Here is a 576,716-nt window from a genome sequence, read left to right on the forward strand (position 1 = left end):
GTGTTGATCCAAAGTTGGGATTGAGTCTGTTGTTCTTTTGGTGAGTCCAATAAATTGTTTTCGGACTTGTGTTTTTCGCATTTCTTTTCTGCTAGCACAGATATTTCAGTGGCGACGAGTTGGTTTAAGAGTTTCCCATGTTTACTCGGTTGTTGTCTGCTATGGCAGATAGAGAACCTCATGCTCTCTCTTACAAGGCATTGACTTCTAATCTACTGGATTATTTTGACTCTCAGGTCCACATGGCAGTGGCACGTCACGAGTTCTCCTGTTGCTGCAACGTCTGTCTCACAACTGTCTTTTCTGCGGCAACCCACATTACAAGAAGTATTATGGTTCAGAACTCATTTGTGATATGATTCTTGTCCATGCCCCAGACAATACCTTACGGACTGATCATCTGAAGTTGTAAGATGCCCTCTTTAGCCATCTGTTTATCCATTATACATGCTCACAAGCAGTCCTTTCACTCTGCTTCCATGCTGCAGTCCCCAGTGCGGGTCTTCACCACCTGCCCCCCGCAACAGTGGTTCACATCACTGCAGCCTGCCGGTTTCCACCTGCGCCAATGGCAGCCGCAGCAGCAGCAGCAGCAGCAGCAGCAACAGCAGCAACAGCAGCAGTGACAACGGTTGCCCTCCTGTAGTCAATGCATTGTCACACATCAGAGGCAAGATAGCTGCTTCCAGAGGGTGACCTGTTTGGCCTGCAGAAAGCAGGGTCACAAAGCTGAGTTCTGTCGGTTGTCATCATTGATGGTCATGGACCACACTGCTTTGGACACCTCTGACTCTGTGGTGGATGAGATTGACCCACTGCCACCAATTTCCTTCATGTAGTCGGTTTTTCCACACATGTCGGCAGTGATCACTCTGACTGTGTGGTTGAACGGCACTCCTCTCCCTTTTCAAGTGGATACGGGGTCCTTTGCCACCACCATCAATGGGGAATCCCGCAATCCATACTTCCCTGTAGAGCTGCAGCAACGAACTCATCCGACTATAGGGGTAGTTCTAGGCTCGGGTCCAGTACCTCACTAATGATGTCACAGCCCGGGTTTTAATTCTCGCCACCCCCAAGGTCACCAACTTATTGGGAATGGATCTTTTTCTGTTACTGGGCTTCAAGATACATGACTCAGGCCCAGCTGTCCAGTCATTGTCAGCAGACAGTCACTTGCAGCAGCTTCTGGATGACTTCCCATACATGTTCATCACATCTCCAGGTGTCTCCAAGTTCGAGGCCCATATTGAGCTCCTCCCCTTGGCGGCCCCAAAGTTCCACAAGGCTTGCTTGGTACCGTTTGCCGTCCATGACAAACTGCAGCAGCAGCTTTGTCACCTAGAGGCTGATGGCATCCTGAGCCCAGTCCACCAGTCGTTGGGCTACACCCATCATAGTCCTTGAGAAGCTCAATAGTTCTCTTCCCATTTGTGGGGATTTTAAGACCACTGTCCATACTCAGTCTGTTACTGACTCCTATCCCATACCCAAGGTTGGCAACATCCTATCCAAGTTGGCTGGCAGCAAGGTGTTTGCTGAAACAGACCTCCAGTTGCCTTTGGACAACTCATAAAAAATAATTTCAGTAATCAATACCCCTTTTGGGCTCTTCCATTAAAACCCCCTCCTGTTCAAGGTCACCAGTGCTCCGGCCATCTTCTAGTGCTCTTTGGAAACACTGACAAGAGACATTCCAGGCATGGCTAACTACCTTGATGACACCTCAGTTGTTGGTATCTCCACCCCGGACTTGGCCCAGAACCTCCAGCATCTCTTCCGTGTTCTTCAGGGTGCTGGCTTACGTTCCATCAAGGAGAAATGTCTTTTTTCTGTTCCTCAGGTGACCTACCTCGGCCATGTTTTGAGTGCTAATGGCATTTGACTGACATCCCAGTATGCCAAGGCTATTCAGCAGCTGCACCCCCAAAGGACATCTCCCAGCTCAAGTCAGTCCTGGGTCAACTCATCTTATCCCACATGCTGTGGTCCTGGCGGAACCCCTTGACCACCTTCTCCTTAAGAATGTTACCTGGGACTGGTCACCGGCTTGTGATAGGGCATTCCACTGTCTGAAGTCTTCTCTCCTGACGCCGGCTTGCCTTGTCCCTTACGACCCCACCAAGCCTCTCACCTTGGCTGCCGATGCGTCAGACTACGGTGTGGGAGCTGTCTTGTCTCACATCTTCAACGGAGTCGAGTGCCCAGTGGCACTTGCCTCCAAAATGCTATCCCCAGCAGCCCAGCTTAACTAGAGCCAAATTGAGATGGAGGCCTTGGTCGTCATCCTTGGGTTTAAGAAATTTCACAATTTCATCTACAGCTGTCGCTTCACCTTATACACTGATCACAAGCCTCTCATCTTGTTGTTCAGTGCTATGTCTGCCATTCCCACCAGGACTGCTCGCTGCCTCCAGCACTAGGCATTGTTTCTCATGGAATATTCCTACGACATCCGTTTTCGAGCCACAGCTCTCAATGCCGACATGGATCCTCTCTCTAGTCTTCTGGTGGGTGCCAACCCTTAGTTCCTTGCTGACCCAGTTGCCTGTTTCCACCTGGATGACACCTTGGCCGCAGTAGTAGCCGATTTGCTGCTGGATGCCAAGCTAGTCACACATCGCACAGCAGATGACCTGACCCTCCAGGTACTGATGCACCACATTCAGCATGGGTGCCCATCAGACTGTCATCAGCTGCCACATCTGGAGGTCTGAGCCTACTGGCACTGCTGCCGGGATTCGTCTGTCAGAGATGGGGTCCTCTCACCTTGGGTGATAATGATCATTGGTGGGTTGTGCTGCCACATTCCCTCCACCAGCAGGCCTTGGAGCTCCTGCACGTTGGTCATTAGGGGATTGTCTGATGAAACGGCTTGCCCGCCAGCATGTCTACTGGAGGGGGATGGACGCCGCCATCACCCAGATGGTGGATCATGTCCCTCTTGTCAATGGCACCAGTTGGTGGGCCCTCACCAACTGTTCCCTCACCGCTTGTTACTGTGGCATCCTACTCCTTCTCCTTGGTCCTGTTTGCACTTGGATTTCATGGGCCTGCTCCTCATCTACTCCTGGCTTATCCTTGTGGACACAGGCAGTGGGTTTCCTTATGTCTCCTGCATATCCTCCACAACATCCGACCAAACCATCTGAGCTCTTTCCCGCATATTTGCCATTGAGGACCTTCCACACACGCTGGTGACCGACAACAGCCCTCAATTTACATCTGCTTAATTTACCTCTTTCTGCATCTCTCAAGGCATCCAGCTGATTCATATCGCTCTCTTTCATCCTGCATCTAACAGAATAGCCGAACAGTTTGACCGTACATTCAAAGTGCAGATGTTGAAATTGCATCCCCAACACTCCCTGGACAAAGACCTTACCATCTTTCTTACCTCCTACCTGTCCACTTTTCAGGATGGGCCATCCCCAGCAGAAAAACTTCACAGCCGCCCTCATTGGTCCCCCTTGTTGTTTGTCTTCTCCCCACCCAGCTCCTCCGCATTCGGCATGGACCTGTTTTTCTCTGCAGGATCCAGTCTGGGCGATGTGTTCACCCGGAATTGTTCCGGTGCATCCCTGCCAGGGTCTCGTTGCTACCCTATGGCGGCAGTCACCCTCGACAACGGCATGGTATGCCGGAAGCACATCCACCAGCTTCGCCTCTGGCATGGTCCACAGCTGTCTCCTCTGTCATCTACATGGCTGTCAGCCCTTGGGGCTAACGGTGCTCCTTTCCCCACCCGACCACCGCCACCTTCGCCATTGCCACTGGTCACACCCCAGGCATACCCTCCAGCAGCGGTCCCTACACCCATGGAGGTGGATCCTGCACCTGCGACCACCACCGGTCTCCTGTCACCGACGGCCCGGGGCCCATATCGAGATGAGCCTTCCAGTCACCCCTAGGGGGGAGGGGGGGGGAGTTTTCTGTGGCCACCCACTTCATACATCATAGCGCCTATTGCATCGGCATCCCACTTCACATCCGACACGGGATGCATGCATCACAGGGCATATATTCACCAGGAAAACCTATGTTGTCTGTGTTATCAACACATATATTTACGGGTGGCAACAACACAACACAACACAACACATCTCCACCAGTGACTGCTAGGGGCCGCTAACCGTTCGCAGAGCCTGCAGAACAGCTTCACCACAGGTCGCAGCTAGCCCAGAAACTGCTTTGATACGCCAGGCACGTGGTCATAAATAGTTTTCCGGAAGATAAATCTGCCAAACGGGCTTTGTAGGGCAGCACACTGCTGGCAAAAGGCAGTCCAACACACTGTTTGGAAGTATATAGAGCTGCCATCCCAGCAGACACGGCCAGATGCCTCTTCTAGCTGGGCGATCTCTTGCAGATGGACTTGTTATAGTCAACATATATCTTGACATTGTAGACTTGTTTATTGTGGTCGCTCCCCATCTTTTCTATTATTATTTGTTATTTTATATTTGTGTCAATCCACAGTTGGGATTGAGTTTGTTGTTCTTTTGAAGATTGTATTATTGTTTGATTTTGATGAGTCCAATAAATTGTTTTTGAATTTGTGTTTTCCAGATTTCTATTCTGCTAGCGCTAATACTTCAGATTGTGAATTGAGTTGTACCATATATGCCATCTCAGGTAGATCGTCAATGAATAGAGCATGTCAAGCTAACATAAATAGATGTGCTAATGTGCATTTTAATGTTTATTGTCATTTTTAAGGCCTAATAATCATCTGTGCACGGTGCTCAAGCTGCTTCTCGATTGTAAATGTTTTATTTTTGTCTAACCCTTGATAGTGTGCTACATTTTATTCACTAATATGACAACTTGGCATGAGCTGTTCAAACTCTCAATGAACACATTCTGTAACAAAAATTTTTGAAGACCAGAAGATGATAGCAAAGGCAGTCGAAACCAGTTGTTGAAAATAAAGAAGTATTTATCCGATCTTGGCTATAGTAAGTTTTAAAAAAAGAGATTTTAGCACCTAGAGATGATAAAAATACATGTATTAGGGCCAAGGTTCAGAGAATTCATGTCCTGTATGAACTACATGGAGAGCTGCCTGCACGGCATTCAATGGTTCATTATACTTCTCCCTATTTAGATTTCCCTATAATGCTATACCACTACCTTCAAATTTCTGTTTTTCTTTTGTGGTCCTATCCATAAAAGCTCAATAGCAAAATAGTAGCTATCATTTCATTAACAGCAAAGTGCTTACAGAGTTTCTGCCTACAGAAGTAGAAGAACACGACAGAAATAACAGCATGGCCAAATTCATCATGAGTTTCCTTACACAGGAAACTTCCTCTGAATTCCCATACTCAACTGAGATGACCCCCAAGACCCATAATTTTTGGTAGAGGGCACAACCTCCCCTTAAAATAATATAACAAACATAATCCCCACACTATGATAGGGAACTCTACGGTCCTATCCTCTTAGAGAGCTTGTGTATATATTACAGTATATACAAATCTCCTGGAAATACACACACAAATATGATGTTAACACAAATATATGAGGGTATTGACAAATTTGAATCAACAAAGCTACTTGTGTTTAACTTGCAGCAACTATGTAAAAATGCGCAAACCACACACAATGAAAGAGATTTACGCGTAAATAAATTATGAATAATCCGCCTCGATTGCGAAAATTCCCGGTGTTTACCCAGGTTTCGACGTGGATAACCATGCCTTCTTCAGAACAAAATAAAAAAACAGCTTGCCTAAATGGGCATAGTCAATTTTTAAAATGAACACCCACAACGGCAGGTCCCCATAAAATTTAATAACCTTACACAGTACATCCGTACCAAGTCAATAACACTACTTAACTGTGTGTGCTGCCTCGCCCCAGCCAACGTGCGATGGGTCGCAGGCTCTCCGCAACTGTTTTTTATTTTGTTCTGAAGAAGGCGTGGTTATCCACGTCGAAACCTGGGTAAACACCGGGAATTTTCGCAATCGAGGCGGATTATTCATAATTTATTTAGATAATTACGATTGCTGACGCGCTGCAATGCTGAAAGTTCTTAGATTTACGCGTATTTGACAGTGGGACTAACTTGTTACTATGCTTAAGAGGATGTTTGTATTTCAAATATTAAATGGTTAACCTAGTCCTTGTTTTAGAACAGCATGGGGTTGCATTCTCCCCCCCCCCCCTTTTGGCTAAATAAATAATTTGTTTGAACTAAATAGATTAATCCTGGCTGTAAGAGATATAATGTTGACTGGGGGGGGGGGGGGGGGGGAGATGAGCCAAAGTACCTTTACATGTGAATTAACTTACGTGCTAAAATCCAGGTAAGATACAGCTGGGATCCAGACGAGAGCCACATCAGCAAAATACATTTGTAATAAATGAAAATTTTGATTTTTGCCCACAATGCCTAGTCCACATGCACAAAGAATTAGGGAGCTAGTAAAATTAATTTATGATTACAACAGTTTATCATGGTTATGAAACCTTGATTAAAATAATTCTAGTTCGGACACATGACAATGATTAGTGTTTACTGGTTCTTTGTGATTTAGTCCACAGGTACTGTTAAAGTAATGGCATGACGATGTCATGATTACAGATGTTAAAATGGAATTATATGAAATCATACTTATTACCAAATGTCATATGGTATGTCAATAATTTTTAGTTTACAAGCTGTTGCTATTTCCCTTTGTGAATACCAAAAATTGTTCCTACAATATTATGAAAAGGATAGCTGCTACTCACCATATAGTGAGATCCTGAGTCGCAAATAGGCACAACAAAAAGACCGTCAGAAAGTGAGTTTCTGGCCAACTGGGTCGTCGTTGGAAATGCGCGCGCGCGCGCGCGCGCGCGCGCGCGCGCGCGCGCACACACACACACACACACACACACACACGATGAGTGTATGAAAATAAAATATTTGGGCCTTTAATTCATGAAGAAATTGTGGATAACAGAGAAAAAAGGACTCCTACTACTTTTTAAATGCATTGGTTGGATTTTCTACAATGAGAGGGAGACATGCTGCACAATAACTTAATTTTGGTGTGGGCAGCTGGAGGCTAGGCCCACTGTTTTTCCGTGTCTCTTGTTAAATTAAATCAAATCCACCTCCATGCAAACTGGACAGCTGGTACGCCCAAACAAGTAGCCCATAATAAAGTGGGGCAAAATCATCCTGAAATTTGACTACATCTTGGCTGCAGGCAGCAGCATGGCAGCCTATTTGCATCTGATAACTACATATAACAGTCTGCTGTTAGTGTACCCTAAATGAAGAACAACCCAAAAATGTGAGTTCCCATACTCCAGACCAAACCATAACCGTCAGTGTGCCAACTACATATGGTGGATCAATCCAGTGAGGATTCTGATATGATCACTATTTTTTATTTTTTTTTTATTTGCCCCTCCGTTCACATAAAACTTGGCTTCACCCATATGTCATAATGGAAATGAATGGTTTCCACCCAGCTTCTATATCACCTACTATGAAAATTGAACGCAAAGATCAGGATCGTTCTCAGTGAGTTGACACAACATTCGTATTTTTTTATGTTCGTCATACAACATGTGGCTAAAATTCTCATTATGGAGGTATGTCTGACACAGATGTGGAAGTACTGCACTCTGGACTCTTCCTGAATGATTTCAGAAAAGTGCTTAATGTTTTCTTATCCTTAGTCATTTTACACTGTGCAGTTTTCAGTCTGTCAGCAACAAAGATGGTTTCAAGGAATTTCCCACATTTCACCACTGTAGTTTGTGTAATGGGTGGTCTGTTTTGTGTGACATTGGTTGAAATCCCCTGCAGTAACACTGGTGCTTCTCTCTCAATGTCAAGACAATCTCTACATTTTTATCCTGAATTAACATCAGCTTTTATGTCACATGTAATGAAGAAAACCTCTAGTAATTAGAGGATAAATACAGCTGTTTTGACTCTTTGAATTTGAAAATTAGGAGTTGCCTCCCAAAATGCAACTTCTTTCAAATGCCTGTCATGTTGGTAACATAGTCTTACTGTTTGTAATGGCATCATTATTTGCTTTAATCACCCTCCAGGATTTTAACCAACAATTGTAGCTCATATTACTTGACATTCAGTTTCCGTTTAGCCACCCATTTTTGCTTCAGACATGTGGTTCCACACTTATGGACCATAGAAATATATCAATATAACAGTGGGCAAAATCAAACAATGGAAAATCTGAGATGGGTGTGTGGAAGGGACTTCTTCATGTGGAATGGATAGCAGCTGTTGAAGTGGAGATGTTGCTGGTGGAAGGTAAGTCTGACATATACAGAGGTAATGATGTAGCTATTCTCTCGACGCAAAAGAAGTTGCTTGTTAGAACAAGGAGGATCAGACGAATTGAATGTGGGAGAATGTGTTGCAGTCCTGCAGAAATGTGGATAGGTTGTCGTCAAGCTTAGTGCAGATCATAAAGGGATCGTCAATGAATCTGAAGCATGTGAAGGGTTTGGGATTCTTGTCGGTTAGAAATAACTCCTCTAGGTGGGTTTTGAATAAGTTAGCACAAGATGAAGCCTTGCGGGTGCCCATTGCTGTATCACAGATTTTTTTGAGGTGATGACTTCAAAAAAGATGTAATTGTGGGTGAGAGTATGACTAGTTGTTATAATCAGGACAGACATTGTAAGTTTGGAGTCGGTCAGATGTTGGGAAGGATAGTGTTCAACGGCAGCAAGGCCATAAGCATTGGGGATGCCAGTGTAGAGGGAGGCGACATTGAGATTGACAAGCAGGCAGCTGGGTGGTAAAAAAAACAGCGACTGATGAGAGTTGAGCTGCCAGCCACTAACAAAACCTCCACTTTGATTGCTGCTATCCATTCCATGCCAAAAAGTCCCTTCCATACACACCAAGCACCCACAGTCATTGCATCTATCATAACAAACAGTCCCCCACCAAATATGACAAGTGTCACACTCAGGCCTTCACAGACTATTACCACCCTCCTCACCTTGACCAGAAACAGATCTTCCATGTCTTGTATTTTCAGCCACCTACCAGCCCTCCTAAATCCTCTGTCTGGTCAGAAAGCAGCACCCCTTATGCGACTCAGTACCACCCAAAACTTGAATAACTAATTTGCATACTCTGCCACAGTTTCAGCTACCTCTTGTACTCTAACACAACAAATATAGTCACTAGCCGTCCTGCACTGTATTCCAATACTCACATGCCCTACACAGTATCCTTGTCCATCCTACTTCATACCTGCCCCCAACCCCATGCCCCATACATCCTCCCAGTAGCACCTACTCCAGTCCTGTCATAGGCATCTCCTACCTCTACCCAGGACCAACTGTGACAACACACACACACACACACACACACACACACACACACACACACACACACACACACCATGTTGCAGCTAGCAGACCACTACCCGGACCCACACAACTTGCACACTCCCACAAGCAGCACCAGAATCTTCTCCCATCCCTAACGTGCTATCCCTAACACACACTCTTCTGTACCCCCACTATCCACCAGAACAAAGGTCACTGCATAAAACTCAGACTGTCACAGTCGGGCCTTAGTACCCAGAGATGATAGTGGTCGGGTGTCTGCAGATTGTGCTTATGTGAATGTATGCGGGTTTTTTCTCTCTATGTGCTGTGTGTGACGGATTCAGTCCAGTAGCTAAATAATATCTAACAGTCTCTCTCATTGTGCCTGTCTGCTGCTCAATGCTGCTATACGGTAAGCAGCAATCTTTCCTTTACATATTATTGTTAATTGTGATCAAAATATTATGCAGCTAGGACACTACAGCACAGGTGGGCAACTGGCACCCACAGCCAGCATCTTATGCGCGACTGGCTTCAGTCCAGCCCTCAGATGAGACTGGCAAAGTTATTCTTAATTGTTTGTCAACAGGGATTGCCCGTTTCAATGCTGTATTTTGTTTTTCGATTCTTTCTTATATTAGCATTAGTAAATAGTAGTTGTCCATTGTGGATAAATTAGAACACTGCGACTGTTTAAACTGAAGGCAATTTATAATGAATTAGCTGCAAACAGTTGGCCTCATAGGTGTTTTCTCTCATAATTCATTTTCAGTTATTTTACATAAAATGTGTGTGTCATGAACATTATTTCTTTACCAACAGTGCTGCACAATTTTGCAGTGGAAGTTTTTCGGGCAGTTATTGTAAAACGTAAGTAAAGATAAAATCTTCACAGCACATAAATAAATGTAATCATCAGAAGATAGGGTGAACATAAAATAAATGTACTCTCAAAAACTCATGTTTCGAGGCATAATTTGTTGCAGTGGCACACTGGGGTAAGGGTACCATTCATTCCTATTGCACACTGTTCCATAAACATTACCTCACAGATGCTATAGCTTTTATTTTACGCACTAGGTAGAAGTGGTGCCGTCATGTCACATGACCACAAGCTTAAGGGGACTGGTCTGTGAATATCAGAGGAACCTTGAAAAAATTGTCAGTTTTATAAACAATGTAACTCAAAGAATAATATTTGCAAACCCATATAACACTTACCAACTTTTTTTGGGAACATTTTTATGCATGAACCACAGCTTCAGCTCACTTTTTTTAATTGTATTTTTTTGGTTGCAAGTGAAATAAACCATGCCAATTATTTATAATCATCATAGGTACACATTACTCAAAATACAAAGGAGGTGGTTTATTTTTTTCATAAATTCTAAAGCTGGCTATTGAAAAGATGGCACCGTCATACATGGTGGTAGAAAATTTTAAGTACGATCATCAACAATTCTGGAAATTAATTCAGGGTTTTTATTAAAAAAAAGCATTTTATTTTCAAAGTTAAATCGCATGAGTAGTCTACTTTTTAGTTAAACATATTTTAAGACGGTATACAAAATTTCAGCTCTCTATCTTTAATAGTTTTTAAAGAAAGTGTACCAGAACATGAAATATTTTAATTTTTGGGAAATTAAAGGTCTCTATTCATCTAGTTTCGTTTATTGTTCTTCTTCCTTTCTCTTTTTCACACTTATTCTAATTCCTGTGTCTCTGGTGGCTTCCAACACAGACTTTTCTGCTTCGAAGAGTCTCCTTCGGTCGACGGCCACTATAGCTCTATGCATATTTAGTCCACCAGTTACTACCATCAGTTCCATAACATTAAGCCTTGGCACTGCACTATCATCGAAACACAGAACAGCATCTAGCATACTTATTTTCAAAGTATTTAGTCCTATGAAAACAGTTTTTGATATCCATTCCCATATACAACAATTGAAACTCTCATTTGGATTTTGAGTCCTACCATGTAAACATTTCTATAATAATCTTGTGTCACTAATATCCCTATATATAGGTCTTGTAACTTCCATTATAGCAAATGGCAAAGAATGCTTACGGTTGTGGGTCTCACCCTGAGTAACAGCCCTCTGGTAGCCACACCATGAATCACTGCCAGGTGGGCAGAGTGCATGGCATGGGTTGTCATCTGTGGAGGATTTATGAAAGAAGATAGCTCATACTGCCTTTTTTCCACTCCTCAGGGTAATTTTTATTTTCTTATGCTTGTCCATAATTATAATTCAACCGGTCAACTACATCATCTGTAAGCCGACCATGTCCACTAATGCACTTACCATCAGCTAATTTCTTTCTCTTCAAGTTCTTCAATCTTGTAGCTAACATTTTCTGGACATGTTCAACACATTCCATTTTTTCACTTTTTGTGTCAAATCAAGATTTGGATTCACAAACTTTTCGGTACCCTTTGAGTCTCCATATCCAACACAAGATGTATACATCACGCCATAATTTTTTCACTGACCTGTGAAATAATTCTTGACACCTTCAGATTCCCTCCCTCTACTATAACAACTAAAATTAATCAAACATTTATGATTTTCAGTCACAATAACAGCCATGACAGTACTTGATTATACATTCCACATCAATGACTTTGTCCAAGGAGCTAGCCATCACTACACCATTTACGGATGTATGGCCTCTTTGTTGCCAGGATGCATCCAGGAGTCAGACATAAATGTCTTACTATCATTCACATACACACTTTTCTAAACAGCATTTTCCATACTATCATTTGTTACTTTTTCTAAAGTCTGTAGAATAATTTTGTTGTACCTGTCAAATCTTGCAGGGGGAGGTAATTCCATAAGAGTGCAGAAAATTTCTGCACTTCTGTGCCCTTTGGCTATGAACATCACAGCATAAACAAGTTAAATATTTGTGTTACACACACTGTTTCATTACACCAGAAGTGCAACCACATTCGCTTAAATCACAAAAATTACAAACAATTCTTTATTATGATGCACATTGTCTTCTGGCACGTATCTCCTCAATTTACCTTCACACCACTATTGCCACAGTCCTTACACTGAAAAGCTTTATTTGTTATTCAGATAGAGCGGAGTGTTCAACAATAACACAACCTGAATCAATAGTTGTCTCTATATTATCATTATTAATATTATTAAGCCCATTGTCCAAATATTTCTGTTTTAGTTTTGAAGCACTTAGAGCAGTTGAAGCTGATTTAACTGTTGTATCACGTTGTATTTCAGTAGTAGCAGAGTTAATCCCTTTGGGTGAACCGATTTACATAAAAATTTACTTTGTTTAGCATCAAACTTCTTAATTCTTCTCGTTGCTTTCAAGTGGAATAAGAAACTCGTGCACACAATAACTTCACTGTAAACAAAATATTCACGGCAAAACAAAGAACAATGCCTACACTCTGTATAAATTAAAGATAAGCAACAGTAAAGCTTTCACAGGATAGCCAACTTCTTTTACTCATTCAGGAAACCAGAGATTATTTTAATACAAAAATTAAAAAATGGATTTTTTGACAGTTATTCACGTACAAGTTCCATTGAGTAAGTGTGTGGAGCAGGCCCTGGTTCACCACAGGCTGTTCATGCCTCGCCTACACATTAATAGCAAACGAATTAATAAATACACAGCCAAGTTCACCGAACTGTTGCACACCCCAAGTGTGTAATACGTGCGTCATCTATGAAGTCATGTGCACAAATAATACTTCTTTTATCAGTTGACACCACACACAGTAGCTCTTATGTTATTGATGATTCCCCTTACATGCCTAATTGTACAACAATGTACAGTGCACCTTTAGCTGTGCTGAAAGCCAGTTAACACTAAGACTCACATGCTTCACATTACTGAGAATGGAAATTTCTACACCTATATCTATACTTGGCAAACCACTGTGAGGTGCATGACAGAGGGTACGTCCCAACGTACCAGTTATTTGGGTTTATTCCTGTTCCATCCACGTATGGAGTGCAGAAGTGAGAAGACTTTGAGGATGATTGGTATTCAGGGACTTTCACTAAACTTTTTACAAAGCTGACAGTCAAGGACCCACCCACAACTACATGAGCAATAAAGTCGTATCTAATATCTTGGATTGTAAGAAATAACAAGGCTTCAGACTGAAGAACGATACAGCCCAACTATCTTACTGACTAGAGCACGAGCTCTGGTAAGCACAGGCACACACAAGCAGAGCATCTCTCAATACCTAACTTTTTTCCCCATCTGCTCCGCTACTTCGTAAACTTCCTTCTTGTCACCATTCACATCTTCCAACTTCTGGTATTGTGTCTGTTCAATGAATGCTGTGATGCCAGAGCCCATTCTGCTTGCATCACACAAGTATGTGGCAGCAAATAAAGCTCATTCGAACCCTTAAACTAATTCTTGCACAAGACACATGGCATGCTGAAATAATCCAACAATGCCACACCATTCTACCAACCTGTTCACTCCCTTCCTGTTGTGCACTCACACCAAGTACCCAGATTACAAATTTCTTTTGATTGGGAATACATTAAACATACAAGGGAGGACAACAGGTGGATCTTTCTAATTCAAAGGTATGAGTGACCAGCCCTTCCTTTTTAACTATGCTCAAGGAAGGAACTATTAGTTCCGAAAGCTATGAAGGTGTGTGTACCTCCTTAAGGTAAGAATTAGCTAGCAATACTGCCTCAATTTTGTTTATTTACACTAATAGATATTAGAATGTCTCATGTGACACACTACCATTCATTGGGAAGAAAACTACAGCCAGTGGGTGACGTGTACTGCATTATGAGTTACTCTGAATTGAAACTCATGAGTAACTTTCCCACTATTCCTTCTTTCACAACTGGATGGTGATACTGAATGAACTAATGACAGGTGCAAAGTCAGCTGAAAATTCAAAGCTGATACCTTGAACTCGAAGTGGGCGCTACACTGCTTTCCTTTAATGTCCTCCTCCAGAGCTATGACGGTGCTTGATACTGATCTATCATTTATCAGATACACCAAACCACACGATAATCCATTTCAGTTCAGTAGTATCAGTAAGGAGCTGTGTTTCACACAACTATGGATCAGTGCAATAAAGCATTGTCTAATCAGTATATAATAATATGTTTCATGGCTCACACAGCTGCACTATTGTTATCCCATTTTAATCACCAGAATTCAAAATGCAACTCTTTACCAAGGGTTGGTGTAAGTACTTAAACTACAAATAGATTTATATATTGGAAACTCATAACAGCTCTTGAGCTTCTCTGTTTCTGTGCACCACATATGAGTTGCATGTAAGTGGTTACCTTTCCTAATTCTTCTCTATATCTACTGTAAACAGCTCAATTCCATAATGGAATAAATATTTTCTTGAGTCTTCCACTTGTTTAGCTCATTCTATGTTCAGCATCTAAAGGCTCCCTTTCCCTCTATTTTTTCTTTTCAGGTGACACTTAACATTTTTTAGCATAAAGACTTGTAATTGCTTTTAAATTTGTCTCCTTCAATTTGTAGTTTTATTTTTATATAGATTGGTATGATAAAACAATGCAAAATACAAAAAATTATCATAATATTGGTTGAACATTAAAACAACACAAGAAAAGCAATTATAAGCTGTTTCCTTGTTTACTCCATTCCACAGGCTCTCCACTGTAGTGGACATGTTGCTATTCAGGATAGCAACATATTCCACTTTTTACAATGCCAATGAAAGATTGTCGTTCAATTTATGGTGGTAGTGGTAGAGCAAAAACAGTACACAACCATAAGGTGCGATGGAAGGTGATTGTTGTACTGGCAGCAAGGAGCCATTTACTCTTTTATGTCGCAAGTTGGGGGTGCCTGCCACAGATGCCATAAGACGACGACAACGACTGTTCCAAAAGAAAAAACACAAAAGAAGATTGCACAGACATATTGGTTAGGTGATTTCATACTTTCCTGGAGATGGTGAAGACGTTCTATATAGATGCAAGTGGCACTGCATAGCAGGGCCAAAGCTTTAAGCAGTGACACTAGCACAGAAAGTGAAGATTTAAAGGTAATTACTAACTGATGACGGACAGTTCACATTCACAGAACTGGTACCCTGGTTAAGCACCCTGCAGCAGCAAATACGAGTCCTAACATTACATCACCTTCCTCTTCTTCTTCTTCCTCCTCCTCCTCTTCCTCCTCAAATCCTTCATTTGTGATCATCTCTTGACTACAGAGTGAAAATGGAACACACACTTTGACCCCTTTATAACAAAACTTCGAGAATGTTGTTTAAATGCACATAGACCCTGAACATGTTTCTAGATGTGTGTTTATGTCACCTGCATATGCAAAAATTCTGAATGTAACAGCGGAAAAAAAGAAGAAAGAAACATTGAAGACAAAAGCATGAGTGGAGGTCTTTAAGAATTATAATGGGTGAATGACTGCACAATTCAAGTAATCCGAGAAGCAAATACAAATGTTATGATCATTTGCTGTAATGTTGCCTTGCACTGCAATATCTATGCAGCCTGCAAAGTGAAACATCCTTTACTACATGTGTGTGGCACTTCACGTCCTCAACCACTTGTTAATTGTGCTCTGTTCCAGTTCAAGGTTGTATTTTCTGCAGTCTTGTAATGAAGTTGACAAACACACGCACGCCCACACGCACGCACGAAGGATCAAGTGATTAGGGAAACATTTTAAACCAGGCAAGTGTAAGTCCTGCTCATACTCTGAGTGTACCATACCAATTGTTTTGTTACCAAAAGTTTTCACTTATGGTTACTTTTCAACATAATCGCCGAAAGGATTGAGACATTTATCATACCTGTGAACTAGCTTTGCAACACCCTCTTCAAAAAATGGTACCGCCAATGACTGCAAATGAGCACTGACGTTGTTTTCACATCTTCAGTTCAGAGAAAAGGTGAAAGTTGCCGAGTGTCAGGTCAGGACTGTGTGGCGAATGATCAAAAATGGCACACCGAAATTGTTCAAGGAGCCATTCAGTTATGCCAGCAGTGTGTGGACGAGCCTTTTATTTATAGCCTGTCAGAGGTTGAAAAAATAAAACGGCCCTCGTACATGGTTCATATGAAGGGCTTATTTAAATAGTGAACAAGTCCACTTTTCAAAAAATGGAGTTATCCTCCCATACGTAGTCATACAAGTCGTTTTTAATTTATTTGCATAGTGGGACAGCTCCAGCTTCGTCCTGCTACCAACAGTGTGCACCTCGATGGTGACGCATTAGAGAAAGCAAGCAGGAATTTATTTTAGTAGTGGTACCAGTCCATGTGCTTATGTGCATTGCAGCGTGTATTTCTTGTAAAGATGATGAATTCAGGAGCATTATCAAGTGACTGTAATACAATTGATGATTTAGGTTTCCAAATGATTGCAGGTAAAAAGAATTTACTTACTTTTCTCTCAGCGTGATAGACATTTTGTTCCAAAAAAGGAACATGTGAGAATGAAGGTTATTTTTACAACAACAGTGGAAAATGAGGGTGTCCATCTTAATGTATTTCACATATACATATTTTTCAATTGTCTGGTGCTGTATAAATCATAACTCGTGTTACTTTCTATCTAGATACCAGTACCGCTGACAATGAAACTTCCAACGAAAGTGCAAAAAATGACAAAACAGGAGACACTGTTACTGATGCCTGTGTGAACGGTGCAGCTGCAAATATGCAGACAAAAAGGACGCATACTCCAAGCAAGAAAGGTGCAAAGAAAACTGACACACATGAAAAGCATATTCAAAAGGGAAAAAAAGGAACACAGGGGAGTTATACGTCACAGAAACTAGTAAAATAATATCTCCAAAAACATTTTGCATTGTGGACTGCAAGTGTGCATGCAAATGTTTCAATCAAATTTCAAGATGAAGACATTGACAAGTTCTGGGCTATGGACAATATTAATCGCCAAAATAGTTATCTGAACTGTTTATGCGTGTATCATTCAGTTAACTGTCGACAAACAAGAGATGGCTCTGGTTCTCAGAAAAGCTGTATTTTTGAATATCGATTACTTGTGAACGGAAACTGTGCAATAGTATACAAGTAGTATTTCTTGAATACTTTTGACATTTCTAATGGACAACTCTCTAGGATTTTAAAAAACTGCAAGGAAGAAGGTACACCTCACCTTCATGGAAGGGGCAAACATCAGAAATTCTCTGTACTGGAAAGTCTGATCAATGACGTAAAGGAACACATCAAAAGCTTTCCAGTTTCTGAGAGCCATTATGCAAGTAAGGATGATCTCCACAAAAGGTTTTAAATCCTGAACTGTGTGTGGCCAAAATGTACGATTTGTACAAAAATAAATGCATATCTCTAACAAAGAAATTGTGGGGGAGCACATCTATCAAAAAATCTTTAACAAAGACATCAAGCTGTCATTTCCACCACCATGTAAAGAGAACAAACATCGCCTTAACACTAATGAAAGTGACACCATCTCCTCAATTTCATGTCAACATTATTCATTTAAAGTTCCTGCTCCCAGGTCACTCATACCTGCCAAATGACAGGGATTTTGCTCATATAGAAAAACAAATAAAGAGTTTCTGTTTTCCCCAGACGATATTTTTGAAACAATTAGGAAAACTGGCAGAAAAAGAATTTGTATGCACAGAAATGGAAGCATTCTGACTTTTTGTCACTGAAACAATTACAAAATGCAGTGGTAAGAAGGAAGCAAAATGAGGAGTATGTTCAATGTAATTGGCTGGAAATAAAATTGATGCATTTTGAGAGGCAGAAGCCACACAAAATGCTCTACAAGGAAAAACTGAATGATGACTGACTTCCACCTGAGAGGGAGACCACACGCATACGGTACTATTGTGGTTTCACAACTTTGCCCACACAGGAGAAAAGCGCTGAAAAAGTAAAAGCACGATATGCTCGATTTGCTCATTTATATCCCAGCTATAAAACATAAGTTATTTCCTTGCTTTACAAACAGAAGACGGAAGTCTGGAAGAAGAAGAAGAAGAAGAAGAAGAAGAAGAAGAAGAAGGTAATCCTTAGTTTTACAGAATCTAATTTACCTGAAGCATATCTGACTGTGTATTTCAATTACACATGTGAATTTAGTAAGGTGTATATTAAAACTGTAATAAAAATTATTTGCAATAAAAGAATTAACAGAGTTATGTACAATGTTCAATTTATTTCATTTCAACGTGTTACAGCTCATTACCTCCACTTTTCTGCCTATAATGCTGCTGGAATTAATGATCCAAACAAATAGAAAGAAAGGTTCATCTCTAGCAACAAGCCATATACTGAATATTTCTGGTATTTCAACTGCAGATTTTTCAGCACTCATTTAACTTTAGGACTCTTACTACTATTTAAATAAGCCCTTCATATATAGCAATGGTCATCAATCTTTTTTGTTCAAGAGCCAATGCTGACATCAAGGGGCAGCACCCTAGGCTGCATATGCACTGATTTATATTACTAATTCATAACATATATAAATTGGTAAGTTACAAGACCGACACCCCCCCCCCCCCCCCCCCCAATCCCCATGGACAAGCTGTTGTAAGGGCTGTTTTCTGTTTCCTTTTGGTGCCATCCTCAGTAACCCTAACATTGTGATTGCCTGAAGAAGTAATGGTGTTTTTTTTCTGTTTGAGTTGATGATTAACTGAATAATAATTATATTTAATTTAAATGCATTGAGCAGCACAAGATATGATCACAAAAGTTAATAAATTGCATTGCAACAATTTAATGTTCCTTGCTACAAATAAATACCACATCTGAAAATAAATTCACGAATCAATGTTACTTGTGCGTCAAAATTTACACAACAGCAGACGATTGGTAAGAACTGCTACACTCATGAGTTGTCAGCACTGGAAAACAAACAATGAAATATCCCCCTCTCGCATCCTACAACCCTGCAGTGACTGCGCTACTTACCCCTCAATACCTGAGGTAAGCAGCCAACTTTCCTTAGCTCTTGGCCAAATTCGCTAATGTCAATTAAAATTAAGCACATTTAGAAGTATTACCATCTCTGGAAGTATTTTTCTTTGTTAGCAGGAAAATACACTCTCAAAGCGCTCTTCACAATAGCAGACATTTTTTGATGCAGATGTTGGTTGCTAGATGCATAATATTATAAAGTACACCTGAGACCTACAGAAATACTTGATTTGGACTGCAGTTTGACAACACTGATCTATAGATTTTGATGAACGAGTTTGCGAGTATCAAAATACATGACAAATGACTATATACTGCACGGACTTAGCTTGTTAACAACATACGGAAGTTTGGGCCCAGCCTTGAGTCGTGCTGGGATAGCCAAATGGTAAGGCGACCACCCACAATATGCGGGAAATCCAGGTTTGAGATCCAGCCTGGCACAAATTTTCATTTCGTCATTCCATTATAGAAAATAACACAGGCACTGCAGAATCTTAATATTTTATACTGCCATGGATAGGGTTACCATATTTTGAAATACAAAAATCAATTATTCAAAATCACAATCACAGTATTTAGTTTGCTGCCAACCAGTTTCAACTCGCAATGGGGTCGTCTACAGGGTAATTTACACCATTTGGTAGTTATCAACCATACGCAGTCAGGGTGATGACTCCAGCGATCGACCAAATGGTGTAAATTGCCCTGAAGATGACCCCATCGCGGGATGAAACCGGTTGGCGGCAAAATAAATAATGCGATTGTGACTCATTTTGAAATTTGAATAATGATAAGTAAACCAATTGCTGTTATATCCACGCAACTATGTTGTCTATTAAAAATAATAATAATAATAATAATAATAATATAAAAAGAAACAGGACACTGTATCTTCGGGGGAAAAAAAAAAAAAAGAGGACATGTCCCATATTTTAAATTACATAAGAAACAAAATATAAAAATGGTATGTATGCCATACATACCAAGATACTTTAGAGCCCATTTTGAGATATAAATATATTTTTTTATAGGACTGTATAGTTTTAAAAGTTCAGTTTTCTTCACAAATATTTTTTTTATTTGTAATTAAAATGTCGAAAAGTAAATTTCAACACAGCAATCTGTTTTACAGATTCTCTCTATACACTGCACCCACATAAAGGAAAACCTCTCTATGCACACATTATGATCTGCTTCTGCAAAGAACTGCACAATTTTAATTAATTCATTGAACTGTTCTCCACTGCTACATGATTCAAAATGCTGCACCACTACTTCTGGCTTGGTTCAGTGGTTACATATTATTTTGAATCTGAAAACTGCTCAAAACACTTTTCATCGTCACAGACAAGGAACGTTAACCTCACAGCTACCTCTGATTTATAACGTTCAAATCATAGAATCTAAGTCAAATAATTCAATATTTTCACTTTTATTAACACAACAGATCAATTGTAAGCAAATAACAAATGATTTAATTCAATAACCGAACCAAAAAAATATATAAATTGTTGACGAGACAAAAACAAAACTCAACAAAAGATTTTAATTTCTGAAATCAAAAAATACAAACATTGTCAGAAATTGTAATGATGTATGTGGTGCTACATTAAACATCAAAAATACGGACATATGGTAACCCCCATCAAGTGACAGTAGACCTCAACATTGGACGTATGTTACAACTTGATACCTCCTCCAGATCCTGAGGAAATATGGTCTTTCCATTTTACTCACTGATGTATGGAGCCCTAAAACACCATTGAAAGTATGCTGTAGATCCTGTGTTTTTGAAGTTTGCAAAATGAATAAAATACAAAGTGTCAAAGTACTTTCTACATTAAAGTTGATCTGCAAAGAACACTGCTGAAAAACTGGTTTTCCTAAGCTGTTTACTGTATGGCAGAGAAAAGCTGCTCACAACATTACATAAATAGAACACTGCACATAACCTTTCTACATTTTTATACTGCTTGTTAATGTTTCTTACTGTGATGATTAACATGGCAAATTTAGTGTTGAACATATATCAGCAAGGTTGAATTCTGCAACTCTTCTGATGAAGGCATTTCAATAAAAATATTGAAAACAGCTAATTTCACAGCAACCCACTGAATTACCTTCATAATACAGGAATACAAGCTGTGGGGGGGAATGGGAGGAAGAGCACCCGGTTAGCAGAGCACCTTGCCACCATTCCCACCCCATGTAATTTTGAGTACATTTTTTACTCATTACAAAATGGATATAGAGTATCAAGCATTTATCATTGTTCATAATGTCTCAGCTGTGATTGATCTTCCGTGAAAGTTGTTTGCATTTTTTCCATTCCTCTAATCCAGAGCCAGTAGTTAATATGCACCAACAGTCACTGGCAGTTTTAACACTAACTGACTATTTTGAAAACTGTGATAAAATTTATACAGCTTTCGTGTCACAATCATAAATGGCTTTTCTGATGACGATGGACAAATGCTGACAGTTATTACGCACAGTGGACCTCGCAGCACACTGGAATATTGCTGCAGAACAAGCAGATTCGTAAGTTTCAACATTTTCGTCAGGAGGCTGGCTGAGAGCCTATTTATGGAAAAGCTAACGGCAGTACTAAATTTAATGTGTTTTTTTTTTTTTTGAAAATGTATTCCAAAAACAAAATATACAGTGCACTCAAAAAATTAATTAGGAAGCCATGGACTACTTTAGGAATCAGAATATGCTGCAAGAGGAAATCAGCTATATATTGTGAGCATATCTTCAAATAATCCTGATGAACATCCAAAACAAAGTTATTGGAAAAGCAAATAATATGTACTTCTTAGACAAAATCAGCAAAGCAGGCAATGAAAAGTACGTGGAACACCATAAAAAGTAGACACTTGTTGCTTCCAATATTATCCTAATCTCAACGACAATTAACCTAGTGATACACTGCAAGTGATTGCTAAGCTCTTCAATAAACACTATGAAAGAGTCACTGAGCAGGTGCACTGTACAATGAGAGGCAAAACAATTCCCCAACCTAAGTATTTTAGCGTTCAAGATTAGAGCACTGCGCCAGTGTTCAGAACTCTAATTTAAGTACACAGAAACGCTTGAAATGCAGAGCTCGACATCGGTAGAATTACACGAGCAATTCACACATAAGCTTATGTTTTATGTGTTCGAATCAAACTTGAGTCAATTACAAGAGTAAGTCAATTATTATCCACAAAGTAGACATAAAATTTTATTGTAATCAAACAAACTTCCTTATGCCCTCATTAAAGAAAGTTCCCGGTTGTGCTGCGAGCCAGAAATGCACCGTTCTTTCACTTTGTCCGAGGCAAATTGACAGTCCCTTAATGCTTATTTGAGTGGACCAAACAAGTGCTAGTTCCAAGGGGGGGGGGGGGGGGGGGGGGCAAAATCGGGACTATATGGAGTATGAACCAGTACTTGGAATTTGAGTATCTGGAGCATTTCAGCGGTGTGGTCAGCAGTATGCGGATGGGCATTGGCGTGCAACAACAACAACAACAACAACAACAACAACAACAACAACAACACACCACGTTTGCTTCGAATTACAGGGTTTAGCCTGGCGGTAAGCATCTCACTGTAATGTACACTGTTTATTGTTATGCCCCTTTCCCCATAATTTTCCAGTACTGCATCCCAAAAAACCATAAGCATCAGTTTTCCTGCGGTCGAGTCTTTAACTACTTCCTGCACACTGAATTTGGATGTTTCCATACTCTGCTATTTACTCTCCGGCTTGTAATGATCGATCCATATTTTGTCACCAGTAATGATCCTGTCTAAGAAGTTGTCCCCTTCGTTACCATAACGATCCAAATGTTTTTTGCAGATGTCCAAGCATGTTTGTTTATGCAAATGTACGAGTTGTTTTGGGGCCCATCTTGCACCAACTTGATGAAACCCAAGTCTGTTGTGGATGATTTCGTAGTTGGAACCGTGACTAATTTACAGACGATGTACCATTTCGTCAATAGTTAATCGTCTAAGGGATCACTGACTGTTGCTCTTCTTTGGCGCAAATAAGACAGCGGAGCAGCCACGATTAACAACATGGCCATGGTAACGAAACTAACCTAGCAGCTTGAAAATTGCACAGATATAAAAACAAATAAAGCGTGTGTTATCAATGTAAAATGACAGTAATACCAAAATAAACAAAAATATAACTAAATTGTGGATAATAGCAGACTTACCCTCGTATCATATTTATTGGTGAGGTAGCGGCACACCCAACACCTCACATACCACGAGTCCTTACACAGAGGCAAGATGGAAGAATTGGTCAGGGCACCAAAGAATTCTCTTTTGTCAATCATTCAAGGACTAAGGAGAGCTTCCCATTTCCTGGGCTCGTCGAGAACTGCTCTCAGAAGATAGGACGACCATAGGATCAGCTCCTGTCGTGCTCTTACCAAATAACTGTTGAACAAGCCACAGATAGGTTAGCAATTTTTGAGTTCCTGGGAACTGTCAATTGCAGTGAAAACACTTTCTCCAACAAGTGCATAACTGAGTCCACATGAAGAGGTCCTGCTCTTGTTTACCACACAGACGGGTAACGATATGATGCATGCTTTGTGGCCACACACACTAGAGGTGGACACACGAGTGTGAAATGTTGGGGATGGACGTCTTACATGGGTGCAGGAACTGTAGAACATATCCAAGATAAATTCACTTCAGCATGCTATGAACATTTCCTTGAATATGTGAATCATTCCTGGAGCTCAACTTCAGTACCCCGAGGGACGTCTCTCTTATCAATTTGATAATCACCCACCACACACTAACATTAAGATTTGTAGCTGGTTTCAAAGGAGGGAGATTATTATTCAGTGTCTTCCACAGTCTTCAAAGTCACCTAATCTCAATCCAATTGTGCACTTATGGACTCTAGAAGACTCTGCGTAACAATTAGACAGATCCTCCTATAGGAGCTGTGAATGCCGTACGGGATTTGGGTTATCATTCACGAGAGAGAATTCCCAAGGATGAGGACTTTTTCCACAGACTTGTAAATTCTATGCCTCAAAGGATCCAATCCTTACTTGATCCCAATAGCATGTTGACAAAATACTGAAGCTATACGTAACCCAGTAATCACTTTATTTTATTTTTCTGTTAAAGACCTACATAGTTATTAAGCCAATAATATTAATTTCAAAACACAGATCTACTTGCTGCTATATCAGTTGTATCTTAATAGATCAGATGAATGTAATCCTCCAAGGAAAATTACTAGTATTTTTTATGGGATGTCAGATGAGGATACCCTCCAAGGATGATTATTTTTATTGTTATGGGAGGTCAGATGAATATTATCTTCCAAGGAAGATTATTTTTAGAGATCAAATTCACAAACCATAACTAGTTACTTACTGAACAGAATACTGAAAAAGTAAAAAAAGTAAACATATCAAAAGGTAAATGAAGCATAAAATGTCTGCCAAGATTTTTTATTTCAAGGGGAGGGGACTTTGGTGAGATTTGAGCCGATACATACTACAGCTACTGGTACAGTAAGCTACCAAGGAGCTACTGATCTCTTCTTTGTAACATAATGGTTGAATAGACCTACCGTAGTTGAGGAATGCATATTGAACTGGAAACGACAGGTACTGGAAGGCACACCCACTCACTAATGTATATCGCACCTAAGGTCTTAGAAAAATATGTAAATTCTCTTAGCTGAAAGCTGTAGAAGCATCAGGATGCACTCGCTGTAATTCCGAATAATTACATCCATTTTCAATACCTATACTATGGCCATTTGTTTGTTTGTTTAAAGCAATCTTTAAAAAGACTGTGGAACCTTGGAAAGACTAAAACTGCACAATTTGTAGCCAATTATGGCTTAAAATATTATCTGTACTGGCCTTTTTATAGAGAGATAGATAGAGAGAGAGAGAGAGAGAGAGAGAGAGAGAGAGAGAGAGAGAGAGAGAGAGAGAGAGAGAGAGAGAGAGAGATAGAGAGAGAGAGAGAGAGAGAGATAGAGAGAGAGGGAGAGAGAGAGAGAGAGAGAGAGAGAGAGAGAGAGAGAGAGAGAGAATTACTCCAGTTCAATTTGAATGCTTGTCCTTTGCGTTCGTAAATCATTAGCCTCTTCACTCAGCTACTGAAACAGATCCAAACACACGTCGTCATAGTAATTCTAGCACAAAGTGGAGTTTTTATAATTCAATTATTTCTACATGCTCAATGATTTTTCAAAAGAAATGATACGAGTTAAAACACAATGAATGCTGACATATGCTATATCATAACTATTATATTTCTTCTATCTGCCGACGTAAACACCGGGCTGGAGCACCACAGCCCACTAGAGTTGCGAACACTGGCATTTCAGAATTTGTGCGTGAGCGATGCTCTGTTCTTGGATTCTAAATTATTTGCACACAATCTTTTTAGCTTTCATTGTACATAACATGTATGCGAGGATACCGATATTTGTAAGTGGCAAGCTTAAAACATTTTGATGAAATAATGTCGTCATATACAACCACCAATAAACTCAACAGTCACTGCCTTATTAAAAAATAAAAATTCACTTGACTGACAGTATCTTAGGTTGCTAATCACTGAGCAAGTTCTTTGAAGAAATTTTAAAAAGCCAACCAATAAAGAAATGTCAAGAGCTGTTGCCAGTATCTTGTCATGCACATTAGCTGCCTTCTGCCAAGTCTGTAACACCTCATTTACAGCAGTGACAACCTTGGCAAGTAATATTGGTGTCCATTGCATAATTTACGTGCAGCACACTTTGCACTGTGCTCTATATTGTTAGGCACTCTTTTTCCAGCTGCTGCCAACGCAATATACGAGGGGGGACCCAAAAGTAACCGGAATCTTAATGATGCACATCATGTACTTGTAGTAGCAGGTTGTGGAGCCAGAGGGTTGCAGTAGGAGCTCTGCTGAGTCATTCTGCCACGTGGCTTCACCTAACAGTGAGAAGTGTGGTTTCTTTGGCAGTTCTCCGAATGTGCGTACAGTGAAGACGTGACACGAGGAAATGGCTAGTTCTTACGAACTATGTGCGGCAGTGAAGTTTTGTTTCTTGCTCGGCAATCATGCAGCAGAAACTGTTGTGATGATTGAGACAGCCATGCTCTTAGTAAAACGCAAGTGTACGAATGGTTTTCTTGGTTTAAAAAGGGAGAAATGAAGGTAGAAGGTCATCACCGTTCTGGTCGACCTTCAACTGCTCGAAGCGAAGACAACATTGACAAAATTCGTGATCCCATCAGTGAATATCGACGCAGGACAATCGACCAACTCGAGAACTTGTCTGAGTTGTCCTGGAGCTCAATTCAGCACATCTTGACCATCGATTTGGAGATGCGAAGAGTGGTAGCAAAATTTGTGCCGAAGCTTCTTACTGGAGATCAAAGGAATTGTCGCGTTCAAGCCTGTCTCAAAATGAAGGACGCAGTTTTTCAGCAAAATCATTACAGGTGATGAGTCATGGTGCTATGGGTACCACCCAGAAAGTAAACTACAGTCATCACAATTGAAGTTACCTGGCTCACCTCGACCAAAAAAAAAAAAGCTCGACAAGTGAAATCGAACGTGAAAACGATGTTGACCTGTTTTTGTTTTTTTTTCCCCCTTCTTGACATCAAAGGGATTGTACACACTGAATTTGTCCCTGAAAACCAGACAGTAAACCAACAATTCTATTTGGAGCTTACAAAATGGCTTCGCAGAAGTTTGTCGTGAAAACGTCCGGCTTTGCGGGCTTTAGCATGTGGTTCCTGTATCACGACTACGCTCCCGCGCACACGGCTCTCAGCGTTTGCCAGTTTTTGGCCTCAAAAAAGACTACCACCTTGACCCACGCACCCTGTTTGCCAGATTTAGCACCCTCGAACTTCTTCCTATTCCCGAGAATGAAAAAGAGACTTGAGAGGGAAGCTTTTTGCGCATGTGTAAGACGTAAAATGCAATGTCATGAAGGTGCTAGCAGGTATCAAATAGGATGAATTTAAAAGGCTTCAAACACTGGAATGAACGTTTGGACAAGCGTATTAATGTTAATTGAGAGTACTTCGAAGGAGATTAAGGTTGTATTTGAAAACAATAGAGTATATGCTTTCTAGAAAGAAATTCCGGTTATTTTTGGGTTCCCCTCGTATAGCTCGAGCCAAAATAGCAATGCAAGCATGTGATGCATTCACAATAGCTACCCACAACTATACTACAATTTCTGCAGATATACTACAAGCCATTTGCTTCCCTGATGATTTCAATTTGTGGTCATGGTCGAAGACAAGTTTCTCTTGGAAGCATTTCATCTCCTAATGCTGAAGACATCCTCAAAGGCTGAAAAGGTTTTTTTTTTAGTTTATTTCTGAACTCAGCACACACTAGCCCACAGCCTGATGCCCATAGGACTAATCTGGTCAAGGATGTAAACCATCAGCTGTGAAAGCCTGTATCGTATGACGCCAGTAGTGCTGCTGCCATATGAAGCTTTCAGCCACGCACCAGTATCCTGACTCCACCTGTCCAGGGACTTCTCTTGCCAAGGCTCTCTGATGTGTGTTTACAGATCTCTACTATTTTTGCTACTCAAATGGTTTTCACTTCAGAGCAAAGTCCACCTCATAATGGAGTTTTATGTCAAAATTCCATTGCATGCAAACCAAGCACTGTGTACCACTGCAGTTGGGCTGCATCAGCCATTGTTAATTTCACTTTAGCAGTCTCAGGGCAAAATAGCAAAGCTTTATTATTTTGACATGAGAAGTCCCACCACAGGGTTCAAGTAACACTGCAAAAAATGATCGGCAACAGCTATCACCATGTGTCAGATCATCATTCACTGGAGCACAATTCACTGCTGTGGGCTGCTTGCCATTAAGTGAGGTAGGAGTGGTCCTTTCCCCTCGCACTGTTCCTTGGTGTGATCTAGACCTTCCTTTGTTATACTCTCAGCTTGTGCCACATCAAAGTGTCTATTAAAAACAAAGATTCCAAGACTTACCAAGTGGGAAAGCGCCGGCAGACAGGCACATGAACAAAACACACAAACACACACACAGAATTACGAGCTTTCGCAACTGGCAGTTGCTTCGTCAGTAAAGAGGGAAGGAGAGGGAAAAATGAAAGGATGTGGGTTTTAAGGGAGAGGGTAAGGAGTCATTCCAATCCCGGGAGCGGAAAGACTTCCCTTAGGGGAAAAAAAGGACAGGTGTACACTCGCACACACACACACACACATATCCATCCGCACATACCAACTGCGGATGAATGTGTGTGTGTGTGTGTGTGTGTGTGTGTACACCTGTCCTTTTTTTCCCCTAAGGGAAGTCTTTCCGCTCCCGGGATTGGAATGACTCCTTACCCTCTCCCTTAAAACCCACATCCTTTCATTTTTCCCTCTCCTTCCCTCTTTCCTGACGAAGCAACTGCCAGTTGCGAAAGCTCGTAATTCTGTGTGTGTGTTTGTGTGTTTTGTTCATGTGCCTGTCTGCCGGCGCTTTCCCGCTTGGTAAGTCTTGGAATCTTTGTTTTTAATATATTTTTCCCATGTGGAAGTTTCTTTCACACACACACACACACACACACACACACACACACACACACACACACACACTACTGCACGACTTCACTTTCTAATCAGATTTCCTCAGAAATTTCAAATGAAGAAATGGAAGGCCTTCTCTCAACTAAACTATCAAACTTCACTTATCTGTTTTATTCTCCTACTTCTCTTCTAAATATTGTATCCATTATTTCAATATTTACATTTATGTTGTTCTAAAATAATGATCGTTCTAAAAAGGTTAATATGGATTTTAATCTCCTACCGATGTGGAAACACAGTTGCATCATGTTCAGATTTTATTTTTCATTATTTCTACAAAAACATCAAACTCAAATGTAACAACTACACACTTATAACTAATAATATGGAGGGGAAAATGTCTACTTTGGACAGTGCATACTGATCAGTCTGATGAACAAGGTATTCTTTGGGTACATCATTTTTAACAAAATAAACTGCCTTACAAATAATGGATGTTTAGAAAAAAGAAATTTTTAATACAGACAACATATATAACATATCATATTGTTCTTCATGACACAATCCAACTACTACGGCGAATTGTGTGCAATCCAATACTGCAATATTTATTTCGGGTTCCTACATCCTAGTTTTGAAAGTGGGGGAGGGGGGGGGGGGGGTGAGAAAAACATACCTCCAGATTGCTACAATGTAGTGGATGACGAGTTACAGGAAAGAAAATTAACCAGCACATCCAAGTAATAAGCTGCTTTATCTGTACAGGAAGATCAAAATCACTTCTTTCCCATTTTTATGTAACATTCTGCCCAAAATTTCAAGAATAGGAACATTCAAATGAATATTACAAATTTACATCCTTACAGGTAACCAGTTGTAGCATAGAATTCTACACAGCATGAAACACACATTCATTGAGCACCAAACTTCATTTAAATAATGATGTTTGATGCAAGGCACCACAAAATATGGCTACACCATACTGCCATCGTCTGACAACACTTTTTAAACAATCAAGGCAAGTGATTCAACATATTTGAAGACATTTAGGCTCACTAGAAGAGTGTTCTGTTAACAACATTTCACGAGACTTTGCTAATGAATGTATTGCCACTGTGTGCCTAAACCACTGGTGTCATCACTTTTGGGCAAGGACAGAATGAAATATTGCTAGAAGCAAACCATAAAACATTTTGCATCCAATGTATCTAACCTTGTGCAAAATATAAAAACATCAATTATAGCTAACCTGCCGATACAAAAAATAATCTTTCTTAATAGCTCTTTAGTTCACAGTTACTATAAACCAGAATACATCAGCATTACTTTCAGTTTTCAAGGTGTTAATGTGACTAATTATGAACATCAGATCTTGAACATCAGATTTTAATTTGTGTAATTTACCAATACGTCACAATGAGAACACAAGTTCTGAATGAATGAAATATGTAACCAACATGTATCACGTAATGAGACTGAGTCTTAAATGAATGAAATATGTACTGTTTCTGTATAGTCACGGACTATCATATCAATCCAGTATATGGTTTAAATAAATATAATTAGAAGTATAAAATGCTACCTCATTTCACATAGTTCAGAGACCAGATTATTTTTATGGATGGCCCCAGAACGTCTGCACTATACCCTTCTCTGTGCGTACTTTCTTACACATCAATTATTAAAAAATGTACCTGTCAAAACTATGTTTTCCACCTTCACAGTCTTTCTGAGTTAAAGGGAAAAAACCCAAGTCACATAACAATATCACGATTCAGTGGAGCATTAGGAACTGTCAGGACGACGCAGCAGGCCTAATCTTCACCCGGTGCATCACGAGAATTGACATCATCTCCTCCTGGACTACTGCCAAATGGAGAATCACTTGTGACTTCTGCAATGTTCTCAGATTTAGCTCCACAGCTGTTGCTCCCCGGCTCGAAAGGATAGTCTTGCATTTCTTGCACATTCGATAGTTCAGTTGCACTAAAATTTTCCGTCTCAATATCTGAAAAAAGGAAGAACAAATTGTGTTTGTTTCATGCGGTACCGAAGAGTTGAGAGGAGATAAAACCTTAGTGAAGAGAAGATAAACCATGGATATAAGAGTGTCACTGACAGTAATTAAAGACACACTCCACTTCATCTTACCAGGTTTCTGCTCAGTCACAGGTTCAGTCACTGTCTCTGCTCCACCACCATCATCTTTGGCTTCAGTAGGTAGTGTAAATTTCTAGAAAAGAAAAATTGTTTATCTATGTAGCTATTCACAGTAAGTAATACTAACTATTTAACAGTATTATTTGACTGATTTGGAAAAACCAATCCTGCGTAATTCTACAGTCTTGCCAGTGCATACATAAAGTGCAATATTTGCAAGTCTTAGACTAGAATCAACATTTCTGTTCAAACAAGATAGGTTAAAGGGAAGGGAGAGACGGAAGGGGAGACGTACGGCATAGTAAAGCTCACGCAAAAATGAAGTAGATGGGTAGAAAAAAATGGAAAACACTGTCTGCACACAGCATCCCCTTATTTCAGTTATCTCCCTTTTCCTTTCAGACTAATTTTAAGTTTTGTTACCATAAAGAAACCACAATTATGCCAAAATTAGAGCAATTTGTCTTCCCCACACTCACCTCCCAATCATTATCTACTCCTTCCTGGATTCATCTTTTCTTTATTGTTCTTACACTTACACTTCCCTCTAGGATCACAATCTTCCCATCCCCTTTCTTCCTGCCTGTCTAGTGAAGCATGCATACTTTACTACATATGTATTGAGTAAGTATTTCCATTTTGGAATTTCAGTTACTTATACATGCCACTTTTAAAGTATAAAAAATATGCTAACAATCTATCCCAGGTAACAGCTTACTACAACTGTGGTTACTTTTTATTATCAAGCAACAGTTTAGGGCTACATGTGTGTGACAAATTACATTGCAAACAGCTGTTACTTACTTTTTCAACAAATTCTTCATCCATCGAATCATTACTCAAGTCAATATCAATTGGCTCAATTTTCACTTCCTAAACAAGAGACATAGTAACAATCAGTTGAAGATACAGAATTGAACACACTAGTTTCAGCATTAGACATAAATAACAAGTAGAATTTAATATTTCCTCAAAAGCAACAAACTCACTGGTAGTGGTTCAGATCTCCGTTGCTTTCGTGGAGGGGCAGCTTCAGACATTGGCTGTTCGTGCCGGTAACCTGAGGTGGATGGTATAGAGTTAGGAGGGTTGCGAGCTGGGAGCTGCTGAGGCTGCTGCTGTCTTGGAACTCTTCCCATGGGTGGTTGTCCTACAGATGAGGTGGAGGATTGGAGAGAGACATGTCGTTGGGGTTGGGGTTGTGGATGTGGCTGAGAATGGCTCTGTAGCTGCTGATGGCGTGGCTGATGTTGATGCTGCTGTTGATGCTGCTGCTGCTGCTGCTGTAACTGCTGGTGCTGTTGCTGTTGCTGGTGGTGGTGCTGCTGCTGCTGAATGTGCTGTGGCTGCAACATAGGAGAGTAAACTTAATATAATCTTGGTTCCAGCCCCAATCTATCCGGAATAATATGTTTTCTTTACAAATGTTATCAATTGCATTAAACCTTGCAATAATGTATTTTCAATAATGTATACTACGGGGGGAGGGAGTGGGTGTACTTTGTGCCTACAACAAAAAATTTAAAAATACAAATTTCTTTAATTGTTTTGACTTTCATAAACACATTCTTTACAGAGTCACTGCCTTGAACACACATTTGGTATTTTTCATTTATTTAATCATTTAACTTTCTTTAGTCTTATTATCTTGAGCAATATCACCGCTAAATTGGTAGTGAAAGTCATTATAGAAGTACTGAAGAACAGTTTACTATGATTCAAAAGTATTACAAATATTTTAGGTAATATAGAAATAGTTCACGAACAGTTTCTGAGAGAAATTATCAACCTTTTTTCCAGAATATACTTCACACCTGGAAAATGCTGTCTAACAGTTTTCTTGCTGTGTTTACAACTGTTACAGATAGCTGCTTTATCACTTTGTAGTAGTTTTTTTCTTTTTGACTTGCTTTCACTTATACACAAATGACCAGCTTTAACTCGATGAGCTTCCTTTGTGCCAAAGTTACACTTTATTTTCCATCTGAGAACACCATCCACAGCTGACATCACAAACTTTTGCAGTCCTACAGCACTGTTGCCTTTTCTTCAAAGTGTGGTTTTATTAGTTGTTGTCTTAGTTCTTGAAGGAAAAACCATTGTCCATTAGGTTTTTCCTTTTTTCGTTACTCCAATCCAGGAAGTTGAGTAGAAGTAATTTATAACAATATGCCACTGCTGTGTTCACAAGGGTAAAGAAAATAATGCAGTGGCCACCTTCTTGTAGCCCTCTTATATAATACTGCCTTTTGACTGGCTGTGTCAATGCAGTCTTTGGTCTCATAATATAAATTCATGACTGCCTTCTTCTTCTTGTCGATTGGTATCTTCACAGGGAATATAAGAAACAACTGTTATTGGAAATGCCCCTCACTAGAATCATTGAATGCAAATTTACTAGAATATAGTTCTATTCTTGAGATAGGCTTCAGTGCTTGGTACATATGTTTTGTATCGGCTTGTAATGTTCCAAAGAGAGTTAGCTTCTGATTTCTTGATAGATCTTTGGCCAAATCAACTGAAGTGTAATATCTGTCTGTGGTGACATTGCTCCCTGAAGTATGTGGAGAAACAACCAGGCATTTCACCACAGCTGCATCTGAATTGTTCCGTCCCATCATTTTTCTTCCCTGCATATGACCCATGTTGATAGCATACCTGGTGAGCATATATCTAAATATTCCATACCTCCCAGATTTTTCCTTCATGAATATGTATTAATGCTTTACTGCTGTGGATGTGTATACACATCCTGCTCTGCCTTTCCACAGATGCTATGGACATGTGTCTACACATGCCACTTTTTTTTCTTCCTATAGAGCTATTGACATATGTATGCTTTCAGAACCACCAACCTCTCACTACTGCAGACAAGGAAGTTCCAGAACTCTGAGACTAAAAACATTTTGAGTGCTTATCATATAACATATGTGCTTTGTGTGCTATCATTTGCAAAAAAAACTCATTTCAGTATCTTGAACTGTTTACTGGTATGACCACACAATTCTCAATTCACAGGGACAGAAATGGGCACGTCATGCAAAACCGCCTGTCAGATATAAAAATCAGTAACTCGAGAACAAAATGAGATATCATTGTGAGCACAATTTTAAATAAAATTTCGTGACCTTATTTACATTTCATATATTGCGAAGTGCGAGATAAAATCAACCATGTACGAAGTTTGTGCAACGCGATTTTACTCCTGCAAATTCTTTAAATAGAGTGCAATGTTTTACTTTACTTGATGCAGCACAGTAACTATGACAAACTGCGAAAAGAACCCAGTCCTTGATCAAGCAGACACATCAAGACAGCTGAAAAATTTGATTTTTGCAAATCTTACTAATAGGTTTATTCAAATCAGTAGTAAACATTTCCCAGCATTCAGACCATCATTTATCAGCACAAGCATTAGCATTTGGCAAGCAGTACAGCAATAAAGAAGCCCCACTCAGCATGAAATTTAAATAGCTCGTGTGTAGCAGCTGAAGGGTTAAGGGGGCACCTACCATGGAACAATGACACTTCATCAGTATCAGAGTGCATCCCAACAAAATATCTTGGCAGTAATTCATTCATCTCATCAAATACTTCTAATATTGCAGCAAACTTGCCATATTACCTGACCTTATTTCCCACTGTTTCACCACTTTTGAGCTACCCACAGTATAATACGAAATGGTTTCGATGTATGAACTTTTCCAGTGATTGTAATGGATTTTTCACTAACCTCAACATCGGGGTCATGATCAGTTCCACCTTGTATCTTAACACTGGACAAAATTCCACTGAATAAGAAAGAACAAACAAACAACCAGAAACTGAAGAGAAAGGGACTGAGACCAACATTGCCATCTGAATAGAGAAATTTGATGTCCAGGTGTTCTATATTTCTGCAGTGCTATTAGTTACGGAATAAGACATTTGTTGTCCAAAATCTTCAGATTATCTTTGAGTGGAGAAACATAAAATAACTGTAGAATCTGGTAGAAGAATTCATTAAAAACAATAAATATTTTTCTCAGAATTTTAAATTGTGGGAAGAGACCAAACTGCGAGGTCATCGGTCTCGTCGGATCAGGGAAGGACGGAGAAGTTAAGTCGGTCGTGCCCTTTCAGAGGAACCATCCTGGCATTTGCATGAAGCGATTTAGGGAAATCACGGAAAACCTAAATCAGGATGGCCGGTCGCGGGATTGAACCGTCGTCCTCCCAAATGCAAGTCCAGTGTACAATGTTTATGAAAGGTGGATACAAAACAATGTACCCCTCCTTGGTACTGCAAGGGTTAAAAGGGAAATTCACTCAAGAAAACTGTAATATCATGAAAGAGAATTGCTAACCACTGCTTACTTTCACTAAGGGAGATGTCAGTACTGCCGACAGTCACCTATAAATGTACTTACACTATCCTTATTTTCAAACCTAATAGTTCTTTCCATGGGAAGAAGAAAGGGATATCTTACAGAAGGTTGGAAATAACAGATAGGTAACTCAAAAGTCCCCAGGATGGCAGGCAACCTCCTGTTGTGTCCTTTTTAACTTTTCCATAACGCCTCTCTCCTCCATGATGAAGGAATAATTTGGCTCCTGAAGGCAAATGTATAACCACACATTGGAATATAACTAATGAAGCTAGTGTGTCACAGGAACAATAAAACAGTAGAAAAAAGATGCAGATAAGTAGTTTATAGAATGACGACATCAAAAGTATGCAGAACTGCCAGAAATGTCCCCATAGAAAGAAAGTAAACTGTCAGGGAATAATTATTTACCCCACCTATTTCCCTTAGCTGTGGGGCGAACAACACTACATACAATAACTTCTTACAAATATGATTGGTTGCTGCATAATCCATTACCTTTGTAATATCGTTCAATGGTGCAACTCATTAAGTAGACTTAATTACTACTAGGGTACTGCAGCATTCGTATTTTGCAATAAATGCGAGTTTTGTCACAAAATGAAAATGCAAAATTACCTAATAATTGCCATTTCATAATGAATACTACCCAGATTAAGCTTTATTTTCTACACAAATATTTAAAATTTGACCAACTTTTATTTACTGGTATTGCACATCATCCAACGAAGCCAAATTTGGAAAGATAAGTCGTAAGCAGCATAAGAATGTGTTCGCAAAATAAGAAGCGAGCTCACACAACGTATGAGTGCATTGATGCTATTGCCAACGGTGGGTGGCTGAAGGGTCAGGTCTGTGTAAAACACATGCTGCGTAATGCCAAGTACTTAGTCATGGGACCTAGCAAAAAAAAAAAAAAACACCTGCTGGGTTTTGAAAGTTGGTAAATGCGGACACTTTAATGTGATGCATTTTTAGAGCTGTAACTGCATCGAATACCAATAGAGATCAGGTCGTTAAACTATCTTGTTTATGACACTGCCCACCTCAGTAATTGTGCCGTAGCCACTATCAAATGCTTCGTGTTGTGCACTCCAATGTTTTCCTCTTCATTTTCAAGTAAGGAGATTTACCATAGTGCATCAGAGAGTTGGATTACAAACTTCACAACACCAGAAGGAATTGGGTATCCCATAACCATGTGACAGTTCTGCATTTGCAGAAACAAGAAACCTGGATGCACGTTTGGTATCCAATCAGCAACAAAATCTGTGTTGGCAAAATCATTGAGACTAGCTTATCAAATCTGTCATCATATCTTTATAACCAAAATACATAAAAGAAAACAGGATGTTAATGAGTAAGCTAAAGTGTTAGGAATAATCCAGAAATACAGTGAAACCCCACTTTCACAGTTTTCAAGGGATTTTAAAAAAATAGTGTAAAATGTCAATTCTGGGAAATAACATTTTAAGCTGTACAGGATACTCCCTAGAATTTTCGCACTTTATGTAAGATATATGTACACAACAAGCATCAAAAGACTTGTCAAGGACTTGTTAGATAATAACGCTCTTCCTTCTTTCACCTTCCCACAACCTCATGATGCTACACCTGTTGGCACGCTAGGCCCTACGCACTCTGCCAGATAATGTTCCTCTCTGACAGCCCTCCCCCCACTCTTACACTACTATCCGTTCCCCTTACCACCTCCAGATTGTTGCTTCCATCCATGTGATAGCCGCAGTCTGGCCCAAGCTGCCGGAGTTGATGGTCATGTGCGAGTAAAGTGTGCTTGCTTGTGTGTATGAATGGTGTGTTTCCTCTTGGCTGATGAAGACTGAGGCCAAAAGCTTTTTTCAGTGTCTTAATTGTGCCCGTCTGTGATTTAATGTGTCTCCTTTATGGTAAGGAGAATCTATGTTTTCCTACGCTGTTGATATTCCCACCTGGAGTTTCCATTTTTTGATACATGCAGGATATAAGATATGTGAAAGACAAATGTGCAAGTAATATTTTAATAAGGGCACCAATGGATGGTCTTCTGGATCCAAAAATTTTCTAAGTGACTGGAGGAAAATGTTGAGTTTTGAATGACAACCAAATACTCCGTTATTTAATAAATTCATGGCACATGCACTTTTTAACTGAAGTCATACTGCATGATAGGAAATTTAGTTTGAAAGTAATGCTTCTCAACCCCCCATTCGCAATATTTTCCTGTCATCTCTTATAAAAGTAAACAGTTGTGATGCCACACTCACCAAAAGCAGTTTTTGTTACTAAGTGTTTTTGAAGCCGTTGGCACATTTTGTTATCAGCAGACACTTGTTGGCACACAGTCTTGTTGCTGTAAACGCTACATTTTCTTTGCAGCTAAAACTGTGTTTTGGTTTTATTCTCTCGTTTATCGCTGCAGTATTATCCTACAGTAGCAGGCTTAAGTGAAATTTTATCTAAGATAAGTCAAACTTAGCTCAAAACCAAAACAATAAAAAATTCCTGGAATTCTAAAAAAATTCTGGGTTCTTTCCAGATTATCCAGTTCTGTTGGGGCATATATACCCCGTTTATCTCCGGAAGTAATTATTGGATAATCCTAAAACTTTGCACTAGTAACTTACCAATACAAGGTCTTATAAAATTACATTTTCCTATTACTTTCTAATGGATATTATGGGCAAAGGTGGTGATTTTCATTATTTAAAAAAAAACACCAAAAATGGCTGTTTTTGTCCCAAATTTACAAAAAAAGTGTTGTCCATAAATTCTTTTACAGTGTTTTCATTACAAAGACTATGCTCTAGACCACCTAAAAACCATTTGCTTTTGCAAAGCGAGCATACAAGGCTCTAAAAAAATGACAAGGTGGAGGTGCATTGCAGATGCAGCCATATTCCACTAGTACTTAAATATAACATCTATTATGTTCTACAATTGCTTAGTACTACCTGGGGAAGGCCCCATCTGAAGTCTTGATGACAAGGAAGTGAGATATTGTACAAATAAATTGATAAACTTCAAAATGGGTAAATAATGAGAAAATGTTTACTGAGCACAATGATTTTTTAAAAAATAATAATATAGTATATACGTATGTTTCATGAAATTGTATGTGCACACATTTTTAAGTTGCAAAAAGACAAGTTACACTTTAAAGACGTTGTTTATAGCCATTTTAAAATAGAACCTCAGTTTTTTTTATTTTTTTATTTTAAGCAGCAATGACACGCCATCTTCCAGAAAGCATGGTGTCAGTTGGAGTAGCTTCTGCTTGCTGCTTGAAATAAAGCAATGCCACATCTAGTGCTGCCAAAAATTCGGTGTGAGTGGTCAATGGTAGTTTCTTCAGGTAATTCCACATTGTCACTGTCTTCAGTGGGTTCACTAACCATTTTAACAACTGCAAGTATTGGCCACTTCTAACAGTTAATCACTGTTCATCCATTCTGAACCACCACTCGCATTCATTTTTTCACATCAAATAAGCTTTTTCATCAGTCCTGCCAACAATAGGTCATCTACTTCTGTGCTGAAGGTATCCATTTCATTCTGTAAAATCTGGTTCCAAGACTTTTTTAGTGTGTCCGCCTTTATTTCAGACCATGCATCAGCTATCCAACGAACTACATCTTTTATCCTAATTTTTTTCTCCTCCCAGGTATTTGTTGATGGTCCCTTCAACTTTTGTTTGCAGAAGCATCCGACCCAAATTACAACAATGCAGTTTTTTCAAGCTCTGCAAATCGACAGACTATTACTCTTCACGTTCAGAGATAAAAATTGGCAAATACTGTCCCATTATCATTCTTCCTCATGACATTGTGAACCAACATTGTCAAGTGTTAAGGTTGCTTTGCAACATTGTCAAGTGTTAAGGTTGCTTTGGAAGGCGAGAACTTTCTTTAGGTATCTTTGGGTCTGTTTAACAGAATCTTCAAAAACCACTTCTTAAAAATTATGTGTGTGTATCCAAGTAGATTCTTGGTGTACATATGTAACAGGCAGTGACGAAGCAGCGGTATTTCTTGTAGCTCTAGACTCAGCAGACTCCCATATTACCACAGCTTCAGTTTATGGTCTCCACTTGCATTCAATGTAGCAAGAACTATTGATCTCTCTTTACATGTTTTTGTAGCCCAGATCATTTTATAATTTAGACTGGTTTCATCACATTTATACAGTTTATCAGGAGGCAGATTTTTACCTTGTATAATTTTTCCTAATTTCTCTCAAAATTGTGTAATAGTCAGAAAATCCATTGAAAAGTTTCACCACGAATTTCAAGCCGCTTTATGCCATATCAGCCAATCCAATCATCCTGAATTGCAGTAAAATTATCCTCACCTTCCTTTAACTCATTTCTAAAAATACAGCTTTTTCTTGTAGAATAGGTACTGAAGTTGGATCTCTTTGTGGTCTTTCTTGTTGCCCTCAACAGTGAGTGTTCATAGAAGACAGGAGTGCCACAGGGAAGTGTGATAGGGCCATCGCTAATTTTCTATATACTTAAATAATTTGGCAGACAGGGTGGGCAGCAATCCGTGGCTGTTCGCTGATGCTGCTGTGGTGTACAGAAAGGTATCGAAGATAAGCAACTGTAGGTTGACACAAAATGACCTAGACAAAATTTTTAGTTGGTGTGATCAAAGGCAGAAAAATGCAACTGAATGTGGATGACTAGGAAAAACGAACACACAATGTTTGCATACAGCATTAGTAGTGTTCTGCTTGACGCAATCACGTCATTTAAATATCTGGGCATAATGTTGCAAAGCGATATGAAATGGAATGAGCATGTGAGGACTGTGGTCGGGAAGGCTGACTTTGGTTTACTGAGAGAATTTTAGGAAAGTGTGATTCATATGTAAAGGATAATACACATAGGACGGTAGTGCGACCTATTCTGGAATATTGCTGAGTTGTTGGGATCCACACCAGGTTGGATTGAAAGAAGACACTGAAGCAATTCAGAGGCAAGCTGCTAGATTTGTTATCAATAGGTATGTGTTAACGGACATGCTTTGGGAGCAGAAGTGGGAATACCTGAAGGGGAAAAAAAAATGGTTCCAATGGCTCTGAGCACTTTGGGACTTAACATCTGAGGTCATCAGTCCCCTAGACTCAGAACTACTTAACCCTAACTAACCTAAGGACATCACACACATCCATGCCCGAGGCAGGATTCGAATAGCGACCGTAGCAGTCGTGCGGTTCTGGACTGAAGCGCCCAGAACCGCTTGGCCACTGCGGCCAGCCCCTGGAGGAAAGAAGAAATTCATTTCAAGTACACTACTGATAAAAGTTTAGGGAACTGACATTTAAAGCTTAAAGCTGACTGTAGGATGAACCTACTGCCACCAACATACATTCCACGTAGGGACCATGAAGATAAAATACAAGAAATTAGGGCTCATACAGAGGCAAATACACAGCAGTTTTTCCCTTGCTCTAAATGCAAGTGACAGAAAAGGGAATGACTAGTTGTACAAGGTACCCTCCGTCATGCAGTGGCAGACCCTTCCCAAGCATAGTGCTCCAGATGAGCAAGACTGTGAGCAATTCGACATGCTTCCTGGTGTGGTTGAAGACTGTGGGGCATCCATTGGGCACACACTTCATGCATGTGCAGTCGTTCATTCATGATGGTGTGAACACTTCCAACCCTCAATACAATCATGGTGTTCATGGCCGACCCTCAATACAACCATGGTGTTTATGGCTTTCACTGTCACTTGGCAGTCCTGGATAATAAGTGCATACACCAGTCATTGGTGATCAGTGTGGTGCTCTAGACCGTGCGTCATCAGCTAACAACCATTCTTCCCTGAAGTGCTTGTGCTACACCTTGACCCTTAAAAGGGGCATGCAGTGCTTGCAGTACACTTGTAACATTCGTCTATGAATGTCCGATCCCCCTACTCATTCAGATGTCAAAAAATGAACACCACCTGTTTGCTCTTCTTTTGATGTCTATGTGTCACTGTTTGCAATGCAACTGGCAGCCTTGGACCATTGATGCATGCTGCAACTAGCTCTGTATAATCATGTGACATGCACCTGTGCCCTCGAGCAACAGGCTGTGAACTTCCAAGCTCTGGTTGGAACCACACCTCATCACACACACCAGGATATTTTCTCCTGTAACCGGTTTGCACATTCCAGACTCTGCTCCTTTCTTTTTTCATGCCCCTTATACAACAATGGTAATCCAATGTTGTTAAATGTGTACTGTATTTTAATGACCACTGCTGCAGAGTAAGGCACAACATTAGGGGTAACAGTAAGCACAGTATGCTCTATACCAAAGGAAGTGTGTGTGTGTGTGTGTGTGTGTGTGTGTGTGTGTGTGTGTGTGTGTGTGTGTGTGTGTGTGTGTACGCACGTGAGAGAGAGAGAGAGAGAGAGAGAGAGAGAGAGAGCAAAGAAGCAAAATTGAGTTTAATGTCTCACCGTCATTGAAGTGATTAGAGACATAGCATAAACTCTTAATTGTGTCAAGAATGGGGAAGGAAATTGCCCGTGTCCTTTCAAAGGAATTGTCCAAGCACTCGCCTGGAGCGATTTGGGGAAATCACGAAAAACTTAAATCTGGACGGCCGGGCTTGGGTTTGAAGCATTGGTGTCCTGAATGTGAGTCCAATGTGCTAACCACTGCACAACTTCACTCAGTACAGCAATGGAATCACAGTATAAATACTAATGATTAGGTGCATAACATGCATTGTAAATTACCCTTATAGGCTGCTGCTGTGGAGAACCCATCATTCTTCGCTTCCGCATGCGCCTCTCAGTTATGGGAGACGGCACTTGCTCATCCAGAAAATCCTCAATAGTTGCGGGCATTGAATCTTCATCTTGTGAGGATGGAGTGGAAGCAGGTCCTGCTAATCCTGTGCAACATATCACATACGATATATCTTAACAGTCAAACTATGACACACATTATTTTTACTTCCCCCAAATATAATGGATTCACACTTGCTTGGATATGCTTGAATCACAGGGAAACTTAAAATTATTTTTTGGACACACCAATTACTGTCAATAGGTTCTGTCAGGAACTAGATATAATGAATCATTCATTACATTTACTTGCACTAAAAGCATATGCTTCTACCATTACATTTCCTTTTTCCAGATAGGCATTTGGAAACTGGACAGCTAAAAACAGTTTTGCATCACCCATATGTATTCTTTTGACTATGGGAAACCACTTTGTATAGTCACTTAGTACAAGCAGCAATAGAAGTAAACCTGCATTTTCAGTACAGCTCAGTAGAAGGCACTGTATCACCAATTACAAATTAAACAATATGGCTTGCGATTGTTATTCTGCCTGTCAACAAGCTTGACAGGTCATTTGCTAAACAGGTGACATGTGCCTTGTCACTTTACGGCGAGAAGGGTTGTCACCATGTGAAGTTGGCTGCTCAGTTGATGTAACTTCACTATCATGAAACACACAGCACTGAACTGCCTCATATTGTTCGCTTACAGTCAACACAATCATGTGATGACCTACCTACAAATTACCCAAGTCGAATGAAACAGAAATATAACCTGAATTTTTGGAGACAGGTGGGCAGGCTGTGACAATCCATACAGAACAAAATGGTTTCCACTAAATCAACTTTGCCTCAATGCATCAGTTATACCACCACAAACTTGTCCTGGGACTTAAGTTTCTTTTTGTTCTCTTTCATAGACTGAGGGGGCAGGGCCCAGAGGGAGATCTGGTTTCTGCAATATAAGAACAAACAGAGCAGGTGACCTTGGGGTGCACAGAATGTGTATCGTGGCCAAATTGTTTTATCAGGCCTTCCGCCTGAGAGGTGTAGGGGGAAGAATGTTTGTTTGGTTTGTTTTGTGGCACAAAAGCAACTAGGATCATACACACCCATGTCAGAACCATAGAACAGGAAGACAGAAAAGGAGTTAAAAGCAACTACAACATTAGGCCCAATCGACGGAACAGGGACTTTGAAAAAGGTCCATAAAGAGAGAAACAGTGATCCAGAACTAAAAATTAAATTGCCTTTGTCGTACAGCCTCATTTCCTATCAGACCTACGTGACCAGAAATCCACATAAATGTCACAGTGGCTCCATAAAGAGTGAGAAAGTGACAGCTTTCCTGGACCCGTTGCACTAAGGGATGGACAGTGTGCAGCACACACAGGCTCTGAAGGGCACACAGTGTCGGAGCAGATGATGTAATGAAAAGCCTGTGTATTCAGATGCACTGCATGGGCTGATACAGGACGAAGAGCTCCGCAGTAAATACTCCGGAAACCAATACCAGAAAAATACGGCAGTATGACAAGTATTCGATGGGCAGCTCCTGCAGACAGTCTCTCAACCAGGTTGGTGTAAAAGATGCCTGTGTCCAAACGGATGCCACGATGGTGGATGCTACTAAGGCTGTGTAATAGGGACAGATGTGCAGATGCATAAACAAAACACCCATAGTCTAGTTTCAAACGGACATGGGGCCTGTACAAATGGAGGAGGGTGGTCCGATCTGCTCCTCATGAACTGTGAGGACACGTAGAACATCGAGGAAGCCAGCGGCCAGTTAAGACATGTGGGGAGTACCAGAAAGTTTTCTATTGAGCATACGCACCAGAAAGTTTTTAGTTTAAACTAACGTAAGAGCAACAGACCCAAGATGTAAAGATGGTGGGAAGAACTAATTGTGCTGCCAGAAATTCGGTTTTGTCAGTAGAAAAGCAAAAGCCATTGTCAATGCTCCATGAGTAAACAGGATGGAGACAATGCTTGAGACCCTGCTCAAGGAGACAAGTCAGTGGCAAACCTCAATACAGGGCAAAATCATCAACGAAAAGGGAGCCGGAGATGCTCGGCTGGAGACAGGCCGTAACAGGGATAATAGCAAAGAGGACGACGACAGTAAGGATGGAAGCTTCAGGCACGCCATTTTCCTGGATAAAGGTGCCCAACACGGCAGAACCCACACGTACCTTGGAAAATCTTGTCTTTTAGAAATTCCTGAAGGAAACCGGGCATGTGGTCACATAACCCCCGCATCTACAGAGAAAAAGAGGATATCAATGATGCAGCAGGAGTCTTAGCCTTTTTCCAAATTGAAAAACACAGCCGTAGCCTAGTATTTCTGAAGAAAACCATTGATAACACGGGTTGACAAAGTGACAAGATGGCCAACTGCAGAATGGCACACCCGAAATACACAGTGTGTAGTTAGTAAATTACGAGACTTGAGCCACCATACCAGACGGGCATGAATCATACGTTCCATCACCTTGCAAACACAGCTGGTGAGAGAAATGGGGTCGTAACTAGAAGGAAAGTGTTCTTTCTTAACGGGCTTAGGTACAGGTATGACAGTGCCTTCACGCCAGCATCTGGAAAACGTACCCTCTGCTCAGATGCAATTGTATGTATGAAGAAGCAAGTGTTTGCCTGCAAGAGAAAGGTTCTGCAACATCTGAATGCGATCATCATTGGGCACTGGGGTGGCGCATTGAGATAGCAAAGACAGCATTTAGCACTTATGATTCTGAGAAGAGATGGGCATTGCCTGAGCCCTCTCCACTCCTTTCCAATGGAGGAAGGCAGGGTGATACAGAGCAGAGCTCGAAATCTATGCAAAATAGTGTTGGAGATAGCAATAGGGTCCTATAAGAAATTATCTGCAACGGTCAAGGCCAGAAACTGGGGTATATACCTTGGTCCCAGAAAGCTGTAGGAGATGGCTCACACAAAGTGGGAATGGAACTGTTACATAGTTAAGGAAATCCAGATAGCTTTACTGCTATCCCGAATAACGCGATGACACTGTGCACGCATTTATTCATAAAGAACGCAGTTTGCCATTGTACAATAACTGTTGAAAAATTCGTAGTGTCTCTACATGCAAATTGCATGGCTGCACGCCACTGTCTATCAAGGGAACTGGACACAGCGCGGTAAAGAGGAAGTGGGAGTAATGGAACTTTCTGCGGTGGTAAGGATAACGTTTGTACCCCACATGTCGTCATAATGAGGGACATGGGGTTTGTTGAAGGCTGCCAAGGAGGAGTAAGGCCTCCAGCCAGCCTTGGAAAGCAGCCATTTGCGTGCACATAGGTAGGGTAGTGTAGGAGTCGGCAAACAAATAGCACATGGGAAATGGTCAGCATCAGACCACTCAAGATGATGGACAAGCTGGACAGTGTAGAAGGAGAGGTCCAAGTGGGAATAAGTGAGCGAGGAGTGTGAAAGGAACTTGGGTGCTCCTGTGTTAAGGCAGACAAGATTAAGTTGAATGGCGTCGGCCAGATTCTGGGAGAGCCTTATGGAGGATGGTGCACACTTAAAGTCACCAAGCAGCAAAAAGGGGTTAGGGAGTTGCCCAATAAGCTGAAGGAAGTCTGCCTTGGTGACACCAAATGATTGAGGGATGTAAACAGTACAAACTGAAAAGGTGAAATGAGGAAGGAAAATGCAGGAGTCGGCAAACAAATAGCACATGGGAAATGGTCAGCATCAGACCACTCAAGACGATGGACAAGCTGGACAGTGTAGAAGGAGAGGTCCAAGTGGGAATAAGTGAGCGAGGAGTGTGAAAGGAACTTGGGTGCTCCTGTGTTAAGGCAGACAAGATTAAGTTGAATGGCGTCGGCCAGATTCTGGGAGAGCCTTATGGAGGATGGTGCACACTTAAAGTCACCAAGCAGCAAAAAGGGGTTAGGGAGTTGCCCAATAAGCTGAAGGAAGTCTGCCTTGGTGACACCAAATGACTGAGGGATGTAAACAGTACAAACTGAAAAGGTGAAATGAGGAAGGAAAATGCAGACTGACTGCAAGAGCTTGGAGAGGGATAGTCAAGATTGTTTGACTATGAACATCATCCCAGATGAGCAGCATGACTCCCCCACAAGATAGAATGCTGTCCTTCGGGGGTGGGGGTGGAGCTGGGGGAGGTCAAAGTGAACTGTAAAGAAATGTAAGAAATCAAAGCAGTCGTGAGGATGCAAGTTTGTTTTGTGGAGGCAGAGAACAAATGAATGCTGCTATTTCAAAAGCAGCTGTAAGTCCTCACTCTTGGATCTATGGTCGTGAATTTTCCATTGGAGGAGAATGATTATGGGCATAAGGAAGGACTGAAAAACGAATGGGTGTTACCTCGCATATGCCGAGTGTGGTGGTGCACACCAGCAACACAGAGGTCAGTCAGATGAGGATATCATGCAGTGACACCATTGAAGCAGATCTCCGAGCCGGCAAAGAAGACGACCATTTACATTTGTTTGATATTTTTGAGCCTTTCTGGTTGGCGGACGACAACTCAGATGTTTGTTGGCGGGAGGTGGGGAGATTGTCAGAAGTCCTTGCGAGAGCATTCCTTCTGTCCTTTCTGGCTTGCCAGTTGTGTAGCAGGTGACTTCACCCTGTGAGGTGAAGGTTTGGTGGCTTGTTGCAGAGCTGGAGGATGAGACAGGGATGCTACTGTGACAATGGGCAATTTTACAACCACGGTACAAAATTTGAGGTAGCATGCCTGTAGGGCCATGTCCTTCATGAAGATGAGTTCTGTATGTGGCAGATCATTGAACACAAGATTTCTGACTAGCCAACGATTTGCGAGCAACCGGCTAAGGCAATTTTTCTTTCATTCGTATCTCCTGGATAGCCCGCTCATCGAGATACACGGGACAATCTCAGGAGGAGGTTGCATGGTCACCGCTGCAATTTGTACAGTAGGGAAGGGGAGGGGGAGGAGGAACACAATCGCCCTTACGAGAACATCTACCACAGGTTACACATTTGGCCAAGTGTTGACAACATTGGTGTGTGATAATTTCATAGCCTGTTTTGATCTTTGGTGGAAGCACCACTCTATCAAAAGTAAGATATAGAGTGCGTGTGGGCACTAAGGATGCATTTACCTTTTTCATCACCCAACGGACTGCAATGACACGATCAGAGAGGTACGCCCGCACTTCTGCCTCAGTCAGACCACTGAGCAGGCCACTGTAAGTAACACCAAAGGAAGAATGCAGCATTCAATGCGCCCTGACATGAACAGGATAGCCATGGAGGAGTGAAGCTGCAAGCAGTTGTTGTGCTTGAGAATCACAAGCCGTGTGCAAAAGCAAAGTATCACTTCGTGAGTGAGAGCACGATTTGATGGGTCAATTGCATCAACACCTATCTGAACACTAATGGGATTTACTGCAGCATACTCGTTGAGCCAGGGCTGGGAATTTTATGTTACCCAGTCACCCGTCACACATCAGACATGTGGGCCGGCCTCTGATAGGAAGAAGATCAAGAGGAACTTCAAACACCATAGTGGAGGAAGGTTAGTAGAAAGGGAACATGGAAAGAGCAAAATGAATGAATATCAGTGTTGGGATTGTCCTCATGTCAGCTACCAAAAATGTGGAACACATTCCCAAAAACATCCCAGACATGTTCCCCAAGGGAGGGGAAAAAGAGTAACATGAGGGCAGACACGGTGTAGCAGAGGAAAGATGCTGCAAAGGTTCGGGCCCCATTGTAACTGAGCAGGAACCTGCCAAAGAGTGAAGGGTGCTCTTGGCCAACACCAAAGAAGGGGGGACACTTCTTTGGCCTGTGAAAGAGAGCAGTAACCACTGGGGAGAGCATGGGAACCACAAGGGAGGGAGGGAGGAGAGGAGAGCGGGATGAGACCGATTTGAGGAAAAGGGGGAAAGCACATAACAGAGGCAAATGGAGAAGTCATCCACACAGGGTGGAGTCGGTCAAATTTTTGACAAGCCTCAGTGTAACTGACATGATCCAGCGACATATACTCTTAGGTATCTTCTCTTCTTTTTTTTTTGTAAGCTGGGCAATTTGGTGAGTGTGGAGAGTGACAGTCGTGACAATTTACAAGAACACGTGGAGGAACATACGGGCTCCCTCATGGAGAGGGTGTCCAGTCAGCAGCCAGTCTGCCATACATCAGGAAGATGTGCCTGAAATGCAAGCACTGAAAGCACTTCATGGGTGGCGGGACATATGGCTTCACGTCAGTCTGTTAACACACAATCTTAATCTTCTCTGGTAGGATTATTTCTCTCTAAATACAGAATAAAGGTGCCAATATCAGTACAACTGTCCTTCAAAAATGCCCCATCATTTCAGATATTTTCAGAGCCTGGTGAGGTGTAATAGATACTAGGACATTGCAAAGACAATCAAAAACAAGAAGAGCAGCGGACTTGGCAGCAGAAGCAGCTTTGATCAACAGGGAACCTAACCACATCTTACTAAGACACTCCACCAAACTTGTCTTCAATATTTTGCACAAAAAGTAGCGGCTTTGTTGCGGTGAATGTTTCGCCATGTGTTCTACTACAGACCAATTTGTGAGGAAAGTTTCACTCCAAGCCAGTGACGCTAGGGAGGCAGTTATTCCCCAAATGGCTTGCACTACAGAAAAAAAATTTGGAAGTGGAGGTCAAACCCCAAAGTGGAACCAAGAATGCAAAAAAAAGATGAAAGAGAAAAAGCAATGGAAACAAAACTGCACAGAATACATGCTACAAGGTGGATAGCCAAGTTGACATAGGAGGGGGAGGGGGAGGAGGAGGAGCATGGGGGGAGGGGGAGGAGGGGGAGGAGGAGGAGCATGGGGGGAGGGGGAGGAGGAGGAGCATGGGGGGAGGAGGATGAGCATGGGGGGGGGGGAGGAGGAGGAGCATGGGGGGAGGAGCAGGAGGATGAGCATGGGGGGAGGAGGAGCAGGAGGATGAGCATGGGGGGGAGGAGGAGCAGGAGGAGGAGCATGGGGGGGAGGAGGAGCAGGAGGAGGAGCATGGGGGGGAGGAGGAGCAGGAGGAGGAGCATGGGGGGAGGAGGAGCAGGAGGAGGAGCATGGGGGGAGGAGGAGCAGGAGGAGGAGCATGGGGGGAGGGGGAGCAGGAGGAGGAGCATGGGGGGAGGGGGAGCAGGAGGAGGAGCATGGGGGCAGGAGGAGGAGCATGGGGGGAGGGGGAGGAGCATGGGGGGAGGGGGAGGAGCATGGGGGGAGGGGGAGGAGCATGGGGGGAGGGGGAGGAGCATGGGGGGAGGGGGAGGAGCATGGGGGGAGGGGGAGGAGCATGGGGGGAGGGGGAGGAGCATGGGGGGAGGGGGAGGAGCATGGGGGGAGGGGGAGGAGCATGGGGGAGGGGGAGGAGCATGGGGGGAGGGGGAGGAGCATGGGGGGAGGGGGAGGAGCATGGGGGGAGGGGGAGGAGCATGGGGGGAGGGGGAGGAGCATGGGGGGAGGGGGAGGAGCATGGGGGGAGGGGGAGGAGCATGGGGGGAGGGGGAGGAGCATGGGGGGAGGGGGAGGAGCATGGGGGGAGGAGGAGGAGGACGAGCATGTGGGGGAGGAGGAGGAGCAGAATTGGGGAGGGAGGAGCAGAATTGGGGAGGGAGGAGCAGAATTGGGGAGGGAGGAGCAGAATTGGGGGGGAGGAGCATGGGGGGGAGGAGCATGGGGGGGAGGAGCATGGGGGGGAGGAGCATGGGGGGGAGGAGCATGGGGGGGAGGAGCATGGGGGGGAGGAGCATGGGGGGGAGGAGCATGGGGGGGAGGAGCATGGGGGGAGGAGCATGGGGGGGAGGAGCATGGGGGGGAGGAGCATGGGGGGGAGGAGCATGGGGGGGAGGAGCATGGGGGGGAGGAGCATGGGGGGGAGGAGCATGGGGGGGAGGAGCATGGGGGGGAGGAGCATGGGGGGGAGGAGCATGGGGGGGGAGGAGCATGGGGGGAGGAGCATGGGCGGGAGGAGCATGGGCGGGAGGAGCATGGGCGGGAGGAGCATGGGCGGGAGGAGCATGGGCGGGAGGAGCATGGGCGGAGGAGCATGGGCGGAGGAGCATGGGGGGAGGAGCATGGGGGGGAGGAGCATGGGGGGGAGGAGCATGGGGGGGAGGAGCATGGGGGGGAGGAGCATGGGGGGGAGGAGCATGGGGGGGAGGAGCATGGGGGGGAGGAGCATGGGGGGGAGGAGCATGGGGGGGAGGAGCATGGGGGGGAGGAGCATGGGGGGGAGGAGCATGGGGGGGAGGAGCATGGGGGGAGGAGCATGGGGGGAGGAGCATGGGGGGGAGGAGCATGGGGGGGAGGAGCATGGGGGGGAGGAGCATGGGGGGGAGGAGCATGGGGGGGAGGAGCATGGGGGGGAGGAGCATGGGGGGGAGGAGCATGGGGGGAGGAGCATGGGGGGGAGGAGCATGGGGGGGAGGAGCATGGGGGAGCATGTGGGAGGAGGAGCATGGGGGAGCATGTGGGAGGAGCAGCATGGGGGAGCATGTGGGAGGAGGAGCATGGGGGAGCATGTGGGAGGAGGAGCATGGGGGAGCATGTGGGAGGAGGAGCATGGGGGAGCATGTGGGAGGAGGAGCAGCATGGGGGAGGAGGAGCATGGGGGAGGAAACACAGCCCAGGAAGGAAGAATCATCTGAAATAGCTTGGGCCTCATGGGCACTAAACATGAACACTCGAAACAACTGTCAGACCCTTAGTTGTTTAATTAACTGTTTCTTACACAGCAAGAAAAGTTAAAACAATATTACTAAAATGAATCATCATGACAGTAAATAGTTGCAGAAGCAAAATGGATAAATGCTTTATGGCCATTTTTACTGTACTAAAAAATATTACTGTCGACCACCGTCTTCTGCTTCTCAGTCTTACATCATTCTCAATGGCTCTACAAGAGAAATACATGAAGGGTATCAGTGAAATATCACTGGTACAATTAAATAAAATATACGTCCTACAAACTGAAGAACCCATTACATCACTCAGTTTATTATGTACCAAATATTCATGTGGTGCAAGAAGACTGCCAAAATTATCACTACAAGGTGGCGTCAATGTATAAAAATATTACTAAAATGAGTAAGATGTAGCTCTTCAATAAAATAATTGATTACAACATAAATGTAATTTAGTAACCGGTAACGCACATTTACAAATGTTAAAATCAGTATAAAGTGCAACCTCGCATAGCAAGCATAATTCGTTCCAGAATCTTACTATTTGTGCAACACACTCATTACCCGAAACCATTTAACACATATAAATTAATGTAAAATACAATAATGCGTTCCATGCAGTAAAAGTACTGAAGTTCCATCTTATTCACGCCATTTATTCAAAGAAAATTATGTACTTTATTATTCACGATATGTAAATAATTCTTTTTTACTAGGAAGCTACCTGCAGTCTTTTGTCCCTGCCAATGCTTGAACAGATGGCGAAAATGCAACACAGCATTATTGTCAAATTTGTAGCACGCATAACCACTGCTTTATTGAGGTGATGATTTTCAATGTACGGTGCAACCAATTTCCTTGCTTTTATTGCAGCGCAAGATTGCTGCTTTGCTCTTACCACCTTCACCTCAACTTCTTGCTGTTAAACACAATAACTTCATAAGCTCTTCAGTGGCAATTTCTTGGCAGTGATCTTCCACAAGCTTATTGCTATCATTATTGTCCACTTCTAGTCCTATACTCTTGGCGAAAGACACAATCTTATTGACTTCAGGCTCCCACAGGAACTGACTCACATGCCTAAAAGTCAAAATTGACAACACTCTCTAGCGAAAGCTTGGTCCAAGTAAAAGTGAGAGTTCCCTAGGTAACCCATTCCTGTGCCTTTTCAATCATCTTAACGCAGGCAACGATGTTGACGTGATATTTGCAAAATTCTCAGAGAGAGAGAGAGAGAGAGAGAGAGAGAGAGAGAGAGAGAGAGAGAGAGAGAGAGAGGGAGAGATTGGTAGCTTCAGTCAACCCAAAGCAAAACTCAGAGTGCTTCAGTGTAGAACTACTTTTAGGTAGAAACAACCTGCAGGCCCATAGGTTGGAGTAACAGAGTTGTGCTGGGAGGCAGAAATTGGGTCTTGATGAATTGAAATTCTTCAAGGAGGTGGTCTTGTAGCCTAGAGAATGGACAGGAGTATTGTCCAAAACAAGTGAGGCATGGAGGGGCAGATTCATCTCAAGCAAATAGTTTTTCACTGAATGACCAAACACTTCATTGAACCAATCACAAAAAACATCATGTGTCACCCACGACTTCTTGTTAAACCTCCACATCACATTTAACCTGCTCTTCTGGACTTAACACTTCTTGAAGGTTCAGCGAGTTTCTCAGTCATAAACTAGCAGCAGTTTAATTTTCAAATCACTGCTGCATTGGCACATAATAGCAGCACGAGACAGTTTTCCATTGGCTTGTGACTGGGAAATGCATTCTCCTCCGCTGTTATAAAGGTAAGCTTCGGCGTTTTTCCAAAACAGACCTGTCTCCTCACAATTAAAAATCTCCCTCGGAATCTATGAGCATCTGAAGTTGCTGATGAAGCTCACTGCTGCCTGTGTGTCAGAACTGGCTGCTTCCTCGTGCCTTACAATTCTGTGGTATGCCGGTTCTTCTCTTAAACTTCCTGAACCACTCACGGCTTCAACCACTGATGATCCTGGCATCGTCTTAATGAGAACGATGAAAATCATTCTCATCTTCTCACAAACGACAGTCTCCTTGCAATTTCTTTTCATTTATCCATATAAGAAGCAATCTTTCATCATCATCCTGAATATGAAACTGTTGTTTAGATACTTTTGTCACTCCGTTTGAAACATGTCTCTCCATCTTGGCCTTGAGGATAGTTTAAATAGTTTATGTAGACCAATTGTATGTGCTTGATGCATCAGCAATGCTCACACCATGTTCAAGTTTTTCAATGATTTTGTGTTTAATTTCCAAGGTAATTTTCTTTCTCTTATGGTCGTCGTCTTGTGACTGTCTTTGGAGACATTTCTATGAAGGTAATTAAAATTTGCACGCACAAAAAACACTGTATGAACCCCAGTTTAGAAAAACGTGTCATCACAAGCTGCACTAAGATGATACCAGAGAGAGCACTAAACCCAGATTGCAGTTCTGAAGACATTGTTCATATGCCATTGCCAACAATGAAAGGTGTTCGTTCTGCTGAACATTTTCCCAGCCATACACAAACAGTTGGTAATATCACACTAAACTGTGAAATCACTGTCACTCATTACTCAAAGCATCGTTCATCATGTGAGGCGTTTTTTCTCTCTTTTCTTCTTTTTTTTATAATTTGTTTTGGTCATTATGCGAATTGTGATTTTGAGAGATGCTCATTAAGTGAGGTTCCATTGTATTGGTAGCATATATGTATATTATATTTTTTAATTTACACAGTTATGCTTCTCTCTGCAAAACTGTTACATGCAAAATACATTTCCTGTCGTTTTGCATAAATAAATTTCCTGTCGTTTTGCATAAATAAATTTCCTGTCGTTTTGCATAAATAAATTTCCTGTCGTTTTGCATACAACTTCATACACTTTGTTTTATCTTATGGCTGGAATACCAATATACTGATTTTAACATTTATATATGCATTTCCGAATACTGACACATCCACTGTAATTCATTATTTTACTGACAAGCTAGATGTTCACTTACTTTCATTACATTTTCATGTACTGATGCCACCTTGTGGTGATAAATTTTAGCCTGTCTCCTTGCACCAGTTGGATATTTGGTAGATGATTAACTGAGTGATGTATCAGATATAATACAATATTATTTGTCATTTAAAACAAGACTTTCAATAACTTTATCAGTACTTATGTATTTCAAAACAAACAATTTTCATAAATTCCTACAGTACAGTCATCTGCCGTCTTGTCCACTTCATACTTTCATGTGTACAGCAAGTCAGTTTGCACTCAAATATCAAAGTAATATGGACTAGATATTCTGCAGCCACATTTGGCAGATTCAGTTTCGTTTTACAGAAAAATGTTATAGATTTCGACGCGTTAACCTCTCCATTTTTTTCGACGTGCATTTAATGTATTTTATCAATATTTTATCACTGAATGCTTTCTTCTTCCACCTTTACAAGTACATTTTATATAACTGCACCAATTATAGTGCTGAGCTGCATCAGGATAGCATCTTTCAAAATACTATCATACTTCTCATTCAACGTTTCAGCTAAAGGTTCGTCTTACACAAGATAATGCACGAATACGACATGCACTTTTGTGAAAATCTTCAAGTAACTATAAATTGATTGCTTGCAGTATATGCAGAGACAAATCCAACTGAACATGTTTGGGACCAACTGACTAGCAATTCATTGCCACATGAATACACACATACTGAGTGATTTCTAATGAGTCACTGTCAATGACCAAAGCACACTCGAGCAGCAGCATCTCGACAAAAATGTGGGCAGCATGCCAAAAAGGATCCATGTGTTACAATGAATGGGGCAATGTTAACCAGCAGCAAATTTTGTTTTCTAAGATGATTACTTTAAAAAAATTGCATTTATTTTGGTATTTATTTCACAGTAAAATTAGTTTTCTGTTTCATAAAGTTAATTGCTTTATTGCCAACACAATCCTTTGCAATAACCAGTTAACAGAGGCAAGAAAATACCTTTGATTTGGAGAGCCTCTGCAGCAGCAAGCAATGAGGGTAACTTGTCTTGACCAACATTGACTTCTCCCCTATACATGAAGTCAACAAGTGCCTGCACTTCCCAATAACGCAGATCCTTCATCAGAACAATTGGGTGCTGGCATGGGTTTTCACTTAACAATCCTTCAAAGTACGAACTGCAAGCTGACAAGATGACCTGTAGAGGAAAAAAGCTTATCAATTTGTTGAACCCAAAATATTTTGATTTAGTGGGAGTAGCTTCTGAACTATCATTCCACATTCTAATCAGAGATGCTTTAAAATGTATTTAAATTATTAAATCGTTCCCATTACAAGTATAAGGTACAATCAAAAAGCATCTGTCTGAAGGTCATATAGTCCACAAGGAGAATGCTGACCAGGAAAAATCCCTGTAAGCAGTGAGGTAATCATTCTACCAACACATCAGGTTTAAGATATCCGTTTGATAAAACGGCAGCATCCTGCTGTGTAAAGAATTCCATAACTGCCTGCTACACATCTCTGTCCACAAAAAATTGTTGACCCTTCAAAGCCTTATTTAAAGGACCGAAGGCATCATAATCTCATGGGGAGAGATCAGAACTATACGGCAGGTGCTTGGATGTCTCCCACTTGAGATGGAGTACCTTTAAAGTTACATTTGCGATACAGAGGCTTGCATTATCATATAGCGGCAGCAACCCTCATGTGCGCACCATCTGACAATGGCAGTTTTAGACATACATGCTGCCCCAGACAGGTTCTACATTCTTTAATGGATGTCTACTGATATTCATCCTTCGGTAGCCAAGTAAAGAATAATAGCACACTGGTCCTGTTTGGACACATTTAGTAATACCGTCGCCGTAGTTCACATTTCCCTACTTACACACACACACACACACACACACACACACACACACACACACACACACACACACACAGTGGTAAAACATGAGGGCTACACTAATTCATTGCCTAATGGTAGTACTTCCATACCCACATCCGAGACATGCTACACTGCATAATGCTGCAGTAATTCCCTCAGACAGAAACTTTTTGAACCCCCCCTTATAGCTTTAACTTCTCAACTGTTTCACTGGGTTCAGAGAAATGTGAGTTACTGAAATTTTTAAACAAACTGTTGGTGCTGTTGCACAATTTCCCCCTAAACCTCCTACAATAATGTGAGGAATGTAAGAAAATACCTTGTGACATTTTATGCTGCGCCCTTCACACGCCAGCGTCACATCAACAAACTGCTCATTGGTCAGCAAGCTGGGGAAAGTGGCTTGCATGTTTGAGTGATAGCTGTTCCAACGCAGGCAAACCTCCGGAGGGGCCACTTGTGGCGACTGCGGTGGGGATGGGCTCACTGCACGCCGAGGTGGGCCTGTAGCCTTGTTGGCACCGTGCTGCTGCATTGTGCCTGGCTGCCCAACTTGCTTCTTAAGCATTGCCATCTGTTGCCCAACCGACTGCTTCGCAGACTGCTGACCACCTCCACCTCCACCAGCACCACCTCCCCCTCCTCCTGGTCCTCCACTCGTCCCTGGCATCTGCTGCGGAACTGTAAATATTGGAAACAAAACATTCTTGTGGCTTTGTGTATGTAAGGTTCATTTCGATAAATAGAAGTCATTCTCAAGTTATCAGATTACAGCAACAAAAAATAACCATTAGTGAGAAAAGAAAAAATTTCCAGTTAAGATTCATTAGTAAGAGCTATGTACAATAAATTATGTAAGAAACAGCTTCAAAATGCATGTACAAGAACAGAGTCAACTGTCGGTTGCTAAATTAAGCAGACGATTAAAGCATTAAAATTGTGGAGGGGTGGGGGGGGTGGGGGGGCAAAGTACTTTCTTAGGGTTTAAAAAGTGTGATGTGTGGTTTATTTGTATCTTATCAAATGCTTCACACTGCACAAACAAATGTGTAGACTCTGGCATGGTTATCTGAGTAGAAAGTACAGATTTTGGTCTGTTTACCCCAACAGCAACAGTTCACCATTCTAATCAGTAATTTCTAGCGGTCTATTCAAATATCCTGCTTCGCAAGTAACCATTTTGCATGGATGACAATAATAATGCTGAATTTAGCTATCTGATTGGTCTAAAACAGAGAACATTATCACATCAGGCTGCAGACAGAGACTAACAGTGTGTACAGATCGTTTTATGCCTGTGCACATGCTTACGTAATGCCTGTACTAAACTTACTCACAAATAACTCTGTGCATGTTATATTCTATTATGAAATAACATCATTAATAACCTTAGACAACAAAGAGTGGTCTCATGACCAGTCAAATTTTCATGGGCACCATCACATAAGCAATATGGAATTAACCGATTTGTTGCCAAGAAGTGTACTGTACCCTGTACAGTACAGATTACATCCTAAAAAGCTCAATCTCAAAAACTTCAAATACTGGAGGTGTTTGCTGGTAATAGGTTATAATTTTGACATACTGTTCTGACGATTAAATTAAGGGCCAATGCCTTGGATTAAGTCTCAGGAGTTTTCTGTAACTGTTTTGTAAGAAGTTCATATATTACTTATTTCCAAGGCTTATTTTCTTCTCACTTGAGGACACACTGAATTTCTATCCTCATTTGGAATTCCTGGCAGGTAACCCTCTGTAAAACAATACTTCGTTTTTTTTTCTTTTCTCCCCAGCCACAATGAATCAATATAAAGTGATTTCTGTAATGAAAATTGAAGAAATTGTAAATGATCACAATTTCATGGCTGCTTCTGATGGTCAGGATGGAGATGAAACAAATGAGACCACTGACATCATCAATCTACCTCCAGACCACGTAGATGAGATGTCTGTCTGTGATAAAACATTTGAAGATAATCTTCCAGCTGATGTGCCAGGTACCTTGGAAGTTCACACTTATGAAGAAACGCAGGATGAGGAAAATGCACACCACCCCAATAAGAAAATCACTTCTAATGAGACAACAGAATATGCAGCCTACAACAAAACCTACCTTGATATGGCAGAAAGTGAACACCACAAATGCAATTTGGGGGCAATGTCTGTAGGTGAGTGCTTTGAAATTATTTTTTATGAACAAGTACTGAACTTTATTACCAGTCAAAGCATCCAATATGCTACATAGAACAATAATCATAGCTTTGAGTTATTCGGTATGGAGCAACATGCCTAAAAATCCTTTATATATTCATAGGATACCATGCTTTCCTACAGGATCAGCAGTATTGGAATGACGGCCAGGACTTTGGTATACGAAGCATACAACAGTGTATGAGCCAAAACAGATAACAGTTAAGTGAAGGCAGCATTTCATTTCCAGATAACGCATTTGAACAGAATCACAGCTGATGAATGGAAAGCTTGAAATTTGTCCCTTGATGGCCTTGGTGAATGAGAATTTAATGAAATTTAAAGTTCGTTCTTATAGCGGGAGCAATAACGAGCAAATTGTTTGATATTCCTGACACCATTATCTGAAAGAATTTATTTCCACAAAACCAGGTAAGATTTGGATTCAAACAGTGGGTTGTTCCAAATTAGTTGATGTTATTTTATGAAGTTCTATGAAGAAAAAATGAAAGGATTCAGGTGGTGTTTAAGTCTTGAGACTTTGAACATTTGTACTCAATGCTCTAAGACTTCTTTTTCCTGCAACTTCCTGAACTCCACAAAATCTTGTCAAGAATGACAACAGACAATTTAAAGAGTTTCATGTAAAAATGAATCTTTTGTGTGCTCATGTATTGCAAAAACAAACAACTCCACCTCCCTGCCTAAACAATATTTTTGTCCACCCAAATCACACTACAATTCGTATTTCAGTAACAGAAATAATGACAGATGCTTGAAAATTATATGCTAATGTTCAATGTGCATTCCAAAAAGTGCACGACAAGCAATTTTGCCATACGTGGTTTATATGCTCTTATTACTTAGCATCTAGGCCCTACCTGTCATTGTGTATGTACACTGTATTGGTGCTTACAAGTCTTGTAACAGGGTTGATTAAGACCTATCATTCAGAAGGACGTAAGCAAACCAACTAAAATGCTCCATAAATGACTGAATTATGGAAAACTGCCACAGGAGTTTATCACAATGAGAAACTGATTGAAGGAATTTTGCATTATAGCAATTTTATGATATAATGTGTACTGTAAAATAAAGAGAAGCTATCAATTTAGGAAATCACAGTTTAGGAAATCACGTTTAAACAGTGTTTAAACATTACCTGCGAAGTCTTGGGGAACTATCATGAGATGAGACGACACTCTCTCAAGATATAACTTGTCTTGCAACATTGTTCTGAAGACTATAGTGCAACTGCAAGTGTTATTATTAAGTAATAATCCTTTTACCACTAGCAATGCGTTAGGTTGTAGATACTGCTAGTTATTACACACAAGGATGGTAATACATTCCAACTTCCTGTAACTGTGTATTCATTGTAAGCAATTATTAAAGTTTAAATCAAGGATTAAATACTTTACACTTTGCTTTCTAGCCCTGATATGATTAGCTGTCTCCCATTCACACTTATTCAGAGCATCAACTCAAGAGTGCACTGTTTATGACAACATACTACTAACAGCACAGCTGGGACCAATCTGCTGAGCTGCGTAGGTCATGCTTCATCGCGGAGAGCTGCTCATGTTCGTGAATGTGCCTGCGCCAAACGTGTCTTTCCAGGTTGGCGGCGTGGTTTCCCTAAGTACAAACAAGTTGTTTAATAAGGAAAGATCTCATGCAGCACGAGTATTACTTCAGTTCAGGGTGAAAATAAGAAACAAGTTTTCAAATGATTATGTTGGAATATTTGTTCTAAGGGGTAGGCACAGTAGGAATTAAGGAAAGGTGAAATTTAGATACTTGTATGTATGACAACTCAGTTCTGTGGAACTAGGAGAAAATTATAAAGGGTATGAAAGGTAAGCCTGAGTCTAAATGCAATGGAACAAACATGGGTGGTAAAGATGGAAAATTAGTGCTCTATGTCCTATTAAGAATGATATCAGCAGTGACAAGAAACAAGTGCGACTTCAACATTGCAGTTTGTTTCTTGTATGTTTCTTCGACAATAATTTCAAATTTTGCTCTGGCTGTACTTCAGTAAGCAGAGAGTACATTGGAAAAAAGTGTGGAAATTTTCCAGTCTTAAGACTTACTGCAAATATATGCATCTCTCAATATTATTATTATTATTATTATTATTGTCAAACAGTGCAGCTTCCAGTTACCATCACTTCTTGGTATCCTTACAAAAATAATGAAAATATTATTTTAGGAGTGCTATTAAAATTCAAGACACCACAAAAAGTAGATTACATAGTGCATTCGGAAATTCCTGTTACAAGGGGAGTGAATATATAATATTTTGAATAAGAATCCATGCCCAGAAACAAAGTTTCCATCCTATGACTCTTTCAGCTCAGATGTTTAAGTCATCCACTTCTCCTTTATGAATTGTATTAGGCATGACAATATGATCAATAGGTAACAATCTGAAAGGACGTAACAAAACATCTATTTATCACTTAAGCACATTGGCTTGTATTAACACTTAAAATATTATGTGTGTATATTATTCCAAAACAAAGTGAACCTTACATATTGCACACGCAGAACAATACTGATGCATTACAATAGTGGCTCGATGTGGCGACCACTGACATTGTACATAGAAAGCAGATTATCGTAGACACACACTATTCCACAAGGTCTCTCTTCAATCTCTAGTGGAGTGGCCAGAACTCTTGTCAGCAGGCATCATCATGCTGAAACCAAATTTCCTTATGTACATTCAGTGCACAGCTTCCAAGAACTGGTCCACCATGTTTTGTAGGAAGATCAAGTGCAAGGTGGTTTGGCCTAATCACATGACCATCCAGAATACCTGCCCACAAACTGATAGCAAACCAGTGATGAAATCCCTGAACGCGTGTGGCATGAGGGTTTCATTTGCCCAGAAAGTGCTGTTTCCCAAATTCAGAACACAGGTCTCGCAGCAAGGCAGACATTAACAGACATAGGTGACCGTCTTGACATAGCAATTTTAATCCTGGCTACGCTACTGCATATCACGACAAGCAACTCTTGACCCTTTACTCTTTCCCTCGGCAGACATTGACACGTTACACATCTGAAATGAAACCGTCACAGGATGGTAATGGCACATTTCCAGATAAGAGTTCCTATTCAAAACATTATCTACTCACTCTTTCTACAGGTCCTTAAAGTTTGTAACAGGCAATTACAAATAGCCTGCATGTAGCATAATTGGTTTAAATATCGTGCTCTTATTCCTTGCAACCACTGAAACGTTAATAGCTTAAAATATTCAGTTCAATCACACATCTCCCTACACTTCGACCTCTTAAAACCCACTCAAAAATGCAAGCACACTTAGCCTTGAACCAGTAAGAACTGAGCTGAAAACAAAAGTGAGTGGTACGTATTAACTACAAGAATAATAACAGGATACTCTTATGTAACTTATAAACACATAGAAAATTTAACCAAAGTCATATTCGTTTCATAAATAAAAGCATCCTTTGGCAAGTGTTAACTTGTTCCCAGTGGTTTCTAGGGATGCTGTTACACTGAAATGTATTAGGTAATACTAACACAATTTCCAATACTTTTCACTACGATCTCAAAGTGTCAAATCATGCTTTAGCAGTTCAGCTACTTAAGACAGACTCTTTTACCATGATACAGTTCAGAAACATTTTTCAAGTCTGTTAAAGTATGAACACTGCAATATGGGAGATGTTCACAAAATAGAATTAAACAGGCAAAAGGGAAGAACTGTAACAGTTCTCCGAACTGCAATAGTATCAGTGTGTGTCTGCTTATCGTATACATGCTAATGTTCTTGCAAAATAATTGTGTTGTGTGACTAATAATGACCACACTGAAGGAAAAATGCTTCAACAAACTGAATAATGTAACTGTGTGTGTCAAACAGTGTGACTGACACACACACACACACACACACACACACACACACACACACACACACACACACAGAGACACACACACACACACAGAGACAGAGAGCGCAATTAAAATTGCAATGATAGCACAGGTAATAAGTGGCTACCAGTAGCATTAGCACAAGCTAAAGCAGTAATGTGACACTTGCTTATTTAAGGAGCAAATGCACGACATGTAGCACAAGTTTTTCTGGGCAAGTCTTTCCAGTTGAGCCCAGTTTACTCAGCTTTGTAATTGTTTTCAAGAATCAGCATTGTAATCTTGAAAGAATCAGCAGACGATTTCTCTCCTTGTATTTGAAACTCATGAAAGCCGTGTCTTGACTGGACAGTGCTTGCTTTAAAATTTGACAGCTGTCAAGATCATTATTAAACTGAATTGGCTTTTCACACTGAATGGGACCAGGGATATGTTCTCCTTGTGACATTTCCCTGTAAACAACTTGTCAACATAATCATCTTGATCAGTATTTATGGAGAGATTCTTTGTTTTACAACTTGTCACTCCATACTTGGTTGCAGATTCACCATCTTCTAACCTTTTATATTTATCTCTCATAGAGTGGACAAAACATTTATGTCCAGGCATTTTAATCATACTTTACATGGCTAAGCTGACTCAAGTTATCATAACAGAGTGCAAATTTCTATTGTCAGTACCAGTGTAACTAGTGGATGGGGTTGGTGGCTAGTGGGTGTCAGACAATAACAGGCGCAGGACGGCACTGCAAGAAAGAAATGGTTTGGTTAGACAGTCGTGCAGTTAACCAACATTTGGATAACACTCTACAGTAGTTGCTGTTGAGTATATTCCTCTGCTCAGCTTGCTAGTAATGCTTGTACTATCTGCAAGAATGGATGATTCCCTGCCCCCTAATTCAAATAAGGCAGTAAATAATTAACACAGAGTAAGAACAGCAATGGGCAGCGATGGACCCACTGCAATTTGCCCCATGGAGATGATGTAGCATCCCTACTTGTGTTACTAGAACATACCGGCCAAACCTTTTGGATAACGGTCCTTAAACAATAACTAAACCAATCTTATGCTACATTATTTCTCACATCAAAATGTAATATGTGGAAAAATTAAGAATGACAAGAATCACATGCCTTCTGTAAGTTGCAGAACGTCATTAGTGATATTTTAACAATACTACTGCCCCAGTAGACCAGTCTCTTACTCCATTACTAGAAACATGTATGACAGCTACTAATGACTAAATTTTGGACTATATGTATTAGCAATACTGAACACACATACCCTTTATGTAAATTATTTGTTACTTTCCTTACTCAACAGTATCTCTAAAAACACTTCCCCTACCACAGATCAATAAGTACACTAGAGTTTGTTGACAAATGAATGCCACAGCAGGTAGGAAGGGAACTGTTCTATAGTGTGACATGTGCAATAGGACTGAACTCGTGGATGCTGAAAACTTTAAGTAACACCTTAAATCATCCTTTCAATGTAAGTAATTCCTGGTACCTTGCCACATTCGGAGCATCTCATGGTGAGCCACTATGACTTGTCTCGTTGTAATAAGAATTGAACAGTCACAAAAGATGACTGGTTGAAGTCATTTCTGAAAACATTTATTTCTCATAGCTGCATTGTGCCACTACAGCCATAATGGACAAAAGTTTTATTTCACCATCTAGCCAGATAACAGGAACAAAGACACATACACAGAAAATTTAATCCAGTGGGGTAGTTCAGAGTCAATCAATTTTGAATATTACCTACCCAGGGACACTTTGTTGAATCACCATAAATACTTGGATGGAGAAGCCAAAGTGTATAAGTCGTTCACTACAGTTTTTGTACCTCCCATACAAAAATCCATACAGATCAATAATTACCCCGTCGAAGTGCCAATTTGATATTTGACAATGATGTCAGCCATGTCAGTCTATGATTAGTGGAAATCTATACTACACAAGTGGAAAACTATACTACACAAAGATAAGTCAGCATTTATCATTGTTGCCAAAAATATTGATGATTACTTAACCAAGTTACTTCAAAAATTTTTACACAATACTCAGTTAAAGTTTAGAGAGGGGGAAGAGGTGATGCACAGACAGTGGAAGAGGGGGGGGGGGGGATGAGCGAAGTATTGTCAAGTTCGCTACTAGCTGTACTAAATAAAATTCATTTGGTGGGTTTGTCGAGGCATTTACTGACTGACTACTACCTACTGACAGATTTGTCTGACTGTGTCAACATAAAATGAGGAAAAAAGCTCAGCTGTGTGTGTGTGTGTGTGTGTGTGTGTGTGTGTGTGTGTGTGTGTGTGTGTGTGTGTGTGTGTGTGTGTGTGTACTGACATGAAGTGTGTTACCCACCATTGCAGTTTTAATTTACTTGATAAGTTCCTTTCAAAAACAGCTCATTTCATTTCAAAGTTTTTATAATCTGTTGTTTAGGTTACCGTAAAACACTGTTATAATTATTCAGGTGAATGTTCATAAATGATAGAGCAGTGTTTGTTTACAGTTATCTCTACTGGAAAATCCATTCCTAGTTCATAATGTAATTAGTTTCCATTTACTCCTGACGTAATACAGTAAATATAGGCTAAAAACAGTGCATGAATCTTTCACAAAAAATGAAAACATTTTACTTTTCTACCAATCAATGAAATTTAGATCGGTGCATATATTACTATCAACAATGCAGCTCTTTCAAAACTATGTGCTGGCCAAAGAAAAATCCCTGCTTCAATGCAAAATCTTTTATGAACACATTCAGTCACACTATTATTATTATTATTATTATTACCGCCACTGAGTAATTGTTCACTTGTTACACTTCTAGGAGCAACTGACAAATGCTAGTGAGCTAGTAGCAACAGATGGTGGTTGCTGTATCCACTTTATTTCCACCACATTAATGGATTATCTATTAGAGGAAGTCTTTTTCCTTCTTGTGCTCCAGTAGGTTTGGGTGTAGCATCAAAAGCAGATTGTCTTTTCTGTTAGTTGTTGCATTTCATTCATATTTAACATTAATTCTAACATTTGTAACAATGTTCCTAATTGTGATTCTGTGATTAAGCCACAACTTATTGAAGGCTAATTTTCAATTTTAAATTGGCACCTTTTATTTCTAGTAGGTTTGCAATCATCTTGATGGGGGGTTACCTTCAGAGTCTCTGATTTTATTGGATTTAGCACGTTAAAATTCAGGAGCAAGTGAGAAACACATATTTTTTTGTTTTCTTCGAAAAAAAATTCCTACCCTGAGATACAGGCCTCCAAAATTGGCACTGCGAATACCATATTAAAAACGCAAATTTCAGAAATATTTTTAAAATGCTGTATATCTGTAACGATTCTAGATATTTTGCTAAGAGTTTTTTTATTTGAAAGATAATTGCTTTATGATTACAATGGTGTCCTGTGTTTGGACATATCTGTCAAAGTTCTTTAACTGTCAACTTTTGAATTTTTTAAATAATTTACAGACTTTTTTTTAAATGCCAATGCAGAAAGTTACTATTTTTTCTGTTGATTAGTACCATGTAGATAGCTAGTACTACATTCTCTGTAATAGAGAGCTTCCACTTTAATTGCTTACTCAAGAGGCTTCTAAGAAATCTGAGACCATACAGAGAGTTCTGTGCTTCCATGAGGAATTTGCCAGTGTGTTTCATGAAAGGACTGTTCGAAATGTCTTCTGACTGGGACAACAGGAGAGTGAAGTGTGCTGACTATTTGCATATCCATAAATGAGCGATATATAAGACAAACAGACTTTGTTCAGGTTCTCATTTGACGAATGCCAGGAATTTTTCACAAATATCAATTCAGCTGCTGAATTTGTGCATCCTACAGTGAAAAGGTCCAAGTTTTAACTATTATTTCAGAGACATTTTCAAAGAAAACAATTTTGAACCACATTCCAGCAGTATCAAAGTACATGGAAGACGAATAAAGAAATTTGAGGTCTGTAAAAGGAGTCTTTGGAAGAGCAGATCCCCATTATGGTCATCCTGTAGAAACAGATCAAGTTCAAATAGTGCAGTCATTTTATTTGGGAGATATATGGGACTGTTCTCACCACAGTGCCAACAAAAGAGGCAATATAACTGTAACAGTTGAAGATCAAAAAGTTGTGAAAGTGAAGAGGTACATGACTCACAGCATTAAAGAAACTTTTGGAATTTATTAGAGCAACTATACAACTTCACATATTGGAAGACCAAAATTGTATGCACTACAACGTAAGTGGGTAGTTCCATACCTACCTAGAGATGTCTGTTTATTTGAAGAACTTAATGGAGCATGTTACATGACACCTTGGTTGGGCATGTGAAGTCATTAGTAGTCTTCGACATAAAGCAAGCGACTTGTTTGTTGCAAGAATGTGGTGACTGCGTTGGAAAGGAAGGACTGTCTTTACAGACACTTGGCCTGGAAGACGTAGCAGATAACTCTGCAGGAATTACATATGTGACATGGGGGGAAAATAAACTAATGAAGAAAACTATCTTTAGTGCCTCACTGTGATTTTGCTGAGAAATGGCCTGTAATTCTCCCACAAGAAGTCATTGGAGTAATGACCAAGTTTCAGTTTTCACAGGAATGACATATTTTGAAAACAAGACCACAAGTATTGCAGCCATAAATGATGACGCAGGACATTACTCTGAACATGCTTTGCTATCAATGCACAAAATTCTTCAACTGCAAACAGGGCAGAGAGGATCATCATCATTTCTGATGGTGCTCCTAGTCATTTTAAAAATCGTTACCAGCTGTTTGAGTTGGAAAGTCGCCTGTGCCAACTGACTGGGTATACAGTGCTACAGGTCATGGGAAGGGACATTATGATGGTGTAGGAGGCCTGCTGAAGCACCATGCTAAAAACATAAATCTTTCCAGACCAGATACAGTTGCGATTCAGAATGCTGAGGATTTTACAAGTTGTGAAATCTCACACATCCATAGCCCTCATTTTTTGTCCAAAGAGGAAATCAAAAAAATCCAAGAGCAGAAGAAACAAGAATGGTCCAAACAAATTACTCGTGTAATTCAGAAGACACATTTTTGGACTCTGTGTGATGGGCATGCACTTTAAAGAGCAAGAAAGAAGAAAATTTCGTTCGTTCAGCCAACATTTCAGAAACAACAGGATAATATTCAGGTTCACTACTTGAAAAGGGGCATATTTGTGGCATGTGTGTGTGACTGGTGTATTGCAGAGTTTATAGACACTAGTTATGAGTCAAACAAACTGGTAGTGAACTTTATGCTACACATAGACCAGCTGCTGGATATAGATTTCCAGCTGAAGGATAGCAACAACGCCATCAGTTCACAATGTTTTGAAGTTTGTAAGTGCTCCAGTTCCTATTGGTTCAACAGGAAGGCATCACTCTGAATCAAAGGAAAATTCTGAAGCAGTGGAACACTGCTGGCTGGCTAATTTCAGTAGAAAACAGTGCACACAGAAGTTGTATAACTTGAAACATTTTAAGTCTTTGGACCTTTCACATATATTTTGGAACCATTTATAATGCTTGAAGAGTGAGTCTTACTCATCTTTCAAAACTAAAATTAAGTTAAAGAGAGCCACGTTTTGATTTTTATGTGCTTTTTATGTGACAATGTGGTAAAAAAAACAGGTTTTATGTATGGCAAAAATTTCAATTGTTTATAGAACCAGTTCAGTGGAAAACCTCCTTTTCAAGGAATGTAGAACTGTATGGTACTAATCAACAGAAAAAAATCATTATTTTATGGGGTAGCATTTTGAAAAAAAAAAAAAATACATAAATTATAAAAAGTTCACAATGCTATAGTAAAAGAACTTTGACAGATAAGTCCAAATGGAGGATGTCTTTGTAATCATAATAGAATTATCTTTCAAATAAAAGAAACTCTAACAAAACATTTAGAACTGTTACAGAGATACAGCATTCAAATTTTTCCCAAAATTCTCATCTTCAGAATGGTATGCCCCATGTCATCTTTGGAGTGCTGTATCTCTTGAGCATTATATATATAAAGTTGAGGTGACTTACCAAACAAAAGCACTGGCAGGTCGATAGATACACAAACGAACAAATACACACACAAAATTCAAGCTTTCGCAACCAACGATTGCTTCTTCAGGAAGGAGAGGGAAAGACGAAAGGATGTGGGTTTTAAGGGAGAGGGTAAGGAGTCATTCCAATCCCGGGAGCAGAAAGACTTACCTTAAGGGGAAAAAAGGACAGTTATACACACACACACACACACACACACACACACATCCATCAGCACATGAAGAAGCAACCGTTGGTTGCGAAAGCTTGAATTTTGTGTGTGTTTGTGTATATATCGATCTGCCAGTGCTTTTGTTTGGCAAGTCACATCAACTTTGCTTTTAGACATATTTTTCTCACATGGAATGTTTCCCTCTATTTTATATATATATATATATATATATATATATATATATATATATATATAAAACAAAAAAATGTGTGTTCCTTACTTAGACCTTCATTTTAACATACGCTAAATTCAGTAACATCCGAAACTATGAAATAAAGATTTTTCCTTGCCTGCCTGAATTAATATGGACTATGCCAGACACTAACACTCGCTATTTACTACATCTACACGCCATCTTGGTAACTTTGCAATATGATATCTGATGGTACTGCACAATTCACATTGTAAAAGGCAAACAACTGCAATGCCTTACCCTGTTAGATCTGCTATCACAAACAATACAGTGGACTGTTTGGTGATATATGCCCTATCTTTAAGTATCGTTTCAAATTTTGTTGACAATATCTTGAAATACCATGAGAAGTGAAAAGCCATGAAGTACCCGAATGTGGATCACACCATAAGTCAGCTGTGAATTTTTTTTCCACATTCAAATAAATTCGATTTTTCTTGCCACCTTATTGTACAAGTTATCAAACAAATCTTGTCCCAAGGCTTTGCAGGGTCGGCATTGTTGGGAACGGATTGCCAAAGTTAATTTTAAGGGGTGGCCAGATGCCCTTCCTGCAGCCACCCTGTACCCCCCCCCCCCCCTTCCCCCAGGTCCGAATCAGTGTAATCCATGGGATAGTTCCGAGGTATTCATATGTCTGCGAGTCGTGTAACTGAGGCGCAACGTTGGTACCATCCCGGTATTCACCTAGTGGGACGTGGAAAACAGCCTAAAAGCCACATCCAAGCTGGCCGGCACACCGGGCGGATTCGATCCGTGGGCGGCGCGCCTACCCGAGTCAAAGAAGCGGCGCATTAGCGCTCTCGGCTAACCTGGCGGTACAAGTCATAATAATAAAAAATCACCTTCCAACTTATACTCTGGAACAGCAGCATTCATTACTCTGCGAAACCAAGTACCCTCGACAAAATTACACGATCAGGTCTGGTGGGTAATCACACAATCCATTTGTCGAGACTTTAGGTCTGAGGAATCCTAATAACCATTTACTTGGTACAATGATAAAATAGCTTTGCACCCGCGGCGGTCAGAGCTCACTATCATATAATAATCGAACTATATTTTAGTACCTGCTACAATGTTATATCAACATTGACAAAACTTTGTTTTTTTCGCCCCCACTGGAAGCTTGGTATTTTCATCTAAGTTCTCGAACTCTGCAAATTTTTTGGCATGTAATGATTTAAGATAACTCTTCAATGCAGTGGTCGTGCGCCCTTTTCGCAGATATACTGTCACAGATTTTGCATTTGGCACTCAAATAAATAATCTCAACGAAATACTTCCAAATAAGACTTGTTATTTGGTTTCATTATTGCAGTCTTACGTTGCACCACAAAACTTGTCTAAAAAAACACTGTACAGTACAGTATTATACAGCAACACAAAGTACACTGGCCGGCGAGAGGACAAACTTTCGCGGCGATTGACAAAGATCACTGCGTAATAATCCAATCGCTACGAGCACTTGTCGGCTTGCTACACACCCCACCAGCACACTTCCATCTGCGCAGCAACCCCGCGCTTCGACATGTTGAAAGTTCCAATAAACTTCAGATATAAAAATGCGGAAGTGCATAAGAAAAAATGTGCGGAAATAGCTGTCTCATCACTATGACGATGCGTTAAGAGGGTGGTGGAACGGCAGCGGTTGTACGTTTACTAACTGCGTGATGCTTCGTTTTCAAATGGCTTTTCAGAGTTGAAGTACCTGATAGGTAATATTTATATTCGGTTTAAGGTAGGTTAGATATTATCTAAAGTTTTTTGTAACTATGTTTCAGAAAAACATCCGCTCATACCACACGACTGTAATTCGATGAATTAGTACAAACTTTATGATAACCGTAAAAGAATCAAAAAGAAGCCTAAGGCGTACCTGATTTTTCCTTCTCCGCCACTAGATACACATGACGAACTTACTGTTGTCACCGTTTATAATAAAATACTCCCAAACAGATCTTTTCTGTAGCGACAACAATTTTCATAAATTATCTAGCAATTACCAGATACTTTTCATTAGAAACATACAACAACTCGTATTAAATCAAGAAGACTTCTATTCGTCCACTAAGCCACATGAAATTATACACTCTCTCGCGCGCGCTTCGGGTGCACAGTTTTTATCTTAAAGGAATGAAACAGTCTGTTGCAGGCGTGAAAATTACACCGTAAAGAAGCGTCAGAGAAGCCTTGGCATCCTGCATCCTAGTGCAATAGTAAATATAGAAATAAAACAACCTGAATCTTCCGCAAAGGCTACGTATAACAATCAGTTGTTGCACGTCGTTACCTCACACCACATTCAATGCAATATAACCAAGTCTAGGAGTTCTATCCGCCTGAATTTTTGACTGAAAAAACTTTCAGGCTGCATAGCAGACGTACTGGGATCACTTTCCTGAGAATTTTCACACCGCTGACCCGAAGAAGAGATAAGTGTTACTGTAAAAACCTATATTGTGTGTTGCAGCTCTCCTGGAAAGTAACTATCGTCGGTAGATCATTGTTTCGCAAGCAATTTTTTTTGTCTAGTTTATTGTAGAATCTTCTCTGAAGAAAACCCAGTCTGCTGCTTTTCCTTTCCATAGTAGCACTACACAATGATCAATTTATGTCACCCCCAAATCAAATTTAACTGAACTGCATACTGTAAAACACATAGGTAGGTCAAACAGAGAGAGAGAGAGAGAGAGAGAGAGAGAGAGAGAGAGAGAGAGTGTTCCCGCAGCAGCTGGTAACGCCATGACGCACGAAAGGTATCAGCTAATAATAAGGAAGTAGAGTATGACAAACTGCACGCGGAAAAGAGTATATGGCGACTCAACATATTTGGTTTTCTGAACAAAGAATAGGAAACTGGAGGAATATAAAAACAAACGACTAGATGCCGACTGAGCACTTCTGGTGAGAAAGGAGGGGGAGGGGGGCAGAATGGTATTAAGGAGTGAGACTGGCCGATACTAGTCACAATCGAAAAGTCTAACAATGTCAAATTTTGATTATCATATACTGTAAATATCGTTTGAATAGCCATACATAACCGTGAAAGTATATGCTTAATTTCAGTTCTTGTTATAAAACTCACTGACGATGCATCAACAGTAAACATATTCCGAACCATGGCAGGTGACAGCTTCAAAGCACAAACTTCCACTAAAAACGAGTTTCCGTCGCCTTAATTCAGTAGCTATATGCTCTACTCACAAGAACCTAATCAGTTTTCACGGCAAACCGTACCATACAAGTTCACAGCAGAGCTGCTGCCATCTTCGTGCATACAATTCCGGCGCGTCAAACATGATGTGGCCTTACCTTAAGGATCTTGTTACAGCCACCGATCTGGCAGGCTGACCTATTCGTTCTACCGTCATAGGCGAAGAACTGCCGTACAGGGTTCCTCCTAAGACGGCCCATTGCACTTTCACACAGTCCCGGATACAATGGCTACCGGAAGAAAACGCAGTGCGTTGACGAATCGTTGCGCAGATGCCTCGTGTCATACCACGCGCACAGTAGCGACTGCGCATGCGCGAGGTCTGCGCCGCACCGAAACAAAAATGAAACCGGTATCCGGCAGCGAGTGGTGGTGGGGACCGTAGGGTACTCCCGTGCGGTATTGAGCCACGGGAGGCGACAGAGGGATGGGAAAGCGAGAGTGAGGAGCGCATACGGTACAGAAAGTGAACGCTGCTACTGGTCCTGCGGAGAGCACAGCCGTCGCAAATTATCCTGCGCTGCTTTTCACGTCTGCGTGTTTCGCGTCCTTCATCCTAGGCTGTTTAGGGAGACTTTTCTGATCACACCACCTGCCGACGTTTCGGCTAAGAGAAGCTGACAGGGCGTGGCATACCAAGGTAATCGCGGCAACAGCGCAGCGGAAGCGGCGGCGGCGGCGGCGGGGCATGGCGCGACGCGACGCGCGTGCGGTCGATACCGGTAGCGCCTGCTACTGCCGCCGCCGGCGACGCTACTCACGTTTGATGCTCGCCTTGTCGATGCGTCCGTACTCGTCGCGTTGCGGCTTGAAGCCGAAGTGGCGGCCGATGTGCACACGAAGGTTGGTGGTGCCGTGGTAGACCATGACGCGGCCGCAGTGGTCGCAGCGCACGTGCGTATCCGACAGGCGCGTGCAGAAATTCCAAACGTCCGACACCATGGTACTCTACGAGCCCGTCCTTTCGCGTGGCGTGCCCAACCTCGACTCTGTCCGGCGGGTGGGTACCGCGGCAGCCGCCTCGGGCGGTTGTGGACGCGCGGAGGGGAGGGGGAAACGCCCGCCGGGGCAAATGGGGGAACAAGTCGAGCGCCGCAAGGGGGCGACTCCACCAGCTACGGGGAGGCCTCGCCACAGGCATGCTCAACACTGCCTCCTGCCAGGAACTGTATACAATTTAATACCACGAGCACACAGTTTTGTCGCAGTCTACAATTCACAATACGATTCTGGCTGACACCGCCGACGATGCCACTACACAATTCACACACAACGGTATGTGTTCACATTGGACGCGCAACTATATTCTTAAATCATTACTAAAGGTGTAAATGAGGTAACGGGGTACCTTGACATGTCAGAATATAATATCTGTATTACGGAACTAACACTGACAGCATAGCAGCTCTCACACACTCCACAGCATGACCAAAACCTCTCACCACCCGCATCCGAACTCCGCAACCAACAGCAGATCTTTAATTTTCTCTTGACACTCCAAACAACACACCAGTAAGCCTTAGTGTATTACACTATCATATTGCTTTGACAAAGCTGTTTGACGTGGCGCTAAAAAGGAGTATTACCTGTCTTCAAATTTTTCATCAAATTTCAAGATGGTGGACAACAACTTGTTATGCGCTGCAGTTCCTAGTACCACAATTCGCCCATTTAGGGTAAAACAAACGTAACTAAGTTTTTGCCACTCTTGAGTTGTTAGTACCATAATGTACACGCAATCAAGACCTACGTTACGATTAAACAAGTCTTAGGTGGTTTCCGCTGTAGTTGTAAACGTATCTACATTTTACGAAAAACGGTATCAGACGGACGGAAGAACTGATCAGTTTTCGTACCACAGCACGCAGGGTCAATTTGTGAAACGGAACAGCTCTTACGTTTCTCTGATCCTAGAACTGCTGCTTTTCCACTACTTCTCTTTAGACGGATTGTCGCCGTCGCTTTGACAGTAAGGAAATGCAACTTTCTGGCATGAAAGATAAAGACTTTTTTCAGTTGTGATTGGGTTTACAAGCAAGTACGAGCGCTATGGGGTCCAGAGGATGGAGGGTTGTGAAAATGTGAGAGTTTGGTTGCCATTTATAGCTGGGACCACGTTGGGATACTCAGAGATGGAGATGTAGAAATGAAGTAAAAAGTTTATGTAATTTAATTTTTTAGAACAATTTAATGGGACTTGTAGCGCCGGGTGTAGTTGGTACACCATATTTTTTAGAAGATTTCATATCTTCCAGAATTTTTTTCCCTTTTTTACATACTTATAAAACTCGATGCAAGTCATCTTGTAGCTAAACTGGCACCAAGTCTGATTCCACAGTCCTTGGCAGCAGCCTTTTTCTTTCATCGACCCAATGGGCTGACATCGGCGGAAATACTCTTTCCACAGTGGCGATGTGTGCAGAAATAGATAACAAATATTCGATTTAAGTAGTTTGTATTTGCGTTCAGGATTTTTGGTATCATAAATAACGTAAATTCACCTTCTTCCGCGAAGTGCTGAGACTACCATTCCTCCGAGTCACTCAGTTTCTAGGAAGCTCTTCATATGTTAAACAGTGATAAAAGTGTCGTCAATCACCACCCAATATGGGGCTTCAGGTAGCGTCATTCAATCAAATATTAGGCATTTATTAAAAGAAAATAGCCCATTTCTCTAACTAATCAAATGCTATAGTATAGGAAGCCCCTCTCTCTTTCTCAGATTTCAAAATCAGATTAATTATATCTTGGTTAGGATTCTTATTCATTGATTTGTTCAAATTCATCTTGGTTTGCTTGCCAATAAAACTGGCAGCCTTCCTTACATCCAGATATCTTTGGGTGTCGATTGCTGTAGTTCGTATTTCAACTGGCTTTATTCTTCTCCACGCTTTTTGCATTTTTTTAACAAAGCGAACTCTGACTGCACAAGCATGAAGTATATTTCACTTACCGGAATAATGAAAAAATCTGAAATTATTTTAGGTGGTCTGATGGAGTCAAAAAACTGTTTTAATGGAATCCAGCGCTTCCTAGGAATTCTCTCAACTGCAAATTAACGACAGCCAACTTGTTTTTGAGTGTGAGAGAAGAGAGTGATGATCGAAAACATATAAGCAGAACTCTCTCAACTTCTCTGCCCCTATCGTGTATATTGAAAAGTTATTAGATATTTTCATGACGATTATTTCTACATTGACAGTTACGACTCCAGCAGTGATGGATATAGAATTGTGGAGAATACGGGGAGGGAATTTGGTGAAACACATTCCGCTGGCCGCGTCGCTGAAGCCCTCCGTAGTTAGTACTGATATTGTCTGCACAAAAAGCGATTAATTTACGTCATGGAATGTGCAGTTTGTTGTGAAGTATCTACACAAATCTTTGCAATTGTCTCGATGTTTCGTTATTCAGCGAATCGAACTTCAATAACTTCTGCTGGATTCCGTCAGTTTCTCGTAAAATACTGAACAACTAAAGGAAGCATCTTTTCTGCCTTGTGGACCGATGCCTCAGTGCTTAGCAGTACAATGAAACTTTTTGCAAGTGTTTTATGCATTCTGACACGGAGTATGGTGCGGGAATGTTCTTTACGATCGGTGTAGCTCTGTTCCTGGCTGTAGGCTACCTGAGGCGAATTGGCCGTCAGGATACATTGAGGCATACAGTTTTACGGTACAGTCTTCGAAAAGCACACGACACTACACATTTCACGCCCTATACAGAATCGTCTTCTCATATTGCTATTCAAGTGAGAACTGCCCGATTCTTCTGCGTGGCGCTGATACGAGTAGTTATACACCCGTACTACTGGAGGAGTCTGGAATTTTCGGGAATGATTGCTCTTGATCTGGAAGATGCTTACATCGTCGATACAGGATACGCAACATGCAACGCCATCTGTGAGGCGACCTTGTCAAAATGGTTCAAATGGCTCGAAGCGCTATGGGACTTAACTTCTGAGGTCATCATTCCCCTAGACTTAGAACTACAACTAACCTACGGACATCACACATAGCCATGCCAGAGGCAGGATTCGAATCTGCGACCGTAGCAGCAGCGCGGTTCCGGGCTAAAGAGAATAGACCCACTCTGACACAGCGGCCGGCAACCTTGTCAACGTGAACTTGTTGACATAAATCATACTAAATGATGCTGCCTATGCTTTACTTTGCGTTACTTCAGTACTTGGGTCAAGCTCGTATCAGTATTTTGCAAAATCGGAATTAAATTGGGTCTTGGCGGGATGTCGGGACAAGAAGGTCCTATAACCGTGACGGTCGCGATATACCCGGACGTATGGCAACCCAACATGGGAATATCAGTTCGTGCCCAGCAGCTTATAACCAGACTGCTCATGGGAGGCCTGACAATGAAATAAAAATAGGCATAGGCACATTACGAGAAGAATTATTCGCTAGAAAAGACGTTAATGCTGTGGAAGATCGATGGCATAATGTGAAGAGGGCGTCGAAAACAGGGTGTTACAAAAAGGTACGGCCAAACTTTCAAGAAACATTCCTCACACACAAATAAGGAAAATATGTTATGTGGACATGTATCCGGAAACACTTATTCTCCATGTTAGAGCTCATTTTATTACTTCTGTTCAAATCACATTAATCATGGAATGGAAACACACAGCAAAAGAACGTACCAGCGTGACTTCAAACACTTTGCTACAGGAAATGTTCAAAATGTCCTCCGTTAGCGGGGATACATGCATCCACCCTGCGTCGCATGGAATCCCTGATGCGTCGATGCAGCCCTGGAGAATGGCGTATTGTATCACAGCCGTCCACAATACGAGCACGAAGAGTCTCTACATTTGGTACCGGGGTTGCGTAGACAAGAGCTTTCAAATGCCCCCATAAATGAAAGTCAAGAGGGTTGAGGTCAGGAGAGCGTAGAGGCCATGGAACTGGTTTGCCTCTACCAATCCATCGGTCACCGAATCTGTTGTGACTCCAGAACAATTCACGGATAACCTTAACAGAGTTCAAAATCCGGTAATTCCTTAAGATACTAAATGCGAGAATGATTATCGTCGGAACTGGAACGAGATCACTGAGTTTTTTTGGCAAGTCGTGTTTTTCATTCGTCCCTACAGCATCTACGTCGCTTTCCTAACACCCCCCCCCCCCCCACTCGCCCAAAGGTATTTGTAATACCAACCGTTTAAAATTTCTCAGACATCGAAGCTTTTCGCCATTGACTCCACACTGTATTCTTTAAGTAACTTCCGTACTTGCGCAGCTGTCCTGGCTACAACGTCTGTATCTTCCGGGTGGCTTCACACTGGCCTCAGAGCATATAAAACATTTTCTGACTGCAGATAGGGTTCTTTATTAACCTTGCTTTCCTTATGGAATTATTTTGCTCAGTGGGGCCGACATCGTTAGGTCTTTCACTGTTATAGCACGAAGGATTGTCTCGTCTGCCCTATTGCCCTGTAAAGATTATAAAACGATACGTAATTCTTGTTCATTTTAATTCCGTTTATGTTTACTAGTATTGTTTTTGGTTCTGTCGTATATCTATAAAAAATAATGGCCTTGCCAGTCAATCCAGCACTCCAAAATTAGGAAAATCCACTCGTTACAAACGGGATACAGAAAAAAATGTTTAACGTCTCGCGCAATCATTATCTATGCACGGCGTAACTTGCCATAAGCTACCAATTTTCTAAGTTTCCCCACTTTCATGTTGTGTTTACTGAAATGAGCCACCTAACCTAAGATCACACGCCAGTGAAAATTTCGTATCGTAAAACTTCCAGGCAATAAATGATCTGGCCAATGACTTTCGCCCCTGGTCGCTGCGCATGCGCTCTCCTGGAAGCACGTTTCGCAACGTAGTGTATCTCAGCGTGTAGTATGTGGCTGCTCGAATCGCGCAGCTGTTGTTGTAGTCTCACAATGCAAAGATTTCGGTAGCGTCGCATACACAAGGTATAAAAGGGCAATGCATTTGCGCAGCTGCAGGGGTGCCGCAAGGTTCCATTATGGGTCTCACCTTATGCTCAGTGTAAACAAGTGACATGCCCAGCAGATGGGGAGCCATCTTGCCTTCTTTGCCGATGGCACGGACATATATAAAAGTAGTAGCCGCGTTCCAAACATAGCTATGAAGCTCCCGCAACACCTAGACGATGTTCATCACTAGGCTCGGCATGGAAAATAACAATAACCGTCGGGAAAACGCAGGTCATCATTTTCACCTACAAAAGCATACCACAGAATGTCATCTATCACTTGATAAAAACAACGTACCTATCAAATATCTCGAAATCTGACTACATACTAACCTTTCAAGAACATGCAGGGCATATCTGTAATATGGGCCAAGGGCTTATTTGTTATCTGTATTCACTAACCAAAGGAAACGGATTATCATTTAAGACGAAATTCATGATGCTCAAAACATTGATACTTCCAGTAATAACTTACGGCTTCGAAATCTGGTTGATGACCACTGACACGCATACGATGAAAGACAAAACACCCCAAAAAATGTTACTAATAGTAGCTGTGGATGGCTCCCAATTCTTTCTGAACACTCTGATACACAATGTTCGTAACATTCCTAAAATCTCACAAATTCTTCAAGAAAAGGCCAGCACTTGTATCAACGTTCCCAAACCTCCCCATATGACCTCATCCAATTCCTAGGAACAATCCCTCCTGACCCCTGATCCGAATTCCAGCGTATGCTCGATGCTCCTAAACCGCACCTTCACGATTTAACTCGCAAATAACATTTCACCGTCTCCCAACGAGCTGGTCCCCTCAAGCAAAATCCCATCAATGCGATATAAGGAACAAGACTATAGTCCTGGGCCTCGAGAAGACAGGGGCTCTGAGACCATCTTACTATGCAACGGCAATGGAGCTGTCAGTAGTACTCAGGCGATTCATGTGGAAAGGTTTCCGATGTTATTGTGGCCGCACGACGAGAATCAGCAGACTTTCAACGCGGAATGGTAGTTCGAGCCAGACCCATGGGACTTTTCGTTTCGGATATCATTAGATAATTCAATATTCCGTGAACCACAGTGTCAAGAGAGTGACGAGAATAATTTTCACCACGTACGATGCAGTGGCCGACGGCCTTCACTTAACGACCGAGAGCAGCCGTGGATTAGGTGGTGGTGGTGGTGGTGGTGGTGGTGGTGGTGGTGGTGGTGGTGGTGAACGTGGAGGAAAATCAAATATTTAAAACAGTTAGGAGGAAAAAAAAAAAAGGATTTCCTACGACAACTGAACCTCAACGACCGCATTATGTGGAAGGATGCTCAAGAAAGGACCGTGACTAGGAATGGGACAAGAAAAAGTAAACAGTTGACTGATGATACCCAGATAAACGCATAATAAGCAGCTGCGAAAAGAACGGCGGAGAGCTCGCACAACGAGAATATTGAACTAACTGAGTGCACCTGTAATTTAAATGTGCACGTGCGGCAGCGTAATGGCACACAATTTAATTGTAGCACGCTATGGTGAGGGAATTACATTAGGGAATGAGAAACAAAAAGGAGTAGATCAGTTCTGCTGTTTGGGGAGCAAAATAACTTATGTCTGAAGTAATAGGGATATAAAATGTGGACTGGTTTAAGTGCGAAAAGTATTTCCGAAAAAGAGGAATTTGTTAGCATCTAATACAAAATTTCTGATAGGAGGAGAAGAGAGGGGTTTGAAATATGATTATAAGAAGAATGTTGCAGATTAGACGCGTAATTCGCATAACTACTGAACAGAACTGGGGTAAAAAGTTTTTTAAACACGTCGACTAAAAAGAACGGATCGATTGAATGGGCAATCGTCGGTTTTTTTGGGGAGAGAGAGAGAGAGAGAGAGAGAGAGAGAGAGAGAGAGAGAGACGGGGGGGAAGAGGTAGCCGGGAGGGGGGAGAGAGATGGGGGGCTCAGGCTTGATTGCAGTAGGCAAGTTCCAATGATGAAGGATGAGGGTGTACAGCTGCTTCAAACCAATTTCAGGACTGAAGAAGAGACTGATAAAGCTATGTGAGTGCTGCTAGGGTTGTTTTGTTTTGGGGGAAAATATCAGACTACGAGGTCATCTGCGTCATCGGATTAGGGAAGGAGGTCGGCAGTGCCCTTTCAAAGGAACCATCCCGGCATTTGCCTGGAGCGATTTAGGGACATAACGGAAAACCTATCTCAGGATGACCGTACGCGGGATTGAACCCGTCAGCCTCCCGAACGCGAGTCCAGTGAGCTAACCACTGCGCCGCCTCGCTCGGTAGTGCTGCAGCACAAACGTACTGTAACAATCGTACGCGACTGTACCCGATAGAGCGTTATTTGCTTCCCGCCGGTGTATTGAAACATGGAATACGGTCCAACTCGGAAGCTGGTAGAGAGGGGGCGGCCTGGCGGGCGGCTCACCGCGCTGCCGACGCACCGGTGTCGCCGGCTAGGGCCGCGCCCGCCCCGTCCTCGGCCTCTGCCTCCGGCCGCTTGCGCCGGCGCTTGGGCTGCCGCCTCCTGCGCGGACCGCCCCCCTCGCCGTCCGCCCCCGCCGGCGCCGGCGGCTGCTCGGGCTCGGGCTCCTGCTGCTGGGAGCAGGTGTGCGGCGAGACGCGGACGACGGCGGAGCCGCAGGTGGTCATGCGGCCGCGGCAGCGGTCGCAGTAGTCGCGCACGCAGCGCCAGCCCACGACGGTGCCGCCGCGGCCCACGCGGTCGACGCGGTAGCGGTAGCCGTTGTGCACGGCGCACGGCCGGTTGCGCCGCGTCAGCACCAGCTGCACCGTCTCCATGTCGCACCCGCACGCTACTGCCTCGGCCGGTCGATGGCGGCTCGGCCGCCACCCCCGTTCTCCCTCCGGCGCCGCGCCGCCTTCCTCCTCCGCCTTCCTCCACCGCGCAGTCTCACACCGCCCGTCTCTTTCCCTTTTATCGAGCTCTTTTAAAACTCGCCTTCTCGGCAGCTGCACATCGTCGTCGGAGATACGTTACCGCGTAACTGACTGTCGAGTTCCCGCATCAATTCTAAAGAGCTCGCAGCCACAGTACACTGTGTTGCTCTATATACATTGCACACATCCGTGGCCGTTGTCATTCAGAGTTCTCAGACCGTGTCATATTCCTCTTCTGCTGGTATCTTCATGACAATTCCGGTGTCCCACGATTGCTGAATATTGTCGAAAAGTGTACGTGCCCGCGTCCACTTATAAAATGGCTGTTTCTCCGCACTTTCTCCAAGTAGTGCAGTTACTGGGTAATCTTCAGCCTGCTACTGGTGGGTTGTCGTCATCGGATCATTGCTAATGGCAGATGCTCCGTGAAATGGGAAATGTTATCGGAAATGTTATCAGAATACCATTTTGTGCAGGTGCTACGAGAGAGCTGTTTCATCGTCAGTAATATTCAATTTCAAGTAGATATTTCCACGTAGTCTTAGAACACCCGACATTCCTTTTCCTTTGAAGTGTACATTTCTACATATTTTAGACATTTGTTCTTCTGGAATCCTTTGAATGTGTTCATGCCATTTCTTTCTTTACTACTCTATTTTCCGAAGAGTGATCTTCAGACAAATTTCATTCCTTATTTCACTACTTTTCATCTGCACTGTGAGTTTGTAACCAGTTGGAGGTATTAGTAGTCATGACTTCTGGCTCAATCCTCCTCCTCCTCTGATTGGTGTTACGAATCCAAGACTGACCCATTGCAAAATTTTAGTACTCTCTCTCTTTACAAACTTCTTTGGGGAGAATGTAGTATCTACCACCTGTTAGAATTTTTGCACTTTTGCATTCTAGATCATTGTGTGAGATACATTGCAGCTTTGCCTACTGGCGCGATCCGTTTCTGCCTAGTCGCCGGGTGACGCTTCGGTCGCCTGTTAGTTGAATCTTTGGTTGTAGTTTCTTGGAACATGTTGTTGACCACATTGGTAGGCAGTAAGCTGTGTGTGTGTGTGTGTGTGTGTGTGTGTGTATGGGGGGGGGGGGGGGAGTGAGAGTGAGTGAGAGAGAGAGAGAGAGAGAGAGAGAGAGAGAGAGATGAAAAGTAACGCAGTACCGGCTAGATATTCAGATGCTAGTAAACTTCACAATTTTCTAAACATTTACCCAGTGTATTTTGAGAAATGAAGAAGAAACAATATTTCTGGTGCCAACATTATTTCACTTTGAGTGTTTCTTTTAATAAAGAAAACCAATATTGCATTGTCTTTTAGTACACTTGCACTTCTTCCTTACAACAGGTATTGGGGGCACAAGAGTGAAAATATTAGATAAATTAGTATTTAGAGTACTGTAAATAACATCTTTCCAGAACGTTGTATAGGTGTAATCATGAGAAACAGTTACTTTGCTCCCTAAACAGCTAAACTCATCTACTACTTTAAAGTGTCTCATTTCCTCGTCTAATTCCCTCAGCCTAACCTGATTTAATTTGACTACAGTTCATTCGCCTCGTATTGCTTTCGTTGATGTTCATCTTATATCCTCCTTTAGAGACACTCTCCATTCCAACCTTTTTATTTCCTACTCCACATTTTTCTTTTATTTCCTATACTGCTTGCTCAATATACAGACTAAATAACATCGGGGAGAGACTACAACCCTGTCTCACGCTCTTCCCAACCACTGCTTCCGTTTCATGTCCCTCGACTCTTATAACTGCCACCTGATTTCTGTAGAAATTGTAAATAGCCTTTCGCTCCCTGTATTTGACCCCCGCCACCTCCAGAATTTGAAAGAGACTATTCCAGTCAACATTGTCAAAAGCTTTCGCTAAGTCTACAAATGCTAGAAACGTAAGTTTCCTGTCCTTAATATATCTTTTAAAGTAAGTCGTAGTGTCAGTATTGCCTCACGAGTTCCAAAATTTCTACGGAATCAAAACTGATCCTCTCAGAGGTCTGCTTCTACCAGTCTTTCCATTCATCTGTAAAGAATTCGTGACAGTATTTTGCAGCCGTTACGTATTAAACTGATATTTCGGTAATTTTCCCACCTCTCGACACCTGCTTTCTTTGGGATTGGAATTATTATGTAAATGCTTGAAGTCTGAGGATATTTCACATCTCTCAGACATCTTGCTCACCAGATGGTAGAGTTTTGTCAGGCCTGGCCCTACCAAAGTTATCAGTAGTTCTAATGGAATGTTCTCTTAGTCCCGAGGCCTTGTTTCGCATCAAATTCAATATCTCTTCTGTTAACGAAGGGTGTCCACTAGCCCTCGTCTTTTTACCTACTTCATCCTCTGCTCCCTTCAGTAATTCATCTCTCGAAGCTACCCATTCTTCTTCTACTGTATTTCTTTCCCCTGTTCTTGTCAATCTTTCCCTAATGCTCTTTCTGAAACACTCTACAACCTCTGGTTCTTTCAGTTCATCCAGGTCCCATCTCGAATTCCAACCTTTCAGCAGTTGCTTCAATTTTAATCTACAGTTCATAACCAATAGTTTGTGGCCGTAGTCAGTATCTGCCCCTGGAAATCTCTCACAATTTAAAACCTGGTCCGTAAATCTGTCTTACCACTATATAATGTGTCTTAAACCTTCCCCTTCCACACACACAACCTTCTTTCATGATTCTTAAACGAAGTGTTGGATATGATTAAAGTTATCCTCTGTGCAAAATTCTAACTCTTTCATTACTTACTCCCATTCCATATTCACCTACTACTTTTGCCTCTCTTCCTTTCGCTACTATCGAATTCCAGTCACCCATGACTATAAAATTTTAGTCTCCCTTCACTATCTGAATAATTTCTTTTGTCTCACTATACATTTCTTCAATATCTTCGTCATCTGCGGAGCTAGATGGCAAATAAACTTCTACTAGTGTGATAGACCTGGGCTTCGTGTATCTTGGCCACAATAATGCGTCCACTACGCTGTTTCGCAGTAAGTTACCAGCGCTACTATTATTTTGTATTCATTATTAAACCTACTCCTGCATTACACTTATTTGATTTTGTATTTGTAACGCTGTATTGAATTACCCAGAAGTCCTGTGCCTCCTGCCACCGAACTTCACTAATTCCCACTACAACTTTAACCTACCCATTTCTCTTTTTAAATTTGCTAACGTAACTACCCGATTAAGGGATCTGACATTCCACTCTCCGAGCCCTAGAACGCCTGTTTTGGTTCTCCTGACAAGGAGACCTGAATAGTGTCCCGTCCCCCCCCCCCCCCCCCCCCCCCCGAGATCCGAATGGGGGACTATTTTACCTCCGGAATATTTTACCCAAGAGGAAGTCGTCGTCGTCATCATCATCATCATCATCATCATCATCATCATCATCTAACCACACAGTAAAGCTACATGTGCTCGGGAAAAATTACGGCAGTAACAGGAGAGCAAGGCCGTTTCGGTTAGTGTTACAAGGCCAGATCAGTCAATCATCCAGACTGTTGCCAGTGCAACTGCTGAAAAGGCTGATGACTCTTCAGGAACCACACGTTTGTCTGGCCCCTCAACAGATACCCCTCCGTTGTGGTTGCACCTGCGGTACGGCTATCTGTATCGTTGGGGCAGGCACGCAAGCCTCCCCGCCAACTGCAAGGTCCATGGGTGGCGATGGGGGAGGGGGGGGGGGGGAATTTCTTAGTTACTGCATTAATTTGTTGTCATGTTTTATTGCAAGATTAACCGGTTAAGCGTCTTAGTAATTCTTACTGTAGTATTCTTGCCGTAATCCGTAAGGTTCGGTTGGGGCTAGGTATTACGTTTACACTGAGTTTCTTGTGTTGGTCTCAGCATTTTCGTTTGTCCAATGATTATTATAAGTGTGAATTCGAAAGGACCAAACTGCTGAGGTCCATCGGTCCCTTGTCTTACACATTACTATAACTTATACTAAGAACACGCGCACACACACACACACACACACACACACACACGCACACGCACACGCACGCCCGAGGGAGGACTGGAACCTCCGGCGGGAAGGGCCGCATAATCAGTGACATGGCGCCTCAAACCGAACGGCGTGATTATTATGCATGAATTATATGTTAGATTGTTTGCTCTCGACTTTCTGAACTCTTCGTAGCATTTGCAGGTGCTGTCCCGGGGTGTTACCTGTTATACACAGTTCGATCGGTCTTAGCCTGTCCGCGTCGGCTTTGTATGAGCGCGCGGGCGGCGCCTCGCTTCCCGCCGCCGTAGCCTCAGACGTTGCGGCCTTCTGGCTTGTTAGGGCATCCCTCAGAAGTTGAATTTATCTCTTAGTAATCGGGCGTTATTTAAACCAGAAGCACCCATGATTCTAAACCATCTTACACCGGGCCGGCAGTACCTGCCCCTTCCATGTTCTTCCTGTTTGAAGTTTGCTTTAAAGGTAATAGTTTTAATATTGGTGTAATGCTCGATTTGTTAAATGGTATTGTTTGTTTTCCACGTCAGGAACTTAATTATGCCCAAGAGGCTTCTCTGATTGAACACATATTGGATATGTGTGTTCAGAATTGTTCCTATGCTAGTTGCATAAAATACTGGCACTTAATGGGCCTCGTGCGTGTGTGTGTGTGTGTGTGTGTGTGTGTGTGTGTGTGTGTTTTAAGCGTGAGTTAAAGTTAGTTTCAGTAGTTTGTAAGTCTAGGGACAGATGACCTCACCAGTTTGGTCCCTTAGGATTTCACACACATTTGAATACTTTGTGCCTACAACGAAAATTTTTGTCTGTCATAATCACACTCACTTTAAGAAGTCACTTCATGAATTAAGTGAGTGTCCCCTCAAGATGTGACATACAAGTAAGATTTTGCACTCTTCTCTTTGGCACTGAACGTAATCCAACACTGTCTGAGCATAAATAGTGCCATTAATGAACATCTGTTCTGTCGAATATGGGCCCAACGTCTTTCATCTCTTTAAAATAATGAAAACTTTTTTCGAAACTAGAGGGCATGAAAATAGGCCGACAACAAAATATTACGCTGATTATTCCCGTAATATGCGAAAGACGGAACTATGTTGCCATTTGCTGCGGTAAACAAAAACGATCGATTTTTCTAATTTTTTGCGTCTGTCCAGTAGAAAGTACCGTCTATGAACATTCTAGAAGGTACTCTTTCGTCGTCATAGCACTGTGACTGAGGGGGCACTGTGTTAAAGAGCTCTACAAGCACTGTGGAAATCCGAAGGTTCGCTGCACCATGACAGTCGGCGGCTCTGCCCATTGTACCATGTGTAACCTATGGTGGTTGCGTAAAAGACAAGGTGGCAGGGTCGCGAATCTGACCGGAAGGAGAAAATACAGAAGGCATTGGACGCAGTGTTGCTCCCTTACGCGTTATAAATAAAAAAACGTTTGAACTCTTGCCCACTGCTAAAAGTACACCTGAGACAGTATGGGACGCATAAATGCATCAAAGAGTTTAACAATACCGAGCGAGGTGCCGCAGTGGTTAGCACACTGGACTCGCATTCGGGAGGACGACGGTTCAATCCCGTCTCCGGCCATCGTGATTTAGGTTTTCCGTGATTTCCCTAAATCGATTCAGGCAAATGCCAGGATGGTTCCTTTGAAAGGGCATGGCCGATGTCCTTCCCAATCCTTCCTTAACCCGAGCTTGCGCTCCGTCTCTAATGACCTCGTTGTCGACGGGACGTTAAACACTAACCACCACCACCAGTTCAACAATAAAATGTCACTTTGGTGTTGGATATTTGCGTCATTTGCGCAGAACGCTTCGGAAAAAACAGCAAGACTGACGCGCTATCATTACCAAACAGGGTTTACCAACGTCGATAACAACTACGTTCTTATAAGTAAACGTCAATTTCATGGCAAATGTGATGTGTAAAAATCTCATTAATTATAAATGTAATTTGTGAAAACGATAGCGACAGATTTTTATCTGAAAACGTCATGAGAAGTGCAAGTTGTTTCTCATTCTTTTCTTAGCAGTTTGGTGTGACAGTGTTTCCCTGTAGTTTGGCACTTTCGACGCATGACGATGATCCACACTGCACGTCAACAGAACGGATGAGAATGTTCGTCAACTGGTGGTATGTTCACACCAAAGAAAAAGAAATAGCGTCTCGCCGACCAGCTAAGTTATGAATGGTAAATATGGTGTTATGAGGGATCGTCCTTTACGGAAAGTATGGTCATAGTGCCAGCAGAGAAATTGTAGTGATCTGTCCAGAGAGTGGTTTCTGAGACAATATTTAGCAGGCCAGTGATACCGAATCTAGTGATATGAGTTTTGCCTTCCATCTCGAAGCGAGACGACACGTTTTCATCTGTGTGTGTGAGTGCGGGGGCGGGGGGTAGCAGAAAGAGTTTGATGTCCTTAGATGCAGACGACCATGAAAGACATGGCAACTTCATCGTCAGGAGATGGATGGAGAATACATACGCGTTCCGGTGAGTCCGCGCCGACTCCCATGAAATTGATAGGAAACCTGGGAAGATTCTATTGGCACGTAGTACAGTTTAACAAGGTAAGGCATGACTCATAATGGACATTCCTCACAAAGGTCGTATAATTTATTCCGCGCATTACTGAAAACAAACTAAAGGGGAGATACCGTTGAAAACTTTTCTATCTTTTAAAACCTTCCAAAACATCGACACGATTAGAGAGAATATTATTAATACGTGATGCGACCTCCGCATTTCAAAAACACAAAGGAAGCAATGAGATCTTTATTACTTATCGGCTGAAACTGTTACCCGGTTCTAGTAGCAGATAGTGTAAATTGAGCATGACAGCACTTTCCAACTGCCAACAAAGTTAACAAAAAATTTCAAACATGTTTTGTTTCTAAAATACTAGAGCAGGAACCTCTCAGTTTGGATCAAAACAAGAATAAAATATCTAATAAACGAACGATCTAAAATGCATACCTTAACATCTATAAGCATTTTTCAACTTCGCTACTGTGAAGCTTCTCTTCCACTGAAGAAGTGCCAACAGCTCTTGGGATAGACACTTTAATGTCGTTATTTACGACTTTCTTGTTTTGGTCCATACTGCCACCTCTGAAAGTTGCCTACCCTCCAATCTTACAGGCAACAGTACCGGGGCTTTAATTCCACTGTCAAGTGATATCAGAACCATTATTTCCTATAACTTTCGACTCTTGTTATTTCCGGACAAGAATCCCTCTCCTCAAGTTAATACTTCGTCCATCATCTCTGAAAATCTCAATCATCACGGAATCACAATGTACATCATAATGACTCCTATCCAATGACTTGGCCTGTACCTAGTAACAATACAATATCATTACATCAACAGTAATGATACAGTATCATTACGAACAGTCGTTAAAAAAAATCTTGGATGAATAGCTAATTATTTTCGCTCTCAATCATGCGAATAGACAATGAACGACTGAGGCTCTGCATTATCGTTTCGATGGGTTGTGTAACGCTACTATTATTGTTCAGGGGAGATACGGAAATAACTGAAGATACGGTGTTCAAAAGGCAGTAGTTCCTGGCCAAGACACTTAAGTTCACCCGCGTTGCTGTTCCCTTCGCTTCCCTGAACAGGATGCTAACAAAAGCAACCGCAGTACCTCACATGAACCGCGCAGCAGGTGACTCACTCACAACTATACAGCGTAGGGGTGAGCAAGAAGTCGCGTATTTGTTATAAATCACAGTGATTGGGAAGTCACCGATATCACAATAACTTTATAGAATCTGGTTACGATTTCAATCACAACTAGGAGACTCAAGCAGTCTTTAACCTTCAACGCCGTGTGCCATCTGTTGGTCGAATTTCTTTCTTCTTCCTGTGACCCTCTTCTCTACTCTGTGTTCATAATAAGAATAAAACTTGATGTAAACATTACGCCATGTATTTTTCGCGTTAGCTTGCATCTCATTGGATTTTGTTCCATGTGGAGCGGAAGACAAGTTGTGACCAGTACAGTAAAGCACTCTCACATAGGACACATTTTATGCACATGGACTGAGCGATAATGGAGGACAACAGCTTTACCGGCGCATTAAACTTGGATAGCACTGGTCCAATGATGTGAGCAGTTGCAGTTCAGACGTAAAGAGAAACGGGCAAAGAAACAATATAGCTTCGAATGTCATTTAATTTTTAAAGAGAATGAAATAATATTCGGCAAATCTCCAGCTCTACTGCGCGCTTCTTATGTGACCAGACGGAAAGCACAAAATGCTCTAGTTCTCACTTGATGGTGTTATAATCACAAACAAGAGTGATGAAAGTTCCTAACAGAGCGTAATTTTTCTGAGCGAACCATGTGTGATGCAAAAGTATACTGCAGGGGTTCAATTCGCCGTATTGTTGAATACTGAAGCCAATTAAGGTACTAATTACAGTCAGTCGTCCGGTACTCTCTTAGCTCCTTCCTTATCCGAATCCGAGAAATACATTACAGTGCTGGAACTGTCATCTGCTACGTTGATAACGAGTCAATCAACAACAGAATCCACGAAGCCACTCAGGCACCACATTTTCTCCTTTCATATTGGGCCACCGTTCGGCAGCGATATGAAAAAGCTGCGTGCGTTAGACCCAGTACATCTGGCAGCTTAACAGTCCTGTTACCTCTCGGGCCAAATCCTTAACTTGGCTCCAGATCAGTTCAGTTGGTTTCTTATTGTAATGGTGCAGCGGAAAATGTAAAAAAGCATTTGTATGAAGTGCTCGATTATGTGAAAATGATTGTTTTTCATGTTTCTACGACTCATCTTTAGTTTTTCACTTTTGCCTTACAAAATTAAAAACAAGAAGACTTACATTATTCATAAGAAATGATGATGAATTTTACAATTATGAGATGTAGGTAATTCAAACTGAACGAGGAAAAAACTGATTGAGGCGAGACTTAACCAGCCTACCAGTGCAGCAATGAGTCAGCAAGCTGTCACTACCGATTCCGCTGTCTACCCACTAGCGCTTTCGTTGCATCTGTATCTAATACAGTTCCTCGGTTAAGTTCAAACCCGATTATCTATGTAAATTTATGACAAACATTAAGAACCTACTTCTCGGTACTTTTTAACCGTTTTTTACAGCGACACTCATAGCACAACAGTTGAAATAAAAACGACATAACCAAAGCATAATTAAGATAAACGTCGATGACTTAATACATTTGAATATGTTACAATTTTCATTTAACCTAACTCAGCAATAATATGTCTAATGCATATGCAGGACCTACTTTCAAGAGCCTAACTACACCAGTGTAAATGTGCTGCGGCTTCTGACCAATCATCGCGTTTGTATTTGTTTTCATCAGGTTTATTCTTATGATGAACGGAGTATAGCTGCGATTTCCGTGGAAGTCTCAAGTAACACATAAAAAGCGCAGACAACATTCAACGCCGTGTGCCATCTGACGGCGTAAGTTCGTACTACTGTTTATCTTTGTGAAACGCTATTGATTTTAACTGCGATTTCTGTGACAAGTCTCAATTAGAAGTCGCAAGCAGCAAACAAAATGCGGAGTAAACATTAGATACCATATGCCATGTGTTATCCTACGTCTTTACTTCGTTCTAAGATCCTTGTATCTCACGATGTGGATGTATTACATGCTTATGGTTGAAGAAATGCTCTGAGAAAATTATATGCTCGACTGAGAAATAGTGCAGCCGAGGAATGTGAAGGCCGAATAAAGGTTGTGCTAATAGACAGACCTTTCGCGGAGACTGGAATTTCCGTGGCTTATCTTAAACACACCGATTATCATAAAAGATAAACCTGCATGGTAATTTCAAAAACAGGTAAGGCTCCGATGGGTATTTTTATGCGTATTACACGCATATATCGTACTATACTACTAAAAATGCAATTTGGTGTCTACTATGTATCTTTTACCCAATGCTGGACAACTGTGTTCACAAGGCGGATATTTTTTCGTATAGTACAATACGCAGTTACACTTTTGTCTGTATTTTCAAGTATTGCATTAGTAAAATTCCCAATGTCAACTTGTAACTGTAAGCCCAGTGCTTTCCACTGTTTTCTCTTCTACATCATGAACCTTAAAACGCTCAATCTTCCAACGTAACCTAGACCTTGGGCTACGCTACAGGTCAGGATCATCACAACCAACAATTGAGAGAAGGGTGGACGGATCAGTATCACACTCTAGCAAGTCTGTCACTAAATACACGGCAGAAAATTTTGGGTTATGGGATGAAAGGTCAGAACGAAATTTTCATAATTCACTCACTATGCAGTTCAGGTTAATTTATCATCCCCTTCATATCACGTAATGACTTCAATGACACACTGTACCAATACTCATTTTGCACACTTATGATATCAATTATCGTTTTGAATTTTCACGATTATCTGTTCTAGATGTGGATGGGTGCATAGAGCAATCAGTAATCGAAGTGGGAATTGCCTCTGGAGAGTCACGAGGATTATTATACTTTTATTGTGCTACTAATTATTAGCAATATAGTTAACATTATAAAACTGTTAATACTTCTGGTAATGAAAGCAGTTTAGTGGGGGGACGGGTGGGAGATTTCCCACTTTGCATACGCGATGCCCCCAACGTTCATTCACAAACTGGGAAACTAACCTTACTTCTTGACAAAGACAGTGTAAAGACGCTGTGCGAACTTTTCCATATCTGCTATCACTGATATTTTGAATTACTGCTGTATTGAATGACAATATGGTTCAGATACTTGCGAACGTAACAACGTGGTTAGAATCCGTATTCTAAACACGAATTCATATGCTACTATGTGGTAATTTGTGTTATGACTCAACATCATACTATCAATATTTTCTGACTTGTTCCATTAATATAAAACTGAAGCCAAAGGAAGAACGTACGTAATATACTCTATATTGACTTTTTCTGAGATTGTTCATGATATACGAAAGGTGCGCTGACCCACGGACAAACTGAGGAAGAATTGTTGGAAATATTAATACCATTTCAGGTACCGCTTTTTTTTCAGTTGGGTTACTGAAACGTTACATTAGGCACTCACAAATACAAGCGTTAACATATTTCTCGGTTGCATCGATACAGATCATTTATTTCTTACGACTGATGACAGTGTAACATCTACGGTGATAAATTGCAGATATCGCGCGAAGCACAGAAGCTACAGAAATTGCGTTAGTCGCAAAAATAAAGTAAATCACCGGAGTAGCAAAAATCGCAGAAATAGCACAGGGGCACAAGTTGTAAATTGTTGAACTGCGATTCTTAAATGTGAAAAATAGCAGTTCAGAATCAATGTTACCGGATAGTAGCATTCATATAAATTACTGATAACGGAAAATCGCAGTTTAGCCTAACCCTAATATAGCGCCATTCGACAACCGGGTCGCCGCTGCTTTCCCAGCAGATTGCGGCCGGGTCGGCAACAGCGCGTTGAGTCCACGCAGTCCCAAGAGCATCTAGCTTCAGCACATCGCCGTTCCACCTGCATTTTATGGCTACCTATCTCCAATACGGAACTTGCTGCCCGAGAATCGTTGACAGTGACTCGTTGCGTTGCGATCCATTACGCTGACGGCTAGTGTGAATGGCAACATTCGAAATCCACTGTGGGATGTTCTGATGCCCAGTGTGGACCGACCTCAACGAATGGTGAGGATTTCCGACGGCTCCCTCCCGGGCTGCCCCGCGTGGCAACGCCGCCCGGTGGGAAGGAGGCTCGGCTTACCCAGGCAGAGGCGCGCCTTGGACTCGGCGCCGTGCGTGTGCGTGCCGGAGGCCTTGACGACGGTGCCGAGCCCCGGGTCGGTGCGCACGGTGCAGTGGCAGGCCTTGTTGGTGCAGCGCCACACCATGTCCCCGCCGGGCGCGTCGCGCACGTGCCTGTACTTGTAGCCGCCCAGCACCAGGCACGGCAGGCCGCGCTTCGTCGCCGCCAGCTGCAGCCTCACGTCCGTCCTCTCCGCCGTCTCCATGGCGACTGCCCTCACCCGGCAGCGCGCCCGGCTTTTGACTAATTGCGCAAGCGCGCACACTTGTCTGCACGTACCTTACGTCGCGCTACCCGGGACGAGGTTTGTGCACGACGGCCGGTACTGCCTGCGCAATTTCGAGACAGTTTTGCTAAGGACGGAAGCTGGGCGGCGCGCGCCTGCGAGTCGATCGATAAGAGCCGGTGTGGTGCACTGGGCGCCGAGTGGGCGTCCAGCTGACCTGTAGCGGCAGACCGTGGCGCACCGCCCTGTATTTGCAGGCGAGCGATACCGCGAGCATGTGCTGAGCGATACCGCTCCTCCACCAGAACAATAACCTAACCACAGAAACAGATTAAATAGGAATATGTGCTTAAATTGAATCTGACTGGCCTTTGAGAACACCAACGAATATCGACAGAACCGGAACTTAAGTTATCCTCATTGCCGCCAGAGGGTAGCCGTGCCCATCTAACACACTGCATGAGAACAACGCCACATGCGTTAGCCGTATAAGAGGGATGTTTCCGGTTCAACAGTAACTTTCCGACGGTCGCGGCGACTTGCCCAAATAATCGAATTTAACCCCAGCAATACCAGTATTTTCAATAACGTGTATTACCATTTGCTTTACGCTCATCATACTAAAAAAACCTTCGTTAATTACTGTAGGATTATTAACATACTTTTTGAAGTGGTACCGATGTGTATAGTCCTGAAGATATTCAATATGTCATTCATTGTGGACAGTCACAACTACAGCGGCGGAATTATTTATTGCGTCACCTTCTTTCGCGGGTGTTTCCTTCAGGTTATACCAACCCACTGTTGTTAAGCCGTCGATTACACATTCTTGCATATATAGTTTCACTCCGTACCATCTTTTACACCAACATCCAACTGTTTGTTTCCATAGTTATTTACAATGAGGCAGTGTCCATACAGTTATTAGAACAAGCAAGCTGCTATACCTGCTCATGCAACAGTTGATCTGCGAGCGCGGGGGGGGGGGGGGGGGAGAGAGAGAGAGAGAGAGAGAGAGAGAGAGAGAGAGAGAGAGAGAGAGAGAGAGAGAGAGAGGGGGGGGGGGGGGAGAGAGGGGGAGGGGAGAGAGAGAGAGAGAGAGAGAGAGAGAGAGAGAGAGAGAGAGAGAGAGTTAGTTTTGGTCACCCTACAATTTCGAGGTTACTGAAAATATTCAAAAATGCAAGGAGGAAAGTTAAGTTGATCGTGAGAAACGAAGAGGTGGAAAAAAAGACGTCTACCGTCAAACAAGATAGGACACTGAAAAAACTTTCTCACATGGATCGTCCCCCGTCATCATAAAGCTGTTAGAAACAGACTGCTAGAATCTGCATTCGCTGCCCGTTGACCTAGAAAGAAGACTGATGACAAAAACAATGCGGCAAAAGCTGCTAAAATGAGCAACAGCACATGCGACACTGGAGATGTGGAATTGAGTAATCTTTCCAGAGGGGTCTAAATTTAATCTGTATGGGTCCAATGGCAAAGTGTTCGTGCATCGCAGAGTAAGTGATGAATTTTTGCCTTACTGTATAACACACACAGTCAAACATTAAGTACGGCAGACGGCTTGGAGATGTATTTCTACCCATGGAGTAGGTCGTCTGGTCTTCATCAATGGCACAGTAAAAGGTTTACATCAACATCCTTGAAAAGAAGCTTATGGTTACAATAAGAGACCAACTAGAAATGTTTTCCATTTTTCCAGTTAGCCTGCGACTTCCTGAACTTGTGCCATAGCGTTGAAAGCTGTAGGATCCCTCCAAATGCGTCAGATGTGCACTACACGTCAGGTAAGTGTGTGTGTGTGTGTGTGTGTGTGTGTGTGTGTCGCACAGAGGGTTTTTAAGGTCAGGCGACACTCCAACCCAGATAACGATTGCTGTAGGAAGCCAGGAAGTATCGGTGTACGATCAAAAGAAATTATTTTTTGTTTGTGAGGAGCTCAACGGCGTGGTTATCAGCGCCCGTACAAATTCCTAATCTTTTCACTGTCCAGTCCCCCCTTTTCCTGAATGATGATGGAATGACGAGGACAACACAAACAGCCAATTCCCAGGCTCAGAAAATCCCCGACCCGGCCGGCAATCGAACTCCGGACCCCCAATCCAGAGGCAGCAACGTTACGCACTAGACAAGTTCCGGAGGAGAGTATTAAAATGCTAATAGTCAACTGCCAAATCGTTGCTATAAAGTGCCAGAGGTTGAAGCGCTCATGAAAAGAAGTGAAGATCACATGAAACCTGGTTGAAACCTGAAACTGATGGTAGAGAGATTTTTGGGAAAATCTCTCTATCCAAAGGATAGGCAAATGGGAAATATTTTTTAATGGAATCCAAAGTTAATTAAGAATTCTCTCAACTGCGGGCATTAACGACAGTGAATCTAGTTATTGTCAACGTACAAGCAGAATTCTTTCAACTTCTCTGTCCTTACCGTGTATACTGAAAAAATATTAGATATTTTCATGATGATTATTTCAACTTCGATAGTTAAAATATGGAGAATACGGGAAGGACATCGCGTTCCGTATTTTTTCCTTGTTCTTTCATTTGGTGAAACATTCCGTTGATCGCGTCGATGAAGCTCCCCAATTTTATATTGATACTGTATACACAAAAGGCGATTAATTTATGTCATGGAATTTGCAGTTGTGAAGTATCTAGACAAATCTTTGCAATCCGATGTTTCGTTACTCAGCGAATCGAAATTCAACACCTTCTGCTGGATTCCATCACTGTCAGTAAAGTACTGAACAATTAAAGGAATCATCTTTTCTGCCTTGTGGTCCGATGCATCGGTGTTATGCCGTAAAATGAAACTTCTTGCAACGGTTTTATGCATTCGGATACGGAGTTCCAGGCTGTTGGCTACTTTGTGGCGACTTGGCAGTCAGGATGCATTGCGGCATTCAGTTTTACAGTACAGTTATCGAAGTACACGACACTATACACTTCACACCCCATATATCCGCACTGAACACTTCGAACATTACCAACTTTTCGTTATGGAAGAATCGTTTTATCAGATCACTATTCAAATGGGAACTGTCCGATTCTTCCGCGTGGCGCTGTTTAAATACGAGTAATATACCTGTACTACTGAGAAAGGTTGGCTGGTTGATTTAAAGGCAGGATCACACAAAGAGGTCATTGGTCCCTTGTTCCTAATAAACCAATGCCGAAAGTGTGACAATAAAGCTGCTGTAGAGGCATTGTTGCCCAACACCGAAGGCAGGGTGCTGGGAAAGTAAAGTGTCTGCCGCAGAACGGTTAAAAGTGGGGGCAGTCCAGCAAGGGGTGGACGACTGTCATTTGGGAGCCACAGCGACACTGAGGTGGGTCCTCGCGACGGAGTAGGTAACTCCGTTAGCCACGTATGGCCAATGCGGAGCCGGCGAAGGACAACTCATTCCCTGCGAGACGCCTGGATGGTAGACTTTCACACATTCATAATTTGTTGTGCGTGCTGTTAAGCCATTCCGTCTCCCAAAGCCGGAAAATTCTGTGGTGTAAGTCAGAACACAGGTCAGCTTCGGAGATGCCTATCTCCAGAAGCGGTTTCCGCGTCGCCTGTTTGGCCAGCCTGTCGACAAGTTCGTTGCCGGGGATTCCGTCGTGTCCTGAGGTCCACACAAACACCACTGAATAACGGGACCATTCCAGAGTATAGATGGACTCCTGAATAGACGCTACCAGAGGGTAGCACTGGTCGATAGATTGTAGGCTGCTCACTGAGGCAGTGTACAGGAGAAATGACTCGCCAGGACATGGGCGGATGTACTCAAGAGCACGAGGTATAGCCGCCAGCTCTGCAGTGGAAACACTGCGGCCAACTGGCAAGGAGTGCTGCTCAATATGTCCTCCACGAACATATGCGAAGCCTAGATGACCATCAGCCATTGAGCCGTCGGTGTAAACTTCTTCAGAGCCCCGGATGACGCCAAGAATCGAGAGGAAGTGACAGCGGAGAGCGGCGGGGTTAACGGAATCCTTAGGGCCATGCAAAAGTTCCAGACGAAGCTGCGGCCGAGGCGTATGCCATGGAGGCGTACGTGAACGGACCGCAAGTAGAAGTGGTAAAGGGAAGGACTCCAGTTCGGAGAGAAGGGACCGAACGCGAACCGCAACCGTTAGCCCCGGTCTGGGCCGCCGATGCGGGAGATGGACTCTACTGGAAAAGCCTGAGGATTTTCTCATATGATGGCGCTAGATCTAGAAGGTGCTTCCATTGTCCATACAGGATACGCGACATGTAACACCATCTGCGATACTACCTTGTCAACATGAACTTATTGACATAAAACTGAGGGCGCATTTACATGTTGCTCTAATAGATGGAGTTAATTTCGTACTTGAGTCAAGCGCGTAACAGTATTTTGCATAATGAGCCAAAATTGGGTCTTGGCGGGGCGCCGGGACAAGATGGTCCACAACGGTGGCCTGATATATTCGACGATGTCCTTTGGCTACACTGACTAAAGGATTCTTCTAAGAAATACCAAATTAAGGTAACCTGAAGATGCCTAAATAAGGCGAAACGCGTGATTGACAATAAAAAAATAAAACTGCAACCACGACTGTTTTTAACCAATACTCTTACACAATTGTATGGTAACCGATGTTCTAGCTTGTGGTGCGAGCTATCCTACGGCAGATAACGTCACCACCACCCCGTCGGCTAATGTTCGTACAGTTCAACAAAGAAAGTGAAAGCATTCGGGAAATTCGAGCTTTTTGTACAGAACTTGACAAGAAATTGTATTGTTAGATTTCACATTTTGTCTAGATGTCGAATGAAATGTCGCAGAGAAGCTAGACGAATTACGACCACCAGGCAGCTGTGAAGATGAAACAAAATTTAACCTCTTGTCTCATCTAACCAGTATTTTTATCCCTAACGTGTACAATAGGGCTGGGCTAACGATACTCGCGTTCTAAGAGGTTCGAGATTTCCCTATACACCGTAGCGTTCCAATACAGTATCAAGCCTTTTCGAATGATCACGTAACATTTGAACTGCTCTGCAGAAGTCAAAGCGATATTTGGAGTGCAAGCCATGCTGTCTGGAGTACAGTCAAGTACACGTTTTATGCTGTGCGTTACACGCTCATCGACTCAGTGAGAATATGAACAGCAGCTTTACTGCGGCATTTAGGAGGTCCCGGAAAGCCCTATCTTTCCAATGTTAAAATCTGTGCAGGTCATTTATTGCAGTATTGGCTACAAATTACCACAGTGATTTTTAAAAATCTGAATTCAGATTTTAGATTTTTTCTATTGTAATTTTGTTTATAAATTCAACAATATACAGGGTTTTTTTTAAGTCTGTAGTAAGTTACGCAGAAGGGGCTGTGTAACATTTCCTGAAAATTTGAAACAAACTGGTTTGATAGATACCGAGAAAACATGTCATTTGTAGGAAAAAATAAAACTTTTGAGACTAACGACAAGGTTAGATTACCTTTTTAGTGCATTCCAGATCCATAGGATTGAATGTCTTCATCTTCCGCAACTAATACTACAGTTTCCTCTTTGTCCTCCTGTTTGCTTAGGCTTCTATTTCAAGGCTATTTACAGACCTGTCAGCAGTTCAAAGACGTTCCTTGTCGAAAGCAAGCATCGTTCATACCATGCCGAAACCTACCTTCATTCCAATATTCCGAAGTACTTTGCACCTTACAACGTTGCCGTCATTGAAAGTAACAACAGCATCATATGCACCAAAATGAAGTGTTTCTATACACTAACGAACTCTTGGGGATTCTTGACCGTATAACACTATTTACACTTTCATTTGTGTTTTTAATTTTTATATGAACGCACTTTTTCAACAGTTCAGATGCTGCTATGTCTCTGAAAATATGTTTCAATTAACGCATAAGGCAGACTTTATGAGTACACTTCATCAGCTAGCAACCCCTTATTGTACTTACACGAACTCTCTTCTCATCTGGGACACAAGTAATGATGGGGAACTTTCAGCTGTTGAGAGAGAGAGAGAGAGAGAGAGAGAGAGAGAGAGCGAGAGCGAGAGAAAGAGAGTGAGTGTGTTTTTGCCTAATAGCCATTTCATAATAGTTCCGTCTTTCGTCAATTACCCTGTCAGTTAGCCCTGCCTTCCAATCCAACCCTTTAAAATCATTGAGTTATTGTTTTTTGTACGAAGCTTTCGATCGCCTAAGTCTTGATCCCATTCGTTTCTCTTCGTGTCCAGCACACATTTCTGCACTACATTACCACCATAGGGCTTCAGTTCTTGAATACGTTTGAAACTATTAGAATTATCATCATCGCCAGGTAATTCAGATATAGCACTTTTCCAAATGCAACAGAACGTTGAAATATACTAGGAACACCAGCCACTTCCATTCCTCCACTACTGCCACTATCGTTACCTGTGCAATTAATTTCTTGTGTACATTTTTCGTGGACACCTACAGTATTGAGATATTACTGCTACATCAAACTTTCCCTGTACACATACTGCTGGAAGATACACAATGAAAAGGTCTCTATTATCACTGGTTTTTAGTACTGCCTCTTCCACAGCGTTCTTCATAGATGTATACAGAAAACTACTTTAGACCTATAAATCTACTGTATAAGGGGCGCTCAAAAAGATACGAACCGGAGGCATAATTACAGAAACCAGTTCCTGTATGTTAGAAATATTGACCCTGGCTGTTGAGACACTTGTCCCACTGTGACACAAGGCGGTGAATGGCTGTCTCAAACGTCTCCGCACGTACAGCTGGACGACGTCGTCCCAGGTGAATCGTTTGCCCCTCAGAGCCTTTTAAAGGGAACCAAAAATGGCTGATCACAGGGGCATCATCAGTGAATGCCCACCGTTGCTCGCAAACTTTGACCAACCTTCGCCAAGCGATCAAATCAAAACGACCAGGCAATCTCACCCGTGGGGTCATTCTGCTCCTAGACAATACAAAGTCTCATATGGCCAGCACAGTCGCGACACTCCTGCAGAAATTGGAATGGGAGGTTCTCGGCCATCCTCCGTACAGCCCGGACCTCTCTCCCTGTGAAGGGTAAACGATTAACCTCGGACGTCGACGAAGTACGTGCGGAACTGGTTAACATCGCAGACCCGGGAATTGTATGAGAGAGTCATTCACCGCCTTGTGTCACGGTGGGACAAGTGTCTCAACAGCCAGGGTCAATACTTCTAAAATACAGGAACTAGTTTCTGCCCGGTTCGATTCTTTTTGAGCCCTTATAGTTCGTAAACTTTGTGATGGGGTTTGGAAGATTCATCATGCCACTGAAACTGCACCCTCGCCAATTTTATGCAATCTGATGTACATGGATTTTGCTACCATTTTCTTCATTTGGAGTTACTGCAACAGTATTCCAAAAGGTGGTCATGTATGAAAACTTACCACACTTCAGTTCTATTTCGCTGACAAGTCCTAAGTGATTTATTATAGTGTGTTCCAGATAGACTTCAGTACACTGAATATCTTTCACAGTTTGCAAAAATTCCGTTGAGAGCTGTCATACCAAATTCATTCACACGCGATTTGCCCATAAAACAGTCATACTTTTCACTAACTGAACAAAATTTTACTCCGCAAAGTATTTTCTTTCTCTCTTTCACTGTAATGCTATGTTGTAGCACCATGGATACCGTTCACTGTTATCGTCTTCATTTTTTTACGGTAATAACGCCTACCTTTATCTCTCCAACGTTTGTTCTCTCCAATGATTTCAGAGAATTTCTAGTCACTTTACGTTTACCCAATATTATCCTTCAATAAAACTGACTTCGATGAACAGAATTCACTACGAATATTTTAGGGATAACGAAAGAGTAAACAAACATGAAACACGCGACAATCGAACGAGCGATATACATCGAACTATCGCAGATTAGCCAAAATACTTATTTTGTAACACGTATTTTCTCTCCCATCATTATTAATGCACATGATGAGCATGTAGATTACAACATTAGACAGCAATTTAACAACGCCACAGGGGGTTACGCCCATGCGAACATATTTCAAAAATATTTAAAAAATAGTTTTCTTCTGAACTGAATAAATTACACGTCAATTGAAAGGAGGGAAACAGTAGATTTTTAAAATGCAAAGAAGTAAAAATTGACCATTTTATGATTTTGAACCTTTCTGAAGTCTCGTAACTTGGACAGCAACTAACCTGCAATTATGTGAACAATTTTAGCAGAGAGAGAGAGAGAGAGAGAGAGAGAGAGAGAGAGAGAGAGAGAGAGAGAGAGAGATAGAGAGAGAGAGAAGGGAACAATATAGCCTTGAATGTCATTTAATGTTTGAACAGGAAGAAATAATGGTAAAAGGCGGGCGACACGCTTCTTGGGTGGTCTGATGGACAATGTAACAAGCTCCAATCTTAGCTAACATACTAGTGTAATTAAAAACAACAGTGATGAAAATTCGTGACGAAAAGAGTAACTTCTCTGAGCTATGAGCGGCGCAAAAAGCGCACTGCTGGGATTTCACCATGCAGTTAAATAAATATTGAAGCCACTGAAGGTCTCTGAATCTCTGTACGTCTTCCATATATGACACCGAGGAATACGGCACATTTCAGTACTGTTACGTTCATAACGAGGCGATCAGCCACCAAAAAGTTCACATTTCGTCCTCGTCACAAAGCTTCGCGCATTAGTTCCAGTACGTTTGGCAGCTGAAGTGTGTTATTTCTCGCGACATCTCTTAACTTGGCTCCAGAGATTACAGTATTAAGATGACAACTGTGACAATGACTCATGTACAGTCACCGCGAAAATTTTTTGCCATGTGTCAAATACGCTTATCACTCTGGCTAGTGAGAGACCACATCTGCCCAACAAAACAAATGGGCATATTCCAAGGAGTATCTTATTTTCTATTTTTCTCCAAAAAAATTAACCTTAACTTCGAAATCTTGAACAGTCTTAAAAAATATTCGTAATTAAGAACGTGTATTTGCAACGAAGACCAGAATTTCGCGTGTGATACGTAATTACAAACTACGAGAGTGCATATTTCATTACCTACTGCTGCGAGGAAAACATCAATGCTGATTTTTCTCTGTAATCTTGTGAAAAACAACACGCTTCTAGACATTAATGGGGTTCCGCGCACTTGTTTAACTATGAAGCAGAAAGCAGAGTTAAACAATTTCGCGGTACATAAGGACAGCGAGACACTCAGAGCTCAAATAGCGCTTACAGAGACAGTAACTGACACGATACTTCAAATAAAAACCACATAACTACAGCATGATTAAGAAAAACGTTGAAGGCTGTTAATACAGCCAAATGTCTTAAGTTTCATTTACAGCGAGATAGTAACAAGATATCTAATACATAAGTTGGACCTACTTCCACGAGCGGAACACCGGTGTACCGGAGCCACTACTGCTGACAAATCGCGTTTGTGTCGGTATACATCAGGTATATTCTTATGATGAACGGAGTATAGCCGCAACAACCTAAGGCTCTGCTTAAAATTCAATGATTTCGTCAAACTCGGTAGAAAATAATTGTAAATTTTATCACTGCACATACTCCTGTTATATTTGAACAAATCTGCAGTAGTAGTTCTCGTATAATAGGCTACTGGACTGTATGCATTACAGACATGTTGCCTTAAGGAAAGGTAACAAAGGCGAAAAATGTAGTTCCGGAATAACAACATGACTGAACCAAGTACAATATTTCATTCATTTACGAGAAGCTAATGATCCACAAAGTAGGGTGCAAAACAGAATTTCATTTAATACCATTACAAAAGCACATAAAACGTCACAAATCAGTTTGAAAACATGGTGGCAATATTCAGTTGAAACAAGGAGGAAAATTAATAAGGAATTAAACGCCTAACAAGCAATATATCGGTAAACTGCGTGTAATTGCTACCGCGAGAACAAATTATATGGAGACGAGTATGAGATTGTACAGTCAGGCGTCACCAGATCTCGGAAAGAGCAAAAGCTTCAGAATTGGACACAATCATTATATTTATCTCCTATTTGTTGCCGCTGTTAGAAGTAATCTGCATCCCAGAAGCTATCTGAGTTTGTATTCCACAGTTTTTACCATAAAAACCAATAGGAACCCGAGATTTCCCGAACTGTGACAAACTGTTCAACAGTTCCAGCCAGTCGTGTTAAAGACAAAGGCCTAACAGTATACTTACTGACTTAGAATGTAAGGAAGTTAAAATGTTTGAGACTTATTTATTATTGTTTGTACGAAAGTGTTTGGAATGGCTGCAATACGGCCGCAGACACAATAAGCCGACCAGTGCCAGTCACAGCCATGGAGGTAAGGGAAAGACCTACGCTGTATGTTGTTTTGCAGTCAGAGTAGGCGAGGCCTGCCGCCATTTTAAGAGGCCCAAAACATTAAGTTTGCTGTTTACTATTTCTTCTTGCTCTTTATTTGTCGTATGCATGTGACAACTGTTTTAATTACTAAGAACGACAGTGCTTGCATTTGTAAGTGCTAGGGAGGCAATTTGAAAGATTTTCCGTTCTTGAAATCTTATTTCCTCTAGTAATATGACAGATTTAGTCTCGTTAATGTAACTTGTATTTACAGATGCATTTCTAACAACAAAGAATGGAACGCCATGACGTTAAAAGGACGATTTCGTAATTTTATTCCAGTTTTACTATATTTGAATCGATGGCAAATGAAGCAGGAACTCCGAAACTAATGCTTGTTTGCTTACTGGTCTGCTTCTTGTTAGTCACATTGCCAGTTTTCAACGCCGTATGCACATCATTTTCAATGTTCACATTTGTAATAAAACTTACGTGTTCTTTGCTAGCCAATAAACGTGTGCAATGTGAAAAGAAGCAAGGCATGCTGTCGTATATTGTGCAAGTCGACGAACATTGAAACGTTAAAAGAATTGCGTAGATGTCTACTTCCACGTAGAATAGAGTTCTTGTTTTATTAAATTGTCAGTGTATCGGTTTCACTGTAGTTTACATATCTTTTCACTTTGAAATTTTACCTATGATGCATCATTCACAGTGTAGCCAGTAATAGCAATTTACAGGGCAAAAAAGGTAACTTTTTAAACATCTTCCAACATTGTGGAATTCTACAAGTGTGATTAATGGAAAGACCCTGCAAAATAGGTATTTTGCTAACACGTATGTAAGTAATTTTTTTTAGTATTGTGTAAGAGCTAGACCTACCTTTCCAACAGTAGCCTATTTCCTTCTTTTTCAGGAATATTTCTCGCCAGCAGCTGTCGGTTTTTCAAGAAAAACAAAAAATAGCACAATTGGAATTTACGTTTACTTTGATGAATTTCATACTGAAGTTTTCAAAAACGCGCGCGCTCGCACAAGCCCATTGTCTCTAGCTGTTCTAGCCAGAATCTTGTTTATAGTTGGGCAGGAAATGTGAACAACGAATAATTATCGGCGGGAGGAATTGGGGCATCAGATGCTGCCCCAACAATCTGCGCAGTTACGTAGCCGTGTGTTGTGCGGGGATGAGACCATTGACAGTGTGGTACGGATATCTGAGCGTTTGCTATTTACAAGGCAATGAAAACACACAAGATAGAAAAGAACGGATACTGCGTAAAGTAAGGCAAATCTAAAGTTAAATGAAAGAGAGAAAACCATTACAATAAACGTTAACAGTGCAGCCATGATTCACGTACACGAAAGAAAATAAAAATATTGTTTGAACGGCCCCACTTTACGAATAAAATGTGATTCCATTGAACTTCAGACTACGATCGGATTGATTAGTGCACCCGTAAACAACGTATAAGCTGGCATTTTTTATGAAACTACCACCTCTCCACACAATGTAAAAACTCGACACGGTCGATACAGGGCACAATCAAGTTATACTGACATCACGGAGTCGCATCACTGCGGTGAAACATGGAGGTATCAATGCGGTGAACCTAATGTTTTGGGCGGCTACTTAAAATAACTTTTTTACCTCCATGGTCATAACGGAGGACAGCAATGTGACGAAGATTTTTGGCGCTTAGTGTTGATCATCTCTCGTCCTCCTTACGCATTACTTGTTAATGTAATTAACTGGAAAGTTGAAAATCGAAAATGTTATCAATGTGTACTTCACGTATAATGGATCTGTGTGTAGTATGACGTCAAACTGTTAACGTCTGTCCTTACGCATCAAGGCAAGAGCAGTGGCAACTCAAAATATGCAATATTTAAGAAAACTATTTAAAAGAATTAATTCTATAACACTTATAACCAATTAGTTTAAGCTTCAATTAAATTTCAAATCAGTATTGTTGGCAGTAAATTGCATTCGTGATATTTTTTGTGCTCGTTGGGAAACTTCACTCGTAATTTCGGTGACAAACTAAAATTGTAGTTTTACTAATTGGGGCAACTTTTCTTGCCGGGGTGCGGTACGTCAACTGTATTAAGTTACGAGTGTTCTAAAACGCGAGAACGCGAAAAATTTCTCTGCCTACTAAATCCTGAAGTATTAACGGATTTATGAATTTGTGGATCAACAAAGGGTCAATTTTACTGTATGTTTAATTTACCCCGCTCAACAGCAGTTTGAATTTTACGAAAGCGTAATCATTAGACCTGATGATAAAACTTGTAGCAAAAATCCACCGAGATACACCTAATCTTTGGTTTATCAGCAACATCAGTTTTCTCCATGTAAGCCTCGTGACTGAATTCAAAGTCCGTTTAATGGAACGTAATTAAAATTCTACCTCCGTTTTACTCCTTGGTCACAAGATTTCCTAATACTTTCAGGCATACTGGGAGGAAGTTGTCAATACCTAAGCTTGTTACCTGATCCAGGGGACTGTAGCAGCGCACATCCCTGTTACGACTCGCCAGAAACAGTAACGTGTACATTCTATGGGATTCGCGTAATTTTTCAATCATATTTGCAACATGCTGTGAATTTGATTAATACTACGTTTCACGATGCACTGTAAAAACTAAACTAACCACCACCAGCTTTCTAAGTCACTGCTGTAGCTTTAACAACCATGAAGTACTTCATACTGTTTTGTATTACAAGAACATAGGTGTAAAGTTACCGAAGTAATGATGTTCTTATGCTACAGAACACAAAGATCGAACCAGATTTTTGGCATTCACATCAACAAATTATTCAACTTCATAAGCTACTTTCAAAGTGTCTTCTACGTGATACTACGAGTTAGGGTTAATCCCTGCTGCAATATTTTGGAACCATTTGCTCACATATATGCTCAGATCTGGACAATCTCCACGTGCCAGCCTGACTGCTGTTGACAGTCGTGGGAAATATTCTTGGAACTGCTCCAGGCCTCAATCGCGGTCGTTGCAAAGCAAGTGAATGCGTAGTTCCCGACTCTGTACGAAAATAGCCTGTCTCTCGGCGTATGTCGCCCTCTTCGAAGTGTAGCTGACACACCTAGAGCAAAAATTTAACACGTCATTTTGCTAACATTGTGTTCCGATGCACTTACGTTTTGATAGAATGTAATTACGTCAATAGCACACGGTCCTAAACGAAGTCAAGAAGTGGTTACAGTCCACGTAGAGTACGTGCCTTCGTGTGTATACTGGGTTCGAAATTATCTCGAGGGATTGCGGCAATCCATTGCTGACGAAGTGCTACATCCTTGGGAAAGGAGAATAGGTTCACGTTGTAACCTCTTCTATAATTCGCCCTGCAATTGGGCACGCAACATTGCATCACCATTTCTTAACCTTACGCTGCTACGGCCGTAACTGGTCGGCGTCCGCGGCTGCAACGCGGGCTTCTCGCGTGACGTCACAACCAGCTTCCCAGGCGGTGTTGCCGCGACTGCCGCCCGTGCGGCCCTACAGCTCCACACCACGCGAGTGGAAGTTTGGCGTCCGTGCAGCTGCGCCTGCGTCCTTGTGGCTGTGGAGGACCCCAGCGGCCGGCACGCGCGTCATCTCTGGTCGATACCTACGTGGGGCCGCAATCACCTGATGGATACCTGACAAATATTCCCACTTCAAATAGTGTATGTGTAGCCATTTAATACTTCCCTCCATTGCGGACAGTCTTTTATGAACTGGCAAAGAGCATGCTAGTTGTATGAAAGTACAATTCCGTGCCAGTCACTGATTCATCCACCACACGTTTCTACGAAACTATCACGACTTGAAAAGCATGTTACGTAACTGCTTCTAGGGACAAGCATTGTCGATTTCTTGCAAACGCATCTTGTTCTGGTGATATTAAGTTGAATTAGCCGCAGTAGCTATAGACCCAACATACCACAGACGTTGTCTGTAAATTACGATTGTCGGCGAGTAATTACCCATTGTTGCGCGGGGCTGAATAAGTAGTATTCTAACACGGGAAACGTATGAAGAATAGCGTTGGGCTGCACTATGACGCGGAAAATCACATATACTTATCACTCTACCTCAAACGACATTAAGAAGTTGTGCGGCAAAGAAATCAATTTCTTCCCATAAGGCCTGTTGCGGATGATCCGTGCTCCGCGTGCGGTTGGCGGGAGGGGTCGATGGCTTACACAGACGGGCGGATGCACGCGGTTCTGCACAGTCGACCGTACACGGACTTCCATGCACTAGGACATCGTTCTGTTTGATCACATGTATAAGGGTGACCTCGCTGCAATTAAGCCTGTCTGATGTACAAAACGAGAAATTCCACACGCGAGAGAAGGTGGTACGGAGATGTACGAAAGGAGCGTTCGTCACACTGTATTCCGATTTGCGCTCCGACGAAGACAAATTTGATAAATATTTTCGTATGTTTTGCCGTCTCTTTGACGAGCTTGTCGGCAGAGCTCTCAAAAGGATAGTTACTAATACGTCAGAACAGGTAGCAGCAACATTAAAGTAAGAATATGAATTAAGAGTAGGGATTACGACTAAATGTATTTAATGATTCAAAACTTTACTACAATTATGTATTACATTTGGTAATACAGAATCTTATATTTTTATTACAACTGATGTCGACGTTGATTGGGCTTGATGGGGAGTAGCAACTTGCGTGTTCGGTCGGACCCTCGTGATACGGCGTAGATTGATTTTGATGCTGTTGGTACATGTGGAGCACATGTGAAGGAGATCAGTGGGCAGTGGGAAGACCTGAATGCTGCTGTGGAAGGAGGGGGGTTTACGTTTTAAGCTTGTCTGATTAGTTTGTTTAGTTGCAGTTGAAGTACTTGACTAAAGAAGGCAACAACGACGCATAGAATCCTCGGTAGTCTTCGTCCTTTTCCTTTCTTTTAATAACGCGAGCAAATTATCTTCAAATGTAGTGTTCTTGATAGAATTGTCTCTCTTGAAGGCCTGTTTTTCAGTGTTTATATTCGATCGGACATCATGGACTTGTTCTTCATAGGTTTCGTCTCTACTTTTTTCCGCGAGTACATCGTTGTTAGTTATCATTATCTTTCACAGCCAATTGTAAGTCAAAGTTACTCTGTTTGTGCTTCAGAGAGACGGTCAAGAAAGTGTAGTTGATCATGGTAGACGTATTTTGGTCTCAGTTGCTACTGACCTGGACTGTTTGATTTATTTTACTACGGATTTTAAAATAGGCATCCATGCAGTTTTTCCACCTCGTCTGGAGCTTATAACAAGTACAAAGGTCATAAATCTTTTATTAACTGAGGACACATCCATCTGTTATTTAAAGGAGTATTACATCCAAGATTTGAGATAGGATTACATCTAAAATTAACTCTACATTGCTCTGTAATCGTGAGTATGTATCAAATATATGCTTTATACTTCACATGTATAATGGATGCGGATACATTTACGGATTTTCATTACTCTTATTAAATGGATGCATCAACAACTGGACAGATTACGAGACAAGTACGTGCCACTTATTTGGACTAGAAGAAGGCATGTCAAAGCCCCCAAAGGACAAATAAGACGAAATTAGAAACGATTTTCTAAGTTTCGCCGTTTTTCTCATTGTATCGGAAAACATAATTCTAGTATAACCTCGCCATTGTTCTCACGGCCATCTGTGACTACTGCTTCATGTTAATTGATGCCTCGCAGTATGTTGCATTTTGCGTGATTTTGTTCGAGCAAGGGCCAGATCCAACTGAGACACCCGGTACCTTACGCGATTTCGAAGATGTGGCAGAAACTACTACTGTCAGTAGATCGAGTAATACTGTGCGCAATAATTTTGTGGAGTATTTTGTTGGTACAGGAGCTGTTCCTTGACAGGAATAAAAAATTCACTGAATACAAGCCACCTGTCTCAAAAGACAAATATTTGCTGTTGTGTACAATTTTTCTACATAATTATCCATTGTGCTGCGCAGAAAACGAACTTGTGAATTTAATTCTTTAACTATAATGCTTTGCATTTCGTACAGAAAAACAAAAATACAAGGCTACTATACGTCTACTTACCACGTTTCTTCTAATCTGCCTCGTTCAAACCTTCAAAGCCGATTATTATATTTCCACTGGCTTCTTGCCACGCCTTCAAAGAAATTTCACAGACATTGCAGTCCCCGTGCGACGGGTTTCATTTGTAAGGTGGTCTTTCAACTTCACCAATTAACATGTCGGTATAGATGTCACTAGGCATTGTGGAAAATTCTGAAATTGTACTCGTATTGCCACGCCAGTGGCATGCTTCTGCAGGTAACGGTATCCGCATGACTGTGCACGCGCCAACTTGTTCCTACGTATTTGACTGACGCGGAAGGGCTGCCCGTGGGAACCATCCGCACACACTATCAACCGCGTGCGGAACGCGGGCCATCCGCAAATTGCGCAGGGCTCAAAAAATGTACGTCGACGAATTTACATCAAAGATTTAAACCAGTTTAAAACAAAGCATGGGCGAAGGCATGTTACGTACATTTTCCGTGTTTATGGTACTTTTGATGGGTAAGCGATTAGTACTTTTATTAGGTACTTGGCAATAGTACGAATACAACAAAATACTTGTGTGTTGTACAATTTACTCTATTGTATTCTACTACGTAACAATCAAATGAACGGCATACACAAGTAGTTAATTCAGTTCCTACTTTTGTTAAAAATGCAATTAAAATGATGATTGAGTTCCCTTGCGGTAAAAGTCTACTGTGAAACAACCACATAGAACTGAGCTTACATGTTCTCAAGCTGTAAATGTTTTGTACATTATTTACATATAATTTTTCTCCACCCAACCACAACACTGAGTCACGTGTGTCACTGGTCGCACAGCGATAAGCATGTCTGATTTTCCACGTCAAAATGTGTCAGCCACACTGCACCTTTTATCCCAATTTATTTTATCTCTAAATTATCTGTATGTCATATCTGTAGCTACCATTGTTATTGGCATAACCTTATGAGGTTATGTTAACGATCTCACAGGCGTTTACGCCGGCCGATGTGGCCGAGCGGTTCTAGGCGCTAGTCTGGAACCGCGCGACTGCTACGGTCGCAGGTTCGAATCCTGCCTAGGGCATGGATGTGTGATGTCCTTAGGTTAGTTAGGTTTAAGTAGTTCTAAGTTCTAGGGGAATGATGACCTCAGCAGTGAAGTCCCACAGTATTCAGAGCCATTTCAATAATTTGACCAGGCGTTTGCAAAAAATCGCCAGCACGTAACACAAACAGTTATTTAAGGCATTTTCATTAAGAGACATTCTACAACTGTGCTGAAATTTAAATTTATGTTCTACTTTACTGGTTCGGTTTGGAAAAAAAAGAAAAAAAAGGGTCCATGTCATGGACTGAACTAAAAGATTAAAATTATTATACAAGATGACGTCATTATCCACTAATTGCAGCGTAGGTTTTTATTCTGCCATTGTGATTTCGGCGATACGCCGGCCTCCGGCAAAAATAGTCGATGCCATGTACCACGGCACATATTTTATACCTAACACGTAGCAGTACTCTTGTAGGGCTGTCTCCTAATCCATAGCAATGGAAGCAACACCTGTGATCAGTCAAGTGATATAATATCTCAACTACTTTGATGCAGATTTAAATAAATCTGACGATACATCAACATACAATGGAGTTAATTTTTCTACTCTCATGAAATTATTTGTATGTTACATACGACTGGCGAGAAGCAGCAACTCTGTCGCAATTCTTTTAGGCAGGATCTTTTACGAAAAGTTCTCTCAAATGAAATGCCAACAGTTTATTATACTACCTAGTAAAATGAAATGGATGGCTTTTGCTGTTCCCGCAAATGGTTCTTGCTTACCCTATCAAAAGCCTATATATCTCGTGAAACTGTAATTGCGGACATGCAAAAAGTTTGTCTCCCAGCAAACTGCTATGTATTGTCGTTTGACGGCACCACAATCTGCCTGATAACCAAAAATATACCTCTTTCTCATTCGATTAGTCAATGAAGGTTTTTCTCTATTTAATATTACCTATATTTTGTTCTCTTTTTCAACCTGCGTCATGTATAAATGGTTTGTTCGTGTCTACGAGGTCTGAGCCTAGAGGAAATTAAATTACTTGGATGTTCGTTCCCTCAAGTCTTTTCGTCCGAGAATTACCTTTATTCAGACCAGTTTCCGTAGCTAGCAAACTCTAATAACTTCAAAAAACATCATGTGATAGTATGGCAGCCATTACGTTAATAAAGACGAGACAATTCTTAAGTAATCATCGTACGACGAAATTATTAAAAGACAAACTCCACCTTAATGGGTAGATTAAATACTGTCGCGCCCTTTCAGAGGTGATATATACTTGTCATCCTTAAATATGAAACCCAGGTCACAAGGTACGACATCGTTAACGTGTTCGATCACAGTGCAGAAGGGCCAAATAAGCACATGTTTTATGTAGCACACACATATGGGGGCCGGTTGAGGCCCAAACGACACAAGAAGCTGCTTGGTGCGTCAAGCTCAGAGGGGCGACGTGGTGCTCCTAGTGCAAAATTTGTTTCGGGTGTATCACAATCAGAAGAGAAAGCTACCCAATTCCTCACCCACTAGCTTTAAATAAAATTTTAACGACCTTACCAATATCAAGCCAAATCTATGAGAGGAAGACGTGGGGTTTGTAGCGCAACAATGCTGTGCTCAAAAGATCGGAGCATGAAAAAAATTATTCATTTCTATGACTGGCAAAATCGATTAACATGGCGTGATGTTACTACTTCTACCTGACACTTCATCAAGCAAATAATAAGCAACATGATGCTCATCACTGAGTTAACATATCAAGTAATCATCTTTATTCACTTCATATGATAGTTTTTAAGCTAAGAATAATCTTCTACAAGTAGTTTTTATACAGAGTAGATATTCATTTACCTGAAGTTGGTAACTGTTACTGTAAGAAATGTCCAGAACATAAACACACTATACATTTAAAGGAGATAGTTCCGCAAATACGTGAATCTTTTCGGACAATGTGCTCGTAAATTCGTCATTAGTTAAGCAATGCTCTCTACATCTACAGTTACACTCCACAAACCAATCCAGAGTGTTTGACATTCATTAGCTGCTTTTAAAGCACCTCATGATTCACGAAACCCCTTGTCGCATCTCTAAAGGCACATACACACTAGGCCAACGAATGACTGACAGGATTCCGCCGCTCTGATAACATGCCGACGTTTCTCCCAGTTTGTAACAAAGCAGAGGACTTGGCAGTAGTTGCATTTGCAGCATTTATTTTAATGCAAGAAGCTGATCATGAGAAAAAGAAGGAACGACGATGGTGGACGCCCTCTTTTAGAATGTGGGCTAGTTCATAATTTTTTCCCTAATGAAAGCTACTGATTTCGAATGGTTATTGAACGTGTAGCCCCTAAAAATTCTCAAGTTAACATCTCTTTTAGGAGAGCTATACCTCCAGCAGAAAGTTGATAGTCAGTGCTAGTTTCTTTTGGTTGTTCACAGCGGAAAGACGTCACCAAAGGCACCATTTTCTTTTTCATTCCGTGCATATCTCTTAAGTACCTTGGTTATTTCCCGCAAGCGCATAGCCCTTTAGTTTGTTTTTAAAATTGCAGTTCGTAGATGCCTATTGAAATTCCATTTCACGATAAAATTATCAGCTTCAGTTCACGTTCCGTATTCCACTCTATACGGTGGTATTTTTAAACACAATAGATAAACACCCTTAGCGAGAGCAAGCACTGCCTGCAGGAAACAGACTGTTTACAGTTTTTTTCCGGACAGCCACATGTCGCACTCGATACGTTTTATTGACTGGTATCGCCATGTAACAGCCAACTACTGCACTTTATACCGTAAGTTACAGAAACCTTATGAAGCAAGTGTGACGTACGGCTGTCCTGAAAAAACACACATCCGTTCTAGAGACAACAAATTGATACTGAATCATCGAACATTTGACCGGCGCCCACACAGACGCGTCCCTAAAACAACAAACCGTCAACGTTTTGGCGCTACCGCCAGCAGGCCGAACCGCAATCCCGACCGACCGCTTCGTTGGCTCGGATTTGCCGCCCTTACACACTAAGCAAATCTCTGGCAACATATATTGGGTGTCCTTCGTTGGTCTCGTGCGTTATCGCTGAAGTCTATACCATCGAGTCTTGTATCAGACTTGTCCGCTCCTCTTGCATCTAGCGACTCCGGGCTCCACTGGGTTTTAAACTCTGACTCAACACAGCCCTCTTCGTGACGTAGCAGTCGCTCTAGTTTCTCCAGTGGGCCAGTCGGCAAGTGCATTTCCTGTGGCAGTATCTCCGCACTCCATTCCTCGGCGAACTACAAAATTCAGCAAGAGTTTAAATATTGCTACTAACTGGATGCAACTTTTAATTTTGGTATGCGGCAGTTTACAATAGCATTTATGTTAATAACCGCTTTTTAGGTCGAGTAAATGTGATACGCATAAGAGTACAGAAAGTCCAGCCATCTGCTGTTACGCGCGAAAACTATTCCTATGGGACACCAAAGTAGACCAATACTCAACTTATGTCGCAATGGAATTGTGTAATTGGCGAACTTAATATTTCAATAAAACCTTGAATCTTCTATAGCACAAAAATGCTACGTAACTTTTACAATTAGTTTTAGTATTACTAAACCCTTATTTTTTTCCAGCATGGCTTTCAGATTGCAGAAACACACGTACAGGTATCAGTTTCCAGATAACTTTCACACTGTTGACTCGAAGACGATGGAAGTGCAGAAACCTTTCTTAGATGCACTGATGAAAATGAGGTATCATAGGTAGATCGATGTTTCGTAATCAAATGTCTTTTCAAATTTGTTGTGGACCCTCCAGTGTACGAATATGACTGTTGACATAAATTACACCTTGCTTTACATCCTGGCTCCTCTTTGTAAAAAGCCCATAGCCTGCTTCTTTTCCGTTCCATGGTGATTGCACTACACAATAACAAAATTTACTAAATTAACGTTAATGTTAAGTAAAACAGTAGAACGAGTCATTATAAAACAGAACTAATCTTTCCACTCACCTCAGATAACAATATAATACTATAATCAAAATTAACACTTCGTTAAAAAAAGTCGCGAAGTCAAACTATGTGATTGAGAATAAGTTCCCGCACTACATCGCTCGCGTCGCCTACTGCAAGCACGAACGGTATCGAGGAGTAAGGAACTCGAGGATTCCGAATACTGCCGACTCTAGCCGAGACCGACACGAACAGCAGGCGGCAAAGGAACATGGCGACTGACCCGTATGACTAGCCCCGCTGAGACTAAGAAACTGGAGAAACGCGAGAAGTGCCGATTCGGAATGAAACATGTGGGGAAGAAGACGGGAGAGTAACGAAACGTTACAATTGCTCAGAGTGACGAGGATAATGCATCGAGGAATATGGAAAGTACCGACTTGTTCCGAACTGCGTACGCGGAAGAAAACATGCGAGCAGCGAAACGGTAAGAGACTGATGGCATATTCGTTAGTAACGAATGCACACGATATGTAACAGCCATGGTGCAAAGCAAATAAAGAATACAATATTAACAGCACAAATACCTAGCCCTCTCCTTACATAAATATCCTGTCGAGTTGCTAGCGATAGTTTTCACACTGCCACGACAACACTAGCACCTCCTTCCGGTACTATACCTCTAAAAACAGCTGTTATTATTAATCTATGAAAAACGTCCACGTGAAGTCGTCGCAGTCCTACCTTAGCCACACAAAAATCGATTCCCCGGTTGCTGCCCTACTCTTTCCTTTCTTCCAATCTCTCGTGCAGTTTGTTCGCATAAAACGGCTACTGCCAATTACTACTATCCTCATCCTTCACTTCAATCACTAAATGCCTCTAAGTGTTGCGGAACTTGAATAAATAGTGTCATTTAATGCGTAAATCAAAGGCACAGTCCCTTCCTGAAAGAAGATTTTTGTTCGGGTTAGGGTGTCCGATTGTAGTACCAGGCTCGCTCTCCCTCTCAGACCGTTTTAGTGGGGATATAGCTTCAAGATTTCTAGTTCGGTTATTGTGAAGCAAAGCTTCGGAATCATCTGTAGCATACCGAAAACGGAAGTTTGAGTATGACACAGTGGCGATGAAACATTTGTGATGGCTTGCACTGGCAGTGTCCGTGTTCAAAATTTGAACTGGGAGGCACTAACAAAGTGTGACAGCTAGCGAGAACACTGAAATCTGTTTCGCTCAACGGAATCAAAGAAATCTTGATAATTTATAAAGTGCTTCTGGCGGAAGTCTGCTGTTGCAAGTTCCGGCGGGAAAAAACGACTAGCGCACCTGTCGAATAAGAATAGATAAAAAAATGCGCGCGCAGAGCTCCTTCCCGTGCTCGACACGCGAGTGGACCCTGTTTCGACTCACCGTCGGCGTCGGCGCCGGTGACGATGTGCAGCACGGCCCTGGAGACGGGGGTCGCGGTCGGGCTTGCTGGTGTTGCGCGCCTCCCACTTGAGGTAGGTCCATTTCTTGCGCACGTCGGTCTCGGAGCGCGGCAGCCCGTCTGCTGCGGAGACGGCGGCAGCCACGTGGCGCCAGCCCTCGGCCCACTCGCGGCCGCCCGCCACCCCCTGCAGCAGCGCCGCGCGCTGCTCGCGCACCGCCGCCAGCAGCGCGCTCACCTCGCGCGCCGTGAAGTTGCTCTTGCGCGGCCGCGGCCTGTACGCATGCGCCACCGCCTCGAGCGCCTCGGCCGACTGCGGCCCGGCCTCCACATTCCACGCCTGCCGGCCCAGCACATCGGCCGCGTACGGTCCCGCGTCGGCCATGAGCGGAGCAGACGGTCACGACGCGCGGTCTCCGTGGCTCACGCTCGGCGACTGCCGCCCGCCCGGCCTCCGGCGGCCGCCGCTTTCCCGCCGCCCTGCCCCCTCCCCGCGCTTTCTCCGGAACAATGTCGGCAGCTCGCCGCATTCTAGAACACTCTTGCCGTGCACCGACAACGAGTCCTGCTCTACGTACCATCTCCTCCCACGCCAGACGAGACATTCTACCACAGACGCTCATTGATCTATCTGTCTGTCTGTCTACGTTGACCAACGGTTATTCGACTCGACCTTGCGGACATTTGTCTGACTATGGCTAACAAAGACGTAAGAAAACTTTTTGAGGTCCAAGCCGTGACGTGCAACGTCTACCGACCTCCATATTATTCGTTCTTAGTTCGGCGATTTTTGAAGAAATAGAAGAGGCCTGACGAAGAAATATTTTCATTCAGAATAAACTAATGTACGTGTGATCTTCGTTGAACAGTCAGAAAATGATGGCTAATTCCATTGTCGGGCGAACACTTTTTCGTTGTTTCCCATCTAATCTGAAAGTGAACGCGGTGGCTGCCGTTGTACATCTGTTAAGTCCTTTTTACACGAGCGACTTTCTGGTTAAAGTCGACTACTCAGGATGAGTGCAAATCAGCACCCAACCACGAAGTGTGTGTGTGTGTGTCTTTGACGTCAATGATCTGTCAATGACCGCCGGCTGTGGCGGTCTAAATTTCCTAGTATGCTGCATACTGCGCATGCGCAAAAACGAGGGAATTTGGCGGCGTATGCCAACATCCGAAGTTAACCTTTTCTTTGCCGCGCGGGATTAGCCGAGCGGTCTACGGCGCTGCAGTCATGAACTGTGCAGCTGGTCCCGGCGGAGGTTCGAGTCCTCCCTCTGGCGCGCGCGCGTGTGTGTGTGTGTGTGTGTGTGTGTGTGTGTGTGTGTGTGTGTGTGTGTGTGTGTGTGTGTGTGTGTGTGTCCTTAGGATAATTTACGTTAAGTAGTGTAAGCTTAGGGACTGATGACCTTAGCTGTTAAGTCCCTTAAGATTTCACACACATTTCAACATTTTTAACCTATTCTGCTCATTCTCATTTCTATAACAGAAATTAATTGTGTGTATTCGTGTCTCAATCTTTGTTGTGTTTGAAACGCCCTGCTAAAATCGCAGGACAGGACAGGTAGTTGGAATTGTGGAAAGGGGCCAAAATGAGCGGCTGCCAGTTACACTCGAACACACAACTTTATTTATTGATCAAACATTACAGTACAAATTCTTGAACTTAGTCTGGCGTATCCAGCCGATAACTATCTTGTGCCTTAAGGCCACAACCGCTTCATTTTTTTTAAAAACAGCTAAAAGCCATTAACTCAAAATTCAGAAGCCAAAAGGAATATTTAGAAGGCAGTTAAATAAATTCTATAATTTGGCTGAAGGCCCAGAAATCTAACACTTGAAAAGCAACAACCTTACTTTAAAGACGTCTGAAGGCCGATGACTTAAGACACAACGTAAAATTAAATAAATAAATAAACAAAAACCGCAAGGCAGAAGGCCTTCAATTAGGCTGAAGGCCCCAAACAGTCTGATGCTCTAAAGACAAAGATCCTCAATTTAAAACAGCTGAAGGCCCCATGACTCTAAACTCAAGGTAAAATAAATTTGAACAACAGAGCCTCATCTTAAATTAGGCTGAAGGCCTAAACAATCCAACACTTGAAAAGCAACTAACTTTAATTTTAAAGCGGCTGAAGGCCCATGACTTAATACACCACTAAAATAATCCAATTTTAATTCACGACCATCGGCTACGTGTCATACAAATTCACACAACAGAAAATAAGAAAAAGCAGTGCAGCTAACGCCGCCAGAAGTTTCGAGGGTCGGCCAGCACTTGAAATACTAACGTCCACTTAGGTGAGACAGGCAGTAGGCCCAACCATTCTCGATCTGGCGACAACCCAACCAACAGAGTCAACGGACCCACCGGCAAGGTGGCTTGGGCTCCACAACCGGAAGTTCAATGCAAACGTAAAAAGGCATGGACGCCCGCAACTAAGCATACATTAAGCTGTGTAACTAACACACCGTGCTGGACAGCGACGACACGGTGAGGAAAGGACACACTAAATTTACGTCAATGGCCAGGACAGGTAACCGGAATGTTAATAACGGCCACAAGGCAGAAAATTCTGCTGGTGCACTTCAATTGCAAATAACCAAATACAGTTAGACTCCACGGGACGGTGGCTAAACCATTCCCTACTCTTAACACACACGTTGTTGCTCGCGGGAATGTCCCAGCAGCCAACAACGAGAACCGTACAGCACAATGTCAACAGTCTTGACTTTCTGGTAAATTAAATCAAGACTCAACTTTCGTGTCCAGGGTCGGTGAGCCACGGACCTCGTAGCAAAGGGAACAGCCCCACACACTTGCTGTGTTTTCGTGACACACTCAAAAGTTAACCAAGGTTCTCATATTCCTTCCTACTAGTGTTCTCTTAAAAGACAGACGAAATATATGAAAGCATAAATGCATTTACGTATTACAGAGAAAAAAGCCTACATTGTGCATAAACAGGAAAACGTGTTTTAATGTAAATTATTTCAAACAATCTTTGTCGAGAATAGTGATTTTCGTTATTTTTGGCTCTTAGCAAGAAAAGATACGAAGGATATAGAAAAAAGGTTCTATTTACTGCGTTCTGGGTACTGTTTAATGTGACACACTAAATATAGTCTCCAACAATATGTGTATATGTTTTCAAATGTTTGGATGAAACGTTTTTTACTCTTTCGGTTCTTACGAGTGTAAGGAATTTACCATGCGATCCTTGACAAGAATGGCCACCACGAATTCTCCTTTGGTCATTAATACACTATTATACTTGCTTGTTCCTACAATATGTACTATATTTTTTCGTGAAAAGTACGTATAGTCCCTCATACCCTCACTTTCACATTTCAAACGTGTAACTGCACAGCACACAGCTCTCACATTACACGCAGACGTGTATACGATAACGACCACTCCGAACAGCCGAGTCTCAGTAGTACAGGAATAAAACGCCAATCTATCCTTCCCGGCGAGTAACGCGTTAAATAATGCTGTGGGCTTTCGAGTGTGATACGTAGTATGTTCACTAAATAAAGTAAATAGTTTTTTTTTTTTTTTTCAAAAGAATGTGTAGTTTGATTTATCCGTTGGCCGCATTAAACCAGATAATGGAGGAGCCTGTCGCATATTATTCGCTGACACCGACTAACCACGTTTAAACGTTGCAGCATTCGGCACGAAACTTTCGTTTTTCTAAACCAAAAATTCCTCCATTTTTTTGTTCTCTTCTGTCCTAGTGGAAGGAGGGGGGGGGGGGGGGGGTGAGAGGCCCACCATGACTTTTTTCCATGTCACTCATCTCGATTTATCCTATCACTAATCTTTTGCTGATGATTTCCGTCGGACCCATCTTAGTGTTTGATTTCTATTGTGTGGAGATCGTCTGTGGTATTTGTACAGCATGAAACTGCGATTTTTCTCTTTGTGTAGTAAGCTTTTTTTTTGCTTTTAGTCATTTCCATCCATCTTAAGCTACAGTACAAATGGTTTCGCGGTTGTTTCTGCGAATTTTCTTACTCTACTGACGAAGTTACTTGTTATGTTTGTTTTATAATGTAGTTCTTGTAACTGGATTCTTCCATCCCTCGTAACTGCTTTGCACTTCCTTCTCCACCTCTCCGAGGCTGGGAAAGTGCGTTTTGGCAGCGTACTAAACTATTAGTTTTAGAAACTGCTGTGAGATCGTAGGCGACAAGGGAGGGATTGGGATGGGTTCAAAAAGCAGCGATTATCTTCGATCGTATTAATTTCCCCTTTTCCTAATTATTTTTGTTGCAATTTTCTAACTCCTTTTGTTTTTTATCTCAGATTTTTTAACCAACAAGGCTTGAAATATTGATTAATGAAGAAATATATTTCGTGTGAATAACTCATTTAATTCTCTGGATTTAATCATAACATGGATGTAATTTCAGATCGCTGGATCAACGTAACGACATTCCTACTGATATCAGATACAGATGTTCAGCATATACATCCTTTCGATTTCGGTATCAATCTATCCATGAAGCCTTGAAGACTGACCATTAATCGTTTAAAATACTTTGACCAATTTAGTCTTCTGGGCTCTTATGTTCACGTCCCCACGACAATTATATAAAGTATAGCAAATTATACTCTTAGTCTTGGATAAATTTCTGTGGATGCCCAAGTGAATGATGATATTATGCGAAAGGCTTTATTGCAGATTTTCAGAATTACTATTGTTTTAGCTAGTAATACACCTCGCATCATTAAAAAAATTATGCTTTTGTCGCTCAGTCATACACTCTTCATAAATTGTGTGTGTGTGTGTGTGTGTGTGTGTGTGTGTGTGTGTGTGTGTGTGTGTGTGTGTGTGTGTATGTGTGTGTGTAACAGTGTTCATCCAACTACTAGGTATCAATTTTTGTCAAGTCACAAATTTGTCTATGGCTGTTCTGAAGGTATTTCTAACGTTTTCTGGTAGTATAACACTATCGTATAGGGATACCAAGAGATGAATACACTAAACAGATTCAGAAGGATGTAGGATGCAATAGGTACTGGGAGATGAAGCTTGCGAAAGATAGAGTAGCATGGAGAGCAACATCAAAGCAGTCTGGACTGAAAACAACAACAACACTATTTTTACCCCTCTTAATACTCTTGTACTTGGGTATTCTTGGGGTTGGTTACTGTCCGTATCTTGCATTCAATTCGGTGGTTCATTTTTCGTATGCAACCATAAAACAATACTTTGTGCACTGGGTATAAGAGTACATTTCTTGTAACTATTTATTTATGTAGAAACCGATTTTATAATATAGGTCAATTATATTACATAATATTTTTGTTTTTTATCTATCGTTACTATTAAAAATTATTATTGACGGATTTCAGAAGCAAGGAGAATGTCTATCGAACTGAATACACCGCTAAGGATACTATTTTTCACACAAACTCCTTGCTTCCACAATACTTAAAAAACAGCAACAATATCATTAACAAGAAATTTTTCTGATTATACAGGGTGAGGCATAAAGCACGGACGTTTAAAAAAAACGCTATCGTTATCTTTGCTTCATAACTTTTTATTTACAGAATAATATTCCAACGTTTTACAAAATTAATGCTTGAAAACATCTTCCAATTGACGGCCGTTTTCAGCGATGCACTTCTCAAGCCGCTTTAGGAAGTTGTCTTCCACAATCTCTAGCACTGCTCTATTTCAAGCACTTCCACACGAATTGGTTCCATCAGTTCTTCAAGTGTACTTGGTTTATGCTCGTATTCATGTGACTTGGGGTAACACCACAAAAAGTAATCGCACATGGACAGGCCTGGGAAACTGATGTCACCAAACCAGGAAATGGCGCGTTCGCGAAAAATAGTCCGAATAGATTCCACTGACAATGTAATGTCATTTTGATCAAGTATGGCGCTTTAACCTTTTTTTGCAGTGCTTGCTGAGTGAGGAGCCACTGGCGGATTTCCATTCATCACTGTACCTCGCAAACAAAATGATTCACCCTAACGTAAAACGGTATTACGAGTGGAAACACTATCATGTCCCGCAAGGCAGAAACGGCGAAACTCACGCTGAACTGCAACGACCGACTCATTATTAGGAACAAAGCTACCTTAAGAAAACAATGTTACACAGTCCACAGCTTCATGACCTCTACAAAACGTGACCACGAGTTCCCCCACTCCTACTACCTGTTATAAAAACGTCTGGCGTTCCAGCTTCAGCCCGTATATAAATGTAACTTGGACAGCAATCAGTGCGTGGTTCACAAAATAGCATTTTTAATTCCACAAGCTGATTCAAGAATGCTGTGTTACGTCTGCTATATTATGGAAAAATAAACACTCATTAGAAGAGGCAAAGCTGTTGCTATCTCTACTCTAATTGCCGCCTATTTACATAACAGTGGTATCCAACGATGTACAAAAAGTAAAGTATCACAATCTTCGCGAAACTCGTTAGGGGCGCGACGGCGATGATCAGCGAGCACTATTTAGATAGAGAACACAGCACAGCCACGGTCTATAGATGAATAAGTGCGTAACAATAGTGGCTGGAAAATAATTTAAAAAATCTTGTCACAGACATAAATTTTCAAATTTGGAAACAGGAAAAAGTCATGTGACTATCTGAAGAAACCACCTCTATAAACACAGAATTACTATAAAGTATGTTGGAGGATCACATTAGCGTCTTTAGACTCCATAGTTCATATTCTTTGCTGCTTTTGTGATCCACACCTGCCACATGAAATTTAAACTGAAGTGTTTATGTCATTATTTCACTATCTTTCTAATGCGTATGGAACAGCAGATACATTCACAACACGACATGCAACTACTCTTACAACACAGCATGTCACAGCTTTATATTACTGAATGAATTCAAACATCCCATGTAACAGCTTTGAAATTTTAATCTTCAATGGTTGTCACTTTCATAATCACGTGTGTTAAATTTGAAGACTGATTTCAGAATCCTTGAAAATGACCACGTGTCCAAATTCCAATCATAATACATGTTATTTTAACATCCTAATGCGGAATGATTTCACTTGAAAGAATACTTTTCGATGTACAGATGGAGCGTGGGAGGAGTGACTGCAAACACGATTTTCCATAACTAATCACGGTAATATCACTTTTTTAAAGACATGGGTTTGTGTCCGGTTGTGAGCTCCCTCAACCATCTTGAGATAAGTCACAGAGTTCAATAAAATCACACACGGATAACTTGAATGAGAAAGAATGTGACAATCGTGTGGCAGCAGTGCTTTTCAACGGCCCAGTCGAAAATCTTTAATCCGGAAACAAACCGTGTTCAGTGCAGGTGCCCATCCCCATTGACTTCATTCAACCCAGTATCTCCAATAGACCAACATCTCAAGTAAAAGGTGTTTATTAACAGCACGACATTTTGTTTTGCTGCAGCTGCTGGAATAGTGACTTACCAGTTACTGCCTGACTAATCATATTATTTACCTTCTGTTGCAACTGTCACGTTTCTCGATGGTGATGCCGTCCGAGCAAGATCCCAATCACTTCATTGAAATTACCGGACTCACCGAATGAACCTTGAACACGATGGAAGATAAAACGCGAAACAAAAATTTCGACGCAGAACAAACTATGACGCGACTTGGGTGTATCACGACCAGAATTACTAGACTTATTACTTAAAAAGTCGTTGGTTTCCTTGTAAAATTAACAGTGGTAGCGCAAGTAGTTCAGTGAAAGTAAGCGAACTAACTAGTGTGGGCAATAGATACAGCGAAGAAAGAAGCCAATCGTAAAAATGGACCACTACTGCACAATTAACAACAAATTACTTAGTAACAGTGAACATTGTATGTCGAGTGAAAAGAAGACAGCAGTTGTGATAACACAATAGTTTGCATAGTCATTGGAGTTTGCAATGAATTGAAGGACACAAGGATTACAAGTTTCGGAACAGCGTTTCAATAATTATCTTTGAAATCAGCTTGGTGGTTTCGGGCAACTTCTGGCAGACCAAGAAGTGTTCAGCATCTTTAAGTTCTCCACATTCGCTGGTTTCATCTCCAGTAATAAAGACCCACTGCTTCACGTTGTGTGTGCACCGTGCCATTCCAGTAACGGGCTCCATCTTTAGGTTTTGGCTTGTTTCGCCAGTTCTATTCGGCGAGCGGAAGGTGATGACTTAATTGCTTTTAGTTGTTCGAAGAAAGCTCTTCCTCGATTTCGGCCTAAGACACGATGCTTCGCTTTCAAACATAGGATGCTTGGAAAATTTGTCCCGTTTTTTCCTTCTCAAAATCAAGCTGGGACTCTCGGATCGACGAATACCAGAATAGTTTCATAACATGAACAATCTTGTTATTTATAATAAAACTAATTCCAAACTCACTGCACTTAAAAAAGAAAAAAAAAGTTCAAATATGTGTGTAATCTTATGGGACTTAACTGCTACGGTTATCAGTCCATAAGCTTACACACTACTAAACCTAAATTATCCTACGGACAACCACAAACACACACAAACACACACACACACACACACACACACACACACACACACACCCTTGCCCAAGGGAGGACTCGAACCTCCGCCGGTACCAGCCACTGCACTTCAATAAATATTTCCTGTCCCTATCGCTTGGAAGACTTGATGAGAAACATATCTCGGCAGATCAGTTTCCATTACTAACAGCACAGAATATAGATTAAAAGATATGATCAAGGTAACTGGCATACAGATGGTAAAGCGACGAAGGCTTTACATATGTAAGCAACTTTAAACAGAACTTGTAAAGTACGTTCTATGTTCTATTAGTGTTTTAAGTTTATGAGCCGAAACATAATTAATAAAGGAAGGCAGTTCTCGAGACACACAAGAAGCATTCACTGATTTGTGCGTAGCACGAGTTTGGTTATTTGGGCAAGTTTTTTTTTTTTTTTTTTTATCTCGGCAGCAAAATAACTGATGACGGTCGACATTGAGAGGATGTAAAATGCAGACTGGCAATAGCAAGAAAAACATTTCTGGAAATGGGAGCTGAATTTACATCGAGTTACGAAACCTATTCTAAGGGTATTTGTTTGGACTGTAGCCTTATGTGGGGAAGTAAACGGTTATAAAAAGAAAATAGAAGCTTTTGAAAAGTGGTGCTGCAGAAGAATGTTGAGGTTTGATTGTATATCTAATGAAGAGTTACTGAATCAAACTGTGATCAACTAAATCTGCGGTAGAACTTGAATAAAAGATGAAATAGGTTGATAGGGTGCATCCTGGACCGTCTAGGAATAGTCAATTTGGTTAATGGAGGCAAGTGAGGAGAAGAAAAATTTTAGAACGAAAGTGATGAATACAGTAACAAGGACAAAATGGATGTAGGTTGCAGTACTAACGCAGATATGAAAGGGGCTTGCATGGGGCAGACTAGCGCGGAGAGCTGCATCAAATCAGTCTTCGCAATAGAAAAAAAATACGCAGTAACGCTATGAGGAACAATGTTAATCCCAAGAGTATTAGTTATGTTAGCGTTTAGCTACCGGTAGTCAGCGGTCGAACAAGGTACAGCAGGTAGTTGGTTGGTTGGTTCTAAAGGTGTACTGTCTGAAAGTACGGTTGTTGTAGCAAGGTTACGTGTGTACGCAGTTATGGTGAAAGTGTGTGTGTGTGTGTGTGTGTGTGTGTGTGTGTGAGAGAGAGAGAGAGAGAGAGAGAGAGAGAGAGAGAGAGAGAGAGAGAGAGGTGTTCCGACAACCTGCAGATGCAAGCGGTGGATCAATACTGGCCGCGGGCTGGCCTTGAGTAAGGGATCCGCCACCACTAACACCGCAGGCGACACTGTCTACGTGCGACCCGACCCCTCTGACGTCCGATCCTGCACTCTTGAAGAAGAGGGTCGAAGAGCTTACAAACCGCCGGCCACATTTTCCAAGATTCTCTGGTCCCCTTTAGCATCTGTCACTAGTCACTTCTCACATGGTTGCTTCAAAAATGAGTATACGAGCAAGAGAACACCGTAACATACACTTTTGTAGCAGGAGCGATGTAGATGTACAGCTCGCACTAGGCGGCCGCTGAATTGCTGTGTCAGACGGCTCGGCAGTACGGCACCAGCTCAGTGAGATGGGTCGACGATGGAGACGTAACAGAATGGCACAAAAGAGGTATCATGTCCAAGACCACACCGTTATGATGTTGCCCCACTTTCTGGTGTATCAGTCAAATGAAAACGAGGCAAACAGTAAAAATTACAAACTGCTCATTATTTCAAAAGTAATCGCCTAACTGTTTACACATTTGTCGCACTGTGAGACGGTAGCAACGTCACTGAGCCGAGTAACGACATTAATTACATCCGCTCTCACTTATTACAACTATTGAACAACGATTAAAATTCAATCATTATGTAGTGAATGAGAAAGTCCATATTACCAGAAAAGTAACAGACCCCAGCACTGTAGCGAAATCACTATCTCGAGATCGTAGTGCGAAGTAGTCCCCTTGATCAGGTGGACTGATGCATGCGCTAGATACATGTAAAAGACATGCTCTGATTACTACAGGCAAAACTCGATGTAACGGCACCCAACTCAGTTCACATGATGATGTAATCATGCGCGCTGGCAAAATACTTCGCAAGTGCACTGCAGTGCCGCAACGCGGTTCGAATTTCACGTTACCTTGTTCCCTCAATAACTTGCCTAGGCGAGTTGGTTTTCAAGTCGGACGAAGTCACAGGCTTACCTTGCCACTTCCAGTAGGACCCAGTTGAGCTTTTCAGCTGTTTATAACACGCCAAAACATTCACTGTGTGTGTGTGTGTGTGTGTGTGTGTGTGTGTGAGAGAGAGAGAGAGAGAGAGAGAGAGAGAGAGAGAGAGACAGACAGCTGGTTCGCTCATGTCTAGCAAGGGTCCAGTCCTTGCCCGGCACCGTTTTAATGACACGAGTGTTCATTACAACACACACACACACACACACACACACACACACACACACACACACACCACCGCCAACTGAGGGTGTCATTCTAAGAAATACTATTAACAACAAGCGCCAATCTTATTCATTATACCTGCAATGTGGATTGTAAGGGTCTTTCAGCGCAGAGGCCTAGCTGTTGATCTTCCATCTCTTATTCCCCATAGCTCCAGTTACGCAATGCGGCTTTATTGTTTACACATGAGCAGCAAAGTAAGAATAGAATAAAGACTACTTTATGATCACGACCCGGTTTAAACGCCAGGTGCACAGTTCACGACATCCAATTCGTGATGGCTTCACTTGCTCGTTCGTCGCACTAGACGTCATGATAGATGTGAACATCAAGCTCACTGGTGTTCTCGCATTTTTTCTGGACAGACCCATTTATAAACGAGGAATTCCGTAACAACAAACAATATGGAGTGAAAAAGACGCAAAAGAAGTAGAACAATATTAATAGTAGTAGTAGGGAGAGTTAACTGTACGGAAAATTGTGAAATGCAGAGCATATTTTAATGTTCTTAGATGCTGCAGTAATTTAGACGGATCCAATGTGAATCGTAAAATACTCTCCCCTCTATCGAGGTAAGAGTTCATGTCAACTGGACCTTGAGATTACATGACAACGTTTACGGGGATTGTTCTATCCACCATTCTAACAGAATCGAAGAGGTAAAAGCAAAAGTGCACTGAAATGCTGCTACAGGCCCACGTAATGTGTGTGCTGCAGTGGACACACAAGCGGATAAATACGACTGGACAGGCTCTTGTACAAAGTATTTTGCAATGCGACGCAATTGTAAGTCGCAGGAGGCTGATTGTTGCTGTGTTCTGAGTAGAATTGGGCAAAGTCGTTCATCCTTGGGAACTAGTTCACTGATGATAGCTCTTTTTTGGGAACTGTTCATTTTTACTCGTTCACTGTGCTTGGTATGTGGTTATTAAAAATTGACAATTAGTAGCATAGGTGACTGAAGATGGAAGGCGCCAAGAGGGGGCATTTGCCTCCTCCCTGGAGTACACAGATTTTATTCATAACAGAATTCTCACACACTTTTAATTTGCGTGATTCTGCAAAATACTCTTAACCAACTGCAGCGTTATGTGGCTGATCGCAGTGAAATAATATAAAGTGGCACACGAAAAGCGGCCCCGAGTGTTGACCGCTACGAGCAGAATAGATAAACATGTAATAATTAGGCAGTGAAGAAATAAGAAATAAACTAATGCAACAAGTTTGAAACAACGGATGACGATTGCTAAGCGACAACGAGCAGTCTAGTACACGTGCGCCACCCTATACCACTAAAATAATATTGTAAAAGTTATCATATTTTCTTTACAGAATGTGACATCATACACTCGATTACGGAGCGCGAGCTTCATGCAGTTGTAAGTCGGCCTGTCTTCCATAACAATGAACATGCTCTTTTACCTTGGATTAAAAGAGACAGATAGAAAATGGCCACTCGTGTATGTCGAGCCAACGTCCTTTGCATGTGTAAAAACAAAAAATCTTGCATTTCTCCTGTTCCCTACACAAACTTGGGAAAACTGGCTTAAGTATTGGTTTCAGAGGATAGAGAGGTGTACCCAATGTGGCGGAAATAACTTCGAAAAAAATTAAGTAAATAAAGCTCTATTGCAAAACTTCCGGAATAGCCTTTGTATCCATCACAGGCAGGACGAATACGTTCCACTGCCGTAGTCACCCGCATGTTTCTTTAGGTACTTGCACCCTGGCAACGACGTGTATTAATGAAAGTCGAACCCCAGTGTGTCAAACGGCAATACCTTGTGTCTCACTGCATGGACGGCTAGTCCTTGGTAGGAATGGACGATGTACAAGATCGATGTATTAAAAAAGTACTATCTATAGCATCAATCATCTATTTCGTTTTTTACTCGCCGATTCGTTGCATTGACTGTCGAACCCACTTTACTTCTCTTTTTAACTATTTTCGTCACAACAGAGGCACCGGCACGCAGACATTCGTTTGCTTCTTGATTCGCAACGTAACGGTCACCCAATGGAAAAAAAAACTACTGGCCAAATCACCATACATGTAGCTGGGGGAAGAAAGTATGACAGACTTGGAAGGATACGTTCCTGCTGAACGTTCTTACTACTTTATTCGCACTACAACTGGACAAACTCTACAGAAGCTTCCACTATTGATACAAAATTACTACAAAATGTACCAACTTGCTGAAACAGTATTAACTATATGATGCAAAGATTTTTGTAACACACCAAGAGTTGAAAAAGATGTTCTCTTCTGTCACAAATTGAGACCTCCAAAGACGGCTTCGGAAGATAATTGTTAACACACACTACACAAGTAGCAAAATTACTCTCTATTTGCTGCATGCCTTCTAAACTTACTGCAACTGTCGTTGAACAACCCATGGCAAAAGATGTGCAAAAACTTGCTCCAATTAAAATAAACTCAAGAATGGGCCTCATAGAAGATGTAATACAAACGACTTGCAGTACCACTTCAAATGGACGAACTTTTAAGCACAATGCCCTGTGTGAATATTGTAGAAAAAAATTGACGACTTCATGAAAACTGATTACTGTCAAAATAAAGGCACTGAATCAGACTAAGAAATAAGATAAAAAAAAGAACAGTGCTTTTCATAAGGAGTGAGCATCATAAATTAGTAAATCAGAAATGTAAGAGTTAATAAATCTGAAGAAAGTTCTTTGAGGACTTTACTTTTCAATGTACCTTGAGGACTTCTATAGAAAGACTTAAAATGAAAATCACTGGAAATTTAAAATTATTATAAAACACAACTTGCACAATTCTATAGAACCACAACTGAATATTTGACAATGGTTTGGCATATCTGTTCAAGCTGAGACACTATTTCACAGAGGGTGAAAATTCTGAACCAACAAAACCTACTGAAGGAAAAAAAGTTGCGTAAAACTGGGTTTGCAAAGCATAAAAAATTAATTTTAGGTCTTTGTTTCAGGTATTATGAAATTGTTTCCTTTTGGAATCAGCCATATCTCAACTACACTTTTATTCAGTTGTAAAAACAGTATAATGCAAACAGTGATATATCTCTCTCTGTAACTAGCTCAAGGACTGTGATCAGAGCAGAAAATAACAGAGAGAGAGAGAGAGAGAGAGAGAGAGAGAGAGAGAGAGAGAGAGAGAGAGAGAGAGAAGGGAAGAGGTGCTGTTAAAACAGCAGAGACGTTTTGTATTTTGAGTCAGTTTAAAAGACCACTTCTAGTTTACTTTGAAGGCATATTCTCTATACCACTATTACGTAAATAATAGTTGCATAGGTTGATGTCTGGTGAGAACATTAGGATTTGGCGTCAATTTAAGCAGCAGGAAGAATACGGCACAGCAGCACCTATACAGGAAGTAAATCACTTTCTTGTAGGCCTAAATGATATTTAGGAGGCATATTTTTTGTAATCTGAATGCACAGTAAGATATTAGGACCTGTAAATCATAACAAATGTTGTACCACACTTGGCACAAATTTACACTGAATATGAACTGTGAAAATGGTATGGTGTCAATCAATAATGGCAATAAAATTTAACTCTGAAGCAGCCACATGTTCTCTAAGACAAATATTGGAATCACTGTACATGCAGTTTGTGAATGTTCTAATCATTGCTTGGAAGCGTGATCTGAAGAATCTCTCCTGGGTGAACACACATATAAAATATGCTGAAACCTTTCATAATCAGGATGGCTGCATAAAGTTAGGAAAAAATCCCTGGGAATTCCAGCCATGAAGAGGAGGAGGTAAACGTGTCAGGAAGCTCCTGATACATTAATGGTGTGTGTGTGTGTGTGTGTGTGTGTGTGTGTGTGTGTGTGTGTGTAGGAGGGGGGGGGGGGGGTGTAGGCACGGCATATAACAATAACGACCTTCCTTTCCTTGCAGCTGAGCAATATACCAGTCATAGAAAGTAGCTTAGCCACAGGTTTTAAACACTGATTCTTTATATGAAATGTTATTCATATAATTAACACATTTAGAAATATGACTCATGTATTTTAAAAATTTGATTTGCAAAAATAAATAAAATCAAATTTGAATACTAGGTTAAAAATGCAGATTTTCTGAGATTTTAGAATTTCCCTTAATCCCTGATTCTTTGAAGTAAAATGTGATTCCCCGAGAATTCCAGGTTTTCCGAAAGAACTGCTACCCCAATAATACATACTCTCTCTTCATAGATCAGATATGGTTAGTGAACTTTTCAAGAGACAAGATTTGCACTTCATTACAAAAGACACGTATCTGAGTCAACAAGACATAAAACTTTATAGGAGTTCTTGTTCTCAAACTACAGATCTTAGTCCTCCATTACATGCTAACCAAGTGCACCACTGAGCAGAACACATTACTGCTAAAATAACAAGGTAGCAGATAACAACAACAACAGAACCACAGAATGAGTATTGTAACTTCAGAATGAGCTGCAAGCTAAAGATCAAGAATTGCCAACATACAAAATTCAACAGCCAAAGAGCTCTTCCACTGCACAAATGAATGCAACAGAATCATCAGTACTAACTAGCCCACAGGGAATGTACCAGACCCCGAGAAGATTCAGAATACTGAAAGATTGTTTACGATTTTGTTGAGAAAGGATAATATATTTCTACCAATGTGTAACATGATCCAATCCAATATAATTATCATAACAGCAGCTCTCCCTTCCTACAAACTGCCACCCTGTTGTATGTAGAAGGAAACAAATCTGTCACGACAGCAGCACCAGCAGATCAAACGATGTCACTGCCAGTAAACTCTGCATATTTCATAAAATTATAATAGAACTAAATAACAAACTTCACCGATTGTCAGCATGTGACTTACACTGTACATGGTGTACAGATCTTACATTTTATTGAATATCATTTGTTAGAAAGAACAGTGCTGATGTAACTGCATACTACACAATAAACAATGGGGAATTGAGAGGTGGTTATTTAAATGGAAGATAATGTAGTTCTAACTGAGAATATTTGATTTATGGGCTTAAGGCTACAGCCTAATGTGTAATTCTATGCCTAACATTTCGTCTTTCACCACTGGAAACTTCATGAGAGGTTCTAAAAAAAGCTGTTACAGACTCTAAACAAGCTGATTATATCGGTTTGTGATGTCATCTGACAGCTGCCTAAGATTGTGGAGTCCCACTAACAAATGCTATGGAGTCGGTGGTGTTCATTTTATTTAGCTCTATGCTCACTACTTGTCTAATTTAACTCCTCCTCCTCTTCCACTGCCCCTCCATTGAGATAGTTTCTGTGCTTATCAATTTCTGTAGCCACTCTATAAATACTAGTATAGTAATTATTATATCTTAATAAAACCACAGTGTCAGAGAATCTAATATTGTGTATTTCTGGTCCTAGTGTGTGATTGGCTATTGCTGATTTATCGTGTGGGCAAGACAGATAAATTAGTAGTAGCATATCATGCACTAGGACCAAGAAAACCACCAAATTCATTTCTCTGACACTGTGGCTTTAGGAATATCTAATAATTACTATTCTAGGAAGAACAGAGGGGCCATAAAAATTCAAAACCACAAAACCAATTTCAACAGAAAATGAGAAGCACTAAAATTACACAAGTTGTGGGTCCTAGCGCTAAATAAAACGAACAGTGCTAACTCTTACCCTCCAGAAGCTCCACAGCATATTCTATGCAACTTCACAATCTTAGGCAGCAGTCTAACGATATCACGAACCAACTGTTGTGTGGAGACAAAACAAACAATTTGGATTATTTAACTTCTTCCTAGTCTGTAAGATCTTTCCAGTTCCCTGAAGCCTCTGACGAAGTCTCCAGTAGTGGGAGACAATGTGTCACAGAGAATTATGGCATGGAGCACAAACTTATGCTCATAAATCAAATATCAGCAATTTCAAAAATATTGACCATAAAAGACTACACCGAACGTAGTACTTATTCTTATTCATATAAATATTTATTGTGTCGCCCAAAATTTTGAAGGTCATGGCATTTAATTAACTGACAGCACGCATTCATTATTTATACAAGAAAAATTGAGGGCCAGAAAGCAGATCGAGTTAACGTGCCTGTTTACAAAAACAAAGAAAATATCATGATTGGTGGTAATCTCTAATTCCTTACATACAATAAACACAGAACAGATATTGAACATGCTGAGTTCATACAGTCTGATAATCGTGGTTGGTTTCCCCCAAGAGCAAAAGCTGTGAGGGTCTAATAGGTAACGTTTTTATACATAACAGCTGTTATAAAAATAGAAGTCAAATAAATTCCTAATGGTATGCCAGGTCACAATTGTCAGCTGTTTACAATTTGCACTACTACTCCCACCACTAGGAACTTCTGATATGTCCGTAAAAGGATCAGATTAATAAATTAACCAGAACTACACATTTTTAACAACTCCGAGCACCATAAAGACTAGGAGACGATGCCCAAAAAAAATTTTTTTTGAGTATTCATATCGGAAGTTCTTCCACAAGAACACTAAAAATAACCCTCAGAAAAATACTAGTTGCAGGTGACTCACAAAAGGAATAAAAAATACTGTTACTGAGGATGTTGTATGCCCACCAGAAAATCAAATGATTTCCAGAAAATGCTTATCCATAAATTTATTGCAATGTTTTAAGATGCAAGTTAAAGCCTTTTCTTAAAATCTGGAATCGAGAATCAGATCAACACAGACACACACAAAGAGAGAAACAAGTAGAATTAATTGCCATACAATGGATGATGCGGGGTAAATCATAACAGGAGTAGGTAGTTGAGTGGAAGGAATATATAATAATCATTTTTAACAACAACTTAACACATTAGTTGAAACGATCTGTAGAGTAAGGTACAAAATGTGTGCAACCTTGTACTAACAAAACTTGACCACACATGTATACTTCCTGTCTAAGAACAATGAGGTAATGAGGACAACGAAAAAATAAAACTTCACTGATGTGGGCAATACACAAGAGTGCTGAAACACTATTACAAATCTAAAAGTAATGTTATCTCACACGTATTCAATGGTCTTTAAACAAGAAATTGTTGTCAATAGACTCAAGCAAGCAATAAAGATGATAAAACAGAGGTTCCTAATAACTATCTTAGTTTCCTCTGATTAAGTCTATAAAAAATTCTGGAAAATCTATGTTCAGCCACACTAACTACAGTACCTCAATAATACAATCCGCTCAACATAAAATAGTTTGACTTCTAATGTCATTTTCTCATTCGCTAATGAATCTCTAGAATCCTTGAACAATAATAAAATGGCTCTAGTACCGAGCTCGCTTTCAAAGGCCTTCGACTGTGTGACAAATCAGGTTTTGCTTAAGCAGGAATAGGAGAAGCAATCATGCCTGAATTATCCCAACAAGGAATAGAAAATAGTGGTTCTACACTATGCTGAAAGCACATCTGCTGTATCTGACTGGGGTACCATCCACTTTGGTATCCCATATTGTTTTGCACTGGATTCTCTGCTTTAAGCTTAAATCTTTAGAAGTCCTTTCTTTGTGTGACTGCGACTCTACACCACCTCTACATGGTGAGTAGCAATTTATCCATGTACATGGTGAGTAGAAATCTATCCTTTTCCAGATCACGAATTAAAAGCATCTCCACCCCTCCCCCTTTCTCAACAACTGCATTGCTACTTGGAATTCTTGTGATAATGATTCAACAGGTGGATTACACAGCAGTCCTCATTGCTGAACTTGTGATTTAAAAAAAGGTACATGAAATTCTGTAGCAGAAAGCCTCACAAAACAATTTGAAATAATTTGTGGATAAAATGAACAAAATTTGTTAAATTATTGAGTGTGTATATATATTGCAGCTCAGCTTACATTCAAACATTACGAAAATCTTAAAACACCTCATCTCTGCAACTTTTGCCATACAAATAGAAGATTGTGGGGATAAAAATGCCAATGAGTTGGATTTTCATCAAAGTTTATGGCAACATATTTTGGGGTATATCATCATTAAAGCAACAAGTGTTTGTCACACAAAAATGGATAATATGTGGTGCCCATTATACAACCTCTTTTAGACAGTTCTAAACCACAGAGCATACTGCTATCAGCATCTACATACTTTCCCCCTTATTAAGTTTTTTCAATTAATGCTCAATCCCAATCCGTTGACAACAGTAACGTTCATAAATATAATGATAGGGGGAGGTCTATCCCACACTATCTTTCACCCAGCCTTCGTATATCGCAGAAATCAACGAAGTATTAGCCATAAAAAAATCTTTGACCACCTACAAAGTGATTTAACGATAAGTGTGTACTACAACTGTAAAACGGACTCGTTCCATATCATAGCGAGTGGTCGCAATTAAGACCGGTAACTAAATTGACCGGCTGTTTCCGCATTCGCGCCAATTCTACCGGAGTCTCCCAGCTGCTCCGGCTGAAAAGGGAGCAAGGGTATTTCAAAATTGATGGCCTCCGTGGTCTGAGCTCGCTCCTCCAATCCCAAGCGTAGGGCGGAAGGCGTGTATTTACCTGCAGATACTTTTTGATACGCTTTATGACATTGACAATCCATCTTCACTCTGACGCAAATTCAACATGGGTTCATGAAAAGTGAATTCCGGTTGGTGCGTATTCTACCTAACAACATAAGGAAACGCTAATTTTAAATACTTTTTAGTACGTAATTTCTTCACAGACAACTCCCCTCCCCCAGCTAGCTAGCTAGTAGTTCTCTCTAAACAAACAAACAGACACACAAACACATTTTTCATGTACATACTTTCCTGTTCGTTAGATATTTCGTCAGTTTGTGGCCCTCCATCACTATAATAATCCTTGAAGCAGCGTTTTAAATGATTGTGCAGGTTAGACGTTCCTCCACCTGTGGCATAGGACCGCCCACACAAGTGACAAATAGCATACTTTTGGTTCATCGATCTTTGAAAAAACTGCCACACATCTGATCTCCGTTTTGACATATCTAAAAAACATTTTTCGGTTACAACGTTAGTATTATTGTCAGATGAAGCACTCTTCCAACAAAAATTCACGAATCTATATAGACCTTAACGTACCTGCTTCTTTGAGTGCAAAGTGAAATGTATTAGAACAGATAGCGTCAACTTCGGTTCGAACACTGTAGATAACCTGAGGGAGAGCCGCACAAGTCGGAAGCTCCGATTTACTCACCAGTTAACCGAGTGCACTAACTAGCTATACTTCAATAAAACGGCTGCCTGTCCGTTTACGGTGACCAGGCTCCTGTTGCTGGTCGCCTTCTTCGGTAGTACCGGAGCTAACCGGTAGGAGCGCACAACTCAGAGTTACTCGCCGGTTAACCGAATCCTACGACGCTATTGGCCAGTGTGTCACGTGGTACACCGCGTCTTGCTACTGCGCATCGCCCCACCACCCGTATGGTCAGCTGCACGTCACTCCAGTGTCTACTACTTGTTAATAATCCTAATCCAATAGCATGAGGTGTCAAATTTTGCAATACCGGTAACTTCTGGGAAGCAGTAATTATTTTCCGAAAAAATGGAAGACTGCGACACTTGCAGCCCATCATATCTGACGGCACGTGAGACCCTTTCCCTCGTACTCAACTGTCAGCGGCAGCTCTCGCGGTAATGATTCGACAGTTACACAGTGTGTCATACACGACGCCGACGCACTTACGTCATGCGTTTAGCGTGCGGTGTACCTGCAGAGAAGCGCTTGCGGCAGAAATAGTAGGCGTGACGGTAGAGCGAGGAAGTGCCGGTACGATGGCTGTTGTGGCGCAAGACTGTGCCGCAGGCGATGCAGGTCACGTAGCCGACGGGCCGGCGCGAGCGTTTGGTGACTAGCAGCTTGAAGTGCCGCCACACGCTCGATGTGCCCGCCTGCCGCACCCTCATCAGCTTGCCCGCCGACAGCATTTCTGCCGCCTCCATTTTGCTACCCGGCAACATGGCGCCGCACTGCACAGCACTGCCCAGGCCGTGCGCGATATTACCCAACCCGACGGCGTACCCGCGCGGGCCCGCACGCTATGTATCCTTCCGCACCACGCAGCGGTGCCCGCACGCCGATCCACTTGCGCCCAGGCCGTGCGTGCACTCGGGATACAGTTTGTCAGCAAACTAAAAAGCATGCAGCATAGTCATCACTACTACAAAAGAAACAAGGAGTAACTCCACCACATCGCCAAGAGCATGGCTACCCGCGCGTCTTCTGTTTGCCCACCCCTGCCCGCGGGCGGGTATTGGAGCTGGAACAGCTGCGGTCACTGTGTGACGCCGACTTCGGTGGATTCCGGTAAGGACCGACATTGGCCGAAGACAGCCTAGCGTTTCGTATGCCATCATGTGCCCGATCGTAATGCAGCCGATCTCACCTTCCAAACTCCGAACGGACCGACAATCGGTGATACACTATTGTTTTCTACGGTGGGATCGGTCGACGTTCGCACAGAGGAAACACTGTAAGAAACTAGTAGTTTATTTCAAGAAGGATGTTTGTGGCAAATATCTTAAAAGGGATATAGCTCGGAATCTATGGGCTGAAATAGCAGCTTTATTGGAAACCAAATTTTAAACGGAAATTTTAGTCTTAAATTGTAACCTCAAAAAATAATTTGCTGATGTGAGAAAGATGGCCTATCTTATGTTTAAGGTTACAGTAGTGGATCTTTGTTTGGTTTTAAATACCGTCTTCGAATACTGTCTACGGGCGGTTTATGCCAGTAGGGCGGTGATTCTGTTATACGAAGTGGTTTGCAAATAGCTGTTTTTCCGGTTTTCAATGCTTTATGTTTGTCTTTGTAACATACGCTGAATGAAAGTCATTAAATGTTATTGACTTATGCTGTTTTGTTAAATTTATCTGAAATTGTGCAGCGTGCTTGTATTCTAGCTTTTCAATGTCATCACGAATCATGTCGCGTATGTATGTAAGAAAGATTCTTTCTTCATCTCATATGTTCATTGAACATCTCAGGTTATTCCTGTAACTGAAGTACCAAATCTTTCAGAGACAAATGTAGCTCATTCACGTGCATTCTGTGTCTTTTTTAAGGAAAAATCCGCAATGCGACAATCCTCCACGCAGAGGCCTCGTGGTATCCATCCCGGCCTGAGAAGTTGAAAATATTCTAACTTAACCTACAAGACCCCGCCAAAAACAGAGAAGTCACCCGCACTGTGACCAAGCTGTCAGCCGAGGTTATCGGACGTCGTCTGACGAAGTGTGACGCAGCGTGTTGTTTCCCAATGTTGTACCAGACCTCTCGCTGTACGCCTTTCAAACCTGCGGCGTGCAGGGGACAGAACACCCGGCAGAAGTTTATTTTCATTAGACGCATTTAATATTATACGGAATACATAAATCACTGCACACTGCCCCTACCCTGTTGTACGGGAAACACACTCCTTTGTACTGTACCATGTGGCAGCTATAGCGTTGTTCTTGATAAGGTCGCTTCTCCCAATACGATCGCTGCTCGCTTTCCCTTTTACAGAGCGTCGCAGGTCTTTCTTGAACCCAATTACAAGGGAGACTCGGTTACTTGTGGCAAGTTATCGGCTCCCTGCGCCTAAACTGGGGTTGTGACAGCTGTCTATAGTGCAGTTCGGAACTCTAACGATGAAAGTGAGGTTATAGAGGCCAGTCCTTATAAAGAATCGAAATATATGGAAATAATATTTTTTTTTTAATCTCTGCCCGAACAGGCCGCTAAGGCCCAACTGCACCGACCGGCCGCCGTGTCATCCTCAGACCACAGGCGTCACTGGGTGCGGATACAGGCAGGCACGAGTCAGCACACCGCTCTCCTGGCCGTGTGTGTGTGTGTGTGTGTGTGTGTGTGTGTGTGTGTGTGTTTACAAAACCGGAGCCGCTACTTCTTAGTAGATAGCGCTTCAATTTGCCTCAAGTGCTATGTGCACCCCACTTGCCAACAGCTCTCACAGGCAGGATGGTCACCCATCCATGTGCTAGCCCAGTCTGACAGCGCATACGTTCGATGATCTGAGAAGAACCGGTGTTACCAATGGGGCAAAGTCGTTGGCATTGAAATAGCAATGACAAGGTTTACTAAGCAATGACAGAGTTTACTAAAAGAAAAACAAAAAAAAGTATTTTCTTAACAAATCGTATTATAGAGTCAACAGGTAGTAAATAGTTTTTTTTGCTGTATCCTCTGTATTTTGTTTTATTTTATGTACCTAATAACATCGAAAATTATTTCCTTTGTTCAACAGATCTTCACTATCGAGATAATTTTAGTTAAAAACGTTTGTGTATTTACGAGTTTATGCCAAGTGCAGGCTTTTTCTCTGCCCAATTATTACTTAACGTTTACTTCACAGACTTTTACCTCTTAAGGTGTCATTGCAAAGCCCTCATTCAGCTTTAGCAATGTGCAATGACAGAAAAAATGAATAATAACAAAGATCAATAAGACAAAAACCCATTTCCAAGCACTGAATGAGAGCAGGCGAGAACAGATTAACTTCCGACGTTACGAGAGTACATCAGAGTCCCCTGTTTCTGTGCAAACGTCAGAATACTCGGTATTTTATAACTATATTCTACATAATCCACACAACTGACGTCACTGTCTCGCTTGCGACGGTTGGCGGCTGGTGAACGCACAGGTAGCGTTGCCAGATCTAACAATAGAAAAGCCGGACTGTGCGTTATCTTTAGCCGGACATGCTGCACTGAAAGCCGGACTACCTATTTTAAATAGAAACAGTGTCGGTTACTTTCAATCGTGTCCTAATGATCAATTACAGTCAAGCTTTTTTTTTCTTTCTTCAGAATAAGGTTTCAGCAATATCGCTGGGTATGGCTTGTAGAGCAAGTAAGAGAACTTGAATTCCCGTCTCGGGGTTAAAATATTAACTGAGCCAAAAAGCTTAGTAGCACCATAGCTACTGCTACCAACTGTGGCGACGCTTATTAATCAAATTTTCAAAACATATAATGTTTGTTCTAGCGCAAATGAGGCTAAACGTTATTCCAGTATAATTTCTGCTTTAGTTGTGAAACATGTTACTTTTTAGCGATTTTTGCATCGGGATGGATACACATACCAACTGGAGCACTTCAGTCTAGTGGCTTATAATATTCGTGATATCATCATAAACTAAAGTAACTTCTGTAGTGCGAACGCTTCGTTTTAAACTCTAGGCCACGTTTGACAACATAATAGTACCTATTTTGGAAGTAGATGATATACTACGGATCTTCATTTGGTGTTTCTCGGTTTTTAAATGCTTTTCTAAGTCAGCTTTGCCTTTATGAGCAATAGAAATTGTTTGGTCACAAATATCACATTTTGCTTCCCACGGTTCCTTCCCACATATAAACATCTTGTACTGACTTTGTAATCTGTCAGAAAATCGGCATTTTCTCTTCGACATAGTTAAATCTGAAAGAAAATGGTATTACAAATCAGTATAAAGTGTTTTAAAAAAGTAAACGAATTTTAACAATGTACTTTGGCATTACTTTTGTATTTCGGGAATATCACATAACAATAGCACATTAATACCAAAACAGGGAAAATACGTATCTTACCAGGATTACGGTCTGCTACTCACGGATAAAACGAACGCTGTCGCGTGAAAAGCAAGCATGTACAACGCGCTTTCCTAGCGAATGCGCCGCGCAGACTAATTCACGTTCGGACGCTGTGTGTTTCAAAACTCGTAGGAGCGACGAGCGCGAGTGGTGGGGGTGGGGGTGGGGGTGGGGGTGGGGGTGGGGGCGGGGTAGGGCGGGCAGGCACGGGCTCCGCTGTTCACTTCATTGCCTCGCTCGAGCTGCGCGTAGCGTCGTTTTGACAATATATAAGGCTTAGATATAAGATTTGGTTGGTACACCTACAGAACCTGTTAGTATACCTGGCGCTTCAGTCATTAGCTCGAAATCGGCCTCATTGCATTCTATTTCATAGGTAAATAGCCTATCAATCGTCGGACATACGGAACTTGTCACATGTTTGGCCGGGTCCGGGTTAGGCCAGACTTGTCAGACTAAAGCTGGTTACTTGAAGACTCTGCACGCAGGCGCGTAACATTACCCACAAGCAGTCGATTCTGACAAGAAAGTCACTTTTGTACAGTAGGCTTCACTTATGGGATGGCAGACCTATGTAGATCATACTTGACACACATGCATGATCGAGCACTTTGGACATGCATGCCTGATGATTTCGGCGAATTCTGCGCACTCATTACGGCTTCTCACGCTGATTGTGAGATGAAATGAAATGACATGTCTCGTGGCCAGGGCCTTGATCGATTTCCAACTGTGCGCGCTTGAACTCGCATGTACTGGCAAATTGCAGCTATTACAGAGAAAACTTTGTCATAAAGGCAAGTCGTAGGTATTCGTTAATATGGCGTAAAATGGGATGAGAAATTACGTAGCTCAAGACGTTCACATAACAGGTGTGTGCAAATACGAATTTGTGGTCTTCTTAACATTTTCAACTTACGAAAAACAATATTGTCGTCAGTCTTTCTCATGGTATTATAGCTTCTATCATTATTGTATCTTGCTTTCTAATCCATGTGGATGTGAGTGATCAGTAATGGCATACATCATTAATTCATCCAATCTAACGGTGAATGAGCTCTGTGGCTATGGATTGAACAGCTTGACGAAACACAGTATCAGTCACTTTTTGTAGTAATTTATTTTATACCGATACCAATTTTCAGCTTCCAACCACTTCAATTGGAGTAATATATTAATATCTTCAACAGTATAAAGAGTTTTTATTTATTATTATTGTACTAGCTGAAAATGGATGAAAGCCCAAAATAGATCTTGGTATCATGTGGATATATTTGCAACTTTGAGTAACTTAAATTTTTCATTATACTAACTTCTTACACCGCATCTCGCATGTCCCCTCATATTGTTTTTCTGCCGCGTCATAACGGAAAAGCAGGCCAAAACATATACATCGTCGTCATTGTCTTAGTCCAAACTCTGCATATTCGAAGCACATGATGCTAGCACAGAAATGCTTGGGCAGTGTGCGACAAGGAGAATTTGTGTATGTCTGTACAAAATGATTAATTACACAGTATTTCTCAAGCTTACAGTTACACGCATGGCCACCTGTAAGGCATGTCATTCTGGACCTCTGGAAATAATAGAACTTCAAAATTTTCCACAAAGGATTACCTACTTATTTTTGATCCAGTTGATCAGAAGGAATATTTCCTAGTCAACTGTAATTGATTAGAGGATTACCTGTATACAAAAGGGAAAAAATGGTGATCTTAATAATTACAGAGTAGTAACTTTTGTATCACACTTCTCAGTATTATCAGAAGTGCTCATATTCACAGACTAAATGCTTTCTCGGAAGAGCTTAACTACAGCACAGTATAGATATCAGAAACAGAAATAATTGGAAACAGGAATTGAATTTTTAACCGAATTCACTGTACAGTATGTGGATTCTTCCTTGACTTCTCCAAGGTGTTTGGACAAAATCATACACTCCTGGTAAAGAAACTATAGAGTACCAGTACCCATGATCATGCAGCAGACAGGTATCACCATCTCAGTAACAAAATACAATATTAACCATTGAAATCTTATACAAATCCAAGTGAGAACTATTAAGTATGGTGTACCTCAAGGATCTGTAATGGGGTCTATCCTGTTAATTTACCAGTAAATAATGTACAATGAAATTATGATGATGCACACAGATATCATGACTGCAAAATGTTGTGAACAATTTTGAGGTACTTGCTTCATGATACTGCACAATGCTTCGTGGGAAATTAGCTATTTTCAATCTAAAATAACTATGTACACAGTTTTCAACAACAAACAAACAGTGGAAAACACATCACACTTTTTTTTAATATGAAGGGATTGAAAGAACTAGTTTCAGTTAATTTTTCAAATATAACAACATACAGAGACCTAAAGTGCAGACAAATACTATTTTCAGCAAGACAGGGTCAATGGTATCCGAGTGAAACAGCTGGCTTAGTATGCCTATCAAGACCTCGTGTGCATTGTCTGTCATGAAATATGACGCCACAATATGGGAGCTGAAAGAGCCTGATATTCGGACTTTCTCACCTGTGTATATATTAAAGATCACTGTGACTGCATTATAAGACCCAACAAAACTGGAAATAAATGATATTGAGTCATCCACAAAAGACAAAGAACAGAAATTAATTGCTGTGTCTTTCACACATAGATTAGAGGTATCTGGGAGAACAGGAGGGGGGGGGAGAGAGGGAGGGAGAGAGAGAGAGAGAGAGAGAGAGAGAGAGAGAGAGAGAGAGAGAGAGAGAGAGAGAGAGAGAGAGAGAGGGGGGGGGGGGGGAGAGGGAGGGAGGGAGAGAGAGAGAGAGGGGGGGGAGAGGGAGGGAGAGAGAGAGAGAGGGGGGGGAGAGGGAGAGAGAGAGAGAGAGAGGGGGGGGGGGGGGGGAACAAGAAAGGGGGAAGTGGATACAATAATCTGGTAATTCCAAGAGAATTACCACACCTGGAAACTGAGAAGACTTTCCCTGAAAACCTAAAAAATATTACAATAGAAGAAGAATTTTTAATGTGGCGGTGTATATGAGTAAACACAGTGAGCAAAAGGTCATCCTGGATCGAATAAATTGCAGTGTACCATTTTAAGAGAAGGTAGCATTAGAAATTAAATGATTTTATGTCACAAAATTGTATTTTTTAACTTCTGGTGCTGCAAATCATTGAGTAATATTACATGTTGTCTAAGATTATGAATTTTATGTCACTGTGTTTTAGGTATAATCATGTATAGACTGTACAAGATGATATATGTATCTATTGTGTAAGCTGTTATATATTTCTACTGTCTAGACTGTACGCTTGATGATGTGACCAATGTTACAAGTACATAACTGCACAAAAAGTAATTTATGAGACGCATAAAAATCACAATCACAAAACATGCTAGCATTCACAATTACCGTTGATGAACTGGAATGGCATGAAATGCCTGTATCATTGCTGCACATAGGTTGCCTGTATCATTGCTGCACATAGGTAACTGTTGTTTCATGATCAATGTCAATGTGCTTCTGTGAAGATTGAGTTAGCAATGAGTAATGAATGGCATCTGCTTAATATAACCGAGGAAGCAGTTGCCTTTTTCCAAGTACAGCAATGTCTTTCTGTTAGTTTTGTAATATTTAACATAGTTGAAGTAAATGCAAATAGTTGGTACCTGTCCAATAATAGCAATATTACTGATGTGTTTTCTTACAGCTGGTTCACTTTAATAATGGTATACCATAACTCAATCCATATTCCTGACTTTTCTTCTACTGAACTATGTTGATGAATTAAGTCACATATTCTGCAAGTGTATTTAGTCACCTGTAAGTTGGTAATTTTATTAACATAGCTACAACAATACCAACATGCAAGCAATAATTACACATACATCAGAATCCTCTACCTGCCAACAATGAAGTACTCACAGAGTATGTTTCAATGCAAAAATTTTATGACCAGCAATAATGTTATTATAAACAAACTTCAAGCTCCAATGGATATGGAAATGGAAGAAAATAAGTGATGTGTACGCTATAATAATCTTTATAATAGAGGGAAACATTCCACGTGGGAAAAAATATATCTAAAAACAAAGGTGATGCGACTTACCAAACAAAAGCGCTGGCAGGTCGATAGATACACAAACACGCGCACAAAATTAAAGCTTTCGCAACCAACGGTTGCTTCTTCAGGAAAGAGGGAAGGAGAGGGAAAGACGAAAGGATGTGGGTTTTAAGGGAGAGGGTAAGGAGTCATTCCAATCCCGGGAGTGAAAAGACCTACCTTAAGGGGGAAAAAGGACAGGCACAACATACCCATCCGCACATACACCGACACAAGCAGACATTTCGCTGTGTGTGTGTGTGTGTGTGTGTGTGTGTGTGTGTGTGTGTGTGTACCTGTCCTTTCCCCCCCCCCCCCCCCTTAAAGTAGGTTTTACCGCTCCCGGGATTGGAATGACTCCTTACCCTCTCCCTTAAAACCCACATCCTTTCGTCTATCCCTCTCCTTCCCTCTTTCCTGAAGAAGCAACCGTTGGTTGCGAAAGCTTGAATTTTGTGTGCATGTTTGTGTTTGGTTGTGTATCTATCGACCTGCCAGCGCTTTTGTTTGGTAAGTCGCATCAACTTTGTTTTTAGCTATAATAATCTTTCCAACATAGGCACAAACTGATTTATGGAAACACTGAAAAACTAATTCGCAGTGATTAAATGGGAATTTGCCCAACACTGTACCCAATCCTAGTCCAGCGGCCTAACCACTAAGTGTGTTCTAATTTTATGGACCCACAGAGGAATATTTCAATACATTTTACATTCTTGAACTATTCAAACATTAAGCACAATACAACAGCTTCTTTGGATTTCTCAACAGCAGGCATAAGTATGGCAGTAAGAAAAATTCGTCACTTTATAATTTCTATGTATGTCTCTGTGTATACATAGTATTCTAGTACTTTTGGACAAGATTTACAACAGTCCCCTTGTTCCCTTCATCTCTGCTTACAAAGCAAATTCCAACTCTCACGTGGTTCATATGGCTCTTACACTATAGCTCAGCACTTTCATACAACATTTCTGATCTCTAAAATATAGTTTTCTTCCTTCAGAAGTACAAAACTATCAAACACCTTCGTTGTTCCTCCACTCACATCACTATTTTCATTCTCCCCTGTCCAACGCCATGAATCAACTAAAGTTCTGGATGCCGAGCAATAAATGTCACTATAGATATCATTCTGCTCTCCTAGCCTGTTCCGTGTGAGAGTATTAGGCTGGTGCATATATTCGTAGCGTTTTGTTTTGCATGTTGGTATCTGGTTGCTATTTGCAATTGCATATTGTCATTTTTTCATCTGGAGATAGGGAGCGGAGCTGTGGACCAAATGGAGAATTCAAAAGACAGGTAACAGCAAAGGAGGCAACCACACATTTGCATCATGTATGGGGATAATGCCACCAGACAGGGCAGAGCAAGAAAATTATTTTCTCGTTTTAAGGATGATTGTTTTGATATTTGTGACTTTCTACATTCAGGGTTTGATGAAGATTGTGTAAACACATTAATCCACAATAACCAATGTCATTGTACTCAAGAACTAACAAATGTGGTCCACTGTGATCATTCCATCACCACCTGACATTTGCAAGCAATAGGGAAGGTTAAGAAATTGGGTGTATTGGTACCACATGCTCTAAGCCAAAATCACAAAAATCAGCAGGTGGCCATACATGCATCTCTGCTTGCTTGTCATCAATTGGGTTATGAACAAAACCGACCAGTCCTCTCATTTATCATTACTGGTGACAAGAAATGGTGTCTCTCTGCTAACGTAACGAAAAGAAAGGAACGGCTGAGCCAAAACAAAGCACTAACTCCCCATACAAAGCCTGCAGAAATCTGAGAAAAATAGGGTTAAGACATAGGGAAAGATGGGTAATATACTATATTTACAAGAACAAAAAGGTGATGATAATGCTGGAAGACCAAGAAAGAAGTGCTCAGATTAAAAAGGGCGTAAGGCAGGGGTGTTGTCTTTTGCCCCAACTGTTCAATCTAAATATATCAAACAAACATTGATGGAAATGAAAGAAAGGTTCAGGAGTAAGATTAAAATTCAAGGTGAAGGGATATCAATGATAAGATCCAGTGAAAGTGAAGAATAATTACAGGCTGTGCTGAATGAAACGAATAGTCCAATGAATACAGATTAAGAACGAAGAGTAAATTGAAGAAAGGTGAAAATAATTAGAAGCAGCAAAAAAATGAGAACAGTGAGAAATTTAGTATCAGAATTGGGGATCACAAAGTAAGAAAGTAAATTCTGCTACCTAGGCAACAAATTAATCTGTGACAGATGGTACAAGGAAGACATAAAAAGCAGAATAGCACTGGCTAAAAGGGCATTCCTGGTCAAGAGAAGTTTGCTAGTATCAAACATAGTTCTTAATTTGAGAAAGAAATTTCTGAAAATGTACGTTTGGAGCACAGCACTGTAATTGGCGGAGTGGCATGGATTGAGGGGAAAACAGGAACCAAAAAGACTCGAAGCCTTTGAGATGTGGTGCTACAAAATATTGTTGAAAACTACATGCACTGATAAGGTAAGGAATGAGGTAGTTCTCTGCGGGATCGGTGAGGGAAAGAACATGGAAAACACTGACAAGAAGAAGGGGCAGGGTGACAGGACATCTGCTAAGACATCAAGGATTAACTTCATGGTACTCCAGGGAGCTGTAGAGGGTAAAAACAGTAGAGGAAGACAGAGCCTGGAATACTTCCAACAACTAATTGAGAACATAGGTTGCAATTGCTACTCTGAGATGAAAAGTTTCACACAGGAGAGGAATTCAAAGTGGGCTGCATCAAACCAGTCAGAAAACTTATGACCAAAAAACCTAGCAAAACATCACACTCCCAATGTGTCCCATCCACCGTGTGTTCTCCAGACCTAGCCCAAGCAGACTTTTCCTTGTTCTGCAAACTTAAAACAATGTTGAAAGGTCATCGTTTCCAAACCACAGAAGAGATTCATGACAATGCAACATGAGATCTGTGTGCATCCCAAAAAATGTGTTTCAGGTGGATTTTGAAGTGTGGAAGAAACAATGAGAACAATGTATTGAAAGCAAAGTGGTCTATTTTGAGGGGATTGTGCTTGAAAAAGTTGTACAATAAGCAATAAAGGCATTACAGCAACAGTAGGTTGCTTTTTTTTTGTACACATCTCATGCTGTGCAGTCAATTCTGTTTGTTTCTAAGATGCTGGCTATGTAACTAGTAGCATTAACACCTGTTTGCTGCAATTACATAATTTTAATCACTGGGAAATTCCTTCTGTGTTCTGATACAGTGTAGCAAAAACTGGTTTACATTCTTCATGAACGTCTTTAAGGTAAATTAACACAACAATTCACCCCAAGGAACTCAATTCAGCAAAGTCACCTAACTTCCTTCAAATTGCAATACAATGCTATTTACTATGTGGAGAGATTACAATGGTACTTGGTTTATTGATAAATAACAAAGAAACCTTGCATTGCCCAAGTATTTACTCATAGATGTGCATGAATGTCAATATGACACAACTTGTGCTTAATTTTTATGTCAGATCTCCTGAACTGTGTGTCATACAATGACATAATTTTGCATTTACATTCTGTGGTATATGTGCATGCTGTCTGTAAACTGTGTCACAAATACAGTTAGTAGTAAAGAAGTAATAAATCTTAACATCATGCCTCATAAGGTACTTTTACTACATGACCAGTGAAAAAGTAGTAAGCAATAAACTTTTTCCTTTCATCGTTTTGCAGGGGTTGTCAGGAAGAAAAAAAATTGTAAAAGATTGAAATTGTGTGCAAAGTTTGTTGAAAGTTGCTAAGTGGACTCATTCTCAAATACTGGATGTATAAAGTATGTAAATTCACCCATCAGAGGCTATGTGATACACAGGTGGTTCTCACCCCCAAAGCAATTATTGCCCAACAGTAAGGTGTATGTGTGTAACAAGTTTGGTTGGAATCAGTTTAGTGGTTTAGGAGGAAACATGGAAAACGCCCCCCCCCCCCCCCCCCCCCCCCCACACACACACACACATACACAAAATCCATTTATACATCAATTTTTAATATATATGTGGATATTATTACCATAAGAGCACAGAAAACTTTTGATTAGAAACTATGCTATTGTCTAAAATGCTTTTTTTTAACAGTTGCATTAATTTTTTCTTTGGCTCAACTTCAAATCCATACCAGAAATCAAAACACCAATCTCACAGTGTCTTCCGAGCTTAAATGGTGCCACAACACGATCAACTTAAGACCAGTCACTAAGCCTTTGCGAAGTATAATTTATGCTTGTGTTGTTAAAAGAAATAAAAATTTTAAAAAAAGGAAGGAGGAAGGAAGGAAAGTGGTATCTTATCACCTGGAGAATGACAAGATCATTACAGACTTAAACATAAGATGGGATTGGGTGAAAGATGTTTAAGAAGATTGGTCATTCCCTTTTCAAATCAACTATCATGGCATTCGCCTTGTAACGGTATGTCTCAAGGAATGAAACCACACCACACCATGTATAGGATAACAACAACATTTCATGCTCCGCTCTAGACAACACCATGCATTTTTTGTTACCAGTGGTGTCTACTGCATCTTTATGTACTATTTCTTCTTTGTCCCTTTTATTTGAACAATAAAATTCCTCTGCAATAGATTTCAGACATTTTGATCACATGGTAGGTTTCTGAGATCATCAGTCCCTTTCACTTATGTTCTCTCAGATTAATACCCTCCCAGTAAAATTGCCCTGACGGAATGCCCAGACCATTTCTCTTACAATCACATCTTGTTTAAATTCCCTGGATTCTGTTTGTTGGCTTATTTAATGTCTATTAAAATGATGTATTTGCTTGAATTTCTATAGCCCTAATGCCTCCATTATTCAATGGGATCTACTGGAGAGTTTTGATCACAGTGGTAAGTACATAGTAACAAGTTTCTGTCAGCACATATCAATGGAGATTTTGTACAGGCTTCAGTTTTTCAAAGTATTCTTTAAACTAGTTTAAGGAGTGATGTAGTTTACATTTTAGTTTTTTGTCCGACTTCTGTGAAATAGTTGACAAATTATTTTCTTTCATTTTCAGACAACGTGCTTAAACTTAAGTTTAGTTAACACAGACACAGATGGCAATATAAATGACAAACGCTATCTCCATATCAACACAAATATTACTGCAGCAACCCACATCTTACAAGGCATCTATAACTGAGTCAAAATTTCCACTTCAATGAAAGAGTATCATAGGCCAAAATAATAAGAAACTTCTGAGGCATCTCTGACAATGTGTCTGCTTAGTGATTAGTAAACCATTCAAATTATGTGGTATAATTAATTAAATTATTTGAGCTTACTCAACACTTGGAAAGCATTACATGTCGTATAAAGTTGCCAGACAGGTGTAGATTAACCCACATAACCCTCACGTCCTTCTAGAAGGACGGCGTCACTCACTGTTGAAATTATTTATTTTTGCCAATAACGCATTGTTCAAGACTGTGACGCATTGTTATATGAAGTAGGCCGAGTCAGTTGCGCGCTGCGACAGTCAGTTTGACACTGTCGTTCATAGTGAGTGAGAAACTGGGTCTTAAAAATAGGGCCTATTTTACCATGGACGAACTGACCAACCTTGTCATCGATGTGTATGTATATTTTCTTTCATATTGCATCAATTATTCTGAAACTTCTCATATAATATCTTCAAGAATTAACCTATATTATTTAATGGTTCATATTAAGATTGAAAGTTTTCGTTAGTTGTAATTCTATAATGTTTTCAACCGCCCTTCCAGAAGGACGTCAGGGAAATATGTTGTCATTTTGTATTCACAGAAAATGATGTACACTGGAACTTTTGGACATGTTAGAATCAAACGATGAGGAAATACCTAACGCTGGCACGTGTAGTAAGGATTATGAAACAAAAGGCATGGGGTACGGTGTGGTATGTTGACCAGTTACTTCCACATGAATATACTTTGATAACCTCTTTACCAGCGTTGAACTACTACATGACCTAAAAGAGAGGGGTGTGGAAGCAACAGGAACAATAAGAGGAAACAGCTAAGAATTGTACTATATTATCTGTAGATAAAAGGATAAAAGAGATAGAGAATCATATGAAGTTTGTTTTGACTCAGCAGCCAGGATTTCCATTGTACGTTGGAATGACAACAATGTTGTTACTGTAACCACCAACTTTCACAGAGTGCAACAATTACGCTCTGTAACAAGATTTTCCAGGGAGCAAAAGAAAAGGATTAGTGTGCCTCCACCTAACTTATACCACTTTTTCCCTCTTACAGAGCATGTATTGTAGGAGTGTAATTTCTCGATCATTACACATTTTATAGTCATTGAAGAGCAAAATGCCTGGGATCTTTACACACACAACGAAGAACCCATAGATCATCTGACATTTCGTCGTCGAATTGTCACTGTAATTCTTGAAAGTAACAGAAGAGTCACTACCAGCAGAGGACGTCCTAGTAAGAGGGCAAAACTAGATACTAGATTCTAGATTTGATGGAAGAGAATATTAGGTTGCTGAATTAGGAACTGACGAGATAACAAAAAAGAAGAAGCAGCTGAAATGTCGAAGTTGCCACAAAAAACTGGTACTATGTGTGTAAAATGTGATGAACCACTTCATGTTTGTTGCTTTTTGTCTTATTATACTATTGCGTGAAATGTGTATAGGTTATTTTCTTTTGTTTTTGTAGTTTTATCTGTTTAAGCCCATAATTCAAATTTATTTATGTTTATTTGAAAGTATAAAAACCAAAACAAGTTAATTGTGCAATGTCATATACTTTAAAAACATGTTCCCTTATTGTCCTGACGTCCTTCTGGAAGGACACCCATTTTTGGAAATACTAAATAAATATAAATACTCAAAATTGTTTTTTACTTTCTTCCTTACAACCTTGTGAATCACTGTAGATAAGATATAAATCAATTTTGCAAAACAAATAATTCAGGACTATCTGGGTTAATATGCAAAGGAATGTTTAGATTCTCTCTCTTTGATAAGACAAGTCACACACACTTATTTCATTAACTTTTCACACCCAGTATATTCAGACTGGGACTAAAGTTTTCCTTTTAATTTTGTTTCACAATATCAGGCGCAACACCACTACAAATTGTTTCACAGTATTCCTTGATGACCACGTGATTTACTAAAGGAGGAAGAAATATTGGGGCGAAGGTGTCTCACCACTATAGTGAACGTTATACTTGGCATAAAGCGAACAATAGAAGCATTACATTATGAAGCAACAACATGAATTGCCCAGTATATCAGTTTTTCTAAGGAGAGGCGAAAGCAGGGACAAAATGTGGTACTTACGCTTATCACTGCCAAATTATTCTAGGGTACACAAAGATTGGAGTGTTTTGAGTAAGCTAGAGATAGATAAAAAACTGCAGTACTGCCATGTATTCTCTATCCTCTCTGTGTGAAAAGCAGAAAGCACACCACTATAATAGGGCACTGTGAAAGCCAAGATTCAAGTCACAACACAACATATTATTTTAAGTTAACAATAAGCTTGACTACGGCATACTCCTAGCTGTAGTGCCAAATGAAAATAACTATTTGAAAAAGTATAAAGACTTCTGTTGATAGAAAAAAAGTCCTCACTGATTTTGTGAAGATATTTGAACACTAAGCTGACTAATTATTCTTGAATGGGCATTTGTCAATCATAGGAAACTTTAGTAACTGTAATCCCAATTGCAGGAAGATCAAGTATTAATAGCACACACTTTCAGAATTATGTTATCATTTTTGTTAATAAGTAAAACTTGATTAAAGCAGAATGTAGATAACTTTTAAGTTGGACAAACTGTACAGGTATTTCAGTGCATATGCATTCAAAACACTTACTTGCTAATTTTTTGTATAAAATGAAACATGTCTAACTTGGAAACAGAATGTAAATTTTACGACTTAACTGATAATTTATTGTATAATGCACAAAAACGTACAGTACTACTGTATTACCGTGGACCTCACATTATTCATTTCTATACAAGGATGCTATTTTTAACACAAAAAATATACAATCTTGTCTGTCATCTTATGTCAAAGAAGTGACTGTTGCTCCATTAAACAATGGTTTCACCCAACGAGGTCAAGAATTCCAAAGAAATGCACTACTTGCATTACTTTCTACCAGTTTCAGCTGACATGTAGCAGTTTAAATGACAACTATGATGTCGAACAAAAAGTACACACTACTAACACTTAACGAAAAGATTAAGGTAATCGAGGTGAGTTAGAAAGAGAAACTACCTGTGTGCAAAATAATGTTGCATTCCAAATATGGCAGAGCACACATTTATGAAAATTTAAGAAACAAGGATAAGATATGACATGAATGGATGACGGGGAATAGGCAACTAGATAGGGAGGCACAGAAAATGGGAAATTAGGAAATTAATGAGATGGTGTGGGAATGGTTCGTAAGTGTGGGGGGAAATGCACCTTTGTATGGACCCACTCTGCAGAGTGAGGCTCTGAAAGACACTAACGAGCTTGAGAAGAGAGAGCTGGTCATCCACAGGATGGCTGGACAGTTTCAAAGCTAAACATATCTTGTGGTACAAAGTGTGTGGGGGGAGTTAACAATGCACAGGAAAGCATAGCAACATTATGCGACCAATACTACACAAATTAATTGGGAACTATGACCCAAGAAATGTGTTCAGTGCTGATGAATTTGAAGTTACCGCCGACAGTTGAAGAGGTCATAATGTGTAATAAGCAGACGTCTATCCAGACTATCACACAGGAATTCCAAACTGCATCAGGATCCGCTGGAAGTACTATGACAGTTAGGCGGGAGGTGAGAAAACTTGGATTTCATGATCAAAGCAGCTGCTCATAAGCCATACATCAGTCCGGTAAATGCCAAACGACACCTCGCTTGTTGTATGTAGCATAAACATTGGATGATTGAACAGTGGAAGAACGTTGGGTGGAGTGACGTATCACAGTACACAAAGTGGCTATCCGATAACAGGATGTGAGTATGGCAGACGGTTGCTTCTTCAGGAAAGAGGGGAGGAGAGGGAAAGACGAAATGTCTGCTTGTGTGTGTGTGTGTGTGTGTGTGTGTGTGTGTGTGTGTGTGTGTGTGTGTGTGTGTGCGCGCGTGCGAGAGAGTGTACACCTGTCGTTTTTTCCCCATAAGGTAAGTCTTTCCACTCCCGGGATTGGAATGACTCCTTACCTTCTCCCTTAAAACCCACATCCTTTCATCTTTCCCTCTCCTTCCCTCTTTCCTGAATAAGCAACCGTCGGTTGCGAAAGCTAGAAATTCTGTGTGTGTGTGTGTGTGTGTGTGTGTGTGTGTTTTTATTGTGCCTGTCTACTGGCACTTTCCCGCTTGGTAAAGTCTTGGAATCTTTGTTTTTCCACATGGGAAAAATATATTAAAAACAAAGATTCCAAGACTTACCAAGCGGGAAAGAGCCGGTAGACAGGCACAGTAAAATAACACACAAACACACACACACAAAATTTCTAGCTTTCGCAACCAACGGTTGCTTCTTCAGTACTGTGTGTACTTTTGGAAGCAAGGTGTTACTGTACTGGTGACATACCTATCCGTACTGAACAGAAAGATAGTTCAAGGTTTAAAATTTTTACTGTATAACAGTCTGACATCAAGATAAAACATTTTCATTTTCGACAAATTACTCTCTATGTTACTTACAAAACATGTAAATGTCATTACCATTTTAAACAAGTGGGTAAAAATTGTTTCATACCTAGCACATAACCACATGTGAAGTTCACTGATAGTATTGTTCAGTGTGATAGCCTCTCATATGTTGTCCTATAGTTTGCAAATGCTTTAGTTTCCCATATCTTTCAAATTCTGTCTATTATGGGTTAAAAATGCAGATTATTATTCTCCTTGTAGAACACACACTGAACAAAAAATATCTAATTATGTAATACAAATATAACAAGTTTGGATGACAAACTGCAAATGTCTCAATATAAAACTTCAAATGTTTTTACAAAAATTGCAGAAAGTTATGACAAATATGGAAGCAATGCAAGAACACCGACAAAAGTACACAATAAAATCCACTTAAAGAGTGAAACAATTACGCAGATTCATGAAGCTAATATGAAAATATGCAATTCCCATGAACAGAGCGTTTAAACTTGATCAATGACACTGTTAATGTTATCCAGTTTAATCAGGAAGCTAAAACGATTTCTAAATATGCGTCACAATCTCAAGTGAACTTTAAATTCTATAGTTAACTAAATGTTGCATCAAAAATTTACATTTCAGAATGAAGAGATAGAAAATATATTTTAAGTTCAAATTAAACTACTATCCTGCATATAACTGCAAGAATGGCAGCACAGCAGTCTCCTTTAACTTTTGCATCTACATCTACGTGATTACTCTGCTATTCACAATAAAGTGCCTGGCAAAGAGTTCAATCAACCACCTGCATGCTGTCTCTCTACCATTCCACTCTCTAATGGCACATGGGAAAAACAAGCACTTAAATTTTTCTGTGCGAGTCCTGATCTCTCTTATTTTATTGGGATGGTCATTTCTCCCTATGTAGGTGGGTCCCAACAGAATGTTTTCACAATCGGAGGAGAAAACTGGTGATTGAAATTTCATGAGAAGATCCTGTAGCAACGAAAAACGCCTTTGTTTTAATGATTGTTGCTCCAATTCACATATCGTGTCTGTCACACTATCTCCCCTATTTCGCGATAATACAAAACAAGCTGCCCTTTTTTGTAAATTTTCGATGTCATCCGTCAGTTCCACCTGATGCAGATCCCACACCGCAAAGCAATACTTGAGAATAGGGCAGACAAGTGTAACGTAAGCAATCTCTTTGGCAAACCTGTTGCACCTTTAAAGTGTTCTGGCAATAAATCACAGTCTTTCGTTTGCTCTACCCACAATATCATCTATGTGGTCGTTCCAATTTAGGTTATTTGTAATTGTAATCCCTAAGTATTTAGTTGAATTTACAGCCCTCACATTTGTGTGACTTATCACATAATCGAAATTTAGATGATTTCTTTTAGTACACATATGAATAACTTCACATTTTTCTTTATTGAGGGTCAATTGCCACTTTTTGCACCATACAGATATATTAGCTAAATCACTTTGCAAGTCATTTTGATCATCTGATGACTTTACAAGACGGTAAATGACAGCACCATCTGCAAACAATCTAAGACGGCTACTCAGATTGTCTCCTATGTCGTTAATATAGATCGGGAACAATAGACAACCTATAACACTTCCATGGGGAATGCTGGATATTACTTCTGTTTCAGTTGATGACTTTCCATCTATTACTACGAACTGTGAGCTAACAGGAAATCACAAATCGAGTCGCACAACTGAGGCGATACTCCGTAGGCACGCACTTTCGTTAGAAGACGCTTGTGAGGAACAGTGTCAAAAGCCTTCTGTAAATCTAAAAATATGGAATAAATTTGAAATCCGCTGTCGATAACACTTATTACTTTACAAGTATAAAGAGGTAGTTGTGTTTCACAAGAACGATATTTTCTGAAACCATGCCGACTGTGTGGCAATAAATTGTTTTCTTCAAGGTATTTCATAATGTTCGAATACAGTATATGTTCTAAAACCCTACTGCAAATCGATGTTAGTGACATAGGCCTGTAATTCAGCCGATTACTCCTACTTCCCTTTTTGGGTATTGGTGAGATTTGAGCAATTTTCCAGTCTTTAGGTACGGTTCTTTCTGTGAGCAAATGGTTGTATACAATTGCTAAATATGGAGCTATTTTATCAGCATACTCCGAGAGGAACCTGACTGGTATATAATCTGGACCGGAGCCCTTGCCTTTTATTAAGTGATTCAGGCTGCTTCATTACACCGAGGATATCTACATTTATGTTTCTCATCTTTGAAGTTGTTCTTGATTGGAATTCAGGAATATTTACTTCCTCGTCTTTGGTGAAGGAGTTTCCGAAAACCGTGTTTAATAACTCTGCTTTAGTGGCACTGTTATCAGTGACTTCACCATTGTTATCGCGCAGTGAAGGTATTGATTGCGTCTTGCCACTGGTGTGCTTTATGTAAGACCAGAATCTCTTTGGTTTTCTGCCAGATTTAGAGACAATTTCGTTGTGGAAATTGTTAAAAGCATCTCACATTGAAGTATGCGCTATACTTTGAACTTCTGTAAAAGTTTGCCAATCTTGGGGATTTTGTATTCTTTTAAATTTGGCATGCTTTTTTTCATTGCTTCTGCAACAACGATCTGACCAATTTTATGTACCATGGGGGATCAGTACCATCACTTATTAATTTATGTGATATATATCTCTCAATTGCTGTTGAAACTATCTCTTTGGAAACATTCCACAACTTTTCTACACTTACATGATCAGATCGGAAGGAGTGAAGACTTGTGTCTTAAAAAGGCGTTAAGAGCTGTTTTATCAGCTTTTTTTAAATAGATATACTTTTATTTTTGATGGTTGTAGGTGTTACATTATTCAGCCTAGCAGCAACTGCCTTGTGGTTGCTAATCCCTGTATTCGTCACAACACTCACTATTTGTCCCGGATTATTTGTTGGTAATAGGCCAAGTATGCTTTCGCAACCATTTTGCTTCGAGTGGGCTCATGAACTAATTGTTCTGAGAAACTAGAAGTCTAAGAAGCTGACATTGCCTACGGTATTGGATGGGTCACAGGTGGCAGATAGCTACATTCCACCAGATACAGTGGACAGCAATACAGAATAAGCTGTCCCGGACCAAGGCAATGCGAAACCAAATCCACTTTGCATCTGTGTTGTAGCAAGTGGCAAAGTGGTCAGTGTGTGTTCGCCAGTGGTACAGCTGAAATTTATATTCTGGAACTAACACTTCCAGTCTGAGTTCACTCAATGGGTCTCTACCCAACCCCACCTGATTCCATATACAATCACCATGGAGCATTCTGATAAACACATTATTACCCAAGGTGGTCAATCCACTGCCAGTATTACTGGCGCAACTGGTCTTTCGGATTCTGGGGTGGCCAGGTGATAATGCAGTGTGATTCTACAGCTGACCGATTTAAAACCAAAACAAATACATTTTCTGTAACACATAGCATAAAAATACTTTTGCAACCAGGTAAACTTCATAAAATGGGAGACACTTAAAAAGAACAGAAAATTCAAATTTTGGTGCTTCAAGAAACATGAATGATAGACAATAACACCATGGATTTTGGGAATTACCATCTTTTTACAAGCAAAACTGAAAAAAGAATACTCAATAATACATCCCATCTCGGAGTTGCTTTTGCAGTCTACAAAAATATTTTTAAGTCAATAACGGAGGTAAAATCCATTACAAATAGACTAATGACAATTTCTCTTAAATGTGCAAATAGGGCACACACTTTAATTAATGCCCATGTGCCAGTCAATGAGGATAATAAGAAATTAATGAAGCTTGGGAAACATTAGAAATCATCTTGAAAATTCCCTCAAACTATGTTAAAATTTTAATAGGTGATTTTAATGCTCAATTTGGTAAAGAGGAAAAAACAAGAAAACGGTAGTGGATTTCCTGACCATAAATAGACAAACCAAGATGGCCAAAGACTTCTTGTAACAATTTCACACCCTAACTACAAAGAAATTTTAAATGTCCAAGTTGGCAAAGAGGCTAATATAGATTCTGCTCATTATTTAATATGAATAAAAGTAAAAACATCAACCTCAAGAACTCTTCAAAACAAAAAATGTTATCCCAAAATTTGACACTACCAAAATAATCCAATTCTAAGAACCGAACTTGACAAAAAACAATCCACAATTTGCAAAGTGTAATAGAAAAGTTTATCACGACGCACAACTCAATTCCAATTCGAAAGAAATAAAAACACCTTTAGAGGGAAGTGTTTTGTGAAACAGTGGTTAAGTCTAGGCCTGAGACTTTCAAAAACTGGAATAATAACAAAACTGAAAATATTTACAACACTTTTCAAACCGTAAGAAAAGGAACATCTAAATTCATCCGACAGACTGAAGGAAACTACGAAAATGCCCAACTTGTGGAAATCAAAAAAGGCTTCCAAAAGAACAATGCAATAAACTTTTATAAAACATCCAAAACCAAACTAACTGGTTACAAACCTTAAAGTGTTTGCTCCAAAAATGAAAATGGCTATTTGGCTCTTAACATCCAGGAAAACTGGAAGGTACTTGCTAATTACTTTGAAAAACTATTGAACTGTCAGAACCAGTGAATAAATTCCAACCACAGCAAACTCTTAACAAAATAAAGCATCTCGAGACAAGCGTGTAATTGCAGGATTACTAAAATCAGCTGGCCCTAACACTATAAGAGAAATCACTCAACTAACACGGCATGTCTGGCAAAGAGAGAAAATACCCGAGGACTGCAAAACTGCCCTAATTCATCCATTACATAAAAAATGGGATACGACTGATAATAATAATTACGGAGAAATCTCTCTTCTCCCAGTCACATACTAAATTCTGTTGCATTGTTTACTTTATCAAGGCTAAGAACAGTTAGAATCTAAAATTGACGAATACCTAGCAGGCTTTAGACCAAACAGACCTGTCCAGAATAAATTCTTAATTTAAAACTAATCCTTAGATACAAAGGATTTCTGGTAACAATATTGTATGTACATTTGAGCATATTAAAAAGACCTACAACTCAGTTGATCGTGAATCTCCTTTCCAAATTTTAAAGGAACAAGGGCTAGATAATAAAACTCTAACACTGATTAAGGAATCGTTAACTGTCACTAGCTCTGAAGTTTAATTCATGGGAGAAATTTGTGAACCGTTTGATAAAGACTGGTGTTAGGTAGGGAGATGGACTTATCTCATTACTGTTTAACTATGTTTTGGAAAAGGCGATTACAGAATGGCGAAAGCAAAAGTAGAGCCAAAATATTGATGAATCAATCAAGTTGAGCAGAAGTACTATTAGAGTAGATTGCCTCTCCTTTGCAGATGATCTGGCAATTTTAACTATGGATAGCTCAAACACAAACCGAAATTCTTATAGAAACTGATGAAAAAATACAACTACAAATATCACTAGAAAAAAAGGAATACATGACAAGCACTGAAGTTTTTAACACAAAATATGGGAAAATAAAAAGTAAGTCTCAGTTTACATTCTTGGGGGGAAATCATACAAAAAACAAGTGTCTGTAAAAGCTGCAAACAAACATCACTGTCACAAAATGATAACTGCATTCAGATTAACACAAAATATTTATAATAAAAAATTACTTTCTAAATTCAGTTCATTTGTGTGTTACAGCACTGTAATCAAACCTGAAGGTATTTATGGAGTAGGAACTTTTATTTTAAATAAAAAGAGGAATAGAGCAGAAATTCGAAAGGAAGAATACTAGAAAAATATTAGGCCCTAAAATTATTGATGGAGAATCTTATATGCTGAGAAGTAATAAGGAAATAGAAGAATACACAGACGTACATGGTGACATGAGAAAACAAAGACTTAAATTTTATGGGCACTTAAAAGAACAGCACCCATTAGGTTGACAAAACAAACAGCAGTATTTTATGAAAACAGAAGTAAGGCCGAAACTAAGCCAATTACATGGATCACTGCAATTGCGAGGTATCTTAAAGTAACTGGCATAACTCGGACAGATGTTACAGACAGAAAAACATTCGGGCAAAATATATTTCCTTGGAAAGTTGATTTAGTGGGAAATTAGAGAACTGACTGGTACACTGTGGTCTGATGAAAGAAAGGGATTTCATTCTGAAAGAATGAAGCAAATTTGGACACAAAGGAAGGTCAACCATCAAAAGTGACATTGATGTATTATACCTTATGTGGTCCTATTGGGGCCCAAGCATGACTAAAATAATTATTGCTTGCTACAAAACATGTGTTTTGAATGAATGAATTTGATCTATCCTTACATGAAATAACTAAATAGAAGTGCTGTTCAGAAATATATGGGGACTTAAAAATTAATTCCTCGGCAAAAGGTAGAATTGAAGAGACCATTTTAAATCTCGTGACAATTTACACAACAAAGTAAATATCCTATTAGAATAATACAGAATTCAAGGACAAATTGCCTAAATTATGATCAACAAACAACATCATAGCTGTATAGGCCTAATACACAATGCATCACTAAACCACGTCAAAACCCATTCGCATATTTTCTGCAGTGGAGAGAACATTTTCTTGTTAATGGCTTAATGAAGCAGCTTAGCAAGAAATGCAGGAATAGATGAAGCACCATTGAAACAAAATGTTTCCTTAGAAGAGAGGACAAAGAAAGGATGAAGAAAGGCAAACAATTTCGAAACATTTGTAGATGTAGAGAAAAGCTCTAGGCAATGTTTGATGAAATACTTTCTGGAGTTCTGAGGTAATCAGTGATAAAAAATACCAGAAAGGAGCTATTAAAATGTACTTTTACATAGAAATAAACAGTAACTAAGGCGTAAATAGACATATTAGTAATCTATTCCCCATATTACCCAGTTTTGCTTAGAGTAACCAGAAAAGCAAACCACAGAGAAATTTGGAGAAGCATAAATTACATTAAAATTAATTTGAATAATAATAACCTTCCTTACATGACATCTATTCAAGATGTACTATGTGAAAACCTTCACAGCATTTGACATATCACAATTACATCATGTGTTTCTCTCAAATAATATTACGAAAAAAGACTGCAAAGAACCTGCAATCTTCACAGACATTAAACACATTACCTTCTTGCAACCTACAGTAAAAAATTCAGCTGATCCAAAAGTGAACATTTCACGTGGATTTTAAAGTCTTTGAAAAATTCCCTGAGAGAATAAAAGCAATTGACCATACACTGTTACTGCTTTTGCACAGGCAGTGAAAATATGGTTCTGTTAAGTACCGTGTGTGATAAAATTTCTATTCATTCTCGCCGAGCATTTTATGTGGAATTAAAACAATATTACATGTATGTGTCTTTGGGCTTCATGTATAGCTGACAGTAACACTATCGAAGATTAAGCATTTTAATTGGTCACAGACAGAAAAATAAGTTATCTGTGGTATCTTTAACTACGTAATATGCAAGAGCAAGTAGTAAACATAAATGGAAATTTTATTTTAATATCTACCAATCAACTAGTATAAAATTTGTTAACAAAATTATGTAACTATGTCAGAAATAACAAACCGGGATAACTTTTGGAAGTCTTGTTCCCTCCAATATTTACTTCGTTTTTATTGCAGGGGTATTTGTCGCTCGGTGTGCCTTAAATAATTGCCAATCGTTAGTATATAAAAAATTAAGCAAAAAACGGAGTGATATTAAATTCAAATATTAAATACGCTATATGTGGTTAAATTCCTGTTACAGGTGAACGTAAAGTAAGTTAGGTAACGAATTTAGTATAACAGGTTGTCAATTTAATGTCATACGACATAATGTAAGTTGCTGTTTTTTGTTGTTCGGTTGTTCAAAGCCATAAAACAGATGGTCACGTCAAGATCATCGCATTAACGAATTGTTCAAAATAATTTTCTGAGAAACTAGAAGTCTAAGAAGCCAACATTGCCTAGGGTATCACTGAATAATACAAACACCACAATTATATAAAACACACCCCCTCATTCGTGACTGCGTAACCAATGCTTCGATGCGGTAAATTAAATGAATAATATGATAGTTCTGCAAAGGATATTACAATATTGCGATGAAGTAAAAGGGGAGCAAGTCTTCTGACTTACACAAACCTATTGAACCAACCACTAGCAAATTCTAAACAGAAATAACAAACACGGCATAAAAATTAACATTCATTCAAGGAACAACACACAACACATTTTCTAAACGATTTGCCACTACAAAAAAGGCACTGAATGAAGTGGCATGACTGCTGGTATGCTCACCATTAAAGTTGTGTAAAGATCCAATCGCTCTGAGAAACAGAGGCGATGCAGGTTGATTATCATATGCCTGTTTGGATGTGACTGCTTTTTTCCCGCTGCTACAGCGGTCTTCTAATGACTGCGAACTGTCAGTGTCAGCTGAGCTCACATCCGTCGCATTGTAACTGTTTTTTGAACATCGTCTCAACTGCCAATTATCAAGAATATCACATTCTCTAGATTTAATACGGGAGACTGAGGATTGTGAAATACCATACTGCAGTGCTACCTGCATCTGACTTTTTGTTTCTAAAGCTTTAATGACTTCAACCTTTTGGTCCAACGACAGGACAGTTTTCGACCTTGTCATGCTCCATCGAGCGAAATCTAGAGATGTCATCGGTCAGAGTTACCTAATACCGATTACCTCACCAAAATAGACTACTTTGCATTTAGCGCACACTTCGGAAGCGTTACACAGCTATACTATACACACACACGCACAAATATTACGCTGTTTCCCGATGAGCCTGGCCATACACAACTTCACATAAAAATGAATAAAAACACTTCCTTTTTGCGCTACTTGTGTTTGTGGTCTTAGTCGAGGCTACAAACAAAACAGATTTTCCACATTAATTCCCGCCTTCGGCTATTGCGTTGAAACACGCAGCACTGACAACATGGCGGCAATCGATGCGCACTCTGACGGACGGAAAATGTACTGACACACAATTTATCTCGATGTTAGGACAAGCGTAATCTGTTACCTACCTCCGACAAAATTCCTTATCTGATGACCATAGCGTTCGCTGAAATTAGGCTCAGGTAGCTGCACACAAGGCACTGCATTTCCTCTCAATTTCGTTCTTATACGACGCTGTAACTGATTACATTCATCGATAACTTCGCAACTTTTTCCAACAACATCGCAAGTTTTAAAATGATTTAAACAAACAGCAGAACTGTACGAAGGCGTCCAGTTTGTTTTACCTATCGCGTCAAGCCACATCTGCCTAAGTCTGTAATTTCTTGGAAATCTAAATACTGGAACATACCCTAAATTTCTGTAATTTGTCAAGTAGTTGCTTTTGCAACCAGGGACGCAGCATTTCTGCGGCATATCTATTTTACAGCACTCAATTTTAGTTTACTTTCGGTCAATTGCAAACGCGTAATGTATCACAGTTAATGCTTTGCAGTACACTGCATTCTCACGCATTTCTACTGCCGATACAGCAGCGCCTCCTGCGGTCAGAATTTTCACTACTCAGCAGTGTAGCCGCCTGACAGATCGTCAATGCAACGCTCGGTTATATGAAACTGTAACTCCATGCGCAGACTGTACCAATGTTTGTCAATGATCAGCTGGCTGCTTAGAAATTTAGGGTTCTCTATGCGGAAACGGCTACGGGGAAGATGTATAATGTGCGAGGGCTATCTTTCCGAAAGTCGACAGCTGTGCAGCTAACGAAGCTGCGAAAATATTTTACGCGCTATCAAAGATAACGTACCTGATAAATGTTCAGTGTCTGGCACTATCATTGCACCATGATAACTCTTCATGTGTCTCCATAAGGAGGTTGTTCCCAGCCTACGACTGTTCAGGCCTCTTGAGACAGACATGAAGCACAACTGGCAAATTGCCTTGGTATCCTGGCAGTTATCGACCTCAAAATACCGCCACACGTTACTGGAGGACATGTTTATCTCTTAATCTGAAGGAATCCAGTAAACATTGAAAGAAAGCAGACAACTGTCAGCGGTAGCAGATTAAACGTCCATTAACCTCTCAATCGGCGATGATTATCTTCTGCACATACATCAATCAAAGCTCAAAACGCGCATTTTAGAGAACAAAGGTTATAAATATCTCAAAACATAGTTTTTATGGGAACTGCGCCCTGAAATTGCAAAATACGGCGAAAGCAGTAAGTTTCAACATGGCGACTGTTTTGGCTTCTAGTCGCCAGCCAATCCGAAACCACGTCAGTGGTACGACCAATCCCGGCAAGGAGTCGTCCTCTGTAGGTGACAAGAAACTATCGGGTTCCGTGAGGTCGCGGAGTAGCATGTGACGTCCCGGAAACCCGTGAACAACTAGTATCGGTTTCCTTTACCCAGCATTTTTTAAGGCAATAGCATAAGCCTTGCAGATAACCAACTGATCATTTATTTCTGTCAGTCTATCACAGTTCCTGTTCAAAAACATGGTTCTTTGTGTACGTCAAATCTTCCGTGCATATTTTCTGCGATCGAATTGGTAAGTAAGCGAAACTTTCTCGTGAATATTTCTGCAACACTGTTCTTATCTACAAGAATAAAAGAATTTATAAATGAATGATAACGCATACAATGGGAAGAGGAAGTATTGTTCCACATGTAACGCAAAGAATTTAGCATCTTAATAGATCCTCCAAATAATTGGAGTTTTGTGTAATTTAAAAAGTTACTCTTGATTTCAATCCAAACTGACATATCAAAGTCTTTCTGTACACTGACAAACGCAATCTGATCGAAGTTAGCCAGGAAAGGATACCAGCCGCAAACTGCGTCTCAATTTTACTGCGTTGTCAGATTGTTGGAAAAAGTTGTCGCGTGAAATGCGTATTTTTGCTTTACCTGTTTCTGCGCTTTGGAAGCTCTCCGGTAAGACCTCTTGATGGAAAGACACTATGTGCTTGGCCATGCCGGATGTGCTGGAGCAAAAAACGAGCCTCTTCCCACATAACAAACAAACCACGTTCTCACGGCCAAGAGCTTGAAAGTGCTCCCACACCCACGATCGCTTTCTGTAGGCCGAGGACATGGCTGCGGTCCGGTACCGACACGAATATCGACACCGGGAGCCGGCGCCGAGCCGAGGCTAGCCGAGCAGGCCGTGACGTCACGCCTTCCGGCTGCTGATTAGGCGACGCACATGGCAGTGGGTAGGGATGAGGCTAGGAGGGGGCGGCCCGCTACGGAGGAGGCGGGGCAGTCGCGCGTGACGCAATTCACACGCTGCGCCATGTGACTGTCGGTTACGTCAACAAGTGCAATGATACAGCAGAGCGGCGGAAAGTGTAAACAGCACTGTCACCAACATTATTTATTTTGCAGCATAGCTCTGAGCAGCGATACGTGCCTCGATTGCCCCTGCTTGTATTTTCTTTGATAGTGTACTGAGTATGGATGTCAAAGTCTCATAAGTGAAATACTTACGAGGTCCGCGAGGTTTATAGTCACAGTAATAATTGTTTTTGTAGGGAAAGATACACAAGGTGAACACGTTCGTTCTGCCAGATTTGCGGAGACGACGGATAAATACGTGAAGTGTTTGTCTGTACTCAACAGGATAGGAAAACATAGCACACTGCTAATGCATCCATGGCAGCTGTGAGGAAACGTTCCCGTGGTCTCCAAATTTCTCATTTCGATGACATGTCGTTGCCAGCAACATTTTAGCCCCTCTGTCCGCGATTATTTGAGTGCGGATTGTGCCGTCAATATGGTGTCGCTCAGGGCGGCAGATCATGACGGTTTTCCTCTTCTTTTCTCGAGTAAAATCATCAATAGAGTGCAAGTGAGAAACTAAGCGCCTGCGTCAAAACCCAGAATTAATTCATAGAACTGCCACACGTGACGGCAACATGGGCCCCAACCCGACTGTGCATCGACGCGAACTGGGATTCGATTGCACCATTCCATGCTGTTTCAGCTCTAGAGCAGAGTCCAAAAGTCGTCGTAGCTGGCCTGTGGTGACGTGTCCGCCTCTCGGCAACCCGCAATAAAATGTTTTCAATAAATGAGAAATTTGGATAATGTGTTTGGCAGAATGAAAACTGGAACATCCCCAATATTGAGGACATGAGGACACCAGGGGTAAACGCAGTCTTGCATTAAACGTCAGAGTCACGTAGAGAAGACAGAGCACAGCCGTTGGCCTTAACATGTCATGTCATATACGAGAGGCGTTCAATAAATAATTCACCCCATTTTTTCTCGGCCGATTACAGTTGAAATGCGGGGGAATTTGCCGCGCAGCTTCTGGAATATTCCCGCTTCATCTCTTACAGTTTCATGGAAGTTCCGATAGATGGCGGCGCTATACGTAGTCTCCAAAATGGCGGTCGTAACGGAGGTGCGTTCCAGGCAGAGGGCTCCCACTGCTTCGTTTGGCGGAAAACCAGAATATAGCAGGTATTCATAGATGCTTGCAGAATGTCTACGCAAGCCTGTGAACAAACACACTGCGAGTCGTTGGGCTAAGCTTCCGTCATCATCGCAACTAAGTCGTGCAATTCTGCCCGATCTACCGCGTATCGGGGGGAGGGGGTGCCCCAACTCTCACTCCTGCAGTGTTGGAATGTGCGGACACATTCATTCGAGGTGATCGACAAATGCCTCAGCTGTTGGTAGTGCTGACACACACTTTCACATGGTTCCTCGTCGCCTATTAACAGAAGACCATGAAGAGCAACTGATGACCATCTGAGCGTAATTGTTTGCGGGTTACGAGGTTGATCGTGACAAGTTTTTGTCGAACATCGTCACAGGCGATGAAACATGTGTTCATCACGTCGACCCGGAAAAAAAAGGATAATCCATGGAGTGGCGCCACACCACTTCTCGTCCGAAGAGAAAGTTAAAGGCCGCACACCGCTCTTCTGGGTCTCTGAAGGGGTTATTCCCTTTTGGTGTCCTCCCTCAAAGTGCAACGATAAACTTTGAAGTGTATTGACCTACCTTCTGGAAACTCAAGAAACAACTTCAGCGTGTTTGTCGCCACAGCACTGCGAACAAACTTCTCATTCTCCACGACAATGCGAGGTCTCACACGTTTGCGTACTCTAGAGGAATTCGCAAAACTTTACTGAACTATACTTCCTCATTCACTCTACAACTCTAATCTCGCACCTTCCGACTTCCATCTGTATAACCTAACGAAGGATGTACTCCACGGAAAGTAGTATGTGAATCATGGAGAGATACTTTTGCAACAAGACGTTGGCCCTGACGACGTTCGTTACAGGGGTGCCAAGCGGCCATAGAGGCTCTCCCGGTGAGGTTGTGTACCGCCATCGCACTGGACTTACTGACAAAAAGAGTTTTGTAGCGAAAAGAGTGGGAATAATATGTGTATTTGAATCCAGAATGAAATAAACCTGCTTTCAGAAAAAATGTGTTACTTCACTTATTGAACGCTCCCTGTAAGACCCGCTGTCCCAATTACGCGAATTATGGATGATCGTGTTGTGCATCCGATGGCATCCCATATAAATGCGCTGGTGCTCGGTTCGTATGACGACGACGACGGCGGCTGCAAGGTGACCAGATTCGTTCTCCTCTGAGTATTTACAAGCGGGGACGTGCATCGTGGTGCACGCAGAAGCGGAACTCGTCTGGAAAGACTACTGGTAACTCTTCTGTCTCCAGTATTGTCGGTGGAAGCACAAGTGTCTACGTCGTTGTCTCTGCTGACGCATCGAGCGATAATGAATGATGTTTGGCTTGAAGGGCGCGCCAATGTGCAGTTATCAGCACCCGAACAAATTCCTAATGTTTACACCGTCCAACCTCGCCACTTTCACGAATGATAAGGACAACACAAACACCCAGTCCCCGAGAAGAGAAAATTCCAAATCCGGTCGGGAATAGAACCTGGGGCCTCGTGATTCATAGCCACTAGACCACGAGCTGCGAATTGGGGCCGTTGAAATCCTAGACGGCTTTGATTCCTAAACTCCTGAACCCAACGATTACAGATTCGCATCGCGGTTTTCGGATTCCGACCAACGCTAGCAACAAACTGGCGGGGAAACGAACTGCAATCTCCATGCGCCAGAATCCTAACAGAATTTCGATTCACGCCACGAGAAGCCTCTCGTTCTTACATGAGGCATAAAATTATATTATCACAAACGATATTCAAATGCGACTCCTGAATGAGAAACCCGATACGCACTTATGTAGTCTTCAGGCCTGAGACTGGTTTGATGCATCTCCCCATACTACTCCATCCTGTGCAAGCTGCTTCATCTCCCAGTACCTACTGCAACCTACATCTTTCTGAATCTGTTTAATGCATTCATGTCTTGGTCTCCCTCTATGATTTTTACCCTCCACGCTGCCCTCCAATGCTAAATTTGTGATCCCTTGATGCCTCAAAACATGTCCTACCAACTGATCCCTTCTTCTAGTCAAGTTGTGCCACAAACTTTTCTTCTCCCCAATCCTATTCAATACTTCCAAATTAGTTATGTGATCTACCCATCTAATCTTCAGCATTCTTCTGTAGCACCACATTTCGAAAGCTTCTATTCTCTTCTTGTCCAAACTATTTATCGTCCATGTTTCACTTCCATACATGACCGAGCGAGGTGGCGCAGTGGTTAGCACACTGGACTCGCATTCGGGAGGACGACGGTTCAATCCCGTCTCCGGCCATCCTGATTTAGGTTTTCCGTGATTTCCCTAAATCGTTTCAGGCAAATGCCGGGATGGTTCCTTTGAAAGGGCACGGCCGATTTCCTTCCCAATCCTTCCCTAACCCGAGCTCGCGCTCCGTCTCTAATGACCTCGTTGTCGACGGGACGTTAAACACTAACCACCACCACCACCACCACTTCCATACATGGCTACACTCCATTCAAATACTTTCAGAAACGGCTTCCTGACACTTAAATCTATACTCGATGTTAACAAATTTCTCTTCTTCAGGAACGCTTTCCTTGCCATTGCCAGTCTACATTTTATATCCTCTCTACTTCGACCATCATTAGTTATTTTGCTCCCCAAATAGCAAAACTCCTTTACTACTTTAAGTGTGTCATTTCCTAATCTAATTCCCTCATCACCCCCTGATTTAATTCGACTACATTCGATTACCCTCGTTTTACTTTTGTTGATGTTCATCTTACAGCCTCCTTTCAAGACAATGTCCATTCCATTCAACTGCTCTTCCGAGTCCTTTGCTGTCTCTGACAGAATTACAATGTCATCGGCGAACCTCAAAGTTTTTATTTCTTCTCCATGGACTTTAATACCTACTCAGAGTTTTTCTTTTGTTTCCTTTATTGCTTGCTCAATATACAGATTGAATAACATCGGGGAGAGGCTACAACCCTGTCTCACTCCCTAACGACTGCTTCCCTTTCCTGCCCCTCGACTCGTGTAAATGCCATCTGGTTTCTGTAAAAATTGTAGATAGACTTTCGCTCCGTGTATTTTACCCCTGCCACCTTCCGAATTTGAAAGAGAGTATTCCAGTCAACATTGTCAAAAGCTTTCTCTAAGTTTACAAATGCTAGAAACGTAGGTTTGCCTGCCCTTAATCTTTCTTCTAAGATAAGTCGTAAGGTTAGTATTGCCTCACGTGTTCCAGTATTTCTACAGAATCCGAAGTGATGTTCCCAGAGGTCGGCTTCTACCAGTTTTCCCATTCGTCTGGAAAGAATTCGCATTAGTATGTTGCAGCTGTGACTTATTAAACTGATAGTTCGGTAATTTTCTCATCTGTTAACACCTGCTTTCTTTGGGATTGGAATTATTATAATACAAAAATAGATTATACAGATGCCGATAGTATCGCGTACACAAGGTATAAACGGCAGTACATTGGCGGAGCTGTTATTTCGACTCAGGTTGATTCATGTGAGAACGTTTCCGTCGTGGTTATGGCTGCACGGCGAAATTTAACATGCTTTCAACGCGGAATGACAGTCCATTTCAAAAATCGTCGTCGAATTCAGTACTCCGAGATCCACACTGTCAAAGTGTAACGCTAATACTCTGTTTCCGGCTTTGCCTCTCACCAAGAATAACGGAACGGCCGACAGCGTTCACTTAACAATCGTGAACACGAAATTTGTGTGGGTTGCCAGTGCTATCAGACAAGTTGCACTGCGTAAAATAACCGCAGAAATCAATGTGGGACGTATGACGAACTTATCCATTGGATCAATGTGGCGTTGATGAGCTATGGCAGCAGACGACCGGCGCGGGTGCCTTTACTAACAGCACGACACGGCCTGCAGCTCCTCGCCTAGGCTCGTGACGATATAGGCTGGACCCTAAAAGACTGGTCTGATGAGTCCCGATTTCAGTTGATCAGTGCTGATGTACGGTCCGAGCGTTGTGTAGATCCCAAGAAGCCATGAACACAACTTGTCAACAAGCCACTGTGGCACTATAATGCTGTGAGCTGTGTTTGCATGGAATGGACCGATCATTGACTGAAAGAGGTTATGTTCGGCTACCTGCAGATATTTGGTTCTGGGCAATTAGGGCGAATGATTTAATCACCCGAATCGCCCGACATGTATCCCATCGAACATTTACGGGACGTGATTGAGATGTTAGTTCGTGCACAAAATCCTGCACCAGAAAGTGGATTCTGGACCGCTACACAGGAAGCTTGGCTCGATATTTCTGCTACGGCCGGCCGGTGTGGCCGAGCGGTTCTAAGCGCTTCAGTTTCGAGCCGCGTGACCGCTACGGTCGCCGGTTCGAATCCTGCCTCGGGCATGGATGTGTGTGATGTCCTTAGGTTAGTTAGGTTTAAGTAGTTCTAAGTTCTACGGGACTGATGACCTCAGGAGTTAAGTCCCATAGTGCTCAGAGCCATTTCTGCTAGGGATTTCCAATGACTTGTTGAGTCCATGCCACGTCATGTTGCTGCAGTACGCTGAGCAAAAGGACGTCTAACACGATATTAGCAGATATCCCACGACTATTGTCACCCAGGGTAAGATGAGCATTAACTATACCAAAAGAAAGGTAACAAATTACAGTCCAACTAAGTCAGGCTAGGCTGAGAAAATTAGATTAGCTAAGTAACTGATGATGGTTGAAGTACAGAGGATACATAATGCAGGCTAGCTATAGCATGAAAGCATTTCCGCAAGTATGAAATCGTAGAGGGAGACCGAGAGATGAGTACACTAAGCAGATTCAGAAGGATGTAGGTTGCAGTAGGTACTGGGAGATGAAGAAGCTTGCACAGGATAGAGTAGCATGGAGAGCTGCATCAAACCAGTCTCAGGACTGAAGACCACAACAACAACAACATGAATTTGTTGACACTGAACATAAATTTAAGCGTTAGGAAGTCTTTCCCAAAAGCTTTGTCTGGAGGTAGCCTTGTACTAAAGTGAAACGTGGATGATAAGCAATTCAGACAAGTAGGGAACAGGAGCTTTTAAAATGTGGTGTCACAGAATTACGCTGAAGATTAGATGGGTAAGTAAAAAACAAAGTTCAAATGGCTGTGAGCACGATGGAACTTAACTTCTGAGGCCATCAGTCCCCTAGAACTTAGAACTACTTCAACCTGTCTAACCTAGGGACATCACACACAACCATGACCGATACATGATTCGAACCTGTGACCGGTGCGGTCGCGCGGTTTCAGACTGAAGCGCCTAGAACCGCTCAGCCACACCGGCCGGCGACCGGTAAGTCGCACAGCTAATGAAGAGGATTAAATCAAACTGGGGAGAAAATTTTATGGCACCACTTGACTAAAAGAAGGGCTTGGTTGATACTGAGGAGTCACTGAATTGTCAATCTGTAGAGGGAGACCAAGAGGTGAACACAGTAAGGAAGTTGTACTGAATGTTGGTGGCAGTAGTTATTTGCAGATGAAGAGGCTTACACAGGACAGACTATCCTGGAGAGTTGCATCAAACCATTATCTTTAAGCATACAATACGTTCCACGCCTAACCCTATTAATTTTTAATACAGTAGGATTTACCAATAGAAAATCGATTTTTCACAATTCATCTCTGCATAGGATATTATGAGAATTATGAGAAAAAAAAGTCTCTCTTATGATAGTCTCATATCGCACCTCGATAATGGCTATATTTCCAGTGCTCTTCAAAATTATAATACTCCGAAATCAAGTAACACACTGCACGCAAATCAACAATTTGGTACTAGTTTACTTGTGGTGAAAATTAGTGAGAGATCATTTTGTTGCAAAGGAGACTTAAAAACTTCTGAGACCTGAGGTCTAGCATTAAACTGAAAATTAGAAAATTTCAATAATTTCATCACAGCTTATTTTCACAATATTTCGTCCTCTCCTGTTTCCATTATCATTTATGAATATTAATGGTATTATGTTTGAGAAAATGTAAGCATGCATGATCGAATATGGTTATTTAAATGTACTTATCCACGCTGCAAAAAGAACTCCATGTCAAAGGCAACTAGACACAAACGAATGCACATCCGAGAACCTTTACGAGGAAAACCAACAACTGACACCTCGCATTTTCTCGGTGCTCTTTATTTATAGTGTGCTTCCGACTGTTCTGCCGAGCTGCTGTTTTCATTTCGTGCTCAACATTAAGATGGCCGACCCAGTCGCGTTCTTTAGGTACTGCGAGTTTTGCTCTGCGTGTACTCGCTGCCTTGACTCATAACACACTGAGTCCTGGTAGCGAGTACACAACAGCAAAACTCGCAACACCTAAAGAACGCGCCTGGGCCGATAACCGGAATATTGTGCATAAAATGCAAACAAGAACTCTGCAACCACACTATTATAAACAAATTTTTTCGTTCTGGCTTCAAGCGATGCAGACACGAGTCGTACTCGACATGTTACACGGCCGAGGGAGGAGGGGGGGGGGGGGGGGAGAGGAGGAGGAGGAACCAGGGAGGCATGTTCTCGGATGTGGGCTGAAGAGGTGGTGGTATTTCTCGAGAGCATCTTGGAATCTAAATCGAATTATCGGTTCTAGGACTGCTCAGCGCCAGATAAAGCACTCACCTTGGCGGCGAGGCCATGGTTGCTGCTGATGCTCCCTGAGAGTAGGGCGGATGAAGCGAGATGGTGGCGGCGGCGATGCAGACGTCGACGGCACGTCGGGCGGCTCCTCTTTGATATGCCCCAGCAGCAGCGGCTCCTGCGGCCCCAGGAAGCTGTCCTCGACTGCGCCCACAAGACGTAACAGTATGAATGAACTGTCTGCAGTTAGTACATACAAACGAATGGTTAACAGAAGCTACAGAACTAACAGCGACGAGAACACGACAAAATACACAGAAACAGACAGTAACTTATGCCCGTACGGCAGTTTGTACTTAAGAAGAGATGGGTTTCGATTTTGGATCTAGAAGGTCTCTAAGAAACCATTTGGCAGCTGATGGGGGGGAACTCTCGAACGACACGCAAGCAGCCTTAGTGGCACCAAATCGAAAGCTTTACTTCCAAACATGGATATACAAATGTATGCATAAAACACTGTACGATGACGGAAAAAAATCCGACATCAAGAAATAATTAATGTAGAGTAATGAAATTTCTGGAATACAATTGTCTAGGTAACATACTAAAGTGACTAACGTTGCAAGATCACAGGTTAATGCATGCATGAGAAAAGCCATTACAGAAGTGAAATGTTGGTACATCAGTAACAGGTGAAACCGCCAGGATATTGAATGCAAACATGCATGCATTGTGTCGAACATATGTCAGTTTGTCGGATGGAGTTCCATGACCGTTGCACGTGGTCGGTCATTACGGGGACGGTTAATACTGGTTGCAGATGAGGCTGGAATCTCAGTCCGATACGATACGGGTGACCAAGCAGGCCAAGGCAATGTGCCGACGCTCTGTAGAGCACGTTAGGTTGCAACACCAGTATGTGGGCCAGCGTAACCTTGTTAGTTTATTGGATTCTTCTACACGCACGCACAAGTTGGACAAGTCGCAAAAGTGTTGTCACGAGACATGTTTAGAAAAATCTTCGTTTAAATTTTTGACTCTGGTAAAAAAAGCAGACTGGTATTTTTGCTAACATCTAGATTGACATTTTTGGTCTTTAATCCGTAGCCTTGGATTTTGAGTATATTTCCACCCTTGCACACATGCCGCAATAAGTGCTTTAATCGCTACCTAACAGAGCACCGCCTCTCACAACCAGCGACTCTAGATTTTTTTCTCAATTTTGAGGATTTGTTTTTTTTTTTGGGGGGGGGGGGGGAGACTCTCAGAGGAAAGGAAACCTTGGGGAAATGTTTGGGGAAGAAATTTTCGGTATCGGGGCAATTGGGGAAGTAATTTACAAGGGTTGGAACTTGAACAGTGGCAACAATTTACTCACAACCGATAAAAAAACAGTTGCATGTTTGCACCTGTTACTGTCCTTCAAAGTAGTCACCAACGTTGTGTAGAACCCGTTCCCAGCGTTGCGGAAGGCGTAGTATACCGCTAGCAGAGCCTGTTCTGTTGATGGTGCGAATGGATCGGTCTAATGTTATGGTGATTCTCGTGTACGACTGTGATGGCGTTATCCGAACGCATTACGTTACTCCACAACAGACCGTCAATGTACAGTGTTACTGTTCCTTTTTGGAGCATCACCTGCGACCAGCTTTGCGAAAGAAGCGGCGACACTTTCTGAGCAACTCGCCCATCATTTTACACGACAGTGCGCGGTCGCATACAGCGAAAGCTGTGGCTGCTCTATTCAGTCGATGGGACTGGGAAGTACTGTACCATCCGCCATACTCCCCGGACTTAGGTTCTTGTGACTTTGATTTGATTCCGAAGATGAAGGAACTACTTCGTGGCATTCGCTCCAGTACTGTTCCAAAGATCCCACAGGCAGTAGACCGCTCCATTCGCACCATCAATAGAACAGGCTCTGCTAACGGTATACTACGCCTTCCACATCGCTGGCACCGGGTTCTACACAACGCTGGTGACTACTTTGGAAGGACAGTAACAGGTGCAAACATGTAACTCTTTTGTATCGCTGGTGAATAAATAGTTGTAACTATTTAAGTTCCAATCCACACTTGAGCGGAGATCTCTCTCGCCGATATAGAGAGAGTGGTCGGATGTAGCACACACTACTTCTATCGCGCGCGCCAGCGGTAAGTCTAGAATGAACTATCAGTAACATTCCTCATATTTCATTAACGGTTTCAGATATCTAAATGAGATTTTTCAAATAATAGCAACAAAGAGGTGAGTATTCCATCATGTGGTTATTATAGAAAACTTCGTTATCTACCGTGTTATTCCATTAACTACAGACTTTTCGATGAAGGAATGTATTTTTAAGAGCCGTCAATAGCTGGTGAAATGAGAAATGCTGCGGATTTTGGAAGAGCATGCGGGAAAACATTATACGTTTCTTCTTATGCAGTGGACGTGCTTCTTCATGAGATACTTCTCATGCCGTGGAATTGTTTCTTCATGAGATACTGACCTTACTTGTCCTCAGGTCCTCCCTTAATGAACTTAATAAACTGCTGCTTCAAAATTCTCTCGCAACCGCGTCTGCACAACATGTTATTGAGGTGACATTGTGTAAACTCCGCTGTGTTTTGGCAATACAAGCAAATTTTAACAAGGCAACAAAATAAATGTATCTTTTACTCACAATTCTTGACTCATGGCGCTTCTCTAAAAGTTGCAAATTCTTAACACGCCGGGCGAAAATAAAATCACTGTTTTTCTTGCCTTTTCAGCCGAATTATTTTCAGATACTAAACAAAGTAGACGTGACAGTAGATCTTTTTAAATGGTCATCATGCAAGTGTGGGCGTGGACGGATTCCACTTTTAATATTTGAGAAACAAGCACTAGGCACTGTTGACAAGAACAGCGGAAAGGAATACAGTATAAGACGAAAGGGAGGTTTAAGAAATGAAGTAGTGAAGGCAGTAAAGGAGCAAATAGGTAAAAGGCAAGGCCTAGTGGAAGTCCTTGGATAGCACAGCAGTTACTAAATTTAAAAAAGAAGAAAATACAAAAAACGCAGCAAACGAAGCTGGCGAAAGGGAATAAAATCGTCTACAAAACGCGACTGACAGGAAAAGCAAAATGGCTAAACAGAACGGCTAGAGGATAAATGTAAGGATTTAGAAGCATATTTCACTAGAAAAAAGCAAGATACAAGGAAAATTAAAGACACTTTTGGAGAAAAGAGAAGCAACCGTATGAATACTAAGAGTTCAGAGAGAAAACCAGTACTAAGCAAAGAGGGGAAAGCTGAACGGTGGAAGGAGCATATAGAGGGTCTATAAAAGGAGATCAACTTGGAAGACAATGTTACAGCAATGGAAGAGGATGAAGATGTTTATCTTAGAACACAGGTTACATTTGCGAGTATAGACGAAAATTTGATGTAATGCACTATAACTTGAGAAATAACGTTAGTTTATAGACTGGTTACATAGGGTAATGATTAACGTACTGACTTCACATACAAAGCGATGTGGGCTTCAATGTTACCAAGTGCTTAAAATTTTTTTATTATTTTCAAATCTTTATCGACATTATTTGAATTGACATTTTTATTCAATTAACTGGTTTCAATGTAATTTTTTCTATTCCTATTCTATTGTCTTATCATATTAGTCATCATATGAAATACATCATTTGCTCACATTTCTTTTCCTATCACTCTTTTTTCATCTGGAATCATTGTTCATAAGATTTTGATTGCTGTTCTGAATTAACTTCCTTTTCATCATCTGAGATTTTTTTCTAGAATTTCGTTTTACTTATAATCGCTGATTTCGTTTAGACCATCATCCACGTTATTTTGTCCCTAGTGCAATAAGAATTAACGTTTTAAATGTCTGTATGACGATTGCCGTCCAAAAAGATGTACATTTTGTAATGACAAATACATTCTTAACACCACTGAACAGTGAATATATTATTCCGTCTTTTGTTTTTTAACCGACACATAGGCATTTTTCAAATGTTTAAACATTATTAAAATCACATGCATCAAGATTCCAAGTGGAGAAACAGTAACAGGAAGAAAACGTAATAGAAACTGAAGAACTTAATACACTGATTACAATGACGTGACAATGGAACACAAAAAATTGCATGTAAACCAATTAATTGAATAAAAATAGTAATCAAAGTCATTTTGACACAGAATTTAAAATGAAAAAATATTGAGGAACTGACAATATTCGAACACACATGCTTCACTTCAGTACCTCAACCATGACGCTATGCAACCGTTCTGTAAATTAACAATATTTTTTGAGCTGTTGGGCACCGAGCGAAATTCCAAAACTTTTTCCGTCGAATACTCGCAAATACGGGCTCACCGAGTGAATGGTTACAGAGTGCAATTCCTTGGACCTTAAACTACGACACCGTGTAGACTGCTCCAAAGTATCAATCCCACCACTGGAGAACTCCTCTTGTCATAGAGGACTTTTGACCATGTCGACTGGATCACTCTCTTCGACATTCTGAAAGTAGCAGGGGTAAAATACAGGGAGCGAACGGTTATTCACAACTTGCAGAGAAACCAGACAGCAGTTATAAGTGTCGAGGGGCATGAAAAGTAAGCAGTGATTAAGAAGCGAGTGACACATGGTTGCAGCGTGTCTTTATGATATTCAATCTGTACACTGAGCAACCAGTAAAAGGAAGCAAAGAAAAATTTTTGAAGTTCGAATTAAAGTTCTCGGGGAATAAATAAAACCTTTGAGGTTTACCGATGATACTCAAAAGGAGGCTGTAAGACGAACATCAACAAAAGCACAACTAGGATAATGGAATTAACTGAGGTGATGACGAGGGTTTTAGATTAGGAATTAGTAGTAGTAGTAGTAGTAGTAGTAGTAATATGGTATACTGCCTTACGGAAGATCTTGCCATGGTTTAAGCCCCTTCCACTTTTGTCTGCCCATAGCCAGTCTTTTCATTTCTCAATATGTCTCCTTTTATAGTGTCCAGTATTTGATATCTTCTTTTTCCTCTTCCCCTTTTTCCCTCCACTATTCCTTCTATTCCTTCCTTCAATAAACAGCCCCTCCTCAAACAATGTCCAATCCAGTTTCGTTTTCTCTTTCTGATAATTGTCAGCATGTTTGTTTCTTCTCCAACTCATCTTAATACTACTTCAATTCCTCACTCGGTCTTCACATTTCACTTTTTCCATTCTTCTCCATAGTGCCTCCAATCTTCTTTCATCTTCCTTCCTCAATGTCCAGGACTGCGCACCATGCACCATATAGTGAAACGCTCCAGATGTAACATTTGGCAAGTCTTTCCCTCAGATCTTTGTTTAGTGGCCCACAAAGTAATTTCTGTTTCCTCTTGAATCCTTCTTTTGCCACTGCAATTCTTTTCCTAATATCTGTTGAGCAATACGTATCATCCATTATTACACTTCCCAAGTAATCGAAGTCATTCACTTGCTCTATTCCTTCTCCCTCAATTTTCATACGGCATTTTCTCCCCTTTCCTCCAATTACCATGCTTTTCGTTTATTCTTGCTAATCTTCATTCCATATTCTTCTAATTTTGTGTTTAGATCATCTAACATTTGTTCCATCTCTCTTGCACTCTCTGCCATCACAACCATGTCGTCTGGAAATCTTACACACCCCACTCTCCGACTCCCTATACAAACTCCTCTCCTTCCATCAAAACTTTCACTAATAATTTCCTCACATATATATTTAACAGTGTTCGTGATACACAACAATCTTGTCTTACACCTCTGTCCAATTCTATTTCTTCGTTCATCTCACGTCCTTTTCTTTCTTTAGCTCTCAGGTTCAAATACAAATTTCTAATTAACCATCTATCCCTCCAGTCACTCCATGTTTCCTTAGAATTTCCATCAGCGTCCCATCTGACAGTCAAAAGCCTTCTCAAGATCAATGAACATAACATACACCTTCCTCTTCTTCTCCACGTACGTCTCCTTTATCAGTCTCAGTCACCCGATGGCATCTGTAGTTCCCACTCCTCGCCTGAAACCAAATTGTTCATCTCCTATTACGCAATTCAACTCTTGTTGAGCGTCCTCAGCAAGACTTTGGTTGCACGCAGTATCAGCCTCACTGTTCCATGTTCCTCACACTTTTTGCTGTTCTTTTTCTTTTCTAGAAGTATTAAGATACTTTCTATAAAGTCGTTTGGTCATTTTTTTGGTCTTGTAGATTTGATCACACAATTCAATCGACTCCCTTTTGCCTTCTTTCTCCAATGACTAACATTTCCGCAGGAATCTCATCAATTCCCAACGCCTTTCCATTTTTCTTCTCCTCCATAGATCCTTCAATCTCACTAGTTAGTACTGCATTTCCTTAATCATCATCTGCAACTATCTTCTTCTTCTATCCCAAGGTTTTCTTCACTTGGTGTGTGTGTGTGTGTTTTGTGTGTGTGTGTGTGTGTGTGTGTGTGTGTGTGTGTGTGTGTGTGTGTTCCTGTTCCTAGCATAAATTAGTTTAAGTAGTGCGTAAGTCTAGGGGCCGGTTACCTTAGCAGTTTTATTCCTTAAGAACTAACGCACATTTGAGTCACACATTTGTTTTCTGAAAGGATTTGTTTGGATGTGAAACATGGCCGATAAACCGTTTATACAAGAGGAGAACGGCAGCTTTAGAAATGTGACGCTGCAGAAGAATACTGAGGATGAGATAGGAAGGTCACGTAACTAGTGATGAGGCACTGTATGGGTTTGGGGTGACACGAAATTTGTGGCACAATTTGACTAAAAGGAGGGTATGCTGACAGGACACATTCTGAGACATCAAGGGATCACTAACCTAGTACTGTATGGGGTGCAGGAATTAAAAGTGTTCCGGTGTAAAAGTCAAGCGCAGGCAGAGGGTGAGGAGCGGTAGAGCAGAGGGGGCTGTGGAGATGTCAGCCAACGGTACGCTGACCGACCCCTCTCTAGGGGGACACCGAGACAGCAGCAGCCCATATAGGGGGGCGAAGAGAGCGCTGTCTGTCGTCCATTGTTTGCAACAATGCACTGAAAATTCTCAAAGTATTGTCATTTATCTTACTGTAACAAAAATTCATTAATACGATTTGTTTGAACTGTCGTCTAGCGGTCCGAGAAAGCAGGTTTCCTAGGCACCCTATATTCGACGAGTACCCAGGAGACAACAAAAATCGTAGAGAAAGACCAAGGGACGAATACAGTCTCACGATTTATTTATTAAGGTGACCGGTTTCGACCACTGCTGTGGTCATCTTGAGACCTACAAGTAGAATACAAAGCTTTAATTAGAGGGTTACATACATTAAAGAAAATACATAAAGTTATAAAGCTATAAAACAATGAATTACCATTGAGTAGGAACCTCTTTCAGCTGGAGAATCACTACTGGAGAAACCAGTTCACGTTTTACTATGTATAATGGAGGCTCCGCCCACTTTTGACGGTATTATGTCATTACTAACCAATGAGTTATAAGTCGAATAGCAATATAAAATTTCTTAGTTAAAAGAAAATTGTTAAGAAATAAAAATAAACACACACTAAACTTAGCTTATTAAACAGCTATTGTCAATTAAGCAGCGTTAAAAATATTTAAATATGTAGGATAATTGAACTGGGGTTTGGCAGTACATGGGTTGCCCTCTCAAGGCCTGTTAGTGAACCATTTGGAGCCACTGGTGGCCATGGTGAAGTTGGGCGCCGTTCCAAAGATGAGGCAGCAGGTTTCTTTCCACAGAAGTTGTTGTAAAGTCGATGGGCGAACTAGTGGTTGCCATGGTGAGGACAAACGCCAGTGCAAAGATGTGGCAGCAGGCTTCTTTCTAACGAAGTTGTTGAAAAAGTGGAATGGCGAAAACTGTCACGTCAGACGAGACGATGTATTATTGAGCAGCAACATGTCTTTATTGAAACGATTTTCAATGAATAGGCCGCAATAATCTTTAGCCGATATGTATACTACATGCTGCACAAATACGATACGAAGTAGTTGTCCATATTTATGAAATATTATCTATGAAGATCGTATGTAGATTGCATTTTTTAATTACATGTGACAATTTTTAAAAGACATTGGTATTCCTTAGGTTGTATGCCAGTCTTTTTTACTATTATTTTTATTTGTTTGTAAGGCTGCCATACATCCTACATATTTAAATATTTTTAACGCTTCTTAATTGACAATAGCTGTTTAATAAGCTAAGTTTAGTGTGTGTTTATTTCTATTTCTTGACAATGTTCTTTTAACTAACAAGGGAACCTCCCCATCGCACGGCCTCAGATTTAGTTATAAGTTGGCACAGTGGATAGGCCTTGAAAAACTGACCACTGATCAGTCGAGAAAACAGGAAGAAGTTGTGTGGAACTATGAAAAAAATAAGCAAAATATACAAACTGAGTAGTCTCTGCGCAATATAGGCAATATCAAGGATAATCTGATCTCAGCGCCGTGGTCCCGTGGTTAGCGTGAGCAGCTGCGGAAATAGAGGTCCTTGATTCAAGTCTTCCCTCGAGTGAAAGGTTTGCTTACTTTATTTTCGCAAAGCTATGATCTGTCCGTTCGTTCATTGACATCTCTATTCACGGAAAAATTTGAAAACGTTAAAAACATATGTTTTGACAGAGCACAGGGAAAACTGTGCGACTGTGAAACTGTTGCATTCATATGTTGCACTTTATGTGACAAACTCTCATGTTTTCATCACTTTTTTAGGGAGTGATCATCACATCCACAAGAAAACCTTTACCCATTCCCCAAGTGTCCAAGTCAGGTGGGTCGACAACATATTCCTGTCATGTGACGCACATGCCGTCACCAGTGTCGTATAGAATATATCAGACATGTTTTCCTGTAGAGGAATCGGTTGATCTATGACCGCAAGATCAAATGTTTCCGGTTCCCATTGGAGAGGCGCGTCCTTTGGTCTACTAATCGCACGGTTTTGCGGTGCGGTCGAAAAACACAGACACTAAACTTATTACACTGAACAGAGACTGGCCGTGCGGTTCTAAGCGCTACAGACTGGAACCGCGAGACCGCTGCGGTCGCAGGTTCGAATCCTGCTTCGGGCATGGATGTGTGTGATGTCCTTAGGTTAGTTCTAAGTTTTAGGGGACTGATGACCTCAGAAGTTAAGTCCCATAGTACTCAGAGTCATTTGAACCATTTTGAACAGAGACGTCAATGAACGACCGGACAGATCATAACTTTGCGAAAAAAAACTTTTCACTCGAGGGAAGACTTTAACCAAGGACCTCTAGTTCCGCAGCTGCTCATGCTAACCACGGGACCACAACGCCCCTGAGCTCACACTATCCTTGATGTTGCATATCTTGTGCATGGACTACATAGTTTGTATATTTTGCTTATTTTTTCATAGTTCCATACAACTTCTTCCTGTTTTTCTCGATTGATCTGTGTTCAGTTTTTCAAAGCCTATCCACTGTGCCAACTTGTAACTAAATTTGAGGGGGGTGCGATGGGGAGGTTCCCTTGTAAGAAATTTTACATTGTTATTCGACTTATAACCCATTGGATTGCAATGACATCATGCCGTCAGACGTGGGCGGAGCGTCCATTATATACAGGGTGTTTCAAAAAGGTACGGCCAAACTTTCAGGAAACATTCCTCACACACAAAGAAACAAAATATGTTATGTGGACATGTGTCCGGAAACGCTTACTTTCCATGTTAGAGCTCATTTTATTACTTCTCTTCAAATCACATTAAACATGCAATGGAAACCCACAGCAACAGAACGTACCAGCGTGACTTCAAACAATTTGTTACAGGAAATGTTCAAAATGTCCTCCGTTAGCGAGGATACATGCATCCACCCTCCGTCGCATGGAATCTCTGATGCGCTGATGCAGCCCTGGAGAATGGCGTATTGTATCACAGCCGTCCACAATACGAGCACGAAGAGTCTCTACATTTGGTACCAGGGTTGCGTAGACAAGGGCTTTCAAATGCCCCCATAAATGAAAGTCCAGAGAGTTGAGGTCAGGAGAGCGTGGAGGCCATGGAATTGGTCCGCCTCCACCAACCCATCGGTCACCGAATCTGTTGTTGAGAAGCGTACGAGCACTTCGACTGAAATGTGCAGGAGCTCCATCGTGCATTAACCACGTGTTGTGTCGTACTTTTAAAGGCACATGTTCTAGCAGCACAGGTAGAGTATCCCGTATGAAATCATGATAACGTGCTCCACTGAGTGTAGGTGGAAGAACATGGGGCCCAATCAAGACATCACCAACAATGTCTGCCCAAACGTTCACCGAAAATCTGTGTTGATGACGTCATTGCACAATTGCGTGCGGATTCTCGTCAGCCCACACATGTTGATTGTGAAAATTTACAATTTGATCACGTTGGAATGAAGCCTCATCCGTAAAGAGAACATTTGCACTGAAATGAGGATTGACACATTGTTGGATGAACCATTCACAGAAGTGTACCCGTGGAGGCCAATCAGCTGCTGATAGTGCCTGCACATGGTGTACGTGACACGGAAACAACTGGTTCTCACGTAGCACTCTCCATACAGTGACGTGGTCAACGCTACCTTGTACAGCAGCAACTTCTGACGCTGACCTTACGGTTATCGTTAACTGCACGAAGAATTGCCTCGTCCATTGCAGGTGTCTTCGTCGTTGTACGTATTCCCAGTCGCTAGTCATAGGCTGGAATGTTCCGTGCTCCCTAAGACTCCGATCAATTGCTTCGAACGTCTTCCTGTCGGGACACCTTCGTTCTGGAAATCTGTCTCGACACAAACGTACCGCGCCACGGCTATTGCCCCGTGCTAATCCATACATCAAATTGGCATCTGCCAACTTCGCATTTGTAAACACTGACTGCAAAACTGCGTTCGTGATGAACACTACCCTGTTGATGCTACGTACTGATGTGCTTGATGCTGGTACTGTAGAGCAATGAGTCGCATGTCAACACAAGCACCGAAGTCAACATTACCTTCCTTCAATTGGGCCAACTGGCGGTGAATCGAGGAGATACAGTACATACCGACGAAAATAAAATGAGCTCTAACATGGAAATTAAGCGTTTCCAGACACATGTCCACATAACATCTTTTCTTTATTTGTGAGTGAGGAATGTTTCCTGAAAGTTTGGGCGTACCTTTTTGTAACACCCTGTATATAGTAAGACATGCACTGGTTTCTACAGTAGTGATTCTCCAGCTCAAAGAGGTTCGTACTCAATGGTAATTCATCGTTTTGTAGCTTTATAACTTTTATGTATTTTCTTTAACGTATGTAGCCCTCTACTTAAAACTTTGATACTACTTGTAGGTCTGAAGAGGACCACAGCAGTGGTGGAAACCGGCCACCTTAGTAAATAAATCGTGATAAAGACTGTTTTTTTGTAACACAGTGATCACTGCCACTCCCACAATGTATTGAAAAGTAAGAACACCAGAGGTCGGCATTTCCCGTAGAGCGGCTGCTCGCAACAGCCGCCACCGCCGCCGTCCCCTACTGGCCTCGCCGTTGTGGGCAGTCGCAGGTAAGGCGTGACTCGCGTGAGGACGCGGCAGTACCGTAGTGGACGAGGTGCGGCAGGGCGAGGCGGCGCGCGCGGCCGTGCAGCGCGCTGGCGGCGGCGTCGGCGTCGGGCGGGTGGTTGTGCTCGACGGTGGGCCGCGGGTCCAGCAGCTGCTCCGTCGTGAAGATGGAGCCGCGGCACTGCGCCGCGCGCCGCACGCAGCGCCAGCGCACGCGCCCGCCGCACGCCTTGTGCAGCGTGTACACGTAGCCGCCGTGGATCACCTTGCGCCCGCCCTTGTTCGACGGCACCACCTGCAGCTGCGACACTGCCGTCCCCGGCCCTCACCCACAGCTCCCCCCACACCCGCGCTCGCCGCAGTCGCTTGGGAAGGTGCGTGCTGCGTCGCCAAACGATTAGTCTCATTTTAGTTTACAGGCACATGCAGGCAGCAGGCACAACGCGACGACAGGAAACCCGTTTCAAGTCTCAGTCCCCACAATAATCGTATAAATATTTGACATTCTCGTATCATATACGTCGCTCTAGTGTCTCTAACTCTTACAACAAAAAGTAAGTCATAGTTTCTACATCTACGTGATTACTCTGCTATTCACAATAAAGTGCCTGCCAGAGGGTTCAATGAACCACCTTCAAGCTGTCTCTCTACCGTTCCACTCTAGAACGGCGCGCGGGAAAAACGAGCATTTAATTTTTTGTGTGCGAGCCCTGATTTAGTTTATCGTGATGATCATTTCTCCCTATGTAGGTCGGTGCCAACACAATGTTTTCGCACTCTGAGGAGAAAACTGTTGATTGAAATTTCATGAGAAGATCAAGATTTTAAACATGGCTGAAACAGCAACTGTTGAAATTCTTCACGGTAAATGATGACTGCCAAAACAGTTGCAGGATAAAGATTTATTAAAATTCTGGACCAAGGTTTCGGTATATATACCTTCATCAGAAGTAAAAATTCTGAAATTACATCCTGCAATGGAGATTAATAAAACAATTGCGCCAAAGACATTGTCAATAATTAAGATATCATCTCCATTTGTACAATGCAACTGACTGTGCCCATAATCATGTTGTACAAATGGAGATGTCTTAATTATTGACGACGCCTTTGGCACAATTATTTTATTAATCTCCATTGCAGGATGTAATTTTTACTTCTGATGAAGATATATTTATATATACCGAAACCTTGGTGAAGAATTTTAATAAATCTTTATCCTGCAACTGTTTCGGCTGTCATCATTTGCCGTGAATTGTGACAAGATCCCATCGCAACGGAAAACGCCTTTGTTTTAAAGATTGCCACTTCAAGCCACCTATTATATCTGTGGCACTACCTCCCCTATTTCGCGATAGCACAAAACGAGCCGCCCTTCTTTGAACGTTTTCGATGTCATCCATCAGTCGCACCTTATGCGGATTCCACACAGCACAGCAATACTCCAGAGCGGACAAGCGCGGTGTAAGCAGTGTCTTTAGTAGACCTGTTGCACCGTAAAGTGTTCTGCCAATAAATCGCAGTCTGGTTTGCTCTACCCACTACATTATACATGTTATCGTTCCAATTTGCGTTGTTATTTTTCTTAATTGACGACATTTTCACGCCGGGAAATGGCTTCAATCCTACGACGCCGTAACTCGACAACTACAGAACTCATTGAAATGCATTTTACATAGACGGAAACAATCGCAACACCAAGAAGAAGTTGTGTGACAAACGAAATTTGGTAGGCGTGTTCCTACATTTGAAACAACAAATCTATTACCATTTCGAGCCAGTCGCATAACATTAGCGCCAGTAGCGCCACTACGAGGGCGCAAATCAGGTTTGTTTTTTAAACATACGCAGGAACGGTGGTGGGCTTTATTCGCCTTTGAGACTGGACACGTTGAGTCCGTGAAGAACGCCTTTAAGGGACGAAGACGCTGGATGTTCATTCCGCGATATTCCAGAAAGGCTTGGCAGCAATATGGCCACTGTACACGGCTGCTGGCAGCTGCGGTCACGGCAATGCACGGTGGCATTACCGAGTAAAACTGAAGTGATATCAGGTGTTCCCCAGGGAAGCGTCCTGGGACCTCTACTGTTCCTGATCTATATAAATGACCTGGTGACAATCTGAGCAGTTCTCTTAGACTGTTCGCAGATGATGCTGTAATTTACCGTCTAGTAAGGTCATCCGAAGACCAGTATCAGCTGCAAAGCGATTTAGAAAAGATTGCTGTATGGTGTGTCAGGTGGCAGTTGACGCTAAATAACGAAAAGTGTGAGATGATCCACATGAGTTCCAAAAGAAATCCGTTGGATTTCGATTACTCGATAAATAGTACAATTCTCAAGGCCTTCAATTCAACTAAGTACCTGGGTGTTAAAATTACGAACAACTTCAGTTGGAAGGACCACATAGATAATATTGTCGGGAAGGCGAGCCAAAGGTTGCGTTTCATTGGCAGGACACTTAGAAGATGCAACAAGTCCACTAAAGAGACAGCTTACACTACACTCGTTCGTCCTCTGTTAGAATATTGCTGCGCGGTGTGGGATCCTTACCAGGTGGGATTGACGGAGGACATCGAAAGGGTGCAAAAAAGGGCTGCTCGTTTTGTATTATCACGTTATAGGGGAGAGAGTGTGGCAGATATGATACACGAGTTGGGATGGAAGTCATTACAGCACAGACGTTTTTCGTCGCGGCGAGACCTTTTTACGAAATTTCAGTCACCAACTTTCTCTTCCGAATGCGAAAATATTTTGTTGAGCCCAACCTACATAGGTAGGAATGATCATCAAAATAGAATAAGAGAAATCAGAGCTCGAACAGAAAGGTTTAGGTGTTCGTTTTTCCCGCTCGCTGTTCGGGAGTGGAATAGTAGAGAGATAGTATGATTGTGGTTCGATGAACCCTCTGCCAAGCACTTAAATGTGAATTGCAGAGTAGTCATGTAGATGTAGATGTAGGAAACCATCTTCGGTGTACGCCCTGTAGCATGCATTCCACTGAACGAAATCGCAGTCATTTCAGATTCAGTGATGGCATGCGAGAGCTCAGAGGTTTGCTGGTGGAGGTCTGCCTCAGTGGTAGTGATTACCATGTGTTGGTTATAAGGGCGCCATTCGAGGCACCGCAACCGCCCAGTCTGCGTGGTACACACACTGGAGTTATGGACTGGGGTGCGACTTCGTATGACAGCAGGAGCACTTTCATGGTTATACCACACACTTTGTACATCAAACTAGTGATTCGGGACCTGCTGTGCTGACATTCATGGACAACATTCTAGGGCGCGTTCTCCACCAGGATAACACATGCGCGCATACTGCCGTAACCCAGCATTCTCTACAGGGTGCCGACATGTTGCCTAGCCTGCTCGATCACTAGATCTGTGTCCAGTGGTGCACGCATGGGACATCATCGGACGATATCTCCAGCGTCATCCACAACCAGCATAACCGTTGCTCTATTGACCGCCCATCTGCAACAGTCTTGGAACTTCATCCCACAAACTGACAACCAGCACCTGCACAACACAATGCATGCACGTTTACATGGTAGCATTCACCATTCTGGCGGAAAACCCCAAGTTCTACACGGGCGCGGAAAATCATTAAGAGCTCCGAGAAATATATTCTGATCAATGTTTTCACCAAGTTTTTTAAGAACAACTCCTTCCTTTACGATACGAGCGGTTATTGATGTACCAGCATTTTACATTTGCAATGGTTCATCTGTCGCTTAAATTAACTGTCATCTTGCAATGTTAATCATTTACATATGTTACGTAGATATATTTATTTCCTGAATTTTGTTACTGTATATTATTTTTCTGGTGTTGCGGTTTTTTTCCGTCAGTATGTATTATAATGGATTACCAAAATACCTCACTCGGCAAAGGATATGTCGTAAGTTGCGTATCACATTCTGTTTGACGCGCTATCTGATCGGAAGTATCAGGACACGCATTAGAGGACATTAAAATGGCGTGTGTCCACCCTTTGCCTTTACGACGGCTTCAGCTCTGCTGGGGACACTTCTAATGGGGTGTCTGATTGTCTTGTGGTGGGATGGCAGCCCATTCTTCTCGTAGCTCTCATATCAGAGCAGGTAGTGATAGAGGACCTTGCGGTTTGGAGTACAGTCATCGTTTCCGAACTGTTCCTTCCACTGCACAATGCTGCAGGACATTCTTATCCTCCTTCACATTGCGTTTTCTTAAGTGAAATAACGGGACCACACATTAACTACGACAATCAACACTATACCGTAACACTACCTCCTCCGTACTTCCATGTTGGCACTAAGCATGAAAGCAGCTAATTTTCTCCACGCCTTCTCCAAAACCAAACTCATCCGTCGGATTGCCACAGGATATATCCTAATTCATTACTCCACACCAATCGTTTCCAGTCATCCAATGTCCAGTGCCTTTTAAAACTGACTAGAGAAATGTGTGGTTTATGAGAAGCTGCTCCACCACTGCACCCCATTCTTTTCCAGTCACTGCACACAGTCGTTATGCTAGCCCGACTGCTGGTACCACTTTCGAACTCGCAATTGATTCATTCCCCCTTTTTTTGTTTTTGTTTTTACAACCCCCCTCCGCTATGTTCGACAGTGCCTAACCGCAAGTACAGGCTGATTATAATTAAAATTTCAAACCGCTGAGGAAATAATACAACAGGACAGAATGACGTCAAACTGCAACGGAACATTATCGGAGAAGGGGAAAATGTATGGCAGAAGAAAAATAAAGTTACAAAATGTAACAATAAATGACGCTGTAAGCATTATAATTTAATAGTGGTCAACTACAAATGACAAATGAATCATAACAATGCCTAAGGTGTACGTTTGATTTAAACAAACTGTACTAAGCAGTGTGCAAAGTGTACACGTCTGATACTGTTAATTACGTACGCCTACCCACCACGGCAAGGTCATATTACAATACATGGGATGAGAAAAATCGATTTTTAATTGTCCTCTGGCCAAAAAGCGCATAAAAATCATCAATCACATCGGTTTTTAATTGTCCTGACTGCAAAAACCGCATATAAACATCAATCAAAATCAATCGGATTATTAATTTCCGTGTGACGGCGCAAAACATGTTCCAACATGCTGTCCACCGTTTTTTGCGACAAGTTGAAATCGAGAAACAACATGTTCCACAACTGATCCAATGAAATTATAATGAAATCCAGGCGTTGATAAATATCAACGGGGACAGACGAAAAATGTGTGCCCTGAAAGGTCGCCAATGGTATCTGTACGGATACCAGCTTCATACAACTGATCGAAGTGTTTCCGGGGTCACGTTCAGAATGTGTTCCGCAATGCGTGCCCTCAATGGAGCCAAGTTTACAATCAGAACTCTGAACACAATCTTTCAGATAGCTCCACAGCCAGGAGTCACAGGGATTAAGATCAGGTGATCGGGATGGCCAGGCTGTAGGGAAATGGCGGCTGGTAATTCTAGCATTTCCGAAATGGCGCTTCAGCAGCTGCTTAACTGGATTTGCAATGTGCGGAGGTGCGCCATATTACATAAAAATGATCCCATCCACACAGTCACGCTGTTGGAGAGCTGGAATGATGTGGTTGCGCAAATCACACTCATAGCGCTTTTACCAGTGACGGTACAGGTAACAGGACCGGAAGCATCCGTCTCTTCGAAAAAATATGGCCCTATGATAAATGATGTCATAAAACCGCATCACACAGTGGCCTTTTCAGGTTGAAGTGGTATTGGTTGACTTGCGTGTGGATTTTCCGTTGCCCATATTCGACAATTCTGTGTAATGACGTATCCTGTCAGATGGAAGTGCGCTTTGTCTGTCCACAAAATCTTCCACGACCAATCATTATCCACTTCCACACGAGCAAGGAATTCTAAAGCAAAGGTCTCTCTTGTTGGCAGGTCAACAAGAAGCAACTCGTGCACATGGGTAATTTTGAATAGATACAAAGAAGGATGTTTCGTAGGATTTCACCCACCGTGCTCACGGTTATGTCCAATGTTCGGGCAATTCTCCCTGCTCTACACGTTTGCACATCACCACTCGGCTCCTCCTGGATTGTTGTGGCCACTGCTTCCATTGACGTCGAATCAATTCGTTGCCTCCCTATACCAGGATGCACACCGAAAGAACCAGTCTTTTCGAATTTCCAAACCCGTCAGTGTCCGGAACTTCTGCAGAGCAACGTGTGCACAGTCATCATTCTTGTAATACAGCTTTACAAGCAGAGCGCGATCCTGCATTGAGACAGACATGGCGAACGTCGCAGACGCGGCGTGTTTATACTAACTTCAATGGGTCCTGCGCGTGACAGGTGTTTTCAGTTACATCTTCTGACACATACAGCGCCATCTACTGATCAATTTTCACACTTTTTTTCTTCTGCCATAAGTTACCCCCTTCTCCAATAATATTCCTTTGCAATTTGACATTCTGACCAGTGGTGTTATTTCTACTACGTTTTGGAAGTTTAATTATAATCACCCTGTATATGTCTTCGTAGTATTGGTTTTGCTGTGGTTGTTCCTTCGTGTTCCACTTCACAATGACATCAACAGCCGACTCGGACAGCTTTAAGAGGATTGAAACGTCAGCGATAGTTACTCAGGTGATGGTCAAAGACTAGTATAAACACTGAGCCCACCTGATCGACCTACTCTGCTGACCCTGCTTCTCTATTGACAACGCGATACTCCCTGCCTACTCTTATACTGGCAGTCCGCCCCTCGTGGCATCAAGTGCTTAACTCCGGATTATACAGGGGTGACCGGTACTTTTGATCAGATAATTTATGTAGCTACAACCTTCGAACAACAGCCTGTTTTTCATCAATACTTAATTCGTAACGAACAAAATGTAAAACCTCCCTTATTCTCCTGTTTTGTCAACTTTCATCGCACATCGCAGGGCACGTGAAACGGAACGTCACACGAATGGCCGCTCAAAGTTTTGCGCAGAGCAAATGGTTCAAATGGCTCTGAGCACTATGGGACTAAACATCTGAGGTCATCAGTCCCCTGGAACATAGAACTACTTAAACCTAAGGACATCACACCCATCCATGCCCGAGGCAGGATTCGAACCTGCGACCGTAGCGGTCGCGCGGTTCCAAACTGTAGCGCCTAGAACCGCTCGCGCAGAGTTAAGTGAAAACATTGTGGGGCAGTCAATGCCACGCCCCATGTACTGACGGAGTCAGGAGTGGAGTCCGGTAGCTGTCAAATGCGAACTACAGTACTTTAAATCAGACTGTAACTACAAATGCGCGTTAATGATAAAAGGTCGCAGTCACGACGAGTTTCAAATCGACGTCACCGCAAACCACTTGGACCTCCTACTGTAACTGTCGCTCAAGTTCAACCTTAGTGTAAGGAAAAGTGCCTGTCTATCGCCTCAGTGTGCATTCACTTCGTACTGTGGGTCGATTTTTTATGTTTCTCAACTGAGACTGGTTTTTATTTAAACAATTGACATACAGAACGTATTTAACTATTATCCAACATTTACCTGTCCTTCAGAGCCTGACTCTTTTCCTACTTTTATTAGTCATTAGTCGAGGGAACTTTTAGCACGTCTTTCAGTTAATTCTCGTTTTATTTAGTTCTATTACGTTATGCCCATACTATAGTTTCAATTAATCGCAAGGAAAAACACGAACATGCGTGTGCGTATATGCGTTATCAACCACTGGAATCTATTTATAAGCAACCACTGCCAGAACTGTCATTGCCAGAACTGTCATTGCCAGAACTGTCATTGCCAGAACTGTCATTGCCAGAACTGTCATTGCCAGAACTGTCATTGCCAGAACTGTCATTGCCAGAACTGTCATTGCCAGAACTGTCATTGCCAGAACTGTCATTGCCAGAACTGTCATTGCCAGAACTGTCATTGCCAGAACTGTCATTGCCAGAACTGTCATTGCCAGAACTGTCATTGCCAGAACTGTCATTGCCAGAACTGTCATTGCCAGAACTGTCATTGCCAGAACTGTCATTGCCAGAACTGTCATTGCCAGAACTGTCATTGCCAGAACTGTCATTGCCAGAACTGTCATTGCCAGAACTGTCATTGCCAGAACTGTCATTGCCAGAACTGTCATTGCCAGAACTGTCATTGCCAGAACTGTCATTGCCAGACCGCCCAATTCTGTGTGTCCAAGGTCGAGAAGATTGTTTACAAGGAACAATTTTATCGTCACTCAGCATTTACTACATGTTCTGCAAGGGCGCTGCCTTGAAGCGCCCTGAAACTAATGTAATTATCATAATTATCATCAATCGGATATTTTGTTGTTACTCTAGCTCCAATGCTACATTGAGGCGCGCTGAAGCACAAACTCTTAAGCTAATAACAGTGATAAGTCAAGCCGACATTGGCAGATAACCTTCAATTCAACTGCTTTCTCTGTACGTGCTATCTGTCTTGCCCCACTTTGTTCGTATATGTTGCGCGAAAGAGAGAATCCCATAATCTGCACAGACGTGGAAAATCATTAAGAGCTCCGAAAATATATTGTGATCAATGTTTTCACGAAGTTTTTAAGAACAGCTCCTTCCCTTACGATACCACAGATAGCCTAGTGGAAATAACATCTGAGTTTACGAGACTGCGTGTAGACTGTACTGGGTACGCAGAAAGGAAAACAGAACACAGGCCAATTGTATCTCCTGACTGTGGCTTTTGGTTAGTATGAAGTCTAAAAATGGTTCAAATGGCTCTGGGCACTATGGGACTTAACATCTGAGGTCATCAGTCCCCTAGAACATAGAACTACTTAAACCTAACGTAAGGACATCACACACATCCATGCCCGAGGCAGGATTCGAACCTGCGACCGTAGCAGTCGCGCGGTTCCGCACTATAGCGCCTAGAACCACTCGGTCACTGAGGCCGGCACTATGAAGTCTGTACAATACATTCTTATATCATACATTTCTCCGATAGTAAACTATCCCAAACTTGAGAGATGTTTCCTTTCTCGCCAAACATATGATTTTCGCCTGGACCCATATGTACAATATTACTGGAGTTTGTTCGAAATATGATTCTTTTACAAATTGCACTAAACATCATTTGAGTTTTTACTGTGTACCTGCAGTTCACTGATTTGATGAATCACAGCCGGCCGCGGTGACCGAGCGGTTCTACGCGCTTCAGTCCGGAACCGGGCGACTGCTACGGTCGCAAGTTCGACTCCTGGCTCGGGCATGGATGTGTGTGATGTCCTTAGGTTAGTTAGTAGATTTAAGTAGTTTTAAGTTCTAGGGGACTAATGACCTCAGATGTTACGTCCCACAGTGCTAAGAGTTATTTGAACCATATGAATCACATATACAAAGAATTTGACTTTCTATCGCTCGTCTGTTGGGGTACTGTACGTGGCAGGTTTATCCTCATTCTCGCCTGGTGCAGGCGCCAGCGACGAGCAGGGTACACAGCACAACTGCAGCTTTGATGCGCCAGGAAGAAGGTAACATACAAACCGCGATGCTGCAGCTTGAATGTGTGCTTACAACCTTACGCGACGGAGGCTGCAACGACACAGTCCCAATCGCGGAATGTTGGACTGCAATGTGTTACTGAACACGAACATCCATCGCGATGACATCTTATTTAAAACACGTACAACGCCAACTGTTGCTTCGCACGTATTGTGTCTAACACAGAAAAGGCACCGTATTTCTCTCTTCCTCGGTGACACAGTAACAGTATCCCTATCACTCGATCCGATTCTCCTGTGCTGGCTGGGATAATTGTTCCCGCTTTAATTATGGGTATAGCCGGTCTTCCGGAATGAATCTGCGCTCTGCAGCGGAGAGTGTGCGCCAATATGAATCTTCCTACTGCGAAAGTTATATAGGCCGCGAACGGCAATCGTCCCGGGCTCGAGTTGCGAAGCAACACGCAGTTTTAATCTGCCGGGAAGTTTCATACTTGGTTACCGGGTCGGAGATTGATTTCTTGCGTCTATAGGCTGTAGAAACAGGGCCAGGGCGTTTGCTTGATGTCCCAAGAAAGTTCTATCCTTCAACGGACGAGCTTGCAGCTTGTGTCAGATTGAAGTCTTATCTCTGAACAGTTAAGATTTCGGTATGAATTACTGACTACCCCCTCCGGTATCTGCACTTTCTCCAAGTACAGCAGTAACTATCCCTACGATCGTAATGCTTTACTCCTTATGACACACTGTCCTTCGGTCTGTCTGCAATGAACATTTCCTCCACCCGGTCGTAAACGAAGCGTTACTCAAAGGACCACGCTCCTTTGCTTAAGATTTTCTCTTGTTTTTCTACTTGAGAGTCGCCAGTTTCAACGTGACTCGACACAAGGCTAAATATTACGAATACTCTAGTAAATCACCCTGCAGCACTCTGATTCTCCGAAAACGCCACAAGTACCACCATTGAACGGGAAGCCGAAAAGTCTCTCAGCCGCCTCTGGTGTTCCACAAAACCATAAACTCTGGGGTGGCAAGTCTCTTGATAATAGTTACAAGGTATGGGACTTAGCCATTTGAAATTAGTTTGATACTGCCTCTCCCCCTTCCCGGGCGAACTGAACTAAAAGTTTTCGAGCTTCCAGCCAGGTAAGTTCTTCAAAATGTTCAACTCCATTGAGCACCACAAATTCCTTTTCACTTTCGGCGATTACTGCTATACTGTCAGCGAACCATATCATGCTGATTGGATGTTAAAAATCGTGGCCGTGCGGTTCTAGGCGCTTCAGTCTGGAACCGCGTGGCCGCTACGGTCGCAGGTTCGAATCCTGCCTCGGGCATGGATGTGTGTGCTGTCCTTAGGTTAGTTAGGTTTAAGTAGTTCTAAGTTCTAGGGGACTGATGAGCACAGATGTTAAGTCCCATAGTGCTCAGGGCCATTTTTTGTTGTTGTTATGGATCATTCCTACACCGGGTCTACAATCTTCGAAACCCATAGAACTGCCGCGCGGGGTAGCCGTGCTGTCTCGGGCGCGTTGCCACGGTTCGCGCGGCTCCCCCGGCGGACGTTCGAGTCCTCCCACGGGTGTGTGTGTGTGTGTGTGTGTGTGTGTGTGTGTGTGTGTGTGTGTGTTTGTTTTGTCCTTAGCGTAAGTTAGATTAAGTAATTGTGTGTGTGTGTGTGTGTGTGTGTGTGTGTGTGTGTGTGTGTGTTTTGTCCTTAGCGTAAGTTAGATTAAGTAATGTGTAAGCCTAGGGACCGATGACCTCAGCAGTTTGGTCCCATAGGAACTTACCACAAATTTCCAATTTTTTCGAAAGAACTAGCGGAAATTCTTATCGCTCGTCTGTGCACTGCGAATACCCAACGAATCAATACAAACAAATCCTCTCAAAGTCACGACACACGAGACTCCCGATAACTGAATAATTTCGGTCTTCCTGCCAGTCATCATCAGAGTGGTCAGCGCGGCGGAATGCCACGCCAAGGGGCCCGGGTTCGATTCCCGGTTGGGGCAGGAGATTTTCTCCGCTCAGAAGCTGGGTGTTGTGTTATCATTTCATCCCCATCTCCGACGCGCAAGTCGCCCATTGTGGCGTCGAATGCAACAAGTACTTGCCCTCGGCTGCCGAACTTCCCCAATGGGGGACTCTCGGCCCACAATGCCGTACGCTCATTTCCATCAGTCAGACTGGATTCTGATTCACTCACAGCTGCTCACAAAGGTTCTGCTGCCATGTTCACCAATTTTAGCGCTCTATAGTGCATTGCCTCTTTGGCAGGACCTCTCTTACTATTATTAATCATCCAATGTATAGAAAACGTCTGCTGCTGTGTTAAAAACCATTAAATGCTGCATGAGCAGTACCTGGAAAGTAACTGAAGCCAAAGATGATAAAATTGGGAAAAAACGAGGTCATCGTAACGGTGTTGCCATTAGAGGAGACTACAGTTGACCCCAACTCTTAGGAAGTCCAGCTGACGCCTTCATTCGTCGCAGTGAGACAAAATTTTTCCCCACACTGTGGCAGTCTTTTGTGTCGCTCTTAATCTACACTTGCTCTCACACGGTTAGTAATTCATGTTACAAATGTTAGTGAGACCACAATAAAACGAAGGAGTCAATCAAAACGAATTACATGAAAGTATAATAACAACCGACTAATCAAACCATGTGAGTACCGCTGACTGGTGTCCTATGTTAAACTTGGTCAGTTTATACGTAGTTCGTCAGTTGTGATTCGGGAGCCACGGTTAGATGGATGTCCCCCTGTAATTGGCTGGGTCAGTCAGTTGCAGATCGGAGGAAGGCAACGGCGTGTCACTTCTAATAGGAGCGTGTCTTGTAATGCAATGTGGCGTTCACGTCCTTCAGGTAGATTCCAGCTTTGCCTTTAAACTGAGGAGCGAACTTTGCTCGTGCTGGAGGAAGTAGTCTTTACCGGAACACGATGACAATGATGAGTTTCCCAACTAGAAGTGCAGTGCAGCGTTCGCTGGTTACGTAGATGTTTTTTTTCATGTGTCTGTCTTGTACATTAGTCAATAACTCCTGTATTCCGTCTAGTTTCGTCCTAACAGCGTGAAAGGATAATGTGCTTTTAAGAGCAAATAATAACGCTCTATATTCTAGTTTCAAAATAATAAACATAGGTTATAACAAACATATTCTGGTCTACTTCGTATTAAAACGTCAACAACGCTTCTGTAATTGAGGAATTAATAAGCACTCTATATCTCCACCATTGCTGTACCCTACCACCACATTTTGCGTTTTAGCTTCATACCAATTTTATATTCTTTGCGAACAAACAGCATTTGGTTTCTGAATATAACTAAGAGGCACACGTGACACGTCCCGTTTGTAACCCTCAGGGAGAAAATGGTCTGAACATATCACTGCGCTGTAACACTGTTACTACCTACTTTGCACTGAGATACTCATTCACGTTGGAGGCTACTGCTTTTCGGAAAACAATGATGACCGAAGTCTTAGGATGTGTTGGTAGTGTATATGCAATAAGCATCAGCAGAATAGTGTACTATATTTCCCAGTACCGAGGCAACTGCGCAAGGGACCGCAGCACATGAAAATGATATCGTTTTGGGGACATGGGGGCAAGATTATGCATTACGCTCTGCTTCCCGATAAAGGCTTGAAGAAGAGGCTGGATTTACCACCGAAGGGCCATGCCATGTGGGCATGCCGACCGCAGTTTTTCCGATCCTTTTCTATCTGCCGCATGCAGCGTGGGACCCCCGCCCAACTAAGGTTTTCCGAAGTGACGTCCCCACAGCTAATTAACAGTCATTCACCAGCGGCGGATGTGTTGTCACCGTCAATGAGGCAAGGCTCTCGCCGACAGTCTTCGTTTCGTAAGCCTAAGCTATTCGAGTTCAATACATTGCTAGTAATGGAAAAAATTACAGAAACAAAAGGGAACCTATTGACTTGTGAAGGAAGGTCATTGCTACCGTGTGCACAGAAATAGTGATGGGCATGCGAACTAGTTATGCGTTGATTCCGAATGGAGTAAATGCCGAGCCCGTTTAAAAATTGCAAGTGGTAGAATCATAGCTCAACAGCAAAACTCTGACCTGGCAAAGCAAATGTGCAGATTACGAAACGAATGCGTAACGCCTTAAAAATGAGTACAGGAACGAAAGAAATACGTGTTTTCCAACTTTTTAAAGAGGAATTCCCAGATCTGAATGGTAAGGGTTTAGATTTCGTCGCAACTATGCCAAATTATGGTTACTCCGAGGCCACATTGCATAAAGCAAGAAGGAAAGCTACTGGGACGACCCAGAAACCTGGCACTACTTTGGAAATTCATCTGGGTAACGGCATTTTGAGATTAATTAAACGTATTTTTTAACTGACGATGGATACAGTCCTGACAAAAGAATGATTGGGTTCTGTGCCGAAGAAGCGCAGAAAATCCTATGTTAAAATGGAATTGCTCTTATGGATCGGTCATCTGACTGTTGTTCAAAACAATCCAAACAACTGTACACCACATACGGTGACATCGAAAGCGCAGTGGAAGAGACGCTGTTTTTTGAAGAATTTTTTTTGTAGCGAAGCTCCCATTCGAAACGATTTTCTACTGACTGGTTTCGACAAGTAAGACTGTATCTTCAGATATTTAAAAGCTTTTTAGGCTGTACGTCATGTTCCACCGTGCATTCATTACTCGTGCCATGTTAATGTTTTATTAGAAACTACACTGCAAATTCTACACAGGTTTGTCAAAAATGTGGAATGTGTTAATACTCGCCACTAAAATGTTAACATGGCAGAAGTAATGAACTCACAATAGGGAATTATTTACAACCACAAAATTTTTTAATGATCTGAAAATGTCAGTCTAAGATGTCAAAGCCAGCATGTGTGGCCGAGCGGTTCTAGGCGCTTCAGTCTGGAACCGGGCGACTGCTACGGTCACAGGTTCGAATCCTGTCTCGGGCATGGATATGTGTGATGTCCTTAGGTTAGTTAGGCTTAAGCAGTTCTAAGTTCTAGGGGACTGATGACCTCAGATGTTAAGTCAGCCATTTGAACCATAATATATCAAAAACAGTTTTGAACGCGAGCTTGGCTATGAGAAATTTCCTTAAAGTACATATAGATTTCTCATTTTCTGCTTGACCTGCTTTGCTCTCAAACGTCAAAATACATATGAAAGATTTTCTTTCTGAATTGGAAAATAAGCTGCTTGGAAGTTCACCGAATACTACAGTGTTAAATTTTGAACGGCAACAACTAAAGCTACGAAAACAGTGATCCCGAAACATATCTTTTCGGTTGCAATGTTCACTTCAACCAATGCCTGCAGAAGAAAATACAAGAATTGTGACTGACGGAGGAATGCAGGAATAGAGAAGAAGTCCTATTGTTTTGCCGTACGTGCACTGCTGTGGCACATCTTCCACCCGACGGTGTTAATGAAGCATGGTTGGTGATAATGTAACTGAGTATTCCTTCCCGACACCACATTACTCACGCTACTATGATACAATCAACTACACTACTGGCCATTAAAATTGCTACACCACGAAGATGACGTGCTACAGACGCGAAATTTAACAGATAGGAAGAAGATGCTGTGATATGCAAATGATTAACTTTTACAGAGCATTCACACAAGGTTGGCGCCGGTGGCAACACCTACAACGTGCTGACATGAGAAACGTTTCCAATCGATTTCTCATTCACCAACAGCAGTTGACCGGCGTTGCCTGGTGAAACGTTGTTGTGATGCCTCGTGTAAGGAGGAGAAATGCGTACCATCGCGTTTCCGACTTGGATTTTGGCCTATCGCGATTGCGGTTTATCGTATCGCGACATTGCTGCTCGCGTTGGTCAAGATCCAATGACTGTTAGCAGAATATGGAATCTGTGGGTTCAGGAGGGTAATACGGAACGACGTGCAGGATCCCAGCGGCCTCTTATCACTAGCAGCCGAGATGACAGGCATCTTATCCGCATGGCTGTAACGGATCGTGCAGCCACGTCTCGATCCCTGAATCAACAGATGAGGACGTTCGCAAGACAACAACCATCTGTACGAACAGCTCGACGACGTTTGCAGCAGCATGGAATATCAGCTTAAAGACCATGGCTGCGGTTACCCTAGACGCTCCAACAGAGACAGGAGCGTTTGCGATGGTGTACTGAACGACGAACCTGTGTACACGAATGGCAAAACGTCATTTTTTCGGGTGAATCGAGGTTCTGTTTACAGCATCATGTTGGTCGCATCCACTTTTCGCGTCATTGCGGTGAACCCACATTGGAAGCCTGTATTCGTCATCGACATACTGGCGTATCACCCGGCGTGATGGTATAGGGTGCCATTGGTTACACCTCGGTCACCCCTTGTTCGCATTGACGGCACTTTGAACAGTGGACGTTACATTTAAGATGTGTTACGACCCGTGGCTCTACCCCTCATTCGATCCCTGCGAAACCCTACATTTCAGCAGGATAATGCACGACCGCATGTTGCAGGTCCTGTAGGGCCTTTCTGGATACAGAAAATGTTCGACTGCTGCCCTCGCCAGCACATTCTCCAGATCTATCACCAGTTGAAAACGTCTGGTCAGTGGTGGCCGAGCAATTGGCTTGTCACAATACACCAGTCACTACTCTTGATGAACTGTGGTATCGTGTTGAAGCTGCATGGACAGCTGTACATGTACACGCCATCCATGCTCTGTTTGACTCAATGCCCAGGCGTATCAAGGCCGTTATTACGGACAGAGGTGGTTGTTCTGGGTACTGATTTCTCAGGGCCTATGCACCCAAATTGCGTGAAAATGTAATCACATGTCAGTTCTAGTATAATATATTTGTCCAATGATTACCCGTTTATCATCTGCATTTCTTCTTGGAGCAGCAATTTTAATGGCCAGTAGTGTATATCGCGAGTCACCGTGGCATATCCTAGTGTTAATAACGTGTCGATGGAAGGTATTCGCTACCTCAGTCAACACATGGTCTACTTTACTTTTTATTCTTATTCTTCACTTCACGGAATAATAATACACAGCCTGTTCTGTCCTACATGTATTTCCTATTGGTTTATATCTGATTTATTGTTTAACTAATCTTTTCCTATTCTATTGATGTTTCCATTTTATGAATCCTCACTCTTTTTTATTTACATAGCATCTGTTCTCTCGCAATAGCGATCTCTGAGGATACGTAACTCACAATTTCCTTAAACACTGCATTTCTGCCGACTATATTATTTTTTGTCTACTATTCTTTATTAGTATAAATTTGTTCTATACTTGCCAGTTCTCACGAAGATTGAGGTATAGTAGCAGTTTCACAACAAGATATTATTCTGATTTTACGTATATTTAATAGGCAGAAAGTTGCGCAACTGCGTGCACAGCTTCGCGTTGATACTACTTCGATAGCACAAGCTGCTTGGGAAAGAAAAGAAGGCAGGCAGACTCCGCGCAATGAAGTGATCGAGAGTTGTGACTCAAGTACAGAAGCTTAAAAAAAATTTAAAAAATCTATCTCTAACCTGGGATATGTTACCTGAGAGAGAGAGAGAGAAGGGCGTAATTAGATTTTTCGCCGTATAACCAAATACTGAAGCGCGCGAGGGCAATATTTACCGTCGAGAGTGACCAGTTTACCGTATTCTGTTTTTCCCCTCTTTATTTTTTCCATATTTTCCGCGTACCTTATACACTCTATACAAACTCGGACAGACTCTGATGCTATTTCTGATATATGTCGTGGCGGTTGTGACGGATTCTCCCCCCCCCCCCCCCCCCCCCCCTCCTAAAAACCTAAAACCTATTACACACATTAAGGATAATTTGACAGAAATCGGAACAGCCACTTTTTTTTAAATTTGTATTTTCTTTTATCCATAATGAATATGAGGTCGTTGCTGTAACTATCAATGACAACATGTCAGCTGAACGACCTATTTACAGTGTAAAATCAGTGGAATTTACGCGTCTCGAAGCACAAGCCTACCATCAGAGTAGTTGTACAAGAACACCTAAAAGCAACCAATACCAAACATAAAAATTATGTGGTTACTTCCTTTCAAGCCGTGTCTTTGTAACATCCACCTCCTTGTCAACTGATGAAGTAGGCTGAAATAGAACCGTGTATATTATCCTGTGTATTTGCAGCCTCACAATAACCACAATACGCGTTCATGGCTCATATAGTAGTTTATAATGGTTGATCACATCTGACTGCTGTGTTAGAGTTGCTGGTTTGCGTACAGTTTACATTCGAACAAAATATTACTGATATCCCCTATTGTTATTCTATCATTCACAACAAGGATTATCTCAAATGTATATTCGGTGCAGATGGCTAGGGAATGACCTATAATTAAATATCATGCAATTTACGGAATTTTCAAATTTTTTATTTGCCTTAAGCGTGTGGAAGAAGGCTTCGAGGGAATGTTAGGCTGCATTAGATCGTATTACTTTCCCTTAAGGGCGTATCATCTTCCCACTGGCGCCTTATTCTTATGTACGTCGGTAAGACGACGTTTTTGATCAGCCGTTTTGAATGGCAGTTTTCGCTAAGCAATACACTATTTCAATACATTTAACGCTATCGTGTCATTTGATCCACATAAATATCCCTTCTTCCTGCGATATTCGTTTTCCTTGGTTGGTTTCATGGCGTTGGGTTAGGTTTCTTGAGAATGGCAAATGTCTGCATATCTAGGAATAAGATTCTACAATCAGTTAAAATCGAAATGTAGCTTTCTGTGAGGTTCTGTAAGTAATTCAACTTCATAGATGGAGGGGGAAAAAGAAGTTACAGAAATTGTAATTGAATTTAATGGCTTATATCACAAAACTGAATGTGCTGAAGAACATGAGAACAAAAGACTTTCTCTTTTCGCAGTCTTAACATATGGAGGAATTAAAGGCCCGATAAATAAGTCCGCTAGAATGATTGTGGTAAACATGTTAAAAGAGCTGGGCAGAGCTAAAGGTTATCACGAAAACACGGAATAAATAAATACGCAAGAAGCAGAGCATAAATGTAAAGCAAAATGTCGCGCGGAATACTAAGAGTTACAATTCTGCACTTCCGCAATATTTCTCAGAAAATGGCTATTTTCGATTTTTTTTTTATGTCGATGCCGCCAGTGAATCCAACATTACGCTGCGATTTAATGTAACAGTCGACTACAGTCGACTGATACGAGACGGTAGATATCTAAAACATTGAATGTTACACCTGCAATGCGAACTACATCGGCAAAACTGGTACGTTCTTTAAATTAAGATACAAAGAACACAAGGTGCTTTTCAGCTTGAGTTTCCGGTCGTCGACGTAGCTGTATGTAGTCCTAAAACTGGTCACTCGATGTTGGGAAATAATGATCTCGCAGTTTTTCACATACCAGATAAAGGCAAGAAACTGATCTAAAACAATTGGAGATTACTAAACATAACATGGGAAATCATTAAAACAACTTCTTTTACAAACTTTGCAGATCTTTCTTAGCAGCTAATTATTTAGCGACTTTTATTACAGTATACCATTAGCTTTCTGTTCGTGGTGGGATATAATTTTCCGGGATAACCAGCATCATCACTGTTTCTTCTGTATGTCTTATTTCATATTTAAATTTTCGAAGTGCTCAATAGCGTTACTTCTTGCTTCATGTACGGAATGTGGATTTCAGAAAGACGCACAGCCATTCCATTTTAGTATATTTTATCAGTAGTCGGTGGTATGCACGTACATGTTTAAATCGCGACATAATCATTCACTATAATGGAATCACCTTCATCGTTATTGTCGGAATCATTTGAACACACTGTCACCTTACGCTTCTTCGCAGGTGTTAATGATGTGAGAGTCACTGTCATGAAAACATTCATTCACGAAGTCATACGGATCTTCATTCTCACTAAAACATCTGAATAATAACTCTTAAAAATCTTACGTATTTTAGATTCGTTCATTTCCTCCCGTTTTCTGAATAGGGCCATTTCTAAAAGCAGGAGCAATTTCAAAACGAAAATAGTAAGTATTTAAAATACTAAAATGCAATGAAAACATCCAAAAAGTACCATGAAGTCACTCAAATTTGATACATTGATTACTGCTGTAAACACTAAGTAGACGTAGTAGTTAAAATACATTACAGCAGATGACATCCACAGACAACGCGTAGCAAAAACAAGTCATCTCGACATCCGCCCGTAACGGATGGCTCGCAAAACACGAGTAAACTCAAGATCCGTGCGGTATATGTTACAAAGACACGGCTGCAAGTGACGTAGCCACGTTATTTAATTTTTATTGACCTTGTTTATGTTTTATATTGTTCGATTTTTGAGGTTCTGGTTCTGATGATTAATGCTTGACCTTAGGAAAGCTTCAATCGTAATTGCGTAAATAATAAAGAGTACTGTGACGTGTTTTTGTGCGACAATTAATTGTGTGATATCTGTGTGCCACTACACTTAGGCACGTTGAGCTTGCTCCCAGAATTAAAAGAAAACTTTCTCTATGCCACGTTGCACTCTGTACCAACAATCCTCAATAATTAATAAAAACATTAAGCACTACTGCTTAGAACAGATTTTCACTATTTTACGCGCCTGTGTTTTTTAATGCGAATCATAAAGCAACTGCACATAATTCCATAACGCGTACAAGAGAGCATGGATGGGCACGTACCACGGGGAAAGCGAGAACGTCTATCCAATGAGATTCACAACAAGAATGCAAGGGGTAAAAATTTAGCATAGTGGTTAGTAAAACACTGCCAACTCAATGTGTCAACGTGCCTCGCTGTACATCATTCGCGCACTGCGTTTATTTACACCAGAGATAAACGCACTAATCACATATACTTGCTTTTACCATAAATTCCTTTATTTCATTTCTCTTCCTCATTTTCGTACCAATCGCACAGTAACAGCTAATTTAAAATCCAGAACCGACCTTACATTATTCGAAAATAAATAATCCAGCACACTTTAACTACAGATGTGCAACTGAAGGAATGTATAAACACAAAATCCTGTATACATTTGACTATGTACGTGTTCTGCAGATTTTCGTATTATGTACGTTAAAGCTTTGCCGGCAAGATAGCGATATGTGAAACTAGGATTAGCAGAAAAACAAAATCTCTCTTTACCGTACACTCCTATCTTAAGCAAATCTCGGGAATGAGTTTAAGTAAGGTCAGTTGAGAAGTCGGCGGAACACAAAACCCATGCTTACGTACGTACTATAGTGAACACAACTTTCAAATGGCTAAAAAGAGAAGTCTATTTCAAAGCGATGTATAACTGATCCGGTTGCTACCAACTCTACAGACTGAAACAGAGAGTGCTAATCATTGCTGCCTACTACTACTTCGAAACACTTGATCTGAATTTTCTTACGTACGGCGAAGACGTCCACTTCATCTGCCTTGGCACCTACGGTGTCATAACTACCCAAACTCGCGGGATACGAACCTGGTAAGCGCACGACGCCCGCCATTTTGTCCGATGACGTACACGATCGAAGTCCGTAGCTGACTGGGGCCATTTTGGTACCCACGCTCGCCTTGCTGCCTGCAGCTGTGTGTATCAAACGAGTAACGCAATCCTTCCCAACCGACGTGACGCAGCACGCTCACATACAACAAAATACAATGGAATATCTCACAAGACGATCACACGTGGCCATCAGAGCAGTACATCACACGTGGCCATCAAAGCAGTACTTACTGTCCGCGTTGCGCCCAGGCCCAGTTCACGCGCGGGAAGTGTGTTCCAGACTGGCAGCAGGGGAGCTTTATGCTATTCTTCGGCAACGTTCGGGGGCCGTTCGGGTGGTTATCGGCACCACGGCAGCTGGCGTGGCCGTGCCTTTCCAGCGGAAACAGCTTCCGCAGGGGCGGGGACCAAGCGAAGCTGCGAGCGGCGGGCTTCGGAGGGGAGACTTGAAGAGGGGACCAACCCCAGCGGCGAGGGTGCACAACACCCGGACAGGGAACCGGTTGCCTCTGCTTTTCACGCAGGGGCTGCGGATATCAAAAGAGGAAACGTTACCTGGCCCTGCTTCCGTGTACGCAAAAGCTACCGAGGCCGAGGCCGACTTCGAGTAGCCTCGAACAATATGAAGCATCGAATGGGAATGCTAACGTGTGTTACCTGGGACAGCTTTCTTAATCATTATGTGCTTGAAGTGCGCACAAGTTGCGATTATTCCTGCTTTCTCGGCGAAACTGACGTCAGCCGGCCGCGGTGGTCTAGCGGTTCTAGGCGCCCAGTCTGGAACCGCGCGACTGCTACGGTCGCAGGTTCGAATACTGCCTCAGGCATGGATGTGTATGATGTCCTTAGGTTAGTTAGGTTTAAGTAGTTCTAAGTTCTAGGGGACTTATGACCACAGATGTTGAGTCCCATAGTGCTCAGAGCCATTTGAACCATTTTTTTGAAACTGATGTCAGAGTTTTTATATTTGCATCAGATTTAATTTTCTAGCTGTCTTCGTCAAAAGTTTACCATAGATTTCGGTGCTCGCCACTTTGACTCCATCAAAATAACGGGACATGTTGCGCCCCTACCTCAGCGATTGCTACTCGGCGCCGCCACGGAACAAAGGAGTCCCGCGGAAATTCAAACTAAGCTATATGAAAATAGTATTGGTAATCCTGACCACGTTTGCCTTACCAAATTAAGACCGACCAAACCACAAAGAAAATGACAAACTTTTGTTCTTTGAAGACACACAGTTTTCTGTATTTCGACTAGGGATGTTCGTTGAAAAAAATGTGTGTCAAATCGTATGGGACTGCTAAGGTTATCAGTCCCTAAGCTTACACATTACTTAACCTAAATTATCTTAAGGACAAACACACACACCCATGCCCGAGGGAAGACTCTAACCTCCGTTGGGGATCAGTCCATGACAGCAGCGCCTTAGATGTTCGTTGATCGCCGATATTAATTTAACATCGATGTTTCAATATTTACACTGAAGTCTCTTAAAACCAATATCAAAGACAAAATATCGAATCTCAATGGAGGAAAAACCAAAATAACCCTGCGACAGCGAATCCAATAATAGTAGTATGTATGATCAGTGTCTAAATATGCACTTCAGCCAACATCGAGTTCAACTTTTCGAAATATCTCACAATAAGCTTCAGAAACTGGATCGAAAATTTATGTCGGAAGCGATTTTTAGATGATTTTAAAGATTTCAATATTTTCAAATGGTTGACAATGAAGGTTTTCTAAATCTCCTGCCAATAATTACACCACTGCGCAAAGTGCCACCGAGATATGCATTCAGGATACCGGCAAATCAATTTGAAGTTACTCAGAACTATTTCACAACAAAATTCAAAACGAGAACAGTTTAACACACATGACATACTCGTATTTAGATAACGTTTGCCCGGGAATTGCCGTTCACTATTTTGGTAGCGATATAATTCAAACTGATTAACTTCTTATCGTCGAAGTTCACAGTTATGTAGAATATTTCTTTTTCGCCATTGACTGTAGAAACTATTAATTTCGCAATTGCAATTTCGGCCTTTGGGTCATTTTCAAGAGATACTGCAAAATATTTTGCTTCAGCATATTGTTGTAACCGCAGAAAAGCCAAGTCTAAATGCAGTTGTTCTCAGACGATACACCAGAAATCATACGGGGAGATAGAGTTAACAGGGGACGCCAGGGGTGTCAGAGGGGTCACAAAAGATAACGACGCAGCCAGATAGCCGAGGCGGCGGTCCAAGCGGCCAGGCAGCTGCGCGTGATAAGCAAGGAAGCAGACTCAGCTATTAAGATAAAAAGGGCGCTCTGGGCAGGTCCCTTAATAAGCAATAACTTACAGTATCAACACTCTTGGCTAGAGGGAGAAGTCTGGGAGCGGAGAGAGAAAGAAAGAGGGCCCTAGGTGGGGACCGCACTACGTCATGAGGAGCCAATGAAGGGCTCAGGACACAGTGCGTGACCATATAGGGAGAGGCCCCTTTACCCCTCCACCCAGCTTCTGAAGAAAAGTACTGAAGTTAATACTAAAACAATCCCTAATGAGGAAAAGTTGCACTCGACGCTACGTCATGCCAAGCGCTGGCGGGGTCGAAGGGGAAGAGCTAACAAAACTCGGAGGCACGCCGCTCCGGGGATCTCTCTCTCTCTCGGGTTTAGGCAGCGACGGTAGTCAGCGTGAGTAGCAGCCGACTTGGGCTGAGGGCGGGCTGCAGGCAGACAGTTGGAGATAGTCGCCGATGAGCGTTTAGGCAGCGACCGCGGGACTCTGACGTAGGGTGCTAGTGCGGGCAGCAAAGTGCTGGAAAGTTCTATCAGGCAGCCAGAACGGTGGAAGTCAGTCACCGTCTCTGTAATGGGCTTGGTTATTCTGTAGGTACAATCACTACGCAGTTAGGGTGATCTGTATTCTTTATGAATAAATTAGAACTTTTATAACGTCCATACGAGTTTACTTCTACCAACATCCTAGCCTTGTACCTTCACACCAGGGAATTTAACATCTTAGCCAGATCAAAAGTCTCCCTCTCAATTAGGTCAACCGGCTAATTCCCGTTTACGAACCGTGTCGCTCAATCCCTCGCAAAACCCACGCTTGGGACGCGACAATATTTCACACTTTAAAATCCTCCACCATGTACGCATGTCATCGTCAAAGAGTGAATAGGATTATTTTTTACGCTAACATGTATACATGTCGGTGGATATACATGTACATGTGCTGAAGCAAAATCTTTTGCAGCACCACTTGAAAATGGCCCGAAGGCAATTTAAAGAGTAGCATCATAAAACAAATTACACAGCGTATATACAAGCAACTAAACCTGTTACATAATAGCCATATCAACGCTGCTCGAGCCTAAATTCAAGAATTTCGAAGGTGTTTAGCATGTATGAAAGCAATCAAAATCATTAAGAACTTGTTCGTTGCTGTTGATACATCGACTGTTAATGAGAATGAGCAATACACAGATACCATACAGGGAACTAGAAAACCCAAATTTGGTTTAAGGAGCGAACATTATAAAATATCACAAGGACAGAATTAGCTGCATAGGAACATGAATTGACCTACAACCGCAGTTCAACTTTAATCTGAAACCAAACACAAGAGCAATGCAAAAATTGTCATGGCATTAAGGATTGAACCCGAGCCAATGGTTGAGCAATCCCGTGGGCTATCACCTAAGCCACGGGTGTCCAACGTGCGGCCCATACCAATTGTCAGTGCGGTCCAAGAACTGCTCGACCGGAAAAAAATTCCATGAAATCCGTTTATGTACATTTACGATAAATTGAATAATTAGTTCTCTCTAAACGATGCTTTTCTCTCTCTCAAATACATTTTTCTTTCCTCAGCAGCTATTGTTAGTGTTAAGTATATTGTCTATGGCCCAAAAATTCTCTTTTTCCAATGTGGTCCATGTGGCTAAAAGGTTGTATACCCCTGATCTCCGCTACGACAACAACTAATACGAATTGAATCTGGCGGGCGCGCACGGCCTGAATGGCTTACGTCAATGCTCATTAACTCGGAAACAGCGCAACGTATCTGCTTTTTCCTTACTAACTACTTACCAGCACAACCTACCCTGCAACACGCTTACAAGCCTTATCCTGTATACTGACGCTCATCCTGACACTTTAATCAGCTTTGTTCACGCTGTGCGCCGCGGTGTTCTAGTGCGCCGTAGATCTTTTTCGTGATCAGTGGTAAGGAAGGCAGCTGTGGGGAAGTTCATTTCTGGTATGAATCTGTGTGGCCTCGAAGGGACTCCAAATTCCGCGTTTAAGAAATCGTTTACATAGGAGGATAATACAAACATACACCAGCGTTTGCTCGACTCACAGACTCCCGTATGTAAGACACACTCGTAGTAATAGGCATTCCTGACGTAGAAAAGCAAATGAAAGCGTTGAGAACAAGTCGCAGGTACGGAAGGAATCCCAATTCGGTTTTAGAAAGAGTACTCCACGGCATTCCTCTGTTACTTTCATTCATCGCGAATCTCTCGCCCAGCACAAAGTCATAAGCGACTGGAAAAAAGCGCCGGTGACTACTGTATACAGGGTGGAGAAAAATTGTCACGAAATTTTAACCGCAGATAGCTGATGCCAGTAGGGACCAAAGTTACTAATGTTGCGTAGGACGGCAACGAAAATTTTTCAACTACGGAAACTTGAGCCACGCGCTCCTATTGGCCACGGGATTGCCCTGTTGTCGGCTGCTCTTTACAACGCATGAACGCGAATGCTTTGCCTGCCGGAGGTCGCGATGTATGACTAAATCGCAAGTAACGAGTGTGTGCTCCGAAACGAAGCTTACGTGTGAATGCATCTGACGTGAGATGGAGACAAGCAGCAAGACCCATTCGACCCGTGTGCCTATCACGTTGGGGCAGTGACAGGGCGAGAGACGATTATCTGTGCGAGCCGACAACCACAGCGATGGCCGTCAGCCGACGAACGGCAACAGGACAATCCCACAGCCAATCGGAGTGCGTGACGCCAAGTTTCCGTTGTTTAAAAGTGGTGCGTTGTCGGCCTAGACAACACTAGTAACTTTCGTTCCTACTAGCATCAGCTATCCAGGGTTAAGATTTCCTGACACAGCTTTTCTCCACCCTGTATGATGATGATCATGTTGTTGTTGTTGTTGTCTTCAGTCCTGAGACTGGTTTGATGCAGCTCTCCATGCTACTCCATCCTGTGCAAGGTACTTCATCTCCCAGTACCTACTGCAACCTACATCCTTCTGAATCTGCTCAGTGTAGTCATCTCTTGGTCTCCCTCTATGATTTTTACCCTCCACGCTGCGCTCCAATACTAAATTGGTGATCCCTTGATGTCTCAGAACATGTCTTACCAACCGATCCCTTCTTCTAGTCAAGTTGTGCCACAAATTTCTCTTCTCCCCAGTTCTATTCAATACCTCCTTATTAGTTATGTGGTCTACTCATCTATATTCAGCATTCTTCTGTAGCACCACTTTTCGAAAGCTTCTATTCTATTCTTGTCCAAACTATTTGTCGTCCATGTTTCACTTCCACACATGGCTACACTCCATACAAATACTTTCAGAAACGACTTCCTGAAACCTAAAACTATACTCTATGTTAAAAATTTCTATTCTTCAGGAACGCTTTCCTTGCCATTGCCAGTCTACATTTTATATCCTACTTCGACCATCATCACTTATTTTGCTCCCTGAGCCGTGGTAAAATTTGCTGTTTTGAGGAGCGCGCCGCAGCGCGTAGTGTGAAGCAGTCGCCCTCCGCCGCTGTGGCTATCGCAGCTTTGGTGTCTCCCTCTGATGGGAAAGGGGGAATGTTGCCTGTTCACGTGCATTTAAGGGGCGCGATGAGCTCGCAAGGGTCGTCAGTTGGTCGGTCTGAGTCGGTGCAGTCTGGAGCGAGTCTGGTCAGTTGGTCAGCCGGGTCAGTTTGGGGCATTCAGTGTCTGTCTGTCGTCGGGAGTGCTAGTATGTGTTAGGCCGCCAGTCTGCTCCCGTTTGTTCAGGCGATGGTCATTGGCGGTTGTATCGTTCGGTTGGTTGGTCGGTCGGTCGGTCGGTCGGTCGCGCACTGGGACACAAGATGACTTGTCCGCCTTGAGCTTCGGCACATGTGAGGTCGCCTCGTGAGTGCAGTAGGCGAGGAGTAGTGGCTTCGCGGCCGACACGAGAGCAAAAGTCAACCCACGACATCGACTGACCGGTGCGAGCTGCGACGCCGTGAGACGGGAGATCGGCGCGCCTTCCTGCGTCCGTTGAAGCGGCTGGCAGCGGACGGTTCGGGAGAGCGTTTTAGGGGTGCTGCGCCAGGTCTTCGCCAGACATCGCAGTTTATTAGAAGATGATTCCTGGTATGTTGTTTCATTTACTTGTTTTCTTGGTCAGTCTCTCGTCCCCAGCTTGCTCGTCTGTCCCCCGTCCGCATTTGTTAGGCAGTTAGTGTGTGTCTGTCGGTCTGCCGCACGTTAATAGCTGCCTCTGTCATGGTTTCGGATTCGATGTTAACGAATTTCTGAAATATATTTTATCTTGCCTATCATCTTGAGAGGCGCTATATATGTAATGTAGAGCATGTTTGTACATTTTATGTAAGACTGCACTTCATGGGTTTTTATTTAAATGGCATTTTAGAATATAAAGATGCCACCCTTCCACCGTAAGAGTTTTCTTAAAAAAAAAAAAAAGCTGCATTTTCGGTGGCAAGTAATTTTTTTTAATGTGTTTTGTACCATTTCCATCCCTCCTACGGAGTGCATAGTTTGTGTGAGTTTAGTTTTTAGTTTTTAGTTTAAAGAAATCTGGTGTGTTGCACATCTGCACCAGTGTAGTCTTTCAGAGGTTGTTGTGAGCGGTCGTGACTACGGCCGTGTTAAAAGAGAGCCACAAAAAAAAAAGTTGTTTCTGCCTCTGAATGAATTGTAACTTGATATTTACAGGGTGCTTTCTGATTTAAAAATTATAATCTGTTTAAAAAAATGGATTTTAGGAATAAAATTTCCATTTGTTGAAAGAAATTTGTTTTTATCAGTTATCCACTGGCAACTACTTCCACGCTCACATAGTGTGATTAAATGTGTTAATGTTCTTGATGAATCGCTAGTAAATAAAGTAAACTCTTTAAGAAAAGATTTTGAAAGTGAATCCACGGATCACTCCCCAAATAGCAAAACGCCTTTACTACTGTAAGTGTCCTTTTCCTAATCTAATTTCTCAGCTACACCCGACGTAATTAGACTACATTCCATTATCCTCGTTTTGCTTTTGTTGATGTTCATCTCATATCCTTCTTTCAAGACACTGTCCATTCAGTTCAACTGCTCTTCCAAGTACTTTGCTGTGTCTGACAGAGTTACAATGTCATTGGCGAACCTCTAGGTCAGTACTGCCTCGTGTGTTCGAACATTTCTACGGAATCCAAACAGATCTTCCCCGAGGTCGGCTTCTACCAATTTTACCATTTGTCTGTAAAGAATTTATGTTAGTATTTTGCAGCCGTGAATTATTCAGCTGACTATTCGCTAATTTTCACATCTGACAACACCTGCTTTCTTTGGGATTGGAGGGTCCGAGGGTATTTCGCCTGTCTGAGACATCTTGCTCACCAGAGGGTAGAGTTTCGTCAGGGCTGGCTGGCTCTCCCAAGGGTATCAGTAGTTCTAATGGAATGTTATCTCTCTTTCAATGCTCTGTCAAACTCTTCACGCCGTATCATATCTCCCATTTCATCTTCATCTACGTCCTCTTCCATTTCTGTAGTACAGTCCTCAGGCACATCGCCCTTGTATAGATCCTCTATATACTTTCTGCTTTCCCTTCTTTGTGTGGGACTGGTTTTCCATCTGCACTCTTGATATTCATGCAGGTGGTTCTCTTTTTCTCTTTAATTTTCCTGTAGGCAGTATCTATCTTGCCTCCAGGTATACATGCCTCTACCTCCTTACATTTGTCCTCTAGCCATTCTTGCTTAGCCTTTTTGCACTTCCTGTCGATCTCATTTTTAAAACATGTGTATTCCTTTTCGCCTGCTACATTTAGTGCATTTTTTATACTTTCTCCTTTCATCAGTTAAATTCAATCTCTCTTCTGTTACCCAAGGATTCCTACTAGCTCCCGTCTTTTCACCTACTTGATCCTCTGATGCCTGCACTACTTCATCCCTGAAAGTTACCCATTCTTCTTCTTCTGTATTTCTTTCCCCTGTGTTTGACAATCGTTCCTTAATTCTCTCACTGAAACTCTCTACGGACTCTCGTTCTTTCAGTTTATCCCACTCCCATCTCCTTACAAATTCCTACCTTTTTGCAGTTTCTTTAGTTTTAGTCTACAGTTCATAACTAATATATTGTGCTCTGAGTCTACATCTGCCCCTGTTAATGTTTTACAATTTAAAACCTGGTTCCTAAATCTGTGTGTTAACATTATATAATCTATCTGAAAGCTTCCAATGTCTCCAGACCTCCTCCATGTAGAGAACCTTTTCTCATGATTCTTGGACCATGCGTTAGCTATGATTAAGTTATTCTCAGTGCGAAATTCTACCAGGCGGCTTCCTCTTTCCTTCCTTACCCCCATTGCATGTTCATCTACTACGTTTCCTTCTCTCCCTTTTCCTACTATCAAATTCCAGTCACCCATGACTATTAAATTTTCGTCTCCCTTGACCATCTGAATAATCTCTTTTATCGCATAATACATTTCTTCAATCTCTTCATCATCTGCGGAGCTAGTTGGCATATAAACTTGTACTGCTGTTGTAGGCGTGGACTTCGTGTCTATCTTGGAGACAATAATTCGTTCCCTATGCTGTTCGTACTAACTTATCTGCGCTCTGATTTTTAGCTGTTGAAATATATGTTACGAAAACCCGTGTAGTTTACAGTGGGAGGGGGAAGGTAAAAACTAAATGCAGATAGAGTATACATATTTCGTCTTATTTCCCTCAACTTTACTTATTTCCCATCAGTTTCCCAGAATTCCTCTCTTCCCGATAATCTACACCCATATGTTTTGGATAGGATGACCATGAAAAGTATAGTTACACTCCCTTCGTACCTAGATGAGGCTCAACGAGTGGGGCAGATGATGGATGCACTGGAAACGAAGTCTGAAAAACATTCCGTGTACTGCTACGACACAGAGTGCTTTGTCTGCAGACTCATGTAGTGGTGCACTTGAGGAAAACTCAGTCTGGAAACAGTTCTACAGGTTCATTTGACATTCACTCTATTGTGTAGGGCTCTCCAACAGGGAGTTGATGTGTGTACGTGTACAGAGTGTATTTCTGTTGGTGCTCTGATATTCTTCCGTAAGTATATTATCTTACAGTTTACCAGATGATCTTTGCTACTTCTGTTTACATCTTTCAACTCATATGTTTCCACAGGGATCGACAAATTGTAGATTTCGGGCATTTCTTTTGCCCTAGTAATAAGCTATCGCTAGTTGACTTTGTCGATTGCAAATGGTTCAAATGGCTCTGAGCACTATGGGACTTAACTTCTAAGGTCATCAGTCCCCTAGAATTTAGAACTACTTAAAACTTACTAACCTAAGGACATCACACACATCCATGCCCGAGGAAGGATTCGAACCTGCGACCGTAGCGGTCACGCGGTTCCTAGAACCGCATGGCCACCCGGCCGGCTTGTCGATTGCACTTAGCATCGTGGATCTTATAAGTTTCCCTACCTACAGACTGCGTCTCCCCAGCAGCATAATTTAGCAACTAGTTAGCAAGTTACGCATTCGAACTGCAACCGTCCGCCGCTGACACCTTTAAACAAACAAACAAACACACACACACACACACACACACACACACACACACACACACACATATATATATAGACTGCATGCGCATTACCTATCTCGAAACCTCTGTTTCAACCACTATTATCTTACTTTCGACAGCACTGCAGTCCTGCAAATAGCGAAGTACTCTTCGCAAAACTGTTCCGTGGAGGACATACGCACATCTTTGATGTAAGTTACATCACCAATGCCTGCATCTCGTGGTCGTGCGGTAGCGTTCTCGCTTCCAACGCCCGGGTTCGATTCCAGGCGGTCAGGGATTTTCTCTGCCTCGTGATGGCTGGGTGTTGTGTGATGTCCTTAGGTTAGTTAGGTTTAAGTAGTTCTAAATTCTAGGGGACTGATGACCATAGATGTTAAATCCCATAGTGCTCAGAGCCATTTGAACCATTTTTTTAAACATCACCAACATTTTGTAAACGAGGCAGTCTACATTCTCCGATAATAACAACGCAAGGCATCCTGCTGCGTCTATCGCACCTTCTTTTGTACTCTTAAAGACCCACGATGTTGGTACATCATCATCCTACAGGGTGTTTCAAAAATGACCGGTATATTTGAAACGGCAATAAAAACTAAACGAGCAGCGATAGAAATACACCGTTTGTTGCAATATGCTTGGGACAACAGTACATTTTCAGGCGGATAAACTTTCGAAATTACAGTAGTTACAATTTTCAACAACAGATGGCGCTGCAAGTGATGTGAAAGATATAGAAGACAACGCAGTCTGTGGGTGCGCCATTCTGTACGTCGTCTTTCTGCTGTAAGCGTGTGCTGTTCACAACGTGCAAGTGTGCTGTGGACAACATGGTTTATTCCTTAGAACAGAGGATTTTTCTGGTGTTGGAATTCCACCGCCTAGAACACAGTGTTGCTGCAACAAGACGAAGTTTTCAACGGAGGTTTAATGTAACCAAAGGACCGAAAAGCGATACAATAAAGGATCTGTTTGAAAAATTTCAACGGACTGGGAACGTGACGGATGAACGTGCTGGAAAGGTAGGGCGACCGCATACGGCAACCACAGAGGGCAACGCGCAGGTAGTGCAGCAGGTGATCCAACAGCGGCCTCGGGTTTCCGTTCACCGCGTTGCAGCTGCCGTCCAAATAACGCCAACGTCCACGTATCATCTCATGCACCAGAGTTTACACCTCTATCCATACAAAATTCAAACGCGGCAACCCCTCAGCGCAGCTACCATTGCTACACGAGAGACATTCGCTAACGATATAGTGCACAGGATTGATGACGGCGATATGCATGTGGGCAGCATTTGGTTTACTGACGAAGCTTATTTTTACCTGGACGGCTTCGTCAATAAACAGAACTGGCGCATATGGGGAACCGAAAAGCCCCATGTTGCAGTCCCATCGTCCCTGCACCCTCAAAAAGTACTGGTCTGGGCCGCCATTTCTTCCAAAGGAATCATTGGCCCATTTTTCAGATCCGAAACGATTACTGCATCACGCTATCTGGACATTCTTCATGAATTTGTGGTGGTACAAACTGCCTTAGACGACACTGCGAACACCTCGTGGTTTATGCAAGATGGTGCCCGACCACATCGCACGGCCGACGTCTTTAATTTCCTGAATGAATATTTCGATGATCGTGTGATTGCTTTGGGCTATCCGAAACATACAGGAGGCGGCGTGGATTGGCCTCCCTATTCGCCAGACATGAACCCCTGTGACTTCTTTCTGTGGGGACACTTGAAAGACCAGGTGTACCGCCAAAATCCAGAAACAATTGAACAGCTGAAGCAATACATCTCATATGCATGTGAAGCCATTCCGCCAGACACGATGTCAAAGGTTTCGGGTAATTTCATTCAGAGACTACGCCATATTATTGCTACGCATGGTGGATATGTGGAAAATATCGTACTATAGAGTTTCCCAGACCGCAGCGCCATCTGTTGTTGACAATTGTAACTACTGTAATTTCGAAAGTTTGTCTGCCTGAAAATGTACTGTTGTCCCAAGCATATTGCAACAAACGGTGTATTTCTATCGCTGCTTGTTTAGTTGGTATTGCCGTTTCAAATATACCGGTCATGTTTGAAACACCCTGTAGTTCCGCTATTCTGTGTGCTAGATGTCTGTTGGATGGAAGGAGACATTCCTTCGTGATTATTATTCTTATGTACGAGATAGAACAGCACATTTATCGGTAGGTGTAGTACAGCACTGTACCTGAATCTACCCAGTATGCACTGTATCTGCTCCATTTTCTGTGTTTCTATGGGAATGCGTATGTCGTGGATGACTTCCATAAATATGACGGTCCTCTCGCTGGCAGATCTACCTTCGAACCCCATCCCAGACTTAGTGCATTGCGGACCACCCTCTAGACAACATTCCAGGTATCATGTTTGATGGGTCCATCATCAAACCCTGCTCCGGATGTAACGCGTTACGGATGCACCTCTAGACACCATTCCGGATATAAAATGGGGTGGATTCACAGTCGAACACCGGTCTACCTTGGGTCATGTGTGCCTTCCGCGCCGCACGCATTGACATAAAAACACAGAAAATAAGAGTAAATGCACGGCTTCTGTAGAACATATAGTTGTAAGTGACTTGATGCATTCGTACACAGCGCAACACTATACTGTTTAACTAATGTGATGTTATGCTTGGTACACAAGAATAACACTCGCGACATGTGAGTAGACTGCATGAAACAGGCCGTTCTGTGATGACCAAATTGTTTACGAAACTACAATGCAAGAAACTTCCTGGCAAATTAAAACTGTGAGCCGGACCGAGACTCGAGCTCGGGACCTTTGCCTTTCGCGGGCAAGTGCTCTACCAACTGACCTACCCAAGCACGACTCACGCCCCGTCCCCACAGCTTTACTTCTGCCAGTATCTCATCTCCTACCTTACAAACTTCAAAGAAGCTCTACTGTGAACCATACAGAACTAGCACCTTTGGAAGAAAGGATAATGCGGAGACATGGCTTAGTCACGGCCTGGGGGCTGTTTCTAAAATGAAATGTTCACTCTACAGCGGAGTGTGCGCTGATATCCTTTGTTCCAGGAGTGCTAGTTCTGTATGGTTCGCAGGAGAGCTCCTGTGAAGTTTGGAAGATAGGAGACGAGGTACTGACGGAACTAAATCTGTGGGGACGGGGCGTGAGTCGTGCTTGGGTAGCTCAGTCGGTAGAGCACTTGCCCGCGAAAGGCAAAGGTCCCGAGCTCGAGTCTCGGTCCGGAACACAGATTTAATCTGCCAGGAAGTTTCATATCAGCGCACACTCCGCTGTAGAGTGAAAATTTCATTCTACAATGCAAGAATGTGGTGCTATAGCAAATGGTAGTCTGCTGAACATGGACTGCTTATTCAAGTACGGGTAACAGGAACTTTACACATACGTCGGTAGAGGCAAGTCTGGCGGATAATTTGAAGAGTACGAAATCCCAACAAAATGTTGACCCAATGAGTTAGAAATTGCGACTGGGTCCACTAAGGTATCTTTCGCGACAGTTAGCCCAGAGATCGAGGAGAAAGTAGACGTGACGGATAACCGTCAAATTCGACTCCAACCTACAGATGAGGTGGCGAAGGTGTTAAAGGAGCTGGTAAAGACGTCCCGGCTTGCCTTCTTGCTATCGCGGTTGATGTGACGGTATCGCGCACGTAACTGCTTATAGCGGATACAGTTGGGCAACGTAGGATGATGACGGAAAACGCGAGGAGCACGTCTCCGCTCACGTATTGCGTCAGGGCACAGGGTGGACGGATAAGGGAAAGATCTCACCACAGGGGCCGACAACTCAACGACCGCTGGGAGCCGGCGGCCGAGCGCGTGGAACGGCATTCAGCCAAAAGCACAAGATCCTGATCCATAGGTTGTTCGAGGGCAGCTCCTGCCGCCAGTCATCGGCTCGTTGATCGGCCGCCAGCGGTGCGTCTCGGCGACACGGAAGACGGCCGAGGGCGGCTACCGCTGGGTGGCGCTGTAGATGAGACACGCCATGGCGGAGGAGGAAAGGAACTTGGTTTCTTATGAGCCTTTTTGGAAGCAAAACGTTGAGATGGAGGGGTGGAGAGTTGTGAGGTCTGGGTGTGTAAAAAAATCTTCACGGATAGGCTCTGTTTCGGAAGTCCGGGCGTCCGATTTTGGGGCCAGTGATTTAGTAGGAACCGATGAAGGTATAGCCTTAAGTCCTCGGCATACGGACCGTGCATCTGAACGTTGAGCTTGCCGAGTTTCTGACGTCATAGCGTGGAATAGCACGCTCGGGAGTCTTTCCGAACGTGCAGAGCAGTATCTGGCATCACGAGCGTGCGCCTGAGCGTTGACCAATGAGATGGCACAACGCTACCTACGTCACACGCACGCCGTCTCCCTTCAGTACAGAGTTATGAGGGGCCATATTGGCATTAATTTCAAGTCTATATGTATGTATGCCGTTTCTGCGCACCAGCAAATTGAGAAGCACGGGAAAACCCGTAGTTAGTTGTGTGATTCGCTCCAATAAAATAGTGAGAAACAACATATTCGTGGCAAAAGAATTACTGTAACTTGCGTATTATGAGCGTAGGCTATTTGAAGGCAGCGACACACTGATGATCCACCCAAAACAGATTGTTCTGGGTGCAATATGTTATAATTAAATTTCAATTAGTAACATAATTATCTGCGATTAACATTTTCAGTAAGCGCTAACATAATATGATTATTACAAGGACCATGTTGTTGGTTTAGCGTAATGAATAGCGTCTGTCTATTAATGAGTATTTGTTGAGGCAGTTGTTCGCGTCTCAACACTTCCAATTTTTTTTTCCTAACATTCGCGTTTTTATTTGGTTCCAATACTTTATTATTAGTTTAATATAAGTATACGCTATAATATTTGATGTTATGTAAATATAAGTTCACCTTGTTTTGAGGGGTGACTTCGTTCGATTGGCTTAATCTACAGGACAGCTTGCGCTACTTGCATGAACATATTTTGCTCCTTTTTCTTTTACGCTTCGAAATTTGCATTTTGCAAAGATTCCGCTACTAGGTAGGAACAGTGATCAAGTAAAACTGACCTTGAGGTTTTACTAAAATGTGGGAATGATGAAAGAATGTTTATATTATGCGGAGAAGTAATCCGAATTTGTACCGCACTGTTTGTAATAGAACTTTTATAATCCTGTGTCCCAATTGACGGTACTTTCCTTTTCGTGGACGATGGAGGAAACGTGTGTTTTAATAGAGCTAACGTGGGAATTTTACGCGCGCCCGTTGAGTAAACTGTGTGATTTACGAACTAGAAACATCCCTCAAACTGCCGCTGGAGTGCGTTGCGATCGCGTATACCACGTTGGGGCCCACGTACCGTATGCACGAGTAGCATCGTTCCTGCGCGTTCAACAGAACGTTGAACATCGCACGCTCAACGTTAACTCGACAGCACGGTCCGTGTGCCGACGGCTTTAGAACGTGTGGGGAGGTTGAACGGACGATCTTTGAGCTGGCCGATTTGACGACCGTGGCGCCAAAGGTGAGATCGCAAGTGTGCGTAGGTATGTCGAGGAGACGCGAGGATAGGGCTGTATTTACCTGCTGCGAGCGCAGTGGGCTTTCTACTGGCGAATAACTTATGAGCAGCAAAGGTACCTTTTCCTTCACTCTGATTTCCATAATAATGCGTTCATCTTTAAAAATAGGGCACTCTCTAGAGGAACCAGCGTGGTCGCCCATACAGTTGATGCAACGAGGGGATGGAGGTGGATAATCACCCACATGGTCATCCCTGCCACAGGTAATGCATTTGGCCGTATTGGAACACGACTGGCTGGTGTGACTAAACCGCTGACACCGATAGCAACGCGTAGGGTTGGGGATGTAAGAGTGAACTGAAACGATCTCATATCTCACTTTAATGTTTGAAGGATGTCAAACGCCAAAAGAGTACTCGTCAGTAGCAATTCCATTTCAAGTCTTCATGACACGATGTACGGCCGTTACGCCCTGATCAGACAGGTAATGTTGTATGTCCTCAATGGATAAACCACCCCGCGCGATGAATTTAAAGTACGGTGCGCTTCCATCCGGATTGGGCAGGTATGTAGCTGTGCAGTTCGATGTAATTTATGTGCCTGGAGAGCACTGTCTGTTTCTAACAAACAGGTGTCATTTCGTAACCGGGAACAAGACTTTACACGACTGCAATTGCGTCGACACCTTTTTGAATAATGAAAGGTCGACTGCAGAGAAGTCTTGACCTTCGTCAGACCGAGAAACAATTAGGAACTTGGCATTGACGGAAGAATTATCTGTGGCTGAGACTCATCTAGCTTTCTCTTGTGGGCAGAAGTTGCAGAATTAGCCACACCTCAGGTCACACCTCCCGAGAAACGGACGAGGGACCAATCGGCACGTTCGAAAGGTACCAGCTCGGGTAATCACCCATCTCTGGCCTTGGCATTTACCAGTGGGTACGTATGTGTCCTACATGTCTACCTAGGGCGAGGAACTACGCGTTACCCTGTCACCAGGAACGTGTGGGTATGCCTTCAGACACGCACACAGAAGAAAGATAGAGAAAGGGAGGAACAAAGAGAATGACAGAAGAGAAGAATACTCAAACGCCGCAGCTGAGAAGAAGCTAAATAAAAGAATCAAGGAAAAAGAGGACAAAGTAAGGAGACTTTTCCGTAGAGAGAAAAGAAGAGAAACCACATCTCCAGACATAGGCCAGAACATTATCCCAAAGAATGGGAGAAAGGAAAGCGAAGGGGTGAGAGGGGAGGAAGGATCGGGGACAGGGAACGATGCAGAATTGGAAGGAATGCAGCCCGGAAAGGAAAGACAGCTGCACTAACTCGGGGGCCCGTGCTCGCCACACACGTATCCACAAAAAGAGTCGTTGACCCCTGCGGGGTACTGCAGTGGATGAGCACTACCTACAGATTATGGCTCGGAGGAACCCTGACGGCAATGCCATCACGTTGAATAATGATTTTCGTGCAGCCACAGGACGTCGTGTTAAAACTCAAACTGTGCGCAATAGGCTGCATGACACCAGGCAGCGCGGTACACATGGGCCCAACAACATGCCGAATGGACTGATCAGAATTGGCATAACGTACTCTTCACCGACGAGCGTCGAATTTGCCTTCAACCAGACAATCGTCGTATTTGGAGGCAACCCAGTCAGGCTCAACGCCTTAGACACTGTCAAGCACCGAGCGAGGTGGCGCAATGGCTAAACACTGGACTCGCATTCGGGCGGACGACGGTTCAATCCCGCGTCAGGCCATCATGATTTAGGTTTTCCGTGATTTCCCTAAATCGCTCCAGGCAATAGCTGGGATGGTTCCTTTCAAAGGACACGGCCGACTTCCATCCCCGTCCTTCCCTAATCCGATGAGACCGATGACCTCGCTGTCTGGTCTCCTTCCCTAAAAACCACCACTACCACACACTGTCTAGCGATTGCAGCAAGGTGGAGGTTCCCTGCTGTTTTGGGGTGGCATTACGTGGGGCCGACGTACACCATTGGTGGTCATAGAAGGCCCCCTAACGGCCGTACGACAAGTGAATGCCATCCTCCGACCGATAGTGCAACCATATCGGCAGAATATTGGAGAGGCATTCGTCTTCATGGAAGACAATGCGCGCCCCCATCGTGAGCATCTTGTGAATGACTTCCTTCAGGATAATGACATGGCTCGACATGAGTGGCCAGCATGTTCTCCAGACATGAACGCTATCGAACATGCCTGGGATACACTGAAAAGGGCTGTTTATGGACGACGTGACCCATCATCCACTCTGAGGGATCTACGTCAAATCGCCGTTAAGGAGTGGGACAATCTGGACCAACTGGGCCTTGATGAACTTGTAGATAGTATGCCACAACGAATATAGGAAAGCATCAATGCAAGAGGACGTGCTACTGCGTAGCATAGGTACCCGTGCGTACCGCAATCTGCACTACCACCTCTGAAGGTCTCGCTGTATGGAGGTACAACATGCAATGGGTGGTTTTCATTAACAATAAAAAGGGCGGAAATGATGTTTATGTCGATATCTCTTCCAATTTTCTGTACAGGTTCCGAACTCTCGGAGCCGAGGTGATGCAAGACTTTTTTTGTGTGTGTACTTCTGGGGTGTGATAATACGCAATTTGGTCAGTTGTTAATGCAGTTATTTGGATATAGTGGATGATGTATAGCTTGTTATGGTGGAGTCAGTAATTGCCATGACTTTATGTTCGTCATTAACCCTTGCACCTTTCCTCGCCCCCGCGTCACGTCACGGATTGCGCGACCTCTCCTGCCGAAGTTCGAGACCTTCCTCGGGCACGGGTGTGTTTGCTGTTCTCAGCGTAAGTTAGTTTAAGTAGTGTGTAAATCTAGGGACCGGTGACCTAAGCAGTTTGGTCCCTTAGGAATTCACACACACATTTGAAATTTTTTCGTAATTTTTCTGCTTTGTAATGTCTGTACTACATTTATTGACTGGAAGCTCTCCGCTGCCATGTACCGTTCTTTAATCTGTTGCTAAGTTTCTCCATTTCTACTGACGTCTAGCATCCTAAGTTGTTGTTCTCCTCCTCCTGTGATCTTTCCTAAGAGATTCTTGGTTACAAGCTATTTCTTCGTAGTATACAAGCATGAAATTGTCTTCATTCACTTGATTCCCGCATGCGTTTTTTTTTTCTCTTCTTAGAGGTACCTCCTCAAACCACCTATTGTCAGTCCATTTGACTTCTAGTATTTTTCTCCATAACCGGTATAATGACTCCTGATCTACGCAGATGTACTGCCCTTATGAGAGAATTCTACAAGATCTCCAGGAATTCTAACCTACCCGTGCATAACTGCCTGCCACTTTTAAATCGAAAGAGACTGAAATCACGCCATCCAACTCTGTGCAATGCTGCTGACATGGTTGCTAAGAATTTCAAACCTCTTGAAGAATGGAAAGGTCGGTGGGAAGCAGTGACAGATGTGCACCTGCATAACATCTTCTCAGGTACTAAACTTCCAAGTGGATTCGATTTAGCACGCAAGACCTGTACTACTCTCAACAGAATCCGTACCGGCCATGGCAGATGCAGAGCTGCTCTCTTTAAGTGGAAGAAGCTGCCTGATCCAGCTTGTGACTGCGGGGCTCCATACCAGACAGTCACCACATTGTCAGTGAATGCAGGATTCGAGCCTATCACGGCGCCAAAGAGGACTTCCTGCTAGCAACTCCAGATGCAGTGCGCTGGATGATTGGATATTCAGTTGTAAAGACAAACTTAAGTTTCTTGTGTGTCAATATGTACATATGTATAGGTAATTTAATTTCATGATATGTCTGTATTAGCCATACGCTAAATAATAAAATCTCCATAACCACATTTCAAACCTACTCCAGTGCATTTGCTTTTTCTTTTTTACTGCGCGTGAATCGCTACAATGTAAAACTACACTCCAGACAAACCAACTGGCGAATCTCTCTATTAATTCTATTGAAATTATTTCTGTCACCTATTCTAAAGCGCTTGTACCCATAGATCATCATCTTTTGGTTCGTCTGTCGAAGTGGCAGAGCGGTTCTAGGCGCTACAGTCTGGGACCGCGCGACCGCAACGGTCGCAGGTTCGAATCCTGGCTGGGGCATAGATGTGTGTGATTTCCCTAGGTTAGTTAGGTTTAAGTCGTTCTAAGTTCTAGGGGACTGATGACCTCAGATGTTAAGTCCCACACTGCTCAGAGCCATTTCTTGAGGTTCAAGCTTATCAAAGAAATAAGCGACTAGTGACGGGCTAACGAACAAGAGTGTCTACAGACTATGTTGTTTTATGACATATGGATATGTGTGCTCGCAATATGTAACAGCGCCGAGAAATGTATTTAACAGTAATGACCACGACATATAAATGTCTCAGCTCATTTTAAGTTGACATGGATTAAAGCCACAAAACTCTGCACTTGATAATGGCCTAAGGCCGAAACTGCAATCGTGAAATAAAGAAAGTGTTACAGTGACTGGTGTAAATATGTTGTCTTTTGTAAACTTAGGTCACTGTTATCAGAAGCCTCCTCGGTGTCTACAAAATGTTTCCATCGGAGCGTAGAGTTCTGAAAACGAATCAAATTCTGGTGAGCTTGTGTTAGGGCTGTAGGGTTGACGAGGAAAGATTTCCCATCCACAGTTCTCCAAAACTCAGCGTGCTGGTTCACCAATATGCGATCGTGCGTTATCATGCAGAATGAAAACTTCAGCTGCAAAAGCGTGGGACCTTCTTTGGCAAATTTTCGGCGCAAAACATTTTGCAGAAAGTCTGTGCAGGATCGTCCCGTTACATTGGTTGCCTGAGGCACTATCTGTTCCTATCAGTCTATTCCTGTCAGTCTATTCCTGTCGTAAGCCATAATCAGCACCTGCTTGACGTTGGACTGTTGGCGACGACAAAATCTCGATCAATATTTCATCTGTGGCAACAATACCGTTTAAAATCTGATATTCCTGTGTCTAGTAGCGTTGAAGCAATTTGTTGTGTGATCCTCTCGCAATTTGGGTAATTTACTCTGTAGTTTCTCTGGTTTGTTTCTCAACACTGAAGAGAGACACGTTTCATTCAACTGCAGTTTCTTCGCGTGATTTCTTTCGACCTTCTTGGAAAATGTTGCCAATAATGGCAGCGGAAGTGTAGTTTCTTACACTTCCCAGCCGCCCACTCTTTGGGTTGCTTTCAGTACTTGTCCAGCATTCGCGGAAACGGGAGGACCACCGTTGCACTGTGTTTCCATGCAAAAATGGTTCAAATGGCTCTAAGCACTATGGGACTTAACATCTGAGGTCGTCATTCCCCTAGACTTAAAACTACTTAAACCTGAATAACCTAAGGACATCACAAACATCCATGCCCGAGGCAGGATTCGAACCTGCGACCGTAACAGCACCGCGGTTCCCGACCGAAGCGCTTAGAACAGATCGGCCACAGCGGCCGGCTTGGTGTGCTAGAACGTCGGTCGATGTGACCGAGGAAAAATTGATTGAATTTCACCGACTGCCATCGGAAGTCTATACTTCAGGGAGATAGGATCTGCTATAGTGTGACCGCGCACGTAGTGGTGCATTGATTTGAAACGATCAGCTATCTCTGGCCGATGTCGGTCGTCGGCGGAATCCACCGACATCGGAGCCACTGTGACCGCAGCCTTATAACGCAGATGTATGAGAAATTAATGAACTGACCATGGACAAAATTATGTCCTTGGCAGGAGTCGGCAGTTATGCCAAACTGAAGGATTCAGTGTGAGGAGCGGATTCGCTGAGTACTTCGACGGGCCAAATTTTAATCGCCGTTCACAGTACTGTTAACAATAACAACTCTCTTGTGGTAACTGTAGTTAAAGGCTCAATAGAAATAATTTCCGACTGTGTTACATTAGACAAAGACATTTCTCATAGCATTCATTAATTTTTCTTTCAACTTCTGCCCAAATTAACTCCTTTCACACTTTGTTTTTCAAATTGGCGTCAGCCGTGATCCGCAAAATATGCTTTTCGGATACCAACTCAGTAGGCTGCTCATCCTCTGAGGTAGCCGACATTTCTGGTGGATGTTTCAATAATTAGATCGGAAGAATTACCTATTCCCTTGCTGTCTGTGCGCGCGAAACAAGTACTGCAGCTACTGCCTAGTAGCCGCTGTTGCTCAGTTGGACTTCCTCCACTTCTCCAAGTAAATCGCTGCGACTCCTGCCGCAGTAGGCAAGAATTTCCTACACGCTGCGCTCGCAGCGGCACTGCGCAGGGAAGTTGTCCGGCACGTCTGCATCGCGCGAGTGGGTGGTGCGATCTCGCACGCCTTGCACGCAGCACGTTGCGGGAAATTCTCACAGCTAGGAAAACGTAGCGTCGTTCGCTCTACAGTGGCAAGACAGTGGAGACGTTTTCTGACAACGCAATGCGTAACGTAGTCAGCCAGAACTTTAAGTCAGGTGCGACACTACTAGTTTTGGACGAGTGTCATACGTTGCTTACTGCATTCTAGTGAAGGAATTGCTGCAAGGCAGGTGAATTTATTATATAAAATCTCTATTAAGTGTGCTCAAACACTACAGGCGCATTTCAGTAGCGCGGAAGATAACCTGCTAATTTACACGTGGATCAGATCATGCTCTTCTTCAAGGTCCATCAGCTAACCCAGTAGTCTTCCATCAACACTGTACAGTATATCTATACTTTGGCTAAAGCAAATTTGAAGACACTTGCCAGTCAGCTCATGTGAACTGAATAGTTGATGTGCTTGCTATTTCATTTCCTGGGAAAACAAAAATGTGCAACGTACTTAAGTTTCCTATCGACGCAGAACGACCTACCCAGATCGCACGGCGCAAAATTCCTGTAAAAACCAGGCTTTCGGCGCAGGTGATACTATGGACAGGTAGTGACGCAGCGATCGGTAAATCCTACGGGTACCTGGGGTTCAGAAATAGTTGATGAGATCCCTCCTGAAAAGGCCAAAATGGCGGGATACGGCCAATAACACGGCTACGTTGGATTTCTCACCGTGGTGTTTCCAACTCGTTGGTAGGTGCCATAGGACTTCCATCCAACCAATTTTACGCCGTGGGTTTGTCGACCAGAGTCTCACCCACTGCTGATTTACGCTATTCACCGGCAGCGGATGTGTTGCCACCATTTTTGTTTCTGTGTAGTTTCGACGGCGTAAGTTACTTGAGTTCTATGCACTATGAGTAATGGAAATACACCGCGCAACGAAAATTAAAGAATCACTTCTTTCTAAAACCAATAATTGTCTCCCACTACAAGGCATAACTTTGAAATCTGACTCAAATGTGAAAAAAGCCACAGCTCAAAATATTAGATTCGTATGAGCAGTTGCCAGCGGGCTCGTGCGCGTTGCGCAGAGCTGAATTCGCGTATCAGCACTGCCTTCCTCCCGTTTCTGGCTACTTGGAGCGTGGCTGTTTGGTGTATGAGCAGTAGCAGCTAGTAGACCCGGAAAAATTTTCCTGGCGCGCCCAAGCTGCCAGATTCGCGCAAGCGCAGAACAAGCTGAGTTATAGAGAGGGGGGGGGGGGGGGTTGTCCTTCCCCACGTGACCCGTGGCTGTGTCTTCGTTTACAGCTCCCACGTCAAATGAAAACAAAACAGATTTCTATGGCCGGGAGCCATCAGGTAAATTAATATACATTCTCATAACCATGAAAGACCAAAATAAGTTAGTAGTTTCAATTTTCTGATTTCTAGCAATCAACCATTAATGTCTTAATGAAGCGATTTCTGTCTTGTTTTATAGAGAAATTTGTTTCAGTTAATTTTTTTCCGCTGAGGCAGTTAGTTTATTTGAAACGAAGTGTTTCATTCCACGCTATTGGCTACTTTCAATCACGTTCAATTTAAAGTGCAAATTTTCATTTTCTGGGACGAATGACGTTATACCATAATAAAGAACCAAAAATGAGAATACAGTACTGGACCTCCAAGAAAATTGGTATCACGAGAGCCACATGAAAAGCTGAATATCAGGTACTTCAGAGTCCATCTGGACATAGAAATGTGCAATTAGAGCGGAATGAAGCATTTTAGTATGGTTTATGAAATTTCGATGCTGCTGGAGGAGTCTCTGATGTCCTGTTCCTTGTATGACACTAAGATTTCTTAATGCTATATACGTACGAACATACGTAAACATTGACTTGAGGCTAAGTAGGCAAATTTGTGTCAGTAGTTTTGAACTAAATATTTTGTTTCAAATATAATGACAGCTGTAGAAGAATTCTGTAGATCTGCCTTCTGTGAAAGTGTTTTTCGATCACAAGGCACTTGTCTAGTACTTCCTCTGGGCCTGAAGTTATTTCTTAATTTGTGTTTACGTCTTAAATTTATAGAATGCCATTCTATGCTAAATTTTAGACTGGCAGCATATCATGTTTTATCGTTTTAACTCCCCACATGGCTTCATATTTATTCCTGGAGTACAATATAAACTGTCAGTTGCCTCACAGACAACAGACAACCATGTTAATTTTTTTCACGTTTTGAAACAGTCATGAAATTTATTGTCCTTTATTCCGGTGTAAGCTACACAAGAAACTGTCTTTTTTGGTTGCAAGTAATTTGTATTCCATCCTAGTAGCTTTTTGCAGTGCTGTGCAGATGTAAACGTGTTGGAAATGCTACATAACAATATTGCAGAGTACGAATTAAAAAAAAATTAAAAAAACACCTCAAAAGCCAAGAACTGCTTCCTTATTTGCATCCTTTATCTGTGTGGGATATGATAAACAATTGCTCTAAGTACAACTCAGTATGTCCTCTCAACAACATGCCGCACGGGCGGCACGGCTACAAATGGTCACGTGATGCCCCACCAGAAATACGGCGAAAAGCGTATGAGAAGAGCAAGCACCAAGCATCGTAGCTGCGCATGCGCAGTACAGCCTGTTGTCTGGCGCTTTCTGGTAACTGCTCAAACGAACCTAATGTGAAGGGTTGTGGGATCACATTGGCACCACATTTCACCACAATTCTTCCCAACGCCACCAGCGATGAGCCATACATAGGAAGGTCGTCACAGTCCCTTAACGCCCCGGGGAAGGAGGTTGCTTGATTGGCGCCCTTGATGCCACGACCTAAAGCCTTTTCGTGTAGACTCTGAGCGGCTGCGTGTCTAAAATTTTTTCCTCGGCCGCTAAGAAAATCACATCTCAACGTGCCGCGTCGCGACTTGGGCCTCCAACGCAGACGCGTCCTAAATGGTGAAATGGGAGAGGCGCTGTTACGATCTTCCCATCGTGTGGCTACATTGCCGTTGGATAGAATCGTGGTGAAATTTGGAGACCTTACAGGTCACAGGAACTTGTTTTCGTCCTTTTTTCGCATACATCGACACCTGGCTGTTTGAAGCGTCGCGTTGTCGAGGCCAAGGGCGGCGTCGCAGGTCGGTAACTTTTGCAACTTTACAGAGGAAGCTTGTAGGTATGTTTGAGCCAAATTTCACACTTATAATGCGCAATGGCGGGCATTACAACGAATAGGAAACCTTTTCTTCTCAAGGCACACAGGAAATGAGCTGAGTATATGTCCTGATTGTCCGCGAGTTTCGAACAGGATAGGTGTCCAGGCCGTTTAATCCCTTCAGGCCTGCATTTTTTCTTGTGAAGGGAAAATTTTTCTTTATTCTCTTATTCTCTTCTTAGCTGATTTTTTAATGATTTGGGGCGCAAGAGTCACACACATATACGTACTCGTTTTCAAAACATGCTTTGCACACTTGACTTCTTTTTTTGGACTAAAAAGATTTCGAAATATTCACTGTTGTAATAGACTTATCACTCGATAATCACCATGCAAAATAATAATAATATTATTATTTAGTTATACAGGAAATATAACTAACTAACCACTTCCGTGTATTCTAGCGGCCACTAGCTGCTGCGTACAGCTACATTCACCAGTTGATGTTTACATAGTTATGTCCAACAGCTGGCCGCACTTACACAATCATGGCTGAACAGCAACATTCTTGCCCACCTGACGAACCAGACGTGCAGGTTGAAAAACGAGTGTATACCTGCTATTAATGCTATATTTGAAATTGACATAAGATTCCACTGACCATCTTCAGAAAAGATCTGAAACAGATTTAGGGATGAACGAAGATATTTAACACCTCTAGTTTTCTTATAAAAAAATTCAGTGAGAAATAATAATTCACAAAATAAGACAAGAAATTTAATCATTTGCTGCAGTAATGTTATTGAAAGAAAAAAGGGTAAGAAAAGCAACATTTAAACATGCCTGTGTTTATGTGCATGGACAGCCCGAAGCCTGGATAAAATGTGAAGCGGATAATATTACAACATGGCCGGCGGAGCCTTCGCGCTGTTGCGGCTTCCTTTCACGGTCTGAAAATCCAGCGCTAAAATATGTGTGGTCGGAAACACCACGCTGACGTCACGAGTCGCAAAGCATCGCGAGCGCTCGGCTGCATCCGGAGCCCCCGAGAGATCAATATGTCAACGAAAAAGTACCCACTAACGGTCTTATCTTAGTCGTTTGCTATTCAGCACGTATTTAACTGCATAGTTAAGGAATTATCAAACCCTTCTGAAACAGCAACTCGCTCCCCGCCGGAGATGGTCATTGCAATTCGTGCAGACCTATAGTGTCACGTGCTGCGCCGTATGTCACAAGGCTGTGGCTTTCTTTGGCCCCGTCGCGAAGCCCTCGCTCAGAAAGCCCACGACACCAACAATACCGCAGACGGACGTAGTATACGAATGTTCCCGATACGCAACAGCAAGCAGCGGATATTAGCTGAGAAAGTTACTGGTGATAAAGGTGTTTCGATACAACTTTATTACAAAATATTCCCAAAGACAGCACTTTTAAAACTAATAGTTGCTAAAATATAAGTACTTCTTCTACTGAGATATCGCAGGATGGCTATCGGTGAAAGCTATCAATTAAGCTACTCAGACATGCTGTACGATGTATATGAATGGAGCAAGGGCGAACTATTATAAGTGTACGATCATTAGTTTGTAATCAGGAAGCAGTAAGAAACATACTGACACCTAGCAGTACTTCAAGAAGAACTACAGCAACATACTACACGTTCAAAAGACTTCATACTAGTACATTCACATTTGATGTGATGATAATACTTAAGTACGTGAACTACTAGAGAACAATACGAGAAATCACCAATCTGAATGTTCTAGTAGAATGCTGAGAAATTTATCTATTAGAACGACAACATACATAGATGTAAATCAACGGATGTCTATCAAATGATTTGTGTGTTTCTTTTGTACGAATTCACACAATTAGAAATGACATTGAACAGTCAATCTCATGAACTAATTAAGTAGGATCCACCGCTTAGTCTTGTTTCTCTTGTTCGTTATATCTATTGTATATGACAAACTGTATTTATGATTTTAATTGACGGTTTAATGTAAGTATAGTACGCAAACCTATTTACTGAAGCATTAACTAATTTTTGTGCCAGCAAACTCTTTGCCAGATGGGGGTGGTACAGGAACATATTACGGACTATGTGCAACTAGAAGATAGGGTATCTGCTGCTGGCAGTAGTAACGCAAATTTAACTGACGAAATGTTTACGAAAGAAAAAGATTGTGTTTTATGATACATTGCAGCGCCTCGTGGTTTCCATGACTACATTCATTCCGACTATGTACTGCGCATTTTGCCAGCTGACACACACACACACACACACACACACACACACACACACACACACACACACAACCTCGAATACAGCACGTATCCTTCAGCAGTTGTTTTCGTGGAATTAATAACAAAAGGCTCGAATTATTCAAGAATAATGTGGCCAAGTCACCGAATGGCAGATTCGCTGCGTTGCCGACAGGTACACTAACAAAAGGCACAGAGATTAGCTACCTTTCAGAATATCTCTTTTGCTCGTATACCTTTGGACGACGCAGCGTTTCTTTGGTGAGTCGTTCCCTTTATCCGGAATAATCATAATTCTCAACCAGAACTTTCCGTACACTATTATTGCAAAACTCTCGAATTGTCAAAGGCGCGTCCTCTTTTAGATCTCACTCAATACTGTATTTACAATGGTAGGACCTAAATGTGCCTGTCAGACAGCATATAAGTAGTAATAAAGAAAAACGTACAGGCTTATAGTGACCCTGCTGTACATTACCTTCAGTAAACTTCCAACTCTCTTCGCTCAGCTGACTCTCCGAACTGGAGCTATGTTTCTGGTACGTCCCAATAGCTTCTCTTCTTGCTTTATACAATCCAGTCTTGGAGTTCTCATAATTTGGAATATTTCCAACGTAATCTAAACATTCCCCATTCATATCTCGAAATTCTTCTCTAAAAATTTGGGAAACAGGCACTGCCATTTCTTCGCAGACTCTTACCCTGCAATTATGCATTCGTTTTTTAAGTTGCACATCTCTCTCGTTAGGTAAGCAAGAATGTTGCTGTTGACGAATGATTTTGCCATTCGCAATTTTTAAACGGCCTCGGCACTTCCACCGTTCCGAATTCACGCATAACCAGTTTGTATACTGAGCACTTTTTCTGTGCACCCGGTAGCGATGGCCATCCTTAAGAAGACACGGCTTCCCTTTCGTCGTTGTAATTATTTCCATCACACACACTGTATACAACACAAGTAGCGTACGGAAACGATGGGTGACGACGATGGCAGCAGGCTGCCAACACACCCGCAACTGGTGAACGACTGACGTAGTTCAGCAGTGGGAGAACCTCGACCTTAGAGACAGGAAGGCAGCCGAGGCTTCGCTCCGAACGCGATCGTTGGTGGCCGAAATGTTCCGAAGCTAGCGCTTGGCGGTGGGGCGACTCGCGTGGCGCGCTTTTTGTTATTGTATTCAGTTCCTAGCGTGATCGTGTTCGTACCGTTTTCCGTGGGTGTCTTACATCTTCCGACACGAGTGAAACTAACAAGGGAACCTCCCCAACGCACTCCCCTCAGATTTAGTTATAATTTGGCACAGTGGACAGGCCTTGAAAAACTGAACACAAATCAATCGAGAAAACAGGAAAAAGTTGTTTGGAACTACGAAAAAATATGCAAAATATACAAACTGAGTAGTCAATGAGCAAGATAGGCAACATGAAGGATAGTGTGAGCTGAGCAGCGCCGTGGTCCCGTGATTAGCGTGAGCAGCTGCGGAACGGACGTCCTTGGTTCAAGACTTCCCTCGAGTGAAATGTTTACTTTCCTTATTTTCGCAAAGTTGTGATCCGTCCGTTCGTTCATTGACGTCTCTGTTCACTGTAATAAGTTTAGTGTTTGTGTTTTGCGACCGCACCGCAAAACCGTGCGATTAGTAGACGAAAGGACGTGTGTGTCCAATGGGAACCGAAAACATTTGATCGCAAGGTCACAGGTCTACCGATTCCTCCACAGGAAAACATGTCTGATTTATTCTATACGACACTGGTGACGGCATGTGTCACATGACAGGAATATGTTGTCGACCCACCTAACTTGTACACTTGGCGAATGGGTAAAAAGATTCTTCTACCTTGCCCGGTTTAGATTTTCTTGTGGATGTGATAATCACTCATAAAGAAGTGATGAAAACTTAAGAGTTTGTCACATAAACTGCAACAAATGAATGCAACAGTTTTACAGTCGCAGATACTAGTTTATTACAGTGAACAGAGACGTCAATGAACGAACGGACAGATCATAACTTCGCGAAAATAAACTTTTCACTCGAGGAAAGACTTCAACCAAGGACCTCTCGTTCCGCAGCTGCTCACGCTAACCACGGGACCACGGCGCTGAGATCAGATTATCCTTGATATTGCCTATATTGCGCAGAGACTACTCAGTTTGTATATTTTGCTTATTTTTTTCATAGTTCCACAGAACTACTTCCTGTTTTCTCGATTGATCTGTGTTCAGTTTTTCAAGTCCTATCCACTGTGCCAACTTATAACTAGATCTGAGGGGGGTGCGATGGGGAGGTTCCCTTGCAAGCAGTTAAGAGTGTTCAAGTGCGGAAAGGAGTCTGCAAAGAGGTAGAATATCACAGAGGCAACACGCGACCAGATTGAAGCAAACTGAATAACCCTCGGCTAGGTTTCCGGAAGTCGCAAGAAAAGGGCGTGGTACGTGACAGTGCTACACAACGCAAGAATAAATTTTCAAAGCTCTTCTGCAAAAACAGATAAAATGCACCTGAACGACTCTTTACAGAGGAAGTGCAATTGGAACCTCCAAGACCTCCATATCGTTTACGCAACGTAACATTATCACCTCCCAGTTACTTCAATTTGTACACGACAACAACAACAGTACAAGTGCTTAAGACTGTGAAGAAGCGTTGTGTGTGTTTAAAGGCGACATTGGCTGCAGTACGCTACAAAAGTGAGCAGACGCCAGACTTCAAAATAAAAAAAACCGCATCGCTGAAGAGAAACGTTATCGAGCAGGCGAAGAAGACTTTTCTAGCCAAAAGAAGAAAGTGTAACAATGAATACTCATTTCCCTACTGCAAAAAAGACTGATAGCGTATGAAGTCACAAAAGAGGATGAAAGGCGACGGAACTGATTAGTTACAGGGAATTATAGTTTATTATTCGTAATTCGAAGAGTGCAAAGTAAAATTTGGTTTTCAAATTTTAGGTTGTATGTTAGGTATTTCTTTTTTTTTTCTCCATTATAGTCATATTTATTTAATTTATATACCAAAATTACTAAAATAGCTATTGTGTTAGGGTTACCGTGACAGAATGGTGACGTATGTTGCAAAACAGCTACATTCCAATGAATTGAAATGTTCTAATAATTTCATTATTCCTTAGCGCTTGATTAGACAATACAGTACAGCTATGAGAGGAATAATCTATTCAATAATTATTACTTATCATCTGTTGCATGTTTTTATTTGTGATGGCTCCTTACATAGCATCGACTTAGTTTTTTTCCGAAAATCTACATACCCTACATCACAAAGGACGGTGCTGGTCCACTTTTTATTATATTATCTACTGATAAGTTCCATGCTCTCTGTGGCACCTATGGTCGGGACGCGCACGTAACGATCTGTCGGCTACGTAGGGCTTCCTATCGTGGGGTTTCCTACAAGGGTGCAGCAGATAGCGAAGCTGTCCCGAGCACCGGTTCCCTAACGAGGTGTTTGCAAACTCAGCCTCCCTCACTGCTTGTCTACCTACCCCAGTCGCTCACCCTCAGCGCATGTGTTGTCACCGTTTCTCAGGCAGTGCGGTCGTCGATGAGTTCGCGAAGAAAAGACAGTGCCTGCAGCCCAAATTTTTAAGCAGGAATTTCAATATCTGAAAGATAAAGGATTAGAATTCGTGTCGTATATTCCGAATTACGAAATCTCCAAGAGTCAATTGTGTAATGCGAGAAGAGGCGCTATTGAGACGACCCAGAGCCCCGGCTCTAGTTCGGAAATTCATCTTCGCGGAGACCTTTTGAAATTAACGGAAGGTAATAGTTTTTTGAAGATTGTTGATGGCTCTGTTCCAGGCAAGAAACTTTTAGTATTTGCTTGTGAAAAAGCAGAGAAAATCCTTTGTGATAATGGAACTGTGCTTATGGATGGGACATTTGACAGCTGTTCGAAACAGTTCAAACAATTGTATACAATCCATGTCGACATAAGTACAGAAGAGGCAACTAAGATATTTCCTGTTTGCTTTGCTGCCAGACAGAAGCCAAAATTCATATGAAAGACTGGATCGAAATCTAATATGCCTCGGTGGCTGCAGTTGAAGCAATGAATTTAGTGTTCCCTGGAACACAACTTTCCGGTTGTAATTTTTTCTTTAACCAGTGTCTGTGGAAGAAGATACAGGAACTGGGATTAACGGAAGACTACAGGGATAGGGAGGAAGTCCGATTGTTTTGTCGCATGTGTGCTGCAGTGGCACATCTTCCACTTAACACTGCCGATGAAGCGTGGATTTTAATAATGGAACAAATGCCCAGGGGAGAGAGTACAGCATTTGCAGACTATATTGTTGATCAGTGGATGGAAAATCCTAATATACCTATATTGAAATGTGGAATGTTTTTAACCAACGACAGAATGGCGAATGCTGTCTAAGACTTGCATAGAAAACTGAACTCTTCAATCAATCAGAAACATCGAAATGTGTACTTTCTGATTCAAAAGCTGAAGAAACATAGAAAGACCCTCGAGATTTAAAAAGGTGTGTAAAATTTCGAGCCTTTTACAGAAAATGCAATAAGAAATTACGATTGATAAGGAAAAGTTATCAATTTGCTACTTTAATGTTGAACAACAAAAAATAAATTAATTAAACATGCCTATGTACTACCTACATTAGCCAGGCCTAAGCCTGGATAAAATGTGAAGGGATGTTCTTATTTCCATGTCAGTCGGAAAGTTCACGGTTACGATATTTATTTGTAGTCGGAAACACGAGCGTCACCACCGAAGGGGTCTAGAGATACCAAAAGTTGGGTGATAAAAAATTTACCGCGATGTTCTGTGCGGGATATGCTGTGGGCCTTAAAACATCAATAATTTCGCGAAGTTAACTTGCCGATTCTGGAGTTTCGTCATATATGTCACACGAAACTAATTATTGGTATTTGGCGGACCGCATTCACAAAAGTATGCTTTTAACGGTATTTCTGAAGTCATAATACAAAATCTGCTATTTATTGAATTTTTAACTCAACAAAACTGAAATTTTACTTGGTAAATTTCTTACATAACATGGTCACTTGTCATGTGAAGCTTCCAGAATTTTTGGTGAGGAAGGCGGAATGGGGACTCAGATAGCTGGTTGACCACTTTACCGTCAGAGTCTTTTAAACACGATCATATTTGCCTTTATTGTGCTCCAACGGGAGCATTTTTCAGCTGATTATTATGTAGTTCATTTTATAAAGATGAAATTACAACTAGCCTAGATGAACTTTGGGGGAGTCATCTATATTAAGCAACGAATTTTACTATCTGTAGACATCAAGAACAACATTCTAGTTATTGAGACTTCATACGTCGCATTTAACCATAGCAAAATATTCTGTAATTTCTTTCAGATGAACACGCCCATTGTTGCGTAAATCTTTATCTAATTGCTAACAGTAAACCCAGCGGTTCCCGGTTTTTTCTAATAGTACATCAAATTCACAATAACACCCGTAATTTATGTATTTGTTACAGTGTTCCATTAGTCATTCACCACCTTCTCCCTTTCTCTGTTTACCTATTGCTCCCTCTCTCTTTTAATCTGCTCCTCTCACTTCTCTGGATGCACCTCCTCCCCCCCCCCTCCCCGACCACATCACGTTCTCCTCTCTCCGTATATCTCCTCCTCCGCCTCCGTCATGCCAGCTCCTCTTTCCCCGTCTATGAAAAAATACGTATATCTGCCAACTTTCGTGCTGATTGATGTTGAATTTATTTAAAGGTAGGCAACCATCCAGCTTGTATAAATGCCTTCACCACGAAAACACACATACATGAGCCAACTCCCAGGCTGATTAGTCAAACGGTGTGCAATTCTGTTGTAAGGTACCCTCCGCCATACATCGTATGAAATTTCACGTAGACGGTGAGGTTCTCCTGGATTTGAAGATCAAATGTACAAAATTTCATCAAGATCGGAGCAACACTTTGGATTTTGTTGAAATGCGTAAGTAAAGTACCCACCACCTTGCACTGGACGAAGTTTCATGTAGACAGGACCTTCCTCTTGGTTTGGGAAATAGGGATTCATTTTTATACACCCCACCCGCCCTATGCTTGCTTAGTTGCGAAACATAAATAATAGATTCGAGAAACAGAAATCATTACATGATCATATAATGATTTGAATCGTATAAGGGGCAACATAGCTATTAAATAAGAGCAACGAGATTACAAGAGCAGTCACTTTCAATGTTACGTAAAATAACGGTATACCTTATAAATTATCACGACACAAAATGAAGATGATAATCAATGTGGGACTTCCGTATGCGTCTGAAACTCTCTGAGAACTCCTGTATGGCCAGGAGGGTGGAAGGGGGAAGCAAGGAAAGTCTCAATTTGTTTTGGCAGCCCGGGCCTCTTGACAGGTTTAGCGCGCCACTGCTCGTTGGAAACCCCACGACACCGATATGTCTGCACACATCACATTTGCGCTGTTAGGTCATTGCGAGAGGGCGGTAGGTTTGTGCTGATACGAGACGTGTGTAAATCTAGAAGCTAGAGGTTTGAGCAAAATTTCTCAATTTACTGACATATGTATGTGGGTCATACGTGTGTGGAAAGCAGAAACCAAGGATTCAAGTGATGGAGACAAGGATGCAGATGGTGGTTCCGCCATCTTTGCACTTGAAATTGGTAGGATACCTTCTCGGATTACTGTCTAATACTAAAATATTTTGTGGCTGCGTAGACGAAGTAAAAATAGAAATGTTTATTCTACAAAACAGTGCAGTCACAATACTGTGTTGACAAAGGAATGTCTTGTAGCGAGTCTTCAGGTACGTTCTTATACTTTTGTGCCAATATCTTTGCTCCCTGAGACTGCGTGCTTCGTAACAAGACTGAATCAATGGTAAGCAGCGTAATTCACTACAGCAATGCTAAAAGTAAAACTCTTGACTTTTATATTCCAGTGCAACAGTTTATAAAAGGTTGCTGGTAGGCTTCAGACAGGGAAAGGAAAAGTCCTTTTTTTTTTTTTTTTTTCAAGAACGAAGTACAACATACCTCACTCGCTACTCCTATGATCTACTACGAAGTATGGAGTTCAAAATACGACTAAAAGCGTAAAAATAATTTGTCACTAGTCACAATCAATATATTAACATAATTGAAGTGGCTGTATTCATCGAATTCTCCTTCAAGCAGGCCGCGGTGGCCGTGCGGTTCTAGGCACTTCAGTCCGGAACCGCGTGACTGGTACGGTCGCAGGTTCGAATCCTGCCTCGGGCATGGATGTGTGTGATGTCCTTAGGTTAGTTAGGTTTAAGTAGTCCTAAGTCTAGGGGACTGATGACCTCAGATGTTAAGTACCACAGTGCTCAGAGCCATGTGAACCATTTTTGAATTCTCCTCAGGACAGTCACAGTTTTCAGGTATTGTTTAGCTTAATGGTTGTTTGGACTGTGCTGTCGAAAATTCTTGATCTTTGTAATTTCTCTCCGTTCCCATGAATCATAATGTAGCTATCAGCCGCTCTCTCCTCATACAGGAATGTTCCCGTGTTAAATGAGAGTAAGTTGCAAAGTAACTAAATATCTTAAAACTGGCGTTGCTTAAAGAGCCACTCTCTTGGCCATTTACGATGTTCTTTCTGCCTCTGACTGTTTTTAAAACACAGGTGAGAGCAGAATTTTCCTTCATTATCAGTTATGTTTCCTTTGCGAGCCAGTAGCCGCTTTTCGCTAAAAGGTGGTTTCAGACACCGACAAGCGTGGCGGCGGTGACGTACGGGGTCTGGAGCTTGCATGGCGCCACAGAGTTGGTGCTGCGCCACTGCGCGGTCCCACTGACATCTTGGAAACCCCGCAGGCTTCTTCCATGTTGCTTCTCCGTTTCTTGGTGCTTACAATAACTTGAGGAATTTCTGGGTGTCGTCGCAACCCATCCGTCGATCTGAGAAACCTGTCGGATGACATTAAGCGTGAAGTGAGCTCGTAAATCGCGTATGTAATGAGACAAATGCAATCGGGTGAAAGCACATGAACAATTCTGAATGTGCTCTTAGACGTACTGCCAAAAGTTATCTACAGAGAAGGACGTCTGAATCGAATCTCGGAAAACAAGAAAATTGTTACTGAAATTCAGGTAAACACACACTTCAGAAAAACAGAAACTGACGGTCCACGAAGGAATTGCCCGAATGGGGCAGAAATCAGTAGAAGTTATGTACATGTACAAATGATTACACTTTCAGAAAATTTGAGTGATTTATTTAAGAGGAAGAGCTTCACAAATTCAGCAATTCAATGCGTTGGTCCACCTCTGGCCCTTGTAAAAGCAGTTACTCGACTCGGCACTGATTGGCACAGTCGTTGGATGTCCTACTGAAGGATATTTTGGTATTACGCAAAATTCTGCCAATAGGCGCGTCAGTGGCCTCGTTTCCTGTCAGACCGATGTGACCAGGAACCCACATAAACACCACAGTGGCTCCATCAAGAGCAACGGACAGCTTTCCCGGACCCGTTGCACTGAGGGATGGACGGTGCACAGCAACCACAGGCTCTGAAGGGCGCTGAGAGAGTCGGAGGAGATGACGCAATTGAAAAGCCTGTGTCGCCGGATGTACCCCGTGGCCTGATGCAGGGCGAAGACCTCTGCTGGAAATGCAGAACAGTGTTCTGAAGCCGACACCGAAAAACGTCGACGCCAATGACGAAGGCATCCCACAAGGATCCGTCTTAGGGCCACTGCTTTTTCTTGTGTACATTAATGATCTCTCATCAGTTACACTGCCAGAAGCAGAGTTCGTTTTGCTTGCAGATGACAAAAGTATTTCAATAAATAGTATGTCAAGCGTAGTTCTAGAAAGATCTGTTAATGATATTTTCAGGGATATTAATAAATGGTTTAAAGCCAACTCATTGCATTAAACTACGAAAAGTCTCACTATATGCAATTCAGAACCTGTAAGAGGTTTCCACCCAGCATATGCATGAAGTATGAAGAAGAGCAGATAGAAGATGCCTCAGAATATGTCCTACCAACCGATCCCTTCTTCTAGTCAAGTTTTGCCACAAACTTATCTTGTACCCAATTTTATTCAACACGTCATTAGTTATGTGATTACAACTTGATAATAAATTCAGTTGGGAGGAGCACAACACAGAACTGCAGAAACACTTTAACAAATGTGTATTTGCAATTCGAGTGTTAGCAGACATAGGCGACATAAAAATGAAAAAGTTTGCATACTTTGCCTACTTTCATTGCATAATGTCATATTGGTATAACATTTTGGGGTAACTCTTAAAGTCAAACAAAAGTTTTCAGAGGTCAAAAGCGTGTAATACGTATTATTTGTGGGGTAAATTCACGGACGTCATGTAGAAACCTCTTCAAAGAACTGGGTATACTGACTACTGCCTATCAGTATATTTACTACTTAACGAAATTTGTACGAAATAATATATCTCTTTTTTCAACAAACAGCTCAGTTCATACATGCAATACCAGGAACAAAAATAATCCGCACAAGCACTTACTTTAGTTCAAAAAGGGGTCCACTACTCAGGAACACTCATCTTCAATAATTTGCCAGCAAACACAAAAGATTTAGTTACAAATAAAGATCAGTTTAAAAGGAGCCTGAAAGACTTACTAGTGGCCAAACCTTCTACTCCATTGACGAATTTTTTAATAGAAACAAATGATGTATTGTATATATTCATACTATTAGTATTGTTATTTCAGCTTTAAAAAAATAACACGTTCCACATCAACGAGGATCTCCTCAACACGGATCTATGGAACGAAAAACTAACCTAAACACCCGACACAAGGTCAGCCCGAGAACCATCAGTGTGCAAGAAGGGTACTACCGCGAAATTCAACGCTAAGGTCGTGAAACTGATGGCGATAGAGTGAGGGTGGAGTGGTGTCCTTCGGAAGCGAATGACGGCCAAGGTGAACACGAGCCACCGCACGAAGCCAAGGTGGTGAAGGGTTCACACCCACTGGGAGAGTTGAAAGGAGCGTGAAGTTAATCTGCCGGAGCGAAAGCCGAAAGCGAACTCCAGGACGTAACAGAGAAGAGGCCCGCCCCGGAAACTCAGACGGTAGAATACTTGCCCGCGAAAGGTAAAAGTACGGCGTTCGAGTCTCGGTCCAGCGTACAGTTTTAATCTATCAGGAAATTTCATATCAGCGTACATCCCGCTCCAGAGTGAAAATTTCGTTCTGTAAATGATGTGCTGGACTTCGTCTATGCATAACGAAAGTGTTGACCTTAGTGGATTGTGCTGATTTTTCCTTCCACACTAATTAAAATACTAATTAATATACGTGTAGATTTTACTGTTTCGGAAGGACAAGGAATGGGACTAGAGTTAGAAATATTGATTTTGTAGTTTGGGCGAAATGTGTTACAGTACCGAAAAGAAAATACTACGAGGCGTGTTTTTTTAGGTAAATATCGTTTTGAAATTAAAAAAGATGCGTCAAGATATCTCAATAATTTTGTTTTTACATGAAAGCCTGTACGTTAATCTACGCACTGACGCCATTACAGTCTGATTCTTCCTTGTTTAGGTTGTGTACTGAGTGTTTAAGATGCCGCCGATAATCGTGAGTCCCGCCGACTGAAGTACGGGCTGTTATATGATTTCTTAGTGCTAAAGGTCTAAAAGCGATCGATATTCATCGTGAAAACTGAAGTTTACGGAGAAAACATTATGAGTGTTGGAATGGTAAGAAATTGGGTTTAATGTCGGTCGATATGGCGCTGTTCTGAAGTTTTCCACCCATCTGAGGATTGTGTTACTGCTCAGATCAACTGGAAGCATACTGGATAAGAAGCATCCTGGCCCGAGACGCACAGTAACGAAACCAGAAGATGTTGAAAGGGCAAGGCAAGCGGCAGTCAGAATCCCAGGACGGTCAGCTAGACTTAATGTTAGTGAGTTACGAATCAATCGTGAATTGGTTAGACGAATTTTGCATAAAGAATTAAAATTCCATCCCTACAAAATGCTCATTGTCCAACAACTTAACGCAACTGACTTTGCTGTACGAGAAGACTTCGCTTACAGAATTCAGGTGATTTTGGGATCGAATGAAAATGAAATTTTATGGATGAACGATGAAGCTCATTTTCATTTAAAGGGGACCGTGAATATGCAAAACCTACGTTTCTGGGCTGCAGAGCTTCCACAACTTTTCCACCAGCGTCCTCTACACTTAGAAAAAGTAACGGTCTGGTGTGCTCTTGGCTCTGTTGGCATTATTGGACCTTATTTTTTGAAGAGAACGGAGCCACAGTTACTGTTAATTCGGTTCCTACATTCGTATACTTGAAACATTTTTGAAACCAGAGCTAAGAAGCCGGCGAATCTCTTTAAAAGGCGTTTGGTTCCAGCAGGATGGGGCAACATCGCACACCGCAAACACTTCATGTTTCCTGGCCGGATTATCTCACGTTTTGGCAATGTTCCTTGGCCTCCCAGGTCTCTCGACATGTCGCTATGAATTTTTCTGTGGGGGTACCTTAAGAACTGTATCTATAACCACAAACCACGAAATTTGGACGAGTTTAAGAAATTGCTGCCATCCCTGCATAGATTTTAGTCCGTGTGATGGAGGATTTTGAGAAGAGACTCAAGTCCTGCATTCGACATGATGGACATCACCCTTTCGACGTTATTTTTCAGAAATAACTTTGTTAAATAAAATGACAAATAATGAGCTTTGATTTTTTGTAAATAAACATGCATTAATTTTAAAGTTGGCCGAGTATTATTTCATCAAAAACCGTCTGTCTCTGATGTGTCACCCTGTACAATAAAACCCCCCGTATGTTGCACTTTGGAAAAGAGATACTTGTTGTTGTTGTTGTTGTTGTTGTTGTCCTCGGTCCTGAGACTGGTTTGATGCAGCTCTCCATGCTACTCTATCCTGTGCAAGCTTCTTCATCTCCCAGTACCTACTGCAACCTACATCCTTCTGAATCTGCTTATTGTACTCATCTCTCGGTCTCCCTCTACGATTTTTACCCTCCACACTGCCCTCCAATGCTAAATTTGTGATCCCTTGATGCCTCAAAACATGTCCTACCAACCGATCACTTCTTCTAGTCAAGTTGTGCCACAAACTTCTCCCCAATCCTATTCAATACTTTCTCATTAGTTATGTGATCTACCCATTTAATCTTCAGTATTCTTCTGTAGCACAACATTTCGAAAGCTTCTATTCTCTTCTTGTCCAAACTATTTATCGTCCATGTTTCACTTCCATACATGGCTACACTCCATACAAATACTTTCAAAAACGACTTCCTGATACATAAATCTATATTCGATTTTAACAAATTTCTCTTCTTCAGAAACGCTTTCCTTGCCATTGCCAGTCTACATTTTATATCCTCTCTACTTCGGCCATCATCAGTTATTTTACTTCCTAAATAGCAAAATTCCTTTACTACTTTAAGTGTCTCATTTCCTAATCTAATTCCCTCAGCATCACCCGATTTAATTTGACTACATTCCATTATCCTCGTTTTGCTTTTGTTGATGTTCATCTTATATCCTCCTTTCAATACACTGTCCATTCCGTTCAAATGCTCTTCCAAGTCCTTTGTCGTCTCTGACAGAATTACAATGACATCGGCGAACCTCAAAGTTTTTACTTCTTCTCCATGGATTTTAATACCTAATCCGAATTTTTCCTTTGTTTCCTTTACTGCTTGCTCAATATACAGATTGAATAACATCGGGGAGAGGCAACAACCCTGTCTCACTCCTTTCCCTTACCACTGCTTCCCTTTCATGCCCCTCGACCCTAATGACTGCCATCTGGTTTCTGTACAAATTTAAATAGCCTTTCGCTCCCTGTATTTTACCCCTGCCACCTTTAGAATTTGAAAAAGAGTATTTCAGTCAACATTGTCAAAAGCTTTCTCTAAGTCTACAAATGCTAGAAACGTAGGTTTGCCTGCCCTTAATCTTTCTTCTAAGATAAGTCGTAAGGTCAGTATTGCCTCACGTGTTCCAACATTTCTACGGAATCCAAACTGATCCTCCCCGAGATCCGCATCTACCAGTTTTTCCATTCGTCTGTAAAGAATTCGCGCTAGTATTTTGCAGCTGTGCTTTATTAAACTGATAGTTCGGTAATTTTCACATCTGTCAGCACCTGCTTTCTTGGGGATTGGAATTATTATATTCTTGAAGTGTGAGGGTATTTCGCCAGTCTCATACATCTTGCTCACCAGCTGGTAGAGTTTTGTCATGACTGGCTCTCCCAAGGCCGTCAGTAGTTCTAATGGAATGTTGTCTACTCCGGGAGCCTTGTTTCGACTCAGGTCTTTCAGTGCTCTGTCAAACTCTTCACGCAGTATCGAATCTCCCATTTCGTCTTCATTTACATCCTCTTCCATTTCCATAATATTGTCCTCAAGTACATCGCTCTTGTATAAACCTTCTATATACTCCTTCCACCTTTCTGCCTTCCCTTCTTTGCTTAGAACTGGGTTGCCATCTGAGCTCTTGATATTCATACACGTAGTTCTCTTCTCTCCAAAGGTCTCTTTAATTGTCCTGTAGGCAGTATCTATCTTACCCCTAGTGAGATAAGTTTCTACATCCTCAAATTTGTCCTCTAGCCATCCCTGCTTAGCCATTTTGCACTTCCTGTCGATCTCATTTTTGAGACGTTTGTATTCCTTTTTGCCTGCTTCATTTACTGCATTTTTATATTTTCTCCTTTCATCAATTAAATTCAATATTTCTTCTGTTACCCAAGGATTTCTAGCAGCCCTCGTCTTTGTACCTACTTTATCCTCTGCTGCCTTCACTACTACATCCCTCAGAGCTACCCATTCTTCTTCTACTGTATTTCTTTCTACTATTCCTGTCAATTGTTCCCTTATGCTCTCCCTGAAATCTGTACAACCTCTGGTTCTTTCAGTTTATCCAGGTCCCATCTCCTTAATTTCCCACATTTTTGCAGTTTCTTCAGTTTTCATCTGCAGGTCATAACCAATAGATTGTGGTCAGAGTCCACATCTGCCCCTGGAAATGTCTTACAACTTAAAGCCTGGTTCCTAAATCTCTGTCTTACCATTATATAATCTATCTGAAACCTGTCAGTATCTCCAGGGTTCTTCCATGTATACAACCTTCTTTCATGATTCTTAAACCAAGTGTTAGCTATGATTAAGTTGTGCTCTGTGCAAAATTCTACTAGGCGGCTTCCTCTTTCATTTCTTAGCCCCAATCCATATTCACCTACTTAAAAACCAAAAATCGTAGCACTACTGCTATTGGTAACTGTATTTCGGATTTTTACCCGCTAATCTGTAAAAAATAAAAGCATCTGTGATAACAGAGACCAAAAAAATACCGAACTAAAATACTGCTATTGGTTTTAGCCGGGCGGTTTTTCCCATTCTTAGTGGAGAGCGCGATTTCGCACGCGTTTTCGGCAGGATTTTACGGGAAATTGCGACAGCTAGGAAAGCATGACTTTCTCTTTACAGTTTACGCTTTCGCACTGGTGAATGGGCGGGTGAACAGGTACGAGGAGAATGGAAGAGCGTCCACCTGTGGTGCGCCAGTCGACGCTGGAGCCCTGGCGGCGGATCTTCTGCACGAAGCGCTGCACGGCCATGTGGTTGAGGCCGTGCGCGCGCGCCGCCACGCGCAGCGACTGCCCCTGCTGCAGTACGGCCGCCGCCGCAGACTGCTTCCGCTCGGCCCGCAGCGCCGCCTCCTGCTGTTCCGCCACCACGCCCGACCACTGCCGAGCAGACACCCCTGCGCCTGCCCTGTCCTCACACGTCAGACGCGGAGCTACACCGTGCGCCACACAGCGGCCTCGGCTCCCCTCGCCAGCTTCTCGGCACTCCTCCGTACAATACCGACGCATTTTCCATACCGCGAAATACCATGGGGAGACGAGCTTTATACCCGACACAAAAAATCGTTAAATTACTAACTTTTGCCAACACATGGCCCTACTGTTTAAACAGTAAGTACACACATGAAAAAAAGTTTTGCATTACCTCGGTTCCGAAACCTATACACAAAACTGGAATAGAGGTCAACATAAACATCGTTTTCACTTTTTTTACTGCTCATGAAAGCCACACATTGCATCTTGTACCACCATACAGCGAGACCTTCTGAGTTGGTGGTCCAGATTGCTGTAAACACCGGTACCTCTAATACCCATTAGCACATCCCCTTGCATTGATGCATTCCTGTATTCGTCCTGGCATACTATCCACAAGTTCATCAAGGCACTGTTGGTCCAGATTGTCCCACTCCTCAATGGCGATTCGGCGTAGATGCCTCAGAGTGATTGGAGGGTCACGTCGTCCATAAACAGCCCTATTCAATCTATCCCAGGCCATATTCGATAAGGTTCATGTCTGGAGAACAATAGTCAATCGATGTCGTTATCCTGTAGGAAGTCATTCACAAGATCCTCACGATGGGGCCGCCAATTGTTGTCCTTGAAGACGAATACTTCGACAATATGCTGCTGATATGGAGGCAGGGGTAAAATACAGGGAGCGAAAGGCTATTTACAATTTGTACAGAAACTAGATGGCAGTTATAAGAGTCGAGGAGCATAAAAGGGAAGCAGTGGTTGCGAAGGGAGTGAGACAGGGTTGTAGCCTCTCCCCGATGTTATTCAACCTGTATATTGAGCAAGCAATAAAGGAAACAAAAGAAAAGTTCGGAGTAGGTATTAAAATCCATGGAGAATAAAAACTGCGGTTTGCCGATGACATTGTAATTCTGTCAGAGAGATCAAAGGACTTTGAAGAGTAGTTGAATGGAATGGACAATGTCTTGAGAGGAGTATATAAGATGAACATCAACAAAAGCAAAACGAGGATAATGGAATGTAGTCGAATTAAGTCGGGTGATGCTGAGGGAATTAGATTAGGAAATCAGACACCTAAAGTAGTAAAGGAGTTTTGCTATTTGGAGAGCAAAATAACTGATGATGGTCGAAGTAGAGAGGATATAAAATGTAGACTGGCAATGGCAAGGAAAGCGTTTTTGAAGAAGAGAAATTTCTTAACATGAAGTATAGATTTAAGTGTCAGGAAGTCGTTTCTGAAAGTATTTGTATGAAGTGTAGTCCTGTATGGAAGTGAAACATAGACGATAAATAGTTTGGACAAGAAGAGAACAGAAGCTTTCGAAATGTGGTGCTACAGAAGAATGCTGAAGATTAGATGGGTAGATCACATCACTAATGAGGAGGTATTGAATAGAATTGAGGGCAAGAGGAGTTTGTGGCACAACTTGACGAGAAGAAGGGACCGGTTGGTAGGACATGTTCTGAGGCATCAAGGGATGACAAATTTAGCATTGTAAGGCAGCGTGGAGGGTAAAAATCTTAGAGGGAGACCAAGAGATGACTACACTAAGCAGATTCAGAAGGATGTAGGTTGCAGTAGGTACCGGAAGATGAAGGAACTTGCACAGGATAGGATAGCATGGAGAGCTGCATCAAACCAGTCTCAGGACTGAAGACAACAACAACAACAACAACAACAACTTACAGTCATTACAGCGCCTTACGGCGGCCCCACATAATGCCTACCCAAAACTGCAGGAACCTCCACCTTGTTACACTCGCTGGACAGTGTGTCTAAAGCGTTCAGCCTGACCGGGTTGCCTCCAAACACATCTCGTACGATTGTCTGGTTGAAGGCAAATGTGAGACTCATCGGTGAAGAGTACGTGGTGCCAATCCTGAGCGGTCCATTCTGCATGTTTTTGGGGCCATCTGTACCGCGCTGCATGGTGTCGTGTTTGCAAAGATGGACCTCGCCATGGACGTTGGGAGTGAAGTTGCGCATCATGCAGCCTATTGCGCACAGTTTGAGTCGTAACACGACGTCCTGTGGCTGCACGATAAACATTATTTAAACATGGTGGCGTTGCTGTCAGAGTTCCTCCGAGCCATCATTCGTAGGTAGCGGTCATCCACTGCAATAGTAGCCCTTGGGCGGCCTGAGCGAGGCATGTCATCGACAGTTCCTGTATCCCCTCCCTGTCCGAACAACATCGCTTTGGTTCACTCCGGGACGCCTGGACGCTTCACTTCCCTTGCTGAGAGCCCTTCGTCGCACAAAGTAACAATACGGACGCGATCGAACCGCGGTATTAACCGTCAAGGTATGGTTGAACTACGAACAAGAGCCGTGTACCTCCGTCCTGGTGGGATGACTGGAACCGGTCGGCTGTCGGAACCCTCCGTCTAATTATCACTGTTCATGCATGGTTGTTTACATCTTTAGGCGGGTTTAGTGACATCTACGAACAGTCGAGGGGACTGTGTCTTTGATACAATATCAATAGTCAACGTCTATCTTCAGAACTCCTAGGGACCGGGGTGATGCAAAACGTTTATTGACATGTGTGTATTCCAGAACGTGACACCATCTATTAGAACAATTTCATCAGTTCCAACGTATTTTCCGTAACATGTACACCGAGGGGAGGGGTACTTAAGGGCCATGAGAAGGTCCCACGATCTGAAAATTTGAGTATGATATTCCCTGCAAGAATCACATTCACTATGAAGACAAATTTTTCAACTTAGGTGTTGCGAAAAATTTTAAAAAATTGCGGAATCTGCTACAGAAATCACTAAAACCGAATCTGCTACAGAAATCACTAAAACCGAATCTGCTACAGAAATCACTAAAACCGGTAAACATTTTTTTTCACAATTCTGAAATACACTGAGGTGATAAAACTAATGCACAGATACAGATGGTGGTAGTTACCGCGTATCAGAGGTATAAAACAGCAGAACACTGGTGGAGCTATCATTTGTACTCAGGTCATTAATCTGAAACAGCTTCCGACGTCATTATCGCTCCACTATAGGAAACAGACTGATGGAGATAGACGCAGCGAACATTCCCTTTAGGAAATCTTTGGGTAATTCAATATTTTGAGAACCAAAGTGTAAAGAGTGTGCCGAGAATATCAAATACCTCTCACCATGGACAACGCAGTGCCCGCCGGCCTTCAGCAACAGTTGTATACAGTTGCGAGAGTTGACGCACAAGCAACACTGCGTTACCGCAGAAATCAATGTGCGACGTACGATGAAAGTATCCGTTGTGTCAATACGGCAAAATCTGGTGTCAATACGCTATGGCAGCAGACTACTGACGCGAGTGCCTCTGCTAACAGCAGGACATCGCCTGCAGGCCTCTCGACTTGTGACCGTATCAGTTGAACCCTAGATTACCAGAAAACCGCAGCCTGATCAGATGAATCCCGATTTCACTTTTTATGAGCTGGTAGTAGGGTTGAGTGTAAGCCAAGGACAAAAGTTGTGAACCAGGCATTGTGCGAGCTGGTGGTGGCTCCAAAAGGGCGCAGGCTGTGTTTACATGGAATGGACTGGATCCTCTGGTCTAACTGACTCGAAATGGTTATGTTCGGCTGCCTGGAGACCATATGAAGCCATTCATGAACTTCACGTTCCCAAACAAAATTGGAATTTTTATGGATGAAAATGCATAATGACGCCGGGCCACATCTGTTCGCGATTGGTTTGAAAAACTTCCTGAACAATTCCAGCGAATGATTTGGCGCCCCAGTTCGCCAGAGATGAATCCCATGGAACATTTATGGGGCATAGTCCAGAGGTGAGCTTGCATCCGATCGTCAACGTTGAGAGTGCCGTGTTCAAGGCGCCGATGAACGCTCAAGAAAGGATGCGGCTTGTGTGCATGTGGTCGCTATGCAACTGCGCTTGGTGGCCAGACGACACAGACTGTTGCATACTCACGGAGGTAAGGCAGATGTGAGGCACCAAGACTCATACAAGGAGATTCGAGGTAGCATAAATATCACAGCCCATTTCCACATCCGTTATTAAAAAAGATATTCATGAGGAGTCACTCGTTGCTGCTGTAAAGCTAACAACAGCCTGTACAGTTGCCAAGCATCATCAATCGTTGAGTCCTCTTGACTATACCGTAAAACTGAACGCCGCAATGTATCCTGACTTCAAAGTCGCCGCTGCCCCCAAAGTGGTCTACAGGCAGGTCCAGAACTACAGCGATTGTCAGAAATATTCTCGCACCATACTCCGTGACCAAATGCACAAAATAATTGCAAGAAGTTTCGTTATACGGCATAGGCACCGACGCATCGAACCACAAGGTTGAAAAGATGTTTCCTTTAGTTGTTCATACTTTATGAAACTGACGGAATCCAACAGAAGCTGATGAAAAAAATGGCTCCGAGCACTATGGGACTTAACATCTGTAGTCATCAGTCCCCTAGAACTTAGAACTACTTAAACCTAACTAACCTAAGGACATCACACACATCCATGCCCGAGGCAGGATTCGAACCTGCGACCGTAGCAGTCGCGCGGTTCCGGACTGAGCGCCTATAACCGCTAGACCACCGCGGCCGGCAAACACGAACAGCGCGCCTATTAGATGGAGGGGGTCCGACAGCCGATCAGTTCCGGTCATTCCATCAGGAAGGAGGTACACGGCTCTCGTTGTCGACAATGGCTTTCCATACAACAGCATTCGATTACTTAGAGAAATACGTTATTTCTTTAAACAAATATCAAGTATTTGATTGGATGACGCTATCTGAAACACCAGATTCGGTGATGAAACACTATTATATACCTAACTAAAAATGGTGTGAACATTTCAGGTTAAATTGTTTTCTGGGAATACATGAAGAGTGTTTTAGGAAGTAAGCAACACTCGGCAGAATGGGTATCTAAACACTCCGTGGAAGAAAAGTGAAATTACCCTCATAAGGAAACAAAATCCTGAACGCTAACCGAGGGATGTGGCGCAGTGATTAGCACACTAGACTCACCGCATTCGGAAGGACAGCGGTTCAAACGCCGGCACGGTAGCTCAGCGTGTTCGGTCAGAGAGCCGGTTGGCCACTGTAATAAAAAAAAGAAGTGTGGAAGTACCAACAAACGAAGTTTAACGGATGACATGTGACGTCCGCAACAACCAAACAACGATCAACAACGAAAAAAAAAAAACTGCGTCCGGCCAACCTGATTTAGGTTTTCCGTGATTCCGCTATGCCACGATGGTTCCTTTGAAAGGGCACGGCCGACTACCTCCCCAGTCCTTCCCTAATCCGAAGAGACCGATGACCTCGCTGTACGCTCCCCACCCCAAATCAACAACAATGCTACTGCCAACTGCTAACATTATGCGAATGCTTGCTTCCTATTCCCCACACAACGCCACTGTGGAAACAGTATTTTCGCCGATGTTGCCTGGTGGACTTACGAAAGAAACCGACTGCTGCCAGGGACACTGAAAATAAATCATAAGGTCCCAGTTTAAGTGTAAGCACACTTGCATGAAGTTTTATAAATATGTAAAAGAAAAAAAAAAAGATTTAGCGACTGTTAGCAGAATATGGAATCGGTGGGTTCAGGAGGGTAATACGGAACGCCGTGCTGGATCCCAACGGCCTCTTATCACTAGCAGTCGAGATAACAGTCATCTTATCCGTATGGCTGTAACGGATCGTGCAGCCACGTCTAAATCCCTGAGTCAACAGATGAGGACGTATGCAAGACAACAACCATCTGCACGAACAGTTCGACGACGTTTGCAGCAGCTCTGAGACCACGGCTACCGTTAACGTTGACGCTGCATCACAGGCAGGAGAGCCTGCGAGGAACCTGTGTGCAGGAATGGCAAAACGTCATTTTGTCGGATGAACCCAGGTTCTGTTTACAACATCATGATGGTCACATCGGTGTTTGGCGACATCGCGGTGAACGCACATTGGAAGCGTCTATTCGTCATCGCCATGCTGGCTTATCACCCGGCGTTATGGTATGTGGTGCCATTGGTTACACGTCTCTGTCACGTCTTGTTCGCATTGACGGCACTTTGAACAGTGGACGTTACATTTCCGATGTGTAATGACCCGTGGCTGTACCCTTCATTCGATCCCTGCGAAACCATACCTTTCAGCAGGATAATGCACGACCGCATGTTGCACGTCCTGTACGGGCCTTTCTGGATACAGAAAATGTTCGACTGCTGCCCTGGACAGTACATTCTCCAGATCTCTCACCAATTGAAAACGTCTGGTCAATGGTAGCCGGGCAACTGGCTCGTCACAATACGCCAGTCACTACCCTTGATGAGCTGTTGTATCGTGTTGAAGCTGCATGGGCAGCTGTACCTGTCACGCCATCCAAGCTCTGACTTAACGCCTACGCCTAGGCGTATCAAGGCCGTTAGTACCCAGAACAACCACCACTGGCCGTAATGATTTCTCAGGATCTATGCGCCCAAACTGCGTGAAAATGTAATCACATGTCAGTTGTAGTATAAGATATTTGTCTAATTAATACCCGTTTATCATCTGCATTTCTTCTTGGTGTATCTACTTTGATGGTCAGTAGTTATTTCCCTGAAACTGGTCATTCTGTTAACCCCCCCCCCCCCCCCCTCACCACCACCACCATTATCTTTGCAGACTGTATTGCGAAAACTTTACAAAAAGAAAAAAGTTCTTATTGTCGTACAAACAGTTCTCTGAGGTAGCGAACTTAAGATTCTTTGAAGTCTACATTTGGAGTTTGTGGTTTATTTTTTTATTTTATTTGTCTGACGGGGACATCACCTTCCTCTTCGGAATAACGTGCAATATGTCACTTTCACTGAGTCGTTAAATCGTACTGCAAATTCTAAAACTGTATGTACTTTCGACATTTATTGTGGGTAGTCCTAATTTAGTTTCTCGAGCCTTCAATTTTCTGGAGAAGCATGTCTTCTTCAGAAAGTATTCAATATTTTGAGAGCTTTAACAAAGAATGTGACCCAAATGATTGTCGGAAAGCATGTGAAAGATAGCGGATCAAATGTTTAGTTTACTGTAGGCTCTAATGAAAAACAAAAAAGTTAAGGACGTGGTTATATTGCTTCTGGTGTTCTACACAATCTACCCCACTCGAGCTTAATTCACAAAATGTTCATAAAATCATGTGAAACTGTTAGAAAAGTTCTTCTTTGGGATATTGTTCAATTTGTGCGTCATTTTGACTGTAAAGTCAATTATGTCGTCAGAGCGTTGACCATGTGAATTCCTGCACTTTGTCCTTTTGGGGGTTTTCAAATTGACACCAAGTCTTGTGACCCGTGATTTTTTTACCAGAAAACAATGTCCAAGTTGTGCGTTCCAATCGAGTCGTGGACCGCGACCACGTGTAGCTGTTTTTGTTCGGGAGTCAAGATAATGTGGCGCAAACATCCCACACACTTTTCTTCACTACGTTCTGGAGAAAGCCTTGTAATTTTATTTAGGTATGTTGTTCAATTGTGTGACGACAAAGGCTCGATCGCTCGGCAGTACTACATTGGAAGCTTACAATCAAGCACGGAGGCAGAAGAAAGCAAACACTGCCTGTTTCGTCTATGTTTGCGTTAATTACGCAACAGGAGGTTTTGGATTCATCCAATGGTTAGCTCACCGTTTGATGAATTAACAGTAAAACAATAGCTGTGAGATCAGTTATGTATTCTGTCTGGGTAGGGGCTGCATTCTGATCTGCATTATCAATACAGAATCGGCCACATAACCCTGTAAAGCTGTGTGTGAAGTCTTGGACAAGAGTGCATATCGAAATTCGCGAAAGATAGGGGACTGAAAAATGCCAGGGGTTTGAAAAGCATGTTACGTGATGAGGACAACGAAATACTATCAACCCATCGAGGAAGTATACTTAACATTAGAAGAAATGTTTTCGTTTACTGTATTACTTAATAGACATCCCATTTATTCCCGAATCTGGAGGGTAGGAACTTTATAAACGAAATGCCTGCATTGATTTCTGTCCTGATAGCTTTTTTCTCCCCACTGAATCCCACGTTACTCCTCAAATGATCTTCATTACTCTGGTCGTTCCATCTCTTCCTAGACCACCCAACAAGTCTTTTTTTCTTGCACCTCCATCCCCAAATACTGACATGGAATTTGAGGCTGGTGCATTGGCTTCTCATGGCCTAACCAGTTCAATCTTGCAGCGCTCATTCTTTCCTCCGTGGGCAAGGTCGCCTTTAAGTCTTTCTTTACATATTCGTTCCCGTCTCTGTGTCTACTGAACTGACCTAAGGGACTTCATTTCACATGCCTGTATCCGAAGGTCTTCTCTCTAATTTACGATATAAGTATCCAGACTATACAGCATGATTAGTTGGAGATACGTTTTATGCATGGTCTTTTTAGCTCTTAAAGGAACACCTTTGTCCTATATTAGGTGGAAGAAGTTGCACCCTTTTGATATAACTTCTAGTTTGACGCTTACATCACTTGATACGACACTTCCGAGATAAACTTTTCACACATTCAGCCTTTTCTCCTTCCAGTGTGATCTTACAAGGCGTGAGTTACCTACTCACCTTCATGGCCCGTGCCTTGCTCTTAATCAATGAATTCTTTAAATTTTTTATTCCCGTGACCAAGCCTGCTCTCAATCTCCACTTCCGTCTCTCCCAAATGACAATGTCGCCTGCAAAAGAAAACGCACTGAGATCTTCGTTTTCTACTTCCTTGACTTCTTTCATGAGTGTCCATAAGTGTAAGGATGAGTAACGGGGGAAGTTATCAGCCTTGCTGATCACTTATCTTTGTCTTAAACCATTTTGATCTTCCATCTCTTATTTGTACATAGTTTTCACAACCCCCATACAGTATCTATACTGTTTTTATAATTAATGAATCAGCGACCTTGTGTTTTGTAAGTATTCCCATACGCACTACTTATATAACCACTGAAATGTCTGCAATTATGTATTTTGTAGCTGCAATACTATAAAGCACTGATTATAATGAACATGCTGGGGTAAAATCAGTTCAGACGAAAGGGCTCTTGCAGGGAGCCAGACTATTTAAAGTTTTACATAGCCACATTCTCAGGCTACAACGTCACCTCCAAAACACAAACACAAAATAATGTAACAGTGATGTTTCTCTCCTCATTCGGTTTCACGAAACGTTACGCGCAATTGAAACCATGCGGCTCTGCTCTTAATCTTATCGTGACGTGTCGCATATTTGAAGGTTCTTTTTCACCCATTCAATGAAAAATGTCCAAACCGGCTTCACCCATGGTAGGCTATAGCTTGCATTGCCCCATTCGACTACGACTCCTATTTCGCGCCGGCAGGCGGGATAGCTGCCTTGAAGCAATGGCTGGCGAGCACAGTTCTCTTGCCGCGAGTTCGCAGCGCCAGCGCCGTAAAGTGCGCGGCTTCATTGTTTCATATTTGAAACGCGCGCGCCAGAAAATGACGCTGCGAGCTCACGATAAGAAATCGCTCGGCCATATTTAGGCTCCAGGTTGCAAACACTGCTCAATGTGACGACTATCTGCATCCACGACAGCCTGGAGCCACACTACAGATATTTCACAATAGGCTATAGACTGCACTCAGCAGGCGCCTGGTGGTGCAACAGATAGCGCATGGAACAGTGGACAAAGAGCTCATGTTCGAACCCTTGATGTGTCGAATGATTTTAATAGTTTTTACACTAAACAAGAAAATAGCGTTAGCAAAAACTAATTGTATCGGTTGTTTCAATGGTGAGATGTCATATCGCTTCGCGTTAACTTCAATCTGAAAAATGGGCAACAGAGGATAAACGCATTTGCTTTTCGAACTAACAATTTAGTTCATTGGGAAGAACTGCTAGTAGTGAAAATGTTTGGTTTTGTTGGACGCTCAATTGCGCAATCAGGGCCCATACGAAGTCCCAATATTTTTCACACATTCCAATTTCTTTACTCAGTGCAATTTAGCCACTGTCACGAATGATGATGAAATGATGAGGACAACACATACACTCAGTCCCTGGTAAAAGAAAATCTCAAAACCCCACCGGGAATCGAACCGGGACCCCGTGATAGTAGTGAAGATATCACCATACGCCCATAGTACAACGAGGTGTACGACGATGAAGTTTTATATACGGAGATATGCAAGGCATACACAACATGCAGGTAGCGCCGATGTAAGGTCTGATGTTTGTGAGTGCAACTTACTTCATCTTTATGTACGATGACGAAACTCCAATTGTTTAAACACTAGGGATAGTACCAAAATAAAGTTATCGAATAAAATAAAAAAGGTATCTAATAAAATAAAAAGTGTGTGGTGACATTAACCAGAAAATACGTTTTTGAACGTGAATTATGTGAACCACGATTGTAAATATAAGTGCGTGTAAACTGCAAGGAAATCAATAATAGTCGGTTTCTGATCGGTGTGGTGATGTTTTGTAATTGTGATCTAGTTTTCATATGAGAGAACTTTTGGGTCGTCCCGCAGTACTTCTCGAACGATCGTGGCACAAGTCGTGAATTGCTTTCAGATTACACGTTGCACGCAGCATTCTCAACCATGGTAACAGTTAACATCTCTTCAACCATTTATGGCGCAACTGACGGAATATGTGACACTGTTGGCTGAGATTTCCCGTAGGAGTTCAGCAACCTAAACACTAAACGATTCTGTGGACATGAAAAAATATACATGTAATACCTAGTAATACGAATTTTGTAACAGGATCTAAACTCTGAATAATGAAACATAATATACGTTACTAACCAAAGATGCACAAGAATTTCATGAAACAGCTGTTATTTGTTTCCAGATAGAGGCTATTTGTGGTGCATTAAAGCTACCATCAGTAAATCGAGAGTTGGGCCTGCAACTGAGGCAGAAATTCAATTTTTTTTTCTGTCAAGATGATCGTTAAGCAAAGGCAGGGCAAAATCTTTAAGAACTTTCTCAAAGAAATCAATACAGATATGTTTAAGGCTTAAAATTATACTGCAGCTTTCGTATCTGGTATCGATATTCCGTCGTGAACATTGTTAAGTTGATCAGAATGGCTTTTGCAACTTGCTTCTGTATATATGTCGTTAATGCTTTTGCAAATATATCTATAATCAAATGTCTTCCAATAACGAAAAAACTGTCGGTTTTACAAGATAAAACCGAAATATTAACCTTTCAACCAATTAGAAGCTTACCAAAACCGACTATAAAAGGGCGCACATTACTCAGTTACACATTTTGACGACAATGTCAGTACGGCCTGAAGCCTGTTTCAGGGCAGCTGAATATCATTTTTCTTTACTTGATGGGTCGTTGTACTACCCCTTCCATCGACAGGGCGTATTGGCGAAAATTTTATGCATAGTACTTTCTAATTAGTGTGAAGTAAATTCGTAATTACGTAAAGATAAATACGTAACTCAGCCTCATATGATTTAACTAACCGGTGGAAAACTTTAATGATAACTGCAGGATTTGAATTAGAAACGGGGTTCCGATGACGTTAAGTTTTCCATTATTGTAACGTGTAGCCGCTGTGCGCAGTGTATATTAAGAAGCATGAATAACAACTATGAAGACAATATCAGTGAATCTGAAAATGCAGTTATCAACACACTTTCTAAAATATCGCAAGTCAAATGTTACGACGTTTAAAACGCATAAGTCAGTTGAAAATATCATTAACACAATATGGCGTTACATACGGCGTCGCACGAAAACTGGCCCGAATGCAAATTGCGGGCAGGTACGCACAAACTGTTACCCGCCACGACCAGAACAACAAACAGATAAACATGTAATAGTAAGAGAAAACAGAAATAACAAGTAAGCTAATGCGAAGGTGTAATTTCACATAATCGCCACAGCTTTTAAACAATACACAACAACAGGCGCGCGACAATGAGCAGTCTAGTATTCGGAGTCTATTTTCATGCGCTGCCTTACACAACATGAGATTTTTCTGCGAGACATGCGATTTCTATGCAAGGCCTAACCTCCCAACCCCCCCCCCCTCCCCCCCACCACGCCGACGAGCAAATCTTTTAGGTGAAAAAAATTTCGAATTAAAGAAACATATTAGAGATGCCAAAGTGTGAAAGTCATACCTCCGCACTAATGTGTATTAAGTAAATATTCACTGCCGCTATCGTCGCACAACAACCGGTGTTTTGAGAATTACCTGTAACGCTTGAGTGTGCCTAACATAAGAGCGTCTCAGAGCTGGCGAGAAAAGCTTTCTTAGGCTTCATAGGCCGCTGTGTGGCGCACGCATGACAAATCTACTCTTTCCGGAGATAGCCAAGACGTCAGCTTACCTCCCTGTAGGATACATAGCGTCCCGTCAATGGCGTCAGTTGCCACAAACCGCCAGGAGCTGCTGCGGGCTGTAACAGACTGCGTAACGTCACGCGCCGATGTCGCCATCTAGTACCCATACGCGAAACGACGCCCGCTGTGTTACGTCACGTCCGGCTGGTCGCTTCGACCGACCGTGAGACAGGGCAGAGGGGAGGCCGCACGAAAATGGCCGTTACAGCTAGCTGCGCGTTACAGCTCAAGTGCATTTGCGCCGATTAAAAACACCGCTATATTCTCCAGTGAGCAGGCGCTTCATTACATCTGGCACTGTCACGATGTCAAATGTAATATGTTACTGCTCCTGTTCCAATTACAGCAGTTGTCCGTGGTAAATCTTTCTCAACGTTTAACCAATCTCCAAGAATTACGCAGTCCATGTTGTAAATTACAGATTATATATATTGTAAATTACATATTATATTTATTGTTGGGTGTTCCACCTGATCTGCGATTCGGCCGCTCTGCGGAAACCCGTATCGTCTTTTTGGCAAAACGTGAATCAGTCATACATTTTATACGAACTATGTCTTCTGGCGATACTGGATGCTGTTGTTTTGGCAACACATAGCGTCTCGCTTGTATCTTTGATTCTTGTTCCCTCTTCCCTCGTTGTACCCATATTCTGTTGAAGAAAGTAAAAATGTTACTTATGTACGTAAATTGTCCTACGACAGACTTGTAAACCGAAATCGATCAAACAGAGACACAAACTTGTCTAGAAATCTATAATTTCCACTTACATGAGTAAGTATGAAATTTTTCTACGGACAGCGACGGAAGACTTAATGACATTGGTTCACTGTGGAACTTAATGAAATTATAATTCTCACGGTATATTGTCCGAACAATAACTTCGTGGTGGCTCTCCCGTTGGAGGTCCCAGGCATTCCTTCGGACGTGTGTGTGTGTGTGTGTGTGTGTGTGTGTGTGTGTGTGTTAGTGGAATAAGTTTAAGTTGGATTAAGTAGTGCGTAAGCTTAGGGACCGATGACCTCAGCAGTTTGGTCCCATAGGACCTTACCACAAATTTCCAAATGTTTTTGGTGTATTTATTGGTGATAGTGATGTCTATCCTATAAGCGCCACCGTGCCACAAGATTTCCTTTCGGAAACGACACTGTTTAACATATTTATCTGACGTACCAGACTTGCATCCAGTCAACATGGCTCCTTTCGCTGATGACAAAGCGATATATTACACTGACAACAGCTTACCGAACATTCATGACCAACACCACCGGGCTGCACTGCTGCCTCAGAAATGGTTCACGGCACCGCAGGTCAAGACGAATGTGGACAAAAGGAAAGTTTAGACAAGAAAAAGCCAGGATTTACATACACCACTGCTGCTATTCTGTTAAGGTATTCCTTGGGCTGACTTCGCCAAACACCTTGGAGTTCACCTTGATAAACGCCGTACCTTAAGTAACAAATAAACGACGTTGCAAACAGAGCAAACAGCGTATTGGCTACCTTATATCCTTTAACAGGAAAAAGTATCCTACTTTATAAATCAATAACACGACCAGTCACGGTATATGACTGACCGCAATATGGGGACATGTCACACATACGCTTCTCTGCATACTTACTTCAGGCAGTTGAAAATAGGGAATTGCGCATTATATTAAATGCACAATGGTTCGTTAGGAACACGACTCACAAGGGCAAACAAACACTGTCCCAAAGGAGATCCGATCTCTATCTTCCTTACTCTATCAACACATTCATTTGTCAATTATCGAAGTATGATCGCAATGACATGCACACAAACATAAACGTCCTAAACTGTTATTGTTACTGTGTCGGCAATCCACACTGAGGCTGTCTGCGCCATGTAATTTTCTAATCATTACCATCCCAAATTTGTGTGTGTTGCCGGCCGCGGTGGTCTAGCGGTTCTAGACGCGCAGTCCGGAACAGCGCGACTGCTACGGTCGCAGGTTCGAATCCTGCCTCGGGCATGAATGTGTGTGACATCCTTAGGTTAGTTAGGTTTAAGTAGTTCTGAGTTCTAGGGGACTGATGAATACAGTAGTTAAGTCCCATAGTGCTCAGAGCCATTTGAACCATTTTTTTGGTGTGTGTTGGCAGACACGCGCCGTTAAAAATGTTTTTTAATATTGTAAACTGTAACTGCAATATTGTACATTTTAAATAATGTTTTGTTCTTTTTATTCCACAATGTATCTTCCCCAATTTATGTAGATGGCTATTCCTAAATCTATCATTTTACTAATGATCCAGCTCTTTTAACACAAAACCTGTATCCATTTTCAGCACCCATTATGTAGAGGGATATAAGGTACCTCGACACTACAAAATAAGTCCATAGATATTACAAAAACGGATGTATATACGAACCGCATCTACTCTTAAACCACAGGACCGATTTCAACTAAACTTGATACACATATCACGTAACTGTCAGGCAACAATCTTAGTGGGGATAAAACAACGCACCTAACATAGTTCAAGAGATATAGCGTTGTAAACACTGAGCTGCGTAAAAAAATGCACCTCACATGAAATTTTAGGCGTTGCGTAGATGCACGTTTACAAAATAGCGTTGCGACATATAATTAGAAACAAAAATGAAATGAGCGTACGGCATTGTTGCCCCGGAGGCCCCATTCGGGGAGTTCGGCCGCCAAGCCCAAGTCTTATTTCAGTCGACGTCACATTGGGCGACTTTCGTGCCGTGATGAGGATGAGAAAGATAATGAGAGCAACACAACACCCAGTACATGATGATGATGATGAGTCCCATACTCCGTTTACCGAGCGTAGGGGAGCGACGCGGGAGACCCGCGCCGCCATACTAGGCAAGGTCCTAGTGGAGGTGGTTTGCCATTGCCTTCCTCCGACCGTAATGGGGATGATTGATGATGATGATGAAGACGACACAAACACCCAGTCATCACGAGGCAGGTGAAAAATCCCTGACCCCGCCGGGAATCGAACCCGGGACCCCGTGCTCGGGAAGCGAGAACGCTACCGCGAGACCACGAGCTGCGGACACCCAGTACATGAGCGGAGATAATCTCCAAACCGGGCCGGCAATCTAACCCGTGCCCGCTGCACCAGAGGCAAGCACGTTACCACTCAGCTAAGCAAGCGGACATATGATTAGAAAGTTCTACATTAAACAAATATTATAGAAACCTTTCATTTTGCATGCTAGGTTTCCTAATTTGGATAAGGCACTTACAGTCCCACATTATGCATACGCAAGGTGTTTTCTTACGAATACATAAAAATGTTGTTTTTTTCGATATTACACTAGAAATATAGTTCATTTTTGTTTTCATTTCTAATAGAAAATAGGCATAATGAACACACGGCCAGCGACAGAGCTAAATTCTCATGCCTATTAATCGTGTCATTAGTAACATGCACTTCATCTCAAATATTTTCACGTTCCGCTTGATAAGAAAACAATACTAGATCTACATCCATAATCCGCAATCCACCATACGGTGCGTGGCGGATGGTACGTCGTACCACAACTAGCATCTTCTCTCCCTGTTCCACTCCCAAACAGAACGAGGGGAAAATGACTGCCTATGTGCCTCTGTACGAGCCCTAATCTCTCTTATCTGATCTTTGTGGTCTTTCCGCGAAATGTACGTTGGCGGCAGTAAAATTGTACTGCAGTCAGCCTCAAATGATGGTTCTCTAAATTTCGCCAGTAGCGATTCACGAAAAGAACGCCTCCTTTCCTCTAGAGACTTTCACCCGAGTTCCTGAAGCATTTCCGTAACATTCGCGTCATGATCAAACCTACCAGTAACAAATATAGCAGCCCGCCTCTAAATTGCTTCTATGTGCTCCCTCACTCCGACCTGGTAAAGATCCCAAACGCTCGAGCATTACTCAAGAATAGGTCCCATTAGTGTTTTATAAGCTGTCTCCTTTACAGATGTGGTTCATCTTCCAAAAATGAACCGAAGACAACTATCTGCCTTCCCGACAACTGCCGTTACATGCTTGTCCCACTTCATATTGCTCTGCAATGTTACGCCCAAATATTTAATCGACGTGACTGTGTCAAGCGCTACACTACTAATAGAGTATTCAAATATTACGGGATTCTTTTTCCTATTCATCTGCATTAATTTACATTTCTGTCTATTTAGAGTTAGCTGTCATTCTTTATACCAGTCACAAATCCTGTCCAAGTCATCTTGTATCCTCCTACAGTCACTCAACGACGACACCTTCCCGTACACCACATCATCATTAGCAAACAGCCGCACATTGCTATCCACCCTATCCAAAAGATCATTTATGTAGATAGATAACAACAGCGGAACTATCGCACTTCCCTGAGCACTCCAGATGATACCCTCACCTCCGATGAACACTCATCATCGAGGACAACGTACTGAGTTCTACTACTTAAGAAGTCAATGTTTTGTTGCGTTCTTAATGTTCCGTTGACAACGTGTGTACTTATTGGGTGCTTTTATGTTTATCTAATCGGGTAACGAAAATTTGCTTACTTTTTTGTTTCTTCCTTCTGTGTGATACCTTTTTATGTCTGTCGGTACACAACACCTTGATTGAATTTATAGTCTTCAGAACGATCCGTTAATAAGACATGAAATCGTCCGTGAATTTTCCACACAGTCATATGTAATGTGTACAGCGGACGGTGCCTTGCCGACATACTGTTTAATAGCAACGAGGGACGATAATTTCAGACACTTGCAGTGCTTAATGAACTACAGATTGCTTGCGTTTGACAATGCATCACAAGATACCAGTCTCTTCGTTATCTGACTGTGTTCAGCTGCTTTCGCTAATGTCTGCATTTCTGTCTTGACTGTACTTCTTCCGCACTCGGGTGATGCAACCTTCGAACCAGTGAAGTATGTGTCTGATGGTCTCGAGGCTCTGGATAAAAATAAGAGTTTTCGTTTGCGTTTCGATCACGAAACTAAATTATTTTCAAAGAACATTACTATTATCATTATTTCGTAAGATAGTAATAATGGCTACATAAGTTACCAATAATTGCATTTTTTGTCGAGTATCATTAACGAGTGACACCACGTGATGGAGGTTACAGCTTAGGAAACGAATGCATGGTCATCATCTTCCTCACACAGTATGTCCACTACACACACACACACACACACACACACACACACACACACACACACACACACACACACACAGTCCCATTCCTCACTGACAGCGAAAATAAGACATGTACACTCCAGGAAATTGAAATAAGAACACCGTGAATTCCTTGTCCCAGGAAGGGGAAACTTTATTGACACATTCCTGGGGTCAGATACCTCACATGATCACACTGACAGAACCACAGGCACATAGACACAGGCAACAGAGCATGCACAATGTCGGCACTAGTACAGTGTATATCCACCTTTCGCAGAAATGCAGCCTGCTATTCTCCCATGGAGACGATCGTAGAGATGGCTTGCCATGCCATTTCCACCTGGCGCCTCAGTTGGACCAGCGTTCGTGCTGGACGTGCAGACCGCGTGAGACGACGCTTCATCCAGTCCCAAACATGCTCAATGGGGGACAGATCCGGAGATCTTGCTGGCCAGGGTAGTTGACTTACACCTTCTAGAGCATGTTGGGTGGCACGGGATACATGCGGACGTGCATTGTCCTGTTGGAACAGCAAGTTCCTTTGCCGGTCTAGGAATGGTAGAACGATGGGTTCGATGACGGTTTGGATGTACCGTGCACTATTCAGTGTCCCCTCGACGATCACCAGAGGTGTACGGCCAGTGTAGGAGATCGCTCCCCACACCATGATGCCGGGTGTTGGCCCTGTGTGCCTCGGTCGTATGCAGTCCTGATTGTGGCGCTCACCTGCACGGCGCCAAACACGCATACGACCATCATCGGCACCAAGGCAGAAGCGATTCTCATCGCTGAAGACGACACGTCTCCATTCGTCCCTCCATTCACGCCTGTCGCGACACCACTGGAGGCGGGCTGCACGATGTTGGGGCGTGAGCGGAAGACGGCCTAACGGTGTGCGGGACCGTAGCCCAGCTTCATGGAGACGGTTGCGAATGGTCCTCGCCGATACCCCAGGAGCAACAGTGTCCCTAATTTGCTGGGAAGTGGCGGTGCGGTCTCCTACGGCACTGCGTGGGACCCTACGGTCTTGGCGTGCATCCGTGCGTCGCTGCGGTCCGGTCGCAGGTCGACGGGCACGTGCACCTTCCGCCGACCACTGGCGACAACATCGATGTACTGTGGAGACCTCACGCCCCACGTGTTGAGCAATTCGGCGGTACGTCCACCCGGCCTCCCGCATGCCCACTATACGCCCTCGCTCAAAGTCCGTCAACTGCACATACGGTTCACGTCCACGCTGTCGCGGCATGGTACCAGTGTTAAAGACTGCGATGGAGCTCCGTATGCCACGGCAAACTGGCTGACACTGACGGCGGCGGTGCACAAATGCTGCGCAGCTAGCGCCATTCGACGGCCAACACCGCGGTTCCTGGTGTGTCCGCTGTGCCGTGCGTGTGATCATTGCTTGTACAGCCCTCTCGCAGTGTCCGGAGCAAGTATGGTGGGTCTGACACACCGGTGTCAATGTGTTCTTTTTTTCCATTTCCAAGAGTGTATATTACATACGCTTAGGTATCTCATGCAAATGCCTTTTCCGACGTGTAGGCGATTCTCACAATGGACCAAAAATTGCTTCATTATTCACTTCGCAACAAACAAAAGAACTAATTGACAGCACAACAGAACATCAACTACGTAATAGCTGCTACAGATTATTATTATTATTATTATTATTATTATTAGTGGCATACACGAAGCATTGGCAGTTTTAAGTTTTCCAATGTCTGCCAGTTCAGAAGAAAGGAGTCCATCAGTAGGTGATTAACAAAGTTCAGTGCACACATTTTAGAGTCCGCTAATTTTAAACAGGGAAGCAGGAAGTGGGCGACGCAAGTGCCGCTAGGGAGAGGAATAGTGCAGTTAAGCAAGATTTGTAACAAGTGTCTACCTTCGATTCGAATAGTCAGCTTTCTTTCCTGAGAACAATTTGACGTAGCTCTGAGAATTGCGTCATCATTCTGTTAGAAAAATGTTGTTAAAAATAAGGAGTATCAATTTCTCGCTTACGCATTAGTTCGTGGTTTCATAGAACACCTATAAATTTTAAAAATAACATTTATTTTTAAAGTATGCAAACAACATTTTTTGTGTTCTGAAGTTTAATTGGGCAGAGGGTGAGGGAATTGTGTTACACGGTAATACATTATTGCACTTGTGGGCAATGGTGTCAGAAAGCTTGGGAGGCACTGGTCCAAATGTATTTCCGCCGTTAACTGAGTGAGTATGGAAAGGTGGGAGTGGCAACCCTATGCCACCAGCGTACATGTCGCATAACGACACCGAAGACAAGGAGAAATCAGGGCTCGTAGGAAGCCTATACAGGGGATTCAAAAAGTTGTGCGCAGACTGGAAGAGCTGACAGAGAAGTCGACATACAACTTTGAAAGAGGAACTTATCGTCTCGGAAGTATCTTAGCCAGTGAAAATTATGGAACGTCAGGAAAAACGAGTCGAATCAACGCAAGCGCGCCGTTCAGATAATGTACTGCTTCTGTGCACGTACAACTGCTTGTCATTCAAGCGCGTTCCGTGTGTTCCCACGCCGTTACGCACTTGTGTATCAGTTGCTGCGTACGAGACTTTCGCTTTCTATTTGTGCACTCAGATCGCAAATGAGGTACAATTGCATGGGCACGTCGCCATCCTGATCTATGCTGCTTCATTTTTTTGAGGGGTGGTAGTGGTGAGGGGGAAGGGGGCAGCAGATATAAACATGCTGGTGTTAAGTGGCACATGGCACCAGTTCCGGACGAAAAAACACTTCGCCAGGATATTTGGAGTGTCTAATGAGGTACGTATGGTGCCTCGTGTACTTGATAGAGTTACGCCTATTATGACTGTATTAAACATGATGGCTGCCATTTTGAACACCTTATGTAATATTCAACATTGTTGAGAACACAGGACATTATCTTTGCTGAATTGTGCATTCACTGGCTTCGTTGTTCCTAACATTCCAAAGCTTTCTACTGGCCCAGGATTGCTTCCGAAACCAATAAAGTTTTATTTCGACTTCTCTATCAGTTCCTTCAATACGTGCGCAATCTTTTGAACCATCCCGCGCAAAGTCGTTTCTCTGTCCCTCCATTTGCTAGTGACACACGGAAGTGAGCGATCAGCAGCAGTACAAGGCACCTTCGTCATTCACCATATGGCGTATGCATGTAACTGTAGATGTACCCATTCTGGGAAACCGCTAAGATCATGAGGAAGGATTCAATTGCTTATTCCTAAAAGAAGAGCTGAAACTAGCTCGGTGTCGTATCCATACTAATAATAAAACTGTAATGTCAACCGCTACGGTCGCAGGTTCGAATCCTGCTTCGGGCATGGATGTGTGCGATGTCCTTAGGTTAGTTAGGTTTAAGCAGTTCTAAGTTCTAGGAGACTGATGACCTCAGATGTTAAGTCCCATAGTGCTCAAAGCCATTTGAACCATTTCATCAAAGTCGGATCACAAAAAGAACGAAAACAGAAAGAAAAATATAGATATCGCAATTTAAAGCTTTATCAAAAACCATCGTGTATCTATTTGAACACGCTAATCTCCAAAACTACTAGACGACTTTTCATGGGTTTTTCACAGCTAACGTGAGCCTAGCTTGGCCCAACATAAAGGCTTTACTTCATCGAAGCCGGAACACGAAAAAAAAATCATAATTTGAAGCTTTATCTAAAACCATCCATTCAGCTTAGTAGTTAAGATGTTTAATCGTGGCGACGTAGCACACCTAAGAACCAATAGATGCCGATGTTAGGTTTTTTTTTAAGTCAGTGACAGATGTATTTTCGGAATGTACGTCAGCGACAGAATTTAGCATCGCAATCTTATCTTTACGAATACAAGCTACCACTGAATTTTCTTCGCAAGGATTTAATGATTTCACGTCTCTGTATTAAAAACTTGACAGCGTTCCTTTGCTTTTTTCAACAGGTTTTATTTACATAATTTGATAGGACAAACGAATTTGTTATTTTGCTTTATGGTTTCTGCGCCTATATCATTACATATTGATTTCGTTTTGTTTACGAATAAAAATGCCAAGATGTCTCACAACCAGATCTTTCTTGCTGTCTGCGGTGTTACCGAGTCAGACAAGCTCTCCGTTATGCCCCCAATCAAACTATTTCAAACGTTGAATACAAAGAAGGTTTACAAGCCAAACGTAAATTTCTCGCGTACAAAGTCTCCGGCAAGGACATAAATAAATAGCCGACAGAGCTGATATTCTCAGCTGGTAACATAATAAGAATGCGAAATTGGAAAGGATGTTACCCTATACGTCCCTACAAGGTCAAAGCGAAGATCATTCTTCAGAACTGGCAGACCTAAATGATATATTGCTAAGCAGTCCCCATCACAACAGCTACAAAACCAAACTCCGTACGGCAACCATAAAACTGAGAGCTACTCCATCGACAAGTGTCGCAAACGTTGCACGAGAGGCGAAAACCGTTGTCCACATCGCACGACTTTCTACAGAAACGAACATTCGTCCGTAAATTTCAAGAAGTGCAGACTCGAGCCATAGCAACCGCCTTATGAGGAAAAACTGAGCTTGCCGATATCAGCCGTCTGCTGTGACGTCGTCATAATGGCGGCCAAAACCACTCATCGAAATTCTAAGTATGTAAAATTTGCGCCATAAGAAGAATTATAGTTACTCTCACGACATCACATTCATTGACTTTTTCAAATTACAACCAACCGTTCACCTTTCAACTTAACCTAGCCCTCGGCCTACGCTAGATCAGGCTGTTACCGTAATCTATATTCCAAAAGAGTAACACAGAAGCAAAATAAATTGTGGATGTTCCGTCTCTTTGGCATGTAAAGCGTCACACGCCTCATGGTCACCTCCCGGGTCAAAGACGACGTTCGGTATCAGTATATTCAACCAACCCCACCGAGTGAGATGACGCCGTGCAAAGACACTAGACTCAATCAGAAGGGAAGCGGTTCAAACCATCGCCCGGCCATTCAAATCTAGATATCCGTGGTTTCCCTTCGTCGTTTAAGGCAAATGTCGATATGGTTCCTCTAAAACGATGTCTTCCAACCTTTCTGAGGCCATTACACCAGAGCGCCATCAGATATTAACTGGTACACCCTCGTCATAAACACTAGTGCCCAATTACAACTTTAGGAAGAAAAAGAATTTTCTATGAACGCTTTTTTTAATGATGAGGGACAAATGGTATTCATTTTTTGTTGGAGTTCTGTTAATCCACCAACAAATGAGTCTACGACACAACCAAGAACTAATAAGTCTGTGACAGAACTGGTATTTGTTATTTTATTCATGATGGAGAAAGATCAATATTATCAAAACTGTTGCTAAAATTAATGGTTACAAGCCATAAATAATTGATTGCGTGTACAATAAAATTAAAGATACTAAATCACCTGCAATAAATTCACAACCAACAGCACAAAAGAAATTACTTGTATGTATTCCCTTTCTAGACACAATCTCATACCGAACTGCCTATCTTTTCCGAAGCACATAAACTCTTCGAAGTTTCCGAACGTGTAACACTGTGCTACATAACACTGTCCGCAGCACCAAAACAACCAGCTTCGGCAGGCCTACAAAAATTAGGCATTTACAAGATTATTTGTGGCAATTGCCCCAGCGTTTATCTTGGACAGATCGACAGAAGTTTCATTATAAGATATCCTGAACATATGGACGCCTTTACACTAAAACAAATTAACTAAGTCTGCAATAGCCACAAATATGTGTACGCTGTTTCGAATAGTAATGTCTTACAGATATTACATACCATTACACAAAGACAAGAAAATGCATCTCTGAGGAACTACACCCAATATACATCATACCCCCAGCTCACTCCAGTTCATTTTGGAGCTAGGCAATAAACAGTTTCTCAATAATTTCCTTGGGCTGTTCACAGAAATCAAACGCAAACTGGGGCTCTAACAATCACATCAGTGCAGTTTAAGATATCGTAATTGTATAAATATATGCTATTATGATGAACTAATGTGTTGTTCTTATCCCACCATCTGCCTTTTTAATTTTTTATTTTCTGCCACTAACTTACAAACCGTAATAACAATTTATATATCTCAACTGAAGTGCCGAAGAAACTGGTACGGTCATGTGTATTCAAATACAGAGATATGTAAATTGGCAGAACACGTCGCTGCGGTCGGCAACACCTATAGTACAAGTGCCTGGCGCAGTTGTTAGATCGGTTATTGTTGTTACAATGGCAGGTTATAACGATTTAAGCGAGTTTGAACGTGGTGTTATAGTCGGCGCACGAGCGCTGAGGGCACAGCATCTCCGAGGTAGCTTTGAACTGGGGATTTTCCCGTACGACCATTTCACGAGTGTACCACGAATATCAGGAATCCGGTAAACACCAAATCTGCGACTTCGCTGCGGCCGGAAAAGGATCCTGTAAGAACGCGACGACTGAAGAGAATCGTTCAACGTTACAAAAGTGCAACCTTTTCGCAAACTGCTGCAGATTTGAGTGCTGGGCCATCAACAAGCGTCAGCGTGTGAACCATTCAACGAAACATAATCGATATGGGCTTTCTGATCCGAAGGCCCATCCATGTACCCTTGACGACTGCACGATACAAAGCCTTACGCCTCGCCTGCGCCCGTCGACACAGACATTGGGCTGTTGATGACTGGAAACATGTTGCCTTTTCGGACGAGTCTCGTTTCAGATTATATCGAGTGGATCGACGTGTACGGGTATGATGACACTCTCATGAATCCATGGATCCTGCATGTCAGCAGGGAACTGTTGAAGCTGGTGGAGGCTCAGTCGTGTCCATTGCGCAGTCCAACGGACTTGAGCAATTCCAGCAGGGCAATGCGACACACCACACGTACGAAATTGCTATAGAGTGGCTCCATTAACGCTCTTCTGCGTTCAAACACTTCCGCTGGCCACCAAACTCCCCAGACATGAACATTACTGCCGTGCCAAGTGCTGTTCAGAAGAGATCTCCACCCCGCCGTACTCTTACGAATCCATGGTGTCAGTTCCCTCCAGCCCTACTTCAGACATTAGTCGAGTCCATGCAACGTTGTGTTGCGGCACTACTTCGTGCTCGCCGGAACCAACACGATATTGTGTATGTGTGTGCATATATATCTAATTTACAGTATGCAATCAGTTGGCTAAAAATTGTCATACTGATAAGTTCACTCTTAGAGTGTAAACTTTTTCTGTTCTTAACATGTTGAATTCTGAACATCACACACATCACTTTATGCTTTTATACATCCTTGTTAACAGGAAATGAGTGACATTTGTATCTTTGTTTAATGATAAACTCTGCACTGTAAACAAAAACATCATGTGTCTAGCACATGGGTGGGGCTTAACACCGGCATTTAAAGTATTAAGTGTGCCACAGCAATTTATTTGCAGTATTTGTGCTGTTTGGAATTCAACAACAATGGAAAACCACATGGACTTCGACAAAACAAATAGCCATCTAATGAATCTTATGTAAATCAACGCAACTATTTTGCATGTAAGCACATAGCGTAATTTTATTAATGAAACAAAGGGGTACTAAAGACTCAAATATTCTTGTGCAGTGTGAGAGCAGACGACGCGCTGTTGATCAAAACATCTGTGCAACTAAAAATATTTGCTATCTGACGATGGGGCATGGTAGCCCGAAACTGGTTATGGCACTAAAATAAAACATTTAAATAGTACTTGCGGCTGGTTGCATCATTCGCCAACCAAAATTGGGACTGCTTATTTCTGACTTTCTTCTAAAATGATGAAGCAATTTTCATTGTGAGTTCTATTATCAATCTTTATCAGAACAGAAAGAAGCTAACTATCCAAATTTAGAATATGCACTTGTTACAAAACATGCTTCCTCTGCACCACTCCTCTTCCTAGCGATACTTGTTCCATCCACACCCTGCACCCCATTTGAATTCAGCCACGCTAAAATGTGTCTATCTGTAATCACCTGATTGCTGGACCTCTTATCTCTCAATTGGTACAAACTGGAAGACTCCAGCCTGCCAATGATTTGTGTCTGACCTCTGTCACTAACAACAACAACAACAATACAAATAATACAAGCAATAATAATGTGCAGGCCCTACATCAAGCGTAGCATCCATTACATAGTTACTGTTTGTTGCGCTTTAAGTTCGTTTATTGTTGTGAAATGAATAAGAAAGCAATTTATCGTCTATTACAGGAACTACCGAAAATTTTGATATGTGGTGCTGGATTGTGTGTCTCAGTTCACTATCATAGATGCATGGTACATAGCACGCAATATGCGTGTGCTGGTTGGAGTTTGAATATGCGAGGAAGAAGTTCATATATTCTTTCACAAGCTGCAACTTCCACCATATTGTGTCTCGTATTTGTACCACCATCTGGAAATGGGGGGGAGGAGTTATTGTGAACTCTTGTAAGCATTATTACAGTTTTACGAGATAGCAATTACAGTACTGACCTATTAAGGTTAATTTATATTCGCGACGAAAACACAGCTGAACCCCTTTGTTCTACGCCTCAGTAATTATAAAATTATACCTTGGGGATAATTAATCCCGGGTTTGAAATCAGTACTCTAAAAGGACACAGTTGATTTCCTTCTCTATCTGTTCCCTTTCTGAGTTTGTGCGCCGTCTCTAATGATCTCGTAGCCGACAAGACATTTATTCTTATCTCTTTCTTTCCATTATTTTAATGACGTCTACACCGATCAACTGATTGACGAGGAACCCTGCGAAACTTAACTGGTCCCAGAAAGCCGCTAATTATGCATATCACCATCACTTGACTTATTAAAGAAAGAAATCAAAATATTACATGATGCGGAGCTTGAGTATGTAATTAAGAGCCGTGAGAATGATATATTGAAAACTCGTCGTAAACAAATGAAACCATTATGTAGTTTATAAACGTTTCAATAACGATCTACATCTACATATGCATGGATACTCTGGAAATCACATTTAAGTGTCTTGCAGATGGTTCATCGAAACACCTTCACAATTCTCTATTGTTTCAGTCTCGTATAGCGCGCGGAAAGAAAGAACGAACACCTGTATCTTTCCGAACGAGCTCTGATTTCCCTTTTTTTATCATGGTGATCGTTTCTCCCTATGTAGGTCGGTGTCAACAAAATATTTTCACATTCAGAGGATAAAGATAGTGACTGGAATTTTGAGACAATATTCCGCCGCAACGAAAAACGCCTTTCTTTTAACGATTTCCAGCCCAAATCCTGTATCATTTGTGTGACACACACTTGCATATTTCGCGATAAGACAAAACGTGCTACCTTTCTTTAAACTTTCTCTATGTACTCCGTCAGTGCTATCTGGTAAGGATCCCACACAGCGCAGCAGTATTCTGGAAAAAAAAAAGGACGGACAAGCGTAGTGTAGGCAGTCTCCTTAGTAGATCTCTTACATTTTCTAAGTGTCCTGCCAATAAAACTCAGTCTTTGGTTAGTCTTCGCCACAATATTTTCTGTGTGTTCCTTCCGATTTAAATTGTTCGTAACTATAAGTCCTAGGTATTTAGTTGAATTTACGGCCTTTAGATTTGGCTGATTTATAGTGGACCGAAGTTTAAAGGATACCTTTTAGCAGTCATGTTGATGACTTCACACTTTTCGTTATTTAGGGTCAATTGCCAATTTTCGCACCACACAGTTATATTTTCTAAACCGTTTTAAAATTTCTAAGACGGCTGCTCAGATTGTCTCCCAAATCGTTTATATAGATAAGGAACAGCAAACGGCCTATAACACTAACTTGGGGAACGCCAGAAATCACTTCTGTTTTACTCTATGACTTTCCGTCAATTACTACGAACTGTGACCTCTTTGGCAGGCAATCACAAATCTTTTTGTATGTCCATCCTTTTAGCAGGACGTCTCTGGGGCGACGGCAGTTTACTATCGTGACAAGAAATAAAAACACCTACAGCCGTCCTTATGATTTTATTTTGTCGCTACCAGTTTCGAAGCTTCATTGCTGGTAACTCGCATCAAAACAGCTTGAAGATGACGCAATGAAGCTTCGAAACTGGTAGCGACAAAATAAAATCGTAAGGGCAGCTGTAGATTTTTTTATTTTTTGTCACGAATCAGGCCGGTGTACTGACCACATGCCCAGCCGTATCCGCATCCAGTGACGCCTAAGGGCTAATGATGACATGGCGGGCGGTAGTTTAGTTTCTGTATTCAAATCTCGCTCTTCCTCTACAATTTTTATCTCCCACAATTCATTACGAAATTGACTTGATGAATTGTGTTCCACCAACTGATCCCTTCTTTATTTTCCTACCAATTCTATTCAGTGCCTTGTAATTAGTTTCACGATATACCCATCTAATGTTCAGCAACTTTTTTTATAGCGCGACATTTCAAAAGCTTCTGTTCTCTTCTTACGTAAACTCCTTATCGTCCGTGTTTCACTTCCGTACAAGGCTGCACTCCCGGCAAAAATCTTCAAAGATTTCTTAACATTCAAATTTGTTAAAAACTTCAATAAACAGTATTAATGTTCCACAATAATATTTATTCAATAGTTCTTTATGAACCGGCTCTCGGCTTCCCAGGCCACCATCAGATAACTTTATCTGACAATGACCTGTTGTTGTTGTTGTTGTTGTTGTTGTCTTCAGTCCTGAGACTGGTTTGATGCAGCTCTCCATGCTACTCTATCCTGTGCAAGCTGCTTCATCTCCCAGTACCTACTGCAACCTACATCCTTCTGAATCTGCTTAGTGTACTCATCTCTCGGTCTCCCTCTACGATTTTTACCCTCCACGCTGCCCTCCAATGCTAAATTTGTGATCCCTTGGTGCCTCAAAACATGTCCTACCAACCGATCCCTTCTTCTAGTCAAGTTGTGCCACAAACTTCTCTTCTCCCCAATCCTATTCAATACCTCCTCATTAGTTACGTGATCTATCCACCTTATCTTCAGTATTCTTCTGTAGCACCACATTTCGAAAGCTTCTATTCTCTTCTTGTCCAAACTAGTTATCGTCCATGTTTCACTTCCATACATGGCTACACTCCAAACAAATACTTTCAGAAACGACTTCCTGATACATAAATCTATATTCGATGTTAACAAATTTCTCTTCTTCAGAAACGCTTTCCTTGCCATTGCCAGTCTACATTTTATATCCTCTCTACTTCGACCATCATCAGTTATTTTACTTCCTAAATAGCAAAACTCCTTTACTACTTTAAGTGTCTCATTTCCTAATCTAATTCCCTCAGCATCACCCGATTTAATTTGACTACATTCCATTATCCTCGTTTTGCTTTTGTTAATGTTCATCTTATATCCTCCTTTCAAGACAATGACCTAGGAAGCCGAAAGCCGGTTCATAACGAACTACTAAATAAATATTATTGTGGAACATTACTATTGTTTATTCAAGTTTTTAATGTATCTATGTTCCTGTAGGAATGGGTGGAATATCCAAAAATACTTAAATTAATACTGAATGTTAACAAATTACTCTTTCTCAGAATTTTTTTCTTGCTGTAGCCTGTGTGCATTTCATATCCTCATTACTTCTGCCACAGTCGGTTATTTTGCTGCCCGAGTAGCAAAAGTCATCTCCCTTTCTAGCCTTATTCCTTCAGCAGCGCCTAATTTAATTCGGTTACGTTCCATAGTCCTTGCTTTTCTTTTCTCGATGTTTATCTTACAACTTACTTTCAAGGCGTTATCGATTTAGTTCAACTGATCTTCCAGGTCCTTTGCGGTCTGTGGCAGAAGTCCAATGTCATTTCTTCTTCGTGTGCTGTACTTCCCTTAGCATATTTCTCCGTTTCCTCACAGCTTGCTCACTAGACACTGTTATTCTATAACAGTGTGCGAATGTGCAAGCTGATAAAACGCACATTAGTGGATTGATTTCTCATGGACACCAAGTCACATTCTACAGTGACAGTATCAACAGACTGGTCTCTCGTTGGGAGAATGTGTTCTTCGCCACGGTGACTACGTTGAGAAATAACTATGTAGACATGAATATACAAACGAAGAATGTTAATACCGTTCCTGGTGACGGAATGGAGTACTGATGCACTATGTGAATCATACCTGAAGTTGTTTCCTACAAAATGACATTTACCGGGTCTGTACGTTATTTCAATGAATTTGTATTTCATTACAATGCTGTAAAGTTTTTTTTGACTCCTTGTAAAAATATTTTACTTTTTATGGAATTTAAAAATTTTAATTTCTGTTTTCATAGAAACTATTCAAGAGATTTGTACAAAATTTTCTCTGTTTAATCTCTTTGCATATAGTAAGCTTCTCTCAGCAGGTTTCGTGAAGATATCGAATGGTAGAATTGCAATAATTTTTTAATTTTAATTATGTTAAGTATAGCATATAATTCACGCAAAATTCCAAACAATTTGCAACATATCTAGTTGCGACTGGGTTTACAGAAATATGTGATCAAGATTTCATAATTCTACTCTTCATTGATTCTCAGAAAATTTTTCAGGAAATGCAATTTAAAGTTCAACAAAACATTTTTATGTCACGTATTCAGAAGGCTCTAGATCTGTACTCTGGGTCTTCTCCCTCTTCAAGGCTTCTCTTCTGGTTTCTTGTTTTCTGCCTTCCTTCCTTTATCAGGTCTTCGACTATCTTCTCCGCTGCACAGAGACGCTGTAAATCTATGTTTCCCAATATGTCTTAAGTGAAATTTCCTATCTTAAAGCCTATCCTCCCTAATACCTTCATCTTCCATACGCATCATTAAATACAAGAACTGCAATATTAGTTGTAATTCCGACAACTGTAGAAGATGAAAGTGTAATTTCCAAATGAGTGAAGTTAAAGACTGATTTCGGTTCAGGGTCTTGCATAAACACACTTTTTTTTAGAAGTTCACGATCGGGCAGTAGCCTGTAAGTGGGCTTGAAAAAATTCAGGTTACTATTTGGAAGCCTCTCCTTGAGAATGTAGGGGTTGTTATCCCTTTGAGCCTGTGTATAATTACACCAGCTTATGTGGCACACATGATAAATGTTCATCCATTGACACCATGTGAAAAGATGTAGCACATATGGCGCTTTTCATGTCACTTGCACTGGATAGGTTCTGGTATAATTGAATGATGAAGGCATCGAACACTTACATAAATCTCCATCAGCTCAAGTCAAAAAAAGAAAAGAATTGCTTCTTCACAAAACAAACCGCTGGTTTGTTGTTGTTTCCAACGTACGGAACAGAGTCACAGATCTATAAAATCGAAGAGTAATAATCACTGTCTTCTGGATGTATACCGTGTAAGTTCGCTTGCCGGCCAGAGTGGACGAGCGGTTCTAGGCGCTTCAGTCGAACTGCGCGACCGCTACGGTCGCAGGTTCGAATCCTGCCTCGGGCATGGATGTGTGTGATGTCCTCAGGTTAGTTAGGTTTAAGTAGTTCTAAGTTCTAGGGGATTGATGACCTCTGCAGTTAAGTCCCAATGTGCTCAGAGCCATTTAACACCATTTTTAAGTTCGCTTGAAAGTAATCGAGCCAGTAATGAAGTGTTGCTTCACAAAGTGGCCGTGGCAAGAAGGCCAGATTACACGTTTCATTATTTTTTCAGTCACTTCGGGTATGATTTCATCATTGAAACATTGGGGACTTATTATCCACGAGTTCTACTAACAAATAAAAATAAATTGAAAATTGACATTTTCGGTCAATTTTATGGACGCCCCGTCCTCCGCAACCACTGACTATCCGTGCACGACCCACGGCCAGAGCGAGCCTCCCTTATGTCGTCGTTCCTGAGTCACAGACTGTACTCCTACACAGGTTATATACTCCTGTACATGGTAGGGCATTTTAACTGAAAGTCTCTGCCTGGTACTGACGGACGAATAAGATATTGCAGCTGCAGTGCCTGTGTTGTTAAGAAGAGCGATGCAGTTTTCCTTCGGTCACGCTTAAAATTTCCCGCACGGGAACTACATAACGTGTGTAAGAGTACAGGCTGTGACGCAGGAACGAGACATACGGGAGATTGGGCCTGGCAGCGGGTGGTGCAAGGGTAGAACAAGCGGTTAAGGACACCGGTCCGGCAAAAATTTTCATCGTCGTCATTGCGTTATACGGCTAATGGTTGTTCGTAATCGCAACTGCGAATACATTTTTCTACTTGAAAACGGCTGTAGCCGACGTAGTGCCTGCTCCTTCGAACATGCATGCACGTCCGAAGGAACAATGCATCGCTCTTCTTAACAAAACAGGCACTGCACTACCGTATTTTCAAAGGATTTCCACAGAAACAACGGTAATTACGGGAACACACCTAATGACTGAAAATAATTATGATTCAATTAGCCAAGTTGCGAAAGTATTTCGTTCACACAGAAAAATTAGATTATGTATGTATAAACGCCTGAAGATGAACCAAACATGTTCGAAAAGCGTTGCATTATTTTAGATTAAGAATAAAATAAAAAGTGACCCGTAGCAGAAACTGGAAATAAATAATTCTACATCTTAATTCTTCATGTTTATTTCTCAACATAGATTAACACATTTCTCCCAAAGAGAGCCCAGTTTGTCGATACCGTCACTGTAGAATGTTTGACTTTGTTGACAGAGCCACAACTTCACACTGCTCGCACCGCTTCATTCCTATCAAAGTGAAGCCCTCGACGATGTTTTTAAGTTCTGGAATCAGATGGGAAACGGACGAGGCCAAGTCGGGACTCTATGGAGGACGATCGAAGGCAGTGAAACCAAAGCAGCGGACTGTTGCAGATGTTCCAGCTCTGGAGTGTGGTCTGGCAGTGCCATGCCGAAGGAGAAGGGGTCCCCTGTGTTCTAATGGCTCTGAGCACTATGGGACTCAACATCTGAGGTCATCAGTCCCATAGACTTAGAACTACGTAAACCTAACAAACCTAAGGACAGCACACACATCAATGCTCAAGGCAGGATTCGAACCTGCGACACACACACACACACACACACACACACACACACACACACACACACACACACACACACACACGATCAAAAAGTCAGTATCAACAATTTGAAAACTGAATTAATCACGGAATAATGTGGATGGAGAGGTACAAATTGGTACATGCTTGGAATGACATGGGGGGGGGGGGGGTTTATTAGAACCAAAAAAGTACAAAAGTTCAAAAATGGCGCTTCATCTGATCAGAATAGATATAATTAGCATAACAAAGTAAGACAAAACAAAGATGATGTTCTTTACAGGAAATGCTCACTATGTCCACCATCATTCCTCAACAATAGATGTAGTCGAGGAATAATGTTGTGAACAGCACTGCAGAGCATGTCCGGAGTTACGGTGAGGCATTGGCGTCGGATGCTGTCTTTCAGCATCCCTAGAGATGTCAGTCGATCACGATACACTTGCGACTCCAGGTAACCCCAAAGCCAATAATCGCACGGACTGAGGTCTGGGGACCTGGGAGGCCAAGCATGACTGAAGTGGCGGCTGAGCACACGATCATCACCAAACGACGCGCGCAAGATATCGTTCACGCGTCTAGCAATATGGGGTGGAGCGCCATCCTGCATAAAAATCGTACGTTCCAGCAGATGTTTATCAGCCAGGCTGGGGATGATGCGATTCTGTAACATATCGGCGTACCTCTCATCCGTCACGGCAGCAGTTACAAAACAAGAATCACGCATTTCCTCGAAGAAAGAAGGTCCGATAACGATAGATGCGGTAAATACAACCCATACCGTGACTTTCTCGTCGTGCAATGGAGTTTCCACGACAGTTCTAGGTTTTTTGGTAGCCCAAAATCTGCAGTTGTGGGGGTTGACAGACCCTCGGAGCGTGAAATGAGCTTCGTCGGTCCACAACATGTAACTCAACTAATCTTCCGCCATCTTTTGAAACATCCACACTGCAAATGCCCTCCGCTTCACTAAATCGCCAGTCAACAGTTGCCTGTACGGATAGCATCGGACGGTAGGCCTCAGTGCCAACCAAACAGTAGTATATGGAACGCCGGTGCGACGTGATTCCCCATTCTGATAATACGGCTTCACTAAAAGCGGTTTTTCAGGTGACGTCAACATGCTCCGACTGCTGTCACATCTGATTCTCTCTCTCATTACAGCTCCTTTTATACACGATTGTCATGCGCAGTCACTGACGTTTTGCTGTCCAGCGCCGTCTGTCGGACATTTTGTGACTTGTTTTAATAAAACCCCATGTCATGCCAAGCATGTGTGTCAATTTTTACCTCCCTATCTACATTATTCCGTGGTTTATTAACTTTTCAAATTTATACTGACTTTTTCATCACCATCATCATCCGTGCGGATGCACAAACAGTGCCCGAACTCTTACGGGATCGGCAGAAAAGCAGCAAGTAATGAGTACAATGGGCAGAGGCACTATGAATGTAGTGCGGGACAATAAGTTGCGAATGTGGGTCTCACGGGAGACGTGCCAGAGATAAGTCGCTGCAGACGCACTATTCTCTGTGTCCTCATTGGCTCAGATGGATAGAGCGTCTGCCATGTAAGTAGGAGATCCCGGGTTCGAGTCCCGGTCGGGGCACATTTTCAACTGTCCCCGTTGACTTATAGCAACGCCTGTACGCAGCTAGGGGTATTCATTTCATTGTAAATTCGAAATCTTCGAATACGAGACTCGTTTACAGCACGCTGTTAGTCACGCAAAGGAATCGTTACGTCACTCACCGCCATGTTACATACTACAATTCAGAGGCCCCCCCGGCGGAAGTTGGCTGCAGGTATGTTGATAACTTTAGTTTTATATACATTTTTTTAAATGGCTGTGCGCTATGGGACTTAACATCTGTGGTCATCAGTCCCCTAGAACTACTTAAACCTAACGAACCTAAGGACATCACACACATCCATGCTCGAGGCAGGATTCGAACCTGCGACCGTAGCGGTCACGCAGTTCCAGACTGAAGCGCCTAGAACCGCAAAGGCCACACCGGACGGCTTTATTTAAAAAGCAATAACAGTTTTCACATAAAAAATTCGGAAGCACTACTTTTCAGCATGCCCTCGTACTTTATTACTCTGTAACGAGACGCCGGAGCCCGCTTGTCCCTTTACCAAAATACTTAGACGGTATCCTTGAACAACTCTAAAACTTCGTCGTTAGAGTTCTGGTTCACTCTGTCGAAAGAAGTGACACACATATTTGTGCTAGCCAGCGGCGATATTTATTTTCCCCTCACGTTCAGAGAACTGCCGGTACAATTGCTATTTATGTCCTGCTGCTGTGAAACCAAGGGCTTTCCAGTCTTCTGAAGAAGATACAAATATGCTGGAGGAGTAGTATACCGCCGCGCCCAAGCCCACCCACATGCCGCCGGGCATTTCTTTACTCAACACCAGAGACCAGTGTAGGCCAACAGCGCCTTGGTCGGCCCCTCCCCTTTCCACGAGCGACTATTTTTGGCGTCGAAGCGGGCGTCGGTAGAGAAACCGTGTTGTGGCAAAGAAAACTCGAAGCATGGCTCGTAGTTCTAAAATAAACCGCAGGACGATCCTAGAAACTGAAACGCCTTCCATATCATCGCTCATCTCGTCCACACACATATATACAGGGGGCAAAAGTCATAAGACATGATACGCACATACACAGATAACGGTAAGTATGGCGTACACAAGGTGTGAAAGGGCAGTGCAATGGTGGGGCCATCATTTCCTCTCGGGTGATTGTCCGCACGACGGGAATTAAACTTTGAACTCGTAATGGCAGTTGGAGCTCGATTCATGCAATATTCCATTCCGGAAATCGTTAGGGAATTCAATATTACGAGATCCACAGTGTCCCGAGTGTGACGCCAATACCATCACGGGCAACGCAGTGGCCGACAGCCTTCACTTAACGAGCGAGGGCAGCGGCGGTTGCAAAGAGTTAGTGCTAACAGACAAACAACTCTACGTGATACAATCGCAGAAATCAATGTAGGACGTATGGCGAACTTATCTGTTCGACGCGAGTGTCTTTGCTAATAGCACGGCATGGCCTGCTAAGCCTCTCTTGGGCTCGAACCCAAATCGGTTGGGTCCTAGATGACAAAGACGGTGACTTGGTCAGATGAGTCCCGATATCAGTTGGTAAGAGCTGATAGTAAGGCTCGTGTTTAGCGCAGACTTGAACTGATAATACAATGCGTAGTAGAAATAAGATCGTCTCCAACCAATGGCCTTCTAATAGAATCCAGTGAAAATCATTTTGACATCCGTAGCAACCTTTTTGCTTCAGACACACACTCGTCAAGTTCAGAGTTTGTGAAAAAGAGGATATCAAGAGAATGCTAGTAAACATCATTGTTAATGTAGTGCTGCCACAATCTCAGATACACAATTCTTTTTTATATACGGTTGCACCAAACTCTATGTTTAATAAGGATTGTATTAGTCTGCCACACCGACATCTTTTAGCTGCCAGTAATTCCAAGCTTCTTGGTTAAATCTTAGTAAAGGAGCCACTAACTACCCGAAAAGGGCGTGACTTGGGTACCTAGATAAATGTACTGACGGATCCAAGACACGTAACAAAGTTGGTTTAGATTACTGTCCTGTGCTGCAGATAGCAAAAACGGTTTCTTTACTGCAAGTAGGTAGACTTTATAGTACAAAAGTAGCGGCAGTTAAAGATGCAAATACGTTTGGTATATAATGCGCCCCCCCCCCCCCCCCCCCCCCATGAACCATTGACCTTGCCGTTGGTGGGGAGGCTTGCGTACCTCAGCGATACAGTGGATGGGTAGGGAGTGAGACAGGGTTGTAGCCTCTCCCCGATGTTATTCAATCTGTATATTGAGAAAGCACTAAAGGAAACAAAGGAAAAATTCGGATTAGGTATTAAAATCCATGGAGAAGAAATAAAAATGTTGAGGTTCGCCGATGACATCGTAATTCTGTCAGACACAGCAAAGGACTTGGAAGAGCAGTCGAACGGAATGGATAGCGTCTTGAAAGGGGGGATATAAGATGAACATCAACAAAAGCAAAACGAGGATAACGGAATGTAGTCGAATTAAGTCGGGCGATGCTGAGGAAATGAGACACTTAAAGTAGTAAAGGAGTTTTGCTATTTGGGGAGCAAAATAACTGATGATGGTCGAAGTAGAGGGGATATAAAACGTAGACTGGCAATGGCAAGGAAAGCGTTTCTGAAGAAGAGAAATTTGTTAACATCAAGTACAGATTTAAGTGTCAGGAAGTCATTTCTGAAAGTATTTGTATGGAGTGTAGCCATGTATGGAAGTGAAACATGAACGATAAATAGTTTGGACAAGAAGAGAATACAAGCTTTCGAAATGTGGTGCTACAGAAGAATACTGAAGATAAGGTGGATAGATCACATAACTAATGAGGAAGTATTGAATAGGATTGGGGAGAAGAGAAGTTTGTGGCACAACTTGGCCAGAAGAAGGGATCGGTTGGTAGGATATGTTCTGAGGCATCAATGGATCACCATTTTAGGATTGGAGGGCACCGTGGAGGGTAAAAATCGTAGAGGGAGACCAAGAGATGACTACACTAAGCAGATTCAGAAAGCTGTAGGTTGCAGTAGGTACTGGGAGATGAAGCTTGCACAGCATAGAGTAGCATGGAGAGCTGCATGAAACCAGTCTCAGGACTGAAGACCACAACAACAACAACAACATATAATGAGCGGAAAATAGTATTGTATACATTGTTTATATCCCTTGAGGAGACGCTTAAATTTACGTAAAACCGGTCGTGGCTTTAGTAATACACTTTTTAGAGCCAAAAGGGTGTTTTTTTACCTTCTTATAAAAATGTGGACTTTTTCTGCAGCTGCTCTCAGTTCAAAATAATATGTACAATCATAGAAATTTTAGGCAGAAATAAATTTCCTTTATTAATTTTGTCCGCAGCTCGTGGTCGTGCGGTAGCGTTCTCGCTTCCCACGCTCGGGTTCCCGGGTTCGATTCCCGGTGGGGTCAGGGATTTTCTCTGCCTCGTGATGACTGGGTGTTGTGTGATGTCCTTAGGTTAGTTAGGTTTAAGTAGTTCTAAGTTCTAGGGGACTGGTGACCAAAGTAGTTAAGTCCCATAGTGCTCAGAGCCATTTTTTTTATTAATTTTAATCGGGAATAATCATGTAAAGTTAAATCGTGAATGTGAATTTGCACTTAAAGATGTCGGAGTCAGTTGATTCGTCGGCTGATAGAGTTAGTAGAACCAGCCGAACATCTGATCGAACTGTGACAGTATGTGGAAATGGTAAAATAGACTTATTTAAAGCAATGTTGATCCAGGAATGAGAAATAATTGCGTAGCAGTTAGAAGTAGTTCGGATGGTTTGCAGACCAAAGAGCAGAGGAGCCTCTGACCCCCCCCCCCCCCCCTCGCGGAGCTCCTCTGCGGCGAGAGATAAACCCTCCCTCCCCGTCCCAATAATACCACTTTCAACTCGATGGAGCAGTAAGACAGTAACAGTATAAATAATTGCTGCAGATGTCTGTATTATTTCCATCTAAAAAACAAATTAAAATATATTAAAAAGATATACTTATAACGGTTACATCAATTCGCGAAATAAAAGACTTACTTTTTAAAAAAAATTAACGGCTTGGTGTGAGGACGAGTCGTGAGTCTTCTTGGATAGCTCAGTTGGTAGAGCACTTGCCCGCGAAAGGCAAAGATTCCGAGTTCGAGACCCATTCTAAAACACAGTTTCCACCTGTTACGAGGCTTCTTCATATGAGTGCACACACTGCTGCAAAGCGAACATTTCATCATGCCAACTTCCCCCACGCTGTGGCCGAGCAATATCTCCGCAGTATTCTTTCATCCAGGAGTACAGGTCCTGCAAGTTTCGCAGAACATTTGTGAAGTACGGAAGGAGGGAGACGAGATACTGATGGAAGTAAAACCTTGAGGATGGATCGTGAATTGTGCTCGGGTAACTCAGCTGGCAGGGCACTTCCCCGCGAGAGACAAGCATCCCGATTTCGAGCCCTGGTCCGACACAACAGTTTTATCTGGCACGACGTTTCAATAACTGCGAAGCTCGAGGACACCCGTTACACTTCCGTACGAACTAAATCGACTCGCAGATGTCCCAGCAGCGTGCTACAAGCCTCTTTCTGCCAGCCATTTGATTCGTAATTACGACTATCAATTTCACTCAACTCCGCGAGCTCCAAGCCACGCTACGAAATTTGTTTTAACATGTAGCCTTTTCAGCCGATCAAGAACAGAAGCGGAAATGCTGACATTTCGTCAGTTGATCCCTCCTCTCACTAGCCTATTTCTGACAAACGCTGGAAAACATCCGCTTTCATGTGAAAGTCACCAGTCTAGTCGGTCACGACCACAACCCACCCATGCTGCACAACAGCCCAAGTTCCGGCGATACCGCACACTGGTCCTGGCGTAACGGAGCCTACCGGTGCGTCCGGAAATGCTATGTAACACACACACACACACACACACACACACACCACACACACACACACACACAAACAAGTTCCACGTCTCTTCCTAAAACACTGAACCTATTTCAACCAGACTCGTTATATACTGAGGTGACAAAGGACATGGAACACCTTCTAAGATCGTGTCGGATCTCCTTTTGCTTGGCGTAGTGCAGCAGCGCGATGTGGCATGGACTCAACAGGTCGTTGGCAGTCGCCCGCAGCCTAAGCAGTGCTACCTCTACAACCGTCCATTACTGCGAAAGTGTTGCCCCTGCACGATTTTGAGCACGAACTGACCTTCCGATTATGCCTCATAAATATTCAGACGGGATGCATGTCGGACGATCTGGGTGGCCAAATCATCGGCTAGAGTTGTCCTGAATGTTCTCCGAAACAATTGCGAACAATTGCGGCACAGTGACATGGCGCATTATTATTCATTAAAATTCGATCGTTATTTGGGAACATGAAGTCCATAAATGGCTGCAAATGGTCTCCCAATAGCGGAACATAACCATTTCCAGTCATTGACCAGTTAGACGAGAGGATCCAGTTCGTTCAATGTAAACACAGCCCACACCATTAGCGAGCCACCACCAGCTTGCACAGGACCTTATTCACAACTTGAGTCCATGGCTTCGTGGGGTCCGCAGCACGCTCGAACCCTACCACCAGCTCCTACCAACTGAAATCCGGGTTCATCTCAGTAGGCCACGGTTCCCACATTGCCTAGGGTCCAACCGATATTGCCACAACGCCAGGAGAGGCGCTGCAGATGATGTGCTATTACACTACTGGCTATTAAACTTGCTACACCACGAAGATGACGTGCAACAGATAGAAATTTAACCGACTGGAAGAAGATGCTGTGATATGCAAATGATTAGCTTTTCAGAGCATTCACAGAAGGTTAGTGCCGGTGGTGACACCTACAACGTGCTGACATGAGGAAAGTTTCCAACCGATTCCTCATACACGAACAGCATTTGACCGGCGTCGCCTAGTGAAACGTTGTCGTGATGCCTCGTGTAAGGAGGAGAAATGCGTACCATCACGTTCCCGACTTTGATAAAGGTCGTATTGTAGCCTATCGCGATCGCGGTTTATCGTATCGCGACATTGCTGTCGCGTTGGTCGAGATCCAATGACTGTTAGCAGAATATGGAAGCGGTGGTTTCAGGAGGGTAATATGGAACGCCATGCTGGATCCCAACGGCCTCGTATCACTACTAGTCGAGATAACAGTCATCCGAATGGCTGTAACGGATCGTACAGCCACGTCTCGATCCCTGAGTCAACAGATGGGGACGTTTGCAAGGCAACAGCCTTATGCACGAACAGGTCGACGACGTTTGTAGCAGCATGGACTATCAGCTCGGAGACCACGGCTGCGGTTACCATTGACGCTGCACCACAGACAGGAGCGCCTGCGATGGTGTACTCAACGACGAACCTGGGTGCACGAATAGCAAAATGTCATTTTTTCGGATGAATCAAGGTTCTGTTTACAGCGTTAGGATGGTCGCATCCGTGTTTGGCGACATCGCGGTGAACGCACATTGAAAGCGTGTATTCGACATCGCCATACTGTCGTATCACCCAGCGTGATGGTATGGAGTGCCATTGGTTACACGTCTCTCTCACCTCTTCTTCGCAATGACGGCTCTATGAACAGTGGACGTTACATTTCACATGTGTTACGACCCGTGGCTCTACCCTTTATTCGATCCCTGCGAAACGCTACATTTCAGCAGGATAATGCACGACCGCATGTTGCTGGTCCTGTACGGTCCTTTCTGGATACAGAAAACGTTCGACTGCTGGCCTGGCCAGCACATTCTCCAGCTCTCTCCCCAATTGAAAACGTATTGTCAATGGGGGCCGAGCATCAACTGGCTCGTCACAATACTCCAGTCACTACTCTTGATGAACTGTGGTATCGTGTTGAAGCTGCATGGGCAGTTGTACCTGTACACGCCATTCAAGCTCTGTTTGACTCAATGCCCAGGCGTATCAAGGCCGTAATTACGACCAGAGGATACTGGATACTGATTTCTAAGGATCCATGTACCCAAATTGCGTGAAAATGTAATCACATGTCAGTTCTATTATAATACATTTGTCCAATGAATACCCATTCTAGGTATAGCAATTTTAATTGTCAGTAGTGCCGTTTTATATCTTGTGTACGCGACACTATCGTCATCTCTATATGTGCATATCGCTATCGCATGATTTTCCTCAGTGACAACACTCGCTGTGGGGATAAGAACCACTTACATATCACAGTTCAGGGGACATTATGTCATAAGCAAGGAGATGCGTGAAAAACTGCATGCATGACTAAGTTTATTACTTACGTGCTATTAACTCTTCAAACAATAAATTTCGCAGGGAGTATCCACATAAGCCGCTGAAAAATTTGGAAATATGTGGTAAGACCTTAGGGGACCAAACTGCCAAGGTTATCGGTTCCTATGCTTACACACTGCTTAACCTACATTATACTAACTTACGCTACGGACAACACACACCCATGCCCGAGAGAGGACTTTAACCTCCGATGGGGGGAGCCGCGCGAACCGTGGCAAGGCGCCGGAGATCTAGCGGCTATATGCTACTGAATGTACCTACACACATACACCACTGTACATCACGTACACCAAGAGGTACGATGACAAATGCCGAGATGCGGTGATCATAACAATGGAATCTCGAATATTTCACAGCAGTATGCAATCTCTTTCTACGGAAAATTCGGTGAGAATGCCACAGTAACATACGGAAAGATCAAGCAGGCTTCTGGAAACGAGGTTCTGTCAGGTGTACACGTGTTCCGTTAGCACGAAGTGTTTTCTGAAGGCTGAACGAATGTGCAACTTTAACGGTGCAATGGGCGCCCACGTTTCTTTGACTACGTGAGTATTGTGGACAAAGAGCGGTTGTCTCCAGGCCAGACAGTAAACCCATTTTACTATTAAGAAATTCTCGAAAGACTTCGGAAACAGGGTCGACGGGTTCGTCCACGGATTGCTAACAACTGGATCCTGCATCACGATAACGCACCACCCCATACTGCATTGACTGGCGAGCAGTTTGTGGCGTCAAAGTCCACTGCAGAGCTTCCACAACCTCATCCATACAACATAGTTCCGTACGATTTTTTATATCCCAGTAGTGAAGTCAGTCGTTGAAGGACACAATTTTGCAACAGCACAGGACATCCAAACAGGTGTGATAAGGACTTTTGCTGGTACGCTAGATGATGAGCTCCTGTGATGCTACCAAGAATGGAAACGCCGAAGGATTAAGTGCGTGCGTGCATGCATGCACAAAGGAGAAACTTCAAAACTGATACAAATGTAATTGGTTAAGGCTATAGGAAATGGTAGTTTTTCTAACTTGTCTCATTACTTTATTGTTGCACCTGGTGTTAGACTGACGAGAAACTGACTTTTTAACACGAGTAAAATCGTCAAACTTATTTTTCAGTTCGGTCATCAATGAATATTTTTCTCAAACAATACTTTCACTAGAGAAACTCATCATGGAAAACAACATGCAGCCAAATCATTTGCCACACACGTAAATTTGACAAACTGTTTGCTTACAAGCCGCTTAAAATGTAAGAGAAACTATGTGCATGCAGAGGTAAACAAGAACTTATGTTACTGGATTAATGACCTTAATAGCGATGATATCAGTGCCCTTAGACGAATATGCTTGGAAAGTGTAAAACGTGAGACCATCAAATACAGTCTCACCTAAATTTCACCTGCTTTCTCTAATTCCCATTCACATTCACGTAAACTACAAACATAGACGCTGTTCTAAAACCACATTAAAATGACGATAAAATAACAAAGAGAAGAATAACCTAACGACTCAATGTTCTACCAGGCTGACAACTTAAAGGAAAAAGAAAAAAAATCCTAGGAACCAGCCCATCCTGTAACACTATTTTTCCTCATCACTTGTGAATCATGGTTAACTGCTCTCGGATACTTACGAAATTCCTACCACTTTCCATTCTCCGTTAAAACAAGCCAGGTCTGCAGATTTAATTTCTGTCTTCTTGCTAAATATAAAATCAATAGAAACGTGGTGTACTGCAATCTACAGCGAGCGGTTAGCTAAGACGAAAAGAAGACTTATACGATGCAGGTTTTTACGGTCTGGCGACAACTACTTTTTTGGAGCCTTCAGCGCGATCCAAAGCCTGAAGTTTCGTCTTCTACTGTTGGAGGTATCCTTAAAGACGTGAGTGATAACTGGTCAAGTGTAATGCACGCTGTTACTCGCTAGGTTCGTCGAAAGAGCGGAACAGTTATCACCGAGACGTTACGTCGTATGAACATTAACCACGTTTGGCTATCCTCGTACGGCAGCGAAATCAGCTCAGTTGTTTCGGTTAGAGTGAGCGACGAAGCGTGAATTAAACTCGTCTTCGTAAAATCATTTAGACACGAAAACTTAGTTGAAGAGATGCTAAAGTCTACTGATTTAAAACTGTCGACACTTCATGAAACATTTCACGCCCTATATTAAAATAAAAGCAATCTGACGAAGCCACTTCGAGAAGCCTAAGGTAAAATATCTTCAGTGAAGACATCGAATCTGTTAGATTGCATTAAGTTAATAAATTCTTCCAGAGAGTACTTACCGTTCCTCCGCGCTTGACTCCGCTGATAACGTAAGCACCTCTTCATATTTTCGGAGTGAGGCATTGCCGTAAAAAAATCATAACCCTTATTATGAAGATTCCCCATTTCATCCGCGTATATCTCCGATAACCGCGTAGTTTCTTCTCGAGCCCTCATCTTCGCCTTCTCGCATTGCTTCCTCACTTCTAGAGCAGCGTCGTCAGGTGGTCCACAGGAATGTTCGGACACGTAAAACACTTCTCCATTCTTCGAACGTATCTTCCCCCTGCAATGATCAGACTTCTCGCGTAAGCACAGCCACGTAACAACGCCGTCTTTAGATTCCCTAAATTTACGATACGCGTAGCCACTGTAATGAGCAGAAGGTCTGCCCTTTGTCGTCGTAATAACTTCCATATTGATAATCACAAAAAGTAAGCGCAGAGACTTGTATTTCAAACAGCGCGACGCTCACACAGCGCTGTCCCTTCGGACTAAGTAAATCCTTCCGTGAACCGGTTGTGTATGCTAATATCCGGTGTCCTCAAATCTCCGCACACCGTCCCACATCCATTCCGGGACGATACTGCAGCTCGGCCTGAACTTCGAAAGCTGCGCCCATCCCTCCTCCCCCTCCTCCCCCCCCCCCCCTACCAGACTCGCCGTGCCCCTCCCATCAAGCGCACCGTAGCGTCCGGAGATTTGCGGTCACCGAAGATAAGACCACGAAGATAAGATACGAGAGATTAGGGCTCGTACAGAGGCATATAGGCAGTCATTGTTCCCTCGTTCTGTTTGGGAGTGGAACAGGGAGAAGATGCTAGTTGTGGTACGAGGTGCCCTCTGCCACGCACCGTATGGTGGATTGCGGAGTATGTATGTAGATGTTGATTTGCGGACACAACCGCTTCAAACAACTGTTTACCTGGTCGGTAGGGATAGGTCCCCGTTCCTCTCCCCTACCAGTAAAGAGCCTGGTTGGGGAAAAAAAAAAAAAAAAAAAAAAAACAGATCACTGCACTTGCTTTAAGCCCGTATCACACGGAGCAAGGTTCGCCGCAAGTTTGCGAGATGGCGTGCATGCCTGCCGGCTTGCAGGGAAAGGAGCTGGCCTATCTTCCATGCCGAAGCTCTCCCACGGTGCAAGATCTGCAGCTAGTTGTTGTGTTGTGATCGGCTGCATGTTGTATCGAACGAAGATGGCTGCTTCAGGTACAGATGTTCAGAGCAAACTGGCGTTATTAGCTGTTTTGCTGCTAAACGATGCAGGAATGCATGCTGATGAGAGAAGAAGAATGGACGAAAAACTGGATTAAGAGGAGAAACGCTGGAAAAGGTGTGTTGTCCATGCTTCATAAAGAGTTTAGGTTAGTTCGCATAACACCTACTTTTGTTTGAAAAGTATCACCATTTCATTACTGTTTGACTTTATAAATATACCAATAATGACTGTTATATACGACTATTTTATAGGATAGAAGATCGTACATTCTTAGCTAATTTTATACGAATGGATGTATTGGTATTTGAAGAACTGCTTTGTATGGTTTCGCCTCTGATTCAGAAGAAAGCTACATCGTAATCCATTACCATTCAAGATTATGTGCTTTCAAAAATCGGGTGAATGTTCAGTGTGATATTTCTAGGAAATAGTCTTAAATGTGTCCAGTTTTTGCAAGTAGTAGGTTTCTACATTCAACACAAAATTCATAGCTTTGTACTTACGTCGTTCATCCCAGTGCCACTGCTTTTCTATGATTTTACTTTGGTGTACTCCAGATTAAATTGAGTACGTAAATTGTGCATTTTGTTATAGCACTCCTTGCTCGTCGTATCTGGTCGAACAAGACACACTGCACTTGCAACTCTTTCGAGTGCTTCTGCACGCAAGTGTTTATTACAATAGTTTGCGCTTTTGACTGTTCTTCGCTATAAGTACATATCAATGCTTCACGCAAGTGTTTATTACAATAGTTTGCGCTTTTGACTGTTCTTCGCTATAAGTACATATCAATGCTTCAATCGCTTCCTTGGACCACTGCGGTGCCATTATTTAATAATTATAAGAACTTCCTTCCGCACCTCACAACAGCAGAAAAGCGACTATCAACAAAGGCTTCCCGCTCAAGCTTTCCGCGTCTGACTTCACAAACGAAACGTCTCACGATTGGCCAACGCAGGTAGCACGTAGGGAACCTTACAAGAAAAATAGCACCGGACCTATCCTGGAAATCTTACAAGGCTCCCAGCAAGGTAGCCCGCTAGCAGACGACGGAGCCCGCAAGGTAGTCGTCGCACGAGCCAGCAAGGAAACTTACAGCGAATCTTGCTCCTTGTGAGACGAACTTAAGCAAGGACAGGACATGGTGGTGTTTAACACGAAAAGAGAAAATTGTTTAAATATGAGAGCGTGCTGATCAGTAATGCGTCTGGCTTTATGTGAAAAGTCAAAGATTTTTAGATAAACGAACGCTATTAACATCCTACACCTTTATTCTTCACGTTTACATATTTATTTCTCAACATAATTATCCTGGCGACGAACACATTTTTCACACCAAGAGACCAGTTTTTCGATAGCGCCACCGTGGAGTATTTCACTTTGTTGACGGAGCCACAACCTCACCACCTCTGTCTGCACTGCCACCTCACTTTTAAAGTGATGTCCTCGAAGGTGTTAAGTTTTGGAAACAGATGGAAATCGAACGGGGTCAATTCAGGGACTGTATGGAGGATGATCCAGGACAGTGAAACCAAGGCACTGGAATGCTGAAGATTTAGCAGCGCTTGTGTGTGCTCTGCCATTATGCTGTAGGACACGGTGCCCATCTGTGGAGGCACGTTTTCTGCATTTAGAAACTCTATTAAAGCACTCCATTTCACACACAACGACACCACGTATACATTGGCGACACTCACTGCTGCGAAAATGCTCACCGTCTGACAGCTGGCACGATACTAGCGCCCCCAACAGCGAGAAAGCAAGCCGTAAGATTACCGTGTGGCTTTTTTGTTTTCTGCTTAATTAACGACACAGTTGTTATATTTTTGCGTTCCACGCATTAGTAAATCATCAATGGACATCAACAATCGTAAAACCTCACTGGTTCAGTGACGTACCTTATAAACTATTCATGATGAAATATTTTCAAATGTGCTTGTAATTGTATACACACATATTTCATGTATAAGAAACATACTTCTGTTGTCCATTCTTACTGCGAGTGTCCGCAGAATAATTGCATGAACCGACTGTCAAATTTGTGCATTATATGAACAACTCACTGCCCACTGTGTGAGCGTGTAACTACTGTATTTACGTGTCCTCACTTCTTGCACCTGACTTACTGCCCAGGGGAAAATATGCATTTCTACATGTACTTAGAGACCAGGAACATACATAGCTAGAATCATTAGTCTGCAAATGAAGTAAATACTGATGTAATGTTATTTAGTACTCTGTCCTCAGTCTCCAATAAAAATGTCTGCAGTTATACTCATGACATCCTGTATATTTGGGTTTGTGTGAAGGTGTATTCGTCTCTGTGAAACTGATTTAACGATAAAAATACCAATACATACATATAAGGAGGACAATGTATGACAGCGAGAGAAAACTATTCCTATCATTAAAGATGCAGCAACAAAGTTTATTTCATCATTTCAACCTTCTCCTATAGTCTCGCCATTAAGAAACAATTGTTTTAGAGATATACAGCGAATTTCATCTTCCCAATTTTGAAATGTAATTTGCCTCATCATTAGCACTTCTATTTCTCTAATTGGTACATCTCAATTTGACAATCATCCAACAATGTACCCATCCTATACATATGGTGGAGGGTACTAGCCATCTACACTCCTGGAAATTGAAATAAGAACACCGTGAATTCATTGTCCCAGGAAGGGGAAACTTTATTGACACTTTCCTGGGGTCAGATACATCACATGATCACACTGACAGAACCACAGGCACATAGACACAGGCAACAGAGCATGCACAATGTCGGCACTAGTACGGTGTATATCCACCTTTCGCAGCAATGCAGGCTGCTATTCTCCCATGGAGACGATCGTAGAGATGCTGGATGTAGTCCTGTGGAACGGCTTGCCATGCCATTTCCACCTGGCGCCTCAGTTGGACCAGCGTTCGTGCTGGACTTGCAGACCGCGTGAGACGATGCTTCATTCAGTCCCAAACATGCTCAATGGGGGACAGATCCGGAGATCTTACTGGCCAGGGTAGTTGACTTACACCTTCTAGAGCACGTTGGGTGGCACGGGATACATGCGGACGTGCATTGTCCTGTTGGAACAGCAAGTTCCCATGCCGGTCTAGGAATGGTAGAACGATGGGTTCGATGACGGTTTGGATGTACCGTGCACTATTCAGTGTCCCCTCGACGATCACCAGAGGTGTACGGCCAGTGTAGGAGATCGCTCCCCACACCATGATGCCAGGTGTTGGCCCTGTGTGCCTCGGTCGTATGCAGTCCTGATTGTGGCGCTCACCTGCACGGCGCCAAACACATATACGACCATCATTGGCACCAAGGCAGAAGCGACTGTCATCGCTGAAGACGACACGTCTCCATTCGTCCCTCCATTCACGCCTGTCGCGACACCACTGGAGGAGGGCTGCACGATGTTGGGGCGTGAGCGGAAGACGGCCTAACGGTGTGCGGGACCGTAGCCCAGCTTCATTGAGACGGTTGCGAATGGTCCTCGCCGATACCCCAGGAGCAACAGTGTCCCTAATTTGCTGGGAAGTGGCGGTGCTGTCCTCTACGGCACTGCGTAGGATCCTACGGTCTTGGCGTGTATCCGTGCGTCGCTGCGGTCCGGTCCCAGGTCGACGGGCACGTGCACCTTCCGCCGACCACTGGCGACAACATCGATGTACTGTGGAGACCTCACGCCGCACGTGTTGAGCAATTCGGCGGTACGTCCACCCGGCCTCCCGCATGCCCACTATACGCCCTAGCTCAAAGTCCGTCAACTGCACATACGGTTCGCGTCCACGCTGTCGCGGCATGCTTCCAGTGTTAAAGACTGCGATGGAGCTCCGTATGCCACGGCAAACTGGCTGACACTGACGGCGGCGGTGCACAAATGCTGCGCAGCTAGCGCCATTCGACGGCCAACACCGCGGTTCCTGGTGTGTCCGCTGTGCCGTGCGTGTGATCATTGCTTGTACAGCCCTCTCGCTGTGTCCGGAACAAGTATGGTGGGTCTGACACACCGGTGTCAATGTGTTCTTTTTTCCATTTCCAGGAGTATTAAACTCCACACAAATGCTGCCAGCCGTAACACTCGACTAACTGCATCACCTAGCAAACTTAAGGTCTGTAGGGCAGCTGTTGTTCAACGTTGATAGAAATGAGATGATGGAACAATTGTTCATACCAAGAATATAGCGAGAGTCAGTGTTATTGGACTGGATGGCATCTGCGATGCAAACCTGATCTCATTTGGTACTTACTAACATGGGTAGATTACAGGTGTGTTGTACTTTGCTATGTTGGAGTACTGCCCATTGCTCGTGTTTAATGTCTCTGTTAATATATTTAGATCAAACAAATATCAAACTAAACAACTATTTGACCGCCCTACTGAATGGCTAGCACTGTATCTATGATCGCTACGGTAACATTACATTATACAGTGGGAGTAATCGGAATTTGCTTAAAATAAAGCAAGCAATAATCATTTTAACCACAGATAGGTATCCAGTAGCTCTAAACAAAATAATATGGAATTGAATTCATCTGCTGACAATGACGTTTTCTGTGTGTGTTTGACGGGTCTAATGTAACATACTGCACACTGTTTATGACGGTAAACCGTTGGAAATCGTAAAAATTACGTATAAGTAATCTCCAGTGCGACCTTAAATGGAATGAATACAAAATGCATGGCGAGATAATAGAAAAAGAGAGCGTTAATGGCTGTTGAATAAGTACCAAGTGTCTTAACAGAAAGAGTAATGGTGTCTATGTGTTAGACTGTTAGAGGAAGGCCTCACTTGTCTTATGCTGGGGCCATATAATCTCGTGATAATGGCATCTTGTAGTGGGGGCCGCCAATCTGGTGGTGGTGGTCTGAACTTAACCATCTCGGGTTTTCCAGCCGTTTCTTAATTTCTCAGACTTATATATCAATTGTCTTTCCTTTTTCTGCCTGGGTGTGGTGACTGATCTCTGTTGCTGCTACAGGCACTTTCTAGAGGATATCAGCGTAATTTTTGCCAAGTCCCCTGTGTGATCTGTAGTGAAATTGTTAGGTGTGTGTGTGTGTGTGTGTGTGTGTGTGTGTGTGTGTGTGTGTGTAAAGCCGCGAGTGCACTTAGGAAATGTGAACCCTCAAACCCTATCACGTTGGCATTCTCACTGCACATGAATAGAAAACACAACTGTGCTAGGGGGAGGGGAGGACGGCCACCGGGGTTGTAAGTGTTCAGTAGAGTCTCGATGGTCCGATGTGAATGGGACCAGGACCACCTCGAACTACTGACAATTCGGACTAACGAAATTTATTTGGGAAAAAGAAATGAAACGATGTTTAAAAGAATAGCTTGTGGTCTAGTGGCTAGCGTTGCTACCTCTGGATCACCGGGTCCTGTGTTCAGCTGGCCGTTGTGGACGAGCTGTTCTAGGCGCTTCAGTCCGGAACCGCGCAGCTGCTACGGTCGCAGTTTAGAATCCTGCCTCGGACAGGTTAGTTAGGTGTAAGTAGTTCTAAGTCTAGTGGACTGATGACTTCAGATGTTAAGTCCCATAGTGCTTAGAGCCATTTGATCCTGTGTTCAGTTCCAGGCTGGGTTGGAGACCACCACCACCACCACCACCACCAGGGACGGGATTTGATTGTGTAAAAACGGGACTGTGTAAAAATTGAGACTTTGTACGGGCACTGATGAGCGCGCAGCTCAGCGCCCCACAAACCAATCATCATCATCATCATCATTAAAACGAAGTGTTTACTTACACATTTACATTTCCAGAATAAACGTTTTAACTTCAGTGTGGTAATTTATTTCGTGCAATAATGGAGCGTCTTGTTTGATGAAGCCTCAACATTTCCGCGTGTGTGGCTCATTGGCATGGTGTCGGCCTGATCATACCAGTCACTCATACACTGCGCTGTGGTGTTAACCATGTCAATTATATATACATCAAAAATAGATTTGCATCACCCCGACTCCCAGAACTCTAGAAGATAGACGTTGACTGAGGATATTGTATCACAGACACAGTCCCTGTGACTGTTCAGAGACGTCACTAAACCCGCCCAAAGTTGTAAACAACCATGCGCCTATTAGAAAAAGGGGGTCCGACAGCCGATCAGTTAAAGTCACTCCACGAGGAAGGAGGTACACGGCTCGCGTTGTCTGTAGTTAACCATGCCTTGACGGTCAATACCGCGGTTCGATCACGACCGCATTGTTACTTTGTGCCAGGAAGGGCTCTCAACAAGGGAAGTGTCCAGGGGTCTCGAAGTAAACCAAAGCGATGTTCGGACATGGAGGAGATACAGAGAGACAGAAACTGTCGATAACATGCCTCACTCATGCCGCCCAATGGCTACTGCTGCAGTGGATGACCGCTACCTACGAATTTTGGGTCGGAGGAACCCTGACAACAACACAACCAGGTTGATTAATGCTTTTCGTGCAGCCGCAGGACGTAGTGTTACGACTCAAACTGCACGCAATAGACTGCATAATACGCAACTTCACTCCCGACGTCCATGGCGAGGTCCATATTTGCAACCACGACACCATGCAGTGCGGTACAGATGGGCACAACAACATGTCGCATAGACCTCTCAGAATTAGCATCACATACTCGTCACCGATTAGTCGTATGTGCCTTCAACTAGACAATCGTCGGAGACTTATGAGACAACCCGGTCAGGCTGAACGCCTTAGCCACTGTCCAGCGAGTGCAGCAAGTTGGAGGTTCCCTGCTGTTTTGGGGTGGCATTATGTGGGACCGACGTGCGCCGCTGGTAGTCATGGAAGGCACTGTAGCGGCTGTACGATACGTGAATGCCATAGTCTGACCTGTAGTGCAACGATATAGGCGGCATATTGGTGAGGCATTCGTCTTCATGGACGACAATTGGCGCCCCCATCGTGCACACCCTGTGAATGACTTCCTTCAGGATAACGACATCGCCTGGGATAAATTGAAAAGGGCTGTTTATGGGCGATGTGATCTACCAACCACTCCGAGGGATCTACACCAAATAGCCGCTGAGGAGTGGGACAACCTGGACCGACAGTGCCTTGATGAACTTGTAGATAGTATGCCACAACGAATACAGGCATGCATCAATGCAAGAGGACGTGCTATTGGGTATCAGGGGTACCAGTGTGTATAGCAATCTGGGCCATCCCCTCTTAAGGTCTCGCTGTATGGTGGTACATGTAATCTGTGTTTTTCATGCGGGAATGATGCTTATGTTGATCTCTATTCCAATTTTCTGTGCAGGTTCTGGAACTCTCGGAACCGAGGTGATTAAAAACTTTTTGATGTGTGTAGAAGAGCCTGTAACTTTAACTGTTGGTCTGAATTAAACCACTCCGTTATTTCCACATTTTCTCCCTCTTCACAGCCTGGCGACTTTTTGATCGTCCTCTGTGTCAAAATCTTCAGTTTAAGCCAACATTTCCGTATTTATTTCCTCCATTACTTAGAATCTATATCTGACTATCTCGCTCAAAGACTCACTGATCCCGTACATAAGGTCACTTTCTTTAAAGCTCCTAGAATGCTTTCATTGTCTTCCAAATACAAGATTTATTCTTGGAATCGCCTACGATACTTTTTCATCAGGCTTTCCAGAACGCCCTCATCCATTGGCTGAATAAAATTGGTAACATTCGGCGTGAGAAATAAGGCGTGGATCCCATTGCACTGCAATTCTCCTACACTTGAAAGTAGGACGGATTACTCATTGCCAAAATAGCTTCGCACTCCAATCCCCTTTCTTCTAAAATCTTTTTGCATTGCGATACTAATGAGTTCAAAAATCTGTTCTTAAAGATTTTCTGATTCGTCCAGGCATTGTTTTGATACATGTAGATAACTGGGAAAGCTGCAATAGATACATTCTTGAATACTCTTGGCTTGGCAGACTTCCAAATCACTATCAGTTTTAGTTTATGGTTTTTTTCACTTTCATTTGAAGCTTGCCAACTGTGAGTATCTTTAGTTTTTTGTACCCAAGAGCACTTTTTTCCTCATTAGCAGCAACTCTTTCTGACGGCAACATTTTGAAATGTAAATAAGTCCCGTCGCTTTTGTTAATTTGTTCATGACAAATTTGTTTTCAAGGATGATTATTTTAAACTTCAAAATAAATTCTGGAACGGTCTTAGAGTCGCCAGAGAGCTAATCTCCACATATATCTAGCTGACGCAGTCCATACCTCTTTTCCACTTTTCGAGTAATCCCAAACTAGTGGAGAAACTATCATCCTCTTCCTGCAGCTGGTTTTCTAAAAAACAAAATTGGGCTAGAAACCGAAGCCCCTTCCGTCTTTGTAAATCACATAAGCAACGTCTCACTTTTTCTTTCAAAATACGATTTTTTAAATAGTTTTTCGGCTAAGATTTTTCAAGACATTTCTTTGAACAAAACTGTTCCAATTTAAGTCGATTTCTTGGCTAGTCATCAATAGTAACTTAGCTGACAACATATTCGAGAAAAAATTTTATTACTGTTACTACTTTGTCGAGACGTTTCAATGCTTGTATTATTCAAAGGCATAATTTTCCTTTTCTGTGTTGCAGCACTCATTTTGAGGTGTGCAACAAAACAGTCTACAAAGAAAATAAAACGACATTTCACTGTACTGACCATGACAAACCTAAAACACCACTTTGAACAAAAGAACAGCTTGTGCAAACAATTGAAAACGAGTAGTAGCGTATGTGTGGTGACATTGACAAAGACAACTAAGGAGAATACTGTTTGTCCACGATAAGTTGACGATTGGCGCGGTGGATGTCGGGAACTGCCGTGCCCCATAATTGAGAGGAGCAGTTAGAAGGCAGCGTCGGCTGTTTGCTGTACCACCACCCGTGTTTTGCGCTTAACACGAAAGCCAGGCAGCACTCGCTGAAGTATTGCCCACTTAAGTGACACTTTCGTCTGATCAGAAATCACCTAATTTATTCACATATTCATGCTCGAGAGTTTTACCTATAAATTATGTATTATTTATACATCGAAAAAAGTGAAAAATGAATGTACGAGGGATATTCCGAAAGTAAGTTCCGATCGGTCAAGAAATGGAAAACATTATGAAAACCTAATAAAGCTTGGTACATGTGTGTTCGACAGTGTCTCTAGTATTCCTGTCGGTTGTATCACTTCGCTCTTTTCAGTTCAGAGTGCATAAAGATGCGTATAAAATAGTGTATCCCGCCAAGCATGTGGTCCTGGTGAGAGATTTTACCTTATGTTATGCAACCCACATTACAGAACTGTCATACGTTTCCTACTTCGTGACAATTGTCGGTCGCAATCTGCAGGGGCAATGAAAATGATGCTGCAGCGTTTTCGATTGAGAGTTTTTGATCACCCTCACTAAAGCCGGTAATTGGCTCCCTCTGTGTTTCATCTCTGCACACATTAACTACTGGCTATGAAGACAACTGAAGAACTGGCGAGAAGGACAGGCAGCTGCGTTCTATGGCGAGGGTATTGGAAAATTGGTATAGCGGTGCGACAGATGTCGTAGCTGGGGCGGAGACAATGTAGAGAAGTAGCTGGAAGGTGCAGCCAACTGTCCCAAATAAAACGCTTCTGATTTTCATTGTAGTTGCCATTTCGCGACTGAATCGGGAACTTACTTTCTGGGCAAGCCTCGTACGACTTACGACACTATGAATCTAAAGTTTTAAACTTATTTTTGGAATGTGATTGTACATTGCATTTATTAAACGTAGATAGCGGTAATGTTTACGAAGTGTAAGATATTGCGCCTGAAAATTGTGAGTTAACGAATACTTCGCTCTCATTTAAGCATATGGCCAAAAGAGAGAGCGTCCCATGAATTGTGAAACGAATCCTTTGTGCCTCAAAGAGTGCAGATTCGCCACGAGTTGGGGAAATTTACACTCGTCTATTGTGCTGAATGAGGCCAGGCTGATCAGACCTAAGCGCTGTAGTGTGCGAATGAGAGACGAGAACCTACGTCATAGGGAAACCCCGCAGGAGATCTACCATCTTTCTTAAATTTTCATGGTGATCCCAATAAAACATGAATATTGATCATATCTAAAAGAGTTTAGGATTTACTGTTAAAGTGAAATTAACAAGTCTGGTAACAAAGACAAGAATGTTAAAATCTGAACGCTTTGGTCGATCTTAACGCTCGACATTTCATATAAAAGAGCATAATTAAAATGACAAATGTTGTACATACCAACTCTATTTGTTTAAAAGATATAGTAAATTTAAATTATCAGTATTTTCAGTTAAGCATCAGATAGACCATCATTTCCTCCACACAAAACACATTGAATGTGGACAGCGTAACACCTTATTGAATCATTAGGTAATAGAATATTTGGTGTAAAGTTCAGTACATAATAGTTACTTTTGTTCTTTATTTATTTATCAGAAAGCATGTTACTGCAAAGTTTCTGGCCGTGACATTCAAAGTTAAGAACGAAATTGTATTGGTTTTATGTAAAAGAATTTAACATTTATCATTTAATGGATATTATGTTACTTTATTTAGTATGTGAAAGTGGTCAAGCTTAGATTATTCAAATATGTTAAAATGCAAAATAATGTAGAATAAGCTGTAGCCAATCAGATGGACGGCTTCAAGGAAGGAAACTGCACTGGTCAGTTGAGCGACGGTGTTCGGCACGCGGCAGACGCAGCGTGATATGGGCGAAGAGTCAGTGGAGACGCGAAAGCCGATGGTCGGCCCTTAGGTAGCTAGAAGTGAAACGACTTACAAAATTTCGCGTTGTGTGGTATCGCGGGACTTGGTCTCTGAGCGGTGAGCAGCCACGTGCCTGATGTGAATTATAAATTTTCGCGTAGATAAGGAGCTGGAGTATTGGACTTTATTTCACGATGAGATTGTGAATGATCGAACTGTGTCAAATGGATATGCACTCGTGTGTAACAGTAACTCTAAATACAAGCACTTTCGATATTAGTTTACTTTCTGAATAAACATAATTCTGATCGAATCGCAACAGTGTGGCCTACGTCATTTACGGGTCGTTAATTTAGCTCCCGATATCATTACCGTTATTATTTGTTACATTAACTTTGTATGTTTCATACAATTTCGCAAACTTGCCATCAGTTAGACAATTTAACCAATAGTCACAAGTGTCTAATTTAGGGCGTGTAATGAGACACTGCTGTTCAACTCCTAGACGAGTTTGAGCCAAGACATTTCGACGAGGAGGAACCGCATGTGAGCCCGAACGTCTTTGGGATATTAGCTCGCAAGATGATGATCACCACCACCACCACCACCACCACCACCACCCATCATCGCTGATAACTTCATCGATGGTCATTTCCATTATTCCATCCCGTGTCCAGTACTCTTCCTCCAATTGCTGCACATTCCTGCACTAACCTTGCCAGTGCTGTGCAGTATCTGAAAGCAAAGCAGCATTAACAGGATTCTGTAATCTTGTCCGCCCCCGGTAGCGGAGTGGTCAGCGCGACAGACTGACAATGTCTGTCTGGGTCGGAGATTTTCTCCGCTCAGGGACTGGGTGTTGTGTTGTCCTAATCATCATCATTTCATCCCCATCGACGCGCAAGTCGCCGGAGTGGCGTCACATCGAAAGACTAACACCAGACGAGCGGTCTACCCGACGGGAGACCCTCGTCACACTACTACTCTGGAATCTTTCCTTCGACAGGTCACCAGCGACATTGTTCTCTTTGAAATTGTGTTTCATTTTGGCCTACGCCAATTCTATCGGATTTAGATTGCAGTTGGGAAGCGGTAAACACATTACACTGAGACCTCTGCTCTCACCGATTTTATACAAGACGTACACTTCCACGGCTGGTTTGTTTTCCTTTATTGTAGATAACAGTTCAGCCTTCCTCACTGAGTCGTTGCAGTATATTTGTCCATCTTGCAGCCACTCTAACATCGTTATCCTGAAACACATTTATTAGGCATTCTGTCATACTTCCCACCATGGTATGTCGCATTATCCATACAATCACAGAATTGGGTGAAATATTAGGAACGACCATTCTGCAACCACCCCCCCCCCCCCCCCAATCTAAGTGGAAACAGTTCCTTGCATGAAACTTCCTGACAAATTAAAACTGTGTGCCAGATCGGGTTCCCAGGTTCGAGTCTCGGTCCGGCGCACTCCGCTGTAGGCTGACAATTCGTTCGGTTTCTGGCATCATGCTACAAGTACTTGCCGACTTAATCTTTGTTCTTAAACTTACACAAGTCGTGTGTGTTCAGTATCGGTGCACTCCGCTGTAGGCTGACAATTCGTTCGGTTTCTGGCATCATGCTACAAGTACTTGCCGACTTAATCTTTGTTCTTAAACTTACACAAGTCGTGTGTGTTCAGTATCGGTGCGAAAGTATCAATATCGAACAGAAGAATAACACAAATACAGACGGGCCGAAACAAATGTACTGTAGGAACTCCCAAACACACGTAGTTGGCGCCATCAGTCAAGGAACTGCGAAATGAGTTTACGTATCAATTTGTTTCACGTGAGGGCAAAGTAGAACGGCAGTTTAGACGCCTTTAAATTTATGTTGATTTTTTAATGCTACCGTTAACATAAATGCATTTCATTTGTGACAAAAGTAGTAAATAGTGTTCCACAAAATTTCGGGCGAACTGCCGGAATTTTTGCAACTTCCTGCCACAATATTTCGGCGCAGAGTCTTCTGACCATCTTCAGAGACTGTCCGAAATTTTGTGGAACAGTATCTCGGCTAGTAAATACTGCTTGCAAAAATCAAAGAGTAATTAAAGGGCAGTCTCTTGGTTAGATATCAAGCCACATTTTTGTTTACTGTTATCGAATACTTGATTATACAATAGACAACATATGTTCGAAATTTGTAAGTGAAGTCCTTTGGTTTTAGTTATCTGAATAGTGTTTTTTGGTAACATCAGTATGTACTCCCTAATAATTTCTTCCCGTTTTTTTATTTGTGTGTTTCGTCACGATTTTTATTCATTAATAATAATGCAACAACAGAGGCAACTGCGCTGGGTTTTTCTGAATAACTGCGCTTTTGTAACAAGTACTTGCTGTGAGTTTCTGAAATAAACTTGCGCCAGTGAATTGAAGAGAAACTTGAGTAAGTCTTTGTTCTAATATAAACACCTCAGCAAGTGCTTAAGGAAGTTATTTGCTGATGGACTCAAGCTTTTTGTAACACTTCGCATCTAGGGGCAGATTGACGTCAGCAGCTCTCTGACATAAATGAATATTAGATTTTTTAAAATGGGGGCTCGGGTTTATGGGAAACTCAAAATATCAAGACTCTATCGTATTTGACTATACACCTCCATATTTTAATTATTAGATGACCTAGAGTATATAAAATGAACCCAACGCTTACACAATGTGTTTTTACATAGCATGAAAGTACTTAAATCTAACGGCCATACAGGCTATGTCAGCTTTCCTGGTCAACAGGATAACACTTCTTTGATTTTCTCACATTTTTTTAATTTTCCACTAGGCAACTACTATTGCGAATGCAAATAACCGTGATAGCCATTTTTTAGAAATAAATTATAGTAGAATAACTGCGAAAAAACTAGTACAAGGGTTCCCCAACTGTATTTTTTTTTTTTTAATTCCTCACCACTCTTATCCACGGCTAAATCTTGGCAGCCACTTTTGGGGTGTTAAAGCATCACATACTTAAGTAATAAATCACAGAACGGTAATAAATAATGCTAATAAAACAACAGGCATTACCCACAGTAATTCGGTACAAAAATAAAATGAGTGGACGATAATTTATAGCAATTACATGAGAGGGCATTAATAGAAGAAACGAGAGATAAGAAGGCTACACTAAGTGGCTTGTTTATTTATACAAAAGAATAATGGACCCTCTAGCTCGGGGAAGGTAGGGAATTCACCCTCTTGACTGGGGAGATAAGGAAGACATTGACCTTTGTACTTTGAGATAAGGAGACCAATGGGCACTTTGTTCCCATATGCCCATTGGTCCACTATTTGTTACATTCTCGCTAGTAATATTCTTTTTCTACTTTCATTTGAATTTTGTATTTATTATTAAATAGAAATGTTAATTAAAAATACTTTATCATAATTTAAAAAAAAATTATGACCTTTGTCTTCTAAACTCCTAATCACATGAAAATGTGAATAGACAAACTAACAACGGTACAAAAATGCGAAACATCACGTACAGAACTTCTTTTTTACATTTCCAGAGATTACACAGTAGTACGTATTTATGTATCAAATTTTAATTGATTATGAATATCCTCATTTACTTGCAATTAGGTACTTAGAATAAAGAGATTTTGTCTTTAACGAAAATTTTGACACCATTTGCTAATATGCAATTCGAATAAAACAAGGTTACTACTAGCGAGAAACGTTCCCGTAACTTCATGATTACAAGGCTTATAGAACACTTACTCAGCTACTTTATTTTCTTTGCTAAAAGTCTTTTATTACGTTGAAATGCAATGGACTATAATGTTGAGCAAATGTTGATGCAAAGCTTAACTGTTATCAGCAATAGCTTGAAAATGTTTACGTAAAAAGAGGTATTGTACCCAGAAAATCGAAAAGGGCACTTCGTAAGTGCCCCTCGTTATGCGGCCCAAAAAGTGAGCATCTATCACACGACTGGTAAAAAATATACCCCACGAAATTCGGTTCACGTAAAGCTATGATAAATTGAATATTTTCCATTTGAAACTCCGCCACACAATGCTATTTTCTCGCTGGTCCATTCCGTGCAATACTTGAACCCTCAGAGAATCATTCTTATAACCGGCCCTTATGGAAATACAAGGAAATTCTTTCATTCCTGTACAGTTGTGGTAAAGAACGTTTTTCACCATAGTCTTCATCACTACAAGTCGGTAGAAATTAGAAATCATCACGTAAATTGCAACTGCTGCAAATGTTCGCTATCTAACAGCACCGTAATTCTGCTAATTTGATCTCAATTCCATTGTAGCAAGTAAGAACTACATTTGAACATGAACGTCTCTATAATGGATTTTTGGGTACATCTGAACAGTTACTTTCAAGAGTAAAGCACACAAAGTGTAAAAACAGAACCAAAATCTCACGTGAACATCTTCACAACACCCTGAGAGCTGCAGCAACATCGATCGAACCTGATATATGAGTTTGCCAAATTCAGAGTCAAATGTCGGATTAATTCTATGATTTCTAGTTACTTGCGTACAAAATTACTAATAAAATATCACAGATAAAAGGTCAAATTAATTCCATCTTGATTTTTAAGAATAGAGATACCTACCGTCCCCCTTTTTTCCTCTCCCTTTTTATTTTTTCCTCGCTGGTTATTGTTAAGTTTGAGGGACAGTTCATAAATAACGCACAGAGGTTGTTATTACTGTGGATTGTTTGAAGCAACAACAATGAAAATGACTCAGATGCAGTTGGGAGCTTGAGGAAGAAACGTGTGTCTGTTTCTTCGTTGTGTATTTTAACATAAAATTGGCGAGAGGTACAAATGGACTCTGCAGGGGTCTCGGGTACTGTGGCTGTTGAAGACCAGAGTCATACATCAGCAACGAAACTTTAAGCGGAAAAAACCCACAAAAATCCACAGTGCGTTAAGTGAAGTTTGTGGTGAAATTACAGTGACCGTGACAGTTTCACGTTGGATTAATCGTTTTCGTGGTGGTCGTATGAGCACGGACGATAATCCAAGACTCGGAACACCAAAAACGTCAACAGAGGAACAATGTGTAACACTTGTGGCAGACGCTCTTGAAGAAGATAGCAGTACGACTTGCGAGGAACACTAAGCCCACGGGAATTTCCCTAACATCAGTATTCTTACAAATTATTTGAAGAATAGAAAAAATTATGCGAGATGGATCCCAAACTATTTGACTGCTGAAGAGAAGCAAAAACGCCTGGAGATTGCAACCTTGCTCAGCCAACGATCCGACCTCAGAAGTAAAGGATTCTTGTGTCAAATTGTCGCTATCGATGAGACTTTCAACTGGAGTTGAAACCACAATCCAATGATTGAAGACCTTCAGATTCGCCACGTCCAAACAAATTTCAATGCCCTAAATCAAAGTTCAAGCATATGTTGAGTTTTGTTTATGATCACCATGACAAATAGAGCCCCATGTGGAAAACGTGTCACAGCAGAAAAATTCACAAAACCGGGCCTCAGTTGCCCGAAGCTGGGCCACCAATTCTCCACGAGAATGCTCTACCGCATAACGGCAACGTTGTAACACAAAAACCGCCCAAATACGAATGGGAAGTGTTGCCGCATCCTCCCTACAGCCTGGACACGAGTCCACCAGACTTCGACTTGGTTCACAACGTTGACAAACCTATTCGTGGACTACGTTATCTTTCTCTGGAAGAGGTTTCTACCACCGTTACCCGTGTCATTCAGCAGATGAACAGAAGTGGTGTAATGGATGGAACAATAGAGCTTCCGAGACGTTGGCATTCAGTCACAGAGAAGCAAGGAGACTATACAGAACGATGGTAATGATGTATTTTAAAAAAAAGAGGGCGTTACTTATGAAATGTCCCTCACATATTATGTGTGGCCCAAAAATACTCTTCTTCCAATGTAGCCCAGATAAGCTGAAAGGTTGAACACCACTGCTTTAATTCCTTGTTACGTCGAATTACGGTAGTCTTTTTTCTTACGTCCTCTTTTCCAGTAGAGCGCCACCACTCGGAGGGACTTTCGCCCAATGCATATTTGTCAACATTACACGTACAACATTATCAGTACGTAATTTAGCAAGGTAACAGTCGTCAGATGATAAACCTGTCGGTTCGAAACAGTTATCGGAGCTTTCTGTTCGTAACAGGGGTGATGCGTCACCCAGTGATAGTTTGTTTCTTCTGTTAAGTTGGCAACAATGGTATTTTTCTGGCAGACTTGTGTATTCTTTCGTCATTGTTGTATAAATCAGTCACTGTTCTGTCGTGCTGCTGGTCAGTTGTGTTCAGCTGCTACTTGAGAGCGAATAGTTCTTGGGGTTATACGTCACCCTTGTTACCATTTTCGTAGGTGACAAATTTGCTAGATCTGATAAGCTATTCGAGTATGGAATCTGTAAATGTGAATGATCCAAGGTTTGAGGACTTTGTGAAAAGTGTTTTGGAGGAAGACAACGACGATTGCACTGAAAAAGACTTATTTAAGCGAGCAACGTAATATGGAAATACAATCTGAACATAGTTCTGACTTTGAAGTTACGTCAAAAGATCGTTATGAGGAGGAGGTGGTAAGGTGGTTTAATCAGCAAACCCAATCAAGTTTAAGAATGGATTTTTATGGTCTGAAATACCGCCTAAGAAAGGTAAAACCCAAAGTAGAAACATTGTAAAAATTGGTTCAAATGGCTGCGAGCACTATGGGACTTGAGATCTGAGGTCATCAGTCCCCTACAACTTAGAACTACTTAAACCGAACTAACTTAAGGACATCACATACATCCATGCTCGAGGCAGGATTCGAACCTGCGACCGTAGCGGTCACGCGGTTCCAGACTGAAGCGCCTAGAACCGCACGGCCACATCGACCGGCCATTGTAAAAGTTCCTAAAGCTGTTAACTTTGCTCAAAACATTGACTCTGAGGTAGATGCTCTCGAAATATTATTAGAGACAAGAACAGTTGATATGATTGTAGCTCATACAAATGAGGAGATCCAAAGAAAAATGTACATGTACTGACCAGAGGTTACTCGGTGATACGGGCAAGGAAGAAATATGTGCACTAATGGAATAGCTTTATATGTCAGGTAGCAGAAAAGATGATCTTAACACCGAAGAAATGTGGTTTGCCTCATCTGTGTACAAATGTATTATATCTCAAATGAGGTTCAAATTTCTTCTAAATTGTCTGAGAATTAATGACAAGACTAAGAGAAACAAGGACGACAAATTTTCTCCTCATAAATATATAACAATCGATGAGCAGCTTTCAGGATTTCGTGGCAAACACCTATTCCGTGTTTACATTGCTTCGAAACCAGATAAATATGGCATCACAATAGTCAATGTGTGACACCAGAACATATGACATGATAGATGCTATTCCATACGTTGGGAAGGAGAACAGAAACACAAATGAAAGTCTGCCAACATACCATGTGAATACTCTCTCCAGAACTATTCGTGGGACAGGTCGAAACATCACTTGTGTCAGTTGGTTCACATCTACACCTTTGACAGACGTGTTGCTGAAATATAATTTGACAACTGTTGGTATGTTGAGGAAAAATAAGGCGGAAATACCACCAAATTTCCTACCCAACAGAAAGAAGAAAGTGCTATGGTCCGAATTTGCTTTTCATCAGAAAAAAACACTTTTCTCCTTCACTCCTATAAAAGAAAATCTGTTGTTCTTTTGACTACAGCGCATAGTGTTCCTGATGCTGACCAGACCACTAATAAACCTGAGATCATTTAATTTTATAATAGTACGAAAGGAGGAGAGGATATATTTGACAAAATGGTACATGCGTACTCTGGAGGATTATACGACGCTTGCCACTTCCGATGTTTTATGGAATACTGGACCAGGCAACAGCAAAGGAACGAAGGACCCACAAGACCAGGAAAAGAGAAGTAAGCCCTAGAGAGAAAGGCAGAAAAGTGAAAGTAGCTTGTGTAAAATGTTGTAGGCCTGCATGAAATGATCACAGAAAAGCAATTTGCATAATTTGTTTCTCTTGAAGAACAATTTCTAGTAATTGTTATCCAATTACTGTGAACTGTTTATATGTTAATAAGAATGTTAATGATTTTAAACAGATCTAGTTTCGTTTTACATCTACATCCATACTCCGCAAGCCACCTGACGGTGTATGGCGGAGGGTACCTTGAGTACCTCTATCGGTTCTCCCTTCTATTCGTCTGGTATTGTTCGTGGAAAGAAGGATTGCCGGTGTGCCTCTGTGTGGGCTCTAATCTCTCTGATTTTATCCTCATGGTCTCTTCGCGAGATATACGTAGGTGGGAGCAATATACTGCTTGATTCCACGGTGAAGATATGTTCTCGAAACTTCAACAAAAGCCCATACCGAGCTACTGAGTTTCTCTCCTGCAGAGTCTTCCACTGGAGTTTATCTATCGTCTCCGTAACGCTGTCGCTATTACTAAATGATCCTGTAACTAAGCGCACTGCTCTCCGTTGGATCTTCTGTATCTCTTCTATCAACCCTATCCGGTTCGGATCCCACACTGCTGAGCAGTATTCAAGCAGTGGGCGAACAAGCGTACTGTAACCTACTTCCTTTGTTTTCGGATTGCATTTCCTTAGGATTCTTCCAATGAATCTGTCTGGCATCTACTTTACCGACGATCACATTTATATGATCATTCCATTTTAAATCACTCCTAATGCGTACTCCCAGATAATTTATGGAATTAACTGCTTCCAGTTGCTGATCTGCTATAATGTAGCTAAAATATAAGGGTTTTGTGAAGTTGTAATTATTGGCAAAATAAAACTTCGGGGTGACGAGTCACCCCTGTTACCATTGAAAGGTGTGTTATTCACGTTACTATACTTCAATTCTTTTATCTTGGCGGTTCGCGCATGCCCGCCCAGACGCGGGAGATTGCTGCGTTGCCAGCTGTACGCGCCAAGAGAAGCAGCGCCATAGTATAGTTCGCAAACATACGTTTAGGAGGGAGCGCGCAGTTTATGAAGTAAAGCCACCACGGCCGCATTAACCCTTTCGCTGCTACAGAGACGTGCTCCCCGAATTCCGCGATGTGCGCGATTTTTCATCACTGCACTGCTCGCCTGTGCAGACACATGGTGTTTCGACTGCTTTGACACACTTTATCATTCGATTTCACAGAAACTATTTGGCCCAAAAATTTGATTTTTACACATCTTCTTGACTGACCCATAAATGACTTAATTTTGTTTCGAAGTTATAGTGCAGCATTAGATGTAGTAAACCATGGCACGAAATTTTGAAGCGTTTGCAGAGGTGAAAGTGCATAGCGTATACTTTCCGTATAGTCTATTTCAGTTGCCACTAGAAATTTCAAAAAATTGCATTGACACGAATAAAATTCATGAAGTAAGACACTTCGATATTGTTTTTAAATAAATAAAATATTAAGCACCAAATAAGGCTTTAACTCAGAACTTTCCGTTTAACAGCCATACACTTTAACCAATACGCTAACGCAACTCGCCGTTCAATACATCTCCAGGAGGACTTTAAAATACCACGCAAAATACCGACAAACACTGTTGGTATGGCTATGAATTACTCACGTTTCGTCGAAGTACAATAGGAAATAAACAATTACCGCTGTTCTTTATTGCGGAAAAGCGGTTAGTGAGAATGATACCAACACCTTTCCTTGCTATCGCCTGATTTAGAAAGCTTATTGCTTGTTTGGTTTAATTAATAGAATATGAAGCAATTGGTATAAAGAATGATTTTTTCAAACTTTCTATAAAAGAAAGTCTGCTATCAGACACTGCTTTTGTTCAATTAGTTTATTTATGACTGAACGTTTCTAAAACTGAAGGCACTCGTCCGTGCTTTGCATTGCAGTCGTCCGGCAACGTCGTTCTCTGTTCATTGGCTGACTTTTGTGACGTCAGATGCGCAGAACGAATCAAACTCGGCCGCCGTCATAAATGACGCGCACTTTAACGGAGGGTAAATAAATAGCATTATTAACGGTAACTTATTGCTATTTTTACTTTGCTGTAACAACTGACCTGTATTTTCTCACAGCCACGGTCTCACCGTGCGATTTTCAACGAAACAACAGTGGTAACATGACTTATTAGCAGTTAAAGAGGCGCAAAAAGGTAAAAGGGAAGGCAAAGCGCCGTGGGTGCTGCACTACTCACCGTCAGCGTCATCCCAGACGTCGTGGCGCTGAGCCGCCCTCGCCGCCTCCGCCTGAATCTGCAAATAGGGACGTTTCTGAGCCGGCAGCCACATACGGTGAAGGCGCGTCAGAACCTCTCGTCACTATCTCGCTGCACGGCCGGCCGTGTCAGCGCTCCTCATGGCAGGCTTTGCACGGGAGGGCGACTACGAAACATCTCTGGCACTCCACACATGATGCCAGAGTTTCTATCTCTCCTGAGGATCGCAAGGGAAAGAGGATCACAGGGGGAGGTGATGACGTCTAGACCGCTTATACGGGACAACTATCCTTTGATACCTCAACACTTTCGTCTATTCCCCTATCACTTCTTATGCTCCTCGGCACTAATCGCACAACTAAATCTTCCCTGGATCGATGACAGCATCGGATTCGACAATGTATCCTCACCCTCACAAACTTCTCTGTTCTCTCCGCCAAACCAAAAACGATAACAGGTATAGTAGTAAAACATCAAGAAAGACCTCTAACAACTAGCTGCAACTCTAACTCAACCAAAAAACGTTACCACCATTGTAAAAATGTAATCATTCAACAAAAACGTAACAGACATAGCTACCAATGGCAACGCATCCACGAGAGTGGAACGTGTACCGGTAAACATACCAGTCAAACGACAGATGGATTAATTTAAGTCAGAACGACGCACATATGTTTGTCATCAGGTCCACCATAGACAGGGGGAAAGTATTGGAAAACACACTAAAACATCGCTTGCGTAACACACAAGCGGAACCTGCACGAACATACCACGGCAATATAACACCAAAAGAAATGACCATGTTAAGGCCGAAATATTCACAACAGCATTAGTTGAAACACACCAATCACCCAACAGGTACTAATTTTGATAACACGTATAAAGAAAATCCCACGCCCGGGTTCCGGGGTTCGATTCCCGGCGGGGTCAGGGATTTTCTCTGCCTCGTGATGGCTGGGTGTTGTGTGATGTCCTTAGGTTAGTTAGCTTTAAGTAGTTTTAGGTTCTAGGGGACTGATGACCATAGATGTTAAGTCCCATTGTGCTCAGAGCCATTTGAACCATTTTTATAAAGAAAACAAACCAAAAAATCGACTTACTCTTCCACTCATAAAACGTCCGAACGGAAGACGAATATAACCTCAGTGCACAACAAAAAAAGAAGAAACGGAACAGCCAACATACATTCCTAAATTTAAAAATCGTCACACCAGTATAAGTAATTCTGAAAATGGGACGGAAATCGGTAGATGTGAAACTGAGAACTATGTATGAAGGGCAACATACAGATCCGATACTTCTAGATTTCTGGAAAGCATTTGACATGATGGCCCATTGCAGGATGTTAACGAAATGTACGAGCATTTGGAATAAATTCAGAGATATGTGAGTGGCTCAAAGACTTCTTAAATAATAGACCCGAGTATGTTGTCCTCGACGGCGAGTTTTCATCAGAGACAAAGGTATCGTCGGGAGTGCCACAAGGAAGTGTGATAGAACCGCCGCTGTTCTCAATATACATAAATGGTGTGGCAGACAGGGTGGGCAGCAGTCTGCAGTTGTTTGCTGATTATGATGTGGTGTACGGTAAGGTGTTGAAGTTGAATGACTGTAGGATAGACGAAAGTTCGAGTTGATGTGACGAATGGCAGCTGCCCTAAATGTGGGAAAATGTAGATTAATGCAGATGAGTAAGAAGATCAAACTCGTAATGTTCGGATACAGTGTAACCAGTGCCTTGGTTAAAACAGTCAAGTGGTTTAAAATATCCAGGCATTACGCTACAAAGCGATATGAGGAGAAACGAGCATGTGAGAACTGTGGTAGAGAAGAAATGGTAGACTTCGGTTTATTGCGAGTATTTTAGGAAAGAGTGGTTCACTTGTAAAGGAGATCGTACACAGGACTCTGACGCGACCTATTCTTGAGTACTGCTCGGGTGTTTGGGATCCGTAACAATCAGGTCGGATTGAAGGAAGACATGAAGCAATTTAGAGGCGAGCTGCTACACTTGTTACCGGTAAATTAGAACAACACGTAAGTGTTACGCAGATGCTTCGGGAACTCAAATGGGGAGGGAAGGAGACGTTCTTCTCGAGAAACACTACTGAGAAAATTCAGAGAACCGGTATCTGAAACTGGTTGCCAGACGATTCTACTACCGCTAACATATATTGCTTGGAAGGACTACGAGGATAAGATACGAAAAATCAGGGTTCATGTGAAGGCATACAGACAGTCGTTTGCCACTTGTTGAATTTGGAAGCGGATGACCGTACGGTGGCTTGCGGAGTATCTATGTCTATATAGATGTAGATGTACATGCAGAGACAAACGAATGGTCACAGTTTCAGAAAAACTGTGATGATATATTCCAGAAATGAAATGATCGTATGGCATTGGCATTGTTGGCCGGGAGACCCCATTCGGGGTTGTTCGGCCGCCGTATTCCAAGTCCTTTTTATATGACGCCACATCGGCGACTTGCGAGTCAATGACGATGAAAATGATGGTGAAGGAGACAACACCCAGTCCCCTGCCGGGAATCGAACTCGGGGCGGTACGTAGTAGGTGGTAACGCTACCGCTACGCTACGGAGGCGGACTGCTATATTCCAGAGAAAGTGCTTCACAAATTGAGCAAGCCAGTAATATGTTGGTCCATCTATTGCAAGCAATTATTAAGATCGAAGCTCATATAGTTGCCGGATGTTCTCCTGTGGGATATCGTGCCGCACTCAGTCCAGTTGGCGCGTTAGATCGTCAAAATACCAAGCTGGTTGGACGACGCTGACACTAATACTCTTAACTTTCTCGGCTGGGGAGAGATCCGGCGGCCTCGCTGGCCTAGACAGAGCTCGGCAAGCACGACGATGAGCATTAGCAGCTCTCGCGTGTACGTGTGAAATGTAAACCCACACTGGCTTGCTATGAAAGGCAACAAAACGAAGCGTTTAATTTCGCCGATGTACCGCTGTGCTACAAGCGTGCCGCAGATGACAACCAAACGCGTCCAGCTGTGGAAAAAGAAGTGGCACTCCAAACCACCACTCCTGGTTGTTGGGCCGGTAGGTAGGTAGATTGGGAACCCACCCTGCCCGAGGCCTCTAGACACATCTTCATTGGTCCTCTGGTCTCGATTCGAAGCGGGACTCGTCACTGAAGACAAAACTACTCCATTCAAGGGGATTCTAGACCGAAGACTTGTCAGGAGACGCCACAGACAGCAGTCTGATACCATACTGACTATCGACCGCCACAGGGCCCGCCAATCACGAGTTATGATCTGAGTGCAATTTCTTTTTATTGCAGGACCACTTAGGTGCCATCGGCGGCGTCCTTACAGCACAGTGGTACGTCGACCATATTTTACCACTCCTTTTGTTGCCCTTCATGGCAAACCATCCTGAGCCTACACTTCAACAAAATAATGCCCGCTCCCGCACGATCGAGAGCTTCTACGGCTTCTCTTCGAGCTTGCCAAACCCTACATTGTCCACTGGAGTGACGGAGCGGTTCTAGCCGCTACAGTCTGGAACCGCAAGACCACTACGGTCGCAGGTTCGTATCCTGCCTCGGGCATGGGTGTTTGTGAGGTTGGTTAGGTTTAAGTAGTTCTACGTTCTAGGGGACTGATGACCTCAGAAGATAAGTCCCATAGTGCTCAGATTCATTTGAACCAAACCCACCACTCGCCAACACGGTAGTCAGATCTCTCCCCAATTGAGAACATTTGGAGCATTATGGGCAGGGCTCTCAAACCCGCTCGGGATTCTGACGATTTAACGCGCCGATGAGACAGCATTTGACACGATATCCAGCACGAGGACATCGAGCAACTATATCACTCTATTCCAATCCGAATAACAGAGCATAAGGGTATCGCGTTACTGGCTTATTCAATTTGTGAAGCTCTTTCTCTGAATAAATGATCCATTTTTTTTCTGAAATTGTCATTATTTGTTTGTTGTTGTAGTCTTCAGTCCAGAGACTGGTTTGATGCAACTCTCCATGCTACTCTATCCTGTGCAAGCTTTTTCATATCCAAACAACTACAGCAGCCTACATCCTTCTGAATCAGCTTAGTGCATTCATGTCCTGGTCTCCCTCTATGATTTTTACCCTCCGCGCTGCCCTCCAATACTAAATTTGTGATCCCTTGATGCCTCAGAACATGTCCGATCCCTTTGTCCAGTCAACTTGTGCCACAAACTCCTCTTCTCCCCAATTCTACTCAATACCTCCTGGTTAGTTATGTGATCTACCCATCCAATCTTCAGCATTCTACTGTAGCACTTTCTGCCTAAACTATTTATCTTCCAGGCCAGTCTACATTTTATATCCTCCCTACTTCGACCATCATCAGTTATTTTGCTCCCCAAATAGCAAATTCATTTACTACATTAAGCGTCTCATTTCCTAATCTAATACCCTCAGCATCACCCGATTTATTTCGGCTACATTCCATTACCCTCGTTTTTTTATCCGTACATATACATAACATTTACCGATTTCTGTCCCATTCGGATAATTTATTCGTGATGCGTCGTTTTCTTGTGTATACGTGAAGCCAGTACGGCTCGCTTCATATAAACAATTAGATTGTCTACAAATCGTTTACAGCGCTGCGCTTAGTCTGAAAACCATCCCGATTCCGTGGAAATCATAATGCAGACGAAACTACCCTAATAAATCGTACATAAAAGGTATGGTCCAATAATATTCCTTCCAGTCACAGTTAAAATATATCGAAACAGTAATAAATGAAATCCTACCGAAAACAATAGCATACCGAAGGTGTAATAGCCTTTCGTAAAGGGCACGCAACCACAAACTCCATATTTAAAGACTATGCAGTGGTATCACGGACGACATAAACCTGCCAAGGACGCCCTAGTCCTTGTCCTAGACAAAGAAAGAGCCTAGTGTGGCACAACGGTCCCAACTCTATAGACATGTAACATCAAGCGAGTTCGAATAGTGTCGGCGTCGTGGTTATGTGGTAACGGTGTGGGACTCCGAAGAGGGGGAGATCCATGTTCAAATCTCCCTCCTGCCCCATGATTTTTTAAAAATAAATTTACGAACTGCCGTACGGTCACTGGCGTGTCTGTTGGCTGTAAGTACTACATGTTATGACTCTTGCGTTACGTTTTGGCTAGTTCTGAGTCTTTATTTCTTTTGTTGTAACATAGTTCACACCCTTTTATCTGTTTTTTTTCTTCATTTATGTGAAAGGCCTATGTGACATCTCTCCTGCTCTCACTATTCATCACGTTTACTTGAGACGGTAATATATTCTTAACGCATGATTCATATTCTACAGCCAATGTACAGTAACTGCCAAGACTATAGAGAACAGATACATCAACGAAAAAGAAAAAAAAAAAAGGTGGGGCACGAGGAAGACTTTAACATGAATCTCCCATTTTTCAGTCCAGCACAGTGGCCACACCACCACGACGCTGTGATTCTTACAATTCGGTCGATGTAGCGCGTCTTGAACTTGGATCGTTCACTATTTTTATTTCTGCTTCTTTTTTTCACAGTTCAGTACACCTTGTTTCTGTTTTCGTGCTTGATCTGTGTTCAGCTTTTGACGGGCTATCCAATGGGCCATTTTATCACTGAATCTGACGGGGGAAGAGGGGTGAGATGGGGCGTTTCCCTTTTCAGAATCTTATACCCAGAAGCAAGCTTACCACTGGGAGCTATCCTATCGACCCTGTTATAGATCACCTACACGTCAGACACTGCACAATCATCGAGATGAAATGATGGGCTGGGGTTATACGCAGATGACAATGCCATCTGGTGGCATACACGAGCTGCGTAACAAGAATAACGAGTACATGAACATGCCAGAATCTTGGTTAAGGAAACGGCGAATAAAACCGAACGTCCAGAAAACACAAGTAACAGAAGTCAGCCACAAATCCTTCTCTAGAAAAGCAATCGGCAACTCTAAAAACGCAAAAGTTCGGCTGTGAGTGAAACAGTAAAAGCAAAGGAAACAGTAACTTATTTAGCGACAACGATGGACAGAACAATGTCACGGGTCTCACACTCAACATGATCGAAAATGTCAACAACAAGAGCAACCTGCTGAAGGCTTACGACGAAGAGCAAACGACACACGTTAATGTACACATACAAAGTTTTCAGAAGACCATTTTTAAAATACGCCTCCCCAGTTTGGATTTCGAGCAGAAATAACAACGATATTAGCTCTGTCGAAAGAAATGTCCCAACTCCCATATAAAAAGAGCGTTGGATGCGGTTAACAGCGAAAGTAGAAAATAGAACAAGAATCAATACACTCACTGATGAAATCTTGGAATATCGACCAACAGAATTAAACTTTTCGCAATACACGCCCACCCACCGAACATTACAAATGAATGAATGACGATCATTTGAACCAAACACAACCCTTCCAACCGAACTAGAATTTTGTCATCCAACCGATTCAAAAGAAACAAAACGAGAATAAACGTGAATAGGGCAGCAAAAGTAAAATCAGTAACAAGCACACACCCAAGGTAGCGGCCTTGGGGCGTTTCCCCCAACGCAGGACAACGCCACATGCTGACAACTCAGTGTGGAACACGACGTGCTGACAATATCTAAGAATACAACAATTTTTGTTTCATGTTCCATCACAGTATCCAAGGGAGCGATATCAGCTAATCGTGAATGAAGTAAAAGTGTTTGTTTCACATAAAAAACAGCCTCACGCAGAAAGAATGGCTCCCATTATGATAACAGAATTCATAGCACTTAGATGACATGATGTTCGTTTTGATGCAGAGTATATATCATTAAGATTAATTTAGCGTGGCACGCTAACTGGGCGACGACGTGGCGGCGCTGTTCAGATTCTAGACACACACATGTAAGAGCCACCACCACCACGGGTTAGGTCCTAGACTGGCTGACTGCTGCCTACATGGCAGTATGAGGAACGAGCCATAATCGTCCGACATGTGAGCAGCATGCCGCCAATCCCTCCAGCCCCTGTTGATAGTAAATAACTGATTCTTTATTCAAGCAGTTCCTCATCTGGCCTAACAGGGACAGCGTTCCAGAATTCTCTACCACAGAAAATCCCGAGGAGCTACCGGGTATCGAACCCGGGTCTTTCCACACTAAAAGCAGCCATACTATCCATTCAGCTACAAAGATGGTCTGCATTAACTGTTGTTTGTATCTCCACCTAGATATACCGTTATAGGACCGAGCGACGTGATGCAGCAGTTAGCACAATGGACTCTTATTCGGGAAAACGACGGTTCAAATCCGTCTCCAGCCCTCCTGATTTTGGTTTTCCGTGATTTACCTAAATCGTTTCCGGCAAATGCCGGGATGGTTCCTATGAAAGACCACAGCCGATTTCCTTCCCAATCCTTCCCTAATCCGTGTTTGTGCTCTAATGACCTCGTTGTCGACGGGACGCCTAAACACTAGTCTCCTCCTATACCGTTACATGCTCCTTCTTTGTTTGCTATATCACTGGCGGTGATTGTCAGGATGGACGCTACAGCAATTTCCTGCCCCCCCCCCCCCCCCCTTGTGGTTGTGCTGTAAGTTACCAAGCTATTCGTAGGATGTTGAATTCGAACCTATAAATGAATAAAAATACCTCCAATTCTCCCCTTCATTCTGTACTTAAACGCCAAGCTGTATACGGTGATTGTCTAAAACTGTAAGTGTGAACGAATGATCAACACAGACGTTCACTGTTAAATCGTTCTAACATATTTGACAGAACACGGTATTTGAAAGAGATTCGTACGATTTCACAAGCTTATGTGTTCTACAGGAACGATGATACACCCTGTTGTCATACCCTTCACTACCAGTATACCGAGCGGTGAATTCTAGTAGTGTAATGTTAAGAACGCTACATGCCAAATCACACCAGGAAGGCCTTGAGGAATGTACTGATACTTCACTGACATGACAGGGCCCATTTCTCATCCAAACACCATTACTGGCTTGTGACGGGAAGATGTATAGCTTCATACCCTCCAGCCAGCAATCCTCGTGAAATCACACAACTTGTCTTTCGCGTATGACAAATTCTTCATCATGACATTTGGAGGTTGTTCATTTCCATGTGACAATGAATACAACAGCATATTCGCGTCCTTGAGCGAGGGTCACACCTCACAACGATGATGGTAAATTTACATCAGTTCCGAATGAAATTAAAGTTGAATAATTTAATACAATTTACGTGGTGAGTACTTCCACAAACTTTGATAAATGTCACACTAGTGTTTCATGATATATTACTTCCCATTTACGTCAATGTAGTACTTAGCAAAGATACACTCCTGATAATTCCGTTACCTGCTGTGTTGAGGAGATAATGGTCCTGTCGACATGACGAATTGAATAAATCAGCTTGTCAATTAACAGAATACCGACAGACCGCTGCAAGAGGCGGGATGCGCGTTATTCGTTCATTTCATCGTAGCGAAATCTTATATGCCTGGGTACGGGAGACGATTTACAAGGCTGTGCAGGCAACAGGTTATTCAGGTGCCTGCGTATCAAGGGTGCACAGTGAGTAATTCGATTCGACGGGGGAGGGGGGGGGGGGGGTGTACAGGTAGAGAATATTTATATGTATCTTCCATGATATGCCCTCGCCGAACGATGTAAAAGAGCCTACCATCCGATCCCGTGCATACATTTAGACTCTTTCTGCACCTGCAGTCGACCTGTACCTTCAGCAGCGCACTAAACCACCCGGAATTTGTGGAATATTCTAGCTTCAATCCCAATGAGCACATTTGGAACACTAAAGAGTCAAATATGCGCGCCTTGAATCAGTTTCCGAGGAAGATTTTTCGTGAAGGATAACGTAATAGAATATTTAACTGATAGTTTCTCCGCCAGATTTCTTTCTATTTTTTTTTTTAAGCAAACACTTAATACTCTCGAACGCCAGCCGCAATCTGACATCACAACTCCTCACGTATGATAGCCGGTACTCAAAGTTTTCTACTGGATTTTACATGCGTCCAAATGCAGATACAAGTAAGTAGCGCTTAGTACTTTCAGATGAGATAATGTATTACTTGTGGCTCAGTGCTACGTACCACACTGCGGATACGAATGCCAGGGGTTTATATATATATATATATATATATATATATATATATATATATATATATATATGTGTGTGTGTGTGTGTGTGTGTGTGTGTGTGTGTGTGTGTGTGTGTGTTTTGGGGCTTATGGACGCTCAACATCGAGGTCATCAGCGCCCTGACACACATTAAAAGGAACGAATGTGGACAGACCTAAGAAAACAAACACACACGCAAAGACAGCAGGAAAAGAAGGAAAATACGACATAAGAAAGTGGGACGTAAGGAAAGGGAAAACGTAGCAACAAGAATGCCACAGTAAATTGTCATTGGCTGGCCACTTACATAAAATATGGGCGAGCTTGTCCACAGTGAGCAAATTAAGATCCTCTCCCTAAAATCTTTGTAAAAACATTTGACATGGCACAGAACTTAAAAACTTCAGCCACATTCGTCCGAGTGTTGCCTAAAAGAGATGGCAGGTCCGTTGGAGAGTTAGCCGCGGCCCGCTGGTCAGAAAATAAAACGCAATCCAATAAAACGTGGCGCACAGTGACCTGGACGCCGCAAGCACCACACATTGGAGGGTCCCCTCGCCGGAGCAGGAAGCCATGCGTCATAAGGCTGTGGCCTATCCGAAGCCGAGTGAGGAGAACCTGCAGCCACTTCATTCACTTCAAGCGGTCCTGAGTTGCACCATATTTTGGAGCCCGCGTTATACAATGATGGGAGAATAAAAAACGCAACACCAAGGAGTTGTGCAACATAACGAAAGTTGGCAGTCGCGTTTCTACATCTGAAAGATTATGTACATTCACATTTCGCTCCACTCGCGTGAGTAGCGCCGCTATGTGGATGCAAATCAGGTTTGTTTTAAATACACGCTGTAACGGTCGTGAGCGTTAGTTACTTCTGAGATTGGACTTTGTAACTTGATGTTTGTCAAGAATGCTTTTAAGGCGACACAAATGCCATCAACAACAACTCACTGAGTCTGAGCGAGATCGTGCAACAGTGCTACGAAATGCTGGGTATTCCTCCTGTGTCTTTATAAGTCTTGGCAGGAATGTGCCCATTGTACATAACTGCAGTTGTGTCAATAGAGCGCTCACTGGAGGGCAAGGTTAAGAGGCGAGGTGAGGGCCTGCAGTTAACCAGTCTGCGTGCTACACACACTGGACTTGATCCTTGAATTATAGTCTGGGATGCCATTTCGTACGACAGTATTCTCCTGTCTGCAAATCATCAATATGGTGATTTGGCACATTGTGCTGCCATTCATGAACAGCATTCCAGAGAGCGTTTTCCAACAGGATAACGCTCGTCCACCCACCGCTTTTGTGACCTAAGAAGCTCTAGATTGTCGACATGTTGCACTAGTCTGCTCTATCATCAGCTCTGTATCTAATCGAGCACATGTGGGACATCATCGGACAACTCCAGAGTCATCCACAAACAGCATCAAACTGACATCCGATACCGGTTCTACATAATGCATTTTCCATGCTTGCATTTAACATTCTGGCGGTTACACCGGTTATTAATGCAGCAACATTTCACATCTGCAACGGCATCTCTCGCACTTGCATTAACATGCGATCTTGCAATGTTAATCGCTTAAATATTTCATCTAGACAAATGTATTTCTGAAATTTCATTACTCTACATTATTGTTTGGTGTTGTGAGTTTTTCCGTCAGGTGTACTTTAGTTAATCGTCAAGGGTGCTTTAGTTACCCCTATAACTGGCAACAGAAGTCAATTCTACGGTCTGAGGAAAGCAAGATGGTACCGCCAACAAAAGGACCATGCCCAGTAGAAGTCGGTCGTGTTCAAACCAACGCTCAGGTCTGTTACAGCGTCTTGGCTTGAGCGATTTATATTCTCAGCACATTTTCCATTTCTGTGCGTTCGAGATGACGCACTGTCCTTTTAAGTATTCTAGTCCAAGCGAGGACAACAGGCGCTAATCTGCCGGATTAAAGTAAAACAGTTCGATTTTACACAGAGTACGCGAAGGAACTTGCCCCCCTTCTTGCAGCGGTATACCGTAAGTCTCTAGAAGAGCGTAGCGTTCCAAAGGATTGGAAAAGGGCACAGGTCATCCCCGTTTTCAAGAAGGGACGTCGAACAGATGTGCAGAACTGCAGAACTATAGACCTATACCGCTAACGTCGATCAGTTGTAGAATTTTGAAACACGTATTATGTTCGAGTATAACGTGTTTCTTGACTTCCGCAAGGCGTTCGGTACAGTTCCCCACAGTCGTTTAATGAACAAAGTAAGAGCATACGGACTATCAGATCAATTGTTTGATTGGATTGAGGAGTTCCTAGATAACAGAACGCAGCATATCATTCTCAATGGAGAGAAGTCTTTCGAAGTAAGAGTGATTTCAGGTGTGCCGCAGGGGAGTGTCATAGGACCGTTGCTATTCAAAATATAAATAAATGGCCTTGTGGATGACATCGGAAGTTCACTGAGGCTTTTTGCAGATGATGCTGTGGTGTATCGAGAGGTTGTAACAATGGAAAATTGTACTGAAATGCAGGAGGATCTGCAGCGAGTTGACGCATGGTGCAGGGAATGGCAATTTAATCTCAATGTAGACAAGTGTAATGTGCTGCGAATACATAGAAAGATAGATCCCCTATCACTTAGCTACAGAATAGCAGGTCAGCAACTGGAAGCATTTAATTCCATAAATTATCTGAGAGTACGCATTAGGCGTGATTTGAAATGGAATGATCTTATAAAGTTGATCGTCGGTAAAGCAGATGCCAGACAGATTCATTGGAAGAATCCTAAGGAAATGGAATCCGTAAACAAAGGAAGTAGGTTACAGTACGCTTGTTCGCCCACTGCTCGAATACTGCTCAGCAGTGATAGAAGAGATAGAGAAGATCCAACGGAGAGCAGCGCGCTTCGTTACAGGATCATTTAGTAATCGCGAAAGCGTTACTGAGATGATAGATTAACTCCAGTGGAAGACTCTGCAGGAGAGACGCTCAGTAGCTCACTACGGGCTTTTGTTAAAGTTTCGAGAACATACCTTTACCAAAGAGTCAAGCAGTATATTTCTCCCTCCTACGTTTATCTCGCGAAAAGACCATGAGGATAAAATCAGAGAGATTAGAGCCCACACAGAAGCACACCGACAATCATTTTTTCCACGAACAATACGACACTGGAATAGAAGGGAAAACAGATAGAGGTACTCAAGGGTACCCTCCGCCACACACCGTCAGGTGGCTTGCGGAGTATAGATGTAGAATGGTGCAAAACATTCATGTGCGACAGCCTAATCTATACTAAAAAGAGAAGTGACGTTTCCGCAGGATCAGAAACTAAAAACGGACTGCTACCTGCAAACAATAAGTCATGTAGCCTCAGATGTGGCTGGAAAAAGTAACACAGACGGGGTTCGAAACAGCAGTCCTCCATTACTCTGTTTATAATTAATGATTACAATGTTATCAATATAGCTTTTTTTTAAAACTTGCATGATATAATATCTGTAAATTTTCCAAAAGATAACCCAGAGGTGAAAATTGATGGGGATGTTAATAGACAGTAAGGATGTTACAACTTACTGAAATAACAAACCAAACCGTGCAACACCTAACTACATAACAGTCAATCAACTAATAACAAGCAAAAGAGAATAGTGATGACTAAAACCTATTGTTCCAACAGACCAAACAGTTTTGTAGCACCAAATAATGAAAACAGAAACAATACAGTTTGCTATTGGAAGGAAATTTGGAAAAACTGAAGTAAACTCTAATGCCAAAAGAATTACGACGACTCAAAGTATGATGCGGATAATACAGAATGTCCATAAATATTTATCCTTATTTCAAGATTAAATACTAATAGTATTTATGATGGTAACGTTTGCTTTTTATTACAGGTCTACTAGGGAAGTTTCTGTATAGTTGTGTCTCATTCAACACTTTCGCCACAAGGAGAACTTGTGAGCTGTAACAATCGTAAAAATGGATCCGTCCCCACCCCGAAGACAGCTCAGTGTTTTGTGTGGCTGGAAATACCAAATCACCAATGACTGTGCAGTGAATATTTGTGTCCCATTATAGAAAGAAAGAAAGCACCTGATGTCAAGTTAGTCAGAACATGGATGGAAAACTTTTAGCATAGGGGTCGATTCAGAAACGGGCAAGCAGCGGCAACTATTTCGGAGGAGACTGTGCATGCAGTACAAACCGTATACATGATGGCACAGAAATCGATCAGGCAAGCCGTATACAAAGACACTATCATCTTTCTGCAAGATGGCGCTGTCCGCTATTTTCTTAATGAAACCTTCCCCAAAAAGTGGCGTGGCTGAGACGGCCCAGCAGCATGTCCTCCTCGATCTTCTGACATTACTCCATTACATTTATTTCTTTGGGGTATGTGAAAGATATTGTGTACGAAACAGCAGTTCCTAGTTTTGTGACATTGCAGAATCTGTGGCAAGAAATTTAATACCAGCTTGATATCTTGTGTGTTACTGGCTTTGCACATGTTGACATGATTTAGATGTTTAAGTGTATTACCTGTTTTACATGTTTCTGTAAGAATCAGAACTTTATGAGTAGAGGCATATGCGGTATAGCGCATGTTTCATTACTGTATCCATTAAAAGAGTTGCACTGTTTTGTTATCAGGTAAACATTTATGGACACACTGTACACTGAGACTATGATTTGCTGTACGAAGAGGTGGCGATGGGAAAGAAATGCCTGAAGCAACATACGCATATTGTTCTATTTCATATGACGAGTTCACGGTGTTTTTGATAAAAAGATGTATGTAAAGGGGTAAGTATTTCGCAGTTAATATTTCGATCCTGATACCCTTAGATTTGCCGTTCTATGATTACATAAAGTGATTAACCTTAATATTCGGACACTAGGAGATTTTTAGATTGCTGCATCATAACTGTATTCTGAATAAAAGAAAAATATAATATATCCACGTATTATATAAAGGTAGATGTCTAGTAAATAATAGTATGAATCATATTTACATAACGTATACCACTCGTTAAATAATACCATTGAAATAAAGCACTCTTCAATGCTCACGTTACTTTAATATCCCGCAGATGGCAATGCCGCACTTATTTTCACCGTTTACACGGGAGTAAATACTTCCGAGTCAGAAGGCAGTAGTTTCCAAGAATGATTGCCTATCGAAGTCGCGGAGTCCAAGCGATACATATCGAACGTGCGATCGTAAATCGATCATGCGACTCTGGTGGCGGGCGTTGTGATCAATGTGAGATCGTCATTTTTATCTGTTTACCGTCGTTCCTTTAGTTGCTCTAAATTACACACCTCCGCGAATTATTTGTGAGTTGCTAGGGAATCCCAGACAATTTATGTCTTTAGTGAGTGGGATGTCTAGTTTTCTTGACGTTTCTTAGGCAGATTCTCTCACACGGAAAATCTAATTTCATGCTTATCCAGCGTAGAAAATTGTTCGACTTTTTATCGCAAATATGTTGTCTTACCGGACTAGGAAAGAAGGGACTGTGTAGACTGTGGTGGTGCGAAGTGTGTAAAACTTCGTAAGAACAGTTTCGATGCTGAAAAACCATTTACAATTTCATTGCGGACAGTGCGGAAAACGAAGGAGTATCAGGAAGCATACATGGTTCCACTCTTCCAAATTATCCATCCAGACCACCGCAATGGACTTTTCAACGATAACACCGACGACGAGTAAGGCAAGTCGTCTCCTTTTCAATTACAAGTTTTTTTTTTTTTCCTAACGCTCTTCTGTCGTTGCTATAGCGACCACCGTAAACTTAATCATAAAACACGTTCGATATGTATGGTTTGGACCCCGCGACTTCGACAGGTAATCATTCTTGGAAATTACCCAGAATGCAAGTGTGTGTCTACAATCGCGGTCGACGTCTCGCAAAGCTAATACTAGTTTTGAGATAGGACAGCTAGTGTTTTTCACAACGCGAGAGGTTAATCATATACACAAATTGCTGCCGCTCAACATAAATAAGAGTGCTGTGGCAGATATCGTCAGACGATTCAAAAATGAGGACCGTATCGCCTCTATATCGCAAAATGGCCAGCTACCGAAGCTGGATGCACGTGACAAGAGGCAGCTAATACGGAAAATAAAGAAGGATTCTACACTCAGTGCACCCCGATTAGCACGTGAGCTGCTAAACGAGACTGGCAAGAAGGTACATCCTCAAACGATTCGCAGTGCCCAGAATGAACGTGGCTACAATGGAAGAGTGGCCAGGACGAAACAGTATGCGAATGAACAAAATCTAAAGAGATTGCACTTTACCAGGGAGTTTATTACGAAGTATGAAATATGGCGGAACGGCGTCATTTTTGCCGACGAATGTAAATTTGACGTTTCTGGGTCGGATGTACGACGCATGGTGTGCCGGAAGAACGAAGAATTTACATTAAAAAAAAATCGACTGTTAAGTATGGAGGTGGCAGTGTTCTTGTCTGGGGCGGTATTTCGATATTTGGACCGGGCAAATTGGTGTTCGACAGTATTACGAAAAAATATGTCTATTTGAACATATTAAGAACAATTTACGTAAAAGTGCTGAAACCATGGGGATATCAACACGTTCAAGTTTTACCAGGACAATGACCCGAAACATAAGGCTCGTATTGTGTACGAATATTATTGTATAATTGTCCCACAACCACCATCTCAATCACCAGATCTCAATTCCATTGAGATTGGGGGGGGGGGGGGGGGAGTGGAGCGACGTATTAGAAAAACACCAGTATCGTCCAAGGAAACTTTGAAACGTCGATTAAAAGAAGGATGGGACAGTCTACTTGCGGATTATTTTAAAAAAAGATCATTTGCAGTATGCCGCAGCGCTTGAAAGAAGTGATAAAACAGAATGGCTACCCGACAAGATACTGAAACATCTATGTTCCACAAAATCTTGTCCTGAAATGGTTAGTTCTGCAAAGTCTCCGAATATTAAAGTAACGTGAACATAGGACCGAGTTGTATTTAAATGGTGTTACAAAAGAACTTACGTGAGTTATCTTAATAAAGTTTATGCTATTATTTACATGACACATCACGGAATATAATACTTGGTTATATGTTTTGTTACGAATAAAGTTATGATGCTAAAAGATTAACATATAGTGTCCGAATATTAAAGTGATTCACTGTAGAATTCAGTAAGTACATTGCGTGCGTGACACGGGTGGCTCAGTGGGTAAAACCAACTTACAAACCCAAAGCGGTTCAATTCCCAGTTGGCGATTCTATTTTTCCCCTGATATGTCAAGTTCACCATGGTCCGATGTTCATGTTTAGCTACATGATGTCCCAGAAGGAATGCTCAGTATTCAGTGATGACAGGAACGATCATTCGAAGCAAAAAAGTCTTCGAAACATTGTCGTACCTTAAGAGCTATGAACATTTGTTCATTTTTGCTACTGTAAAACTTCTCATCAATTGAAAAAGTGCTCATAGCTCTCAAGTTATAAATTTTAACTAATTTTTTTGCTTGAAAAGATTGCTTCTATCCTATCCCTGAATACTGATCATTTCCTGGGACACCCTATATACGTTTCCCCGTCACTGGTTGATAGTTCAAAAATTGGAGGAAGGCAACGGCATTCCATCTCTGGCAGGGCCATGCTTACAAGGCAACTACGTGATCTCGAACCGCACCGCGACGAAAATGTGCTCAGTTTATGAATCATCCATCCCAAAAACAATGGCCGTCCCTTGTGACCGAGCGGTTCTAGGCGCTTCAGTCTGGAAGCGCGCGACCGCTACGGCTCGCAGGTTCGAATCCTGCTTCGGGCATGGATGTGTGTAATGTCCTTGAGTTAGTTAGGTTACTTAGAACTACTTAGTTTTAATGACCTCAGTTAGGTGTAAGTAGTTCTGATGACATCAGATGTTAAGATCCATAGTGCTCAGAGCCATTTGAACCTAAAACAATGGCATGAACACTACGCATGCAAAACTGCGCGTCTTGCCACGACGCACATTCGAATGATCACCTATGGATAGTCTTAAGAGATGTACTTTGGTATCGCAAAGGGACCTAATATCGGGATAATGGACCGAAGCCACACACTGCTTAAAATAATCAATCTGTCTGAATAATAAACATTCGACCGCCTCCAAATCGAATGGTCAGCGGAAGGACCTGGGTTCGATTCCCGGTACTTCAGATTTTTTGAGGGGGGGAGGGGGGGGGGCGGGCTCTGAAAGTCTAGAAGTATCAACTGCGACTCGTAAGACCAAATGAAGGGCTGCTTGAATAAAGAAACAGCGGCGTCATCAAGCTCTACTAACAATAACGATTGTAGGGACTGCCGACATGCTGCTCACCTTGTTCCACGATCACAGATCGCTTCTGGCACAGCTTTGTAGCCAGTATTCGGTTGGTCGAAATAGGACTAGAAGTTTACGTTTCAGGCAAGAAACTTTTTCTACTGACTTAATAGTGTTGCGCAACTATTGAGTCTTCAAGCGGCAGGTGTGGGATTTCGATGAAGTGATCAGAGCAAGAACAATATTTTCATCTGACAAATTACTTTTTCACATTAAACGTCACTTCTCTGCCCCGAAGCAATCCAATATCAAACGCAACAATAATTATGTTTTCAAACGATGATACTGGTATGGCAATGTCATAACCTGCCTTTTGACAAGCATGTTGTAACATAACTTTGTACCTCACTGTAGACCAGCTGATTATAAAGCGCACATGATGAAATGACGATCGCGTAACTTTTACTTGCCGTATGCAGCACGTCGCATCTCTGCCTCTACTTTTTGACAATAGTCGTGCGATTAATTTGTTTTATGATACCGATGCACGCCTTTATCCTTTACACTAATCCACAAGTGAACACTCCTACTGACCTACTACTGCAACTATAATATTCACACAACAAAGGAACTATGGCGCAGGTACAACAAGCGCCGTTGAATGGTTCTAACACACTACCAATGTCATATCAGAAACATTTCTGTATGGTTATTTTAATTATTGCCATTTTCCCGCTGAATCTTTTCCAAGGGGGTTGGGGGAGGGAAGTGGTACATTCAGGAGTATTAATTAGGTGACTCCAGCATTTCAGAAGACGATTGCGCAGTAACGAACACGTACAGAAATCACACAAACATCAGTGGGCAGAACATCTCTCCAAGTTTGTTACGCTATATGCGCTTCTACTGTGATGTAGGTGCAGTTCGCTGGCACGATGGCGAGAAGGCAGCCAGCCCACTTTGGGCGTCTCGTAATTGGGATGCCTGCTCGCAAGTGCGAACTAATTCGATGCGACAATACCGAGACGAGGATTAACAATGAAACTTGTGGACGGCACAACCTACTTGCGCAATCTGTAATTATAGGAATTTAGCTAATTATTGGCAAACTTTCTTTATCAGTGATTAATACATGCAAATTCCAACTGGTTCTCTAAAAACCTATCGTGGGACATAATACGTCCCGTCGGTAGCCAAAGAGTTAAAATCCAACTTCCGCATTGGCAGATTTTCTTAAAATCGTAAGTTTCTGTCCCGAGTGAAAAAATGATGAGAAATATTAAATTACATCACCTGCAAAGTAGAAACATCCTCTTGCCACAAACAGATTTTTTACTGTTTTACTAAAGATTCGTCATGTGTCACAGTGTTGCTGTCTTTTCGATCGCTCCTTTAAAACTTGCTATGAGCCATTTAACAAACTGAAGCTAGTTTATGCGTTCAGAGGATAATATTTTGAGTCACAGTAACACATGTTCAGAAATAGGAAACCGAATCCTTCACACAAAATCCTTAGGCGACTATCAGTGAGTCGTGTGGTATCAGTCAAAAGGTACAAATACAGGGGTGTAACAATTCGTGGCGATGTGACATGGATTGATCACATAGTCTCAATCTTGGGTACAAGACCTAACAAACTCCGTTTCTTTTGTTGCCAAGTGGGAATATGCAATCAATCTACAAGAGACTATTTACAAAACACACGTACGACTCATCATAAGATATTGGTGAAGTGCACGGGATTTGTACCAAAATGGATCAAGAAGGTCTGCTGAATAGATACAAATGAGTAAAAGTGAGGGAGAATTTGAGCATGGAATATGGACTGAGAGCAAATCAAAGAAAGGCGAAAGCAATGTGAAGTAGTAGGAACGAGTTTAGAGACGAACTTAGTGTCAAATTTATGGACCACGTGCAAAAATATTTTTGATGCCTTGCAAGCAAATTAACGCATGGCGGACGATGAAAGGTGGATGTAAAGAGCAGAGTAACGCAGACAAATGGGAGATTCCTCGCTAAAAAGAAGTCCACTACTAATGTGGTCTTATTTAGAGAAAGAAATTTCTGAAAACGTACGTTTAGAGAACACTATCACACTGAAGTGGATCACGGACTACGGGAAAAACCGGAAAAGAAGTGAATCGGAAAGATTGAAGAATATTGAAAATTAGGTGGCCTGATAATGTAAGAAATGACGTTCACTACAGAGACGGCGAGAAGAGAAACACGTGGAAAATACTGGCATGAAGGGAGAGGATGTGAGGATATGAAGGGATTAATAACTACCTGATATAAGAGGGCAACAGCCTAGTCGGACATTCGAATATATCCTCCTAATAATTTGAGAACATTTGGTGTAAATGCTATTATGAGATGAGACTGGCCCATGAGAGGAAGCCATGGTGAGCCGCGTCAAGCCAGTTAGAAAACTGGCAACAAAAACAAACGAAAAGCAGCATGACTGCACAGGTTTGACTGGTGGCACGCGTTGGAAAGGAGACGTCAACTGTGCCACCATAGTCTACTTTCAATGTTCCACGAGCCAGTATTAAGCCCCCTACGTATCGCCCCTGTAGACACCGGAATGAGCACTTCCAGCACGCACAAAAGCATTTAAACAGTCCTACCCTCTATACGCGAATGGAACGATAAGAAATTCTACAAGTGCTAGCTGCCATGCAGAGTACTGATGTCTTTTTCCCTCCACGTCACGTAAACGAACAAGTTTGCTTTTATCCACAATTGAGGCAGTATGCTACTCATTACATGAAGCGCATATTTTGCCAGACTCGTGCTGGGCTGTAAAAATGAAATTCCATTACGAAAACGCCAAATAAAAAACTACCAATGGCTAATACGTAGCGTACTTGGCTTATTACCCAGCGTATGTACAGAATACTCCCTTCCCAGAAGAGCGCAGGTATGCCACTCATTTTGCATCTGTGGTTGAGTGGTTGCCTTTCGTTTCTCGTCTGTAGTTCGAAATTTGCTTACAGATACTCGGGTAGATCAGGCAAGTAAACAAAATCATCGTCAGCGAACAGTACCGCCAGTTAACCCCCACCCTCGTTGGATCCTTAACTTCCCACACCACGCGAGAGTGACTTCGTGGAAGGAAAACCCTGTCAAAACGCTCTGCCTACCCTGGCAGTGGAGCCGCTCCTTTCGACGATGACGGACCGGAGGAAGGAGTCGGCTTTGTCGTACCACACGAGCTGAGGCCGGAACGGCGGCCCCCCGCGACGCTGCGCCTCCTTCACCTTGAGCAGCTCCTGGTTGTAGGTGGAGCGCAGCGCCTTCAACTTGAGCTTCACCTCGCCCACCGTGAGATCTGGCATGCGCATGCTCTCGCAGATGCGCTTTAGTGCCCCCTCGCGGACGGCTGTCCAGCGGTGGTACAGGTTGGTGGGATTCCACAACACCTCGTGCTGCTCGTACAGATCGAGCAGGCGCATGATCTCGCGCTGCGACCACTTCCTGGGAAACGTCGCCGTCATTGCGTAACCGAACCGCGTCCGCGCTCGTACGGGCCTACCAGCCGACTGGCCTGGCGCGGGAAATAAAGATGGCGGCTGGCGGGGCAACTGTCCTGTCCCGCGCGCAGCTGTCCCGTTGCCAACATGGCGTACTGCGCAGCGCAGCACAGCCCAGCCCGACCCGCGCCGGCTCACCTCTCCACGGAATGTAAACAACACACCGGCGGCAGCGGCTGCGGCGGCGGTCCATCCAACTGCCGCCGTGTTTATCGCTGCGAATCCTGAGCTCCGCGAACGCTGTTGCAAAGCTGTGATGATATCGACCTTTCAATGACTACATCAATTTCACACCTATCAGTGAAGCGCAGCGAGTAGTCATTTAAGTAAATTCTGTTCGAGTGTGTTTCTTAGTCATAATAGTTACAAATTTCCGTATCCCTTACAGTATACATACATTTAACGACGTATATACTAATTGCGTCGCCGCTAATTTAAAAGATGCGCTGCAGAGCGGCCTATATAAACTCTTCCCCCCCCCCCCCCCCCCGAGTCCTTTTGTATTCCCCTCCTCTGCCTTCCCCACTGCCTGTCGCGTCTGCCCAGCACCCCTCAGCCCTCTTACGGGTCATCCACCATCGGCTCCTTTCCCCCCCTCCCCCCCTTCGCTTTTCCTTTCCTCCTCCCCTTTTTTATTTTCCCATCATCTGTCCAGTTTCCCCCCACCTGCTCTCGGCTGTGGTATGTCACATCTGCCAACTTTTTAGTGCAGTTTTCCAGTGAATTTTCAGCGTTGCTCGTCTTTCTAGTATTGCGAACCGAAACCATGCTGTCCTGTCACTGGGTGTGAATTTTATGTCTTTTGCGAACAGAAACCAGACTGTCACCGTGTTTTTTAATTGTCTGTCTATTATTTTACCTGTCTGCTTCGTATGTATTTTATTCTCGTCATCCTCCCCCCCCCCCCCCCCCTTTGTTCTATGTTTTAAGTTCCACGATTCTTTTCTCCATGTTCCTATTTAAGTCTCCGATTTTATCGCCTGTTTTATTATTTATTCTCTTCATCTTTTTAACAAAGTCTGTAGGCTGAAGAGCGGCATACTACGCTGCTGCCAGCCCACCCCCTTCGGAGGGGGGGGGGGGGGCGGAAATCGAAATTCAATAAAAAAAAATGCAGTTGCTCCTAGTGACTCAGCTGGGTCACAAGGAGGATTCGCGTGCTCGCCCTTTAGTGTACAGACTATAAAAGAACGTCAGGCTATAAATAGCCGCCGGCCGGGTTGGCCGAGAGGTTCTATGCGCTTCAGTCTGGAACAGCGTGACTGCTACGGTCGCAGGTTCGAATCCTGCCTCGGGCATGGATGTGTGTGATGTCCTTAGGTTTAAGTAGTTCTAAGTTCTAGGGGACTGATGACCTCAGATGTTGAGTCCCATAGTGCTCAGAGCCATTTGAACCATATAAATACCCATGTGCGACGACCTTCAAAAAGAGATGCTTCCTCAAATGAGATCCATAATTTTACTAGGTATCGGCTGTTTCTTTTTGTGGTAATAACCGAAAACATGAAGGCGTGTGGTCTCTAGCAAATCAGTCTACGTTCGTAATCCGCTTATCCAAACAACGGTTTCCTTTTCCATGCATGACCAACTACCGCTTCTTCTTGGAATATTTACTTGCGCATATTCACAACAATGCTTCTGTTTGGATTCAAAGCTACAGCAGTTCTTTTGATCACCTTGTTAACCCCTAACTGGTGCACCCAAAAACTGTAACGCATATGGTTCACCTGGGTCCTCAGGACCCACTTCAGTTTTGAGTACCTTCTGGCAAAAAAGAAAACAATTAGGTGGATTTTAAATATTAAACATTTAATAAGGATTTATTACTGCCGTTTTATCACGACATTCATAATTTCTTTACATACCTTGAAGACGTTATAAGTAACGTGAAGTACATAAGGTAGCTAACGTGGAAAATTTACTTCAGTCCTATTACGCATCAGCTAAAACAGACAGCGTGTAGGGGCCGCCATGATCCCAACGATAGATGTGCTAATCTACTGCGTCTTCCAGAAGACGAGATCTCCTACGAAATGCCCTCCAGTCTGGATCCTTCTGATTGTTGCAGTATGTTTGCTTTCAGACGTTTCACATCGACTCCAATGGCCAACTATCCGATGAAGTATAAAACATTCATCTGAAAAGGTCACCTGTCACTACCCAGCAACGCCCACTGTGGTACTGCCGTGCAAATTCCAGCCTTCGCCGCCGATGAACGGCAGGCAGCATAGGTGCATGTTCTAGCCGCCTGCTCTGAAGGCCCATACGCAGGAACGTTCGATAAACTGTCATTGAGGAGATACTGTCGTTAGCCCTTGGTTCATCTGAACGGTCAGTCGCTCAACCGCAACACGTCTATTCGCTCACACTGAGCGAGGTGGTGCAGTGGTTAGCACACTGGACTCGCATTTGGGAGGACGACGGTTCGATACCTCGTCCGGCCATCGTGATTTAGGTTTTCCGTGATTTCCCTAAATCGCTCCAGGCAAATGCCGGGATGGTTCCTTTGAAAGGACACGGCCGACTTCCTTCCTCGTCCTTCCCTAATCCGATGAGACCGATAACCTCGCTGTTTGGTCTCTTCCCCCCAAACAATCCAATCCAATCCAGCTATTCTCCCACACACACGTCTACAGCCGGCTTTTTACCCCTATCGTCTACAGCCGTCTTTTTACCCCTATCGTCTACGGCCCGTGGAGCACCACAGCAGCCGCGGCTATGGTTTTGGATAGCGCCATTTTGCCATGTACGGTGTATTTTAACCACGGCGGCAAGCGACCAGTTAACACTAAACAACAGCAAACACCGTACACCCCCTCTCAGGATAAATTAACAATCAAAAACGTCGACCAAAATGGAAAATACCCAAGGATGAGATGCAGCACCACCTATAAATGGATACTGTATATACTAGTGATTAAAAAGTAAGTATAAATTTGAAAACTTAATAAACCACGGAATAATGTAGATAGAGAGGTAAAAATTGACACACATGCTTGGAATAACATGGGATTTCATTAGAACAAAAAAAGTTCACAAAATGCCCGACAGATGGCGCTGGACAACAAAACTGCTACCGTGACGGGTGAGAGGTACGCCGATATGTTACAGAATCGCATCATCCCCAGCCTGGCTGATAAACACCTGCTGGAACGTACGATGTTTGGATGGCCCTCCTCCCCATATTGCTAGACGCGTGAAAGATCTCTTGCGCGCGTCGTTTGGTGGTGATCGTGTGCTCAGCTGCCACTTCCGCCATGGGTTTGCTTGGCCTCCCAGGTCCCCAGACCTCAGTCCGTGCGATAATTGGCTTTGGCGTTACCTGAAGTCACAAGTGTATCGTGATCGAGCGACATCTCTAGAGATGCTGAAAGACAACATCCGACGCCAATGCCTCACCATAACTCCGGACATGCTTTACAGTGCTGTTCACAACATTATTCCTGAACTACAGCTATTGTTGAGGAATGATGGTGGACATATTAAGTGTTTCCTGTAAAGAACATCACCTTTGCTTTGTCTTACTTTGTTATGCTAATTATTGCTATTCTGATCAGATGAAGCGCCATCTGTCGGACATTTTTGAACTTTTGTATTTTTTTTGTTCTAATAAAACTCCATGTCATTCCAAGCATGCGTGTCAATTTGTACCTCTCTATCTACATTATTCCGTGATTTATTCAGTTTTCAAATTCACACACACACACACACACACACACACACACACACACACACACACCACACCACACCACACCACACACACACTTACCCAATTATTTCCTATTGTTTTAACATGTTTCTTGTCTTTCTTATGTTGGGTTGTTTTGGGGAAGGAGACCAGACAGCGAGGTCATCGGTCTCATCGGATTAGGGTAGTACGACAGGGTGACCAAACGCCCCGGAAAACCGGGATTGTCCCGGTTTTCATCCCTATGTTCCACTGTGCCGAAAATTTGTTTCGGGGCGCTCAAAAGTCCCGGAATTCAGTTTTTAAATACATTTCGCGTAACTTTCTCAAATTTTTGGGATTTCGCTATATTAACTGAAACACAAGAAATTAATATATTTCAGCTTATTTGTCTAAAACCTATATTGTCCCATACTATTAACCACAGTGTCAGTATTGATACACTCAGCCAATAATTTACTTTGAGTGGTACTTTGGCCAACAAGTAGTAAGTTGTATTATTGTAACAGAGCTATGAAACCGTCCGATTGTCGCGCCACTTACTGACACACTCATTGTCAGAACAGTGTAGTAGTTGATGTTTTTCAGACAAACTGCAATAGTTTTTCTCATATTAGTGGTATTATTGCTGCAGTACTGTGAAACGCAATGCCGAAACGTGCCTGCAAGTTCAGTGACTGTTATTCCAAGGAATGGAATTTCATTAAGAAAGGTCGTTTTGATTACGAGGCAGAGTGTTCTGTATGTAACTGTTTTATTTGTATAAGTCATGGTGGACGTTCCGACATAGTTGATCACATCAGGTCAAAGAAACACATTAACAGATACAGTGCACCGAGCTGCAGTAAAACTCTACAAAATTATTTTGTGAAACATCAGTCAAGTGAAGAGACGAAAGTTCGAGCAGACGAGCTTACACTAGCCTACCACACGGTACAACATCACCAAACTTATAGATCTAGTGATTGTACTAATAAGCTTAACAGCATTATGTTTGATGATTCTTCCATTGCAAAAAAAGTTTAGTTCAGCAAGAACTAAAGTGTCAGCCTTAGTGAAAGGAGTTATTGCTCCCCAGAGTGTAAAGGAAAGCCTTGAATACATCAAAAAGTCATCTTTCTACGGGATATCCACTAATGCCAGCAATCATAAGGCCACTAAAATATTTCTGTTTGTTGTTCAGTTTTTCGATATTAATCAGGGAATTCAGACCAAACTTTTGAAGGTGAGTTCCCTACCTAATGAAACATCTGACGAAATTTCAAGATTTTGTATGAATACTATCGAAATGTTTGATCTTGAGAAAAATAAATCTGTGGCATTTTGTCGAGAAAACACCAACACAAACTTTGGTGGTTTAAAAAGACAAGGCAAATGCAACGTATTTACCAAATTAAAGGCAACATTGCATGAATACATTGGGGTGCCCTGCACATGTTTTACATAATAGCGTGCAGACATCTGCTGACAGTTTAAGCTGTGATGTTGAAACTATCGTCATGAAGGTAAACTCACACTTTTACATATATACTGTTAGAACAGAGAGGCTTAAGGAGTTCTGTGATTATGTGGGAACTGAATATATGAATGTAATGTGTCACTCTAAAACACGCTGGTTTCCACTGTTTCCAGCAGTTGAAAGAGTAATCCGCCTGTTTCAACCGTTAAAAGATTTTTTCCTGATGTTTTGAAAAAATACTCTGGAAACTGTTACTAAGAGGAGAGAACAGCAGTTCATTTCTTTTAATGTTAAATCTGTCCTTAAAAGAGCAGAAGTATCAGAAGCAGCGGAAAGGAGCTTCAGAGAAGTTAACAAGTTTTATGACACTTGTGTAGAATATCTCTGCAAATGGAGCGCCTCATATTTACCCTCATCGCCGGTGTTTGAATGGAGGAGACTGCCAAAATGGGAAAGTGTTGAAGAGACAGTTTCTTATTTGAAGAGTAAAGAGATTGAAATCGATGATTCCATTCTCTTTGATCAGTTCAGCATACTGACAAATTTTGTTGAAGAAAGTCTTCACAAGTGGAATGATGAAAAAAAAAACCTATTGGAATGTCATGAGAAGTGGGTGAGTTTTTTTAAAAGCTGTGACAGACTTCAGCATTACTCTGAGTTGGTAATAACTGCAAGGTATTTATTTGCAATCCCAGCCCATAATGCCAATATGGAAAGAATATTTTCGTTCATGAATATCCAGTGGACTGATGAAAGAAACAGAATGGAGGTGGACACTCTTGAAGCAATCATGCAGATCCTGTACAACTACAAAATGGATTGTGCCGAGTTTTATCACTGTGTCTCAAAGAACAAAGACAAGACCAAGAAGGCTGGAGGCAGTGAACAATTCCCATTTCTCCAAGGACAGTCAATTCCGTCTGCAAGTGCTCAGTAATATTAAAGCTCATGTTAAAATTAATTGATTAAAAGCTGAATGGCTGTAAAATTTTGTAAAATCGTAATACATTTCTTTATTATTAAATGCCATTAATTATACAGCTAATCTAGATTATATCAATCTTTTGTATCCTCTTATTAGTTATAATAATCGGGTTAACAAAATGTATCAACAAAATATTAATATTTAAAATTAAGAAACCTGGGAACATGTGGAATGAGGTGTCCACTGGCACCCGCGTGAATGTGTCCCGGTTTTCACCGAAAATAATTTGGTCACCCTATAGTACGGGGAAGGAAGTCGGCCGTGCCCTATGAAAGGAACCATCCCGGCATTTACCTGGAGCGATTTAGGGACGCGGGATTGAACTGTCGTCCTCCCGAATGCTAGTCCACTGTTTAACCACTGCGCCACCTCACTCGGTCTTTTGTTATAATTATGTATTTTGTGTATTTCATTTCTTATGTACTTTAATTCGATTATGTTTTTATTTTCACAAAAAACCTGCTGTAACGAAGTTGTCAACCATATATAACAACGCACTTCCGAGAAAAATAAATTGTACCAAATAACAATAAATATGTAAAACCCCTACGGCTGAAAAGGGATGCCAGCATGCCCTCAAACAGCCTGCCCGACTACTTTTTTTTAAAAAAAAGAGCGGCTGATCGCGATCTCACGGCGCATCGTTCTCTCTCTTTCTTGTTTACCGTCATCTACGTGCTCAGAAATTCGTTTTGGAAGTTAAATGTACTCGGCCATATTTGAAAGTGAGTATGCGTTAATTTCGAATTGTTAAGCCGCCGCTAACTTTCAACTATTGTTGCGCGATATTTCAGGATGCGCAATAATATCAAAAGTATGGGTGAGCGGCCGCTAAACTGTCAACTATTATATTGTTGAGCGATATTTCAGGATGCGCAATAAAATTAAAAGCACGGGTGAGTTGCGAGGTTTCGGAATACTATTAAGCACATCGTAAACTTTATATTAGGATGATTCCGTGATGACATTACTAACTCTCAGGGACGATGGAGAAGGAGGATAAATGTGTCCATTTGACGTTAAGGGACGTGGTTCCGGAAATGACCAAGTCTAAAGATATAAGCGAAAATCTTTTTGATAGTTCTGACAGATGAATACATGTACCGGTACTGTCGTTGCTAAGACTGTAGGGTATGCAATTTTCAGTGGTGGTAGTATGAAGAAAAACAAGAAAAAAACCTATTAAGTATGGGCCTTAAAATGCATACCTTAAGAGCTTGTTGATCCTCACTATTGTGAAACACAACTCTTAAAGCAAGCCATAACTCTTAAAGCAAGCATTTTAGAACACATATTTACTGTTCGATTTTTCATGTTTTGGTTCATATAACCTCCCCTAGGAATACAGAAGGCAAGAAGCTCGCAGTAAAAGAGATGTTTCATAATATCAGAAATGAACTATTTTTGTGCTAATAGTTCTTAAGGTACAACAATACCAGTACATGTATTCCATTGTCAGAGATATCAGAACGATTTACGCTTTTCCGACCCGGGCGTTTTCAGACCAGGGTCCCTTACTTCAAGTTAATGTACTTTAACGTCCGTGAAAGTATGCAACATCATCAAGGAATCGCCTGTATTAGGGCTGCTTGTAAAATTGTACAGTCTGTGGGCAGCATCTCGCGTGCTACAGGCTTTCTTTGTGGTCGCTGTTGGTTTTTGAAAATGAATTCAAAACAAGACGAAAATGCACTATTAATCGAGTGAATCAAAATGTATACATAATTGTCGATATTGTGGAATGTTTGGGCAGATGAGAACAAAAACAGAAATGTTACAAACCAATCGCATGATTTGTTTCTCAGAAATTACGGGAACGGCCACGAAGGAAGATGTTTTTAAAAAATTAATTTATGTACAGTTAATAATAAAAGTATACACTAAGTAAATCACCTAAAACGAGACCGCAAATATTGCGGAAATGGAAAGTGGTATTGATGTGCGGTTTTCACAAAATGGGTTGGCAGTCACGGGCTCGTATTATTTGAAACACTTTAGAGTGTTAAAAAATACAACTTTTTTTTAAAAATGGATCAATGCCTACTGACATTAACAAACTACAAGTAAGATAAATGAAAATATCTTGGTGTTTGTCGCAGAATTCAATTATACAGCAGTCGACAAAAACGGTATCTGAATATCGTACCGCGTCATAATGTAAAGGAAGAATGTGAAGACCCAGAAGGCCACTGTAATCATGGCCGAAATGTTGATTTTCCCAGTAAAGTTTTTTACATTATCACGCGGTACGATACTCAGATAACTTTTGCGTCAATTGACTCTGGCCGCGAAAGCCTACGTATTTAAATTATGCAATTGTTACAGCTGTACAATGGCCTCTCACTAATCAGCCACGTAGTGCTACATTTGGCTAAACAAGAAGCTTAGTGGAATCACTTCCAAAGTATAAAATGAGAATTCTGTAATGAATAAAAACTCCGTACTCCAGATTCCAAGGGGGGAGGAGAGGGGGTTGGGAGAGAGGGGAGAAGACAAGTGTCTATGTATGGGGACAATAATTTCCCGTAATATCAAATTTTAAATTATCAGCACAAACAAAATTTTTATTTTTTTTTATTTTGCTCAACCTTCATTCTCTCACCAAATCTTAATGGCTAGTCTTTGACACTCCTTGAACCAATCTTTCAACATCTTTTCTTCTGCTTGCATGAAAGTACAGCAATTATCACAACAGCAGTGACTCTATCGTATAGCATTCCGAACCGCTATACTGTTGCACAATATTGCTGCACAATCTAGGGATAAGTTCAAAAATATTACGTAATTGCCCCACCATTAATAGCCACATAGGAGGCGCTTTAATGTGCCCAAAATTCGGGACTTTGACGTTGCGCGTAAGGCCGAACAGATCATCTCAAAAAAATGTTCAAATGTGTGTGAAATCTTATGGGACTTAACTGCTAAGGTCATCAGTCCCTAAGCTTACACACTACTTAACCTAAATTATCCTACGGACAAACACACACACCCATGCCCGAGGGAGGACTCGAACCTCCGCCGGGACCACCCGCACAGTTCATGACTGCAGCGCCCTAGACAGCTCGGCTAATCGCGCGCGGCAGATCATTGCACATATCGGTACATCCCGCGAATATCGCAACCTCTGGCAACACTAATTAGGACGTAAATCGTCCCTAAAGAACCATAAGGACAACAGCAGTGTGGAAGGTAGGTGCCAGAGAGGTTTTTCGAAAGATTATTAGGAAATTTAATTCAGACAGGGAAGATGATGTGCTGCCGCCTCTACGAAGGTCGAGTCTCTACTTCCGACGCTGGATCCGCGGCCTACTGAGGTGTCGCCGCAGGAACTCACATTGCTGTAAGCAGCAAACCCTCTGTGTGTAGCAAGTTCTTGGTGCAACTGTTCAACCGATTTTTTTTTCTCGCTCAATGGAATTCTGTGCATATTATTATCATCACAGACTCTGCAGTTAAGTCCATTAAGAATAAATGGAGTTTTTACCAGGAGTCACGTGCCCACGGTTTCTTTTGCACGACCAATCTATATAATAGATTGAGTTGTTATTCTTACCTGTCTTTTGGATCTGGAATCATTACACAGTCACCATACTGCTGTCCAAGCGCCTCGACGCAAAGCATTTCCTTGAAAACTATTTCGATTAACCCTCAAGTTTTTGTCAGTTTCATTATCTGCTTCTCTGTTTGTTGTTGACACGTGTTGGGGTCTCCTATACCACGCCTCGTGAACTACGTGCGTGTTTTCTTACTTTTATACAAAATGTGTTGGCAGGAATGTGTCAGTTTTATCGTTCATATGTTGGATGAAGTTGTTAGCCGATGAACAGAGGAACATGTCAGTGCTATAGATCACGAAGTAGACGAAAGAGACGACGATTTTACAACAGCCGGTAATCACAATTCTGCTGGCGCACAAGAGTATCATTCAGTGGAAGGACTTCAGGGCAGTGCGGGTGAGAACATTGCTGTTTCTTCAGTGAAATACTTGGCTACATAATATTAAATGTGTTCTCAGTTGTGATAAAGGAAAATGTTGCCCACAGCAGTGAATGTCAGTTTTGCAGACTTTCTTTTTGTCCTATCAGATCCAATTTTTTATCTGTATGTTTTATTCCCGTTATTTAGTTTTATGTGACAACTTACGAGCTACAGAGATAATATTGTTTTTTAGAATGTAGAGTTCAGTTCTCTGTTTATGTGTACTATTTAAAAAGAAGCACGAAAGTGTGTGGTGTGATAAAAAGTAAAATACTGTAGGCATTATTTAGTGCAATAATATCAACGACAAGTATTTAAACAATACTGAAACAACTGTAAAAATACATGTTATATAACTTAAATGAAAATTTTCAAACTACTTATCCCCTCTATCTCAATTTAAAGATATGTGTCCCAGAGATCACACTTTGTAGTATGCCTTACAGAAAAATTACCTCGTGAGTTAAGGGTTAACGAAGCTGTGGCTATTTCATGGGAACCAATGAGTAACTTCAATCCAGCGATTGCGTTTTATTCAGTTATTTCAAATAGCCAAGGTGCTTTCGAAATAATAAATGAGGCATGAGCAATACGTTACTCTCAGGTGGAGACGGCAGAGGCGTACTACCGTAGATTAATGCAAAAGATGGAAAAGATTCGAAGATGAGTAGCGGCAGTGTGTTTGGTCACTGTGCGAGCCACCGAAATGATCAATGAGGCGACACCAGAAAGACTTTCACCAAAGACGGCATTTCTTCACAATATACAGGGGATACGCAAAGCAATGTGAACGCCTGTACTTACTTAGGAATCGTTTATTGATAAGGGCTTGCATCCCCATTTGCCCGTAATACAACTGCTATTCTTCTTGGAATACTGGCATGTAATGACTATATAGTTTCTATTTCAATGTTATGCCATTCTTGGATCAGAATCTCTTCAAACTTCTGTAGTGACGAGGGAGGGGGAATTTTGCTCCGGAGTCTGCGCTACAATACCCATGAGGGTTCGATAATGTTCAAGTCCGGGACTGTGCTGGCCAGGGAGACGCTGCATGCTCCTCATACCACGATTCTACTGTCCTGCTGTGTGAATGGGTGCATTATCGTCCTGAAGTATGGCATCATTGTTGGGGAACAACATTTGAATCATGGGGTGCACCTGATCGCCTAAAATGTTTACATAATCGTTGGCTGTATCACGGTTTCTAGTAGTAATGATGGGACCAGCCATGATATGGCTGCCCACACCATCACACTTCCACTTCCATGCTTAACCGCTGGAATCATGCAATCAGGATTGTAGGCTTCTTTTGGCATTGGCCAGGCATAAACCCGGCCCGATGTTGGAAATAACGAAATCGTTGACTCGTCGGACCGTATGACGTGTTTCCACTGGTCAGCCGCCCAGGATTTATGCTCCTGACACTATGTTTTACGCTTTTTGCGTTGGTTGACCTCACTAATGGCTTTATGCAGTTCTCGGCAGACAGTGTCGATAGATACGGGGTCTCGAATATGGCTATTGAGCTCTGCAGTCACTTTAGCCGCCATAGTTTTGTGTTGTTTTGACAAAATTCTCTCAGCGTATGACGAGCTCTATCATTTAGTTTTAATTTGCGCCCACTATTATGTTTATACGATGATGTCTTCAAATGTTTTGTGAAGGCTGTCGCAACTGTTGAAATAGTTGTTCTTGTAACATTCAGTAAATTGACTGTCTTGGTTACTGATGCTCCAGCTAATCGGGCCCTCACAATCTGCCCTCTCTGGAACTCTGTTAGGTCTTTCATTGCACATCGACCTCGGCCTCTGAATGCGAATACGAAGTGTTATAAGACCCCAACGACCCCCTGAAAGTCAATTAAGACAGAGTATCATAATATGAAGTAGGGAGGAGTTATCTTGGCAAATACGACATCTTTGCCGATAAGCTAAGACCAAGAAGTTTTGGTAACAACAACATTATACATCACTGAGAGTTTTTGTTATGAAAAGAGGAGGAAGAGACCTCAGATTTAATTAGTGGACAAATATCCAAGTAATAATTGCAATTAATATCTTCAAAGCTAAGTCCAAGTTGATGTTAGTCAGAGAGAACTTTTATGTGGAAGAGAGTTGTATGTGCAACGAAGAAATCCAATGCGCCTACAATACTCTTTCACAGAAGTCGCTTGCTGGCTCTCGTCCTGTAAAGACGTGCGAGAACAATTCTTGTCTTAGTTATTGAGAGTACGGAACGCGACGAGATTGTTTTGCGTTCAGAAGTGTTTCTTGCGTGACGTGATTCACGAACTTCGGAAACTGATTTCCAAAGCAGAGACAGGAACTGATAGACACGTTTAACCGTGCAGAACGGGTTAATTGAACTTTATTGACGAAACTAATGAATATTGGACTTGACTTTCAAATAGTTGGAACTAAAAGAAGAGTGGATAGTATATCAAAGGACTACACTCAATTAGTCTCGAGTAGGACATAATTACACGACTTCACGAAGATAATACGATTACGCTGAAGAGTCAAGTTGTCGTAATTGTCAAGAACCTTAACTTTAATAGAACTGACTTTACCATGGACTACATTATTAAGTGATTTAATCAATGACAGTTAAGCGACGACTGTTCAGCGGGGACAATTTAATCTGAATACCAAAGTACCTACTTCATTAATTGAAAAGAGAGCTTTTGAATTTTTTTTTTAACATTACGGCGTAGGTTCACTCAGACGTGATCAAGAGTATCTGTGGATCTCGCTTCATACAAGTTCAACAACTCCATAGCAACGAGCCAACAACGTACGAGAAGACTGATAATGTTTCCTCGCAATAGGTGGTGTGTACGATGCGGATGAGATAAGATTTAACGATTACTGCATATCCAGGCAATGAATAATTCAATCTTAAATCAGAAGAAGCATCCACCGTACGATCTCGCATTTCTGTCTCACGTTCACCAACAGGGACCTACGTCATCGGGCATCGTGTCTCAACTCCACTGCGAGAGCTGTGGCAGTAGCAGCCCTACGGCGTCGACAATATCAGCACGCGGATGGAGTACGGGGACGCCACAACTGTTACAACCTCTCGATATACTACAGTATCATCCGCAAAAAGCCTCAGTGAACTTACGATGTTATCCACAAGGTCATTTATGTATATTGTGAATAGCAACGGTCCTACGACACTCCCCTGTGGCACACCTGAAATCACTCTTACTTCGGAAGATTTCTCTCCACTGAGAATGACGTACTGCGTTCTGTTATCTAGGAACTCTTCGATCCAATCACACAGTTGGTCTGATAGTCCATATGCTCTTACTTTGCTCATTAAACGACTATGGGGAACTGTCTAGAACTCCTTGCGGAAGTCAAGAAACACATCTACCTGGGAACCAGTGTCTATAGCCCTCTCAGTCTCGTGGACGAATAGTGCGAGCTGGGTTTCACACGATCGTCTTTTTCGAAACCCATGCTGATTCCTACAGAGTAGATTTCTAGTCACCAGAAAAGTCATTATACTCGAACGTCATACGTGTTCCAAAATTCTACAACTGATCGACGTTAGAGATATAGGTCTATAATTCTGCACATCTGTTCGACTTCCCTTCTTGAAAACGGGGATGACCTGTGCCCTTTTCCAATCCTTTGGAGCGCTACGCTCTTCTAGAGACCCACGGTGCACCGCTGCAAGAAGGGGGGCAAGTTCCTTCGCGTACTCTGTGTAAAATCGAACTAGTATCCCATCAGGTCCAGCGGTCTTTCCTCTTCTGAGCGATTTTAATTGTTTTTCTATCCCTCTGTCATCTATTTCGATATCTACCATTTTGTCATCTGTGCGGCAATCTAGAGAAGGAACTACATTGCAGTCTTCCTCTGTGAAACAGCTTTGGAAAAAGACATTTAGTATTTCGGCCTTTAGTCTGTCATCCTCTGTTTCAGCGCCATTGTGGTCACAGAGTGTCTGGACACTTTGGTTTGATCCACCTACCGCTTTGACATAAGACCAAAATCTCTTAGGATTTTCTGCCAAGTCAATACATAGAACTTTACTTTCGAATTCACTGAACGCCTCTCGCATAGCCCTCCTCACACTACATTTCGCTTCGCGTAATTTTTGTTTGTCTGCAAGGCTTTGGCTATGTTTATGTTTGCTGTGAAGTTCCCTTTGCTTCCGTATCAGTTTTCTAACTCGGTTGTTGTACCACGGTGGCTCTTTTCCATCTATTACGATCTTGCTTGGCACACACTCATCTAATGCATATTTGTACGATGGTTTTGAACTTTGTCCACTGATCCTCAACACTATCTGTACTTGAGACAAAACTATTGTGTTGAGCCGTCAAGTGCTCTGAAATCTGCTTTTTGTCACTTTTGCTAAACAGAAAAATCTTCCTACCTTTTTTAATATTTCTATTTACGACTGAAATCATCGATGTAGTAACCGCTTTATGATCGCTAATCCCCTGTTCTACGTTAACTGTTTCAAATAGTTCGGGTCTGTTTGCCACCAGAAGGTCTATTATATTAGCGCCGATAGCGAAGGTCGACAAATTTGCACCCCAGAACTCCGCAGAATCGTCTGAGCCTCTGGTTTAAGTCTACCACTCGGCTCCAAGCCAGAGGACCGCGATCGGTTCTGGGAACGATACTACAAATAGTTAGCTCAGATTCCACCCTGCGAGCGAGGCTTCCCGCCTTCACCAACTCCGCCAGCCGCCTATATGAACTGAGGATGACCTCTGAACCCAGACGGCAGGAGTCATTGGTGCCGACATGAGCAACAATTTGCAGTCGGGTGCACCCAGTGCTCACTATCGTCGCCGGCAGGGCCTCCTCCACATCTCGGATGAGACCCCCCGGCAAGCAGACAGAGTGAACAGTGGCCTTCTTCCCTGACCTTTCCGCTATTTCCCTAAGGGGCTCCATCACCCGCCTAACGTTGGAACTCCCAATCACTAATAAACCCCTCCCCCCGTGTGCCTGCTCGGACCTTGCTGAAGGAGCGGCCAGATGTCCACTTACAGGCACAGCGGGCGATGCCACGGCCAGCCTCCACATTTACCCTCCGCTTCGTGCGCCGCTGAACCCGTCACTCCCCTTGGGGAGAGGGTGGCCCAACCGCGCCCGGTATCCGCGAAGGTGTCTCGACAGCAGGGACCGTGGGCGAAGCATCGAACACCTGGGGTGTGCCATGCGATACCCGACTCCCCACTGCTGCTACACTCCGAGGCAGCATCCTGAAGACGGCTTACCGCGGCCATCCACACGTCAGCTGCTCGCGAACAGTGGCCAGCTCCTCCTGCGTCCGTACTCAGCAGTCACAAAACCTATCCATCCTAAGAAATCAATTTACTGTAGAGAGTTAATCAACTTTTAACTGTTGTTGTTGTTGTCTTCAGTCCTGAGACTGGTTTGATGCAGCTCTCCATGCTACTCTATCCTGTGCAAGCTTCTTCATCTCCCAGTACCTACTGCAACCTACACCCTTCTGAATCTGCTTAGTGTATTCATTTCTTGGTCTCCCTCTACGATTTTTACCCTCCACGCTGCCCTCCAATGCTAAATTTGTGATCCCTTGATGCCTCAAAACATGTCCGACTAGCCGATCCCTTCTTCTAGTCAAGTTGTGCCACAAACTTCTCTTCTCCCCAATCCTATTCAATACCTCCTCATTCGTTACGTGATCTATCCACTTATCTTCAGCATTCTTCTGTAGCACCACATTTCGAAAGCTTCTATTCTCTTCTTGTCCAAACTAGTTATCGTCCATGTTTCACTTCCATACATGGCTACACTCCAAACAAATACTTTCAGAAACGACTTCCTGATACATAAATCTATATTCGATGTTAACAAATTTCTTTTCTTCAGAAACGCTTTCCTGGCCATTGCCAGTCTACATTTTATATCCTCTCTACTTCGACCATCATCAGTTATTTTACTTCCTAAATAGAAAAACTCCTTTACTACTTTAAGTGTCTCATTTCCTAATCTAATTGCTCAGCATCATCCGATTTAATTTGACTACATTCCATTATCCTCGTTTTGCTTTTGTTGATGTTCATCTTATATCCTCCTTTCAAGACGCTGTCCATTCCGTTCAACTGCTCTTCCAAGTCTTTTGGCGTCTCTGACAGAATTACAATGTCATCGGCGAACCTCAAAGTTTTTACTTCTTCTCCATGAATTTTAATACCTATTCCAAATTTTTCTTTTGTTTCCTTTACTGCTTGCTCAATATACACATTGAATAACATCGGGGAGAGGCTACAACCCTGTCTCACTCCTTTCCCAACCATTGCTTCCCTTTCATGCCCCTCGACTCTTATAACTGCCAACTGGTTTCTGTACAAATTGTAAATAGCCTTTCGGTCCCTGTAATTTACCCCTGCCACCTTCAGAATTTGAAAGAGAGTATTCCAGTAAACATTGTCAAAAGCTTTCTCTAAGTATACAAAAGCTAGAAACGTAGGTTTGCCTTTTCTTAATCTTTCTTTTAAGATAAGTCGTAAGGTCAGTATTGTCTCACGTGTTCCAACATTTCTACGGAATCCAAACTGATCCTCCCCGAGGTCCGCATCTACCAGTTCTTCCATTCGTCTGTAAAGAATTCGCGTTAGTATTTTGCAGCTGTGACTTATTAAACTGATAGTTGGGTAATTTCCACATCTGTCAGCACCTGCCTTCTTTGGGATTGGAATTATTATATTCTTCTTGAAGTCTGAGGGTATTTCGCCTGTCTCATACATCTTGCTTACCAGCTGGTAGAGTTTTGTCAGGACTGGCTCTCCCAAGGCCGTCAGTAGTTCTAATGGAATGTTGTCTACTCCGGGCACCTTGTTTCGACTCAAGTCTTTCAGTGCTCTGTCAAACTCTTCACGCAGTATGTTATCTCCCATATCATCATCATCTACATCCTTTTCCATTTCCCTTGTATAAACCTTCTATATACTCTTTCCACCTTTCTGCCTTCCCTTCTTTGCTTAGAACTGGGTTGCCATCTGAGCTCTTGATATTCATACACGTGGTTCTCTTCTCTCCAAAGGTCTCTCTAATTTTCCTGTAGACAGTATCTATCTTACCCCTAGTGAGATAAGCTTCTACATGCTTACATTTGTCCTCTAGCCATCCCTGCTTAGCCATTTTGCGCTTACTGTCGATCTCATTTTTGAGACGTTTGCATTCCTTTTTGCCTGCTTCATTTACTGCATTTTTATATTTTCTCCTTTCATCAATTAAATTCAATATTTCTTCTATTACCCAAGGATTTCTAGCAGCCATCGTCTTTTTACGTACTTGATCCTCTGCTGCCTTCACTACTTCATCCCTCAGAGCTACCCATTCTTCTTCTACTGTGTTTCTTTCCCCCATTCCTGTCAATTGTTCCCTTATTCTCTCCTTGAAACTCTGTACAACCTCTGGTTCTTTCAGCTTATCCAGATCCCATGTCCTTAAATTCCCACCTTTTTGCAGTTTCTTCAATTTTAATCTGCATTTCATAACCAATGGATTGTGGTCAGAGTCCACATCTGCCCTGGAAATGTCTTACAATTTAAAACCTAGTTCCTAAATCTCTGTCTTACCATTATATCATCTGTCTGATACCTTTTAGTATCTCCAGGATTTTTCCATGTATACAACCTTCTTTTATGATTCTTGAACCAAGTGTTAGCTATGATTAAGTTATGCTCTGTGCAAAATTCTACCAGACGGCTTCCTGTTTCATTTCTTAGCCCCAATCCATAATCACCTGCTATGTTTCCTTCTCACCCTTTTCCTACTGACGAATTCCAGTCACCTATGACTATTAAATTTTCGTCTCCCTTCACTACCTGAATAATTTCTTTTATCTCATCATACATTTCATCAATTTCTTCATCATCTGCAGAGCTAGTTGGCATATAAACTTGTACTACTGTAGTAGGCATGAGCTTTGTGTCTATCTTGGCCACAATAAGGCGTTTACTATGCTGTTTGTAGTAGCTTACCCGCACTCCTATTTTTTATTCATTATTAAACCTACTCCTGCATTACCCCTATTTGATTTTGTATTTATAACACTGTATTCACCTGACCAAAAGTCTTGTTCCTCCTGCCACCGAACTTCACTAATTTCCACTATATCTAACCTATCCATTCCCCTTTTTAAATTTTCTAACCTACCTGCCCGATTAAGGGATCTGACATTCCACGCTCCGATCTGTAGAACGCCAGTTTTCTTTCTACTGATAACGACGTCCTCCTGAGTAGTCCCCGCCCGGAGATCTGAATGGGGGACTATTTTACCTCCGGAATATTTAACCCAAGAGGACGCCATCATCATTTAATCATACAGTAAAGCTGCATGTCCTCGGGAAAAATTACGGCTGTAGTTTCCCCTTGCTTTCAGCCGTTCGCAGTACCACCACAGCAAGGCCGTTTTGGTTAATGTTGCAAGGCCAGATCAGTCAATCATCCAGACTTTTGCCCCTGCAACTACTGAAAAGGCTGCTGCCCCTCTTCAGGAACCACATGTTTGTCTGGCCTCTCAACAGATACCCCTCCGTTGTGGTTGCACCTACGGTACGGCCATCTGTATCGCTGAGGCACGCAAGCCTCCCCATCAACGGCAAGGTCCATGGTTCATGGGGGGGAACTTTTAACTAGACTGCTAATTCACTAAGGGCAGCTGATAGCTGACTAAATTGTGGTTACTAGACACTTGTTGTTGAAAACAATGAAAATAAGCACTACCTGTCTCTGGACAGTATTCAAATAAACACTAGCACTACTGGCACTAGAGCTGACTAAAGGAACGCTCTCTGACTGTATTCAAAGCAAGCACTATTACGAGCACTCGAAAATTAAAGCTTCCTAAAAGCAAAAACACACGGAAGAAGTGACAAGTAAGAAAAATACAGTTAATACTTAAATTAACGTAGCTCGCTACACAGCTGATGTGAAGCAGACGGCAGTTACGACGACACTCGATACATATCGACACAAGTTCGCCGTCTTCGTGACTTTGACGTCATGTTTTCGGTTGCTGCAGCTGCAGTATTCAAACAGGTGTATTGTAGTTGCATGGTGGATGTGTATCTAGAGCATGGGCGTCCGCAGGGCGCGGGTGGGGGAGACGCAAGAGGCGGCTCTTGATTATCCCCCCCCCCCCCCCCCCCCCCGAAGGAGTACAGAGTTTTTATTCAGCACTGAATTCTCATATCCTTCTGAAAGCAATTTCCGTGATTTTGCGAAAACTCGCGTTTGTCTAGCTATGTGCATGATCGCAGTGAGGTAATGTTATAGCAATTACCATCTTCTCCTTAGATCATTTGCACCAGACATTCGATTATGAACACTGGCTTCACTCGTTTGGAAGACGACTTGCTTTACATAACAATGAACACGCTGCTGTACCGCGGATCAAAAGAAAGCGGAAAAAAAGCCGCTCTTGCGTGCTACACCTACTTTCTTTATAGCCTTCTTCAAAGTACTGTTGTTAAGTTGGCTATGAGGCGTTTCCGAAGTGTTGTCGAATCTATTTCTGCGTCACAGTCTTCTTACCATACTCAGCAATAGCTACAGGCAACGATTCCTGGAGCATTGTTTCGTTTCACAGAATGCCATCTGCGGTACCGTGAGAGCTCTGCATTATAACTTTCGAGGACGATCAGTCAAAGGCTTTATGACTGGTTATTTTTGTTTATAAACAACAGTATTCTCACTTCTGACTATTTCCTACTTCAGAGTTTCGACACTCAGTATCAATAAATATTATTGAAATATTAATGAAAGTAACTTTTCTATATATTTTGCCGCTTTATTTCCCACTTTATTGATAATTTTGTTGGAAACATGTCAAATAAAACCAAAAAGTGTATAATTTTCGATCGCCAACTTAAAAAATATCACATCCGTAATCATTTTAGTAATACAATTAACGGTTTACTTCGAGGGTAATCATGGGCTACGCTTACCTTTTAAGTATCAAAGTAATACATCTATAACAAATATTGAGTGGATAACCTTCAGTTCTCTGGAATATAATAAACTTCACAAGTAATCTGTATCAACAATGCCAATTTTAGGTTCTTGCCCCTCCCCCACCCCCTCCATCTGGAAAAACTTCTGCGGAAGCCTAAGTGTAGTATTACTTAATACAGCATTTAGCGATAAATAACGCCATCAGGGGTCACGTACAATTCCGACTTCCCAAAGAGTTAGGATACGTAACTTATGACACGGGACACGTAGGAAGATTTTTAGTATATTGTTTGAACGTAATTTACTTTCTAGCCATTGAGTCGTATTAAAACTGAACTGATACTAATTCATATTCAGAAAATCAAGATACATTCACATGGAAACGAACCACTTTCTGGATATGGGGTCTCGATAAAAAAAAAAATGTAAAATTGAACATTTCTGGTTAAGAGGGAGGACATTGTAGTATGGCGTGCACACTTGAGAAAGATGCGAAGAAATCCGTCGTGTACACTGATGAAACATGGGTGCATACACACTACACTGTCAGTAAATGTCGGTAGCATAGTGACGTACCATGTGCGCGGAAAAATTAACCTTTCCCAACTTAAAAGATATAAAGAATACGGCTGCAATACAGAGCATTACGAAAGACGACTGGAAGACGGCGTTTGATAAGCTGCAAACTATTATGGACGAATACTGGCACAGAGACGCATAGATGGAAGAAACTGGACAAATGAAATGATCATATGGCATTGTTGCCCGGCAGGTCCCATTCGGGTTCGGCCGCCAAGTCGGCGCTGCGTTGGGCGACTTGCGCGCATGAGGAGGCTGTGAACAACACACAGTCCACGAGCGGAGAAAAGCTCCAACCCGACCGGGAATCGAACCCGGGCCCAGTGCATGGGAGGCAAGCGCGTTACCACCCATCTAAGCAGGCGGACATGGACAGCGCTATTGCGAGCGTAATTATTCAACTTGGTCCAAACAGTGACAGTGAAAATTCGTCGCGTGGTTCTGAGGATATATCGGACAGGGCAGAGACAGCTGCTTCGTACGTCGGGAACAGCTCTATTGAGTCAGCAGAAGGTAGAATTGTGAGCCCAAGAGATAGGTCTTTTCTTTTGGAATCTTTGTATACGTGATTTTAATTATTTTTATTGGCCCATGATAATATTTAAACGTTTGATTAAAAAACAAATCTAGATTAACCTTTTTCCATTGGATGTCCAATGCGGTCAAAAATGTATTTTTCACTACAAGATTTAATAATATAGTGACCAAAGTCATTTCGATAAAGATTTCAAAAATGAAAGAAAAATGTTACCACCTGGCAAAATAGGAACCCACAACCTCTTGTACAGTAACCAAACGCGTTCTCCGAAACTTTTATTTTTCGACCATTACTTACAAACGATGGTCCACTAGCGTGAGTCGCTTCAGGATGTGATACCTCAGATCCTAATCTACACCGTAGTGTATAAAGTTTGTAAAGTCGATCCTCCCTGACAGTTAGGACTTCTATTTTGCTAGTTATTAGATCGTACACCAAAATTTCAATTAATTTTAATTTTTTACTGTTTCTTGTAGAATAAAATAGTAACAACGAATGCATTTTCATCTTCCACAAGTTGTTGTTGTCTACAGTCCTGAGACTGGTTTGATGCAGCTCTCCATTCTACTCTATCCTGTGCAAGCTTCATCTCCCAGTACCTACTGCAACCTACATCCTTCTGAATCTGTTTAGCGTATTCATCCCTTGGCCTCCCTCTCTACGAAGTTATTAGATCCAAAAACAACAGTTTTAATTTCGCAAGATTGTCTGTAGAAGAAAGTGTTAATAGGAAATTCATTACACCTTCAATTCACTTCAGTTATTAGACCGTAACGCAACATTTTTTTTTCCTTTGCTATGATTTTCTGTAGAAGAATATATTAAAAGCTAATGTACCGCTGTCTCCCTAAATGCACGCACAGCTGCATTGCTCGAGCCTAAAACAACAGTTTTATATTATTATTGTTCATTCCTATTGTTTTTCTGAACAATAATGTATTAACAGAGTGTACATTTGTTTTATTTGCTGCACTTGTACGAAGTACAGATCACGAACTGTGTTACATTTACAATGAACGCAGTTATAACGTTCGTGCCTCATCCGAAACAACCAATAGCAGCACACGTCAACGGTTCCAACCGCGCCCTCCTAAAACGTCAATGGTAAACGAACGAGTAATAGTTTGCTTCAAAGCGTAATGTAACTTGCGAAGGAAAAGATGTAGATACGGACAAACAGGGGACGTATCGATGTATAAAGACTAATGGAAGCCATCTTTCACCGAGACTGTACGAAGCCTGCCACGACAGAACGAGAAATTATGACAACAGCGAGCCGAAAGCATCAAATAGCTGCCAGCGAATGACTCACGTGCCGGTACGCGACCTGCGAGCGTTGCTTTACGTGAGGCCGCAGGAACGAGTCGATCTTGCGGAACCAGACGACGGTCGGTACGTAACGTTCGCCACGATGCGCGCACGTTTTGATTTTCTTAAGCTCCTGCAAGTAGGACGAACGCAGGTTGTTAATCTTGTACTTTGCGTCGGAGACACCGAATTCCGGTATGCCCATTGCGGCAACGATGGCCTCGAGCGCTGTCAGACGGGACGGCTTGTCGTTGTAGACGTCGAGCTCTGTGTTCCAGAGGCACTCGTGCCTGCAGTAGAGGTTGACGAAGCGCATCACCGTGTCGTCGCTCCATCGCGTGCACGTTGCCATCGCTGCGGCGCGGGTTACTAGAAACTACTGGCCGATGACTGTGCGGCTCGCGTCCGAACTTGGCCGGAGCCACCCGAGCGCCGGCAGCGACATCCGTGGCGGCTCTGACGTGGCCACCGAGCTCGGACGGGTTCGGCCAGCGAACCGATGTCGATCGGCTACTGCCGCGCCGTGCGCTACTCGAGTCACGTACGAGAGGTAGCGTTCGCGAGACCAGAGCAACACCGACTCAAAGGAAGGCCTCGGCGCTTGTTCGTGACGTCACGTCAGCTAGGCACGGCGAACGCCAGGTCTGTTTCAGGCATACTCATAATGGTGGTGTCTCCCTCTCTGACACAGGAAAATGTGAACCTATTGGCGGTAGTTGACCAACACACATTGTTCTGAGAGATTTCTGTAATCAATTGATTGTGCAATTCATTGCACTTCTTAACAAATAGTGTACTCCTGAACTTATTTCCACCTGTTTTAAGGATTGACATACGAAAACAACTTCATGGTCCAGTAGCAACAGAATTGTAATTTGTACAGGGTAGCAAGAACCTGTGAACATGTTGGTGCTCTTCTTTAGGTATCTTGGTTGACTATGGGGTGAGGAGCAGTGAATGTTAATGAAATATCTTGCGATTGTGCACGTTGTGGGAGGGGGTAAGGGACAGAAGAAGAGGCAAAAGAGAGATACTTGTTTTATCAAATAAACTTTTTTATCTTATAAAGTTTCTCCTTTCAGTTGCAAGAGGGGAATATTTATCTTTTCTAATGTGCATGTTTAAAAAAGTTTAAGCTCAGCAGTATTTTCGATGTATGACGCTATTTTGTTTCCTGTTTAGAATTCCTTTCGTTGAAAACGACTGTAATCTAATGACTGGCAACAGTTGGACATTTACACATGTAAATTAATTCACATTTCCAGTGACGGTGTTAAACGAAAATAAATAAATAAATAAAATGGTTCAAATGGCTCTGGGCACTATGGGACTTAACTTCTGAGGTAATCAGTCCCCTAGAACTTAGAACTACTTAAACCTAACTAACGTAAGGACATCACACAACACCCAATCATCACGAGGCAGAGAAAATTCCTGACCCCGCCGGGAATCGAACCCGGAATAAATAAAAGAAACGAATTCATTGTAAGAGGGTTGGCTTAAGTTTCGATAACAAAATGCATCAAGTAAATATAGTTACTTGAATGTAAAATTTCCGAAGCTTGCAATGGGGCAAAGCATCTTCTCATTTTGATCTACGTTTGTTTCGACAGGGTTCAGTAATACAGAACTATGATCTTCATTTGTAGCTTTACGATAGTAAGAAAATATTTCATCTAAATAAAACTGCAGAATCCAAAACAATACCAAACATTTTGTTAAAAAATAAGAGATTTATAGTGATAAGCACGCCCAGGCGTTTCTGCCAGCAACAGACCTGGCGTTCGCCGTGCCTAGCTGACGTGACGTCACCAACAAGCGCCAAGGCCTTCCTTTGAGTCTGTGTTGACCAGAGCCGTGAAGACGACTTAAAATTCCGCCTGCTTTTGGGTGCCTATTTCCGTCCAGGCGCGGTGCGAAATGTTGGACCGTGTGCTCTGCTCATTTCGACTGAGGAGCAGGCTGCGTCTAGTCTGATCCATAGCAGATAATAAGGAAGAGAAAGATTAAGGTTAATCGTCTGAACGTGAACGAGGTCACTGGAGACTAAGCAGAAGTTCGGTGGAACGAAACCAGCCATGCCCTACTTGCACGTTTAACAAGATCTGGAAAATAGGGGATGCTCAGGAAAATTGAATTTCCTGGAAAGTCAGGAAAATCTTACGGAAATTCTGAAAAATATGGAGAATTCTAGATGACTGCGGGAATCTGAACTATTCATTGGCGGATAGGCAATCATCACTGAGATTCTGCTACAGAATCGGTTGTGGAGTCACTTACTGAAAAAGCAACGAAAAATGCTGAAGCGCATTGAATTATTGTAATGTATGTCACTCGATCGTCGCTACCTCTGAGATACCTCCGACCTCGGCAACCTTCGTTTTTGTTCGTCTGTTCTCGTAGTCCGTTTGCCACTGCACTATTGTGAGTAAATGCGCGCGTGAGACTATGTCACGTAGCTGTGTTTTTGGCATTTCCACAAAAGCGAAATGCTGCCGAGATTTCTTCCGGGTTGTATGGCCGTGGTCCATGGAACTCTTCTGTCCCTGACGTTTCGTCCAAAGCTGCGTTGGACATCTTAGGAAGTGCTCCTGGTTGTGCTGAGTCTTGCTGACTGACGAGTCGGACGTCAAAGAACAGCCTAAATACCGTGGAAAGTGGTCGTGGTCTGGATTTCACGTGATAGCAGGGATAAACCTTGTCAAGGGTAAAATATAACTATCGATCACAGTACGTCAAAGATAAAAACTTCGATTCTGTAGTGCCACAGTCCATAAATATCACTGAGTTTCATAGCTTCTTCTTTTCTGTTAAAATTATCCGCACGTTTGTTTCTTTCGATGGCTGCTCTGTTGTATAGCCGTGGATAATAGTTCGTCATAGTTTCCGAAAATTTTACTACGTGGTCACCCGACTGAAGAGCATGTTCCGCCACAGCTGACTTGTCTGTTTTCCCTAGTCGGCAAAGACTGTTCCTACAACCGTGTATTCACACTTCTCTTTGTAATTCCAGTACACCACTGACAGACAGAGGGGGACGTTTATCCTTAACGGAACGAAGTGCTTGGCCCATTTTCTTAGTTGGTCTGAAAATCGGTCGAACGTTATGTTTCCTTAAAGTGAAATTTTGAATAAAAAATATTTGTTGAGATCTATACTTGGACTTGCGTATTTCGTCGATCAATCCTGAATATTCAGTTTTGAGTTCTTTCTTCTTATTTCATTACTTCGTCGAGTTTCTCACGCTGTCGTGCTCCAAGTTAATAATAACGATGGTGTGAAGAGGTCCCGGTTTCCAACATCGTGCGTTGTGCTATCAAAGCCTATAGCATACGAACTGTTAATGAAGTTGTAAATTAACTGTTCCTTCGTTTTCACTCGTTTGATGTTTAGTTAATGACTTAACCATAAATCTTTCCGTCACTATAGTCAGGAAACCTAAGCCGTAGGTACTTCTGCTTTGTTTCTGTAATGTCATTAATTTTGTCGGACTGAAAAGTCCTCCAGCAGAATTAGAGGCACGCACAACACTATTTTGACAAATGTAGTTCGCGAGATTTTGTTTGCCATTGTTACTGCTTGGTTATGAGCACCAATGAATAAATTGCCATTCATGATTACGGAATTGTGGCTGTTATACATTTTCTTCTGTACTGACTTTAGAAGAACTCAAACATGCGTGAATAATAAAATAATTCACATTACAAACCTAGAATGAGTTTTTTAACTTGTTCATAATTAAAACATTTTAATTTTACATCAGGTATTGTGTTACAAGGTATTAATATTCAAAATTATTCCTCGAACAACAAAAAGAAAATCATCGGTTTCGTCTATATTTCGTTTTCAATCCTAGCAGAACTTTGGTTAATGAGTGACGTGACTACTCAAAATAACTTCATTTGCAGTCATGAAAACTAGTACGGTAAAGCTGTCTACTACATATAATAATTGGTTTGAGGAAATTCGGAATTTACACTTGGTGAAACCGAGAAATGTCTGTTGATGAAACAATCACGGAAAATCTAAATTTCTTTGGCCGGACGGAGATTGAACCGCCGTCCTCCCGATTAAGGGCCCAGTATTTTGCAATTACGTCATCCAACTCGATTAAAAAAACAGGAGAGAGAGAGAATTCAAACCGTGTCTCTCACTCGATTCCATTTCGCTACTGATATTTATAACCCAATTTCGTTCACGTCGAACTGTGATATGGAAATTACGACTGTACATGACATATAAGGTGAATTAAAACAATATTTGGGTTTGTAACTAACAGATTACGGGCCTCAGTGATACAGACAGCCGCACCGTAGGTGTGACCACAACGGAGGGGTATCTATCTGTTGAGAGGCCAGACAAACGTGTGGTTCCTGAAGAGGGGCAGCAGCCTTTTCAGTAGTTTCAGGGGCAACAGTCTGGATGATTGACTGATCTGGCTTTGTAACACTAACCAAAACGGCCTTTCTGTGCTGGTACTGCGAACGACTGAAAGCAAGGGGAAACTACAGCCGTAATTTTTCCCGAGGACATGCAGCTTTACTGTATGATTAAATGATGATGGCGTCCTCTTGGGTAAAATATTCCGGAGGTAAAATAGTCCCCCATTCGGATCTCCTGGCGGGGACTACTCAAGAGGACGTCATTATCACGAGAAAGAAAACTGGTGTTCTGCGGATCGGAGCGTGGAATGTCAGATCGTTTCATCAGGCAGGTAGGTTAGAAAATTTAGAAAGGGAAATGGGTAGGTTAAAGTTAGATATAGAGAATTAGTGAAGTTAGTTGGCAGGAGGAACAAGACTTCTGGTCAGGCGAATACAAGGTTATAAATACAAAATCAAATAAGGGTAATGCAGGAGTAGGTTCAATAATGAATAAAAAAAATAGGAGTGCGGATGAGCTACTACAACGAGCATAGTGAACGCATTATTGTAGTTAAGACAGACACGAAGCCCATGCCTACCACAGTACTACAAGTTTATATGCCAACCAGCTCCGCAGACAACGAAGAGATTGATGAAATGTATGATGAGATAAAAGAAATTATTCAGATAATGAAGGGAGACGAAAATTTAATAGTCATGGGTGACTGGAATCCGATAGTAGGAAAAGGAAGAGAAGCAAAAGTAGTAGGTGCATATGGAACGGGGTTAAGGAATGAAAGAGGAAGCTGCCTAGTAGAATTTTGTACAGAGCATAACTTAATCATAGCTAAACAAGGAGGAAGCCTGGAGATCCTATAAAGTATCAAACAGATTGTATAAGGATAAGACAGAGATTCAGGTACCAGGTTTTAAACTGTAAGACATTTCCAGGGGCAGATGTGGACTCTGACCACAATCCATTGGTTATGAACTGTAGATTAAAATTGAAGAAACTGCAAAAAGATGGGAAGTTAAGAAAATCTGACCTGGATAAATTGAAACACCCAGAGGTTGTAGAGAGTTTCAGAGAGCACTGGGGAACGATTAACAAGAATGGGGGAAAGAAATACAATGGAAGAAGAATGGGCACCTTTGAGAGATGAAATAGTGGAGGCAGCAGAGGATCAAGTAGGTAAAAAGATGAGGGCAAGTAGAAATCCTTGGGTAACAGGAAGGATATTGAATTTAATTGCTGAAAGGAAATATAAAAATGCAGTAAATGAAGCAGGCAAAAAGGCATTCAAACGTCTCAAATAAGTTACAGTTGCAAAATACTAACACGAATACCTTACAGACGAATAGAAAAACAGGTAGTAGTTGACCTCGGGGAAGATCAGTTTGGATTCCATAAAAATGTTGGAACACACGAGGCAATACTGGCCCTACGACTTATCTTAGAATATAGATTAAGAAAGGGCAAACCTACGTTTCTAGCATTTGTAGACTTAGAGAATGCTTTTGACGATGTTGACTGAAATACTCTCTTTCAAATTCTGAAGGTGGCAGGGGTAAAATACAGCGAGCGAAATGCTATTTACAATTTATACAGAAACCCGATGTCAGTTACAAGAGTCGAAGGGCATGAAAGGAAAACAGTGGTTGGGAAGAGTGTGACACAGGGTGGTAGCCTACCCCTGATGTTATTCAATCTGTGTATTCAGCAAGCAGTAACGGAAACCATAGAAAAATGGAGTAGTAATTAAAATCCATGGAGAAGAAATAAAAACTTTGAAGTTTGCCGATGACACTGTAATTCTGTCAGAGACAACAAAGGACCTGGAAGAGCAGTGGAATGAAATGGACAGTGTCTTGAAAGGAGGATATAAGATGAATCTCAACAAAAGCGAGGATAATGGAACGTAGTCGAATTAAATCAAGTGATGATGAGGGAATTAGATTAGGAAATGAGACACTTAAAGTAGTAGACGAATTTTGCTATTTGGGTAGCAAAATAACTGATGATAGTCGAAGTAGAAATAAAATTTAGACTGGCAATAGTAAGGAAAGCGTTTATGAAAAAGAGAAATTTGTTAACATCGAGTATAGGTTAGAGTGCCAGAAAGTTTTTTTCTGGAAGTATTTGCATTGAGTGTAGGTATGTATGGAAGTCAAACATGGACGGTAAATAGTTTGGAGAAGAAGAGAATAGAAGCTTTCGAAATGTTGTGCTACAGAAGAATGCTGAAGATAAGATGGGTAGAACATGTAACTAATGATGACGTACTAAATAAAATTGGGGAGAAGACGAATTTGTGGCACAACTTGACTAGGACATGTTTTGCTTTTCGTGAGAAAAGGAGATTGCTTGGCACACAAACTTCCTTCAAACTACACGTCCTGCTACATCAAAATTGGTGAGTGGAGTTCAGCACCATACTATTGTACAATAACTGTAATTAAGAAATTATGAGAGGTTGTTACGTTTTGAATGAAAACTATAGAGAATGCATTTCCTTTCTGGTATTTTTAGTGAACTTTGTACACTTACAATTCTATCGACTGACAGCTGGTGACGACAATGAAGTTCACCTCCTTTACCAAAAACAAGATATTTCTATTCTTCACTTCCAGAAAATTTGTATACATAAATGTTTGGCAACTCTTACATTACTCAGTTTTATCACTAGAATAGCAATTTTCATTACGATGGACTAACAACACGTCCTCTTTCCACAAGATACAGATTAACAGGCCTCTTTTTTTTTTTTTAATAAATCAGTTTTTTTTTTTTTAGTCCATGCTCAAAGATTCACAACTACTATCGTTGCGGGGATTGCGCGCTAAAGAGTTTCATGCTGTCCAACTGCGCTTCACTTGGTATTTACATACATTACTGAGCTTCTCAGAATAAAATTAGGCCATGTGTGCGATGGAGCGTAAAACGTGATTCATCGAAAAGGCCACGTATCATCATTGGACGTCCATTTGCGGTGTTAGCGTGCAAATTCCAGCTTCCGATGCCGATGAACAGCAGTCAGCGTGGGTGCATGAATCAGGAGCCTGATGCAAAGTACTAGAGATGGGTGGTTCGCGAACAAACAGGTCCAAAGGAACAGTTCATCAAAATGATGAACGGATTCTAAGGAACGGTCCTTAATAGTTCACTTCGGTCGTGGCTTTCTACTTATAGTTCCCGGGAACGGTAAACGGTCGGCTCGTTCCCGCAACGGCACGTCGGCCGGTCTCGTTCCAGCCTCGGTCCCGTTCCCGTCTGCTTCGGTCTCGCTCGGCCGGACTCGTCCTTCTTCGCGTGGCCACTCGCAGTTCCACTGCGACTGCTCATGGTTTGTTCAGTATAGAGTTGTTCGTTTCTTTCGTTGTGCACGCCCATTCTACATCTGTTCCATACCTTTTTTGAACTCCGAACTTCTGGTCCTTTTCGTATTCTATTCACCGTCCATGGCCGATAATTAAAATGTATTTTATAATCACGTAAATTACATAAAATTACGTGGTATGTAATACATACATCTTTTCAGGTAACAAAATGGCATATCAGACTTCACTATTTCGATAAATAGCAGAAGAAATACTTGTAAAAATGCAAGATTTTTTTTATTACAAATGCAAAGAACGTCGGCACGGCACACACGAGTGGCCATTTTCCGTCTTTTTTTTTTTTAACCAAGTTAAAAGAGCATGTTCATTGTTATGGAAGGCAGACCGACTTACAACCAAATGAAGTCCGCGTTCCATAATCAAGCATCTGGTGTCACATTTTGTAAAGAGAATATGATAACTTGTACATCTACAATATTATTACAGTGTTCAGGGTGGCGCAGGAAAAATCGGCCCCGAGTACTGGACTGCTCATTGTCGCCTACCAATTGTCATCTGTTTCGAACTAGTTGTTTGCATTAGCTTATTTGTTATTTCTTCACTGCCTAATTATTACGTCTTTAGAGGGAGTTTCAAAAATGACCGGTATATTTGAAACGGCAATAAGAACTAAACGAGCAGCTATAGAAATACACCGTTTGTTGCAGTATGCTTGGGACAACAGTACATTTTCAGGCAGACAAACTTTCGAAATTACAGTAGTTACAATTTTCAACAACAGATGGCGCTGCAAGTGATGTGAAAGATATAGAAGACAACGCAGCCTGTGGGTGCGCCATTCTGTACGTCGTCTTTCTGCTGTAATCGTGTGCTGTTCACAACGTGCAAGTGTGCTGTGGACAACATGGTTTATTCCTTAGAACAGAGGATTTTTCTGGTGTTGGAATTCCACCGCCTAGAACACAGTGTTGTTGCAACAAGACGAAGTTTTCAACGGAGGTTTAATGTAACCAAAGGACCGAAAAGCGATACAATAAAGGATCTGTTTGAAAAATTTCAACGGACTGGGAACGTGACGGATGAACGTGCTGGAAAGGTAGGGCGACCGCGTACGGCAACCACAGAGGGCAACGCGCAGCTAGTGCAGCAGGTGATCCAACAGCGGCCTCGGGTTTCCGTTCGCCGTGTTGCAGCTGCGGTCCAAATGACGCCAACGTCCACGTATCGTCTCATGCGCCAGAGTTTACACCTCTATCCATACAAAATTCAAACGCGGCAACCCCTCAGCGCCGCTACCATTGCTGCACGAGAGACATTCGCTAACGATATAGTGCACAGGATTGATGACGGCGATATGCATGTGGGCAGCACTTGGTTTACTGACGAAGCTTATTTTTACCTGGACGGCTTCGTCAATAAACAGAACTGGCGCATATGGGGAACCGAAAAGCCCCATGTTGCAGTCCCATCGTCCCTGCATCCTCAAAAAGTACTGGTCTGGGCCGCCATTTCTTCCAAAGGAATCATTGGCCCATTTTTCAGATCCGAAACGATTACTCCATCACGCTATCTGGACATTCTTCGTGAATTTGTGGCGGTACAAACTGCCTTAGACGACACTGCGAACACCTCGTGGTTTATGCAAGATGGTGCCCGGCCACATTGCACGGCCGACGTCTTTAATTTCCTGTATGAATATTTCGATGATCGTGTGATTGCTTTGGGCTATCCGAAACATACAGGAGGCGGCGTGGATTGGCCTCCCTATTCGCCAGACATGAACCCCTGTGACTTCTTTCTGTGGGGACACTTGAAAGACCAGGTGTACCGCCAGAATCCAGAAACAATTGAACAGCTGAAGCAGTACATCTCATCTGCATGTGAAGCCATTCCGCCAGACACGTTGTCAAAGGTTTCGGGTAATTTCATTCAGAGACTACGCCATATTATTGCTACGCATGGTGGATATGTGGAAAATATCATACTATAGTGTTTCCCAGACTGCAGCGCCATCTGTTGTTGACAATTGTAACTACTGTAATTTCGAAAGTTTGTCTGCCTGAAAATGTACTGTTGTCCCAAGCACATTGCAACAAACGGTGTATTTCTATAGCTGCTCGTTTAGTTTGTATTGCCGTTTCAAATATACCGGTCATTTTTGAAACACCCTGTATGTATTCTGCTCGTAGGGGTCAACAATTCCTGCGTAATTGGCCAGCAGTCTGTACTCGTGGCCGGTTTTTCGTCAGCCACCTTATATTATTTCACTGCGATCAGCCACATAACGCTACAGTTGGCTAAACAAGAGGTTTTGCAAAATTACAAGTGTGTGAGAATTCTGTTATGAATAAAAATTCTATACTCCACGGCGGAGACAAGTTGCCCCTCTAGGTGCTTCCATCTTCAGTCACCTATGCTAATAATTTTCAATTTTTCATAAGAACCATATACCAAGCAAAAATGAACGGTGAACGAATAAAAATGAACGGTTTCCAGAGAACAGCGATCACCAGTGAACTAGTTCTCAAGGATGAACGAGTCTGCCCCTCTCTTACAGAGTACCACACGCAGCAATGTTCACTGCACTAGCGAAGTTTGTTAGAGGGTCCTCTTGAGAAACCGCCATCTGCTCGTCACTAGAGGAGTTTGCTATAATCTCACATGGGGAGCAGCTTACTAATATCCAAGTATCACGGCAAAACATAGATGGACAAGACCGAACAAATATTTACTAGTGGTTCAGTGACCATCCTTCTTTTCCGAAAATTAATTCACTTACGTCTCTTGCAACAGGGATAATCAGAAACTCAAAAACAATCACCGAGTCCTAGAAACTGGTACCAGAACAATACGAAATTATACTGGTTGTAATTTTGGTGACATAAAACAGTCTAAGAAGAATGTGGTGTTGTCTTTCGCTAGTATGGACAATACCGCGAAAGTTAACGGTGAAACAATGACTGTAGACCATCTGACAATTTTTTAAAGAACAGTCATCGCAAGAAGATGTTGCGAGGTTTATGGAATATTAATTATTTTTATTCCCTTTGGCTCTCTCTAAGGAAGAGGGAATGAGAAAAGGAAAGGAAAGAATTATTTTTCAATGCTCTTCTGGAGGGCAATTATGCACCTCATGATCTGAGAACGAGCACTAATGTAATAGGAGGCGGCTTTGGAATCAATACATAGCCTGTGTGCTCAAATGCGAGGGTAATCCCAAAAGTAAGGTTTCCTATTTTTTATAACTACATAGACCTGTTTTTCTACAATGGTTTACATCAGTTTAGAGCTTGAACATTTAGTTATTTTTCGACATAATCACCATTTCTGTCGATGCATTTTTGTAGACGCTGTGGCAGTTTTTGTATACCCATGTCATACCAGCTCGCCGCCATGCTGTTATGAACCTCTTCTCAGGTGTAAAGTGGTATGCCTAGGTTTCGTCACCCGTGACAACTGAGTCCAGAAAGTTGTCCTGTTCGGCTGCAAGGCGGTGAAGAAATGCGCCGGAAACAACTCGTTGCTGCCTGTGGTCCTGTCAGATGCGTGGCACCCATCTTGCGCACACCTTCCGATAGTTCAATGATTCCATTAAAATTCTGTGAGAGGTGCTTCGGGAAACCTCAAGAACCAACGTACAGGGATCATCCAGGGGGATCCGCCGATCTTCACGCATGCTTTGCTTAACCTCGAACAGTCTTCTCAGAAACTGACGGTGACCCGCTCCTTTGTTCGTTGTGAATTTCATTCCGACCAGCTGCAAACTCTCTACACCACTTACGAACATTTTTAACATCCATGCGCGACTCACCATACACTTCCCTCAATTGGCGATGGATTTCAATCGGCGCAGAGCCCTTTGCGTTCAAAAACCGAATAACTGCGCGCTGTTGGCGGTAACATCCAACGGGAGCTCCGTTCTCAACGGCTGCCAAGCCAAGACAGCACCTCAGCGCGGCGTGCGCATGTTTACACACAGCGCGTGAAGCACTCTTCATAACGGTGTGACCAACCGCCACACAAACAGCGTTCTGTACTTATAAAAATTAGGAGACTTTGCTTTTGGAATTACCCTCGTATTAAAGACAAAACTGTTGTGTTGGCGTACGCTGGCGCCAGCACACCATGCAGCATAGAGTTTACGAGAGTATCGATAGACGCCAACAAGACTTGCTGGAAACACGCTGCCAATTCCTCTCAGCTGCCAGTATTTAGGATCGCCGCCGCCGGACCGGAGGGCCAGTTAAGCCAGTTAGTTCGAGCCTGTTACGCCAGTTAGTTGGAGCCTGTACGCCGTGGAGTCTCACCGAGACGCAGCCGCAGACTTAGCCTCTAGCACAGAGGTAGGCGGCACATGGCAACCTCATAGTGAACATAGCGGACTTCTACTTCAACAGCATTGAGGCTACGTGGGCTATACAGACGAGAGCTTGTAACATAGCACATAGAAACTTTAAGTTAAGTAGCTCTTTGTTTAAGAATAAAGAACCCAGTTATTATTTGCGTGCAGTTTGCGTTATAGAACGAGGATACCGGCTACCAACCAACATCCTTTTCCTAGCTTCCCAAGGTACAACGCTACAGAGGCAACGAGACGACATAAAAGCGGCTAACGAGAATACAACAATTGTGCTGTGGTTCTCGTTGGTTATGGCGACGAGCATCGAAGGATCCTCATAAAAACTTCAGTTGACATTAATTTTAATGAAAGCATGACTATCCCTGTTCAACAGGAGCACTTTCTCGCGAACGAAAGGAACAAAACGAGGCTTACAGAACACTTCAGTGGCAAAGTGACAGCAAGGGGAACAGAAATAGCAGTTATATAAATGCGATGCTGATGGTACTGTAGTGTACTGTGTCATGATAATGGGGAAGGATGTCTACGTAATTGTTTTATTCGCTGCTTTTTCGCGTCTAGGCGCTAACAAGTTCTTCATGAAGACTGAAAGAGGCAAGGTTGAATCCGAATTGTTTTGAACAGACAGTCTCTAACGACTTCCTTTAGTTGAAACCACCTTTTCTCCATACCTTTACCGGGTGCGACACGACCTCCGCCATAAAAAAGAGGAGGAATGGTTAAGTACATGCAAATGAAGACAATGTCCGACATTTTTGCCAACAGGAAAGACCTGACAGGCTAGCGAGAAGATGTTTCTACAAATATCATATGCAAGGTGACTGAATATCAACATCTGAATAAACTCCGCTGCACCAGAGAAGCTAAAACCAGAACTCGCGTGGCTGGCGCCAATCACAGAGGCTGTGCACTAGCATTCTTTTAGAGTTTACTTACAGGTATATTAATTTTCTGTTTTAGGAGGAGGAGATTACTGGATAACGTCCCGTCGACAGCGAGCCCATTAGAGACAGAGCACAAGCTCGGATTAGGGAAGGATGGGAAAGCAAATCGGCCGTGCCCTTTCAAAGAACCATCCCGGCATTCACCTGAAACGATTTAGGGAAAGCAGGGAATCAGGATGGCTGGACGCGGGTTTGAAATGTCGTCCTCCCAAATGCGAGTCCTATGTGCTAAACACTGCGCCACCTCGCTTGGTAATTTTCTGTTCTAGATAATGCTTTTTACGCCATCACTTCTTCTTATTTGCAGGTGCTTGTTTACTTACAAATACGACAATGGCTCAATAGCTCGCTACTGCCAACCGAATGTGAATAGAACCGAGGCGATGATGCACCGCTCAACCCAGTGGCAATCAAAGATCCTGTAGCATCTGAAGCTATACTGAACATCATCTTACGCCGCTGTTCTACTGCGGGAGGGGGGGGGGGGGGTTGACGTGGGTGCCGAAAACCGGCATCCGTGTTCCCTGGTTTGCAGCATGTGCAGTGGTACAGACTGTGTGTCTTGTCCCTCCACCTGCCCCCCCCCCCCCCCCATCCCTCCCTCCCTTCCAAATGGGTGCCACGGATGAGTCAGGACAGTGGCACTTGGTTTAACGGTTGTTGTTGACAGCTGTGACGTGGTCTGCTGGATCTTCGCCAGGGTACCAGCACAAGCAACGGCCAGCTTCAGAAAACGTACAAGCGCGCGCCTACTGTTCCATGGATCTCAACAGTCAGGAAGAATGTCCAGTAATGTGGAATGAAACGAAAACAGAAATATGTTTTACTGCTAACTCCTAGATGGCGGTGGATACGGAAGAATACATCTATATCTACATCGATAATACGCAAACTACCTGCCAGTTTGTGGCGGAGAGTACTTTTGTATTAGTTCTCAAAATGGTTCAAATGGTTCTGAGCACCATGGGACAACGTCTGAGGTCATCAGTCTCGTAGACTTAGAACTACTTAAACCTAACTAACCTAAGGACATCACACACATCCATGACCGAGGCAAGATTCGAACCTGCGAACGTAGCAGCAGCGCGGTTCCGGACTGAAGCGCCTAGAACCGCTCGGTCACAACGGCCGGCTGTGTATTAGCTCTAATTCCTCTTGTTTTCGCCTCGTGGTCATTTCGCGAGATGTATATGGGAGGAATTTATATGCTGTCCGACTCTTCTCTTTAAATTTCAATAGTGAACTTCTCCGTGATGCACAATGCCTGTCTTGTAGCGTTTGCCACTGGAATTTGTTGAGCATCTGTGTAACGCTCTTCTGCCGACTAAACGATTCCCGTGACTAACCGCGCAGCTATTCGCTGGATCTTCTCTAGCTCTTCTACTACTACCTGGTAAGAGTTCCACAATAATGAACAATACTCAAAAATAGGTCGAACAAGTGCTTGGTAAGCCAACTCCTTCGTTGATTAGTTACATTTCCTTAAGATTCTTCCTATGAACCTCATTCTGGCATCTGATTTTCCTACTATTTGCTTTAATTGGTCATTCGACTTAAGGTCTCTCTGGATCGTTACTCCTACATATCTTACGGCAGCAATTTTTCATCAACAGTGTAGTTGTACAGCAGTGGATTTCTTTTCCTGTGTTGCGCAATATGTTACATTTATTTACGTTCTGGGTCAACTGCAAGAACCTCCACCCTACATTGATCCTCCGTAGGTCATCGAGCGAGGTGGAGCAGTGGTTAGCACACTGGACTCGCATTCGGGAGGACGACTGTTCGAACCCTCCTAGGGAAATACCGGGACGGTCCCTTTGAAACGGCACGGCCGACTTCCTTCCCCAACCTTCCGTAATGCGATGGGACCGATGACCTCAATGTTTGGCCCCCTCCCCCAAATCAACCAACCAAGAAATGCTGTAGATCATTCTGCAACAAGATACTGTCTTCTACCGTTGCTACTTTCTTGTAGACAACCGCATAATCTGCCAACGGTCTTAAAGACCTTCTGACGGCTTCCACTACATCATTTATATACATTGTTTTACTGTCTGCACGAACGTTTTCGCTATTTCCGTGTTTCCAGACTTCTGTGCTGTTGAAGCTGCTACTTTCAAGATAACTAATCACCTTTATTTGCTCAAATTTCTTGGTATTATGAACGGCTGTTTTTGTGAATTGCAATTGACTGCACCATTTCGCTTGCCTCTATATTCCCGTAGTTGACTGATTTACAGTTACTTCGTGAAGACCAGGCTTTAAATTAATTCAGAACATGAATAGTTTCTTACCTTAGTAACTCATACACAAATTTGGTTACAACCAAAATATTGGGTTATCTGCTCACAGATATTGTCAATGACGAACAAATGCCGTTTTTTTCTGAATGCGCGTACATTATTAATTTCCTTCCTCCTATGGGAGATTAGTTAGCTTCATGCGGCTTCTGTACCACAGCGTACAGAAGCCTTCTACTCTGTAAGTCGGAAAGTAGAAACTCTTGTTTGTTTAGTACCATCGTATACTGTACAAGCCTCTGGATGGAATACAGCGCCTTACATACAATTATGTGCTGCAGAATACGTTTTGTTGCTATAATCACACTTGTATACACGTGACACAATAAGGGATGCATGCACTGAGATCATAAATAGTCTGAAAAGCGTGTAAGATTATTGCAGAATAGGTTGTGCTGAGAAATAATGTTAAGAAAAAAATTCAATACGTTACGTCGTTTCCGAGTTAAGTAGCACTGAAAAGCCAATCAGGCAATTATGCGCACAAATTCAAGCGGCCCGCCAGAGACGATGACGCCCAACGAGCTCTTCATTGCAACTTGTACAGGAGCCGGTAGTAAGGATCGAACACGAGCCAAAGGCTGAGCAGTCTCGTGCGCTATCATCCAATTTATCTGGCGGGAATTTGTCAGCAAAACCTACCCTGAAATACCAGCACAAGTTTCTCAGATTGTTTTTGATCGCCCTGTATAAGCGGAGCATAGGCGTTAGGGGAATCATTCTAGCGACGATACGGATCACAGATGGAAAACTTCATTTCGCTCTGGGGAGTGCTAGGGCAGACTATTCTACTTCCTTCCTCGCTGATGCCTTCCCCATCGGAAATGCCATTTCCCACACGAATAACTGCTCACTTATGAGAGGAGGTCACAAACTTGCAGTACTGGTGCGAAGACGTTCGAGGGCGTACTGAAAAGTAATGCCACCGAGTTTTTTATGTGAAAACTCTTCAAGTTTTTTGAATAAAACGTTAGTACATCTTTATTCTTCAGGTCTTCATATTTGTTTCTCAACATAGTCACCCTGGCGACGAGCACATTGTTCCCAACTAGAGACGAGGTGACCAAGCGGTTCTAGTCGCTACAGTCTGGAACCGCGCGACCGCTACGGTCGCAGGTTCGAATCCTGCCTCGGGCATGGATGTGTGTGATGTCCTTAGGTTAGTTAGGTTTAAGTAGTTCTAAGTTCTAGGGGACTGATGACCTCAGCATAGTGCTCAGAGCCATTTGAGCCATTTTGATAGGCAAGTTTGTTGATACCAACTCTGTAGAATGTTTCACTTTGTTGACGGAACCACAACCTCACATCTGCTTGTACAGCTTCATCACTATGAAAGTCAAGCCCTCGAAGGCGTTCTCTAAGTTTTGGAAACAGATGAAAATCGGATGGTTCAAATGGCTCTGAGCACTATGGGACTCAACATCTGTGGTCATAAGTCCCCTAGAACTTAGAACTACTTAAACCTAACTAACCTAAGGACATCACACACGTCCATGCCCGAGGCAGGATTCGAACCTGCGACCGTAGCAGACGCCCGGTTCCGGACTGCGCGCCTAGAACCGCGAGTCCACCGCGGCCGGCAAAAATCGGATGGGGCCAAGTGGGAACTATATGGAGGATGACCAGTGACAGTGAATCCAAGGCGGCCAATTGTTGCAGTCGTCGCAGCGCTCTTGTGTGGTCTGGCATTGTAATGCTGAAGGAGAGGGGGCTCCATGTGTGGACGAACTCTTAGAATTCGGAACTCGATTACAGCGCACTGTTTCCCACGCACCGACACAGCTACGTTACACACCGACACTCGGGACGCTACAATTCGGTGCCCTCGAGCTGCAGACGGCTGCAAATATTGTCCATAGAAATTGACGAATAAAGAAGTAGAAAGTTAATAATATTTGTTTTATTTAAAAGGCTTTAATAGCTTTGGCATAAAAAATTCGGAGGCATTATTTTAAGTACGTTCTCGCAATAATTTGCTGCGGCTGATGTTCTCTAGGGCCGAGCGGCTCTAGGCGCTTCAGTCTGGAAGCCTCGGGCAACTAGGTTTAAGTAGTTCTAAGTTCTAGGGGACTGATGACCTCAGTAGTTAAGCCCCATAGTGCTCAGAGCCATTTGAACCATTTTTGAAGTTCTGTAATTAAGACACAGAACATCTATGCGATCTCACGAGATCTGCGATACCACATGCATCTTACTGTAGCTATGGCAAACAACGATGCAGTCCAAATTGTAGAACTGGAGTAATTTTATGTAGCTAGGTATTTCCTGACTTGGAATATACAGTAAAGTAAGAACTTAAGAAATTTGGAATACCATATGCGTCTTGGATTTGCCAAACGACAGTGCAATCCAAGTTGCAGAATGGATTGCTATCTAGCTACATGTTGCCGGAATCAAGAAGTATAAAGGAAAGTAAGCACAAGGGATTCGAGGCACAAAGTAAGTGGAATATGAGTTTGTTGTCACAATCGTCACAACCATACTCTCAGAACGATGTTCGTCTCATAAATTCTTTTCAAGACACTACCTATTAAGTTCAGTTGTGCTTTTTCCTTTGCCGCCTCTGCCAGTATTAAAATATCGTCTGCTATTAGGGAATTAGGTTAGGAAATGATACATTAAAACTAGCAGATCAATCTTGCTATTCGGGCACTAAAATAAATGATGATGGCACCAGCATAGAGGCTATATAATGCAGACTGGCTAGGGCAAGAAAAACATTTATGAAAAAGAGGAATTTAACATCTGACATTAATCTATTGTGTTGGAAGCCTTTTTTGAGAATAGTTATCTGGAACGTAGCTTTGTATGGAAGTGAAACACGAACGATATTTCTGACAAGAAGAGAATAGAAGCTTTTGAAATTTAATGCTATAAAAGAATGCTAAATGTTAATACACAGGTCGAGTAACTGGTGAAGAAGTACTGAACCGAACTGGGGAAGAAAGGAGTTTGAAAAACAACTGAACTTAATAGTGTCTTGAAAAGGAGTTATAAGATGAACACAATTTTCAGAGTATACTTCTGAAAACTAACTCACATTCCACTTATGGCACAGCTTGAATAAAAGAAGGGGTTGGTTGGTAGGACACATCCTGAGGCATCAAGGAATCCTTAATTTGATAACGGCAGAAAGTGATTGGAAATTGCAGAGACATCTAGGCACGAATGCGGTAACCAGGTTGAAACAGACGCAGGTTGCAGTAATTGTTCGGAGAGGAAGAGGCTTGTACTGAATAGACTAACGCCTAGAGCTGCATCAGACCAGTCGTCGTACTGGAAACAACAACTCAAAATCCACGCATTTTTTTAACCTAGAAAATCATTGATCTCTAGGCAGAGGATTACTACTCGTGGTATCTACAGTGTCTGATGTGAAATCCGTGATTTTGCAACATGCTGGTACCAATGAATGGGTAGTGAATTTTCAGTAACTGTGTGCACATTTTGTGGAGAGTTTTGACCAAGTTTTCACTTAATCCCTATAAATAATTTTCTGTTTGAGTGAGTCAGTTTTGAAAAAAGACTGTCAATAAATACACCGATGAATACGCATTTGTATACGCCTGTGTGTGTGTGTGTGTGTGTGTGTGTGTGACCAGGCGGAGGGGGGTTGGACTCTCGCTCACTGTGCTATCTTGCTCATAAGTATACATCGAGTGGCGCCGAGACACGCGAAGATCTCCAATGTAGCGCCACTGCATGGCTGCAGACCGTTCAACTTCAGACTTCGCTCGTCATCCTCAAGTTACCAGACGGACAGCCACTTTTAAACACAGGTACAGCAGGTGGTAAGTGCCGTCAAGGGTTACGACGCCGATGACCGATATTACTTGCTATGCATTCGCAGGAACAGCCTCATAATAGGTAGTATAGTCTTGCAATGTGGGCAAAAGCCTTGTGAACGTCATCAACACTGCCTGACAAAAAAAGTGAAGCATCCAGAAAGGGGATGCGGGGGGAAACTTCACGGGTTGAGTGGATATGCAGTTATATTTCAGTGATTACAGTACTTAGTCAGATTTAAAAAGATATTGGTAGGATGAGCCCACTTACCAGTACAGTGTACACGCGGACAAGGAAAAAAATTCCCAGATTTCCCTGTTAAAAATACATTTTTTCCCCGGTAAATACACTTTTTCCGTGTTAAGTTACTATACTTTCCTTCGTGACAGTTAAACTTTTGAATCCTTTGAATGGTTAAGGTTTTATGCACAGGCGTAGAACTTCCCGGCACTTTAGAAAACGAAACCCGCAAAAAAAGTTTTGGAAAGATCTTTGATGTGAGGCAACATGTACGCTGCATATTTTCATATTACGAAAATATGAATACGAAATACACCACACAGAGAAGTTAGTCTCCGAACCATTGAAATCGAGATTGCGATTCGCTTTTGTAGGCCTGTCATAGTTCATGTCACGTGATCTCGCCAGCCGATGACAGCAGATATTCGGAGCTTAGAACACGTATTGTAGTCCGCCAATAGTATCACTGTTAAGTAGTACGAACACACAAACAGACAAAGTTAACGATTTAAATTAATATAAATAGAGTAGCTACAATAAAAGCTAAACTTTCACATACAATATTGGTAGTTTTCTGCGCGTGTTACACTTTAAGATACATCACACAAATGTGCCACTAAAGTTTTAAATACTGACGTCTGGTCTTCTGGACTCCACATTCTTCTGAACGACTGGTCCTCAAAGAGTCAAACGCTCTGTGATTTAAGAAATTCAGCCGACATTCTCATACGTAGCATAATCCATCTTGCATAAAAGGTTAACGTACTTTGAAAGTAACACTTTTCAAACCACCATTCGCAATATTTTCCCGCGACCTGTTAGAAAAAGGTTCGTTTCAGCAACTGCCGAAGAGCGGCAGGAAACAGGCGTTACTGCGTGTGCACAGCTGCGATGACGTTGGAAGCCCGTATGTTCGTACGTATAAAGCATTAACTTACGTCATTAAAGAATCAGGACATCGGAGGCCACTCAAAGAGCATTGGAATTTGGTAAACCATACTACAAAGAATAATTCGGTTTAAAGTGCACATTCGTATGTCCAGATTCACAATGAAGTGGGAGACAACCTGATTTTTCAGTGTATTTTTCGGGATGTAGATTTTCTTTGAGTACCAGTACTGTAATACGAGGTGCATTCAAGTTCTAAGACCTCTATTTTTTTTTTCTCCGGACTGGAAAGAGATAGAAACATGCGCATTGTTTTAAAATGAGGCCGCGTTCATTGTCATTACGTCCCAGAGATGGAATTTTACCGCCAGGGGCGAGAATGAGAAATGTTTTAAATACTTAAAATGGCGACGTTTTCCTTACTTGAACAGCGTGCAATCATTCGTTTTCTGAATATGCGTGGTACGAAACCAATTGAAATTCATCGACAGTAGAAGAAGACATGTGGTGATGGAGTTATGGATGTGTCGAAAGTGCGTTCGTGGGTGAGACAGTTTAATGAAGGCAGAACATCGTGTGACAACAAACCGAAACAACCTCGGCCTCGCACAAGCCGGTCTGACGACATGATCGAGAAAGTGGAGAGAATTGTTTTGAGGGATCGGCGAATGACTGTTGAACAGATCGCCTCCAGAGTTGGCATTTCTGTGGGTTCTGTGCACACAATCCTGCATGACGACCTGAAAAAGCGGAAAGTGTCATCCAGGCGGGTGCCACGAATGCTGACGGACGACCACATGGCAGCCCGTGTGGCATGTTGCCAAGCAATGTTGACGCGCAACGACAGCACGAATGGGACTTTCTTTTCGTCCGTTGTGACAATGGATGAGACGTGGATGCCATTTTTCAATCCAGAAACAAAGCGCCAGTCAGCTCAATGGAAGCACACAGATTCATCGCCACCAAAAAAATTTTAGGTAACAGCCAGTGGTGAAAGAATGATGGTGTCCATGTTCTGGGACAGCGAGGGCGTAATCCTTACCCATTGCGTTTCAAAGGGCACTACGGTAACAGGCGCATCCTACGAATATGTTTTGAAGAACAAATTCCTTCTTGCACTGCAACAAAAACGTCCGGGAAGGGCTGCGCGTGTGCTGTTTCACCAAGACAACGCAGCCGCACATCGAGCTAACGTTACGCAACAGTTTCTTCGTGATAACAACTTTGAAGTGATTCCTCGTGCTCCCTACTCACCTGACCTGGCTCCTAGTGACTTTTGGCTTTTTCCAACAATGAAAGACACTCTCCGTGGCCGCATATTCACCTGCCGTGCTGCTATTGCCTCAGCGATTTTCCAGTGGTCAAAACAGACTCCTAAAGAATCCTTCGCCGCTGTCATGGAATCATGGCGTCAGCGTTGTGAAAAATGTGTAAGTCTGCAAGGCGATTACGTCGAGAAGTAACGCCAGTTTCATCGATTTCGGGTGAGTAGTGAATTATGCCATAATAAAGAACGTGACATGAGATACGAGGTGCATTCAAGTTCTAACTAGTCAATTGTGTGGAATGAAAAACTTCGTTTCAACTAAACTAACTGCCACAGCGGAAAAGATTAGTAAAAGCCAAATTTCTTTGAAAAGCGACAAAAGTAACCTCACTGTTCTGCAAGGCGCTTCATGCTTGACAGCCAAAGGCGTCCGAATAAAATCAAATCAGAAACGTGAAACTAATAACATATTTTAGCCTTCCGTAATTATGTAAACGTATTTTAATTCAATTGATATCTCCCGACCACAGAAATCCGTTTGGTTTTCATTTGACGTGAGAGCTTTAAACGGAGATGAAAACAGCAAAACCGCTAACAGTCACACTACCAGTAGCCAGAAGCGGGAGCAGGTACTGCCCATACACGACTCAACTGCGCGTGCGCTTCGTGGCGGCGGCGGCGGCGATGGTGGTAAGTTCCTATGGGACTAAACTGCTGAGGTCACCGGTCCCTTGGCTTACACAGTACTTAATCTAAGTTAAACTAACTTACGCCAAGGACAACACACACACCCATGCCCGAGGGAGGGTTCGAACATCCGTCGGGGGGAGCCGCGCGATCCGTGACAAGGCGTCCCAGACTGCGCGACGCATTCGCTTGAGCCCGCTGGCAACTGCTCAAACGGACCAATGTACACAGTTGTAAAGTCACGCTCATCGGAAGCAGTTTGTTGTTACGAAGTATTGCGTAGTCTCCATCCTTTGCATACTTTGCTGTTGGCAGACGCTTGTGTGTGCACTGCGTTTTGTTGTTGTAAATGGCGCATTTCCTTCGCAACTTAAGTTTTATCAATTTGTTCTCTCTCTCATTTATGAGTTACCGTTTATTGTTCTGCAGACGCGGGAAACAGTAATATTCTTTGTTAGAGTATCAGTTCTTACCAGAATAAGTTTAACAAAACTAAAACACTGAAAATTCCAGGGATTTCGCGAGTTTCTCCCGGACGAAAAAATTCCCGGGTTTTTCCCGGTTGCCCCAAGCGTATACACACCCTGCAGTATGACGCAGCGCCCTCTCTAGCCTGAACGCATGCACTACTGATTCAATTGGGAATCATAAGCCGTTGTATGTTTTGCCGAGATGAGATGGCACACAACTGTTGTTACTGGTCTCTGATATCTTGCATATTGGTGGTCGTACGGACTTGGGGACCGAGCTGTTTCCTTGGGGGCAGGTCTGGGAATTTTGTTGGCACACTGGAATACCTCAGTAACACGTAGACAGTTCGTAGTGTGTGTTGTCTGTGGACGAGCGTTGTCCTGTTGAATTATGACATCACGATACTGTGCCAATTACAAAGATTACCTGACAGTGGTACCCTGTGCTGTTCAGCTAAGATGTAAGGGTCCTTCCTAGTCCTCATAGTTCCGTTTACGTCAGATTAATTCATTACGCTATCTCTGAATAGTGGAAAGTACTGTTACGAACAGTTTGTCAGAGGCCGCGTGCAGCCTTGACTGATGTCTGGTATCGGCATACACCTCATGATAGTCCATCACGAGCAGCACTTCTGGGATTTTGTAGAATATTTCATTACCGCGTTCTCTGCTAGATTTCTCGAAGTCGATACGGTAAATGTGTTGTTACGTACGCACTCCGTTCTCTGCAGAGCAACAGGAACTAACATTCTTATCGTCAGTGTACATAGCAGGGCCGGGTATCAGCTCGAAGTGGAAGTGCGACACTTCCGCCTTGGATACTTTTGAGCAAGGAGAGCGCCCGAAATTTTAACAACCTGCAGAAATATTTTATCCGGTCACGAGAGCTATTTACTACAACAAACCAAAGAGCATGGATGAGCAACCGACGGCCCGAGGACCGGATGTGCCCTGCGATTGGTTTCAATCCAGCCCTCGGAAGAAGTTAGTGAGAGGGAGGAGGGGAGAAAGAAACAGAGAGAGAGAGAGAGAGAGAGAGAGAGAGAGAGAGAGAGAGGTGAGGATAGATTAGGAGCCATAATACGTTCAATGTTAGTGTCAATATAGTGCCGTTTGAGTGCAAGTATTGTCGTACTCGCAATATTGGAAATAGTGATGATCAATATTGATGGCAACAAAAATATTAGCAATATTATCAATAATACATATTGAGTGTGTGAGGGCAAGTATTACGTCTGACAACTCGCCATTTTGTTGTTCGAAGTTTTTCATGTTGCCTTTTGTATAATATATCCAGTATATGCTAAGTTCAAGCAACTCTAAAATAAACAAAGAAATAATGGCTTAATTCATTTAGTGTTACAGAAACAACTTATGCCGATGCGGTCATTCATCAAAAGTACTTTTTGGAATAATAGTTAAAACTGCTTGTTAATCATGTTTGTGGATGATAACACGCGCAAATGACCTGCCTGTAACAAAAAATCGCAAAGTTACTCCTAACTGCTTGTCAAATTGGTATTGCCTTTCTTAATGTCGTATTTTGTTTTTCTACTGCTCCTCGTATTAAGATTACTGAATAAGTCTTGTGCATTGTGGCTGTATTTGAACACTAAAACTATTGAAACTGAAGGAAATTTATAATGAATTAACTAACTACTTCCTTTCATAGGCTTTTTGCATTACAGCGTTTCAAATTTCCTGGCGTCCCATCTTCAGACTTTTGCATTTTCTCACGTGTAGTGAACACTGTTTCTTCAATAATGACGTTAGTGAATTTTGAAATGGAAGATTTTAAGACAACTATTGTAAAACGTCATTCAGCAAAGGAAGAGTTTTCACGACGCATAAATAAATGTAAACGGCTGAAGATCGGGTGAATATAAAATGTATTCTCAAAAACACACGTTTCGAGTAATAATTCGTTGGCGCGGTGTGTCGGAAAATGGGTGTCAATCATATCGGTGCGTTAGCCTGTGAACATTAACGTCATGAACGCTACAGCTTTGCCTTAATGTTCCAGGAGCACTGCTGTCGTGTCACTTGACAATGCGGTCCGCGAACTTAAGTACGTGAATCAGGCCCGCGGGTCACCAAAGGTTGCCATGCCTGTCATAGAGAAACTGTAATGACTGAATATTGCAACTATCAAGAAACTTAACGAATGCCAACACAGAGATTTCTACATAAGTTATGTCGTACAATAATTATTGTTACGTTGCGCTGTGTATTAATACGGAAGTTCGGTTTAATACCTGTAGATGTCTCTTCTTATCATGTTGGTTCATATGGGGGAAGCGACCAAACAGCGAGGTCATCGGTCCCACCGGATTAGCGAAGGATGTGGAAGGAAATAGGCAGTGTCCTTTCAAAGGAACCATCCAGGCGTTTGCCAGAAGCGATTGAGGGAAATCACGGAAAACCTAAATCACGATGGCCGGACGCGAGTTTGAAGCGACGTCCTGCCGAATGCAAGACAAGTGTGCTAACCACTGTGCAACCTCGTACAGTATTGTTGTTGTGGTCTTCAGTCCTGAGACTGGTTTGTTGCAGCTCTCCATGCTACTCTATTCTGTGTAAGCTTCATCTCCCAGTACCTACTGCAGCCTACATCCTACTGAATCTGCTTACTGTATTCATCTCTTGGTCTCCCTCTACGATTTTTACCCTCCACACTGCCCTCCAATACTAAACTGGTGATCCCTTGATGCCTCAAAACATGTCCTACCAACCGATCCCTTCTTCTAGTCATGTTGTGCCACAAACTTCTCTTCTCCCCAATCCTATTCAATACCTCCTCATTAGTTACGCGATCTATCCACCTTATCTTCAGCATTCTTCTGTAGCACCACATTTCGAAAGCTTCTATTCTCTTCTTGTCCAAACTAGTTATCGTCCATGTTTCACTTCCATACGGGTGATGCTGAGGGAATTACATTAGGAAATGAGACACTTAAAGTAGTAAAGGAGTTTTGCTATTTGGGGAGCAAAATAACTGATGATGGTCGAAGTAGAGAGGATATAAAATGTAGACTGGCAATGGCAAGGAAAGCGTTTCTGAAGAAGAGAAATTTGTTAACATCGAGTATAGATTTAAGTGTCAGGAAGTCATTTCTGAAAGTATTTGTATGGAGAGCAGGCATGCGTGGAAGTGAAACATGGACGATAAATAGTCTGGACAAGAAGAAAATAGAAGCTTTCGAAATGTGGTGCTACAGAAGAATGTTCAAGATTAGATGTGTAGATCACATAACTAATGAGGAGGTATTGAATAGGATTGGGTAGAAGAGAGACACAACTTGACTAGAAGAAGGGATCGATTGGTAGGACATGTCCTGAGGCATCAAGGGATCACAAATTTAGCATTGGAGGGCAGCGTGGATGGTAAAAATCGAAGAGGGAGACAAAGAGATGAATACACTAAGCAGATTCAGAAGGATGTAGGTTGCAGTAGGTACTGGGAGATGAAGAAGCTTGCACAGGATAGAGTAGCATGGAGAGCTGCAACAAACCAGTCTCTGGACTGAAGACTACAACAACAACACATGGCTACACTCCAAACAAATACTTTCAGAAACGACTTCCTGATACATAAATCTATATTCGATGTTAACAACTTTCTCTTCTTCAGGAACGCTTTCCTTGCCATTGCCAGTCTACATTTATATCCTCTCTACTTCGACCATCATCAGTTATTTTACTTCCTAAATAGCAAAACTCCTTTACTACTTTAAGTGTGTCATTTCCTAAACTAATTCCCTCAGCATCACCCGATTTAATTTGACTACATTCCATTATCCTCGTTTTGCTTTTGTTGATGTTCATCTTATATCCTCCTTTCAAGACACTGTCCATTCCGTTCGACTGCTCTTCCAAGTCCTTTGCCGTCTCTGACAGAATTACAATGTCATCGGCGAACCTCAAAGTTTTTACTTCTTCTCCATGAACTTTAATACCTACTCCAAATTTTTCTTTTGTTTCCTTTACTGCTTGCTCAATATACAGATTGAATAACATCGGGGAGAGGCTACAACCCTGTGTCACTCCCTTCCCAACCACTGCTTCCATTTCATGCCCCTCGACTCTTATAACTGCCATCTGGTTTCTGTACAAATTGTAAATAGCCTTTCGCTCCCTGTATTTTACCTCTGCCACCTTCAGAATTTGAAAGAGAGTATTCCAGTCAACATTGTCAAAAGCTTTCTCTAAGTCTACAAATGCTAGAAACGTAGGTTTGCCTTTTCTTAATCTTTCTTCTAAGATAAGTCGTAAGGTCAGTATTGCCTCACGTGTTCCAACATTTCTACGGAATCCAAACTGATCTTCCCCGAGGTCGGCTTCTACCAGTTTTTCCATTTGTCTGTAAAGAATTCGCGCTAGTATTTTGCAGCTGTGCTTTATTAAACTGATAGTTCGGTAATTTTCACATCTGTCAGCACCTGCTTTCTTGGGGATTGGAATTATTATATTCTTCTTGAAGTCTGAGGGAATTTCGCCAGTCTCATACATCTTGCTCAACAGCTGGTAGAGTTTTGTCATGACTGGCTCTCCCAAGGCCGTCAGTAGATCTAATGGAATGTTGTCTACTCCGGGGGTCTTGTTTCGACTCAGGTCTTTCAGTGCTCTGTCAAACCCTTCACGCAGTATCTTTTCTCCCATTTCGTCTTCATCTACAACCTCTTCCATTTCCATAATATTGTCCTCAAGTACATCGCCCTTGTATAGACCTTCTATATACTCCTTCCACCTTTCTGCCTTCCCATCTTTGCTTAGAACTGGGTTGCCATATGAGCTCTTGATATTCATACACGTGGTTCTCTTCTCTCCAAACGTCTCTTTAATTTTCCTGTAGGCAGTATCTATCTTACCCCTAGTGAGATAAGTTTCTACATCCTTACATTTGTCCTCTAGCCATCACTGCTTAGCCATTTTGCACTTCCTGTCGATCTCATTTTTGAGACGTTTGTATTCCTTTTTGCCTGCTTCATTTACTGCATTTTTATATTTTCTCCTTTCATCAATTAAATTCAATATTTCTTCTGTTACCCAAGGATTTCTAGCAGCCCTCGTCTTTGTACCTACTTTATCCTCTGCTGCCTTCACGACTTCATCCCTCAGAGCTACCCATTCTTTTTCTACTGTGTTTCTTTCCCCTATTCCTGTCAATTGTTCCCTTATGCTCTCCTTGAAACTCTGTACAACCTCTGGTTCTTTCAGCTTATCCAGATCCCATGTCCTTAAATTCCCACCTTTTTGCAGTTTGTCAGTTTTGACCTACAGGTCATAACCAATAGATTGTGGTCAGAGTCCACATCTGCCCCTGGAAATGTCCTACAATTTAAAATCTGATTCCTAAATATCTGCCTTACCATTATATAATCTATCTGATACTTTTTAGTATCTCCAGGATTCTTCCATGTATACAACCTTCTTTTATGATTCTTGAATCAAGTGTTAGCTATGATTAAGTTATGCTCTCTGCAAAATTATACCAGACGGCTTCCTCTTTCATTTCTTAGCCCCAATCCATAATCACCTACTATGTTTCCTTCTCTCCCTTTTCCTACTGACGAATTCCAGTCACCCATGACTATTAAATTTTCGTCTCCCTTCACTACCTGAATAATTTCTTTTATCTCATCACACATTTCATCAATTTCCTCATCATCTGCAGAGCTAGTTGGCATATAAACTTGTACTACTTCACTATGCTGTTTGTAGTAGCTTACCCGCACTCCTATTTTTTATTCATTATTAAACCTACTCTTGCATTACCCCTATTTGATTTTGTATTTATAACGCTGTATTCACCTGACCAAAAGTCTTGTTCCTCCTGCCACCGAACTTCACTAATTCCCACTATATCTAACCTATCCATTCCCCTTTTTTAATTTTTTTTCTAACCTACCTGCCCGATTAAGGGATCTGACATTCCACGCTCCGATCTGTAGAACGCCAGTTTTCTTTCTCCTGATAACAACGTCCTCCTGAGTAGTCCCCGCCAGGAGATCTGAATGGGGGACTATTTTACCTCCGGAATATTTTACCTAAGAGGACGCCGTCATCATTTAATCATACAGTAAAGCTGCATGTCCTCGGGAAAAATTACGGCTGTAGTTTCCCCTTGCTTTTAGCCGTTCGCAGTACCAGCACAGCAAGGCCGTTTTGGTTAATGTTGCAAGGCCAGATCAGTCAATCATCCAGACTGTTGCCCCTGCAACTACTGAAAAGGCTGCTGCCCCTCTTCAGGAACCACATGTTTGTCTGGCCTCTCAACAGATACCCCTCCGTTGTGGTTGCACCTACGGTACGGCCATCTGTATCGCTGAGGCACGCAAGCCTCCCTACCAACGGTAAGGTCCATGGTTCATGGGGAGGTCGGTATTGTTATTAGCTCTTTTATTTGGCTCCAGATAAAACTATCAACCGTCACATAAGGAGGCTTTCCTAAACAGGGTAAAGAAACTATGGTAGAAGCACCACAATTGTTCTGTTGTGAAGAACTGATCTCAGTACACACAAGTGTTTGGTACGGTGCATATTCAGGGCGGCCGAGGTGGCCGAGCGGTTCTAAGCGCTACAGTCTGGAACCACGTGAACGCTACGGTCGCAGGTTCGAATCCTGCCTCGGGCATGGTTGTGTGTGATGTCCTTAGGTTAGTTAGGTTTAAGTAGTTCTAAGTTCTAGGGGACTGATGACCACAGATGTTAAGTCCCATAGTGCTCAGAGCCATTTGAACTAATTTGAAAAGGCCACCTATCGCAACTCACTGGCAATCCAGTTGCGGTACTGGCGTACAAATTCCAGCCTTCGTCGCCGATTAACAGCAGACAGCATGGGTGCATGAACCAGGCGCCTGCTGCGGAGGCCCACACGCAGCAATGTTTCTCTGAATGGTCGTTGAGGAGACATGTTGATTCATGTGGGCGGTCAGTTGGTGAGCAGCTGCACGACTATTCGCAACTGTCGTTCACCCCTGTCATCTAAGGCTCCATGATGCACCGTAGTTTCCTTGGCGTCGGTTCAGGATATCACAGTTTTCCCACCCACGGAATAGTTTAACCACGTGAACAGTTTACGAACTTAGTGTTTCGGATATGCTTCCACCTTTCGCGCGCAAGACAACCATCATGCCTTTTCTTACCGTCAGATAAATCGCTCCGTTTCCGTATTATGACAATGACAGCATTGTTTTTCAAGTCCCCTGCCACGCTTTATATAGCCTCTACTGCCAGTGTTGCAACTGTCGTCACATTGCTTGTTCTGCAAGGTATGCAGGAGAGCTTCTGTGAAGTTTGGAAGGTAGGAGACGAGGTACTGGTGGAATTAAAGCTGTGAGGACGGGTCGTGAGTCGTTCTTGGGTGGCTCAGTTGGTAGAGCATTTGTCCGCGAAAGGCAAAGGTCCCGAGTTCGGGTCTCGGTCCGGCACACAGTTTTAATCTGGCAGGAAGTTTCATGTCAGTGGTCTGTTGGTACGCCCATTATATAAAGTACCTACCGGCTGTGATGTCACCGGTGCCCGCGGCATCGCCGCATACGGACATAAGAGAATGTTGACTAGACATTTGACGCGCCCGTTTCAACGGCGCGATCGCTGGATCCCACGCCGTGCTGAGCTGCAGGCCACCGTCTCTAGGGCGTCATTTGCGATTTTTATTTCAATGTCTTCACTGTCTCCATTTAGGGTGTCATATGTGATTTTTATTTCAATGGCTGGACTGCTTGGATGAAAGTACTTGACGCGGTTGGAAGTCTGAGACTTTTATTGAATGTTACCGCAAGGAGACTGCATTCTTGCATTGTAACATTTGTCATACTGTCAACTTGTTATACCACATGGTGTATCAAAAACAATCATCCGATTTTTAAAATATTAACTATTATGTTATTTGTGATATGTGCATGAACAATATACTGTTGGAAAGAGCAAACTCTCGAGTTTTACAAGATTCCCGCTAGGTAGCCGCAGTGTGCGCCCACTTCAGTTCTAGTAAAAATGGTATCGTGACAACAGAAAGCGTTTTGTGTACTGCGTTTTGCGGAGTGCGGGTCAGCGATAACAGTTCAGAGTGACTTTCGTACTAGGTATGGTGTGGATCATCCTACAGCTCAGAGCATTAGACGATAGCATGAACAATTCCGAGAAATAGGTTGTTTCTGTAAAGGTAAATCGTCGGGCCTAGAACCGATTGGCCACACCGACCGGCAAAGGATTACTGAACAATGGATCAGTTGCACTGTACCAAATGATCCAGCCTTACATTATTGGCCTCCAAAGTCACCGGACCTGATTGTATGTGGTTATTTCTTGTGGGGTTTATAAAAGACTCTCTTTAAAACCTGTGGAAGCTACAACTCAGGACTTTCTCGCTGCAGTGTGGGAACAATTTACATACCACGTTGACAAAATATTTATTAACTTTTAATTATACATTTACACAAAGAAAACAACTCTTTCTTTATTTTTGTTGGGTGTAGTTTTAATAATGTCCAACTTAATTTTTAACTTATAACTTAAATCCACATCTGAATCATCTATTTCTTTTTCCAACCTGTAATTTGACAAATACAGAGAAGGTATATTCTCGAATTCTAATACATATCTAATTTTCTTCCTGTAAAGTACTTGTTTTATGGATTTAACTACTAGCTCAGTTGCTTCCTGCAGATCTTCTAGGCGAGAGCATTCGGGGATTTTAATTTTTCCTCGTATCTCCTCCGTGATGCTACTGTTAGTGTTCCACGTCTTCCTGTGGATATGTCGGCAACTCTTCTGCACCACATTCTTGCGGGATTCCTGTATAGAACTTTAACTTTACAACTTTTCCAAACGAGTGTCCATTGAATGTAGTTATTCCATCAGTTTTAAACTCGGTAAATGGCAACTCTGTTGCTAGGTGGACAACATCCAGCTCGTCACACTTAGATAGAATATAACCATCCTTTTTAAGCCGATCCAAATGGGAACAGAGCTAAATAAACACGTTTTTCGTGTATCCCTTAATATAGTAAACGTTCTCGATTTCATTGATTTCAGCCAATACTCCAACACGTGACCAGTTTCCTTTGCTGTTTACTATAAATGCCAATATTTTGTATTCCCCCTTCGTAGATAGATTTTTCCATACACTGTGTGTAAAGCCGTACGTAAACCTGGCCTGCACATCCGCAATAGCCTCTTCCTTTTCTATTTGCTGCTTATATTCTTCCTTTATGGAAGCTGTCTTCACTGTATACTCTAGTTTTCTTTTCTTTAGTTCGATGTCTTCCATTTCCAGTTTCCTTTTTCGTACACATAAAACATTAACTGTACTTAAAGGGATAATTTCTTTAATGGAAAATGGTTTAAGTCTGTGTGATACATTTATTCTTTTTCTTAGGACTGGAATGATATTGTTCGTGTCAACCAGTCCCAATTCTGCAATATTTATGTCGGCCAGTATTGTGGAGAACAGTGTTCTAGACTGAGAAAAATAAGTTTCTCCTGCTTTAACATAACTTCTCTATCATACTTATATTGTCTTTATTGGAGTCAGAGTTAAGAATCTCCACTTAGTTTATAGGGCGGTAATTAAAACTGTATGCAGACAGAACATAGCTGATAAGCTTCTCACTGTCTGGAGTATCTGGAAGACTTACTTGTACATTTGTCAATTTTCGAGTATTCTTAGTACCCCAGTACACAAACTGCAGAACGTTGTTAAACACTACACAACAGTTATTCTGTACGTTATCCGTTAATGGACGCTACATGGAAGAAAGTGGCACAGAGTAAAGTGGAGCACATTGTAAATACTGTTTATTGGTGCCTAATACACGTAAACACTCGTGCACAGGCTCGAGTACACGATCCATTCTGTAGTTGTATACTGTAGCCTCCAACCTGGTAATGCCATGCTGCTTAGCCAAGGAATACCTAAAAGTTTCTCGTAGTCACATGTCTGGACACTTTATAAAGTCTATAACGTGGTTACCAATATCTGTATTCCCTCCCGGACTCGTGGATTGACATATAAATTTGTTATATATCTTTGCTTTATAGTTGGAGGTTAACCACGTTAGACAGTCTATTCCAACTGTCTTACCGTTGTCCACAATCACACTGCTATTTCCCTGGTGATCTCCTTCCATGCAGACGTCCGGGATTGATATTAAGTAGTCGCACATCTCCATTTTGTGAAAAATTCCGGCGAAGTCTTGCGACATGTCCGAATCCAAAAGGTAATAGTTGTCTACACGTAGCTGCTGCAGTATTCCAGGCAACTCTTCCATTAGAAGATCTGTTTTATCCTCAGATAATTCCACTTTATGTGGTATAACCACAGGATGTTTATTTTTTTTCGAAATAGTTTCCAGTGCTTCCTTGCCGATTTTTCCCGTATCCCTCTTGCTGTTCCCGTGTAGGAGAAAAGGCAAATTCGCCTTGACACCATGTCTTACAGTGACGAAATTGGAGAATTTACTACGTAGATAATAGCTAAATGAGCCACACATCTCCTTCCTTAACATTACAGACCGTCCTCTTTCTAATTGTTATTAACAGACCATTTGACACAGATTTTAATCACCGTAATGTTGTCGCAAAACGGTTTTGAAATAGGTGTAAGCACATTTACACTCTTCTCGCTAAGTAGTTTACCATTTTCGGTGTTATTTATGTTGCCAATGTCAGTAGCAAGATTATCCAGGTTCTACTGTAATAACCACAAACCGAAGCGTTCGTCCGTTGGTCTTGTTTTCCCCCCTAATAGCTGAGGGATGTTTAGCACTTTGGAGGAATCCATGTTGATACTTTCAACTACCGCGGAAGATTGATTAGTTGCGGCTATCAAGCCTTCTTTTATACTCTACAAATCCGAGACGATTGCACTTGCGGTCACGTAATTTCCGGTCATACACTCTGCTTAGATCCTAGCCCAATTGCGGTATTTTGTGTGTATGGTGCCCGTGGTAGGGATAATGATGAATCTGGGACTCTGAGTGCGTCTCCGACGACTTCTCGGTTCTCGCATTTTGTCGTATCTCTAGATCGACTGCTTCCTTCTTGACGCATTCAGTCATAGTCAGCCAATCCTGCCGAAAATGTCGAATGGTGGCATCGAACCTATTCAAATATCGAGCGATTCGCCGGTTACTCCAACCGACTTCTTTAAGCCCAACTGCACGTCCTCTCTCAAATATTGGCATTTGCGTACATTGTTCACACACCTGTCTGCGAGGCATAGTTACTGTCCAACTGAGTAAACGGAATAAAATGCGCAAAGACTTTATGCCTTGGTATGGACACGTCCCCTCTCTACTATTTTTTCCAGCTGCGCTGCGAAATTGCGCTGCAGCGTCACTTATTCATCCATCGATCACCAAATTATACAATTTTGCATTTTCCGTCCATATCTGTATGAATATCAATTTATGACCAGTTTACACAACTCTTTCGTGGTGCGTCTATTTTTGTCTTGGAGTATTTCGAATTGCGGGTAAAACGTAACTACACTCCTGGAAATTGAAATAAGAACACCGTGAATTCATTGTCCAGGACGGGGAAACTTTATTGACACATTCCTGGGGTCAGATACATCACATGATCACACTGACAGAACCACAGGGACATAGACACAGGCAACAGAGCATGCACAATGTCGGCACTAGTACAGTGTATATCCACCTTTCGCAGCAATGCAGGCTGCTATTCTCCCATGGAGACGATCGTAGAGATGCTGGATGTAGTCCTGTGGAACGGCTTGCCATGCCATTTCCACCTGGCGCCTCAGTTGGACCAGCGTTCGTGCTGGACGTGCAGACCGCGTGAGACGACGCTTCATCCAGTCCCAAACATGCTCAATGGGGGACAGATCCGGAGATCTTGCTGGCCAGGGTAGTTGACTTACACCTTTTAGATCACGGGATACATGCGGACGTGCATTGTCCTGTTGGAACAGCTAGTTCCCTTGCCGGTCTAGGAATGGTAGAACGATGGGTTCGATGACGGTTTGGATGTACCGTGCACTATTCAGTGTCCCCTCGACGATCACCAGAGGTGTACGGCCAGTGTAGGAGATCGCTCCCCACACCATGATGCCGGGTGTTGGCCCTGTGTGCCTCGGTCGTATGCAGTCCTGATTGTGGCGCTCACCTGCACGGCGCCAGACACGCATACGACCATCATTGGCACCAAGGCAGAAGCGACTCTCATCGCTGAAGACGACACTTGTCCATTCGTCCCTCCATTCACGCCTGTCGCGACACCACTGAAGGCGGGCTGCACGATGTTGGGGCGTGAGCGGAAGACGGCCTAACGGTGTGCGGGACCGTAGCCCAGCTTCATGGATACGGTTGCGAATGGTCCTCGCCGATACCCCAGGAGCAACAGTGTACCTAATTTGCTGGGAAGTGGCGCTGCTGTCTCCTACGGCACTGCTTAGGATCGTACGGTCTTGTCGTGCATCCGTGCGTCGCTGCGGTCCGGTCCCAAGTCGACGGGCACGTACACCTTCCGCCGACCACTGGCGACAACATCGATGTACTATGGAGACCTCACGCCCCACGTGTTGAGCAATTCGGCGGTACGTCCACCCGGCCTCCCGCATGCCCACTATACGCCCTCGCTCAAAGTCCGTCAACTGCACATACGGTTCACGTCCACGCTGTCGCGGCATGCTACCAGTGTTGAAGACTGCGATGGAGCTCCGTATGCCACGGCAAACTGGCTGACACTGACGGCGGCGGTGCACAAATGCTGCGCAGCTAGCGCCATTCGACGGCCAACACCGCGGTTCCTGGTGTGCCCGCTGTGTCGTGCGTGTGATCATTGCTTGTACAGCCCTCTCGCAGTGTCCGGAGCAAGTATGGTGGGTCTGACACACCGGTGTCAATGTGTTCTTTTTTCCATTTCCAGGAGTGTATCTACATCCCTACAATTTGGTAGCTCTACAGACAATAATAATCAATGAGTGGGTCATACCAGAAGAAACTTGTGGATTCTCTTCCTCGCCGAACTGGGGGCCATTACAAAAGCAAGAGATGGTGTAGTACGGTAAGCGAGCGATGCTTCCGAGAGGAGGGGGGGGGGGAGAGGGGGTGACATACTTTTTGTTCAGTGCGCAACAGATGTGAGAATACCTGTTGAGGCATATTAGTGCGAGGTCATTTTTCAACCGCGAACAGTGTCCATGTGCAGCGAAAAGCCATAATCCATCAACTCAGTGGCAGTTTTCGGGCAGTTTACTACAGACGTATTCTTGCACTCCGTCGAGAAATGTCGTTTTAGACGTCTGACACAAAATGTTGACTAATTCTGTAAATTTATTCAACAGACAAATGTGTTCGTTCAGTAAGAGTCACCTTGGAAGTTCGTCCAAGAATGGCTTCATTAGTACCTGAGAATGCTAAAAACTATTTTTGCAGGTAATTTACTATGCGGCTATTAAGTAACTCCACTATTTTTGCAGTCTCACGAAGTTCAAGACCACTTCTGTAGTAAGGTGCTCGCCCACTTACCACTCGGTTCACTGAGTTTGATGAATATGTCACAGGCTAAGAATGCGGTTTAAAACTGAAATAATTTTCGCACTTATAGTCCACAGGAAGTAGCCCGGCAGTAACGCGAGAACCTTTGTTTCTTTTTTGTTGATCTATTACATGTCCATTATACTCCGATAGCCGCTGTACAGATAATTTGAGAGCGGACTGTGTACCACCATGTACGATCCCCATTGTATTCCTTTCGTTGATCTTAGGAAGAATTACTATCTGCACACCCATTCCTTCTCGAAGTACGACAGGGTGGCTGGCTCATCTAATTATCCGCCAGCTATATTTGCGAGACACACTAGTTCAAAATTTACAGTGTTTGTGTGTTTGCATTTTAAAATTAGATTTTCAAGCCATAGAATGCTTTACTAATTGCAAAAGTAGACAGCTAGACGATGAATGTATCGCTGTGATGCTGTAAGGGTGACAATATTTTTAACAAAAAGTTATACCAGGATCATTTCGAAACTAATGCCTCCCGTTTATTTTCGCGGAAACTACTAAGGATACAGAAAGCATGGTAACATAATAAAAACAGAAAAAGCTTTCAGCTACATATGTTCTTGTTCCATATTGTCACCTCCGTCTATTATGCACTTCTGCGGACGATGAACAAGAACCTGCACGTCGACATAAAAGTTTTCTGTGTATGGTACCGCGTCATAATGTAAATAAACTACTGCTGCTACAGAAAAACCAATGCACAGCTAGAAGGCCGCTCCAACCGTGGCCGAAACGTTGGTTTTTCTCCAGCAACAGTAGTTTTTTACATTGTGACGCTGTACCATACCCAGAAAACTTTTATGCCGACTGACTCTGGCCGCGGAAGCCTACGCAATTATAAGAACCTGTACGTTGCGCTCGTAAGACCCTATCCACCTGAGGCTATCCATGGCCTAATATTTAATATTGATTATGTTGAGCCCACGGCTGACATTAATGTTAATGATTAATGAAAACCACCTCAACTGTAGTTTTTACAAATTTATCGTGTTACCTCCGGTTTCGTTACTTTGAACATCTTCAGGCTGCCCAGTTGTGTTGAACTACGAACATAGATGGTCTGGTTATCTTATGTAATGTTAAAGACAAGAACACTGATCGTTAACATTCTGCCGAGAGCGAGGAGGAAGTATGACGAGCCGACACGGCATGCTGTGTACCGGCTCGCTATACTTCCGCCTAGCCTTTGGCAGAACATTACGATCTGTCTTCTTTGATGTTGTTAACTAGACCACACATGTCCTGACTGCAGCACTACTCGGGAACCTGGAGAAGAGACCGGTCGCAACGAAAGAAGTATAAAATTACAGATAAGAGGGTTTCCATGGATTATTAACATTCTCTTACAGTTTTGACGACAGTATCAGTATCCAACAAAATGGTCACAAAACTGTTATGGGGCCTGGCGTTATCGTGTTGCAAACGAATACTTGTTCTCTCCTCTGGCTTGACCCTGGAAATTGAGACTTTCAGCCTAGCCTAACCTAGCAAAGAGTGATGTTGCAGCTCTAGACTACAGGATATCCAAAATAATCACACCTTGCCTGCCCCAAAAGACTGTTCACAGAACTTTGCTTGCTGATGGCTATATCTTGAACTACTTCTTTGTGGGAAAATTCGAGTGTCACCACTCCATGGACTATCTTTTATGTTCCGTCTCGTAATGATGATATCACGTTTTATCTCTGGTAACGATGGCGTTCAGGAAATTGCCACTTTCAACCTAGTATTGGCCCAGCAGGGGCCGACAATTCCATTCTATTTTTTTAATTTTTTTTTTTTTTTGTAAGCATCCTTGGGACCCAAGTCACACACACTTTTCGATAAGCAAGTTTGCAGAAAATCTTGTGTGAGCAATTACAGCTGAGATTCAACTGTGTACACAATTACTTGGTGGTAATACAGCGATCGTCACGGAAGAGTTAATGGGGGATGGGATAACAGGTAAACAGACTGGACCGGAGCTTCGCTTGCCGTATTCACCTTTTCACCATTACTGAGACACAGCACCCACCTTCTCAAAATACTCGGACCTACTTTATTATCTAAATATACCTTTGTAAACCACCGACGAGTTGCAACTGGCACGTTTCTTCAGTAGTGAGGCGTACAATTAAAATGCCTGTTCCATATACACCTCGATGTCCGACGCTGTTTTTGAACGCTTCCCTACTGCTGCGCCTGTGACAGGATAACGAACTCAACAGGCCATTAGCGGGAACGGGAGGATTCATAAATTAGTATTACACAAACATAACCTGGCTAAAAAAAAAAAGGTCGGTTTTGGAATAATTCTCGTAGTACAGGGGAAGTTCGGCTAAAATGAGGTACCAGTTTGTTTTTAGGTCATTATTACTTCATAACCTATGCTATTAAATAGAATTTGTATCAGGACCGTGCCTCATTCACTTGTAGGTTTCGCCGTCATGGTGTCATGTTTTTAAATTAATATAAACCGTACGTTTTTGACATTCTGTAAAAAGTGCATAATATGTCTTTTAGACCGATTTCAGGGTAACATGACATATGAGAAATAGTAAGAAATTCAGATAAACATTGATATTTGATACATTAATAGATTCGTATTTAACAAATAAAAGACTACCCCTGAAACAATTCTTCAGCACCATCAGTTAAGGTTTCTCAGTTCAATCGTACAAAAAGTGAAGACTGAAAGTACACTACTGGTCATTAAAATTGCTACACCAAGAAAAAATGCACATGATAAACGGGTACTCATTGGACAAATATATTACGCTACAACTGACATGTGATTACATTTTCACGCAATTTGGGTGCATAGATCCTGAGAAATCAGTACTCAGAACAACCACCTCTGGCTGTAATAACGGCCTTGATACGCCTCGACATTGACTAAGACAGACCTTGGATGGCGTGTACAGGTACAGCTGCCCATGCAGCTTCAACACGATACCACAGTTCATCAAGAGTAGTAACTGGCGTATCGTGACGAGCCAGTTGCTCGGCAACCTCTCACCAGACGTTTTCAATGGGTGAGAGATCTGGCGAATGTGCTGGCCAGGGCAGCAGTCGAACATTTTCTCTATCCAGAAAGGCCCGTAAAGGACCTGCAATATCCGGGCACTATCCTGCTGAAATATAGGGTTTCGCAGGGATGGGATGAAGGGTAGAGCAACGGGTCGTAACACATGTGAAATGTAACGTCCACTCTTCAAAGTGCCGTCAATGCGAACAAGAGATGACCGAGACGTGTAACCAATGACACCCCATACCATCACGCCGGGTGATACGCCAGTACGGCGATGAAGAATACACGCTTCCAATGTGCGTTCACCGCGTTGTCGCCAAACACGGATGCGACCATCATGATGCTGTAAACAGAACCTGGATTCATCCGAAAAAATGACGCTTTGCCATTCGTGCACCCAGGTTCGTCGTTGAGTACACCATCGCAGGCGCTCCTGTCTGTGTTGCAGCGTCAAAGGTAACCGCAGCCATGGTCTCCGAGCTGATAGTCCATGCTGCTGCAAACGTCGAACTGTTCGTGCAGATGGTTGTTGTCTTGCAAACGTCCTCATCTGTTGACTCAGAGATCGAGACGTGGCTGCACGATCCGTTACAGCCATGCCGATAAGATGCCTGTTATCTCCACTGCTAGTGATACGAGAACGTTGGGATCAAGCACGGCGTTTCGTATTACACTCATGAACCCACCGATTCCATATTCTGCTAACAGTCATTGGATCTAGACCAACGCGACCAGCAATATCGCAATACAATAAACCGCTAGGCTACAATCCGACCGTTATTAAAGTCGGAAACGTGATGGTACGCATTTCTCCTCCTTACACGAGGCATCGCAACAACGTTTCACCAGGTAACGCCGGTCAACTGCTGTTTGTGTATGAGAAATCGGTTGGAAACTTTCCTCATGTCAGCAGGTTGTAGTTGTCGCCACCGGCGCCAACCTTGTGTGAATGCTCTGAAAAGCTAATCATTTGCATGTTGTTGTTGTTGTCTTCAGTCCTGAGACTGGTTTGATGCAGCTCTCCATGCTACTCTATCCTGTGCAAGCTGCTTCATCTCCCAGTACCTACTGCAACCTACATCCTTCTGAATCTGCTTAGTGTACTCATCTCTCGGTCTCCCTCTACGATTTTTACCCTCCACGCTGCCCTCCAATGCTAAATTTGTGATCCCTTGATGCCTCAGAACATGTCCTACCAACCGATCCCTTCTTCTGGTCAAGTTGTGCCACAGACTTCTCTTCTCCCCAATCCTATTCAATACTTCCTCATTAGTTATGCGATCTACCCATCTAATCTTCAGCATTCTTCTGTAGCACCACATTTCGAAAGCTTCTATTCTCTTCTTGTCCAAACTAGTTATCGTCCATGTTTCACTTCCATACATGGCTACACTCCAGACAAATACTTTCAGAAACGACTTCCTGATACATAAATCTATATTCGATGTTAACAAATTTCTCTTCTTCAGAAACGCTTTCCTTGCCATTGCCAGTCTACATTTTATATCCTCTCTACTTCGACCATCATCAGTTATTTTACTTCCTAAATAGCAAAACTCCTTTACTACTTTAAGTGTCTCATTTCCTAATCTAATTCCCTCAGCATCACCCGATTTAATTTGACTACATTCCATTATCCTCGTTTTGCTTTCGTTAATGTTCATCTTATATCCTCCTTTCAAGACACTGTCCATTCCGTTCAACTGCTCTTCCAAGTCCTTTGCCGTCTCTGACAGAATTACAATGTCATCGGCGAACCTCAAAGTTTTTACTTCGTCTCCATGAATTTTAATACCTACTCCGAATTTTTCTTTTGTTTCCTTTACTGCTTGCTCAATATACAGATTGAATAACATCGGGGAGAGGCTACAACCCTGTCTCACTCCTTTCCCAACCACTGCTTCCCTTTCATGCCCCTCGACTCTAATAATTGCCATCTGGTTTCTGTACAAATTATAAATAGCCTTTCGCTCCCTGTATTTTACCCCTGCCACCTTTAGAATTTGAAAAAGAGTATTCCAGTCAACATTGTCAAAAGCTTTCTCTAAGTCTACAAATGCTAGAAACGTAGGTTTGCCTTTTCTTAATCTTTCTTCTAAGATAAGTCGTAAGGTCAGTATTGCCTCACGTGTTCCAACATTTCGACGGAATCCAAACTGATCCTCCCCGAGGTCTGCATCTACCAGTTTTTCCATTCGTCTGTAAAGAATTCGCGTTAGTATTTTGCAGCCGTGGCTTATTAAACTGATAGTTCGGTAATTTTCACATCTGTCAGCACCTGCTTTCTTTGGGATTGGAATTATTATATTCTTCTTGAAGTCTGAGGGTATTTCGCCTGTCTCATACATCTTGCTCACCAGATGGTAGAGTTTTGTCATGACTGGCTCTCCCAAGGCCGTCAGTAGTTCTAATGGAATGTTGTCTACTCCGGGGGCCTTGTTTCGACTCAGGTCTTTCAGTGCTCTGTCAAACTCTTCACGCAGTATCGTATCTCCCATTTCGTCTTCATCTACATCCTCTTCTATTTCCATAATATTGTCCTCAAGTACATCGCCCTTGTATAAACCTTCTATATACTCCTTCCACCTTTCTGCCTTCCCTTCTTTGCTTAGAACTGGGCTTCCATCTGAGCTCTTGATATTCATACACGTGGTTCTCTTCTCTCCAAAGGTCTCTTTAATTTTCCTGTAGGCAGTATCTATCTTACCCCTAGTGAGATAAGCTTCTACATCCTTACATTTGTCCTCTAGCCATCCCTGTTTAGCCATTTTGCACTTCCTGTCGATCTCATTTTTGAGACGTTTGTATTCCTTTTTGCCTGCTTCATTTACTGCATTTTTATATTTTCTCCTTTCATCAATTAAATTCAATATTTCTTCTGTTACCCAAGGATTTCTAGCAGCCCTCGTCTTTGTACCTACTTTATCCTCTGCTGCCTTCACTACTACATCCCTCAGAGCTACCCATTCTTCTTCTACTGTATTTCTTTCCCCTATTCCTGTCAATTGTTCCCTTATGCTCTCTCTGAAACTCTGTACAACCTCTGGTTCTTTCAGTTTATCCAGGTCCCATCTCCTTAATTTCCCACATTTTTGCAGTTTCTTCAGTTTTACTCTACAGGTCATAACCAATAGATTGTGGTCAGAGTCCACATCTGCCCCTGGAAATGTCTTACAACTTAAAACCTGGTTCCTAAATCTCTGTCTTACCATTATATAATCTATCTGATACCTTTTAGTATCTCCAGGGTTCTTCCACGTATACAACCTTCTTTCATGATTCTTAAACCAAGTGTTAGCTATTATTAAGTTGTGCTCTGTGCAAAATTCTACTAGGCGGCTTCCTCTTTCATTTCTTAGCCCCAATCCATATTCACCTACTATGTTTCCTTCTCTCCCTTTTCCTACACTCGAATTCCAGTCACCCATTACTATTAAATTTTCGTCTCCCTTCACTATCTGAATGATTTCTTTTATTTCATTGTACATTTCTTCAATTTCTTCATCATCTGCAGAGCTAGTTGGCATATAAACTTGTACTACTGTAGTAGGTGTGGGCTTCGTATCTATCTTGGCCACAATAATGCGTTCACTATGCTGTTTGTAGTAGCTTACCCGCATTCCTATTTTCCTATTCATTATTAAACCTACTCCTGCATTACCCCTATTTGATTTTGTGTTTATAACCCTGTAGTCACCTGTCCAGAAGTCTTGTTCCTCCTGCCACCGAACTTCACTAATTCCCACTATATCTAACTTTAACCTATCCATTTCCCTTTTTAAATTTTCTAACCTACCTGCCCGATTAAGGGATCTGACATTCCACGCTCCGATCCGTAGAACGCCAGTTTTCTTTCTCCTGATAACGACATCCTCCTGAGTAGTCCCCGCCCGGAGATCCGAATGGGGGACTAGTAGTGTAGAATTACGCACATGAATCCACGAAACAACAAAATTATTTCCGTTTTGGAGAAAGTAATTCTCACCAATCCTATCTACTCGTATATGATGGCATTACAAATAAAGTTTTTTGTTCTGTGGCTTACTCCAGCACTCTCAGGGTGTGTCATTCAATTGCACTACTGACACCTAAACCAGTGTTCTCCGGGTTTTGAATGCGAGTATAGTTCCAAGCAGTTCAAACAGTGACTATCTTCGGAAGCATCACTGTTGTCGCCAAAAAGGTCCTTTTCGTACGATTTTCATTCCCAAAATTAAGTCATCTCTTTGCTTTTTTTCATAGTCATACCAAACATATGCGATTCCAATAGTTTCAGGTGTTGTAACAGTTCACGCTCCAAACAGTGTTGAAACTTGGCTGGAATCCACCCAACACTTTCTGAATACCATTGAAGATTTCGTTCGTATTCCTAGTTCGTCTTCTGTGCGTAGCCTGGGGAACTGCGAATGCTTTAGATGCCCGCAGCCATCCCATCTCGCCTCTGGTAACAGCATATGCCGCACCGCATCACAAGGCTGTCTTGGTGATGTCCTCACTTTATTGCCTGCCATCGGAAAGGGGAAATTCATGTTCTTACGTTTGGTCTATGTAAATTCATTGCATTTGTATATCATTGCACATTTATCAATTCATATTTAATGCGTCGTTAAATTTATTTTATTACAGAATGACCTACTGCTACTGTTGTTAAATTTAAACAGATACGTAAAACAAATAGTTTAATTAATATCAAAGATCACATAGAACAGAACTAGAGTCCACAGCGGGGTAAAAAGACAAACTGTGTCATTTCACCCTGACACATGTTATGTCATTGTAGCTCGAAACGCCTCCTTTGATTCGTTTGAGAAACATTCAACTCAAAAAATGGCTCTAAGCATTAAGGGGACTTAACATCTGAGGTCATCAGTCCCCTGGACTTAGGACTACTTAAACCTAACTAACCTAAGGACATCACACACATCCATGCCGGAGGCAGGATTCGAACCTGCGACCGTAACAGCCACGTGGTTTCGGACTGAAACGCCTATAACCGTTCGGCCACCGCGGCCGCCCAAAACGTACAACTACTGCGTGCTCTAGCAGGACCTTCCACCTATCAAAACATACCTAAAAGTATGCTTTACAAGATAAATTTTTCTCAAACATGCAATTACCAACAATACTTAATGAATGAATATATGTGAATAAAATAAAAAGTTGGAGGCTTACCTACAAGTTTTTTGTCCACAGTACCACGACGAAAGCTGGCAGCTCGTCGCCATATACGTAGGAACAGGGTTGCCTGTCGATCTTTCTGAACAGTTTAGTGCAGGTGGCACCACTCAACTGGTTTCGTCCACAGCCTTGCTATGTCATTTTCCCCGGGTATGTCATTATAGTCTGACTTCCCCTAGATATTTGAATTTTTACCACAGCGTCTCACTGTTTTAGTAAAACTGAAATAACCGCACTGTTGAGCAGCCACAGCCAACTTTCAACATTATCAGCTTCAAAATAACCCATTGTTATCACTTGACCTTTAGAATGCAGGTATCAGAACTTCTCCGTTCATATCGGATGCTGGTTGTCTTAGCTAACCAACATTTCCGTGAGAACCCTCCCATCTCTCCTTACTGCGCTCATGTACTGCCCCAGAAAAACTCTCATATTCGCTAAACAAGCCCAACACGGGACGCAGGACGACTGTTTATCTCTCCCCTTCTGCCTTGTTGGCGTTCGCAGAAACTGACTGTTGTGACCTTGCTCGATCGAGAACAGAGATCGACGAGTGCATTGTCAGCGGCCTCGCGCATTTTCCTAGAACCTCCTACAACAGCAACGTAATCCGCTCGCTCTCGGTGCTACTGACTGCGAGTTCATTCTACTTCACGCTTCCTGACTTCAGCGAATCTTGTGCCATTCATTACCGAGACGTGGCCAAGGCTTAGACGCAGTGCTCATAAGCGATAGTTCCAAGGAACTTCTCAGTATTTCTTTCTCTTCAATAAATGTGTGTGGGCGCGCGTTTAGTACTCCGCCGCAACTCACTACAGAATTAATATTAAAAGATAAATTCACAAATAATAACAGGTTTGTTTCCAGAATGTATTTGCCTAAATCTACTTTTGAGACGTTTCCATCTTCAATGCTAATATATATAGGAGGGAACAAGAGCGTAAATTATTGGTTTGTTGCATTAGTTCGTAGCGTTTTTCCGTAACTTTAAGAAACACAGCAGATACACATAACAGAGACCTCATCATGAATAATATATTCTCCTTCACTACTTACAAAAGTCTGCCACCGCTGCGGTAAATTTTCGATTCTGCGACTGTATAAATCACGTGATTTTGAGGCGAAAAACTTGTCAGGTCGATCGAAACGGTGAAAATCTGAGGGTGCACGGTTAGGTGAATAAGGTGGGTGCGGAATAACTTCCCAACTCAACTCCTGTAAAGTGTTTTTCGTAAGTTTAGCAGAATGCGGACGGGCGTAATCGTGGAGTAGCATGACTTGACGCAGTGTTCCTCGTCGTTCTTTTTGGACTGCGTCTGCAAGTCGTCTCAGCTGGATGGTTACACGTAGGTGAAGCAATTCACGGGTCACCACACCATCGCTGTTCCACCAGATGCTTAACATCATCTTTTATGGATGCGAGCTGCTCTTTGTACTGGAGTTGCTGCTTTCTTTGCCGTTCAACTCCTTCTTAGCATGAAGACACAATTTCTCGTCGCCAGTAATGATACAGGCAGGGAATAGACGGTGTTGTTCGCCAGTCAATTGATGACGAACAAGCAGAGATGTACGATGGACACCGGCTGATTTTGTGATTTTGGTTTAGAGCGTGCAGTACCCATATACCCGATTTTTTAACCTTCCCAACTGCATGAAAATGCCACACGGCGGTGGAATGATCAGAGTTCATCACATCTGCCAGATCTCGAGTACGCTGACGTGGATCACTGTGGATTAACGCGTTTAAATGATCTTCATCAAAACCCGAAAGTCTTCCTTAACCTGGAGAGTCACGAACGTCAAAATTATCCTCCTTAAGACGAGAAAACGGTTTTCTTGCCGTGCTCTGTCCAATGGCATTACCCGCAACACACGGCGTAAATGTTTCAGGTTGCCTCCGCTGCTGTCACCCCACTAATGAACGCAAACTGAAGAATATGTCAGAAAAGTTTCGATTTCTCCACTTGGCACTCCATTTTCTAGCGTCCACAGCTCCACTCACTATCTCCAAATGACAAAATGTAAATTCAAATACCAACATTGAACTAAGATAAAAAGTGACGATCGATATATAAACCCATAACATACAGAATATCGACATGCAAAACAAAAACGCTACGAACGTATGCAACAACCTAATAGACTGCAGGGCCTCGTCAACGTCATTACAGGCAGAGAGCTGGATCAGTCGCAGAATATGTGAAGAAAGCAATCACCGCCTGCTTAAGAAACCATCGAAGCACTCACCTACACTAAATTAAGGGAAGCCTAGATCTGGACGCCTGGACGAAGAACGTCTGGTGTGGTTTACCCGCTGCGACACCTCACGCAGTCCATCACTCACCGAGGGTTTCCTGACTTTAGTCATGGCACGAAACGTTTAGCACTGATCTCGAGTGGCACGCTTTTGCAATGGGAGTTGTAAGTACGAAACAAAAGAATCACACTCGAGTCGTTTTTGTTTGAATCACTGAGCCTAATTATTGATGCATTTCTCCATTCCTATCGATTGGCCGTTATTTTCTTAACTTCTGTGTAGCTGCGGCATACCACATTATCGTACTGGCTAATATGCGCCCATTTAGGTATGGCCTGCTCGTCACACAACCTATATTGACGTAATTCAGAGGCGTGTTGGGAAATTTGTTGCTGGTAAGTTGGGTCAATAAAGGAGTGTTACGGATATGCTCTGTAAACTTAGATGGGAATCCTTCGAAAGAGCAAAGACGTTCTTTTGCGAAACACTATTGAAGGCAGTTGTTTGGACAGAGTGATGTGTTCTTCAGGAGGATGGGAACAGTCTGTCTGGTTGCAAGAGATTTGGCACTACATTTCTAAGCGTAAATAGGGTAGGATATGTTGCAGGCGGATTGAAAGTTGGCACATTGTTTCAGGTGTCGACTATTTTCTCACTGGCACGGTTCGAAGAGGGATGATGAAGGCCATGCTTCACCCCCCCCCCCTCCCCCCCCCCCAAAATTATTAAAATCCTTGGCGTTTTTGCTACGTTAAATGTGGCAAATTGTATTTTGGCGGGCTAGGAGGGGGACGCAGCGAAAAACTGTGATCCTCCAGAACCGAACCCTGGACCAGTGCCTGTATTGAGAAACGCTAGAGATTCAGCGTTTGCGACGGACTGCAAATATATGCTGCTGGCCCCAATTACAAAATACGGGAGATTAGGGGGCTCACATTGATACATATAGAGAAAGTCCCATAGTGCTCAGAGCCATTTGAACCATTTTTTTGAAAAATCCACTGTGAGTCGCTGACAATGGACTGCTTGTCCTAAGCTAGTTCAGTGTGATAATATTTGAAAAGAACTGAACAATGGACAGTAGCTGTGTAACACCAAATTTCATTTTGTTTTGCTGTAGATGGAGCTTTTCCATTCGCAAAACACCGACCATATCCTTGTAGACAATTAACTAATGAATAGCGCATGTTTTATTATGGATTACTTAGTGGAAGAAGGTCTGTAGAATGTTATTTTGGTAAGTCAGTTTGCTGGATATTTCAATCAATTGCGACTTGAGTAACATATACCGAGAACATGTAGTTAGTATACTCAATTTTTTGAATGGGTTTCGGCATGCTGTGCTTGAATTTACACCAAAAATGAGTCTCATAACACGCTTTTGTACTCTAGACGTTCTTTCGTTTTGTGGAGTTATCCAAAATTTGATACTATATTGCACAATAGAGTAATAGTAAGAAAAACACATTCTTTTTCTGTACATTTATATCTCCATTGCCAGCCATTTCAAGACAATGGGACGTAGTTGTGCAGTTAAAATTTACTGCGACTAAATCTCTCTCAAAATCATGGTTAGACGTTGGTCATCTCCCTTACAACCATGATCAAACGTTTGTTGCGCTCACTAGTCATCTGTGCAGTGCAATATACACTCCACATTTAAAACTCTCGTGAAAAGCAACAGCGATCCACAATGTTACGGATTTGAGTAATCTACTCTGCACAGAATGATAACTCAGAGTTGGGCGATCCGCTCCCTAGTCCTGTATCCTTGAAATCGGGAGGCATCGTTTGACAGTCATTTGTTTTGGGTTGCACCCAACACAGGGTAGCTGGCAGTAGTGCGTGAGGAAACCTTTGTTGTCTGCGGCCTAGCTTTGGTGAACTTCACTGTATTTTGTATTATTTCCTTTCCTTGCGCTAGGTGTATGTAATTGCTGCAGTTACAATCGTTATTAAATATTTCAATGTCTAAGACGATTTAAGTTTCGTTTAAAAATAACATTTAGCGATTTTTACTTCCGCGCGTGACTTCTTTCGCGAAAGCATGAAGCGATTTTGACGCTGCCAGCACCGCAGGAGGAAGACATGGCTTGTTTTCACCTCTTGGCGGTCTACAGTATGAGTGTATGTGTGTGTGTGTGTGTGTGTGTGTGTGTGTGAGGGGGCGGGGGGGGGGGGGTTTCACTACCAGCGCCCACTTTTGAAGTCTGCCAAATTATAGTTAACATATCGTAGTTTCTTTCTTGGTCCACCAGGTGGTGGACAAGAATACGAAAAAAAAAAAAACCACCACATTATCATGCCTAATAAGGTGTATGAAACCCCTTGACGTTCAAAATAGCTTCCAGTCGTCCTGGAAATAAACAGAGATGCCGTATGGTTTTCAAGGGAAACCTACACAACTCTTCCTACAAAATAGTGGTAAGTTCAGGTAACGATGATGGCGGTGGATAGCAATCACGCACCCTTCTCTCCAAGATAGACCACAAAGGCTCATGTAGTGACTGTGTTGGACAGGGGAGATGGGGCAATTCGCCCTTGTGCTCACAAACCCAGTCCCGGACGATGCGAGTTGTGGAACCGTCGGTGAACCAACATTGTACCATGGTATGAACCTAATCAGCCAAAATGGTCACATGTTGCGAAGTAGCATGGGGCCCATACAATAGCACGATATGGCTGCCCAAATTATCACCGAACACCCGCCATATTTCACTTTTGGCCGTAAACTTGGCCAGAAGTTGGAAACAGCGTGAAACATGCCTCATCCAATTGACTTTCATGCATTTATCGCGGCGTTTGCATAGTTTGTGCAACCACTGTATGTATCTATATACCGAAAAGATCTGATATTACGTTAAATCCAGCAAATCTCCGAAAACATTTCCAGACATCTTTCACAGCAAACCGCTTTACATGATTCTGTTTAGTTCTATATCTTCATTCTCTTCCACAAACAAATTAGATCAATTTAAGTTACAGCATCTATGATACGTCAGTTGCAATCCATCCCCACGCTTTATTTTGAGCATTACAATCGATGCCCAGAGTGCTGCTTCGATCTTAAATAATAGTATTTTTCCAATACGACTACATCTAAAAAATTAATAATGAACTCAGAACCGTTTCTAATTTTTCTGGGTACAAAGACAATCGCAAAATCACAGCAGAATGGTTTATAAACTGTCACTAGCGTAGACACGGCGCGTGGCAACAGTAGATCACGCTGCATTCTTCTGACAATGCCGTAACATGCAAGTGGGCGTCGCGTCAGTCTGGTTGCGCTGCCCATTAGACCGCATGTGTTCTATCAGAGGTTGCAAGCTGTAGTAGAGTCGGCGAAAATGATCCCTGGCAGCTGGTTGCCTTGTGCCACGGCACTTATCATGTCACTCCGACGGGCGCTTGCACAAACGGCGAACTTACTTGCGGACTTCTGCTGCACTTACAATACATGGTATTTCTGTGCGCTATTTCGGGAGAACGCAGACCAGCTTTATAGTTAACAATATGGACCAGTTGAAACTGAGAACGTTAGACAGGCGCATGCAATCTTTTCTACGGTTTCCGAGATACAGCCTTCAGAAAATTAAGTCACGGGAACGGAGCAGTGACAGTGTGTTGCTCAGATCGAGTGTAGTTGAGATGGCGATGCTGCCGTTTTGATTTTACCACTCACGTATTGTCAGTTAAAAAAAAAAAAAATTAATGGGGTTCTGATGGCGGACTTATACCTAACGTACCCCACGTACCCTAACATCAGGTTTAAAAATGACATTTTGACTGCGAATTAACGACGGCTAAGAATGGGCCACGACGATATTTTTTTTAAACATTGCATATTTCGAAATTATATTTATTTCCCACATGAAAACCCTATTTTTCCATCGCGGTTTGATGTTTCAAGTTTTTTTAATGTTTGAAGAACTCAGTAACAAGAACCCCGATACTTTGACCATTTACAATACGCGTGTTTATATGACGTCACAGTCGATGTACCGTTTCAATTCATCAAACAAATAGTTACTGCAGTGTTTTGTCATTTTCAACGTCAGTTCTCAGTTAACACATGGTACATTTGACATGACTGACCACCTAACTACCTAGACGGATTAACATTTACACTTTCTTCTACAAGAGAGAGGTACGTCTCCGATATCGCCCATTAATTCCGTTTCCAGTCGCAACTAATTTCTAGTATCAAACGATTTTTTAAGTTTCCTATTTCCTCACCTACCCCATTCACGTGCAACCTCTGAGCCAGTCGATGGTGGAGCAATTATTACGTCACTGTAACAGGATACTAAAAGCCCGACAATAGATAGGCAACAACTGAAAAAGGAAACACACGAGAAAATGTTTCTCTTTATTTCAAGCGTATCATAAAATATTATTCTGCGACTATTGATATCCGTCAGTAAGGACAGTTCACATACGTGGACAAAGACAGAATGGATGAAAAGTTTCGACCTTTGAACTGCCTTACCCAACCAGTTATACAGGAACCTACAATTAAACGGACTACAAAACAATGGTGCAACTCGGCATGGGATACTGAACAAAATCCAAGACTGAGCCATTGTGGGTTAGTGATTAAAAAAAAAAAATGGAAAGTCAGCTAGGCACTATCGAAAACCTTGACGGTTCACGAAGTAAAACGTTGTGAACAGTATGGCTAATCACAATAGTTTCGTGATCACAGACTAGAAATAAAGAAATTCCTACACTGGTATCTCTGCGATCACGACGCGACTCTGTCCTAACTTCTGAAGACGTGCCGTTATATCCTTTTCTTGACATGGTTCTGCAGCTATAATAAAGTTTTTTTTTTAATTTTTTTGTACACCTTTAATAGAAGCTACAGCCCAAAGCAGATGGCGACATCTTTGTAAACGTGTCTTTCTGTCCATGCCATGTACTGCCGCTTACATTCCCGAATCTTCAAAATTCTTCTTCGGAAAACATCGAGAATGGCACCACTGCATATTTGTATGTCTCTGTCCCCTCAGAACGGCCCATACCACACCGTGATCTATTTACATATGCATCTTGCTTGTGAAAAATCTTAGGAAAAATCAAAATACTGATCTAATCGTGCACAGTCAGTCCGGGAGGCATGAGGTTCAACCCAATTATTCAAAAACAGTCTTAATGGCATTTATTATTATTATTATTATTATTATTGTTGTTGTTGTTATTATACCGCCAACCGGTTTCAACCCGACATAGGGGTCATCTTCTGGGCGTTTACACCATTGGTCGACTGCTGGTGGTGTCACTCCTGTCTACATAACGGCAGGTGTAATAATAATAATAATAATAATAATAATAATAAATGCGATTAAGACTGTTTTTGAATAATTGTTAATCATACTAATCGCTGCTTCATCTCCAAAACGATGTTGTCCAAAAATCTAACAGGTTCAAATCCTCGTGAGACTGCCCTGATTTGGATTTTCCGCGGTCTCCCTAAAATGCCAGGGGCAAACACATATCTGGTGACTGTTTTTTCCACTAGGCTCTCCATCCTCCATCTCGACATGGAAGTAATACAGGGTGGGCAGCGGCGACTGCAGGCTTACCCGGTGCGCGCGGCCGCAGCTGGTGCACGTTGGACAGGTGCTTGATCATGGTGGAGGTATTGCGGCTGCGGTTCTTGAGCTGCTCGCGGCAGACGCGGCAGCGCACCATGTCGTCGGGCGCATCCTCGAAGTACTCCCACACCCAGGAGCGGCGCTTCATCGCGGCTGCTGGCCCGCTACTGCGCCACGACACAGACGGGCGGTCGACGCGAGCCGCCTCGAACCGGCGAGGCGAGGCGCGGGCTGGCGCGACGTGCGGTCGATACTCGCCTAGCCTCGAGCCCGCCCGACCGTGCTTCGAGGTCATTCTAGCGGACGTTCCTACCTACCAGAAACGGCCGGCCGATCTCGGGATGATGTCACACCGCCTCGTCCGAGCGCGAGACGTGGCTAGAGGCAATACGTTCCCGGAACAGAAGAAGTGGTAATTATTTCAGGAGGCGGCAGCACGGAAAATAGCAAGTGTAGCAGAACACTTGATACCACCATACTATGCCCCATACAAAACCATTACACCTCCCACCCGAGTTTCAACTAACAATAAACGAACTAAAAAAGAATAGATAATAGTAACGCTAAAAAAACATGTAGTTACCCGTTTATAAGAGACGCTGGAAGTAGTGGCAGTGGCCATCCAGGCATTGCTGACTTCATGTGATGACGTTACCAGCAATTTTGCAGGCATGATGTTAATTTCTGTTGTTACTTTCCTTTTAAGCTCGTCTATTGTGCGAGGATTGTCAGCATACACTTTGCTTTTTAGTGTGCCTCATACATGAAGATCACACGATGTTGAGTCTTGGGACCTTAGGGGCCAGAAGCCTCTACTGACACGTCTGTCTTCAGGGAACACGCTGGTGATGTCGGGGGTGATTTGGTTGGATGTGTGAGCGGTTGCTCCATCTAGTTGAAATACTGCATACGGCCTCTCTGTACCTGTTAATTATGCACAGAAAGAGCCAGAGATCTTTAATTATCTATCTGGCACTGTTTAAAGTGTAACTGAAAAATATGGGGCCCATCCCAAAGAAAGCAGGTGTTGACAGATGTGAACATTACCGAACTATCAGTTTAATAAGTCACAGCTGCATATTACTAACACGAATTCTTTACAGACGAATGGAAAAACTGGTAGAAGCCGACCTCGGGGAAGATCAGTTTGGATTCCGTAGAAATGTTGGAACACGTGAGGCAATACTGACCTTACGACTTGTCTTAGAAGAAAGATTAAGGAAAGGCAAACCTACGTTTCTAGCATTTGTAGACTTAGAGAAAGCTATTGACAATGTTGACTGGAATACTCTCTTTCAAATTCTAAAGATGGCAGGGGTAAAATTTGTATAGAAACCAGATGGCAGTTATAAGAGTCGAGGGGCATGAAATGGAAGCAGTGGTTGGGAAGGGAGTTAGACAGGGTTGTAGCCTATCCCAGATGTTATTCAATCTGTATATTGAACAAGCAGTAAAGGAAACAAAAGAAAAGTTCGGAGTAGGTATTAAAATCCATGGAGAAGAAATAAAAACTTTGAGGTTCGCCGATGACATTGTAATTCTGTCAGAGACAGCAAAGGACTTGGAAGAGCAGTTGAACGGAATGGACAGTGTCTTGAAAGGAGGAAATAAGATGAACATCAACAAAAGCAAAACGAGGATAATGGAATGTAGTCGAATTAAATCGGTTGATGCTGAGGGAATTAGATTAGGAAATGAGACGCTTAAAGTAGTGAAGGAGTTTTGCTGTTTGGGGAGCAAAATAACTGATGATGGTCGAAGTAGAGAGGATATAAAATGTAGACTAGCAATGGCGAGGAAAGCGTTTCTGAAGAAGAGAAATTTGTTAACATCAAGTATAGATTTAAGTATCAGGAAGTCGTTTCTGAAGGTATTTGTGTGGAATGTAGCCATGTATGGAAGTGAAACATGGACAACAAATAGTTGGGACAAGAAGAGAATAGAAGCTTTCGAAATGTGGTGCTACAGAAGAATGCTGAAGATTAGATGGGTAGATCACATAACTAATGAGGAAGTATTGAATAGAATTGGGAGTGAAGAAGAGTTTGTGGCACAACTTGGCAAGAAGAAGGAACCAGTTGGTAGGACATGTTCTGAGGCATCAAGGGATCACAAATTTAGCATTGGAGGGCAGCGTGGAGGGTAAAAATCGTAGAGCGAGACCAAGAGATGAATACACTAAGCAGATTCAGAAGGATGTAGGTTGCAGTAAGTACTGGGAGATGAAGAAACTTGCACAGGATAGGGTAGCATGGAGAGCTGAATCAAACCAGTCTCTGGACTGAAGACCGCAACAAAAACAACAAAAATGTGCATGCCGAACAACGCATACTAAGCACCTATGTTGCCTGAGTGGAGAGATTCCTTATGCAGAATATGTGGATTGTCCTGCGACCAGTATCTGCATTTCTGGGAGTTTACATAACCTGACAAATGAAATCAGACGTCATCTGACATGAAGTAAAGCAAGGGGTCCAAGTAACAGTTAGTGACCGACGTTAACGGCCAGTTACAATAATGAACTCTTTTTTTTACTCATCGTCAAATTTCAACTCTTGCACTACTCTCATACAGCAGGCTTGTAATTTCACATCTTTCACTGTGTAATGACACGATATATGAGATACACCAGCCACCTGCAATAACATCCTTATCAACTTGGGACTTCTCCCAATGTCCATGAGAATTCTGCCTAGAACGGATGCTATAGCCTTCCACTGCTTTTAGAGATCTTGAATAGTGCTGGTCGTGGGGAGCTTCCTACCAGAATACTTCGTTTGGAAAATTTATTTACATTCCTTTATGGAGTCTGCCTTTAAGTAACACTGCACAATCTCAATTCGTTGTTCTAATGCATACTGCCCAATTTCTGTAACAACTCAACAATACGTGCTTCTCACAGCAACTGACGCACGAACACACAGTTGCACTCAAATTCCTGGTAAAATACAGAGTAGCCACATTCGAGACAGTGTCGCAACATCAGAAGCATTTCGACTAGACATGCTTAATGGGTACGTGAGGTGTACCCGTTTTATGTGGGACTCACTGCATTATACACGGCTATACATATAAAATAATAGTACTAATGAAAAAAAGATAAAACATGGACTGTAAATATCACACACATATGGTGCAATATTTTATGACATTAGACTTAATTTCTCAGTTCAGCCGACAATGTCCGGGGCCAGAGATAGGAAGTACTTTGCATTGCCTAGATGTAGTGTTGGATAGTCTGAAGTTTTCCGTCGAAACTGCAAGATGGGTCTGGCACTTTCATGTTACCGACAGGATATGCACGCCCTTGTTTCGCGCTGGAGAAAGGCCACAGAACGGGATGGAGATTACGTTGAAAAATAGGGTGTGTAGATAAAACACGATTCTTTCGTGTGTGTAATTCTCATTATTGTTGAAGAAAAAAAATGCTGTACATTACATTTTGGGCAACCTTGTATACGCATGCCTCGGTGCCAATTTTGGCTTTTTGTGCCATGAATTTCGAAATAAAGGTGTGATTCAAAACTTTTGTCCTAAAATGTCTTCCACGAATGGCATCCTTTAATGCGTCTGTCCTCGCGATTGACATCAGCTCGCTGCAGCATGTCATGTGAGAGCCGTGGATGGTCTCCTGGAACCGAACCAGCTTCTGATGATCTCACTCTTCGCGCCCAGCGACTTACCGAATTTCTATCGACAGCAGGTGCTTCATAGACTTTGCACAATGTTCTTTCTCTGCAATTGCTAGTAATGTACATCACCTACAGACGACATTTTGGAGCTGTCCTGCAGCTACGCTCTGTCGGAAGCGATGGAAACTTGGCGCGCTCACTCAGGAGACTCAGATAATACATACGTGGCGAAACTTACTGGCAGATTAAAACTGTGAGCCGGACCGAGACTCGAACTCGGGACCTTTGCCTTTCGCGGGCAACATGTGTTCGATTGGGTTCATGCCCGGAGAACTGACAGGGAATTTCTTTCTGGTGATTCTAGCATTATGAAGGAACGTGTTAACGCGAACAGCACGATGAGTACGCGAGTTACCATCCATCCAAATGAAACTTCCACCAAAATATTGGTGACACGGCCCGACTTTTGGTTACAAAATCTCCGCCCTCGTACAGTAGAGATTGCCCTCAGCAACCACGAGAGGTGTATCGTGACCCTTCGTAATGCCACCCTATAAAGTCACTCACCACAACCTTGTTGCTCATGTGGGACACAGTGTTGGAGGCGTTCCATATTATCAGACTATCTCGAGACCTGTTGTCTGCGATTAGAGTTTCGTTCATAAATAACCACCGCCCATCCTGGGGCGTCCATTTTGCATGATTTCTTGCCCATATGTAACTGAATCCATTGTACTGTGATGTACGACGTGGCGCTCGCCATGGGCGTCGGGAATGTTGACTGGCATCATGCAATCGTCTATTAACAGTTTGCCGTGATACACAACGTCCTGTATTCACTTCAAATGCCGAATTCGTTCTACAGCCCAAGGTTCCTTTGCCTCAAAAATCGTAGCTTCTGTGTACGTGACGAACGTGGATAGCATGTGGGGTGTAAGTCCTCAACATTACCTGTCAACTGGAACCGATTCCATGTTCGTACCCCTCCCTACCACATTACTTTGCCTCCGGTGCACACGTCGAGCAACTTCTTGGCTGACAAGTCTTCTGCACGTAGCGTGATAGTGCACACACGATCAGTGATCGCAACTGTCTTTCCTGGTTTGACGGATGTTCATTCTACTGTTCCACAGACGTCTCTAAATGCGTCGCTACTGGTGCTTTACTTGACACTGAAATGCTGAAGTCCATTCGAGAGCGGCGTTCTATCCTAGCTACCGCTCATGGTAACCAAATATGACCGTATATACTGCATGTTTCCAAACAGGATCGGCACAGGAACGATAATACAGCAACACACGTAAACGACATGTCGGGGTGATGTAACAGTTTTGGCGGTGTGTACCTGTATATGAGCCGCACACGTCTTAACACTTGCGACACCCATATTTAACTTGATGTCCTTTAAGGTGAATTGTAGTTTGTGGAGTTTCAAGAATTTTGTGGACATTAAAGTAGAAAAATAGAATTTCTCTAAACATTTTTAAAACAGAATGGCTAAGGACCTGTTTAATGTGGAATGTGTCTCAAAAAATGTAGAGTCTATGGAATGCGTTTTATTGTAATAACTTAAAAAAATAATATCCCAAAAATTTTTTTAATACTGAGCCTGAATTTGTTTCACAACCGGACTGTAATACGAACTAGAGGCGTCACGGCTGTGTTCGCATCTTGGTGACTTACAGACTAAGGACGTTTCTGTGGACACTTCACGATTTGTGTTAGCACAATGTTCCACCTATATCGCGGTAAATCGAAGCCTGGTAGTTTGTAGTTTGGTGCGGATGTTAAGGCGCTTTTTACCCTTGATGGTGATTCTTGATTCCATATTTGTGGATCTTGCTTCCGAAAGGAACCAAATACAACTGGGCAGATTCTTGACTAGAAAAGAAAAATTCCCTGTAGCCACAATAGTTCTAGTATGCAAACATGGTTGACATACAGTTTGTCTAGGACTCACTGGAAAGTCTTTCAGAAAATATTAAGGTACTCCTCATTATTTTTCTACAGTTATACGAACTTAATGTTGGATTTGGTACCTTTTGTCATGAAAATTATTTTAAAAGTGTACAAATTATACTTCATGAACAAATAATACTCTCCTCGCAAAATAAATTCCACAGCTTACGCATCGCTAATTCTGGAGGCAAATATTTTCTTAATGGTGTCTTTTTTTTTCTCCCACAGTGCTGTTATCTGCATTTAAAACTTGTTATATGAGCTATAATTTCAACCTGTAGTCGCTTTATATCATTACCAAGCCTTGCACCACCTCTTGTTACAGAAACTGCTGCCCCACTGTTCATCTTCTCATCAGCTGCATGCTCACTTTTCCTTCCTTCAACATAAAAACTACTTAGGAATGTAAATCTACAATCGGGGACCATCCCATGAAGAGCCGTTTGTAACCTGTAGCTTAAAATTTTCGATTGAACGTTCTTTCTTACCTTGATCAGGCCTTCTTCTTTTGGGATAGTTCACGTCAAAATACGCCTTTAAAAACTTTCTCTGGCTCACAGCATCTGCTTTGTGGCAATATCCGTTATTTTCACGTATCATGTCATCTTCTGATATGCGTAATGCTTTTCAGAAGTTATAATTATGTATATATATGACAAGGTTTTGCACTTGCAGGAACAATATGTTTTTCGTGTTTCAAAACCCTCTGCTTTCACGTATTTACAGATATTTCACGTTTCTTTGGCTTTTCCGTAAATTTAGGCCATCGGGATATATTCATCGGAAAAAATCGGAATTCATTAGTGTTCACCATAAACAAACACGACAGAAAACACAAGAATATTATATGAAATAACACAATAACAAACTGGAATTAACTGGCTGCGTTTATGACGTCATGGCACTCAGCCAGATCAGTGCGAGAGGACTTGGTACTTCTGGTTGTGGAAGTTCAGAGGGATTTGGTATGTTATGGTGTAACACGCTTTACCTGACTACCTCTATACAAGAGATTTGATACTTTTCGAAATAAAATTTTAACTTGTTAGATCCAGAAAGTTTACGTGTGGCTGTCATCTCTAAATCTTTTTTTTTTTTAATCTTTTGGGTTTGGTACCTCTTGGAAACAAGCTCCACATTTGTTCCCATTTTAAGTATACATTCGATCCTTCTTCTAGATGCTCTGTAGCAGTTTCTATTCCTGCTTGTATGGATTTTGCCTTGACAGGTATTGCACTTGGATAATAGCTACGACTGAGAAGCTCGGGATTATCGAGTGTCTTCGTACACGCGTGTAACAAAGCTTACTCCGACTGATTCCTGGTAGGGCAATAAGTCTTAAGAGTTCGAAGCCTGTAAATTGAGTAGTTCTAAACAGACATGAACACATTGTTGTATTAAATTGGGGGGAGAGCTTGTTAATGTGGTTGCTGTTTAGCTACGCAGGAGCACACCTTATACTGTGCTATGTACTAGTCCCAATGGAGATCAGCGGAGAGTTTTGGTGGTACCACACTTGACGAGGATAAGTCCTTATTCCTCGTGAGAACTTAAGCTGTAGTATTAGTGCACTGTGATCGATAGGTAGCCGATATTTTCGGGTAAGATTGTGTTTTAAGTGTTTTCCGTCGAAACATATTTACAGTTGACTGTTGGCGTTTCTGTTATTGAGATGGAAGCAAGAGAATTTCGAGTTAATCAATTCATACAAACATGTGCTCCACTGGTCGTAGGTGGGGGTACACAGTTCTTCGAAGTGGTTGCGTATAATTCCAGGTGTGTTGGTTTGCGTATTTAGGTGGTGGTGGTGGTTAGTGTTTAACGTCCCGTCGACAACGAGGTCATTAGAGACGGAGCGCAAGCTCGGGTTAGGGAAGGATTGGGAAGGAAATCGGCCGTGCCCTTTCAAAGGAACCATCCCGGCATTTGCCTGAAGCGATTTAGGGAAATCACGGAAAACCTAAATCAGGATGGCCGGAGACGGGATTGAACCGTCGTCCTCCCGAATGCGAGTCCAGCGTATTTAGGGCGATTAACTGGATGGTTATTTGTGTCGGTGGCGTTCTTTTGGACACCTGTAGTGTTATTAACTATAACTTTCTAGGTATAGCAGGATTAAATTGTTCAGTCGAAGAAGCAAAAGAATATCTTGAGAAAGTAATTCCATATCATTTTTAGCAAATGGAAGTCGCACTAACAACCGTAACTGAAATTAATAGAATCACACAGAAGCGCCAAAGAAACTGATGTAGGCATTCGTATTCAAATACAGAGATATGTGAGCAGGTAGAATACGGCGCTGCGGTCGGCAACGCCTATATTAGGCAACAAGTGTCTGGCGCAATTGTTAGACCGCTTACTGCTGCTACACTGGCAGGTTATCAAGATTTAAGTGTGTCTGAACGTGGTGTTATAGTCAGCACAGAAGCGATGAGACAGAGCATCTCCGAGGTAGCGATGAAGTGGGGATTTTCCCGTACGACCATTTCACGAGTGGACCGTGAATATCTGGAATCCGGTAAAACATCATATCTCCTACATCGCTGCGGCCGGAAAAAGATCATGCAAGTACGGGACCAACGACGAAGAGAATCGTTCAACGTGACAGAATTGCAACCCTTCCTCAAATTGCTGCAGATTTCAACGCTGGGTCATCAACAAGTGGTAGAGTACGATCCTTTCAACGAAACATCATTGATATGGGCGAGTCCCGTTTCAAATTGTATCGAGCGGCTGGGCGTATACGGTTAAGGAGACGCCCCCATAATCCATGGACCCTGCACGTCAACAAGGGTCTGTTCAAGCTGGTTGCGTGTGCAGCTGGAGTGACATGTGGCTCCTGATACACCTAGATACGACTCTGACAGGTGACACGTACTTAAGCATCCTGTCTGAACACCTGCATCCATTCATGTCCATTGTGCATTCCGACGGACTTGTGCAATTCTAGCGCGACAACGTGACACCCCACACATCCAGAATTGCTATATAGTGGCTCGAGTAACACTCTTCTGAGTTTAAACATTTCCGCTGGTCACCAAACTCCCCAGAAGTGAACAATATTGGGCATAGCTGGGATGCTTTGCAATGAAATCTGGCAAGACCCTAAAGGACCTTAGAAGTCACATTCGTTGTTTTAGCAAAGTTTAGACAGTAAAAAATTTAATTTCCTGACAAAAAATTCGTTTTGGTTTTCCAGTTAAATCACGATCATTGGTTTCAAGCTGTCTTTTAAGGTTTCAGGCTGAAACTTTCAGCCTAGCAGCAGCTAAAATGGTTAAATAAATTAGACACTGCAGATGTTTTTCAACGTTGATTGTAGTTTTCGTAAATCCTAGCAATAAATAGTTCTCATAATACCCTCTCGTTTACGCCTTTGGCGTATCGCCTTTCCCTCTGCCAGATGTCTGTCAGTAACCAGGAACCGCTTCTCCTGTAGTCAAGTCTTACTCGAGAAATGTGGAAGACTGTAAGGAGGCATCAAGATAGAGGAATTAGAGCTTGTTGCACTGCGCGCGATAGTTACAGGCGCAGTCACAGTGCAGATTCCGCCGATGGTCGACACGATCCAACTCGCTGTCATTTCAAACAGTGCTAAACATATGATCGCGTCTGATGTAATACCGACGTCGGGCAAGATTCAACCAGATCAAGGGCATCATCTTTGGGCGAAGAAAAAGATAAATGTAACTGTTTGTTAATAACAATTTTTTTGGAACATACCTGACCCGGTTTGCACGCCATTCGCCCCCCCCCTCCCCCCTCCCCCCACAGTGGCCGCCCACTCCCCTCCTGGGGTCGCGCCCCACAGTTTGAGAACCACGGTATTATAATAAAATGACGCCATAACGTTTTCTGTAAGCACTATCACCTGCCATTGCTAAATGCTATGATTTCCCCAGACACCCATGCCTCCATTCTACGACAAGTAAAAAAAGTTTAACCAGTATTGTAGCGCGTTATTCTTACAAAAAATACACCGATAAACAAGTTGCACAGCGTGATACGTTAACGATCAATGCTTCAATAGTGTGTGGTATCATCACAGCAGTTTTTGGTACACGAAACTAGCACTGAAACATTACCCATTGCAGCGGCTATCACTTAGTCACCGAACAAGGCCCATTGCACGAGCGTCGCTGGCAGACAGCGATGGAAACAACAACAATGTAATTATTATGAAAAACATTCACAGTGGCCAGCAAACCCCATCGTATGTTACGCATTTCACACCCGGCACCACTGCCCCTGCGCCGCAGCCGCCGACAGTGCGTCTACAAACAACAGACCTCCACCTGGATGCCCAGCCGACACTCTGCCCCTGCTATCCAGCCATCGGCCGACCGCCCAGGTGCCACTCTGTAGCCGTTGACATACTACTGTGTCTGTGAACACTCTCAGCGCTGTAGTATGGGGTAGGATAGGAATAGCAGAGGAAATATCATTTATTCAGGTGTCCATACATGACTGACCAGGAAGCTGGCTGTAAAGAGACTGAGGCAGCAGACTCCGACCACGAAAAGTGGTGAGGTCACCACACTGCCGTGTATCTTTGAGATGACTGAGACCCAGTTCCAGGAACTGGTCACCTTCCCTACCCCTTCTTCACAGAAACCATCATTCAAAAAAATGTTCAAATGTGTGTGAAATCTTATGGGACTTAACTGCTAAGATCATCAGTCCCTAAGCTTACACACTATTTAACCTAAATTATCCTAAGGACAAACACACACACACACCCATGCCCGAGGGAAGACTCGAACCTCCGCCAGGAGTAGCCAAATCATCATTCAAATTGTAAGCAGCAGCAGAGTTGGGAGAAGACTGGTTTGGAGGCATCTGGAAGTAGCGAGTTAGTCTACAGCTGGGTGTGCAGGAGGCCAACATGTTACGTAAGGGGGAAAACACATCCCTCATGCATAGGAAGAGAGTTTGATATTGCGTGAGATTATTCATTGCGTTTTTGTAGAACCATGTACAAGATCTTCCTAGACTACCAGGAATTCTGCACCACAGATACACTCCTGGAAATGGAAAAAAGAACACATTGACACCGGTGTGTCAGACCCACCATACTTGCTCCGGACACTGCGTGAGGGCTGTACAAACAATGATCACACGCACGGCACAGCGGACACACCAGGAACCGCGGTGTTGGCCGTCGAATGGCGCTAGCTGCGCAGCATTTGTGCACCGCCGCCGTCAGTGTCAGCCAGTTTGCCGTGGCATACGGAGCTCCATCGCAGTCTTTAACACTGGTAGCATGCCGCGACAGCGTGGACGTGAACCGTATGTGCAGTTGACGGACTTTGAGCGAGGGCGTATAGTGGACATGCGGGAGGCCGGGTGGACGTACCGCCGAATTGCTCAACACGTGGGGCGTGAGGTCTCCACAGTACATCGATGTTGTCGCCAGTGGTCGGCGGAAGGTGCATGTGCCCGTCGACCTGGGACCGGACCGCAGCGACGCACGGATGCACGCCAAGACCGTAGGATCCTACGCAGTGCCGTAGGGGACCGCACCGCCACTTCCCAGCAAATTAGGGACACTGTTGCTCCTGGGGTATCGGCGAGGACCATTTGCAACCGTCTCCATGAAGCTGGGCTACGGTCCCGCACACCGTTAGGCCGTCTTCCGCTCACGCCCCAACATCGTGCAGCCCGCCTGCAGTGGTGTCGCGACAGGCGTGAATGGAGGGACGAATGGACAAGTGTCGTCTTCAGCGATGAGAGTCGCTTCTGCCTTGGTGCCAATGATGGTCGTATGCGTATTTGGCGCCGTGCAGGTGAGCGCCACAATCAGGACTGCATACGACCGAGGCACACAGGGCCAACACCCGGCATCATGGTGTGGGGAGCGATCTCCTACATTGGCCATACACCTCTGGTGATCGTCGAGGGGACACTGAATAGTGCACGGTACATCCAAACCGTCATCGAACCCATCGTTCTACCATTCCTAGACCGGCAAGGGAACTTGCTGTTCCAACAGGACAATGCACGTCCGCATGTATCCCGTGCTCTAAAAGGTGTAAGTCAACTACCCTGGCCAGCAAGATCTCCGGATCTGCCCCCATTGAGCATGTTTGGGACTGGATGAAGCGTCGTCTCACGCGGTCTGCACGTCCAGCACGAACGCTGGTCCAACTGAGGCGCCAGGTGGAAATGGCATGGCAAGCCGTTCCACAGGACTACATCCAGCATCTCTACGATCGTCTCCATGGGAGAATAGCAGCCTGCATTGCTGCGAAAGGTGGATATACACTATACTAGTGCCGACATTGTGCATGCTCTGTTGCCTGTGTCTATGTGCCTGTGGTTCTGTCAGTGTGATCATGTGATGTATCTGACCCCAGGAATGTGTCAATAAAGTTTCCCCTTCCTGGGACAATGAATTCACGGTGTTCTTATTTCAATTTCCAGGAGTGTATTTCATGTAAGGTCCCTGAAGTCAAAATAGAAGGTATGGCTAGAGTCAAAGCATAAAGAGAGTCACTTTGCCCCCTCACTCTATTTGCGAGTAGAACACCATATGCAATCTTGTGGCGTTTGCATGTAGAAGTAGTTCAGTTCGTACAATTTAGGAGTCATAACCAGAAGACGTCAGTTGCAGTGTGGTGATCGGAGGAAGTGATAGGGATGATGTAGTAACATTGCACATCAATTCCAGCTGTGGCAAAGATTCTACCATGTCTTGACGCTGCTACTGCCGAAATATACACTTAATAACAAGTCCCCAACCACATCTTGCATCGATTTCTCGCTTCACCTGATGTAGTGGGATTCCAAACACTCAGCCAATACTCAAGTCATATAAAGGGACTGCACGATGTCTCCTTTATAGAGGAGCTACACCTTTCTGGAATTCTCTCAATAAAATGAATAGGACAATGTCATTTCCATAACCGACCTTACATACTTGTGCCATTATACATTACTTTGCAGTGGATCTGGACAGAATGTATGTTGCTACACCTACGTAATTTTTCACTGCAGTCACTTTCACTAAGTAATCATTCTTATGAAACAGTATATAACCATATGGGTGATCTTGTCACATGTGCTGGAAATGTGTTAATGTATACAAACATTATTTTTTGATGTTTATCTCGTTAACATCGAGTGCTAATAATGTTGGCGATTCAAACTTTATCCAATTTCACAGACCTGTAAGTTCATGTCAACCATACCGAAGAGCTGGCAGTGTGGGTGACTTGTCAGTTTTATGTGTGAAGACACAATGCTGTCAGGATAAGAGAATTTATAAACATGTCTCTGAACTGACGGATTAGTCAGCGATATAATTTTGTGTCAGTGGTACACCTTGAGCAACAGGCAACTTTTTAGATGGAGCCAGTGTGTGTTGATTCGTTCAGTTCTTTGAATAATATTTAAAAATCCTTGTACTATTCGCTATAATAGTACTTCCTAATTTTTCTACAATTTTTTGGTGGAAACAATTTTGTATCCATCCTATCTTGATCTGTCCCTTCACAATGCGAATATACTGACACAATCCTAATTTTCTTGCTAGACACAGTCAAATCTATCCACATCAGTCGTTCGTTTACATACCTTACTGAAACTACGCTGGGTTCCATTTCTTTCCTGACGTAAAGCCCTACACCCCATTGTGCTATTCCTGCTTTGAGTCCTGACAGGTAGACCTTGTATTCTCCCACTTCCTCTTCTTTCTCACCCCTTACCCGAATGTCACTAACAGCTAAAACGTCCAGCCCCATCTTACTTGCAGCCTCTGCCAGCTCTACCTTCTTCCCAGGGCAGCCCCCATTGATATTAATAGCTCCCCATGAGGCACTCAGTGATGTAGTTGTTAGAGTAAAGGACAAGGACAGTGTTCTGCTCATGGGTGATTTTAATGCCAGGATTGGAAATAGAACAGAAGGGAATGAAAAGGTTATGGGTAAATTTGGAGAGGATATGGAGGCCAACAGGAACGGGAAACAACTCTTGGATTTCTGTGCCAGTATGGGCTTAGTAATCACAAACTCCTTTTTTAAACATAAGAATATTCACCGGTATACTTGGGAAGGCAGGGGAACCAGATCTGTCATTGACTATATAATAACAGATCAGGAATTCAGGAAGGTTGTGAGGGACTCACGTGTATTGAGGGGATTCTTTGATGACACTGATCATTATTTAGTCTGCAGTGAAATTGGGATTGTGAGGCCGAAAGTGCAGGAGGTCAGGTCCATATGTAGTAGGATAAGGGTGGAGAAACTTCAGGATAAGGAAATCAGGCACAAGTACATAACAGCGGTCTCAGAAAGGTACCAGTTAGTTGAATGTAGTCAATTACAGTCATTGGAAAAGGAATGGACAAGATACAGGGACACAGTACTAGAAGTGGGTAAAGAATGTCTTGGAGCAGTAGTGTGTAAAAGTAGGATGAAGCAAACAGCTTGGTGGAATGACACAGTCAAGGCAGCCTGTAAAAGGAAAAAGAAGGCATATCAAAAATGGCTACATACTAGAACTCAGGTAGGCAGAGAAAGTTATGTTGAAAAAAGAAACAAAGCCAAACAGATAATTGCAGCATCCAAGAAGAAATCTTGGGAAGACTTTGGAAACATGTTGGAGACTATGGGTCAAGCTGCTGGAAAACCATTCTGGAGTGTAATTAGCAGTCTTCGAAAGGGAGGTAAGAAGGAAATGACAAGTATTTTGGACAGGTCAGGAAAACTGCTGGTGAACCCTGTGGATGCCTTGGGCAGATGGAGGGAATATTTTGAAGAGTTGCTCATTGTAGGTGAAAATACGATCAGCAATGTTTCAGATTTCGAGGTAGAATGGGATAGGAATGATGATGGAAATAGGATCACATTTGAGGAAGTGGAGACAATGGTCAATAGACTGCAGTGCAATAAAGCAGCTTGGGTGGATGAAATTAAGTCGGAACTCATCAAATACAGTGGAACGTCAGGTCTTAAATGGCTACACAGGATAATTGAAATGGCCTGGGAGTCGGGACAGGTTCCATCAGACTGGACAAAAGCAGTAATCACACCAATCTTTAAACATGGAAACATAAAAGATTGTAACAACTACAGAGGTATCTCTTTAATCAGCGTTGTGGGTAAAATCTTCTCAGGTATTGTTGAAAGGAAAGTGCGAGTATTAGTTGAGGACCAATTGGATGAAAATCAGTGTGGGTTAAGGCCTCTTAGAGGTTGTCAGGACCAGATCTTTAGCTTACGGCAAATAATGGAGAAGTGTTATGAGTGGAACAGGGAACTGTATCTATGCTTTATAGATCTAGAAAAGGCATATGACCGGGTTCCTTGGAGGAAGTTATTGTCTGTTCTACGAGATTATGGAATAGGAGGCAAACTTTTGCAAGCAATTAAGGGTCTTTACATAGATGGTCAGGCAGCAGTTAGAGTTGACGGTAAATTGAGTCTATGGTTCAGAGTAGTGTCAGGGGTAAGACAAGGCTGCAACATGTATCCACTGTCGTTCATATTATTTATGGATCATATGTTGAAAACAATAGACTGGCTGGGTGAGATCTAGATATGTGAACACAAAATAAGCAGTCTTGCATATGCGGATGACTTAGTTGTAATGGCAGATACGATTGAAAGTTTGCAAAGTAATATTTCAGAGCTGGATCAGAAATGTAAGGACTATGGTATGAAGATTAGCATCTCCAAAACGAAAGTAATGTCAGTGGGAAAGAAATATAAACGAATCGAGTGCCAAATAGGAGGAACAAAGTTAGAACAGGTGGACAGTTTCAAGTACTTAGGATGCATATTCTCACAGGATGGCAACATAGTGAAAGAACTGGAAGCGAGGTGTAACAAAGCTAATGCAGTGAGTGCTCAACTACGATCTACTCTCTTCTGCAAGAAGGAAGTCAGTACCAAGACGAAGTTATCTGTGCACCGTTCAATCTTTCGACCAGCTTTGTTGTATTGGAGCGAAAGCTGGATGGATTCAGGTTACCTTATCAATAAGGTTGAGGTTACGGATATGAAAGTAACTAGGATGATTGCAGGCACTAGTAGATGGGAACAATGGCAGGAGGGCGTCCATAAAAAGAAATCAAAGAAAAACTGTGAATGAACTCTATAGATGTAGCAGTTAGGATGAACAGGCTTAGATGGTGGGGTCATGTTACACGCATGGGAGAAGCAAGGTTACCCAAGAGACTCATGGGTTCAGCAGTAGAGGGTAGGAGGAGTCGGGGCAGACCAAGGAGAAGGTACCTGGATTCGGTTAAGAATGATTTTGAAGTATTAGGTTTAACATCACAAGAGGCACCAATGTTAGCACTGAATACGGGATCATGGAGGAATTTTATAAGGGGGCTATGCTCCAGACTGAACGCTGAAAGGCATAATCAGCCTTAAATGATGATGATGATGAACAATTTTGTAGTAGTTTCATGCGGAAATCTGGAACATTGTAACACACTCCTTACGCCTCCAAAGTTGGCATTAGCAAAGGCTTTCTCTAAAACAATGTTCAGTAGACCTAATGTTTACATCTGATGCTGTCACAAGAAACCTGTGTATCCCTTAAGGAAAAAATTCCATCTAAGATACTTTTTATAGAAGCGCTATATGTCTGTTCATATCCAACCCGTGGGAATCTGGAGTTGATGCCAACTATAGTTGTCAATGCATCACTGCAAACAAACATAGTTCCCAGTCTTGGGTAAACTGGCTACATAGCAAGAATCCGACCACAATAAGTCAGCTGTTGAATCGATTTCCACATAGCATAGCACTCCAACAAAACGAAATGCTTGTGAAATACAATAATTCTACAGGTTTAAAAAAATCCTAAGGAATGACGGTCGGCAAGCCCAAATATTAGCTCTAATATCTCGAATTTTCCCATTGAAAAATATATGTGGGAGGAAATAATATGTTGCCACTGCAGAGACTCCTTGCTTTTGGCTGTGGTCCGAATTTGTATTGTCTAGCACATCTAAGTCAGCAACTAGCAATCCTGTAACCAAACTTACTCTATCAGCACTGAAATAAACCGCTCTAATAGAAACACTCTCCAACTGTCTAAATCCTGTACACGTACAATACCTCTATGTATAAAACACAGTGATGCATCCAATACATAGTTCTCTTTCAATACTTTTAATACACAAAGCACGTCAGCGGGTAGTAATGCTCCCAAGCCCACCTTAAGTAATTTACAGGTGCATTACGGTACTTTCCCACGTGAAATGAGTCTTAGTGACTTTACCTACAGTTTAATGGGATCGTCCTTCATGATGAACGAGCCCTGGATATATAATCGACAGTGCTGTACAGAGTGAACATTAATAAATCCGAAAAACTGCAGGGACGAATTCCTGACCAAATGGAGGGAAAAATATCGTATGAAAAGGTGTCCAGACATAGATGGTATGTGTGCAATGACAAAAAATCGTCCCAGAACACAGTATAGAGCGCATCGCATCCACATCACACCAAATGTGCATATTGGCCTCTGTGGGATGCAATGCACGTGTTGTCTGCAGGATATACATAATCATACTTTGGCTTACAAAATATTGGCAGACCACTTGCCTGGAGCTTGTACTAGGACTTGTCTGAATATCCTGTAGAACCTTATCCTCCAAATCTGGTGTATGCACAGTCTACCTCCTACCTGCACATCTAAAAGGACCCATGATCACACAAACGCCCAAAAATGTTGTGTGATGTGGTTGGTATCTTTGACGGTACTTGTTTTGATATAGCTGTGATACCTCTCTACCATTTCCATCTACTTGGGTCTACACAAATACCATCTTTGGGTTGTTCCTGACATGAATATCGGACCATTCTGCTGCTTTCAATGTGCTGCGTCAATCACACAGCCTGCTGCACACAAGAAGTGCATAGCACATGGTTAGAGGAACTTTCACTTGTAAGCGCCATATACTGTGGTAACGATGCATTTCTAGACACATGTTCATAGGACCTTCTTTTCTCCATTTCTAATTAGGAATCCATCTGTGCAGTTTGTCAGCCAGATCTCATCACCCACCTCCTCGGAATTTACATGAATTAGGTGATTTGTGTGTGCAGATGTGCCAGCTCCATCCAGGCATCATAGCTTCCATGCCATGACGTGTCGCTGCTGTTATCTGTGCAGAAGGTGGACATACCAGCTATCAGGTAGGCAGTCATAATCTTCTGGCTGATCAGTGTGTATGCACCTTATACTCTTAAAGACTGTAGCATACTCTAAACACTGCAGCATTTCCCGTTATGTGAGCTTGTTTCTTAGAGAAAGACACAGCCGATTTACACCTTCCACCCTTACCTAGCCTAACTTATGCACTCTTCGTAGAAAACATTCCAGAAAACGTACAAGTGCACCAACGGAATGAGTTTATGTAGTTGATGTCCAAGTTAAATAATTGAAACTACAGACAGGCAGATAATAATTTACAACCTTGTCTCGGTCTTGGTTGTCAGGAAAGTGTACCTCTACACCAAACAACTTTTGTTTGTTCTTATTATCGCAGTAGAAAGTGGCTCTGAGCACTATGCGCCTTAACTTCTGAGGTCATCAGTCGCCTAGGACTTAGAACTAATTAAACCTAACTAACCTAAGGACATCACACACATTCATGCCCGAGGCAGGATTCGAACCTGCGACCGGAGCGGTCGCTCGGCTCCAAACTGTAGCGTCTAGAAGCGCACGGCCACTCCGGCTGGCTTATTGCAGTAGACAAGCTACAGAACGACAACTCGAATTCTTTAATACAGAATCGTTTAAGTCTTCTTGACACATTGGTGTCTTTGGTTTTATCCACTTCAGTATACCAAAGGATATATATGTTCCCTGATTCCTCACACACAAAGAGAGAAAATATGTTATGTGCATATGTGCCCTGAAACGCTTACTTTCCATGTTAGAGTTCATTTTATTACTTCTCTTCAAATCTCATTAATCATGGAATGGAAACACACAGCAAGAGAACGCACCAGCATGACTTCAAACACTTAGTTACAGGAAATGTTCAAAATGTGCTCCGTTAGCGAGGATACATGCATGCATCCACCCTCCATCGCATGGAATCCCTGATGCGCTGATGCACCGCTGGAGAATGGCGTACTGTATCATAGCCGTCCACAATACGAGCACGAAGAGTCTCTACATTTGGTACACGGGTTGCGTAGACAAGAACTTTCAAATGCCCCATAAGTGAAAGTCAAGAGGGTTGAGGTCAGGAGAGCGTGGAGGCCATGGAATTGGTCCACCTCTACCAATCCATCGGTCACTGAATCTGTTGTTGAGAAGCGTACGAACACTTCGACTGAAACGTGCAGTAGCTCCATCTTGCATGAACCACAAGTTGTGTCGTACTTGTAAAGGCACATGTTCTAGCAGCACAGGTAGAGTATTGCTTATGAAATCATGATAACGTGCTTCATTGAGCGTAGGTGGAAGAACAAACTAAAATGAGCTCTAACATGGAAATTAAGCGTTTCTGGACACATGTCCACATAACATCTTTTCTTTATTTGTGTGTGAGGAATGTTTCCTGAAAGTTTGGATGTACCTTTTTGTAACACCCTGTATATAAAGGCCCAAAATGTATGTAGATAACAAATGGACAATAATAATAATGTTTCAGGAAATTACTTTATCCTAAGGTAGACACACACAGCCATATTACACTAGTTTTAGTGTGTCAGTTACTGCCACCCCCACCCCCGCCCCACAGCCTTTCGACGGGACATAATTCTGGGGGGTCCACCTCTGGATGATAACACAGATGTAACATGTGTGGATCCATCTCTGGATGTTAGTTTTGACCTAGTTCTGTTGGATTTACCTCCACGTTGGGTACATTGTTCAAATGCCCCCAACATGATGCTGGTGAATACACCCTGAACTATTTCCTGGACCTGATGTGGGTCGACCCACACCGAACAACGTCCTTGACATAGCACTGGTGAATTCACCCAGAACAATGTCTCAGGCCTCACACGGGTGGATCCAATCCAACCAGTATCTCAGACATAACGTGGGTGAATCCAGCTCCAGATGCTACCCCAGAACTAACATGGGTAGATCCACTTTTGAATCCAATACCACACATACCCAAACTGTTGGAACCTCTCTTGACAAATGTTAAATAGTGACATCATTTCTTAATAATGTGTAACCTTTATTATATTTTGTATGTTTTCTCTCTTTCTCTCTGACTGCTCTTACTATCTAAAAGAGAAAACAATCAGCAAATATCCCAGCGACACAATCACAACAAAATTTAGGAGATATATTTATTGAAACAACTAATAGAAAAACTTTATTCACATTTTCACTATCAAGAGTCAATTGTTCAATGGTAAGTTGAAATACTGCTGACACATTGTGATGAACTGTTGCTGATGCTAACAGACACAAAAGAAGATTATGCATGTTTTTCCTCTTCCTCATTCATATTTTATCACATTTGTGCTGCAGCATATGGGGTTTTGAACATAAAGGTGACATGATTCTATATTTTAAATAATACCCATTCAAAACTAACTACACATGGAGTAATTAATGGAATAATTATAATTAGAAGTTTTACAGTAACATGATAATCGTTTGTTGTGCACCTAGTGCATACTTTGTAAGCACAGTTGCTTATGTGGTGCAATTTTTCATTATGGTCATTATATCTTAAAGAATCATACATGAGTCGCAATCTGATTTTACTACCTTAGAACAGAAATATCTATAGAGTGAGAGTAATGTACTGTGCAAATCGTCAACATCAGACTGAAATTGTTACGTGACTTTATGTATAACACTAACGGTTTACATTTTCAATGTCTAATTACAGTTATCATACCAGAAAGAGCCGGCCGCTTTATGTTTTTAAAATATTGAGATGTAACATGAGAAGAGTTAAAGTCATAGGGCTAATTTATGTTACTGTATTACCTCAAATTTATGAGACCAGTGCCACATGAATTTGTTAGTTTTCATCAGTATATAAAATTTGCATAAAACAGTCTGAGTCATTACCTCTGGATTATATACATGTGCTTCTGGCTGTGATAAATCGCTCATTTTCTGCATGTCATGGCTCCAGATATGACTTTTTTCTGGAACTCTTCCACCTTGGCGTTCTAGGAAGACATTTCGCACTGCCACAATAGCATAATTTATTAAAAGAGATATTTGACAATAGGCTCAAGAGCACTGCAAAACCGAAAAATGGCGGCGACTGTCACTTATTTTCCTATGGCAACAAAATAATAACCGAGTGAGGTGGCGCAGTGGTTAGACACTGGACTCGCATTCGGGAGGACGACGGTTCAATCCCGTGTCCGGCCATCCTGATTTAGGTTTTCCGTGATTTCCCTAAATCACTCCAGGCAAATGCCGGGATGGTTCCTCTGAAAGGGCACGGCCGACTTCCTTCCCCATCCGTCCCTACTCCGATGAGACCGATGACCACGCTGTCTGGTCTCCTTCCCGAAACAACCAACCAACAAAATAATAACGATATCAGAAAGTTATTGCAAATATGTGAAACGATTGCAAGCGTTGGATCTTCTATTAATCGAACCTGTCAAATGTCCCATGCTTTTTAATAATACTCAAAAGTCAGTCTAACAATTGTTTTGTAAGCTACTTCTTTTGTGGGTGAATTACATTGCCTTAATTAGGCATCCTACTTTAGGTCACTTCAACCAATAGTGTATTCCAACAGTAATTTACCTTTCCACCTACTTATGCACAGTAGTTATGTTTATCTGCTTTCACATCCCAGTAGCAATCATCCATCTGTTACAACCTTCTGTCATTGCCAACTTCTTATAGGCAGTCACATCATCTAAGAACTTGCACAATAAAGCAGTACATACTGCAATACCCCACCTATATACAACGTTTTGGATGATTGTGATCCCACACAGCAATCACTGGCTGACTGGAAAAGTGTTCTGATGACTCCTTAGTGAATCCTATCCCTACCAAATCCATGCTCGCGTTCCCTTATGATATCATGTTGCTCCTATATTGCTGCCTACTCTTATTTGACAACACGTCCCTACACAATATATTCAACCCACACACTATGTAATGTGATGTATAACTTAGAATGCTTTGTCATCCCTCTATTAAAGTAAAAATATGTGGTGTCATGTCTCTCTTATATGTAGTACTATTATGAGATTTAAGCTCACCGGCTTCTGCCATAAATTCTGATTACTTTATGCATATACTGTTTTTTCCTACGTGTCATCTATATATCACTGTAATAAGACATATGGGAAAAGGCAACAAATTTGATTGGTATGATAAGGGTGGTAACTGAATTGAATAGTTTTCCATGCAATACACCCCAGTACAGCATCGAGTCACTACTAGTTTAATGGAGCGTAAAGATTCGTCTGGTATGCTATTCCCAACATTGCAAAGCACACTTGTTAACGTCATGGTGTAATTGGATTAACTGTTTACCTATCTTGGTATTATCTGCATCAGTATAGAATGTTGACTTCTCTCTTTCACAAAAAAAACAGCTGCATCCTTTGGATGTTCATATTTATACAGAATTTTCTGCTAACTCAAACATAGTATTTGTGTTTGTGTGTTTCTGCTGCAGAATATCCCAAAATCTAGTTACTTTAATTGTTACTCCATCTCTGAAGTGTACAACACTAGTGTATCTTGCTATACATCACAATAGTACCACATTTTATTACCAGAACACTTAGAATATGGTGTCGGAAATCTGCTACACAGACCACATACACAATGCTTACCACTGTATGCATACTGACACTTATGACAGCAGTAGTGGTAACATTTGTCCTACATATATTTGTCTACTGCTATAGAACAATTAAGTAGCAACAGTAGCGCCACGAAAATATTTTGAACTAGAAATCTTCAATAGTGGCTGTTTGTCTTTTCAACACATTGATTCTTTTTCTTAAGAATAACACTGTTTGTAGGAAACGATCCTAATTTGGTTATGTATATGCATTTGATTGTATTTTGATGAACAGTGTTATGGATTGACGAAAAAGTATGTTTCTCCTGCTTCAAAATAACTCTTCCACATCAAAAGCATTTAGTACATTGAGACAGTCCTACAGAGGATGAAGCATGAACAATTCTTCCATAGTTATAGATTGCAGCTTAAAGTATATTTCCTTGATACGGTCTCCAATGCTCGATCACAGTTTTCATCTTCTACTGCAAGTTCCAATTACTTCCATAGTGTCATGCTTTTGTCTAGGTGTATCAACAAAATCAGTATAATATTACTTAAATAACATAACATACTGGTATAGGCAACGAATTGTAACTGATATTTTAAGGATATTTGTGTGGTGGACTCAAATGAAACCTGGCCAGTGCGTATACCTTTGCGTTGTATATAAGGTGGCGCCACGTAACTGCGGATATGGTGGCTCCATCTATTGGTAGAGAGATTGTCGCGTGAGCACCGTTTGGTGTTGCATAGCTCCAGTGTGGTTTCACGCCGAAGAGAAGGTGGCCACACAAGTTATCGTCCACTACCGAACATGCAGGCGAGTACGCAGGAACAACGAGGAGTGATTCGATTTTTGGCAGTGGAGAGAGTTGGAGGCCGTGAAATGTATCGACGGATGAAGGCTGTGTACGGTGAATACAGTCTGAGTCGTTTGATTCTTGTGGAGCGGCGCAAACGATTCCTTGAGGGGCGCGAGTCACTGGAAGAAGATGCTCGTCCTGCACAGGCTCATCGTGTCATCACCCCGGAAATGATTGTGGAAGTTAATGCTTTAGTCTCGGACGACCACAGAATCACCGTGGACGAGATCCATTGGTTACTGCGTATTAGCCATCAAGTCGAAACGCCGAGGCATGTGGTCCAATGGCGTTATCCTTCTGCATGATAATGCCCGCTCACGCACAGCCAATGCGGTGAAGGCGACACTGCAGCAGTTTTGGTGGGAAACGCTGGGACATCCATCGTTCAGTCCCGATCTTTCACCGTGTGACTTACATGTGTTTGGACCTCTAAAACAAGCTATTTGCGGAAATCGATTCCCAACAGACGACGAAGTGTTTGACTGGGTCCAGGCCTGGATCCGACAGCAGCCTACTAGCTTCTTCAAGGATGGAACCAACTGGCTAAATGTGCCAAGAGTTTTGGCGAGTATTTTTGAGTATGTGTACTGTGTATAACTACATTTTTGAATTACAAAATCGTTACCATTACGTTACACCGGGTTTTATTTGAATGCCTCTTATATTTTTCCATGCATTACACCCTGATGCAGCCACTTTTAGCTCAGTGTAGATGTTGCCTCTGGAGGGCTATTGCTACATCAAAAAGCACTTTTTACCGGATGATAGGGAACTATACACAGTGTGTTAACTGTACTGTAAGACGGCAGAGTAAGGGGAGGGGGGGGGGGGGGGACAACGCACGCCTACCAGCTGCAGTGCTAGCCCTACATATTGCGCGTCATGCTTACACGAAAGCAGACGAAAGGCTTGGAAGTAAAACTCGCTTTAAATGTTGTTCGTAAACGAAACTGAAATCGTCATGTACATTAAAATCTCTCTATATATAATTGTATGTATGTTTGTCTACTATGCGCTTACAAACCATTCATCCGATTGCAATGAAAACTGTTTGAATCTTCCAATGCTACGCATGCTCTCACTGAAGATTTGTAAATGGGGTGAAGCAATTTTTTCTGCTCACTTTTCCTTTCGCAGCATTCAATCACACGCAATATAATTTTGCGACCATCGCTACGTAATACTGGTTTCCTTCTAACCGTAGGCCTACCGGTAGGGGTTGTTGGCGACTCCCGAGATGGGCCACCAACTGCCTCTTCACTCATTTTGATAATGTTTAGCACAACTGCTCAATAAAAACACGCAGAACCTTACAGCGCAAAACAATAACGAAGCAGACGACAATGGCTACCTTGTACAACACAGTCAGCTACGTAATGTTGGCAACAGTCGAAACTGCGTGCCTACCGAAGTCTCCCGACGTTTACCGACTTCTACCGATTCATGACTAGGGAGAGGTCTGCCATCTGGAAGTTTACACACTGTAGTAGAGGCCTTGACAATAGTGCTCTGCAGGGAATAAAATGATGTTTGCAACCCTAAAGCTGTGTACACACTTTTAAAAATGAAAAACTCAGAAAGTTGTCCCCCACCCACAAAAAAATAAAAAATAAAAAAAATAAAAAAAGATGAGTTCTGACCACCTGTTAACATGACACTTTACAACAATTTTTTTGTATTTATTTATATTCTATATTTTTGTCAAGTGGAATTATAATAAATAAAAATGGAATCACAATTTTCTAATGAAAATAATATTTTTTTTATTTTCAATTATGGGTCATATGAAACAAACTAAAATTTGGTACAGACACTGGAGATGACTCATAAACATCAATAATTTTCACTCGTCTGCGGAGTGTGTGCTGAAATGAAACTTCCTCACAATTTAAAACCACATTAATCTGCCAGAAAGTTTCATCGATTGCAAAGATGCATTTCATATGCTTGTTCCTCTGTGTAATGAAGAAAGAAGAAATTAGTGGGCGTTAGCAGTAAACAGAGGAGATATATAGTGAAATTAATTCTGAAGTCAAATTTCGATTTGTTTTGTATGGCCCAGAACTGAAAATAAAATGACATTCCTTCATTAGAAAATTATGAATCAATATTTCTTTATTATAATTTCCTCTTGACAAAAATATAGAGTTGAAATAAAAGTACAAAATGTTGTTAGGAGACTCGAACCAGAGACTTCAATATTACGCATTCAGCTACAGTAACTACAAAACATTTGCGACATGCTTTGTAGTCGACAGTGGTCGGAACTCATCTCATTTGTAGATGTAACTTTTTGAGTTTTTTAAAATTGTATCACTCTGCTTTAGGAAATTGATGTTTGGGCAAAGACTTTCAAATCCTATAAATACATGTAAAGAAAACCGAACAGCGCCAGTCCACAACGTCCCCGTGTCAAATAAAGGCTCATGAAGGGGCCTTCAAAAAGAAATGAACCGGAGGCATAATTACAGAAAAAAGTACATGTATTTTAAGAGTACTGAACCTGGCTGTTGAGACACTTGTCCTACTGTGGTGGTGAATGGCTGTCTCATAAAATTCCTGGGGTTGCGATGTTAACCAGTTCCGCACGGATATCTGGACGTCGTCGTCCGAGTTGAATCGTTTGCCCCTCAGAGCCTTTTTAAGGAGACTGAAAACGGCATAATCGCAGGGAGAGATGTCCGGACTCTATGGAGGGTGGTCGAGAACCTCTCATTTGAATTTCTGCAGGAGTGTCGCTGGGTTGTGTTGGCCGTATGAGGCTTTGCATTGTCGTCGAGCAAAATGAGCCCACGGGTGAGATTGCCTGGCCGTTTTGATTTGATCGCTTGCAAAGGGTGGTCAAGATTTGCGAGTAACGCTGGGCATTCACTGTTGTCCCGTGCTGCAGGAAGTGAATCAGGAGGGGACCATCTTGGTCCCCTTAAAAAGGCTCCAAGGGGCAAACGAGGTGACTCGGACGACGACGCCCAGCTGTACGTGCGGAAATGCTTAATATCACAACTCAGGGAATTTCATGAGATAGCCATTCACCGCCTTATGTCACAATGGGACAAGTGTCTTGCCAGTGTCAATACTTCTAACATAATGGTACTGGTTTCTGTAATTATGACTTCGGCTCGTTTATTTTTGAATGCCCCTTATATATGGTCACATCTGTAAAATTTATACAACCTACTTTCTGGTCAGAGTGCAAACACATACAGAGCGTGTATACGTCATAATGACGCCACATCGTATCCTAGTCCGGTGAACTTAGCATCCTCCGCGTTTAAGCTTTGAAGCGCGGAAGCAGATAATTAAGTGGTACTGGAAGTTTGAGAATGTAGCTGCTGTTCGAAGACAGTGGAGAAGTGAGTATGGTACAGAACCACCTTCAAGTTTAACAATTACACGTCTACGAGACAAATTCGAAATTCATGGAACAGTGTGTGATGTGCATAAGGGTCGATCAGGGCCACCTCGTACAGCTACAAGTGATGATTCCACAACTGCGGTCTTGGAACTGTTTCAGCGCTCGCCTCAAAAATCTTCAAGGCAAGCGGCACGTGAAAGTGATGTAAGTGCTAGTAGTGTGCTACCCATTCTGAAGAAAGGCAAGTTTCGTGTGTACATTCCAAGGCTGGTGACGACGATCCAGATCGAAGGTTACAATTTGTGAATAAGTTCAGGAGATGGTGAGACGTGAACCGGGATTTATGGGTAGTATAATTTGGTCAGATGAAGCCCAATTCCAACTCAATTGAACTGTCAATAGACACAGTTGTGTGTACTGGGCTGCAGATAATCCTCACAATACAGCTGAAAAGGCTGTGAATTTGCCTGGTGTAAATGTGTGGTGCGGTTTGTTTGCAAGGGGACTCATTGAGCCTTTCCGCTGTGAAGGTACTGTTACTGGAGAAGCGCACCTAAAATGCTTGCTGACTCCATATTCCCTGCCATTCGTGCATTATACGGTAATGATGAGTTTTATTTCCAACAAGATGGCGCCCCGCCGCACTATCGTAGGGACGTACGATACCTGGATCACAATGTGCCAGGCCAGTGTGGATAGGACGCAGGGGACCAATCGAGTTTCCTGCGCGCTCTCCAGACTTCACGCCGCTGGATTTCTTCTTATGGGGCTCAGTAAAAGATGAGGTGTACAAACGTAAACCACGTAGCCTGGACACACTTTGGATTGAGATAAATCTCATTGGACACTTTGGTACGATGTATGGAATCAGTGGTGACTCGTACTCAGAAATGTATTGATGCTGAAGGCCCCAGTTTGAACATTAATCACATTTGCAAAGTACATTTATTTTTCCAATTGGACTTTAAGCTTTCCATTTCCAGAAATTTAACATTGTAGAACGGGAAATAAATTTTCTATGAAGCTTCAGAGTGTGTATACATTTTTTTGACGTACCCAGTATTTTCAGGGCGCCACGACTCGCCCGTTACCTCACAGTGTGACATCTGCGACAGCGTCAGATACTCGGTGGTCTGACATCACAAGCCGTGACCCCAGAAAGCCAAGGATTTAATGTCGAGTGTAGCATCGACATTTGCACTAATGTGCAGGTATTATCAAGACGCTACTGATGCAACGGCCAACAAATCAAACGAAATGTAATTACTTTGTAACGAGCCATCAGAAACCATGGGCCTCTTGCACCAAAATACTTGGAAAATATCCTTGAACCATCTCCGAACGTTTGTGGTGAGGTTCTGGTTCACTCTGTATAAACTTGAAGTGATGTTAGGCGAAGCCGTGAAAAATTTGTATAACTTATTCATTGCAAGAAGGAAGTATATTCGACTGCTTTGAATAAATCTCAATTAATGGCATCTCTTTTACTACTGAAAATGGCAGCATTGCAATCCACATAACAGCCTCCTGAGTGAGGTATCTGTCAGAGCAACTAATTCTATGGTAGTGTCGATGCAACCTATAGGTAACGTGGTAGTATAGGTATGTGACGAACCGAAGAGGTAGCTCTCAAGTTCTTTGGTAAACTGAACAGCGTTTACAAAATTAAGGTTGCAATTTGTCTGAAAAGGAATGTTTAAAGTCAATATAAATTATGACTATTGACTTGCAAAAAGGCAGCGTCATATAGAAATAATAATAATAATAATAATAATAATAATAATAATAATAATAATAATGGCGTGTGACGAGGGCCTCCCGTCGAGTAGACCGCTCGCCTGGTGCAAGTCTTTCGATTTGACGCCACTTCGGCGACTTGAGCGTCGACAGGAATGAAATTATGATGAATAAGACAACACAACACCCAGTCCCTGAGCGGAGAAAATCTCCGACCCAGCCGGGAATCGAACCCGGGCTCTTAGGATTAAAAGATCTAGAAATGAAAATAAGTTAACATAAAGGCTCGATCCGCGTCAGAGAGGTAGGACAGACGTCAAATGACATCTGCCGAAGCGACGTGACGACCCCCACCATGATTATCCTGTTGTATGCCTACCTAGCAAATATGTTTTAAAACGGTACGAGAGTTCCTGTTCAAAATTTTATGTATTCACTCTTCTCCACGAGTCTAGGAGTTTGTAACGGGAATTTCGGAACACAGTGTATGTGGATACTGCCTGAAAATTTAAACGTCCTGCCAGTTGCTGCCGTCTTACAACATTTTTCGGCGAGCGTCAGCAAGAAAAAGTTTCGGAAAGGTTCGGAATTATATGTAAAGTTCGTTCGAAGTCGCTAAATGCTCACATACTCAAACGCTGGATACCATTTGTGCGCCGTCGGTTGCGTTTCCTCGAGAAAGTCAAACATTTTCTGACTACACTCATCAAAACAATTTAAGCACATTTCCAAATTACCCACCAGTAGTTAATATGGACGCTCATTTTGTGTTTATGTAGCAAGCTCGTTGCGTACATAATGCGAACTCTTTCGTCGTTGCCACTCTGTCTCATAAGGGGCCGTGCAATCACGGCTTGTCAACAAAACCAGTACACCAGAGCTGGGTTCTTGTGACTGCACAGTTGTTGGTGTGCCTCGTAGTGCAACACAACGCCTTGGGACCGTGGCAGACCGTATCAAGATCATCACATTGATAGGATAAAACATAAGACAAGTTGACGTTGCGAATATTGTTTACAAACGCGTTCGATAGCGGATTGACGTCGCGAAGGCCGTCCACGCAAAACTGCAGCAACTCAGATCCGGTATGTAACGACATCTGCACGGAGAAAACATAAAAAGACAGGCGACTACTCTGCACTATGAGTTTCGAGCAGTCACAGTGATCAACGTTAAGTAGCCAAACTGTGCGCAATAGACTTCATGATGGGGAATTACAGCCGAAGCCGTCTCAAGACTCCACCACTCCGTCCACATCACAGGAGTGCTCGCGTCCACTTTTTTTGTTTGTGCTGGGAGATGATCCGTTTGGCTTGTGCGTTGGGCCGGTTCCATTGCCGCTGGGCTAGAGCACATAAACATTGGACACGGGGCCAATGGATCAAAACGCTGTTCACAGACGAAGTGCGAATAGGCTTGCACCCTGGCAACAACTCTGTTCGCGTATGGAGGCGAACAGGAGAACGCAATCGTCCCTCAGTGACTGTGGAGCGTCACCAAGAATCCAGTGGCTCAATCGTATTCTGGGTTGGTATTATGTATGACCGCCGCACACCACTCGTTCCAGTTGAAGGCAACATGGCTGCTGCAGTGTATGGAAACATCATTTTCCGACCAATAATCAGTGGTTTTCCAGAGACTGTTGGGGAAGGGTTCATTCTATAGGATGATAGCGCCCGACCTCATCTTGCTCGCAGTATGTGCCCGTATCTGACAGGGCGTGGGATCCGGAGAATGGATTGGCCAGCAAGCTCATCGGATATGAACGGCATAGAGCATGCATGGAGCTTGATCAAAAGAGCGAGTTATCGTGCTGCCACTGAGGAGTGAGACAATATGTCTCAAGAGGCCTACAACGAGTTGGTGCTGATCACGCCTAGTCGCATTCAGAGGAATTACACGTTATTCAACTGAACACATCATTTTATATTTTTTGATGTTGTGGGACATTGCAACTATTTTTTTTTAAATAATGTTCCTTTTTCATTTCATATTCGATTCAAAACAACATATAGTGTAGTTTTCCTTTGCGTAATATTCCGTATCATCAAAAAATATATTATAAGACATCTCTCTCATTTCAAGATACGAGAACCAGTCATATGCTTAGCTTTTTTCGATAAGAGAATAATACTTCCCTTACTGTGTTAACTTTCAACATAATATTATACCTCTTAATAAACTATGATAGCATTTTAAATTAGGCCAAAAACTACGCGTAATATGAAAAATCAATTTTTTTGTAGCTGGAACTCGTTGGATAGACAAACTGCAATGGCTCTGGGTCCATACCACGAGTTCTGGGGTCTTCATTTATTAATACAGACAACAGCGTTGCAAACCACTGTTCTGCCGTTATGTGAAGGCGTCCTGCAAGCTTCTATCTAAATGTACTATATACAAAGAAATACTAAATGACATGCGGTTCTTGCGTATGGGTGTCATAACAAATGCTCAAACTGTTGACCATGATCATTGATACATGCCGTAATGCTGTTGTAGGCAGTCGATACTACAATTGAATTTTATCTGGACTGGGAGCAGTCCAAGCCAGTATTATACGGCATAGTATGTCTTCGCGAGATACCGGTGTTTACTTGTAAGCTTCTCGCCTTAATTTCCCTCACAAATTAAACTACGGAGTTGCTAAGACGTGACCGTGTGGGCCATTTTTCTGTTCTGTTAAGAAAATATGTAATTATCTGAATGGTTGGGACATACGTATGAAATAAAGCATACGGCTACAGACAGATGTTGAATGAAACGCTTTTGGCAGTCAAGAGAGCAATGCGTGAAGCCTTCAGTGATTGTCGTAGCAGAATATTGTTGAAATATCTTTTACAAAACCAAAAGCAATGCTGGTCGTATGTAAAGGTTGTTAGTGGCAGCAAAGTTAGTGTCCAGTCCCTCATGGACGACATAGGAACTGAAACTGTGAACAGCAAAACAAAAGCCCAAATGCTTAACTGCGTTTCCAGATTTTCTTTTACAAAGGAAACCCCAGGAGTACTGCCCCAATTTAATTCTGGTACTACGGAAAAGATGAGTTAAATAGATATTAGTGTCAGTGGATTGGAAAAGAGTTGAAACCATTACACTGAATAAAACCCCAAGGCCCCATGGATTCCTATTAGATTCTATACGCAGTTCCACGACTATGTTAGCTCTTGGGTTACCTATAATCTATCGTATATTCTTTGAACAAAAAACCGTGGCCAGTAGCTGGAAGAAAGCACAAATCACCCCGGTCTACAGAAAAGGAAGCGGAAGTGATCACAAAACTACCATCCAATAACCTTGATATTCATTTGTTACAGTGTTTTATAACATATTCTGAACTCAAATGTTGTGAGGTATCTCGAACAGAACGACCTCCTCCACGTCAACCAGCATGGATTTCGAAAACAGAGATCCTCTGGAAACCAACTTGCACTTTTCTCAAATGACAACCTGAAAATCATGGACCAAGGTAGTCAAGTAGATGAAGTATTTCTCGATTTCCAAAAGGCATTTCAGTTAGTGCCACACTTACGCTTATTATCAAAAGTACGATCATATGGGGTTTCAGACTAAATATGTGACTGGACTGCGGATTCTTTGGTAGGGAGAACATGATCATGTTCTTCTGCATGGACAGGTATAAAAGAATCAACTTTACCCCAGAAAAGAGTGCTTGGTTAGTTGCTGTTCATGTTGCATATTAACGATCTTGTGGCCAATATTAATAGTAACCTCTGACTTCTCGCAGATGATAGATTCACCTACAACGAAGTACAATCTGAACAAATATGCAGTCAAACATTGACAAGATTTCAAACTGGTGCAATGGTTGCCTACTTGCTTTAAAAGTTCAGAAATGTAAAATTTTGCACTTCAAAAACGCAAAAAGGCATAGTGCCCTATGAATATAATATCAGTGAGTAATCGTGGGAATCGGTAAAACTCGTACAAATACTTGGATGTAACACTTAGTACGGACTCGATGTGGAATGATCACACAGGCTCAGTTGTGGGTAAAACAGGTAGCAGACTTCGGTTTATTGGTAGAATACTAGGAAAATGTAATCATTCTACAAAGGAGATTGCATGCGACTCGTGCAAGAATAGTGGTCAACTGTGTGGGATGCGTGCCGAATAGGACTAGCAGGGAATACTGAAAGTGCACAGAGTTGGGCAGCACGAATGGTCACAGTTTCGTTTGGCCGGCGGGAGTGTGTCGCTGAGATGTTGAAAGAACTGAACTGGCAGATTCTTGAAGATGACGGAAAATATTCCGAGAAAGTCTGCTACATATCATTTCCATGGGGATCGTGAGCATAAGATTAGATTAATTTATCCACGCACAGAGGCATTTAGGCCGTCATTTTTGCCACGCTCCATACGTGAATGGAACTGGTAAGAAGCCTAATAACTAGTGTAATGGGACGTAGTCTCTGCCATGCACTTCACAGTCGTTAGCTGAATATAGATGTAGATGTAGACATCCGTCACGTGGGTACCCCAGGGGTCTTCTTTAGCCCGTTGGGATGTCTTCCAGTAACTGCGGTAGCACACCTGTTAGGAGCAGTCGATGGTTGATGTGGGCGCACCAGGCGTTGAGAGATCAAGTTCGTTGGAATACCCACTTCTCTCCGATTGGATGGGTTTTCAGCTGACCAATAGTGCATATTGCGAATATCGATATGCCCAAAGGTTTGTAAACAATGTTTCACGCATTAACATAAATGAATCACTTGGCGATTTCCTAGGCACAATTCGGAGAACTACCCATTTCGAAAGTGATTATCACAAAACTATTAATAGAACGAAATGTGGAAAGGATGAAATACGAACTATCAGCTTTATAATGGAATAACGATAATGAAAATCTGTGCCGACTGGGACTCAAACCCTGATTTCCTGCTTTACGCGAGAGGTCACCTTAACCGATTTTGATATCCGTGCACGATCCGCGTCTAGACCTAAACTTCCATATGCCGTCGTTTCTGCGGCACAACTGTACTGTACTCGTACACTCATTATGTAATTCCCGTACAGGACATTTTAACTGAAAGTCACTGCGTGGTCGCGGAGGATAAATACGATATTGCAGTGCCTGTGTTGTTAAGAGAAACGATGTAGCGTTCCTTCATTGGATGATGTAGCGTTCCTTCATTGGATGTCCAAAGAAACAGTGCATCGTTCTTCTTAACGACACAGGCACTGCAATACCGTACAACTTTAAATGTGTCCACACGATGCCTCTTTCCTCGCGCGCAATAGCAGACGCACGGCAACAAAAGCGGATTCACAAAAATTAGTGGAAAGAACGCACGTAGCCATGCGCATTCTCGTGTCCACACGTTGCCTCATTGCGAAGTAGAAGATGCAAAAGGCGACTGTAGATAAAAAAGGTGTCTAAATACCCGAAGTACGAGAAATACAAATGGACGTGGAGTTTTGGCTCTAAATTTCAGGAGTCAAAATATCGAGATTTTAGATTTTATACATCGATAAGGCTTGCAACAAAATTTCGTTAGCTGGCAACCGGTGACTTATATAGCAGTTTGAACTATTTATTTCGCATTTCGAAACAAAGTACTGCAGTGATTATTCCTGAAACTGAGAAACTTAACGGAGGGTCTTAGTCGTTATTTGAAGGTTAATTGGCTTTCAACACGTCATTTGTATTTTATTTATAAAAAAACCGTTTACACAATTTTAATTTTTTAATATTATATACAGCTGAACATCCTCGGACTCCACAAATTTGCGAATGTCACAGACCCCAGAATCCATTAGAAAGGAGGTTGTATTTCCCAATTTTGGAATTTTTGGATCATCAATGTGCTTCATTTCAGTTTCTGGTAGTTTTTTGAGGAGCTACACAAACCCAATCTTTTCTTTTGTTCAGGTGTCACGTTCCTCAGCTGATGTGCTATTAAGTCGCCTTAGCATGACTATTCATCCACAGTTTTTGTAACTACATACTTTTCATAAATTTTGTAGGCTTTTCTTCTTTTTCTCCTTCTCCTTTGTATTCCTATTTCGAGAATTATCTCATTCCTTACATTCATATGAACGGAGGTTTTCACCTAACACTTGACGTTCATGGGTTTGCTTCACAAATTTTTATTACATCAATCTTCCATCAATCTTCAGAAGACTTCTCTTTCTCTGTAATCATCTACAAATTTCAACGTGCTTTCTTTGGAGTCAACAGACGTTATTGCACATAAATCACCTTAAAGCATTACCTCAGCATACTACACAACAAGACACACATGAGCCCACTTGCCTACTGTCCGCTAAACAGCGCAAAAGATTCTCATCTAACCCGGCAAGCAATACACAATTACGCACGGCCTCCATTTCGAAGAAATTACGCGAGGAAAACTGCGGATGCCTAATTGCGCTGTTGGAAATGAAAGCGCATTTGCAAAGTTGGAACAGAAAAAAAAAGGCATAGAGTGGGCGCACGTTCCATTCGCACGTTCCAGCTGCACCGTCGTCACGTGGGTTGCGTGTCACTGCTGCTAAAATGTTAGTTTCATTTCTCTCATCAACAGCTCTCTTTTTAATTGGCGTATTTTTCTTCGCGCTTCTGGTATTTGAAATTTTGTATAATGTTTGCTAAGAATGACTGTGAGGTATGGTGCAATCAAGATACTCTAGCACACAACCGCATTGCTGCTCTATCATATCAAGTTTTCCAACTATCATATACATTCCAAAAGAGAAGTAGGTTCAAAAGCCAGTTGTCTGATCGCTACAACAAAGCACTGAATGATGGGCTTCAATTCACATGTAAACACACGAGCCGTACTTGAGTTACGTGTTTGATTTCATTTGGTTCTGCAGGACAGACGTTTATGCAATCTCTTCTCCTGTCGGCGGGACAGTGGTGTACAGCACTTTATTATTATTATTATTATTATTATTATTATTATACTATTTGATCGAGTGCCGCACATGGTATGTCTTTAATGGTCTTTTCGAAGATTACTCCTGATTCCGCGGAGAAAGGTACCGTGCATACGAGTGACCGTCAATAATTCAATAGATGGATTAATGTAAAAAAGGAAATAGTTTGTACCATGACTTTTGTACTTTTATGAATTTAGGATCGCATCACTGAGATTAGCTGAGAACAGCTGCGGATAAATTTTTTAAATTTATAATCTTGGTATTGTCTTCAACGATGACGTGCGCGTTTGAAGTTTCGACATTAGTTGACAACCTTCAGTGGTCCGTTTCTTGCTTTTTGAAAGTTAAGGACTGATTAAAACCATCTCTCCAATGATTTTACAATATGATAACAGTTGTATGAACCGCATAAATTTTTGTAAGTGGGTAGAACAGTTCAAAGCGGGCGAACCTCAGTGACTAACGAGCATGTCCTTGGCGGGCAGTTAAAAAGTGTCGACGCCATCGCTTGAAACCAGCATTGTTGACATTATTCGTGAAGTCAACGTGTTACAGTTGAACATAAAACAAAAACAGTTGCAGTAACTACTGCTGCAGTTCATAAAGTCATCAATAACAAGGTCAAGTACAGCAAAACACGTGCAAAATGGTTCCGAAAGAGTTAACGCAACAACCCAAAGAAACAAGACTCAAAGTGAGTACAGACTTGAAAGAAAGCCATGAAATGGTATGTGACCATTCTCTAAGTAAGATTTTGACGCGTGGTGAAACTTAGGTTCACCATTTTGAACCAGAGCCCAAAAGACAAAGCACGTAGTGGAAGCACACCTGCTCTCCTGTCGGTAAGAAATTCAGAACCCAAGCATTAGCGAAACCTTCATACTGATCGCCCAAGATGGCCTCTTTTTGTGACTTGTTGGAAGACCAGCGTAAAATAAACAGCGCCCACCATTCAGACAAGATACCCTCTTCTGTGATATCAGCGTAAAATAAACAGTACCTACTACTCACAAATGCTGATGAACAAAGTAAAACCAGCATTGGGAGAAAAAATATCGCTGATCTCAAAGAAAAGCAGTGATATTGCTAGGCGACAATGCTCGCTCAAACACGCGCCCAACTGACTCGTTGGAAAAATGACCACTGGAAAAATGGATTGGGAGGGGCTACCTCATCCACCTAATGTCCAGATTCGGCTCTCTCGGTTTTTTTATTTGTTTGGTCCACTCAGGGAGGCACTATGCAAGAAAAAAGTCCAGCGACAACGAGGAGATCAAAGAATTTGTGGGAAAGTGGCTCAAACAACAAGACAAATACTTCTTTGCATTAGGTATAAAAACACTAGTTCATCGTTGAGACAAATTTATTAATATTGGTGGGGATTACGTTGAGAAGAAGTGAAAGCTTCCTTTCTAGAAATACATTTTTTCTATATCAGTTGGTGTCTTTAATTACTGAGTAAGTCTCGTAGTTCCTAAAAAAATGGTCGATGTCATAATTCGGTAGCTATAAACGTTGATTTTTTTCGTACATACATATACAAACACAACACGTGTGGGGCTCATCTCTTGAGAGTTGCTCGATTCGTCTGGATCACAGAGAAAATGATATTAGCTCAAATAAGGACAGAGTGATTAAGGATGGGCGTATCCTATCCTTGCCAGTGTCTTTGAAAATTACTCGGTAAACTACAGTGTGAGATGCTATGGCCGTCTCTCGCTCCAGAGAAGAATTATGCTCAGTCGTCGCTCTGGGCACAACAAAAATTGCTTCCTCTGCCCCCTCCCTCCAAACAATAAAGCAGAGATAGTAAGAGTACATGTTACCATATCTCACTGAAAATATTACATGCTATTTATGTTTTATCTTCAATAACATTTGAACATCTGTATATAATTTCTTGTTCACCTCAGTGTCTGTCCCATTTCTGAGCAGGACCCTCTAGCGTCCATCTTGTGTGATCTGAGAGCTCTTTCCCATTGTTGACATGCCATTCTGTAGTCTGTGAAGCCACTGCTTCTTAACCAGTGCAGTTTATGGCTGCATAATAATGATTACAGCCAACGGCCTTGTCGGAGTGGCTAGCACTTGGATGGGTGACCATCCGGTCTGGCGAGCGCTGATGGCAAGCGGGGTGCACTCAGCCTTTGTGAGGCACATTGAGGAGCTACTTGATTGAGAAGTGGCGGCTCCGGTCACGTGAACTGACAAAACAGCAGGGAGAGCGCTGTGCTGACCACGTGCCCCTCCATATCCGCGTCCAGTGACGCCTGTGGGCTGAGGATGACACGGCAGCCTGTCGGTACCCTCGGGCCTTCGTAGCCTGTTCGGGCGAAGTTTAGTTTTTATAATAATAATCACAAAGTTCTGAAGTAATAGCTTGAGTCCTTAGCGTATACGTACGTTCATGTTGTATAAAAGTCAAGCGAAAATTTCAAAATCCTCCCAATCCTATATAAACCAATTACTCACGCTTACGTTACTGCAATTGGAACGCTTGTCAAACACTACATTATGAAGGGAATGTTCATTCAACTGCTCTCGGCTTGCTGTGTTTTCTTTAGAGTTGTTGGCAATGCTGTTTCCGGTTCTTTTCCTTCAGTCTTCTCACGCGTACAATTCAGTAGAACGCATTAGACGGATTCCTGCAGTGCACATAAGTTTCTAGTATGAAAATGCAAACATGCTCGGAATCTGGCAGAAAAAGAAAGACCAGAGAGCCTTCAGAATGGTGAAAAGATGTACCTACAATGCCATTAACTATATTTTGTTTTTACATAGTCTTTCTACAGCGTCATTACTAATCGCGACAAAAGAAAAAACTTCCTAACACTTTTATCTACATTCGACGTTAAGAAATTTCTCTTCTTCAGAAACGCTTTTCTTGCCATTTCCAGTCTACATTTTACATCCCCTCTTTACTTCAGCCATCATCAGTCATTTTACTGCTCAATTGGCAATACTCATCTACTTCTTTTGGTGTCTCATTTCCTACTCTAATTCCTTCAGCATTACATGATTTAATTCGACTACATTCCATTACCCTTATTTTACTTTTGTTGATGTTCATCTTGTAACTTATTCTGAAGGCATTATCCGTTTCATTCAACTGATCTTCCAAGTCCTTTGTTGCCTCCGCCAGGAATACAATGTCTTCGCAAATCTCAAAGTTTTAATTTTTTCTCCCTGAACTTTAATTTCTACTCCAATTTTTTCTTTGGTTTCATTTACTGCTGATAGCCTACATCCCTGTCTCTCACTCCCTTCTTAACCACTGCTTCCGTTTCATGACCCTCAACTCATAACTGACACCTGGTTTTTGGTCGATATTTGAGTATAGTGGTCTAAAATTCCTGGGCATTTAGAAGTTGGGACGAATGTCCAGGATAAATGCCTAGGGACAAATTCCCAAAATTCATAAACATCCATACATATACGCATTTTCCAGATTAATAAGTGGTGGCTATAAAAAAATTTAAAGTGATATTTTGTATTGGAAAAGATGTTTTGCAAACTGCTTCTTCAGTGGTTGGGCAAACAAGTTGAAAACGCTGCTTGAGAGTAAGGGGAGAGCTACTAGGAGAAATAAATTGGACTGTAAACATAACTTTTTACATCATTAAGGAGGTCAATTCTTGGGGTAGAAAAAAAAACGAACAGTGATTACGACACTCAAGTTTGAAAGTAATTTTTGAAATAAAGTAGCTAGCCTGTAGATATTATTTTTACTTATACTATACAATTGCAACAAAAAAATTAAAAGGTTGTTGACAGTCACTGTACCTAACTCAAGCACGCTTTTCAAACTCTGAAGGCGCTTGAAACACTCTTTGATATGCTTTTCCATTTTGTCGGAATGTGACTGTTTGTATCCCTTAAAACAATATTTACAAGATATTCCTTTAATCTCCAAAAAGGTCCTTCTTTCTTAACCATCTTGCAACTGCTCAATAGCCTGTTATCTATAATATCGTAAATAACACACATACAAGGTTATGTTGCTTCTCACTCACCTACATAGACTTGAATAACTGTCAGACGATCAGACCAGTGTTGCCGAATTCCAGTTAACTAAATAACCTACAGAATTGCATGAACTACCTTAAATTACCAGCCACCCACTCAAAATTTCATCTACTACCTATTTGTAAAAACAGCAATAGTACTAATATTTACTCAGAATACCTGGAATTAAAGTGAAAAAAGTTCATCCATAACGAATTTTAGTTAGGTATGTGTCACGTACTGTACCGATTCAACAATTCCAAGACTCGCAAATTCTCTGGGAATCGACTAGAATCGGAATCGAACGGTATCATCGTCATTCTTTGTTATTAAAACTTTTTTGTGGCAGTGTCTTCAGTTTATCTACACGGCAATGCAGGCAGACGAAAGTAGATAAAGAAAGGACAGAGTAGCAAACTACAGTCTGTCTCAAATATCGGTGCATATGACAGCATGCCCCCCATGAATCATGGACGTTGCCGCTGGTGGGGAGGCTTGCGTGCCTCAGCGATAGAGATGGCCGTACCGTAGGTGCAACCACAACGGAAGGGTATCTGTTGAGAGGCCAGACAAACGTGTGGTGCCTGAAGAGGGGCAGCAGCCTTTTCAGTAGTTGCAGGGGCAACAGTCTGGATGATTGACTGATCTGGCCTTGTAACAATAACCAAAACGGCCTTGCTGTGCTGGTACTGCGAACGGCAGAAAGCAAGGGGAAACTACAGCCGTAATTTTTCCCGAAGGCATGCAGCTTTACTGTATGGTTAAATGATGATGGCATCCTCTTGGGTAAAATATTCCGGAGGTAAAATAGTCCCCCATTCGGATCTCCGGGCGGGGACTACTCAAGCGGACGTTGTTATCAGGAGAAAGAAAACTGGCGTTCTACGGATCGGAGAGTGGAATGTCAGATCCCTTAATCGAGCAGGTAGGTTAGAAAATTTAAAAAGGGAAATGGATAGGTTTAAGTTAGATATAATGGGAATTAGTGAAGTTCGGTGACAGGAGGAACAAGACTTTTGGTCAGGTGAATACCGGGTTATAAATATAAAATCAAATAGGGGTAATGCAGAAATAGGTTTAATAATGAATAAAAAAATAGGAGTGCGGGTAAGCTACTACAAACAGCATAGTGAACGCATTATTGTGGCCAAGATAGGCACGAAGCCCACGCCTGCTAGAGTAGTACAAGTTTATATGCCAACTAGCTCTGCAGATGATGAGGAAATTGATGAAATGTATGATGAAATAAAAGAAATTATTCAGATAGTGAAGGAACGACGAAAATTTAATGGTCATGGGTGACTGGAATTCGAGTGTAGCAAAAGAGAGAGAAGGAAACATAGTAGGTGAATATGGATTGGGGCTAAGAAATGAAAGAGGAAGCCGCCTAGTAGAATTTTGCGCAGAGCACAACTTAATCATAGCTAACACTTGGTTTAAGAATCATGAAAGAAGGTTGTATACATGGAAGAACCCTGGAGATACTAAAAGGTATCAGATAGATGATATAATGGTAAGACAGAGATTTAGGAACCAGGTTTTAAGTTATAAGACATTTCCAGGGGCAGATGTGGACTCTGACCACAATCTATTGGTTATGACCTGTAGATTAAAACTGAAGAAACTGCAAAAATGTGGGAAATTAAGGAGATGGCACCTGGATAAACTGAAAGAACCAGAGGTTGTACAGAGTTTCAGGAAGAGCATAAGGGAACAATTGACAGGAATAGGGGAAAGAAATACAGTAGAAGAAGAATGGGTAGCTCTGAGGGATGAAGTATCGAAGGCAGCAGAGGATAAAGTAGGTAAAAAGACGAGGGCTGCTAGAAATCCTTGGGTAACAGAAGAAATATTGAATGTAATTGATGAAAGGAGAAAATATAAAAATGCAGTAAATGAAGCAGGCAAAAAGGAATACAAACGTCTCAAAAATGAGATCGACAGGAAGTGCAAAATAGCTAAGCAGGGATGGCTAGAGCACAAATGTAAGGATGTAGAAGCTTATCTCACTAGGGGTAAGATCGATACTGCCTACAGGAAAATTAAAGAGACCTTTGGAGAAAAGAGAACCACTAGTATGAATATCAAGAGCTCAGATGGAAACCCAGTCCTAACCAAAGAAGGGAAAGCAGAAAGGTGGAAGGAGTATATAGAGGGTCTATACAAGGGCGTTGTACTTGAGGACAATACTATAGAAATGGAAGAGAATGTAGATGAAGATGAAATGGGAGATACGATACTGCGTGAAGAGTTTGACAGAGCACTGAAAGACCTGAGCCGAAACAAGGCCCCGGGAGTAGACAACATTCCATTAAAACTACTGACGGCCTTGGGAGAGCCAGTCCTGACAAAACTCTACCATCTGGTGAACAAGATGTATGAGACAGGCGAAGTACCCTCAGACTTCAAGAAGAATATAATAATTCCAATCCCAAAGAAAGCAGGTGTTGACAAATGTGAACATTACCGAACTATCAGTTTAATAAGTCACAGCTGCAAAATACTAACGCGAATTCTTTACAGACGAATGGAAAAACTGGTAGAAGCCGACCTCGGGGAAGATCAGTTTGGATTCCGTAGAAATATTGGAACACGTGAGGCAATACTAACCTTACGACTTATCTTAGAAGAAAGATTAAGGTAAGGCAAACCTACGTTTCTATCATTTGTAGACTTAGAGAAAGCTTTTGACAATGTTGACTGGAATACTCTCTTTCAAATTCTAAAGGTGGCAGGGGTAAAATACAGGGAGCGAAAGGCTATTTACAATTTTTACAGAAACCAGATGGCAGTTATAAGAGTCGAGGGGCATGAAAGAGAAGCAGTGGTTGGGAAGGGAGTGAGACAGGGTTGTAGCCTCTCCCCAATGTTATTCAATCTGTACATTGAGCAAGCAGTAAAGGAAACAAAATAGAAATTCAGAGTAGGTATTAAAATCCATGGAGAAGAAATAAAAACTTTGAGGTTCGCCGATGACATTGTAATTCTGTCAGAGACAGCAAAGGACTTGTAATAGCAGTTGAACGGCATGGACAGTGTCTTGAAAGGAGGGTATAAGATGAACATCAACAAAAGCAAAACGAGGATAATGGAATGTAGTCAAATTAAGGCGGGTGATGCTGAGGGAATTAGATTAGGAAATGAGACACTTAAAGTAGTAAAGGAGTTTTGCTATTTGGGGAGCAAAATAACTGATGATGGTCGAAGTAGAGAAGATATAAAATGTAGACTGGCAATGGCAATGAAAGCGTTTCTGAAGAAGAGAAATTTGTTAAATTCGAGTATAGATTTAAGTGTCAGGAAGTCGTTTCTGAAAGTATTTATTTGGAGTGTAGCCGTGTATGGAAGTGAAACATGGACGATAACTAGTTTGGACAAGAAGAGAATAGAAGATTTCGAAATGTGGTGCTACTGAAGAATGCTGAAGATTAGATGGGTAGATCACATAACTAATGAGGAGGTATTGAATAGAATTGGGGAGAAGAGGAGGTTGTGGCATAACTTGGCGAGAGAAGGGACCGGTTGGTAGGACATGTTCTGAGGCATCAAGGGTTCACAAATTTAGCATTGGAGGGCAGCGTGGAAGGTAAAAATCGTAGAGGGAGACCAAGAAATGAATACACTAAGCAGATTCAGAAGGATGTAGTTTGCAGTAGGTACTGGGAGATGATGAAACTTGTATAGGATAGGGTAGCATGGAGAGCTGCATCAAACCAGTCTCAGGACTGAAGACCACAAAAACACAACAACAATGACAGTAAATATTTTTGTTTAATTTTTTCACTGAAAATTGTTTAACATTTAAGAATACATTTATTATCAAGAAACACATTCCAGCTGTGTAATACATTCAGTAATAATTCGGTTATCCATAATCATTCTTCAATAATATTAAAGATCTGACACGGATTATAAAGTTTCTTAAATTACAAAGTGACGACCTAAGAGCATGTTTTTATACTGGCTTGTCACTACACTGCTGTTCAACACGGTGTGTGTGTGTGTGTGTGTGTGTGTGTGTGTGTGTGTGTGTGTGTGTGTGTGTGCGCACATGCACTACGGAAAAAATATTTCTTTCCTTCCGTTCTTAGTAATAAAGGAAAGTGTATACTTTATTAACTTTTAATATCAGAAATATCGACCTTTTCCTTTCTTATAATTGGTATATTATACATTGTAACTGTAGAAACTTTAAAAAGTACTTTTCTTATAAATGTCCAGATTTTGGGCATTTAAAACTGCTCTGAGCAAATTCCCGGGCAAATACCCATTTATAAATGTCCTGCCCACTGGGCATTTGCCGTTCCACATCACTATTTCTATGCATAATTCGTATTATTATTTTGCAACCATGACTTATTTAACTCACAGTTTGGTAACATTCGCATGTGTCGGGATTGGAATTATTACATTCTTCTTGAAGTCGGTCTCATACGTCTTGCACAATATGTGGAATAGTTTTGTAATCGATCTCAAGGGTATCCTTAGTTCTCATAGAATGTCCACTTCAGGTGCCTTGCTTCGAGGTCACCGAGAAATGTGGCGCAGTCGTATTCGGGGGAACAGCTCTTCAAACCTGCATCCGGCCATCCTGTTTTAGATGTTCCGTGATTCCCGTAAATCGCTTCAGGCAAATGCCGGGATGGTTCCTTTGAAAGCTTACAACCTATTTCCTCCCCCATTCTTTCCTAATTCTCGAACCGGGCGACCGCTACGGTCTTTCAGTGCTCTGTCAAATTCTTGTTGCAATATCATGTTTTCCATCTCATCTTCATTTACATACTCTTACCTTTCTATAATGTTGTCTTCAAGTTTCTTTCCATTGTTTAACCCCTCTCCTATCTTTCAGCTCTTCCTTCTTTCCTTAGTATTGGTTTTCCAACCGAGGTCTTGACATTGATACAGCTCCTTCTCTTTTCTCCAAAAGCCACTTTAATTTTCCTATAGGCGGTATTTATCTTTCCTATAGTGATAGATGCTGCTATACTCTTACATATGCGTTCTAGCCATTTTGGACTTCCAGCCAATATCATTTTTAAACGTTTGTACTTCCTATCGCTTGCTCCATTTGTTACATTTTTTGTATTTTCTTCTGTCATCAATTAAATTCAGTATCTCCTGTGATATCCAAGAATATCTACTACGCCTTATCTTTATTCTCTGTTGCCCTCACTATTTCATTTCTCAAAGTAACACATTCGTCTTCCACTGCATTCCTTCTCTTTGTTTCAATCAATCGTTGCTAATGCTCGCTTTGGAACTCTTGACAACCTCTGGTTCTTTCAGCTTATCCAGGTTCCATCTCCTTTCAATTTCCCACAATTTTGCAAATTATTCAATTTTAATCTACAGTTCATACTCAATAAATTATGGTCCGAGTCACTTCCACCACTTTGAATGCGTTACAGTGTAAAATCTGGTTCAAAATCTCTCTTCTCCCATTATACAATCAATCTGAAACATTCCCATATCTCCAGGTCTCTTCCACATATACAACCTTCTTTCGTGATTCTTTGACAAGGCGTCAGCGATGATTAAATTATGTTCTGTGAAGAACCCTATCAGGCAGCTTCCTCTTTCATTCCTTCCCTGCAGTCCATATTCATCCACTATTTTTGTTTCTCTTCCTTTTTCTACTAGCGAATTTCCAGTCCCCGATCACAATTATACGCTGACGGAAGAAAATCGCAACACTAAAAAAAATAATGTAGATTTATGAAACTTCGGGAATACATTTGTCTAGGTAACATTTTAAAGTGATTAACATTGCAAGATCACATGTTAATGTAAGCGTCAGATAAGCCACTGCAAATTATGTGACATGATGGTACGAGGTGTGTTTTTTTAAGTAAGTACCGTTTTGAAGTAAAAAAAAAAAAGACGGGCTAAGATATCTCAATAATTTTATTTTTACATGAAAGCCTGTACCTTAATCTACTTTTCTACATAATTTCCGTCAATATTGAGGCACTTGTCATAACGTTGTACCAGTTTGTGAAAACCATCCTCATAGAAGCCTGCCGCCTGACTCGTTAACCACTGCATCACCACTGTTTTGACTTTGTCATCTTCTTGAAGATGCCGACCGCGCAGGTAATGCAGGAACAGACGGCAGTTACTGGGGGCAATATCGGGGCTGTACGGAGGATGATCTAGAGTTTCCCATCGAAAAGATGTGATGAGATCTTTGGTCTGATTCGCCACATGCGGACTGGCATTTTCTTGCAGCAAAACGATGCCCTTGCTCAACTTCCATGGACTGTTGCTTTGATTCTGGTGTGACGTAGGCCACCCATGTTTCATCGTCCGTAACAATTTGGCTTAAGAAATCATCACCGTCGTTGTGGTACCGCTCAAGGAAAGTCAATCCACTGTCTAAACGTTTGGTTTTGTGCACGTCCGTCAACATTTTCGGTACCCAAAGCGCGCACAATTTTCAGTAATTCAAGTGCTCAGTCACAATGCCATACAAAACACTACGAGAAACGTTAGGAAAGTCATCCTGCGAGGAGGAAATCGTGAAGCGTCTGTTGTCCCCCACCTTATTGTCCACTTCCTGCTCCAAACTTTCGTTAACGGCCGAAGGACGCCCACTCCGTTGTTCATCATGCACAGTTGTGGGCCATCTTTAAATGCTCTCACCCACTTTCTTACCATTCCATCACTCAATGTTTTCTCCGTAAACTGCACAAATCTCACGACGAATATCGATCGCTTTTAGGCCTGTAGCACTAAGAAATCTTATAACAGCCCGTACTTCACAGTCGGCGGGACTCACGATTATCGGAGACATCTTAAACACTCAATACACAACATAAACAAGGAAGAATGGCATCAGTGCGTAGATTAAGATACAGGCTTTCATGTAAAAATAAAATTATTAGGATATCTTAGCACGTCTTTTTTTTTTAATTTCAAAACGGTACTTACTGAAAAAACACGCCTCGTACATTAATAACTGGTGTAACCGCTAGAATGTTGAATGCAACCATGTAAACGCATGCATTGTGTTGTACAAGCGCCGAATGTCAGTTTGTGGAATGGAGTTCCATGGCTGTTGCACTTCGTCGGTCAGTAAAACAACAGTTTATGCTGGTTGTGTATGCCGCAAGTTGTCGTCCGATGATGTCCCACACGTGCTCGATTTGAGACGGATCTGGCGATCTACCAGCCCAAGACATGTCGACATTTGTAGAGCATGTTGGATTACAACAGCGGTATGTGGGCGAGTATTATGCTCTTGAAAAAACCCCTAGAACGCTATTCATGAATGGCAGCACAACAGGTCGAATCACCGCACTGACGTACAGTTTTGCAGTGTTTTTTTTTTTTCGTTTTGTTCACTTTATTTTGTTGTATCTGCCCGGAGCGGACGTCGTTAAGACATCCATTTAAGTTCGTTGCTGATCTGTTAAGTCAGTTTTTTTTATTACAGATGGTACGTCACTCCCTGACCGAACACGCTGAGCTGCCGTGCCGGCTATTTATAATAATGAGCGTATGGCAGCAGTCAGGGGGCGTGGGATAGCAACGAGAGTGCTCCTGTCATACGAAACCGCAATCCAGACCATAACTCCAGGTGTAGATCCAACGTGTCTAGCTTGCTGACAGTTCGGTTGCAGGACCTCAACAGGCCCCTTTCTAACCAGCATTCATGAGTTAACACAGAAGACCTCCACCTTGCCCTCCAATGAGCTCTCACTTGACACCACTGAAGTGGCAAATGACCGTGGTTTGCGGCCAGTGGAACGCACGCTACGGGGCATCTGGTTTGCAGCTGTCCTTGAAGTATCCGATTTGTAACAGTTCGGTGTGTCATTGCGGTGCAAACTGCTTCTCTAATGGCTGTTGCAGAAGCAGTATGAAGCGTCACAGCCATACGACGAACATGGTGGTCTTTGTTATCCCACGCGGCCGTCTAAAGCCCGCTTTTCTTGCGAATGGACAGTCTCGTGACCAACGGCGCCAGCAATCGCGTACAGTGGGCACATTACTGCCAAGTCTTTCTGTAATATTGCAGAAGAAACATCCAGCTCCTCATAGCCGTGTTACACGACCTTGTCAAACTCAGGTGTGTGTTGATAACGACGTCTTTGTCGCCTTAATGGCCTTTTTGACTAACATCACCTCACGGTGCCCAATCTCAAAGATAACTAACGCTCTTATGCGGCTGGCGCAAAATTTGAATAGACCTTATCTTTCAGATGTAGCAACACGCCTACCTAATTTCGTTAGGTCGCACAATTCCTTCTTGGTGCTGTGATTTTTTCCACCACAAATATATTTCCTCTCCCTTAACTATCTGAATATTTTTTTTTTATCTGATCATACAGTCTATTAATTTATTCATCATCTGTGGAGCTAGGTAGCATATAAACCTGCACGATTGTGGTGGGCGTTGGCTTCGTGTCTATCTTGGCTATGATAATGCTTTCAGTATCTGTTCGTAGTAGCTTACCCGCATTCCTAGTTTCTTATTCTCTATTAGACCTACTCCTGCGTCACCCCCATTGTATTTTGTATTCATAACCCTTTAGTCCACTAGCCAGAAGTCCTATTCATCCTGCTACCGAAGTTCACTAATCCTTACTGTCCAACAGTGATGGGATGGCGAGGCGCGGCGACTCAAGCGCACCGAGAATTTCTCGAGCCTCTAGTTCTCAAGCAATTCTCGAGAAGCTCACGAGAAATGGCTCGGCGGCGTGTGCCGCTGCGCGCCAGTTGGCTGCAACATACGCCGCTCCGCTGTTGTTTTATAAATTGAATGCCGCTGCTAGACAAACAGGCTCGCTGCTTGCTGTGCTCGTAACTAGTATGTCTCAGGTTTCATTCGAGTAAAGTTGTTATTCAAATCAATATGGACACTCGAAAACGAACGTCATGGTGCTGGCAGTACTTTACGAAGGATGGAGATAACGTTGCTTGCAACATTTGTCGTAAAAATCTCCGTAATGTATCAAAAAATACAACGGGCATGATGAGACATCTTAAACTGCACAATTTATCGATCAATAAAACAGCGACGTCCGTGGATACAGATGCTCATCTTCTAATAGTGCGAGCCAGACAAAATATCCAGGTACGTGTGGTACAAAACGTGAATTCCGTGCAATAGTTCGGATAGTGTCCGAAGCGGTACGCGACGCTAAAAATAAATAAATAAATGATAATCTACAACATACCCCAAAATCAAACCTATACCATCCTAGCTTTTGTACGATACGATATGTAATTTTAATGGAGTAGTTGTCGAACATAACGTAGCCTCTCGCAGGAGCACTGATCTAAATCTTACGTTTCTCTTCATAGAGGGAAGTAAAGGCAACAACAGCTAGATGAAGCACTAGTGGCCATGATAACAGACGATTTTCAACCGCTTTCAATCGTCGAGGACACTGGTTTTCGACGTTTTGTTTCACTGTTGGACCCACAATACTCGATACCAAATCGAAAAAAGTTGCGCCTCATGATTGAGGACGATTACCATAAACAGAAAGAGGCTGTAAACTTGGCCGTGGAAGACTCTACTTGCGTTTCTTTAACGACCGATATTTGGACCTCAATAGTGAGGCATATATTGCTGTAAATGGTCATTTCTTTAACACTAATTGGAGTCTGAAAACTTTAGTTCTCGATACATTCCGTTTCCCAGAAAAGCATACAGCGCTAAATATTAGTGAGGCGTTAGATAACGTGATTTCAAAATGGAACAACAACGGAAAACAAATGGAAAACAAAGTTGTAAGCATCACAACTGACAACGCCAGTAACATGACGGCGGCCGTACAACTTATTCACAGTGGCAACATAGATATGCAACATGTACCTTGTTTAGCACACACTATCAATGTAGTTGTGAAAAGTTCTTTGAACAGCGACAGTGAGCTGTGCATAATGCGGGAAAAGGCCAGAAAAATTGTTAGTTATTTTAAAACAAGTTGCAATGCTAATGAAAAACTCCATGAGATCCAGGATCTAATGAAAAAACCTGTTCATAAATTGATTCAGGAAACCGAAACCCGACGGAACAGTACGTTTTATATGCTACAACGTCTAGTGAAGCAAAAGGAATGCATTGCAGCCTGTTTATCAACTTTGTATTCAGGTGTAGAGAACCTCACAGCTGACGAGTGGCGAATTTTGAGCGAATGTTTATGTGTACTAGAGCCATTTGAAGTGGTAACAAGTGAAATGTCAACTGAAGTCTATACCTCTCTTTCGAAAGCTATTCCAATAATCAAACAGCTAATCATAACAGTATGCAATGGGAAGTGGGCTACCACGACAGCGCAAGAGCTACAGCAACGTCTGCACAACTCACTAATAGCCCGGCTAGGCTTAATAGAAACAAACAAAGTACATGCTGATGCCACAGTTCTCGACCCAAGATTCAAAACGTTACCATTTACGAATCCCATTCATTCAAAACATGCCGTTGCAAGCCTAATTACAGAGTGCACAAACGTGGTAGAGACCGTACGATCTACTCATTCGACTGCTAACGACACTAGCCACGAGTACCATGTCGTAAAAAACGCCAGTAGTTCCTTATGGGCTTCTTTCGATGAAGAGGTTTCCAATAAAAATCTAATGAAAAGCGGTTGTGATAGCATAGACCTGGAGGTACAACGATGTTTGGAAGAACCGTACCTACAACGCACGGATAATCCTTCACACTACTGGAAAAAAATGAAAACAGTTACCCAGGTCTATCTGTCTAACGATGTTTGGAAGAACCGTACCTACAACGCACGGATAATCCTTCACACTACTGGAAAAAAATGAAAACAGTTACCCAGGTCTATCTGTCTTGGAAAAAAAAAAAAAAAAAAAAAAAAAAAAAAAAAAAAAAAAAATCTTGCAATACCTGCAACTTCTGTTCCCAGTAAAGAATATTTTCGAAAACAGGACTACTTATAAACAAACAAAGAAGCAGACTAAAAGGCCAATTGGTTAATAAAATCATATTTCTGAACTAAAATCGACGGCAGCGTAGCAATGCGATGTAAAAATGCCTTCTGCTGAACAACTTTTGTTTACTTTGTTTCTTCTATAAGTAAACTCATGTACGCAGTTTCTGTACATAAAAGGCTATAGAACCTCTCTTTTACGTTTAAGCGTACACTCAGAATGTACAAGGTAATTTATTTTGTAAGAATAAAGCTTCTGTTTTATGCGAATTCTGTGCTTTGTTTTAAACAACAGTTCTATGATTTTTGTCTTATGAGACATATACTAATACTTCAGTAAACATTAATAACGGTAGTACCGTTGATATCAATCATAGAGTTTCAAAGTTTTCCGAGCACGTACGTACGACGAGTACGACCGCTGCGGCCCAGTGCTTCGTGTACTGAAGGTGCGCAATTTCTCGAGCGTACCCGAGAAATTCTCGAGAAATTGCCTTCGCGTCGCGCGTTTCTCGAGCGCGATCATAGCCCATCCCTACTGTCCAACCTATTCATTTCGCTTTTAAAATTTTCTAACCTACCTCAACGAGGAAGAAATATGACATTCCACACTCGGAAATGTAGATTGGTTTTGTTTTTCCTCGTGACATCCTTTTGTGTAGTATCGCCCAGAGACCCGACTGAGGGGCTATTTTACCTCCGGAATATTTTACCTAAGAGAAAAGTAACGACTGTCACTTTCCCTTGTGTTCAGCCATTCACAGTACCAGCACGGAGAGGCCACGTTTGCTGATGTTACAAGGCAAGATCAGTCGATCATCTGCAACTAATGAAAAGGCTGTTGCCCTTTTCAGGAACCACACGTCTAGCTGGCCTCTCAACAGATACGTCACCGCTCTAAAACTTCCTGGAAGATTAAAACTTGTGCCGGTACGATACTCGAACTTGGCGACTTTGACTTTCGCGGGCGAGTAAAGTTGTGGTGACGGATCGCGACTCGTGCTTGGTTAGCTTAGTTGGTAGAGCACTTGCCCGCCAACGGCAAAGGTCCCAAGTTTTTGTGTCTGTGGCACACAGTGTTAATCTGCCAGGAAGTTCCATGTCTGCACACACTCCGCTGCAGAGTGAAAATTTTATTCTGGAAATCCCTCCGCTGTGGTTGCACCTTCGGTGCTGCTCTCTACATCTTAGAAGCACGTAAGTCATTCCATCACAACAGCAAGGTCCACGGTTAAGTGGGGGGAGGGGGTGGGGAGCGGGGGTGAGTGAGGACTGGTGAGTGAGTGGCTGGTCACTGTAAAAGGAGTTAAACCCAGTTCGACTGTAGGGTAGCGTCGATACCACCACTGGATTAGAGACGCCATTATTTTCCATGGACTGCGTGACAAAAACATTTGCACACACGAAAGTAAACGTAACCTCAAAAAGAGTGGAAAGTTTCAGGTTTGCGCGGCTTCCGAGTTGGGACACCGGGCGTACTAAAGCCGTCCTCCTCTGCTCTTCCTCCTCTCCTCCCCCCCCCCCCCCCCCCAAACCCCGTGAATCTACCTTTCTACATAGATTTAGCAAGTCTGATGATTTCATGTGTAGGTTTAATAAAATACGTATTGTTAAAAATTTTACCTTAATGGAAATTAGCGAAAAATATTGCACACGAAAAAATCCATATCTTATTATGGTGAGCTACTGCGCATTGGTTGCAGTATGATGTATGATAAAGACAGGTTTTATTTGCTGAACTTATTTATTAACAATGCATAAGTTAATAATTAGAAATAATTAGGACTTGATACAATATCCTTTCCCCTTTGCATTTACCTGCTTGGAGAAGAAAACTCATTATCTCATTTACGACACGTTTAGAATCTGTGTCGTATTCTGTCAACAAGACAGCTTCATTTCATACTCTTCTTTCAACCATACTCGATCTTAAGCAGTATTTTATGAATTTAATTTGTGTTCACAAAATGCGGCTGTTACTGGCATAATTCTAAATGTCTACAGGGGTATCTCGATGTTTCGATACGCATCTCTTAACCCTAACTATGAAAAAAATTTCAAAATATTTTAATAGCAAGCCACATCAACGCACTTAATCAGTTCTTTCATCCGGAACTTGAAAGCAACTACTCCATTAATTATTTCCACTAGGTTAGCATTTCTGCTTTATTTGGCTCCAATATCAACTGCATAGTATCCACGATAAAGTATGTCCGTCTCGGTAGCTGATTGGTTGCCGGCACGGTAGCTCAGCGTGTTCGGTCAGAGGGTTAGCTGCCCTCTGTAATAAATAAATAAATAAATAAATAAATAAAACTGAGTTAATCGAGCAACAACGAACATAAACGGATGTCTCGCGACGTCCGCACCGAGCAAATACAACGAACGAAAACGATTAAAAGTGAGATTAAAAAAAATAATAATAATAATAAAGTGGTCAGTGTGACGGACGGAATGTAATGACAAGGGACCCGGGTGGGTCGGAAATTTTCTCAGGAACTGGGTGTTGTGTTGTCTTCATTATCATCTCCTCCCCATCAACACGCAAGTCTCCGAAGAGACTCCCACCAGGCGACTGGTCTACCCGACGGGAGGCCCTAGCCACACGACATTTCATTTCACGGGTGAGATATAAGCCATTTACCGACCGGAAATTAAAGCCAGATGAGATGGTGTCACGTATATTACATATGTTTTCCATTTCCCTCATTATTCTATCAAATATTTCGAATCTCTAGCTCTAATCGAAATCCTTCGGTCAAATAACATATTTGTTTCAGCACCTGCTCGCCAACCTTTAAGATCCTTCAATACCGTGGCGAAATAGCAGCAAGAACTTTGTTGTTGAACATCAGCCTGCTGTGAAGTCTGGCAGATGTGTGAACCGAATGTACCGTTGCCAAATAAACCACGGTAGCGATGGACGTTTGTTGGGTAATAGGTTTTTTCTTTATGATGCTGCTTGGCCAAGGTGATACTGCAGAAATGACACTGACAACAGCGTGTGTTGGTGCAGTCTCCAAAGGAAAGGCTCATTTTCGAAGGCAGAATATAGCAACATTAGGGATAGGAGACTATACATACCTCTCCCGGTTAATTCTTAAAGATCGTCTTTAATTCATATTTTTTCCATCAGTTTTTGCGTCTTGTCTGTGCCTCTGATCGTGGCGGGAGCCTATGTAGACTCATGTCGCCGACTCGCTACCCCCTCTGTATGCCTCTGCCAATGTTACAAAATGTAGCTGTATGCGCCAAGTCCGTTCATGCAGTGGTGAGATGTGGCAAATAATGCTATTTAGAAAGAGATCTTTCTTTGTTATTGTTGTAAACTTTACACGGAGTTGTCACGTCGCATCCAATGCTAAAGATTGTATGACTAAACAAAATATCATCCAGTAATCGCTAGTAAGTGAGGGAGCGCAACAGAAAGTTTAGTAAGTAAAATCCAGCCCAGCATTTGTTTCCAAGTTGTAACATTTTTTTTCTTCCTCTGCTATTTAAAAAGCAAAAAAAAAGGACAGTGCAAGTTTATGACTTAAATAACACAGCAGCATCACCTCCGCAATTTATTAGTACTTAAAATACATAGCTTTGTTATAAAGATTCATTAGCGGGTTGCCTAAACCGTTAGTGTAGCATATCTTTCCTCTATAAGGAAATGGTTTCCAACTTTCTATGATAGTCGTTTGTCAGCTGACGCAGCTAGAGGATCGACGTGCTACTAAACAGTTAGGATATGAGGTACAATAAATTTGAAAATTTGTAGAAAACCATCGAATCTCATTAACAAACAGCGATAGCAATGTAGCACTGCATATATACATACGGTGTCTACATTATAACTGAAGCAGTAAATATGATCGGAAGAATGCGTTGATTAGCAAGATGAATAAAGAAAACAAAAATTCCTGCGTACTACTGCCAGTTACAGACAACAATCTCAAGTGCACGCAAACGTCGACGCCGTTTTCGAGAGTGGTTAACAATAAATAACAATATAAAACATAAATCACTTACCTAAAGTGGCACTTTCGATGTGGCTTATCAGCCCTCTTTGCGCTCGCTCCACTAAAATATCGAGTCTGTCAAAAATAGGTTCCACGCTTTTTGAGAGATGGTGTCGGCTGTTTGTCTTTTTTGTCATTACGTATTCGTGCTTCATATGTTTCCATCGTATACGGACCTGTTCTTTGGTTCGGTGTATACCAAACCGAGTGCTCAGTTCTGAACTAAGTCGTCTAAATGTATCACGATTGCAGCGATGGAAAAATAACGAAGGTATCATGTCGAACTCTTCGATGAGGGAAAGCAGAGTCTCAGTTTCTTCCGTCGACCACTTGCAACGCGATTGCCTATCCATGATTTCGGCAAATGTTATTGTATCCGCACTCATATACCACTCCCCTAAATCAGAGATCCTACATATAAAAAGTAGCGTGAAATGAGCTTGTCAGCCAGACACAGGAGTGGTTAAATTGCTGACGGAATTCGATTTTTTAATTTTTTTTAGAATTTGCTGTTTATTTAATATACATATAGTGGTTTGCAGTGTGTTGCTGTTTGATGTGCCGTATGAGTATAAGCGGTGTTTCGTCACGAAATAGTGAAAATGTCATATTGACACCGTAAGCTCTAAGTATTCGTGTACTTTTCGTTTCATAAGTAGGCATCGTTGTTGCATCACATACTTCACTGTCTTGAAAGGCATACATCTTGTATCACTCCACATCATTAAAGTGCGAACAACATCTGGACATTACGTATGTAGTGGCTCAAGCCTTCAAGTTCAATAAATAAGCAACTATTTTTCCAGAAATTGTGATATAAATTACATCCAAGAACTTCGAAGTGTTTTTATAGTGCTGGTTTTCGTATTTTACCGTTAGTTTTAACTTGATTGCTATTGATTTGCATATTGGAAGCGACAACGAGGAATTACGTTGTTAGTTTTGGTCCTGGGCCTCACAATTTTTTTAATTTTAAACGTATTCGGAGCTACGACAGACATACAGGGTAAGAACCGTATCTGTTATATATGCACATTAACGAGATAAGTGCGTAGCGTTGCATCTGTAAGTTTCTGCAAGTTTACGATGTGTGGATATACAAATGTTTAATCTATGGTTACCAGCAGCTTTCACTCCCGTCGTTCCGATTGGTCACAGAGTTCAGTATCTCCTGTGATTTCCAAGGATTTCTACTAGGCTTTGTCTTTTCCCCTATGTGAACCTCCACAGTCGTTACTATTTCATCTCAGAGCAACCCATTCGTTTTCCAATATATTCCTTTCTTCCTGTTTCCATCAGTTGTTGCCTAATATTCCCTTTGAAACTCTCATCAACCTCTGGTTTTTAGAACTTATGCAGGTGCCATATCTTAATTTCCTACTGTTTTCACAAATTGTTCAGTTTACTTCTTCAAATTAAGGCACATGTTCAATACCATTAGATTTCTTTTGGTCAGGGGTGCTCTCTTGGCCTCTGCTAGTCTTCCATATGTCTTCTTTGCTTTGTTCGTGATATGTTATTTTGCTTCAAAGCTATCAGGATTCTTTCACTTTATCTACTTAGTTACCATCAATTGTGATGTTTAAGTTTAATGCTAATCTCATTTCTGCCACTCCCCATTGCCTTGGTCTTTCTTCAGTTTACTTTCAATCTGTGTTTGTACTCGTTAGACTGATTATTGTATTCAATGGGCCCATTAATTCTCTTTCACTGAGGAGGATTGTGTCGTCAATGAATCTTACGATTGATAACTTTTCACTCTGAATTTTAATACTACCCTTGAAACTTTATTCTATTTCTATTATCTTATTCGATATATAGATTGAACAAAAGGGCTAAAGAATTGCATCTCTATTGTACACCATTTTAATTCTAGCACTTCGTTGTTTGTCTTACACACTTATTGTTCTTTCTTGGTTCTTGTACATATTGTGTATTACTTGTGTCTCTCTATATCTTCTTGTATTTTCTCAGATTCTCACATAACTTGCATCACTTTAAATTATAAACACTTTTTCAGGTTTACAAATCCTATGGACATGTCTTGATGTTTCTTTTTAAGTCTCATTATATTATCAACCATAATGTCAGAACTGCGTCTCTGGTGCCTATACCTTTTCTAAAGCCAAACAAATCGTCATCTAGCAGATTGGCTTACTTCACCATTCTTCCGTGTTACCCTTGTCAGCAATTTATGTGTATTAGCTATTAAGAAATTTTAAGTATTATTAATTAGAAGTGCCGACAAGATCCTCTCAGCTTGTATGTTTCTTTTTTCTGAATCCATTTTTTTTTTTTTTTTTTTTTTTTTTTTTTTTTTTTTTTTTTGATTGGGTGTGTGTGCATATGTGGTTATTAGCCTGTATGTAGGATTTCTCAGTTTGCCTGTTGTCTTAATACCTTTTCCCTGTAAGCATTCATTATCATAGGGTTTAAATTCAATAACGTATTCAAGAGAGAGAGAGTGAGAGAGTGCACCAGAATGAAAACGTATTGCAGTACAGTACTGACACACTTAGAAATCGCTACCTTCTTGTTACTAATAGACATTACTTAACATTAAAGTATGATTAGTAATACCTGATGTTTATATCATTATAATAAACACCAATACAGATATAAAAATGCAAGAAATCACAAATAAATTTTTCAGTGGAAGTATTGATATATTTTTATGTGTAGGTCAGTGACTTAATTTAGGATAGATAAATAAATAAATAAATAAAACTTAGTACATACAGTCATTTCCATGCAAAATGTAACATTGTGGGAGGAAAAAGACAATAAGAGATGAGCGATGTTCAAAATATCCGAGTGTGGAACTGGATAACATGTTGAAATGAAGAACTAGTATTGTAACTCTTCTTCAGAAACTATGCTTATTGTATATATTTAAAGAAAGATACCTTTTTAATCTTCAGTTGCCACGACATAGTTTACTATTTATCATGGAATTCCATAGTAGCTGCAATTTAAAAAAAAAAAAAAATTGTGACTGCTATGGGATACAGGAGTATGTCTAATAATGAATAAGAAAATAGGAATGTAAATAAACTATGATGAACATCATAGTGAATGCATTATTGTAGCCACAATAGGCATGAAGCCAGCAGCATTCACTGCAGTAGTACAGGTTTTATAGCAACTATCTCCATAGATGATGAAGAGTTTGAAGAAATGTGTAACGAAACGGAATTATTCAGATAGTTATGTGAGATGAAAATTTAATTGTAATGGGGGCTGGCAATTTGATAGTGGGAACAAGAAGTATGGACTGGGAGGGGGAAGAATGGAAGAGGAAGCCACCTGATAGCATTTTGCACGGAGTATAATTTAATCACCACTAACACGTGGTTTGAGAATAGTGAAATGAGGTAGTATACACGTAAGAAACCAGGGGACACCAGAAGATTTCAGATAAATTGTATAATGGGAAGAGAGATACTTTGGAACCAGATTTTAAACTATAAGACATTTCCAGAGCAGATGTGGACTCCACCATGGCTTATTGGTTATGAACTGTAGAGCAAATCTGCAGAATTTGCGAAAAGGTAGTAAATCAAAGATAGAAAGAACCAGAGATTTTTTTGAGAGTTTCAGTGGGAGCATAAGGCAACAACTGACTATAACAGGGGAAAGGAATACAGTGGAGGACGAATGGGTTGCTTTGAGAGATGAAATACTGAAGGCTGCAGGAGGGGATCACATAGAAAGAAAGACAAGGCCTGGTAGAAGTCCTTGGATATCATGAGAGACATTGAATGTAACAGTTGAAAGGAGAAAACTTAAGAACTGAGCAGTCAAAAGCAAATAGAAATGTCGAAAGATGAGATTGACAGGAACTGAAAAATGTCTAGAGGAAAATGTAATGATATATAAGCATAGATGGATAATGTGTGTAGAAAAATTAAAAAGGCCTTTAGAGGAAAGAGAATACAAAGAGCTCAGATGGAAAACAGTACTAAGCAAAGAAGGGAAATGTGAAATATGGAAAGGATGCATAGAGGGCTTATACAAGGGGAATGAACTTGAAGATGGTATTATAGAAAGAGAAGAGGATGTAGATGAGAATGGAGTATGATACTGCGAGAAGAATTTGACAGAACTCGGAATGACCTAAGTCGAAGTAAGGCCTCTGGAGTAGACGACATTCTGTCAGGATCGCTGATATCCTTGGGAGAGCCAGGCACAACAAAACTATTCCACATGGTGTGCAAGCTGTGTGAGATACAATTCAAAAAGAATGTTAGAATTACAATTCCAAAAAAAACTGTGCATTAATATGTGCAAATATTACCAAACGTTAAGTATGGAGAAACTGGTAGAAGCTGACCTCAGGGATTATCAGAAACCAAATGGCAGTTATGAGTCAAGGATCATGAAAGGGGAAACAGTGGTTGTAGGCTATCCTTAATGTCATTCGTTTTGTACATTGAGCAAGCAGTAAAGGAACCTTGGAAAAGACTGGAGTAGGAATTAAACTTGAGGGAGGAGAATTTTTCTTATCACTGCTACCTCATCTCTGAACAAAGTTTTTTCTGTAATTTTTATTAAACATTCAGAATAACCAGCTTTTTTTCAGAAAGCTTTCATGTTTGTGGAGACATTTATGAATAAATGTAATAATGTGATAAGAAAAGTTTTAATAAAATGATTTTAAATGTTAAAAACTAGTGGACATTTAAATATGTTGGCAGTGGAAGGATAAATTGACTTTGCAACAACAATCTGCATTGTTGGTTATGTAGCTTATGTGCTGGCATGTGTTTTTGAAAGTTTTATATTGAATTTGGTCTCACTTAGATTTCGTAGCGAGTTAAATACAGGTTATTGGGGTGTTGTTGTTATTAATATCTCATCTGATACTAGCAGAGTACCTTCACTAGTGAGGAAGTGATTAATACAAACAAAAAGCATTTTCTCAATTTTAATAGTTTCATGCACTCTAATTTTTTGAAATGAGATTCTAACTATCTTTGAATTTAGAAGTGGTTCTGTGTTTGAATTCCTATCTCATGAGTTAAAAACAAAGATTCCAAGACTTACCAAGCGGGAAAGCGCCGGCAGACAGGCACATGAACAAAACACACAAACACACACACAGAATTACGAGCTTTCGCAACTGGCAGTTGCTTCGTCAGGAAAGAGGGAAGGAGAGGGAAAAATGAAAGGATGTGGGTTTTAAGGGAGAGGGTAAGGAGTCATATATATGTCTGCTTGTGTCTGTGTATGTGCGGATGGATGTGTGTGTGTGTGTGTGTGTGTGTGTGTGTGTGTGTGTGTGTGTGTGTGTGTGTGTGTGTGTGTGTGTGTGTGTGCGCGCGAGTGTACACCTGTCCTTCTTTTCCCCTAAGGGAAGTCTTTCCGCTCCCGGGATTGGAATGACTCCTTACCCTCTCCCTTAAAACCCACATCCTTTCATTTTTCCCTCTCCTTCCCTCTTTCCTGACGAAGCAACTGCCAGTTGCGGAAGCTCGTAATTCTGTGTGTGTGTTTGTGTGTTTTGTTCATGTGCCTGTCTGCCGGCGCTTTCCCGCTTGGTAAGTCTTGGAATCTTTGTTTTTAATATATTTTTCCCATGTGGAAGTTTCTTTCTGTTTTATTTATATCTCATGAGTTAGTTTAATCTATTGTCAAAAGTCGATAGGGTTTAATAACATGTCAGTGACAAGGTTATTAGAGACAGAGCACAAACTAGCACTGGGAAAGAATTTCAAGTGATATTGGCTGTGTCTTTTCGAAGGAAACATCTCATCATTTGCCGTAAATGCATTAGGCAATCTAGATGGGCAGACACAGATTTGAACTGGTGCTGTCCCAAATGCAAGTTAATAAACTGTGTGTACCACATTGTGTAGTGCAATTTTAATCGGTATAGGTGTATTATCAAAGAACTATACACAGCTGTGATTTGGGTGGCTCACCTCTGATCCTGGAAAGTAAAGTCGATATCACTTCTTATGTAACAGTGGAAACTCCAGGTAGGAATATCAATAATGTAAGAAAAAAATAGATTACTACTGACCATAAAAATTGTTTAGCTGCAGACAGGCACAATTAAAAGATGCTTACAGAAAGCTTTCAGCCACAACATTCATCAGGAAAAAGATAAAAATATGCCATTCTTAGGCACAAGCAAGCACACCTCACATACACAAGATCGTCAACTCTGGCAGCTCGAGCCAGAATGCAAACTGGTCAGAATTTATGTAGGTCCCCGCCAGAAATTTTATGGAACAGCCGGTACCACTGCATCCTGAAAAGGACACTGTGTGGTGCAGGTTTACGGCATCATTTATCATAGGGCCATATTTTTTCGAAGAGACAGGTGCTTCTGGTTCTGTTACCTGTACTGTCTTTGGTAAGCGTGATGAGTGGCTTTTGCGCAGCCACATCATTCCAGCACTCCAACAACGAGGATGTGTGGATGGGATCATTTTTACCAAAGATGGTGCACCTCTGCACATTGCATGTCCAGTTAAGCAGCTGCTGAAGTGCCATTTCAGAAATGCTAGAATTATCAGCCTCCATTTCCCTACAAATGTGGTACAGTCTCACTGTGAGGACAATTACTGTTGAAAAAGCATAAGGTTTATTTTCCTTGAATCCAGACTATGAGGAGTAACTCACGAAATTTTGATGAGTCTGATACCCAGAACTGACTTATCGGTTGATTTTAAATCAAACAATGGCAACTCTAGGGTGGAAAATTAACAATTTTTGGAAAATGATAGACTGCCGCTCACTGTAAAGATGAGACATTGAGTTGCAACAGACATAATGAGAAGACTGTTACACATTGCAACTGTCACATTGAATGAAAGCAGAAATCTGGAGTGTGGTGGAAAAGGAGGAGTGATAGCAGGATACGAGTGAGCGGTGAGGAGAGCACTGTCTGACAGTGTGAGTAGGGACTGGCAGAGGCATGACAAGACTGCCAGGCACAGTGTCTGGAGGCTGTGAGGCAAGGTGGTGGTGGTGGTGGGAAACAGGAAGTGGAAAAGGAGAGGAGCAGGAACAGGAACAGGGAAAGGTGGGCTGATGGTTGGTTGGGTGGGTTGGTGCATTGGCAGAGGGCGGAACACACTGAGGGCAAGGGGACAGAGAATGCAAAAAGCAAAAACTGTTAGGTGGAGGTTGTGGGGATAGTGGTTTACTCTAGGTGGAGTCCGGGATAATTTCAGTAGCAGAAAATATGTTCTTATCACAACTTCCATCTGCGCAGTTCAGAAAAGCTCTTGGTTGTGGGGAGGATCCGAACTGTATGAGTTGTGAAACAGCTGTTGAAATCAAGCATTTTATGTTCATCCACATATTGTGCCACATGGTAGTCTACTATACCCTTGGCCACAGTTTGGCTGTTGATTCTGGGAGAAGTGATGGTAGTTATATTAGTATAAAAAGCTGTGCAATGATTGCAGCTGAGCTAGTGGATGACATGGTTGCTTCCACAGGTGGCCCAGCTTCTGTTGGGTATGATAAGTTAGTAGCGGTATAGTAAATGCTGGGTTTGTGGAGTGGGCAGGTCTTGCACCGGGGTCTTCCACAGGGATATGGTTCCTGTGGCAAGGGATTGGGAGTGACAGAGGGATGGACTAGAATGTTGTGGAGGTTGAGGTTGGGTGGGGTGGGGTGGGTGACAAAACACACCTTTGGCAGGGGTGGAGAGGGTCTTTGATAGGATCTTCCTCATTTCAGGGCATGATGATAGGTAATCAAAGCCCTGATGAAGGATGTGGTTTGGTTATTCCAGTCTGAGGTGGTATTGGCTGACAAAGGGGGCACTCCTTGGTAGCTGGTTCTTTGGAGTGGTGAAAGTAAAAGAGAGAGAGAGAGAGAGTGTGTGAGAGTGAGAGAGAGAGAGAGGGAGAGAGAGAGAGAGAGAGAGAGAGAGAGAGAGTGTGTGTGTGTGTGTGTGTGTGTGTGTGTGTGTGTGTGTGTGTGTTTGCACTGGGGGTGGGGTGGGTAGTGCCTGTTTGTGAAGACCTTGAGGAGATCTTCAGCATACTGGGCAAGGCAGTTAAGGAAGTTCTTGTCGCTCCAGATATGTCACCTCTGTGTGGCCGGGTTGTATGGGAGGGATTTCTTGGTTTGGAAGGGATGGCAGCTGTCAAAATGTAGGTACTATTGGTGGGTTTGATGTAGACAGAGATGTGGATGAAACCATCAGGTCAGGAAGGTGTCATGCTGGGTTGAGGAAGACACATATCCCCACCCCACTCCAAATTGTTGCTGTCTTTCAATTTGACAGTTGTGTTCCAGTCTGAGCTGCTGGAGGTGGCTGTCTTGTTTGCGTGAGGTGTGCTTGCTTGTGTGTGTGTTTTTCTTTTCTGAAGAAGGCTTTGACTAAAAGCTAAATGTAACAGTGTTCGCGTTGTGCGTGTCTGCAACTCAATGTATCATCTTTATGGTGAGTAGCGACCTTTCCTTTTTTCAATAATGTTGATATTCCAACTTGGAGTTTGAATTGTTTGCTTTTTTCTAGCAGCTTTTCTTCTGTCCCACAATCCTGTGGTATCTTCCTTTGTTACTATTTTCTGAAGCATTACTCTTCTTTTGTGTGTTTTTTCATCCACTTTCTAACTGCACTTGGTCTGACTTCCAAGGCACACTGTATCAACAATATTGTCCACACACAACACAGCTACATGACTGCATGGATTGTTGATACAGCATCTTGTGACCGAAATGCTTCGCACCAATAATTATATTTATTTCTATTGTTCACATTTTCTCCCGCATCTTCACATGTATTTGCATTTCATTTTCCACACCTACCAGTATCATCCACTTGTGAATCTCAGCCTAACCAATCCAATCCCCCTTCACCCTTTCTCTCATATCTCAACATGTGCGTACTCCCATGCCTCATACTTTCCCTTTCCCATGCCTCATACTTTCCCTTTCTTCCACTTTTTTTACATATTCTCTTGTGTTTGTGCATCCTTTTTTTATCTTTTTTGTTATTAGCTCCCCTCAAAACCATCTGACACCTTCATTTGCCAATATTCGTATCATTCCTGTTTCCCCAATACCATCTCTGTTACATTGAACCCTTGCTCCATCTTTCTGCAACAGTTCAGAAAAATATCCCTTTCACTGACTAAAACTCAGTCCCATATCCTGTTCCTTACATGCTGCTTAAACTCTCAATTCCCCCCCCCCCCCCCCCCCCACCACACCAATTAATAAAATTTCCTTTCTCTGTATTTCACCTCTCCTTTCACAATGACCATCACCTTTTTCAGATTCTGTCAGTCCGTGGCCCTCACAAACCTGCTTCTGAAGAAATGCTCCCTCATGGCACAGGCATCCAATAGTGATTGGAACCATCAAATGAAAACAGTCGATTCATTTGGTTGTAATTACACATATCAGTTGAATTATTCATTCTTTTGAGTGAAAGTAATCTTTAGGAGCAACCGAATGAAAAGATTCATCACCATTTTATCTTTATATATTAACTGAAAGATTCATTCTTTCTTTTCAAGTGAAAACTATCACTAGTTTTTCTGTCAGTTGAACTGCATACTCCTTTCAACTGAAAGTGCTCTTTAGTGTTTTAGCTGACCAAGCTATCCACTTATTCTTCTTGGTGAAACCAGCCTGCAGTACTGTAATTAGTTGAATTAAAGCAGTGCTACATAGTGACAGAGGGTGGCCCTAAGGGAAGATGTATCTATCTCATGGGTATGCCAAAGTTAAAATAAGCAGTATACATGTTCATTTAATCATTAACATAATGGAGCAATTTTTCGTCATGTAAAACAAATTTGTATGCTGTAGTGGATTAAACTGTTCCAGATGCCATTAATGTGTAATTCATTAACCTGACATATCACTGGGGTGGGCTTGTCATCACTTAAATTGCCAACTCCAGTGGGAAACTTCAAAAATCCTGGACATACGGGTCAAATTTGATTATTTTCCTGGACAGAAACAGTGTGTATACAATAAGTTGGCCGATGGGCATGATGTCCCGTGGGGAATGGGAACATGAGAGGTGGCAATGTTTCAGTGCTGACAGTGCCAGCAGGTGCGGTGCCTCCTACCAATGAGCAGATATAAATTACACATGGGAGCAGGCCCAGGTCTAAGTGGGGGTATCAAACCGGGTTATCTGCCCCAGGTGGTGATTTCAGGGGGCACCAAACTCATATTCTTGAAGCAAAAGCCTTGTTTCACAAAGCGCGTAGCATTCAGCGCATGTTGGTCTATCGATTTTTCATATGATTTTTAAACACATCCCACCCTCAGCATTTGTTTGCAGAGTATGGCTTGGTGACGCCACGGTTACTGATCTTGGGACTGGTAAGTACTGCCTGTCGCCGTAAGCCCTGGGCATGCTTCAGCAACCACTGCAAGTTGTGGCAGTGGAATGTTGTGTGTCACAGGGAACAGGGATCTTTGTTTGACTGCCTGGATCGTATCGTAAAAACCTAAAAAAAAAAAAAAAAAAAAAAAAAAACCTCAAGTGTGCTGCATGCTGTTGAGATGCATGGCTGTTGAAGGCAACATCTGGGGAACCTGCCACTCCTCAGTTGTACAATGCTTGTCTAGGCATGCGGGGCTCTTTTTAGGTGGACTTATTTCCGTAGCTGCCTGGGGCCAAGATGGATCTTTCTAAGTCTTCTCTTCCACCTCCTAGCAGAATGGGTGGGCCACTGGTCAGTACTAATGCCAAGTCAAATAAGAGGGCTCACATAACCAGTCCTTTGGACTCAGATATATTGAAGAATTCAACTGGGTTTAGTAACAGAACGCATGCTGCTGACCAGAGTGTATTTTTACTAGTTAAATATAAAGAGGGGAGTTTTGAAATGGTGTCACCTTTTTACATACAAAAGGGTTTATAAAGGATTGCCGGTACCTTAAAATCAGTAAAGCGGCTACGAAATGTGACACTGTTGATGGAAATATCAAGTTCCCAACAATTAACAAACCTGCAGAAGGCCAATACCCTGGGGAATATGCCATTGAGGCCGAGCTCCATACCACATTAAACTACAGTAAAGGTGTTGTGATCTGCAAAGACCTGGTGAACATCCCCAAGGAAGACCTGACAGTTGAATGGTCCCAAGAATGCATTGTAGATGTGCAGAATATTATGAAGAGGGTGGAAGGTGATGTGATTAAATCCGACTCGTTCATCTTCACTTTTAATATCACAAAACTTCACTTAACTGTGTGGCCCTATGTCCCAACCCCATGTTTTGTTTTAAATGCCAATGATTTGGGCACAGCACACATGGCTGTAAGGGAGAGGTCACTTGTGGCAAATGTGGAAAGTCTGCCCATGACAGAGTCTGATGTTCGTCTCCTTCAAAGGGTGACAGTTGTTCTGGGGCTCACCCTGTCTGGAGTAGGGACTGCTTTGTCTTCCTTGAAGAAGAGAAGATACAGGAAATAAAAAAAGACATGACAGAAGATTTATAAGATCATGCAGCCCCCAACATTTACCACCTCCTTTGTGTCAATTGTTAAACAGTCAGTACAGAAAACTGATGCTGCTACACAAATGGAGGTAACTAGTGTTAGCACTAGTACCTGCATTTGTCAGTGTACTAGTGGTGCTGCAGTTTCTTTACCATCTACAGTGCCACCCAAAACATTGGAAAAGTCTGTGGCCGCTAATGTTGCAGAGCTGCTCCCTCTAAGTTTCAGTCTGGTCCGACATCAAGTGCTGCCACTACTGTTGCCCCTGTTGTGGTTCCAAAGCCTACCCAGGGCAAAAAAATCGGAGGCCAAGCATCCCCCACTAACGGAGTCAAGCCAGTAAACAGTCTGATGATGTCGACATGATACTATCTGACATCTCTCTTGACTCTTCTGTAGAGCCTAATGGTTGATGTTGAACAGGGCAATCATCTTGCTCCAAGACTGAGCCCCCACCCTTTATGGGTTCCCCTCCCCAGCAGAAAGACAGGGTGAAAGTACAACCTACATGATAGATGGCTCCTGTATTACAGTGGAATATTAATGGGTTCAGGACCATGTAGAGGATCTGAAATTGCTAGTGCAGGACTACCCCCTGTACCTTTGTTTATAAGAAACACATTTTAATGCCACTGACACTCCTGCGTTACGGGGCTATACCCTTCACCGAAAGTATGACCTCAGTGGGGAGAGAGCAAGGGAGAGTTCGCTGTGTTTGTCATTAACACACATCACTGCTCTCCCCTTGGCTACTGACCTGCAAACAGTTGCTGTTAAAACTCACAGGTGTCAGAGGATCACAGATGCAATAGACTCTGTGGCTCTTACAGATCTTGTGGAACTACTCTGTGACCATTTCTCGTGCTGACATACTCCAATGCCCATCATGTCTTGTGGGGCTAGACCTATACTTGTCTTGGGGTCAGGTTTTGGAAAGCCTCATAGCATCTGATGAGCTGTGCATCCTGAGCACTGGTACTCACACTCATTTCTGTACTGCTACCAGGCCATTCTCAGCCATCAGCCTCTCTTTCTGCATCGCAGATTCTGTTCAGTAGGAGGTCATTGACAATCTTCATTCCAGTGACCACTTCTCACTCTGCATTCTGAATTGGGCATTACCTGAAGTAAAGTCACCAACATGCATGGTCAGCAGGGCTGATTGGACACTGTTCAGGCAGATGGCTGTGTGAATATCGCAGCAGTGTCCCTGAATGGATGGACCACATCACATGAGTGATGCATCATGCCACTGACTTATCTATCCCAGGTCATCTTATTAGGTGACCTGTACCTTGGTGGACAGATGAGTGCTGTTCAGCCATCAGGGACAGGCGTGCAACTCTTCCAAGTCGAGAGGGCCAAGGCTTCATATGTAATCAAGGAGAACAAGGAAAGGTCATGGCAAGTGTTCTATTCCACTTGTGCTACAAAAGTATGGGAAGCCATCAGGAGGATTTCTGGTAAATGTATTCGTTTACCCTCAGTAGCAGTACTGAAACAGGGATGTGTCTAAACAGCTCGCAAAAACACCACTTGGGTGCTCGCACAGAATTTTGCACAAACTACTGCCAATGCCAGCCAAGATCTGGCATTTCATCGCTACCATGCGGCTGTAGAAAGGAGAAAATTGTACTTTAGATCCAATGTTTCTGAAACTTACAGTTACCCTTTCTCAATGTGGGGGCTGGAATCAGCTCTGTCTGCGACTCGTGATACTGCACCTGGTTACGACCAAATCCGGTACTGCATGCTTAAACATTTGCCTGCAACATCACAGGAAATCCTTCTTGTATGTTTTAATCTTATGTGGCAGACAGCTATCTTCCCCGACTCGCGTAGAGAAGCATTGTTGATACCTCTCCTCAAACCTGGAAAGGACCGCACATATCCCAGTAGTTACTGGATTATCACCTTAATGAGCAGTGTGGGAAAAACACTGGAGCAAATGGTTATCCATTGTCTGATCTGGTTTTTAGAGACCAGACAACTCCTTAGTCACTCTCAGTGTGGATTCTGGAGATTTAGGTCCACTGTCGACAACCTGACCCTGCTAGAGGAAGCTATTCAGCAGTCTTTATTATGTAACCGTCACTGTATCAGAATGTTCTTTGATAGCAGTAAGGCAAATGATACTACATGGAGACACTGTATTCTCGCATAACTGCATCAATGCGGCTTTCGTGGTCACCTCCCCATCTTCATACTGTCTTTCCTGTCTCTCTAGTTTTTTAGCAAATGAGTTGGTGACTCACGGTCAGGTTGATTTGAACAGGAGAATGGTGTGGTGTGGTGTGATGTGTGTGTGTGTGTTTTCATTTTAATTGTTCTCATATTTTTATTTTATGTGCCTTGCATATGGGGATACCATCCTACATTTTAGGGACTCAATGAGGTTTCTGGGTCTCATTTTTGACTCTAAATTGTCGTGGTTGCCACACCTGAGATCCAGGATCCTGAAAGCACTGAATATCTTAAAGTGCCCAAGCCACAGGTCTCGGTGAGCCGACAGAGCACATGATCTCTAGTTTTATAGGGTTTTCGTGCATTCAGCACTGGGCTATGGGTGCACAGTGTATGAGTCAGTGAGGCCCTCTTACTTGAGGGTGATTGACACTGTCCACCATGAGGGTATTTGGCTGGCTATAAGTGCTTAGCAGACCAGTCCCATACTCAGCCTCTGTTCTGAGGTGGGGGAACTGCCACTTACCACATGACACCAGCTCCTCATGGTGCATTGGGCATGCAAGTTCCTCACAGCTCTGACTTCACCCGCACACCTTACTGTTGTTCGTCCACCTCTGGAGAGCCTTTTTCCCAACCATTGATGGGTCACAATGCCATTCGGGATCCACGTGCAGCGTGTGCTGGAGTCACTCGGTTTGGAGCCGTATGACTCCGACACCAGGGTTTTACCCATCTGTCGCCCTGGTTACTGGAGAGGCCCAGAGTGATTTTAGATTTTAATGCGATATTTTCTGACATTTTGTCTGAGCACAACTACTATATTGCTGCTGTTTTTTTATTTATTTACAGATGGGTTGAAATGTGGATTCTGTTGATTGCTCCGTTGTTTTCCCAGATTGTGTACTCAAGGACTGACAGCCTTTGCTGTCTCTGATGATACACAACTGTATGGAATCTTGCAGGCACTGGAGCAGATGAGACTTTCTGAGTGCCCTTCACTCCCTGAAACTTTTGTACCCTATAGATAAAGTAGTCCAGACTATCCAGGATAGTCTCCTCCACCTACAACAGGTAGGGAATGAGGTGTCTTTCTGCTGGGTACCAGGGCACCTGGGAATTGGAAACGAAAGGGCAGATCTAGCAGCTAAGGAGGCATGCCTTGATCCTCGGGTATTTCAGTGTATCATCTCCCTGTGTGCTATGACCTCACTGTTGAGCTCAAGAGTCTTGTGTCACTGGAGGAATGAGTGGCTGGAAGCAACAGGCAATAAGCTCTGTGTCGTAAAGCTCACAACTAGACTGTGGCGTACCTCCTTCCAGCCACATTGACAGGTCCTCCTCACTCGCCTTCATGTTGGCCACAGCCTTATGATGTTTGTTTCTTGATCCAGTGAGAAGACCCTCCAGTGTGTAGCCCTTGTGGCATACAGATCACTGTATGCCACATTTTATTAGACTGCATTTTATTTTCTGACCAGCAGCTGATATGCCGATGGATCTGCAGTCTGTTTTAGGTAATGATGAAACGAATGTGGTTCCAGTTTTAAAGTTTTGTGAATTGTCCAACTTTTTACCAACACTTTAGGGAGGTGGTTGTAATATGTTCACAGAGCAATTGGCTACCCATATTTTATGTTAAGTGGCTTGCCAGTGACATTTTCGTGTGCCTTCCTTTTAGCTCCTTTGTCATTTTACTTTTGTTTTAGTCTTCCGTATAGCATCTTTTATTCTTTCATGTTGTCTTAACATGTATGGTCATATTTTACTACTTTTATGTACATTCATTACTTTTAATATCAGTAAGGTCACTGAGCACCCCACCGTTGAGTGCCCGTAAACACATGCACGCATGTGATCAACCCCAATTCAACAGCTCTGTCAGGATGGTCAATATGGAGTGAGATCAGCTGCTTTGGGTGGCTGCTTTGTCAGGCATAGGTTTGGTTCCTGTTGATTGCATTGATAAGTAGGACTTCACAAGGCATAGCCTGCATCTTTATGGGAAAGGGAAGGGGGAAACTGGCTGGGATGATAGCAGAATCTTTAAGGGGGCACTGAAACTCATGGGAGTACTACTTTTTTTAGGCTAGGATCAGTATCCAGTCGTCCAATGCTGATTAAAATTAAGCTTAATGAGAAACTCAGACAGGCAGGTAGGATACTAGAGATGTTAAAATATCACAAGATTTCATAACAGTGCAGTGAAAAATAATGTTAGTATATTGCATAAGAATATCAGAGGATTAAAAAACAAAGTAGATGAACTTCTTGTTTGTTTAGAAAATTTAGAAACTGAGGGTGGAATAGATGTACTATGCCTGTCTGGTCATCATATAGTCACAGGTATGGAAATGGTAAATGTAAGTGGATATAAACTTTCAGCACATGCAGGTAGACATATAATGGAGAGAGGAGGAGTTGCCATATATTTTAAAATCTGCCATAGTGTGAAAACTCTGGAAATTAAAATTTTTTGTGTAGAGCAACATATAGAAGTGTGTGCCAACTAACTAATGGCACTTTTATAATTTTAGCCATCTATAGATCGCACTTTGGGAAATTCTCAATTAATTTTGAAACCTTGGCGTCTTTGTTGTGCTGTCTGTCAGACAGATGGAAGCAAATTATTGTTTGTGGGGATTTAAGTGTAGATTTTCTGAAAGAGTTCGATAGAAAGCTTGACCCTGAAATATTATTTGGTTCTTTCAATTTGACCAGTTATTGATTTTCCTACTCGGGTGGTACAGTAAAGCAGCAGATTGACAGATAATATTTTTATAGACCAAGATAAATTTAATCAAATAAAAACTTTTCTATTAAGAATGGTCTGTCTGATCATGATGGACAGCTATTTTCAGTACATGACATAGCTCCATACAGTAATGCAAAACATTCCTCCAAAATAGTGTGTTCAATTATGATTTAACAATTGAGAATTTTGGGGAAAGCTTGCAACAGTTAGTCTGGGATGAGGTGTACAGGGAACCTGATGCTAATTTAAAATTTAACCTATTTCATGATGCCTGGGAGAGTATATTTGAAAACTGTTTCCCTAAAACATAAGTGAAATATAATTGTAGGTAACCATAAAAAAGCCATGGCTCACTAAAGGGATAAAAATGTATTGTAAACAGGAAAGGGAAATGTATCTTACAGCTAGGAGCAGTAATGATCCCGAAACTGAAACATTATAAAACTACTGCACTGTATTAAGGAAAGTTATTAAAAACTCCAGAAGTATGTGCATTGTGTCTGAGATTAGCACATCTGATAATAAAATTAAAACAATTTGGAATATTGTTAAAAGGGAAACACGGCAACCGAGAGCACAGGAAGATTGTATTTCTGTCAAACTCAACCCAAGGTAGTATATGGAAAAGGTAATATCTATGCAATTTGAAGAAATTGAACCTACCTCTCCTACCAAAATTAGAAAAAATAATAAATTCACTCTAAAGTAAAAGCTCGTGTGGAATTGATGGCATTTCCAACGGAGTACTAAATGCTTGTTCCAAACAAGTAAGTAGGAGTCTCAGCCACATACGTAGTAGCTCACTGAAACGGCGTTTTTCCAGATAGACTGAAATACGCTACTATTAAACCATTGCATAGAAACGGGGGGAAATCTGATGCTAACAACTACCGCCCCATCTCACTTTTGACAGCTTTATCCAAAATCCTTGAAAAAGTAATGTATTCAGGACTGTGTGTAGTGATGCATAGTGAATGAGTGAGTACAAGTTACTGTTGTGCCGTAAAAAAGGAATCCTGTGAAAACTGTAAAAGTGAAATCGAAAAACTAAAAGAACACATTTCAAGTTTACAAAAAATTGTAGATCTTCTAAGACGTGAGTATAACTGATGAAAACTGTGAGCTGAAGAAGTTGAGCCATATTCTAAATGATAAAACAATTAAGCCACAAAACGGGAACCTGGAGAGTGATGAGAAGTGGAAAGGAAGCGATAGATAGGAATCAGACGCAGCAAATGAAATTATAATTACAGATAACAGGTATAGTGTTCTGTCGACTAGTAGTGTTGACTGCAATAAGGATGACGAACTACGTAAAGAGTGTGTGACCAAGAAAACAAACCAGTGGGCCAAAGACGAATGCAACAGAAAACGACTGCGCCAGCGACTAAAAGTAGTGACATATGCTTCAAAAATAGTGAAAGCAGCGAAAGGGTAGAATCAGATGGAAAAAAGTCTGTTAACAAACTTAATAAACAACATGAAGGTAGCAGTGGCAACTCCACTCTGAATTCCGCCACGAAGTGCAACGTACACTTGCTTGCCGACAGTCATGGAAGAAAGCAGGCTGAGATTCTACAAAGTGTTAATCAAAATATCCAAGTGAGTAGTGTGGTGAAGCCAGGTGCGAAAACAAATAACACTGTAATAAACACATCTTTAGACGGTAAAATGTCGCATGACAATGACTTCGTTGCCCGTATTGCAGGTTCAAATGATGTGGCTTGTCATGAAGCCAATCTGTGTATTGGAGGTTTGTCTAAATTTCTGGAATGAAACAAATAAAAAAAAAACTATTGTTGCTACCATCCCGCACCAACACGACTTAATGTACAACTCTTGTGTAAACAAAGAGATTAGAAAAACATATGTCAGGATTAAATTATTGTGTTCAAGTTACGAAAAATGTTGAATTCTAGACATGAGCACACTAGATAAGGGCATGCATACTAAACACGGACTGCATCTGAACTATGAGGGTAAGCATTTTCTTTGCGAAAAAGTAAGCATATTGATCACTGAAAACATCATACTCAGTAGCCGCATATATAAAAATAGTTTGCTTTTGAGTGAAACTGATGTTCCCTTTTTAGTGTAAATCGGCCTTCAGTGTGCACACACAAAGGCGAAATCTTTACTAACTGCTTCAAGAAAGAAGAAAAATGTACAATAATGTTTTAGAATGTTCAGTACATTACTAACAAAATAGAGCAAATTGATGAAATTCTAGGAGAATGTTGTTGTTGTTGTTGTTGTTGTGGGGGTCTTCAGTCCTGAGACTGGTTTGATGCAGCTCTCCATGCTACTCTATCCTGTGCAAGCTGCTTCATCTCCCAGAACCCACTGCAACCCACATCCTTCTGAATCTGCTTGGTGTAGTCATCGCTTGGTCTCCCTCTACGATTTTTACCCTCTACGATGCCCTCCAATACTAAATTGGTGATCCCTTGATGCTTCAGAACATGTCCTACCAACTGATCCCTTCTTCTGGTCAAGTTGTGCCACAAACTTCTCTTCTCCCCAATCCTATTCAATACTTCCTCATTAGTTATGTGATCTACCCATCTAATCTTCAGCATTCTTCTGTAGCACCACATTTCGAAAGCTTCTATTCTCTTCTTGTCCAAACTATTTATCGTCCATGTTTCACTTCCATACATGGCTACACTCCATACAAATACTTTCAGAAATGACTTCCTGACACTTAAATCTATACTTGCTGTTAACAAATTTCTCTTCTTCAGAATCGCTTTCCTTGCCATTGCCAGTCTATGTTTTATATCCTCTCTACTTCGACCATCATCAGTTATTTTGCTCCCCAAATAGCAAAACTCCTTTACTACTTTAAGTGTCATTTCCTAATCCAATTCCCTCAGCATCACCCGACTTAATTCGACTACATTCCATTATCCTCGTTTTGCTTTTGTTGATGTTCATCTTATATCCTCCTTTCAAGACACTATCCATTCCGTTCAACTGCTCTTCCAAGTCCTTTGCTGTCTCTGACAGAATTATGATGTCATCGGCGAACCTCAAAGTTTTTATTTCTTCTCCATGGATTTTAATACGTACTCCAAATTTTTCTTTTGTTTCCTTTACTGCTTGCTCAATATACAGATTGAATAACATTGGGGAGAGACTACAACCCTGTCTCACTCCCTTCCCAACCACTGCTTCCCTTTCATGTCCCTCAACTCTTACAACTGCCATCTGGTTGAATATAATCTCAAAACTCAAAGTAAAATCATCTAGTGGCTGGGATGACATATCGTCCACACTACTTAAAGAAAGCAAAAATTAGTTAATAAAACCAATAACACATCTAATTAACAGTTCAATTGACCAGGGTAACTCTCCAGAGCTTTTAAAAATCACTGAGATACAACCAGTGTACAAAAAGGGGGCTATCACAGACATAAATAACTACCAGCCAATCTCTTTGACTTCAACACGTGGCAAGCTGCTTGAAAGAATAATTCTAGATCAAATGGAATCCTTCTTCTGTAAATACAAACTATTAAACAAAACACAACATGGGTTTCGAAAAGGACCATCTACAACAACAGCATTAGCAACTGGGGTGGGGCACCCACTGTCTATATGGATTGCATTTTTAGCCTTCAAAAGAGAGCAGTTAGGATAATTGCTAATATAAGTCCTGTAGGGACTATTTCAAAAATTATAAATTAACACTGTGTACTCATTGTATGTATTTGAGACCATAATGTTTGTAAAAGAAAACGAGGAAAATAGTGTAAAGAACAGTGACACCCATAATTACAGTATTCGAGCCAAAAGTGACTATCATAGGATACGGACTAACAAAGCTACAAATCACAGTCCATATGTAACTGGGAAACAATTCTATAATAAGTTGCCAAAAAATATAAAGCAACTCAAAGGCAATCTTTTCAATGGAAAGTTGAAAAATTTGTTAACAGAAAGATGTTTATACTCATTAAAAGAATTCTGAGCTACAATACTATTAGTTTATTCTTTTACATACTGCAGTATATTAGTGGTGGTATTGTTATAATTGGCTAATTGATGTATATAATCATTATATGTACGGAGTGATATATAATGTGCTAATGTGTTTATAACATTATTGCATGGAATGATATACAATCATTCTTGGAATGACATGATATTGATATAATTGTACAAAAAAAGACGATGTCCAAGACTGTAAAGTTAACATGGGCAAATAAACATTATTATAATAATAATGTAAATAAAATAGAAAGAAACTTCCACATGCGAAAAATATATTAAAAACAAAGATTCCAAGACTTACCAAGCGGGAAAGCGCCGGCAGACAGGCACAATGAACAAAACACACACACAGAATTACTAGCTTTCGCAACAGATGGTTGCTTCTTCAGGGAAGAGGGAAGGAGAGGGAAAGACGAAAGGATGTGGGTTTTAAGGGAGAGGGTAAGGAGTCATTCCAATCCCAGGCGGGAGCAAAAAGACTTCCCTTAGGGGGAAGAAAGGACAGGTGTACACTCGCACGCACACACATATCCATCCGCACATACACAGAGACAAGCAGACATGTGCGAGTGTGCACCCTGTTCGAACAGGGCAAAGTGATCGGTCTCTGGGAAAGGGGTTGTCATACCGTGTCATTTTGACTCACACAGGCCATGGTACTATGACAATAATGCCTGTGTGGAAACAGTGGATAGAGGAAGGTCGTACGCAGTGACAAGCAGGAACTGGACCATGGAACGTGACCACAGCATGGGATGACTGTCATCTCGTCTGCATGGCCACTGTGGACTGTGCAGCATTATCTACAGTGTTGGCTTGTCGCTGGAGTACTGCAACAGGTGTGAACTTGTCTGCATCGACAGTTTGTCGCTGCTGTCTGGACTGGTTGCAAGCATGCCATTACGCCGGCATCCATTGTCCAGAAACCACAAGCTCCTCCAACTGCAATAGGCAAGTGAACACCATCACTGGGGTGCTGAGTGGCAACTTGTAATCTTTTCGGATGAATCCCACTTCAGCATGTGATGGTCGCGTAAGTGTCCAGCAGTACTGTGGTGAGCGCAATCTAGAGGGTTGCATTGTGGAGTGGCATAGCAGTGTGATGGGTTGGGGCACCATTGCTTTCAACAATCGATACCTAATGCAGGTTTATCCCACCCATCACAATTTAGTGAGTTACATCTCATAATCTGGATTCACGTGAAATGAACCCTGTGCTTTTTCAACAGTAACTGTCCTCACAGTGAGACTAACATTTTGATGTATGTGAAGGGAGGGCGGTAGATTCCAGCTCAGAGTCTCATCAAAAACTAGGCCATTAGAGATTGAGCATAAGTTCAAACTGTACAAGAACATGGAACGAAATCAGTTTTGGCCTTTTCACTGGAACCACCCAAAAATTTATATGCATTATTTATGGCAACCATAAGCATTTTAAATCAGGATGACTGAACAACACCAATTTGGTCTGTTGGACACACTTGGGGAACTTGCGTCTGTACGTATGCGCCTCCCGCCCCTAAACACAAACATTAAATATACTGTTCATTGTGCCCTTCAATCCTAAAACTAGTTTGATGATCTCTACACACTAAACTATCCTGAGCAAGCCTCTTCACACCTATTGCAATCTGCATCCATTTGAACCTGATTATGGTATTCCAGCATTGGTTTCCCTATGTGATTTTTATCTCCCTTCCAAACACAAACACACACACACACACACACACACACACACACACACACACACACACACTAACTTCCATTACCAATCCTCTTCAATTCGATTCAGTGTATCATTAGTTATCAACATACCCATATAATTTCTCAGCATTCCTCTGCCGCACCACATTTAAAAAGCTTCTATTCTCTTTTCATCTCAACTGCTTATTGTCCATGTTTCGCTTGAGTAGAAGGTTACACCCCATACAAAAACTGTCAGTTGTATTCTACGTTGTTCCATCCTCCTCTCCCACAAATGCCTTTCTTGCTTTTGCCAGTCTACATTTTACATGCTCTCTACTTTGACTATCATTGGTTATTTTGATGCCCAGATAATGAAACTCGTCAACTCCTATTTGTTTTTCATTCCCCTAATCTAATTCAACCAGCATCATCTTTTTTAATTTGACTCAGTTCCATTACCATATTTTATTTTTCTTCATACTCAACAAACTATCCATTCTGGTCAACTCTTCTAATTCCTTTATATGTTCTGGCTATCAACATTAAATTAGACAGGGAAAAGTATGAGGAAGGAAACAATTTGATGTGACATGCAAATCTTTAGTTTTACAAAGCTTCTCCAAAGCCCTCAGCTAAAATCTGGACCTGATGCCTCTATTCAGACCCAAGATACATTGCAAGATCCTTTTTACAGTACAGTTTCATATTTTAAAAGGAGACCAGGTCATTTTATTGGTGATTTGTGCCATGCTATCGTGATTGAATCACAACACACTGTTAGAACGAAACTGAGTTAATTTTAATTTGCCTTTGATCTGCTACAGAAGCACATTTAAGTCATTTTACATTCCATTTAATACAAACAAAACCTATCAAATTTAGAAAAATGCAAGTATTGTATTTAATAAAACTAAATGTATGGTTGTTAGCCTAGTGAAACCACTTCAGTTTGACATCAAGAAAGTAGAGAATTCAGTCACAGTTCGTTACAGGAAAAATAGCAGATGTGGTTATTGGGTATTAAAGGCAGGACCATCAATGAGTGACCAATAACCCTTCCACTGTGGAAGTGTGTGTTGTAATTAACCCAGCTCTTCCCTAGACACTTCAGTCAAAATAAATAACTTTTTTACCTCTTAATATTGTACGTTATTCGTGACAGGGGGGCACCGAATGCCTATTCCTCAGTGTTGCCACAACATGAAAAACATATTTTTTGTGAGTCAATCCTTTCAAGGATGTCAAACATTCTTTGAGAGAAATGATATTCCCTATCTCAGTGTGTTCTCTAATCCCAAAGAGTCCAAATTACTAGTACAAATAAAAGTTTTGAAATAAAACTTTCAAATCTTCCTAGTGACGAGTTACCTCAATATCTACTTTCTTCTCATGGCACCTGGCTTGAATTGACCAACATACTTCACGCTGTTAGTTAGGGAATATCACTTTTTATAAAACCCTTTTCTGAGTTTTCTACTGCCATGTAAAATTTTTTAAAGTGTAAATATTAAGAAGGTAACATCTCTTAAGGCTAACAAAATACTTCACTTATTTTTATGTGTTTTGTTACTTATTGGCCACGTGCATGACAGCTTCCTTTAAACTGGTCTTATGTTAACATTATAATACACTTTTAGAGATAAACAACACCTTTAACAACTAGAGATGGAAGTTCTTATTACAGGACATCTATATTAATATGTTCTGCAGAAATGATTAGCATTTGAACCATATTAGCCTGTGGGTTTGGTATCGCAGTGCAACACCAACTATTGGTAAAAGGTGCCTGTGGCTATTGTTGCTATGAACCAAAGGTAATGGATCATTGTGACTTGAGCAGACATGCGGTATGCCTCACAGATGTATGCACAAACTGTACTATCAAATCAGTGACTTTGAAAGAGGGCGCATTATTGGCATGAGCGAATGAGATGCAGCCATCGTGGAAATTCCAGAATGGAAATTGCTGCTCATGTATAACAAAGTGTTTCAGCTGTGCAATGAGTGTGTGCAGAATGGTTCACAGAAGGCTGTAGAACACGATGAGAGGGGTCAGGTCACACCACCCAAACCACCCCTTGAGATGATCGCCATCTAATGTGTATGGCATTACACAATAGATCTGCATCCTCCTCAGCTCTGGCAACAGTAACACATCATACACTATCACGGGTAACAGTCCATGGCTACCTGCAAGTCATCCACTTCTCTGCCTACCTACGACGAATGTAGATGGCAATTGTGTGTGGAATGTCATCACTGGGGACAGGAATGGCACCAGATAGTGTTTACAGCCGAATCCAGGTTTTGTTTGAAACTGATGACTGCATTTTGGTTCCCTGCAGACAGGGGAGGCAGTATCACAGTGACTGCATTGGTGCAAGACATACAATACCAACGCAAGGCCTTAAGGAGTGGGGTGCTATTAACTACAACTACAAATCACAGTTGGTGCATGTCCAGAGCACTGATCTACGTGAATGACTTATGTGATCCATAACCATACCCTTTCTGCCCAATACCCCAGATGACATTTTTCAGTAAGACAATGCAGAACCTTGTTGCTGAACAAACATATGCCTTGTTGGTTGTCACAGGGTATCAGCTTTTTGCTCTGTTATGTCCAGGTCACCATACTTGTTGCCAATTGACAATTTGTGGGGTATGGTAATACTTGGTGCACTGATAGAATGCCAACCATCACAGCTAAATGCATCATGGGTGGCTGCACCTGAAGAAGCCATTGTGCCTTATACGCTTCGATGCCATAACGGATGGAACAAGTTATCAGACTCCATAGTGACCCTGTGCCTAGTAAGCAACAGAGAAACATACTAACCGAGGTGACTGACCTAATCATTTCTGCAGAACATACTAATTTAAATGTCCTGTGAAATGTGAACATGTATCTCTACTTATTTAAGGCATTCTGTTTTTTGTGAACATGTATGTATCCATCTGGCATGCCAAGTTTGTTGGTTGCTCTTACTTAAACTTTATGAATTAGATCTATTATGATTAATACATTTAAGTAACTATAGGAAAGGTAAAAGATATAATTGCTGCTACTGAACTTTATTTCAGTACATGAAAGGTGGGGACGAACATTGACTTTTTAGCTCACTGTGTGTGTGTGTGTGTGTGTGTGTGTGTGTGTGTGTGTGTGTGTGACACAGTCATTACAAATTAGTTTTTGAGTGTAAGTCTCAATTCATTGCAATAGTAATACAGTCAGATCAAAAAGCTGGTGTATCATTAGATGCTACAACAAATACTGGCTGCACCAGACTGCTTTTAAATATTCATTCACAGGACACCCACTGTGTTATGCTGTAATGCTACATGCATTGTTGGATATAGTTCTCAGGAGGTCAGTTGACACGGAGTGACAGTCTGTAGAGCACCGCATTGCAGCAGTAGAGGAATTTATAAAGACATTGCATTACAGCTTCTTGTGTTGTCCCGAATGGTTAGCTTGTTGCTGAGCCATTGACGAAGATCTTCACTACCACAAGGAAACAATGATGAGACTTCAATTTTGATACACGTTCTTGGAGCTTCTGAAAGTTTTGAAGAGGGCAGAGTAGACAGATTAATAATGTCAAATTACACCCATTCCAGTTTGTCTGCGTATGTAAACAAATGCAAGTCAGTTCTGGGCCTCACACACCTCATGTGAACTGCTAGAGTGTGCTACACAAAAGTGCCAGTATTTCTTCAGAGCCTTTTTTTTAAATGAGGACCTTTCTGTAACAGTAAATTCTGAGTGCTGGATTTGTCATGCTGTCTCTCCATCTATAGTTCCAGCAAGACAAAGCAACAGTCCATTCTGCGCATCTTCCTGCGGGAATCCTGAATTAAATGATTCCAGGCAGAGTTATTTCTCACTTTGGGAACCAATTGGCATGTTTGTTCCCCTGACATCACATCATCTAATTATTTTCTTGTGAGGCTATCTTGAAGTTCATGAGCAACTCCCAAGCATTATTAGTGAGCTGAGAGACGAAATTCATGAATGCATTTGGGAGATTCCAAGAAATATGTTGTTTCTTCTCTTCCAGACAGGCTACATGACTGTGTCATTCAGCAAGGACATGTACCAAATGTTATTGTCAAGAAGTATGTAGACACTAATTATCGATAAAAAATAATTTGTCTTTACTAAAAAGATAAAGATTTTCACTTTTTCCCCCTGAATTACTGCTGAATTTTCAAAACAGGCAGCTGTTTCTGGTGCACCCTGTATAAACCTACAAAACTTGGCTATCAATTTATGAGCACAATTAAGTTTTTACCTTGTGACAAATGCATTGGCTTATAAAATATAGATACAAGACTGTAGGATACAATGCAAAAATATTTATGAAACAGACTGCTTACGAGCAAATTACTTCACTAATCAAACAAATACTACTTCCTTATTACTGACAATATTGCATTAAAACACAAAAATGATACATTGACATGACTCATAATTGAGACTAGAATTCTCCAGTCTAAATGCAACCAATTGTGCTGCACAGCATCACAATTAATTTACTTACTGGCCACAAAATAATTCAGTCTAAATAATGTACACAAACATTATCAATGTCCACGGAATATATTGAAAGTGGGCACACTAGTTAAATAGTTAATGTTTTGCAACTTAAATTGGTCCAGGTACTAGGTAAATTTCTTAAGAGAGTAAGAAAAACAAAATTAACATTAATAAAAACAGTCAAAACCAATTCCAAAAGTAACACTTGGGATACTTTTACATGAAGATGATTTCAAATACTTAACTACTGCACTATTTCTGACACTGATGTTTTAAAATACACACTACAGAAGCTTCTGAACCTGTTGAATGGTACTACACTCCAAAAACACTGCATCGGCATTCTTATTGATTATGAATACAGTGCTAGTTTTCTGTTTTGTTTCAAGTAACATTTGCCTTCCAATGAAGTGCCAATTTTTCACTTTTTACATTTTAGGGCTTCTGGTCATGTTAGATGAGTTGCCTTTGTTAAAGACCAGCTGAATGTCAGTGTGGATAAATATATGTGGCAACTTCTTAACTTTTTATCCCAGATTATAATATTAATGAAGTCCACAAGACCCTCTTTTCCTCTCATTTGTAAAGCGTACATAATTTTAGCAGTGCAGTTCATACATAAATAAAAACTGAGAAAATAAATCTTTTATAACTACTGACAGTGGTGAATATATTAAGATGCATACATCAAAAGATGGGATAATGATAATATTACTGCTCACGTATAGCAGAGTCACGGACAAGCACAGAAAGACTGGGCTAACTTTCTTAGTAGTCTTTCCGTTGTGCCTGTCTGTGACTAACTCAACTTCTCCACTATACGGTGAGTAGTGATTTATCCTTTTTACAATATTGTAACTCAGATATAGATATGCTATATTTTATGTACTACACACAGTCACTTGCAGAAATAATACTTAAATAGCACAGTAGAAAACTAAATGGATTAGAATAACAAAACCTAATAATGACTTCACATGTCTTAAATGTTTACGAGGAACAACCATGACAATATGGCATTTGCACCAAATTAAGGGACTTAACACTTTGCATTTCAGTCACATTTCATGTTAACATAAGTTACATATAACTTACAGACGACACTATTTCTGTATCTACTAAATTTAAAGCAGTACTGAGAAAATATCCTTGTGACTTAATTGTGTGCACATATTTCTTGACTGCACAGCTTTCATCTTGTGGATGATCTGGCAGTTTACTGTTGCTGTCATCTTGAGATCACATGGGCTGTGAATGCTGTGTGCAGCATATTTTGCTTAATGTGAAATTTGAAATGCTAGTTGGGTACTGGCTGTACTTGATAGAAGATCCAGTCTTCCATAAATGAGGGTACAAATGCATGATCACGTGTGAACTGTACTGGTACGGAAAGCTGCTTTAGCTGAGACTCAAACATGCTGAGAGACTCTGGACAAGATGCTCCATTTCCCTAAAGAAAACAACAACAACCATAAAATTAAACTGTCTAGGTAACAAACATAGCAATTAGTATTAATAAAACAGTACACAGAGATCACCTAGAGACCACATCATCACTGAATGGACAAAAATCGGGCATTTTAAGTGAAGAGTGACTGGATTCAAGCATAACTACAGCTTTCAATTTGACACCACTGCAGCAGTATGTCTGTAAATTTTACTGTTTACTTACTCAAGCAGCTTCATCTGACCTGAGTAAACCTGAGGCTGAGTAAGACATGTTCCAGACCTTCCGAGGGAGAAGCACCATGTCAACAGCCACCAACACTGACCTCTTGACTATGAAGATGGTCACTGAAAACTGTTTCATGCAGCACTTTTCAAGCCAACAATTTTTTTCCTCTACGGACCAGTGTACAAAGTAATGAGGGTCATTTGCCATCATGAAACAGAAGTGTGTTAACAAAATACTACAAAGCTCTGAGGAACCTTCTTAAACTGAAAGTGAAGTATGTAATAATTCCGAAAGGAACCCGAATAGTTTTACAAAAATTCTTTAGGACCAGACTACTTCATCTCGAATACTGAATAGCTCTATTGCTAAGTTAAGGGCAGCTGTTTGGGGATTGGAGGTTGGGGGGGGGGGGGGGGGGGGGCGAGGAGAGAGGGAGAACACTAATAATATGGGGCATTCGAAGAGAAACGAGCCGGAGGCATCATTACATAAGCCAGTTCCTGTATGTTAGAACTATTGACCATGGCTGTTGAGACACTTGTCCCAATGTGACAAGGTGGTGAGGGACTGCCTCATAAAATTCCAGGGGCTGCAGTGTTAAGTAGTTCTGCAGATACAGCTGGACGTCGTTGTCCGAGGTGAATCACTGCCCCACAGAGCAGTTTTTAAGGGGACCAAAAATGACATAACAGCGGGGAGAGAGGTCTGGACTGTATGGAGGGTGGCCAAGAACCTCCCATTTGAATTTCTGCAGGAGTCTCACGACTGTGTTGGCTGTATGAGGCTTTGCATTGTCGTGGAGCAGAATGGCCCCACGGGTGAGACTGCCTTGTCACTTCGATTTGATAACTTGGTAAAGGGTGGTCAAGGTTTGCGTGTAACACTGGGCATTCACAGTTGTCCCGAGCTGCAGGAAGTGAATAAGAGGGCCATCTTGGTCAAAGAAGATTCACCTCTGACGACGATGTCCAGCCCAACAGCCAGGGTCAATACTTCTAACATACAGGTACTGGTTTCTGTAATTATGTCTCTGGCTCATTCCATTTTTATGCCCCTTATATTCTGCCCCAAAATTTAAATGCTAATTTAGTGATGGAAAATACCTAGATTGGGCAAATTAAATTGGCTGTAAAAGCCACTGTAGATAAGAGGGAAAAACACTATTTGACATGTTGGTTACTTCAACTGTTTCAAGCAACTGCAACAATGTTACACTTTTTGTTTGCGTGGGTGGGCCATGTAATATAGCATAATTCCCTGCAAGACATTCTGCTCTACCGAAGTCAATATCTGCCTCTCAAAGTATGGGAAATTCATTTGCTAAGCTAAGCTTTTGAAAACCAAATTGTAATCAAGGCACTAACGGTCGTTTCTTCCTCCTGTTTGTCAATTTAAATGTCTGTATGAATATGGTAACGGAAAGTCCTGGAGGAATGTAAATAAATTCAGCATTAATGTAACAAGGCACTGAACAATAGAGGTACCAAGTTGTCGAAAGACCCAAACAAACCTAGTGCTGGCACAATGAAACCAGGTAGAAAAGGGCACACATGCACTGTGCTAACTTGTGGACAAACCCTTTTTCAGATGAATAATGTCCTGTCTAGTTTATGTGCCTTTCAGCAATACAGCAACTTTGCTATATGGTGACGTTCTACCTTTACTCCTCAAATTATGTAATGGGATATATAATTAGTGCTCAAGTGGGGGCCATATAAGTAACCATTACGAGTACATAGACAAGTATGTTTTACTTTTTATGCCTACTATCTTAATAATTGTTGGTTGCTCCTTCACTTTAAATATTCAGTGGGCTTGCTACTTTCATCTCACCACACCACACAAAGACTATATAATGAGACACTATAATACCCTCCAAGAAAATCTAGTTAGTGGTTGCGCGATATTTCCACACGGTGTATATGTAGACAAGGAAAAAATTCCCAGGTTTCCCAGTTAAAAAATACACTTTTTCCTGGGTGAAAATATGCTTTTTTCATGTTAAGTGACAGTATACTTTCCCTTGAGATCATAAAACTTATCAATCCTTTGAGTGGTTAAGATTTTGTACACTGTCGTAGAACCTCCTGCCACTTTAGGAAATGAACACCCCCTGCCCCACACACACAAACAAAAGTGTTTTGGAAAGATCTTTGATTTGCAGCAACACATACGCTACATATTTTTGTATTACGAAAGCATATAGTCGAATTCCACCAAACACAGATTGTTAGTTTCTGAAGCATTGAAATTGAGATTGTGATGTGCTTTTGTAATCCAGTCATTGCATATGTCACACGACATTGTAAGCCGATGATAGCAGATATCCATCACGTTTACATGGGGCTCCCAAAACTGGATTCCATAAACTTGTCTCCCAATACCACCCCTGGGTGGCCACGTAAACACTTCAGAATCGATTCTTGAAATAGGCTTCATTAACAATGGAAGCTGTAAAATGGAACAAAACCTGTAGACCACTCTGTGAAAAGCTAGAAATCCTCCCACTTTATATATATATGAAAGAAACTTCCACATGGGAAAAATATATTAAAAACAAAGATTCCAAGACTTACCAAGCAGGAAAGCGCCGCCGGCAGACAGGCACATGAACAAAACACACAAACACACACACAGAATTACGAGCTTTCGCAACTGGCAGTTGCTCCGTCCCTCTCCTTCCCTCTTTCCTGACGAAGCAACTGCCAGTTGCGAAAGCTCGTAATTCTGTGTGTGTGTTTGTGTGTTTTGTTCATGTGCCTGTCTGCCGGCGCTTTCCCGCTTGGTAAGTCTTGGAATCTTTGTGTGTGTGAAAAAAATATTCAATGGAAAATCCCACTCTCTTTCAGAAAAATGAAAATATCCACTCCTCTAACACCAGGCGAAAAGGAAACTTTCATTTAAAGCCCCCCCCCCCCCCCCCCAAAAAAAAAAAGAAAAAAAAGGGGGGGGAGGGAGAGAGAGGAGAGGAACCCTCTATTATGGGAAAGTTATTTATAATAAACTTGCCCCCCAAGTTAAACCAATAAATGACCTGGCAAATTTCAAGTCAACTGTTAAAGCATACAGTATTTGACTCCTCATTGCTTCTACAGCCTCCACAAGTATCTTCATGAAGTTCACTAATGATCTGTGTCTTTGCCTTAGTGATGTATCATATAAATGTTACTAGAACTTTATTTACCATGCATATGTTGGTGTAATAAAAATATTAATCTGCCAAACTTTGGCTAATACTGGCAGAGTGGCTTTTTGTACAGTGAAGGATAAGTAGAAATATTAGACTGAAGATGTTTTCACCTTGTCTTAACTGAAGAGAAATAGTGATTGTGCTCACTAAATCATAAATTACATCTGCTGTTATCCAGGCGACGTAGTTAACTGGGCTAGCAAATCTGCTTCAGACCTTAACATGCAAACATGACAGCGAAAAACTGTCTCCGAAATTCAGTTTTCGTCTTTCAGAAGATGTGTCTCATGTAAAAGTAGCACAAACACACAATTAGGAAAATTAATGTACATAGTTTACCTACAAGAAGATCTAAGGTTACACATATAATATTTTTTACATTTTTATACATCACATAAATGTGCTGGCAAAATTTTAAGTAATGGCTTCTAAGTGGCTGCCCTTTAAAGTGTTAAGCTTTAAGTAAAAATCAAACACACCGTGATTTAAGAAATTCAAATCGATAACTCATTGTTTAAAATGAAACGTACTTTGAAAGTAATGCTTTTCAAATGACCACTTGCAATATATTGCAATACTTTCCAGCAACCTGTTACAATTCATTTCAGCTGTTGACAGAGAGCACCAGAAAACAGTGTTACAGTGTTACTGTGCCTGCGCAGCCACGATGAAGAAGGTAGCATGTATGTTCATACGTATATAGCATTAAGAGATGTTACATTATGTCATAAATGAAACAGGACATCAGAGGATACTCCCAAGAGCATCATAATTCTGTAAACCATATTAAAATCCATAATACAACTTGAAGAGCACATTCGTATGTCCAGATTCACAAAGAAGTAGGCCCCAAGCTGATATTAATCTTTTCAGTGTGGTTTTCGAAACGCAAATTTTCTTGAAGTACCAATACTGTATTACCTCATGTTTAGTTCTATGGCATAATGTCATACAGCGCAAAAGATAACAAAGTGCACTTGAAATACTGAACAGTTGACACTAGCCAATAGTGATCAAATAAATTGACTACCTCTGAGGAAAAGATTAATTAAAGAAATTTTTTTAGCAAATCAACAAAAATAACCTCATTGTTCGGCAAGGTAATTAATACCAGACTGCCAAAAACCTGCAAAATAAAATAAAATCCAAAAACTGAGACTAATTATGTATTTTATAAACATGGTTCACAACTCGCACTATTCTGCACATGCACCAGAAAAAAGTTTCCGTGTAACATCTGGTTGCTTGTTGCTATTGCTGATACAACTTGTGTTTAGTTACCGTGGATACAGCTAACAGCCGTACTTCAAGTAGTCAGAAGTGGGAGAATGTATTGTTCATACGCAACTCCACTGTGCATGCACTTAAGCCCACAGGCAACTGCTCAAATGAGCCTAATGTTAACCGTTGTGATGTCACACCCATTGGAAGCAGTTTGTTGCTATGAAGTATCGCATAGTATTCGCCCTACTGCCTTCGACACATTTTGCTGTTGGCAGACGCTTGTGTGTGCACCATGTTTTGTTGCTGTAAATGGCACATTTACTTTGCAATTTACAATTTATGTATTCTTTTTCCTCGTTTATGTTTTATTGCTGCAGTATTACATTGTAGTAATGGACTAAAGTAAAATTCTTTGTTAGAGTATCAGTTATTACCAGTCAAAACTACAAAAATTTAACTGAAAGCTAAAACAACGAAAAATTCCCACATTTCTTAAAAATTCCCAGCTTCCTCCCAGATGAAAAATCCCCGGGTTTTTCCCAGATTTACTAGAGCGAATACACCCTGTTCCAGAATCATCACGGGCAGTATTGGACTCAAATTCCAATGTTAACCAGCAGTTAATTATTTGCTCCAGTGTTTTTCCGCACATTTCCACAGAAATTGCTGTATTTAGATAGGAATCTTTGTTGGATATTTGTTTTTACTTCTTTTCATTTTACAGAGGTGGCATATGACTGACTATCTTTAGACAAGAATTCACTTTTAAATGGGGATTTTAGGAACATGAAAGGCACTATTTATTTTAAGAAACAAGAGATTCATGTTTCTGTGCCAGAAAGAAGTAACTGATGCTTCACATTATTGGGAGTTTTCATCTAATCCCTTAATCTCTTTGGCATAACAGTGACTAGAATCAAGACATACTGGTTCTGAAGCAGTCCCCCTACAAAAGTTACATCACCATTGCGATTATGAGAACATTTGGAGGCTTACTTGTGCTGTTCTTACGAAGTCTATCTGGGTTTTACAATCAGTAATATGTATCAGTTATCAATTGATCTCTCTGTTATCACACCAAAGCCTGCAGTATTTTTGTAACTGATCATCTTTTAAATAGTAATTCACAATCAGCTTTTAAATAGTAATTCACAGTCGAGACAATATTTTCCAACAGAACTAGAAAATTTTGAACACTGATGCATTCGCACCATGCCGAAGCATATTATATTGATATCACAGAATGTTCACTGCTTGTCACAGTCTTCTAAACCTTCACTTTCCAATGTTTAGGGGAATTTAGTAAGATAGACATCATGTATGACACTATTAACTGCAAGGTATGTTGTCGATACATTGCAAATAAAGGCTGACAGTATTCTAGTAATTGGCCTAGTCAGTTAATAAGGACAGTAGGCCACAGTTGTATCTGGTCTTCTTAAGGAATGTCCTGCTAAGATAGAGCCCTCAGCTGGCATATTGACAGCAACTAGATATATTGCACTTGGCAGATATAGTAAGGCTAATAAGGGAACAGGAAGCAATGGTTAGAGAACTTGTACTGGGAACTCTTACTATTCTATTTCATGCTGTTATGGACATGGAGCAGATGTAAGATCAGGGGGAAAGAAGTAAAAAGACTGCTTTAAGTCTAAGGCACAAGCAAATAGTACATAAATGAAGAGGTAAAAGTGTACTTCAAAAACACTGAAGACAAGCCAGTTTTAACAATGGAGAAGGGCTAAGGCTGAGTGTCAGGTGTTTAAGACTGTCCGAGGTCGATGGCAAGTCTTTTTCTACATGCCTTTCTGCTGATCGGCACCTCTTATTTTTGATGGGTAGTGACAGTCTCAAATACAAGTTCGTGCTAAAAAGTGTGTCTTCCGAATTTTTTATTTGACAACTAAGCTTTTTAATAAAGCTAATGTTACTAACATTCTACATCTTTATTATTCATGTCTATATATTTGTAGCTCTTTACCGGTAGACGGATGAGAATTGTTGCATGTAACATGGTGGTGTGTAATGGACTATTAGTGCATGAGAAACAGTAGTGTAATCTAGTTTTGAATTTGAAGAGTTTGTGCATGCATGGAGCACACTCATTCAGCATGCCAGCAACACCAGACCACAAAAGAGCACCACAACATCTGCATCTATCCAATACTTTAGGTTCACTGTCATTGATCATCCTCCGTACAGCCGCAACTTGGCCTCATCCAATTTGCATCTGTTTCCAAAACTTAAAGAATGCCTTCAAGGATTTCAATTTGACATTGATGATATGGTGCAAGTAGAGGTGAGGGTGTGGTTCCATCAACAAAGTCACTCATTCTACAGTGAAAGTATCTACAAACTGGTCTCTTGTTGGGAGACTATGTTGAGAAGTATGTAAGTAGACACAAAGAATAAGGATTTAGAATGTCAATACTGTTTATTATATTTGAAAATCTTTGAAAGAGTTTTCACATAAAAATCCAGAGATATTACTTTCCAGCACACACTCATATCAACAAGTGTGTTTAAGTGTGAACTTTCAGTCAGTGAAAACTGAGCATTTTCCAGTATTCGGAAAACTTGCTTTTGATCTGAGGAGGACATTACAGATTGCACAAAATTAACAATTAATAATCGCCAAATTTAAGGACCTAAGAGAAAAATGTGTATCTTACAACAAGAACACAAATGAATTCGCAACGTACTATGCATTCAGTAGACGATGTACAGGAGCATGAACTGATATACAACTTCACCTTTCATTGCCTACAATTTCACTCTACTGTCATTAAAATCTGGTATTCACATTTTAAAAGCAAAAATAGAAATATACTACTTCAAAAAGTAGTATCAGAGAATAGTTTTGGATTTTTACTTTCAGAAACTGCTGACATGCTTCATGTCACCCCATTTCCATTTATAACTAAATAATTCCCTTGATGGGCTGCAAAAATGTCAATTTTCCAGAATAATTGAAAATATTTGATTCTGAATGAGTCAAATGTCTGCAGCTGTACATCTATAGAATCAACTATACAAGACACTTCCTGTAACCTCAGTTAAGAATGAATTGCTCTTCTAACTTCTCTTTAAAGACTGCATCTGACCTTGATATCTAAACATCCATATGAACAAACGTAAGCACTGTTGTGAATAACAAGTCTGAATACTGGAAAAATTGGAATATGGGCTATTATGTGATAAGTTATTACTGAAATGAGTGTAAATGCAAAAATCATCATCAGTACATGAATTTTTGAATATTTTCATTGCCACTTTTCAGTGGCTTATAGCAAGTATTCCTCTCCTTAATTTATCTACTGCCCTTCAGGTAACATGGCTGCATATTTATTATATGATTGTTATGTACAGACGATACATAGTCAGAATAAACTAATTAAGTATGATAAGTCACATGTTTATGGAAGGAAAACCTTAGTGTGTAATCATACTTACATGAGTCATATACTTTCCATTCGGTTTCAAGACACGCATTGATGTATTTAAGATAAGTCTGATGAAGTCCCACACTTCTCCTTGAGGAACTGGTGATAATGGAATGTCGGTAAGATCACCGAACACATAATCAAATTTCTTTCCTTCCTTAATGAACTTATCCAGTATTTTCAAGCAGTCCTCCACAATAATCTATAACAAATTGAACCAGAAATTTTAAAACATAATATCTGACATTTTTATGCGACCTCTTACAGCAAATGTGAATGTCATTGACAGTGCCTTAATTTAATACGTTTATTGTGAACTATGCTACGAAGTCAGGTGACACATGACAAACTTACACAAGAGGCTAATAATATGGGTTAGGATTTCAATCCTCCAGTTTCTCCCAGAACCATTGACTTTATAAAGAAAACTTTATGTACAGTTTTGGTACAGTAACCATTCCTTTCTAACAGGTGTGTAAATGTTACATGCAGCTTTTGAAATTAGATTTGTGTAATTATAATCATTAACCAGGTAAACAATATTTTCATTGCAAAATTTGGGAGAAACAAAGGCCACTAAAATATCTTTTCTGAAATTACATATCAGTTTTATGTTCCTTGGATCATTTGTATAATTAATAGTAATGATGCAGAACAAGTCATTTTACAGTCATATATAATAATTAAAAATGGGTGAATGCTGACTATTCACAAAATTTTATTTGGTGCATATGTGATAACATGTGCTACCAATATATTCCAAAATGCTGCGCATAAATACAGCAATTTTTCCAGGGTTCATACCTCGGGCTCTATTGCTTATAGAAAGGCAGGGTCCAGTGTGTTGGATAGCCCTGAGGTTAGGGACCATATGTATACCCAACAGAAGGATTGTCTTACTGAAACTCTCCTACAGTACAACATCAAAGTTGGAATATTACAAACCTTTTTCAGCTTAAGCAAATGGAACAGACTGGTTGGTTCTTTTTTCCGTTAAACATGGTCTATGGTGTGCCTTAAGGCACAGATCTATGCACAGCAAAGTTTTACAATATATTCCTAAGATTCTGACCTCTAACAACCTTGAAAATTTTCTTGATATCCTTACCCATTTTTGAGCAAAATTACCCTACTTGTACATACAAAATCTAGCACGATGTGAGAACTTAGTTTATGAAGTGACACAGCACAGAGAAATATGCACACGCAAAACTTTGTGACAAAAAATAATCTGGTCTGAGGTCTAAAAGTAGTTTTCATTATTTCAGTTTCACATAATTAAACTAATAAAAGTTATTTTTGTATAAGTGACATGCCCTGCTGCAGCTGGGAAAAAGATGGGAACCAGCAGTAAAATGCTTTTATCAGAGAATAAAAAAGGTACGTATGCTTCTGTTTAAGAGACAGACTGAAAAGTGAGGTACCAGCTGCCTCATTCTACCTTCCTCAGCACCTTTAAAAAATTTCCCAAAAAGTTTGGCTTGTGAAAATATTTGCACTTTTTTTATACAGAGAGAAAAGGAGACAGTGGCAGTGGGAAAGTAATAAATACTGGAAGATACTAGACAGCGGTTGTGTTACAGAAAGAGCAAAAGAGACAGTGACAGTGGAACATAGAACAGCTGCAATTTGCATGAAAATGGTAGGAGATGAAGCAGCCATTTGGATGCACTTTAATAACTTTCAGATGTCTTAACCACACTTTTTATTGGTTTCAAAATTGCCTTATGCGTTTCGACATGCCATCATTTTCAAAGGCTACAAAATACAACACAAAACTGGTATCAAAACATATGAAAATATGTTATGTTTCACCACTGGTTACAGATGCAACAATGAGCAGAATATGGCTTTCTAGCGTACTAATGTTATTTCAATTATATAAAATTGTTCATAATAGAATTGGATTGATAAAAAATCTACTCACCAAGTGGCAGCAGAACAGACACATAAAAGAAGGTTACAGTTAGGCAAGCGTTTGAAGCCAGTGGCTCCTCCTCCTTCAGACAGAAGGGCTGACGGGGAAGGAAGAGGGGTGAAGTAAAAAAAAACTTGAGGTCTAGGAAAAGGAGTAGATTTTGGAAAAGTGATCCCGAACTGCCTGTCAGGGGAGCTTTACCAGATGGGTCTGCATTTGAATACAATATTACGAAAAGGAAAGTTGCTCTTCACCATATATCCTGAGTAGCAGACAGGCACAACAGAAAAACTGTCACACAGAAATAAAGCTCTCGGCCTTTAAGGCCTTTGTCAACAATACGCACATGCACACACAACCGCAGTCACAGGCAACTGAAACCACACTCTTGTGGCTATCATTGCCGCTGGCGGCAGTGTTCCTGTGTACAAGTCTTTGAAAGCAATAGAGATTGACTTGGCTGGACAATTCACTGGGTGTTGGCTTGCAATGTTCACTTGTGTTAACGTACCACTGCAATGCCTATCGCATCTATTGTTGACAAATACCTTAACAGCCGTAAGCTTTATTTATTTGTGACGGTCTTTTTGTTGCATCTATCTGCGACTCAGCACCTCCGCTATATTGTGAGTAGCAACTTTTCTTTTCATTATATTGTTTGATTATGTACTAGTTAATAAGAGTGAAAAGCTAAGTGCATTGTATGTAACAGATGTGTGATGGGAACGGTGAAAAATAGACAGGTAAGAAAATGAGAGATGTAGAAAACTAAAACAGAGTGAAGAAAGGAGTAGTTACTGTGAAGAAATGCTGAAATGCAAGAAATTAACATAAATTAGGGCCAGATGGGTCGCGAGAACCAAGAACCTGTTGTAGTGTTAGTTCTCACCTTTGGAGTCCTGAGGAACTGTTGTCTGGAGGAAGAATACAGATGGTGCGTGCGATGAAATGGGTACCAAGGTTACGATTGTCATGTTGTAAAGCATGCTATACAACAGGATATTGTGTATTGCCAGCATACACTCTCTGCATATGCCCATTCATTCCAACTGATAGGCCAAAACAGTGTTTACATAACAGCAGGTAGATGACATGTCGTTTCACAGATGGCTTCCCTTTGGACGACAGCATTTGTGGAGATCACCATTGACCCACTTTAGCAAAAATGTGACTCGGCCGAAGAGCTGACATATTTCCATTGATCAATGGTCAAATCGTGGTGGTCCTGTGCCCACTGCAATTGTAACTGACAATTTCACTGAGTCAACATGTGAACGCGTATGGGTGATCTGCTGAGGAGCTCCATGTTCAACGAAGTACGATGAACAGTGTGCGTTGGAACACTTGTGTGTGCACCAGCTTTGTGCTCTTTCAACAGATGCCACAGGTAACCATCTATCTTATTTGACAGATCAGGCATATCTCCGAACCCGTAATTCTGTGGAGTCACGGATGTGCAACCATTTAGCGCCTAGGGGTAGTTTCACGTCCTTCTACCTCTTTCCATAGAGGCTCAAAACAGTAGCACGTGAACATTTCACCAGCTTTGCTGTTTTTGAGGTAGTTCTTCATAGGCTCTGTGCAATAATAATAATAATAATAATAATAAGAAGAAGAAGAAGAAGAATCTATTCTTTGTCAGAGTCAATTATCTCAATGGATTTCCCCTGTGCAGCCAATATCTTCGCTAGAGTTATCCCCCCCCCCCCCCCCCCCCCTCTGTGTCAGCTGCATTTACATAATTTTGTTATTGTGTCACGTGCATGCAACACCACCGGGCAGCATCAAACATCGCGGTGGGCTTATCAGTGTATTTAACATCTGCCTGTGTGTGTACAAATTCCTTTTCATGTTAAGATTTGTGCATTACGGTCTGAAAGACCAACTAATGTCCCTCTAGTAACAAAGAATGAATAAAATTTTGTCACTACTTGTGCTCCTATTCCGATGCACTCTGGAAAGAGAACAGTCAGCATCAAATGACATGAATTTATGATTACTTCCAACATTCTTTTCCTTGCACAACCGCGTACGAATTAATATCAGGTCGGTGCATAAGTTCATAGTGTTTTTTTTTTGGCACGTTGGTATTACAATTGCTATCATTTTATTTATTGAGTGTAATTTTTTATTTGTAGTTCACTGTTGTTATTTGAATTTACATACTGCCATTTGGAGATAGTGATTGGAGCCATGGACGCTAGAAGATAAGAGTGCCAAGCAGAGAAAACTGAACATTTCCGATATATTCTTGTGTTCGAGCTCAATAGAGGGGTTACAGTGAATGGTTTTCTTGTTTTAAGGTGCATCATATTGACATTAGTTACTGTACACTTTCATAAAGACCTTTGGAGTCTGTCATTTAAACATATTAATCATGCTGATCTCCACATCAGCGTACTTGAGAACTAGCATATATGATGTACTGTGATCATTTCACCATTGTGACATTTGCATGCAATGGGGAAGGTTAAAAAAATCTGGTGTGTGGCTACCGCATGCACTAAGCCAAAATCACAGCATCCCTGCTTGCTCCTTATCAGGTGGCTTGTGAACAACAACTACTATTCCTATCCTGTATAGTTACTGGTGACAAGAAATGGTGTCTTTATGCTAACATAAGGAAAAGAAAGGAACGGCTGACTAACAAAGCAGCAACTTTCCATACAAAGACCCATGTGTATCCAGGAAAGATAATGTTATGCATCTGATGGAACAGCGAGAGTGTCGTGTACTACGAGTTGCTTCCCCAACATGTAACCATCACTGCTGACGTTTACTGTTAACAACCGGGACATCTTCCAGACGAAATCCTAAAACAACAACCAGGAAGACTGCAGGAAGTGATGCTACTCAACAATAATGTCCGCCCGCATTCTGCTAGACTGACAAAAAACACTATACATAAATTGGGTTGGGAATACATTCCACACCCACTTTATTCACGTGATCTTATGCTCTCAGATTTTCACCTTCTCTTCTATCATACAACCTTCAAGGAACTTCCTTTCTGGATGAAAATGCGGTCCAAACATGGCCCGATGAGTTCTTCGCATCAAAATCTCTTGATTTCTACAGTTGTCGAAGCAAAAAGTTATCCCACCATTATTGAACTGTCATAAATAGTGAAGGAGAATATACTATTGATGATTGAAGTCTTATGTGTGTCTATTGTGTTTATTAAACTTATAGAAAATGCTGCCAACTTATGCACCAACCCAATATTAAGTCACCCGCAAAATTGATTCTTAGAGGTCTTCTAACTCTACACGAGATATCAAGTGCATTAATCTATAGAGTTAATCCCACATTTTTTAAGCATAGCAGTTAAGTCCAAAATTTCTTCACTTTCTGTCAAACTGCTCTTAATTTTTTTGTTTTCAATAACGCCTACTCGTAAATGCCCTTCTTGCTTCATTGTTCTACAGTAAATAAAGTGATTTTAATTGGACTTGGTTGGGTGTTTTCTTTTCACTTCATTTCTGATAACCCTAATATTAATCTTATTTTATGATGAATTACGCATATGACTCTACTAACCTATATTTGAACTCTTACATTCTGCGATCTGCTGCCCTAAAACAAGAAGTAAAAGCAATTGTGTTATCAAGCAGCAATTTTTATTATAATGAATATTTTGCCATTTTTCATTCCCTACTTCCTTTTTGTTAAGTGATAATATATAAAGGAGTCATATCGAATTTCCATTTCCTTTATTCTACTTTCCATTACATCTCCACTCTTAAGTTTGGAATTATGACAGGTATTACTCATATACAGGCAACGGCCTTGCTGCAGTGGATACACCGGTTCCTGTGAGATCCCCGAAGTTAAGCGCTGGCCGGCACTTGGATGGATGACCATCCAGCCGCCATGCGCTGTTGCCATTTTTCGGGGAGCACTCAGCCTCGTGATGCCAACTGAGGAGCTTCTCTACTGAATAGTAGTGGCTTCGGTCAAGAATACCATCAGGAGAGCGGTGTGCTGACCCCACGCCCCTCCTATCCGCATCCTCCTCGGAGGATGACACGGTGGTCGGATGGTCCCGGTAGGCCACTCGTGGCCTGAAGACTGAGTCAATTATTGTTATTACTCATATATGCCCGGCATAATTCCCATGAAGTTCAGTGTTCCTGTTAATACCCATCTTTTTGCTATTAAGCGTTAGCTTTTGTTCATAAAGATTGGAAACTGAATTAGTATGCAGTTAACCTATAATAAATGTGAGGAAAATGTGTGCTTAATTAGTGTTGGTTATGAAGAAATGACTAGTACATACCTCATAATTATCTGTTTTGTACTCATCAAGACAAGTTCCACAGCACGTGCGAAGGTATTTGCGACAAGCCTTCATTACCAGTTCATCAATCTGTAATCAATACAAATTCATGCAACTGAAAAAGTGTTAACAATAAATGAAGTAAATTATGTTTGAGCCACTGGAAGCATTCTCATACTTTAGCACTGATGGTAAAGGCAACAGACCACCTTCAAAGCATGCAGAAATTTTTTGCTGGCCAAATGCCTGCGATACTGTAGCTCTGACATGACAAATTCAATAATAGTGATATTTTAAATATCCTGGAAGAAGTACTTGATGTTGGTTAAGATGTAAAAGTGACAATTCTCGGGTAAGCAACAACAAAAAGGAAATTTTGCAGGAACATTATTTCATAATGTTGGTAAAAATGTTCTGCCAGTAAAATATATCATAATCTGAATGTATGCAAGTAAAGTGATAATGCAGAGCCTTTACGCTTTTCAGTTGCAAAAACCAAAGACTGTTATGCTAGGTCAAGGTCAATAACAGCTAATGTGTGGTATTTCATCATTATTACACTAATAGTAATTCACATATGTCTTATGAAGATGCCCAGAATCAGTGGATTTTGGTAAAAGCATCAATATTTCGTAACCCATTTCCTTCAACCATTATGACCAAAGATGGGCTGAAAGCAATTTTATCAAACTTTTACATTAATAACAATGACATTTACCATGATCCACTTTTCAAAATTTGCTCATTTTGTGTGCTCATGAATTGTGTGTGGCTTTCAAGGACAAATTCATTGTCATGGCTATATGAAAAGCAAGCTGTGTGTTTCAGACAACTGGAATACTAACTCTGACAGAGATTATACCATATACAGGGATAATTATTGTATCTCACCTGGTATATTTGATTATTTACTGGATCACAAGACAAAGGCAGTGAGTACTCACATGACTAACAAAAATGAAAAAAATGGCATGACTTTTGACAGACAGGAACATCTGTAATCTGAAATGGAAGGACAAAAGGGATCTGATGCTCTCAACATGACACAGTGATTCACTGACAACAGCAATTGTGCATTTGTGAGATGGGCCTGTGACTACTAGCAAAACCAGACATTTTGGATTACAATACTCACAAAAATGGATGGAAAAACCAAACAAAATTATTTGTTTCCATTCAGTCAAGTCACAAGGAAGCAATTCAAATGGACATCAATTGCAAATTCACCCTTCATAAGCGGACGTAAAATACTGACGAAAGAAAAAATGTATCCCCTCCAACTTACAAACTTACGTTTGCTGAAATGGATCACACCTACAAAAATTATTTGGCACCCACCATGCGCCTGCAAAATGTGTGACAATGCAAGTAAGAGCCAGAAAGCTAAGGATGTGGTGATCAAATTAGGAAACTGTTCTCTCTCTGCCTGAGTGCCTCAAAACCTATCATATTGAGAAAAACTGTGTGTGAAAACCAGTTATACAAATTTTATTTCTGGTTGTATACCAGTCAGGTTCTTCTCAGAGCATGCTGATACGATAGCTCCATATTTAGCAGTAATCCATAATGAACTGCTTATCAAAAGACCTGTATCTAAGGGCGGGAAAGTCGCACCAATATCTAAGAAAGGAAATACGAGTAATCATCTGTATTACAGTCCTATATCACTAACTTGGATTTGCAGTGGAACATACACTGTGTGCCAACATCATGAATCACATTGATGATAACTTGATTGACAAAAACCCAACACTAATTATTCTCACAATATAATGAGTGCTATCAAATGGGGATATCAAACTGATTCCATATTTTTGGATTTCCAGAAGGCTTTTGACACTTACCTCACACGCGACTTCTAATCAAAGTGCATGCTTATGGACTATCATATCAGTTGTGCGACTGGTTTCAAGATTTCCTATCAGTAAGGTCAGTGTTTGCAGTAAGACATTGAGTAAAACAGAAGTAATAACTGGTGTCCCCCAAGAAAGTGTCATTGGCTCACTGTTCCTCCTGATCTCCCTAAATGATTTAGGTGTACATTATGCTAAGGCAATTTTCATTGTGGCAGGCTCTTGCCATGAAGCTTCCATCACCAACTTTGTCCTCAGAATGTGAAAATATTTTTTGGTGCCCATCTATATAGGGAAGAATGATGATAAAATAGAGAAATCAGAGCTCGCATGAAAAGATTTAAGTGTTTGTTTTTCCCACACAGTGTTTGAGAGTGGAACAGAAGGGAAATAGCTTGAAGATGATCCATTGACCCCTCTGCCAGGCACTTAATAGTGAAATGCAGAGTAATTTTTGAGAATAACCACAATGTCAGTTATTTGTAATATATTGTCATAAATATGCAGAGATTGCCTGAGAATGCCAAATTGCTAAGCAGGAATGGTTACAGAGGACTAATTAGAGTCTGAAGAAGCATACATGCCTAGTGGAAAGGTAGATGCTGAATATAGGAAAATTAGATAGGCGTTTGGGAGAAAGACAAGGCATTTTATGAATTTGATATGTTCAGATGCAAGCCAGTACTGAACAAAGAATGCAAAGTTGACACGTAAAAGGAATATACATAAAGGATATACAATGGAAACAAACTTCCATGAGAATATTACAGAAAGAGAGATGAAGATGAGATGGGAGGTATAATACAACTTAGAATAATGATGTACTAATTCCAGTTCCAAAGAAGGCAGACACTGACAGATATAATTACAAAACAACCAGTTTAGTGAGTCATGGCTACAAAACACTGATACAAATTAACAGAAGAATAATAGATAAGCTGGCAAGAGTCTTAAGGACAGTAAAAGGAATAACACAAGACAGAATTTTAGCTTATCCTTTATGTTATTCAATCAGCATATTGACCAAACAGTAATGGAACCCAACCAAATTTGGAAAGGCAGTTAAAGTTCAGGGAGTAGAAACAGAAAAATGGTTTTGCCAATGACATTGTCATTCTTTCAGAGATAGCACAGAACTTTGAAGAGCACAGTTGAACAGAAAGGACAGTGTTTTGAAAAAAGGTTACATGTAACTTCAGTAACAAGGGCAATAGAATGCAACCAAATTAAATTAGGTCATTAGATTAAGAAATGAGTTGCCAGAAGTAATTGAGTTTTGTTATTTCAGTAGCAAAATAACCGATGATGAATGAAACTGAGAGGATAAAAAATGCAGACTGGCCACAGCATGAAAGCTGTTTCTGAAAAATAATAATATGTTAACACTGAACATAAATTAAAGTTTTAGAAAGTGGACAATAAGCAGTTCAGACAAAAAGAGATTTTAAGCTTTTGACATTTAGTTCTACAGAGAAACAGTGAAGATTAGATGGATCAAGCAAATAACTAATTCGGAGGTAATGAACAGAATTGGGGAAAAATTTATGGCATAAGCTCAATAAAAGATCAGTTGATAAGATGCAAACTTAGGCATAAAGGAATCATCAATTTTGCAATGTAGGATTGTGTGGAGGTGTAAAACTTTTAGAGAGACATGTGTTTGAATATAGGAAGCAGGTTCAAATGCATGTAGGTGGCAGGTTATGCAGAGATGATGAAGCTTCCGAAGATACACAGTGACCATTACACAGTTGTGGCAACAGTGATTACCGAAGTACAGAGGACAACTAAAACTATCAGAAAGATATATATGTTCAGTGAACTAGATAAAAATCAGTCGTGTCATATCTCAATGAGGAACTTAAAACTTTTGGCACAGGGCAGGACCATGTAGAGGAACTCTGGCTCAAGTTCGAAAGAATAATTGTCCACATACTGGATAGACATGTATGCAATAGAACAGTTCGTAATGGGAGGGAACCTCCATAGTATACAGTCACTGTAATGAAACTTCTAAAGAAACAGATTACTGCATAACAGGTATAAAACAAAGCAAAGGGCTATAAAGAGATGCCAAATGAAATGTTTTTGGCTGTCAAGAGGGAAATGTGTGAAGCCTTCAATGAGTACTGTAGCAGAATATTGTCAAGTGATCTTTCACAGAACCCAAAGAAATTCTGGTTGTATATAAAGGCTGTTTGTGGCACAGAAGTTAGTCCAGTCAATAGTGAATGAGAAAGGAACTGAAATGGAGTATAGAAAAGAAGCTGAAATGCTTAACTCCATTTTCAAAGGAAAGCCCATGAGAACTGTCAAAGGAAAGCCCATGAGAAGTGCCCCAATTTGATTCTTGTACCACTGGAAGAATGAGTGAAATAAGTATTAGTATCTATAGTGTTGAGAAAAAGCTGAAATCATTAACACTGAAAGAATCTCCATGCCTCGATGGAGTTCCTGTCAGAAACTATACCAAATCTGCAGCTTAATTAGCCCCCCCCTTAACTATAACATATAGTAGATCTCTTGAACAAAAAACCATGTCCAGTTCTTGGAAAAAAGCACAGGTCACACACCATGTACAAGAAGGGTTGTAGAAGAGATCCACAGATCTACCATCCAATATCTTTGATATCTATTTGTTTTAAAATCTTAGAGCACATTTTGGACTCAAACATAATGTGATATTTTGAACAGAATGACCTTTAATGCCAACCATCATGGATTTCGATAACATTGATCAAAACACAACTCACATTTTCCGCATATGACATACTGAAGGCTTTGGACCAAGAAAACCATGTAGATGCTGTGTTTCTTGATTTCTAAAAGATGTCTGACTTGGTACCACACCTACGCTCATTAAGTACAATAATTTGGGGTATTATGTGAAATTTGTGACTTGATTGAGGACTTTTTGGTAGAAAGGGGACACGATGCTACCTCGGATGGAGAGTCATGGCCAGATGAAGTAACTTCAGGTGTGCCACAGGGAAATGTGTTGGGATCCTTGCTGTTCATATTGTATATTAATGACCTTGCAGACAATAATAATAGTAAAATCAGGCTTTTTGCAGATGATACATTATCTATAATGAAGTGTACTCTGATAGAAGCTGCATAAATATTCAGTCAGACCGTAATAAGATTTCAATGTGGTGCAGAGACTGGCAACTTGCTCTGAATGTTCAGAAATGTAAAATTTTGCACTTCACACAATGAAAAAGCATAGTATCCTAAGCCTATAACATCAGTGAATCACTGTTGGGATTGGCCAACTCACAAATACCTGGGTGTAACACTTTGTAGGGATAAAGAATGGAATGATTACATAGGTTCAGTAGTGCATAAAGGAGATGGTAGACTTTGGTCTACTGGTAGAGCACTGGGGAGATGCAATCAGTGTACAAAGGAGATCGCTTACAAATCACTTGCGCAACCGGTTCTAGAATACCACTTAAATGTGTGCGACCTGTATCAAATAGGACTAACAGGGGATATTTAATGTATCCAGAGAAGGGCAGTATGAATGGTTTGTTTAATCCGTGGGAGAGTGTTACAGGATACTGACGGAACTGAACTGGATGATTCTTGAAGACAAACTACCATGCGAAAGTCTATTAACAAAGTTTTGAGAATTGGTTTTAAATGATTACTCTAGGAATATACTACAACCTTATACATATTGCTCACATAGGGATTGTGAGCATAACATTAGAATAATTATTGCACACACATAGGCATTGAAACAGTAATTCTTCCTGCACTCCTTATGTGAATGGAAAAGGAAGAAACCCTAATAACTGGTATAACGATACATACCCTCTGCCATGCACCTCACACTGGTTTGCAGAGTATAGGTGTAGATGTAGAATGGGAGCTGCATCAAATCAATCTTTGGCAGAGTTGGGGAGTAACACCATTGCTACTAACAGTTACTTTTCAAAGTTAACAGTTTGTGATGGCTTTATTATTTCCATAAAGTAACTTCACATATAAGTGAGTTACTTTTATAAGTAATGATTTAATAAGAGTGTCTGATGGAGTAAACTGTTTTATGCTGTTTATACATTAGCTATACCCGGCTCACTCATTGTTTCCTCCCACATAACGACCCATCCCCACCATGTGGTTGTGGTGCCAGACTGACTATATCTCACATACTGGTGGCATGTCCCCTTCCTTCAACCCTTCATGCTAAGTATAGTCTTCCTGCTTCCTTAAATTTAATATTAGCAGACGATCCATTGATGGTTGACCTGGTCCTCTGTTTCCTCCATGAAAGTGGTTTTTATTTCCAGATATAAGGTTCTCCTTTAGTCTAGGAGCAGGGGCGAGTTGGTTGTGGTTGGGACTCCTTTTGCAGTGTTCACAGTCTGTGACCCCCTGACACCCCTCCCGTTTTTCTTCCAGTTTTTAAATCTGGTCTCACCTTTTATGCTTTTACTGTGTGTGTTTAATGTTCATTCTTTTATAATTTGACTCCTCTGCTCATGGAGTTGGAATAATTTAAAACACTATGGAGGGAGGCCTGAGAAACAAAAAGGTGGGCACTGTGAATGGCTATAAGTTTGGTGAAAATACACTACATGATCCTAGCAACAAATGATGCTCAAAGCCAGGAGGAGATGTGAAAGCGTATCCCACCTTATCAGTAGTCTTACAACCATTAGTGTAAACCCTGGAACTCTGCAAGGATGGCACATAGAAGATGCTGGTAAATCACAGGAGCAACACAGACCTTAGGACCCTGGAAGAGATCGGTCCTAATCCGTGGTCTAGGCATCACCCAGGGGGGAGGAAAGACACGGGGTGCAGTCCAGTGAGTGCAGATCCCAGCAGAGGCTAGTGAGATGCATGCCAACCGGCAATATCACTCTTGAGTGGGTGTTACGAGGGAGACATCCCTCACTGGCAAAGAGCGTAGGGTACACAGGATGATCAGGGAATCAGCGAATGTGTAAGAAACAAGGAGTTGGCTCCATCGGATGTGTAGAGGGGGAATCCCTGCTTCTGTGAGAAGATTATCAAAAGGGTTAGTGTGAAAGGCACCAATAGCCAGACACAACCCACAATGATGGACAGGGTCAAGGAGTTTCGAAGTGGAAGGGAGCTGCTGAGCCATAAAGATGACAACCATCAGTCTGGACAAGCACGGTAAAGATTGAGAAGAGTGGAACAGTCTGCACCCCAAGATGTGTAGGCCAGGAGGCAGAGAGCATTAAGCTACCACATGCATGTAGTCTTTAGATGGCAAATGTGGGGCAGCCATGTCAGCTTGTTATCAAAAATAAGGCCCAAGAAACAGGACTGCTACATCGAGGAGCTGGTTGCATAAATAAAGTTCAGGATCAGGGTGTACTGTGGGTCAATGACAAAAATTCATAGCCCGCATTTTGGAAGATGAAAACTGGAAGCCATGGGCAGTGGCCTATGCAGAGGCCCATCGGACGGTGCATTGTAGCTGGTGCTCGGCAGATGCCACAGAGTGGGAGCTGCACCAGATGCAAAAATCGTCAACGTACAATGCCAGGATAACCAGAGGCCCAACAGAAATCACAAGCACATTTATGGTAATGAGGAGGAATGTGAAACTTGGCACAGAACCCTGTGGGATACCATTCTCCTGAATCTGAAGGTTGCTGGGAGAAGTGCCAACTCGAACCCGGAAGAGCCGGTAAGATAAAAACTCTCCTTTAAAAGTCTGGAGGGGACCATGGAAACCCCAGTCATGGAGGGTAATCAAAATATGATGGCACCAAGCCATGTCATACACCTTATGTAGGTCCAAGAAAACAGCGACAAGGTGCCAGCAGTGAGTAAAAGCCTGTCGGATGGCAGAATCCAGTTGGAGTAAATGATCACTTGGAGATTGCCCTGCCCAGAAGCCACACTGATATGGTGAAAAAAGGCCCTGAGATTCAATACCCAACATAATCTAGAGTTGACCATCCTTTTGAGCAGTTTACAAAGCACATTCGTAAGGCTAATGGGTCAGTAACTGTCTAGAGACGTTGAGTTTTTCCCGGGCTTAAGGATGAGGATAACTATACTGTCTCGCCATTGTGCCGGAAAAGCACCCGTGAGCCAGATCTGATTGAAGACCATGAGGAGCTGTTGCCTCTGGGGAATGTCCAAGTGTTGAATCATGTGATTATGCATGGAATCTGGCACTCGTGAAGAGCTAAGAGCCTGCACCAGTTCCTATTCAGCAAATGGTGCATTATATGGCTTGACGTGGTGCAGGATGAAATGGAGGGGGGTCTGTTACACTCTGCATTTCTGCTGGAGAAAGGTAGGAGGGTAGGAAGCGGATGACAATGCAATCACGAAGTGTGTCGCAAGGTGTTCTGCAAGGAACAATGGATCAGTGCACAGAGCTCCTCGGAGGGTCAGACCCTCGACAGCTGACCATTGCTGGCAGCCCAGAACTCTACGGAGCTTTGACCAAACATGCAAGAAAGAGGCATATGTCCCCAGGGAGGAAAAACAGCACTCCCATCATTCCTTTTTACTTTGCTTAATAAGGTAATGAGCCTTAGCTTGGAGATGCTTAAAAGTGAGGATGTTGGTCTGGGAGGGGTTTTGCTTAAATCACTGCGGCACTCGTCGGCAGTCCTGGACAGCGACTGCGACGTCCTCGGTCCAGCACGGTACTGGCCGATGACGAGGCGGCCCTGTGGATAGGGGGACAGCAGTGCCAGCAGCACGAGGAAGAGCGGCAGAGATGCCTTGCACGACTACATCAATTGAATTCGAGAGGGAGGTGTCAAAGCAGATAGCAAACCTGTATAAAGGCCAATTGGCCTTGCAGAATGTCCAATGTGGGGGACTGTCTTCCTGACGGCAGCAGGGAAACGAGTGTCACTGGAAAGTGGTCACTGTCACAAAGGTCATAGTGGGATGACCAATGTAGGGAAGCCAGTGCAGGGGGAGGAGATTGTGAAATCGATAGCAGAGAAGGTACCATGAGTGGCACTGATGTGGTTGGGGGAACCATCATTGAGGAGAGACAAATCTAAGTCCGTGGTAAGTTGATTGATAAGGAGATCCTGACCCGTTGAAATGACACTCCCCCACAGTGGACGGTGGGCGTTGAAATCCCAGAGGAGAAATGGGGGTGGGAGTTGCTGGTTTAAGGTAGATAGTGGAACGTAGGCAAGTGGCCAACCTGGAGCGAGATAGACATTGCAAAGGGTGATTGGCAGAGTCATTTGCACTCTAACCGCTATCACTTCCAAGGTGGTATGTAACGGGATCCAGTCACTAAGGACATCAGAGCAAACCAAAGTGCAGACCCCACCAGATGCTATCCCAGGGTCATGTCCATTATAATTATCCAGGCTGTTATGCCATGGTCGGTTGATGAATTCTGTGTCAAGTCTCAATGTTTCATTCCCGTCTGCGGAGGACCTCTTCACGGGTGTCTGTATCTCGATGGAAGGTCCAACACACACACTGGCTCACTAGCGGCCATGAAAGTCTACATTTTAGTATCCCAGGGTCATCACAGTTCTGATACCCAATAACCACAGAAAGTTGGAGAGTAGTCATCACAGAAATGCGTTTCTTGTAGAACAAGACAGAATGCAAAATAACAGGAGACAAGATGCTGCAGTTCCAGTAGGTGATGATAGTAGCTGTCACAGTTCCCCTGGATGTTAATGTGGCATGAGTCCAAGGCAGGCATGAAGGAACCGAGGAGATGGTCAGGTCACTTTGTCAGTAGTTGTCACTGACAAGGATGGGGTGACACCCATAAATAAGATGGCGGACTCAGGTTGCTAGAGGGGAGTTGGTACCTCCAGGTGCACTGGAGGGGGGGGGGGGGACACCTTGTTGTGGGTTTTATGTTTCTTCTCCTTCTCTTTCTGAGGTGGAGGAGAGCAGGACAGAGGGGGAGTACAGGTTGGGACCGAAGGAGAGTGGGTGACACTGGGGCGCACAGATGGTGTGCCTCTGTGGCGGTTAGTCTTCTGGCCTGAGAGATGCAGGGTTCCTGGGAGGAAGCCCAATCACCGGCAGATGCCAAAGAAGAGGGGCACTTTTTCGGCCTGGGAGGGGGAGCAACTCCATGACGGAGGGTCATGGGAATTGCAGGGGAGGTGGAGGGGAGAGTGGGCAGGGCTGGAGTAAGGACGAGGGGGGCGGGGGGGGGGGGGGAGAGGAGGAGGAGGAGGAGGAGGAGGAGGAGGAAGTAACAGAGGCAAAAGTGGAAGATTGTGACACCGGATGGAGTCTGTCATACTTTTGGCGAGCCTCCGCATAAGAAAGGCGATCCAGGGACTTGTATTCTTGTACCTTCTTTTCTCTCCTGTAAGCCGGGCAATCAGGTGAGCGAGGGGAGTCATGGTCACAGCACAGTTGACACACACAAGCGGCAGAACACAAGGGCTTCCCTCATGGATTGGGTGGTCACAGTCACCGCACAAAGGGTCTGATGTACAGTGGGAAGTCATGCCCAAAACACACTACATAGGTGGAGGGATGTATGGCTTCATGTCACATCTGTAGCACATAACCTTGACCACCTCTGGGAGGGTAGGCCCCTTGAAAGCCAGAATGAAGGCGCCAATATCAGTGAGTGCAGTTGTCTTTGCGACCCTTCTGCACACGTTGAACAAAATGAACGTCACGCCGCTCCAGATTAGCCCGGAGTTCCTCACCAGTTTGCAGGATGAGGTCCCTATGAAAAATTACACCCTGGGCCATATTCAGAGATTGGTGAAGAGTGATAGACACTGGGATGTTGCCAAGACGACTACAGACACGAAGAGCTGTGGATTGGGGGGCAGAACAAGCTTTGATCAACAGAGAGCCCGACCAAATCTTACTAATAGAATCCACTTCACTCCAAACTTGTTTCCGATGTTTTCCACAAAAAACAATGGCTTTGTGGCAGTGAAAGTGCCCCATCTGTCCTAGTACAGACAAGGTAACAGGGTTTCAGCTCAAGACTGCGAACCTGGCCCCCTCCCTATGGGGTAGCCAGGGAAGGGAAGGCTGCCAGGTCATACAAGGCAGCATTAAGGATCCTTCACCATTCAAAGAGACGGCCGTGTGAGAATGGCCAGATTTTTGCAGCTTGACACGCTTCATGCACCAAGCACCCACTCTGATACCACCCACTCCCACTAGGGAATCTCCCCATGGGTACCACCCAGCCACAGCAAGGTCTGTTGGCACGGCAGCTGTTGCCAGGAGTTCTTATGCTCCAAGAAGACAAGCAACCACTCCTTGCCATACGCAGGGAGAGAACAGCTCAGGTATCAGTAGAATGATCGTTGTATTGTCAGGGGGCTCAGCCATATTGGTACATAACAGCCACACCACATGGACTGGCTACGTGTGCTGGTGACCCAGCAAGGTGGAAGGAGGCTACAGTGGGGAAAGGAGAAGGGAAGGGAAGGGGGAGAGGAATCCACACTGTAGATGCTTGGGAGAGAGTTCTTCCCCATATTGGTCACACTAAAAGCAGGAACTTTTGAAGTGGAGGTCAAACCTCAAGTGGGGGACAGAAACACCAAAAGAGTGAAAAAACAGGCAAAAGGAATAAAATTGCAACCAATACAGGAAACCAGAGGAAGAGCAAGGTTGACATAAATCAGAACACAGAGGGGGGAAGAAAGTGGCGACAAGGAAGGAGCGAGGATACGGAGGGAGGGGGCAGGGAGAAGGAAATGAAGCATGGGAATGAAGAATGAGCTGCAACAGCTCAGGGCCCCATGTGCGCCACGCACAAACTCATGAAAGAACCATGGGCCCCCAGGGGGGGCTACTGGAACTGGAGTAGACTGTGCAAGCATATAGACTTCACTAATGGCACAGCACTATTTCTCTACTATTCTACACTAACAGAAGTTCCACACTAACAGCACACCGAGAAAAATGAACACTTGAATCTTTCCGTGTGTGCTCAGAGTTTTCTTATTTTATAACAATGATCATTTCTCTCTGTGTAGATGGGTGTCAAAATATTTTCGCAGCAGAACATTGGAGATTGAAATTTTATGAAAAATGCTTGCCCCAACAACAAATAATTCCTTTGTTTTAATGATTGCCACTCCAACTCATTTATCATATACTTCACACACACACACACACACACACACACACACACACACACACACACACACACACTCTTTTGCAATAATACAAATGAACTGTTCTGATTTGAACTTTTTCAATGCTCTCTTTCAACCTATGTGGTAGGAAAACTATGCAACACAGCAGTACTCTCACAGAGGACAGACAAGCATAGTGTAGGCAGCCTCTTTAGGCTGCCAATGAAATGCAGCCTTTGGTTTGCCCCCCCCCCCCCCCCCCCCCCCCCCCCCCCAACATTATCTATATGAGCAACCAATTTAAGTTGTTTGTAACTGTAGTGCCTAGGTATTTAGTTGAACTGACAACCTTTAGATTTACCTGATTTATTGTGTAACTGTACTTCAATGGATTCCTTTTAGCATTCATGCAGATGACTGCACACTTTTCATTACTTCGTCAACTGCCACCTTTTGCATTAGGTATCTTGCCTAAATCATTTTGTAATTGGTTTTGATCTGATGGCTTTACTAGACAGTAAATGACAGCATCTTCCACAAATATTCCAAGAGGGCTGCTCATATTGTCTCCTAAATTGTTTATATAGATTAGAAATAGCAGGGGTGGGGCTATAACATTTTCTTGGGGAATGAAAGTTATAACTTCTATTTTACTCTTTCTTTCAATTACTATTAATTATATTTTCTGACAGGAAATCATGAATCGAGTTGCACAACTGAGACAGTACTCCATAGGCAAGCAACCTGATTAGAAGCCACTTGTGTGGAAATCTACAAATAAGGAATCAATCTGAGATCCTCTGTCCACAACACTCATTACTTTGTGAGAATAAAGAGCTAGTTGTGTTACAGAAGAACAGTATTTCCTGAATTCATACTGTCTGTCAATAGATTTCTTTCTTTCTTCTTTTATTCCTCCTCCTCTTTTTGACGTAATTCATAATATTTGGACACAGTTTATGTTCTAAAATCCTACTGCAAATCAGTGTCAGTGATATGGGTCATTAGTTCATAGGATATTCTTACTTCCTCTCTTGGGTATTGGTGCCACCTGTGCAACTTCCCCGTCTTTAGGCATGTAAATTTTGTCAAGCGAGCAGTTGTATATGATTATTCAGTACAGAGCTATTATATCAGCATACTCTGAAAGAAATCAACTTCTACGTTACTTATCCAAATTCTGGAATATTTACTTCATATTCTATGGTGAAAAATTTAGAAAACTGTATTTAGTAACACCACTTTAGTGGCACTGCCATTAGCAACACTACCAGAATTATCTTTCTGTGAAGCAATTGACTGTCTTGCTGCCAATGTACTTTACATACGAGACAGAATTGCTCTGGATTTTCTGCCAGATTTTGGCTTCATTGTGGAAACTATTACAAGCATCTCACAATGAAGTTGAAGCTAAATTTCGAGCTTCTATAAAACTTCAACAATCTTGGATATTTTCTTTTAAATTTGGCATGCTTGTTTGCTGCTTCTGCAACAGTGTTCTGCCTGTTCTGTGTAGCTTGAGAGGTCAGTTCTGTCTCTGATTTACTTGGTATAAATCCTTCTTTGCTGTTGATACTATTTCTTTGAACTTGAGCCACATCTGGTCTGCACTTTTATATTTAGTTTGGAAGGACTGGAGGGTGTCTATTAGGAAGACATAAAGCAAATTTTTATCTGGATTTTAAATAGGTGTATTTTGCATTTATTTTTGGTGGGTTTGAATGTTACGGTATTCAGTCTTGCTACAATGACCTTGAGGCATCTACCATGTTGCGCTCTTTCTCCTTGGGATTATTTGTTTATGCAACCATTTACATTTGAAGTGGGTTCCTGAACTAATCATTCAAAACAATTTTTGGAGAAAGGCATGATACAGCATCTGTTCTAAAAGCTAACTTCAACTTAACAACTATTTTTGCCAATGCATTGAGGGTAGATTGAAGTCACAACTCCTACGATATGGCGGGGTACCTATTTGAAATGAGACTGAAGTCTTCTTTGAACTGTTCAGGAACAGTACTATCTGAGTAGGGATTAATGTTTTCCAGTTGCCACATATAACTGTGTACTAGCACACAGGAACTTCTTATCTCAATTTCACTAAAAGGTAAACTTCTGATGCAATAAACACTCCACCACTAACTGTATTTGATCCAATCTTTCAGAACACAGTGAGGTTCTCTGCAACAATTTTGGTTAAACTTATTTTCAGCTTTAGCCAGCTTTCTGTACCTGCACCGACTTGAGACTCAGTGTCTTCTATCAATACTTGGAGTTCTGGTTCTTTCCCAACACAGCTACAACTATAATACTGACTGCTGCAATCCTCACTTGTTCATCCTGCACACTTTAAAACTGAACACCTTTATGCACTTTCTCAAGATCCTCCAATCCAAAGAAAACTGTCCAGTATACTCCACACAGCCACTGCTACCTGCCACCGCCTGTGTATAGCAAAACACTGACCTACCAAGGAAGAACTAGTATCCCACCACCCTATGGCACAAGTCAAATCTGCAGCCTACACAGTCACAGAACTGTCTACTATTCTGATTTGGAACCTCCACTGGGCTCTGTACCAAAGATCATTCCCGTCTATGATGTTACATGGTGAGCTCTGTCTTTATTTTGCAAGAAAGACTGGTGGTCTTTACCAATTCATATAGCTGCCTGAAATTAGAATCTCTTCCAATTCAAAGGGTATATATCATTAATACCAACATGAGCCACCCACCTGCCATTGGCTGCACCCTGTGCTCTTCATGGCATCCAGAAGGACCTGCTCCACATCTAGGATAACTCCCCCTTTTATACACAGAGTGAACACTGTACTACTTCCGTCCCTTGGTAGCCATGTTCCGAAGGGTCCCATTACATGTCTAACATTGGAGCTCCCAACTACCAATAATTCCTCCTGTGTGACTACCTGGATCTTGTGGGCTGAGAGGCTTCCTCTAAAATGGAGCAAGTGAGTGCATCTGGCTCAGGATCTTTGTCAGCCACAGATAGCGCCTTAAACATGTTTGTCAGTGCATTGCTGAGGTCTTTTGATTGGTTCTTTGGAAAGCCTTTCATTGTTTGCTACATCTTGGGACCTCCCACTGGACAATGGGTGAGGGGGTCAACCTCAGACTTGCTGTACATCCATAGGATGCCCACAATATGTCCACCGGGCAACAGCTTCAAGCTGCATAACCCAGCCACCACCACGTAGAGCTGTGAAGGGTCATCAGCTCAGCCTGCATCCAAACACAGTAAAGACAGTTCCTATTCGTACTGAAGACAGTGGAAATTTACACAAAACAGTTATTAAAATGCAAGACGCTGCCCAGTAAGCACACAAACATGCAAGAAACTTAAAAATTAAAATAGCAACCACATATGTAGCAAAAAATGAGTCACTCCTGGTCAGAACTTGTAAAAATAATTCACCAATGAATGCTGTACTCGCCTGTGCTGTTGCAGAAATAGAAGCACCCCCTAACTGACTGCCTAACTGACAGGTGCTATTTTTGTGCAGGTTCCTGTGTTTCACATTAACGTGGAATCCAGTTTACATTCTCAATCTTGGAAAGATGAAAAATGAATTTAGTATACAGAAACTGCCTACTTCTGCTAAAGACATGTGCATGTTATTTGCCAGCTAATTTCTTGGACTTTCATTCAAATGATGGCGACATTCTGTCATAAACAGATGGAAACATTAGAATAAATAGGAAAAACCTGACAATCCTGTAAATTGTGGTTCAAATGCAATAGTTGTGCCACTAAGAGTCTGGAACAAGCCCACAGAAAATGTGTACTATAGTAGCTTTCAGGGATAAAGAAATGGCTGTCGAATTTTTGGTTTAAGGAAGGGGGATGAAAATATTTAAGTAATGTGCAGAGCTGGTCTTGTTTCATGGAGTGGGGGGGAGGGGGGGGGGAGGAGGAGGAGGAGGAAGGCAGTTGGTTGTGCGGTATATCAATGCATATACAATAATGCCATTGACAAGTATGAGTAGATTACTGTTTCCATGGCTTTATATCAGTCTTCAGGAACCTCACAGCAAATTTGGCCAAAAAGTAAAAAAGGACTTTTAATCTATGTATCAAAATCAGGGAAAAAGGGAAAGATCAACTCAACATTTCATTCAGAAAATAATTGTTTTTATTGGGCCCTTGGCCAAGATATAATGACACCACTATTTTCAAGGACAACAAAGAAAAGGTTGTTGATATAGCATAGATTTCACTTGAAACAATGAATGTTATTCAACTACTTGATAAAGAATTTTTTCAAGAATGGAAAGCATTTTTCACAAAATTGTTGCACAATATAATTTCTGATAATTTAATCATTTCAGTTTTATTAATGGAACAGTGTTCTTAAATTGCAATTATTTTTTCCATTGTCAGTTTGCTTTGCTATGTTTTACAAATCTGATTGAGTACGCATGGTATGCAGTGCAAGCAATGGCTGGGATCATTTCTTACTCTGTCCCAGTTCTGTCTAAATGGAACTTAAAATTTATGTCAACTGTTTGAATGCAATAGTTTTTATTTTGTCAAGTGTGTCTGGTGCAAGGATAAGTTTTTGTCATTCAAAAGGCACTCCGCATTTTTGCATCAAGCACAGGGAATAAACAAGGCATTTCATTGTAAAATGTACACTATTCAAAAATTGTCGTAAGAACTGTGCTAAAGGAATTATAAAGGACATATATGCAAGAAATATTTCATTTCCACAAATTGAAATCCCAACTGATACAAGTTGTGTACAGTCATTACCTTGGTTTTATTTCCTCTGCTAGGCACCATTGTAAGAATTACATCTGCAATGAATTGTAGGTCCTTAAAATTTGTGTATGTGCACTCTGGTTTTTTTCACTACATTGTCACAGCTTCTTTTTGTTCTCCTTATTCTCATTCACCAATTTGTGCATTAGGAAGGAAGAGCTATACAAACTGCTGTTACTGTAGTCCTTTGTGTGGGAGGGGGGGAGAGGTAGAGGTAGAGGTAGAGGGAGAGGTAGAGGTAGAGGTAGAGGTAGAGGTAGAGGTAGAGGTAGAGGTAGAGGTAGAGGTAGAGGTAGAGGTAGAGGTAGAGGTAGAGGTAGAGGTAGAGGTAGAGGTAGAGGTAGAGGTAGAGGTAGAGGTAGAGGTAGAGGTAGAGGTAGAGGTAGAGGGAGAGGGAGAGGGAGAGGGAGAGGGAGAGGGAGAGGGAGAGGGAGAGGGAGAGGGAGAGGGAGAGGGAGAGGGAGAGGGAGAGGGAGAGGGAGAGGGAGAGGGAGAGGGAGAGGGAGAGGGAGAGGGAGAGGGAGAGGGAGAGGGAGAGGGAGAGGGAGAGGGAGAGGGAGAGGGAGAGGGAGAGGGAGAGGGAGAGGGAGAGGGAGAGGGAGAGGGAGAGGGAGAGGGAGAGGGAGAGGGAGAGGGAGAGGGAGAGGGAGAGGGAGAGGGAGAGGGAGAGGGAGAGGGAGAGGGAGAGGGAGAGGGAGAGGGAGAGGGAGAGGGAGAGGGAGAGGGAGAGGGAGAGGGAGAGGGAGAGGGAGAGGGAGAGGGAGAGGGAGAGGGAGAGGGAGAGGGAGAGGGAGAGAGAAACCAACTTCTTCACAAATAAAATTTTGACGCTGTGTTTCTTTCAGTGTGTTCTTCCTATGTAAGAAATTTCAGGGTAGATTTTGAAATGTCAAACTGGACCATTCCCTTGACAAATATCCTTGTCTGTCACACTGCAAGATATGCACCTAGGTGCTAATCAACTTGTTAACTGTCAGTTTCAATTTGAGTTCTATTCACCAACACCAATAAAATCATGTAACTGCACAGGTAACAATCAACCACTGAAACATCACAGAGAATGGGGGAAATTTTTTTGAAGGTAGTGTCACTGATGCTGACACTGTATCCAATCTGTTATGAAACTTATCAGTTCCACCAGTCACACTGTGCAATGAAAATATTTTACTTCTTGAAATATTCATTTCTGACCGCTGGTTGTTTATGTCAAAATACTTAACATAGGATCAACTAACACTATTTTAATTCTGTAGATTAGGGATAACCATACATTTAAGTTCTAATTAAATAAGATCAAGTTTTTAAATTTAGTAATCAAACTCTTAGTATAAAAATAAGATGTTCTACAAGTGCAGGATGCTATTATTTTCAATGAAATCAAAACTGTACAATAACAGTAAAATCTCATAACTTACCTCCACCATTGTAACAAATTTTGGATTCTCTTTAAGAAGTTCCCATAAAAGAGCTCCATCTCCGCCACCTAAAATAATTATTTCTTTTCCTGCATAGCTCTCCTTGCCCCTCTGCATTAATGTCTCAGTGTACACCAGGTCACTCTCTGACATATCTTGATATGACAGAAACAATGTTATTAGTTTATGTTCAGTGTAAAATAAAATTACCACTACAACAAAATAAAATAGCAAAGCATTAATTTAATTTACATGTCTAAAAGTAAATTATTTCTGACACCAACTTGTATTAATTGTTTTTTACATACTTTGAAGATCATCCAGAACCAAGAGATTTCCCAGGCTACGAGAATGAACGATCTGTATTTTCTGGTATGGCGATCTCTCTTCATACAGAACCTCATCTATGTCATACTCCAAAATACGTTCATCTGCAAAATGAAATTAATGATCAGAAATAAAAAGTGGACCACTTCTGTCTTTCTAAATAAGTATATAATTTGTTGGTGCAATGTCATTCATTGCATTGCTTAAGTGTCAGCAAAGTTTCATTGTCATCTATCACTCATGGAGGGGGGAGAGATCCAGTATATAACTTCATGACATGTCAACTATGCTGAAGCAAGCAAGCATTCGATTTTTAAGCATAAAAATTGCAGAATTCTAATGTTTCAGTTCGGCTAACAATCTTGACAACATACACTGGATTTCCCGATTTTTGTCACGTTGGAGATATAACAATGAGAGTTCACTGACACTCTAGCATTACACTGAATGGCTCTGGGTTTCTTCACCAAGAGTCATCTTAGACAGCTAGAAGATGCTTCAAAATACCACTGAGTATAGCAACATTATATAGCACAATGCCTGAAAAACTTGCCAACATTTCCCTTCTATTTACCAAATTATCTCCTTCCCTTCTGCTCTTTCGTCACCTCACACTTTAATCACCAAAGCTTGATGTTCAACATTCAGTGTTGAACATTCCCATTAAGATGTCTTTAAGAGCAATTATTCAGGTACTGATGAAAGATAACAGCCTCATGCAACTCCAATTATTATAAAACATTTTTTTCATATTGTGCAAATAATAAGCACTGCAGAGCAAAAAATTAAACATATCAGCTATTCATGCAGGCTGCAATAAGATTTAGAACAAACAAAATGAACTAAAACTTACCAAAAGAGTTTACTATAAATTAACAAACAAAAGCAGTTCCTTTATTGCACAGATTTAATTTTATTTACAAGGAACAGTGTGCTATGGGCATAATTCATAGTTACAAATATATGTATTTATAATATACCAGTGTGTTATGCAGCATGCTTTAATTAAATGACTGAGAACATGCTGAAAAAGGGATTAAAATTGTTGTTGCTGGTTAATTTGTACAAAATAAATATGAACAATGGAGAAAAGATGGAGCAGGAAGCTTTGGGGGAAGGGGAAAGAGGGAGTGGGGAGGGAGGAAGGAAGGAAGGAAGGAAGGAAGGAAGGAAGAGAGAGAGACAGAGAGAGAGAGAGAGAGAGAGAGAGAGAGAGAGAGAGAGAGAGAGCTGTGGCAGCAGTTTAATGTAAGAACGTACCTGGTTCACTGATCCTCATTACTCTAATTGACAGTTACACTCAGTTCTTAACACAAGTAGTTCACAAGCGACATGACAGGTTTTTCAAGTATGGCAATTCAGATACCTCTGAATAAAATATTCGTTCTATTCTACAACTGGCTTCCTTATCTGCAAGCACCCACTATCTTACCTGCTGTTGGGAAATATCTATCAACGATACCTCCACGTTTTATAGCTGGAAAAGCATGACTTCTCTTGCCTTGGCATTTTTCTCTTAAAGATTTCTCGAGCTTGTGAGTCAGCTGTAACAAAAGCAAGCGTAGGGAAAACAAACCAAAACATTCAACTATTTTACATTCAATAAAGTTAACAATGCAACATGCAAATACAACATGCATAAAATTGGTATTTGTTCTGGATAAGGATGCTCTATGTTCTTTTAAATTGTGAGTAGATTTCTTCTCACTTCAGTATAAAGTACAAGAGCAACTTCCCGAAGCACTACTACATTGTGTAGTGATCTAAGTGCTGACATGCAAATAGTACTTAACACTGGATTTTTCATTTCAAACAAAAACAACTTGCCAAACTAAATCACATTCCTCATTTCATGATAATTTTACATATGAAACTATAATTACATTTCCACAAGGTAAATCATTCAAATCACTTATGCATGCATGCTGCTCACTTTATGACAACTTGTGGACATGAAGTTAAAAGAATGACAAGTTCTCAGAATTAAATTTTCATTCTGCACCGGAGCGTGTGGTGATATGAAACTTCCTGTCAGATTAAAACTGTGTGGCAGACTGAGACTCCATCTTGGGGCCTCTGCCTTTTGCAATCAAGTGCTCTACTCTGAGCCACCCAAGAACAACTCACAACCCATCCTTACAGCTCTACTTCCCCCAGTACCTTTTCTCCTACTTTCCATACTTCACAGAAGCTCTCCTGCGATACTTAAAAGATCAGCACTTCTGGAAGAAAGGATATTGTGGAGACACTGATTAGCCACAGCCTGGGGGATGTTTCCCAAGTTCCAGAATTTTCAAGTTTCAAGTGACAAGTTAATCGACAAGAGCTATATATGAGCTGCCCCTGTCACATACTTAAGAATTATCCTATAGCAGTAACAGCAGAGGAGAGACATAACTATGGGTAACATTACAAATGCTTATCAAGTTATGGTCAAGTAAATAATTTATGATAAAACAAGTGTTCTAAAGTTTTGAACTGACATGATAACAAATATTACAAGTCAAATAAAAATGGAAAAGGTCTGTGGATGTAACTTTCGTGGAAAAATGGTATTTTCCTTAATTCTTTTGACACTGTCTTACAAAACATTAAAAGAAAGGGTCTGGCCACTGGATATCCCCAAGAAAACTGAAAGAAATTCACACACTAAACTGCACAAAGACTGCAAGACAATGGTCAAGCAAACCATACTTACATATACCCCTTCCCTTAAAAAAAAAGATAATGATCTATTCTGCAACAATATAATTAATTAAATCTTTTTAGGACTCCAGCTGCCATTACATCCATCACATTCAGTTGTCAGCATAGGCTTTCATGACTAACAGGTGCATGGTTGCTTAAAAGCCCACGAAGACTGAATCAAGTGGAAGACTCGGAGTAGATTTTACTAAAAAAGAATTAATGGCATTTTATCACTTTCATAGATATATATGTTTCATATAATGAGAGCAGGTAACGAGAGGGAGGGGGGGGGGGGGAGAGAGAGAGAGAGAGAGAGAGAGAGAGAGAGAGAGACTCTGTGTGTGCCAATAATTAGGCTGTTTTAGTTTTTTCACTGACTACAGAGTACAAACAGAAATGCCAAGAATCCTAAGTATACGGAGCATTTAGTTTTGTACGTCTACTGTTTAATTATTACAATTTTCAACAAATGAATAATCTTTATAACTGGTTGAGTTACTTCCACAGTGCTCTGCATAGATGAAACACATAAGCCCCATTAGTGCTGAAGTCAGCAACTACAAGACATTTGTCATCCATGCAGCTGAAACTATACAGCACTTTGGTGCAAAGCTTCTATTAACTCTTTTCAATCCAATTATTATACCTGCTGCATTTTCCCAAGCTCTTATTTATTTTACACTAATGGAAATGTGTCAGGCATTGCCTAACATCGGAGCTGTAGCGGAAAACTGTTACGTCTGATGTAGTCCAACAGTGAATCTGAAAGATTTTAGCCACAACAGAAAGCTGTTAAATGTGAAATAGATGAGGCCTTTTGAAATTTAAGGGCTGCATATTCCTTGCAGAAAATATAAATTATGTCACAGCATGATCCTCAAGACAGTACTTAAATTACTTTTGCATGATCCTTTCAACCGGTGTCTTGCAGAGGGTGAAATATAAGCTGTGAATTACGAAATTATGTTTTTGCTTAATTGGGCTGGTGATGATAAATTAGAATTTTGACTATAATGGGATATCTACTAACTTTATTTCACAGAGAATGTCTTGGAGAAGTTCTGAAACAATGGAAAATCAGGCATAGTCTCAGCACCACATGAACTCTGCCAATATATCTTCCATGAAGGAACGTCAATTACAGTAACTGTTAACATGAATGTTAACTACCAGTACTACTTTCATATTAATTCGAGGCTTATTACAAGAAGCTACAAAGTTACTTATGGTCATGAAATTAAAACACATAGTAGGTACAATTGGATTCCATGGAAAGTATTCAGTAAATTTTGATGCGGATTTAACTAAGAGAGCTGAGGTAATGTATCAGGAGCCATTTTGCACACATGTTACTGAAATCTCTGTGTCACATTTACTGTGCTTTTCTTTATCTTGATAATCTGGGGTAAGCGAAGCAAGCTGCCTGTTTTCTGATGGTCACGACAGTATGTAGTAGGGTAATCATAGGTGTTGCTTTGGTTGAAGTTTACTGTACTGAGCACAAAAGTGATCAAGGTGACAACACGTTGAACATTCAGTACAACTACCCAAATCTCAACTCCAGCATGTTCCAAGTGTATCACTGTGTCCCTGATGTAAAAAGGCTTCGCTCGGACAATTCATGTCTTAATTCTCTGGGTGCACACTGTGTTTGTCTAGCATCAACTACTTAAGCCTGAAGAGTTTTGTGTGTAGTAACAGTAAAAATGACAATTATGTATAAAAAAAATTTCATCATGGGTCTACAGGAAAATAACTTTTCCTGGAATCTTTGAGCAACCCTGTAATCTTTCAAAATGAAACGCATTTATCCACTGCACATCATGTTTGAACAGCTTATGTAGAACTCCACTGCCTTTATAGAGTGTTCCTAACTTACCCCACTTCACTAGTTGCCCCCTTTTTTTGGACTTTCTGGATTGGTGCACATAATCATTTGACAAATCTGCACCTCTATCACCACAGCACACTGCATGCAGTTCGTACTGCCATATAACAAGACTACTGCCAGTATCGCACTGCAACACTGCGGCACTGGATCTATGTTTTAAGAAAGGCTAAAACAAGACCAACACAGTATTTGAAAAGCATTTACTCCTACTTAAAGCTAAGAGTTGCAGAGGTACAGTATGAAAATGAGTTGGAAAAAATATTATATTGCCTTAGTCCACACTAGAATTGAGCAGAGAACAGTCAGTTAATAGCATTCAAAAATAGGTATTTACCATATAATGGATGACTCCAGTCTGTCTGTAGCTATAGAGTCCATTCTTAAGGGAAATAGATCTATGAAGCACCTACAATTTTATGAAATTTATTGGCAGAGCAGTCTTAAAGTTTTATGGCTCCATTATCGATGCTCAAGAAGTGATTTCACAGATGCCATTACAATTAAAGCACTGGCCAAAGCTAACGACCACTACCACAAATTCCACTTGACTCACATTTAGCTATTCCCAGTGGTTTCTTCCATACTGACTAAACTGCAGCATTGGATGTTCCTGTATCATCAGATTTCCAACCTATGCTCCGTTGCTGTCTGCCCATACATGAGAGCCCACCAGGAAAAAGAATAATCAGATGTTTGGCGATAAACATAGTGATGGGTAGCTGCAAAACATTTCTGAAGTAGTTTATGGTTGCCAAACCAAGGATGCCGAGATGAGTGAAACAGTTGTCAATGCCTGTAACATTCACCCCTCTATGGTACCACTGTCTCCATAAATAACTACCGCTGCACCCCTTCGATTAGCTGGTGCATTCTGGTGTCAAGCCACTCTCAATACTATGTCTATCCCTCCCAACTCTCACATTGAAAAGCCTGTAATTATTCTGGAAACAGAGTTGACAAAGCATTGTTGCTAATGTTATTTGTACTGGGAATGAGGTTGTAAACAATATGTGCTTGGCGACCATCTATTTCTTCTCTCTGACGAGCTCAATGCCTATTTTTGGCTAATTCTCTGCCCATTAAGAGCTTTAAGTCTAGCACAATTATGTCCAATGATTTGGGGCCACAACTGCATGAATTATTCTAAGGTGCACACAGATAAATGACTTAGTTATTCTCAATGAAACTTTTTACCGCTCATTACAAACGAGCTCTATCAATGGCAAGGCGATGGACGATAATGTGCCATTAATTCTTTTCCCAATACACACCAAAAACAAGATTTATATCTGGTGGTTCAAGTAGCCACTGTAGACATTTCATGCTCGTGTCAATCAAGAAAATCTGACAGTTTCAGTTGTGAACATGAGGCCAACATAATCTTGGAACATGCAATCCTGTTTCACTTGTACATGGTCACCTAAAATAATTTCACCAATCATCATCTTTGAATGTGACCCAAGGAACCAGAGATAATGGAAGCATCTAGGCCAAAGTTGTACCTACAGCACTCTTAGAAGGCCAAGAAGTGTGTATTGGATTTTTCCACCTGCTGTCCTCCATGTCATGCAAAAGGGAAAATAGTGAAAGTAAACTTTGTAGTCTACACCATTCCTTGTACCACTGATGCCTCTATTTTGCAACAAATTTGGCAGTAGTTCAACTGTGAAGGTTTTGTTTGTGGTGTTCCAGTCATTGGCAACACACACACACACACACACACACACACACACACACACACACACACACACTCTGATAAGCCAAAACAGTATGACCACAACTTTTGATGACACCTGGTGGTGCAGTGTGGTATGTTATCCAGTAACAGAAGTATTTAAGTGAAGCAGACACAGATGGTGATGTGAAGAAATGGGCAGCAAATGGTGAAATCCATTGAGATAAGCAACTCTGAGAATGGGTAGGTTGCTGTTATGCAGAGCCTGTGAACAAGTATCTAAAAAACGGTGAGGCTAGTCGAATAGTCATGTGCCACTGTTATAGAATTGATAGAGGTTGGAGGACAGTGAAACTACCACCAGGTGCTAAATGATTGAATATCCACATTTCTTCACAAAAGGTTGGGTTTGAAAGCTAGTCTGCTCTGTAAAGGAGGATAGACAGCGATCTGTGGCATCTCTGCCAGAAGTACACAATGATGGTGCATGCACAAGTGTTTCAGAGCGCGCCATTCATCATACACTGTTGAACATGGAGCTTCACAGCAGACCACCCCTACATGTTCACATGGCGATCCAATGTGGGCACAGGATCATCAGGAAACATGTCCGCTATTCGGGTGAATCACATTTTTGCTACACTATGTCAGTGGCTCTCTCCACAAGCATTGTCATTGAGATGAACGTGCAGTGTCGCATGGATGCAAGTTTGGGGAGGGGGGGGGGGGGGGGGGAGGAGGAATATTGCACTATGGGAAACGTTCTCTTGCACTTGCATGGGACCTGTGGTAGTAATAGAAGACAAGCTGTCAGCTGCGAACCACCTGCCTCCCTTCATGCTTGATGTCTTCCCTGATGGCGATGTCCTCTTTCAGCAGGATAAGTGTCTGTGCCTCAGAGCCAAAATGTGCTACAATGATTCAAGGAGCATTATAGTGAACTAATGTTGATGGCTTGATGACCAAATTCGCCTGATGTAAATCCCATGGAACCCACTGGCTCTCTGTTGGGAGGCACCACTGTGGACGCATTATTTATGTGAATTACATGACCTGTGTGTAGACACCTAGTGCCACTTACCTCCACTAATCTACCAACAAACTGTCGGGTCCCTGATACACAGAATCAGTGATGTATTTCGGTCTGAAGGCAGACACAAGCTATTTAGCAGGGTGGTCATAATGTTTTGCTCAGCAGTGTGTAAAACCCGTAACCACTTTTATGGCAGTAGACCTACTAGAGTATCAATCCTCTAATTTTCACCTCAGTTTTGTGTAACAGTTGAAGTACCTTCAAAAATTTTGTTTACTATCATGACACCAAATAAAAAAACTACAGGCTTCTATTAAATTAATGGCTTTTCACAGTTACACCACAATAATATTCCCCCATTTGAAGTCAGTGCAGTCTGACACGATAGTCAACACAACAATTACAGATTTTTTGAAGATACAACACTTTCAAACACATTCTATTGTGTGTGTGAGTGAGGGGGAGCAAGGGGTGGGTTAGAAACTGATAGTGCAGTACAGACAAATTAGAAAAACAGAAATACCTACCAATACTGCTGTGACACATGACAAAGTGGCAAACTTAAAACACCCATCAAAATTCAATATGCACATCATAACAAGAATTATACTTTTTCTCATATAAAATTCATTGGCTTCACCAACTCAAAAGCAGCTGCCTTTCAATCTAACCTCATGTGGGATTGCTACTGATTAGTCTGTCACCATAACCCACATTTCCAAAAAAAAATGTATAGAAGCAAAATAAATATGTCAGTGTTGGGTTTTACCATTTGTTATGCCACAACATAATTAGTGGGTCAAAGTCCAGTGTTGGTAGCTTCAACTTATTTTTTGTAGCAACTCAGCAAAGATGATGCTTTTGCTTTTATTAGAATTGTGATCAACCGACTATATTTTCTGATAATTGTTTTTATCATTTAAGAACAAAAACTATGGTGGTACATATATTACCATTGGACCTTTGAGAGGTACTCTTATGTGTTGCAATTGCACATAAAAAATACTGAACAGTTTGTTGTTTTTATTTTATGTGTTCTTTTACTTTATTTAAAAAAAAATTTGTTACTTATATTAAAGTTTACTTACCACAATGTGAACACAATCCTTGAAACTTTAGCATGCAATAAAGATGATACAGGTCACAATAATGTATACAGCAGAGGCCAATCAATGTGTTCCAACAATAATAGTGATCCGATGACACACAGATTGTTGTAGCAGTTTTCCTACACTTGGTGCAGTGTAATACTACAAGATGTCAGGCACAGACAGAGCTGGTAAGGCATATTCCCAAAAGTTTGGGACACGCTTAAGTTGGTGGTAAGAATGCTTTCCAAGGACCACAAATGACAGATTAATTTTGTGGTAAGTAAACCTCCCAAGCACCTTCTAGAAACTATTTTGGTGGTTATTTCCCAATAACCATAAACCCACTATTGTTTTGTGAGATATACACTTCCCACAATCCAGAAAGCTATACGTCACAACAAACAGAAACTAAAGTTGGTGCAGTGGACTGCCTCCAAATGCCAAGAGCGTACAGAAGTGGTAACACACGTATCCTCTTAAATGCTGTACAGAAATACATGCAATGTGAAACTTATCTTCCATGGCACACAAAAGTGTTAACTGAGAATTTCCAGAAAGTGTTATGTCTATTTGAGACTAAACAGTTTGTCGGTCCATGTAAATCTATGCCAGTTTCAAAAGCTGCTATCCAATTTCTGCTTAGAGGTAGTCAACAGGTCTACTTCTATTCAGCATTGATAATGCAAATTAAAAATGTTGGCACAGTGTTCACTATACACCTTAGTTTAACATAGCTGTTTGTAAGTGCATTCCAGGAGAAATCTGCAACCTTTTTTAATGAGTATTTGGATAATAAAATATATATTTATAGCAAAATTAACAACAGGATAAATGAGCTAGAGAGTGAATCTTAATGGTGTGTCAGATCTGTAGTGTAGCCCAAGGTGTAGGTTAGGTTGAAAGGTAATATTTTTAAGAGTTGACAAAGTCAATGAATGTCAATCCCCCAAGGTTGTGGTAATAGAATGACCTGTATAATAGCCTAATGTTTATGTTCATACTATATTTAACAGACTCTGCCACAAAACAAACTGGAAGGCAAATTCCGAAAACAAACTAGGTACAACTAATGAACAAGTCTCTGATGAGTATTGTGATGCCTATTATGTACATACACTGTACATAATCCATGAAAAATACCTAGCAGGGTCCACAACAAAACTTTTGCCTCTATCACCTTCCAGACTAACCTAGATCTCTCGCTATCTCATAGACAGAATCTTTTTCAGTAATACAACAACCATTTCTTTAACTTAAAAGATTTGACAAGTTAAAAAATAGTGAAACATTTACAGTGACAGTAGATAAGAAATGCACAGCAATCAAGAGGGCATCAAGGTTAAGAGGGGTGGGGGGGAGAGCAGAAGGGCAAAGAAAATAAAAAAAATAAAAAATGCTTTGCATAAAAATCACCCAAGATTTAAGAATCCGATTTGGCCATATGAAAAATGTAGCAACACTTCCCAATCACACACTCTTAGGTTATATGTTCATATCTGTGTTTATTCCGCATGCAAATAATTCATCCTGCATAAGTTGTTACCCAGTTGATAACAGTGCACATTTCACACACTTTGCTTTAAAGGTGCACATAGAAAACTTCACAATCCCTTCAAGTCTGCTGAGACATCTGTGAGATTGTTTGCAATTCTGTATGTGTACGAGCATTTATTTGGCACCATATTAAGAGGTTATACGTGACACATACCAAGGCACTGAAAGAAAATTTAAAGTATTTGATTCCAAGCAGTCTGATAGTAACTATGAATTAGCATCTGCTGAAATAATCTGTTTCAGTAATCCTTTGGCTGATTACCATATTTCATTGCATATGCATTGGAAAATTAATAAGTATGCTGTATTACAATTGGTGTTGCCCATTTATGGTGAGGAAGTCACAAATTTCCCCACTTATGTAAATCATGATCCCAGAAGTGCGTAATTTCTACTGAAAAGTGGGCATAAACAAGCATCCAGATGCAAGATAGGTGAGGCACCCAAGTGCCTCTTACCTGAGGTAGTTAGGTAAACGTCGAGGGCAGCTCCACGCTTCACGGCCGGAAATGCCTTGCTACGGGAGCTACCTAGCTTGGCCCGCAATCTCGTCTCCAAGCCCCGCACGTGCTGCAAAGTGCAGGGGCATTAACAACATAACCCTACGTGCAGATCCAATACACCCTGGTGAGTGGACAATACTGTCATTAGATTTATGACAAATGGCTAGTTGTATTACATTCAAGAATCAAGTAACTTTGACAAAATGCCCACTGTTAAAGATTATTCTTTCAAAAGTATTAAAAACAGGTAGAAAATTTCATGTGAGAAACAAATTTGAAGTTATACATTACAGTAACACCTTTTTTTCTTTTACATGATGCGGAAATAAAAGGTATAGTCAGCTTCTTTGATGATTTCTTGAAACTACAAAGGACTAAACAAAGAGGTTAAATGGCATGTAAGAATTGCTGCTGCCAGACTGGGCAGAATAATGAACAAAATACTTCATTGTCTTCATAGCTCTTGGTGCTGCACTCAATGACTGTGAGGGACCTGTAATGGCATTAGGAAAAAAGGGGGTTAAGGATAACAATGTTTGAGGCTTGAGATGGACTCTTCCATATCTATGTATTTCCCCCCCTCATGACGTTACACCGGTAAGTAGCTATCCGTAAAAAGACACTCTGCAGTTTCGTCAATACTGGGTACCACATACTACTGCAACTTTGAACACATGCTGTGAGAATTTATGGTAAAATAATAATTTAATTTATTTAAGATGTTGTATCAGTCTGAGGTCCTGAAAAACTAAAACTACTTTACAAGTTCACGTCATGGGCTTACCTCGAATGTCAACAACGGCTTTTCGTTGTCGTCCTTGTAGTATTCTATGTTGCACGCAACAAGACCTTTATCAAAGGTTCTCACCGTAATTAAACTGTTTCTATCTGCTTCGTACAGGGACACAAACGTATCACCAATTTCAAGAGAATGTTTGAATTTTAAAGAAGGTAGGTAATCCAATAAGACGCTTTCCACATTTTCTTGTAGTAGCTTCCTTTCGTCTGTACAAAAGTAAAACAATTATAATGAATAGCCTGCTTATACCACATGAAAAACTTCACAGCTCGAACGAATTTTCGTCCCTCGGTTTACCTTTATTTGTGATAGCTGAAGGGTTGACAGAGAAGTCTAAAAGAATCGTGTTAATAGCCATATTTGAAACAGTGATTGGTGTACGGAATCAAATCTTGCGTCCCTCTAAACTGCTATGCGCAAGGTAGTTCTTATTCCGCCCATTCAAGGTTAGCCCGCCGATAACCTACGATGTTTGGCCAACCAAAAAAAAAAATTGTTATGTAATTCTGACGTCAAAGATTCTATCTTGAACTGAATTTGGGACCGTTTTCCCATGCCTGCGTATAGCACTGGCGGGAACTTGGACAGATTTTGACTTTTGTTTTATTTATTTCTCTTTATTCATCCAAGAATCATCTCACACTTGTCAAGGTAATACACTGCTAATCAATAGGCCAAAATATACAGCACACAGCGTACTTAACACATTTCATGAGGTTAGGACAGGTAGCCTTTACTAAAGAAGAAGACGTTTATACACAAAATATACCTGAAGACGCCTGTATGTATACAACACTGTTGAGATATGATGCAGTACGGAAAGTGTCGTCCATACGTTCCAAAACATAGAAAGATACTTCTCAGAGAAAATATATGCATACAAACTCTTCAAAACGTTTATAAGGCAATACGGAAACTAAGTTTGCAATCGGCGCGTTACCTGATGGGAGTGTTAACGTAGTTTGCGCGAATATTAGAGCTGTTTTACCTGGCCAATAATTCTTTGCAAGTGTCAAATAACCGTTTCTCAACAGAGCAAACTTTTTCATGTTGGGGAGGTTGTTTAACGGAAACTATAGCATCAATTTAAGTTCTTACTTATGCAAAGGATTCTTCTTTATCCAAATGCTATGGAACTTTAATCATTTTCGCTTTTACATATTAGACCTCTTTTGTGGAAGAAAACCATCACATGAAAGATATGCAATATGCTACGAAACCAAAACCATATCATACAATAAAGACTAAAAGTGCATAAAAGCAGAAGATCCATTACTATAACATGAATGAGCACAGTGACAACAGGCTAACTTGTGTTAGCAGAGTAACTTGCTGTCAGTATCTAATAGGGGAGACCAGATTTATTATATACACATTAGGAAAACAAGAACATTTTTATTAATGTACATAGAGTTCATTAAATCGATGCCTGCACTACAGGCTGTAAAAGCAGAAAGTTACAAGAACAGAAACATAACGAATAAGTGCTATGAATTTTTACTAACCAAATGCAGAGAATATAATAGAATCAGGCACCTTTCCAGACAGACTAAAAACAGCACTGGTTACACCCATTTTTAAGAAAGGTGACAACAACAAAATAGAAAACTACAAACCAGTCTCAATCCTTCCTGTCTTTTCCAAAATAGTTAAGAAAGTTATATATAACAGGATTATAAACTTCCTTAACAAACACAACCTGATGATCGAAAATCAAAATGAATTCCTAAAAGGTAAATCAACTAGCACTGCAGCTGCTCAACTAATTGAAGAGGTGTTAGAGAGTATCGAAAGCAAGGAACATATGGCAGGTGTATACCTAGACCTGGAAAAAGCCTTTGATTGTGTGAATGTTGACATCCTATTAGACAAGCTAGGGAAAATGGGCATTAGAGGCGCTGCTTATGACCTAATAAAGTGTTATATGAGCAATAGAAAACAGTTTGTTCTACTTAAAACGGAAAGTGGTGTCTACAAATCAGAAATCACTTGCATAAAATATGGTGTGCCCCAGGGCTCGGTGTTGGGCCCCCTTCTCTTCTTGATCTATGTAAATGATATTAAATACTGTACTATAAATTCCAAAATTGTTCTGTATGCTGATGACACGTCCATTGTGTTTAAAAAGGAATCTTGTAATGAACTAGAGGCCGAGTGCAATAATGTGACAAAAGTAATTGTTCAGTTTTTTAATGAAAGCCACTTAAGTGAAATCACCAGCAAAACATGTTTGATGCAGTTTAAAAAGTAGTTTGAATAATAAAATAAAATTATACATTGGCAACGAGCCGGTACAGAAAGCGCCTAGTGTAAAATTCCTTGGTGTAACAATCCAAAGCAACCTGAAATGGGACATATTGACTTCCTAGCAACTAAGTTGTCAAAAAATATATTTGCAATCAGTACTATTAGCAAGTCCTCCTTTCACTTGAACTACAGTATTGAAATTTGGGGGGCAACAACCAAAGCTAATCTAGATAAGCTACTCATTCTTCAATAAATGAGTGTGAGAATAATCTGTGGAGCACAATATAGGGAATCTTGTTGCAACTTGTTTCCAAAACCAGAGGTATTAACTGTTATAAACACATACATTCTAAAAGCCATACTGCTTGTGAAAAGACTGATCCCAAACACTTATTCAGATTTCCACCAGTACAATATTAGAAATAAAGAAACATTTTACATTGGCAGCCACAGAACAGCACTTTACAAAAAAGGGGCCTCAGTACGCAGGTATAAAATTAGCTAATGCGCTGCCTAGTGCAGTCATGGCTCTTCCTACAATTAAACTGAAAAATCAGCTTAAGAAATTTTTAGTAAAACACCCTTTCTGCACATTAGAAGAGTACCTTACTTATATGAAGATCAACAAATGCTATGTGAAATTATGTGAATAGAAATCAGTAAACATCTTATTGTAATTTTGTTGTAAATTAATGACGTATTCAGAAGAATGTGTCTTGTGCATTGTATAAATAACTTTAATCATTACTGTTTCTTTGTACTCGTGCAGTGTAGCATTCGATGTTGAATAAAGCTGTTATTATTGTTGTTGTTATTATTATTATTACACAGCCAGAAGAAAGATTTGGTAAAAAATTGATTCGTTAAGGAAAGAGATGAAAAGAATAAAGGATTCCAGGGAAAGTTGTGCTGGCTCAGATGAAATATTAGAATCCACTTTGCAGTCAGAGTTTTTAACACATTACCATTGTGTCTGTGTGATACTGGTCTCTGTATTTTGTTAACGAAATCTTATAGTAATAATTTTTTGCATACAAAAATATGCAAATAATTATGTCAAAGATTGTAGATATTACAATTCGATATTTTATTATATATTTGTGTCAGTATCTATGTTGCTGTGTAGTTTCTCTTTCTTTGATGTGTTCGTTGCTAATAGTAATGTGTTGTTTATTTTAGAACACTGAATAAATATTTGTTTGAGCAGCATATTTGTTAGGTCCTTTATATTCCTAACTTGCTAGTAGATGCGTGTGGTTCTGCTAAACATTGATCTTGTGAACAACTGGGATGTATAATTAAATAGCCAGTCACTGTGGCTGAGCCATTCTAGGCACTTCAGTTCAGAACCGCACTGCTGCTACGGTCGCAGGTTCGAATCCAGCCTCGGGCATGGATGTGTGTGATGTCCTTAGGTTAGTCAGGTTTAAGTAGTTCTAAGTCTACGGGACTCATGACCTCAGATGTTAAGTCCCATAGTGCTTAGAGCCATTTGAACCATTTTTTATAATTAAATAAAGTGCCGCCGACTGGGGTTACTTTGGTGCTTGCAGGGTTACTTTGGTGCAACACCAAAAAAACTTTTAAATTTTGGTGCTGAACAAAGAAAACAAGATAATTGGTATTTTTGTGTTTAAAATAATTTTATACCCTACTTGAGGAAATTTTAGTAGTTTTGAGTAATTTAAAATTTTTTACCATTGACAACACTGGAGTTTTTGTAAACCTTTGTTTTAATGTGTGCTCAAAACTTTTCATTGTGGACGAGTTCACTAACAAGATAAAAATAAGGTATGTGTCAAAATATCATCTTCCACAATCTGTTATAAGTCTGTGATAATTGTTTTTTCTTATTATTTTTTAAACAGTACATGTTTAACTTTTTGTAAACTTCACCTAAAAACTAGTTTTTCAGGGCTACTGTGTACCAGGCCTATTTAGTTTGAAGTAGCCCTATCAGTTTACATATACGTTTTTTACTTCCAAATGAAAACAAAAATATACATTGTTATATATGTTACTGTTTTGCAATATTATTTTGGTTGTTTTTGTTCCAGTTGCTTATCGCAGAATGATGAAAACCTGCAAGAGAAAGCCACATCCAAAAAAGTACACTGGTTATAATGCTGAAACCTTGGAAGCTTGTTTGAAGGACATACGACATGTAGTCAGCATTACAATGCACCTAGAACCACAATAATAAATAAGCTTAATACCTATGGGTTACTGGTACCGGAAGGGCTACTTTCAAAAACACGTGGCCATCAGACAGTCTTCAGTCGAGAAGAAGAACAAGCCTTTGAAGCTCATATTGACAAGTCAGCTACATTTGGATTTAGTATCACTGATCTCGATTTACGATAGTCCACAAAATGCCGTCTTGACAAACAGGGGCGTACAATGAAGAGTTTTAAAAACGAATTTTCAGGTCCTGATCGGGCAGCATCATTTAGAAAACGTCACCCTAAGCTAACGCTGCATACAGCCAGAAACATTAAATGAGAAAGAGCTGCTATCAATGAAACTGTAGTCAGTGATTATTTTGACAACATACAAACTTTTCTCAGTAACGTTCCGATGAGAACATACGGAATTACGTAGAGATGAACCTGCGAGATGCCCCAGAGAGAGCAAGATCATTTGTAAAAGGGAGCAGAAGTACGTTGAACACATAATGGAGTTAACAATGTCTTGTATTTCTTTAATGTTTTGCGGAAGTGGCTTTGTAGAGATGTTACCACTCTATGTGGTATATAAGTCTGTGCATTTACGGTCTACACAGAATGAAGGTGGTCCTGCTGGATGCAAGTACAACAGAACGAAATGTGGGTGGTTTGATTCGGCGACATTCGAAGATCGGTTTATGACAACTTTGCTTCCTCGGCTGAAAAAGCTACCTGGTGTCAAGGTTGTGATTGGGGACAACTTTAGTTATATCAACACAGAAACTGTAAAAGCTCATGATGCTAACGATTTAAAGTTTGGTGTGTGCCACCAAACTCGACAAATATCACCCGACTGTTGGACGTCGCCTACTGTAGCCCTACGAAAAGGGAGTGGCATAATATATTGACTTTGTGGAAGGCTTGCCCAATGATCAGTTTCCTAAACTGCTACAACAGCTATTTGATTGTTTGTATGTGGAGAGGAAGGAAAATATTATATCTGAAATTAAAAAAAGAGGCATCATACCTTTTGACAGTACCAAAGTACTGGAGTGCTCGTTACAACATGGTAACTTTAACAGCCCTATGAAATTCTAATTGGAGAAAGTTTCATGCAACACCTTGCAGAAAAAAGGAAGGCTGTAACAAAAAGTACTAGGTCAACTTAGAAGTTGGATGCTCCAACTGGAAAAAGTTTTTGTTCAAAGTTGTTTGACGAGTCTAGCGAAAATGAAATGGATTTTAGAGGCATACCAACTTCTACACCTAAGCCGAAAAACTGGCCCAGCATAGAAAGCTGGAACTGGCAAGCGGATCAGATAACTCTATTTCTTACACTCTTGGTGATGACAGCGTTTCTGACGATGGCTCACAGCTTTCTTTAACTGAAAGTGAATCTGTAGATTCCAATGAAGAAGTTGGTACCATTCAGCTTATCGAGGAAACACCACGGACACCAGACCTAGAATCAGTGAAATATAACTTGAAAGAAGGTTATTTCATTGTTGTCATGTAAAAAGGAAAGCATTATCCGTGTCTGATAACAAAACTGCCTAATGACGGAGAGTTAAGCAATTCAGTATACTGTATGAGCAAGACCAAAAAGTGACCTGACAAAAAGGATATTCTTGTTTAGGAGTGGACTGAGATGAAGAAAAAAAATCAACCCTCCCAAGCTCATGAAATGGGGACTTTTTAATGTTCCTGAGATGGCTGATTTTGAGTTGGTATAAGAAATTAGCTTTAAAAAAGTTTGTAGAAGAAAATAAAGGCTATTCACGTTTTTCAAATCTAATCTAAAATTTTGTTTTCTTTATAGGTTTTTAAATAAGCAAATATTTTTTTTTGCTACTTTGCATTGTCATTTCATTACCTGATTGTTGTGTAACAGGGCACAATAGACTAACATGTGATTTGTATTCAATTTGTGTTAAAGTAAGTGAGTGGTCCAAAGTAGCTCCGAGCAGGGGTTGTTGTTGTTGTGGTCCTCAGTCCTGAGACTGGTTTGATGCAGCTCTCCATGCTACTTTATCCTGGGCAAGCTTCTTCATCTCCCAGTACCTACTGCAGTCTGCATCCTTCTGAATCAGCTTAGAGTATTCATTTCTTGGTCTCCCTCTTCGATTTTTACCCTTCACACTGCCCTCCAATACTAAATCGGTGATCCCTAGATGCCTCAGAACATCCCTTCTTCTAGTCAAATTGTGCCACAAGCTCCTCTTCTCCCCAATTCTATTCAATACCTCCCCATTTGTTATGTGATCTACCCACCAAATCTTCAGATTTCTTCTGTAGCACCACATTTCGAAAGCTTCTATTCTCTTCTTGTCTAAACTATTTATCGTCCATGTTTCACTTCCATACATGGCTACACTCCGTACAAATACTTTCAGAAACGACTCCCTGACATTTAAATCTATACTCGATATTAACAACTTTTTCTTTTTCAGAAACGCTTTCCTTGTCATTGCCAGTCTACATTTTATATCCTCTGTACTTCGACCATCATCAGTTATTTTGCTCCCCAAATTGCAAAACTCCTTTACTACTTTAAGTGTCTCATTTCCTAATCTAATTCCCTTAGCATCACCCGACTTAATTTGACTACATTCCGTTATCCTAGTTTTGCTTTTGTTGATGTTCATCTTATATCCTCCTTTCAAGACGCTATCCATTCCGTTCAACTGCTCTTCCAAGTCCTTTGCTGTCTCTGACAGAATTACGATGTCATCGGCGAACCTCAACATTTTTATTTCTTCTCCATGGATTTTAATACCTACTCCGAACTTTTCTTTTGTTTCCTTCACTGCTTGCTCAATATACAGATTGAATAACATCAGGGAGAGGCTACAACCCTGTCTCACTCCCTTCCCAACCACTGCTTCCCTTTCATCTCCCTCGACTCTTATAACTGCCATCTGGTTTCTGTACAAAATGTAAATAGCCTTTCGCTCCCTGTATTTTACCCCTGCCACCTTCAGAATTTGAAAGAGGGTATTCCAGTCAACATTGTCAAAGGCTTTCTCTAAGTCTACAAATGCTAGAAACGTAGGTTTGCCCTTCCTTAATCTTTCTTCTAAGATAAGTCGTAGGGTCAGTATTGCCTCACGTGTTCCAACATTTATACAGAATCCAAACTGATCTTCCCTGAGGTCGGCTTCTATCAGTTTTTCCATTTGTCTGTAAAGAATTCGCATTAGTATTTTGCAGCTGTGACTTATTAAACTGATAGTTCGGTAATTTTCACATCTGTCAACACCTGCTTTCTTTGGGATTGGAATTAAAATATTTTTCTTGAAGTCTGAGGGTATTTCGCCTGTCTCATACATCTTGCTCGCGAGATGGTAGAGGTTTGTCAGGACTGGCTCTCCCAAGGCCGTCAGTAGTTCTAAAGGAATGTTGTCCACTCCTGGGGCCTTGTTTCGACTCAGGTCTTTCAGTGTTCTGTAAAACTTTTCACGCAGTATCGTATCTCCCATTTCATCTTCATCTACATGCTCTTCCATTTCCATATTATTGTCCTCAAGTACATCGCCCTTGTATAGACCCTCTACATACTCCTTCTGCCTTTCTGCTTTCCCTTCTTTGCTTAGAACTGGATTTCCATCTAAGCTCTTGATATTCATGCAAGTGGTTCTCCTTTCTCCAAAGGTCTATTTAATTTTTCTGTAGGCAGCATCTATCTTACCCCTAGTGAGATAGGCCTCTACATCCTTATATTTGTCCTCTAGCCATCCCTGCTTAGCCATTTTGTGCTTACTGTCGATCTCATTTTTGAGACGTTTGTATTCCTTTTTGCCTGCTTCATTTACTGTATTTTTATACTTTCTCCTTTTATCAATTAAATTCAATATTTCTTCTGTTACCCAAGGATTTCGACTAGCCCTCTTCTTTTTACCTATTTGATCCTCTGTTACCTTCACTATTTCATCCCCCAAAGCTACCCATTCTTCTTCTACTGTATTTCTTTCTCCCCTTCCTGTCAATTGTTCCTTTATGCTCTCCCTGAAACCCTGTACAACCTCTGGTTTAGTCAGTTTATCCAGGTCCCATCTCCTTAAATTCGCACCTTTTTGCAGTTTCTTCAGTTTTAATCTACAGTTCATAACCAATATATTATGGTCAGAGTCCACATCTGTCCCTGCAAATGTCTTACAATTTAAAACCTGGTTCCTAAATCTCTGTCTTACCATTATATAATCTATCTGATATCTTCTAATATCTCCAGGGTTCGTCCATGTATACAACCTCCTTTCATGATTCTTGAACCAAGTGTTAGCCATGATTAAGTTATGCTCTGTGCAAAATTATACCAGGCGGCTTCCTCATTCATTTCTTAGCCCCAATCCATATTCACCTACTATGTTCCCTTCTCTCCCTTTTCCTACTGTCGAATTCCAGTCACCTATGACTATTAAATTTTTGTCTCCCTTCACTCTCTGAATAATTTCTTTTATCTCATCATACATTTCGTTTGCAGAGCTAGTTAGCATATAAACTTGTACTACTGTAGTAGGTTTGGGCTTCATGTCTATCTTGGCCACAATAATGTGTTCACAATGCTGTTTTTAGTAGCTTACCCGTACTCCAATTTTTTTTCATTATTAAACCTACTCCTGCACTACCCCTATTTGATTTTGTATTTATAACCCTGTATTCACCTGACCAAAAGTCTTGTTCCTCCTGCCACCGAACTTCACTAATTCCCACTATATCTAACTTTATCCTATCCATTTCCCTTTTTAAGTTTCCTAACCTACCTGCCCGATTAAGGGATCTGACATTCCGATCCGTAGAACACCAGTTATCTTTCTCCTGATAACGATGTTCTCTTGAGTAGTCCTCACCCGGAGATCCGAATGGGGGACTATTTTACCTCCAGAATATTTTACCCAAGAGGACACCATCATCATTTAGTCATACAGTAAAGGTGCATGCCCTCGGGAAACATTACAGCTGTAGTTTCCCCTTGGTTTCAGCCATTCACAGTACCAGAACAGCAAGGCCATTTTGGTTAGTGTTACGAGGCCAGATCAGTCAATCATCCAGACTGTTGCCCCTGCAACTACTGAAAAGGCTGCTGCCCCTCTTCAGGAACCACATGTTTGTCTGGCCTCTCAACAGATACCCTTTGGTTGTGGTTGCACCTACGGTACGCCTATCTATATCGTTGAGGCATGCAAGCCTCCACACCAATGGCAAGGTCCATGGTTCATGGGTGAGTGGTCCAAAGTAGCTCCGAGCAGGGGTTACTTTGTTCCAACATTCAAAAATTGTGAAAAAATAGCAAAGATAATTTCTTTAAAAATAGTTGATACAGATTACTTCTTATACTTTGTTAATTAGTTAAAACTCACATATGATGTTGAAAATCCATTTACTGTATTTTTTATTTATTAATAAGCAAGTGAAAACATGAAAAACTGGCCCAAAGTAGCCCTCGTCGACGGCATTCTAAGCAAGCAGGAATTGAAGTAGAGAGCTTGTGATCTTATACTAAATTATTGTGGACAGCTTATGATGTCCTAGAGCATCTGTACGAGTTTAAAAAAAAGACAGAGAAGAGGAGAACGACTCCAGTTGTGTGTGTGTGTCGATAAGAAGAAAATTATGATGGGAGAAAAACAACAATTTGAAAAATTAGTTGATGAAGAGAGCTGGGCAACGTGACTTCCTCTCATAAGGTTATTTTGGAGTATGATGCAGTTTATGACGAAATAAGTGGTATTTTAATCAAACCAGAAGCAAATGTTGAAGGCTACCTTGCAAAATTAGCCACTTGAACAAAATAATCCAAAGCAAAAAAGTCTCATTTTCTCATTAGACACAAAGCCATTACTTTGAGTTGCCACATGTTAAACTGCTTATGATGTATGGGAAAGTTGCACCAGATCTATGATAGTCAGTCTGCAGAAAATATCGACTTCTTATGACATAAATTTCATAACGCTGAATGGGAATGGTCAGATGGTATGGAATGATATTTAGAAAAACTTGAAAAAATTGAAATAAAGATGTCTATACTAAATAAACCTGCTGATGAAGCTGTTTTGTGACATGTGTACTTCAGACACTGTCAAAAGAATTTGCTCACATTTATGTGACTTGGCATCAATTCCACAAGAAGATAAATCTTGTATAAATTGCAGAAAAGACGTCTGAATTATGTGTTGTAGATGCAAAAAAGAGATGTAACAAATGTAGCAACTGCTATGATTTTAAAATCAAAAGGAAATAAGTCATACCAGATAAGAGGCAAAAATAAAATGGCTAGTGCACAAAAAGGACAAAATTGAAGTAAACCAGACGTGAAGAAGTGTTTTTCCTGTGGTAAATGTGGGCACATTTCGAAAGACTGCAGAACAGGATTAGTGCATTTTAAATGCAAAGGTGAAGGTTATCTATCCAGAAACTGTCCTAACTGTGGTGATTCTGCGATGTAATCAGGTGTGAAAATATCAGAAATAAATCCAGGACAAAAGTCTGAGATATGATTTATTTCCAGAATTTGATAAATCAGTCTGTGACGAATTGTTCATTTAATTTCTTTTCCATTTCATTTCATTTTATCATCTTCCTGTAAATCATTTACACGGTGTAGGAATTGTCACAACAAAGTTATCATGCTAGTAAAAGTACTCCAGACATAATAATGGAGTATCACTTTCAAGGCATTTTTTAAAAGTACAAATTTAGACATCTAAATTAAAATTTTTGGCAGTAAATTTACACACAACGAAAGTACTCATCTAGGTCATAGAAAGTTTTGCTTAAAAGGTAATTTTTAGCTCAGTCTTAAATTTTACTTCATCTATTATTTCCTTCATGTACACTGGCAGCACATTGTAAAGTTTTATTCCAAAATAACTTACATGCTTTTGGGTTTTTGTTGTCCTTACCCTTTCTACATACAAATTCTTACGAGTTCTAGTATTATAATTATGGCAGTCCTCATTTGTACGTAGATTTTTCATATGAGCTCTTGAACACAGAATGCTTTTAAAAATATACAGTGATGGTATTGTAAGTATTTGCAGTTCTTTGAAAAGGGGCCTACAATGAGTTCTTGGAGAGTTATGTGTTATGATTCGTATAGCTCTTTTCTGAAGTTTGAAGATATCTGTTAAGCTTGATTTTGTTTTACCCCAGAACACTATGCCGTAAGACATGATGGACTGAAAGTAAGCAAAATACACTAGTCTAGTACAGTCTGTGCTGCATACTCTAGATAATATCCTCAATGCAAAACATGGCGAATTCAACCTGTGTGATAAGTGCTTGAGATGGTCTTTCCAGCTTAAGTTTTGATCAATGTGCATGCCCAAAAACTTTGTGGATTGTACATTCTCTATCTTCTTATCCATTAGTTTTAACTGGAGGTCCATATCTTGAGTTGCTTTGCCATACTGTTTATAATTTGTGTTAACTCATTAGCATTAAACCAATGCTGACTATATTTCAGGACTATATCAATTGTGGTGGTTCATGATTTTTTATCATCACTTATAATTACACTAGTGTCATCTTCAAACAGCATTATTTTGGTAGAAATATTAGGATTTTTTATGTCATTTATATAAAGCAAGAATAATAAGGGACCAAGAACACTGCCCTGTGGGACCCCTATTTCCAATTTCTTTGCATCTGAGACCCACTTGATTTTCTGATTTTTATGTTCTGCGATGATTTCTACCACCTGAGTTCTATCTTGAAGGTAAGATTCAAACCATTGCTTCGCAACTCCTCTTACACCTATTGCCTCCATCTTGTTTACCAGAATTTTGTGATTTACTGTATCAAAGCATTAGATAAATCTAAGTTAATTCCCACTACACATTTTGTAGTGTCGAGACGCCTGACAATCTCTTTGGTATAGGCATGGATAGCTGATTCTGTGCTGTGGCCTGAGCGAAAGCCATGTTGATTGCAGTTTAGAAGTTTGTGAGCAGCTAAGTAATTTATGAGTCTGGTTTTCATTAATTTCTCTAGAATTTTTGAAAATGATTGGAGAAGGGATATTGGTCTATAATTTTCTACCTTGTATGGATCTCCTTTTTTAAACAGAGGTCTAACCTTATAGATGTTAAACCTCTCAGGAAACACACCTTCGCTGAAAGACAAATTTGCAATATGTACCAGGGGCTTTATAATTTGTTGGGCAACTTTTTTTATTATTGACACAGGCACTTCATCCACACCTGCAGACATTTTTGATTTTATACTATTTATTGCCTTTAATATTTCATTATCATTCGTGGGAGTTAACAACATACTACTGTCTACTTTTGGAGCTGTTAATTTCTCATGTTTAGTAAAGTTTTTACTTAATGACACTGGTACACTTAAAAAGTAATTATTAACGTAATTTGCCAGGGTTTCATCTTTTAATTCAATATTTTCACTATTTTTGAGTACTATTTCCTGATCCTTGAGGCCCTTACCTGTTTCCTTTTTCACAATTTCCCAAATAGTTTTTGATTTATTGCCTGATTTTCTCATTAATTTATCATTGCTTAGTAATTTCGTTTTTGTAATTACTTTTCTATATATTTTTTTATAATTTGTTATGTCTTCTTTAAACTTGGGGTCAGTCCAACTTTTCAGTCTATAGTTAAGCATTTTCATGGTTCTGGAGGAATTTCTAATACCTGTTGTGATCCAGGAGTTAGCATGTGTATGCCCATACGTGTTTGTTTTGACAAGTTTCTTAGGAAAACACATTTCAAAATTCAAGAGAAACAGGGTAGAAAAACCATTATATGCAGTGTTTGTGCTAGTTTGTAACAGTACTTCTTCACTTCAGTGTATTTATGAAGTGACTGCAACTATTTTTGGAGAAGGTTCATTTGTACATTTGGTATGAACTATTTTTGGCCACAGGGGCTATGGGAAATTTAAGACTGAGTGCATTGTGATTAGATATTCCTAGGTCTACATTCATTACATCTATATCCATGGATCTATATTTGTGAAGATATTATCTATGAGACTTTTTGAAGAGTTTGTTATTCTTGTAGGGGTAATTATATGTGGATACAAATTGAAGCTCTGTAAAACATTCAGGAACTGATCTTTGAATGCACATTCAGTCAATAAGTTGGCATTAAAATCTCTACTTATAATTATTGTTGATTTTTTAATGATGTAATATTTTGATCAATGCCTCTAACTTATTTCTAAAAATTTCAGGATCATCACATGGTGATCTGTACACTGATGTTATCGTTAATTTACTGTGGAGGTGTTTCTGAAGCTGATGATTCTGTGGATGTTGGAGATGCTGCCAGTTTTGTAACTCATTTCCAATTGATGCTGGAACTTTTGCTGAAACTGTGGACGTTGAAGCTGCGTATGAAGCTGATAAATAATGTTTCGATGGTGTTGATTTTTCTTCTCTTGACGATATCTGAGTGGCATTTTGTACCACTGGTCTTGCCACTGTTCTTCTGATTGATGGACTAGTCAAAGATTCTGGACTTGATTTTGAACCTGCTGGGGAAGGTGTTACATCTGCTGCTGATGATAATGGTTCAGCTGTTTTTGATGATTTCGACACTACTGACAATTTGGCTGATGTGGCTGCTGTGCTGGACGACACTTCAGATTTTTTTACTTCTTCTACCGTCAAAGACTCTTTTGTTGCTAACAATGATTATGGGACATCAGCTCTTCCTATTTCCACTAACGTTGATCCTTTAATAAGGCCGTTTTCAGACAATGTAATAGAGTTTCGTTCTACTTTAGAGTCTTTAATAGCATTCGATATTTCAGCATTCATGGCTTCTTCCCCTTTCATGTTTCTGTGAAGTCCATGCTCTGTAAAATGCTCTCTGCAATTACTATGTATCCTAACATATGTAGCATTAGGATAACATCGACATATCTTAGCGAAAAGTCTCTTGGCGGTAATAATCTCAGTATTTATGCAAGAGTTTTCCATGAGATCATACCTATAAGGGATACTGACAACAACAAATTTCACTTCAGGCATTTTACATATTACTTGCAGTGGTGCTACACATCATGTAACAAACGGCAGAGACTGGTTTGTTTCATACAATCTTTTTGGTACATGGACAGCGCTAAGAACAATGTGCACATTAAAGCACTATGGAGTGGTCGTACTGAGGTTGAAACTTTTGATGGAAAAAAGTGGACTAGACGATATTTCAAAGAATTGTGATACTGTCCAGATGGAGCTTGTAATTTATTCTCTGTTTGAAAGGTTAGTGAAAAATGTATTGATCACAGTGACAAAAACAATGGTAAAATATTGTTATTTTACAGAGACAACATACTCTCTCTGGCAGCAAGAATGAACTTTATCGCTTACCAATGAAAGTGCTTCAGCAAGAAACGCCTTTTGTTGTAAAAAGAGCTGCTGATATGTTGCAAATGTGGCATGAAAGATTTGGGCATCAGAGTAAATGCTGTGCACAATCATTATTGACAGCACACGGTGCTGAAGTAAGGGTCGATTGCAAATTTTACAAAGTTTGTACACTAGGATACATTGGATAGTTTTTGGTAACTGAGTCGATAAATCGACTATCCCTGGACAATTAGTCTTCGCAGATGTCTTTAGTCCAATGAAAAAAATGGATTTAGCTGGCTATCAATATTTTCTTGTTTATAAAGATGATTTCTCTCATTTCAGGGTGACAAAAAGATGAAGTCAGACAGAAGATTCCAAGATTTATTGAGATGGTGAAAACACAAGCTCAACTTAATAGTTGACTGCAAACTGATGCTGGCAAAGACTTTGATAGCTGAGATGTAAAAAGACATACTGATTCAACTGGGTTGAAACATTCTCTGTCTGTGCCAAACACACAACAGCAAAACGGAGCTACTGAACCTGAGAACAAGAGTATCTGTGAGGTATGTTTGTGATTTCAATCACCAATGTGTATTCCAAAAGCAGTGTGGGGTGAAGCTATACTTGCTGCAACCTGTACTCTTAACCGAACTGTGCTAGCAAGGGGTAAAGGTAAAACACCAATTGAATTATTCTTCAGAAAGAAGAGTCAGTTTGATCATCTGAAAGTATTTCAGACAGAATGTTTTGTCTGGATTGTAGCACAGAAATGGATGAAGTTTGATGCCAAATGTTTGGCTCGCTGTACAGTTGGCTGTTATGACTGTGACTATCATGTATACCTTCCAGACAGGCATTCATTGTCAGCTGAGGTGCAAAATTCAAGAATGAAACCATACAACAACCACTGAAGAGTAGTAACTAAGTTAGTTGATGTATCTATTATGGAAACGTTTACACATGTAACACCAATAAATGATAAAGAAACTACAGATGCAGAAATGTGGAAAGCTCCAATGGATGAAGAAATGCATTCACATCAACAGTTTTGTACCTAGAAGTTAGTTGAATTACCACCCATAAGAAATCTATTGGTAATCGATGTGTATTTGCAACAAAATTGAATAGCAACAATGATACCATCTTTTTAGTTGCAAAAGTGTTTAGTCAGAGGTCAGGATGTTATTTTTCTGAAAAATTTAGCCCTGTGGTTAGGTTGAAACAATGAGAGCTCTTTCTTGTGTTGCTGTTCGACGAAATTGGAACATTAAATAATTTGATGTTAAAACAGTACTCTTGAATGGTACATTGGGGGAAGAAATTTACATGCAACAGCCACAGTGTAATGTGTGCAGATTGCTTCAAATCTTGTATGGAATTGGCAAAATGTTGATATGAGTGTTTGAAAGAATATCTTAAGAAGTTCATTTTACAGGAGAGCATTGCTGATCTCTATAAGTACGACTATTCGAGTATTTTAATGAAAATTTAATCCTTTTATTTCATATGGACAATAGATTCGTAATAATACCTCGCAGAACAGTTGATAGTTGCACAAAAAATTACAAGAAGCATTTGATATTGTGATAAGTGAGGTGGATTGCTATCTTGACCTTCAAATACAGACAGTTGAAAATTATGTGAAGATTAATCAAACTGCATATGCAGAGAGAATGTTGACAAGACATGGTATGGCTGATGCAAATTCAATATCTTTACCAACTGAACCTGGATGGATACCTGGCGATTCATAGCCAGCTGATGACACTGACACTTACTGAGAGATTATGGGTGGTCTCATATATTTAACATTGGGAACACTTACAGATCTAAATTATGTTGTCAGTGTTGATTCAAGAGTACAAGATTCACCTGCTGAAAGCTCCCACCCCCTTAAATAGTTTAAACGAATTGTTCGCTACTGAGAGGTGCAATAGATGATGGAACTAAGTTTAGTAAAACGATGAGTTCTGCTGTGATGCTGATCATGTAGGTGAAAAATTGGCCAGACGTTCAGCAAATGGGGAGTCTAATGAAGTATTGTGGTCGACCAGTAATATGGAAAAGCAAACTTGAAAAATGTGTTGCTCAGTCATCAATGGAAGCTGAAATTGTTGCTGCAATTGAAGCAAGCAAATTGTTAGTATGGCAGGATCATTTCTTGAAGGAAATTAAAATTATTGAAGAAAGTTCAGTCCTAATATTACGTATTTATAATCAAGGAACTATTAAATTTATAAAATGTACTGGATTCTATAAACACTCTAAACATATTGATACACATTATCAGTATATATGAAAGTTAGTAAGTAAGAAGAAGATCAATACAGAATAAGTATCAGCAAAAGATCAAGCAGCAGACATTTTTACTAAGCTTTTACTAGTGAAGATGTTACTATGAATGAAAACATTGGAATTACTTTAAATTTAATCTTTGATGGAATAATGAAATGTGAACATTGTGGGAGAGTGTTGAAGATGATGTAAATTAGCAGTTTAACACTTTATTATGTATATGTAACAGAATCTGTTGCTTTGTAGTTTCTCTTTCTTTGATGTTCTCTGTTGTTGATGTTGTGAGCATGTGGCTAAGATTACTGTGTTGTTCATTTTATTCACTGAATAAACCTTTGTTCAAGCAGTATATTTGTTAACTGCTTTATGTTCCTGACACATATACTGCTTGTGTCCATATTCTGCAATATTCTGTTTTAGTTGTTATTATGTACAGTGTGTGCAGAATTTGGAATAAGCAGTAAACAAGGAGAGACATCTTTTCATTGGAAATTAGATCATTGCCACAATTGTGGGATGTGAGTGCAGAGTATAAAAATAACAGTTGTATAAATATTTTTATACTTGATTTATTATTATCAGCTAATGAAGAAACATTTAAAAGGAGAATAGTAAGGTACACGTGATACCTTGATAATACATGTCAGGTTGACATAATTCTTTCAAACGCAAATAACGAACTTTATCTTGCAAGGATACTTTACTCTCATTATTCAAGCAATCACGCAAAATGTCTCTGATTATTTTGTTAGTTTCACCTGGATTTCTTGTGTATGTAGATTGAAAACAAACTAAATCATCTCATTCTCTCCATGAGCCTGATGTCTTATATTCCTCCCCATTTTCACTGTCTATTTGACATATATGGCAGTAAGATACGTATTTCCACCTCCTCAAGTAACTGTATAAATAGCAACATGCCAGGACTGTTACTATTGGTTTCTATAGAGTTTCCTTTGAAACACAACAAATTTGGAATTTAAAATCCTGTAAACATTTCCCACAATTCTGTGCACATGACTGACATGGTAGTTTAAAATTCTTTGTTCCCTAGTCTGTCCTGTGTGACTGTACAGTTTCAACAAAGTCATTGAAAATGCATCGTCATAGATGAATACAAAAGGAGCAGAGATGTCACTGGTAGGCCTTCATCTGATGGGATGTTCTGGTTTATGTGTTCATATTGTGGAGTGTGGTGCAATTAACATACAACATTATACAATATGGAATAATATCACTTCATTGCACAAAGGTTCACAATAGCAAAGTGCATCTGCATGATTCAAGACCACAAGACCACACACAGTCAACACTAAAGATAGTCTATTATGGAGCAAGATTGATTGTTAGGATGGTGACACGGCATTGTGTCCCTACAGCGACCACCCTCCCCACAGTGCGAGCGTTGGTGAAAGGTGATCACTGTGATCTGAGGATGGTGCAACAAGATGGCATCCATGTGATGGTGCAGTGGTGGGCTGCTGTCCGAGCCAGATGTGTTGGAGGAGCGGCTATATAGCTTTGTAGAAGATCAAGTTGGTTGCAGGTATGACAGTGGTTGCCACATCTGGCTGTAGTGAGACTGTTGTCGAATGTCAGTTGTTGGGGATGTTACGATGAGGTCAGGTTGTGGGGAGTTGTCTCATAGTCCTTGATTATGGTGATAGATAGGTGTGATGTTCTGAGGGCGCTGACTGTGAGGAAACAGTCGGGGCAGAGCTGCAATGTGATTGCTGGCGAGTTCATGTTGCTGAGCAGTTTGCAGAAACATGTAAAGTGCTGACTAATGAAATCATTTCCAGCGTTGGTTTTGGGATGTTGTCCTTTGATTATCAGGAATGTATCGAGGAGTTTGACACTAAGGTTATCAGGCTGCAAGTCTTTGATACTTATTTGTACTATGAAGTTGTTTGTACTATGAAGTTGAACAATTGTAGATGGTCGAAGATGATCTTTCAAAATAGTGAGGTATGAAGGGACAGTTTCAGCTCTGTGACATGTCACACAAGATCAGTCTTATACCTGGCATCAGACTATGTTCGAGTTTAAGAGTAGGGGGCGGTATTATTGAGGAGATCTTGGAGCTGTTTGCCCTGTTGTTGAGCCTCTGCATATTTATCCAATTCGATTTGTGCAGAGATGACATTGATTTGTAAGACATAATCAACGACGACATTGTCCATGTGTTTCTGGTGATGTATGTTCATTGTAAATTGTGTGATGTAATCTTGGTGGTGGAAACGTTTTGAGTACATGTCTTTCAAAGGGTTACGGATTGAGTCCACTGGTGCTTGTTGCTCTGTGTAGATGACTAATGGCCTACCTTCTACTTTGTCTGTCAACTGATGGACTGCCTTTTAGACTGTGAGGAATTCACAGTTGTAAGTGGACCATTTGCTTTGAGGAGGAGTTAATTTTTGCAAATAATACTGAGTAGTTGCTGTATGTCTGCCATTACCTGTTTAAGAACGACACCAATCGCAAAATCACACACATATAATGGTATGGTTAACTGCACATGAGGAAGAAGGTACGCTAGGATATTTGCATGACTGATACAGTCTTTGAGCTGACTGAAGGCTATCTGCATGTTGATGGTCCATGCCAGTTTCTGTTTAACACTAGTGTTTTTTTTTCCTTTGATGGCCTCTGTGAGTGGGGCCAGAATAGTGGCTGTCTGTGGGAGATTGCCACTAGAAATTGATAATCCCTACAAATTGATGTAATTCGTGGCAGTCTTGTGGGGATGGTAGTTAGCAGGCGAGTTCCATTTGTTGGGGTCCATGGTTGCCCATGCCGTTAACAACATGACCAAGAAAAGTAACATCAGGTTGTCAGAGTTGGCTTTTCTCATCTTCAATTATGATGCCATTTGCAGAAAGTACATTGAAAACTGGTTTGAAAGTCGTTTCACCATCATGGGAAAAAATAAGGATGTCACCATGACAAGTATAGCATAGGATAGCTTAAACAGGATACTGCCCAAAAATCGTTGTCATGCTTAGGTTGCACTTTTGTGGCCATATGGCATAAAAAGGTATTCAAATAGGCTTAAAGGTGTAATGACCTCAGTCTCCTGCACATCATCTGTACCCCTCATTATCTGGTGTACTGCTTGTGTATACTACAGGTCACTGAAGACAGCAACACCTCCTAGACAGTGAGTAAAGTTCTGGATAACTGGTATGGGGTAACTCTTAGGTGTGATATATGAGTTAAGATTTCTATAGTCGCCACATAAACATAAAGAAGTATCGTTCATTGGAACTAATTTTATGGTGAAGTCTATGAACTGACCAAATGTCTAACTATTACAACTTATAAAAGTTCATCAACTGCCACTGTTGTCATGCCAAGCTTGTCTGGTAGGAGCTGGCATGGTCGGTGGTTGACTGAGGGACCTGGCATACTGGGTGTTGTGTATTGTTCCATTCGGGTGGTGCAGTGGGTGAATAACATTCAAGGGAAATTTGTGGGTGGTTGGGGGCATGGGGTAAGAGCAGGCAGCACTTGAGTGGCAATGCATTACTAACCTTGTTAGTATGTGAAGGCCGTGTAGGTGACAGCTCTTCCTCTGAGTCTGTTGTAGTTGCATCGGAAGTATGTTGTCCTGCAGGACAGAATTGTTGTTAACAGGTGACATCAGTTGAAGGATTCGTAAGTGATGTGCTGCAGTGAGCTCATCAGACGTTTTTTGGATTGCCAGTTGTGTCATTTTCTTTTGGGAGGCATAGAGACTCTAGGTGAGTCTCAGAGTAAAGAAACTGGTTTTGATGAGTTGATGCATGATAATGGCTATCTGTTGGGATTGTGGTGTGCTGCTGCTTGTTGGTTGGAGAAGATGTAAGTATGTGTTGCAACTCTGGGAGGACTTGCTAATGACACTTGTAACTTCAGGATTGGTGTTGTGTTTACTTAATGTGCCGTTGCACAAATCCAGTAGAAGCTGGAAATGGCAGAGAAAATTGGCATCAAGTACTGGTTCTCTGACGTCCATGTTTTGAAAGTTTCATGTGACCGTCATTCCGAACCCCAGGTCCAATGTGCCAAGTTTGGAGTTATAAACAGTGACTGCTGAATTGTTCACTGATCGGAGTTGTGTAACAGCGTTGTCATGTGCTGTGGCAGGAGGTCAGAGGTGCTGTACTATGTCAGTGCCAGAATTGACTAAATGGTATTGCCTTCTATGATGATTCACGATATAGACCCTGCCATTGCCCCACGTCGGTGATACATGCAGTGACCCTTCGCTACATGAGAGCAGGTCGCTTGAATGCTAATCGTGACCCACTGCACCTATCGCTCTTTTGGGTGGTCGCAGGGCCAACAGCAGCTGTGCTTGTCTTTGCTGAACTGTGTGTGGTATCAGCAGAGGCACAAGGTTGCAGCAGGGGGGAGGGAGGGGGGAGGGGGGGGGCGCGATTGCTAGTAGTTCTTTTGTTGACTGCTCTGCATGAATGTCTGTCCGAGGCAAAGGCTCCAGCCTCACAGTCAGCAGTGGTTTGGTGTGGTTAGGCTGATTCAGCTGCACAGGAAGCAGAGGCTGGCGAGACTGATGCTGCTGGTCGTGTACAGTGGCACTGTTGTTAATTACATTAATAAATTTTCACATTTGAGCTATGGTGAAAATTCTATCCACTAGTTTAAGTCTAGTCTGATGTTTCCCGGCCGTTGGTGATCATGACGAACTGCACTTGAGACGAGAGTTTCAAAATGCCCGCGTGGTCGATCGCATGACCGCGGTGAACGGCTCGACCGCTGATCCCAGAGGGTATACACTCCTCAGTGATGGAGAGCACAGTACAGACTCGGGACGTGGAAGACAATGGTCGCGTGTTTGGCTGAGCGTGCGAATATTGTCTCGTCTCGCGGATGCCGTTTAATTAGCAGGCGCGAGAAATGTAGCGAATGACGGGCGGCTATCCGTTTTGCGTATGCGACGGTGGGGAGCGCGCATTGTGCTGGACCCCCGTGGACTGTGCCTGGCGAGATTGCAGAACGATGCAGATGTCCGGCTAGCTCGCACTGGCGTCCATTTGTGTGTCCTGCGCGCCCGTCGGCGGCGCATCGTTGGCATGCTTTGGTCTAATGGTACTTTTGCGCATGGAGCGTCCGCGGACGAATGTCGGCCCGTTCATTATGTCGTCTGCAATTTCTGTGCTGCCCTCCTTGAGGAGCAGAGTACGGTAGGCGTGAGAGGTGAAAGAGTTGCGTCTGCGGCCAGTATATGTTTTTGCATCGCGCGAGACCGTGGTGGTGGCAGTGCGTGACGTCAGCGCGAGCGCGAAGGCGGTGGTGTGTGACGTCACGAGCGGCTAGTATGGCGCGCGGGGTGTGTTCTCGCTAGAACAGCAGTGCCCGGCGGCGCTCTGCGGGAACAGTCTGTAGCGATGAGTGGCTGCAGATCTAGTGTGCAAATGTCAGCTCAGAGAACACTGGCCTGCAAACAAACTTTGGTTAACTGCTATGAAGGATACGAAAAGAAACGTTGATGAAGACGCACTGTTCGTAACACTGAATTCGTATGGAAATAAACAAGGTCTATTTAACCGTAGGAAAAAAACTAAACTAAACATTCTCGGGGATGCATTGCTCATAAAACACAATTCTGTTTTTGTTTGGGAAAACTGACGCAGAATCACGACGCGGCACTCGATGCTGTCCCGTCGCTCACAGCAGCGAGTATTACGGAGATATTAACATGTGCGAATGCGGTGTTGTCGGGGCTCTAACGCGGCTTCTAGAACTGTGGCTGACATACGCGGCGGTGAGTCAGTTGTCAGCTGGAGGGACAGGGTCTTAACGACAGGCGGCGGGAGTTATATGCTTGTGGGCTGCTGTATGCCACGGCCGACTAAAGATACTGGCGTGTGGGCAAGCTTTGTAGTGCTACGGCCGAAACACAGCCCTCTAGTGAGTCAGCTCCGCATCACCGACTCTCGCATATTTGCCGTTTCTGCTTCGCAAAATTACAAATGCTATTACTATTCGTTGGTTACTCTTGATACTAAAAGAATACTACTTTCAGTAATACTATCATCTCTAAATTACTTCAAACCTTTGGTCTCAAAAGAGTGTGATAACACAGTTTAACAAAACACCGTACAGTTTCGACTTCTTATCAGACGAAAAGGCGTGACACTCAGTCTCAACGATACTCATAAGTAATTGTTTTATACTTCACTACTACATTTTGTTTATCAAATGGTGTCATTCAGTCTCGTCATTAAATTTCTTGACTCAAGCAGACATTCGCAAACATTGTTTTTACTTTACTGAAGCATGTTTTATGTCAATCATTGTATTTCAAATTCACGCGTTCACTGCAGAATACACTTTTCTGTTTCATCACTAAATCACATTTACAGAGATAGTGAAGAGTCATCCTCAAATATTTAATGAAGAACACGCAAAAACTCTGCAGATCAAAGACATATACATGGACAAACCTTAAAGTGAAACCTCTATTCTTTTCTTAGCAGAGTCTTCAAAATCTACAGTAAAATGGTATAGCAAATGGGAGGGGGTGGGAGGTTAAAAATTGGGAAAAAATGTACCTAGGTTTTACATACAATAGGCCCTATTCATTTTCAATAAGTCTCCTCTCCTCTTTCTCTCTCACACACACACACACCCAACCACACCCACCCACCCACCCACCCACTCACCTCCCCCACCCCCCCACACAGACAAGTGCAGAGATTTCAGTACAAGAGAACTGTAGTGTATAATGTACTTCAAATTCAGTTAAAGTGCAGGCTACGTCTTGGATGTTTTTACAACATATTACATGTTGATATGTTGCACAGAATGATGGGAAACGAAGACAATCATATTTGATGTCTTCCTTGTCACAAATGCTTCACTGTTGTAATGTTGTCGCTTTAATTTGTTATGTGAAAGCGGTGCTGATAGACAATAAAAGAGAGTTAAAAGCTGTGAGCTATCTGAGGAAGTTAACGTTGCATTACTGAGCAACTGTTTCACCAGGTATCCAATGTAGCTTACCAAATTCCCAACCAGACTAACATTAATTATAATCTTTTAATAGTCATACGAAAACTGGTGATACATATAAAAAAAGAGAATTTAAATAAAAATAAATAAATCAGTTTATATTTGGAAATTTATTTTAACATTGATCATTGAAATTTCAGCATATTAAACTTGAGTCATAACTAAGCTGGTGCCTTATTTTGGATTGTGAAAATGTGAGTTTGTAATTTTACGGAACACATCAAATAGGGAGCCAAGATTGGGAGACTGCATACAACACTACATTCATAAAATAACACACGAAGAACATTGAAACATATGTAAGAGGAAATTAACCACAACCAACCGATTCAATTTTCACCCAAAGAAGTAACATTCGTAGGGCAATCCTGTCCGTCATGTAATTACCACACCCTGGTATACTAAATTCGTACTAACTCTCTGTGAAATCTTCCCGAAAAGAATAGCTGAGAGCTACTTTGATGATTACACCACATGCTTCACGTGGTTAACTTGCTTTACACAAAGAGTGTAATGCCACAATAATTTTGATAATTAAAATAAATTAGATCGAAAAGCAATTTACAAAAGAAAAACCTTGAACTGGTTACTATCGTCTTACTATTAACCTGATGGGTCAAACAATTGTATAAGCACGTGGTACTGGTCTCACGAAGTACACCCCACGTGGATTGAACATAAAGAGAAGTTGCTATATTGAAAAATATTGTTAAGGCGAGACGTTATAATCTCACGCACATTCGCATTTAAGATTGATGATCTTAGTTAGAGTTACTGATCAAAACGTGGTTCCACTTTACTCACAATCTAGTGACAAAACAACTACTGTAAAATAATCTGAAGTTCGCACTCGAAATACACTGCGTTGCAACTTAAGATAACATTAGATATTTTAGAGCTAAACCTGAAATAAAGGTGATTAAATTTTCAGTTAGGCTGAACTTAAGAAATCCATTGTCCTGCGGACTTAGCAGAAACGCGCTTAGCCGGAGATCTTACCACTTCAGACGCTCGCCGCGGACAGACTGACCTGCGCTTCTACCGAGCGTGCACCCGATACAAACCGGAAGTGACCAGAGGGGCAGCTTCCTATACCAACATGACAAGGGACGGACAGAACCATACTAAGGATAGAAACCTCTTTGCTTTTAGAAAGCATAGCTACCTGTTCCGACGTTGGTCCTACTGTTCTCTAGCAGACAGGCTTGTCTGCTGCCCTCAAGCATGCAACTAGAAATACATTTGCTCATTCATCCTCTCACACAGAAGGGAAGGGGGATGACAGTATCTTATCATATACAGTACATAAAAAAAAGCGGATGTAGGTTCTGTATGAGACTGCGTGACATGAATTGCATATAAACTGTGTTTTAAAGTGTAGTAGTGTGACAGATCGTTCTTGTTTATGTGTAAAAGTAACACGTTCCACTACTCAGTCTCCTCGCAGATAGTCAGAACCGCCACAGTAAATTTAGAAGAGGAATTTATGCCGTAAATGACAACAGATTTAAGAAATTAATATGAAAGGAATCCAACAGAGACCTTTCACTGTTTTCTGTATGACGGTTTTAGAGGTTGCAGTTTGGAAGGAACTCAACAGCACAATTTAAACTAATGTGAGGGAAATGAAAAAAAATCATATTTATTAAGAGAGTAGAATCTCATTCCCCGCATGCATCTTGTTTCTGACTGGCTGTCTTCATTGCCCATCATTTATCGTGGTGTTACCAACATCAATGTATCTTGTAAATACTGCCATCACCTAAACTGCACTTTTACCTTGAATTCTGTTTAGCCACAGAAATTCAGGAGACACACACACACATACTCACCCACCCACCCACCCACCCACCGACCTGCTCACCTAACTGTTGTGCATCACCATTAAATAACACAACATACACAGAGTATTCGTCTCAGAATCGTTAAGTGAACAACTCCCAAAAGTGTACAACTCAAATTGACACACAAAATTAAAGTAGCATATATAATGTGAAACATTGTACTTCACATTCTGTCTCACGATTGAATTTCACTCAAACACTGAGAAACGACAGTGCTGAGCTCCAAATATTAAATGAACTACTCCCAAAAACTGTACAAGTCAAACATACAACCCTTAAAATGAAACCTTCTGTCTTTCCTTAGTGGACAAGTCAACAAAATTTGAGCAAGAACTTATTGTAAAGGACAAGGAGGAATAAATTATTTTTTAAATAAATGTATTTCGTATTCACATAGTAATTTATTGAAAAACTACACAATCCATGATTTTTAAAGTAGTATAATATTTTATTTACACCTGTCATCGACATTTTTCCACTTTGTGTTTTCAGCATTACCTTTCTAGCTATAAAATTCATTTTGTGGGTTAAAGTGTAGTGAGTGTGTTAGAAAATTATATTTATTTTTGTGAGTTAACAAATTAAGAAATTTGTAACAAAAATATTCTGTGTTGTCCTCAGTTTGTTTAACTGTCTGCCTCATTTATTACTGCTTTTAGAACATTGAGATTGTTTATCATTACTTTACAGGATCAGAGATTAATATTTTGCAGGATATCTTTCAAAGTTCTCTGACATTTCCAAATATCAGTTACATCAGCCTCTGTATGATCACTGTTCTCCAGCTTTAAGTAACATATTTTATGCAAGGAAGAAAATTGATGTGAACCAGCAATGAAACTAATTGACTACAAATCTAACATTGCTTTCAGCATGAACCAAACAAGGCCAAGCACTGTAACAGCAGTTTGAGTGGGAATTGTCAACTTTCCATGGTCATATTTTGTTATGTAGTTATTTGAGATGGATGTTTCAACTTCATTATCAGATAGCATCTAAGGGGTCAAATCTTACAAGTTTTTAGGAAAAGCTCCTTCTTTACAGCATAACCAGGAATGTACATCAGCACTGGCAGGAAATTTCCTGGTATCTGTGACACTTCAAAATTTTCCTGTAACACTGCAGAATATTTGTTAACATTCACATATTTGTCAAGTATTTCAGAGCAAGGAAGAAATGTAGGCAGAGTAATATTTCTATTCAAAAAATTTAGTAGTGCCATATCTTTGAATTTTAATTTATTTTCACTCTGAATGTAACTTACATAATAAGTTTTCCCACTCATTTGATGGTAACTACTAACGCTATCTTCCAGATTGTCAGTATGAAACTAACTCAGTATTATATATAATTTGGCTTATAATGTTCAAGAACATATGAAATCAGAAGTAAAAATCCATCAAGAGTATTAATTAGTGCTTGAAAAGTTTGAGAGCTCGAAGTATGGGAGTTATGATCGCTCTGCCTCCAGTTTTTTTAACCACAAAGACGTTCTTCTTAAAAAAACTAGCTGTAATGAACTGTTTACCCTAACAAGCTGCCTATATTGGTCATTAAACCTTTAACCTTCATGTGCACCTTTCACATTAACAATGGGCCACTAGTTACAAATTATTTTTTTATGAAACTTGAAGTATGTTCAGAGCCTACAAAATCTGTCGCTCTTGAAGTTTAAGACCTTTAAGACAGCAGCATTTCAATCATGAAAAATCTTGAGTGAAAGGTTAACGTTTTGCTTCTGAATATTGGAAGGAAATAAGTTCTTAATTGACCAACGAATCTTTTTCCTTCTACATTAATTCCAAATATGAAATTCTGCACTAACTACAACTTCAAAACTGTCAAAATCTGGAAACTTCAAAACTGTCAGAGATTTAGTAATCCAGTTATTACAGATACATTTCAGTATGTGTACTCTGTCAAAAATTAGAAATAATTTTATAGTACTGTTATTAGGATGTTGAATACAAGGCTGCAAAATACCACTAGGGGTAAGTAACTTATAAGTTTTCGATTTACTGCATTATTATCAGAAACTGAAGCTAACACAGTAAACCCAACTTTTTTATTATATGTAATAACATATGTCTTAGATCTTAAGCAGTTAAATTATTATCTGGTATGATAGTTACAACTTCTTTAAATTTTGAAAATACAATCATAAAAACCTAAGCTGTTTTGCCAGGGTCATTGCTATCAGTGTTACTGGCACCATAAATTGTACCACCTTCAAAGATCAAATAAGGCTTGATGTAAATTTCATCATGGAGTTTATTTACCAAAAGTTCACGATCTTTCAAAAATGTTTTCGTAACTTTCACATAATTTACATTGCCATTTATATTTATACTATTTAAATTGAACTTACCTATCACCTTTCTGACAGTGCATGGATATGGCAAATACAGGTAACCACAGCTGTGCATGTTGACAGTAAATGAACATACAGAGAAGTTGCCAGTAATAATGTATTCCCACAATTTCCATGACTGTTGTCATTTCTTGTTAGGATTTCAATTTGCTGAATTAGTACCTGGAACTGTGAACATTTATTGCCTGAAAATTTATCTTCTAGCATTTCCACTATATTTTCAGCCACGAGACAGTCCTTTAGACACCACTGACTCAACATGTTTCACTATTCTATCAAATACATGTGTGGGTTTTGTTGACTTATATTCAGTGGTCACTTTGTGCTGGGGAATTTCGTATCTGTTGACAGAAAGTAAGACACTTAAATCACTATTAATAGTTGCAGAACCTAAAATAGCTGGTAATTCATTACTGATATCATTAAAACACAGCACTATCTTCTGTTCACACTTGATGCAGCACCAATGTTTCCTGTTGATAGGAGTTGCACCTGAAAAGTAATTGCATATGTCCCCTAAATTTTTGATAGTGACTTGTTCTTCATATTGCCTGTAATCTTCCAACGTCTTGCCACTGCTTTCTCGACATTTTCATATTCTATATCACATAATCCTCTTTGTGGAAAAAATGAAGGCACTGCATTTGGTTTCAGTTTGGGAGATCTTATTTCAAATTTATTTATTTGTCCAGTAACTTCAAACTTTTTTGTCTTGATTATGCACTTTCAGGTAAAATGTCTATATGCATATTACTGGTTCCTTTGGCTTTGTCACTTTTTCTTTAGTTCCTCATCGGTTAGTACATAAAATATGCTGACATCTTCATTTTGAAATCTGTAATTACTTTCACAGCCAGCCACACTACAGCACCTTGGTATTTCTGGTACCAGTACAGAAAACAGAAATTCAGTGTAGTTTTTGGAGTGTAGATATACACATTTCAAAGTGTATATCTGCACATTTAATTAGTTTACAATGAAGCTTTTGGGATAACCTTTCAATCAAATACACATGTTCTCTGCTTATTTAGTAGTCACAAAAAGTAATTATATTATCATTTATGAAGTACTTACAGTTCAGAAAACAGGAATCATAAAATTTTCTGTGGTAACAGAAGAGTGCAGCAGCTCGTACTGTATCACAGGTCAATACAAAGTTCAACACGCTAAGCAACACATCATGAGGTGCATGGCTTACGAACAACAGATCTACTATCTCTACATCACAAACAAGGTGGGTTCCAGTGCCCAGGTCAGTATTAGTCAGCTGTGGCTGCATACAATGTGATATTATTATGGCGCAGCAAGGGCATTTGAAGCGAACACAGCGGCCGGCATGCAAGTTGTGGTTCGCCGGGACGAAGAAATATGTGGCAAAGGGATTTGTGAAGACATACAGCAGTTTGCTCCTGTCAATAGAGACTTTATGCGGCCTACCGTTATATTCTATCTCTAACGTCTTCCCACCATTGGTTATCACATGGTGTGGTCCCAAGTAGGGCAACTGAATTGGTGGGTGTACCACATCTGTGTGCAGCATCACATGCATGTAGTGCTGTAGGTGTGCATGGACAAAGGCTTTGTCAGCGCTGTGCTGCGTCGTTGGGTACTGTCAGAGACTGGCCATGTGTCTGCACACGCATTCTGCTAGTGGAAGAGCCCAGGCATCATGTGGCTGCAGTACTTCCTCTATGAATTCTTCAGGGATGGCAAGCGACTGACCATGTATGAGGTCTGTAAGTGAGACGCCACTCTCTTCCTTCGGAGTCCTCTGTCACCTTCTATCCAGACAGTGTCTTGACACCTCAGGTATGCGTTCAGTGTCAGAAGAAGCTGCTTGACCATGCAGTATTTTGTCATGTGGTGTAGCTGCGTGCCACATTGTTGGGTGGTGTGTTTGAACAGTGTACAGTGAAACTGGTGGCTGTGGTCTGTAGTTACATGGCTGGGGCAGCTGAAGTGCGCCACCCAGGTGTCAACAAAGTGACCGATTAGGCGGTGATATCCACTACAGGTGTTGTCTTCAACTAGCAGGTGAAGCGGTCCGTCACTGTAAGGAGGTAGCGCTTGTCTTGGAATGAAGGAAGTGGGCCTACAATGTCTGTGTGGACATGTGTGAAGCAGTGCGTTACTTCAGGGAAGACAACAAAGGGCACGTGGGTATGTCTCCTGACTTTGGTGCACTGGCATGGTGCACAGGTGCATGCCTACTTATGAGTGACACTTGGTGTTTGCACCAGGGTATGATATCCCAAGGATAGATTAGAAAGCACTATGCCATAAATTTTTGGGAGAAATGGGCAATGTATGCCTGTCGTAAAATAGCACCAAATATTCCAGTCGATCCAGCAATGGGCGAAAGTTCTAGATGTAGGCATCTGGAGAAATCGTGTTGGAAGCTATCCAGTTCTCTGTCGCCTCCCATTCTTGTGCAGCATCTTCGATGTTCACAGAGGAGAGGGGAGGGGAGATAACTGCACAATCGTGGGACAAGCAGCAGGCGATGACACTGTTCATCCTACAAGTGTATTGGATGTCCCTTGTGAACTGGGACACATAGTTGGCATGGTGAACAATTGGTGTTGTTGTATGTGTTATAGGTTTATAGTCATTGAAGATAATGAAGGGGTGCACTTCTGCCAATGAACAGAAGTGTTTCACTGCCTGATACACAGCAATACTCCAAGAACGCTGCACTGCCGACAACTTCCACAAGAAGAATCCGAGTGACTACCAGCTACCTTCAACACGTTGTTGCAGCACTGTGCCGATAGCAGTCTGGCTGGTGTCCACAACAATGGTTTACTCCACACTGTGTAGTGGATGAGTAAGCAGTGCCTCTTTGGCGAGGCACCATTTATTCTGTTTCATGAGTTCGGGTAACAGGAACCCATCCTTTTGCCATGAGGCTACATTGCGCTGTAGTCAGGGATCTGAGCTCCGCACCAGCATTATGCACATGATGCTGGTAGAAGTTGACCATCCTGAGATAACGGTGTAGGCCTTCGTGAGTTCTTATGCATGTCATGTTCAGGATCGCCTGCACTTTGTCCAGATCTGGTTGAGGTGGTTAGGTGACAGAGAAACTCAATTTCACTGACCCAAATACACATTTCAATGGAATATCACTATGCTAGCCTCGCTGAGGCGCCAGTAAACGATTGTCAGGTGGCTGCGATGGAGTTTGGACATCTTTGACAACACAAGGACGTCGTCCAGGTAAGCGAAGCAGCATGGTAACCCTGACAAGACGCCATCCAGGAAACGCTGCCAAGTCTGAGCAGCATTTCTAAGGTAAAATGTCCTGCACGTGCTCTCAAAGAGCTCGAAGGGAGCGGTAATTGTGGTTTTTGCATGTCCTGAGGTGCCATGGTGATATGCATGTATGCCTTTGGTCAGTTGGGTTTACTAAACACAGTCGCTCTTGTCAAGGCTAAAGTCCAGCAGATGTGGCATTGTTATTGAATTTAGCATGTGGTAGTCCCCCATATGAGGGGCCACGAGTTGTCCTATTTGTGCACCAAATGTAAGGCGGAAAACCACAGGCTGCTTCAAGGTCAGATGATGTCTCATTGCAACACTACCTCGGACTCAGCCTTTGTGACTGCAAGCCTGTTGGGTGGGAGAGAACATGGGCAGCATGAGATGGGACACCAGGGCTGGTGATGGTATGGTGGGGAATGGAATGCTTGATGTCCTACAGTGCCCCACACAGGTGAGTTAGCTCTAGAAATTTGGTTAGAACACCTGTGAATAGCCCAGAGGAATCCACGAGATTAACAGTGAAGAAGGCAGCCTGCTGTTGCTGTCCTGGTATCTTCAGACTCGTAATGTCGATCAAGTAGGCGTTTGCGTATCGGCAAGCAACTGGTGGTGTTCGAGGACATCTGCACCCAGGATCTGCTCGTTGAAGTTGGCCACAATGAACCTCCATGGGAATGTGCTGCACGATCCAAGATCCACATTCTGATGATGAGTGGCATACATTTTTATGTAGGAATTGTTTTCTGTGGTGAGGCACAGTGTTTCAGCGTTACTATGTTGTTTTAATGTGGTTGTGGGAAAGATCAATAAATCAAACCCAATGTCTAACAGGTACCTTACGCCCCTAGCACATCCTGCCATGAACAGACCCTTTGATATAGCACTGTAGTGGGGTGCGTCTAGGTGCGGCCACAGCTGGAATTTCGGTGTGAGCAAGGGGTGTGCATCGCTGCTGAAACGTGTGTGATACCAGCAGATGCCACCTGGAGTCTGCTCTGACATCATCAGGGTACTGTTAGAGCAGCTGTTGCTCAGTGCCGGTTGTGTGTGCTGCACTGCCCATGGCCTGGTGTGCTCCTGCTGTGATGCCTGCTGCCATCTTGTCATAGCCCATATCAACTGATCAGCCTGTGTGCTGAATGCTCAGCTCTGGGTGGCCAAGTTTTGCATGAGATGCTGAAGGTCGAGTCCACTGCCAGGGCTGGCGGAGGCTTGTGTCTCCATGAACTGAACGTGGGGATAAGGGCTTGTAGGTTACTGCAGATACCATACTTGGCGCTGTTTACAGCAAGTCATGAATCCTGTCTCCAAGGTCTGCTATGGCATCTAGCTGTATGTCGGTCTGGATGGCCATCACTGCTTGCACCTGGGCAGATATCACTCAACAGTCAGTCCAAAACCATGTCAGTCTGCGTGTGGCTCTGTAGGTGGCACAGAAACTGGGAAGGCCTCTGATCGCAGAATTTTTGTCGGTGTAGCTGCTGCTGTAATCACTGCTCCTCGGACGATGAAATCCTGCATATTAATTCATCCTTGAATTGCTTTTAAGATGACTACATTGGAGGGGCGGTTATTATGTCCTGCACTTCGGTCAGGTAATTCAGGTCCAGTTGACTCGTCACATATCCATATTTTTCAACGTCACATGTGATATTTTTACTTAGAAAAACTGCCTCCACTTAGCTAAGCCATATGAATGGGCCACGGGGTCAAAAAGTGGTCATCGTAATCAACACACGTCCAGGCAGAGGGCGGTAGTGTGGCACTGTTGTCCGAGTGCGAACATTCATAGTCTGGCTCCAAGTGGGCAGAGTCAGTGCATGTGGGCCGTGTCTGCAGCTCGCTTTCCAACAACCAATATCCCACTGACATCTCTTCTATTTGGCTTTGGAGACCCTCCATAGTCGCCACTGTTCTACTCCGCTAAGTTTCTCACGCAAAATGAACACACTTCAGGTATCGAGAAACACGCAAAGAAAACGCACAGAAAAAGAATAAATGTTCGAGGACCAAATATAGTCTGCACAAGACAATAGGCGAGCACAGAAACTTTAGGAAATGAGTCCGCTCGCTGTTCCTGGTCACTCATGCCGATCGAGTCCGTCACAAAATGTTTGTATTTACAAACGATCACATTGTGGTCACCACTGAAGCGGTTCTTTGCCACTTTCAAACTTGTCATACGGTGGGCTAGCTTATTGCTGCGCCCACGCACTAAGTCCAAGCTATAGGCACGTGTGACGGTAATTAAATAGATGTGGTTATGTACAACACATTTGTTCACAGCGATATGCATACATCAAAAAGTTATAAAAATTACACTGGAAGTGTCCTCATGGGCGACCACATGACCCGATGAACGACTCAACCACTGATCCCGGAGGGTATACAACCCTCAATGATCGACGGCGCAGTACAGACACATGGCTACGGTAAACAATGGAGGTGCGAATGTTCTCTCGTCTCGCGGATGCCATGTAATTCGCGAGCGTACGAAAAGTAGTGTAGGACTGGCCGCTGTCCGATTTGCGTACACGATGGGAAGAGCGCGCGTTGTGCTCGACACACATGGACTGCAGCTGGCGAGATCGTAGGACGAAGCAGACGTCCGCTGGGTCACAGCATCGTTGTCGTGCTGTGACCTAACGGTACTTTTTTGCAGAGGCCGCGTGGGGACGAATGTCAGCCCTGTGTTGTCTGCAACTGCCATGCTGCAGTCCGACGCTGCCATACCATTACATGAGGCGTAATTAATTTGGTATACTTCAGAATTATAAAATTTGTTCGTCTTGCATCGAGGTAATGGCATAAAAATAACCCAAGTTTTTTGGGTTCAAAAGACTATTTTTCCTTTGATTTGCCTGAAGGTGTAGCCTATTTTGTCATAAACAGTGGCCAAGTAATATAGAGAAGCAAATTGGGTTTCCTCAATAGACGGTACATCATGTGATTTTGAGAATTTTATCTCCCATTGCATGAATAAAGCTTTCGGCATTTCTATTGACCACTCCAACTTGAACAATAATGTCAGTCTCTTTCCTAACAGTGTCGTCCTTAAGTCGTAGTTTGCCAGGCCTATTCAAAAACAACAAAAATTGTTTATGGATGAAAGATGTTTGGAGTCCAAGTTAATAATTATATCAGTGATAGTTGGCTTATGATAAATACAGGTTTACAGTTTATGACTCTTCCTGGTTATTCTCAAATCCAAAAAGATTGGTCTTCCAGCTCAACAGAAAACTGGATTTTGGCATGCATCTGACTGAAGACAAGTGCAAATTTCCGAATGTCTTCTTCACTACCTCAGTAGCGCACAAAAATCCCATTCTTTGTGTCTATCACAGAGTATTGCATTCCTATCTATATCAGGGTGAAGGCTAAAAAATTTATTTTCCAAATCATTAATAAGAATATTCGCTATGATACCTGAAAGGGAACTACCCACAGCAGCATGTCTTTTTGGTGGAAAATCTTTCCATTAAAAGTAAAATATTTATAGGATAAAGATATCCTTAATAGCTTCACCAATATTAACTATATTATGCCTGACAAAGTTTTGTCTTATGATTTCAAATGTCTCATTAATGGAGATGTTCGTGTATAAGTTAGTGATATCGAGAGAAGAAGGAAGTGCATCTCTTGGACAAACAATGTCCGTAGTAGAAGTTGCTATTTCATAACTGTTTTTTTACAGTATGGGTTTGAACGAACGTGAAAGCTTTCTTAAGATATTTTTTTACAAGGAGAAAAGGAATGGGTCCAGAAGAAAGGAGAAGACTGGGCCAAGGCGAAGACGGAGAGATTGTGGCAAGACAGAAGACGATGGAGAGGCCTATGTTCCATGCAGAACCGGCAGAGGCTGGAAACTGTCCAAGAAGATGATGATGACTTGCCTCGTCATCTGGAGCTTGGTGACTACTAACAATTGGTCTGACAGGAAAATTACTCTTATGAAGTCTGATTTGGAAGCAGTGCTTAGATAACTGTGGGTTTGTAACCAGGAACCATTTTTTGCTAAATGTGGATTCAAAAAGAAAGGTGGATGCATTGACACAATTTTCCAGGTCTAAGTGAAACTGTTGGAGAGTGTTCTTTCTGTCTCAATAATCTGATTTGCCTAAAAAAGAAATGTAATGCTAATGAGGAATAGTTACAACTGAATTTCCTTTATCTGCTTTTGTTACAAGAATGTTATTTTCATACAATTTATGTTAATATTTTTGGCAGTCACTTCAAGGAAACTCTTAGAATATGGAACATTGTGCTCTTTTTTATAACTTAAAAAGTTTTTAGAGCAATGTCTGATTACAAAAGCATGGAAATTCTTGTTTGCTCGCAAGCACTTCTGACATTGGTAAATTCCTTTTAATAATAGTGTTGTCAATTTTTGCAGGCAGACATTCTGCTCATCAAAGAATAGAGAAATGTTGCTAAGGTTAATGACTGTTTTGGTGAAAAAGTTAACTTGTATGTGGGGCATTGTCTGTATTTACACAGAGTTGATGTGCAATAAGGAAGTGTAACCTTCATTTATGTGTATCTTTGCTTGAATGAAGGTTATTTCCCACAACAGAAAGTCATTAATCAAAGAAGACACTTTTGTAAACTGTAACAAAGTCAATCCATATTGAAGACGATCCTGCATGGGATGAAGCTAAGCTGTTTCGTGTCCTTTGCCTTATAGGCTGCCCTGACTTCTCTCTTCACCCATAATAGTTCAAACTTATTTTTGACACAATGTGTATTCATTGACTTATCATGAACATTTTAAGTTGCATGCATATTTTGGTGCAACCTTGTTGAGCAGGCATGACTTGTGGAACTTTGTTTGTAATTGATTAGTCATAGTCTTCCTCTTGGCAAAATAAAATTTCTTCACCTCTTCAATTGCTCAGCTAGGCACTATGAATTTAAGATGTAACATATAGTGACTTTAGATATATTATAACAATATATTGTATGGACTTTGCCATATAATGAAACTTCCTGGCAGACTAAAAATGTGTTCCGGACAGAGACTCGAACTCGGGACCTTTGCAGAAGAGCTTCGGTGAAGTTTGGAAGGTAGGCGTCGAGGTACTGGCAGAATTGAAGCTGTGTGGACGGGTCCTGAGTCGTGCTTGGGTAGCTCAGTTGGTAGAGCACATGCCCACAAAAGGCAAAGGTCCTGAGTTCGATTCTCGGTCCAGCACACAGTTTTAATCTGCCAGGAAGTTTCATATCAGCGCACACTCCGCTGAAGAGTGAAACTCTCATTCTGGTTTGCCGTATAATGCTCTATTTGATGTGCTTTTCCTTTAAGTAATTTTGCATCTGTCTTTGTATCCGGCTTGTTGAATGCGGTCAGTGCTATCTTGTGCTGCTATTCATGCCACCTGGTGGTCATCTTTGTTACTTTGTACGTAATATCATGTTTTCTCACTCAGTTGTAATCCAATCCTGGTACTTGTACATCATACCATACTGTGTGTATGAAACTCCCTATCAGTTTTAGTATGTTCATTTTCATTTATGTTCGCCTAAACTGTATCAAATTTTATCATTTGGCAGTTAATTAAGAAAAACCTGTGTTCCTCGTGATTTTTGTAACATTTCTGCATGTATTCTGAAGATGAGTTTACTTAAAATGTGTCAATGAAGCTGAGTTTCTGAACATCAAGTGACTAAATTTTTCTCCAGCGATCATAACAGGTGTGTATGAGAAAAAGGTCCAGATCTATAGAATGGTCACAATGAATTTATGTCTGGAAATGGATGGTTTCTACACTAGAGATCATTTATTCAATCACAGAGACTGCCGCCTAATACACACTGCACCACGCCACCACAGTTATGTGTGCATGGTTTCCTCCTACAGGGTGGTACTGTTCGTCAAGTGTTATGCTCTAGCACCCTCTCCTGGCATAGTAATTGGTAATGTTTTGTTTAGTACACTTCTCTTGCCGACTCACTGTGTAGTGGATGTGATGCAGCGTTGTACACAATGGTTCCATATTCAAATTGAGTGCTTGCTGACATGTTGTTTACTTACAGAAAGGCGAATGGCAAAGAGCAGTGGGCAGCAAGGTTGTATCAGGAGACCTATCCCCCCCCCCCCCCAACAACAATCACAAAATTCAACGTCTTCAACAGTCTTTTGTCGTTTGTCTGAGACAGGGCCGTTTCCCAGACTTGGAGGGAAAAGTGACCAACGCAGTGGAAGGCTACTTCTGTATCAGTACCAGGCAGTTGGCCCTCCAGTATAGGGTTAGCCAGGCGACTGTGTAGAACATTCTCCATGACAATTTTTACCACCCTTGTCACTTAAAGCGTGTGCATGGCTTACTAGTAACAGACTTTCCATATGAGGAATACTTTTGTCACTGGTTTCTTCACCAGGAAACCATGATTCCAGGTTTTGTGTCATGCATCCTATTCACAGATGAGGTCATCTTTACACAAAGTGGTATCTTCAGCTTTCGTAACAGTCATGTGTGGGATAGTAAGCGGAACTCCCATGTTATGGTGACAGCGAATCGTCAGATCGCTGCTGCCAGAATGTGTGGACTGGTATAATTGGTAACTGTATTTTGGAACCAGTTTTCATTCCATGTTGCCTAACTGGATGGAAGTACAGGCGTTTCATGCAGGTGACTTTGCCTCCCCTACAGGATGAAGCGCCATTAATGATTCGAAGGGTTAAAGGGTTTTGTGGCTGCTACATGATGGTAGTCTAGCCCACTTCGCCGTTAATGTCCGGATGCATAACAATTATGCCTTCCCTGGTCAGTGAATCGGAGGAGGGAATGAGTTGCATGGCCCCCTCGTTCACTGGATTTCAACCTGTGCGACTTCTGGTTATGAGGCTATCTCAAAAGTATTGTGCATGCAGGGCGCATATGAAGACACTGAAGCTGCGTATTTACACTGCCTTTGACACTGTTTGGATACAGCCTGGTCAATGTGAACATGTGAGACAGAATATGCTATGGCCCAGACATGCATGCGTTGAGGAACATGGAAACCACTTTCAACATATACTGTAACTATGGCTGTATGAAACAGCATATATTAGACCACAGTCTCTGTAACAATGTATGACTGAATAAATTGTCTCTAGCATGGAAACCATGCATGTCCGAACATAAGTTCATTAGACCTGTTTTCTTCTGTATCCTCCCATCGATCAATCCCTTATACAATTTGGGTTAGTATCATATACACTCGCAGGGTGCTGTAAAGAGATATCCATGAGTGTGTATATGATATCCAAATATAGACCTTCCCTGCACGTTTTACTGCATGACATGCTTCAATAACGATATCTCCAGTACTTTCGTGTGAAACTGTGTGACTTTTCAGTAGCAAGATATCTCGGTTTAACAGATGAATACTGACTTTGTGGAAGGTCATCTCTCATTATAGTGTTTGCTTGTTGATCAACTGGCCAACCATTTGCAGTAATGCATCAAATGTTGGACCATCAACAGATATGAAGTTATGATAATCTTGTTTTTCCTTCAACCTCAAGCCCTTCGACAAGTTTTCTTGGGTGAATGTTTCAAGTTTCTTGTACCAATTTTTCATCCATCTTTTTTTTTTATTTTCCGATTGCAGCAAAGCAGCGCAATTACCACAGCAGCAGCATCTTTATCATCTATCATTTTGAACTCCACAAGAGTCACAATTTTGCACAATATTACTATGCAACATTTTTGTGCAGTTCCAGGGAATTCCAGTAGTATTGCACAATACAGTGTAATTACTTGTATAGCGGCTGTTTTACGTGACTGAGGCACAGATTATAAATTCGTACACTTCCCACAAGAATCATGTCTAAAAACAAAAAAAGAAAAAAAAAGAAAAATACAAATTTGATTTTCAGTCCAAAATCCTGTAGTGGCAAATGCCAGCCTTTTCCAGAGATTTGTCATAATGTCTACAGCATTTGGTCTAAACATCTGTGTTCCCACAGTTACTTGGGTTGACTCTATTTTTTCGCTTATACAGGTGTGTCTTGTGTCTATATGTTTGGTTCAACTCTTGGAGCCACTCGTCTTAGAAAAGTCAATTGCTACTTTGTTGTAATATAGTAGTTTGATAGGATTCTTCTTGGAGTTTGCAGATATTTCCGTGTTTAACCATTGAAGCCATAGAGCCACCTGACATGCTGAGATCAGGGCCATATATTCTGTGTCAGTTGCTAATAAGGCTACTGTCGGCTGTTGCTTACTCTGCCAGGAGATTTTAACAGATATCCAGTTGTTGACTTCCCTCCTCCAATATCTCTGGCCCAGTCTGCATCACAATGTCTTATTATGTGACAGTTCTCAACTCTAGAAAACAATAGCTTCAATAGCCTGGTACCTTTTAGATATCAAAAGATCATTTTTATTGCATGGTATTGCGGTATGCCTCGATTATTACAAAAGTGGCTGACAATTCCTTCCGAATGAGCTAGTTTTGGCCTTGTTCCTAACTGACCATACGTTGAACTTCCTATTGCTTCACGATAGGGAATATTCTTCATAGCATATTGTTCTTCTTCTGTCTTTGGTCTAATGTGATGAGTAAGAACTTGGTTATTGTTATGTGGCGTAAATATCAGGTTACACTTTTTGTAATTAATCTGTCGAGAATTTGTTAAACAAAGTGTGTAAAGTCAATCCACAAATAACCTTCTTTATGATTCCTAGAAATTCGTGTTCCTAAAAAGTCTTTAGCTTCACCAAGATCTTTCAGTTTAAATTTTTCTCTCAGTCTGCTTTTGAAAATATCTTTCTCTTTTCAACTGGTACTGAAAATTAGCATACCATCCACATAAACAGCAACTATTAAACCATCTGAACCTTGATTTCTGTAACATATGCAAGGCTCAGCTGTTGACCTCTTGAAGTTTAGATTCCATAGTGTACTGACTAATTTCAATCCAGTAGTGTCCACATTGCTAAAATCCATATACTACCTTTTTTTTAGTCTTTTAATACCAGTAGCTTTCATTGTCTTCGTAACCGGATATTTTAAATCAACTTGTAAGGAAGCAGGAAAACATTAAGGTCTTGTAGTTGTGGTCTTCAATCTGACCACGTGCTATGTACCCCTTGTTTGTTGCAGGCTGTGTGATTGATGCAGTGCACTGTAAGCAGAAGAACGGTCTGGCAATCATGCCGGGAAGAAGCCGAGATGGTGTTTGTGTACGGCCCAGCGAATGGAAACGGGCGAGAGGCAGCACAGCTATACCAAAACAAGTACCCTCGCAGACACCAGCCTCATCACACAACATTTCAAGCCCTTTTTGCGCGTTTGTGTGATCAAGGGTCTTTTCAGACCGACGAACGTGCAGGGAGGCAGCAGACTGTGCACACATCAGATTTAGAGGACTGGATTCTACAGGATAGTGAGACGAGCCCTTGTACCAGCTCCAGGCAAGATGCCTGCCGGCAACGTGAAAGCCAAAGTATGATTATGTGTATTGTACATGACAACATGACAACCGCCACTATCTCTGTCATCTACAATCAGCCAAGGATTATCAGCAGCGGATTTCCATCTAACAGCGTCGATATCTTCATCTCTACAAACCGGCACATCAATAACAGTGTGGAATTAACAATAATTGCTGAAGTGATGTAAATTTGTTTTATTATCACGACCAGTTTCGGGCTCTCATAAGCCCGTCCTATAAGCGCTCATAGGTAGCAAACCGCGCCCAGTAAGCGCCCACCGCGGCGCTTGGGGGCCACAGCACAGTTGCGACACCTGAGGATGGGCTTAAGAGCGCCCAAAAACCGGTCGTGATAATAAAAGAAATTTAGAACTGAAGCGGTATTTTCAACCTCTAGTATAATGCTCAGTTGCGGATGTTCGTCCAACAGGATTGTTTGCCATAACAGAGTAGTTGAAAAGAGATATAAGTCACCAAGTACATACCTAAACAGTCTAGCACAACGATCAAACACGTAATTCATACTGCAGTGGTCTCCAGCCTTATAATACTATGTTCTTTAGACAAGGGAGATGTAAAAAATTTCCTGTAGTTACGTATCTGGACACATTATAAAAAGCAAGTGGCGCAGACTGGAATGGAGCTCATCTTAAATACTGTAAGATGGTGTTTAATACACTTCAGGAGTCTTGCACAGGAGTAGTAGGACAGGACAGCTTGAGCACAATTCGTTAATGCGGGTTGCATACATTCAGCGGCAAATTTATTTTTCTCTCTTCACTGACAATTTCTTAGCCTGTTGTTCTGCTAAGTGGATTATGAATCCCTTGGAATAATTCGTCCTTCCAATAAACCCTCCCCCCACTTCTCCCCCTTCCCTTTCACCTCTCCCACCCCTCTGGAAACTCCCATCGCTGCTACAAGTACACATCCAGGCCTGAGTTATTCGAATAGCCCCACCCTCTCTATAAATTTGATTGAAGAATTAGTTAAAGCGATCAATTAATTAACCCCTTCCCCCTCTGGGATATCCCCCAGCCCTCCGCCTCCCCTCTCATAGTCTCTAACCTACCAAATCGTCCTAAGCCACAGCACACCAGAAGCTTCCTCCGAACTAGTGTACAAAGGCTAGGCTAGCCTCCACCTGGAACAAAACCATTCGCCTACGGCACTGTTTCCTGCCCAATTTGCTTGCTGCCATGCTTTATGTGGTCATCTCCAGACTCACAAGTATATTGATTTTCTGTGTCAATAATTCATCAATCGTGAATTAATTTTCCGATCCTAGAGATTAAAACAGTTTGAGATAGCTCAACTCATGGGTAGTTGCGCGCTCATCTCCCAATACACTCAGACACCAAGAGGAGTTGTC

At 41.8% G+C, this 576,716-nt stretch overlaps 2 protein-coding genes across 28 annotated transcripts; both read right to left on the reverse strand.

Annotated features, from left to right (window-relative positions):
* Positions 1-29,146: 29,146 nt before the first annotated feature.
* LOC126284806 (protein bric-a-brac 2-like) lies at positions 29,147-466,448 on the reverse strand. 26 transcript variants are annotated; one of them, XM_049983971.1, is made up of 10 exons: positions 356,099-356,457; positions 312,632-312,689; positions 172,548-172,709; positions 56,063-56,424; positions 54,852-55,050; positions 42,105-42,262; positions 31,992-32,348; positions 31,807-31,875; positions 30,994-31,075; positions 29,147-30,850 (listed from the first exon to the last, which is right to left on the reverse strand). In XM_049983971.1, the coding sequence occupies exons 1-10, from the start codon at positions 356,444-356,446 to the stop codon at positions 30,657-30,659; spliced, it is 1,989 nt and encodes a 662-aa protein (XP_049839928.1). In that variant the 5' UTR covers positions 356,447-356,457; the 3' UTR covers positions 29,147-30,656. The 26 variants fall into 26 exon arrangements, with proteins under 26 accessions (XP_049839928.1, XP_049839927.1, XP_049839938.1 ...); XM_049983970.1 differs by lacking the exon at positions 356,099-356,457 and adding an exon at positions 333,208-333,602; XM_049983981.1 differs by lacking the exon at positions 356,099-356,457 and adding an exon at positions 59,454-59,571 and having other exon boundaries at positions 312,632-312,658.
* An 18,790-nt stretch (positions 466,449-485,238) lies between these two features.
* On the reverse strand, positions 485,239-535,218 carry LOC126284808 (spermine synthase-like). Of its 2 annotated transcripts, XM_049983998.1 has the most exons (9): positions 535,169-535,218; positions 534,697-534,862; positions 534,385-534,605; positions 524,598-524,709; positions 523,147-523,269; positions 522,839-522,993; positions 504,731-504,820; positions 498,544-498,735; positions 485,239-490,451 (listed from the first exon to the last, which is right to left on the reverse strand). In XM_049983998.1, the coding sequence occupies exons 2-9, from the start codon at positions 534,755-534,757 to the stop codon at positions 490,299-490,301; spliced, it is 1,107 nt and encodes a 368-aa protein (XP_049839955.1). In that variant the 5' UTR covers positions 534,758-534,862; positions 535,169-535,218; the 3' UTR covers positions 485,239-490,298. The 2 variants fall into 2 exon arrangements, with proteins under 2 accessions (XP_049839955.1, XP_049839957.1); XM_049984000.1 differs by lacking the exons at positions 524,598-524,709; positions 535,169-535,218 and adding an exon at positions 533,556-533,667.
* Between the last annotated feature and the right edge of the window lie 41,498 nt (positions 535,219-576,716).

Source organism: Schistocerca gregaria, chromosome 8, assembly GCF_023897955.1.
Source record: "Schistocerca gregaria isolate iqSchGreg1 chromosome 8, iqSchGreg1.2, whole genome shotgun sequence".
NCBI lineage: Eukaryota > Metazoa > Arthropoda > Insecta > Orthoptera > Acrididae > Schistocerca > Schistocerca gregaria.

Coding starts and splice junctions, on each gene's coding strand:
- LOC126284806 (XM_049983978.1), bottom strand. CDS start 232,996: ATGGAAATAATTACAACGACGAAAGGGAAGCCGTGTCTTCTTAAGGAT. Junction 55,051..56,062: donor GCAGCATAAAATGTCACAAG/GTATTTTCTTAC, acceptor TTTCCTCTACAG/GTCATCTTGTCAGCTTGCAG. Junction 30,851..30,993: donor TGTGACTGAGCAGAAACCTG/GTAAGATGAAGT, acceptor TCCTTTTTTCAG/ATATTGAGACGGAAAATTTT.
- LOC126284808 (XM_049983998.1), bottom strand. CDS start 534,757: ATGGCTATTAACACGATTCTTTTAGACTTCTCTGTCAACCCTTCAGCT. Junction 522,994..523,146: donor GGTTCTGGATGATCTTCAAA/GTATGTAAAAAA, acceptor TGTCATATCAAG/ATATGTCAGAGAGTGACCTG. Junction 490,452..498,543: donor ATGGAAAGTATATGACTCAT/GTAAGTATGATT, acceptor TGTTTTCTTTAG/GGAAATGGAGCATCTTGTCC.